This window comes from Hemitrygon akajei, chromosome 9 (genome assembly GCF_048418815.1).
Source record: "Hemitrygon akajei chromosome 9, sHemAka1.3, whole genome shotgun sequence".
Taxonomy (NCBI): Eukaryota; Metazoa; Chordata; class Chondrichthyes; order Myliobatiformes; family Dasyatidae; genus Hemitrygon; species Hemitrygon akajei.
Genome location: NC_133132.1, coordinates 80,806,555 through 81,383,270, shown reverse-complemented (window position 1 = coordinate 81,383,270; position 576,716 = coordinate 80,806,555). Strand labels below are relative to the sequence as shown.

The 576,716-nt window shown below is 41.0% G+C and overlaps 3 protein-coding genes and 3 long non-coding RNA genes across 13 annotated transcripts; 2 read left to right on the top strand and 4 right to left on the bottom strand.

Moving 5' to 3' along the window:
* Window positions 1-19,172: 19,172 nt before the first annotated feature.
* Window positions 19,173-100,199, bottom strand: LOC140733302 (uncharacterized). Of its 3 annotated transcripts, XR_012100261.1 has the most exons (6): window positions 100,043-100,199; window positions 97,852-97,972; window positions 45,575-45,671; window positions 31,192-31,299; window positions 24,024-24,112; window positions 19,173-23,056 (listed from the first exon to the last, which is right to left on the bottom strand). It is a non-coding gene; the product is annotated as an uncharacterized lncRNA (long non-coding RNA). The 3 variants fall into 3 exon arrangements; XR_012100262.1 differs by lacking the exon at window positions 45,575-45,671 and having other exon boundaries at window positions 31,192-31,316; XR_012100260.1 differs by lacking the exon at window positions 45,575-45,671.
* Window positions 100,200-110,721: 10,522 nt separating this feature from the next.
* Window positions 110,722-124,080, bottom strand: LOC140733303 (uncharacterized). The gene is made up of 3 exons (XR_012100263.1): window positions 124,003-124,080; window positions 111,208-111,342; window positions 110,722-110,778 (listed from the first exon to the last, which is right to left on the bottom strand). It is a non-coding gene; the product is annotated as an uncharacterized lncRNA (long non-coding RNA).
* Window positions 124,081-148,614: 24,534 nt separating this feature from the next.
* On the top strand, window positions 148,615-175,360 carry irak1bp1 (interleukin-1 receptor-associated kinase 1 binding protein 1). Its single transcript, XM_073056445.1, has 4 exons — window positions 148,615-148,998; window positions 159,013-159,078; window positions 162,191-162,321; window positions 170,508-175,360. Exons 1-4 carry the CDS (start codon window positions 148,714-148,716, stop codon window positions 170,776-170,778), a joined length of 753 nt encoding a protein of 250 aa, XP_072912546.1. The 5' UTR covers window positions 148,615-148,713; the 3' UTR covers window positions 170,779-175,360.
* Window positions 175,361-185,578: 10,218 nt separating this feature from the next.
* LOC140733297 (F-box only protein 21) lies at window positions 185,579-209,934 on the bottom strand. 3 transcript variants are annotated; one of them, XM_073056438.1, is made up of 8 exons: window positions 209,687-209,934; window positions 206,900-206,958; window positions 200,610-200,771; window positions 194,764-194,853; window positions 192,593-192,675; window positions 191,270-191,433; window positions 190,714-190,824; window positions 185,579-185,881 (listed from the first exon to the last, which is right to left on the bottom strand). In XM_073056438.1, the coding sequence occupies exons 3-8, from the start codon at window positions 200,732-200,734 to the stop codon at window positions 185,786-185,788; spliced, it is 669 nt and encodes a 222-aa protein (XP_072912539.1). In that variant the 5' UTR covers window positions 200,735-200,771; window positions 206,900-206,958; window positions 209,687-209,934; the 3' UTR covers window positions 185,579-185,785. The 3 variants fall into 3 exon arrangements, with proteins under 3 accessions (XP_072912539.1, XP_072912538.1, XP_072912540.1); XM_073056437.1 differs by lacking the exon at window positions 206,900-206,958 and having other exon boundaries at window positions 209,687-209,932; XM_073056439.1 differs by lacking the exons at window positions 206,900-206,958; window positions 209,687-209,934 and adding an exon at window positions 198,716-198,798 and having other exon boundaries at window positions 200,610-200,744.
* A 22,210-nt stretch (window positions 209,935-232,144) lies between these two features.
* phip (PHIP subunit of CUL4-Ring ligase complex) lies at window positions 232,145-402,006 on the bottom strand. Of its 4 annotated transcripts, none has more exons than XM_073056443.1 (40): window positions 401,632-402,005; window positions 401,471-401,529; window positions 401,358-401,387; window positions 401,149-401,208; window positions 394,003-394,153; window positions 393,802-393,900; window positions 365,230-365,390; window positions 343,245-343,466; window positions 334,854-334,954; window positions 322,633-322,703; window positions 314,147-314,247; window positions 310,921-310,961; window positions 308,723-308,824; window positions 303,589-303,742; window positions 299,204-299,338; window positions 294,784-294,912; window positions 291,357-291,582; window positions 290,715-290,813; window positions 287,818-288,001; window positions 287,174-287,276; window positions 281,435-281,578; window positions 278,476-278,555; window positions 277,309-277,543; window positions 276,258-276,374; window positions 270,877-270,984; window positions 268,865-268,989; window positions 267,479-267,561; window positions 265,166-265,277; window positions 264,583-264,644; window positions 258,770-258,925; window positions 256,661-256,781; window positions 250,445-250,570; window positions 247,271-247,346; window positions 246,110-246,163; window positions 245,470-245,619; window positions 242,755-242,907; window positions 241,352-241,515; window positions 240,107-240,369; window positions 238,285-238,443; window positions 232,145-236,943 (listed from the first exon to the last, which is right to left on the bottom strand). In XM_073056443.1, exons 1-40 carry the CDS (start codon window positions 401,669-401,671, stop codon window positions 236,279-236,281), a joined length of 5,421 nt encoding a protein of 1,806 aa, XP_072912544.1. In that variant the 5' UTR covers window positions 401,672-402,005; the 3' UTR covers window positions 232,145-236,278. The 4 variants fall into 4 exon arrangements, with proteins under 4 accessions (XP_072912544.1, XP_072912541.1, XP_072912542.1 ...); XM_073056440.1 differs by having other exon boundaries at window positions 290,682-290,813; window positions 401,632-402,004; XM_073056441.1 differs by having other exon boundaries at window positions 290,682-290,813; window positions 308,723-308,821; window positions 401,632-402,004.
* Window positions 401,893-422,812, top strand: LOC140733301 (uncharacterized). Its single transcript, XR_012100259.1, has 3 exons — window positions 401,893-402,474; window positions 414,307-414,436; window positions 417,844-422,812. It is a non-coding gene; the product is annotated as an uncharacterized lncRNA (long non-coding RNA).
* The last annotated feature ends 153,904 nt before the right edge of the window (window positions 422,813-576,716 follow it).

The window sequence follows — 576,716 nt, the reverse complement described above, 5'->3', positions numbered from 1 at the left end:
CGGATTCAAGCAGTCATTGTGAGAAACAAAGGTATATCCTGTGTCTCATTTATGTAAAATCTAAATCCTGAATTTGGATTCAGGATAAATGCTAGCCCTTCCCTTTGCCTGTACAAAGTCATCAGCTGAAGTGTCATAACTTATATGGGGAGCCAAGGTCACAGTATCTCGTCCAATGCATGCTTTCCAATGGAATTAGTTAAGCAAAAACCTTTAAATGTTTTAAATCCTCAACCTTGTTTTCACAACTCTCTGTAGTCTAACCTCTTCCAATCTCTGCAGTTCTCTTTAGTTCTTCAACCCTTTGCCAGCTCCAGTAACTTTAGAGACCCTGAATTTAAGTATTCCACCACAAACTACACCTTCAACTAGCTCAGATCTAGCCTTTAGTTTTCCTGACAAAACACCTCCATCGTCCTCAATTAAGTAGCATTTTTGTTTTGAAAATGCACCCCTGAATCACCTTAAATGTTTTGTTACATGAAAGATGCTATAATCTTTTTTTCCACAAATGATCTCAGATTAAATTGGTGGTGCAGTGGGAACCAATGTAGATGCTTTGTGTGCCTGCACCAATATAGTAGAATATTCTGCAAAAAAGCCATCACAAATATGCAAAACGCCATCTACAAGTTCGCCAATGACACCTTTTTTGTTGGTAGAATATCAGATGGCAACAAGGAGGCATTCAGGAGTGAGATAGATCAGCTAGTTGAGTGGTGTCACAACAACAACTTCAGACTCAATATCAGCAAGACCAAGCAATAGATTGTGGACTTCAGGAAAGGGGAGTTGGGAGAACACACATTGAGGATCAGTGGTGGAGAGCGTAAGCAGATTCAAGTTCCTGGGCATCAATATCTCAAAGGATCTGTACTGGGCTTAGCCCACTGATGCAGTCAGGAAAAGAGCACTGTTGGACTTACATAAATAAAGCAGATGTCAGTTCAAGCAAGAATCGATCTTCAGACCTTAACGTAAGTTGTAAATTGCAAGCAACAAATTGAAGTTAAAAACATGCCTTTGCAAATAAACAATAGTCTGTGGAGCACAGGCTTTGACACCTACTGAGTTATAGTTTGCAAAATGGTGACCAATATTTCACATATGCATTGACCAAATATTAAGATAATGAGATCAAGTTAATTGGCCTCCATTAATCCAGGCAACTGCGAGTTTAATTAATTTACACCATTGTAAACAGGTTCAACAAGGTTTGCAGACCAGATGGGCACTGTCACTTAGCACATCAAATAGCTAATCTATCAATAGTTGGGCATCTGTCTCTCTATCCTCATAAGTTCTTAGAATATCTGTGTTAGTTAATTTCTCCCAGCAATGGCATTTGAACATTCAGAGATATCTCACACTGTGTATATGCAATTCAAAGGAAGTATTGTCAACCCAAAGTATTGAAGTAAAAAGTTTGATTCTAAGTATTGAAATTGTATTGAATCACTGTGTTCTACGATCTTAAGAGTATAAAATGTGATGTACTTTTGAGTTTGGGTTCTACCGAGAGAGTCTACAAGAGACTGTCTGTCATGATGAATCAAGACTTCCATATTCAAACTTTCTGCAGTTTCTCCAGCGACTTAGTCACAGTCACAATAGGCATGTCAGTGGCTCTACTTTGTTAGGAGTTTGTGGAGATGTAGTATTTCACCAAAGACTTAAAATTTCTACAGAAAATGCAGTGGAGAGCATTCTGACTGGTACGGACTCTCCAATGTACAGGACTGCAGAAGTTGTAGAGGATTATAGTCTCAACTACCTGTATCAGAGGCACAACTCTCCCCTGTATTGAGAATATCTTCAAGAGGCGTAACTCAAGAAGGCTGCATCCAACACTAAGGATCGTCACCATCTGGTTCATGCCCCCTTCTCATTACTACCATCAGAAAGAAGGCATAGGAGTCTGATGACCCATACTCAATTATCTTCTTCCCTTCTGCTATCAGTTTGCTGAATGGTCCATGAACAGCCCCTATTTATTCCTTCTTTCTCAGTGTTTCAATGTTTCCATTTTATATCAGAGAATGTATACAATATGCAACTTAAGATGTTTAGTCTCCACAAAAAAGAAAAACCTTAAAGAATGAATGACAGAAAAACATAAGAACCCCAAAGTGCCCTTTCCTTCCCATGCACAAGCAGCAGCCAAAGCATCAATCTTCCCCCCCCCACTTATTCCAGCAGAGAGTATCTGCTCCCCCACCACCCAACAGCAAAGAGAGACCATGATCTACAGTCCATCTGAAACTACTGTTCACCAATCAGTTCAATATGCCCTAGGCTCTCTCTCTCTCTCTCTCACTAACAAGGCAGAGAGAGGTATCACTCCTTCCACAGAGGAGGCCAACAGCTCGTTGTTTCAAAGTTACAGTCTGCAGCACCGCTCTTATTTCAAGTTGTCTGACTTGAGAATTGGCAGCAAGCTCTCTCTCACCATCGAGAGAAAGAGAGAGAGAGTGAGAGAGAGAGAAAGCAAGTGATTGCCTGAGTGCAGAGGCATCCAATAGCCGCATACACTGTTTTGATGTTCTGATCTCTCAAAATGCTTCAGTTGGCGAAACTGGCAGGGACTCGAGTCATCCACAGGGCCGTGCAAGGCCACACCCCAAAATGGTACCTCTTCCAGGCTGCTCCTGGAGATATCGAAAATGCCTGATTGGTGAGCTCCAAGAGCAGGAACCCATCGCCATGAAGAGCCACAGTTTGAGTGCAGCTGTAGATCATGGCCTCCAACAGGACCCCTAACCACCTTGAAAAGGAAAGAAGAGGCATTAGAGAGAAGAATTTAAACTGTTTCACAGATGGGCAGGGAGAAGCTACTCTCTAGCGCCACCTTTAGCTCTGTACTAGTTACTTATTTTGTTGTAATATATAGTAATTTTACACCTTTCACTGTACTGCTGCCACTGTTGAGGCCTCCACTGGTCAGAGTTGACCATGAATATTGAATCCTAGCTGTCTAGATATGCAAGCCTGGACAGTACAATATGGAGAACAAGCTGTTACCCATGTAGCAAGCCCCCCTCTCCACACTATTGATGAACCCAAAAGAACGGCAGAGACCGATACAGTTTGGTACCAGCGGTGTTGCAGGAGTTGCCAGTCAGCATTGATCTCAGTGCAGGATTGCCTTAGGGACCCCAGCTCCATATTTTTCCCTTGGGGTTTACTTCCAAAGCCTTCCCCATGCGTGGGTATAGCCGCAAGGCAGCAGAGGATTGAGATCAGAGTTTTCCTTCTCCTAGATGAGCTGCCAATCAAGGCTGAGGAGACCCATCTGCCTGAAGCAACTGGTTTTAAGGCAACAGTAACCCACTTTTGCCCCTTCTGTCAGTACAATTGGCTTAGCAGCTGAGCCATACGTGAAGGCCAGGAGCTGGACTTGGTTGTCAGAGGCTATATGAGCACATGCCACCGGGAGCATTTAATAGGTGCTTGTCCCCATTCCCTCCCCCAGCTATAACAGCATTAAGGAACTACTACTGCCACCAAACAACAACATTCACATCATTTACTGTAAGTCAGTGATAATGAAACTGATTCTGAAATCAGAGTGGGGAATGATTCAAAAATTAGATCATGAGAGGCAAGTAGTAAATGGTCTGGAGGGTTCGTGAGTAGGATCAAGACATGATTCTCTGGTAGAGTGAGACGATACAATCAATTACTGTAAACTGGCGAAGGGTCTGACAGGAATCTGCAGGAAGTGGATGGGGGATAGTGAAATACAAGTCTAAATCATAAAGGATTTGACTCTAGGAAGACCCATGCACTAGATCCATGCCACAGATTGGTTAAGCCAGTCCCCACTTAAATCCTGCTGGCCTCAAATGTTCTGGTTATCTCTGTGCATGATCTAGCTATTTAATTAGCACATATCCATATGTTTCATCATCATCATCAGGTGCCATGCCCAGTTTGAGCTCTGACTGCCATGGCCCACACTCTCCTGTTTCGGGTCAAGTGGATCAATTCGTTGGTATTCATTTCCAGTTCTCTGGCTGCTGTCTCCATCATCATTTGTCTTTGCCTTCCTCTTGCTTTCTTCCCTTCAATCTTTCCCATAATTACTATGCATTCTGACTCCTCTTTCCTAATCACATGTCCAATGAAGTTACGTTGCCTTTTCATGATCTCATACATTATTTTTCTTTTTGTGCTTGCTCTGTTCATGACATCCTCATCAGATATCCATATCTTTATGAACATTAAATATAAGAAGTATTCAGAAATATTAATTTTATGCTATGTATATGACTCTATAATTCCATGATTTTAATCTGCATGGGAAGCCATCATCATGTGCTGCATTCTGCTACTTGGTTAAGTTCCTTTACTTGGCACAAAATAAATGTGTGAGATGGTAGTATTTCTTGGCCAGGCATGCCTCTCCAATGCTATATTTAAGACTGCCAAAACAAAACTGCACTGTACATTTTACGGAACTGTTGTCAGGCTTCCTCAGGCATAATAGTGCAGTGGTTAGCACCATATTTTACAGTGCAAATGACCTGAGTTCAATTCCAGCCACCACCTTTAAGGAGCTGGTATGTACTCCCCGTGACCGCTTGGGTTTCCTCCGCGTGCTCCAGTTTCAACCCACAGTACAAAGGCATACCAGTTGGTAGGTTAATTGGTCATTGTAAATTGCCCTGTGATTAGACAGGGATTAAATCGGGGGATTGCTGGGCAGTGTGATTGAAGCACCAGAAGAGCGTATTAATGCTCTTGCTATCTCAATAAGTAAATAAATAATAGCTGGTACTGAAGCTGGCCCTTTATGAGCTCTTTGTGGACATCTCCACTTTAGATCCAAAAATAGATTTAGCCTTTCAGCACCTAGTTGGTATGCAGGTGGAGTGCCTCCAGAGGGTTGTAGAATCAGCCAACTCCATCGTGGCCACTACCCTCCCCACCATCGAGGACACCTTCAAAAGGCTGTGCATCAAGAATGTGGCATTACTCGTTAAGAACCCTGACCAACTAGACATGCTCTCTTCTCAATACCACCATCAGGGAGGAGATACATGAGCCAGAAGACATTCACTCAATGTTTTAGGAACAGTACCTTTCCCTCCACTATCAGATTTTTGAACGGTCCAATGACCCAGGAACACTGCCTCACTATTTTGCAATCTTTTCGCACTATTTATTTATTTGTTTGTTTGTTTACTTCAGATTGCAACCAATAGCAATTTTATATGTATTGCATTGTACTGCTGACACAAAATATCAAACATCATGACATATGTCAATGATAGTGATGCACCATCAATAACTCTCCGAGACGTGAGGCGAGATATAGGCTTTTATTGGCTGGAAGAAAGAACAAGCAGCAATTGACCACCACACTACATCCTGGAGACTGAGACCAGGGCTCAGGCCCCAATCGCCTTTATACCGGGGTCTGTGGGAGGAGCCACAGGAGCTGTGTGCTGGGGGGGGGGTGTCCAGACAGGTATATGTAGTTCACCACAGATAGTAAGCCAGACTCGGATTTGGAGGGCTTTCAATCTTTCATGAAACATAACACAAAAATAACTAAGAAGCACTTGTAGAGAATGGATTTTGATTCATGATGTCAATAAGCTTCCTTTGTAACCAAAGTTCTTGTTCCACTGGAGAAGTTGTTGTTATACCATTTCAGCAGCTCATGCTGATTGAAACCATTGAACTAACGTGACAGTTAATTTTGTTGATGCATGCCAGATTCCTGACAATTGTACTTCAGGCAATTGGATTGTACTGTTTGTGCAAACACTCTACAGAGTATCAGCCTACATAAATGGATAGTAGTTACAACCTAGTGTCATGGGCTGCAAAAGCATAAAGTCCTGTGTTTGTGTGATCCTTGACTGTTGCTTGGATAATGCTCATGCTATCAAAGGACAGTGAGTTCAGCTGTGTAAAGGAGGCAAAAGAATTAAAAGCAGGAGTGGGCCGTTCAGCTTCTGACACCACGTACAAGCTCCTTACAGGCGCTGGCTGGAATTGAACCCAGGTCGTTTGTACTGTGGTGTTAACCACTGCACTATTATGCCCAAGGAAGCCTTTACGGACAACATTTCCGTAAAATGTACAGTGCAGTTTTGTTTCGGTATTCTTAAAGATAGCATTGGAGGGGAATGCCTAGCCAAGAAATACTGCCATCTCACAAATTTATTTTGTGCCAAGTAAAGGAACTTAACCAAGTAGCAGAATGCAGGACTTGATGGGGGCTTCCCATGCAGGTTAGAATCACAAACCTCTTTGATCTCAGCACCATTTTCCAACACTAACCCATATCCAATGATTCCCATAATACCTAAATATCATTATCTGCCTTGAATGTGGTCAGTATCATAGCCTGTCTTGGTAGATGATTTTGGGTGAAGAAATTTCTTCCTAAAGGCATTCTCAATGACTGATGGCTCATTCATAGTTGCTGACAGAGTCAATGCTGTTATTGCTGCGTAAGTTCTGATTCTATTAAACAGCTTGGGCAGAAGAAATCCCTTGTCCCCCAGATCTCATCCCATGGAGCAGTGTGGCCCCAAAAGAAGGCCTGTAACTGGCTAATTATAAATGTTCATTCTGTTGCCTGGTAAGGAACATTCATGTGTTGAGGATGAAAGCTGTAACACATGCCCACTCCAAGAACATATACATTGGCGGAAGCCAAGGTGACTGAAGGTTCCCACATATGGTCTTCCTGCTCCTGTAGGTCCATGGAGCAGATGACAAGAACACAAGAAAATAGAAGCAGGACTGGGCAATCTGGCCATTCAAACCTGCCGTCTCTTTCAATATGATCATGAGTGAACCATCCCCGGCCAGAACTCTCCCCTTCTCAGTTCCATAAGGTCTTCTCTGATAGAGAGCAGGGTATCAGCATCTTTGCTAATGCAGCTGCGATCACCTAAGTGTGATGTGTCACAGTTGGTTCTAATAGAAACATAGAAAATAGGTGCAGGAGTAGGCCATTCAGCCCTTCGAGCCTGCACCGCCATTCAGTATGATCATGGCCGATCATCCAACTCGGAACCCTGTACCTGCTTTCCCTCCATACCCCCTGATCCCTTTAGCCACAAAGGCCATATCTAACTTCCTCTTAAATATAGCCAATGAACCGGCCTCAACTGTTTCCTGTGGCAGAGAATTCCACAGATTCACCACTCTCTGTGTGAAGAAGTTTTTCCTCATCTCGGTCCTAAAAGGCTTCCCCTTTTGTCAGGAAGATGAAATTAAGGATGTCCTTGATTTATGCTGTAAGATTCAACTATATTTCTGAGATTCTATAAGGTTGATGATCTCTATCACAGCTAACAGTGGACATGTAGTTCACAATATTTATTATATTCAGGGAAGTATAGGGAAGTGTATAGTTCCAATAACTCTGGGTACTGTAATCTTGGTCGCAATAATCTTGGGTGCTGTAATCTTAAATCTCCTGTAATATGTTTCTCATGGGTTTCTTCAGAATTCTCTGTTGCATGCCCATTCCATCCAGGGAAAGGAGTGGTAACTCCATCATAAATCAAATTTGGTTGTATCAGAATATCTTCAGTGTGAGCAGTTAGACGTAAACAGTGTAGAGTGTGTGATACAGAAAGAGTGGAGTACAGTAGTGACTGACACTTTAAATAACGTTCTGATACTTCAGTGTTAATAAGCTTTAGGTGTTCTGCATGAGAACAGCAATATTCAGATTAACATCGTTGAAAGTCTTGTTGACGGAAAGTGTTGGATATTGCAATTCTTAGGGAGAATTTAATGCAGGAAAAACTTATCAAAATCTCCTCATAAAATGAAGACATAATGTTGCTATAGATACTAACATACCCCAAAACAAGAACAAAATTAATTCACTCCACCTTAATATGATGCTTGATAGCACAATATTTTTCTTGCAGATACACGGACAAATTTCTAACATATGAAAAAACTCTTCAGATTTTTACACAATAGACAGCATTTTGTTACCATTTTTTGTCTACTTTTCCACGAGATATCCAAGAAGAATATAAATTTAAGCATTACGTTTGCATTAAAGTGAAGGAGTAGGTAGCATTTGTTAATACAGGAGCAGCCTGGCAGACTGAACTGCCTGTAGGAATATTGTCATTTGTCTGTTCTAGACACAAGTGGAGTAGGTGTGAGGTTGGGGAATGTTGTCAAATTACGTCTGTAAACACTCCAGTTTCACTGTGTTGGGATAACATTCGCGTGCCTTGGAATGCTCCCAGTGTACTGAGACAGAGACCTCACAGGAAAGACCTCACAGCTTCCAGTTGATGCAGATGCAGACAATTGTCTGGTATGCGTACACTAATTGAAGCCGGCAGCCTGAATATCTGTGGCTTTGGTGCACAAGGGCAGGTCTGACGATACATGAGAAAGCGCAGTGTGGCTGAATTGTGGGGGAGGAGTGGCATTTGGGGGGGGGGGGCGGTCATAGGGGAAGTTGTTCCTCAATTACCCAATGAGGTGGCAGGAGTGTTGGCCTGACAATGGGTAAGCTGAGAGCTGGGAAACAACAGGTGACAGGCTTAGTTCTAATTGTTGACCCAGAGTTCTAGTGATTTTCAGAAATGTGAAGCTTTGAGATAAGGAGATGAGAGCAGTAATGTGTCTTTGGTTACTAGTCTACAACACATGCAGGAAAATCACCTACCTCTGCTGTTCAAAACCAGTATATTCACATTCTTCTTTCTTGTCCTCTCAGAAATGTAAACGTTCAGGCACATTTTTAGCATAATTATTTTGTGCCTATTTACATAGAATGGAAATGTGTGAAATGGTAAACAGAAACACAAGACGATACCAGAAATTAACCAATACTTGAGAGACGCAAGCATAGCATCAACTGTATCTTTTTCTAAAGTGTTTAGCATAGGGCAGCAGTACTACCAGTTCATAAACGACAGCAACACATTTCGGGGTGCTTTCTGTGGAAGAAATGTAAGTGAAAGCAAGGAACCTAGTACTGGGATTTAGATAGATAGATAGATACTTTATTCATCCCCATGGGGAAATTCAACTTTTTTCCAATGTCCCATACACTTGTTGTAGCAAAACTAATTACATACAATACTTAACTCAGTAAAAAATATGATATGCATCTAAATCACTATCTCAAAAAGCATTAATAATAGCTTTTAAAAAGTTCTTAAGTCCTGGCGGTTGAATTGTAAAGCCTAATGGCATTGGGGAGTATTGACCTCTTCATCCTGTCTGAGGAGCATTGCATCGATAGTAACCTGTCGCTGAAACTGCTTCTCTGTCTCTGGATGGTGCTATGTAGAGGATGTTCAGAGTTATCCATAATTGACCGTAGCCTACTCAGCGCCCTTCGCTCAGCTACCGATGTTAAACTCTCCAGTACTTTGCCCACGACAGAGCCCGCCTTCCTTACCAGCTTATTAAGACGTGAGGCGTCCCTCTTCTTAATGCTTCCTCCCCAACACGCCACCACAAAGAAGAGGGCGCTCTCCACAACTGACCTATAGAACATCTTCAGCATCTCACTACAGACATTGAATGACGCCAACCTTCTTAGGAAGTACAGTCGCCTCTGTGCCTTCCTGCACAAGGCATCTGTGTTGGCAGTCCAGTCTAGCTTCTCGTCTAACTGTACTCCCAGATACTTGTAGGTCTTAACCTGCTCCACACATTCTCCATTAATGATCACTGGCTCCACTTACTGAAATATTACCAGTTATGAGACCCAGAACAAATCCAGAGTTCTTGTAGGGTAATTGGGAGAAATGTTCATAATACACAACCACCAAAATTGAGTTGGGGTTTTGCTTTAAGGGGCTGGTCTGATGTGATGACATTTTTATAAAAGGATTTTTGCGCGCTTTGGTGTGTAGTTTTTGGAGTTCAATAAACAGTGTTATGGCTTTTCTGAAACATAAAATGCCTCACTTCGTATTATTTGTGAAGACCTACATTAAAGGCCCTAATGCTCTAGGACAATTCCAACTTAGTTGCTTTGAAACTGACAGAGATTTGGGAGCAAAATGTCATTGCTTAGCTTGTACAAGCATAGGCCCAGTTCCATTACAAGAAATCACCACAAATGACACCAAATTCTACTACGTGGTAGCGTCACTTAGCAGTTCCACGGCCGCAAGAATGGTGAGACTGCCACCCACCTGAATGCAGTAAATATCGATCACTGAAATCTCACCTTTTACAGACTTCTGGACTATCAGAGTCTGTGCCCATTTGGTGGGATTACCAACGTCTTAATGAGAAGACCAACCCTGATCCCACACACCCAACACTTATCAGCATGTTTAGCTTTCCTGCTGAAGGGGTTCAGCCCGAAACAACTGTACTCTTTTCCATAGATGCTGCCTGGCCTGCTGAGTTCCTCCAGCATTTTGTGTGTGTTGCCTGCACTCTCGTTGTAGCATTTACACTTTATTCTACATTGCTTCACCTTAATGCACTGTGTAATGATTTGAGCTATATGAACGGTCGCAAGACACTGTATCTTGGTACATGTGACAATAGACGAACACCAGTGCTAACACCAAAATCTCATGGATAGAAATTGGTTCACCCATCTGCAAACATAACTGGCTTCTGACTCAGTACTGTTGAAAGCAGTGATAAACCAAAGTAGAAGAGTTTTGTGCACATTACTCTGAATCTTAGTATTTCTCAACATATTTGCTGTATGCCCTCCATTTTGCCTTGTTTTACAATCTCCCTGAATATATTTTTCTGATCTAAAATATATTTAATCCAGCCATACAAGGCAGAGATACATGCTGCAGTGTTGAGGCCACCTTACTGAGACTATGAGGACAGTCTGTGCTACGACTACCCTTCTGCTGTGCCTTATGCTGGGAGTCAGCGTCCCTGTGGAAGACTGCTCCCTGGGCAAGGCAGGCAGCCAGCCATCTCATGCCAAGGGAAGATTTACTCTATTACTTTTCCCAGTGGGAAATATTTCCTTGTAATTTAGACATAGAAAATAGATTGCCCTCTGATCAGATAATGTCAAACAGAACCTATATCTAACACGGAAACAATTACAAGTGAAAGCATGGGCTGATTTTTTTCAACTAGCAAGTTTCTGAAAGAATTTTAATGTACTTGCACATCTCTTGTGGTATTGCCCAAAGTGATTCAGAGGATATGTTGACAAAAAAGATTCTGCAGATGCAGGAAATCTGGGGCAACACACACAAAATAACTTATCAGATCAGGCAGCACTTGCGGATGGAAGGGGCATTCAACATTTTGTGCTGAGACCCTTCACCAGGACAGGAAAGAAAGGAGGAGGAGTGTGGTGAACTATATATACCTGTCTGGACACGTCCCCCCGCTGACTGCTCCTGTGGCCCCTCCCACTGACTGTGGCTCCTCCCACAGACCCCAGTATAAAGGCGATTGAGGCCTGAGCCTGGCCCTCAGTCTCCAGGATGTTAGTATTGTGGTCAACTACTGCTTGTTCTTTCTTCCAGTCAATAAAAGCCGATATCTCGCCTTTACGTCTCAGAGAGAGTTATTGATGGTGCATCGAGGAGGAGGACGGAACCAAAAGAGCGGGGTAAAAGAGAGAAGCACAAGCTGGCAAGTGACAGGCAAATCTAAGTGAGGGGGGAAGGTAAGAAGATGAGGGAAAGGAAAAAAAGGAATGTTATGAGAAGCTGGGCAGTGATAGGTAGAAGAGACAAAGGGCTGAAAAAAAATAGAACTCTTGACACAGGAAAGGAACAAAGAGAAGGAATGGAAACCAGAGGGTGAAGGTGTAGGTGAGGGCAGGTCATGAGGACTGCGGAGGGGAAGAAAAGGGGTAAAGGAGCCAGAGAGAGAAGGGAAGACAAAGGGGAAACACTTCCCTAGGATTGTGCTGGGGCCAGCCTGCAAGTGTTGCCGGACTTCCGGCAAGCACACAATTCACCATCCCTAACCCATACCACTTTGTAAGGTGGGAGGAAACCCACATGGTCGCGGTAGAAATTCCTTACAACCTGCAGCAGGGATTGAGCCCTGATCAGTGATCACTGGCACTGTGAACTGATTGCAATTACTGCTATACCACCTATGTTACTGCAGTGGGAAATAAATTGCACTTACATAGCTCTCTCTATATACAATAGAGCAACTAACTTAACAATAATTTAAACCAAAATGGTAATAAGTGAAAAGAGTAGATGAAATGGGGTGCACTGGAACCCTAAGAAAGCATCTCAAAGTAACTACATGATACCATATAAATGTGGACTCAGCTGACTTGATTATTACGTAGTATATTTGCCAGACCTGATGTTCTGCAATACAATCAATCTTTGAGGGGAATTTTGATCTCAGCTTAAATCCCCAAATACTGCTGCTTTCACAAAACCACACGACAATGAAGGATTACCTCCAGCATAAATGCTCAGTACAGCTTCACTCCTTGTGGACCAGTCACTGGCATACATGCAGCATAAATTTCGTGGCTCCAACTCCTACAAAATTTGTTTATGGGACTTCACATCGGCTCTTCTGCTTAAGTGGCTTTAAGATTATCAAAGTTACTCGAGCAATTTTGAAGAAGCCTTCATTTTAGTAATCTACTACCAAGTAAATATTTGGAACAGTGGCCTTGCGGCATCGTTCAGCAACAGCATCTTATTTGTCTAACTGTCCTGATCCTGAACCATCCAAATGCTTTTCCCCATTGAAATTTCACATCACTTTTTTATGAGTTTTGTAGCAGGTTCTTTTAGAGTGAGGGTGGAAAATGTTTTGAGTTTGCTGAGAAAAATAAAAAAAATAGGTAAAGTGAGAAATGTGATTTTTGCCAGGACCATCTGTGTGAAGAAAAAGTATGTGTGTGGTCCTCCAGTTCTCTGATCCTGTTTAAAAACTGATTTAAAATCTATTGCTGTTGGCATGTTTGTTCTGTTGCAAATCCATTAATAAATTGCTTGAACTCTTTATTCAGCTTTAAGTTTCTGTAATTCAAGCCTCATGAGTTTGATTGGGATTGCTTTCTCCCTATTAAGACCAAAGATCTTTAAAAAAAAACATCTTCAGGCTATTGCTCAGTTCAAAACTATTTCCTGCATTTGGTTTCTTTATTATTGATTTTCTCCCTTTGTTATCACTTTAAGACTGAAATTGGAAATAAATGTAAGAGAGCAGTGAAATGCAAAATAAGTTCACCCCCCCCCCCCGTATCACCTGACTAATTACCCCACAAGTGTGATGTCAATGAGAGAAGCATTTTCTGAAACCCTCAATAGCCTGCTCTTTTATACCATAGAATCTTACAATGCTACAGCAAACAGAGACGCTTTGGCCCATTGTGGCTGTGTAGGCATTTTAATAGAGCCAGACATTCCTTGCACTTTTCCCAGTGTTCTGTATTTTTATCAACCAGTTATTTGTTTACCTTTTGAGTGTTACTGTCAGATCGGGCTCTGAAAAAATGCTGGCTCAGTACTTTTAGCAATCCCTTTAAAACTGCTTTCTCTTGATACTGACCATTCTGTTAATCTGATCTTATTAACCAGTATCATTCAATTTTGAATGTGTATCAAATCTATTCAATAACCTGTTGTCTTCTAAGGGAAATAACCCCAACTTACCCAATCTCTCCAGATAACTGCAATTTCTCATTCCTGAAGCCATTCTAGTACATCTTAAAGCCTTGAAATTCCACCTAACAAGAGATACCAGGAACTGAATACTGTACATCCTAGCCAAAGCCTAATGGTCTTTGTTTGATTTCTTCATTTTTGTACTCAGTTCCTCAATAATTAAAACTAGGATTCCATATACTTTGTATTGCTTTCTTAACACAATCTATCACATTGAAATATTTTTGCATTTACACTCAGTGGCCACTTTATTAGGTACACATGTACACCAGCTCGTTAATGCAAATATCTATCTAATCAGACAATCATGAGGCAGCAACTCAGCACACAAAAGCATGCAGACATGGTCAAGAGGTTCAGCTGTTGTTCTGATCAAACATGAGAATGGGAAGAAATCTGATCTAAGTGGCTTTGACCATGGAGAGATTGTTGATGCCAGGAGTGGTTTGAGTGTCTCAGAAACTGCTGACCTCCTGGGATTTTCATGCGCTACAGTCTCTAGAGTTTACAGAGAATTGTGCATTTCAATGGCCTTTCAATATTTGATAAGTTTCAATGAGCTTCCTCATCATTCTTCAAAATAATACCAATAGGCTGAATTTCCTTTGGTCATTATAGTAAAGTTATGCAGAATACTAATGATCAGCCAGGATCTTAAACTGCAGATTTTTACTAAGCTTGCCTAAAGTGAAACACATGGGCCAAGAAAAACAAAGGTACTAAAATGCCCAAAGTACTTGATAGCTGTTGAATAAAGTGACCTGAGTCACCAGACTCTTGTTGCATTATACTAAGATGAGCTTTACTTGTCACATGTACTGTGTATTGAAACATATAGTGAAATGCATCATCTGTGTCAATGACCAACACAATCTAAAGGTGTATTGGAGACAGCCTGCAAGTGTGGCCATGTTTCCAGCACCACCAGCGTAGCATCCCAAAACCTACCAACTGTATGTTTTTGGAATGCAGGAAGAAACTGGAGCTGAATTCTTTGTATTTGGCCCCCATCCCTCTAACAAAGTTGTCTCCACCCAGCCTTATCTTTATTTATTTTATTTAGAGCTACAGCACAGTAGCAGGCCTTTCGGACTCAAGGAGCCTGCACCACCCAATTACACCCATATGACCGTTTAACCTACTAACGGAGATCTCTTTGGACTTTGGGAGGACACTGGAACACCAGAAGGAAACCTATGTGGTCATGGAGATAACATACAAACTCCTTACACACAAAGCAGGAATTGAACCCTGAAGTTCCAATTACTTGGCACTATAAAGCCTTATATAAATTGCTAGTCGACTGTACCGGCTTACTATTTCAAATGGATTTGAAATGCCAATCAATTGTCTTTGCATCATACTGACAATTGCAGAGCCCTTAATGTTGTTGTGGTTAAGTTCTGTCACCAATTATCATCACTTATAAAATATCTTGTTTAGAAATTTGTATACAAACATTGTCTTTTCAGTGTTACAGACGTGAAAACTGAAGTTGCCAGAGTACACTGTGACCATGTCAGCTTCTATGTTGAATTTGCACAATTAGGATTTCTACTGTGCTCTCCTGTGCATATGAAAAACTTTCTAAACTGAATGTACGTGCAATGACATCATCTATTATGCAGTGTTGTCTCACAACATTGCCAGGGGAAAGTGGGTTTAAAATGTGCAAAATGTATCAGTCATTAGTCAATTGTAACCCAGAAACCTTTTCACTACAGTTCTTGCTCTGTAAGTGAAAAAATAAACACTATTTCAAGTGTAATGTTCTAACTTCTTTTGACTTTTGCATTCCAGTGTGGAGTGGAGTCCTTGGAAATCCACTGTTATCAACTCCAGAGACACTGGGAATGTGGCCCATTGTTATTTCAGTACTTTGCATCCGTTTGCCATGAGCTTTTCCATTGCAATCCTTCTGGGTGCACATTTTAGAGTCATAGAGCTGTACAACACAGAAATTGATCCCTCAGGACATCACATCCATGCCAAACTTTTTGCAACCTAAGTAAGAACATAGACCCATATTGGAAACATATTATTCAATGCTTTGTCTATTTAAGTGATTATCTATATGCCATTTCAATATAGTAATTGTGTTTGATTCCACCATCTCCTCTGAGAGCACATTCCAGATATCAACCTTTCTATATTTAAAATACCTACTCTTCAGATCCCCTTTAAAACTCATTCCTTTCACAATGGCTCTTTGTTTTGATTCCTCTACCAAAGGAAAGAGGTTTTGACAATCTACTCTGTCCGCGCCCTCTCAACTTTTTATATTACTGCATATCAAGTCATCCCTGAATTTCAATCTCCTTCACTTCAAGGAAGACAAGCCCAGCCCATCCAATCTCTTCTCATAGCTCAAGTCCTCTCATTCAGGCAATATCCTGATGAACTTCCTCTGTACTCTCTCCAGTGTAATTGAACCCTCCCTTTAGCGAGGTGAGAACAGCAGACAATATTCCAAGTGTGGCATCACTGCTGTGTAATATCTTCTTAACTCTGATATTTTAATGCTTCAACCTACAAAGCATGCCATATGCCTTCTTCACTATTTTATCCACCTGTGTTGCTACTTGCAGGGAAATATGGACTTGAAACCTTATATCTCTCTGTTCATTAATATTCTTTCATGACTTACCATTTAGAAACAGACTGATTTGTCATTGACCTTAGTTGCTGTTCTCATGGTTCATCCAGGGCTTCAGGTTGGAGAATATTCTGAATGATTTTATGGTGACACACTTGTCTACAACTGTTTTAATAAAGTATGTGACAACTGTGACATATTCATTCAGATCCTCTGATGAGTCCCTGAACACAGCCCAGTCCACTAACTCAAAGCAATCCTGTAGCATCATATATGTCAAACTCAAGGCCTGCGGGCCAAATCCGGCCCGCTGTGGAATTATCTTTGGCCCGCGAGATAATATCTAATTACTATTAAAGCTGGCCCCAGTAATCGAAGCGCCTATGGCATATGATATGGCTAATGATGAGTTTATTCAGGTACCAGGTTTTCAGGGTTTTTAGTGTTTATTCGGCAGTCTTGTTCATAAGAAACGGAATTTGTAAAGTGAAACACTTTGTAGTTATAGCAGAGACTGAGACACGAGAGCAGGCTGAAAAAACGGAGGCAACAAAAGCTGCGTTCGCACGTGTCCGACTGATCCGGCCCGCATGAAGCTGCATTTTGCTCAATCCGGCCCGTGACCTAAAATGAGTTTGACACCCCTGAGTGTAGCTACTCCTCTGCCTCCTGCAATCACCCCTTTGTTGTTCTAATCACTGAAGTCTTGCTCTTTAGCCTCTGGCTGTATGCAGGTAGGAGGAGGAGAGCCAGATGATCCGATTTCCTGAAATGCAGTCTAGGGATGGAACAGTAGGCATCCCTAATGGTAGTATAACAATAGTCGAACGTGTTGGGATCCCTTGTGCTGCAAGTGATGTGTTGATAATAATTGAGCAGAGATTTCTTCAAACAAGCCTGATTGAAGTTGTCAGCAATGATTTGAAAGGCATTAGGGTAGGTTGTTTCTTGCTGGATGATCGTGGCATTTTGTACATCATGTACCTGCTTAATGTCAGCCTTTGGCAGTAGTAAACTGTATTCTGGATCACAGAGGAGAACAGTCAGCACTTAATCTTGAGATGTTCCGGCTTGGGGGAATAAGAGTGTGATGATACCTCTACGTCCGACCACAATGAAGAGTTTATAATGAAACACAGCCCCCACCATTTGCCTTCTCTAAATCAGCAGTCCAGTCCGCTCAGTGTGTCAAGAAACCCTTGTGTCTTACTGACAAATCCGCCATTTTGAAAGTGAGCCGTGTGTTCATGAAACACAGAACACAGCAATCTTTGATTTCCCTCCAATACAGCAATCTTGTCCTTGGGCCACAATCCTGTTCTCCAGCGACACTACATTGGCTAATAAGATACTAGGTAGAGGATGTTTCAGTCTGGCTTGGAATATTCCCCTCCTCACTCTTTCCCGGTCATGGCAATGATCCTTCATCTGCTTAAGGGTGCCATGTATGTACTCCTGTGAATTAAGTGCACAGTGCCCTTCAGAAGATCGTGAAATTGCCAGCTTGTTAAGGCAGCTCAAAAGTGTGTTAATTGAAGGTAAATTACAGGCTGCAGATTGCAGAGTTCAGAAGAAATGTATTTAGAAGTTTTTTAAGCTGCTCACAAAGTGTCACTGTGTTTCACCAGCAGCATGTTGGCATTAAACCACCTTAGCATTAAACCAGTATCTCACAATCTCTTCAAGTAGTAAACTGCAAATACTCCAAATGCCATCCTCAAAAACAAGGTGAGGAAACAGACTGATTTGTCATTGACCTTAGTTGTTATTCCCACTTTGTACAAAATGACTGCCACACTTGCCACATTATCAGAAGTGATTTCAGGACTAATTTATTGAACATTAATTGTTTAAAACAATAGCACATGGTGCTATTTAAATGTAATGTCTTTGCTTCTTTCTCTGGTAACTCATCATGTACTCTACCCTGTTATGCACTGGACCTATCAGCCAGCAGTTCAGTATAATTTATATTTTCATTCATGAGGCTAACCAAAGCTAGCTTGCAATTTCATCACCCATGATGTAGTGGCTCTGCCTCACTTGTAGAAATATAAATCATAGTAGATGGTTGGCCACAAGATATCCCTTATATTTACTGAAAGCATTTTGATATTTCCTGCACATGAAGAACATTATAAAATTGCAAGTTGGTATTAAAATGCTTAGAAGTGCGAGTGACCTCCACAGCTCATTTTAAACAATTCTCCAGTTTCAAGCAAATGCTGCAACTTACATATATAAAACCAAGAATGAATAAAACACTTGTCAGTTTTACTACCAGTCACTGAAGTTCTTCCTTCCATGAACGAACATTGCCAACAGAAATATACTGGAATTTGCAAGCAGAAGAACCCATTAAAAAGTATGGCAATCACCAAGACCACAACTCTGATGGTCAGGCAAAGAGCAAGCCCATAGTGGTGTTAATGGCTTGTGGTGTTTTTCATGGCTGAGCCATGTAGATGCTACAAGCACCTCTGTGAAAAACATATAAGAGTCATATAAATGCACAAGGTGAAAAGGCTGTGTTTTCTGGGTGGAGTCAACTGTTAAGGATGAGGTGATGAAGTAGTTGGGAGACACAGGACAAGATAGGACAAAGCCAGCATGGTTTCCTCAAGGGAAAATCTTGCCTGATGAACCTGCTGGAAGTCTTTGAGGAGATTACACGTAGGATAGATAAAGGGGATGCAGTGGATGTTGTATATGTGGACTTTCAGAAGGCCTTTGACAAGGTGCTACACGTGTGGCTGCTTACCAAGTTAAAAGCCCATGGTATTACAAGAAAGTTACTGGCATGGTTAGAGCATTGGCTGATTGGCAGGAGGCAGTGAGTGGAAATAAAAAGATCCTTTTCTGGTTGGTTACCAGTGCATAGTGGTGTTCCGCAGGGGACAGTGTTGGGACCGCTTTTTTTCATGCTATATATCAATCATTTAGATGATGGCTTTGGAGCCAAGTTTGCAGATGATACGAAGATTGCTGGAGGGGTAGGTAGTGTTGAGGAAACAGGTAGGCTGCAGAAGGACAAAGACAGATTAGGAGAATGAGCAAGAGAATGGCAAGTGAAATACAATGTTGGAAAATGCATGGTCATGCACTTTGGTAGTAGAAATAAATCTGCAGACTATTTTCAAAACAGGGAGAAAATCCAAAAATCTGAGATGCAAATGGACTTTGGAGTCCTTGTGCAGAACAACCTAAAGATTAACTTGCAGGTAAAGTCAGTGGTGAGGAAGGAAAATGCAATTTTAGCATTAATTTCAAGAGGTCTAGAATACAAGAGCTGGGCTGTGATGCTGAGGCTTTATAAAGCAATGGTGAGACCTCACCTCGAGTATTGCGAACAGTTTTTGGCTTCTCATCTAAGAGAAGATGTGCTGGCATTGGAGAGGGTTCGTAGGAGGTTCACAAGGATGATTTCAGGAATGAAAGGGTTATCATTCAAGAAACGTTTGATAGCTCTGGGTCTGTACTCGCAGGAATTTAGAAGGATGGGGGGGGGCAGTCTTATTGAAACCTTGCATATGTTGAAAGGCCTAGGCAGAGTAGATGTCAAAAGGATGTTTCTGTGATGGGGGAATCTAGGACAAGGGGCACAACCTCAGGATAGAGGGGTGTTGATTTAAAACAGAAATGCAGAGACATTTCTTTAGCCAGGGAGTGGTGAATTTGTGGAATTTATTACCATAGGCAGCTGTGGAGGCCAGGTCATTGGGTGTACTTAAGGCAGAGCTTGATAGGTTCTTGATTGGATATTGCATCAAAGATTATGGGAAGAAGGCCAGGGAGTGGGGCTGAGGAGGGAAAAAAAGGATCAGCCATGATTGAATGGCAGAGCAGGCTCGATAGGCCAAATAGCCTAATTCTGTTCATATGGTCTTCAGATGAAAGGGAGAAGCAACCCCAATGTGATTCCATCCAGTCGCTCTCACCAGAGAGCAAAGAGGGGAAGCTGGTTAAAGGGAATGATTAATAGTACATCAGTAGTTTTCATTGAAAATACCATGTTCAGCATGTCCCTGATACTGCTGCAAGCTGGTTGGCTGTAGGGCATGTGCTGCATACTGAAATTATTTAAAAAATTTTTTGAGGAGCCTGAGTAAACTGGTGCAGCAAACTGTTGGGTTGAAAGTAGAGACAGAATAACAGAATGGTTACTGCTGTCAAGTCTGTACCACCGAGGATCAACTTTATTCACCATACATGTATTAAAAATTTGCTATGGTGTATTGGTCAGCGTGTGACATGCAACAAAAAGCAACAACATTCAACAATTATAAAGAATTAAGAACTGTATAAAAATAAAGTTAGAGGTTCAAGTACAGATGTAGAATAAATTGCATAAATACATAAATACCAGCACGTATTTACAATGTAAACAGCATTACAAAAAATTGTTTAAAATGTTTACAGAGCAGTGCAATGACGGGGGTGGGGTAATAGAGGAGAGCTAACTAGAATGGTGGATCAGATTAACTGCCTGGGGAAGAAAATTTCAAGATGGCATGGAGATTTTGTTTTAATGGCCCTTTAGCACTTTCCAGAAGGATGCTTTTCGAAAGCACAATCTGCAAGGTGGGTAATTTCCTTAATGAATTATCCTGCCTATTTCTTTGTCCTGGAGTGATGGTAGACTGTAGTGCCGTAGACCATTTCTATATAAGTGCAACCCCTAATTTTTCCAGAATCATGTAAATTTTTTCCTTATTGTAGATGGGCCACAACTGTATGACTGCATATATGGGTGTCAAGTGCATTGAGATCCTTGAGCTCAAGGAATGTTATTTCAGGGAACTGCAACACCAGTCAGTGATAAAGTCCCAAGATCACACAGCCTTGTGAGGTACAATGGTCTCACTCATTAAGTGTACAGGTTTGGTAAGTTCAAGAAATTCCATGATGTCACAGGCATAGCTGCACTGGGCTGACCAGCTGTTCTTTCTGATAGTTAAAGTCATTGAGAATAAAAATTCGGTAGCCCAGTATTGGAGAAGATGAGCAAACGTTTGTCTGGGGAGGCTCTCTCCATGGAAGTAAGTTGCATTAGCATTGGTACAGATAGACTCTGCGGTGAGCCCACACAAAGAATGGTGGAGGTTTAGGCCAGAAATTGAACGTAACAAATAACTACAAGATTTCCTTGAGAGAAGCAAAGCCAGAAATTGAAACTGCACAATAATGTATGAAAAGGTAATTTTAGGATGCAGTTACAGTGGTAGTGCAGTGCACGTTACCTGAGTTATGAAATCATGCAACACGGAAGCAGACTTTGACCCAGCTGGTCCATGCCAACCAAGATGCCCATCTAACCTAGTCCAATTTGCCCATTTATGTCCCTCGAAACCTCTCTTATCCACTTACCTGTCCCAGTGTCTTTCAAATGTTGTTAATGTTTCTGCCTCAACCACTTCTTCTGGCAGCTCATTTCACGTAAGTGTCACTCTTGGAGTAAATAAAAGGCCCCTTGGGCTCTTTTTGAATCTTTTCCTTAAACCTATGCCCTCTAGTTCTTGATTTCCCCAATCCTAGGAAAAGGGCAAGCAATTTAAAAAACTTGGGTGTGTACCCCACCAGGGGAACTACTGTATGCCAATTTAACTCAGTTAATAGGGTGGGATCTGAAATTTGAAACGACAAGTGGTCATTCTAACAGCAATTACTAGTTTTGTTGTGAAAATCCACCTGGCCCATCATTTTCTGGTCTAGTCTGTATGTGACTCCAGGGAAATTCTTAAAAATTGTTCTCCGAAATCTCACTTACAAGTCACTAGCAAGCCTCATCATTGTCACTTACTTTTCAAGTACTGGCCTTTCCAGTGATGCCAATATCCTAAATAAGTAATGAATATAATAAAGGGGGATGCCCATCGGCACAAAGTTGTGTTTAAACTGCGAAAATCAATTAAGCATATACATATCTCCAGAGGATATTAAAATAACATAAGGGTGTTTCTCTAAACCTGAGAGATTTTTACTGTTTGCTGAAGGAGTGTCTTTCAAAAGACTTGCAAACTTTGTTGTATGAGCATCAAAGAACATTCCATGTTAGAAATTGTTATCTTTGTGTTTGTGAAATTACTTCAGATATAAAGTACAGTTGCAATTACTGCAATAATTAGTGGATGTACTAGTTAATGTTAATTTAGTTTATATCATACAGTTGGAGTTGAAGAGATTAGAAAATGGATAGATTTACAATTGAGTTTGCAAATAATTAGTAGTTTAATTTTATATTTCCATTTTTGGTTAACCAAAGATGGCCTGCAATTTCACCACCCATGGTGTAGTGGCTCTACCTCACTTATAGAAATATAAATCATATTACATAAATCAACTGTATAGAAATAATTCATTGATAAAATAGTTTATTATATGTAGATAGCTTTTGCAGTTATGGTTTTGAGAAGTAGTACAGTATGCATTTGCTGTACATACAGCTTTAAGAACTATGTGGTATGACTTTTGATATATTGTTGTGTCACCCACGATTTGTTAGTTGAATGTTGTTAACTTGCTCACTTTCAATAGGGGATATTTGATCTAAAGTTCTCACCTAGTTATTTGCCTTAAAAAAACAGCAATACAGAAGAATCTGTTGATGTCATAGGGACAGATGGAATTTTCAGCAATTGTGGAATCAAGGATTGTGGGAAACAAGCAGGAAACTAGAACTGAAGGCATGATCAAATCAGCCAGGATTTTACTGAATGGCAGAACAGGATTGAGGGAACATCTGGCTCACTCCTGCTTCTGTTTTCTATGTTGTTACATTACAGATTTGTCCAGAAGGTTTGAAGTCAGCAAAATATCTTTTAGTTTCCTCCACACCACACTTTGTAATCATCTGCAACTGGAAAAAAAATAGGTGAAAAAAATTGATCACTTTTAGAGTCATAATGCAAGCCAGGAAAAAGTCAGCTCTCAACTAATCTATAAGCATAATTCCCTTAAATAGCTAGCATTGGTGAAAGGTTCTTCCTGCTGCCAAATGGATGTTCATCCATGTAAATTTAAGAGAGAATCAGCTTAGCATTGACCTCAAAATGACATTGCAGGTACCAACTTTGTATTGCATATTAATTCATAGCATGACTTTGTGACTTCTGCTAAATGCTCTACATAAGTGTGCAGATACTTTCTCCACCAAAGTAGTGAGAGACTCACGCTACACCTTTGCTCACCTGCTGCAGATACCACATCGGCATCCCAATGGCACCTATAGGGCTTAAATAACAGGAGCATTCAATCCACATTTTATACTCAGCAGCTCCCTGAGAGCCTCGGCTGAAAGTCAGCTTATGTCATGAACACCAGTCCCAGAGTAGAGCTCGAAGCTATAATTTTCTGATCAAGACCAAGGATGGAAAATCCAGATATCTTGTTGAATAGGAAAAGTACTTGGTTAGTCTTTACATTGTTTGGTTATAGATGTAGATCATTTCATCAGGATGACTGCATCTGTTTCAGTTGTACACTGTATGCTTGTAAAAATTTATAGAAGTTTGCCAAACATTGTTTTACGATAACCCCATGACCTTTGAAAATGTTTCATAAATACATTTAGTAAAAATGAAATCAGGGCAATGACAGCCTATTCTTAGTAAGTGCTTTTCAATAGACCCTTTACAACATTAGCTTCGTCAAGGACTAGAAAATCAGCTGAAGTAATTCTTTCTATACTTCTTTTTTCAGCCTCACACCTGTTTCCTGTACTGACCCAGTTTTGTTGCATCAGCTAATAAAAAATTCTAAGATTTTCAACAAAGTTCTGCATCGTGAAACCTTTTTCATTATACACAACTGTTTTTAATACTCACAGTCATGTGTGAACTTGGAAGTTCCACAGCAGCCCATCACTCAGACTTCTGGCATGCTCATTGGATCCCAGAACCTGTCAGCATCAGCACTGCCAATCAAATAGACACCTATGTCAAAATTTAATTAGATTTTATTCAGATTTAATCTATTTCATGTTTACACAGTGGAGGGGCCAATAATAACCTAACCCAAAGGCATAAGGCTGTAACTTATCCTAAGAATCTCCATTTCCTGTCTGTTTGAGAAATGCTCTTACAATGTGATCCTCATTTTGCATTAACACACTATGTAAAATATGTGAGACAGATCTGATGTGTAAAGAAGCTTAACCTTGGAGTAATATGATCAGAAAACTGAATACTATTGCAGGTGTTTATTTAGTTTCATGCTCCCTTATGTTAGCTTTGATCGAGATTGCCGAGTTGGTAATTACAAGTGATTTTTAAAAAAATCGAAAAGAAAATGATATAGGATGAAGGGGTTACTCCACTATGAGAGAGCTGCACAGTCTGAGGCACTGACCTACAGATGAGACATCAAGCCAAAGTCTCATTTGACCTCCCAAGCTTATTTAAGTATTCTGCAGTGATGTTCAATAAATAGGGAAATTGTTCTAATGATTTGTCCAAGCCAAACTTTTATACATTAACCAACATCAGACTATTGGATCAATTCCCTTAGCTAGTGTGCACATGGACTGCAACATCTCATTTACTTACATTCCAAGAATACATTATTGCCTATTAAATGATTAAAGACATTGGTAAGTGGAAGGGCATAATATAAGTGCAGGCTTTTGTTTTATAAAACAGGCAGCTTAAGTTTGTAACATCATAAATGTTACAACACAATCTATTTATTCAATCAAGTGCATTCTAATTATTTCCCCAAAGTAGATGAAGCTTAATATTGATAGTTGCGTAGTGACGTACTCTTTGCAAAGTGAGGGCCTTGTAAGTGTAGAATAAACAAAACAAATGGTGGAGGGAAAACGAACAAACTCAAAGATCCCTGAAGTTGGCAGCACAGGTAGATAGGGTGGCAATGAAAGCATACGAGATGTTTGCCTTCATTAGCTGCGTCATGGCACGTAAAAATAGGAATGCCTTGGTACAACTTTATAAAACACTGGTTAGGCATAGCCTGAGTATTATGTGCATTTCTGGTTACCACAACAGGAAAGACAACACATGAAGAAAGTGCAGCTAGGATTCACTAAGACACTGGAGCACAAGAGGTAATAGATCATGAAATCACGAGCAAAAGAAAACAATATGCGAGAAGAGCAATTGCAAAACAAAAACAGCTGTAGATTAATATGCACAAAGATTTTCTTAAGAGCATATGACATAGGAGCAGAATTAGGCCATTCAGCTGATCAAGACAGCGCTGCCATTCCATCAATGCTGATTTATTATCGCTCTCAATCCCATTCTCCTGCCTCCTGCTCATAACCTTTGACGGCTGACGAACCAAGAACTTCAAATATACGCAATGACTTGGCCTCCACAACCATCTGGGGCAATGAATACCACAGACTCACCACTCTCTGGCTAAAGAAATTCCTCCTCATCTCTGTTCTATATGGACATCTCTCTATTCTGAGGCTGTGCTCTTTGGCATAGACTCACCCACTATAGGAACCATCTTCCCCACATCCATTCTATCTAGGCCTTTCAAGAATCAATCAATTTCAATGAGGGCCCCCTCATTCTTCTAAGCATCAAGTACAGGCCCAGAGCAATCATACGCTCCTCATATGTTAACCCCTTCATTTCCAGAATAATTTTCATGAACCTCCTCTGGACCCTCCAATGCCAGCACATCTTTTTTATAGAAAAGGGGCCCCAAACCGCTTACAATGCTCCTGGTGTGGACTGAACAACACCTTATAAAACCTCAGCATTCCATTCTTGCTCTAATATTGTAGATTTTGAAATGAATGCTAATATTGCAGTTGCCTTTCTTACCACCAACTTGATCTACAAGTTAACCTTTAGGGAATCCCGCACAAGGAATCCCAAATCTCTTTGCATCTCAGATCTTTGAATTTCCTCTTCATTTAGAAAATAGTCTACACTTTTATTTCTTCTACCAAAGTGCATGACCATACACTTCCCTACAGTATATTCCTTCTGCTACTTCTTTGCCCATTCTTCCAAGCTAAGTCCATCTTCAGCAAACTCCCTGCTTCCTCATCACTACCTGCCCCTCCACCTACCTTTGTAACATCTGCAAACTTGGCCACAAAGCCATCAATTCACCTCCCAAATCATTGACATACGATATGAAAACAAGCAGTCCCAGTACCGATCCCTGTGGAACAAAATTAATCACCGGTAACCAACCAGAAAAGGCCCCCTTTATTCCCAAAATTAGTCTCCTGCCAGTCAGCCAAACTTCTATCCATGCTAGTATATTTCCTGTAATATCATGGGCTCTTATCCTGTTAAGCAGCCTCATGTGTGGCAACTTCTCAAAGGCCTTCTGAAAATCCACTGACTTTCCTTTGTCCATCCTATTATTTTCTCACAGAATTTCAACAGATATGTCAGGCAAGATTTCCCCTAAATGAAACCATGCTGCCTTTGGTCATGTGCATCTAAGTTCCCAAAACCCATCCTTAGCAATGGACTCCAATATCTTTCCAACCACTGAAGTTACGATAACTGGCCTCTAATTTCCTTTCTTCAACATCTCTCCTTTAAAGATGGAGTGACATTTGCAATGATCCAGTCCTCTGGAACCATTCCAGAATCTAGTGATTCTTGAGAGATCATTATTAATGCCTTTTCAGCTACCTCTTTCAGAACCTTGGGGTGTAGTCCATCTGGTCCAGGTGACTTACTGACCTTTAGATCTTTCAGCTTCCCAAACACCTTCTCCTTAGTAATATCAACTACACTTACTTCTGTCCCTGACCATCTTGAAATTCTGGTACACTACTCGTGTCTTCCACAGTGAACACTGATGCAAAATACTTATTAAAATCACCTGTCGTTTCTTTATCCCCCATTACTAACTCTCCAGTGTCATTTTCCAGTATCTGATATCCACCCTCGCCTCTTTTCCTCTTCATATATCTGAAAACATTTTGTATCTCTATATTATCGGCTCACTTAACTGCATATTTCATCTTTTCTCTCCTTGTGGTTTTTCTTAGTTGACTTCTGTTGGTTTTTAAAAGCTTCCCAATCCTCTATCTTCCCACTAATTTTTATCACATTATATGCCTTCTCTTTTCCTTTTATGCTTTTTTTGACTTCCTTTGTCACCAACAGTAGCCTCATCCTCCCTTTAGAACACTTCTTCATCTTGGGATGTATCTATCCTGCACCTTCCATTGCTGTTCTGTCATCATCCCCGACTGTGTCCTGTTCTAATCAACTTTGGCCAGCTCCTCTATCATGCCCCTGTAATTCCCTTTACCCACTGTAATATTGATACATCTGACGTTATCTTCTCCCTCTCAAACTGCAGCGTGAATTCTATCAGAATATCACACCCCTTAGGGTTCCTTTACCTTCAGCTCCTGAAGTAAATCTGGCTCATTACATAACACCCAATCGAAAATTGCTTTCTCCCCAGTGGGCTCAACCTTAAAAACGAGGAAATCTGCAGATGCTGGAAATTCAAACAACACACACAAAATGCTGGTAGAACACAGCAGGTCAGGCAGCATCTATAAGGAGAAGCACTGTCGACGTTTCAGGCTGAGACCCTTCGTCAGGAAATCCACTTTGACTAGCATAACATTGACCTTTTTACATGCCTTTTCTCTCTCACATTGTAATTTATATCCCTCATCTTGGTTATGAATTGGAGGCCTGTATATAACACCCATCATGGTCTTTTTACCCTTGCAGTTTCTTAACTCTACCCACAAGGATTATGTCACTTCTTTCTAAGGATTTCATGTCATTTTTTTACCAACAGAGCCACCCCACCAACCCCCCCCCCCACCTACCTGCCTCCCCTATGGTTCTATGTTCTATGTTCGATGGTTCTATGGTTCTCTATACTGTGTGCATACAAAAATACATCTTCAGTCCTGTATTCATCACCCTTTTTGATTTTTCCCCCATGTTATACTTCAACCCATCCCCTATTACTTTGTTTCCCATGCCCCTGCCAATTTGTTTAAACCATCCCCAAGAGCTCTAGCAAACCAGCCCACAAGGATATTGATCCCCCTTGGGTTCATGTGTAAACCATCCCTTTTGTACAGGTCATATCTTCCCCAGAAGAGACCCAATGATCCATAAATCTGAAACCCTGCCCCCTGCATCAGATCCTCAGCCACTCATTCATCGGCGCTACCATCCCATTCCTGCCCTGACTAGCATGTGGCACTGGGAGTAACTCAGAGATTACTACCTAGGAGGTCCCGGTCTTCAGCTTCTTCCCTGACTCCCTATACTGAATGTCTCCCTAACAATGTCATTGACACCAACGTTCACCACAATCTCTTGCTGCTCTCTGTCACTATGAGAATATTCTGCAGCTGCTCTGAGACATCCTTGATCCTAGCACCTAGGAAGCAACACACCATTCTGGCATCTTTTTTGGGACCACAGGATCTCCTGTCCATTCCCCTATCAAGTCTCCTATCACTATTGCCCTACCAGACTTTACCCTCCCCTGCTGAGCCTCAGAGTTAGCTATAGTGCCACTAGTCTGGCTGCTGCTGTGCTCTGATTGGTCATCTCTCCACACAACCACCCCACCCCCCCAGTAGTATCCAAAGGGGAATGGCCACAAGGGAATCCTGCACTTACCCTTACTTCTCCTGGTGGTCACCCATCTACTATCTGTAGCCTGAACTCTGGGTAAGTGTTTCATTCATGAGGTTTTCAGTGTCCCAGATAATCCTGAGCACATCCAGCTCCAGTTCCACTTCCAGTCAGGAGCTGAAATTGGGTGCGATTCCTGCAGATGTAGTCATCTGATAGACCATTAGGTACCCTGCAATCGCACATCTTACAGGAGCAGCATGTCACTGCCTAAACTACCATCCTGCCTACACTTGTTATACCTTTGGCTCTAACTTCTTAAAATATTCTACAATCAATGAAATGATTCCAAATACCCAGTATTCGTAGCCTCCACCTATTCTCACTAAAATCTGTTAAGCCAAAACCTGACCAGTCTTGCACCAGCCCACTCCCACAATGAACCCTCTGCTTACAACTCCCTTCTTTTTATAGGCCCTTGCTAAGTTACCAATAACACAAGCAATCTCCCAAACTCTGAGGGACAACATCATGAAGAGAGATCATTGCTGTCGTTGATTGCCTGTTGATCAATGCGGGGGGACCTAATTCATAATTTAGATTGATAATTCTGAAACATAACATAGTTTAATTAAATTAATAATACATGCAATATTAGGGGAAACAACGTAATTAAAGACTGAACACAGAAACTACTGCATATGGCAAACACTTTGCCAATTTGACCCAAGATTGTCAGATGAAATGCAATACACCAGAGCATTACACATAGGATGGAGTACCATTCACACTTCATGAAGAGTGTTGAAAAAGCTGCAGACAGTGAGAAAGAAAAATCAATCCTCAATAGGTTCAGATTTTGCCGAGTAATTATCAACAAATCAAACTGCATAACAGAAGTGTTAATCAAAAATTTTATAGTGCTCTGATAAGAATACAGAGAACAGTGAAATTATAAAAGAAGTATTTTGACTAGTTTCATGGTAAGAGAAGTCTGGGAGACTTGTTGCTAGCAAGGTTCTGAAAGGTTGAGGGCAAATCTTCAGTTTAAGTTCTGCAACTATTTAGCTCCTTTGAAGTCAAATTCAGGTAATGGAGTCGTACAGCACAGAGAGGGGCCTTAGAGCTAATCGTGCCTATGCTCACCATCATGCCCATCCATACTATTCCATTTTGCCTGCATTCATTCCAATTGTCCTCTCATTCGAGTACCTATCCAGGGAATGCCTTTTAAATGTTGCTGTTGTTCCAGACTCCACCAACTCCTCTGGTAGCTCATTCCTGCTATCAGCTATCCCTCACCATCCCTTTTAAAATTCATCCCTTTAAATGATCACCCCCCCCCCCCCACCCCACCTTAAACCTATACCTTCTACTTTTAGTCAGCCGTACTGTGGGAAGCAGACACTGGCTATCCAATTTACCTATGCCTCTCATAATTTTATATACTGTACCTCTATCATATCAACTCTCAGCCTTCTTTGATCCGGGGAGAATGATCCTAGCCCATCTGATGTTTCTTGCTAACTCAAGCCCTTTAATCCAAGTAACATACTTGTGATTTTTTTTCTGCACCCTCTAATTTAATCATATTCTTCATACAGTGTGGTGACCAGAGCTGCACACAACACTTCCAGCGCAAATCTAACATCCTATCAATGAACGGGTTAGAATGCTTATAGCATTTGAGCATATCCATGAGGTAAGCAAGAATAATGAATCAGGGGTAAATTCACAGGGTGAATCACAAAGCACCAGAGAGCAGGTGAAAACAGGAAGCAATGTCAAATTCCCAAAGAGGTGAGAAGAGCCAAGATTTCAGAGGTTCACTTATAAAATGTTCAGTGACACTAGAATGCACATTTCATAAGCTCATTCTGATATGGCAGTGGACATTGGAGAAGACCACAAAATACTTTTATTATAATTTATGAGAATGTGAAGATCATTAACTTTTAAGCTTGTTAATCTACACTTTGAATATTGCTGGGCTGCTCTTTTGAAGTGTAGGATTGGGGGTGAAAGTAAATTGCATTTCATTTAGCTAAACTGACAGTGAAACCTAGTTGTACTGATTGCACTGGCCAGCTTCTCACTGGTATGATACTCTGACCCATACTAGCATTCATTCATCTGTGTAAAGAATAAATCACAATAATGTAACCTGTCATTATGGAATCAGCATTTCTCTGTTTGAAACAGAAACAGAAACAGAAAATACTGGAAACACTCTTTAATTCTTATTTATGCTGCTGGCAGATCACTTAATTTCTTTAAGACATTGGAAATTCCACGTTCATTTGCTCATTCAGAGAGCTTTTTATACTGGTGAATGCCTGTTACGTATTATTGCATTTTTGAAAAAGATTTTTGCTTAATTATCATATTTGGGCTTGCAGAAAGAGCAGAGCAAAATAAAACCAGAGAAGAATACCTTCATTTGGTAGGGGAAATGCAGCTTCTGTAGTATTTTGCTGACCTCGAGGTTCATGCCAAGTGTCCAAGTTGTAACTGGCTTATTCGTTTCTCCAAGATGCACTTCCTTTAATAAAATATAAACTGTGATAATGGAATGTAAATTTTAACTCTAGTGCTTAATTACAGCTAATGTAAGCCAACAAAAAGAATACTAAAGTAATTTTCACAAAATCTATCATTAATGCCAAGCATTTCTGTCTGCATACCTAATGTCGAAGCAATCACTGGCACAATCCACAGATTCTATTAACAACAATGCAATGATTATAGAAGTCTGGAATTAATATCTTTCAATGCTGGTAATTAATCACTGATGCATTGTATGATACTGCCTACAACGTAGTGACATTGTCCAAAGTAATTTAGCTTCAGTATCAATGTATTGTATAATTATCTTTCAATTTGTTATATTTAATATTTAAATCTTGTAGCTGACCAGCCAGATATAGCCAGATCTACTCACTTTATGCAATCATTGCCTTGAACTCAAACCTATGCAGTTGGCTTAGGAAAATATTCAGTGCATGGTTGTATTCTTCCAAGACACATTTCGATCATGCTTTTATGATAAAAGATCAGTTCACAACCTCCCAAAAAGAAGCAGTTCATAAATTTATGAGGAAAACATGCACCTTGATAAATGTGTTTAAAGCTTTATTATTATCATCTAATTATCATTTTCCTCTTATTTGAAATGTTCTTTTATGTAGCAAAACTGGAGTTAGTCTTGGTAACTGCTTTTAATCTAAAGCATGTGCTAAACTGTACAGGAAGACTTTCCCAGCCAATGGCTGCTGAGCTTTTAACTCGATGAATGTCTTTATGATTTTATCGCCAGCAGTCAATATTATGGCAATAGCAGCCCACTCAGAATGGGTTAGCAATCAAGGCGCAGGAGATCAAGAACATGGCCGTCACTGAAGTATCTGCTGTGCAAAGGTTTAAGGCATATATACAATATATAGCAAGGATGGCTACAACTTTTGCACAGAACCGAATCTTCTAAATGTATTTTTTTATTTTTTTTATTTATTTTATTAACTATTATTGAAGATCAGCAAAAAAAACATTAAGGTAATCAAGTCAATATGTCATTATGTACAATGAAGAACTAAATTAGCAAATAACTGATTAACAAAGCTAAGCAATATATCAATAACAATAAGAAAAAATAAAGAATTAAGAATATTTTAAAGAAAAGAAAAAAAAAACCCTACTAACTAAAGAAAAATGAAAAATAAAACCCCATTGGGAGCACAAATCTGGAGCTAAGCATCATACAAGCTTCCATAGAAGAAAAACATCAATCCACTAACTCAAATCCATTTAAACAAAAATCGGAAGGAAACTATATTAATTAACTCAAATCAGATTATAGTAGCGGGCAAATGAATCCCACCTTTTCTCAAAATCAAATCGAGGATCAAAAGTTCAACTTCTGATTTTCTCCAAACTAAGACATAGCATCACCTGAGAGAACCATTGTATCAAAGTAGGAGCAGAAACATCTTTCCATTTCAACAAAATAGCCCTTCTGGCTAATAATGCAACAAATGCAATTACATGTTGGTCTGATAGAGAAATACCAATATGTTTACCAATATTTAAGTTTAAAAGTTTACCAACAGCTCTATTTCCATCTTTAATATCATTATTTTTCCCTTTCAGGGTTCTTTTGAAGACCCTGACCTGGAGTTCAATGCTGACTGTGGTTCTTTGCGGAAATGGGACCCACTCTCGGGTTTCATAATTGACCATTGTTCGGCACGCCAAGGGCTCGGCCAAGAGTCTGGCTCGGATCTGGAAGCCTAGGATCTCAGGGCTCTGTAGACAGGCGGATCGAAGATCGGTGTCACGGCAGGAGACCTGTGTGTTGTCAGGGGATTCGAAGTAACTACAGTTGTGTGCCCAGAGACCTGAGATCTTTGAGCTCTTCAGACACTGAGCTCGATAAAAGCAACATAATGGACTTTTATCATCGTAAACCAGTGAATTGCTTGTTATGCCTCCCCGCTCACTGGGAAAACGATGACACCTCCTTCTCCCTTATTAGGGAGAGAGAGAGTTTGTGGAATGTCGTATACCAGGTGAAACGCAAAGTCTTTGGGGTAACTGCAAGTCTGTGTCTTTGTTATTTCTTTGCTCACGCTTGAGTGCTCAGTGGCGGGTGCCAATGCTCTGTTCTTTGCTGGTGGGGGAGGGCAGATCGTTGCTTCTTGCCATTTATGTGTGGGAAGGAGGGGAGCTGGGGGGATCTTTGGGTTCTAACATTCTTTGGGGCACTCCTCTGTTTTTTAGGATGGTTGCAAAGAAAAAGAATTTCAGGATGTATATCGTATACATTTCTTTGACATTAAATTGGACCTTTGAACCTTTGACCTTTGAATATTAACAAAAATTAAGACCCACAGATATGGCTGTTTCAAGGGCAAATAAAGAGAGAACATAGATAGATGTCGCTCCACCATGTGCTTCAAATCAAATCAAAATTAACCCACGCAGGAAAAGATATAAAAAAACAGCTATATATATGGACCTAAGACTTTTGCACAGAACTGTACATATGTAGAGTTCTCACTGTCCATATCCTATCCACCTGGACTGATTACAGGGCAGCAATAAATGAATGTCTAATCCTGTTACAGAAATGGTATAGCGGCCTACTGCTCACTTGAAATTTCTATGATTCTTCTTGTGCAATAACTTGATGTATAGGGATTGTCAAACCAAGGTCCTTCAAGTTTCTGGGTGATATCTCATAAGATCTATCCCTGACCCAACATATTGATGCAATTATGAAGAAGGTACACCAGGAATTTGAGGAAATGTGATTATCAAAGACTAGCAAATCTCTTCAATAGGTACCATGGATAGCAGCATGATTAGTTGCATCACCAATGCACAGGGTTGGGAAGAGCTGCAGAGGGTGCTAGCCAGCTCCATCATGGGAACTAGCCTTCCCACCATCGACATCTTCAAAACGTGATGCCTCAAGAAAGCAGCCTTTATCCGTTTTTATCCCTTCATCAACACTTAAACACTCTGTGTTGTAAGGAAATATGAAATATGATACGTCATTTTTTTAGATTAGATTAGATTCAAATTTATTGTCATTGTGCCAAGTACAGATACAAAGCTAATGAAATGCAGTTAGCATCTAACGAGAAATGCAAAGAACAGTTTTATTTACAAAATAACTGCAAATAAAAAGTAAGCGCTACAGCACACAAATATAAAAGTACAGAGACAGTACAATATGGATGCAATACGGCTTAGCGCTGTGATGTGAGGTTCAGCGGGGTCACAGCCTCAGGGAAGAAGCTCTTCCTGTGCCTGCTGGTGTGGGAGCGGAGGCTCCTGTAGCGCCTACCGGATGGGAGGGGAGTAAAAAGTCCAAGGTTAGGGTGAGATGTATCCTTGATAATGCTTTTCGCCCTGCCCAGGCAGCATTTATAGTAGATATTCTCAATAGGGGGCAATTGAGTACCAATAATCTGTTGGGCAGTTTTCGCCACACACTGGAGTGCTTTGCAGTCCGATACGGGACAATTGCCATACCACACTGAGATGCAGTTGGTGAGTATGCTCTCAATGGTACAGTGGTAAAAGTCGGTCAATACCCTGGGACAGAGGTGAACTTTCTTGAGGAAATAAAGGCGCTGTTGTGCCTTTTTGATCAGGATGGAGGAGTTCAGGGACCAGGTGAGATCCTTAGAAATCCTCAGAATTTGAAGCTTGATACACACTCCACTACAGCTCCGTTGATGTAGATGGGGACGTAAGTGTGGCTCCCAGCACACCTGTAAGTCCACAATGATCTCCCTGGTCTTCTGGGTGTTAAGGGCCAGGTTGTTATCGGCACACCACACAGCCAGGTGCTGGACCTCGTCCCTGTAGGCCGTCTCGTCATCCCCTGTGATCAGGCCAATCACCGTGATGTCTTCTGTGAACTTGATTATGGAGTTAGAACCATGTACAGGTACACAGCCATAGGTGAAAAGAGAGTACAAAAGAGGGTTCAAAACACATCCTTGAGGCATGTTCAGGGTGAGAGTGGAGGAGGAGAGGTTGTCTAACTTAACAGATTGGGGTCTGTTAGTCTGAAAGTCCAAGGTCCAATTGCAGAGGGATGAGCTGATACCAAGCTGGCGAAGTTTAGCAATCAGCTTGGAGGGGGTCACAGTATTGAATGCCGAACTAAAGTCAATGAATAGCATTCTGACGTAAGAGTTGGGACTCTCCAAGTGGGCCAGGGCAGAGTGAAGTGCCATGAAGAAGGCTTCCTCTGTTGACCTGTTGGTGTGATAGGCAAATTGATGGGGGCCCAAGGTAGTGGGCAGGCAGGATTTCAGATGTGATAGAGCCAGTCTCACAAAGCACTTTGCAATGATGGGGGTGAGTGCAACTGGGCGGAAGTCGTTCAGGCCCGTGGCAGCGGAATGCTTCAGCACTGGCACAATGGTGGCAATCTTGAAGCTAGTGGGGACAACTGCCTGGGCCAGGGACAGATTGAAAATGTCTGTGAAGACCCCAGCCAACTGCCCTGCACAGACTCTGAGCACACGGCCAGGTATTCCATCCGGACCAGCTGCCTTCCGTACATTCACCCTGCTCAGAGTGGCACAAACATCAGAGGTGGAAAGTGAGAGAGGCAGTTCACCAGGTGGGAGATCCACTTTGAGGGTCACCTCCTTGTTCTCTCGGTCAAAGCGAGCGTAGAAGTAATTGAGCTCATCAGGGAGAGAAACAGAGCTGGAAGGGGGCACAGTACTAGATGGTTTGAAGTCTGTAATGAGCTGTATGCCATGCCACATGCACCGGGGGTCCGAGGAGTTGAAATGCTCCTCGATCCTCTGTTTGTATGTGTGTTTAGCCTGAGAGATTCCCCTCCTCAGGTTGGCCCTGGCTGAGCTGTAAGCCTCCCGATCCCCAGACCTGAAGGCTGAATCTCTGGCTTTGAGCAGGAGGCAAATCTCTCTCTTCATCCATGGTTTCTTATTGCGGAAAACTTTCCACATTGGCTCTTACCACATTGATGTTTTTGGTAGGACGTTCTGTTTTCCAGTTACATTTCCAGAAAGATGGAGAGAGGGAGACGGAGAAGGAGGGGGAGGGAGAGAGGGGGAATACAGGGGGGGTTAGTGCAGGAGAGAGAGGGGGAGGGGAGGGGGAGAGGGAGATAAATTAGTTTCAAATTGTATGTTTTGATATTATTGCCAGTAATAAAAAAAATAAGTTTAAAACTGAATTTTGATGAGAAATTTGTGAGAAGGAAGGAATAAATGCTGAAAAAAGGAGAGATAAAAGGCATCAAAAAATTGACGCACAGAGATCAATGTAAAGAGAAGAAAGAATGAAGTAGAGGGGAAGGAAAAAGAAGACTGGAAAGGATGGCTAACCTTTGATGCATTGATGACACAAATGTAGCCTTTGGTTAATATAGTTTCTTCCACACTTCCAAATAAATACAACACGCATTCACTTTGAGACCTAATACATTTGGAAAGCAGTCACAAGTCAAAATGGCACATTCATTCAGGGGCATTGCTTGGTACATTGCAAACATCTGCCTCCTCCAGGTGAGAGTGCCAGCAGCCAAAGTGTGGTGAAAGATTACGGTGGCACTAAACACGGCGGTGTGCCAGGGATGATAGTAGAAGCTGGGAGAGGTGAGGAGCAGCTATTGAAAGGCAGTAATGTGAACTGCCGGGTGTAGTACATTTGAGTCGCCACTGATTTTTAGGAAGTGGTTGAAAAGATGTTGTGGTCAGTCTATCTTTTTATCCTAAAGGTTGCTGGCAAGATGGATGCTTTCTATCTGATGTGTTTTTTCCATTATTAGCATCTGTTGATAAACCATCTGGGATGAAAAACTGCGGGATATTGCCCAGATCCAGAAAGCATAAAGTAAAGGAACATCAGAGAGAAAAAAGGATAAACACTAGGAGCCAAGTGATGAAAAGAAATTAGTCAATGGACACTAGCTCCTCTATTCTTAGACCTTTTGTTCAGCATGGACAAGTTTGTCTACGTTTCTATGCTGCATAACTCTATGACCATATCGATGTATAGAGCTGCATATAAAAGAGCCAATACCCACTCACACATTTAGTGCCAAGTACAGAAATGTCTTTCTGAGGAGATTTAATTAATTTTTAAATGATTCCATAAAAACATCATTAATTTCCCCTTCCATTCTGCTGCCTTAATTTGGACAGAAATTTTGTTCCAGCATGTAATAGTTTCAGCTGCAAAAAAAAATCATTCCCCAAGGCATTGTTCTCATTGATTTACTATCTATAATCATAATTCTAGTTAAGGTGGCGGTCACTTTCACAACCTCATTTTCTTCTGAAGTGGTCTCCCAGGATTGGGGATGACTTGCTTCATGTTCAGAGGTGACCTTGGATTGAGCCTAGTTGCCAAAGGTTGAAAAGCTGAAAAGCTCTGAAGATTAGCTCCACTACTATATTAAGTTTTTTGGAGGTGAGATGCAATATTGCAGCAAGTAAACTGAGACAATGCTGGGGCAAAGGTGCAGCAACGCTTTACTCTTAGCCTTCACGGAAAAAATGGTTCTCTTGGAGGGTTATATTACTTTACTTAGAGCTACAGCATGGAGTAGGCCCTTTCAACCCTTCAAGCCACAACACCTCAGCACCTCCTGATTCAACCCTAGCCTAATCACTGGACAATTTACAATAACCAATTAACCCATCAACCAGTACATCTTGGAAATGTGGAAGGAAAATGGGGCACCCAGAAAAAAAACACACATTCCACGGGGGAGGACATACAGACTCCTTACAGATGGCATCTCAGTTGAACTCTTAATGCCAACACCCTGAGCTATTAGCTAGCACCATGAATTGCATGCCTTTGAGGAGCAAGCATAAGAGGAAGTGAAGTTTCAGTGGGCAGCCACATTTGAAGAGGCTGTCTAGCAATCCTTCCCAAGAATTGTGGCAAGTGATGCAGTGGGGTTGAAAAAGGACAAAGATGATTGCTGAGGCAGCTTCTTGCTTTTCTGTTATGGAGTAATCGAAGGGAAAGATCGTACCCATCACGCGTCTGAAGAGATGTCATACACACCTATTCCCATTTGGGAGGATGCATATTTATGTTGGCATACGAGATAATTGTTCTGCAGCAAAGAGTGTGAAGTGAGAACTTCCCACTTCTGTTACCGATTTGATGACATTGGCCATGCTGTTCCACTTGAAATGATGGGCTGCAAGAAAGCCGTCGTCTTTATGCAAACATTATTCTATCTACCGTAGTTTGTGATCTAAGAAAAGATGTGCTGGTATTGGAGAGGGTCCAGAGGAGGTTCACAAGAATGATTCCAAGAATGAAAGGGTTAACATACAAGGAACGTTTAATTGCTCTGGGCCTGTACTCTTTGGAGTTTAATAGAATGAGGGGGAACCTCATTGAAACTTAATAAATATTGAAAGGTCTGAATAGAGTGGGTGTGAGGAGGATGCTTCCTATAGTAGGTGAGTCTAGGACCAGAGAGAACAGCCTTAGAATGCTAAATGTCCATTTAGAACAGAGATGATGGGAATTTCTTTAGCTAGAGGGTAGTGAATCTGTGGAATTCGTTGCCACAGATGGCTTTGAAGGCAAAGTAATTGAATATATTTAAAGCAGTGTTTGATAGGTCCTTGATTAGTCATGACATCAAAAGTTATGAGGAGAAGGCAGGAGAATGGAATGGAGAGGGATAATAAATCAGCCATGATGGAATGGCAGGACAGACTCTATGGGCCGAATGGCTTAATTCTGCTCCTATGTCTTATGGGCTTGACTCAAATTCAAAGGACATTGCATACTCCAACAAAAGCCACTTCATGATCAATTCATAACTGTTGCTCCAGCTCTTCACAAGAGGCAGTAGTTGGAGACTCCAGTTTGTATTTAATATTGCTGAGGGTAGAGATATTTCTTGGTTTCGTATGTGATCTTGGTGTAGGCTTTTTCTGATTCTGTGTTAACAGTAGATGAGCTTTCATGCAGAAATGGTATCAGTTATTTGGATATATGAACTGATGCTCCACATATGTCTGTGGCAACTAATTTGTAGGAAGTGTGGGTGAGTGGGATATTGTAGTCAGTCAATATGTGTTGAAAATTTTTCTTAATGGAATGGTTAGTAATCCATTTGCAAATTCCTGGCCATTTGAGTGTTGCTTTTGAAGCAAGGCTTACAACCCACTGAAACCACTTGTCCTAACAAGTCACATAAAATGTTTATTCTACTCTATTCACACAAAACCCCAAGGGAAATGAGTAATAATGTGTAAAATTTCCAAGATAAAACAATAGGAGATCTTTCATTGACTCCAAACAGTAATCAGATGAAACTACCAGGATATCAGCCTACTCTTAAGTATAGAAATGCTTTCATGTCACTGATTTCCATCTGATTTTGGGCAGGACATTCCTCTTCTGTGATTACATTGCTCACCCTATATTGTCTTTCACAGGCTTGTAGGAGGCAGCAGGAAGCAGGAGACCTCAGGAAATGTTTGTAGAGCCTTATGACTGTGAGCACAGTATAGTCATGCCCTACGTGATCTTTAACTTTAGTTGTGTCTTGATACCACAATACAAAGGATACCATGATACCAAATGCCAACTGAGGGAAAGGGTATTCAACGAGTTCAGACTTGGTACTAGACACATGGTCCATCTGATTCCTGCCGCTCAGTGTGCTTTTGAGACCTAGACTGGCTACAAAAGTAACTTAAGGCACTGAAAAGATGTAATCAATGATGCCCCTGAAAAATGGTCCAGTTTTTTGACAAATAAACAAAACAGCATCAGTATCCTTTAACAGGCCTACATCCCCACATCCAGCTGGCTATATGGCACAGTCCACATCACTTTATGTCCACAAAGCTCCTGAGAGACATTCTATTCTGAGCTCATGGGGGAGAGATTAGCAGGCAAATAGAAGGAAAAAACAAGACATTCTGCAGATTCTGGAAATACAAAGAAACAAATACAAAATTCTGGAGGAACTCTGCAGGTCAGTCAGCATCTCTAAAGAGGAATGAACAGTTGACGTTTCCGTAAGATAATAAGACACAGGAGCAGAATTAGGCCGTTTGGTCAATTGAGTCCGCTCCCCCATCATGGTTGAATTATTATCCCTCTTAAATAGATTCTCCTGCCTTCTCCCCATAACCTTTGACACCCCTGACTAACCAAGAACCTATCAATCTCCATTTTAAATGTACCCAATGACTTGGCCTCCACTGCTGTTTGTGGACATGAATTGCACAGATTCACCACCCTCTGGCTAAAGAAATTCTTCCTTATCTCCATTCTAAAGGGACATCCTTGTTTTCAGACCATATGCCCTCTGTAGGACCTACTTCCCCACTATTGGAAATGTTCTCTGCATGCCCACTCTATCACGCCTTTCAATATTCGATCAATGAAATCCCCCATCAGTCTTCTAAACACCAGTGAGTATAGCCTAGAGCCAAAAAGCACTCCTTACATGTTAACCCTTTCTATCCCAGGATCATTCTCATGTACCTCCTCTGGACCCTCTCCAATGCTAGCACATCCTTTCTTAAAAAAGGGGCCCAAAACTGCATACAATACTCCAAGTCCTGCCAACGGGCCTTGGCCTGAAACGTCAACTGTACTCTTTTCCATAGATGGTGCCTAGCCTGCTGAGTTGCTCCAGCATTTTGTGTATGCTAAAATACTCAATTTCAGTCTGACCATAGCCTTACAAAGCCTCAGCATTACATCCTTGTTTATATATTCTAGTCCTCTTGAAATGAATACTAACATTGCACTTGCCTTCCTTTCAACTCAACCAGCAAACTAGCCTTTAGGGAATCCTGCATGAGGACCCCCAAGTGCCGTTGCAAGACTGGATATTGGCCAAGACCCTTCATCAGGAAATAGAGGGAAGTATTCAAGGACATGCTCAAATCTCCTTGAAGAAGTACACAATCCTCTCTAACTCCTGGGAATCTTTGATCTATAAGTGCGAAGAAACAATAAAAACCACTTCTACTTCACAAGCCAGCTACTAACACATCCTATCAGGCATCTGCTGCTGTATCTTCGGAAGAGTCTGTGGTTTCCCCATTAAGCTCATTAGTATTTCATTATGGGCTAAATCTAGAGTAGAAGCAAATCATTCTCAATTATAAGGAACTGCTGAAGATAATGAAGAAGAAGAAAATGAAAATGATATATTAGATCATTGTGCACATTTAAATGTGGCATTTTGGCAGGAAAATACTCTAAGCAGGAGTGGTGAAAACAAAAACTGATGGAAATGTTTAAACATGTTGGCTACATATCAAAATTAGTAAATACAGAAAATAGAATATAACCCAACACACATGCTTTGAATTGAAAGAGACAATATTTTTATGCCATTTCAGAAAAGAAAGATAATCTTAGGAATATAAATGCCGAGAGCCAAGTCATTATTTGTTGATTTTACATTGTAGAAATGCAGACAATTTACATATTTATACAGTGAGAATGCAACTCATCTCTTGTCATTGATTTAGACACCTTCTCTTTAATTCCCCTCTCAAACTGTGATATATCATAATGCACAAGCTTGGGTCCTAATTTCTGATATTCAGGGCCTGCAAGTGAGGTTCCTCATCAGGATCTTGTGTAATGAAAAATAACCTCTGGTATTTATCAGTTACGCTGATCAGTATTGTGCTTTAATTTTAACTGTGATCTTTCCTTCTTTTTAAAATAAAATCATTCGTTACTTCTAATTTCTCCAGACCTAATTGATAGGGAGAGCTGAGAACACACAGCTCTATTTAGTAATCCTAGTATCCATTTAAGTTGCTTGCGGGACTGTTTCTTCGTGACGGCTCACTCCATTCCATTATGAAATTGCACTAAGGATGTCAGGGCTGATCTCAAGGTCAAAGTGCAGACGATCTTTGCCTTTTTAATTATTTTGTCCCATGTGTTTTGTAAGTTCTGCATAGCAACATGTTACTGTTAAAATCTGTGAGTAAAGATGTCAAACTGTCAGGAAGCTTGCGCACCAGGCGACTGATGCCTGATCCCCTGGCAGACGCTGCCAGTCACTGGATGTGGACAATTTAGTGGAAGTATGTTGGTACCACAGTCATTTTGGAAATGTGATGAATTCTGTTTTCATAAATGTCAAACCATGCGGATACTGGAACAGTTTGTATCTATTAAATAAAGTTAATGGGAGCATTGAAGAGATGCTCCGATAATCATTGCAAGGCTCTTTTAAAAGCATGCCAGCACAATTTCCTGGTCTCCATTATGGTTTTAGTTTTTTTTCCAATATTGCCCACTGTTTCCTGTAGTTAAGATTTTCATTTCAAGCAGTAACTTAAAGTAACCACAGAATATGGGAATGCACTGGGCCAATTCACCTCCTGACCTGTCAACCTCCACCCACCTCTTCCTTCTCCAACACATTCTACCATTTAACTCTCTTCCTTTTGCCCATCTGTTTTAATCATTTATGAAACTTTATCCTACTGAATGTCAGCAAATAAGATAGCTGTCATCAAAGCAAATTTAAACCCCTGAGTTCCACTTTCTACTGAATCAGCTGCCTGTTCCCAAGATTTTAATCATTAACAAGGTAGTGCACTGGCCAAGTTTGCCTTAGTCAGCCCCTAACATGAATGATGATCTGAAAGATTGGACTATTCTCTATTTTGTCACTGCTGCCTCAGTTAACCTGGGTGTAGGAAAGAATGCAACTACCGTAGATGTCGGATTATAAGCCGCTACTTTTTTCCCACATTTTGAACAGCTTTGAACTCTGCGGCCTTTAATACGGTGCGGCTAATGCATGATTTTTTTCATGCCGCCAAAAACATTTTGCCTCGTAACAGTAGACCAATAAAATTGATGAGTAGTTCACAGAGGTCCAATGAAATTGTACGATAAATCAAGCGCACTTTCACAATTAAATTATTGTAAATCAGTCATTTGTACTCACCCTCATCAACATGGAAAACACTCGAAGAAAAGCATTGTGCTGCCTTTATGGCAGTTATTTAGTTTATAATATTTTCGCTTAGTAATTCATTTTCTAGTTAAAGTTAGAAGTGTTTTAACTATATTTGTTTTCTGTACTACATCGCGGGATGCTATGACGTCACACCCGGTTTCGCCGCGTCTTGTGGGAAAAATGCCGGTTTGCGATAAACGGGAAGGAGGGGGGCGAGCGGCATTACGCCAGCGGCATTGGATCTGAGCGAACGCTGCTTTTAAGTTAAAGGCGATCAATAACTTTTCCTGGTAGGCTGCAGTATATATATTTTTTACCAGTCGTTAGGAGATATTGGAATGTTGTTCAGTAAAAAAGTATACGCAACGTATATTTAAAAGTAGCCGCGTTACAGGCACGGTTCGAAAAAAAGCATTTGCAATATGTATTTGTTTATGTTACCATATGGATTTAATTAAAAGTTAAAAAATCCTCACGTGTAATATCTTTCTGTGTAAATATCTCATATTACAACGTGGGACACCTGTGGCCGAAAATCCGATGCGGCCTAAAATCCGGTGCGGCCTAAAATCCGGTGCGGCCTGTACAAGTAAAAAATTGATTTTCTTTCTAAAATTAGAGCCAGCGGCTTTTAATCAGGTGCGCTCTGTAGTCCGGAATCTATGGTAGTTGCTGCCAGTCATACTGGGTGCATCCTGGTTCATCGTAACACTCTCAGTTACTATATAAGGCAACTAGTTTGTAACTGATACTCGGCTGCTTAATATTGGCTTTCACATTATGGCTGTGGGGCATTCATTACACACCTAATGTTCAAAGGAGTAGGGTTTCAATAACGAAGCTGTAAAGCCTGAAATCAGTTTCCTTATCCATAGATTAGCACATATATCAGCCCCAGCATAACCACTAGCTGCAAAAGCTGTATTTGCTTTTTCATCTCTCTTCAATCTTATTATGGACAATAAATATGAAAAATAACCCTGTACAAGGAAAGTAACTGGACCTGGTTGTAAATATATACTCAGATGTAAAAGAGAACTTTCCATGATATTGCACCTGCAAAAATGAAAGGTATCGGAATAAATAAAACTTCCAGAGTCTGATTTTCAGGCAGGATTATTGAGAAAAATACTGGTCTGTCATGTGAATCAAGGATGATGTAATAAGGGTAATGTCAGAATTGAAATGGGGGATTTCAATATGCAAGGCGATTGGGAAAATCAGATTGGTGCTGGATCATAAGAGAGGAAATTTGTTGAATGCCTACAAGATGGTTTTTTAGAGTAGCTTGTGCTTGAGGCTACTCAGGGAAAGGCTATTTTAAATTGGGTGTTGTCTGCTAATCCAGATTTTATTAGGGAGCTTAAGGTAAAGGAACACTTGGGAGACTGTGATCATAATATGATTGAATTCATACTTCAATTTGAGAGGGAGAAGCATAAGACAAAAGTATCAGTATTGCAATGGAATAAAGGGAATTACAGAGGCATGAGAGAGGAGCTTGCCCAGGTGGATTGGAGGAGGATACTGGTGGGGATGACAGGAGAGCAAAGATGGCTGAAGTTTCTGGGAATAGTTCATAAGGCACAGGATAGATATGTCCCACAGAAGGAGAAGTTCTCAAATGGCAGGGGTAGGCAACCGTGGCTGACAAGGGAAATTAAGGACTACATTAAAGCCAAGGAAAGGGCATATAAGTTGGCAAAATTGAGTTGGAAGTTGGATGATTGGGAAGCTTTTAAAATCCAACAAAAGTCAAATTAAAAAGCTATAAGAATGGAAAAGATAAAATATGAGAGCAAACTAGCCAATAATATAAAGAAGGGTACCAAAAGTTTTTCAGTATATAAAGAGGAGGTGAGAGTTGATATTAGACCACTGGAAAATGATGCTAATGAGATAGTAATGAGAGATATTATATTATATTAAAAGTTCTTTACATCAGTCTTCACTGTGGAAGACATTAGCAGTGTTTGTTTTTTTTTATTTATTCATTTACAGGATGTGGCCATTGCCAGCTAAGCCAACATTTATTGCCATCCTTTGTTGCTGTTGAGCAGGTGGTGATGAGCTGCCTTCTTGAACCGCTTCAGTCCCTGCGGTGTAGGTACACCCACAGTGCCATTAGGGAGGGAATTCCATGATTTTGATCCAGCGACAATGAAGGAATGGTGATATGTTTCCAAGTCAGGATGATGAGTGACTTCAGATTCAGATTATTGTCATTTAGAAACCACAAATGCAATGCAGTTAAAAAATGAGACAACGTTCCTCCAGAATGATATCACAAAAGCACATGACGAAACAGACTACACCAGAAAATCCACATTACGTTTGGCAATCCCCAATCCAGAGTCCAGAGAGGCTGCTGCGTATTAATATCATGCTACCATCTTAGCGCGTTCCCCGGAAAGGAGCTCCAATTCCACCTGACAAAACAAGACCAAAAACTAAGGCTACAAGACCTGCACAAAACCACATAGTTACAACATATAGTTACAACAGTGCAAACAAGAGCATAATTGATTAAAAAAAAACAGACCATGGGCACAGTAAAAATAGTCCAAAGATGTTAAAAGACTTGGAGGGGTATTTCCAAGTGCTAGTGTTCCCAGGTATCTGCTGTTCTCATGCTTCTAGATAGTAGTGATTGTGGATCTGGAAGTGTGCCAGAGGTCTGTGAGTGTCAGGGAGCAGGAGTGAGTGCTATTGCTATCACAACTGATAAAGTGCCAAGTAAACTGGAAGGTCTTAAGCTAGACCATATGGACTACATCCCAGAGTTCTGATAGAGATAGCAAATGCATTGGTTATGAACTTACAAGAACCAGTTGATTCTGGCATGGTTCCAGAGAAATAGAAAATTGCAATTGTCACTCCACTCTAAGTAGGGAGAAAGGCAAAAGAAAGGAAATTATAGGCCAGTTAGCCTAACCTCAGTGGTTTGGTTTGGAAAATGTTGGAGTGCATTATTAAGGATGAGATTTCAAGATACCTAGATACTACTGATAAAACAAGTCAAAGTCAACATGGTTTCTGTAAAGGGAAACCTTGCCTGACAAATCTGTTGGAATTCTTTGAGGAAGTAACAAGCAGGGTGGACAAAGGAGAGGTAGTGGATGTCATTTACTTGGATTTTCAGAAGACATTTGATAAGGTGCCATACATGAGGCTGTTTCACAAGATAAAATTCCATGGCATTACAGGAAAGACACTGGCATGGATAGAGGAATGGCTGACAGGCAACAAGTGGGAATAAAGGGGACCCTTTCTGGTTCACTGCCAGTGACTAGTGGTGTTCCTCAGTTGTCAGTGTTGGGACCACTACTTTTCATGTTGTTGGTCAATAATTTAGATATTAGAATAGATAACATTGTGGCAAAGTTTGCAGATGATATGAAGGTAGGTGGAGGGGTAGATAGTGCTGAGGAAACAATGTGATTGCAGAAGGATTTAGATAAATTGGAAGAATAGGCAAAAAAAGTGGCGGATGGAATAGAGTGTTGCCAAATGTATGATAATGTGTTTTGACAAAAGGAAAAAAGTGCAGACTATTATCTAAGTGGGGAAAAATTAAACATCAGAGGTGCAAAGGGCCTTAGGAGCCCTCATGCAAGACCCCCAGAATGTTAATTTACAGTTTGAGTCTGTGGTAAAGGAGGCAAATGCATTCATTTCAATGGCAATGGAATATAAAAAAAGGGGATAATGCTGAGGCTATATAAGATACTAGTCAGGATGCACTTGGAGTATAGCCTGTGGTTTTGGGCCCCATATCTCAGAAAGAATGTGTTGTCATTGGAGAGAGTCCAGAGAAGGTTCACGAGAATGAATCTGGGAATCAAGGGGTTAATATATGAGGAGCTTTGGGCCTGTACTCACTGGAATTTAGAAGAATGTGAGAGAATGTCATTGAAACCTACCATATGTTTAAAGGACTAGATAAAGTGGATGCGGAGAGGATGTTTCCTATTGTGGGGGTATCCAGAACTGGACGGCACAGTCTCAAAATTGAGGGGCAACCCTTTAGAACAGAAGGAAGGAGGAATTTTTTTAGCCAGAGAGTAGTGATCTGTGGAATGCTCTGCCGCAGACAGCTATGGAGGCCAAGACCATGGGTATACTTAAAGTGAAAATTGATAGCTTCCTCATTGGTCGGGGCATCGAAGGTTATGACGAGAAGGCAGGTGTATGGGTTGAGTGGGATTCAGGATCAACCATGATAGAATGGCAGAGCAGGCCTGATGGGCTGAATGGCCTAATTGTGTTCTTATGTCTTATGGTCTAAGGATGGTCAGGGAAAAGTTAACTCTTGAACTACAGTGGAACAAAAGCAATCATCCTTAGGAGAGGAGACACAAGAATATTTTTTTCAAAATTCAACTAACACTCCTTTGTAAAATACTCTACTCCTTGCTGTGTTGCTTGAACAGATTCTAAAGGCAGCGTTCCAAAGAGTCTGCTTTATTTTCCTAATTGTCTCTTTGTGTACAACAACCTCGAGGTCTGTAACTATTCCTTCTGTTTGGCTTGCTGTTTAGTTACTGCTCTTTGTAGCCAGCATTTTACTACCAGTCAAGCATATTAAATGACTGTAAATATTTCAACAGAATGGAAACTTTGAGATTAACTATCATAACACCTTACTTTAACAATCAAGTATTTTCTGGGGTAAGAAGTATTTGACCTGCTCATTGCCTGAAAGTGTTATGTAGTATTTTACACACATAGATATACTTCTATTTTAAATTAACTTTGTAATTTGAACTTAATAATAAGAAACTATGGGCCTTAAGACAGTTTATTCAGAATGCAGGAACCATGATATTTATGAAAGGCTGACTGAGCCTTACTGTTTTGAAAGGTGGGAGAGTCAAGATACCCACTGTCATATCCAATGTAATATAGCAAAACAGTAATGAAAAAACAATAGTATTGAAACTATAGTCCTAAAAGTCAACCAATTAACTGAATTGCAATACAGTACAAATCTGTCAGTCATCAGTCACAGCATGAAGAGGTCAGCTTCATGAACAGACAGAATGCTGATTCTGAAAAGTCCTGAACTATTTGAGTAAGTACAGTGGTTAGGAGTGAAGAGACCAAAAAGCTGAGAATTTCATTGTTTTTATTTAAATACAATTATCATTGAATAATAGAATCATATAGCACAGAAATGGACCATTCAACCCATCTCAACCATGCTGACCACGATGTCTACCTAAGATAATCTCATTTGTCTCTGAGAGCTCTGTATCCAACTACACCTTTCCTATCCAAAAGATCTTTTAAATATTGTAATTGTATTTGCCTGCACCACCTCCTCTGGCAGTTCATTCCAGAAATTTGCCACCCTCTCGGTGAAGGGTGACAACCTTATCTATCAGATCTCCATCACATTTCTCCTATCTCACCTTAGACTCCCCTGCCTGAGACAAAGGTTTTGACAATCTATTCTATCAATATTTCAAATAACAAAGGTTAGCGCTGATCTCAGTTAACACTAAGTTCTAGCTTCCTCCTACTAGATACTGACGTGCTACAGATATCACTGAATGAATAAATACAGGTAAGAAATTCATTTCACATCTTGCTCATGGTGACCTGGCTCAATACGTAGATTATACTATTGGTCCCTGGGGGAACCTATTCCTTCTTTAGCCATCCTCATGTCTCTAATACACCTGCAAAGGAATTTTGAGATTTTCTTCAATCTATCTTACCAATGTAACTTCATGGCCCTTTTTGCCCTAATTCATTTCTTAAGTTCTCTCCTGTTTCCACTATAAATGTTAAGTGACTCATTAGATACATATTTCATATACCATTGAATATTATTAGAGGACATGATAGAATTTATCTGCAATCCTAACCCCTATAACAACCCAACTCAGATCAGCAATAGTTAACTAACTATACTTCTCTGTTGAATTGCATTTGACAAAACCAACAAATGTGGAGGGGGTATTCACCTTCCAGCTTCTCTATAATAACAGTGACTAAATTGGTCAAGCTTTGAAGTGTCAGGTGCCAAACTAGGTCAGCAATCATAGACAATTTATTTCATAGTTCCATTGTCTGAGCAATAAAAGAGTAAATTTCAGTTTTCCATTTCACAAAGAGAACCAGCAATACGATCTTTCTGCTCTGCCTAGATGTGCTTTCCATTAACTTTTGATAACTTGAAAATTTCAACTTCAGCTTCATTAACTATATGATCGAGTCTCCAACTTGAGTTATGAGGAGTGACTGACCGGGCTGTAAATATTTTCTTTGGATCTAAGGAAGCAGAGAGGAGATGAATAAAATTATGTGATGGTTGTGCAATTTGAGGCAACTTGAGAAGAACCTCAGTCCTTCCAGTGAAGTGACACTTCACCTACAAGTCTGTCAGGGCTATCTGCTCTATCCTGTGCTCCAAGTGTAGCTTCCTCTACATTGGTAGACATAGATTGGGGGATTACTTCATCAAGCACTTTCGCTCCATACACCACAAAAAGCAGGCTTTTCAGTGGATACCTATTCCAATTCAACTTATCAGTCCCATTCCAACATGTTGATTCATGGCCTCTATTACTGCCTTGATGAGGCCACACTCAGGTTGGAGGAACAACTCCTCATATTCCATCTGGGTAGCCTCCAATCTGATGACACGAACATTGATTTCTCTAACATCTGGTAATTTTCCCCCTCCACCTTCTCTCTTTTCCATTCCCCATTCTGGTTCATCTCTCACCACTTTTCTTCTCCTATCTGCCCATCATCTCCTACTGTTCCTACTGTTACATGGTCCACTGTTCTCTTCTATCAGTTTCCATCTTAGTCATGCCTTTACCTCTCCAACCTATCCCCTCCCAGCTTCTTACTTCAGCTCCCTCTCTACCCACCCAACTTGCCCATCTCCTGGTTTCACCTGTCATCTGCCAGCTTGTATTCCTTCCTCTCCCTCCCTCTTCCATCTTCTTATTCTGGCATATTCCCCCTTCCTTTCCAGTCATGATGAAGGGTCTCAGACCTAAACATTGACAGTTTATTCCCTCCATAGATGCTGCCTGACTTGCTGAGTTCTTTCATAATTTTGTGTTTGTTGCTCAAGATTTCCAGCATCCTCGGAATCTCTTGCATCTATGATATTCTATTCCACGGGAAACCTAAAGAACTGAACTTGCTCAGTGAAGATACACAGATATGGAAAACATGTCTTTCCTTCACGAGCTTCTGCAGAGAGTGAGAATATGAGGAAGTGTGTTTGGGAATGGATTGGGAGTTAGGAGATAGGAGATGACCATCTTTAGACCGTATGACCTTAAGACATAGGAGCAGAATTGGGCCATTCAGCCATCGAGCCTGCTCTGCCATTCCATCATGGCTGAGTTAGGGGATAGTTATAGAAGATGAGAAGGCAGGACAGTTTGAAGCATGGAGAGAAGAGGTTGATGGAGGGTTGGGAGATTGTGTGCTGAGAAAGGAATAAATGAGAATCATGGAAAGGGAAGATAAACGGAATGATCTGAGCAAGCCAGGGAGCTGAGTACAAATATAAATGGTTCTGCCATTTATGAGATGATTGTCAGTGGTCAAAAGTTAAAGTGTTTACTTGGAATATGAAGGACTTCTTAGACACCCCTGCTGCAGCTTAGATAGGACCTGTACTTTTAACTTTGCTCTAAATAAACCTGCCAGCTAAGATTTGTTTCATTGTTTGAGGCACACAGCAATTTCATACAAGGCAGAATTTCATACAAGTGATGTCAAACAAACACTGCATGAGTATTTGATAACACTATGTTTATGTGCATTTATGCAAAATGCGTGCATGCTATGAGCACAGAGAGGACAGATTAGATATGTTGCAGCAAATAAAATCATTGTATTTCACATTAGGTCCTAGGCTTGTCTGAATAGTAACACATACATACTACAAGTAATTTACAATACATCTGAGTGATCTATAAAGAGAATGAATTATTTTCTTTTTGTACCATTCAGTGTTAAGAATTATATCTATTTGTAATTGTGCAGAAAATACTAACAGCTAAAATATCTGTAAATACAATTAGGATAGGTGGTAAAGACATTTAATCTCAAAATGTAGAATATTATTTTTACCTTTTCCAATAAGGTCCAGTATCTCAACATTTCAAAAAGTCATATTCTAACTCATGGATCACCTAGAATACCAGCACCAGTGGTCACGTGGAGCTTCTCATCTCACTCCGTCACTGATGGTGTGTGGCAAGTTCCATATCCTTGCCTGTCCCTGGAGAGAAGGGCTCAGACCACTGAAGAAACAAAGCAGATTTTTCAAAGAGGTGCTCAGCAGAGCTGACCTGCTAAAATCTTTAGGAACCTTTAACTTCAATAGTGTTTGGATTCTGTTTTAAGCTGTCCTTTGAACCATAAGAATGAAACCACTTTGAGAAATACTTGAAGAATAAATATCCGTATTTAAGGATTAGGCTTATCCGCCCAGAAGTCTAAATTCGACCATCCTAAAAGTCTTGCTAAATGTTCAAGAAATATTAGATTGTTTCAAGAGTCATGTGCAATCAAAGATGTTGCTCCTCATAAAATTCTGTTTTTACTTATTTTTAGGAGTATATAGAAAAAATCATAATGCTCAAAGATTTTGTTTGTGCTACTGCAGATGAAAATACAGAGCACAGGATGAAGTTAGCTCTCTGTTAAAAATGCACTCAACATGCAATCTGGTAATGTAGGCATGGAGAACTTCAGATCTGAAGTTCAGTCCCATTGAATTTATTGGAAGGAAGTGTTTGAAAGAAAGTTCAATGCAGTACTTGGTTCTTTGATTGCAAATTTAGTGCATGTGGGATAAGGGTACATGGATTAAAAGTGTGGAAGTGCAGTCAAGATACTGAAGGCTATTTTACAACCAAGCATATGACAAGACATTTCAGTGCATTAATGCACTGAATGCACACAGAACCCATAGAGAAAATGATAAACCATGCAGCTACAATAATTTCCTTTGAAACCGATTTACCATTGAAGTAGAATTAAGCAACAGACAAAAATATTGCTCATGATCTAATTTCTAGGCATAGATTTTAAGCATTGAAGCGCAGTTCAGATCACAGTTCTATCAATCCAAATAATCATTCTCTAAAACCTTAAAATGGAAGTTCCCATTCTAAAGAGTTTTCAAAAATTTCCTATCAATTGTTTTCTATCATTTCTTCAAACAGACATTTGGTAATTCATCAGAAAGTGAAGCATTGCCAGAAAGTTGGTGATAGCTATTGTGATATCTGTAGATAAGAAAGAAGAAAATATATCCGGGGAATTATTGAATATTCAATTTAACATCAGTGGTAAGAAAATTTATCACTATCAAAGGTGAAAGAAGAAAGAATCTAGAAGCCAAAGTAGTTAGAATAAAGAATCACTTGGGATCCTAAAAAATGAAAGCAACGATCTGATGGTGTAAATCAATTAGGCAAACAGCATCTTCTCAGAGAAAGGAATCCTAGATGTTTCTGGCCGAATTTCTGCATCAAGGTTGACACTTTTGAGAGGGCATGGTACATATAATGAGGAGAATGGGAATGATGAAACAGGAGGTTGAGGAGATTGTTGGACTGAGGAGGTGTGAATACAATGGGTAGGTTGCGGCAGGTAGTGGAAAGGTTCATAGACCAATCTTCTAAATTCCTTGAATTGATAACTGAACCTTGGGGGGGGGGGGGATCATTGCTTGGCTGCTGTTTACATATGGGAGAGGAGAGCTGGGGGGGGATGACTTTGGGGTTCTAACAATTAACTGTCATTCATTCTTTGGGGTCACTCCTCTGTTTGTGTGAATGGTTGCAAAGAAAAAGAATTTCAGGATGTATATTGTATACATTTCTTTGACATTAAATGTACCTTTGAAACCTTTGAAGTATAGACAATGATAATATAGTACATACAATTTTTTTGAGCTACCAAATGGTGTATAACATGTCGTGTATTATGCGTCATGTAATTTATTCATAAGATGAGAAACAATAGAATAATAAATAAACATGAGGAGTTTGGGGCAAACAGCAGAAATTAACCAACATCAAGACAGAAAGCAAATAGCAAGTGTAAAGGGTAGTTCTTCAGACAACAAATTGCAGTTCCAAACACAAAGTATAGGAGAACTCCATTATTCCTCACTGCTGGGGGAAAAGCTCCATTCAATGCAGTTCGGTGCTTTCATTGCATCCTGGATAATGGACTACCTGACTGCAGACCACTGTGTGTGCGAATTCAGACCCGAGTCCAGAACTAGCCAGAAGCAGCACCGGGCCCCCACAGGGACCTACAGGTACTTGGGGGTGCACTTGGATGACAGACTTGAGTGGAGCACCAACACAGAGGCTGTGTACAAGAAGGGCCAGAGTTGCCTCTACTTATTGAAGAGACTGAGGTGCTTTGGGGTATACAGGCCTCTCCTTCACCTTCTACCAGTCTGTTGTCACAAGTACAATTTTCTACACGGTGGTGTGTTGCAGTAACGGCATCAACACGATCAACACATCAGGCTCAATAAACTGATTAAGAATGCTGGCTCTGTTATAGGAGTCAAACTGGACAAACTAGAGCCTGTGGTAAAACAAAGGATCCTACAGAAAATCCTGGCAATTCTGGACAATGTTTTTCACCCACTGCATGTCACCTTGGCTGAACGGAGGAGCACTTTTAGTAATTGACTAAGACAACTGCACTGCTCCCAAGAGCGCTATATGAGGTCATGCATACCCTTGGCCATTAGGCTCTATAATGACACAAAAATACACCTGCAGATGCTGTGGATCAAAGAATACGTACACAACGCTGGAGGAACTCAGCAGGTCAGGCAGCATCCGTGAGAAAAGAGTGATAAAACTTTTCTCATGGATGCTGCCCGACCTGCTGAGTTCTTCCAGTGTTGTGTATGTAGGCTCTATAATGAGTCAATCCATAGCCGGGGTAGAGATGACTCCCTCCTGTTAGACTGTTTGTGGTACCCTACCAGCGTTGGTGGTACAGATGGATACAGTAGGGTCTTTTAAGAAACCCTTAGAAAGGTACATGGAGCATATTAAAATAGAGGGCAATGTGGTAGGGAAATTCTAGGCAGTTTCTAGAGTAGGTTACATGGTTGGCACAACATTGTGGGCCAAAGGGCCTGTAATGTGCTGTAGATTTTTATGTTTCTAAATATAAAAAAACTTATTTTTATTCTTTCTACTTCTCTTCTAATATTTGTATGTTTTTATATCTGTGCACTTGTAATGCTGCTGTGACACTGTAATTTCCTTTGGGATCAATGAAGTATCTATCTATTAAACAATGTGGATAGGAAACTGTGAGATATTGCAAATATCCCCTTCTCCAATCTGGAAGTTGCATAAATTGTTATTCATATTGAGTGGCAAGACCATGCTTGCCCACCTCTTGAATGAATCAACACTGTGCACCTCAGGGGTGTGTGCTTAGCCCACTTCTCTGCTCTCTTTTCACCCATGACTGTGTAGCTAGGCACAGCTCAAATGCCACCTATAAATTTACAGATGATAGAACTATTGTTGGCAGAATTTCAGATGGTGACAAGAGGGTGTACAGGCGTGAGATATATCAGCTAGTTGAGTAGTGTTACAGCAACAACCTTGCACTCAATGTCATTAAGACCAAAGAACTGATTGTGAACTTCAGAAAGGGTAAGATGCGGGAACACACACCTGTCCTCATAGAGGGATCAGAAGTGGAAAGAATATGCAATTTCAAGTTGCTGGGTGTCAATATCTCTGAGGATCTATCCTGGGTCTAACATAACAATGCAGCTATAAAGAAGGCATGATAACAGCTATATTTCATTAGGAGCTTGAGGAGAGTTGGTATGTCACCAAAACACTCACAAATTTCTACAGATGTACCATGGAGAGCATTCTAACTGGCTGCATCACCATCTGATATGGGGGAGGGGCACTACTGCAGAGGATCAAAATCAGCTGCAGAGAGTTGCAAACTTTGCCAGCTCCATCTCCATCATGGGCATTAGCCTCCGTAGTGTCCAAATCATTCAGTATCTAAGGAGCGAGGCCTCAACAAGGCGAAATCCATCATTAAGGAACAGTTTCTTCCCCTCTGCCATCTGATTTCTGAATGGACATTGAACCCATGAACACTACCTCACTACATTTTTATTTCTATTTTTGCACTACTTACTTAACTATTTTATATATATACTATATGTACACACACTTAATGTAATTCATGTTTTTTCTATTATTACGTATTGCATTGCACTGCGGCCAGAAAGATACCAAATTTCACAACATATGCCAGTGACATTAAATCTGATTCTGATTCTGTAGCGGCAGTCTCAGCATATGGTATGTTTCAATGAGCATAGATGGCTCACCTACTCTTCCTTGCTGAGATTCAGGTTAGAGGATTGTTCCTTAGCTACTAGAGCTTCTGAAATTACCTCTTCTCCATATCCACCCTCATCCCAAATTGCTTCTTTACTTTCCATTTCTAGCATTGCATTTTCATACTCCAAGGGGATTGCTTCCAATGTGATTATATCTGGATTATATCTGGAAGCAACTTGTTTGTGCAGAAGCTTTGGATTCAGCAAAATGTACATCAACTTTTCACACCACTTTTTCTAGGACTTCGCAACCTTACAGCAGATATGGCACCAAAGTCTTGTAAAATCATAGTGGAACTCAGAAGAACTCAGCTGAATTCTGAATGTGTAATTGATCACTTTAAATAGCTTGACTATGTGCAAGGGGTAGAGCAGGTCTGACAAACATAACTGAGTTCTTTAAGAAGGTGATGAAAATGATTGATGGATGCAGGAAAATGGATGTGGTGTACACAGACCTATGTAAAACTTATGACAAGGTGCCTCATGGTAGGCTGACCCAAAAAATTAAGAAATATAGGATCCAAAGCAACATAGTAGATTGGATTCAAAATGGGCCTAGCTATAGTGAGCATATTGTAGTGGTGGAAGGACATTAATCTGATAGGAGGTCTGAGACCAGTGGTTGTCAAAGGATTCAGAAAGCTCTAGACCAACTAGAAAAGTAGAAAGAAAAGCATCAATGTTAGTGGATAAAGGGAGGTAAAGAAGTCATACAGCATACTTACCTTTATAGGTTGGGATGTTAAGTCTATAAGTTGGGTAGTCTTAATGGAAGTGGCATGCTATGTTGATACCAAAAGCATGGCAATACATGCCAGCTGCCCAGCACAATCCTCGCTGATTTGATATAAACAAAGCATTTTACTCTATGCTTTGATGTACATGTGACAAATCTTTACAAAATTCCGCTTAGGCTAAATTTGGGGTACTATTTAGAGCTCTGGTCACTGGAATACAGGAAGAATGTGGAGGCTTTAAAAAGGGTATAGAAGGATTTCAAAGGAATGCTGCATGGATCATTAAGTATTAGCTATAAGGAGAGATTGTTAAAAATTTGGGTTGTTTTTTTCTCCTCTGGAGCGTCCAAGCTAAGGTGCAACCAAAGAGAGGTGTATAGAATTATGAGAGGCATAGATAGGGAAGATAGTCAAAGTCTTTTTCCCAGGAAAGAAATGTCAATCACCAGAGAAAATAACTTTAAGTTGCTAAGGAGAATGCTTGAACTAGATTTACAGGACAAAATTTTTACTGAGAATGGTAGGTATCTGGAGGGTACTGGCAGGGGAGCTGATGTAAGCAGATACAATAGCAACATTTACGGGACATTTGGGCACATAAACAGCCAGAAAACAGAGGGATATTGACGATATGCAATCTGATGAAATTAGTTCGGACTGATCATGGCCTGCACCAACATCAAGAGCCAAAATGACTGTTCCTGTGCTATACTGTTGAACATTCAACTTCATGGATGATATACGTCTGTCTCTAGAATATAGCTTGGATGAGTACATGGAAGTGAGATCATTCAGGAATAATTATCAGGAATGCCTTGGCTGAATACTGGTAGAAGCAGACTGAATATTCATTTTCAAAAAGGAAATTGGATTTATATTTGAAGAGGGAAAATTACAGTACCTTAGAGAAAATATAACAGGCAAGTGAATGCTGTAAAATAAGCTGGAAAAGACATGATTGTCCATATTCAAATGATCTGAGCCATGAATTATAAGCCACGGTCAATTTAATTCAAGGTAGTTAAATTCTATTATTATCCTTGACCATGATTCCATTGCACACTGTCATCTCCAATTATACTTGTACTTCTTGATCTCAAAAGCCCTCTGCAGCTCTTAGATTTACATCCACTATCTTCCCATAACATTGGCAACTCCATCTGTAGCGCAACTACTAACGGATGTTTTTTATACTTAATTTAGACAAAATTATTACAGCACTTAACCCATGGGTATTAGGTATTAACCACACTTCATAAACCAAAACTTGTTAAAAATCCTGCTGCACATATCCTCTCCTACACTTCTCTATCACCCCCAACCCAGGTAACACAGACTAGCTCCCAGTTCTGTATATTTAGTAAATGTTCTTACCAACAGTTCTTCCTTGATCTTCTCCCATACTACCTTTGCAATTTACTTCAGCCTGATTTCTACTGAACCATTACTCATCCCTTATGCTCTTCACCCCATTCATTCAAGAGAGAATGTTTAGCCATCTCAATCCCTCTGCTTAGAACTTACTACTAAAATTTAAGATCAGTTAGCTCTCTTACTACTTGGAAAATTCTTCCCCAGTTATAAATTTTGATGTTTCCCTTCCTGGCTTAAAATCTCTTTTACCTCTCTCTGGAGTATCCAGAGCCTATTCTTACAATTAGAAATATTACAATTAGAGGCAAGTTGATTGTGAACTGTGCTGCCACTAGTGGAAAATTGATATGGTCCAACTTTCCTAAAGGACAGACATTCTTATGGCTGAGTCTGCAGATCTAGAAATACCAGTCTCCTGAATGTCAAGAAGCCATTAAAGGCTTATGGTTCTGGACAGGCAAAAGGGAGGTTGTTTAACAAGAGGGAGTAGGAAGTAGAAGATAATTCAAAAATAATTTACTGTTTAGATAATAAAATAACTGTCAGATAAATTATGCAAGCCCGCTGCCTGACGAGGGATGTTTGATAGTTAATGCTTTATTTGACAAATTGCTACAAAATATCACTGTGAACTGATAAATGGAGATAATATTTTTATCTCTGTTATATGACAGATTTATGGTAGTGCAAAGTGAATAACAGGTCATTGTTTATAATCATCATGAACTCTACATTTTTTCACTTTACTGTTTATCCTTTAGCTCCTGTAAAATCCTCTCCTTTAAATGCTCTATCCATCTCATCAGACTTCAAATCCTTTCACTAAAGCCCAGCTATCCAGGGAACAGGAGCTAGACCACGCCAACCAAACCATCTGGATGATTAAATATCCTGAGGTATTAGGAAAGTACAGCTGTTCAGATTTGCAGCCTTTTGAAGGCAGATCAGATTGAGAGTGTCACTAAAGAGAGAGTTCGCAAGTTGCCCATAATGTAAATACTGGCCACTGTGGCCTTTGTTATAACTTTGCTCTCCCCACATCCGGTATTAAAGCTTCATCACACGTCTAGCCTAAAGTGAAAACAACGGAACTGCATTTTAAAACAACGGGTTTTCCTGAAAGAATTTGACTTCAGAAGACACAGTAATGATAATATGCCTAATTTGTCCTGGAACTATTTGCATGTGCTATTTCAGAAGGCCTGCATCACCCACTCACAGGAAAGCACTGAGATGATCTCTTTACCAGAGAGCTGATCTCTTTACTTTAGGTCTCAGGGTGATGAATACGAGGAGCTATAACCCAGCTGGTTAGAACTCGTGATAGTGATACATTATATCTCATTCTCCTTGCTGAAGAAGTTAAGTGGTGCCTGGTGATTAAAGTGCCTCATAAGATTATAGGGTGCATTTCATCAGTTTCAGTAGAGCTTCACCGAAAAAATGTTGAGAGCCAAAGGCATATAAACAGTGGAGAAATGTGCCAGAAATAATTCAAGTAGGAAATCTGAGATCATATTTGCCAAGAGAATGAAGGTGGCTAACAAAGCTTCACTTAACTTGCTCAGATAAGTAGAGTGACTGTATAATGAAGAAGGTTTTGGGCACGCTTACCTTCATTGGACAGGATACTGACTGATAGAGGAAACATTATGTTACAGCTATTGTTAAAGCCACGTTACTGAACATAGTTCTGGTCCTCCTTCTATAGGAAGGATGTCATTAAACTAAAAAGGGTGCAAAAAAGAGTTACGAGGACTGGAAGGACTGAGTTACAAGGAGAGGGTGAACAGGTTAGGACTTTTATTTCCTTGGAGCATAGGAGGTTCAGGGTGATCGTACAGAGGTTTATAAAAGTTATGAGGGGCATCGATAAAGTGAATAGCCACAGTCTTTTCTCCAAGGTAGCACAGACCAAAATAAAGGATAATAGCTTTAAAGTGAAAGAAGAAAGATTTTAAAAACTGACGGGCATTTTCATATACAGTGTGTCGTCTATATACGAAACAAACTGCCAGAGGAATGGTAGAGGTGGATATAATTACAACATTTAGAAAGTATGTACTTGGAAAGATACATGGATAGGAAGAGTTTAGAAGGATGCGAGACAAATGCAGGTAACTGACACTGGCTTAGTTAGGCAACTTGGTTGGCATAGATGAGTTGGGCTGAAGGGCCTGTTTTCTGTGGATTAGAGCTCTATAACTCAACCATTGTATTTTGAAAACAGTTACAGAAAATAACTGTTATGGTTTTATAATTCCAAAGCATAAAACTAATTGCAAGACAAAGACGGGAGCCTAGGAGAGCAGGTCTTATTTTCATTTTTACTTTAAGTGAGGAGCATGCATAAGGACATATACTATTTACGTGCCTTTACCTATAACCTGCAATGCATTATGTAAATACAAAGAATAATTAATCAGAAGTGTATTTACAATATTACTCAAATTTTACTGAAATATTAAATACACCACAACGTATTCATGGTTTGAAGGAGGCACCCATAAATCATTACCTCAGACAGAACATTTGAGGCCTAAGAAAATGGTGTGGTCATTGTGTTTCATCATCAGCACTTGCAAAGGAAGATGCTAGGAGAAGAAGAGGAAGTCAATAGGGTGATTGATGATTGATGTCATGAACCCGATTATTCAAAACCATTAGCCATTTCTCTCGCTTCCAAAATGGTTATCTTATGTCACTTACATTAACAATGAACTATAGTAACAGCTGCACATTGGACTTCCAGTTATTTCAGTGGAAACTGAATTTCGGAATTAGAATATGACAACACCACAACTATGTTACACAAACAGTGCAAATAACACCTGACTACTACTATCCCGATATCCTTCCTTACATCCTCTCAGAAACCTACAGGGACTAATTTCTGTCCCATATTTTAATAACTAACTCATAAGACCACGAGACATTGGAGTAGAAATTAGGCCATTTGGTCCATTGAGTCCGCTCCACCATTCAATAGTGACTGATTTATTATCCCTGACAGTCTCCTCCCAATAACCTTTGACGCCCTTAACACTGAAGAACCTAACAACCGCTGCTTTAAATATACCCAATGACTTGACTTCCACCACTGTCTGTTTCAATGAATTCCACAGATTCATCACTCTCTGGCATAAGAATTGAAGAGTAAGATATCATCATATTGAACACTAGTTATGAGATTCTATCTCAGAATTTTACACTGCTTCCTTTATAGTAAGTAACTAATGGGAAATCTCAGAAAAATTTTCTCCAGTTTAACAGACTGACAGCTCAGTTCCAATGCAAATATTACTCAACCAGAGCTCATTTACTCATGGTATCCTTGCTGCAAAAGATTGCTCATATTTGTTGTCAGCTGGGCTATTATTTTGGAGATGGTTATACAGGGTGGCGTAGGGTCAGGATTTCTTACACAGAAGTCAGTGTTGATTTGGTTGATTTTGCTAAAGAGAAATCAATCCAAGCAAGGGTGAATGCACCATCAGAACTTCCAGTGAATGATTTGTTGACTGGAAGGATCCCAGACCATATTGTATTCTGATTTGGCAAAGCAACATGGGAGATAATGATGAGTTCATAAACCTCAGGAAAGCAAATATATCTGGTTGCTGGCATACTCAGAATTCAATAGATTTTCCACAACATGCATCAGTCACCAAATAATTGAAAGCACATTTTACAATGTAGATATTGCTGCAGTAATCACCAGTGGCCCAAGTAGAGCAGTCCCTTTCACCACTCCAGAGAACAACTGGAGCAACTGAGAATAACTGCATCACCTCAGCTCAGCACTGACTGATTCCAAACCTATGGACTCACTTTTACACAGTGGCTGCTTGTCAGTCTTTGCTTGTATGCACTTCATTGATTCTATTGCATTTCTTTATTCCACTGTGAATGCCCGCAAGAAAATGAATCTCAGGCTATTTATGGTGACATATACATACTAAGATAATAACTTTACTTTGGCCTTTTTTGAAACTTGCCTGCAGTTTAACGTTCTTCGCTTTTCCACTGCTATCTCTTCATATAAGACTGTTTAAGGACTGCAGTTTGACCAACTACCTGTTCACCTGTCTCATTTTCTCTTCCTTTGCCTCCTTGACATATTTTTAAGAATCTGACCACACTTCAGTGAAGCATCTTGGAATAAATGACATTGATCCAGGAACAATATAAACATACCAATCAATAATTGTCCACATTTGTTGGCCTATGGTTGTTACAAATCCTTAAGGCACACAGGGAATATGTGAGTTCCAAAGCTCAGAATCAGAATCAGGTTTAATGTCACCAGGATATACATGTATATGTGTATGTATGTCTATTAAATAGTTAGGTTAAAATAAGTAGTGCAAAAATAAAAAGAAATAAAAAAGTAGTGAGGTTCAATGTCCATTTAGATATCAGATGGCAGAGAGAGAAAAAGCTGCTCCTGAACCACTGAGTGTTTGCCTTCAGGTTTCTGTACATCCTTCCGATGGTAACAATAAGAACAGGGCATGTCCTGGGTGGTGGGATCCTTAAGGATGGACGCCACTAAATAATGCCACTAAATATAATGATAATGCTACTAAATCTCTGGCTTCAGTAGTAGAAAATATTTTTTTTCAGATCCTGTACAAATTATTTGCTATGAAAATACTACTCAAAATAAAGAATTACTTTGATTCCTTTTTTTAATAGTAATTTAGATCAACATTTTTGCCTGCATATACCCTTTTGGTAGGTTTCTTCACAATTTACTTCGCCAGTCTTGTTCAGTGTATACAGATGTTTTCAGTTTCCTTTTCCATCATGCATAATCTCACATGTGATTACAGTAAAATCCATTAGTTGTTGCTTAGCCTGTCCTCATAATTTGTCTTGATCTTTTTGAGCACTCGTGCCCCTGGCCATGCAGCTTGGTATCATCAACAAATTTTACATTTAAAGAAATAATTTTCTCCATATTATTTATGAATAGTTTAGGCAGCAAGGAAGCCATAACTAATCTTTGTTGAGCTGTCCATCAGTTTCTGTCTTCAGGCAACCCTTTTCCATTTATCATTACTTTCTATTGCCAAGTCAGATTCAGTGCAGTTAGTCACTTAGTTATTAAATGCAAGAGCATTAACCTTTTAAATCTCACATGTGGCAATATCAAATGCCTATCTAATCAAATCATACCCTATTGTGATTGCACATTATTATTTTAGTTGCCTTCTCAAAAAGTTCCAGCAAAATGAAGCATAATTGTGGTTTCTAATTCTCTATTGACTATTCTTGTGGTCTTGGATTCTTTCAATGACCACTTTCATTTTATTGCATTTTATACGTTATGGAAACTCTAAATTCAAATGTGTATATTAAGAGTCTTTAGTCTATAACTATAACTGACACTCAGTGGGCACTTTATTAGGTACACCTGCTCAATAATGCAAATATCTGATCAGCCATCCTGTGGCAGCAACTCATGCATAAAGGCATGCTCAAATGGTCCTTAGGTTCAATTCTTGTTCATACTGAACATCAAATGGAGAAGAAATATAACCTATGTGATTTGACCATGGAATGATTATTGGTGCCAGATGGGGTGGTTTGAGTATCTCAGAAATTGCTAATCTCCTGGGGTTTTCACACACAACAGTTTACAGAGAATGGTATGAAAAACTTTTTAAAAATCCAGTGAGCGAGAGCTCTGTGGGGAAAAAAGTGCCTTCTTAATGAGAGAGGTCAGAGTGGTTCAAGCTGACAGGAAGCTAACAGAAGCTCAAATAACCACATATTACAACAGAGTGTGCAGAAGAGCATCTCTGAAAACTCAACATGACAAACTTTGAAGTGGATGGGTTACCACAGCAAAAGACAACATACACACACTTGGTGACCACTTTATTAGGTACAGGAGGTAGGTAATAAAGTGACCACTGAGTATATATTTATGTTGCCATTGAAAATGGTCACTGAAAGAATCCAAGGTCACAAGGAATAGTCAATGGAAAGCTCAAAACCACAATTACACTTCATTTTGCTGGAATTCTTTGAGAAGGCAACATATATTTGTGTTGTCCTGAAAAGTACTAATGAATGGCTCACCCATTTCTTATGTATATGTGTATCGTAATTTGGCCCATTGTATAAACAACAGCAATGTGGAGGAGGTAATCACTCAATTGCATCTTCAATCTTATTCACTATGCCCGAACCATTTTTCTATAAGCAAAAAGCTACTCGGTGTGCTTTTGTAAATGCTGTTTCAGTGTGTAGACGACTGTTCAGTAGGAAGCAGTTAACGAAGTTATTACATTTGGAGGCCAAAAAAAATCAGAGGTTCGATATGCTGATCTGTAATCACTCTAGCTGCTACACCACTCTGGAAAGCTGGAATTGAGAAATTCCTTCTACAGCCTACGATGCTGTTCAACTTGCAATGTTCCACAAACTAAAGGTGCATATGGGAGTGAAAATTTCATTGGAAGTATTTAAACATTTGTGACTTCTATTCATTTTACTTTAATTAGTCAAAGAGGCTTGAGGTATTATTTCCCATTCTGAACAATTAGTCAAAGAGTCATGCAACATGGAAAGAGGCCCTATGGTCTACCATGTCCTTACTGACCATACTGACCATTACTTTGGGTACAGAGATATGCTAGTAATTATGGTGGTGGTGAACCACAGTGATATGTTTTGGGCAGAATAAAAAGCTTCTACATATACTTCTCACTGCAATCTACAGCCTGTAATTTTCCTTTAAGTAATGTACTTTTGAACTGTCTTAATGAACTAGCGATTTCACGATCTTTTGAAGGACTCGGTGGACTTAGCTCGCAGGTATATAGATATGGTACCTTTAAGTGGATGAAGGTGTATCACCACAGCTGAAAGAGAGGAAGGAAGGGAGGAGCCAGGCTAAAGTGCTGGGTTAACTTCCTATACTCAACATCTTGTTAGCAATGTAAACTTGCTGGATTGGGGACCTAAGGGCAAGATTCCTGTATCGGAGGAAAATAAGGAATTGCTGTGTTCTGTGTTTCACAGGGACATGGCTCACTCAAGACACACCAGATACTTTGATAAGACCCAAGAGTTTCTTGATACACAGGATAGAATTAACTGCTTATTCAGTGAAGACAAAAGTGGGGGTCTCTGATTTATAATAAACATTGTGGTTTCTGGATGCAGCAATCTTGTTCCCCCAACCTGGAACATCTAATGATTAAGTCCCAACTGTTCTACTTACCAAGAGAGTTCCCCTCTGTAATCCTGCCTGCAGTTTACACACTCCCAAAGGTTGACATTAAGCAGGCACTCTTAATTCGAGGTAATTCAAGGTAATGAATGCTGCCAACAGCAAAGAAGAAACAGCCTACCACAATGTCTTACAAGTCATTGTCAGGGACTTCAAACAGACTTGTCTGAAGGAATCTGTGCCCACTTATCATCAATATATCACCTGCAGCACCAAAGGTCCTAACACACTTAACCACTGCAATAGCACAATTAGGAATGCCTATCATCCATGCCTAGACTGCATTTTGGGAAATCTGATCATTTAGCTGTCCTCTTTTTACCTGCAGGCAGGCTGAGGTTAAAGAGGAAAGCTCCAGAGAAAAGGACAATAAAGACGTGGTTGCAGGTGGCAGAGGAGTGGCTATGGGTTTGCTTCAAGTCAGTAGACTGGTCCATGCTCAAGAACTCATCAGAGGATCTGAATGAATATGCCACAGTTACATGGACTTTATAAAAAAAGTTTGTCCCCACAAAATCATTCAGAGTCTTCTCCAACCAGAAGCTCTGGGTTAATCATGAGATCCACAATCTGCCGAGGGCCAGATAAGTGGCATTCAGGTCTGGTGACCATGTAGAATACAAGAGGTCTAGGTACAATATCCAGAAAGACATCTCACATGTAAAGTGGCAATTCCAGGCCAAACTTGGATCAGTGAAGGATGCTAAACAGCCGTGGCAGGGTTTGAATGTTATCATCTCCTACAAAGTGAGACCAACCGACATAGGTGACAACAAGACTTCACTCCCAAATTAATTCAATGTCTTTTATGGTCATTTTAACCATCAAAACATGGAAGAACTTTCATGAATTCCCTCATCCCCAAATTACTCTGTGATTTCTGTCACTGAGTGGTCACGAATATCACTAAACAGAATTATCAATCCTTCTCCAGTCTGGAAGCTATACCTGCATTGAATAACTTTAGATTCATCTCATTAATTTGGAACATTGTGTTGGGTAGCTACTCTGGCTGATTGGGCTGATATTGTAATAAAATATAGTTGTATCGTGAAAGTATTTAACTTTAGGGAGGGGATGGAAACTGGCCATTCTATCTGGCTGATCTACACTAGCTTTTATAAACCTGGATGCCCCCTCCAAGGGCTTTTCATCTCATTTGTTTTGCATACCTTTTTATTTCTTGCTTCCCTATTACTTATCATGCTGCCTCTTAAACAATTCTGTGCCATTCACTGCCATGTTGTAAAACCTATCCAGTTGACAAGCGATCTTCAGTTATGTTGAAAGTCGTTGATCTGAAATGCTAATTCTGTTTCTCTCTTTACATGTGCTGGCTGGTTAGCTACGAATTTCTGATATTTTTTGTTTATATTTTAAACTTCCAGCACATGATGTATCTTGCTTTTTGAAACTAAGCCAAACCATTTGCAACCCTTATGTCATACCAGAGTCAAGATGGCCTTCAGGGTTCAAAACTGAACTATCACAGAAATTGCTTATTTCCACCTTTCAGGAGGTTTGAAGATTCTGGAAACCTGCCTATTTGACTGAAGTTTTATTTAAATGCCAAAAATCTCCTAATATGGTTCAATATTCCAAGCTGCTCAGGCAATGTGAAGTCAGACTTTTGCATGAGTGGCCTACACCATTTTTCGGTCATATATTTGGTAACCAAAATTATAGGAATGGCATCTAGTCATACATTATACCTTCAAGGCCATTATTCATATCCTTCAAATTCGAAGTATTGGATGCATTAGACCCTGAAAGAAAATCACAGATCTGCCAAAATTTCCAGTAAAATACTATTTTTAAATTGAAAATGAACTGTGAAGCATATAGATGTTGCACAATGCAATGGAATTCTTATGCCCCAGATTGTCTTCACCAAAGAGAGCCACAACAAACATTTTGTTCATTAATTCTATTTCCAACAAAACTGCTGTTACTTTTCAAAAGTTCATGCCTTCTTTCAGTTACCCACCTTAATCTCAACTGCAGGATAGCATATTGAAATTATGTGACCAAGTCAACATTCCATACTAGCAATGTGGCTGTGCCAGAAGGTACAAGTTTACAGAGAGTAATGGCCTTCCTTTAGCCCAAACACAAAATCAGCTCTTTAATTCCTCTGAGCTTCCACTTACGACACATTAGGATAAATGAGTGTGTTAAGTTGTAAGCCTGAATGCAAGTAATCCAATCACAGTTTACTGTTACATTTGGAGCTATTTCTAAACATAGAACCACAAAATCTGCTTACAATAAACTACAGTTTACCAAAGGATATTGAGTATTAAGAGTAAAGTGAAGGAACATCTGTCTCATATTCAACAAATATTCATCTAAGCTTTTTTTGTGTTCAACACCATGATTCCGGCATTACTTGAATTTTACATTTATTGAACAAAGTAGGACATATTTCATTCCTCAGTAGAGTTAGTCCTCTCTCTTTGAAAACCACACATTACCAGGTGGAAATTAAAGTATAAAAATATTTCTTTTGCATTAATGCACTTGTAATTATAATTTAAAGAAAGAATAGCATTAATGTGAAGAAATTGCTTCAGCTAGATCCCATAGTAACTACTAATTTGCCTATTCTAATGAACCTTCCATAAATCTCTTTACAGATGCTGCCTGACCCATTGATTATTTCCAGCATTTTTGATTTTTATTATAAATTTTCAGATAAAGTGTCAATATTGTACAAGATTCTGTACAATATTCTGTATATTGGGAATTTAAGTTGTTAATAAAATGCCAGTAATTAGTTTAATTATGGGGCAAAAGGTCTGGATTTAAAATATCCTGATTTCTAGCCATGTAAGAATAGGAACAATCAGATGCAACAGTAGAAACATGTGCATGGAGATGGAGAAGGTAGCAGAGTAATGAAACCTTTGCTTCAGTATTCACCAGGGAAAAAGACATAGGCAATTGTGGGGAGCATTTATAGCTGACTGAGACGCTGAAGCATATAGACATTAAGAAAGAGGATGTGTTAGAGCTTTTGGATAGCATCAAGTTGGGTAAGTCACCCCAGGTTACTGTGGGAAACAAGGGAGGAGATTGCCGATCTCCTCTTGCAATGATCTTTGCGTTATCAATAGGGACGGGAGAAATACCGGAGTGTTAAACGGTTACAAATGTTGTTCAGTTGTTCAAGAAAGGGAGTATAGATAGCCCAAGAAATTATCAACCAGTGAGTCTGACTTTGGTGGTGGGCAAGTTGTTGGAGAAGATCCTGAGAGGCAGGAATTATGAGCATTATCTCATTAGGAAAAGCCTGCATGGTTTTGTCAATGGCAGGTCACGTCTTACAAGCCTGATTGAATTTCTTGAGGATGTAACAAAACACACTGATGAAGGTAGAGCAGTGGATGTAGTGTATATGGATTTCAGTAAGGTTCCCCATGCAAGTCTCCTTCAGAGAGTAAGGAGGGATAGGATCCAAGCAAACCTTGCTTTGTGGATCCAGAACTGGCTTGCCCGCAGAAGGCAAAGGGTGGTTGTAGATGGTTCATATTCTGCATGGAGGTTGGAGACTAGAGCTGTTCTTCAGGGATCTATTCTGGGACCCTTCATCTTTGTGATTTTTATAAATGACCTGGATGAAGTAGAAGGGTGGGTTAGTAAGTTTGCTGATGTCACAAAGTGGGGGTGTTGGGGGTATCGTGGACAGTCTAGAGGGTTGTTAAAAGTTACAGTGGGACATCAATAGGATGCAGAACTGGGCTGAGAAGTGGCAGATGGACTTCAACCCAGATAAGTGTGAAGTGGTTCATTTTGGTAGGTCAAATATGATGGCAGAATATAGTGATAATGGCAAGACTCTTGGCAGTGTGGAAGATCTGAGAGATCTTGGGGTCCATGTCGACAGGACACTCAAACAGGCTGCGCAGGCTGACAGTGTTGTTAAGAAGATATATGGTGTGATGGCATTCATCAATCATGGCATTGAGTTCAAGAGTCATGAGGTAATGTTACAGCTATACAGGACCATGGTCAGACCCCACTTAGAGTACTATGTTTGGTTCTGGTCACCTCACTACACAAAGGATGTGAATACTATAGAGAGAGTGCAGAGAAGATTTTCAAGGATATTGCCTGGATTGGAGGACATACCTTATGAGAATAGGTTGAGTGTACTTGACCTTCTCCCCTTGGAGCGACGGAGGATGAGAGGTGACCTGATAGAGGTGCATAAGATAATGAGGGGCATTGATCATGTGGATAGCCAGAGGCGTTTTCCCAGGGTTGAATTGACTAACACGAGGGGGCATAGTTTTAAGGTACTTGAAAATAGGTAATGGGGGAATGTCAGGGTTAAGTTTTTCCACACAGAGATTGGTGGGTACATGGAATGCACTGCCAGCAGCGGTGGTGGAAGCAGATAGAATAGGGTCTTTTAAGAGCCTCTTAGATAGGTACATAGAGCTTAGAAAAATAGAGGGCTATGCACTAGGGAAATTCTAGGCAGTCTCTACAGTAGGTTACATGGTCAACACAACATTATGGGCCGAAGAGCCTGTAACATGCTGTAAATTTCTATGTTCTACGTTTTACTGAAAATTAGCCTGGAGACCTGACGTGAATCAGAGTTCCGTTATCTCATTGCTAATCAGCAATCATTTTGGCAAAGTGAATGTGTACAGAAAGCACTAATGACAGAAGAGATGCAGGTTCTGCCTATATCTACCATTGCACTCAACTAGTCTGCTGACCCACATTATCTAAGTATGGAAAAGGATGGAATGACTGGGGGAAGTATGAATATGTTCCACCAACAATAGGAGTAGATGAGCAGGAAATGCAAAGCTTCTAATTAAAGTAAATAGAAATAGTATTTCTCTAATAGGTCCTTAAGTGTACACAGCAAACAGTTAAGTTCCACAGGGTCAGAAGGTCCAATTTCAGTCTATCCTGGTCTAGCTACATTAATTGATAGCAGATGGGTAGAGTGTTGTAACTGACCTCGGAAGTTTGATAGAGGAAGATGTAAGATTACCATACTTGATTGCTGTCAACCAACTCTTGCTGGAATGCACAGGGTAAAGATCAGACTCTGTTACCAGTCCCATCATGATGAACTGGTCTGCCAACATCTCAATAAAAGTGTACACTCCTTGGTTACTGAGGAGCGATACTGTGGGAAAATCAGCATCATTGCTAAAATCCCAAAAGGAATTCCCAAGTCCACTGAGTGGAGAAAGCTGTCAGGAAGAAATAGATCAGAATCTACCTCAATGCTTTCTTTCCTATTCCGTAATTTCAAGGTGGTGGAATTAGCTTTGATCTACATCAGGCAACTATTAGCAACTAAAAGGCTTACAGGGCAGCAGCTGATTCTTCAAAATAATCCAAATATTGCCTTTCTAAAATCTTTTCTGGATTAGAGTGTGTTTTCAAATTATTTCCTCAGCAAAATCCTCTGCTGGTAATTTATCACTTTATTTGTTCCATGTGTGTGACTTTGGGTTTCTTTTTGCCATTGTGACTGTTTCTTTTCTTATTTAGCTTCACATGGTTCTTTTATATCATATTGGATTGCAATTATATAGCTATAAGTTAACAATGTTATTACAAAGAGATTCTGGAGTGATTTTTGCTGGAATTCTCTTTCCATTCAGTTACCAATAAACTTAGTTTGTAACTCTCAGATAAATAAGAATTTATGTTGATACTTCCCCTTTACCAAAATGTGGGCAAGAATTTAATTTAAAGTTGATTTTATTCTTATTTTCATAATGATTTCTGGCAGAAACTCTGAATGTCAAAAAAAATGTAAATCAAAAAAGGCTGCAGATGCTGGAGATCTGAAATAAAAACAGACAATGCTGGGGACACTCAGTGGGTCAAGCATTACCAGTGGAGTGGGAAATAGAGTTCAAAGACCATTCCACAGAACTGGAAAAGTTTTAAATTGCACAGAGGCTGGGGTGGGGTGGATGGGACAAACAGAACATAGGGTTGGGTTGAGGTGGTGATAATCAGCTGGTGAAGGTTAAGGAGGAAAGTTAGAGAGAAAGAGATAACACAGACTGTTGGACGAAATTTCAGAAATACAAAACTGTAGGAACTCTTCAAGAAATCAAACCATGCTAGTGCAGAGAGAAGCCACAAATTCAGTATTCCATCAGGATGACCTGCAACAGAACTGGACAGTTCTGATACAAAGGAAGTTACCTGAACTTGCTGAGTTTGATTTTGCATCCAGGGGGTTGCAACTTGCTCAGACAGAAGATGAGACGTTGTTTCCCAAGCCGATGTTTCAGCTTGTTCTAACAGTGCAGAAGGCAACAGAGGGCTTATTCAATGGCTCAGGGAATTAAAGTGACAGGCAACTGGAAGCCCAGGGTAATGCTTGTTGACCGAACATAGATGTGCTGCAAAGTATTTGGCCAGTCATTTGGGGAATGAGGCTAAATGGATTGCTCTGTTCAAAGCTGGTATAGAACCAATATACAAAATGGCCTCTCTTTGGCCCAGAACAATGTTGTAATTTTGCCACAAATGAATACAATGCATAAACTGAACTCTTAGACAGTGAGCTGAACAGAAAAAAGCAATTAGCCAAGTTAGAATTTACCTCTAAAATCTTATAGTATTATTCCATCCTTTTTTATCTGGTGCTTATCACTTCCATGAAGCTGGGGTTGGAGCTTATAAAGAATAAACACTGCACGGCAAAGATTTTTGTTCCTGAATACTTTTGGGTGTATCTTATGGATTTTAAGCTGTTGATCATGGAAATCACCATGAAATTTCCCTATCATGTGCTATTTATTTGAAGTCACCTGTACTTTTTATTTCAATTCAGAAATACTGATGCCAAGATTTAGGAAGACGTTTTAGTTGGTCTACAAATCAAACAGTTCATCAATAACAGGTAATTCAAAGAAGTGCTAGTGGGACCAGAGCAAATCCCATGGAAGGAATTCAGGAACGTTGTGGAAATTTTTCTTGGCAACTACAGAGCACCAAACAACATGCAGCTGGTTGACAAAATGCTTCAAGCATACAAAATCATGGAGTGCAACATGTCACTGAAGAGTAATTTTCTGCATTCCCTTTATACTTCTTCCCGGCAAATCTTGGTGCTGTCAGTTATGAACATGGAGAAAGATTTCACCAAGACATTGTGGTCATGGAGAAACAATATCAGAGAAACTGGAATCCATCAATGCTGCCTGATTATTGATAGACACTTAAGCAAGAAGCCTCAGACACTAAGTACAAATGAAAATCAACAACAAAACTTTTTTAACACTGTAGAACTATTGCAAAGAATTAGCACTGTTATGCAATTAAATGCATTATATTCAATAAGTTAATTTCTTGTTTCTCCAATTCCTACGTGATACAAGTAGTCTGAAATTATATTTGTATTCAGCTTCTAGTGGTCTGTCATAAATAAAAATTAATTTCTGAGGAAGCAACACTTTTGAAAAAAAATTGTTGTCCAGAATAATATCAAGTTTACAATGCTATTGTAAACACAAGTGACAGTGACACACAGTACTAATGGAACTCAAAATCATACCCAACTGTCCCAAGGCAATAGTCAAAGCCCAGACCAGCACAAGACAGAGGTGAGAACCAATCTTTTTCCATGTTTTCCTGAGGTATACTTAGTAATGGTGCAGCTCCAGCTGTTGAAAAGTACACATATTCTCTCCTATGACCAGAATGAGACTCAGGCCTGCTGGGAGTTTTGCAGGTCTTGTTGGGTCTGCCAGAGAGCTTACACTGGAATTTCCAAGACAGTCCAACAACACTCTACAGGCATACCCCAAATCTACATATTTGATAAGTGGTGTGGCCACAGGAAGTTAATAGTGCAGATTGGGATCCCTTGGGCAATGCAGAGACAAAGTTGTTTGATGCTGTAGTTTTCCTGACCCATTTTGTTATGGCTACACACAGCACTGTGTAGCAGTGAATGTTTGTCATCTCAGTATGGGGCATGTCCTACACATCAATTACATTCTTGGTGTCCTGGTCCTTAAAGCAGCACAGACAGACTGCTTGAATGAGAGCACTATTTTTTGCAGGTTGTGACCAGTATATTGCTGTCATGTCTTCTTTCTAGTTTGACTCAGAGTTATCAACCATAACTTATTTGTCATTTGAATAATTCCAAAAACTGACCCACAATATCATTCAAATGGGAGTTTTATTTTCCAAATTCCACACACTTCTTGAAGAAGGATCAGGAGATTAAAAGTGAACATGACATAAATTATTTAAATTTAAGTCAATAGAGCATAAACTTTAAAGACATGGGATGAAATTGAAACTTAACATGAAAAATAGAAGAGTGGAAGCTAAAGAAAAAAGAGACTAAGAAACAAAGGATAAGAGATCAATGCAAATTAAGCTATTGTTTCTTTATTTCAATTGACTAAGAATTCCTTTGCAGAGGCCACTAAAACTCGTTCAGTTGTGTGGCACAGTCACCATTTACCAGCTTAAAATGAGCTTCTTCTCTGGCTAGAATCTTGAAGGAAAATTTGGACAAATCTTTGAAAATCAAAGTATAGTTATACAATATTAAAGACTATTCAGCACATCAGAATGTCAGTGAAAAAGCTATTCCTAAGGCAAGTTCTTCCACCAGTTTATGTGGTTTTACTGCAATTGTGTCCTGTATTCTATCATTACCATGAATGAGTGGAGAGAGAGAGAGGGCAAAGGGCACGATAAGCTTTGGTATCTTAAATTCATCGGAAGTCTGCCTTGAGACAGAGAGAGAAAAAAATACTTTTACAATTTCCCTTAAACGATTCAAAATTAAAAGTTCATGATGGCTCCTTCACTACCTGTTCCTGTATGTTCTCTTGTCAGTAGATTTTCACTTTGAAATATACTTCCTTCAGTTCATTAAAACATGTTACTATCTTTCCTCTGACTCCCTTAAGGTATAATTAATAATTGTGTTATATCCTCTCTTCCTCCTGGTGTTGAGGCAGCTCATATGCAATTGTAATAATTTTTTTTCTTTTCAATACCTCAGGGACAATTTTATCTCTTTTGCCTAATCAAATCTCTCTTTTTATTGCTTGCTGGGTTGAATTACTAACACAGGGGCTCTGCTACACATTAAGTTAGGATCGTATTATCGGACACAATAATAAACAAGACAACATTAGAACACTGTAATTGAGCAAGTTGTATTGAGAATACCACAAAATAAGACAATAAGAGCTGCATGTCTTTCTAAAAGCTGATAATAGAGTTTAGTTTGAAATATGGCAACCATTAATATTGGAGAAATACACTTCAAACACTCTAAAAATAAATAACTGGACTACTTGATCCCATAATGAAAATTTTGAATTTATATTTGAAAACACATCTATATAAAACAATACAAAAATCTAATGAAATATCACCATTTGTGAAAATAATACCAAAAGCTAAAATGAAGTAACAATGCACTTATACTATACACTGTATGTAGACTAAAGTTACAGCACCTTCTGTAGCTCTATTGAAGGAATATATTAGAGCTATAGAAGGTATACAACTTAAGGTTACTGACAATGGGAATCTTTATTCATCATGAGCATGCACAGATAAAAATTTATAAAAGACTTAATTGTCCATGTATCTGCCCATATAGTGGTCATGCAGAATGTACACACACCACAGCAAAACTAAAATAGAAATTGCTGCAATACTTGACAGGCCAGGCAACACTTGCTCGAGGGAAACACAAACTGAAGTTTCTGGTTCTGATATTGCATAACATTTAAGTTCCACGTTAGTCCATCTGAGCCTACCCAGCTGGAATTGTGATTTTCATCTGAATAAACACAGTCACACAATCATAGAAGAGTGGTGATTCAGCTCACTGTGTCTGGCCAATGCCAGTCAAAAAAGTTACCCAACCTAATTCTACCTCCCGAATTGGGTCAGTAAACCGACTGTCCTGGCTCATCAAATACACACCCAAGTACTGCTTAAAAGAAAAAGGTTTCTGCTTTTCCCACTCTTTCAAGCAGTGGAACTCCTACTACCTTCTCAGTACTTCATATGACCATAACACATACTGTAGTAGCAGAATTAGGCTATTCAGCTCTGACATTCCATCATGACTGATTTATTAACCCTCTCAACTCCATTCTCCAGCTTTCTCCACGTATGCTTTGACATCCTTACTAATCAAGAACTTATCAAATTCTGCTTTAAATACAATATATCCAATAATTTGGCTTCCAGAGATTCACCATTCCCTGGCTAAAGAATGTATGTTCCTTTTTCTTGATACCTTTGCTAGGGTTCATCAAATTTGCTATAATCAGACCTGTCAAAGTTTTAAAAATTCACCGCCACGTCGCCTCTCATTCTCCATAATTCTTAAAATAAAGTTTATCCAATCCATCTTCGCAACTACAGTTTACCAATCCCAGAATTTTTTTTTAAATTCTGCATCCTACAGATCTAGCACAACTTGTTATTATATCTCTAAATATAAATAAATAGATGCTTTGATTAATGAGCTGTTACATCCCATATACCATTCATTGAATACCTGCAAAGATCTGCAGATGGACATGCCGAGGTCCTCTGTACCCCCATACCCCCATTTAATATCTTCCTATTTACCATATATTCCCTTGCCTTGTGCACCTCTCCAAATGCATCAGCTCAGTAGACCTGCTGAGTTCCTCCAGCATTTTGAGTGTGGATTTTTAGCATCCGGAAAATTGTGTGTCTCTAAATGCCTCAGTTTACCCTTCCCTGGATGAAATTTAATTCATGATTTTTCTGCCTGTCTGGCCAGACCATCTATGAGAGCTGATATTATTGAAACGTATTAGAATCTGAAGAAAATTTGTCAGGGTGGAAGCTGCTATTGATATTTCACTATGTGAAAATTACCTATAAGTTGGGGAAATAGTTTTATAGACCAATTATTCTCAACACTGGTGCCCTGCAAGCTCCTTACTTTACTCTCTATAGACTCATGACTATGTGGCCAGATTCTGCTCTCACTCCTTTTATAAATTAGCAGATGACATCAATGCCTATACAAGATAGAGTACAGGAAAGTAGTATAGGACCAAGTAGTGTGGTGTCAAGACGACAATCTTCCCCTCAATGTCAACAAAACAAAAGAATGGGCATTGACTTAAAAAAACTAGGTGGAGTACACCCTCCCCCCAAATGTATCAATGCTGCTGAGGTGGAGGTGATTGAGCACTTCAAGTTCCTAGGTGTAAATATCATCAATAGCTTAGTTCCTTAAGGTTGTCTTAGCTGGGGGGGGGGGGGGTGTAGTGGGGATAAACTCCCACTACCTATTAAATACTCCCAATGGTGTGCATCTCAAATAGCCACTGACAACCAAGTCCAGCTCCACATATGGTGTAGCTACTAAGCTCAACAGACCATTTCTACTGACAGGAGAAAGGGTGAAGGCGGGTTACTGCCCTCTTAAAACCAGTCACTTCAGGCAGATAGGGCTCATCAGCTGTGGTTGGTAGCTCATCTAAGAGAAGGAAAATTGATCTCAAAACTCCGCTGCCTGGCGGCTATATCCACTCATGGGGAAAGCTTCAGGACTAAACCCTGAGGAAAGATCCAGAGCTGGAGACTTTAAGACAGGTTTACATTCAATGCTGACAGGCAGTTCCTGCAACACTGATGGTACTAAACTGTAACAATCTCTGCCGTTCCTTTGGATTCATCAACTATGTGGGGAGTCAAAGCCTGCTGCATGGGCAACAGTTTGTTCTTCATATCCTACTGCTCCAGCTTGCATATCATGTGAACACCTGGGACACAGACCAATGAAGGGCCTTATGAGCCTGTCCAGGTGCAGCTACACAGATGTTTTTGCCAAGAAATCACAACAGTACTTCTATTTCCTCAGAAGGCTAAGGATAGTCAATATGTTCCTGATGACCCTTACCAGTTTTTTTTTACACATGTACTATAGATAGCATCCTATCCAGATGCATCACAGCCTTGCAGGAAATTGCAGTGAGATTTAAGCACAGCCCATTCTATTACAAAAACCAGCTACCCTCGATGACTTGACCTGTACTTCCAGCTGTCCCTGCCCATTCTCTCTTAAACCCATTCCACTGGGTAGGAGATACAAAATCTTAAAAGCATATACCTCCAGGATCAAGATCAGCTTTGTTTTATGACTCTTTAATGGACTTCATATGATAAAGGTGAACTCTCAATCTCTTGTTCTACCTCACGATGGCTCCTTGTTTGTCTTTGTAACTGTGACATTATGCTGCATTCTGGATTGCTTGTCCTTTCATACGACTTCAATGTACTTTTGTTTGGAATGGTCTGTCTGTATGGAAAACAAAGCTTTTCATTGTACCTCAATACATGTGACAATAATAAAACTAATTACCAATTTGGGTTCCCTTACATCAACAACAGAGGGAATTCTCACTGCACTGTGGTCTGTATCTTTCATCAATGGCACTAATTCTATATTTTAAATATGTTAAATATAGATCTAACAGTGAGCATTGCTCTAAGTAAGCATTATTTATCAGATAACCATTCCCCAAAACATCAAGATGTTTTTGCAACTTTCAGCAACCTCTGTGTTTTCCATACATAAGTACTTCGGCATTGAATGCACATTCTTTCGGAAAGTGACCACAGTTTGATTGGAAGAGAAGAGAAAATGCAGTACAGCCTTTTCTGTGTCACTGTGCATTATAGAGGGAAATTTGCTGATTTCAATAATCCCCAGTTTTGAAGAGAGCATTGTTGATTTCCATCTACAAGCGAATTACCAAAACCACCAAAACATGTCCCAAATGTCCCCGGGCCTGAACAAACATTTGATACCCAAATTTATAGAACACTGGATCATCTGAGGTATGGACTAATAATTTTTATTCTAACACCTCTTTCAATATGTTTGCCACCATTTTTTTTAAATTCTAAAACATTTAACTCAATGGATTGCTTCTGGTTGTTAGCGGTTCTCTTGCTTTTGACCATTTGAAAAATTGCATGCATTGCAATAGTTTTGCAATTATTTATGAGTAATAGATTATGAACTACTTTCTGTAATTGATCATGAATATTAATTAAGAAAAGGGTAACTCCATTTGAAGTAGCTGATGGCTGTCATAATAAGCTAATTAAAATCTGAAAGCAATTTTTATTATAAAACCTATTTCTGATTTTTCATTTCTAAGGGTAAGCTTGTGTGTTCTTCCCACTAATCTGGTTTAAGTAAAGCCACCTTGTTTTGAATGAGTATCAGATGTACGTTAATTCCACCCTATCATCAAAATCATTTACGAACACTAGTTGTTGACCTAAAGGAGAGTATGGTTTGGCAATGCCAATAATGGCAGCAATCTGATAGGTGGAATGAAATGGTGCAGGCAAGCTATTGGGAATCACAGCTGGCAACAGCTGACACAGGACTACCCCATGCTCATGTGACTAGCAATCCCTTCTTGTTCTTTTAATCATTTATTGCTTTTGCTGTAAGACATGTATTAAAGAATGCAAAAACAAATACAATTATAATTAAAGAAGCATGAATACAGTGCACAACTGTATATCATCTGCTAATTAAAACATTAATGTCCAGAAGGTTTATGCTTGACTCAGCGATTAGAAACATAATATGTAACAGTAGGTACCATGAGGAAAATTTTGATTTGCATGGCAGTTTACCACATCCTCAGGATGTCTCAATCAGTGGATTACTTCTGAAATGCTACCAGGGATCCAGTTAAATAAGCTTACAGACGAAACATTTCACAAAGTGCATCAGTGAAATATTAATTGACCAGGCTTTCAAAAAGCCAATTGAATGCTTGAAAAATTCCACGTTCAATGTAAAACATTTAAAAATCCTTTATACCAATAACATCAGCAGATAGTCCCAAGTGTGGACTCAAGATTTGATGCCTTTGCCTAGATATTCAACTCTAGGTTGTACTCTGCCTTCAAAGTTTGTTCCATGGCCCAATGGAAGGAACTTCAGCAAAGAGTACAAAGGCACTTCAGAGGAGCAGGCAGCCCCATAGAGAAAAAGCATGGGGAGAGAATCCAGCCCATATTGAGCATGCACCAAGGCTCTCACTGGAGAGCAAAACTGAGGAGATCACGGTCACCCATTCAGGCAGCACCAAGAGACAACCTTCCTGCCCTCAACCCCACCTGAGGTCATTACCAACAATGGCTGGCACTGGAATAGCTGTTTGCATTAGTAAAAAACACTAAGTTACTAAAGATAAGTACTACAGCTCCCTATTCTGAGAAATCCACCCCATACCATCCAAGACTTCAGATTAGTCTTAACAACTAGGATCCCTGTAATTACTAGTGGTGTTCCGCAGGGGTCGGTGTTGGGACCACTTCTTTTTATGCTGTATATCAATGATTTAGATGATAGAATAGATGGCTTTGTTGCCAAGTTTGCAGATGATATGAAGATTGGTGGAGGGGTAGGTCATGTTGAAGAAACAGGTAGTATGCAGAAGGACTTAGACAGATTAGGAGAATGGGCAAGAAAGTGGGAAATGAAACACAATGTTGGAAAATGCATGGTCATGCACTTTGGTAGCAGAAATAAATGTGCGGACTATTTTCTAAATGGGGAGAAAATCCAAAAATTTGAGATGCAAATGGACTTGGGAGTCCTTGTGCAGAACACCCTCAAGGTTAACTTGCAGGTAGAGTCAGTGGTGAAGAAGGCAAATGCCATGTTAGTATTCACTTCAAGATGTCTAGAATACAAGAGCAAGAATGCAATGCTGAGACTTTATAAGGCACTTATGAGGCCTCACCTTGAGTATTGTGAACAGTTTTGGGTCCCTCATCTTAGAAAAGATGTGCTGGCATTGGAGAGGGTCCAGAGGAGGTTCACAAGGATGATTCCAGGAATGAAAGGGTTATCATACGAGGAACGCCTGATGTCTCTTGGTCTGTACTTGCTGGAACTTAGAAGGATGAAGGGGGATCTCATTGAAACCTTTCAAATGTTTAAAGGCCTAGACAGTGTAGATGTGGAAAGGATGTTTCCCATGGTGGGAGAGTCTAGGACAAGAGGGCACAGCCTCAGGATAGAGGGGCGCCCTTTCAAAACAGAGATGTGGTGAATTTGTGGAATTTGTTGCGACATGCAGCTGTGGAGGCCAGGTCGTTGGGTGCACTTAAGGCAGAGATTGATAGGCTCTTGATTGGGCATGGCATCAAAGGTTACGAGGAGAAGGCCGGGAACTGGGATTGAGGAGGAGAAAAAAAGGATCAGCCATAATTGAATGACAGGGTAGACTTGATGGGCCAGATGGCCTAATTCTGCTCCCAAGTCATATGGTCTTATTAAGCTTCAGAATTCTCCCTTCATATTCCTAGTCCTGAGATATTATCCCAACCTCTATTTCTTTGCTTGGTGCTATATAACTTTTAGCCCATGTGCATGAGTTGATAAACCTGATTTGACCCTCTGTACTAATGGTCCAAATGGGGCTACTTATGTCCTCTTGCAGTGCTGCCTGCATTATGATGAGTTCTTAGCATAGACGAGAGAATTTGCTACCCATTTATAAAGAAACTTATGAGGGTGATTCTAAAATCTGTGGTCAAAGAGAGTTCAACCTGGAAAACAAAGAAATATTTAATCAAGTTCAGTGGATATTCCTGTTTGTTCCAATCCAGGTCAGGCTCACAGATTTGTGCAATGCAATCTTGTTTGTGTTGTTATATGTGTGTTGGTGTTAGTGTGAAATCCACATATTTTCAAGGCTTTTTCTTTAACCAGACACAAAACTGTTCAGATTTTGCACATAAATCTGAGTGAAACCAGAATTTTGGCTTATTGGTTGGCAGGGCAAAGACTGGCTTCACAGGAACTAATAAATCAATGGAATTTCATATATCTGATGTTTATTATTCTGAGAATTCTAATTAAACTTGTCAACTGTGACCTTAACTGTGGCTCTAACTTTGACACAGATATTTATTAAAACATATAAAAAGGACACATTAAGGAAGAGGAAAAGTTGCTGTTCAGTCTGCTCCCTCTCAGGAATTTTGTTCACTTTTCCTGAGGCAAAATTTGCTGGTTTACAGAACTCAGTATGCTCAATTGTAAAGCATCCAGCATACATTGGAGAGTATGACAAACTTCTTTTCAAGACACCTAAAACAAGGATGTAATTATACTACAAAATGCATGATCATATTTCATGGTTTTCTGACTGTAGGTAAAAATTATTTCTTGATCTTTTATTCATTCACTAAGGCATGTGTCTGTAAATTCAATGGACTTCTTCTGATCTCTAGGCATGAATGAAACACTTCAAAAATGGCAAATCTCACAATTTTATTCATGTGAAACCTTATTTAAGACCCTTTACTAATGTTCTATTGTGTCTAATTTCCTATTGGAAAAATATTTTAGAAATTTCCATTGAATAAGTATTTATATGTACACTAGAAAAATAAGATTGTTCACTCATTCCATATAGGCCTCATATGTGGACTAAAAACTGCCAACCAAAATGTTCTGTGAATGTAAGAACAAATGAGGATAAATGGGAAGAGTAAAATGACTTATTTTTGGATACTGTTGGTGTTCTTAAAATTTTTATTCTCTTACATTAAACATAGAAAATAGAAGCAGGAATAGGCAGTTAACCCTTTAAGCCTGCTACATCATTCAATATGATTGTGGTTGATTATTCAGGCTCATTTAATTGGTTGTAGGTTTCTTCCCATATACCTTGATCTCTATTGCCCTAAGGAAAATATCAGTCTTCAATATGGAGTATTTGCAATCTCTTGTGTCTCATATCTGAATATATTTAGTGTTTTGGTTCCTGTGGTGGACAATTCCACAGATTCAACCCTCTGCTGGGAAAATACATATCTCCTTATTTCAGTATTAAGTGGCTTAGCCCTCATCCTTAATGCGAATAAATTCACTTACCATAACTTGAACTGATACAGTAATCTACAGACTCACAGTCAACTCATGTTCTCAGTATTACCTTTTATTTGTACAATTTGTCTTTTGCAAATTGGGTGTTTATCAGTCTTTGTTTATGTATAGTTTTTCATGTATTCTATTGCATTCTTTATTTTCCTCTAAATACCTGCAAGAAAGTTAGTCTGAAGGTAGTGTATGGTAGCATATACATCCCTTGATAGTCATTTCTACTTTGACTTTGACTTGTATCCTTAGAGTGTACCAGCTGATCCTGGAATCCATGGCCATCAGGAATATACATCTAATCTATTCTGGCCTGTTAGAAATTTGTAAGCTTCTATGAGGTCCTCTCTCATTTTTTCAACTTTAGCAAAGAGAAGCTATTTGACCCAATCTTCATATACTAGTTGTGCTGTCCCTGGAATCTGCTGATCCTTCACTGAACTTCCTCCATTGCTAAAATAGCTTTCTTCAGACAGATACAATGGTGCATAGTACACAAGGTGCCATCTCACCAAAGCCCTGTACATTGTATTAAGACATCCCTGCTCCTATACTTGAATTCTGTCACTGTGAAGCCCAGCAAATACTTGCATTTGTAATGATGCACAAGGACACCAGTTATTATTGAGATATCATGCCACGATAGTGTAGCGGTTCAGAGTTCAGAGTTGATCTCCAGTGCTGTCTGTAAGGTGTTTGTACGTTCTCCCTGCGATCGCATGGGTTTCCTCTGGGTGCTTCCTCCCACAGTCCAAAGACATACCAGTTAATAGGTTAATTTGTAATTGTAAATTGTCCTGTGATTAGTCTATGGTTTCTGAGCTGCGTGGCTCACTGGGCCAGATGGACCTGCACTGTATCTCTAAGTAAAATAAATAAATAAAATTATTGCATTTCCTCCTTTCCCAGTCTACTGCTATTCAGATCATAATATCCCTTCCTGTTACTGCCAACAAAGTGGAAAACCACACAAATACCTGCATTATAGAGCATCTGCTATCAACTTCTTCAGCTACCCACTTCTCCAATTGTTCAAATTAGTCCACAGTTTCTCTGGATCCTCCTCAAGACTCACCCTCCCATCATGCTCTGTGTGGTCTGTAATCTTAGAAATATGACATTTAATTCCCTCATCCAAGTCATTAACATATACATCATGAATAGTCAAGGTCCAAACTCTGTCTGCCACTTGGAAAAAGACCCATTTATTCCTATATTTTGTTTCTTTGTATTCTCTACCTTTGTCAGTATTTTATCCCCAATCTCATGAACCTTAAAACCAATCCCATGTGTATTAAATAAATACACATTAAATACATTGGAGGTAGGATACCCTATTCCCCACGGGAACATAAAACCCCTCCACAATCATATGGGCATGTTTTTTTTATTGAAGTATGTGTACAGAATTAAGCAGCAAATCACTAACTCCTTCAGAGCTACAGGTGCCAAATTTGCAGCACACATGACATGACAAAATGGAAAGTACGATCCTTTTCAAGGAACTACAGATCACACATGTATTATCAATAATAATCTACTTAGAGCAATCCTCCAGACATAAGAGGGAGCTACTATTCAATATATAGAGTACAAAAGGCATCAACATGAAACAAAGTACAAAGTACATTTATATCTTATAAAAGTACGTATGCAGTATACAACCCTGAGATTTGTCTTCCCACAGACAGCCACGAAACAAAGAAAACCATGGAACCCATTCAAAGAAAAACATCAAACCCCTATCAAACAAAAAAAAACAAATTGCACAATGGCAAAAAAAATGAGTAAAAAACACAGAATATAAAACACCAACCCACAAAGTCATTGAAAGAGTCCAGGCATATTCAGTTCATCTCAGTTCAGTTCAATCTAGCACTGTGTCTGCAGGCTGCCCAATAAAAATACACAAAATAACAATAAAAAAGTGACCAAAAACAAAAAATGCAACGTAATGTGAACTACAGAGTCCAATCCACAATCCATATTGATTAAACATTGCCCAAGACTCAGGATTCCAGCAGTATTGAGTGAGAGTGAGAGAGAGTATGAGAGTGTGAGAGTGTGTGCATGGGAGAGAGGGGGAGTGAGAGGGGGAGTGAGAGAGAGAGAGAGAGAGAGAGAGAGGCAGAGAGAGAGAGAGGGGCAGAGAGAGAGAGAGGGGAGAGAGTGAGGGGGAGAGAGAGAGGGAGAGAGAGAGAGGGGCAGAGAGAGAGAGGGAGAGAGGGGGGAGAGAGAGAGGGGGAGAGACAGAGAGGGGGAGAGAGAGAGAGGGGGGAGAGAGGGGGGAGAGAGGGGGAGAGAGGGGGGAGAGAGGGGGAGAGAGGGGGGAGAGAGGGGGGAGATAGGGGGAGAGATAGGGGGAGAGATAGGGGGAGAGATAGGGGGAGAGGGAGAGGGGGAGAGAGAGATAATTAATTCAAATGCAGAGACTTTACCCCAGGAGTAGCAAGTGAGAGGGAGAGAGATACCATCACACATACACCTTCCCCCGGCAGGAGTGAGTGAGAGGCTGTTAAACAGCGCTGAACACCTGCTCATCTTCTGCTATCACCTCAATGATTTCAATCTTCCTCGATGATTTAATCGGCAAGATATGGAGTCAATCATGGGTTTAACCTCATTTCTAAGCTTCTTGGCCTTGAGGCCACACGCTTGGAAGAAAGCTCACAGAACACCCTTGGAGACAGCAAAGCGCCAGTTCACTCAATCAGCCTGAAAACACACAACTAAAATGTAGATCACAGGCTCCAATAGTAGCAGAACCACATTTTTTTTATTTTATTTTTTTTAATTGAGTTTTCAAATGATTACAGAAAGAAAAAAAAATTATCTACCCTTCCCCCTCCCCTTAACCCCACCCCCCTAACATCCCTATAGAAGAAAAGAAAAAGAAGAAAAAAGAAAGAAAGAAAGAATGCCTGGATATCGGAAGATCCCCACATGCTCCATAGAGTTCATAATAACTTTAGTATATATATTTATTTATTTCCCCAAATAACCAATTATTTTATCTTCGGAGCACCTATATATTTAATCCTGTCTTTTGTAAATAAGCAGAACCACATTTGAAAGATAAAGAAGATGTAAAAGAAGTGAAAGAAGTAGTTTTGTGAATCAAATGAAGGGCGTCACCCTTGGTCGCATTGTTCACTGGCTTCATCTTCTTCCAGTCATTAATAAACATTAATATGTTTGTTTCTCCATAGAACCTGAGTAATTCCGGAGTAAATCGATTTTTATTTTAGAATCCAAGCAAATTCTTGCTTTTTTTCCCACTCCATACTGAAATTAAAAGTTCTGATTTACTTGCAGATACAGTTAGCATATTATTGAATTTGAATGATGTTCAAATTCTTTAGCAAGAATACAATGAACTTAAATTATATTATTTATAAACTTTGAGAATGAACTAGAAATTTAATAAATGTTTTTCTTTTTATAAATTAAATTTAACCACTGATTCCGTGTTTCTAAAATGGTACTAGTGTTCAACCTTCATGACAATCTTGACCAGCATTAGGAATCCCTATTTCAAGAATGTTGACTTGACTGATTAGAAATTAAACTTGACCTCTCAGGTGTCTTAGTTAACTTCGTTCAGGGTGTACCAAAATGATTGGTTTTATTATACCCAGAGTATAATAATTCCAACTCATCAGAATTAATTAAATTCATCCTAACTTTTGTCTCCTTTTTTTGCCATTATTAACTGCAGTGACAGGCAACACACCTAATTATGAATGTTCTTCTCACTTTGAAGTATAATGTACCAGGTCTAATAATCTTAACGTGGCATCAGCAGTGTTGCTTTTTCATTGGATCCCACTGAAACCAACCAAATACAGAAAGGCCTGGATAGAATGAACATGGAGAGGATGTTTTCATTAGAAGAAGAATTTCGGATCCAAAGGCATAACTTCAGAATAAAGAGATGTCTATTTCAAACTGAGATTAAGAGGAATATCTTCAGTCAGTCAGTTGTGAATCTCTGGAATTGTGAATGCCAGATCATCGGGTGTACTTAAGTTTGAGATGGATATGTTTTAGACTTTTCAGAAATCTAACTTTTCCTGTACCTAACATTTTTATTAAACCACATATAACCACATATTTTTGCAACTTTTTAGGGTGAATTTGAGCCATGCATGTGGCATATTTTTATGCTAATCTTCAGTTTAATGTTAAACCCCTATTTGCAAACTCAACTCTTATCATGACTCTCTGATATGCTAATTTCTGTTCTATTGGCAATGCCAATTTTTTTTAAAATAATAAAAACTTTGTTTCCGACCAGCTTTTCAGAAACAGATCAGTGGGTGTTCTACTTGAAGCTTTCAAGTAATTTCCTAGTTTGAATCCAATGGCAACAGATGTCGCTTTGAATTTTGATCTAGCCTTTGCATTAATGCACAATTAATAATTTGTACATTGCATTCAGCAGCTCCATTAAAAGCAGGACTTCTGGGTTATTTTACTTCTTTTCAACTCATGAGTTGCTCAAATTTTGTGAACAAAACTGAAGTCCATTACTTGATAGGTTTCTCCAGAACCCCATATAACCCAAGCAAAATGCCCAGTGCTTTCCTCATAGTTGTTTGAGTCATTAGAAAGGATGCTATAAGTTCTGAATGACACCCAGAGCTCTCGAGGAACAGTGCTCAGGCATCATTTATGGAGGAAAATGAACAGTCAATGTTTTGGCTCAAGACCTTTACAATCAGGGGTTCCCAACCTCTGTTCTGCCATGGAGCTACCATTAATCAATGGGTCCGTAGTTATGAGTCTGAGAATGTACTGTGGAGAAAAGTCTAACTGGCTGCATCACTGTCTAGTATGGTGGGGGAGGGGGCATTGTACAGGATCAAAAAAAGCTGCAGAAGGTTGTGAACTCAGTCAGCTCCATCATGCATACTAGCCTCCGTGGCATCCAAGAAACCTACTAAAGTGATGCCTCAAAAGGTGGCACCCATCACCCAAGACCTGCTCTCTTTTCATTGCTACCATCAGGAAGGAGGTACAGGAGCCTGAAGGCACACACTCAGTGATTCAGGGACAGCTTCTTCCCCTCTAAAGTGCTACCTCAGAATTTTTTTACACTGCTTATTAAATTTAACATATTTATTTACTTGTGTGTGTGTGTGTGTGTGTGTGTGTGTGTGTGTGTGTGTGTGTGTGTGTGTGTGTGTGTATGTGTATGTGTATATATATATATATATATCTATATCTATACACACACACACACATATATACACATACATACGCAACACATGTCAGTGATATTAAACCTGATCCTGATTTTGATTCTGATTTTGACCCCAGTTTGGGAATCCCTGCAAGAGTCTTGACTCAAAATATCAACTGTCTATTTCCCTCTTTCGATTCTACCAGACAGATTGAGTTCACCCAGTATTTTGTCTGTTGCACCAGATTTCCAGCAACTGCAGTCTCTTGTGTCAAGAGTTTTGAATGCCTGTCTATCAAAACGAACATCTTTCACCAATCTAATTTTATGAAATCTACATGTAGCTATTGCTATTTTTCGTTAGATGTAATAAAAATGATATCGATGTTTTGTGTAATGAGTTGGATGCTCATTACGGTACATACTTGTAGTACATTATCATCTAAAGCAGGCATCTGTGTATAACTCGAAGCTTAAAGTTCAAAGTAAATTTATTAACAAAGTACATGAATTTCACTAGATACAACCCCAAAAATCATTTTCTTATGGCATACTCAATAAATCCATAGTGGAATAATAGCCATAATAGAATCAATGAAAGACTGCACCAACTCAGATGTTCAGACAGTATGCAAAAGGCAACAAACTGTGCAATTACAAAAAGAAAGGAATAATAATTAAAAAATTAATTAACATTGAGAACGAGATGAAAAATTCTTGAAAGTTAGTCCATAGGCTGTAGGAACATTACAATGATGGTATAAATGAAGTTGAATGAAGCTATCTCCTTTAGTTCAAGACACCAATGGTTGAGGAGTAACAGCTGTTCCTGAACTTGGTGAGGAGAGTTTGGAGGCTCCTGTACCTTCTTCCTGATGGCAGCAGTGAGAAGAGAGCATGACCTGGGTGGCAAGGGTCCCTAATGATGGATGCTATTTTCCTGCGACATCACTCTGTGTAGATGTGCTCAGCAGTTGGGAGGGCTTTACCCATGATGCACTGGGCCATATCCACTACTTTCTGTGGCATTTTCCATTCAAGGGTATTGGTGTTTCCACACCAAGCTGTGAAGCATTCAGTCAATATACTCTCCACTACACATCTGTAGAAATTTATCAAAGTTTTAGATGTCAAGCCAAATTTTCGCAAACTTCTAACGAAATAGAGGCGATGCCAAGCTTTCTTGCACTTAAGTGCTGTGCCATGGATAGGTCTGCCAAAATAATATCCGAGGAACAAAAAATTGCTGACTGTCTTCACCTCCGGTCTTTTAATGAAAACTGGTTCATGGACCTCTGGTTTCAGCCTTCTGAAGGCAATAATCAGCTTCTTGTTCTTGTTGAATGTGAGTAAAAGTTTGTCGTTATGGCACTACTCTACCAGATTTTCAATCTACCTCCTATATACTGATTCATAACCACCTTTAAATCAGCCTATGACAGTGGTGTCGTTAGCATCCTTGGAGCTGTGCATAGCCTCGCAGTCAGAAGTGTAAAGCGAGTAGAACAGGGGACTAAGCATATAGCCTTGTGGTGCACTTGTGCTGTTGGACATCGGAGAGGAGATCTCATTGCCAATCCGAACTGACTGATGTCTGCATGTGAGGAAATTAAAGATCAAATTGCACAAGGAAGTATTAAGGCCAAGGTCTTAAAGCTTATTAATTAGTTTTGATGGTGTCAAATGCTGAGATGTAGTCAATACAGAGCATCCTGATGTATGCATTTTGCTGTCCAGATGTTCCACGATAGTCAATGATATAGAATCTGCTGTGGACCTGTTGCTCAGTAAACAAATTGGAGCAAATTGGAGAAGAACCAAGTTGCTTCTCAGGCAGAAGGTGTTACGTTTCATCCTTAGCATACATATGACAAGGCTTTGACCAACCAATCCCATTACCAACTGGCTCCCACATGGCAAATCATTATTCAAAGTAGAAATCATTCTTGCAAACAAAATATGAGAAGATAACTGTTTCTGACATGTGATCTTGCCAATTTCGAATTCTCCTGCCACAACAGCTGACTCATCTAGTTATAAGAAGTGAAATCTGGAATCACATGGTAGTGTAGTGATTAGCATAATGCTACTACCGTACAAGTGGCCTGGATTCAATTCCCAGGTGCTTCAGTTTCCTTCCACATTCCAAAGACAGGCAGGATTTTGGGTTAATTGCTCATGAGGTTGTGATTCAGCAGTGCTGGAAGGCTCTGTTAACATGCTGTAACTCACTAAAATAAAGAAACAATTTTCCCCTCTTCGGAGTAAATTCCCAATAATTTTGACATCAGCAGAGTTATTAATGCTACCTCATTGAAACCTACCAAATACTGAAAAGTCTGGATGCAGTGGAGGTAGAAAGGATGCTTTCATTAATAAAAAAGTCTGGATCCAAAGGCACAACCTCAAGTTGAAGGGACGTCCCTTCAGCCAGAGAGTATGGAAAAAGCTGCAGAGTTGTAAACTCAGCCAGCTCCATCATATCTGTTCTGTATCACAAATGAGGGGCAATGCTCCTCACTCTAATTAAATATTATTCTATCATTTGGACTGACGTAAAATGCAAAATGAAATCTTCTCCAATACCTAGCAAACAAGAAACGATTGCTCCAAAACCATTTGGAGATGTATCACAAACTCTTTTGATCTCTTAATGCATCATAGCATACATAAATAGTTCTTATACACAACCTTGTATGTTTTGGATGGTGGCTAATCTTGGCCTTTATTTAAAAAGGGCTGTATTGAAAAACCTGCAAAGTCTAGACCAATAAACTTTACACCTGTGATGGGTTAGTTATCAAAGTCGATTCTGTGGGATAAGCAATGCATTTATTTGGAAAGATAGTGGCTGATTTGGGATAGTGAGGACAGCCTTGTAAATGGAAGATCATGTTTCATGAGCTTTTTGAGGAAGTTACCAAGAAGGTTGCTAAGACCCTGCAATAGATGTAGCCTATATAAACTAGTAAGCTCTTTGATAAGGTTTTGTATGGCAAGCTGTTATGGAAATTTAGATCATATGGGATTCAGGGAGTGCTAATTAACTCAATATACAATTAATTTGATGGTAGAAACCAGAGGGTGATGGTGGAAGGTTTGTTTCTCAGATTGCAGGTCTATGACTAGTAGTGTTCCCCAAGGATTAGTACTAGGCCTATTGTTATTTGTAATTTGTATCAATGACCTGGATGAGAACATACAAGGTAGGGTTAGTAAATTTGCAGATGACACTAAAGGACTGTGTCATATACATGAATAGCAATTAGTATTTACATAGGGATCTTGATCAGCTGGGTAAGTGGGCCAAGGAATGACAAATGGAGTATAATTAAGTGTGAGGTGTTAAATTTTGGGAAGGTAAATGAGGGAAATACGTCCACAGTGAATGGTGGAGCCTGGGGTGTGTTGTAGAACAGGGGGACTATAACACCATAAGATATAAGAGCAGAATTAAGCCATTTAGCCCATTGAGTCTGCTCTGCCATTTCATCATGACTGACTCAATTTTCCCCTCTGCCTCAATCTCCTGCCTTTTCTCCATATCCCTTTATGCCCTGACCAATCATGAATCTATCAAGATATGCCTTAAATATACAGTACATAAAGACTTGGCCTCCACAGTTCCCTGTGGTAAAGAATTCCACAGATCCATCACTCTCTGGCTAAATAAATTCCTCCTTATCTCCATTTGAAAAGGATACACCTGTACTCTGAGGCTGTGTCCTCTGGTCTTGGACTCTTCCACCATAGGAAACATCCTTTATACATTCACTTTATTAAGCCCTTTCACCATTTGATAGGTTTCAATGAAGTCACCCCTCATTCTTCTGAATTCTAGTGAATGCAGGCCTAGAGTCATCAAACGTTCTTCATATAACAAGCCATTCAAACAAGAAATCATTTTCATAAGCCTCCTTTGAACCGTCTCCAGTTTCAGCACATTCTTTCTAAGATAAGGGGCCCAAAACTGCTCACAATACTCTTAACTGAGGTCTCACCGGTGCTTTATAAAGTCTCAGCATTACATCCTTGTTTTTATATTCTAGTCCTCTTAAAATGAATGCTAATATTGCATTTGCCTTCCTCAGACTTAACATGAAAATTAACCTTGAAGGAATCCTCCACAAGGACTCCCAAGTCCCTTTGCATCTCAGATTTTTGTTATTTTCTCTCTATTTAGAAAATAGTCAATCCTTACATTTCTTCTACCGAAGTTTATGACAAAAACTTCCAGGTACTATATTCCATCTGCCATTTCTTTGCCTATTCTCCAAATCTGTCTGTCCTTCTGTAGCTTCAATACTTCCTCAAAACTACCTGCCCCCTCCACCTATCTTCATATTGTCTGCAAACTTTGCAACATAGCCATCAATTCTATCATGCAAATCATTGATATATAACGTAAAAATTGGCCTCAACACAGACCCGTGCAACACCACTAGTCACCAGCAGCCGAGCAGAAAAGGCTCCCTTTATTCCCACTCTTTGCCTCCAGCCAATCGACCCCTGTTTATCCATGTAATACCATGGGCTTGTAGCTTGTTAAGTAGCCTCATGTGTGGCATCTTATTAAAGCCTTTCTGAAAATCCAAGTATAAAACCTCAATCCATTCTCTTTTGTCTATCATGCTTGTTATTTCTTCTAAGAGTTCCAGAAGGTTTGTCAGGCAAGTTTTTCCTTGAGGAACCATGCTGACTATGGCCTATTTTATCATGTGCCTTCAAGTATCCTGAGACTTCATCCTTAATACTCAACTCTAACATCTTCCCAAACAGTGAGGTCAGACTAACTGGCCTATCTGCTTCTCTCCCTTCTTGAAGAGAGGAATAACATCTGCAATTTTCCAGTCTTCTGGAACCATTCCAGAATATAGTGATTTTTGAAAGATCATTATTAATGCCATCACAATCTCTTCAGCCCCCTCTTTCAGAACACTGGGGTGTACATCATCTGGTCTAGGTGACCTATCTACCTTCAGCCCTTTCAGTTTCCCAAGAACATTCTCTCTAATAATGGTAACTTCACACACTTCATGACCCCTGACACCTGGAACTTCCACCATACTTCTAGTGTAGTAATTCCCAACGGGGGCAGTTACATGTCCTAATCCTTGTCAATTTTCACTATTATGATCGTCTTCATCTTCTCCTCACTATTCCTTTGTGTGTCGCTACCATTGTTCCGTCTGTGTCAACTCACTGCCACTGTCAACATCCAACAGGCATTCCTAGTTTGTGTTAATTTTTTTAAAAATTTAGCCCTGTTAATGATGGATAATTATGTACGGCACAATCTCTATGAGTCTGAAGGAAGTGAAGCCTTGAATTCTAATTCTGCTATGAAACAGGAACTACAGAAAGTGCATCAATACAATGTTATATATCTGAAGCATGGTTTTATTCTCCTGTCAGATCAGCAATGCCCCATGTATCTGATGTGTACTGACTAATGAAGCCTTGAAGCCATTAATATTGCAGGAATACTTATGTAAAAGACACCCCAAAAAGGCTACTTATGGTATTACTCAGCCGCAGAAGATGAAAGAAGCATTTGAAAGTGTTGTGCCCTCAAGTCATTTGCCAAGAAAGCTAAAAATGACCTTGTTAGAGGTCTCATTGCTTCTTATAACATTTCCAAGATGTTAGCAAAGGGTGGAGAATCTTATTCAATTGGTGAAAGATCAATAATGCCTGCTTTAACAGAAGTGCTCAGCACTGTTCTCAAAATGGATACCAGTATTTTAAAATCAGTTCCTCTGAGTAATAACTCTGTAGCTCGTCATATTGACGAATTAAGTATCAACTATGCACAGAGCTACAAAACAAAACAGAATTTGGGATATAACTGGATGAGTCAACTATGTGAGACAACAAGGCATTAGTAATGGAAAAGTTTATATAGAGATTCTCTTTTGTAAAAAGTTATAAACAAGATTCATCAGAGAATCAACCTACAATGAGTTCAAAATGCACATTGAGGATAAAACGATTTTGACAGGTCACCATGCTGGTTTAGTGGCATTTATGAAAACAGAAATTCCAAGTCTGCTTGCAATCCATTGTATAATTCATCATCAACATCTCACAGCCAAAAACCTCAGCCAGTGATTTTTTCCAAGCATGACTCTTGTCATATCAGCTACCTACAAAATTAAAACTCATCTATTAAATAGCAGAATATTTCACCAGTTTTGCTAAGTTAACGATGAAGAGTTTGAATGCTTGCTTCTTTACACTGAAGTATATTGGCTGTCAAAAGGCTGCTGTTTAAAATGTTTCTTTGATCTTTTTGACACTGTGAATCAACTTTTGCTCAAAGTCAACAGGAGCTTGGGAAACAAGATTGAACCTTCAATGTGGAGATGTGACATACCTAGTCGATCTGTATGACAAAATGAACATTCTAAATATGAAACTGTAGGGTGAGAATTTCAACTTAATCCAGGCAAAAAGTGCAGTGCCCATGTTTATTGAAAAGCTGGAAATATCTAAGCAAAACATCAAGAGAAGAATGTTCTCACAGTTTCCCTGCATGGAAAGTATGGCACTCTCTTCTGCAAATACTGATTTGCATGAAAACTGCTTACCTCTGCAAACATTGGAGAAGGATTTTCAGAATCGATGCAAGGATTTGAACAATCTGAAAATTCCAGACTCGTCGTTAATCCATTTCTTGCAAGGTGGGAAAATAGGAAAAGAGCTTGCAAGAAGAAATTATCAAAATTTGGAATGATGAAGAAGCAAAATTGCTTTTCAAAAACGTGGTATGTTGCTACACTGTCACATGAAGTTTCCTGGTCTTCAAAGAACAGCAAAACTGCTCTTCATTGCATTTCCATACTCCCAGCTTGGTGAAAGAGGTTTCAGTGTAGTGAACCACATATTCACAAAAAATAGAAACTGCTTGGACATTGAGATGCGTGGGGTCTTGAGGCTTTTGCTGGCACAACTTGAACCAAATATTTCAGCTCGAGATAAAAACCATCATGCTCAAGGATCACATTGATATGGAAGCAGCTGTACAGTACACAGGTGCTGTATAAGCTATGTTTAAAGACAATTAAAAATTTAAAGCAGAATAATATTTCTCACATGAGCATATGGTAGATACGTTTTTACAATATGGGGGCACTGGAAAGTATGAAGGTGTTTAAGGGGGGTGTTGTGCTAAAAAAAAGATTGGGAAACACTGTGCTAGTGTCTACCACAGTGAAGACCAATGCAAAATGCTTCTTGAGTTCATTCGCCATTTCCTTGTCCCCCCATTACCACTTCTCCAGCATCTTTTTTTAGCTGTCCAATTACCACTCTCACCTCTCTTATACGCTTTATGTATCTGAAGAAACTTTTGGTATCCTCTTTAATATTATTGGCTAGCTTACTTCCATATTCCATCTTTACCTTCTTAATGACTTTTTTAGTTGCTTTCTGTTGATTTTTAAAAGCTTTCCAATCCTCTAACTGCCCACTAATTTTTGCTCTATTAAGTAGCCTCTCTTTGGCTTTTATGCTGGCTTTAACTTCTCTTGTTAGCCACGGCTGTGTCAACTTTCATTGAGAATACTTCTTCCTCTTTGGGATTTATATAGCCCGTACCTTCCAGATTGTTTTCAGTAATTCTAGCCATTGCTGCTCTGCTGTTATCCCTGACAGTGTTCTTTTCCTATCAATTCTGGCCAACTCCTCTCTCATGCCACTGTAATTCCCTTTACTCCAGTGTACGACTGATACATCTGACTTTATCTTCTCCTTCTAAAATTTCACTGTCAATTTGATCATAATATGATCACTTACCCCTAAGGGTTCTTTTACCTTAAACTCTCTAATCAATTCTGGTTCTTTGCACACACCTAATCCAGAATAGCTGATCTCGTAGTTGGCTCATCCACAAGCTGCTCTAAAAATCCATCTTGTAGGCACTCTAGAAATTGCTCCACCCGGAATCCAGCACCAAACTGATTTTCCCTATCTACACACATATTGAAATCCCCCACAAATATTGTATGATTGTCCTTTTGGCATGCATTTTCTATCTCTCACTGTAACTTGTAGACCATAGCCTTACTACTGTTTGGGGGTCTGAAGACAATTCCCATCAAGGTCTTTTTACCCTTGCAGTTCCTTAGCTCTATCCACAATGATTCAACAGCTTCCGATCCTATGTCACCTCTCTCTAATGATTTGATTTCATTTTTTACTAACAGAGCAACACTGCCTCCTCTGCCTTCCTGCCTGTCCTTTCAATATCATATGTATCCTTGGATATTAAGCTCTCAGCTATAATCTTCTTTTAGCCATGATTCAGTGATGCCTACAACATCATACTTGCCAATCTGCAACTGTGCTGCAAGTTCATCCTCCTTATTCCGTATACAGTGGGCATTCAACATACCTTTAACATTGAAACTCATCCAGTTGACTGTAATTTTGCCCTATCATCTGCCTCTCCTCACTACACATTGCTTCTATTTGTAAACCAGCTACCTCTTTTTCAGCACTATTATCTGCCTTTCCTATGATACTTCTCACATTGAAATACATGTGCTCAGGGCACTAGACACACCATGCTCAACCTTTTGATTCCTAACTTTGTCTATGGTCTTGCCAACATCTGCCTCTACAATCTCTTCACTAATCATTCTGGCACTCTGGTTCCCATCCCTCTGCAACTCCAGTTTAAACACCACCGTGCATCATTAACAAATCTTCCCACTAGGATATTAGTTCCCCTCCAGTTCAGGTGCAAACCATCCCTTCTGTACAGGTCCCACCTTCCCTGGAAGAGAGCCCAGTGATTCAGAAATCTTATGCCCTCCCTCCTACACCAACTCCTTAGCCATGTATTTATTAACCATATAATCTTCCTACTTCTGGCTCCATTAGCGTGTGGCATAGGTAGCATTCCTGAGTTCACAACCCTGGAGGTCCTGCCCATTAACTTAGCATGTTCCTCCCTGAACTCCCTTATGCAGAGCCTTGTCACTCATCCTACCCATATCATTGGTACCTGTACAGACCATAACTTCTTATTGCTCATTCTCCCATGTAAAAATGCCAAGGACTCAATCTGAGATATCCTGTACCCTGGCACCTAGAGGCAACATACCATCCATGAATCTTGTTCTTGCCCACAGAACCTCTCATCAATTCCCCTAACTAACGAATCCCCTATTACCACAGCGTGCCTCTTCGCTCCTCTTCCTTTCTGAGTCACAGAGGCAGATTCAGTGCCGGAGACCCGACCAATGTGACTTTCCTCTGATAAATCATCCCCAACAATACCCAAAGTGGTATACCTGATGTTGAGGGGGATGGCTACAGGGTACTTTGCACTGGCTCCTTAACCCTTTTCCCCTTCCTGACTGTCACCCAGTTTCCTGTGTCCTGCACCTTGGATGTAACTACCTCTCTATATATCCTATCTATCATCCCTCAACCTCCTGAATGATTTGGAGATCATCCAGTTCTAGTTCCAACTCCTTAACGTGGATTGTTACAAGCTGTTAGACTTATCACAGTTGTAATCATCAGGGACACTGGAGGTTTCCGTGCTTCCCACATCCCGCAAGAGGGGCATTCAACAATTTTCTTTGCTTTCTCTGACTGATAACTCTCTTTGCAGATGCCTTGAAGAACTAATGTCTCTAGATCACCTAGAAGTGCATGGTTTCCTGAAAGTGGTGTTGCAGATAGACAGAATGGTGAAGAAGGATTTGGACTGGCTGGCCTTCATCAGTCAGAGAACTAAATATGAAAGTTAGGATGTTATGTTGCAGTTGTACAAAATGTTGGTGAAGCCTCATTTGGAGTACTGTATTCAGTTTTGGTTACCTTGCTATAGGAAAGATGCAATTAAGCTGGAAAGAGTGCAGAGGACGTTTATGAAGATGTTACCAAAACTCAAGACACTGAGCCAGAAGGAACAACAATCAGTGAACAGGAATGGAGGTGGCCATTTTATGAACTGTTTGAACTGTTTTCTTGCTCTGGGATAATTTAAGCAGAGTAATGGAATGTGGACATGAGGAGTTTCACCTAATGACCTACTAAACATGAGGCCTCTTTGCTCTTCTTTCAGCTACACTTGTTGTGAAACAGCCTGACACGTATCTAGGTATCCAATCCAGATTGCACCGCACCTTTGGAATGATGCACAAAACAAAAGCATTATACAAGCAAGGTAACTATGATGTTCCAGAGCTGGCTTGGCTTGTACAAGTACAATTTTAATTGTCATTCAACCATCCATGAATACAACCAAATGAAACAGCATTATTCTGGGGCCAAGCTGCAAATCACAGTACTAACAATCATACATAGCAGAAGGCACATATAGTACATACTAGATAGCAGTAAAATACAGTCACACAGAAAAATATAGTCCATGAACGTTGCAGCAGTCTGCAGTTGCACACAATACAGCTTGCATTCTGTTGAGCAAACACTGGGACATAGCACCAACCCCAGCATGGATGCCGCGTCACACCACCTCCAGCACTGTGGAGTGCGCCGACTCCAACATCTCCCCATGGGTGACTGCAAACAGGCCACACTGTGGCTTGAGGCCTTGGCCTCGCTACAACTGAGGACACGCATCTCCCCCAGCACTCACCAATAAACAAATGAATCAGTTTGGCAGCATTCCACCCCACCAATGTCCAACAGGATCTTGTGATCACAAGGAAAACAACTAAGATGATCACTCACTGTTAGCTTGCACACTGCCTTCACACAGCAACACCTCCCTGTCGCAGCCGGCATCACGGTCCGCACCAAGTCCAGCTCCTTCAGTTTCTCCACCAACAAGCAACTCGCTGATGGGATAGACCTGCAATATTTTAAATTCTTAATATCCAGCAGCGTCTTATGATCATAAAAAATAACACCTTTCCGTCTTTCCTTACCGCCATTCCATCTGAGCATGCGATTTCACTACTGGAAATAGTGTCAGGGTTGAGGTCAGCTTTCAGATTTCTATTCATTCATCAGGTGTAAATTATTGTATGTAATTGCACTCAAAGAGACTATTAGGCTCCTCCTTGGAGTTTCAGAACATTACAGCTACATATTTTTAAAAATCACATACTTAAAAAACAGTAATGCAAACTAATAACTATATCCGCTGGATTTACTCCGTATCATTTAATTCAAATTTCTAGTGAAAGCAGAAGAAGAATCTAAGGAATAAAAATATTGATGTGCCCTCTTGCATTATAGAGTTCTTCGAGCAGAATACATCTGCAATAGGGGACTGCTTTAAAAAAGAATGAATGCCTGAGGCTTTTTACCACGTCTGGGCATTGAGCCAAAACCCAGCATGTTCACTGAGTCTCTGAATCTAAGGGCAGACTGAGCATTCCAAATATACTAGCAGCTCGTTATTATTGAGAAGTCCAAGAATACACAGTTCTGTAACAATAACAGTATTGGCTTTCAAGAGTGGAACTGATAGGGTGCTGCATCAAAAGTCATTATGGGAACTAAAAGTTCAAGTTGAAATGATAACATAAAAAAGGCATGAAAAGAAGATCTGTATTGATTACACATAGAGGAAGCAGTTAAAGCAGGATGAAACTTTTTTCCTGGTTGGCCAGATAGCGGCATACCACAATGATAGACACAAAATACACTGCAGATGCTGGGGTCAAAGCAACACGCACAACACGCTGGAGGAACAGCAGGTCGGGCAGCATCTGTGGAAACAAACAGTCAACATTTTGGGCCGAGACCCTTCGTCAGGATTGAGGGGGGAGGGCAGGGGCCCTTACTTTCAATTGGACCCTACCAAGCACATCTTTCCCTCTCTACCCCTCTCCGCTTTCTGTAGGGATTGTTCCCTCCGCATCTCCCTGGTCCACACGTCCCTCCCCACAGATCTCCCACCTGGCACTTATCCCTGCAAGCGTAAGTGCTACACCTGTCCCTACAACTCCTTTCTTACCACCATTCAGGGCCCGAAACAGTCCTTCCAGGTGAGACAACACTTCACTTATGAGTCTGTTAGGGTCATCTATTGCATCCAGTGCTCCCGGTGCGGCCTCCTCTACATCGGTAAGATCCGAAGCAGATTGGGGGACCGCTTCGTCAAGCACCTCTGCTCCATCCACCACAACAGACAGGATCTCCCGGTTGCCACCCACTTCAACTCTGCTTCATATTCCCATTCAGGTATGTCCATACATGGCCTCATGATGAGGCCAAACTCAGGTTGGAGGAGCAACACCTCATATACCGTCTGAGTAGTCTCCAGCCCCTTGGTACGAACATCGAATTCTCCAACTTCCAGTAATTCCCTCCCCCTCCCTTCCCCCATCCCAGTTTCACTCTGCCTCCTCCTCCAGCTGCCTATCATCTCCCTCATGGTTCCGCCTTCTTCTACAACCCATAGTGTTTTCCCCTTACATCCCTTCTTCACCTTTCCTGCCTATCCCCTCCATGCTTCCTTTCCCCCAACCCTTGATCTTTCCCCTTACTGGTTTTTCACCTGGCATCCACCAGCCTTCTCCTTCCCACCCTCCCCCCACCTTCTTTATAGGGCCCCTACTTCCTCCCTCTTCAGTCCTGATGAAGGGTCTCGGCCCTGTTACGTTCCCCAGTAACCGGGTAACTTACCAGCAAAGATAGAGAGGTCCGCTGAAGCCTGGTGCTACTATTTTCAAACGTTTTATTTATAAAGGGGCACAAACATATGGTTAATACAAAACATTCAGATCATATACATCGTCAAAACTCAATCTAAAGCACAGGTGTAGTAATAATCAATCAAAAATGAGCTCTATCGTTGTCTAGGGGATACTGAGTCCAATGGAATATAAGAGTCACTCAAAGTCTGCAGGCTTCCCCGTTTCGGGAACCGCTGGCATTTCACGTGTTGGAGAGAGAGAAAAGGAACACTTGCCCGTCGTCCTTGCGAAGCAAATCCCTGCTGTTAGTTAAAGCGGTTTTTCCTTTCGGGTCCAGCCACAGACTCCCGATCTGGAATCTAACGCATGTGGCTTCCTTCAGAATGGCTTCCCGCTCCGACAGGAAGCACTATCGTGTCTTCTTCGTGTGTCTCCTTGGTGCGTCTGAGGCCCCGGCTTGGCAGCCCAACTTTTATCTGGACTGGCAGGGTTGTAGATGTCAATCAGGGTGGGGGCAAGGCAATCTTTCCCCCATCACCCATCTCACATTGCCCTGAGGGTTTGCACGTAGGCCAGTTCCTTATTCCACAAAGGTGTCTCCCAAGACAATGGCTATGTCCAAGGCTTTTGTCTTGTTGGGCGACCAGCCCACATTCCAAACCGTAAGGCTCTCTCTCTCTCTCGCGATTCTCACAAAGGAGGGGGCTGAGGTCATGACACCTCCCCTCTTAAAAGTTTTTTACCAGCGGTTAAAAACAAGTTGGTACAGGATTTTTTTGGACTCTAACATACTACACAAGCTTTTCTCTTCACAGAGTACTACCGTTATACATTCCAGTCAGTATCTAAACAGGTAACAATTAGTGCCCATTTCTTTAATATCTTAACCTCACGTACCGTACTAAAGTCTGGTAGCATCAAACTTCAGCTCAATAACCACCTATTGTCATTTATTTTCTTCAGCAACACAACTAAGGAGGTGTGATCTTAGCTTAGGTGCATCTACAAAAGTTTATACAAATACTAATCGTTTCGGTCGTGTTATTTCACCGGCAGGTCTCCAAAGGGGTTGTCTTTATTATTCACAGGCTTTGGGCGCAAACCCGTACAACCGGCGTCGCTGTTTAAAAATGACAATTTCTATTAACCATCGCCTCTTTCCCGGGGAGTCCCCCCGTGGGGAACTTGAGTAATTTGGCGAGGTACTCTCCCGCCTTTCCTTTCCACGAGGGTTATTCTCTTAACTCCGTGTCCCCAACCTAGTCCATCATGGGAATTTCCACCCAATTCTTTAATGCTACACAGGTAGTTAACCCTTTTGTCAAGACCATACAGGCTGATGTGTTTTAGTTCGAACCTTTTTCTCCGGCCGCATTTAAATTTCGGCTTCCTCACAGCGCTTTCTTGAATAACAATAGCGTGTGAGGCCCCTTTACATTCCAAATCAACCTGTAATCGATGCGCAGGCATCAATCTAAACTTTAACTTTTTCCCATTCGATTTGGAAACTACAGATTTACCGTTCTCCTCCACAACAACAGTTATCTCCCCATTCGTAAACTCCACCTTAACTCTGAACACCCCCTTCAGCACAGACACCTTCTTTCCCGAACCAAGTCTATCTGATCCAAAAGGACGGCCGTCTCGTCCAGCCGAGTCAAATACCTCAGACTTTTTCTGAGCTCCGTGACTAGGTTTAGGACCACGGGCCTCCCCATCTTGGACACACTCAAACGGGGCATTGGCCTCTTCCAGGCTTTCAATACCCATACCCTTTTCAAATTCTAACTTTCCCTGATCCTCCCAGTTACTCTCTGGGCAACTCACTTCCGAAGTAAACTCAGCCCCTTGGGCTGAAACAACCTCATCTGCCAACCCAACAGACTTCTTCAAGGTAATGGCATCCTTTTCATCGAGGACTGCCCTCATTTCATTATCGGGAACACCTTTAGACTCATCCATGTCCAACCCTGGACCTTTTAACAGCTTTATCTGTTTCTCATCTTTATTTCCTACCTCTAGGACCTTTTTCTTCGCTAAGGGTGGATCGACCTTCTCTCCCTTCTCTCCTTTACCCCCTTTTACATTACTATTCCTCGTTTTACCACCCTCGAAACCCTCGTGGCACAGGGTCGGTAAAGACGTCTGGGCCAATTTTAAACTGCTCGCTTTCTCAGCTGCCGCTCTCGACAGGCTGCGAGTGTCCGCGCATGCGGGATAGCTCGGGGACTCAATGGGCGGGGCCTCAACTCTCACAGGCTGGGTGGTCAGCTTCACGGCGGCTCCCATCTTCCCACCCGCTAGGTCGTTACCCAGAAGGACGTCCACGTCTTCCCCCGGCAACTCCAGCAGGACCCCCAGTTCCACTGGTCCCGACACCAACTCACAATCTAGAAGGACCCTATGCAAAGGCACTACCTCGGTCCAGTTTCCTATGCCTCTCAGGGCTACCTCTCCCGTCCGAGGTCCGAATTGTAATACGTTACGGCTAATTAATGATACCTCCGCCCCCGTGTCTCTCCAAATTCGTACGGGGATTGGGGGGTCCCCTTCCCTCAAAGTCACGGTTCCGGGTGACAGATAAATCTCCGACCCCTCGCGCTCTCTGCTCCCCTGGGACCCTCTTGCCGATTTTCTGATTACCACTGCACGCCCGATAGGGATCGCTGCTCTCTCTCTCTCTGGCTCCTTTCTCGGAGCAAAGCATTTAGATGCAATATGATCCACCTTTCCACAATTAAAACAGGTCAAGCCAGGACCTCTCCTGCCGTCTTGCCTTTCCTCAATTTTACCACTAGCTCCCAGCAGGATCTCCGCCTCAGCCGGCGGGCTTTCCCTACCATTCCGACGGTCTCTTGGCTAACTTTTTGGCGAGGAAAACTTTGTCTTGTGGGTTAGGGCATATTCATCTGCGAACCTAGCAATTTCTGAGATGGACTGATTCATCCTCTCATTTAAATACATCCGGATCTCTTCCGGAACACAACCTTTAAATTCCTCAATCAAAAATAACTCCCTGAGACGCCCATAATTCTCGGCCACCTTTTCCGCGGTGCACCAACGGTCCAAGAGCACACCCTTCTCATGGGCTAGCTCGGTATACGTTTGATTCCACCCTTTCCTTAAATTTCGGAACCTTTGTCTATATGCCTCAGGTACTAACTCGTAACCTCGGAGAATGGCCTCCTTTACTTGGTCATAATTCCCTTCCCCTTCTGGGGGCAACGCGGCATATGCCCGCTGTGCTTTCCCTCGTAACACACTTTGTAACAACGCCACCCACTGCTCTCTGGGCCACTTCTGATTCACTGCCACCTTTTCAAAAAGCAAGAAATAACTATCAACATCCATCTCCTCGAACGGGGGGACCAACCTCAACGCCCGACTAACATCAAACCCCTCCTCTCTCTCTTCCCCTTGAGCTCTTCGCTCTTGCCTTCGCCTGTCCAGCTCCAATTCATGGCTCCTTTGTTTCTCTTTCTCTTCTGTTTCTAGCTGCTTTAGTTTGAATGCCTGCTCCCTTTCCTTTTCTTTCTCAGCCCGTTCCTCAGCCTTTTCAGCTGCTTCTAGCTGCTTTACTTTAAGATCATGTTCCAACCTTACTTTCTCCAACTCTACCTGATCTGTCCCACTCGCTAATCTCTTTTCGGGGATATTTTCCAAATCCTCAGCTGCAAACACCTTCTTCCCAATGTAATACTGATTTATGACCCTTCGCACTTCCTGCTTTTTCACTGATGACCTCACCTCTGCGAGGTCTAACCCCTTTGCCAGATTTACCAAGTCTAATTTGGTAGCCGTCCCTAGTGCCTCTACAGTCAGGTTTCTCATAAATTCCTCCACATCCATCTTTGCTGGTTTCCTGTCTGGCTACCTGCGTAACCAGATTTAAGTTTGGACTTACAGCCCGATTCACTGACCCTCCCCTTTGGTTTCAAATCCCAGACGAGCCCCCACTTGTTACGTTCCCCAGTAACCGGGTGACTTACCAGCTAAGATAGAGAGGTCCGCTGAAGCCTGGTGCTACTATTTTCAAATGTTTTATTTATAAAGGGGCACAAACGTATGGTTAATACAAAACATTCAGATCATATACATCGTCAAAACTCAATCTAAAGCACAGGTGTAGTAATAATCAATCAAAAATTAGCTCTATCGTTGTCTAGGGGATACTGAGTCCAATGGAATATAAGAATCACTCAAAGTCTGCAGGCTTCCCCGTTTTGGGAACCGCTGGCATTTCACGTGTTGGAGAGAGAGAAAAGGAACACTTGAAACGGCGGGAAAGGCAGGATAGTGCAAGCAACGGAATATTATCAGAACTGTGCTAAATGTTATATGCTATATAAATCGTTAATCCTTAATCCGAAAAAAAAAGAAAGAAAGAAAAGGAACACTTGCCCGTCGTCCTTGCGAAGCAAATCCCTGCTGTTAGTTAAAGCGGTTTTTCCTTTTGGGTCCAGCCACAGACTCCCAATCCGGAATCTAATGCACGTGGCTTCCTTCAGAATGGCTTCCCGCTCCGACGGGAAGCACTATCGTGTCTTCTTGGGGCGTCTGAGGCCCCGCCTCGGCAGCCCACCTTTTATCTGGACTAGCAGGGTTGTAGATGTCAATCAGGGTGGGGGCGAGGCAATCTTTCCCCCATCACCCATCTCACATTGCCCTGAGGGTTTGCACGTAGGCCAGTTCCTTATTCCACAAAGGTGTCTCCCAAGACAATGGGTATGTCCAAGGCTTTTGTCTTGTTGGGCGACCAGCCCACATTCCAAACGGTAAGGCTCTCTCTCTCTCTCTCTCTTGCGATTCTCACAAAGGAGGGGGCTGAGGTCATGACAGCCCGAAACATTGACTGTTCGTTTCCACGGATGCTGTCTGACCTGCTGAGTTCCTCCATCATGTTGTGTGTGTCACAATGATAGATATTTGCCTGGCAATTCTTACAATTCATATACATTCAGAAAGGTATTGTTAAATATGCTTCTGCTGATGATAAGTAAGTGGGTTGTTAAGAAGACCAATGAAGACTTTAAAAGGGTTAAGTGAGTGGGAGAAGATCAGGTAAATAGGTTCTATTCAAAACACCATATGATGTAGGAGGGCACATTTATATCTTTATTCTTCAGTTTCTTTTATTTTCAACAGGAATCTGAATTAAATTATATTAAATAAAACCTAAACAATATGGCTATTCATTTACATTAGCTCTCTTGAATAAGTACTTTTTAAAATGCAGTTGTAAGAGTGACATGTCCTGTAAATTGATTGTACACAGGTGTTATCAGCAAGAGCAAGCAGTTCTCAGCAGTCCACAGATGAACATACCCATGCACACACCCACAAGATGGGCAGTCCATTTCATCATATGTGACTAAACTGAAGAGTTTGCCTGAGCATTGTCAGTTCAGTAATGGGCATAATGATACACTGAGAGATCATTTAGTTTGTGGAATCTTACAAAATAGCATTCAAAAATAGCTCCTAACTGAAGTGCAGCTTACATTTAAAAAAGCAGAGAAAATCACTGTTTCAATAGAAACAGCAGAGTCACAATTGAGTTGCAATTAGGAATGAAAGTGAGCGTGAACAAAATTGCATTGTCTAAACAGAAACCAACCTGGCCAAATAAATTCTGTTACTGTTTTGGCAGGAGTTCACATACATCAAACAAATGCAGATTTAAAGGCAAAACAGGCAGCAAATTTAAGGAAGTAGGACACATACAAAGAGCATGTCTAGCAGACATAACTAAATAGATTGCACAGGGAAGAGAAAATACTAAAAAGTCAAGTTACAGATTCAAAAAGAGCACTAATCTACATGCTGTTGATGAAAAATCTGATAATGATGAGAGTGATACAGGATTGTGTAGCCTTAAGCTACACAGTATAAAAATCAACAATAGATAAGCAAACACGAGGAAATCTGCAGATGCTGGAAATTCAAACAACAACACACACAAAATGCTGGTGGAACACAGCAGGCAAGACAGCATCTATAGTGAGAAGCGCTGTTGACGTTTCGGGCCGAGACCCTTCATCAGGACTCATAGATAAGCAATATGGTTTACACCAGAAGTGAACGGCCAATATAATTAAAATGGAATTGAACACTGACTCAGCTGTTTCAGTCATTCCACAAAATGAGTTTGAATAACATTTCAAAGACACTGAACTAGTGCCTGTAGATATCCAACTAAGAACTTATACTTGAGAGAAGATAATTCCTGTGGGAATAACATCCATAACACAACAACCAACAAGGCATTTTGAGCTTGTATGTGGTAAAAAAACAGAAGGACCAGCATCGCTGGGGTATTATTGTTTGAGATAACTACAACTTGATTGGAAAACTATCCACCAATTGTATGTCACATCCCCTGCAATAAAGCCAACTGAAAGCAAACTAAGAAAGGTACTGGATGATGCCACAACTGTCTCCCTGTTGAATACCATGAACCATTGCCCCACAGAGGACAAACAAGTAATGGTGACAACATCTGTGCGTCTGGTTGGAAAGCATATTAGACTAAGGAAGGACCATGCTGCTTAGAGGAAGCATGAAAGTGATGAAAGCGGTAGTTCAACTGCAACAGTTTCTGTAGGCAACGTATGTGAGAAAGCTTCTGATATGTTTATCAGGCAGGTACTTGCGAAATGTGGCCTAGTTTTAACCTGGAAGAGCATTCAAGGAACTTGAGGAACATTGCAAGCATTCGGCTTTTGAGTGTATAAAGGACCAGAATCTATTCTGAGAGTATTAGGTTATTGCATGAACTTTAAGTGGAGACAAAAAGCTGTTTGTCAAAGTAAATGCAAAGACAAAGGTCCTGCTGGATGAATGGAAGGCTGAAAAGAAAGGAGTCAATGGAAATATGAAAACAGAGGAATTATCAGATGATATTGTGAATGTGGAAATTAAGATCATAAAGGAAGCAATGGAAGGAATAATAAGAGAATACTCCAGTCAATTAGATACATATCCCAAGATCAAGATGGACAAACTAGAAGAAGAAAAAGGAAGAAGAAAGGTGGCTGCCGCTATCAGAACCACTTCCTGCAGTCTCAGAATAGACTCCTGCAACCACTATAGAGGAGGCCCAGAACATGAGATTGTTTCACAGACAGAAGTCTCACTTGCTGAGCAGAGGGCTCCCCCTTGTCAGGAAAGATGTTAGGTCATAAGAGTAAGATTAAATCTTTAGGGCTGAATGCAACAATTTAAATTTTACTATGCTGTGGATGTCTGTATAGAGTAGTTATATTTTAGAATATACCGTGTATATTGTTGAGATGCATTCTATGTTAGTTGGAGTTTATAACTAAGCATGGAAGAGTATTTTGTATTTAATATTTCAGTTATATTTGAGTAATCTTGTATCTATATTGTTCGATTAAGCATTTTTGTTTGTTTAAATAATTCATTATGGGTTATATGTAAAAATACATTAATTGCATGCGTTATCATGCTACCCCATGATACGTGCACTGCTTGCTTAAAGTAAAGACAAAGTTACACCCAAATTCTTGGACTCCCATGTCTTTCTTTGAATTACAGTAGTCTAATGTTTTGAAGCTAAAACTCTGAAACTTCTGATCCAACAAAATTTAGAGTACCTAAAGAATACAACTTCTCATTACTTTCTCTAAAGAAATTAGGGAAGAGGAAAAAATGTTCTTTAATAGACTTTGCGAATGACAATCGCATTCTAAGTAATCAATTTGAGAGTAAAGTTAAAGATACTTATATTAATTGAAATTAGCATCTACTACTACATTATAATTCCATTATGTTTAATGAACATCCTGGGTTTGAGCTTAGTAAAATGTTCCAACTAAAGCCATTTTCAATATCAAAAATTATGTGGTTTAATGGAAAATAAAGGACTGGAAACTACACAAGCTTTCACAAGCTCAAAATATTTCAAAATATTTTACAATCAATAAGACGCTTGTGAACTATTATGGTGTTGAAAGCATGACAACAGCAAGCCTCTACACTTTAATAGCCACTTAAAAGAACAAATGAGTAACAAATAAGGCACCCAAACTATTCTAAGCACTTCAGATACACTTTGTGTCTGGGGATTAGAATTGAAATAAAATTATGGCAATTGCATTGTGAAAAATTTCATTGAACTATTATGGTACTATGTAATTTTGCGACCCTCTTTCCACCTGTCAACAATTAACATGACAGCTATTGAACTATTTCTGCAACTATTTCTCCAAGAAAATGGCATTGTATAGCAATTCATCCATTATTACCAGTTTTCTTTTCTTCTCTCTTGGTAGTACTGATACTGTATGAGATTCACTTCTGTGGACACCAGTTTCCCTTCAGTAAGTCCCACTGGGAGATGTCTATTTGAGTAGCATAACAGTGACCACAACATGCAATTGTAGCATTTTAATGTCTCCCTAGGTAAAGTTAGCCAACTCAACAAAGACAGTAAAGGTTTAGAATTGTGGTGGTTAAGGTAATGGACTGGTTCAAAGTAAATTTATTATCAACATACATACATACCAAAATATACAACTCTGAGATTAATTTTTGTGGCATACTCAATAAATCCAATAAACATAATGGAATCAATGAAAGACCACACCGGCAGGGCAGACACCAGTGTGCAAAAGAGACAAACTGTGCAAGTACAAAAGGAAAAAAAAGAAATAATAATAACAACAACAAAAACAATGGATATGCTGAAAAAAGTTATAAAAATAACCACCATTGGAAAAGTACTGGCGGTGATCATATTTATAATTATTGGTATAAAAAATGTACCTACCTACATCTCAACAATTTTCTTCAAAATCTTGAAAACGATCCTGAAATTTTAATAGAAGGTAAAACATGTCTTTTACCTAAAGGGTAAATTACAAAATATTGTCCTATTATTTGTTTACAAACTATATCTAAAATTGTAACATAATGTATCCTGCAACTAATTTCCACTCACTTAGATAACCACAAGATTCTTACAGAAAAGCAGAAAGGATGTAATTCTACATCAAGCCTAGTGGAAATGCTGAAATCTTTCATGTCATCATATTGACTATTGTTTGATTCTATCCCACACTCATGGTTAATAGAAGTTCTTAATATATATATAAACTACACCCAATATTTGTGACATTCCTTGAACATCTGATGAGGCACTGGCATACTATATTCACCCTATCTATTTACAACCAAAAACGAAAAACCACAATTATCAACATAAACCAAGGCATTTTCCATTCTAAAATTCCACTGTGGTTCTGTCTGGCTTTGAATCCACTCTATAATTTACTGAATTGGCTGAAAATTGTGTATCAAATCAGAAACAATGAAATGAGTTATACCTTGACACACCTTCAATACGTGGATGATGTGAAATTATATGCTCCTTCATCAATAAAGCTAAATCAATTAATTCAAATAGTAGACTTATTTTTGAACGAAGTTAAAATAAACTTTGTATTGGATAAATGCAGAACATTAAACATAAAAAAGGTGCAATACAGCTAATAGAATACAAAGCAGAGCAGCAGGATACAATACAACTGATGGATGAATATGAAACATATAAGTATCTGGTATACCAACAAGCAAAGAAAATAAATGGCTTAAGAAAATCTGCCAAACAGAGCTCAACAATAAAAATTTAACAAAGGCAATAAACACTTTTGTTATATCCATATTAATGTATTCTTTTGGCAGAATATCTTGGTCTAAAACTGACCTGGAAAATTTATAAAGAAAAATAAGAACTGAAATGACATATTTCAGAAGATCTTATGCATATTCAAATGTGTTTAGATTAACACTACCTAGGACAAAAAGGGGAAGAGGAATAACAGACATTAAAAACCTGCACAACAGTCAGATAAAAATTCTAAGGAATCAGCAATCCATGTGAGCACATGTAATTCTGATAAGAAGTACAACACCAATAAACTTAAATGAGGCCCAACCCTGAAAAATGAAGTAATGATCACTATTGAAGAAAAAAGTTAACCAGTAGAAGAGCATGATCCTCCATAGAAGACATCCCCATGATCTGAGCAGACTCGATGTCAACAAGGGAGCATCCAATGCCTGCCTCAGAGTTGGAGACCTCTTCCCAGAAGGGTTCCTTGTGGTAGTACAGGACCAAGTGGTTAACATTAAAAAAATGATCAAAAATACATAATAAAAGACCAACAAATTGTTGATGATAAATGTAGAAAATGCCAAGAAAAAATAGAAACAATCCAACACATTACAAGATCTTGTAGCAGTTTAACTCAATCTGATTACTTACACGGGTACAATGAAGTGGAAAACATCTTCCAACTAAATCTTGATTAAAATACAAACTGATAGAAGAAATCATACCTTACTATAAACACAAGCCTGATCAGTTTTAGAGTCAAAATCCCACAAATTACACCTGTTATTACAGATAGGACGATCCTTAATATACATCTGGATATAATAATACAAGATAAACAGGCAAGAACAACTTACTTAATAGGTATAGCCTTTCCAAATACACATAACTTACTGAATTAAAAGAGAAAATTGCAAGACTTTGGAACATGAACAGGTAATACATTGTCACAATACCTACAACTACCATCATTCCAAAGGCACTACACAATAGTATTAAATATTAGGGCTACAGAGCAATATTTATGTAAATCTTCAGAAAGTTACAATACTACACATCACAATAGGCTGAAAGTTCCTAGCAATTGAGAAATGAGGATGTTTGGCTGTGCCCTAACCTCAGGTTTTACCAGCTTGAGCTGAGAAAAAAATAGATAGATAGATAGATAGATAGATAGATAGATAAGCAATAAATATCAAGAGCATGAGATGAAGAGTTCTTGAAAGTGAATCCATAGGTAGTCGGAACAGCTCAGTGATGGGGAAAGTGAAGTTGAATGACGTTATCCTCTCTGGTTCAGAAGCCGGATGTTTGAAGGTTAATAACTGTCCCTGTACCTGGTGGGGTAAGTCCTGAGGCTCCTATAGCTTCTTCCTGATAACAATAGCAAGAAGAGAGCATGAGCTGGGTGGTGGAGGATGATGGCCGCTATTTTCCTGCAACTATGCTCAGTGTAGATGTGCTCAATGGTGAAGAAGTCTTTAACTGTGATGGTCTGTGCTGTACCCACTACTTTCCATAGGATTTTACATTCAAGGGCATTGGTGTTTCCCTACCAGGCTGTGATGCAACCTGTCAAAATACTCTCCACCACACATCGGTAGAAGTTCATTAGGACTGGGAATGACGATCTAAAAACAGGAATTCAAATACCACTATAGCAACTGGGGAATTCACATTGGTTTAATTAAATACTTCTGAGGAAGAAAGGCTAACATCAGCATTGTTAACTATGGTCTATTGATGTATTGTTAAAATACATCTGGTTTACAAGTATTACTGAAGGAAATTTGCTGTTCTTACCTGATCTGAGCTACATGTGGCTAGTGTCCCACGGCAATTTATTTCACTTCTATGGCTCTCCCGGTGTGAAGAAGGTGGCTCACCAACTCCTTCTTGAGGGCAATTTGTGATGGCCTTTCCAGTGATGCTAACATTCTGTGAAAAAATACGTAATTAATACACACACCATTAATCAGAATCATTGGCAGAGCTGACAGCAGCCATTATAAAATTGGACTACCATCATTCAGAAAGAATATAGGGAAATGGATGAAGATTTTCATTCAGAATGATGACAGATAAATTGTCAGTTGTGTAATATTTTTGGACACACTTCTGTCCTCATGTGCTTAACCCTTGCTGCCTTATATCACTGTTCAAATTCTGCATTTGAAAGGACATAAGCAGTACAGCGCAAATATGATGCTTTCTTATTCTAATCACTCACTATCAAAAGTTAAGGTGCTTATTGCTGATTTTAAATATTATGAAAAACAGATGCTGATTATTTCCAAGTTATTTAATGTCCATTGGTAGATTGTTAACATATTTCAAATACAAATGCTTTCTATTTTGTTCTCTGATAGGTTGGCAAAAGTCTAAAACCAAACATTATTGCAGGAAATAAAGCCATTGGACTAAAAATACTCATAAGGAATTATTTATTTTTATTTATGAGCCTGTGACACTAACAATAAATATACCCTATTATAATTATGCAGTCATAATGGGAACCCAAGTGCTCATTAAAACAAATAACATCCATACTTGATAACAAGGCTTCATACAGTTTCCTTGTTTGCACACATATGGAACAAATAAAGTTTCACTTTAAAGTGATAACAAGAAGAAATATACCACCACCACATCTTATTTGTATTTCTTTGAAATGATTTATTTCTAGTTTGGCTTTGGTGATAAAGCTTTTGAAGTTTAGCTCAGTCTTGCACATGTGTCAGGAACCAGAAAATTTGTGCCTCACTCTTCTTCCCTCTTTTTAGTTTCCCTCAATATTTTTAGTTGGGATTTTGCCAGTTTAAGGTGAAAGATCACTTTCCAAATATTGTTTCAAATCAGTGTCTTGCCAAACATGGCACCAAAATTATTTCTCATATCCAGTTCTTAGTTGTAGGCAGCAGGTGAAGTTACCCGAAAGCCTCAAAGACCAAACTCAGGTGTTTAAGTCACACTAATATTGTGTTGAATCCTCCACTCTTGAAATATACCTCAGCAAATTCACATTCAATGTACTTCTGCATGAGCTAGCCTCTTCATTCTCCATTATTTCCTCCAATATTAAGGTGGTATTTTAATTAGCAAAGAATCATATTATTATTGAAATTATGAGAATTTTATGAGAATGAAAAATACACCTGGATTGATGTATGAAAACAATGCTTCATAACTAGCATAATTTATGTAATCAGTAATTTTTAAGGCAGTGCTGGAGCAGTAACCTAATTTACACATATGTTTTATAACTTATTTATAGAATTATAAAAATGGATTTTCAAAACAGAAGACCACGTGGCCCTCTGTGCTATGCCAGGAATTAAACTGTTGGTTTAGCAACCATTTTGCGCCAAAACAAGCATAAAATAATTGGGAAAAAAGTTAAGTCAGTGAGCTTTTAACTAAAGACTTTCCATTTTCTTGTAAGAAGCTTTAAAGAAAGTAACTTTGTATAAAATAGAATGTTCTAATTAGATGAAATTGTTCATCATTAGGCAGACACTTTGATTGGTTCTTGGCATTAGTCAATTTTACGTGCAGTCTAGAGGAGAATTCTAATTTTCTCCCAGAACCTCTAACATAATTTTATTTGGTAAAAGTATGTTAAAATAGTACTGGAAAATTATAGGTCCATTTAGTAATAGGAAAATTATCTAAAAATATCATAAGGAATGAGCTATATAATCATTTAGACATTGAATATTAGAGTAAGGACTCAGAACAGAATTCTGGAGAAAGCATTTACACCATGTGAATAGTTACTAAACTGACACTTGAATGCAGCACAACGATATTATCTCCAAGCAACTACAAAATCTCTTTGGTAAGTTCATTAACAGGAGTCTTCACTAGAAGGTCAAATTAATGTGAACCTACCACAGTCAGAAAAAATACTGCCTGAAAATTGTCAATAGATTTGTATTTGCTTGGAGGGCAATTCTAAATAATGGTTTACAGGAATTAGTAATATGTTTGCATGCTATTATTTTCATTAAAATCCAGGGCTTATCTGTGGGGGAATAAACCTGAAATTTACAGATATTTCTGTCAGAGACTAGTCAGTTTTCTGATACTGAAAATAGATCTCATTGTGTTAATATTGATGGTGTTCAGAAAATATCAAAAAATATCTAGTTCATCTCTTCCTTCTGCAATCATATTTTTTGATATTCAATAGCTTTTATTGTCCTCTTTAGGCTGGCAGCTTCATCATACCTGTGGCTTCACCCAATCACAAAATTTCCCTTTGTTCCATTCCCTCACCCCACCTCAATTTTCCCTGCATCTCGAACTATTTCTCTCCAAATTTCCAAAGTTCTGATGAAAGGTCAGTGACTCAAAATGTTAACTGTCCCTTTATCTCCATAGAAGTGTCTGGCCGGATGAGTACTTCTATTTAAATGTCATGTATCAGTTGGTTATATGAAGTAGCTCCATACACAAGTCACCAAAATTTCATATGTAGCAAATCAAATTTGGCAGGGAACTGTGGAGAACACCACAGATTTTTTCTTCTGCTTAATTGACTTCGGATCTTTTATTTGTTAGATAGGATCATAGAGCACTACAGCAGAGAAACCTGCCCTTCAGCCCATCAATTCTGTGCCAAACTGTTACTCTCCATCAGCAAAGGAGCACCGCAGGTAAGTGTACTACCCCTGCTCTACTCACTTTACACCTATGACTATGGGGCTAAATACAGCTCCAACACCATATCCAAGTTTGCTGATGACACCACTGTTGTGGGCTGTATCAAAGGTGGTGATGAATCAGCATAGAGGAGGGAGATTGAAAATTTGGCTGAGTGGTGTAATACCCACAACCTCGCACTCAATGTCAATAAGACCAAGGAACTGAATGTAGACTTCAGGAGAGGGAAACCAGGGTTCCATGAGCCAGGAATCAAAGGAAGATCAGAAATGGACAGGGTCAGTCATTTTAAACTCTTGTGTGTCACTATCTCAGAGGACATGTCCTGGACTCATTATGTAAATATAATTGTGAAGGAAGTACGACAGTGTATACTTCCTCTGGAGTCTGCGGCAATTCACCATGTCATCAGAAACCTCGGCAAACTTCTATTGATGTGTGTTGACTGGCTGCATTAAGGCCTGGCATGGGAACACCAATGCCTACAAATGGTAGTGGATTTGGCCCAGTACATCACAGGTAAAACTCTCCTAACCAATGAGCACATCTACATGAAACATTGCCATAGAAAAGCAGTATCATCAAAGATCCCCACCACACAGGCCATGCTCTTTCCTCACTGCTGCCATCAGGTAGAAGGTACAAGTTCCTCAGGACTTGCACTACCAGGTTCAAGCATCAGGCTCTTGAACAAAAGGGGATAACTACACTCATTTAAGAACTCTTTTATCTTGTTATTTCATGTTTGTTATTTATTGCTATTTATTTATCATCTACAGTTGCACAGTTTGCAGTTTACAGTTACTGTTCTATGGATTTACTAGGTATGCCTGTAGAAAAAGGATCTCAGGGTTGGATGTGATGACCTGTACATACATTGATAATAAATTTTACTTCAAAATTTTGAACAACTTCTGTCTAGTCTCATAAACCTGCACTTTGACCATGGCCCTCCATACGCCATCCATCAATATACTTATTTAAAATTCTCTTAAATGTTGCAATTGAACCTGCATCTACCACTTCCACTGGCAGCTTGTTCCATACTTGCACCACAATCTGAAAGAAGTAGTCCTGCCTGTTTCCCATAAATATTTTGGCTTTCACACTTAACCTATGATCTCTACTTCTAGACTTACCCAAACTCAGTGGAACAAAAGCCTGCATGCATTTACCCTATCTATACCCCTCATAATTTTGTATACAGCGTATTCTGGTTAGTTGGGACACATCAGGACCAGTACAATTAAATGGCTGCCCGAATTAGCCAAAGTTTCATGGAAATAGTTAAAAAGGTACAAAAAAGACAAACTACTGTTTAACTGAGTATCAAACTGTGTATTTAAATGAAATACAGAACAAATTAACATTACCAATACTACTATAAACTGTGTACTAATTATCAATATTTATCAATGGAGGAATTCATCCAGTGTAGGCTGCCATGTTCTTTTGATTGACTGTAAATAAACACTCCACCACAAACACCTAGTGCAGTGCAGATAATGGTCTGCCTTTATGCAATGCTTTCACTGACAGTAACCTCCAAACCTTCATTTTCATTGTAACATTCAAGATGATAGTTGATACATTCAAATTCTTCATAGTTTCTAACGTGGTGAGTAGTGAACTCATTTCATTTACACTCCCAGCCATTTCTGGCAACTCTAAGCCTAAATGTTTAAAATTTCTAAATTGCCTTACTCACCAACTATCAGTGACAAAATCACTGCTTTTGAACATTGCGCAACTGATGCTATTTAAAAACTGTACACTCTAACAAGGGTGTAGTGTCTAATGGCACATGACTGATACTAATTAGAAACTGTTCTGCAACACTCTGCTGTCCCAACTATGCAGCACAGCATCCCAAATAAACAAAGGGTATCCCAGTTTCTTTTTCAATTAGTCTTTTTTTTTCTTTAAGCAGCTGCCCAGATTAATCAAAGGCTCATTTAACTGGAATCTACTGTACCGCTATCAAATCTCCCCTCATTCACCTACGCTCTCTGGAATAAAGTCCTAACCTATTCAATCTTTCCCTAAACCTCATCTCAACAACATCTTTGTAAATTTTCTCTGTACACTTTCAATCTTATTTATATCTTTCCTGTAGGTTGCAGACCAGAACTGCCCATAACATTCTCAATTTGGTCTCACCAATAACATGTACAACTTCAACAAAACATCCAGCTCCTGTACTCAATACTTATGAACAGCACTGTACTAAAAGCTCCCTTTACGAACCTATCTACTTGCCATGCCGTTTTCAAGGAATTATGGCCTTGTGTTCCCAGATCCCTTTGTTCCAGAGTACTCTTAAGTGCCGAACATTCACTTTGTAAGTCCTACCCTGGTTTATCGTCCCAAAATGCTACCAGTGTGCATTAAATTCCATCTGCCATTTTTCAGCCCATTTCTCCAGCTGGTCTAGATCCTGCTGCAAGCTTTGATAGCCTTCCTCACTGTCCACTACACTAGCACCCTTGGTGTCATCCACAAATTTGCTGATCTAGTTTACTATATTATCATCCAGACTGTTGAAATAGATGACAAACAGCCATGGCTCCAGCGTTGATCCCTGTGGCATTTCACTAGTCCGCAGGCCTCCAGTCAGAAAGGCTACCATCTACTCCCACTCTCTGGGCTTTCTCGTTAAGCCAATGTTGAATCCAATTTATTACTAAGTGACTGAAACTTCTGGACCAGCCTCCAGCGCCTCATCTGTGGCTAAGGACATTCTAAATATCTTTGCCAGGGCCACTGCAATTTCTGCCCTCACATACCACAGGTCACAAGTTGTCATGCCCTGGAAACTTATCTACCCTAATTTGCCTCAAGAGGGCAAGCAACTCGTCTTCTGTAATCCAGTGATATCCTGAGAAATAGTTGAACTTGGCTTCTCTGACAATGATTACTACTCCTCATGGCCTTGAGAAGAGTGTAATCGTTATCTTCACTGTGCTACTGATGTAAAGTCAGCAGGCAAAACCAAGTAGTCATTTATGGAGCATGCCAGTGAGAGTGACAGAAAGAGAAACTACAGTGATTGGGAAGATGTTGGAGTTGATTATTAAGGATGAGGTCACAGGGTACTTGGAGGCAGATGATAAAAAGAGGCCATAGTCAGCATGGTTCCCTCAAGGGAAAACCTTGCCTGACAGATCTGTTGGAATTCTTTGAAGAAATAACAAGCAGGATAGAAAAAGGAGAGTCAGTTGATGTTGTGTACTTGAATTTTCAGAAGGCCTTTCACAAGGTGCCACTCATGAGGCTGCTAAACAAGCTATGAGCCTCTGGTATTACAGGAAAGATTATAGCATGGATAAAGCAGTGGCTGATTGGCAGGAGGCAAAGAGTGAAAATAAAGGGAGCCTTTTCTGGTTAGCTGCCAGTAACTAGTGGTGTTCGACAGGGGTCTGTGTTGGAACCAATTCTTTTTATGTTATATGTCATGATTTGGATGATGGAATCATTGGCCTTTGTTGCAAAATTTGCAAACAATATGAAGATAGGTAGAGGGGCAGGTAGTTTTGAGGAAGTAGAGAGGCTACAGAAGGACTTAGACAGATGAGGAGAATGAGCAAAGAAACAGCAGATGGAATACAGTGTCAGGAAGTGTATGGTCATGCACTTTGGTAGAAGAAATGAAAGAGCAGACTATTACTAAATGGAGAGAAAATACAAAAAACTGAGGTGCAAAAGGACTTGGAAGTCTTTGTGCAGGATTCTCTAAAGGTTAATTTGCAGGTTGAGTCTCTGGTGAGGAAGGCAAATACAATGTTAGCATCCATTTCAAGAGAACTAGTATATAAAAGCAAGGATGTAACATTGAGACTTTATAAAGCACTGGAGAGGCTTCACTTGGAGTATTGTCAACAGGTTTTGGAGACTTATCTTACCATAAGACTATAAGACATAGAAAAAGAATTAAGCCATTCAGCCCATCGAGTCTTCACTGCTATTCCATCATGGCTGATCCTGGATTACATTCAATCCCATACACCTGCATTCTGGCCATATCCTTTGATTCCCCTGACCAATCAGGAAACTATCAACTCCCGGCTTAAATATACCCATGGACGGCCTCCACCACAGTCTGTGGCAGATCATTCCAAAGATTCACTACTCTCTGGCTAAAGAAATTCCTCATTACATCTGTTCTAAAAGATCACAGCTCAATTTTGAGGCTGTGCCCTCTAGTTCTGCATACCCCCACCACAGGAAACGTTCTCTCCACATCCACCCTATCTAGTCCTTTCAACATTCAGTAGGTTAGAAACATCTTAAAAATAATGTGGTGAAACTGGAGAGGGTTCAAAGGAATGAAAATGATTCCAGGATTGAATGGCTTTACATATGAAGAGCATCTCATGGTTCTGGGCCTGTATTCACTAGCATTCAGAAGAAATGGGGGAGACTTCATTGAAATGTAGCAAATGGTCAAAGGTCTTGATAGAGTGGGTGTGGAGAAAATGTTTCTTACAGAGGGAGGGTCTAAGACTAGAGGACACAGCCTCATCTCCTTTTAGAAAAGAGATGAGGAGGAATTTTTTTAGCCAGAGGGTAGTGAACCTGTGGAATTCTTTGCCATAGGTTGCTGTGGTGGCCAAGTCTTTATGTACTGTATATTTAAGGCAGAGGTTGATAAATTCTTAATTGGTCTAGGCATAAAAAGATATGGAAAAAGGCAGGAGATTGGGGCTGAGAGGAAAATTGGATCAGCCATGATGAAATGGCAGAGCAGACTCGATGGAGCAAATGGCCTAATTCTGCTCCTATATCTTATGGTCTGATTAAGTCAGCAACAGTGATGCATTCATGGACTTGGTGCCAAAAGCAGTGTAATTGCCTAAACATCTCAGGAAAGGGAAATATATTATATCACAAAAGTAGTGACCTCCTCAGAGAAGGTTTTGTCATCTTCTTCCAGCTTGAAACCCTTGTGGGAAATTTTTGACAGGAATCAGAGCCACCAAGGAAAGAATATTTTAAATAGTCATTGTTTATGTTCAACTCTGGCTAATAGCTAGTCAGTATGAGTGAATACCGCATGCCAAGTGCCTGTTTGATGATATTTCTGATGACCAAGTACATGGACTCCAGTGATCACCCACAGCCCCTCCTGACTGCTGAGGATTTAACCTTTTGTGCTGTCTTTTCAAGTCTACCCCACCCCACCACTCCTCATCCAAACCTACACCATAGATGCACATTCCCATCTGTTCGGCTACCAATGGCATACACCTTCTTCATCAAGAAACAACATACCATGCCTTTCCCTCATGGCTACACCCTACAATTATTCTTCAACACTCTGCTCAACAATGCACAATCAAACTTTCACATAGATCTCTTCTTTTCTTGTCGCAGATGAGAGTGAGGAGGCAAGAGTGAACCAAGTGTCAGCTGCCGTTCATTACTTCATTGTCAACAAGAAGTGTTACAGTGGAGTCTCAATGGAGATGGAGAGACATATAGTTGAACACTTGGTGGCTACATGGCAAACAGCACTCACACCTGACAAAGTCAGCCAATGTTGGATATAAATAGCAATCAGTTAAAGCACTCCTATCTTAACAGTTTTAATTCATCTTTAAGTTCTCATGGGGATCCAAGAGAACAATAAGGTGTAACACTCCTTTGAAGTACGCTGTTGCAAGACTGATGAAAACCATTCACAAGCTTTGACATTCACGCTTTGTGGTCTATTAAGACAGATAACCAAAAGCAAAATACTGCAGATGTTGGAAAACAGAAAAAGACAGGGAACACTGGAAACACTCTGCAAGTCAAGCAGTATACGTGGATAGTGAAACAGTTAATACTTAAGATCAATGATCTATCAATCTTCTTGTTTTTGTTATGACTTGAGATTCTCAAATCACAAGGGAAAAATAGAAGATGGTGGAGTCATGAGGAGGATTGTAGTGTCTATGTTCAAGACCACAGAATGCTCCAAGCTGGTCATAGTTGATGCATATCAGCACCATTCACAGAGGGTGCTATTAGAAATGGAAGCAGAGGATGGGTAATGTGTTGGAAGGTATTCCAGCACGCTGTGCCACTGTCAAAGATATTGGAGGTTTGCCTCAATCACAAATGATGTACTGCTGCAAGCCTTACCAAGGCTGTATGCAGGGCTTCATCAACTATCTACACATTATGGACAGCAGCTCTAATAGGATACATGATGAAAAAGGATCTGGTGCTTTCCCGGCGTACATGATGAATAAACTCTTCTTGGGCTTCAATCCGGGTCCAGGTATCAATTATAACCGATGTTTTAATGAGCAATTCTGCCACCTTCTTCAGGGATAATGACCTGAGCAAGTCTAGCCCGGTGGTATCTCTACCCCTGTATTCTGTCCCCTCGATTGGCTAGTCCTCATCCAATCAGGTTTCTGCTCTCCCACCTTGTTTACAATCAAATTCCAATTCTTACTTAGAACGAGACCTTCATCTTTGTTAAAATTCTTTTCTTCTAGTTTTATTTTAATGGCTTCCTTTACCAGGTGGTCCCAAAAACCATTGGTGTGGCACAGTAGTTTTGTGCCATCAAAGTTGATCCTATGGCTATTGCAAATGCGATGTTCTGCTGCCACTGATCTTGCCGGGTAACCCAAATGGATACATGTACTGTGCTCCTTGATGCATGTTTCCACCATGTGCCCTGCCTGGCCAATATATACTGCTCTGCATTCACAGGGAATTCTGTAGAAGCCAGCTGACCTGAGTCCCAGGTCATTTTTGACCCACAAAAGAAGTGATGAGCTTCCTTACAAAATTGTGGATGGTATTAATCCAGTATTTCTTCAGGATCCTGGCAATCCTTCCAAAACCCATGGAAATATAGGGCAGACAGGCAGTAGCGACAGGTTCCTTGTGAATGCGAAGCAGCATATATTGGCCAGATGGGACTCTTGATGTAAACACACATCAAGGAGCACAAGTGGTGTATCCGTCTGGGTTATCCGGTGAAATCTGTGGTAGCAAAACATTGTATTTGCAATGGCCATAGGATTGACTTTGACAGCACAAAACTACTGTGCCACACCAATGTCTTTTGGAACCACCTGGTAAAGGAAGCCATTGAAATAAAACTTGAGGAAGAGAATTTGAACAAAGATGAAGGTCTCATTCTAAGTAAGAACTGGAATTCAATTGTAAACAAGGTGGGAGAGTAGACTGATTGGATGAGGACTAACCAATCAGGAGGGATGGAATACAGGGGTATAAATGCAACCCAACTAGATTTACCCAGGCATGATCCCTGAAGAAGATGGCAGAGTTTGTCATTGAAAAGTCAGTTATAATCAATACCTGTACCCAGCTTGAAGCCTGAGAAACGTTTATTCTGGATACATGATGCTTTACTGTTGATTACTCATAGCTTAAGGGAGTGCAGCAAACTTTACCTTTTTATTATCATGGAAGTGTGCAGGGCTATGAGAAGAATGGTGATGGTAGGGTATTGAAAACCTTGCTCAGCTTTGTTCAGTCCCTACTCTGTTAAACCTCATTCTGTCCTATATCTCAATAATCATCTGCTGTGCAAAACTGTAGATGATGCAGTCTACGGTAGGATATTTAAGGTTCTATAATACAGAAGATAATAGCAAAAGTTTTTCAGTTGCCAGAGTTGGGACTAGGGTAGATTTTTCCCCACCACTATTGAAAATAGCAATTGTACCATGTAGAAGTGTTCAGAGGAGAACTAACAAGGATTTGTATTTGCATAATAATATGCACATAATGAGCCCGAATGTTGTTAAGTTCTTATTTAATTCTGAGCTATATAATCATTGCAATTTTCCACCACCTTCTTGATCAGTTCTTATTGCTGGCTATCAAGTAGCTTTTTCACTTGGATGGAACAGTGAAACACTGAACAACAGTGGGGAATAACTGGTTGGGGAAGTATTGAAGAATGTTGCTTGCAGGACTCTGTTGCAAAAACAGAGTGTTGGGGAAATGTAAGGGGAAGAAAATCATGCAATGTAAGTTAATTTTCTATCTGGTGGTCAGATAATGGAAACTAAAAGAATCTCACAACAATGAAGGCATCACAAGTAGCATGATGGTATACTGCCAGAATCACGTTTCCCATCTCCAGAATTGTATGTAGTCTGCACCTTGTTCCACCTCCAAGTCCACCATGATCACTATCTGAAAAGTGTCTCCAGATCTTCCAGGTTTGGTATCATTCACAAGCCAAAGTCTTGCACAATTGCACAGAGGTTGAAAACTGAAACCCTCTGAACGCTAGATATCAGAGGAAAAAAAATGAAGATTCTAGAAAACTGAGTAAGTCAAGCACATCTGTGGAAAACAGAGTTAACATTTCAGGTATATGAACTTTCATCAGAATACATCAAGATTTTGTACTGATCATTAGAGATGCTTTTCCATTTAATGAAAAGACCATGACAAATATTTCTTTCCAGTCAGTGTTGCCTCTTTCTATGCTCTCATCAGCACTGACATCCACTTACACTTGGACATTAAAATTTTTGTCCACCTTTAGACATATTGGGCGATCATTTCTGTTGGATGTTAGCCCACATCTTTATGATGTTTCCATGATGGTACTGATGTTTTGCCAGTGATGAGATGGCAAAGTTGGCAAAGTGTTTCTTTTCATCTTACAGAAACAGGTACTAAAAACATAGTACATTGAAGGTCAACATGAAGTACTGTGTACACAGACGGAGTTGACTAGTTTGTCCTAGGTGGCGCATCATGAATGCTGGTGCAACTGAAAATATCCAGGCAAGTAGGAAGTGCTCTATGGTATATCTAATCTACGAGAGCAAATGAAAGGTAGACAGAGATTTGGACCTTCCTGTGTTGGTGAATTGTTATTTCCTCGTAATTGTATTCACAAATATTACTCTTATTTTCCACCCTTTGGTTCCAATTCTGTCATTTCTGGATCAGTTACTTAGCTTCAAGGAGCTGTAAGAAGATTGAACATGGTTAAAAAAAAATGGAATTGCTAAATGACCGTTCGTTCATTATGTGCCATGATGTATGACATGGGTGATCGGGGTCTATCATGACTATCATTGTTCTTGGCATATTTTTCTACAGAAGTGGTTTGCCATTGCCTTCTTCTGGGAAGTGTTTTTTCAAGACTGGTGACCCCAGCTATTATCAATACCCTTCAGAGATAATCTGCCTGGCATCAGTGGCCTCATAACCAGGACTTGTGATTAACATTAGCAGCTCATAGGACCATCCAACACCTGCTCCCATAGCTTCACGTGACCTTGTTCTGGGGGGGGGGGGGGGGGTGTTGGGAGGCCTAAGTAGGTGCTACACCTTGCCCAAGGGTGACCTGCAGGCTAGCAGAAGGAAGGAGAACCTCACAACTCCTTTGGTAGAGTTGTAAAATGATAAAAGACTAAAATTCATTTTGCTTGGCTTCTACCATTCTGATGCTTGCATGATATACCAGCAATGGAATTCTTGACTAATCATCTTTGCATTACTATTGAAGCTCCCTATATTAGCTGTATGTGACATCTTAGTGTGTGATTTTGTTTTTTTTAGATAATGAATCTAAGAGATAAATGAATATCCCAGCAGCATAAAATGCTGCAATTAAAGTGTACAAAACTCAGATTCCATCTGTTGCCATACAAGGTCATACAGTCAAAAATGAATACAGTCCATCTAGCCAGATATTTCAACTCACAAATCAGATCATTGTGGAATTCAAGCTTCACAAAGGGGAACTTGACACTTAGCAAACACTGCATAGAAAGTCAAACTAGTAAGATGTTAATTCAAATCCACCAGAGAGATTTGCAATACATGGGAAAATAATATGCGAGACCTGCTGACGTCTGTTGTCTTTTCGCCCACATTTATTTCAACAGCTTTGAGAGAGTTGTTTTACTCCAAGTTATGATAGATGTTGCCACCCACCTTACTTCTTCCTGCTTGTGCTTCATACAAAACATCTTTGTTATTTCATATAATCAGATTCAGGGGCTCTGTTACAGCTGTGTCTTTAAGAACTTTCTAACAGAGTGGATCCTCCACTTCCCAGGCTTCCAGGAACTAAAAATAACCACATGAAAATCTCTGTGAACTGTCCGAGCAGTAGACACATTTGATCCTAACAAAACAGTAGAGCACAGTATTTCCTCCATCAAAGCGTGTGATTTCAAGAGCGTGGTTGTGACTTTTTGCAATAATCTTGAAGGAAATCAGTATTTATTTCTGAGAAGACTCATAAGTATTCCAAAGACAAGTATCTTTTGGATTCACATGTCTTTTAACTCTCAAACACAATAGCCCTTTCACACATCTGCAGTAGCTTGCCAAAATTTCAACACTGGGGCTGTCGCTCATTCTTTCTTTGATTTGCTACTTCACTTCTGCAGCAAGAGGTCAAAGACCATAGCTCAGGATCTCACCAGCACAAAGCGTAACCTAAATCACAACTTCAGCAGTTGTTCTTCTTTGTTTAAACCTCTTTTGATTTGCAATGGTTTGGTTGAAATCACTGTGGAGATACTCTTTTATTCTATAGCTTACACATTTTCATTTTAACAGTTTCAGGAACAGTTACTACCCTTCAACCGTCAGACTCGTGAACCAGTGTGGATAACTTCACTCACCTCAACAGTGAACTGATTCCACAATCTATAGATCCACTTTCGAGGACTCTACAACTCATGTTCTAAATTTTATTTATTTATTTATATTATTGGGTTTTTTTCGCATTTTCAGTTTGCACCTTGGATGTTTGTCTGTCTTTGTGTGTAGTTTTTCATTGATTCTATTGTATTTCATTGTATCTACTAAGAATGCCCATAAGAAAATGTATCTGAGTGTAGTATATGGTAACATATACGTACTTTGATACTAAATTTACTTTGAACTTTTAGTTCTAGTCTTCTGGTCCATTTAATCCAAAAACTGTTGGAAACTCTCAGCAAGTCAGGCAGCATGTGTGGAAGGAAGAATAAAGTTAATGCTTTGGGTTATTGCCCTTTCATCAGAATTGGAAGAAGTTGAAGGAGCAAAGAAAGACGGAGTAAAGGGAGGAAAAAGAAAGTGAATCTGAGGTGGAGTGGAAGGCAGGAGAGTAAAGGAATGATGATACAAGAACCACAGCTACAGAAGGTATAGTGATAAATGCAAATAAACAAGAGGTGTACGTTGACGTGTAAGTACAGAAAGAGTAAAGTACTAACCTGAAGTAGTTGAATTTACTCTAAGTCATTCATATCCAATTTGTATGTTATAAGTTAGAAGAGTTTCTGTGCTGATCCAGCGAAGATCTTTAAAAACCCAGTTTCCTGTTGAAGGGTCTTAGACTGAAACGTTGACTGTACTTTTTCCATAGATGCTACCTGGCCTACTGAGTCCCTCCAGCATTATGTGTGTGCTACTCTATAAGAGAGAGATACCACCTAGCGGAGTGGTCATCGTGGGAGCAGTCATCGGAGTAGTCTGAGTCAGAGTTGAAAGGCTTTGGCTCAACAAGACTTCGGTGAGAACAGGTGGAGGCAAGGTAAGTAGGTCCTTACTTCTTTTTTCTTTTTTTTTCTAAATTAACTCTAGAGAGAAAATGGGGTATGTCTGCAGAGACAGTTTTCTGTTCTGGGTGTCAGATGTGAGATTTCTGAGAGACTACCAGCCTTCCCAGTGGCCACATCTGCACCAAGTGCATTGAGATGCAGCTCCTTAGAGACCATGTTCGGGAAGTGGAGCTGCAGCTCGATGACCTTCGGCTTGTTAGGGAAAGTGAAGAAGTGATAGACAGGAGCTACAGGGAGGTAGTCGCCCCAGTGCTCAAGGAAACAGATAAATGAGTGACTGTCAAGAGAGGGAAGGGAGAACATCTAATAGTGGCTTCCCCCCTCAACAATAAGTATTACATTTTGAGTACTGTTGGGGATGTCCTAGCAACAGCAACCGTGCCTCTGGCACCGAGTCTGACCCTGTGCCTCAGAAAGGCAGGAAACTGAAGATGATGGCAGCAGTAATAGGGAACTTTATTCTGTGGATGTGAAAATGAAACACGGATGGTAGTTTGCATCCCAAGTGCCAAGATCTGTAGTGTTTCCGAACGTGAAAAAGAAGGGTGAGCAGCCAGAAGTCTGGTATACAGGTACTAACAACATAGCTAGAAAAAAGGGAGCAAGTCCTAAAAACAGAATACAGGGAGTTAGGAAGGAAGCTGAGAAGCAGAGCCTGAAAGGTAGCAATCTCAGGATTACTGCCTGTGCCATGCAACAGTGAGGATAGAAATAGAATGAAGTAGCAGATAAATGCATAGCTGAAGAATTGAAGCGGGGGAAGGGATTCAGATTTCTGGATCATTGGGACCTCTTCTGGGGCAGGTGTGACCTGTTCAAAAGGGTTGGTTTGCAATTGAATTTGAGGGGAACAAATATCCTTGTGGAGAGGTTTGCTAGAGCTTTTGGGAATGGTTTAAACTAATATGGCAGGGGGATAAGAACCAGTATGATAGAGCTAAGGATGAGCCAGCAGGTTTACAAGTAAATGATGCAATACGCAATATGAATGTAAGGAAGGACAAGCCAATGATTGGCTACAACTGCAGACAGAGCAAACAGTTAAGTTATACCACAGAGGCAAAATTCATAAGGGCGAAGAATGCAGGACTGAGGTGCTGTATTTAAATGTCTCTAGTATTCAGAGTAAGGTGGACGAACTTGTGGTGCAATGAGAGATTGGTCAGTACGACATTGCGGGCATCACTGAGAAGTGGCTGAAAGAAGATCATAGTTGGGAGTTTAACATCAAAGGATATACTTTGTATCATAAGGACAGGCAGGAAGGCATAGGCAGTGATGTGGCTCTATTGGTAAGAGAAGGAATTACATCTTTAGAAAGATGTGAGATAGGTTCAGAGAATGTCAAATCTTTGTAGGTGGAATTAAGAAACTACAAAGTAAAAAAAACCATTATGGGAATAATTTATAGGCCTCTAAATAGTACCCAAGATGTGGGTTGAGATTGCAAAGGAAGCTGGAAAGGGCATAAAATAAGAGTAATGTCACAATTGTAATGGGGGACTGGGAAAATCAGATTGATGTCAGATCACAAGAGAAGAAATTTGTTGTATGCCTATGAGGTGGCCTTTTAGAGCAGCTTGTGCTCAAGCCTACTATGGGAAAAGCTACCTTAGACTTGGTGTTGTGTAATAACCCAGATCTTATTAATCAGCTTAACGTAAAGGAACTCTTAGAAGGCAGTGATAATAATGTGATTGAATTCATACTGCAATTTGAGAGGGAGCTGTATAAAATCACATGCATCAATATCACAATGGAATAAAGGGAATTATAGAGGCATGAGAGAAGAGCTTCTCTTGTGATCCAACACCAACCTGATTTTCCCAATCCATTGGATATTGAAGTCTCCCAATACAATTGTGTCATTACACATATTACATGCCTTTTCCAGATCCCTTTGGAATCTCAACCCCATAAATTGGCTACTATTTGGAGGCTTATATATGATACCCATAATGTTTTCTTAACCCTTGCAATTTCTTAACTCTACCCACAAAGATTCAACATTCTCTGATCCTATGTCACCTCTTTCTAAAGATGTAATTCCTTCGCTTACCAACAGAAGTTGTTCTCAAATGGCAGGGCTACACAACCCTGGTTGACAAAGTAAGTTAAGGACTACATAAAAGCCAAGGAAAAGGCATATAAGGTAGTATAAGTGAGTGAGAATTTGGTTGATTGGGAAACTTCTAAAATCCAACAAAAGGCAACTAAAAAAGCTATAAGAAGGGAAAAGATGAAATATGAGGGTAATCTAGCTAATATTGTAAAGCAGGATACTAATTTTTTTCAGTTATATAAAGAATAAAAGGGAGGTGAGAATAGATATTGGACCACTGGAAAATGATGCTGGTGAGGTAGTAATGGGCGACAAAGAACTGGCAGATGAATTTAATAAGACTTTGTTCCAGTCTTTACTGTGGAAGACATTAGCTATAGGCTAGATGTAATGAGAGTCAGGGAGTAGGAGTGAGTGCCTTTGCTATTACAAAGGTAAAAGTGATAAGCAAACTCAAAGGAGTTAAGATGGATGTAACCTGGACTAGATAGACTACATCCTAGAGTCCTGAAAGAGGTTGCTGAAGAGTTAGCAGATCTTTCAAGAATCACTTGATTCTGGCATGGTCCCGGAGGACTGAGAAATTGCAAATTTCGCTCTACTCTTTACGAAGGGAGGAAGGGAAGGGAAGGAAATTATAGGCCAGTTAACCTAACCCCCATGGTTGGGAAAGTGTTGGAGTCTATTATTAAAGTTGAGGCTTCAAGGTACTTGGACACCAATAATAAAATAACTCAAAGTCAATGTAGTTTCTATAAAGGGAAATCATGCCTGACAAATCTTTTAGAATTCTTGGAGGAAGTAACAAGCAGGTTGAACAAAGGAGAGGCTGTGGATATCATTTACTTGGATTTTCAGAAGGCATTTGATAAATAAAATTCCATGGTGTTACAGGAAATATACTGGCATGGATAGAGGAATGGCTAACAGGTGGGAGGAAATGAGTGGGAATAAAAGGGGCCTTTTCTGGTTGACTGCTAGTGACTAGTGGGGTTCCTCAGAGGTCAGTATTAGGACTGTTACTTTTCACACTGTTTATCAATGATTGAGATAGTGGAATTGTTGGCTTTGTGGTAGAATTTGAAGATGATACAAAGATAGGTGGAGAGGTAGGTACTGCTGAGGAAGCAATATGATTGCAGCAGGACTTTGACAAATTGGAAGAATGGGTAAAAAAAAGTGGCAGATGAAACGCAGTGTTGGGAAATGTACAATAATGCATTTTAGTAAAAACAATAGTGCAGACTATTATCTAAATGGGGAGAAAATTCAAAATTCAAATGTGCAAAGGAACTTAGGAGTCCTTGTGCAAGACTCCCAGAAGGTTAATTCACAGGTTGAGCCTACGGCAAAGAAGGCAAATGCAATGTTGGCATTTATTTCAAGAGGAATTGAATATAAAAACAAGGAGATAATGCTGAAGCTTTAAAAGACACTAATCAGGCTGCACTTGAAGTATTGTCAACAGTTTTCAACTCCATATCTCAGAAAGGATGCACTGCTATTGGAGAGAGTCCAGAGGAGTTTCACGAGGATGATTCCAGGAATGAAGAGGTTAACATATAAGGATTGCTTGGCAGCTTTGGGCCTGTACTCACTGGAATTTAGAAGATTGCAGGGGGATGTCATTGAAACCTACTGAATGTTGAAAGGACTAGATAAGGTGGATGTGGAGAGGATGTTTTCTCTGGTGAGTGGGGGGGGCGGGGGCTATCCAGAACTAGAGTGTACAACCTCAAAACTGAGGGGCAGGCTTTTAGAACAGAGGTAAAGAGGAATCTTTTTTTTTAGCCAAAGAGTGGTGAATCTGTGGAATGCTCTGCCACAGACTGGGGTGGAAGCAAAGTCCATTGGTATATTCAAAGTGGAAGTTGATAGATTCTTAATTGGTTGGTGCATCAAGGGATATGGTGAGAGGGTAGGTGTATAGGGTTGAATGGGATCTGGGATCAGCAATGATGAAATGGCAGAGTGGACTCGATGGGCTGAATGGCCTAGTTCTGTGCCTATGTCTTATGGTCTTATATTCCTGTTAATTTTTAGTCAGCTGCTGTCAAATGTGCTCAATGAGCAATTAGAACAAAGAACAGAAACAGTACAGCATAGGAGGAGGCCTTGCAGCCCATGATGTCAATGTCTAACATGATGCAAATTAAACTAATCCCTTATGTCTACATGTGATCTATAACCCTCCATTCCATGCACATCCACATACCTATCTAAGAGCCCATTGAACACCTCAATCATATTTAATTCTACCACCTCCACCACCCTTGCAGCGCATTCCAGGCACATACCACTCTCAGTAAAAAAAACTTTGTAAATCTCCTTTAAACTCACCCCCCACCCCACCACCAGCTTACTGTTATGCCCTCTAGTATTTGACATTTGTACCCTGGGGGAAAAGACATTATGTTTGTCTATCAAATTTACGCAGTTACATAACCTTATCCAGTTTATCAACTTCTGTAAGGTTTCACCTCAGCCTCCGGTGCTTCAGGGAAAACATTTCAAATTTGTCCAACTTTTTCTCAGAACAAGTACTGTCTAATCCAGACAGCAACTCCACAAACCTCTTCTGGACCTAGTGCAAGGGGGCAACCAGAACTGTTCGCAATACACCAAGTGCAGGCTAACCAAAATCTTGCACAGCTTTAACATGACTGCCTATTATACTTAATGCCTCAATCAATAAAGACAAGCATGTAATTTTAGCCATCAATGTTGATTGTGTTTGCAAAGTTTCTTGATCTCTCTTGTTCTATACTGTACCAAAAATAATATACATCAAGTAAATTTTGCAAACTCTACAAAACACAAATTAAGTTGAGATCTGGAGGTTATTTAAACTCCAGGATGATATGCAAAAATTAGCATATATACAGGAGACTGTGAGGATTAGCACATGATTGAATCTCCAGTCCTGATGAAGGGTCTCAGCATGAAACATTGACTGTTTACTCTTTTCCATAGATGCTGCCTGGCCTGCTGAGTTCCTCAAGAATTTTATGTGTGTTGCTTGGACTTTCAGCCTCTGTAGATTTTCTCTTGTTTGCTAAAACCAGACCAAGCATTTATTATTGTTCTCGGCAGAAAATCTGGACATAGCAAGTTCACTTGCAGCCCAGTAAATATTACAAAAGTGTAGTAGTATAGGGCTACACTGAGGTGTAGATGGTGGATGGAGGAGTCCTCAATGTCAACTCTAAATTCCATGGTCTCACAAAACCAGGCCAAACATGGACCTTTCCCAGTTGACGAATCAGTGCTTCTGAAGAAAAGCACTAAGAGTAGCAAGGGAATGTAATTTAACTGTCCATCACCAAGAATGACTTGGTAAGTAGCAACAACAATGTAAATGGCTGAATCCTGAAGGACACAACTATCAGACTAGTCTGCAAAAGGCTGAGTAAGCTAACATGAGGAATAAACTCACTTGACATCTTTACCAATTTACTAGTTCATTCTTCTAAATTCACGCGAGTTTTACTCATATGATTATTCTTTCATTCCCAGAATCATTTTCATGAATCTCCCCTGAACCCTCTCCAATGTCAGCACACCAAAAGCTGCTCACAATACTCCAAGTAGGGCCTTAACAATGCTTTATGAAGCTTTATCATTACATCCTTGCTGTTATACTCTAGACCTCTTGAAATGAATGCTAACATTGCATTTGCCTTCTTCAACACCAACTCAACCTGCAAATTAACCTTTCGGGAATTCTGCACAAGGACTCCCAAGTTCCTTTGCACCTCAGAGTTTTGAATTTTATGCCCTTATAAAAAATAATCTATGGTTTTATTCCTTCTACAAAGGAGCACGACCATACAATTCCTAACACTGCGTTCAATCTGCCACTTCTTTGTTCATTCTCCTAATCTAAGTCCTTCTGCACTCTTTGCTTCCTCAACACTACCTTCCCTTCCACCTATCTTCATATCATTCAGTTCAAAGTAAATTAATCAAAGCATTGTATACTTGTCACCATATACAATCCTGAGATTCATTTTCTTGCAGGCATGGTGTAAAAGTCCAATAAGCATAATAGAATCAATGGAAGATCACACCAACAGGCTGGACAACCAGTGTGCAAAAGACAACAAACTGAACAAGTACAAAAAGATGGATAGATAAATAAATAAACAAGCAAGTAATACATATCGAGAACATGAAATGAAGTCCTTGAAGGTGAGACCATAGGTTGTGAGAATAGTTCACCGATGAGACAAGTGAAGTTATCCTCTCTGGTTCAAGAGCCTGATGGTTGATGGTTAATACCTGTTCCTGAACCTGCTGGTGTGAGGCTCCTGTACCTTCTTCCTGATGGCAACAGTGAGAAGAGAGCATGACCTGGATGGTAGGGATCCCTGATAATGGATGCTGCTTTCCTGCAACCGCGTTCCATGTATATCAGCTCAGTGGTACTTTGCCCGTGATAGACTGCGCTGTATCCACTACATTTTGCAGATTTTTTCATTCAAGGGCGTTGATGTTTCCTTAGCAAGCTGTGATGCAGCCAGTCACGATACACTCCTTTATACTAACATTCATAGAAGTTCGTCAGTTTTAGATGTCATGCCAAATCTTCATAAATTCCTAAGGAAGTAGAGCTTTGCCATGTTTTTGTTCTAATTACAATTGCATGCTGGCCCAAGTCAGGTAATGATAATGCTGAGGAATTTAAAGTTGCGGAACATTTCCACCTCTGATCCTCCAATGAAGACTGGCTCATGGACCTCCAATTTCCTCCTCCTGAAGTCAGTAATTAGCTCCTTGGTCTTGCTGGCATTGAGTAAGAGGTTGTTGTCATGGCACCACACACTTTGATAATAAATTTACTTTCAACTTTAAACTTAAATATGGCATTGGAGCTGTGCTTAGCCTCAGGGTCATAAGTGTAAAGCAAGTAGAGCAGGGGACTAAGCGCGCAGCCTTGTGCTGTACCTGTACTGATGGAGATTGTGGAGGAGATATTGTTGGCAATCTGAACTGACTGGGGTCTGAAAGTTAGGAAATAGAGAATCCAATTGCACAAGGAGGCGAAGGTCTTGAAGCTTACTGATTAGTTTTGAAAGGCTGAGCTGAAGTCAATAAAGAGCATCTTAATATATGCAACTTTGTTGTCCAGATGTTCCACAGCTGAGTGAAGAGCCAATTAAGTGGGATCTGCTCTGGACCTGTTATGCCAGTAGGCACATTGGAGCAGATCCAACCCGCTTCTCAGGCCAAAGTTGATATGTTTCATCACCAATCTCTCAAAACACTTCAACACCGTGGATGCCAACTTGGCCACAAAACCATCAATCCAGTCATCCAAATCATTCACAGAAATGTAAAATGAAGCAGTCCCAACACTCTAGTCACCGGCAGCTAACCAGAAAAGGATCCCTTTATTCCCAATCATTGCCTCCTGCTAATTACCCAATTCTCTATCCATTCTAGTATAAACACTATAGGCTTTTTACCTAGTTAAGCAGCCTCACCTTGTCAAAAAACCTTTGAAAATCCCAAATACACAACATCCATCGATTTTCCTTTGTTTATCCTGCTTGCTATTTCCTCAAAGAATTCCAAAAAAAATTTCAGGCACGATTTTTCCTCAAGGAAACCATGCTGCTTTTGGTGACATTTACAATTTTCCAGCCCTCTGAAATCTTTCTTGAAAGATTACTGGTGCTTCAAACATCTCTTCAGCTACCTCATTCCAAAGCACAGGGTGTAGTCCATTTGGTCCAAGTGACTTATTTACCTTCAGTCCTTTCAGCTTCCTCAGATCATCTCCCTGCTAATAGCAATTGTACTCACTTCTGGCCCCTGACTATCTCAAACTACCAGCATTCTGCTTGTGTCCCTCCACAGTGAAGACAAATGCAAAATACTTCAGTTCATCTGCCATTTCCTTGTTCCCCATTACTACTTCTCCAGCATAATTTTCCTATGGTCATATATCTACTCTTGCCTCCGTTGTACTCTTTGTATATCTGAAAAAAAAAACTTCTGAGACTTTTTAAAAGACCTCTTTTATATTATTGCCTAGGTTTCCTTTCTATCTCACCTTTTCCCTCCTTATAGCTTTCTTTGTAACTTCTGTGGTTTTAAAAGCTTCCCAATCCTCTAACTTCCTACTAATTTCTGCTCTATTATATGCCCTCTCTTTTGTTTTTAAATGTTTTTGACTTCCCTTGTCATCCACAATTGTGTCATCCTGTCTTTAGAATACTTGGTCTTTGGGATGTACTATACGTATCCTACACCTTCCTAATTTTTCCCAGAAACTTTAGTCATTGCTGTTCTGCCATCATCCCTGCTAGTGTACCATTCCAATCAACTTTGGCCAGCTCTCTCATGCCTCTATAATTCCCTTTACTCCACTGTAATAATGATACAACTGCCTTTAGCTTCCTCTCAAATTGCAATGTGGTCTATCTTAGTGTGATCACTGTTTTCTAAGGGTTCCTTTACCTTAAGTTCCCTAATCAAATTCAGTTCATTACACAACACCCAATTCAGAATAGCCTTTCCCCTAGTGGGCTCAACAACAAGCTGCTTTAAAAAGCCATCTTGTAAGCATTCTACAAATTCTTTCTCTTGGGGTCCAGCACCAACCTGATTTTCCCAATAGACTTGCATATTGAAATCCCCCATAATTACCATAACATTGCCCATTTGACATATGTTTTCTACCTCCCATTGTCATTTGTAGCCCACAACCTGCCTACTGTTGGGAGGCATGTAGGTAACTCCCATCAGGATCTTTTTACCCTTGCAGTTTCTTAACTATACCCACAAGGATTCTGCATCTTCCGATGCTATGTCACTTTTTTCTAAGGATTTGATTTCACTTTTTGTCCAATAAAGCCACCCCACACCCTCTGCCTACCTGCTTATCTTTTTGATCCTTGGATGTTAAGTTCCCAATTATGATTTTCTTTCAGCCACGACTCAGCCCATGATGCCATACCTACCAATCTCCAACTGCACTATAAGATCATCAACCTTATTCCGTATACTGCGCGTATTCAAATATAACACTGTCCTGTATAATCCTGTATTCATCACCCTTTACAAATTTGTGCCCGTGTTACATTGCAACTCATCACAATGACTGAAATTTTGTCCTATCATCTGCCGGTCCTTCCTGACAGTTTAACTGCATACTACATGTCATTGTATACCAACTGCCCCACACTATCACTCTGGTTCTTATCTTCTGCTTCCTCCATTCTTCCCCAATTTCAGAAGTATGACCTGAAACATTATCCGAAGTCTCTTTCCATAGGTGCTGCATGACTTGGTTCTTCCGCCATTTCTGTTTGTGTTTCAGCTTTCAGCATTTACAGTTTTATTTTATTTTCTATTCAGCGACACCCAGATGTTACTTTTTTTTTGCCAGGATCCTTCCACTGCAAAGCATCTGCTGCCTTGTCCCAAACATAGAGCACAGAAGTGAACTCCAAAGGTGAATGATGGTGACTGCCCTTGACCTAGAATTACACATAACTGAGAGTGGAATCAAGGCACCCTGATAAAAGTGAAATCAATGGGCATTGAGGGGAATATACTCAAAGCCTGGAATCATAACTTGAATGAAGGAGATAGTTGTGCTAGTTGAAATCAATTACCCCAACTTTAGGACATTTTGGGAGATCTTCATGGCACCTTCTTAGGCCATCCCATCCTCAACTTTGTCACTGATGACCTTCCTTCTATCAGAAACTCTTAAGTGGAGTTAATCTCTGATGATTGCACAATATTCAATTCTATTCACATTTCTTTGGCAGATTAAGCAGTCCATGCCTCTATGTAACAAATCCTAGGCAACTTTTAGAATGATAAGTAGGAGATTAAAATGACAGGCAATAGATAGCTTCACAAAGAAGGAATCTAATTATCCACCCTTAAGTTCAATGGATCTATCTTGTCAAGCTTCCCCGGAAACAATATTAATAAGATCACCTCTCATCGTTCTAAGCACTGGTGGATATAGAACTGGCAGCTAGCCTTCCCTCATTTACCTTCATCTCAGAAGACAACTTGTGAACTATCTATGCACTTGGTACAGATGTACTCCTCCCTAAATATAGAGTCCAAAACTGTATGAAGTACTCCAACTATGGTTTCACAAATGCTGTGGCGACTCTCCCATTTCTATAGCATAAAGTAACATAAGCCAACAGTGCATTTGTAATTCCTTGTTAACTTTTAAGCATTCTGTAATCTCATTCCATTTCAATATACTGTTTTTCAAAGCTTTGTCAGAAGGTAAATATTCTCATATTTCCACATATAATTAAAGATCTACTAATTTTTTTTGCCTATTTGCTTAACCTATTTTTATCCACTGGGTGTACAGATGTCCAGGGAGGGTAAGCACTTCTGCTGAATGGGCTATTCATGTCCAATCTAGGGCAGCTCAATTACCTTTGGTCCCACCTGTGGCCCACATGCGACAGTGGCCACACCCCAGTACACCTCTTCAACAGGTGAGGACAGCCAGCAGGCCTCATTTCTCAGTGAAATAGAGACATGCCTGTCCTAGCATGCAAAATCAGCTCCGACAGACTGGACCAATGAGATCCAAGAGTCACGAAAGCAGTTCTACAACGTTCCGTGGAGAGCGAAGGGCATGATGAGGCACAGAAGTAGTCATGGTCATCCACTGCAATCAAGGAAGACCCCAGATGTAACAACTACTCATACCACTGGACCCAGACTTCCATGGTCGAGAGAGTGGAGCAGCCCCAGTGCAATGGCCTATCCACTTTAAAACTCTCCTGCACAGGTTTCCTGTCGTCATCAAATACAAAAGACAACCACCATTTTTATCCTCCAGCAGGTTCCTTTAGTCCTCCTTACAACTTGCTGTCCCACTGATCCATGCAGCAACAGCAAATATCATCTCAGTGACTCAGTCCTTCACCTAAAGCAGGGGTTGCCAGACTGGGTCTATGGATTCCTTAGTTAATAGTAAGGCATAAAAGAAGTTTGCAAACCCCTGATCTAGAGAACCAATAAAGATGATAAATAGATACTGTTATAGAACAGGTTATATAAACAAAATTAGAGCACATGATATTAGACTGACATACACTGTAGATTGGTGAACAGACAGAAAACAGGAAGTAGCAAATAGTCATTTTTGGGTTCGAAGATTGTGCCCAGTAGGATGTTCTAGAGTTCCCTGCTGAAGCCCCAAAATCTGCATTAATGATTTGGACTTGGGGACCCTGCTGCAATACATCCAAGTTTACTGATGATAAAAGCTTGGGGACAATGTGGCCTAAGTGAAGAATACCAAGAGGCTCGGGAGAGATAGAGACAGGTTAAGTGAATGAACAAGGAATAGAAAATGGGAATATGTGAGATCATCCATTTTGATGGAGAAAAAAGATTAGAACTGGAATGTTTTTTAAAACGAAGACAATTTTAATAGTTTTGATGAATAAAGAGATCAATATGCCCTTGGACAAGAACTTTAACATCCAGGTATAGAAAGCAATTAGTAAGACCTTAATTGCAAGAGGAATTAAGTGTACTTGAGGTCTGAATGAACTTTATAACTATGCTGAAAATGTTTTATTTTGAGATTTCAGTGTTCTAGAAGTCATATAAAGCATGGAAATTCTGGAAACAGAATGTACAAGAAATACTCAGCAAGTCACACAGCATATGTAGGGGCAGAAACAAGGTTAACATTTCAAATCAATTACTTTTCTTCAGAGCTGAATTGTGTAGTTTTTTTCCCATTCTGTTTACATTTTCGATTATCAGTACTTCGTTAGATAGATAGATAGATAGATAGATAGATACTTTATTCATCCCCATGGGGAAATTCAACTTTTTTCCAATGTCCCATACACTTGTTGTAGCAAAACTAATTACATACAATACTTAACTCAGTAAAAAATATGATATGCATCTAAATCACTATCTCAAAAAGCATTAATAATAGCTTTTAAAAAGTTCTTAAGTCCTGGCGGTTGAATTGTAAAGCCTAATGGCATTGGGGAGTATTGACCTCTTCATCCTGTCTGAGGAGCATTGCATCGATAGTAACCTGTCGCTGAAACTGCTTCTCTGTCTCTGGATGGTGCTATGTAGAGGATGTTCAGAGTTTTCCATAATTGACCGTAGCCTACTCAGCGCCCTTCGCTCAGCTACCGATGTTAAACTCTCCAGTACTTTGCCCACGACAGAGCCCGCCTTCCTTACCAGCTTATTAAGACGTGAGGCGTCCCTCTTCTTAATGCTGCCTCCCCAACACGCCACCACAAAGAAGAGGGCGCTCTCCACAACTGACCTATAGAACATCTTCAGCATCTCACTACAGACATTGAATGACGCCAACCTTCTAAGGAAGTACAGTCGACTCTGTGCCTTCCTGCACAAGGCATCTGTGTTGGCAGTCCAGTCTAGCTTCTCGTCTAACTGTACTCCCAGATACTTGTAGGTCTTAACCTGCTCCATACATTCTCCATTAATGATCACTGGCTCCATATGAGGCCTAGATCTCCTAAAGTCCACCACCATCTCCTTGATCTTGGTGATATTGAGACGCAGGTAGTTTGAGTTGCACCATATCACAAAGTCCTGTATCAGTTTCCTATACTCCTCCTCCTGTCCATTCCTGACACACCCCACTATGGCCGTGTCATCAGCGAACTTCTGCACATGGCAGGACTCCGAGTTATATTGGAAGTCTGATGTGTACAGGGTGAACAGGACTGTTACTGCATGAAAATTCTGGAAATGACCATTGTACAAATGTAGGCTGTTTTACGTGCAAAGCATTTGATTAGTTATATGATTCCATTTTCAGGCCACCTAAATGTTTTTACATTTTCATGGATATAATTTGCACTTTACCATAACTTCTTGATGTTACCTTTGGATAGTTGCCTATGAGCGGATGCATGATTCACTGAACACTTTGCTTTCACACCTGTTTATCAATCTGTGCAGTTCACTCTCAAATAAAGCAGGAATATAACTAGACAGAGGTGACAAATAGTTTTACTCTATTGTGGTTCATAAACACAATATAAATTATTAACACTTACTCATGAACTTGTGAAAACTGAACTCAGAGACCCCAAAAGCACCTTTCAGGAAAAGAAGGATGAGCTTTGCAAATGGTTGAGAAGCAATGTTGTTACAAAAGTACTGTTTTGAAGCTAGCTTGTGATACTGTGAGAATTTAAACAACCCAGTTTAAAGGTTAAAAATGTTTGACTTTCCCATTGTGGCATTGATCCAACTTTATAACCCACACTGTGAGGAACATGGAAAGCTAACCAGTTCCTTTGGTAAGATAAGCGGATGAAAGATTCAGTTTCAAAACTGAGCTAAAAATATGTGAAAGCAGAGACAATGACAATAAATATCTACATGTCCTGTATATGATAGTGTTTACACATAAGGTTCACAGCTTAGTGTTCATTAAAGAGCAAACAAATACAGGCAGTCTGAGCATTAGATTTACATTTCAATTGCTGGATGAGAATTTTGTACATTGATTTCCAAATGGTTTAGAAATATAAATTCTGCCTCATAAAAGTGCGGAGACTGAGCATTTTCATTTAGTCTTAAGTACACGAGTACCAGGAAATGCATAATATCTAAAAAAAAACAACTATTAATCATGCCAACTTTTAGTATTTCTTATCACACATGTTTATCTTCTACAAACTTACATTCCTTCATGAGCAATACAGAACAACCAGAAAGATTTGGCTACATGTAGGTCAATGCTTCTGGTTATTTTAAGATGCATTTGCCCATAAATCTTTGCAACCAAAATGAGCTGTTGAAAAAGATTTTTAAAAATTGTTAATGCATAAATCAGGACTTAATGATTTTAACTTGAGGAAAGCTGCAGTTATAACTGTAATTCAAAAAAGATATTTTCATCAAGGAAGCTCTTGAAAACTCACTTTTGTCTTTCTCAGCAAAATAAAGAACAACTGATATCTGTTCATGTTCAGAATATTTCTCAGATATGATCCACTTTGCAACTTTGACCAAGTTGTCTAACAAGAACTTAAAAGTTAAAAGCAAAATTTGCTTGATTAAAAACACATTGTCCTTTTAGTCAATCACATTTGGCAGGAGAGGACAAGTACCAACACTGCAAGTTCACTTTGTTATGACAAGAATCCATACTTTGCTATAATGATCGTTGAAGAACTCCAATTAAATTTATTTAAGACTAAGAGAAACCACAGATACATTAATATATTCTGTAAAATATAACTGAAAATAAAATAATGTTTTCAGTATAATTGCTTTATCTAATCTAGTTTGTATGTATAAGCATGTTAAATGTTTGATAGATTTCTCAAGTTGGATATTCCAACTGTGAATTTTCACATCCTCCATAAAATCGGTTGAAGAGCTGTGGTAAGCAAGGAAAGAAACAGTCAGAACAAATTATGTTCTTTTCCAAAATTAAAGGTTTTTCTGCTTAAGTTACAGGGACCAATTGATAGAAACCTCATGGAAGTTCACTCCAAACCTAACCAAGTAACTGTATGAACACTTCAAACTAATTAATAGTTTTTCAGCTTTATAGGATTTGAAATTCGGTTTAGACCGAGATAAAGCTCACAATCTTATGACTTGCTAATGTTAAAGGTCCAATGAAAAATACTTCTTGGGCAGGCCCTGACATGTGCATTCAAATCACTCGTGTGTACTGGCCTCAGCATGTCCCACTGAAAGAGCAGTCAATGATTATTTATTTCACGCTTCAGCATATTCCTACTCAAACAATAGCATTCTTCATGACCAATTGTGAGACAACGAACCTGCTATTTTCATAAAGCAAGGTTAGATACCAGGAGGAAGTTCTTTCTTAAAAGATGGCAATCTCCAAAGTGTGTGCTTAGGAGATATAGTCAGTGAAGAATCATCACAAATATATGTAAAGTTTAATGAGCAGCTAAGGGTAGTTAATATATAGACATACAGCTAATATTTAACTTATTATAGGTTATTCCAGTGTACTTTTATTGGGAGACAATGAAAATTGGATTTATCAAACTATTAGTTCACTAATGGGGGATGTACGGATAATCTTCTTGTACCTTCATTGGCTTTAAATGTCCAAAGTGTATTTTTCAGCAATTAGACACAATCTATAAGTTTAGGTAGCTGGATCTACTTCCAAAACAACTTTGACTGCCAGTGAGGTCTTAAATTTGCATTTGATCTCAATGTTATTACTTGGTTAAAATGTGAATGTCAAATACACTTTTATCACTCATCCATTTGTATATTGCAGGCTAAGTAAAAGTCAAAGACAATAAATAGGGTGTTATCATTACTGTATCAAACTCAATTGAGACATACAACTGTATGTCATCTGCATAACCGTGGAAATCAAGTTTATGCTCTCTAATATCTCCAAAGGGAAGCATCTATAAGGAAAAGGGTAGGGGACCAAGACAGCTTCCCTGAGCGACACCAAAAGGCATATTGTATCAAAGCATATTGAAAATTGGTCTCCAATGCTGAAAAAAATTCTCGCTATGATATATGAGCAAAACCAATTAAGGACACTAACAGAGAGGCCAACCAAGTTCTCAAGGCTTTCTAGGAGAATGCTTTGGATCAATTGTCATTGAAAATTGGTCATTGTAAGTTGCCCTGCAATGAAACTAGGGTTAAACAGGTGGCTTGTTGGGCCGGACTCTACGCTGCATCTCTAAATAAAATGGGGTATCACAGTAGCATCGCAGTTAGTGCAACACTATTACAGTTCATGGCATCAGAGTTCTGAGTTCAATTCCAATGCCATCTGTAAGAAGTTTGTACATCCTTCCCTCGAGTGCATGGGTTTCTGTGGGTTCTCCGGTTTTCTCCCACATTCCTAAGATATATCAGTTAGTAGGTTAATTGGTCATTGTAAATTGTCCTGTGATTAGGGTAGAGATAAAAATAGGTGAGCAATAGGGCAGTGCAACTCATTAGTCCTGAAGGGCCTGTTCTGCGCAGTACCTCTAAATAAATAAATAAACGAGTAGATAGATCAGGAGTTCTCAACCTGGGGCACAGAACCCCTTGCTTAATAGTATTGCTTCATGGCATAAAAAAAGTTGGGAACCCCAAAGATAGATGGATGGTTAATAAATAAACAAATAACTTGAAAAAATACATTACAAATTAAGAAAACTGTTTGTACACACTTAAAAACAAATAAATAAACTTAAATTAACTGAGTCAACATTTACTTATTGTTCTGTAGACAGTCATCCTTGCAACTGATTTCAATAGACTTCCGGTATTTGTACCAGGTCCATCCTGGCACAAGCTTAGCATTGAGATTATCCAGCAGGATTGTGCAGATGTACTGAAGTTTCAACCTAGAAAACTGAGTAGAGCCTATTGATCTGAGTCCATGATGAAAATCTAAAAGTTGGACTAACAATCCAGAAAGAGGGGAAAGGTGGTGAAATTTGATATCCAAAAAAGCCTTCCTGCCCATGAGCATGGCAATAGAAAACAATTATTTGCTGGATTCAGCTATTCTTGGCTCCTTGGGAAATCTGACAAACCACTGTTGAAATCAAATGCCTGCCAAACCCATAGAGTGGTGATTATTTCCATATTAGTATGATATGCCTATCTCTCTATAGCAAGTAACTATAGTTAAACTGGAAGTAGCAGCTTTCAGATGGTTTGGGTCATTTTCAAGAGACTAACTAATTTAAATTACCTCCCTATCTACCTCAGCTGTCATGCAGGACTTGAATTTTATTCTCCCTCATCCTCTATCCCTTCTCTCCATAGGCTTGACATCCTTTCTAAGCTCATCATCATCATTATGTGCCATGTCATATGAGGTGGGCAATCATGATCAATGACCATGATTGTTCTTGGCAATTCCTTTTTTCTACAGAAGTGGCTTGCCATTGCCTAGTTGTGGGCAGGGTCTTTACAAAATGGGTGACCCCAGTCATTATCAATACTCTTCACCAATTGTCTGCCCGATGTTAGTGGTTGCATAACCAGGACTTGTAATATGCACCAGCTGCTCATACTACCATCCACCACCTGCTCCCTTGACTTCATGTTACCCTGAAAGGGGGCTCAGCAGGTCCTACACTCTGCCGGGCAGCTTCTACTACTGGTGATCCAGACAGTGCCAATGAATTTCAAGGTATTAGCTCTGCAGGAATTACATGGAACACCCATTTCAGTGAGACGAGTTGATGTTGGAGGAGGGAAGGGGAATTGGTGGGATCCCCTTAGTAAGTTGTGAGTGAAAGAACCTGTCTCACAATAATAGAGTGGAAAGATGCAAAACTGCATTGTCTGTAATACCTCCTTCTCTCTTAGCTGCATTCTTAAATGGCAAACAGGACTATTGTTCATCCAAGACATTTGCAAAAACATGTTAATTACCCGTCAGGCATTCTTCATCCTCATTCATAATACTTTGTCCTCAAAATGACTTGGATCCACGCCGTGTACTTGATCTCACATCTACAGTGATGAAACGCTTTGAGAGGTTGGTCCTGACTAGACTGAACTCCTAAATCAGCAAGGACCTGAACCCACTGCAATTTGCTTATCGCCATAATAGGTCAAAGGCAGATGCAACCTCAATGGCTCTTCACACGGCCTTAGACCACCTGGACAATACAAATACCCATGTCAGGATGCTGTTCATCAAATATGGCTCAGCATTTAATACCATCATTCCCACAAACCTGATTGATAAGTTACAGAACCTGGGCCTCTGTACCTCCCTCTGCAATTGGATCCTCGACTTAACCAGAAGACCACAATCTGAGCGGACTGGTGATAGTATCTCCTCCTTGCTGACCATCAACACTGGTGAACCTCAGGGGTCTGTGCTTAGTCCACTGCTCTACTCTGTCTATACCCATGACTATGTGGCTAAGCATAGCTCAAATACCATCTATAAATTTGTTGATGATACAACCATTATTGGTAGAATCTCAGATGGAGACAAGAGGACATACAGGAGCGAGATATACTAACTAGTGGAGTGTTTCGCAGCAACAACCTTGTACTCAATGTCAGTAAGACAAAAGAGTTGATTGTGGACTTCCAGAAGAGTAAGACAAAGGAACACATAACAATCCCCATAGAGGGATCAGCAGTGGAGAGAATGAGCAGTTTCAAGTTCTTGGGTGTCAGATCTCTGAGGACCTAACCTGGTCCCAATATATCGATGGAGCTATAAAGATGGCAAGACAGCAACTATACCTCATTAGAAGCTTGAAGAGATTTGGTATGTCAACAAAAACACTCAAAAACTTCTATAGATGTACCGTGGAATGCATTCTGACAGGCTGCATCACCTTCTGGTATGGAGGGCCTACTGCACAGGACAGAAAGAAGCTACAGAGGGTCGTATATTTAGTTGGCTGCATCTTGGGTACTAGCCTACAAATTACCCAGGACATCTTCAAGGAGCAGTGTCTCAGAAAGGCAGCAACCAGTATTAAGGACCCGCAGTGCCCAGGACATGCCCTTTTCTCATTATTACTATTAGGTAGGAGGTACAGAAGCCCAAAGGTACACACTCAGCAATTCAGGAACAGTTTCTTCTCCTCTGCCATCCGATTCCCAAATGGACATTGAACCCTTGAACACTATCTCACTTTTTAAAATATATATTATTTCTGTTTTTGCACGATTTTTAATCTATTCAATATACATATACTGTAATTGTTTTATTTATTTCTTCTATATTATGTATTGCATTGAACTGCTGCTGCTAAGTTAATAAATTTCACGATACATGCTGGTGATAATAAACCTGATCCTGATTCTGAGACTTGAACTAGCAAAATATTGCTTAAGCATCCAGGTATCCAAAGTTGGATACCTGGCATAATAGTAGCTAGTGGAGTTAAGGAGATACCCCTCACACAAAATAATATCATGTAATTATTCAGGCTGCTTGCTGCTCATTGGAAAGTATCCCCCAATTCGATCTGGCTTTGTGTGATGAGCTTTAGTTATGAATTTGAGAAGCACCTGGGGTCATTTTACTATGTAAAAAATGCAAATTAAAAATGTTGTTGTTGTCACATTGCTATACAAATAAGATATAGTACAATTAGTAAAACAGCAAAAGCAAAATTTTAAAAAATCCATGTAGAGTGAAACATTTGGAATACTGATGTCTTCTTAGGAAAATTTGTAAACATATGAAGTTAAATAGCTTCTGTTATAATGCTAAGTCAATTTTTATTTAAATGTACATTAAACTAGGAAAGGAAACTTCAACATCTGATGGTTTTTACCTGCTTTGCCAAGCTGCAGAAAATGCTAAACACTATGGAAATACTTTAGTGGTCTCTTGTGGCAGGGAGCAGAAACTACAGCAATGCAATTTATTACCACTGCCTGATTAAAGCACAGCTTTATCTCAAATCACAACTCCAATGGAGAAAACCAATTACTACTCACTTCCTTGCATATAATTCCCAATCCAGGGACTATACATCAATATGTGACATCTTACAAGCAAAGTTCCTTCAGTAAAATCTGCCTTTCAAACCACAGCACACTCAAATTCACGAATCAGCACCAAACAGAAGAACGCTTCCTTTAGGAGAAAGGTAGGCTTTACAATATTTTCTATTTGATGTAACCTTGATGTAATCATTTGCATATGGTCTGCAGCTTTGACTTTTGGAAACCAATTTATTGTTAAACTAATTTTGCATAAATCCTATTGTAAATTTATGCTTTTTTAAAAAGCTATTTTCAAACTATTCTTATTAAATATTTTTATATTACTTGATGTCATGGTATAGTAGTTATGAGCCAACAGCTTAACTGCTCCATTGTATACACTTTAATAGGATTAGTAAAGAGTACAGATTGTAGGTATTTTGCTCAAGGGATGGATGGATGAAACTTTTGACATAATACATGTGGCACTAATCAAGCAGTCTGCTTTGTCTTCATTGTGCAAGGAGGAGGCAGGGCATCTGTCACAGAATACTCAGTCTTTGATTTACTTGATAAACAATTGGTCCAATTGAGCTTCTCATCAGTAACATGCTGATAATAGGAGGTTTGATTATGCTAATATCATTCTGTAGGAACATGTCATCTCATTATTAGAAAACAATTATGTCCTGAATGATTCCACAAATACTGATTCTATTATCTTAACTGAAAATCCATTTTAGAAATTGTCACATCACAAACACAAGTATGTCTCGATGTCAGACTGAACTTTCCTTCTCCCGTTTATCCTATATGCCATGTGTTCATGTATTAACATAAAATACACTCAGTGGCCACTGTATTAGGTACAGGAGTGAACCCAGTGTGGTCTTCTGCTGCAGTAGCCCATCCACTGCAAGGTTTGATGTTCTGTGCAATCAGAGATGCTCTTCTACATAGCACCAGTGTAACGCATAGTTATTAGAGTTACTGTCACCTTCTTGTCAATTTGAACCAGTATGGCCGTTCTTCTTTGACCTCTCTTATTAAAGAAGTGTTTTTGCCTACAGAACTGCTGCTCACTGTATGATTTTTGTTCATCGCACCATTCTCTGTAAACTCTAGACTGTTGTCAGTGAAAATCCCAGAAAATGAGCACTTTCTCAGATACTCAAACCACCCCATCTGGCACCAACAATCATTCCATGGTCAAAGTCACTTAGATCACATTTCCTCCCACTATTCTGATGTTTGGTCTGAACAACAACTGAACCCCTTAACCCTGTCTGCATGATTTTAAGTACTGAGTTACTGCCACATGATTGGCTGATTAGATATTAGTATTAACAAGGTGTACAGGTGCACCTAATAAAGTGGCCATGTAGATCTCTAGAATTTAGCATCTTTTCAATAAGATTGGAAATTCACTTTTATCTTGAAATGACAGAAGTTTTAAATGTATAAAACATTACAAAAATTAAACCATTTAATGTAATATGCACCAAAATTGTATTAGAAACAATTGAAATGAAATCAAGATTTACAGGCAAGTTGAACCACAGATTAAGGTATAGCATCTCCATGCCAGTTAGTCACCTGGTACTATACTCACACAGGAAGATCAGTTCTTTAGCAATACAATCATGGGAAAGTAAGGACTCAGCATCTGTAATTTCTTTGTAAGGAACAGATTCAGTTTCACAGAAACTTTTCAGCATTAGCTGATCAAATCAACAGATGTTGGTACAAGAATATTTTGACATCAGACTGAATCATGCTTGCTGTGGTCAGTTGTTCCAAAGGGAACCACTGGTGTTCAGCTGCTTGTCATTAAGTAAGTCCCAGATGACTGTAGACCTGCTGTAAAGCTTGGGACGTGCTGAGTGACAAACGCCAGCGCATCTATCACCTTGCTCCATAGACTTCTCTTTGAGTCTAACAGTGGAACCCAATCATCCTGAGAGTCTCTGGCATTAGACTGAGAATTATGGCTCTCTGCCTCTACACCAGCCAGATGTGCGTACAGGGAAGCATGTGTATCTTTCTCCAAGGATTGTCATCTTGTCGTGGTGGAAAGGCTTGAAAGTACCTGAGAGCCAGAGGGTGATGCTGTCTGGAGATGAGGAGGAGCTGCTTTTCCCAGAAAGTGGAGAATCTGTGGAATTCTCTGCACAATTGAGCAGTGGAGGCTACCTCAGTAAATATATTTAAGACAAGGTTGAATAGATTTTTGCATAGAAGGGAAATTAAGGGTTATGGGGAAAAGACAGGTGGGTAGAGGTGAGTACATGGCCATATCAGCCAAGATCTTAATGAATGGCAGAGCAGGCTTGATGGGCCAGATAGCCCACTCCTGCTCCCATTTCTTATGTTTGTAAAATAAAAAGATGGTGGAAAGGGAAGGATAGATGCAAGGTGATGGACGAAGCCAGGTGGTTGAGAAAGATAAAGGGCTGGAGAGGAAGGAATCGGGTAAGAGTCGATCATGGGAGAAAGGGATCCAGGGGGAGTTGAAAGGCAGGTGAGAAGAGGTAAGAGCAAAGTGAGGAATAGAAGAAGAGGGGTGGGGTGGAATGTTTAGAGGGATACCAACCAAACGCTGACAAATGAGAGTACAGTTGGGCAACTTGGTCAGCATTAACCATTTGGGCCAAATGACATGTTTCTGTGCTCCCTCCACCCCGTTCAAAAAACTGTAAACTCTCCATTCTTCCTGAAATTGCGAGTTAGCTCACTTCCTAAAATGTGGAGTTTCCCTTTCCTCAGACGCCGCCCAATGAGCTGGGTTCTTTCAGCATCTCACGAGGAAATCTGCAGATGCTGGAAATCCAAGCAACACACACAAAATGCTGGTGGAACGCAGCAGGCCAGGCAGCATCTATAGGAAGAAGCACTGTCGACGTTTCGGGCCAAGACCCTTCATCAGGACTAACTGAAAGGATTAATAATAAGAGATTTGAAAGTAGGAGGGGGAAGGGGAAATGCGAAATAATAGGAGAAGACCGCAGGGTGAAGCTGAGAGCTGGAAAGATGATTGGCAAAAGGGATACAGAGCTGGAGAAGGGAAAGGATATAGGACGGGAGTTCTAGGGAGAAAGAGAGGGGGAGGGGAGCACCAGAAGGAGATGGAGAACAGGCAGAGTGATGGGCAGAGAGAGAGAAAGAAAAAAATGGGGGCATCTCCTGTTTCTGCGGACAAAGTTTCACGCCTGCGTGAAATTGAGACATCAAAACATAAGAAAATCTACAGCACAATCCAGACCCTTCGGCCCACAATGCGCTGCCGAACATGTACATACTTACTTTAGAAATTACTTAGGGTTACCCATATGGGTAACTTTTTGCTGAATTGAAGTCATTATATTAAAGAGCGATACTGTTAGCTGTAACATTCCATGTGTTGTTAGTAATCCGAGAGAATGCCTGAACTCCGACGCACCGGACCATCACGATCGCGTAACGCTCTCTACGCGTGCGCACTTGCCGCCCTCAGCCCCGGTGATTGCCATAGCAACGAAGCTCTGATTTTTTTTCCAACTGCCCTTGCGTCCCTTCTTCGCCCGAGTTAGGTTGCCACCGGTCTCCATGGAGATCGCCCCGGCTCAGGTCTTCGGAGCGCTTGGCCCTGATCTCAGCCACGGGAAGGCCACGTGGGTAAGGACCGAGCGCCGCGGGGCAAAATCGCCTTCGTCCGGATCGGGTGAGCGAGAGGTGCAGGTCAGCGCCACCGCCGAGGTATCGGCGCCGCCTGACCGGGCCCGGGTCTGCGTGCTGGTCGGCAGCAGGAAGGAAGCGGCAGTGCAGGCCAAGAGCAGTGTGATCCGGCGGCTCGACTATATCGTGCAGAGCGTGCGGGGCCACGGCGTCCAGGTGAGGGGGTTAGAAATGGGGAGTGGCGGTGGAAAAGGAGAAACTAAAAGTAGGGAAAACTAAACTGTATTACTTTTTAAAAAGAGTAAGTGGGCTTCTTCCATGTTTCTTCCTGGCTTATTTTTATCCTTCACTGATGTCATTAGGAGGAGATTACTGGATCGTTTATTACTCTTATGCACAGTTTCCTCTCACTATAGCGGCCCCTGTTTCAACTAATTGACTTTTCAGTGCGGTAGATATTTTTAGATTAGGGGAGGATGTTATTTTAAAAGCACATGTTTTATTGAGAATTGTTCTGTCTCGTTATTCTTGTGTCCATTTTGGAGTTAATAGCTTAAACTGGCTCTGTCCGTGCGTCACATCGTTTGTCATACTTCTACAGATCTATAATGTGACAGTGATGATGTTTGCCATCATTAGCTATGTAACGTTAATAGCCACCTGCTTCAAGTGACATAATAATGAACTGACTATTAACAGTGCAATAAACCTGCATCAAAGTGATCATTGTTTAACACTGATAATCTCCCAGATGTTCAGCTGTCGTATTGTTGTTATACATATTGGGTAGATATTTAATAGTTACACATTGTATTAATTGTATTTGAAGGAAATATTGAGATCAGACACTTGGGATTTTATTTTATTGCCCTTATGCCTGTGATACTGCTGTAACTACATTTTGCATTGTATTTGTGTATTATTGTTCTTGTTTATATGACCATAAGCTTGACTTTGAAAACAATGCTACATATGCACCAAGGTGACTTGCATTAATATATTGCCTTTCCTGGCTCCAGACATCCCAATATATTCAGCAAACACGAGGAAATCTGCAGATGCTGTAAATTCAAACAACACACACAAAATGCTGGTGGAACACAGCAGGCCAGGCAGCATCTATAAGGAGAACCCTTCGTCCAAGGGTCTCGGCCCGAAACATCGACGGTGCTTCTCCTTATAGATGCTGCCTGGCCTGCTGTGTTCCACCAGCATTTTGTGTGTGTTATCCCAATATATTCATAACCCAGGAAGAATGTACAGGAGCCTCACTGCCAAAGCCACCAGGTTCAGAAAGTTATAACGCTTAACAATAAGGCTCTTGACCAGAGGGGATAACTTTACTCAACTTCACTCATCCCCATCACTGAACTGGTCCCATAACCTACAGACTGGCTTTCAAGGACTCTTGATTTCCCATTCAAAATATTTATTGTTTATTATTATTATTATTTTTGTATTTCCACAGTATGTTGTTTTTTGCACGTTGATTGTGTGTCCATCCCTTTAGAGGTGATCTTTCATTGATTCCATTGTGTTTCTTGTATTTACTGTGAATGCCTGCAATGAAATAAATCTCATTATATGGTGACAAAATAAATTTGGTAATACATTTACCTTGAACTAATCTTTTTTTTTGTTTTTGAAGCATAATCACTGCTATAATTTAGGAAATGCAATGTATTGTTGGCATTCAGTAAGCTCCTGTGTAAAGTAATTCCAGATATTCTGGTTCAATGATACTGATTGTGTCATAGATATGAACTTGGGTCCTTTTGTCAATTCCACTGATTGTCTTCACCATGGGTAGGTTGTTCTACCACACTTGCCTACTCTGCCACTCAATAAGATTGACTGATCTAGCTGTAACTTAGCTGTACATTCCTGCCTAACCCAGTTAGCTCTTATACCCTTGTTTATCAATGATCTTTTTAACATTTATCTAAAAAGGCAGATGCCTTTCTGTTTTTAAAATCTCTATATTAACTTAAAATAAAAGCATGCCTGATTATGAAGGTCATGAAGCTGAAATCAGATGTAATGGTATTACAACTGATTAAAGGTAACTACAGGGGCTTGTGGGAAGACTTGGCCAGAATTGATTGGAAAAACACCCTAGCAAGGAAGACTTTGTTATTATTTCCAAAATAGACTTTATTCATAATAAAAAATATATACAAGTGAAGAAATGGTGTGTGGGGGGGAAAGAAACGTACATCCTTGTAAAGAAGATGTCTCTATTAATAGGAGAGTCCAGCATCCAAGGGCACAGCCTCAAAAAATGAACATCCCTTTAATACGGATGAGGAGGAATATCTTAAGCCAATGGTTGGAGAATCTGTAGAATTTCTTGCCCCAGAATGCTGTGGAAGACAGGTCATTAGGTATATTTAAGCCAGAGATAGATGGGTTCTTCATTGGTAAGCTTGTTAAAGATTTTGGGGAAGAGGTGGGAGAATGGAGTTTGGGGGGGATAACTGTGATTGAACGGTAGAACAGACTTATTGGGCTAAATGGCTTAAATACAGTTAGGTGCACCTCCATTGCCATATTAAGTATGATGATGACACAACTGTTGTTGGCCAAACCAAAGGTAACAAATCAGCGAATAGGAGGGAGATAGAAAATCTGGTTGAGTGTTGCCACAACAACCACCTCTGTCACACAATGTCAGCAAAACCAATTGATTGTGTTGATTACAGACTGTAAGAGGAGGAAACCAGATGTCTTTGAGCCAGTTCTCTTCTGGGGATCAGAGTCAGCAAATTGCAAACTGTAAATTCTTCGGCTTTATCATTTCAGAAGTTCTGTCCTGGATATAGCACTGAAGTGCCATTAGAAAGAAGGCACAGTGGTGCGTCTACTTTCTTAGAAGTTTGTGAAGTTCAGCATATCATTTAAACTTTGACAAACTTCTATAGATGTGCAGAGAAGAGTATACTGACTGGTTTTAAGACAGCTTGGTTTGGAAGTGGCATCCCTCATGAAGGACCCACAGCAGCAGGTTCAGGAATAGTTATTACCTCTGAACCATCAGGCTCTTAAACCAGAGGGATCGTTTCACTTACCTTAGCATTGAACTCATTCTACAACCCATGCACTCACATTCAAAGACTCTACAACTCATGTTTTCAATATTTGTTACTTACATATTATTACTGTATTATTATTTTGTTTATTTCTGCTACATTTGCACAGTTTCTTGGTTTCTTGCACATTGATTGTTCATCCGTATGTGTTGTGTGCAATTTTTTGTTGATTCTGTTGTGTTTCTCAAGTCAAGTCAACTTTTATTGTCATTTCGACCATAACTGCTATGTACAGTACATAGTAAAAATGAGACAACAGTTTTCAGGACCATGGTGTTACATGACCCAGTACAAAAACTAGACTGAACTAGGTAAAAAAAAACAAGAGAGAAAAAAAACAACTACACTAGACTACAGACGTACCCAGGACTGCATAAAGTGCACAAAACAGTGCAGGCATTACAATAAATAATGAACAGGACAATAGGGCAGTGAGGTGTCAGTCCAGGCTCTGGGTATTGAGGAGTCTGATAGCTTGGGGGAAGAAACTACCGGTATTAACATAGTCTGGTCATGAGAGCTCGAATGCTTCGGTGTCTTTTTCCAGACAGCAGGAGGGAGAAGAGTTTGTATGAGGGGTGCGTGGGGTCCTTCATAATGCTGTTTGCTTTGTGGATGCAGCGTGTAGTGTAAATGTCTGTGATGGCAGGAAGAGAGACCCCGATGATCTTCTCAGCTGACCTCACTATCCACTGCAGGGTCTTGCGATCCGAGATAGTGCAATTTCCGAACCAGACAGTGATGCAGCTGCTCAATACAACCCCTGTAGAATGTGGTGATGATGGGAGGTGGGAGATGGACTTTCCTCAGCCTTCGCAGAAAGTAGAGACGCTGCTGGGCTTTCTTTGCTATGGAGCTGGTGTTGAGGGACCAGGTGAGATTCTCCACCAGGTGAACACCAAGCAATTTGGTGCTCTTAACGATCTCTACCGAGGAGCCGTTGATGTTCAGCGGGGAGTGGTCACTCCGTGCCCTCCTGAAGTCAACAACCATCTCTTTTGTTTTGTTCACATTCAGAGACAGGTTGTTGGCTCTGCATCAGTCTGTTAGCCACTGCACCTCCTCTCTGGAAGCTAACTTGTCGTTCTTGCTGATGAGACCCACCACGGTCATGTCATCAGCGAACTTGATGATGTGGTTCGAGCTGTGTGTTGCAGCACAGTCATGGGTCAGCAGAGTGAACAGCAGTGGACTGAGCACGCAGCCTTGGGGGGCCCCTGTGCTCAGTGTGATGGTGTTGGAGATGCTGCTCCCAATCCAGACTGACTGAGATCTCCCAGTCAGGAAGTCTAGGATCCAGTTGCAGAGGGAGGTGTTCAGACCCAGTAGGCTCAACTTTCCAATCAGTTTCTGAGGGATGATTGTGTTGAATGCTGAACTGAAGTCTGAACAGCATCTAAACGTATGTGTCTTTTTTGTCCAGGTGTCAAGTCAAGTCAACTTTTACTGTCATTTTGATCATAACTGCTATGTACAGTACATAGTAAAAATGAGACAATGTTTTTCAGGACCATGGTGTTACATGACACAGTACAAAAACTAGACTGAACTACATAAAAAACAACACTGAGAAAAAAACAACTACACTAGACTACAGACCTACCCAGGACTGCATAAAGTGCACAAAACAGTGCAGACATTACAATAAATAATAAACAGGGCAATAGGGCAGTAAGGTGTCAGTCCAGGCTCTGGGTATTGAGGAATCTGATAGCTTGGGGGAAGAAACCGTTAAATTTACTGTGAATGCCTGCAAGAGCATGAAATAAATCTCAGTGTTGTATATGGCGATGTATACAGTACGGTACTTACTCTGAACTTTAATTCTCCTCCTCCATCTTATGGTCTCTTGGTGCTTGAGGGTCAGGCCAGATTTTTGTACTTAAATCTCTGGGATATTTACTCACTGACATATTTGTGAGAATTCTGACAACTGAGCCAAATTTGGCACTGTTAATTAATGCCATTAAAACTATATAATGTCTAAGATATTTCACAAGAATATTGTCAAAATGATCACAGGTCAAGATTTTCATCTTGAACATGAGATTCTGCAGATGCTGGAAATCTTGAGCAACCCACACAAAATGCTGGAGGAGCTCACCAAGTAGGAGTCCTGATGAAGGGTCTCAGTCCAAAACGTCAACTAAGTATTCCCTTCCATAGATGCTGCCTGGCTTGCTGCATTCTTAAAGTTTAAATGTTCAAAATGCAGTTGTGATAGAAAGTTTGTAAACACTGTAGAATTTTCTCAATTTCTGCATAAATATGGCCTACAATATGATTAAGTCTTCACGCTACTCCTAAAACTGGATAGAGAGAACCCAATCAAATAAATAACACAAAAACATGGTATTTGTTTATTTATTGAGGTAAGTGATCCAATAATACATGTATTTGTTGGATTTAGTATGCGAACCTCTGGGGTAATGCCTTCCACAAAAGCTATTTGGAGTCAGATGTTCTAATCAATGAGGTGAGATTGGAGGTGTGGGATGTAGAGGTGGCCTGTCCTATAAAAAAGACACACAAAGTCAGGTTACTGACAGAGCCTGCTCTTCTCAAGAAAGATCTGTTTATTGGCACCATGCCTCGATCAAAACAACTTTCAGAGAACCTTAGAGGAAGAATTGTAGAGATGCATGAAAAGGCTAAAAAAGCATTTCTAAAGACCTGAGTGTTTATCAGTAAGAGAAATTGTCTATAAATGGAGGAAACTCAGTATTGTTGCTACTCTCCTTAGGAGTGGGCATCCTGCAAAGATCACACCAAGAGCATAACATGCAATGTTGAAGGAAGTGAAAAAGAACCCAAGGATAACAGCAAAAGACCTGCAATAATGTCTAGAACGTGCTGAGGTCTCTGGTCATGTGTCCACTATAAGAAAAACACTGAATAAGATTGGTGTTCATGGAAGTACACCATGGAGGAGACCACTGCTCTCCAAAACAAAAACATTGCTGCACGTCTCAAGTTTTACAAAAGACCGCCTGGATATCCTAAAACCCTTTTGGAATAATGCTCCGTAGACAGATGAGACAAAAGTTGAACTTTTTGACGGAAATGCACATTGCTATGTTTGGAGGGAAAAGAGCACTGCACACCAATAGCAAAACCTCATCCCAACTGTGGAGCATCATGGTTTGGAGCTACTTTACTGCCTTGCGGCCTGGACAGCTTGCAATCATTGAGGAAACAATGAATTCAAAAGTGTATCAAGACATTTTACAGGAGAATGTCAGGGTAGCAATCTGTCACCTGAAGTTTAATAAAAGTTGGATAATGCAACAAGACAATGATCTGAAAGATGAGTAAATCAACAACAGAATGGTTTAAAAAGAAAAAAATTAGTGTTTTGGAATGGGTGAGTCATAGTCCTGACCTTAATCCTTATAGAAATGTGCAAGGACCTGAAGCAAGCAGTTCATGAAAGGAAGCCCAGCAACATCCCAGAATTGAAGCAGTTTTCTAAGGAGGAATGGCCTAAAATTCCTCCAAGCCAATGTGCAGGACTGATCAACAGTTATTGAAAGCAGAGGTTCACATAGTTTTTCCAATAAATACATGTAATAATCATTTTTCTCCAAGAAAAAATGAACAAATATGTTTTTGTGTTATTTAATTGGGTTCTCTATCTAGTTTTAGGATTTGTGTGAAGATCTGATCACATTTTAGGTCATATGCAGAAATAGAGAAAATTCTTTTTTTTTGTAATTTATTTTTTTATTGAAGTTCATCATCAAACAAACATTTCCATAAGATGTATTTCAGACATTGTACATATATATCATATAATCATATATATCACAAATCTCCACAAAGTATTTATCTGAGGTATACACTTATAGAAAAGAGCAGAAAGAAAAAACAAGCAAAAGGAAAAAACTATGTACAAGTAGTGAGTGATCTTTTTTTTACAACATATTGATTTGTGAGAATAAAATCAGGCCTATGAGGCATTATGTAGTTAAACCATTTTTCCCAGTATGAATCAAATTGTTCCAGCTTATGATTAACAGATGCTGTTATCATCTCCATTTTGAAAATGTCCATTGTAATTTCCATCCATGCATTTAAAATTGGGCTCTCTTGTGATAACCATTTCCTAGTAAGAGTCTTTTTACCAGCCACCAATAGTATATTCATTAAATATTTATCTCTTTTCAACCATTCTTGAGGTATATATCCAAAATATATAGGCTATGTTAATATGACGCTTAAAAATATAACCAAGGCAAGTACATGCTTGATAGAGCTATTTAGAAAAGCATATAATTCAGATAATGGTAGTAGAATCATTTCAAGCATGTATAAGGGGTTGTCGAATCTTAAAACACATTCGACTTCATACATTAAAACAAAATGGGAGAAGGAAGGAGGGATAATTATATCCGAGGAAGAATGGACAATAATATGGAGGTATCAATGGTAGTGTACCAATTCACAGAAATGGAGGGAGTTTAGATGGAAAAACTTGATAAGATATTTTATTACACCCTCTCAGAAATCCCATTATGATAGTAACCTCCCTGTTTGCTGGAGAAATTGTGGAAATCAAAATGCAAATCATTATCATATTTTTTGGGACTGCCCTGTTATCAAAAACTATTGGAGGGGGATACACAATGCCCTACAGGACATCTTTAAATGTGAAATACCCTTAGAGAAATAGAGAAACTTCTAAAGGGTTCACAAACTTTCTAGTACCACTATATGTAAAATATGCAAACATTATACAACCTTGAGATTCATCTCCTAACAGACAGCCACGAAATAAGAAACTCAAAAAACATTTTTAAAAGACTGTCAAACAACCAATGTGCAGAGAGGTGCATGAAAAAACACCTCATGCCCATGAAAAAGAACCCATAAAAAAAGACCATTGAACACCCTTGTGCAGAGAAAAAGAACACATCATGGAAACATAACCACAACCAAGCAGCATTCTGAATTGGACAACCACAAAGAGAGTCCCATAGTTCAATGCAGAGTCAAGTCATGGAGTAGTGATGAGAACTGGTCCGTCCCTCACCTCAGGCCCCAATGTCCTGATGTTTTCAATCTGGCCCAGTGCCCAAATCAATGTCCAAATATCGGATTCAATTGCCCTGGGGCCAGGACGACACCACTTTGATTCGGCCCACACTGGTCCTTTCCGATTCAGCCCTGTGCTTAATTCTCCGTCCAAACATCGAATTTAGTCGATTTGGTACACTTTGGTACCTGGACCTCACCACCTTGATTTGGCCTGTAACTGATCTTTCAGATTTGGCACGGTGCTTAAAATGATTGAACCTCGGGTCTTTTTTGCTCTCGGCGACAGGCCTGCCACCTCACTTTGCCTCTTTACTGCCACATTGAATTGCTTTCAAGTCTAAAGTGAAGTTACAGACTATTACTTGCAGTGCTTATTTGGCAGAAAATGTGTGATTAACAAAGTATTTAGTTGTTTTCCTTGTGTTGTTAGCCACCAGCCAAAAATCGCTGCATTTCACCAGCACCATCTTAAACTAGAATACCAACATTTTGTGTGTGTGTTACTCAAGATTTCCATCTTAATTGTTCTGCCTTGTTCTGAGTAAATATTTAGAGCATTATTCTGAAGATATACTTAGATAGTACAATATAGATGCTACCGTTTGTTTAATAGCAAATATAAATTTGGAAGGGCTGGCCCATTGATGGCATATTGTGATTTCTAGCATATCACCAGTGCCATCAACTGGAATTTATTGTTACTACAACTGTCAGTGAAAAATTTTGTATGGATAGTAACAAACTTGGATTAGTAACAATTTAGATATGGAATTGGTATGAATTTAAAAATTACATTGAAAAGTGTTTGATCCAAGATGAGAAAGAGAGTTGCGAGAGGAATATTATTTTTAAATTAATTTTTGAGAAGATATTTTCTTTTGTGAGAGACTAAGACGGAACCAAGTACATGTGAACAGTAATGCATAGATCGTGGAGTTTAAATTTTATTTCTGCATATAAAAGTAATCAAAGTCTCACACAGGATTGATTCATCTAGATAAAGGGTTATCATTTGCATGCCAGAGAACAAAATTTAATTCAGGTTGTTTCATTTGGAATTTTGATATTTCTGACTGAGATTGAAGCATTTTGTGGAAATAGAACTTCACTGTCAATACATAACAAAAGTGATCCATTGCCAGTGGATAATATTACTTTATGTAATATTTATGAAAGGATCAAAGGTAAATTAATTATTACAACAAAACCAAATGGAATATTGTTCAGAAATTTGGAACAATCTCATGTGAACAATAAACGTTTAATTAATTGTAGAAAATCAATTAATGTACAATAGAATCAGATTTATTGTCACTGATATATGTTCTGAAAGCTGTTGTGTTGTGGGAGCAATACATTATAGTACATAAAAATACCTTTAAGTTACAAAATGTGCAAAAAAAATGAGATCGTATTCGGTTGGCAGAGAGGACGAAGCTATTTCTAAAACATTGACTGGGGGTCAACAGGCTCTTGTATCTCTTGTACTTCTATCTTAAAGTACAGACCTACATAGTAAATAGTTGGCTCTTGCAGAAAATAGCTGAGCTGGCTATTCTTAGCAGGGGCATTGATGGAATAGTGGTAGTAAAATGCAGATCTAGGAACACAGGACCGCATTATTGCCCAAATTACTGGTAAGATCTTTGGAGTACTTCCCTCAACTGTTTAAGGTCTTCTTGAATCATGATTTCCTTTTCCTTCCAGCAAGAGGTTCTTTTTTTTTAGAACAATTGGAAACCATTTTTCTATTATCCGGCACTCAACCCATTTCTCTTGACAAAACAATTCTCAAGCTCATCCCTGCACTAACTCAAGAAAAATCTAAAGGCTTATAACTCCCATTGTTTGAAAATTCCAATATGTAACATAAAATTCTCAATCAATTCATTTCACTGTTGGGAAGGATTGTGGAAATGAATTTTGAATTTTATCTCTCTGAACTTTATTCATGCTATATTGAAATGTCTTCTATTGACCAATGAGAAATAACTTGGGGTTGCTTGAGGTAGTGCATGTATTCATTGAGCAGTAATTTTATTCCAAGTATAGTTCTACACTCTTATCTACAGCATTTTTGTTTCAAGTTTTTTTTCTATTGTAGGAAGACAATATTACAGTGACTAAGGATTTTCGCCGAATTGAAAGTGGCTATCAGATGGAAGCAGAGGTACCATTCTTTTCTAACTTTCCATAAACTTGTAAGAACATGCAGGGTATAAACTATCTATGGCAATAAATTGATTATAATAATTAAGGGCAAATAAATATTTGTTACCATCGGTTTTGATTTCATTTGAAAAGGCGAAGTTGATTGCTGAATACAAGCAGTTCATTTCAGTTACATATTTAATGTATTTGTAGAGTACTGGCAAATGTGTTTGTAAATTTCAGGCTTGTTGATAGAATTTGTACATTTTATTTTCTTTATGGCAGTGAATTAATTAGTGTACTAGGTAGGGTACTTTTCAAGGCTTAGTTTACTGCTGTCATTTTGCTCATGCATCCTGCTCTGAGACTTACATTATTAATAATGACTGTTAGTTTCCAGAGCATCCAACTACTGCCAAAATCATCCAGTTATTTCTTTTACTTTAAACACTTTGTTTTTAAAGTATTCAGGATTTTAAAGGTGGTGTTGTGAATTCTTCTTATATGCATCCAAGGCCCATCAGTCATTGTTTCAAACCTACACAAGATCTCTTGCTTGGCTTGTTTTCTGGTACTAACTGGTGCTGCTTCCTGAAAAAGTACAAGACTCAAATATTTTATTAATTTTGCTCTCAATTTCTGTTCTTCTCCCATTTTTAGTGATTCATTTATCACTCTCCCCTTTCGTGGCTTTTCTAGCTCCATCTGTGAAGATATGGAGTGACTAAATTCCTACAGCTATGTTGACTAAAACTCCTCACTCCCTGTTCTTGTAAGCATTCCTTTGTCCCAGGTTTCTTTGAACCCATCACAGCCATTTTGATGGCAAACCTCCCATATCTTTAAGCTATCTTCCTTGTTTCCTTGATAATGCCTTTACTTCTATGATATTTGATTAGATCTTCACTCTTTGTTTCAAACACTGCATTCTCATTGCTCTCCTTCCAGGCAAAGGAGTTTTTCCTTTGGAGGCACATTCAGCCAACATTTTCAGTGGCACAGTATCTGTAACTTCCTCCATCTTTTGAGATTCCACCACCAAATACACCTTCCTGCTCCTTGCCTTCCCTTCTAGTATCCCAAAGGGAACATTCACAACTCCATGGTTTGCTCAACTACACGCACTTATCATCCAAAAACTAGAGATGCCATACCTGCCATTTTACCTCCTCCTATCTCACCATTCAGGTATTTGAACAGTAGTTTAATGTGAAACAGCAATTCAGATTCAGATTCAGTTTATTGTCATTTAGAAACCACAAAAGCACATGACAAAACAGACTACACCAGAAAATCCACATAACGTTTGGCAATCCCCAAATCCAGAGTCTGGAGAGGCTGTTGCGTATTAATATCGCGCTACCGTCTTAGTGCGTTCCCCGGAAAGGAGCTCCAAATCCACCAGACAAAACAAGACCAAAAACTAAAGCTACAAGACCTGAACAAAACCACATAGTTACAACAGTGCAAATAATAGCATAATTGATCAAAAAACAGACCGTGGGCACAGTAAAAATAGTCCAAAGATGTTAAAAGACTATAAGTTCGAAAGAAACCACCACACAGTTTCCATAATTCCTCAGGATCCCAATAGACTTGTCATCTCACGCCGGTGGCAGAAGGGAATACCCCCGCTATGGACTTCCACAGCGCCGCCTGACTCAGCCTCGCAGACGCAGCACACAATGAAAGCGCTCCGACCACAGTGGACTCCGAGTCCATCAAACCTCCAAGCCTCCGACACATTCACATGTACTTCTAATCAAGAATGTGATTCTTTATTCACAACACATGCTCTCCTCTTGAAATGACTGAAAACAGTGGGTGACTGCTTTACAAAAATCTCCTCTGGTGACCTTGAGTTTCCATAATCACTCTTTGCCTGTTCTCCGTCTCCCTCTGGTGCTCCCCTCCCCCTTTCTTTCTCCCTAGGTCTCCTGTACAATGATCCTTTCCTTTCTCCAGCTCAGTATCCCTTTTGCCAATCACCTTTCCAGCTCTTAGCTTCACCCCACCCCCTCCTGGCTTCTATCATTTCGGATTTCCCCCTCCCCCTCCTACTTTCAAATCTCTTACTATCTTTTCTTTCAGTTAGTCTTGACGAAGGGTCTCGGCCTGAAACGTTGACAGTGCTTCTTCCTATAGATGCTGCCTGGCCTGCTGCGTTCCACCAGCATTTTGTGTGTGTGTTGCTTGAATTTCCAGCATCTTCAGATTTCCTCGTGTTTGAGTTTCCATTGGCACTTTAATTACCCATTTTAATCCTGCGCATCCAGATCTGCCTTTGGTCTCTTATACTATTTTAATGAAGCCTATGTAAGCTCAAGGAACGCCACATCATCTTCCATTTAAATGTATTGTAGCTCTCAGGAATCAGTATTAAACTCAACATTTTCTGGTAGCCATCAGTATTTTGCGTGTCTCTAGAAATGAACAGTTCTGATGTAAGCTTATCCACTTGTAACATGAAATAAATAATAATAAATAAATAAGCTAGGTTTCCCTCTTTACAGATTATGGCTATTTGCAGCATTCCTTTTTGTTTCAGATGTCCAGTAAATACTGTGTTCTGTATCTCCCAGTTTGAGAACTTTCTATCATTCATCTGTTACCCAAATAGCTGCCTTCTGTTTAACTTGTGACAAACTGTGGGTTTTATCCCCTCTGTACCCTTGCTTCAAGTGTACATTAAATTTTAAAATGACCAGCACGCCTATCAAGAGTAAGTTTTGGAGTTTAAACCTATTATTGTATGGATCAAGAAAAATAATTGAAAATTTTATAAGGGGGAATTTACTTGCTTAGATTGCTCATTCATTTTGAATGCTTTGGACAGATAACCATGTATATAATCCTAGAATGTGGAACAGGATATGTTTACATCTCATATCTGTGAATAGTGAGAGCAGCAAAAGACTGCGTTAATTGCATATCATGTTAATTTTTGAAACAATATTGACAATTTCTTATTGTGACCTTCAATTTGAGGGGAAATAGATAAACACCACAATTGTTATAGAAAACAGAATTGATGGTTAATCAGTTACAAGGTCATATAAAGTTAAGAAAGTTCTGTACTTTTTATTTGAATTTGCTTTTTTAAAACAAACGCTGTTTTTGCCCTTTCCTAGGTCAGTGTAATATTCAGTGATTTTGGCAAGATGGAGGATTTATGTAACCTGTTAGCGGAAAAATTAGACAATTCTGTCATTGTTAGTTCACCTCAATTCTTCCACACACCCGAAGTTGTGGAAAACATCAGGTAACTTTGATTACTTTGTACAGAACCCTAATTTAATGATTTAACACATTGTCCAAAGCAGATGTTTTAATTTGTTCAGTTACATTCCAAGAACATCCTTTTACTGTTTGATTTCCCACATTTTCCTGGAATTGAAACATTGCCATTAGTTAAATCTAAGCGAATGTTCTGATCCACATTGCATTTATAATCTTATTTATGAATTATCAGACAGGCTGCGAAAAACTTGATGATATACAAATTCTAAATCTACTCTGTCTTGCAGTTGCTATTGGAATGTTAGTGACATGTACTTTTATCTGAATATTAAAAGTAGAAAATGTACATAAGAAAGTAAAGTCTATTTAAAAATTTAAAATCCTGCCCCATCTAAAGTCCACTTGTTATCTTGGGAGCAGGCAGTCCCAATGTGACTAATCTGCATCTTAAAGAAGCACTGAATTCTCTTATTTGGGGTAAAAAATCAGGTGTACAATTAGTAATTATTAATGTTATCATTGCACTGATTGTTTTTATTAAATATTTATTTTTTAAATTAATCTAATAGCTATTATTCTCTCCTGGTATACGTTTCATATATCTGCTACCTGACTAGGTAGTGGTTAACTATATTGGACTTGGAATATGGTAATTTAGATGGAGTTGCATTCAGAGTGAGATCAGGAGCACCTAACATTTTGTGGCAGACTCTGGCATCCTGCATAAGACCATTGAATTATTGACAGTTAATTCCATCTTGTTCTTTTTTTTTTTGCCATTTCCTCCCAAAGAGTAAGGCAGAATATTTGAACTTTATTTATTTGTCTCTTAATATACAAGTACTCTCTCTAATACCACTAAAAATATTGCTGAGAAATTGGTAAGGACATTATATAAGATAGCTGTCTGGGTACACAATGTTAAACTACCCAAATGCAATCACCAACTTCCTTTGGACTTCCATTGGCTCGACGGTTAGTCTGTCTTTCATCCTGGATGTAGAGCGCTCTTTCTAGGAGATATTGCACAAATGTAAACTTCCTGTTCCTCCTCGTAGCCTTCCAAGAGAGATATTTATTCACTCGCTGAGCTTAGCCTTTGTTTTTTCAGTTTCATGGAGTTAAGTAGCACATAAACAGGCTCTTCAGCCTAACTCATCCATGCTGAATGACGTGCCTTCTTAAGCTGGTTCCAGTTGCCTGCATTTTGGCCATTTGACACTAAATCTTTCCTATCCATGTACCTGCCTGAAAGTCCTTTAATTGTAATTGTATTTGCCACTACCACTTCCTCTGGTATTTACCTGCTATTCTGTGTGAAAGTACTTGTTTCTAGTCCTGACTGACCTTAAACCTATGGCCTCTAATTTTAGACACCACTACCATAGGAAGAAGACTGACATGCCATCTTATTTATCCCCTTGTGATTTTTATTCCTCAAGGTTATCCAGCACCCTCCTTCACTGAGGAAAACAGTCCCAGCTTATCCAGTTTCTCCTTGTAACTAGGCTTTCATTTCTAATCTTTTCTGCATCCTCTCACTTAATCAATCCCTTCCTACAGTATGGCAACTGAAACTGCACACTCTGTTCCAAGTGTGGTTTTGCTAACATCTTGTACGGTTGTACAGTAACAACAACAAACCAATTCTTGTTCTCAGTGCTCTGATCAATGAAGGTAAGCATGCCATACACTGCCATGTTACCTCTGTTCGAGAACTATGATTCATACTTATAAGTCTCTGTTCTACAATACTCCATAGGACTCTGTTATTAATTGTGTATGTTTTGCTCTGACTTCCCAAAATGCCACTTTACACTTGTCAGGTAAGCCCCAGGTGCCATTCCTTTATCTATTTTCCCACATAATCAACACCCTGTTGTACCCTTAGACAACCTTCTTTACTGTACCAACAACTTTAATGTTATCTGCAGACTTACTAATTAAGTCACCTATATCCTCACCCATTGTTAACATTTTGTATGTATGTGGCAACGGTAGATCAGCACTAATCCCTGTGGCACACCACTGACTATGAAAAACAACCCTCCACCATCACCCTGTCTTCTTCCAGTTGGCTTAGCTCACTTAGATTCTACTGGAACTGAACTTGTGAACTAACCTACCATGTGGTTCCTTGTCAAAAGCCTTTCTAAAGTCCATGCAGACAAGTCTACCACCCTGCTGTCATCAATCTTCTCTTCACAGAAACTCAAGCAAATTCATGAATCATGATTTCCCATGCACAAAGCTTGCTGGCTGTCCCTAATCTGAATCAGAATCAGGTTTAATATCACTGGCATGTGCTGTGAAATTTGTTGTTTTGCAACAGCTGTATAGTGCAATACATAATAATAATAATAATAAACTATAAATTACAATAAGAGTTCATCGGGAGACATTGGAACCAGAACATTTTGGTGCAATTAAGCTGCTGGTCCAATTAGCTGAATTTTATGGAAATAGTTAAAAAGGTAAATAAAAAAGAAATTATTGTTTAATTGAATGACAAATTATGTATTTCTATAAAATACATAAAGAAATTGGAACACTACCAACACTGCTAACAAATACATAAACTATGTATTAGTTCCTAATCAATGGAGGAATTCATCCAGTGTATGCTACCATGTTCTTTTGCTTAACTAAAATTAGCACAGACCCCTAGTGAAGATAGTGGACTGCCTTCGTACAATGCTTTCAACGATTGCCCCCTCCAAATCTTAATTGTAACATTCAAGATTATGGTTGATACCTTCAAATTCTTTGTAGTTCCTAACTTGTTAAATTAGTGAAATCAGTTTATTTTCACTGCTGGCTGTTTCTGGCACCTCTAAGCTAGAATGTTTGAAATCAGTGATCAAGACAGTTCTGAATTGTCTTACTGCTTATTTCTCACCAACTAAAGTGACAAAAGATTTTAAACAGAAACACACGCAACTGATGCTATTTAAAAACTGTTCGCTCCAAGCACAGTGTAATGTCTAATGGCCACGCAGTACAAATGACTGGTGCTAGTTGGAAACTGTTCAGCTGTTGGCCAATTAAGCGGCATGGTGTCCCAAATAAATGAAGTGAATCCTGGCTATTTTCTTGATTCGTTTTTGTTCTTTAAGAGTGCCTATCCTGATTAACCAATAGCCCAATTAACTGGAATCCACTGTATAAAAAAATTAATTAAGTAGTGCAAAACGAGAGCAAGAGAAGTTTTTAATATATAAAATGTTACTTTTCTTGCTCTTTTTTGTAAGCATGTCCTGGGTGAAGGGGGTCCTTAATGATGGATGCTGCCTTTTTGAGGCATTGCCATTCGAAGATGTCCACAGTGCTGGGGAAGTTATTGTCCATGATGGAGATGGCTGAATTTGCAACTTTCAGCAGCTTTTTCTGATCTTGTGCAGTGGCCCCTCCATACCAGATGGTGATGCAACCAATTAGAACGCTGTCCACTGTACATCTGTACAAATTTACTGAGTCTTTGGTGACATACCAAGTATCCTCAAACTCCTAATGGAACATGGCTACTGTAACTGCATCAATGTGTTGGGCCCAGGATAGATCTTCAGAGATGTTGACATGCAGGAACTTGAACTTACCCTTGCCTTTATAAATACAGAAGTATAATGTCTCTTGGAATCCCCTCTAGTAGCTTTCCCACTACTGATGTTTCGCTCACTGACCTTTAGATCCCAGCTAGTTCTTGGATCTCTTAAAGGACCTACATTAGCCACTTGCCAGTCATCTGGTATCTCACCTGTCACAAAGGAAAACCACAAAAAACTCAACCAGGACCCCAGCAATATTTTCCTTTCCTTCCCACAATACCCTAGGATATTTTTTCTTTAGGTCTTGGGGATTTATCCACCTTTGTGCCACCCAACATAAAAGCACCACCTTCTTTGTGCCGAACAGTGAATATTACTGTTCACTTTCCTGAATTCCTAACTTCTAGTCTTGACATCTTTGATTAGTACAGTTGAGGTACCGGCTCAATAATCTGTTTATAACTTGTCAGCAATAAATGTTGTCTTCTGTCTATCTAGTGATTTTATCGTGGGTGTTTTGCCAACTGTCTTATCCATCCACTGACTTAATTATACATCTTAATTTGAGGTTTTCTTTGCAAGATGTTTAGTGCAGTTTGTCATGTTGCATTCCCAGATCCATTTGGTGTACAATGTGCTTCGTCCCTCGACTCATTAATCCATTCTCTGAAAGCTGCTGTCTACAGCTTCAGACTTGTTTACAATGGCTTCTAATTTAGAATTCTTAGTAAATTCAAATGGCATTCCCCAAATACAGTGTTAACGTACATAGTGGGAACAGGAGCTGAAGAAAAAATGCCCTGATTAGTTTTTCCTCCTTGCATTTTAATCCTATGTGAAACCCTCTTCTCCCACCCATAGGTGTTTAATTGCTTGGTCTTCTCCAGCAGACTGCAATGTGCAATTTTATCTTCAAGTCCGTCACCTCTTTTTTTCTGTTATCTAATTCTTTTCTATCACTATCAAACAATGTACACAACCCTCCCCCACCCACCATTATTTTGTCATTTTTCAGCACTTATTCTTTCACTTGTAACTCTGAGTGTAAATGCTGGCATTTTCCTAATTAAATCCCTTCAAGTTCAGAATTACCATCAGTCTGAATGCTGAATTTCTGAAGTTCTGGCAGCTGTTCACCAGCATTTCTTAAATGTACTCTGACATTTCCTCCTGAATCCATCTGTAAATTGCACAGTATCTCTATCCTTTTGAATGAAGGCGAGCAGCTGCAAGGGATCAAGGTTTTTTTTAGTTTACTTAAAATGTTTCAATAACTTTTGTTTCATATTTTGTCTATAGTTTGAATATTTTTATTGGTTTTGGAATGTTTTTATTTCTAACTGTTGAAATGATCAGCATTAGTCATTGGTCTTGGACAACCAGAGCCAATTTTAATTTTGTCCACTACTTGTGTACACAAGGCTTATTGGGACTGTTCTTTCCTCCTCCCCCTCCCAAGTGGTGTGATTCCTGCCCAGGAGGTCCTGCAGCTGAGCAGGAGCTTTGGCACTGTGGCTACAGCAGCAAGTAACTGAAGATTCAAACAAAGTAAATTTACCACTGACTACAAAAATCTGGGGGTGTCTGTGGAGATTTCTTCTTTACTGGGAATTATTTTATATTTCCTACCATTAAGTGTTCAGATGAAAAATATATTGTCCCTTAACATGCTTGACTACTCCCTTATCTGTTATATTGGTTACCAAGTTGTCTTCTGACGTTATTTAATAATTTATTTTAAAATGTGCATAAGAGCTTTGCTATCCTTTCTATTGGTATTTCAAATGTGAATTAATGCATCTGGGCTAGGGACCCTTATAATTAACACAATTATCACAATCCCCTTTATATTCTAAATTGTGGTAAGTATTTTTATTTCTGTAATTTGCATTTGCTGGCAAGTTATTTTTATCCAATCCATCCCAAGTAGTCTGTAGTATCTTAAATTTCCTTCTGTCCTTTTACAATTAAATACCATGCTTCTCTTTACCTTCCCATTTAGTTTTAATGCTTCTTTTAAATCTCTTTTGGTTTATCAAGTTCCAATGTATCTCTAACTATTCAGTGTTTACCACTTTCCTTCACTTGTTCCTGTATTTTATTCATCTTTGGTAGCTCATTAATTCCATTAATGAGGAAATTCCTTCCCTACAGTTTTCCCAACTACCGTAGATTCCGGATTATAAGCCGCTACTTTTTTCCCACATTTTGAACAGCTTTGAACTCTGCGGCCTTTAATCCAGAGCGGCTAATACATGGTTTTTTTTTTATGCCGCCTCGTAAACATTTTGCCTCGTAACAGTAGACCAATAAAATTGATGAGTAGTTCACAGAGGTCCAATGAAATTGTACGATAAATCAAGCGCACTTTCACAATTAAATTATTGTAAATCAGTCATTTGTACTCACCCTCATCAACATGGAAAACACTCGAAGAAAAGCATTGTGCTGCCTTTATGGCAGTTACTTAGTTTATAATATTTTCGCTTAGTAATTCATTTGTTAGTTAAAGTTAGAAGTGTTTTAACTATATTTGTTTTCTGTACTACATCCCGGGATGCTATGACGTCACACCCGGTTTCGCCGCGTCTTGTGGGAAAAATACCGGTTTGCGATAAACGGGAAGGTGGGGGCATTACGCGAGCACATCAGACCCGAGCACATTAGCCGAGCTCATTAGACCCGATTAGACCCGATCACGTTACGCGAGCTCATCAGACCCGAGCACATTAGCCGAGCTCATTAGACCCGATTAGACCCGATCGCGTTACGCGAGCTCATCAGACCCGAGCACATTAGCCGAGCTCATTAGACCCGATTAGACCCGATCGCGTTACGCGAGCTCATCAGACCCGAGCACATTAGCCGAGCTCATTAGACCCGATTAGACCCGATCGCGTTACGCGAGCTCATTAGACCCGAACACATCAGACCCGAACACATCAGACCCGAGCACATTAGCCGAGCTCATTAGACCCGATTAGACCCGATCGCGTTACGCGAGCTCATTAGACCCGATCGCGTTACGCGAGCTCATTAGACCCGAGCACATCAGACCCGAGCACATTAGCCGAGCTCATTAGACCCGAGCGAAAACGCTGCTTTTAAGTTAAAGGCGATCAATAACTTTTCCTGGTAGGCTGCAGTATATATATTTTTACCAGTCGCTAGGAGATATTGGAATGTTGTTCGTGCTGTTCAGTAAAAAAGTATATGCAACGTAATTTGTGTTACCGATACGTATGTATATTTAAAAGTAGCCGTATTACAGGCACGGTTCGAAAAAAAGCATTTGCAATATATATTTGTTTGTTACCATATGGATTTAATTAAAAGTTAAAAAATCCTCACGTGTAATATCTTTCTGTGTAAATATCTCATATTACAACGTGGGACACCTGCGGCCGAAAATCCGGTGCGGCCTAAAATCCGGTGCGGCCTGTACAAGTAAAAAATTGATTTTATTTCTAAAATTAGAGCCAGCGGCTTTTAATCAGGTGCGCTCTGTAGTCCGGAATCTACGGTAGTACAACTGTCACAGTCTCTAATTTTTAAGTTTTAGTTATGCACCTTGACATGCCTACAGTACATGGAATAGGAAACCACCATGCATCAAAATTTGCTACTTTCTGGCCAGCAATAATGCAATAAATTTAGCTAATTCTGCCGAGGAAGTTGCTTTTTTTTTAAAAGGGGTATAATGTATATTTTGTTTCCCCATTGTATTAAGGAAGGTCTTGAGAGCTTGGTATTTCTGATGTACCAGTTTTGTTGTTTTTTCCATGTGTAAAATGTCATTTTCAAGTGTTATTCGTAAGGTCATATTACAGTCAATGATAGGCATAGGGTTGGGTAGGGTGTGCAAAATGGTCAATGTGTCTTGGGATTTTAGAGAAGAACTGAGATGAAGCTACTTGTTTTCTGCTTGAAAAAATAATTTCTAATTCAGTTATTTTTATCATGCACGCAGGAATTCTTTAACTATGAATAATGGGTATGGTGCAATTTTTAAATAGCATATAAAACTGTAATTGACCACTGGGAGAATTGTCATCCAGAACTCTCAATACCTGGCAGATAACTGATGAGATGGCTATTTATATTTTTGGTGAAAGATTTGTAGAGACTTTTATTAAAATGCATACTTGTGCAATTATTCTAAGGGTGAGATCATTATATTGAAGGCCAAAGCAAGCAACTAGAATTTCCACATCTTGCACCAGTCTCTGGCAGACAAGAACAAAGCAGAACTTTCTGCTGACAGCAGATGTTAGGTACTAGTTCAATCTATTCAGAATCTTGGAAGGGAAGGCAGATGAAACCTAGGGTTTCCTACTTTTTTAAAAAAAGTAATAAACTCCTCATCTTCCCTGGCCTAATTTATACAGGTTGCTGACTCTGGCAGAGGAATCACTGCTCTAACTTGGGCCTTCGATTACGGAGACTTGATGATATCATCAGAGCATATTTAAAGAGGACCTTACTAGCTTGCGATATATCCTTGGCAATTTTTAAAAAGTAATCAACCTGACAGGGACAAAAAAGGATTAGGTGATTATCTCTCTGGCTTATTTCCACCAGAAAGTTAAAATCTAAGATCACCATTTCAATTTCTTAAAGGTACATAACATAAAATTGTATCAGATTTACTTTTGTTTTACAGACGGCAAGCATGTCTTCAAGCTGTTGCAAATTCTCGCCGTAAAGCTTTTGAAGTGTGCCGCTTGCTTGGCCAGTCCCTGGGCAGACCTTTGATTGTTCGGGAAGAAGAAACCAAAGAGAGTGAAGGTGGTGCTTCTGAACCACTAACTCCTGATAACACAAGGCCATTGACAATGCAGCAGCAGATTAACAATGCATCTGTGACTGTTTATTCCAAAGTGTTTGTAACTTTTGAATTGAAGTCAAAAGACAATTGCAAAAGGAATAATTAAGTTGTGCTTTTAAGGAAACAATTACATTTTTAATGCATATTTGCGACAGCAATATTGTGACTGTAGTTTGGAGATTTTTTTAGTAGTTTAAATACTGTATATTTTTGTCTTTGATGCAAGTAAAATAGTTGCATTGAGCTTTTGCATTGCAGCACTTATTATTAATGAACCAGTGTGAAACTCATTGCAATCAGCATCAAGGACCATGAGGAACAAAAAGAACAACTTTTGTAAAAAGAATCTATAAGACAATTTTTATATATATATAAAATATTATCAGTATTATCACTTTAGCTCTGCATTACTTGACCCTGAAACTTCAATGCTGTGCATACATAGACTGGAGGGAAAAAAAACTAAACTTGACTGTGAGAATCTTTGCAGGAGCAAGATTCTAAGCATCCAAAGCATATCGATGCGCTGACCCTTAATTTACATGGGACATCTGCTTGGCATAATTTCAGAGAACTACAGCATAGCAAAAGGCCCTTTAGCCCATATAATCCATGCCAAACTATTACTCTGCCTAGTCCCATCAACCTGCACCTGAACCATAGCCTTCCATACCCTTCAAATCCATGTACTTATCCAAACTTACCTTAAATGCTGTAATCAAACCCGCATCCACCACTTCTACTGGCAGCTTATTCTACACCTCAAACCACCATCTGAGTGAAGAAGCTCCCCTTAAATATTTTAAATTTCTCTGTTAACCCATGATCTCTAGTTCTAGTCTCTCTTTACAACCCTACCTACCCGTAATGCCACTTTCAAGGAAGGACGGGCCTGTATTCCCAGTTCTGTTCTACCACACTCTGTAGTGCCCTACCACTCACTGTACAAGTCCTACCCTGGTTTGTTGTCCCAAAGTGCAACACTTCACACTTGTTTGCATTAAATTCCATCAGCCTCTTGTTGATCCATATTGTTCAGCTCTTCCAAATCCCACTGCAAGCTTTGATGGCCTTTTTCACTATCAATTACACCCCCAGTCTTGGTGTCATCTGCAAATTTGCTGATCCAGTTTACTACATTATAATCCAGATTGTTGATATAGATGACAAACGACAACAGAACCTGCACCAATGTTGTCGTTTGTCTTCCTGTTTCTCTACTAAGCATGAGCTTTATTAATAGACTACCAGGTTCTAATCTGACCTCCCTTCTATGATACACAAATGTCAGTGAACAGAGATTAACCTCTCTGCACTTAATCACAAAGGAGTTTCAGCAATAGGAGTACAAGTATGATCATTACAATAAATTTGTACCCTAACACTTTGTAGACTTGCAGTACTGAAAAGCTTGAGCATGTAGATATTCAAAAAGAGGATGTGCTGAAGATTTTGGAGAGCATCAAGTTGGATAAGTAGCTGGGACCAGATGAGTTGTACCCTAGGCTACTGTGGGAGGCAAGGGAGGAGATTGCTGAGCCTCTGGCGATGATCTTTGCATCATCAATGGGGATGGGAGAGGTTCCGGAGGATTGGAGGGTTGCAGATATTGTTCCTTTATTCAGGAAAGGGAGTAGAGATAGCCTAGGAAATTATAGACCAGTGAGTCTTACTTAAGTGGTTGGTAATTTGATGGAGAAGATCCTGAGAGACATGATTTATGAACATTTGGAGAGGTATAAAATGATTAGGAATAGTCAGCATGGCTTTGTCAAGGGCAGGTCGTGCCTTATGAGCCTGATTGAATTTTTTGAGAATGTGACTAAACACATTGATGAAGGAAGAGCAGTAGATGTAGTGTATATGGATTTCAGCAAGGCACTTGATAAGGTACCCATGAAAGGCTTATTGAGAAAGTAAGGAGGCATGGGATCCAAGGGGACATTGCTTTGAGGATCCAGAACTGTCTTGCCCTCAGAAGGCAAAGAGTGGTTGTAGACGGGTCATATTCTGCTTGGAGGCCAGTCACCAGTGGAGTGCCTCAGGGATCTGTTCTGGGACCCTTTCTCTTCATGATTTTTATAAATGACCGTGATGAGGAAGTGGAGGGATGAGTTAGTAAGTTTGCTGATGACACAAAGGTTGGAGGTGTTGTGGATAGTGTGGGGGGGCTGTCAGAGGTTACAGCAGGACATTAATAGGATGCAAAACTGGGCTGAGAAGTGGCAGATAGAATTCAACCCAGATAAGTGTGAAGTGGTACATCTTGGTAGGTCAAATATGATGGCAGTATATAGTATTAATGGTAAGACTCTTGGCAGTGTGGAGGATCAGAGGGATCTTGAGGTCCGAGTCCTCAGGACGCTCAAAGCAGCTGCACAGATTGACTCTGTGGTTAAGAAGGTGTACGGTGTATTGGCCTTCATCAATCATGGAATTGAATTTAGGAGCCGAGAGGTAATGTTGCAGCTATTTAGGACCCTGGTCAGACCCCACTTGGAGTACTGTGCTCAGTTCTGGTCGCCTCATTACAGGAAGGATGTGGAAGCTATAGAAAGGGTGCAGAGGAGATTTACAAGGATGTTGCCTGGATTGGGGAGCATGCCTTATGAGAATAGGTTGAGTGAACTCGGCCTTTTCTCCTTGGAGCGACAGGGGATGAGAGGTGACCTGATAGAGGTATATAAGATGATAAGAGGTATTCAACGTGTGGATAGTCAGAGGCTTTTTCCCAGGGCTGAAATGGTTGCCACAAGAGGACACAGGTTTAAGGTGCTGGGGAGTAGGTACAAAAGAGATGTCAGGGGTAAGTTTTTTTTACTCAGAGTGGTGAGTGCGTGGAACGGGCTGCCGGCAACGGTGGTGGAGGTGGATATGATAGGGTCTTTTAAGAAACTTTTGAATAGGTAAATGGAGCTTAGAAAAATAGAGGGCTATGGGTAAGCCTAGTAATCTCTAAGGTAGGGACATGTTCGGCACAACCTTGTTGGCCAAAGGGCCTGCATTGTGCTATAGGTTTTCTATGTTTTATGTTTACTATGCAAAAGTCTTAAGCACATGTAAAATAAAATCTGTAAAGCAAATATCCTTTCAAGAATTTAAAATAAAGTTTCCACATATCAAAAAAATTACTATAAAGAGCAGTAAACTCTAAAAAATGAAATCAAATCAATATTTGGTGTGATGTAACCACCCTTTCTTTCAATTCTTGGGTACACTGTCATGCAGTTTTATAGATAATTGACTGGTAGGTTGTTACAGAAATCGTGGAAAACTTACCACAGTGCTTCTGTCTCACCAGGTTATTACAGCTAGCCTTGATGATCTTGATATTATACCATTTGTTACAGAACTTATTGTTCTTCTTTTTGTTGAAGCTAGTTCTTTATGACATTTTTAAAGCTAAAAGTTCTTTAGCTTTTGGTATCATTGTCCTGCTGCAGAATGATGTTGGGACCATTTAGATGCCTTCCTGATGGTATTGTGTGATGCATGAGAATATGCTTGCTCTTCTTAGCATTGAGGATTCCATTAATTCTGCAAGATCACCAACTCCATTTTCAGAAATGCAGCCCTAAACCTGCAGGGAACCTTTGCCGTGCTTTACTGTTGGCTGCCGTCATTCAGCCATGTAGTACTCTCCAGCTCTTCTACAGACAAATTTCAAATTTTGACTTCAGTCCAGAACACTTGCTGCCCTTGTTCAGCACCCTGGTATTTTTGTGTGTAGTTGAGTCTCTTGACTTTGTTTCTACTTCAGAGGAATGGTTTCTTTGCAGCGACTCTTCCAAGAAGACTTCTGACAAGACTTCTCCAGACTGTGAAGGGATGTACTTGGGTTCCAGTGGTTTCTGTGAGTTCAGAGCTGATAGCAGTGCTGGACTACTTGTGATTTAGAAGGCAAGTCAGTTAGATATATCTCTTGTCTGCTGCTTTCAGTTTCTGTGGCTAACTACTGTGTTTCTGTTCATCAACCTTGCACATTTCTTTGTGCTCCTTTAGAAGAGCTTGGACAGGATATCTTGAAATTCCTGTCTATCGTGAAATTGCTGCTTCAGAGAGACTTGCTGATACAGGATGACCACCTTGTCTTCTTGCTAAGATCACTCGTGCCATGGTGTAAGAATTGATGATTTGAAAGTTGAACTATCACATCTGTCATACATTCATCTTTTAGTTTAGTTGTCCTTTGTCCAGTTTGATTCCTTCTACACCTATTTTTGTTTCAGTTATTCAGTTTAGTTCATTCAACTTATGTCATTGATCATTAGGATTCTGTTTGTTATCTTTGTTTAATCATTCACTGGGCTTTATTCCTACAAAAGTAATCAAGTTTTTATTTGATAAGTACTGTTGTCTAATACTTAATGTTACTTTCTTCAACAAAATACAAAAAAATGTCTCAACTTTTTTGGAAAATTAATGTTTGGATATCTAAAATTTGTTCTTTTGTAAAATCGAAGTGGCGTAAAGCAAACATTCGTAAAGCAGGGGACAGCTGTATTCCTTTGCTCAGCTAAGGCATTTATTGCCATGGTAATGACACAGAGCTGGCTCATCATCTCCAAGTACAACATACCTCAAGAGCCTGTCTCTTATATCATGCTCCATCACACTATCTCTATTACCTGCTTTTACTTATTGCATTGTATACATCAGTGCTTCCAGTAAATTGTCACAATATTGTCTGTGTGTCTTATGTCATTAGCTTCTTGTTCTAAGGTCCTTGATGCCATGGAAACAGATTTGAATCTGGGTCCATTATTTCTCAGTAGATTTACACAAAGATTGCAATGTTCTTGTAAGTTTCTAGGGTCACTTCTAAAAGTTTTCCACTGGGATGCTGATTTCTGAATTTGTCATTATAATTATGCAAATCAGATCTGTTTTATTATATAATATGCAAATTGGTATGACCAGCTAAGTCCATGTCCCCACAGAGTCTCTCATCAGATGCATTGTAATTCTTAATCCATAATTTGCTTCCACAGACCATGACATGATATACTTCTTGGCTCACAATTATATATCTTCAAAGCTGTAATTATTATTTATCTCATAACTAAGTGCAGAAAACACTGCAAGTGTGAATGGGTATGCAGCTGGTGGCATGAGAATAGGAAAAAAAAACCAATTCTAACCCTTTCTTTACCAACTCTGTGCAGAGCTATCTGCTCATGATGAAATTTGAAGTAGCAGTCTGTATCATTTACTCCAACTAATAGCTCAGCTGGGTCTAATGAAGGCACAATTGGTCATATTCAGCAGCAGTATGCATTCCACTGCAATCTTGGAGACTGGCACATCCTTAACTCTATCAGTATAATGACAGAAGGCCAACCTATGTTCAATGATTATGAAATGTCTAGACTTTAGGTGTCAATATAGTTAAGTCATAGTGGTGCAATACACACAGGTCATATAAAGAACTAATGGTACTATAGTCCTCATAATGAAGATGAATAACAGATGGAAGAGGTTTCTTGAACATTCATCCTCAGTGAGAAGAGGAGTACAAAGGACAAAGATATATCCATCTTCAGCAAGTAGGGTGAAGTGGTCATATGTCTCAACATTCCCTTGAGGTCCCTATTGTCACTGATATCATTAAGTGGATTTGATTCACTCCACATGAAATCAAAAAGTTGCTGAGAGAAATTAAAATAACAAGGACATTTGAATCCAATGTTCTGCTGCTGTACCCTTGCGCTATAAAACCATATACACAGAAACATACAGCACAATACAGGCCCTTCAGCCCACAAGGTTGTGCCGAACAATTCCCTACTTTAGAACTACCTAGGCTTTACCCAGAGCTCTCTATTTTTCTAAGCTCCATGTACCCATCCAGGAGTCTTAAAAGACCCTATTGTTTCCACCTCCACCAGCATCACAGGCAGCTCATTCCACACACTCACCTCTCTGCGTAATAAATTTACCCACGACAGCTCCTCTGTACCTTCTTCCAAGCACTTTAAAACTATGCCCTCTTGTGCTAGCCATTTCAACCCTGGGGAAAATCCTCTGACTATCCACACGACCAATGCCTCTCATTATCTTGTACACCTCTATCAAGTCACCTCTCATCCTCCGTCACTCCAAGGAGAAAAGGCCAAGTTCACTTAACCTATTCTCATAAGGCATGCTCCCCAATCCAGGCAACATCCTCATAAATCTCTTCTGCACACTTTCTATGGTTTCCACGTCCTTCCTGTAATAAGGCAACCAGAACTGAGCACAGTACTCCAAGTGGGGTCTGACCAGGGTCCTATATAGCTGCAACATTACCTCTCTGCTCTTAAACTCAATCCCACGATCGATGAAAGCCAATGCACCATATGCCTATTTAACCACACAGTCAATCTGCGTAGCAGCTTTGAGTGTCCTATGGACTCTGATCCCAAGATCCCTCTGATCCTCCACACTGCCAAGAGTCTTACCATTAATACTATATTCTGCCATCATATTTGACCTACCAAAATGAACCACCTCATACTTATCTGGGTTGAACTCCATCTGCCACTTCTCAGCCCAGTTTTGCATCCTATCAATGTCTCACTGTAAACTCTGACAGCCCTCCACATAATCCACAACACCCCCAACCTTTGTGTCATCAGCATCCTTCCACTTCCTCATCCAGGTCATTTATAAAAATCACAAAGAGAATGGGTCCCAGAACAGATCCCTGAGGCACTCCACTGGTGACTGGCCTCCATGCAGAATATGATCGTCTACAACCACACTTTGCCTTCTGTGGGCAAGCCAGTTCTGGATCCACAAAGCAATGTCCCCTTAGATCCCATGCCTCCTTACTTTCTCAATAAGCCTTGCATGGGGTACCTTATCAAATGCCTTGCTAAAATCCATATACAGTATATCTACGGCTCTACCTTCATCAGTGTGCTTAGTCACATCCTCAAAAAATTCAATCAGGCTCGTAAGGCATGACCTGCCTTTGACAAAGCCATGCTGACTATTCCTAATCATATTATGCCTCTCCAAATGTCCATAAATCCTGCCTCTCAGGATCTTCTCCATCAATTTACCAACCACTGAAGTAAGACTCACTGGCATATAATTTCCTGGGCTATCCCTACTCCCTTTCTTGAATAAGGGAACAACATCCACAACCCTCCAATCCTCCGGAACCTCTCCCATCCCCATTGATGATGCAAAGGTCATTGCCAGAAGCTCAGCATTCTCCTTCCTCGCCTCCCACAGTAGCATGGAGTACATCCTCTTTCTTAATATCTACATTCTCAAGCTTTTCAGTCCACTGTAAGTCATCCCTACAATCGCCAAGATCTTTTTCTGTAGTGAATACTGAAGCAAAGTATTCATTAAGTACCTCCGCTACTTCCTCTGGTTCCATGCACACTTTTCCATTGTCACACTTGATTGGTCCTATGCTCTCAAGTCTTATCCTCTTGCTCTTCACATATTTATAGCATGCCTTGGGGTTTTCCTTAATCCTGTCTGCCAAGGCCTTCTTATTGCCCCTTCTGGCTCTCCTAATTTCATTCTTAAACTCCTTCCTGCTAGCCTTATAATCTTCTAGATCTCTATCATTGCCTAGTTTTTGAACCTTTCATAAGCATTCTCCAATCTGTAAATGCAGTATAACATTGGTAAGAACTTCTCTCTGGAATGAAAAAAAATATTGATCTGAAATGTTAACTGTTTATATCACTATAGGTGCTGCCTAACCTGGTTTTCTTGTTCAGACATTGTGGGGCTTAATTCTGCCTTTACAAATAGATGCACTACTTGCATGCAAAGCTACTTCTATCTGGAACATAAGAGGCATTACATATGAGAGTTCTGGCAGATACCATCAATACAGTAATTACTCTTCCTGCTCAGGTTTAACCAAGAGGAGTGGACATAAAAGAAAAATAATCATTCCATCGACCACAAAGGTTGGCATAGTCAAGCTATTCCTCATGCCAAAGTTCACTCATATTCTGGTCCATCGGAGTGGATTTTCCACACTCGACTACTTCAGGACATTGGGCTTTTTAAAAGATTTTAAAGCAACAGAAATATTTTCCCCTTGAGAAACAACTTTGAGGATCAGATTGGTTATGCAGCTTCACTGCAGGTAACTCCAATTCTTAAAATGTTCTATAACATCATGAATAAAGTGAATACGCAACAGTAATTACATTTCTTTGTAATTACTATAAAGTTTCTGGTAAGAAATATCCATGACAATTAATTATGCTTCATATGTGGTTTGGACAACTTTTATTCTGACATAAGTTTCAATATACTCATTTTTATGATATACTGCACTTATTCAATAACTTGGCATTAAAACTACATATTAATCTTTACCCAAAACTCCATAATTATAATAATTTATGTAAAGCTCTTAGAAAAAAAAAATTGAAGTTTCTGATGGCTACTTCAGTAAGTGGAGGCCTGTTCTAATCTGAAACACAACTCTCAGAAAACCAAGACTAATGAAATTGTTAAGAACAACTGACAATAATTAAAGCAGAGACTTCATTTTAGCGTTTATTTCCATCATGAAAAAATTATTTAAACCCAGCATTAAAGTTGTCAAATATTCCACCACATTCCTATAACATTTTGAATCATTCCATCTTGCACAGTTCACTGAACATGAAAATAAATTACATATTATTAGATGGCTCTGTCATTTCCTTTATTCAAAGGAATTAATGAAGGAAATTTTTTTAAAAAACTAATAATGTTATTGCAATAGTTAGCATGCACATAATTTGGAACCCAAATCCTTGATTTTAAAAGAATGGTACAGCATATATTCATTTTTAAATTATAAACTATTCTAATGTTCAATTCCAAAGATAATTTAGAAAAAATAATGAATATTTCTCAGTGCATCAAATATATAGACCAGTTTTGCTGATCATAAATGAATTATGATTATTGCATATTTTATAGATGCAAATTGACACAGCTTATATTTCAGTGCACATACTGGCATAATTGCATGCTAAATACAAAAAAGGTGGAAAAAGCTTGCTAAATGTTGGTAAAAATATGTAATTTTAACAAATTTAAAGGCATAGGAATATACGTGGATTCAAACCCCTTGATTTATTTATCCTTCACCTTGGGTATATTCTGTTTAAAAGGAAACACAGGAAGGGAGGCAGGTGCCAGTAATCTTCTTACAGGGAGGGGAAATATCCAGAAGACAACTATACCAATGGCTTTCTTGTACACCTCACATCATCCAAGCGAGTCTAATACTTGCAGGAGCAACTAAATCACGCATCCACTTTCTTGCACAAAAACAGTGCTAAGTCAAGGAGGATAAAAATAAAGCTTACCTGATCTGAGCAGATTTACATTTTCTAATCTGTGTAGACTGGAAAGGTCACAGGCCTAAACAACATAAAGCTAAGAATTTGTCTGGGCCAAGATAACAACAATTTGTATTTATGTCTAATCTTTAAAATAATGATTAGTTCCAGGGAACTTGTGAGGCACATCTGAACCAAAAAACGCTGTAACACTCGGGGAAATAATCAAGGGTACTGGTTAAGGAAACAGGTTTTCAGAAGTGTCTGAAGTTGAAAAGAATGCAAGTAGGTACAGGTGTTCCCCCCCCCCCCCACAAAGGTAGAGCATTCCTATGAAACCTTTCTTAAGCCGAAATGGCGTAAAGTGAAGAACCATTAATTTATATGGGAAAATTTTTCGTAAAAGCGAAAATCCTCTTTGTAATGCAAAAACAGGTTACTAATGGAGGTCTTTTGTAAAAGCGAAGTGGCGTAAAGCAAACATCCGTAAAGTGGGGGACACCTGTAGTGGTAAGAAAATGGCTAACGGAATTACTTGCTCAATTGTCAATTATTATACAACTGTAATGATAAGAAACTTATTTCCCTTTCTCCTTACAATGCTTATGGAAAGAATGTCTGATAAAAACGTAAGATAGTAGAGAAATCACCAATTGGATCACTGTTAATGGACCTGCAGACAAACCAAATTTCCTACATTTGTAAATGACACTAACTAAAATGAAGAAAATACACAATAAGTGCAAGAAACCAAATTCAAAGCTATCTGGCTAGTTTGGGAAGACAAAGAAAATGGATTTTAATTTTAGCAGACTTGTTGAGAAAAAATACAGAAGGAATTCAAACTGTTTGGTTCCAATTACAGACACAAAGGTATACTAGCAAATTGTTTCTATCAAATGAGTAAAATACCAATGTACAAGAAAATAGGGCACAAGTCTTGGGAGTCAGTCTGCACAAGTATTGGCACAACCACATATGGAATACTGTATATAGTCCTGTCTGCAACTCTACAGTAACTATATGTAAGAATCTTTTGTAATCAAAGAAAAGCTGGTTCTGACAGATGTGCAAGGCAAGATATCTGATACATGAAGGGATGTTAGTGAGATTTGAATTGTTTAAATTGAAAATAATTGTCAGTAAAACCTTTCAGATCATCCAGATTCTTAAAGGAAATTAAAGCATGATAAACAATTTAACACATCTAAAGAATAAATGGACCTGATATCAGATGTTATTTTATTAAGTGTTATCGTGATTTACAAAGTACATAAATAGTGGGTAATAGGATAGCCAGGTGAGGCAAGTAGCATTCAATAATGTTTTGCTCCCTTGTTTATGAAAATCTGTCATGTCCTGCCTTAAAACTACTCTGAGTCCAATCTACTATCCTTTAAGGAAGCCAGTTCTGAAGATATGATTCTTAGAAATATTTTTTTCTTATCACTGGACAGCCCCTTATTATTAATAAATGATCCTTAATTCTAGATTCTCTGCACATTCCTTTGTTATAATTTGTGTGTTTCAATCAAATTTATTCCAGCCAATAAATGCCTAGCATGTCCAACATTTCCTTTTAAGACAACCAGTTCAAGCAAATGGGCTCTGAACTGGTTCAGAGAAGTAAAATCCTTCCTTTAATAAGGAGACCAATATTATACACAGTATTCCTGTTGTGATTTCACTTAGCACAACCTCCCTGCTCTTGTATTCAATTTCCCTAGCAATAAATAACTACATCCCATTAGATTTCCTAATTGCTTGCTGTATCTAGTCTGCATATTAACCTTTTGCAAATCATGCACCGACTCCCCCTCGCCTGCATCTGAAAGTTCTACAATTGTCCATCATTTTGATAATACAGTTCTTTTACACATTCTTCTTCAAAAATATATACCGGTAATTTCCCATTCATATTGTACTCTGTCAAATTTTCCCAATCTTGTTTAACTTATTTTATTGTGTTACTGCATTCTCTTCGTAACTTATTCTGATAATATTAGGTTAGCAGCAAATTTAGCAATCATACTTCAAGTCATTTATATATACCACAAAAAATTGAGGCTCACCTAATCCCAGTGGCAAACCAGTTGTCAACATCTTGCCGATCACAAATGACCATTTATGCCTATTCTCTGTTAGCAGCAAATCGCCTTTCAACAACTCTGTGAAAGTTTTTATTTTTCATAATACCCTTTGATGCAAAAGCTCACCAAATACCTTCTGGATATCTTAGTACCTCCGCTGATTCTTCTTTGGAGTCATAGAATACTACAGCACAGAAACAGACCTTTTGGCCCACATAGCCTGGTTTAAACTATTACTCTGCCTAGTCCCATTGACTTGCACCCAGCCCATAGTCCTTCATACCCTTTCCATCAATGTATCCATCCAAATTTCTGTTCAATGTTGAAATCAAACCCATATCCATCATGTCTGCTAGCAGCTCGTTGCACAACCTCTGAGTGAAGATTTCCCTCATGTTACCTTAAATACTTTAATTTATGAAGGCCAATATGCCAAAAACTCTCTTTACAACCCTTCCCACTTGTGATGCCACTTTTGAGGAATTATGGATCTGTATTGCCAGATCCCTCTTTTCTACCTCACTCTTCAGTGCCCTACTGATCACTGTGTAAATCTGACCCTGATCTGTCCTCCCAAAATGCAGCATCTCACACTTGTCTGCATTAAGTTTCTTCTGCTATTTCTCGATCCATTTTTCCATCTGGTCCAGATCCCACTGCAAGCTTTGATAATCTTCCTCACTATCCATGACACCCCCAATCTCTGTGCCATATGCAAATATGCTGATCCGGTTTACTACATTATCATCCAGTTTGTTGAAATAGATGACAATCAACAACAGACCCACCAGCAATTCCTGTAGCACACCACTAGTCACAGGGCTCCAGTCAGACAGGCAACAATCTGTTACCACTCTCTGGCTTCTCCCATGGAGCCAATATCTGATACAAATTTTACTACCTCATCCTGAATGTCAAGTGACTAAACCTTCTTGACCAACCTCCCATGCAGGATCTTGTCAAAGACCTTGCAAAGGTTCACGTAGACAACATCCACTGCCTTGCCTTAATCAACTTTCCTGGTAACTTCTGTGAAAAACCATAAATTGGTTAGACATAACCTTCATGCACAAAGCCATATTGGCTATCCCTAATAGTCCTGTCTATCCAAATGTTTACATATCTGGTGTCTTAGAATACCTTCCAATACCTTGCCCATGACTGATCTTGAGTTTATTGGCCTGTAATTTCTTGGCTTATTCTTAGAGCCTTTCACAAATAATGGAACAACATTAGCTATCCTCCAGTCCTCCAGCACCTCATCTTACCCACAGCAAATGTTAACCTTTCAATACAATTGGCCTAGCCAGTTTTCCCTTTCACAAATCCATGCTGACCTTGCCTAACTAACTTGAATTTTTTTCTTGTATTTTTCTATTACAAAATCCTTCATAATATCCTGAGGTTTTCCAAAGAAAGGTGTTAATGTAACTGGACTCTAGGATGCACAGGGTCCTTTATGTTCTTATATTTTCTAGATTCCAATGTAATTAATATCTTGTGGATAGAGACAGCAAAGCTGGTGAAGAAGGGGTTAATGGGTGACTGACTAGAATTCAAAGCCTAAAGTATTAATTAAGTTGACATTTTTTTCCTACTGGATTTTGGATTTCCTGCAGGGAAGAGTGTTGCCCAAATGATTCTTAGCTATAGCATCTCTGAAATATAAATTGAGTCAATAATATTGCCAAGAAAAATTTGGTTACTTTTTTGTGTTGGACAAACACAGGTTTTGATGGCTCTTCACAAAGTAAAATAGGCAACATCATTAGGTTCAGTTGGTGGGGTCAAGGATAATGTCCAAAGATTTCCCAGGACGTGCAAATATTTTCACATTACCTGTCTGAGTAGTATCCTGCAAAACTGCCCAACTTTGTGATCATGTATAATGCGCAATGATCAGGAACTGTGTTGTAGTTGGTTGTGATTGATTCCAGGACACTCTATAGCGACTGCCACTAAAAGTGGAAATCTTCTTCCCTCATCATAAACCAGAAATCAAAAGAGACACAAATACCTATGATTTTCATAATGTCATAACCCAACCACTATTTACCTATTAATAGCAATGGAAGCCTTAACATCATTTATTTCTAATTTATGTGCGCCAAATAGTCTCAATGTAATAATATTAGCATTCAGTGATTTCCTTCTTGGGAGGTACAGTACACATTACTCTTGTCCTTCTGATTGTTTTTACCCCCAATGTCAGCAAATAATAAGAGATTAGACATAAGACATAGAAGCAGAATTAGGTGATACAGCCCACTGAGTTTGCCATTCCATTATGACTGGTCTATTCCTCTCAATCCCACTCTCCTCCTCAAACTTTGAAGCCCTGACTAACCAAAAACCTCCACAGCTATCTGTGTAAATGAATTTCACAGATTCACTACCCTCTGACTAAAGAAATTCCTTCTTATCTCTGTTCTAAATGGACATCCTTCTATTCTGAGGCTGTGCCCCTGGTCCAAGACTCACACACTATAAGAAACCTCCTCTCCATATCTATATTTGATTGCTTACAATGAGATTTCCCCCTCATTCTTCTAAACTCCAGTGTGTACAGGCCCAGAGCCATCAAATGCTCCTCATTCGTTAACCTTTTAATTCCTGGAATCATTATCATGAACCTCCTCTGGACCCTTTCTGATGCCAGTACATCTTTTTTTTTGATAAGAGGCCCAAAACTGCTCACAATACTCCAAGTGTGGTCTGACTAATGCTTTTTAAAGCCTTGGCATCACATCCTCGCACTTATATTCTAGTTCTCCTGAAATTAATGCTAACATTGCACTTGCTTTCCTTACTACTGTCTCAACCCTGCAGTTTAACCTTTAGAGAATCCTGCACAAGGACTCCCAAGATCCTTTGCACCTCTAATTTTTGAGTTTTCTCTATTTAGAAAATGGTGTACGCCTTTATTCCTTCTACCAAAGTGCATGACCATACACTTCCTTAAAATTCCATCTGCCACTTCTTTGCCCATTCTGCTAAAGCCCTTCTTCAGACTCGCTGCTTCCTCAACTCTACCTACCCTTGCACCTATCTTTGTATTGTCTGCAAACTTGCTCACAAGGCCTTCAATTCCATCATCCAAATCATTGACATACAAGGTGAAAAGAAGCAGCCCCAATACCAACTCTTAAAACAACATCCACATACTCTCCTTTGTCCAGCCTGCCTGTTATTTCCTCAAAGAATTCTAACAGATTTATCAGGCAAGACTTTCCCTTCAGTAAACCATGCTGACTTGGAGGTCATGTGCCTCCAAGTATCCTGAAATCTCATCCTTAGTAATGGACTCCAACATTTTCCCAACTTCTGAAGTCAGAATAACTAGCCTATATTTTCCTTTCTTCTGCCTTCCACTCTTCTGGGTTGGTCATCTGTAATATGGATCATCAGTGTCATATAAGCTAGAAATGTTTGATGAGTTTACCATGTTGCCAAAGGAAGATACGTGTTGAAAAAATTCTCTTAAAAATATTAAAACATATCTTTGACTTTCACACAGAGATCAAATCAACTTGTATTTATTTAACGTTCCAAATGAAAATATCAACAGGAATGTTCCTGTGATGGTAACATTTTAAAACCATTTAAAGAAATGTCCTATTATCTTAAGTACATCATGTATTCATCGCATATAGTGTGAATTTAAAAGCTTCACATTAAGTCTACTTTGGCAATTACATTCCCTACAGCATTGGAAGTTAACCTCTATTTAGTCATGTGGGTAGATTTGCTTCAGCCATGGCATCATTATGTATCGGTGTCCATCAAACATAATGAAGAAAGAAGGCAACAGTGGATGGTTCACCTAAAAATAACAAAATGCAAAAATAATCACCAAGCCTGAGGAAAAAGTTCTACAGTACATTTCAAATTCTCTGAATGCACAAGAGTAAACAACAGTTTCCACTCAATCTAATAGCTTGATCCGAGTATAGGATCAGCTATTCTGGATCGGTTGTTGTGCAATGAACCAATTTGATTAGGGAGCTTAAGGCAGAGGAACCCTTGGAGGCAATGAACATAATATGATAGAATTCACCCTGCAATTTGAGAAGAAGCTAAAGTCAAATATATCAGTATTACAGTGGAGTAAAGGGAATTACAGAAGCATGAGCAAGGAGCCAGCATAAGTTGATTGGAAGGAGACATTAGCAGGGATGATGGTAAAGCAGCAATGGCTGGAGCTTCTGGGAGCAATTTACAAGGTGTAGGATAAATGCTTCCCAAGAAGAAGAAATATTCTAAAGGCAGATGACACACCCGTTGTAGACAAGGGAAGTAAAAGCCAACATAAAAGCAAAAGAGAGGGCATATAATAGAGCAAAAATTAGTAGGAAGTTAGAGGATTGACAAGTTTTGAAAACCAACAGAAGGCAACTAAAAAAGCCTTAAGGAGGGAAAAGATTAACTATGAAAGTAAACTAGCCAATAATATCAAAGAGGATACAAAACCACTTTTCATATTATATAAAAGAGGGGAGAGAGTAGATATCTGACCATTGGAAAATGTTGCTGGACAAGGAAATGGCAGACAAATTGAATAAATATTTGCATCAGTCTTCACTGTGGAAGACACTAGCAGTATGTCGGAATTCCAAGAGACTCAGAGGGCACAAATGAGTGCAGTTGCTCATACTGGGGAGAAGGTGCTTGGGAAGTTGAAAGGTTTGAAGGTACCAGGACCAGATGGACTACACCCCAGGATTCTGAATGAGGTAGCTGAAAAGATTATGGAGGCATTAGAAATGATCGTTCTAGTTTCTGGAATGGTTCCGGAGGACAGAAAAACTGCAAATGTCACTCCACTCTTTAAGGGAGGGTGGCAGAAGAAAGGAAATTGTGGACAAGTTAGCCGAAGAAGTCTTCAGTGTCCTGCCTAAATGACTACCGTCCCGTTGCACTCACATCCATCATCATGAAGTGTTTCAAGAGGCTTATCATGAGGCATATCAAGACCCTGCTGCCCCCCTCACTGGACCCCCTGCAGTTTGCGTACGTCCCAACTGCTCAACAGAAGACACCATTGCCTTCACCCTCCACCTGGTCCTAACCCACCTGGACAAAAAAGACACATATGTTCGGATGCTGTTCATAGACTTCAGTTCAGCATTTAATAAATCATCCCTCAGAAACTGATTGGAAAACTGAGCCTACTGAGACTGAACACCTCCCTCTGCAACTGGATCCTAGACTTCCTGACTGACAGACCTCAGTCAGTCTGGATTGGAAGCAGCATCTCCAACACCATCACACTGAGCACAGGGGCTCCCCAGGGCTGTGTGCTCAGTCCACTGTTGTTCACTCCGCTGACCCATGACTGTGCTGCAACACACAGTTTGAACCACATCATCAAGTTCGCCGATGACACGACGGTGGTGGGTCTCATCAGCAAGAACGACGAGTCAGCTTACAGAGAGGAAGTGCAGCGGCTAACAGACTGGTGCAGAGCCAACAACCTGTCTCTGAATGTGATCAAAACAAAAGAGATGGTTGTTGATTTCAGGAAGGCACGGAGCAACCACCCCCCCGCTGAACATCGACGGCTCCTCGGTAGAGATCGTTAAGAGCACCAAATTTCTTGGTGTTCACCTGGAAGAGAATCTCACCTGGTCCCTCAACACCAGCTCCATAGCAAAGAAAGCCCAGCAGCGTCTCTACTTTCTGCAAAGGCTGAGGAAAGTCCATCTCTCACCCCCCATCCTCACCACATTCTACAGGGGTTGTATTGAGAGCACCCTGAGCAGCTGCATCACTGCCTGGTTCGGAAATTGCACCATCTCGGATCGCAAGACCCTGCAGCGGATAGTGAGGTCAGCTGAGAAGATCATCGGGGTCTGTCTTCCCGCCATCACGGACATTTACACTACACGCTGCATCCGCAGAGGAAACAGCATTATGAAGGACCCCATGCACCCCTCATACAATCTCTTCTCCCTCCTGCCATTTGGGAAAAGGCTTTGAAGCATTCGGGCTCTCACGACCAGACTATGTAACAGTTTATTCCCCCAAGCTATCAGACTACTCAATACCCAGAGCCTGGACTGACACCTTGCCCTACTGTCCTGTTTATTATTTATTGTAATGCCTGCACTGTTTTATGCTGTAGTCTAGTGTAGTTGTTTTTTTTCTCTCTATGTTGTTTTTTCCATAGTTCAGTCTAGTTTTTGTACTGTGTCATGTAACACCATGGTCCTGAAAAACGTCTCATTTTTACTATGTACTGTACCAGCAGTTATGGTCGAAATGACAATAAAAGTGACTTGACTTGACTTGTATTTGGGAAGATGTTAGAGATTATTGTTAAGGATGAGGTTATGAGGTACTGGAGGCACATAAAAAAATGGATAAAGTCAAAATGGTTTCCTTAAGGGAAAATCTTGCTTGACAAATCTGTTGTAATTCTTTGAGGAAATAACAAGCAGCATGGGCAAAGGAGAATCGGTGGATGTTGTGTAATTGGATTTTCAAAAGACCTTTGATAAGATGCTGCATGAGGCTGCTGAGCAGGAATCCGTAGTATTACAGGAAAGATACTGGCAATACTGGCTGGTTGGCAGGAGGTAAAGATTGGGAATAAAGGGAGCCTTTTCTGACTGGCTGCCAGTGACTAGTGGTGTTCCACAGGGTTTGATGTTGGGACCGCTTCTCTTTATGTTGTATGTCAATGATGGAATTGATGGCTTTGTGACCAAGTTTTTAGACAATACCAAGATAGGTGGAGGGGCAGGTAATGTTGAGGAAGTGGGGAGGCTGCAGAAGGACTTAAGACAGAATAGTAGAATGGGCAAAGAAGTGGTACATGGAATATAGTTCAAGGAAGTGTATGGTCATGCACTTTAGTAGGATTAAAAACATAGGCTATTTTCTAAACGGGGAGAAAATTCAACAATGCAAGGTGCAAAGTGACTTGGTAGTTCCTCATGCATGATTCCCTGAAGGTTAACTTGCGGTGTGAGTCACTGGTGAGGAAGGCAAATGCAATGTTCGAGAGGACTAGAACATAAAAACAAGAATGTAATACTGAGGCTGTATAAGGCACTAGTGAGGCTTCACTTGCAGTATTGTGAGCAGTTTTGGGGCCCTTATTTAAAAAAGGATGTGCTGACTTTGGAAAGGGTTCAAAGGAGTTTCATGAAAATAATTCCATGAACGAAAGGCTTAATGTATGAGGAGCATGTGATGGTTCTGGGCCTGTACTCCCTAGAATTTAGAGGAATGAGGGGGAGATCTCATGAGGGGGATATTTGACAGAGGATGGTGAATCTGTGGAAGGATTATGGGGAGAAAGCAAAAGAATGGGGTTGAGAGGGAAATGGATCAGCCATGATCAAATGGTGAAGCAGACTCAATGGGCTGAATGGCCTTATTCTGCTTCTATGTCTTATGGCCTATTAACACCTACATTTGTGAGTTTGCTGGGTGAAGGTGGGATTGGCTTCAGTTGTGATGCTATGTACTTAAATACCTTCTAGCAAGCTCACATCTAATAAAAAGATATTTGGGAGGGGCACCCAGTGAAAATATTCCAAGCCACAAGGTCAGTCTGCCATGCCAGGAACAGAAGAAAACTAATGGAAGGAGAAACTATTTGAATGTTTATAAGTAAAAGTAAATTGATGGAAAAAATATTAACAGATTGAAGGTTATAAGTGTCGTTAGCTATCTTCTTCAATTACTTCAATCTATTTTTCTTTAACAAAGGCATTTAGAATATTGTGTTTACTTTTGATCACCTTGCTACAGGAAAGATACCATTAAGCTGGAAAGAGTGCAAAGGAGATTTGCGAAAATGTTCCCAGGAATTGAGGCACAGAGTTGAGCAGGTTAGAACTCTTTTCAACGGGCCATAGGAAAATCATGTGATCTTACAGAGGTTTATTATGAGGTACATAAATAGCATGAATAAGCACAGTCTTTTTCCCAGGGTTGGGATGTCAAGAACCAGAGGGCATTGGTTTAAGGTGAGAGGGGAGAAATTTAATAGGAACCTTAAGGGAAACATTTTCCACCCAGAGAGTGTTCAGTAAATGGAATGAGCTGACAAAGTATTTGAGGCAGATACATTAACAATATTTAAAAAGGTGCTTGGACAGTTTAACATGGATAGGAAATGTTCAAAGGGACATGAGCCACATGTGAGCAAGTGAGACTAGCTTAGCTGGAAACCTTGGTCACAGCATGAATCAGTTGGCCTGTTTTCATGCTGTATGCTTCTAACACGCTATATAAGGTCATAAACCTTTTAAATACCATTCTCATTTATATATATGCACATTGCTTTGTTTTTTGCTTAATAAAGAAGCATTATTTTGTACTCCAGGGATTGTCTCTCTTTTTAATTTGAATGCTAACATGCTACTCCTTTTTTTCCCCCTCAACTTTCCAGTTTTCCTTCATTACCCATCCAAAAAAGTTTTCCTCAATTTGAAAACAGCCATTCCATCAATGTCACAATTGGCAATTAGTATTGATCACACATAGGAACCAGTATTTAAAGTAATAAACAACAGGCTTAATGGTACTTTGATCTATGCCAAAAGCACCATTGAAAAATTCTCAAAGAGGCTACCTTCACCTTGGCTTTTATACAGCATCTTGTCCTCAAATGTACATTCATCCCCAAACTCAAACACTTACCTGTACACCTGTCAGTAAGACAATATCCTCTTCTGGAATATAGCGTGTTATTGAATTTGTTCCATCATTTGCATGAACAAGAACCTTATAATGAGGAGTATGTTTCAAATTCTATGGAGACAAATGTATTGATAATTGGTTATGCACCTATTCACCCATACAACTGCAGAAGTGATAGCAGAACATAACCAGTAAATACTTAGCTTTAACAGCACTTAACTATCACTTAATTTATTCATTAAAACAAAATATATACACACAAGAGATTTTAGAGATGCAGGAAATCCAGAATAACATGCGGGAGGAATGACACCCTTCATCAGATGGGTCTCAGCCCAAAATATTGGATCTTTATTCCTCTCCGTAGATCCCTAGCCTGCTGTTCCTCCAGTATTTCATGTGTGTTATAGTGAAATATATATCAGAACAAAAATGATTACATGCTCAACCTCGGATATAGTTTAAAGGTTAAAATAAGTGAAAAGTTAAACCAGATTTGCAATAATTTTATTTATATGCACAGCTTTTCCATATCCTTTCATTGGGCCTGCATTACCTGGAAGTCTGAAGGATATTTTTCATTAAGCCATTCTTCTGGGGCTCTTGCATTCTCATCCCATCCAACTATCACACCACGGAATCCTTCATGTTTGTGCTTGAAGACATCACCCACTCTGTATTTGACAAATAGGGGCCTTGGAGATCGAGGCTCAGGTGAGCCTAACAAAATGTGGAAAATGGCAGGTTTTACAAGTAAAAATCAAAATTTAATTTGCAGTCTTTGAAAAAATTTATTGAACAGGAACATTACGAATATACAGTTTAAAATACAAACTGTTGCTTCCAAATTTTTTGGTGCTATGTTATTAAAGCCTGTTTTTTTAAAGAAAAATGAGTCTTATCAATTTAGCTGGATCTCATTCCTAGCCTCAGAAGTTATCAGTTCCCTATTTTGTTTTTAACTGGTCTTATGGAGAAAATAGGCTGCTCCAGCCAAACATAATTACCATCCACTTTTTCATTTAAGTGTGAAAATTATGGAATTTCATTTTGAATTGAAGTTTCTGGAAATACAACAAAGCTGATCACAGGGCTGTTCTTGAAGTAGCACCCCAAAAGATCTATTTGCAAATAATAACAATTTATTTATAGACCACTTTTCACACAAGGTAATTCAAGGAGTATTACAATGGGCTAAAACATGAAAATAAAAGACAAAAAGATGGTTAGTTAAGAGCAAGGTTAAATAAATAGGTTTTGAGCTGGCATTTAAAATGTCAACTGAGTCTGTATCCCTTATAGTTTTAGGAATGGAATTCCATAGTTTAGGAACGTAATTCAAAAAAGCTGACCTGCCAATTATCTTTTGAAGGATATTTTTTAAATTTAAGGGATTGTATGGTGCAAATATCTCAAATCAATCACTACACTCCTGTCCTTCTCTTAGGTGCCAATTTAGGGTTAAGAAAGGCTTGTGTGCAGGCTGATTGTGTGGGTTCTAAGGCTGCTGATAAGGCTAGCATGGGATAATCTCAATATACCAAATGCTGGCTTGGATACAATACAAGTACTTGGAAGCAACTCTAATGATACCCCTGTACAGACTCCCCAGTATGAGCTTAAAAGGGAATCAAATTAAGATGCACTTAATGCCATGACTCCACTTTGCAACAGTGAGGGTGAACATTCAGTTTAAATAATACATACAAAGAAAATGAAAAGAGTGAGTAGACTGCTCAGTGAAAAGGGTTAACAAAATAAACAAAGTGAGGCATTTTTATTTAGGGAAATGTAGAGATTACTATATAAGATTAAATTATATAGCCATGTTCTAAACTGACCAACAAGAATTATTTTTTATGGTTTCCCTACATGATACCTGCAAAGTATCCATCCTTCTCTTTAAACATCAAGACTTCAAAAGCTGGGGATTCCCCAGGAGGGTCCTCATTTTGAACAGATCTGCAGACATCAGAAAATATGAAATTTGAAATTTTTCCAAAAGCTCTTAACCCAATCAATAAACAGACACGTAAATGGAAGAGTGAAAAATTAAAAAAATTTAAAAACCACAGGGAATATTACATGCCAGATTTTCTAGTGTGTGTTTTCCCTCACCATCCTTGAGTTTGAATTTGTAGGTAAGATAATTTGTAAGCACAATTAAAGATGATTCCGGCAAGGAAAAATTCAAGGATTACACAAGTCAGCACATTGATTTCAGGCAGCACGTGGCTACAAAGTAAAAGAGCAGTAATCTATTTTACTACTGAAATTAACTCTACTTGTCAAGAAAACCTGGCAGATGATCAGTCCTCTAAGTCATAAATTATAGTGACTTAATGATCAAGTTTAAATATGTAATGCAGAAATTGTAGTGGTAAAAGCATCAATTAAAAAAAACTTTTTTTTTGCTCTTCTAACATTGAAGAACATTCCAAGATGACTTGTGCTAAGAAAGCAGGCTGAACATGGGAGTCATAGCCTTAGTGTAATACAACACATACTGAACATTGCACCCTCCCCACTAGTCTCAGTTGCCTACATTTGGCCCATAACCCTCACAGCCCTCACAATTTTATTAACTTCTATTGAGGACAGTAATTCTTCTGCATTCCAGAGAATGAAGATCCAGTGTAACCAACCTCTTATAACAAGATGAACAAAACTGTACACTACATCCCAAGGGTGGCCTCATCAGTGACTGAGATAGCTACCACATAATGTCCCTACTCCTGAACTCAATGGCCTGCCTGATGAGGGCAAGCATGTCAAATGACTTCTTCCCCACCCTATTTAAATGCAGGGAAACGCAACCACTTTCAGCAAACTAGCCGCTGTATTCTCAGATCCCTCCATTCCACAACAACTATCAGTGACCTGCTTTTCATTTTATGAGGTTTGACAATCCAAAATGGGTCGATTCATACTCATCTAAATTGAAATCCACGTCATTCCTCGGCTCATCTCCCCGGCTGATTAAGATCGCTTTACAATTTATTGTAGCCTGCTTCACCATCAGCTGGACTCCCTAATTTAATATCATTAGCAAACATGCTAATCATACCATGTATATTCACATCCAAATCATTTAAATAAAAAATGAATAACAGAGGTCCCAACACTGACCTCTGGGGCACCCCATTAGTCACAGGCTTCCAGTTGGAAAATTGGCCTTTAAGCATCACCTATCATCAAGCTAATTTTGAATTCACATTGCTAGTTCCTCCAAAACCCATGTAAACTAACTTTTCTGATTAGCTGCCACACAGGACCTCGTCAAAGGCCTTACTAACGTCTATATAAGCAACATCCACTGCCCCTACCTCATCTATCCCCTTAGTTACCTCTTCAGAAAACTCCAAAGGATTTGTCAGACACGACCTCCCACACAAAATAAAGCATGCTAACTATTCCTGATCAGGCTTTGATAATCCAAGTGATACAAATCTTGTCTCTCAGAGTTCCCTCCAGTAACTTCCCGGCAAATGAATTCAGACTCACCAGCCTGTAATTCCTCGGCCTGTCTTTGCTACCCTTCTTGAACAATGGAATATTATTACCCACCTTCTAAGTCTTCTGGAACTTCACCAGTGGAGCCTCTGCAATTTCTTCCCTGGCCTTCCAGAGGGTCTGGGGGTACTGTTGGTCAGGCCCTGGGGATTTACCCACCCTAATGCACTTCAAGGCTGCAAATACCACCTTCCTCATAATATACATATGATCCAAGACCTCACTCCTTATTACCCTCATATCTTAGGCATCCCTTAGTAAACACCATGGAAAAATAGACCTTAAAATCTCAGCCAAAGAATTTGTCACCAAGACAAGTAAGAATTTTTAAAATGAGAGAAATCGGGAAACAGACTTTAGAAGGGAATTGCAAACCTTAGGACCCAAACAGCTAAATGAATAAACTACATGTGATATTTTCATAAAACTCTAGACTCAGATTTAGGTGGGTGGTTGCTATGTATGTAGATAAAGTATTAAACATTGATTGGGATCAGGCAAGAGTGTTGATACCAGTTGGGTTGCTCAATAACTTACCTCTCCTTCAAAGTCCATTCATTTAACCAGTCCTTCCATGCTTGCAAACTTAAGTAAGATTTTCGGAATTCACTCCATCTATGGATTAGTCTTTGTGAAACAAAATTCAAGATTTAATGCATTAGGATGTGGGAAAAAGTGAAAGAAGAACTGACCCTTTGCATGAAATAAAGTAAATTATTTTGTAATAACTTTGCAACTAATGTCTGATATTCTCGAAATGTCTTTCAACACAAAAAGCAATAATGTAATCCCTCTCTTTCAGTAATACATTGGTTTCTATAGTAATGGAATGGACTATATACTGTATGATTGTATGGTATTATTCACATTTCCTACACAAACAATTCCAACTTATGGGCTATGGTGCTCAGTTAAGCCTATCTCATGACAAGTGATTATTATTACAGACCAGTGAGAATGCAGGGGCCCGGGTCCAAATGCAAGGTACGATCTGCTCTTTGGACAATTCAAACACCAGACCAGCTAGACCGGAAAGGCAGGGTGCCGGGATTGGAGGCGAGAGTCGGGCTGATTTCACACACTCTCCCATAATGTTCGTTTCTCTCTCCGTGGCACTGCAGCTGTGATGACCCCAGCTGTTTGGCTTCGTGTCTGAAAGCTTTGCACCGATTTGCCCTGCTAATATGAGCTGTTACTGAGGCTTTGGGCCTACTCCAGGCTGCTCTCGGGATTCGTATCTAAGGACTCAATTTTGTTTGGAATGCTGTTGTTCACTTCTATTTGCACGATTTGTGTATTCTCTCTTTCTCTGCACAATGGGGGTTGGTCTTTACTTTTTTTTACATTGAGTTCTTTCGGGTTTCTTGCTTTGTGGCTGCTTGGAAGCAAGCAAATCTCAAGGATGTATAATTTACACATTCTTCAATAATATATGTACTTTGAATCTACTTGGTAAAGTTAGCAGGTATGAAATCCAGAGGCCTAGACTTATTGTCCAAAAACACAAGTTCAAAACCCTCTATGACAGATGTGGATTTTAAATTTAGTCAACTAAATAATCTGGAATTGGACCAAAAGTCTGAGCAGTACTAACCTTTTGGGTTGGATGGTGGTCAGGGGAGAAATCTGTTGTCTTTCCCTTGTATGGTCTCTACGAATGTAATTGACTCTCAAATGCTTGCTGGCATGGCCTGAAAAGCCACTTAGTTCAAAGTCTCACTGCCACTTTCTCAAAGGAAATTAGGGATCAGCAATAAGTACTGGCCTTACTAGCAACAATTTATAGTTGTACCCTTAAAATGTATCAAAAAGTGTTTGAGGCACAAGACTTGTTCTTTGATCTAACAATGTTGTATATGAAGCAAGGAAAAGAATATCAGATAGAGATAGGACAGCAAATACATCAAATCCCATCCCATGATCCTCTCCCTTCTCCAGCTTTGTATCCCTTTTGCCAGTGAACTTTCCAGCTCTTAGCTTCATCCCTTCCCCTCCTGTCTTCTCCTATCATTTCCGATCTCCCCCTCCCCCTTTCAAATCTCTTACTATCTCTTCTTTCAGTTAGTCCTGATGAACGGTCTCAGCTCGAAATGTCGACTGTACTTCTCCCTATAGATGCTGCCTGGCCTGCTGCGTTCCACCAGCATTTTGTGTGTGTTGCAACACATTTTAGACATTGTTCATGCAGCTATCTCAATCATTATCAAAATACAATTCATTCTTGCAATAAAATAATTTAACTGGTGAGGTTCATTTCTTAATCTTGTTTAGTAGATTAAGTAACAATCAGTATACTAAAAGCAAATACTGATTACATAGATGAATGGTTAGAGATTACAGAACATTTACCAATCAATACAGAACAGGCACTCATGTTAAAAGTTGCTTGATATACATTTGAATTCTTCCACAAAAGACAACAGGAAATATATTTGCAAGAACCAAAGTAAGTAATCCACTACTTTTTACATTTCATGCAAATCTCTATTAAAACTGTGATTAGCAGAAACACATCTGCAGATACTGGAAATCCAAAGCAACACACACACAAAATGCTGGAGGAATTCAGCAGGCCAGGCAGCATCTATGGGAAAGAGTGAAGTGTTGATGTTTCAGGCCGAGACCCTTCATCAGGACTGTGATTAATCTGCTTTTGACATATTCATTTTATAACAATTCACTATGAGACCACAAATACTGACAATATGATTGAGTATTCATTATGATGGAAACATCAGACATTTAAATCTTTAAGATACTTTCCTTTGGGTCTCAGGTTATAACTACACTAAACAAGGCAACAACTTCACTTTCATCAAGTTTGCTGTGATAAGAATTGTATGTTAACTCTCAGAATGTAACTAGATCTTCCTGAAGATATTTAAATGCAGTCGACTCCATCAACAACTGAGTTGAAATAGGGTAGCAAATTTGCACAGTGACAGCATAATATCCTTTATCTCCCTTTAAATATAACAAAGGTAGGGCAACACTTTTCTCTTTATTCAATCAACCATCAATCCAAAAAAAAAACGAGGAGAATATTTTCACACTGCAACAGAAAAAGGCTCTGGCATCTACTTGCTGAGCCAATTCAAAATTAATAATTTCTCTCCCTCCCTTTGTGGAAATAATGAAATTCATCAAAATACAGCCATTAGCTGTTGTGAATTTTGTCTTTATATAAATAGCTAATTATCAGTGCAGGAGGTAATTCTAATTCTGACACAATATTTGCAGGCTATAATTTAAGCTTAATTATTAAGGGGAATTGCTTCCAAAGTCAATAAAAAAACAGATATTCTGTTACTTGGGGATGTCAAGTATGTTCTAATCAACAAACTCTAAAACCTGGGCCTCTGAACATCCCTCTTGGAAAGATCCTTGACTTCCTCACCAGGAGACCACAGTCTCTGCAGACCGGAAATAACATCTCCTTGCTGCAGTCAACACTGGTGCACCTCAAGGATGCATGCTTAGCCCACTGCTCTACTCTCTTTACACCCACCACTGTGTGGCTGCACAGCATTTATTAATTTGCCAATGACTCAACTATTGCTGCAGAATTTCAGATTGTGATGAGGTAGCATTCAGGAGTGAGATAAATCATCTGGTTGAGTAATGTTGCAACAGCAAACTTGCACTGAACAGGCGTAGGATGAAGGAATTGGTTGTTGACTTCAGGAAGTCAAGGGAGCACACATCTGTCCTCACCAAGGGATCGGCAGTAGAAAGGGTGAGCACAGTTTCAAGTTCCTGAGTGTCAACATCTCTGAGGATCTATTCTGGACCCACATACAATTACAAAGAAGACATGACAGCGGCTATACTTCATTAGGAGTTTGAGGAGACTATCTCAAATTTCTACAGTTGTACTGTGGAGAGTATTCTAATGGTTCAAAGTACATTTACTATCCAAGTATACATATATTATACAATCTAGAGATTTGTCTCCTAGCAGACAGCCACAAAACAAAGAAATCCAAAGGAATCTCTAAAAAGCTATCGAACACTCAATGTGCAGAGAGGGAGGGAAAAAAATTGTGCGAAAAATAACTGCAAGCAAATAGCATTCGAAACTGGTCCAGGAAAAGAGTCCGAGACCCAGAGTTCAGTGTGGAGCTGAGTAGATGACGTGGAGCAGCAAGCTGAACTGGCCCATACCTCACCTCGGGCCTCAACACCATGAGCTTTTTAATCTGGCCCAGTGCGAAAAATCAACTTTCAAACATTGGGTTCAATCACCTCGATACACTTCAGAGCCTGCACCCTGCTGCCTCGATTCGGTCTGTACCTGACCTTTTCAATTTGGCATGGCACTTAAATTGATCGAACCTCAGGTCTCCTCGCTCTAGGCTATGGGCCTGCCACCTCGCCCTGGTTCCGTCACTTCGAATTGCCTCCAAGTCCAAAGGGAAGTTACAGGGTATTACTTGTTATGAAAGTTTGCCAGAAAGAGTGTGGTTAAGCAAAGTAAGCAGTTGTTTACCTCATTTTGTTAGCCACCAGCACCATCCTAAACTGGAAGATAAGGTCTAACTGGTTGCACCCCTATCCAAAATGGAGAGGCCACTGCACAGAATCAGAAAATAGTACAGAAATTTGTAAACTCAACCAGCTCCAGTATGGGCAATAGCCTCCACAGCATCAAGGGTGCCTTCAAAAGGCGATGCCTCATAAAGGCAGCATCTATCATTACATCAGCCAGTATACGCCCTCTTCTCATTGCTACTACCAAGGAGGTGGCACAGGAGCATGAAGACACACACTCAACATTATAAGAAAAGCTTCTTCCTTTCTGTCATCAGATTTCAGAATGGGTCATGATCCCATGAACACTACCTTGCTACTTTTTTTTCTTTTTTTCTCTCTTTTTGTACTACTTATTTAATTTTTATTATATATATAAAGTTTATAGTTTTTTGTTATTATTATGTCTTGCAATGTACTGCTGCCTTAAAACAACAAATTTCACAACACATGCTAGTGATATTAAAACATTCTGATTTTACCAGGCTGCACCTACAGGAATCCTACCTCTTATACACATTCTTCAAAACTCCTCAGTCCTACCTATTATATTATAGGTATAGGACATAATATAGATAATATGTCCTACCTATTTCATTCCATCAGAATTTTTAAAAATGAATTATTTGCTATATTAGTAACAGAATAGAGCACTAAAACTGAAGATATGGAACCTTTACAACAGGTTGGTTAGGCATTAGCTACAGTCTTGGTCTGCTTTGCTCATAGAGCTGAAGGAACATTGTTCACCCCTCATACAATTACTGAAACAGAAGGGACTTCCCCCAGTATATTTTGGCGCTTCACTGCTAAGAGGTATCTGCAGTATTCATCAATAAGGTAAGCCACAGCTACCCTCTAAAAATCCTCAGCGGCACACAAACTGCAAAAAAACAGGAAGCAAAATTAAGAGAATATACATTATATTTAAATGATTGGCAAAATAGAGATTAGGAAATACTGGTGGGATAAATGCGGAGAAATAAACAAGAAACTGAAGTAAAAAATAAAGTTTTAAAACTCTGCAATGTTGCTTGTGATTAAGGGATGGTTATATATTCATTAAAATTTTGGGACCAAAGTGGTTAATTGAGATTAAAGAACACTTATGTGTCATTAAGATGTTCCAAATATGCTGGTCAATAACATCCATGGCTGGTTTTAATGTGGAACTACTACTTAAATATTTTAAGAAAAGCCCTTTGTTGCAATTTCAATATTGAGTCAAAGGTAAAAGCAACGCACTCTGAGGAGGTACAAAAGCTTTGAAAGCGGTGTTTGAATATTTACCTTTAATTGTGCTTATTTGGACATCAAAAGTTGCAGGGTGAACGGTCTTGAGCGTGTACTAACAGCAGTTCATTGTAATTTGGTATAGATTGCCTGAAAGCATGGAGGATTCAAACTAAATAACATAAAATAAGGTACCTTATATAAACCTTAGTGCATATTGTTATTTAATGCGAACCCTCCATGCTTTCAAGCATGAAACTATTAAATAGTCCTGTGGGAAAAGAGGCATTGAGTGGAGTAAATTGCAGAGTTCCAACATAGAGCTGTTTGAATGGGTCATATGAAGCACCAGGCCATTCATAAGGCAGTGAATCATGAGTATCAAATGCTATATCAGTTAACAGCAGTAGATATTGACAGAAAAAAGATTGAACTTGTTGGAAAATTTGACTGCAAAATATTCTGAAACAACACAGAGAGCTGCCACACTTCCTTTTCACTTGGCCAAGCCTGTCATAGAACTCTCTGATGCTGACACTGACAAAGCAAAGTTTTTTACCCATCAATAACACATTGGTAAAAACACCAACAAACATTAGAAAAAAAGTGTTTAACAGTACCTTCTTGATGCCTGGATGCGTTGGGTAGAATCACTGCCAAACCATCGGGTTAAAATATACTGTGCAGGAAGTGCAGATATTAATAAACCAATCTGCAAGGCAGCAGCTGCAGTTAACTGAGGCATTCCAGTGTCAGCCACTCTTTCCTAACAGTATAGAACACTTGAAGAAAATCACCATTTAGTTAGAAACAAGAATATATTACATATTAGGAAACATTTTAAAATTCAGAGTATACATGGATAAGACAAATTCCACTATTTTGATAACCAAATAGACAGCCATAAAACAACAGACACTGAGTTCTTGAAATGTGTATGTCAAATTCTGTATTAATATATTGAAAATATGGAGAGTTCTAGTTATATAAATAGTTTTTTAAGTAACCTCAAGAAAAATACTTCTTAAAAATTAGGGAAATAAAGCATGCGCTATGCAGGTGCGTCACAGCAAATTGATTAAACCCTTTAAGCTTTACTTTCTAAAGTAATGGCTATTTTATAGAATTTTCAATTTTAGATTACAAATATTCACTAGGAATACCACTACAGTTCTGCAATGTCACTAGAATTTAGAAAGTAATTTAATATTTAGGTAAAAATATTTCTCTTACTGTTTCCATCCTTACTTTTTTCTCCAAATCAACAGTGTACATCTCTATGTGTTTATGAATTTGCATAATCTTACTCAAATAGGTTGGTTCGTTATCTGCCACATCATATGATGCAGGTGATTGTGGCCTTTCAACGATTATAATTGTTCTTGGCAAATTTTTCTACAGAAGTGGTTTGCCATTGCCTTCTTCTACTCAAGTAGGTATAATTTATAAATACAGGAATTCTAGGAAGTGAATGTCTACAAGAATTTTATTTGCAACATAGGAGTTTTAGTTTTATTTGCCTGTCACATAAAGGACCCAAAGTTACTTTCAAGAGCTGAATGAGGTATATACCAAAGTATAGTTAGTGGTTGGCAGAGACTCAGTGGGCCAAAGGGCATGTTTATGTGCTGTATCTCTCAGTCTTTATGTACGAGTCCTAGTCAGCTCAACTTAATCAGCAATTGCAGGTAGAAATCATTCATAGTTTTTCAGCAACGTGCACAAAATGATGGAGGAACTCAGCAAGTCAGACAGCATCAATGGAGGAGCATTTCAAGCTGAGACACTTCATCAGTCCTGCATTTTCCTCTCCATAGATGCTGTCTGATTGCTGAGTTCCTCCAGCATTTTGTGCATGTTGCTCAAGATTTCCAGCATCTGCACAATCTTTTGTGTTCATGATATTTTTCACATCTCTAGTTAGGGACACCAATCCAAGCACAAGCTTTTTTAAAAACTCACAGTCCCATTGAAAACATACTTACATCACTGGGCATTAATGGGTTTTTTAATCTATATGGATTATTAAACACAGTATAAAATGCATTTGTTCATTAATCCATTCATTGCCCTAAAAATAAATGAATTAAGTATTTTGAGACAGAACTTGTATTGACTCCATCCATTTTGTATTCTCAAAGTATAAAAACAAATCAGAGGCAATCAAGTACATTGGCAACATAGTCACTTTTCATTTTTTGATAACTTAATTTTATAGCACTGCATAGTCAAAGTTTATTTTTGTACAATGTAATACTTTTGAACATAGAGTAAAGAAATGTACAGCACATTACAGGCCCTTTGGCCCACAATGTTGTGCCGACCATGCCACCTACTCTAGAAACTGCCTAGAATTTCCCTTCCACATTGCCCTCTATTTTCTAAGCTCCATGTACCTGTCTAAGGGTCTCTTAAAAGACCCTATTGTATCCGCCTCTACCGCCATTGCTGGCAGAGTACCACAAACAGTCTAACAGGAGGGAGTCATCACTACCCCGGCTATGGATTGACTCATTATAGAGCCTACATACACAACGCTGGAAGAACTCAGCAGGTCAGGCAGCATCCATGAGGAAAAGTTTTATCACTCTTTTCTCACGGATGCTGCCTGACCTGCTGAGTTCTTCCAGCGTTGTGTACGTATTCTTTGATCCACAGCATCTGCAGGTGTATTTTTGTGTCATTATAGAGCCTAATGGCTGAGGGTATGCATGACCTCATATAGCGCTCTTGGGAGCAGTGCAGTTGTCTTAGTCAATTACTAAAAGTGCTCCTCCGTTCAGGTGGCATACAGTGGGTGAGAAACATTGCCCAGAATTGCCAGGATTTTCCGTAGGGTCCTTTGTTCTACCACAGCCTCTAGTTTGTCCAGTTTGACTCCTATAACAGAGCCAGCATTCTTAAGCATTTTATTGAGCCTGTTGGCATCACTCGTGTTGATGCCGTTACCACAACACACCACCGTGTAGAAAATTGTACTGGTGACAACAGACTGTGTTCACCCCCACCACCACTGCCAGCAGTGCATTTCACTGTGAAAATCTTACCCTGACATCCCCTCTGTACCTGCTTCCAAGCACCTTAAAACTATGCCCCCTTGTGTTAGCCATTTCAGCATTGGGAAAAAGCCTCTGACTATCCACACAATCAATGCCCCTCATCATCTCATACACCTCTATCAGGTCACCTCTCATCCTCTATCACTGCAAGAAGAAAAGGCTAAGTCACTCAACTTATTCTCATAAGGTACACCCTCCAATCCAGGCAACATCCTTGTAAGTTTCCTTTGCACTCTCTCTATAGTATCCACATCCTTCCTGTTGTGAAGTGACCAGAACTGAACACAGTACTTCATGTGGGATCTGACCAAAATCTTATATAGCTGTAAATTACTTAACGGCTCTTGAACTCAATCCCACAGCTGATGAATGCCAACACACCATACACCTTCTTAACAACGCTGTTAACCTGCACAGCAGCTTTGAGTGTCCTATCGACATGGACCCCAAGATCTCTCAGATCCTCCGCACTGCCAAGAGTCTTGCTATTAATATTATATTCTGTCTTTAAATTTGACCTACCAAAATGAACCACTTCACACTTATCTGGGGTGAAGTCCATCCACCACTTCTCAATCCAGTTCTGCATCCTATTGATGTCCCGCTGTAACCTCTGACAACCCTCCAGCCTATCCACAACACTCACAACCTTTGTATCATCAGCAAACTTACTAACCCACACTTCTACTTCTTCATCAGGGTCATTTATAAAAATCACAAAGAGGAGGGATCCCAGAACAACATCACCGGTCACCGAACTCCATGCAGAATACGAACCATCTACAACCACCCTTTACCTTCTGTGGGCAAGCCAGTTGTGGATCCACAAAGCAAGTCATCTTGGATCCCATGTTTTCATACTTACTGAAGGAGTCTTGCACGGGGAACCTTATCAAATGCCTTACTGAAATCCATATACACTACATCCACTGCTCTACCTTCATCTATGTGTTTTGTTACTTCCTCAAAGAATTCACTCGGGCTCATAAGGCATGATTTGCCCTTGGCAAAGCCATGCTGACTATCCCTAATCAGATTATGTTTCTCCAAATGCTCATAAATCCCGCCTCTCAGGATCTTCAGCAACTTGCCCACCACTGAAGTCAGACTCACTGCTCTATAATTCCCTGGGTTATCTCTACTGCCTTTCTTGAACAAGGGAACAACATTTGCAACCCTCCAATCCTCCAGCACTACTTCCGTCCCTATTGATGACGCAAAGATCATCGCAAGAGGCTCAGCAATCTCCTCCCTCGCTTCCCACAGTAGCCTGTAATCTCTTCCCTTTTGAAGTGAATCTTTTTTTGGAAAGGATAAAAAATGAAGGATAAGATTGACCAGGATACATAGTTAATTCTCTTGCACTTAAAGTCCTCCTTTAAAATGTTTATCATCCATATTGGCAGTACATGGAACATATAATCAGAAAAATGGCAGTGTGGTATTCTTTATTGCACAAAATTCACAGCCTGGGTTTCTTATGCTCAAGTTTTTGGAATTTGTCAGGAACCTGACCAAATGCGAGAGTAACACGAACAGAGGCACAACTGGCAGCTTAGCTCACATGTGAATTAATTTCATGAACAAAGGCAGAAGGTCCCAATGGAGTACCTGGTAAGGCTCTGAAAACCAATGCCAACAAAACAGCGGGAGTATTCAAGGCCATTTTCAACCTCTTATTGCTACGGGCAGAAGTTCCCCCTTGCTTCAAAAAGGCAACAATTAATTATACCAGTGCCTAAGAAGAATAATGTGGGCTACCTTAATGACTATTGCCCGGTAGCACTCACATCGACAGTGATGAAATGCTTTGAGAGGTTGGTCATGACTAGACTAGACTGAATTCCTGCCTCAGCAAGGACCTGGACCCATTGCAATTTGCCTATTGCCACAATAGGTCAATGGCAGATGCAACCTCAATGGCTCTTCACACACTTTTAAACCACCTGGACAACACCAACACCTACATCAGGAGGCTGTTCATTGGCTATAGCTCAGCATTTAATACCATCATTCCCTCAAGCCTGATTGAGAAGTTGCAGAACCTGGACCTCTGTACCTCCATCTGCAATTAGATCCTCGACTTCCTAACCGGAAGACCACGATCTGTGCGGATTGGTGATAACATATCCTCCTCGCTGACGATCAATACTGGCGCACCTCAGGGGTGTATGCTTAGCCCACTGCTCTACTCTCGCTATACACAAGACTGTGTGGCTAGGCATAGTTCAAATACCATCTACAAATTTGCTGACGATACAACCAGTGTTGGTAGAATCTCAGATGGTGACGAGAGGGTGTACAGGAGTGAGATATGCCAACTAGTGGAATGGTGCCACAGCAACAACTTGGCACTCAACGTCAGTAAAACGGAACAGCTGATTGTGGACTTCAGGAGGGGTAAGATGAAGGAGCACATACCAATCCTCATAGAGGGATTAGAAGTGGAGGGAGTGAGCAGTTTCAAGTTCCTGGGTGTCAAGATCTCAGAGGATCTAACCTGGTCCCAACATATTGATGTAGTCATAAAGAAGGCAAGACAGCAGCTATACTTTATTTGGAGTTTGAAGAGATTTGGCATGTCAACAAATACATTCAAATGCTTCTATAGTTGTACTGTGGAGAGCATTCTGAGAGGCTGCATCACTGTCTGGTATGGAGGGGCTACTGCACAGGACCAAAAGAAGCTGCAGAAGGTTGTAAATCTAGTCAGCTCCATCTTGGACACTAGCCTACAAAGTACCCAGGACATCTTTAGGAAGTGGTGTCTCAGAAAGGCAGTGTCCATTATTAAGGACCTCCGGCACCCAAGGCATGCCCTTTTTTCACTGTTACCATCAGGTGACAGCACACACTCAGCGATTCAGGAACAGCTTGTTCCTCTCTGCCATCCAATTCCTAAATGTACATTGAAGCTTTGGACACTACCTCACTTTTTTAAAATATACTGTATTTCTGTTTTTGCACATTTTAAAAAATCTATTCAATATACATAATTGATTTACTTGTTTATTATGTTTTATTTTATTTATTTTTTTTTATCTCTTTGCTAGATTGGGTTTTGCATTGAACTGCTGCTGCTAAGTTAATAAATTTCACGTCACATGCCGGTGATAATAAACCTGATTCTGATTGTGACTTCTCAGAATAGCTTAGCTGGCAATGGAGTGCTACCAGACTCTATTAGCAAACCTTCTACTCATTCAATATATCAGCAATTTGCATTTGTGACTAGAAAGAAGTGTTAACATTTACAAACATTTCTAAAAATATGATGTAGAAATAATTTATGGGAAGGAAGCTGCAAAGGGACATTGATAAGATAATGGACCTTGACATGATTTTCACTCAGTCAATCTAAGATTGTACCTAAATGGACGGCTTTGGAGAAGACAAATAATGTATGAATTCTATTTTATGTCAATTAAATGTTCTCAACAATTTCCCTTCCAGAATTTAAAAATTATCGTTGTCATTGTTCCCCACTTATTTTTCCTTCTAAGGTTCATAGATAATATCTGAACTGAAGGCAGACTAGCTAGTAGTTAGGTAGCTCATTGTCAAGTCTGTTGTTTATAATAGTACAGCTATTTCTGGAATTATGGAATGATCCACCACAGAAGCTAAAGGCAGCGAGTCCAATGTTTTTATGGAGGTTATGGTTGAACTACCTAATTAGTTATTCTCCTTACAACCATCCCCTCTCCTCTGTACTTCCTTCATAGCCCTGGGATTTTTATAAACCTACAGGGGCTTTTATTTTTTGTTCTGCATGTTTTCAGGCAGTGTATTCCAGATCATAACTCAGAGGTTTTCTGTACCTCATAATGCCAAGTTATTTTACCTCTTACCTTATATCTGGGTCTTCTATTTACCAAACCTTCTAAAACTGAAAACAATTCAGTTTAATCTAAAATAATCAAAATATGGTCTGTTAGGTAAGAGTACTGGTTATTTGGTAAGTTACATAAATCAAAATGTAGAGTTCCCAGTTACAGTTTATGCAGAGGTAATGATTCTCAGCAGGAATGACAATTAAGGACTATAAATGCCTTCAGCACTACTGAACAGAAATAGCTCTGAGCTGTAATCATAACATTAGGTGTACCAGTGATACAGAGTGAGGATTAGTCCTCTCTACAGTGACCCAAAACACACTGCTTGGACACACATTTGCCTGTTTGGACTAGATGCCTGAGAGGTGTTGTTAAGAATCAATGCTGTCAACTAAAAACAAATTGACAAAATCAATGCAAACCTAAGGAAGTTGTACTAGCAGATTCCATTCTCACTTTCATGTAGAAAAATGCATTGCTTTTTCCTCAGCACTTCCTCAGAGTGACAATATTTTGCAGGAACTAAAGTGAAAGAAGTTGAATCTGTGTCCACTCACTCCTCAGAACAGTGCTTAAGGTGAAAGAATGCACAGTTGTACACTATTGCACAACTGTAATTCAACAAAATAACTCAGAACCATTTACAGTAACTTATTTTGTAAAACTACAGCATGCTTTTTACTTGCTACATCTCTCTTCCAAATAAGATTGTTACAGGCATGGATCTGCCTTGTCTACATCATACTATTCCCATACTGATAGAAGGCAATAAACTGACAAACCATTCAATTTCCTTAGTGAAGAGTGCAAAACCATTCCCATTTAAAACAGTAACATCTCAGAAACAGGGTATATTTTCTGAATTTTGTTTTACCACTAAATAACAGTCAATGTAATCATGTCCTGAAACAAACACATGCAATATCTTGTTAGGTAACCTTGTTTGCTTGTTCACATTTTCGATTAAAGATATGCCTTAACACAGTCATCTTGCAGATGACAAATTCGACAAAATGTAACTCTTGCTTCACAGCCCCTTTTCTAAATCTTGAGAAAATGTGACTTTCTAAATGTGACCAATAATTCAATCCTAATGAATCGCAAAGTGAAGGATATGTATGGTTTATTCAGAGGCTCTCAACTAATTAATTGTAAATATTCATTCCTTGCTGCATGTCAGAGTAACACAAAGAGATGAAACGTGTCCCAGTAATAAGGGAAAGCAACAAATTTGACAATTATCGAAACAAAACTCAATTCTGAAAATGCTGAAAATATTCAGCAAATTAGATAACATCTCTCAAGAAGCATACAGCTAGCTTTTGGCGTTAGAGAATTTGAGATGTGTAGAGCAAACGAAAAGGTCTGTGATAGTGTGGAAGGCAGGAAAATTAGAAGCAACAGAAATGATAGTTCAGGGTAAGGTGTGGGAATGGGACAAAGAAGGGTTCTAAAGGAAATGTACATAATGCGTTGGTTGATGCTTGCTGGGGGAGGGGAAGAGGGGGCTTGGGAGTTCTACCGTTTTTCTGTTCAATCTTTTGCGGTTCTTGTTATTCGGGGACGTCTGCGAAGACAAGTTGTGTACTGAATACATTCTCTGATGATCAACGGAACCATCTGAACCAATGCTTTCAGTTCACAGGTTGAAATGCACCTAGTTAAAAGACGGGGTGCGGTTTCTCATTTAAACTTTGTGGGAGACCAAGAACAGACGTCAGAGAGGGAGCGAGTCAGAGAATTAATCTGGCAAGCAGCCACAAAACCTGCTTTACTCCCCTGTCAAGCTTGCAGACGGGGAAGCAAAACGGACATTGCACCACCTGCAGTTGAAAGGAAAGATGGCGTGTATTATTGGTAGCTGTTGAGACAACATACTTTTTGTCGCTTCAGAATGATTTTTTAATGACAGTACCACGTTGGAGATGTCCTAAATGGTGAGGGATGTGGTGATGTTGAGGTAAATGGACAAAGTGATTTTAGGACGGAGAAAGTGAAAAGTGTTAGAAATAGAACGCTCAGCTACCGTCTCTTTATTTAATAGTTTTAAGATCAATCTACCCATCAGAATGAAAAGCAAAATGTGGGGAGATAACAGTTTAGCACGATCCACTTTCAAACGTAAGAGAATTAAAATTCAAAATTAAAACTCGCTGGAAGTATTTATAAACTATTGCAATATAATCGCGGGTTTTAAGTTTAACTCTACTACAGGTGGATAAAGCGAATTCGTGTCCAGGATGTAATAACAATACCCAGCCCTTTCACTTCCCGGCTTCACAACTACACTATATAGTGATGTCAAAATAATTGGCCTAACAGCTCCTCAGTCGGTACAAACGTTCCAGAGGTGATGAGCGCAATTAACATGAACTACGCCAGCCCACTGGCGAAGCATCGTTTCCAAAACGTGAACTGTACTGCTGAGTCACAATAATGAGGAACCAGTTTTAGGAAAGCGCAGCCTGTACGTTGTGATAAAATATGAACGCGGTGCACCAAATAGTGTATGCACAAAGCAAATTCTGATTTGAATCTGGTTAGAAAACCCATTAACTTCATCGTAATCCCATCAAATGTAAACTTAAGTTTCTGATCACGCTAAGAAATATGTCATTTAAGTTTTGTTTAAAGAAATCTCATTACCACCTAAAGATCACTTCAGATAACTTTTAGTTGGTAAGTACACCTTATTAACTCCTTTAAAAGTACCTGTTTTCCATCATTTATAAGACCACATGCTGGGAGTAAAGAGCTGGACCTAAAGCAAAGGATATATTGAATGAAATGGGCCGAACTTACCAAACACGAGATAATTTTAATATGGCAATTTTGGAAAGTCAGTCCAGCCTCACTGAAAGTTTCTCTAAATCCACGGCAACACAAAGCTTGTCCATATTCAACAGCCACCACAGGACAGCAATTCTACAGGGGCAGGCCACCAGTGGTCACCTCAGATTGTCACTAACTCTGCAGCAGAGTCTAAACAGGAACTGAAAATTCATAATTAATGCAAACGAGTGGCCGTCTTTGCATGCGTGTTTGTGTAAGTTGCGCTCAGCTTTACGCCTCCTGACTGTAGGTGGCAAACATGCCGCCTTGATTAATTTTATCCAATAGAGTCAACCCACGACTAGTCCCAGGAGCCGAATCTTGCGGAGCCACGTCAGACACACTCGCCTCTAACCAAACAGTGACCGAGAGAGGTAGAGGCTCGGTCTGTCCAGCTGTCAATTCAACAGTTTGGTGTAGCTGGACGATTGAGACGCCACTTTGTACAGTCACATGATTCTAATTCAAAACTAACCCATGCCGCCCCCTTGCAGTTTATCATTTTTTGTCAGTTCTTTGCTTGTTATTAGTTGTTAAACTCAAACTCGAACTTCAGGGAACCAGTACTTCTCATTGAAGTACCATGATATATATATAATATTCTACTGTGTTTCGGAAGGGAAATATTAAAAATAGTGATTTCTAATTTTCACTCAACAGAAATCCCAACAGCATAAATAATATTTTAATGAATTATTAGCAAGTGTTTCAATCACGGGCATTAGACTTGTGATTCCCAACAAATAATTCATACTTTACCAACAGCCTTCTTGGATACCCTTTAATTTTTATTATTTCATCCCCATTCAATATTTTGGCTTCAGATATAGCAGCAGGTCAGGCAGAATCTGTGAATTAATGTTTCAAGTCAGGTCGATAACTCTTTGTCATACCTGGAAACTTTAAAAAAATAAACATGCATTAAGTTGTAAAATGAGGGAAAATAAGCATGCTTATTAAGTGCAGACAAAGAGACAACAAAGAGAATGTCCGTGAATAAATTGGAGCTCAAGGATGTCCAGGTGTGCTGAAGGTGTATGCAGGTTAATCATTACTAATCCATTTGTAAATCCTGTAAAAGCAGGAATATAAATAAAGACAGGTAGGGAACAAGAGACAACATCCTATTACTGAGAGAGCAGAACATAGTGGTTGTAGCAGAAACCCCAGGGATAAACATTTTTCTCATCTGTTGCTTCTCATCTACCATAGTTGATTGTGTTCTCAGATACATCTCTATTTCTCACACTTGCTCTCATATCAGCCACAGTAAGAGTAGGATTCCCCTTTCCTCATAGTACATTCCACTTTCATCCATATTGAACTGATCAACCTTGGGCATCTCTAGTGAAATTCTAACACCAGAAACTTCTTCCTCATTCCTTTCAGTATTCCAAATGGACTGTTCCATCCAGGACTGCATTTCCTGTTCCTTCTTCAGTAATCACACCCATCCAATGACCACAACCAGTATAGATTGTTTGATTTATAATCCCTTATAAATTTGCAGGTGACACCATTGTTGTTGGTAAAATCTCAGATGGCAATGTGGAGGCATACAGGACTGAGGAGTTTGAGCAGAATTGTTATGTCACCCAAAGATGTGGCAAATTTCTTTTGAAGCATGCGGAGAACATTCTAACATGTATTCTAGCATGGTCTGAAGCCTCTAATGCACAGGGTCACAAGAAATTGCAGAAGGTTGTAACTCATCTAGCTCAATCGCAGGTACAACCTCCCCCAACACTGAAGGCAGTTCCTTAAGAAATTGGCATCTATCATTAAGGACTCTCACCATTAAGGATCACAACCTCTTGTTACTATTGTCAGTGAGGAGGTACAATAACCTGTTGACCCATGCTCAATGATTCAGAACAGCTACTGCCCCTCTGCAATCAGATTTCTGAATGGTCAATGAATCTATGTGTAGTGTATTTAATACATCATTAATATTTGGTTATTATTATTTGATCAAGCATTTGACACCACCATGTCATATTTAGTGCCTCAGTTAAAAAAAAGTAAAATGAAGTAGACAGGTTTTCCCTGGCTTCCATGTTTTCTTTCAATTATTTTCTGGAGTTACAAAACATTACAGTGGCGACAAGGACGATTTAAAAATAAAACGAGGCAACTACCCACCTGGTGAAGTGCAGCACATTTTTTCTTCACAGATGGAGCAAAATGTTCAAGTTATTTTAAAAGGTGCAACACATAATTCTTCACAAGGGGAGAGAGATGGTTGACTTTAAAAGAAAGGGGCAGAAAATGGACAACATTCACATGTTTATACATTCACAGTGAGTACCAGGTGACAAAAAAAATAAATAAAAAGCAGAAATGGCTGGCTACATTGGAAACGTAGACTAGTTCAATTGCACAACAAGTGACTGGATGATGTATACTGAATGAATTGAACAGTATTTTAAAGCAAATGGAATAGCCAATAAGGAACAAGTGCTGGTTTTGCTGAGTGCAATTGGTGGAAGAGAATTCAGTTTGCTTAGAAGTTTCACTGCTCCAACCAAACCAGCTGAAATGAGCTTTGCTGATATTGTGAACAGTAACACAGGAATATTTAGAACTGAAACCATTATTGATTGCAGAACACTTTAGATTTCATAAGCTGTATCAAAAGCTTATATGGCTGAATTGAAGAAATTGTCAAGACATTGTCAATTCAGTTATTGCCTTATTGATACACTGAGAGATCATTTAGTTTGTGGAATCTTACAAGATAGTATTCAAAAATGGCTCCTAACTGAAACACCTCACATTTAAAAGGGCAGTTGAAATTGTAACAATGGAAACAGCAGCCAGAGATGCAATTAAGTTGTACATAGTCAAGAATGAAAGTGAGCGTGAACAAAGTTGCAACGTCTGAACAGAAATGTGCCTGACCGTACAAATTTTGTTACCATTGTGGCAGGGGCTCAGACACACTGGACCGTTGGAGGTTTAAAGGTAACACTTGCAGAAAAAGTAGGACACACATAAAGAGCATGTCAGCATATGAACATAAATGGACTGCACGGGAAAGAGAAAAAGACGAAAAGTCAAGTTGCAGTTTCAGAAGGAGCACTAATCTGCATGCTGTTGATGAAAAATGTGATAACAATGAGTAACATAGGACTGAGTTTTAATGGCATTTCAAATATATTGAACTGAAGCCTGTAGATATCCAACTAAGAACTTTTATTAGAGAAAAGATAATTCCTTTGGGAATGAACTACAACCAACAAGCCACATTAGGCTTGTATGCAGCAAGAATAGGAGGGCCAAGTGAACTACAACTTAATTTGACACCCATCCACCATTTCCATGCTACATCCTCTGCAATAAAGTCAACTGAAAGCAAATTATGTTACCTAATGATGCCACAGCAGTGTCCAAGGATGGCACTGGAAAACACAGACCTATCAAGGGTAAAATAGCATAAACTGAAAATGTCACACCTTAGTTTGACAAAGCCTATCCGGTTCCTTATACGGTCTGTGATAAAGTAGCCAGTAAGCTAGGTCGTATGGAGGCTGAAGGTATTCTTTCCAAGTCTGAGTGGAGCCCATGGGCAATGTGGGTAGTCCCAGTAGCAAAGAAGAATGTGTCTGTCAGGATCTGTGCTGATTTTAAGATCATCATCAAATAAGTACTAAAAGTAGATCGTTACCCTCTGCCCAGGATAGAGAATGACTTTGCAAACCTTTCTGGAGGGAAACACTTCAGCAAAGTGGACTTCACTGAGGTCTATCGACAGATGGAGATGGAAGAAAAGTCCAAGAGCACGACACAGCAAGTATGAAATGTTTAAACCAAGCATTGCCTACTGTGGTCACATCATTGATGCCTAAGAATTACACACTGTGCCAAGAAAATGCAAGCAGTGGTGGATATCCCAAGGGCAATGGATATGTCACAGTTGTGGTCCTTTTTAGGAATTGTCAATTACTATAATAGGTCCCTGCCAAACATAGCTACTATGCTCCACCCCTCAAACTCATTACTACAATGGACAAAACAGTAAAGTGGCTTTCCAAAAGGCCATGGAAATGGTGACATCAGACACTGTACTGACACATTATGATCCACATCGTCCAGTGAAGTTTGCCTCAGGGTATAGGTGCAGTCATATCAACATGTTATGAGCGATGGAAGTGAATGCCCAATAGTCTTTGTATCACATTGTTTTACCACTGCAGAGGAAGATTACACAAAGATCGACAGAGAGACCTTGAATTTGGTTTGGGGTCTAAAACGTTTCAACCAGTATTTGTATGAGAGAGAGTTTATCCTCATTACTATCACTAAACACGAGTGTCCATTTTCAATCCACTGAAGGATGTTCCTCTAACAACAGCAGCACATATGCAGAAATCAGCTCTCTTTCTTGGAGGACACAACTACAAGATCAAATTCAAGAGGACGACTAATCACGGAAATGCTGATGGATTGTCCCATTTACGCATGGAAAAGTACCCCCGAAAAAATACAAAAGAGAACGCTCCTCTTGACACATTCTCCCTGATATAAAGTGAATGTTTTACTATCACGGTAGAGATGATACTATCACGGTAGAGATGATCCAAAGGGAAGCCAGAAAAGATATCACATTGTCTCAGGTCTACGTGGCTACCCAAAATGGCTAGAATGTGCAACAGAATCCACAGTTCCCTCATTTTTCACCAGTCCCCAGATCAACCCGCCCTCTTGACAGAAGTTGCTTTAGGTGTAGATTCAGAGTTGTTGTTCCATCCAAGCTGAGAGCTAAAGTGTTGGAAGAGCTACGGGCGGCGTAGTCAAGATGAAAGCTTTGTCTGGTAGCCTGGGAAAGATCAGCAGATTGAGCAGCTTCCCAAGCATTGTTTGGAATGCCATGTCTAGAAGATACCCAGAGCAGCACCTCTCTAAACCTGGGAACGACCTGCATTGTCCTGGCAGAAGATTCATGTTGATTTTGCTGGACCATGCATGGGCGCATATTTCTTGGTAGTTGCAGATGCAGCTACAAAGTGGCCAGGAGAGTTCTCGATAGCCTCCACTACCGCCTCGCACACTGCCGATATGTTGAAAAGCCTCTTTTCCAGGACTGGTGTTCGAGAACACTTAGTTGGTGACAATGGACTACATTCCAGTAATTCCTGAAAATGAATGGATAAGACACATTACATCTGTACAACACAGCTACAAATGGCTTGGCAGAAAGGTTTGTCTAGAGTCTAAAGAACACACTGCGAGTAATGTCAGCGGAACACACTAAAGTAACACAATCAGAAGCTTACCAACATCATCCTTGCATATCACTATACTGCACATTCCAGAACGAACAGCTCACCAGCCATGCTATTCCTGGGTTGTCCCTCACACTCAGCTTGGATGTCCTCAAACCTAGTATCAGAATGAGTAGGCAGGACAAACAGCTGAGAGAAACTGAAGCCTCTTCAAACTATGGGGTTTGTTGTTCCACTCCTGTATAAGCAGTCCTGGTGAGAGTCTATAGAGGTGATCAAAATGGGGTGCTTACAAATATCAAAGACAGTACTGAATCACTCTCCTACACATTCGAGATTGCATCTGATGTCATCTGGAGACAATACAATAATCAGTTGAGGAGTGAGGAGTCAATTGTTAGAGAAGGAAGGTGGCTAGAGCTGTCAGAACCACCACACAGTTTCAGAGTCAACTTCTACAATCAGTACAGAGGAGTCCCCAGAACCCAAGATCTTTTCCACAGCCTCACCTGCCAAGCAAAATGAACATCTCCCCACGCCCCTCAGTCAGGAGAGACATTATCCCACAAGTGTGAGAAATCCTTCACAACAATTAAATTTTTAGGCCTGAATGGGACAATTTTAAATTTACTTTGCTGTGCTTGTCAGTATAGTAGTTGTATTATTTATGTAAAATACAGAGACCACTGGTGAGCAATACGTTACATATTTCAGTTGATATGCATTCTATGTTTAGTTGGAGTTTCTAGCTAAGCATGGGAGCAGTGTAGCGTTTTTAATATTTCAGTAATATTTTAGTAATATTGTAAATATATTGTTTGATTAAGCATTGTTTGTTTCCATAATTCATTATAGGTTAGATGTAAAAGTATGGCATTACACCATCATGTTATGTGTGAACGCCTCTCTAAAAGTAAAATGAAGTAGACACATTTTCCCAGGTTCCCATATTTTTCTTTCAATTAATTTCTAGAGTTACAAACATAACACCATGACCACTACTTCAACAGTCTTTTTCTTTGCACTTTTTATTTATTTTGTAATATATGGTAAATATATGTTTTTGCACTATACAGCACAAAACAACACATTTTATATCATAGGAGACTGTGATAATAAAGCTGATTCTGATCTTTTCATAGCACTTTATCATGCAAATCATAGATATTGATTTACCTCATCCTTTCCCACAATCCCGGCAACCAAAATGGTCTTCCAAGTGAAGCATTAATTTACTTGGACTTTCTCCAATTTAGTGCATTGTACTTGTGTTCACAATATTGACTACCTACAGTGGAGCAACAAAAAAATAAATTAAGTTTCAACATAATTGATGAAAAGTCATCTGCCAAAAATGCTAACGCTGTTTCTCTTCACTCAGGTGCTGCCAGACATTCTGAGTTGTACATTTTGTTTTAATTTCAGCTTTCCAGCAACCACAGGTTAATTTTCCTTTTCCTCACTGGGTGTTTCAAGTAACAGCAAAGTTATTCTATGTGTTATATCATCTTGAATAATTGAACATCTGTAGTTTAACAGCCGTTACTTCTTAGGATGTGGTTGATATTGGCAATTTTTTGTATATTTAAAGCTATGCAGGGATCCTGGTAACCAGTCTTCTTAACAAACAATGAAAATTTTCTGTGATAAGTGAAGAGAGTCAGATTTTAGCCAGATCCAGACAAGGATGATAGGATTTTTCTTTCCCTAAAACTTGTCAACCAGTTACAGATTATAATAAAACAACAGCTTCAGAGTCTCTTTCATGCAAACATCAATTCTTAGATTTCTAATTCTTAAGCTGCCATGTTGATATTTGAAAATTGAAAAAACTCTGTGCAGTCTTTTGTTTTGGCCTAATTTCAAAATGTAGCATTCTTACTTGCATTCGTCAAAGGGAATCTTTTAGCTTAAAATGTAACTTTGATATGCCGCAAAACTATTTTGCTTTATGAACATATGTTATCTTGTGATGATTAGGTTCCTTAACAACGGACAGCCAAAATACTAACAGGAAAATTAGCAGCTTTTACTTCAAGAAATTTAATTTTAATTCAAGATATGAAATATATGCACATAAACTTAAATAACATGAGGTGAAGAAATTCTGTTTCTATTAACTGGATATTAGAACAAAATGTAAAGTAACAAGTACAGAAACTCTAAGGCTGGTTTCACTTCCATGGTGATTCTGTATGTAAATAGTCTAGCACTAATCAAGCAATTAAAGTGGTTAGTCATTAGATATACAATAACATTTTTAATTTTGTGTTCTACATCTCCTAATAGAGCATGTCTGCAAGAATGATGTACCTCATTTTGCCTTTTTTTGGTAAATGTGGGATTGGTAAAATACTAGCATTGATATCATACAATATGATATACAATTCACATCTACATTTGTCACATTTTGCATATCAGTTATGACAATTTAAAACTAATTTAAGCACTGTAAGATCCCACAAATAATTAACCAGGAGAATATGAGCAGAACCATTGCTCTTTCTAGCAGGACTTGGATGAAGCATATTCAAGAACGTGATGCATAGTTATTTCTGAAACCTATTGATTGAGTCCTGAAAATATTCACATCTGCACTTGATTGCTGGTGAACCAAATTAAAATTTCTCTTCTATATTCATTTAGTACAGCAGTTTTGGTCAGTTGATAATTAATCCAAACACCTATGGTGAGGAAAGTGAATATAGAGTCAAAGGCAATGCTTGGAATCAAATACCCCTAATCCCGGTTGGTGCAAAAACCCCGACAGAATAAGAATGAAAAAAAAACAAGAACATGATATACTATCAATACTAACAATTTGCCCAAACCTGCTCTTGAGCAATCCAATTTTGATGGCCCTAGGAAAGAAATGAAATTTTTTTACCCTTTTCATTCATTTTACAGAACTGGGGCACCAATTTCCCATTTCCAGATGTTCCTGACTCAAGTAACAGCAAAGATATTCTATGCATTATATCATCTTGAATAATTGAACATCTGTAGTTTAACAGCCGTTACTTCTCAGGATGTGGTTGATATTGATGGTGATACAGATGTTGCTACTGTTCTGCCGGTGACGGCATGCCCAAAGTGTTGTTGGGTGGGGAAATCCAGAATTTGGGGAACAACAAGAAGTGACCAGCTAGATTATTCAGGCTTGGATGGCAACAAACTGAGGGAAACTTCTTGGTGATAGGTAGTATTCTCATGAACCCACTAATCTTATTGGCATCCTTTGTTTAGTGGCCATTAGCTCATCAGATGCCACCAGAACAGCCTGGGCAAGTAATTGCAGTGCATTTGTATGTAGTATGCACTGTTATAAAGAGAATAGATACTCAATTGGCAGAAACTAGAGCACAGAATGAAGTTAATTCACAAAAGAACTAGAAGTGACAAAAGAATGTTTAAGAAGCATTTCTCTTTTAAATTACTTGGTGAGAATAGAAGCAGATTCAATTGCTGTGTTCAAAATGGAGTGGGAAGAAGGGTTTGCAGAGATATGAGAAAGCAGCTGGCATCTACCTAGATCGCTCTTTACAGACTACAAGCTGAATAGCCCCCTATTTTCTAACCATTCTTCAATTCCTCACAAAGCCATGGGAACAGAATTAGCCCATTCAGCCCATTGACTCTGGGCTGTCATTTTTTTCATTGTGATTATTCCTCTCAATCCCATTCTCCTGACTTCTTCCCATAACCTTTGACATCCTTATTACTTAAGAATCTATCACCATCCACTTTAAAAATACCCAATCACTTGGCCTCCATGAATTCACCACCCTCTGGCTAAAGAAATTTCTCCTCATGCATTCTAGAGACATCTTTGTTTTCTGAAGCTGTGTTCTATGCTCCTAGACTCACCCATTATAGGAAACATCCTCTCTATGTCCACTCCATCTAGATCTTTCAATATCTGATAAGGCTTCAATGAGATCCCCCTTCATTCTTCTAAACTCCAGTGAGCACAGGCCCAGAGCCATCAAATGCTCCCCATATGTTAATCCTTTCATTTCCAGGATCATTTTTGTGAACCTCCGCTCGACCGTCTCTGACAGCAGATCCTTTTTTAGATAAGGGACTGTTATTCGTGGAACATCTAGTGGTCAAGTGTCATCTTTACCTGCCGAGAGTTTTCTGCTTTTCCTGGTAACGGTGTACATTCCACATCAGACAGGCAGTGGTGGTGCTGAACACCTTGATCATCAGTCACAAAACAGTGTCCCGTGATGCCTTCCTGATCATTGCGGGAACCAGAGGAGTCACCACACTTGACCACTGTGAAGCCATCATCAAGAATGCCATTCCACTCACGCACTTTGGCAAAACGATCACCTGGCTGTACTTCTACTTCCACTTCCAGAGACTGAGGACTGCAGCACCAGTGGTAAGGATCACAAAGATATGATCAAGGGAGGCAGAGGAGCACTTACAGGACTGCTTTGAATTGGTGCACTGGACTATATTCAGGGATTCCTCTTTGAATCTGAATGAATACGCCACACTTGTCACCGACTTCATTAAGACCTGTACAGATGAATGTGACTTGAGAAACAGAATCAGCTCTGACAGAGTTTGCAAGCCTTTACAAAGGTTCTACAAAGTGAAACCTAACATCATGGATGGCTGTGATCCTTCACTCCCAGATGAGTTCAACTCCTTTTATGCACACTTTGAAATGGAGCATCAAACTACACCTGTGCAAATCATTGCAGCATCTGCAGACCCTGTGACCTGTCTCTGAGGTTGATGTCAGAATATCTTTCAAGAGGGTGAACCCTTGCAAGGCGTCATGCCCTGAAGACGTACCTGGTAGTGCTCTAAAAACCTGTGCCAACCAGCTGGCAGGAGCATTGAAGTACATCTTCAATCTCTCACTTCTGCAGTCAGTGGTTTCCACCTGTTTCATAAGGCCGAAAATCATACCAGTGCCTAAGAAGAGCAGGGTGAGCTGCCTTGACGACTATTGCCTAGATGCACTCACGTCTACTGTGATGAAGTGCTTTGACAGGTTGGTCATGGCCAGAATAATTTCCTGTCTAACCAAGCACCTGGACACATTGCTATATGCAATCGCTGCAATAGGTCTACAGCGGATGCAATCTCACTGGCTCTTCACTCAGCTCTGGACCACCTGGATAACAGTAACACCCATGTCAGGCTGCTGTTTATTGATTACAGTTCAATGTTCAACAACATTATACTCTTAGTACCAATAAACAAACTCAAAACCCTGGGCATCTCAACATCCCTCTGCAACTAGATCCATGACCTCCCCATCACTAGACAACAGTCAATGCAAATTGGAAGTAACGTCTCCCCTCATTGACAATGCCAGTGCACCTCAGGATGTGTGCTTAGCCCACTGCTCTACTCTCGTCACACTCATGACTATGTGGCTGGACACAGCCAAAACACCATCTATAAATTTGTTGATGACAATTATTAGTTGCAGAATTTTAGGTGGTGATCAGGAGGCATACAAGACTGAGATAGATTCACTGGTTGAGTGGTGTTGCAACAACAATCTTTCACTCAATGTCGGTAAGTACAAGGAACTGATTGGGGACTTCTATCCATGGTGGTATCTTTCCTGTAGAGCTATGGGTTTAGCAGCCTCACGTGCAGCACCTTGTCAAAGAGCTCCTGAAAATCCAAGTTAACAACATCTACCAACTCTCCTTTGTCTATCCTGCCTGTTGTTTCCTCAGAAAATTCCATAAGATTTGACAAGCAAGATTTCCTCTAAAGACATAGGATATAGGAGCAGAGTTAGGCCATTTGGCCCATCGAGTCTGCTCTGCCATTTCATCATGGCTGATCCATTATTCCACTCATCCCCAATCTCCCGCCTTCCCCTCATATTCCTTCATGTCCTCAACCATTCGGGAGCATGATTAAGAAAGCTAAAGTTCCTTGTCTTTTCCCTCCCTTCCTTCCTTCTTAAAGAGTGGAGCGGGATGGTAACTGAAGACATTGTGGAGGCATTAGTAATAATATTTCAAGAATCAATAAACTATGTCATGGTTCTGGAGGTCTGGAATATTACCAATGCCATTCTTCTCTTTAAGAAGTGAGGGAGGTAGAAGAAACTATAGGCCAGTTAGCTTAACCTCAGTGGTCGGGAAGATGTTGGAGTCAGTTGTTAAGGATGTGGTTTCGGGGTACCTGGAAGCTCATTGTGAAATAGGCTAAAGTCAGCAAGGTTTCCTTCAGGGAAAAACTTGCCTGACAAATCTTTTGGAATTCTTGGTCAAAGGTAAATTTGTGCATGTTGTGTACAAGAGGCTGTTGAACAGGAATAATACTAGTGTGGATAGATCATTGGCTGATTGGTAGGATGCAAAGAGGGGCAATAAAGGGAGATTTTTCCCATTGGCTGTCGCTGACAAGTGATGTTCCGCAGGGGCCACTGTTGGGACTTTATATTACACTGTACGTCAATCATTTGGATAATGGAATTGATGGCTTTGTGGCCAAGTTTGTGGGCAATAAGTGGAGGGGCAGGTAGTTTGGAGGAAGAAGGGAAGCTGCAGAAGACTTGGATGAGGAGAATGGGTAAAGAAATGGCTAATGAAATATAGTGTAGAGAAGTGTATTATCGATTGAACAAATAAAAGCAAAAGTTATTTTCTAATCAGGGAGAAGATACAAAACTCTGAGGTGCAATGGGACTTAGGAGTCTTTGTGTAGAATTTCCTGAAGAATAATTTGCAGATTGATTCAGTGCTGATAAAGGGAAATGCAATGTTAGCATTCATTTTGAGAGGACTAGAATATAAAAGCAAAGATGTAATGCTGAGGTTTATAAAGCACTGGTGAGGCTTCAACTTGTGAGCAGTTTTGGGCCCCTTATTTAAGAAAGGATGTGCTGACATTGGAGATTTTCAGAGTAGCTTCATGACTATGATTCCAGGAATGAAAATGTGATCAGATGATAATGAAAGGGTTATCGATTGATGGCTCTGGCTCTTTACTCACTGGAATTTAGAAGAATCAGGAGGGATTCTCATTGAAACCTATCGGATGTTGAAAGGCCTAGCTAGAGTGGATATTTAGAGGATTTTTCCTGTGGTGGCGGAGTCTAGGACCAGGGTGCAGAGCCTCAGAATGCAGCAGGAACATCAATTTAAAATGGAGATGAGGAGATATTTCTTTAGCTAGAGGGTGGTAAATCTGTGGAATTCGTTCCCACAGGTGGCTCTGGAGGCTAGCTAATTGAGTATTTATGGTGCATGTTGATAGGTTCTTGATTACTCAGGGTGTTAAAGGTTATGGGGAGAAGGCAGAATGGGGTTGAGAGGAAATGGATCAGCTATGATCCAGAGCAGACTCAATGGGCTGAATAGCCTAATACTGCTCCTATGTCTTCTGGTTTTATGGACATTTGCAATTTTTCAGTCCTCTGGAACCATTCCAGAATGTAATGATTCTTGAAAGGTCACTACTGCCTCCACCATCTCTCCAGCTAACTCCTTCAGAAACCTGGGGTATAGTCTGTCTGGTCCACATGACCTATCTACCTTCAGACCTTTTAGCTTTCTCCTTAGTATCGCAATTATACTCAATTCCATCCCCTGACACTCTTGAATTTCTGACGTAAAATTTATGCCTCAATTAGGTGTTGGTGCATTAATTGCTTCTCCCTGATAATGCCACCATCTTTTGTCCTGCACCATAACTTTTGCCATTTAATCTCTCCTGCCCTTCACCCCCTCCCAAATCTTTTGTCTTTCCCTTCCTCACTTCTCTGCATCTCAAATCTTACTTATTGCTAATATTCACAAGTGTGAAATCAAAAATAAATGTAACCCTATTTATCTCTTCACAGATGGTGCCTGACTTACAGTATTTGTTTTATTTCAGACATCCAGCATATTCTTTTGCTATTGAAAACAATGTTGCAGATGTAGAGGCAAATAATTTGCAAAGATTGAAAGGGTACACTTCAATTTTAAAATAAGAACAACGGTAACATGTTGATATAAGAGTCTCCAGATGCTGGAATTTGAAGCAATAAAAGAGCCACTAGAATCTTTAACACAAAAGAAGAGCTGCTGGAGGGAGTAAACCATGAGCATTCCAGATACCAGGTTCTTAACTCAAATCTTAAACTGTCCTTTTCTCTGCAGATGCTTCCTGACCTGCTGAGATCCTCCAGCAGCTTGGTTTTGAGCGACCATACCAGCTCAGTTTGTCATTTCTGAAACAGCCTCAGGAGAGAACTATCAACTTAAGTAGACAGCTCTTTATTGTCAACTAGAAAGTGGATCTCACGAACAAGGTGAGTTTGGGAGGGGATGAGAAAAGTTCGAAGTAAATGTGTGTATGGCAGTTTTTTTTTCAATACAGTAAGTGGTGGTGCTTGGAATTGCCTGCCAGAAATGGTGCTGGGGGTGAGTGCAACTGTGATATTTTAGAGGCTCTTCAATATGTTTTTTTTTCTCACTCCTTATGGGTGGTGTCTATGTGTATTTTTCCCTTAATCTCTGGTCCTGGAAGCTTGAGCATTCAGTCCAATATCCTTGCTGTTCCTAAGTGCATTCTTCTGGACCAAGATCTCAAATGTTGTTCCCGAGATTTGTTGGAGCCACTCTCCCAGTTTAGTTATCACAACTCCAAGTGTTCCAATCACCACTGGGCTGGGCTGCCTCTGGGTTTAATCCTATCTGCTCTTTCAGCCCCTGGTATTTCTCCAGCTTCTCATATTCTTTCTTTCTTATGTTACTGTCATTCGGGACTGCCACATCTACTACTGTTGCTTTCTTCTGTTCCTTGTCCAGTACCTGGTTGCTTGGTCAGCACCTCGTTATCAATCTGTATTTGGAAGACCCACAGGATCTTAGGTCTGTCATTCTCCACTAACTTCTCAGGCAATTCCTATTTGGACTTGGGACTGTCCAATCCATACTCAGCGCATATGTCGCTGTAGACAATTCCCACAACTTGGTTGTACTGTTCAGTGTATGTTGTCTCAGCCTGGATCTTACACCCTGCTACTATGTGGTGGATTGTTTCAACAGATTCCTTGCCACAGTCTGCATCCTGGGTCTTATCTGATATGATAATCCCTTGCTTCTATTGCTCACACACACAAGGCAGTTTGCTCAATTATGTCAACTTCCACACAAAGGAATAAAGGATATCAAGTACAAGGACACCAGGGCAGGACAAGTGTTGGTATGTAGAGGGTGGTAGGGAATGTATCAGCAGATTGGAGAGAGGGGTGAGACCAGATTTGAAAGGAAAAAGTTAATTATAAAGAGTAAAGAGATTGGGAGATCAGAGACCAGAGAGTGGATTAGTGGAAGAGGATTTGGGTAACCAATGGAGGAGAAATGTGAAGTGTGATCAGAGATGATTGTTGGTAGTCAATCAGACATCCAAATGTGAGGGGCTTCAAGGAATTAGCTACGAAGATGGGAGTGTGCTAATTATAGGATGGGAGGTGAAACTCATCGCTAACAATGGAATGTTAATGAAGACTCTCAGATAAAGGTCATCTTCCTGGTTTTTTTTGAAAACTGTCTGGATTAGGTCCTTTAGAAAATTCTGAAGCATTCCTCAACATTCTGGTTAAACTCTACTTCAACTTTTCAATTCCACATCATTCATATGCATAATAGACTTATGTGGGGATCATGTCATATTGGTGCTGTACAGTGACTCAACCCATACCCAACAGCAACCACACACCTGCACATACAGTGAAATGCAAGCTGCAACATTATCTCACAATATTTGATCCAAATTGAAAAGGGATATCCAACCACTAAATTGTGTGCATTTTGGCTCTTAAAGTCTGGTCTGGCCCCTGAAATTCCTGTACCAATATAGATTTCTGAAAATTTTGGTGCTCACAAAAAATTTGGTATGATAGAAGAAGTGAGACATCTTGAAACATGGGATATATCTACAAGGAATATATCCAACCTGTTTGGCACAAGGATTGAGATTATTTGGGTTGTTACCACTGTTGTTTCCTTCCCCTAGCATACTCTTCAGTAAAAGGTTCAATCTTAAATCACTTTCTATTTTCTGCTCTTTTCAACTTGAATATCCGTGAAATGTTATGCTTCTCCAAACCTATTCCCACTAAATTATTAACAACCAAAATTCCCTTCATCACCAAAAACTGGCTGTAAAAGGATTTTCTCCTCTACTTCATGGACTCATGTCCTATTCTGACAGCAGGATCCTTCTTTTCATAAAGGTAACCCCTTGACCTTGGTCCTCTTGGGCAACTGTCTACTACACACCAATCCACTACTCTAAAATCCTACAAACGATGTAACCACCAAAATTGTGCCAATTTTTTTTAGAACTGCCTGGATCTCTCATCCAGGTGTCTATTGATGTCAGCATATTTCAACTATCTATTCAAATTTCCTAACAATGCATGATTTTACAAAATGCAGATTCTTTTCCATCTTTCCTGATCCAACTACAGTCTTTGACTCTGCTATCTGCGTCATATTCCTACAATGTCTATCCACCACTGTCCTTCTGGATGTATTCACACTTGCCTGGGAGTATTCTCTCCAGCTGCAACCAAAGAATTATCAAAAAACAAAATCCAAGGCTGCAGTGTTACCTCAGCAATCTCTTATCTATCCATCATCTCTAGCAGCATCATCCAAAAGAGGAAACATCCAGCATTAGTTCCAATCTGTGAAATAACAACACTCTTTTACCTCACCATCACTACATTGGACTCTCCAAGATCTTTACTTAAATAATCCTGAATTCGGAATTTCCTCTTTTATAATCGGTAAGTTCTGCTTTCCCATCTTAAACTATGTTCCTTAAGCACTGTCACTCACCCTGGCAACTGCGTTATTCACAAAACCTGACTGGGTTCAGAGGTCATATCTGTGTCACAATGGTGATGGTCAATTTCTAACATGTAATATCCTCAAATTCAGCCCCTCTATGCCGGCTGCTGAAACCCAGACACATGGTTTTGCTGCATATCGCCTATTCCTTGTATTTCTAATGAACACCCTTTTATTCTACTCTCTGTCAACATGGTACTATATTGAGAAAGTGTACTGAATTTTTTTCATTAAAAGGTTGATCTTATTGTCTAATTATTCTATAGGCTAGCCATTAACTGATCAATGAGTTACTAAAGAAATTGGCTGGATACTTTTAAAAGAAGAATAAAACCTCGCCAAATATAGACAAATTTGTTACCATTCAACACTGATGCAAGTTCCTTTCATTCAAAGAAATCTTTTCTGAAAAAGAAATACTATTTATTTTCCCACACTGTACTTTTAAGGTATATGTGGCTTAAAACATTTTTGGCATGGTTTTAAATCCAGTCCAGTCCAAAATAATAACTGGTTTTCCAGCTGAAAGATCTCAATTGGCCCAACAATCTTGTTTATCCATTATAATTAGGTCTAACTTGGCACTAAATAAATTATTAATTACACTTAAAAATAGACTATGACAAGGCCAGTAATGCTGTTGAGGCTAACAACGGCAGATAAAATCAGGATAAGAATGCTTTTCTTCCAACTGGCAAGTAAGAAGAAGAAGAATGGCCCTTAACTCGGCAGTGGAGTTATCGGGGCACCGTCATTACGGTGTTTCCGTAGCAAGCTATTCTTGTTTTTACATGGCCGAGTTGCTAGCACGTCGCTCAACCCGACTTGGATTCGAACTCGGGAACCTTCGCTCCGGAGTCCGGTGCTGATATTATTGCGCCACCAAGCGGGATAACTGGCAAATACTGAAAAAATTATTAAATTTCCTATTACCAACATCCTGCAGCATCAGCACAAAATAATCACCCCAGTCCTGTTTACTTTCCATTTCTGCAAAAGCAAATTTTGACCTAAATGAAATCTAGTAGAAATAAGTACCTTCATGAATGTTAATTATTATAACATAATTTAAATGTACTAACATCAATTTTGCTTCTGTATTATTTTAGCATTATATTTTTCACTATCAAAAGCAATCTCTTTATTTAATATTGTTTTGATGCTGATAATAATAGCTTTCTTGAGTTTAGTCTCAGAGATGCTCAACTCAACAATATGCCTAGTCTGTTGATTGAAATTTGTAACTAGATGGTGACACAATTATAAATTTATATTCTTATAGGCAAGACCATCATTAAAATATTGTTTTCTAAAGGCAAAGTTTGAGAAAATTTATATTTGTATTTAATTCAGAGTATCCTGCTAGATGTAATTGCCAATTTATTAACGATATTTAATTTTCTTCATTTAGTTGTAACCTGCCCATCAGGAATGTCAATAAATAATGGCTAAGCAAATATCCCACATTAAATACAGTATATTACGTAACAATATTCATTAATCAGCAGATCAATTAAATAACAGTTTAAATTTAATTAAAAGCACAACAAAAATTAAACATTATCTATAAAATCTAATTGGCATTCATACCTTCAGGTGTCTTTTATATATAACACAACTCACTGAAATACTCAAAGAAGCATGCGATCATCAGACCTGAGAATTTTCATCTGTGGAATGTAATTTCTATTACTGAAACACTCACCAGTGTCTCTAGAAAGAGGAAAACAAAGCAAAATACTGCAGGCAATGGAATTTTGTGCCTTCTGAAGAAGACCTGAATCATTACTTCTACCTTTCTCTTCCATGGTATTTCATCATACTCTACATATTTCCTGAGAGAGTGACTTCACCCCCCACCCCCAGGCAAGTTAGATGTCTAATTAAAGTAGAAGTGCTTCTGCATGAGGTCATACATTGCAATGTTTGACATTTTCAGAGCAATGCACCAGATAACACCTGGAACAGGTACCCAGGTTCAATGGACTGATCAATACTTTGATTCCAGTATACAGCATATTCTACATTTGTGAAAATTCAGGGGAAAGAAAGCGCTTTGATGTATGAATGTTGTTTCAACACAGTGAAAATAATGAACACATTATCACTTACAAGCAAAGACTGTCCTCAGATTTATGATGCACATTTGGACAATCACTTCATTTCCATGACAACAAATTCAATGGTGGTGTAGAATGATACAGCAACCTTTGAGGCCATTAAGAATTACAGGTCAAGCATCCAGTAGCCTCACTTGTGAAGGAAGTGCAAAATTTGAGAAGTGCTATTGTCTAACTCTCGTGCTCGTTACTTCCGATTTATAAGACATTCCTGGTCTGCCACATTATGAATGTTAAGCAAAAGGAAAACTTTAGACATGGAAATTTCAGAGCAAAAACAGACAAAGGTGGAAGTATTATAGCAGGTCAGGCATAATCAGTGAGGAGAGAAAAAGAATTAATATTTTAGGTTAAAGACCCACCATCAAAACTGGAAATGTGCGAAGGCAAGTACGCATTACGTTGCAGAGAGGGGGATGGAGACATAAAAGGAATGCCAGTGAGAACATGCAGGGTTGTTATGGTAACTATTACTTTAAAAACATAATGACATTTGGAGTCAGAAGAAATAAATGAACAAAATTGAACATAAAGGTACAGCCACATCCACGTATGGGGGTGCAATAAAGGGGTTACCAAAGATTGTTAAATTACGTTACTCTAATGAAGCACATTGTGAGCTCATCATTTTTTTGACCCAAGTGTGTTACAGAGTATGGTGACATATAGAAACTTTGATAATAAATTTACTTAGAGCATTGAGTAGATCAGACACTTCTTCTATTCTCTCCAACTTCCCTTTCTCTGCAATTTAACATATGTTGGTCTCATCACTTAGCCAGGTCTGATGCAGTGCCCTTGACACAAAATACTGACCATATTTTTCTGTCCACTGGAGCTACACAAATCTGCTGAGTGATTTTAGAGCTTTCTGGGTGTTTTTTTTTTACATCCAGTGTAAAGATGTTGTACCTGTATTATGGGAAAAACAGCAGTACATATAAAGCCTTTATATTCTCTTGAAACCCTGTCATAATTTTTTAAGGCCAGTTACTCCATGGAACCACTGAAAAGAAATCCCATCCTCCATTGCTGGAAAATTTAAGAATTAGATGAAAGCATATGGAAAATGTCTCAAAATTCAAAACAAAAGTTGAAATTCTATAGGTCAATTCATGTAGTAAAACAAGAACAATAATAAATTGAAATACATTGTTCTTAATATTACTACCAACACACTCTGTAAACTCTGCTGTATCCACTTCAAAAAGATACCCAGTACTACTAACGAGAATCTGAAAGTCAAATGGAACTTTACAGGCTCACTGACCAAAAATATTAATTTTATTTTCACTCCCTACATATGCTACCTGACCTGCTGGATATTTCCACCACTGCTTTTTTTTAAACCAGTTTTTCTTTACCAATCCTCTTTTAAACATTACCGAAGCTGAACAGCCACAAAACCTGTTTTTTGTTCTCCATCAATGCAAAATCATTGTTAAGTATTAGGGGTACAAACTTATTATTGATTTTACACCCAACACTTAATTTAGCAAATCTGTGCTCTATAGAAATTAAGGCTTGGGTTATCCCTCATGGAAAATTACCTGATCATCTAATTAAATTCTGATGTGCAATTAGTAGAAGCCCTTGAGTAGGTTTCCTAGGTGGTTATAGAGAAGGAATTTCAAGGACCAGATTTGTGAGAGCAGAGAAATACTAGAGTTAAAGTATTTTATTCTATTATTGTTGATCCATTTGCTTTAGGTGCAGAACTCTTCCCCACATTGTGCAATGTATTTACATTAAAATACATTTGCACACTTACAAGCCATTTATTACATAGCCTTGAATTAACCAATATTGCTTAGTTTGTAAAATATGGTGTTTGTGTCAAATCTAAGCATTCTACTGTAGCCTGGCAACTAGTGCTGAACATGCTATATAGTTGCAGCAGTATGTTGTATTCCTTCCAAAACTCAAATCAATTGAAGTTTGGGACCTCTTAAGTGCTACCAATGAGGCACAAAGTTCTAGGCAGTATATTTTGCCATGTCATAGCAATAGAAAGTGCTGTAATAATGTAATGTAATATTGTGGACAACTATACTATGATATTAAAAAGTTACAATTGCAAGTGTTGAAAAAAGGTTTTCATGACTGAAAATTGTATAGAAAATTTTGATACCACAAAAACAATACTCACATTTTTAATCTGTCCCTCTCCCAGTGTGTAGTGCCCTTCTGTTTCAAATTGTCCATCACTGTCCCTGTACCTAAGAAAGCCAAGGTAGCATGCCTGAATAACTGGCACCCTGTCACACTCACCTCAATTATAAGCAAATGCATTGAGAGGCTGGTTGAAGACTACATCTACAGCATGCTACCACTCACACTGGACACTACAATTCGCCTACCGAAGGAACCATTCTACCAATGATGTCACAGCCACAGCACTACACACCATCCTCACTCACCTGGAGAAGAGGGATGGATACATTAGAATGGCGTTCCTGGACTACAGTTCAGCATTCAATTACATAATTCCCTCCAGATCTGACAGGAAGCTCAGAGACCTTGGCCTACACCCTGCCTTGTGCAGCTGGATCCTGGACTATTTATCAGACCGCCAACAGGAGGTAAGGATGGGCTCCATCACATCTGCCCCTCAACCCAGATGCCCCCCAGAGTTGTGTCCTGAGTCCCCTCCTCTATCCTTTTACATCCCTGACTGTGCTGCCACACACAGCTCGAATCTGCTGATGAAATTTGCAGATGACACAACATTGATTGGCCTTATTTATAGCAGTGACGAGACAGCTTAGAGGAGAGGTTAACACCCTGACACAGTAGTGCTAGGATAACTACCTCTCCCTCAATGTCCAAAATACTACAGAGCTGATCATGGATTACAGGAGAAACAGAGACAGGCTCACCCCGATCAACATCAGTGGGACTGCAGTTAGGAGGGTGAGTAGTTTCAAGTTCCTCGGTATACACATCACCGAAGATCTCACCTAGGCTGTACACACCAGCTGTGTGGCAAAAAAAGCACAACAGCATCTCTTCACCCCAGGCAACTGAAGAAGCTTGGCATGAGCCCCCAAATGCTCAAGAACTTCTGCAGGAGCAACATTGAGAGCATCCTGACTGGCTGTATCAAAAGCTGGTACAGAAACTGCACCAACCTTGATTGCTGAGCACTGCAGAGAGTGGTATGGATAGCCCAGCACATCTGTAGATGTAAACTTCCCTTATTTAGGACATTTATAGCAGCAGGTGCATAAACAAGGCCTGGAAGATCATCGGGGACACCAGTCACCCCGACCATAAACTGTTTCAGCTGCTTCCGTCTGGCAAACAGTACCGCAGCATTAAAGCCAAGGACAAACAGGCTACGGGACAGCTTCTTTCTATAAGCCATTAGACTTATAAATTCACAAGTCTGTACATTGCAACGGTCTCATAACACAAAGAGATTACTCCCTCACATTGTAGGATGAATGTAAGATGTAAATAAATTCTAAATTCCAAATACTCATTAAGCACAATAAAGAGTATTGGAAACAGATTAATCCAAACATTTCTCATAAATTACTCAGATCCATAGCAACAAGTGGAAGTGTCCTTAAAGCTCAGTTAAACTGAATAGCAAATGCATTTTATAATGATTTTTCATTAGAATCTCTTATTTTTGCATGCCAATTGTTAAATAATCATTCCAAGTTGATTTTTATATATAAAGTACATTTATATTACTTCCTCCCTGGGCAAGCTAACATAATGACCCAAAAATTAAAGAATGCTGTAGGGTCTCACAGCAAATAAACAAACCACTGGAGGAACTCAAGCAGATTGAACAGCATCTGCAGAAGCAAGGGGATAGGTGACGTTTCTGGGTATAACCCTGCATTAGGACAGTACTGTAAATGAATAAATAAACTCAACGTTTAGTTCATGGGCATTCCCAGTCAGAACCTAGGAAGAGGTGGTGAAAATAAGCTGCTTCGTTATCTGCACCTGCTATCTGGAATGACACTAAGATCCATTCGCAACAGGGATTTGAAAGGGGCACATCTTGAAGATTGGGTGGAATAATAGTGATCAAAAGCCTATGCGTGGGCTTTAACGTGCGGTTGCTGGGAGCACATTTAACATCATTTACTGTCCAAAAAAAAACATAAAAATGTAGGCTTTCAGAAGGGAGATGTATTTATGACCAGGTGGTTATAATTTGAAGAATCTCATATCGCCTGTTATAAACAAAGAGCCATCAAGTATTGAAAAAATTGAGATAACAACTAATGAGGAACTATTTTTATTTGTTATCTCATCTTAATCGTATCAAAATAAAATATTAGCAAATTAATGTTAAGAGGCTGAATTATTAAAACATATAAACTTTAATCTACAAAATTCAAATGTGTTAAATATAAAATACACAAGTACCATTATAATTGTACTTTGTAAAATTCAACTCACCCATATATAAAAAATGAACAATGAAGATATAGGGTGTAAATAACATTATTCTATTGTACAAAGCATGCTTTGGACTTTCCATTAACTTCAAAGAGTGGGGTAAAGGTCAGTTTAGAATGCAAAAACTATCTTGTAACCAGTGTTAATCCCAGAATGAAAATTATACACTTTAGGCAAATGTTTCAACCTCCTTAATACAGGAGGTTCGACTTTCAGAACAGATACCAAAGTGGTACTGTATTTGCAAATACATTGGATGGCAACATAAACAAGTCAGCACTTAACAGTGTTCATAAAATTTGGTGTTTCTGCAATATATATATATGTGCAGATTTTAAAATTTTATTTCAGCTCAGTAGCTAAAATAAATAAATTAACATGTTAAGGAACTTGTGTATATATAACATATATACAGACACATTTTGTATTCTCCAACTGTGGAGGAAGCAGCAGCTTCTAAACGTTGGCTGCAAGGTCAAGTATAAACTAAATCATGAATGTTCAAAATTAATAAAGACAAAAGATCAACCTCTCATGCAATATTTTCTTGAATTAATTTTTATTTTAAAAATAGGATCAGAATAAGGATCCTAAGGGATATGGCAAAATGCTGTTCTGCAGATATGAACAGTAGAACAAGTATATAATATATACTGTGTTTGGAGTTTACCGTTATGATGCTGCATATTAATTTTGATGAGCCCATTGAAATGGTGGCTCAAATGAATGACCTCAACAAAATGAATAGAACTTCAGTAATACAATAATGTCCTAAAATGCTTTCCAAAATATCAAACTACATGTTTTAACAAAACTGCAATTTACGTCATTGAAATTCTAAACACAGTATATTTTATATGATAAACATATCAGTAAGTGAATAAAAAGGTTTACCTAATATCAGGGTTCTGATGACATTTATCACCTGCTCAGATTTAATTCTTAGCAGAATCCCTTAAATAGGATATGGCCTCAATCACTCATGTATCCAATATTTTATTTACACAATTTTTGACAAAGAATTACAAAAGGGAAAGAGACACTTTAATTCAGTTTGTGGGAAAATTACTGTTTCGGACCATTAAGAATAAAACAAGGTCACATTTAATTTGTACATAAAATGACAATTATTTCTTGGTTCGCTGATTATTAAAAAATTAACAGAAATACATATTAAATAAGTGACAGAATAATGTATGGGCACATACCAAAACAACAGTCTCAAACTTGACTGGATATAGCACATTGGTGTCTTAATGAGTCTGATCCTTCTCTAAATATCTATAAGATAGATTTGGAAAATTGCTGACTTTTCTTACCAACATAAAAGAGGGTCACAATCTTAAAAATACAGAAAATTTAAAACAAATATTTGTCTTAAAAACCTAATCAAATCAAAATGGTAAACCAAGAAATAACAACTCATCACATTACTTCAGGAAAATGAATTGCAAAAGAAAACAATTGCAACTTGGTGAGAAGATTTTAAGTCAAATCAAGCATCACCTTACAACTGCCATGGGGAAAATCAGAACTGGGACAACATTATTCTAAGTACCTCAAAGAAATATTTTACTTCAGCTAGCATTGTTTACATTTGGCAGTTTGGAAGAGAAATGATCTGCAATCATGTGTAGATTTACAGCATGCAGTGCATGACATCTCATCACTTTCAAAAGGGATAATCTGTGCTCTCATGTAAAAACGCAGAGACTTATATTGTTTCTGTTATATACATATAAGTAGGTGGTGTCAAAAGGTAGAAAACTCTGGAGTGTAATAATCTTCATCCCAGCCCTAACCATTAACTAGAAAAAAGAAAAAAAATATATATTCAAGGCACAATCACCAAATGCTATTTCTTTTGAAGGAAGTTACTGACTTAAAGTAGCATAATAGACATAGGCAGAAAGTGCACAAAAACAACACTGTGTAGTAATGTACAAGTTTTAGACATCCAATAAAAAGTCATTTGACCATTTAATTACTGATTACAAAAAAAGCCAACTTTTCTTTAAAATCAGAAAATAGGGTGCAAGCTCCAGAATGCATTACTGCATGGAATGAATTTTAAACCATGTTTTACTAAAAAAGCCCAATAAGCATAATTGAGCTAAAATTCATATACAATGGGACCTTTACATTGAGACATTTGTTAACTGCGTACCAGTGCCAAGAAAGTTCCCATGAAATCATGTACTATTGAAGGGGTAGGCAAAATCCTCACAAATTAAAGAAGTCTGGAAATTTCAGTGCGATTTACATGCTTGGTAATTTTAAAATCTCAGAACCTTTTCCAACCATTAAAGGAGTTAGGCACGGTTCTCCTAAACCCAAGATGGAACGTGTATGTGTGTGTGCTAAAAGCCACTTGAATAGATGGCACATCTCAACCCCATTCCTGTACTATATCTTAAAATATTTCTTTTCTACTTACAATATACAATATTTGTGTGTACGCATAAAGCGCCTGTGAAAACATAACTAAAATCAATCCCCTTTTCTAGTTTGCCTCATTTTTTCCTGATTGTGTAAGGTAAGCAAGAAACAACCACTCAGTCCAGTGCAATACAGTCTTTTTTGTTTGCCTCTACATTCAATAAATGGGAGAAGCAGTTACAATTGCTTCACAAATGCGGGAACGTAAAGGGCCTTTTGTGCAATTCTTTGGAGATTTGAATTGCAGGTGCCCCAACACACTTGAAGTCAACTGCAAGTTCTCTGCAGTATACTTTGATTGACAAATGAGCAAGGACTTGTGTGATTGTATATCAGTGAGTTTGAGGTTGGAGTGGGTGGGTGATAGGGAGGCAGTAGCAGCTGAAATATCTTACAAAATAACTATTAACATGCATTTCTGATGACAAATACATAATTATACCTGCATAATAATAAGCAGATAATTACACAGTAGTAGTAGTGCAAAAACTTGCAAACATTTTCTGATTGAATGAGTAGATGAAATGATCAGAAACTGGAAATGCAGAACAAGCAAAATGAAAATTCTAACAGGCTTTGGTGGCATATATTTTAGGAATCCAATTAAGCTTAAGTCAGCTTTTAACATTCTTGCCAACTTAGCATTAACATAATACAGTTCCAACTAAGTAAGCTCATTGAAGAATGGGAACGTAATATAAATGTACAAACCAATCCAATGATAAACAGCACAAATGCAACCATTTCCTTAGAAAAATGCAAGACAGAAAGATATTGATCTGTTAAATCTTGAACAAAAAACAAATCATACAATACATATCGATGCATTTCAACTCCAAGCAATTTAAGAACTAAACAGTTCTTGTTTAGAAAAATACTGACCAATGTACTTTAAAATTAACTGACCAGTGAAGACATTATGAACAGCAAATGTTTTATAGATACGTATATATACATGCAGGATTTTGAAAATCATCAATATGAATCTAATTGTTTTGGATAACTTCCATAAATGCTTGGTAGTTACAAATAATTGATTAAAATGGAATGGTATTCCTATGATATCTCTCTATATATTAAAAAATGAAAATCAGAAATTTTAAAGGCAAATTTAAAATGAACAGGCTTGCCAAATTCAATCTTGAACTATTAGCAAATCTGTAATGATTACTGTTTGATAAGTGCAAATACCAACCAGCCACATCTTTCCAGTCAGCAACTATACTTACTACCAAACAATTCAAAATCTGGAGTTATTCAGAAGATGACCAAATGTATGCCAGAAAGCTAATATTTTAACAACACTGAAAATTTAAGTGTGATGAAATGTACCAGACAGCTATGGCTGAAAAGAAAACTAGATTTTCAGCTGTAGAGAACAGTATTTTTTGGATCAGTCCTTGCTCATTTTGCCTTCTCTGCAGGTGACAATGCAGTGACTTCAAGTGCAACAAACCCTTACCTGTTCTTGTCTAAACAAGAAGCCTTACCAAGTAGACAAAATCCTACAGATGTTTACCAACCTATCAGGTTGGCTTTTGCTTTTTCAGTCAGTTTCCGCAGCCTGCCTCGACTGGATGTTCCAAAAGTTAACGTGGAATCTTCAAACAACAGCTGCCTTTGCTCCTCTTCTGAATCCTCCTCATTGTAGCAAGTTGTCCGTCTACCTTGATTCCTTGTTTTCATGACAGATATAGAACTCATGGCCGCCTCAGTCCTTTCATCCTCTTCCACAGGTTCTATATGCTCAGTGGGCTCCATGGGTTCTTCATGCTTCTTACTGTTGCTTCTCGTTTGCATCTTACGTTTAGCAAAAACTGTCAATTTGGATTTAGCTTGTAGACTCTTTCCTTTGGGTTTCCTGCCTCTTGTTGACTTCTTCGGCAAAGATTCTCTTTGTGTGTTGCTCTCTAAAGTAGAGCTGCTTTCTGAGGTAGCTTCTTCACCATTCAAATTAGGTAAGTCTCTCTTTGCTTCTGTTTTCTTCATTTCATTCTCTTGTAGAATACTAAGTAGCTCTTTTTTACTTTTCCTACCTCTTTTCTTACCAGGTCCTTTAAAACTTTTAACCTCTTCTGGTTTCATACCAAGACCTTTTTTGACCACCGATTCAGAGATACATGAAGTATGCCCATTTATTTGTGGGCTCTTCTGCACCGAGGATTCAGCTTTGATATTACCTGCACATTAAATGGAAAATAAATATGTAAAAACATAGATAAAATAGAATGCATAAACTTTTAACAATTAAATTGCTTTTAAATAAGATTCTCATTTGATCATTGATTAACGGTTTATAAATTCAAATTTTAGGCAGAAGACAATTTTTATTCTTTAAGAAGTAATCTGAGTTAATTATTCATTTAGTCAGACCAACAAAACAAATGATTTTAATCTGGCAATACTTAGCCCAATTTCCTCAGCCTCTACACGACTCTCTTTCATTTTTGAGAAACCCTCCTTGAGATACATTTTTTTTCCCATTCCTACTTGGTCACCTCTCCTAAATTCTTGTTTCTTATGTTGGCAATTACCTACCTCAACTGTGAAGCAACTTGGGATTTTTTGTAATTAAAGGAGTGACATTACAGACATAGTTATCCTAATGGTTTTCTTGCTGGTCTTCCAGGAATCACCTTCATAGATTTTAGCTCTTCCAAAAATTAGGCTTCCATATTCAGTCCCTCAATGATTCTTATTTGCACTTCTTGCTTTTTCGGTACTACTTCTTTATATTCTGGTGAATTACTTTATAAAATCTTAAAAACTTTAAATTCATCTTCAAATTATTTTAAGCTTGTCACTTGTATGTTCCTCCAGCCTTATTTTCATACTGGTATCCTACTGGCCTTCATATCTAGCTATTTATATATTCCACAATTCCTCTGCCTAAACAATGATGCCAGTGCTATCTGTTCCACTCTCTGACTCTCCAAAGCTTCTTTGTTTCCACTTCTAAAATATCCAGGAGTAAGTGGATAGCCTTAACCCTTTAAAAGCTAGCCATCTTGATGACATCAGATGGCCTGAGAATCAGTCAATTTCTTTTGTCAGAAGTTAGAAACATGACATGGAAAATGAAAATTTTCTTCCCTTGTTACACATTAGCTGAACATTTAGAAAGTGAATTCAACTATTGGACAGGGTTTGCAGAGTAAGCAGCCCTCTAGGAATGCAGTCCATTATTCTTCAAAAGGAAATATTACAATTCTCATATATATCCACACATCTGTGACTACCAATGGCCATTATTCAAGGAGGAGGAAATAAAAATGATGAAGATGAGAAATTCAATGACAGAAGGCACAAATACAATGGACATCATGATATAATTTCATGCCCCCTTTAGCGTAGTGCTTAAAGTTAACTAGTCTGCTAACTTAGTGACATGTGCTGGATATAATGCAATAGGTTACAGTATATAAACAAGTTATTCCCACTAAGATGTGATTATCATAACAATCAGATACTAGACTATTAGAAGCAACTGGCTGCTATTTGCCAGTTTAAAAAAAACTTGCCTTTAGGTTGTTTGAAGATTGTTGCTTTATTTCTACGTGTGTACCTCCTTTTCTGAGGCTTTTCACCTGTCAATGAAGTCTTAGCATTGTGTTTTGATTCAGATTGTTTAGGATTAAGGACATTGTTCTGTGCTTTCGATGGCTTAGAATTATTGTCCGCTAAAATATTAAACAAGAAAAGAAATTATGTCTTTTCATTTACCATTAAAGTAATCACATCTGATGTTTCCAATTAAGTTTTATTTTACAGATGCTGTAAAGCATCAGATACTCGTAGCAAGATTTCCAGAGTTAATGTTTTATTAAACTTTCAATTAAGAAGAATAGACATGAAGAACTAATTCTGGGGACCCAGATAGCAGACAATCAGTTCCTGAGAATATTTAATTTTTTGTTACCCATTTCAAGGGAATCATTGGGCTAGACCACAGCATAAAACATGCTGGCAGACAAAATAGATTTTTCACATCTCACAGTTCCTTTGGAACTAATCTTAAAGGAATCCCAAGCAAGCTTGGTGGGGAAGGAAGTGGGTGAAGGAAAGTGAGGTGGGTGACCTCAGGAGAATGCGGAGAGGGCATGAACCAATGAGCATGACAGAATGGAAGATCTCAATGATATTTAGTGGATGGACATTCAGGTTCCAAGCTTCAGAATCTGAACATAGTTTAAAAACAATATGGAAATAGTTCATGTATGCAATGACCCCAATCCAGTACAAATGTGATTGATTCAAAACTATCCTTTGACATAACCTAGTAAGCCATCCAGTTGTATCAAATTGCTGAACCACAAAGAAAAAAATCAACTGCAAATGGACAATCATGCTGACATTTTCAACCGTGCACACGTCAATAATTAACGAAAAGCATGATCAATGCACCGTCAATTGAATCACAATGGCTTGAGCCATCACAATAGAATCATGCTGGATTAGCTAGAGTTCGAACTGATGGCAAATAGAGGGTACTCAGACTGGGAGTGTAGAGTAGGATTACAAGAGCCCTAAATTAGAACAACAGTTTTCAAAGGATGGTCTTTTCAAAATGTAAAAGCTTACAAGAAACAAAAATAGTAAAGTACATAAAGTGAATGAAGTACAATAGTTCAGCTAAAAATTAACAGGATCAATGGAGGCCAGGGGTGGCAGGCAAGGTGGACATTATGCCAGTAGAAGGATCCATTTTTACCAAAGGTAGAGGGCAATAGGTCTGGTCAGAAGGGCATAAAATGGCTGAGTCTGGTTTTACAAAGCCTAGGATTAGAGATAAAATTCAGAGGCGATGATATTATGCAGGATATGGTATAGAGAAGGAAAAGTGGTGCCAAGATACAAGAACAGTGATGATCTTACTGAACAGCACAGCAAACATGCATGGCTGAATGTCTGATTCCTGCTTACATTTTAATTGCAAACAGTTCAGTCTGGCAGAAAGGCTGGGTGGGGATATGAAATGAAATTGTATAAATAAATATCTGTCCATCCACAAATCTCAATTTCATCAAATTAGTATTCAAAAAGTACAGAGCATAACACTTGTTTAAACTGGATTGCAGCAATATGCACTTGTTTTCCCCTCTCCCAGTTAAGTTTGGTTTTCTTATCCGAATCAGGTTGCAGGTGATCCTGTTAGTCACCATACAATGGGAACCTGAACACAGAGGTTGAGTCTGGCTCTCACTGATAGCATCAGTCTCTTTGGCCATTTGCCTTTTCAAGGATAACACCACCTTATCTTATATATGTTGCTGGTATCCAATAACAAAGGATTTAACCGCCAACCACAAACTAAAATATTCTATAGCAACAGTTTTCACTTACTTGCACTTGCTGTTGATGCAGCCACAAATGTCTTTGAAACTGCTGCCACCTCCCCTGATAAAGATGATGTTTCAATCCCAGGAGCCATGCCCTGCCGTAGCCTTGTACTTCTGGTACGAACCACTGTAGCAGATTCACCTGGTTTTCCATTGGCATGAACAACAGGGGATTTCATACTTGCTGATCTCACAGGCATTGACAAAGGTGAAGCTAGGTATTCAGTCTTGGCTTGAGGTTTCAAAAATTTCCGTTTCCTTTCAGGGCTATAATTGAAAAACATCCTGTCATTTTGAATAAATATTATTCATTTATGTCTTTTATGGACAGGATCTACATTACAAACATTTTTTAAAATTATTGATCAACTTTTGTTCATTTTCTTCAAGGGAAGAGTTCAGAAATACCTTAGTACATCCAGACAAGTTCTATCTAATTTAAGTTCATATAATTTTATTTGTTTGAAAATAGTTAAACAAAGAAAGATAGCTAAGTTACTGGAGTAATTTACAATGTTTCTTACTCTTTCAGAAACAAACTTTAACTCATTTTTATCAACTATTATTAACATTCAAACAACTTCACTGTATTTTAACTGCATAAAAAATGCTATCAGTCCAATTGAAATAATTATCCAATCTTAATGCACCACATCACAGCATCACCCATGGTGCAGACCACAGTGCTTTAAGAGCACTTTCCAATTAATCCCATAGTTCTGCTCTTTCCCAATGTCTTACAAATTGACACATACTTGAGAATAATCATGGAACTCTCACCAGCATCTTGGCTCATTCTGAGTCCAAGGAGGGCCTGATCTCCAGTTTGACTTGGGAGCATGAATAAAAACTTCTACTTTGATAAAAGGTTAGGTAGAAGGACATGCACTATTTGGCACAACTGAAATTGTCCATTGCTGCACCTCACTTTGTATTTTTGGTGGGCATTAATGCCTTTTAGTACAACACAACACACATATCTGAACAATACACTCTTGAGACATAGATTTGATAAAATTGGGATTAATATATATAGATAGAGAAAAAAACATTGTTTTTTATTAATAAAATAAGTGTAGTCACTGATAGCTTAATCCTTTTATTAATTGGTCTGTTTCCTGAAGAGACATAATTGGATTCATACCTTCAAAATGACAGCACTTCCAAGCACTCCACGCAAAACAATGACACAAGTAATGGAAAAGAAAAGCAAGCCATTTACCACCTTGCCTACTCCAAATGAATATACCTTGATGCAGCACTGCTTGAGGGAGAACTACTTCTTCTTCGCTTCTGCCTCTGTGTACACGGCTTCTTCCTCGAACAAAATCGAACCGCTGCCTTATAATCAGAAATGACCGAACTTATGTGGTCTTCAAACAATGCTGACAGCCGTAAACTCATACTGTAGATCTGGTGAGATTGAACATTTAGTCATAATACAAGTCTAATGTTCATAAAAGTGTTTTAAATGTCTAGCTTTAAAAAAAAATCTAATAAACCTTAAAACTACATTCCAGTTTATAACAATATATTTAGAATTTTAAAAAATAAACAGTTTACGGGCATCCCAAACCAAGATTCTTTACATCATATATCCAAATATTATTCATTCTTGTGAAATCTGTAAAACTTCGTTTTTTTTCCAGCAGTATTCAAAAAGACTCATCCTATATCCTGGACAACTTATCTCTCACTCATCAATGTAAAAAGACACTAATTGCTCATTTATTTCAATGCTAGTTGAAAATAAACTGCTGTATTTGATAACAGAGAATACTCTCCAAAAAGTGACAGTGAAGAGCCTGGGGAAATCCTGAAATTGTTCTGGGAACTATTTAAATGGAATACGAGAGAATTTATGACATCAAGTTACTGAATGTAACTCTATAGTGTCAACCAGAACTGCTTTACAATTAAAAGGTAGTAAGTTGTCATTTACAGGGCTTTGCTTGCAGCAAATGTGTACCAAGGTACTGAGAAGGATGAGTCAATATGAACTCAAAAGTTCTCCTGAGTGCTGTACTTGTTAGACTGGTTATTTGGACTGAAATGTCATTTATAATAGTTTAACACTGGATATGGATGCATGAGGTCATCTAGATATTTTTAGCATGATAGGTCTTAAATTTATCTCTGCCTTTTGTCCATATTAATTTGCAAGAGAGAGTAATTCCTTTGAAAAGAGTAAACTAGCATCTAAAAAAATTGTTTTTGTAATATGTCGGAGTTTATTTAGGAATGAGATGGGAATTTCTGGATTCTGGGCTACTACAGAATATAAGTAAAGATACACAGTTTAACAGCCACCAACTAGCTCAGGGTGTATTAATAAATAGAATTGTTAGTAAGAATTGACCAAATAATAATAAAGGGCAAAAGGTGGCGTAGTTAATGGAGCTGCTTCCACACATGTGCAGAGATCTGGAGTTTGCCCCTATTTTGTAGGTGAATGGTAGATTCGCTGGGAAACGGATAACGAATGGGGAGAGAATAAAACATGGGTTAATGTAGCATTATTGTAAATGGGTGGCAGTAAATTTGCACAGACTTAGTGCGCCGATTAATCTTTTTCTGTGCTGTAATTTCTTATGATTCTTGAACATTTTTTTGTTTTTAATGGGTTATCTCTAACTTCATCACTTGGCTTACTCTTGATTTTTTGCTGGGAGTGTAAGCCTTGGAGTTGCTAAAAACAAGGCGGACATCTTTACACAATTCCATCGGTGTTTCATAATTTCCAGCCTCCAGTGTCTCCTTTACTGTGCCAAAATCCATTGGTGTGTCAACGATCTCTCTATAGTCCTGAAAGAAAGATGTACAAAAAGAGGATGAGGATTTTTGAAACCAAATCTAGGCAGTTAAATTAAGGCCACTATTTTGAGAAATTACAGTTTACATTCTTAAAAATAGGCCTTTCTTTAAACCTCCCAATTAAACAGCATAATTTTGCTGGAAGTATGTTCAAACATGCTCCGTAAATTCTTTTTCTACCAAACCAAAACACCCAAGATAAAGCAGTGAAGGAAATCTCAGAAAAGGATAAAAATGAATATCCAACACAAAAAATAGCCAATGCACACAAAATACTGGAGGAACTCAACAGGCCAAGCAGATGTAGATTTTCTCTTGTTTGTGATTTAATTACTACTCTGCAAGTCCTCCTCCAGGGATGCTTACCCTGAAGTTATTTAAATCTACCTTTCGACGGGAGTTCAGCAAAACTCTCTGTCGCTGCTCTCCGGCTGTGACCCCTGCTGCTCTCAGACTCTGACCACGTGCTTACCCAGACCTGTATGGCTGTTACTACAGCCACGTATCCTTTCTGGGAACAAGTCTTCACCAATCAACTTCTGACTCTTTACTTCATCTCTCCCCCTCCAGATTTCACCTATCACCTGATGTTTCTCTCTCCCATCCCCCCCCCCACCTTTTAAATCTACTCCTCCGCTTTTTTTTCCTCCAATCCTGTCAAAGGGTTTCAGCCCAAAACATTGACTGTACTTTTTTCCATAGATGCTGCCTGGCCTGCTCAGTTCCTCCAGCGTTTTGTGTGCGTTGCTCAGATTTCCAGCATCTGCAGATTTTCTCTTGTTTGTGTAAAAAAATAGCCTGTGTTTTTTGCTGTAGATAGCACTAACCCTTAACAGATTTAACTAAAAGCAAACACTGGAAACCTGAAATAAAAATAGAAAATGATGGATCTGGATATATCAGTGAAGATCTTTTAAAATAAAAGATGCATTAACATGGCAGTGCAGGCACTTAGTTTCACATTTAGAAACTGCCATCTTCTTAAAAAGATGAGCCAGCAAAAAAAAGTCATTAATCGCAGACCACTGGATTACTTCTGATACCATATGCTAATCTGTATATGAATACGAAGACGGATAGTTTTATATTTCTGGATCACTGCTACTGGGGAGCAGCACAAGCTGGACAGTTTTCACCTCAAATGGAACTGGTCCATTATCCTTGTTGAAAGGTTTGCTAGTGCTTTTGGGCAGGGTTTAAGGCAGAGAAAATATGGACATCATAACACACATGGGGTAATGCAAGGCTAAACTGCACCCATGTTAACGAACTTAAAGCATTGCTTGCCATGTGGGAATACAATATTGTTGCTATCACAGAATATCATGGAAAGAAGGATTGGACTGCCAGCTCAACATTCCAGGGTGTTGATTTTTCATTTGTATTGGGAGGTGGAAGTGTGGGACCAAGAGAAATTGCAGTGCAAAGTTTATTAATGAGTCCAAGAAGGCTCTTCAAATGAAGACACATGGGTTGAGCGTTGCTGGGTGTGTACTACAGGTCTGCTAACATTTCAGCAGGAGATAGAACAGATATGTTAGACATATCACAAAGAGATGCAAGAATAATTACATGATTGTGTTTTGGATTTCAACTTCGTGATATTAACTGAAACTGTTTTAGTGTGAAGAAACCTGAGGGGAGAAGCTTTTAGAACGTACACATGGACAGTCCTGATAATACTGATAATGGCAGTATTGGACCCAAACTCAGGAAATGTAGAAATGTGACGATAACTGCAAGTTGCAAGATATTTGGAAAGGGAAAAGGATTATCCAGAAATTGTCCTGAACTGAGGGAAATTGGTATCATAATATAGGATATATCAGGTCCTTGTGGATCTAACCATTGTCCATTATTCAATTATGACTGGATTCCACTGTTGGAAGGAACTCTGAGGGTATCACACCACTTACAGCTGATTACCAGGGCAGTTGATATCCTGCTATGAGTTTGTGACATTAGTTTGGTGGATAACTAATTTGCTTCTTAACAGTATCATGTAACAGTATACTAGTTCAGAATAAAGCGGGGTGGAATGAAGACAGCATTAGCGTGGTGGGTGGAAAGGCCTATTTTTGATCTCCATCAACGTGGTTCTGAGTGCTCTACTCAGCAACACCTATCATCTTGTCAGCTCAAACTGCTGCCACTAATGAGACATCACAATATGAAACTGGGCCACCTACATGAATCAATTTCAAAGAGTCATCAATTGTAGAGTCCGACAAGAGGCATCACACCTGTATGCTTCCAATATAAGCACACACAAAAGTATAATTAATGAAGCTCATTTAAGCTACTGATATTTATTTAATTTTACAATACAGTTCTGCCCCATTGCATTTAAAGAAATGCATCATGTGATTAAACTTGTCAACCATGTTTCTTGTACCAACTTCTGTAACCTTCCCAGAATTTCAGGCACTGCACTGTGAGGAGGAACTCAAAAACTGCTTTCATACAACTTAGTTTAAGCATAAAGTTAAAAGAAAAAATATGAGACAAGCAGATGGCATACAACAAAATAAAGAAATCGACGTATTTACATACCGGGTATTGAAACAAATCTACAGGACGCCGAAAGGGCTCCGAGTCTTCACATTGAAAAATTAGATCCAACAGCTCTCTACATCTCTCCTTCCATGCATTTATATCATGTGTTTGAACACGATTACGCTGTGTTCTCCTTGGACGGTACTCCTGTATTCGGCAAAACAAAGGAAGTTGAAAGATTATACCTACAATATGTATAAGCACCCTCGATTCTGATCTTCCATCACAGCAGGTAGCCCCATGCATTTTCAACTCATCAGTACAGCTATGATCAGACTTTAGTGCAAGCTCCAACCTGTAACCAGGGTTCTTGTGCACATGTTGGAAAGTGTTCCAAGAAAATCTACAAAATCCATATCAGGGCACGTAATGGAAAAAAAAAATCTTGAAAACACATGTCCATTGACATTTATCTTTCTCATGGATACATCCGGAATAAATCAGATGCTGCTTTCAGAAATAAGATATAGATCACATGCTTAAAAATATTGTAATAGGTTATTTTAGGTAGATTACCATTTCATGTAGATGACAATACATTCCCTCTTTACACCACACTGAAAAATCTACTATCATGTAAACTGTCAGCTGAATTAGGTCTGAATACTGATACTTCACAAGGCAAAGATCAAGCTACCTTTGTATTCCTGGTAGAAGTTCCTGGAACATCAGAATTCTCTGCCTCATGATCCTAATGTGCAAAAAAAAACACACAAAGCTTTTACAAAGAAATATGAAGCACATTAATAACAATTATTGAATATTTCAGAATGACTAGCTACTTTCAAGCAAAATTAAAATGTCATATTTCCATTGGTAATTTCCATTATACATATTGGTGAATAAATAATTAGTGCTTTAACATGACTGCATATTCAGGATTAAGAAGAATTTAAGTTTCCAAGTACACTACATGCAGTGCATAGGTATTAAAGACACGCTGGTGATTGAAGTGGCATCCAATTCTCCTTCACACAATAGTGGTTCCCGAGCTGCAGTGAGGAACCCTTTGAGGATGGGAACGCCAAAATTAAAGGGGTGTATTAAGTGTAATAATGATGCCAATTTAGTGAAAAGAAAATAGCTAAAAAGAACTGGTCAAACTACCAGTCAGTAGGCATTACTAGCAGAACTGCAACTCCTTAAAGGGAATAACTTAAAAATTCATTAGGCACATTTGGCTTTGGCTTTTTTCCCTGGGGGAGGGGGGAGGGGGGAGAAACGGTGCATATTATATTGACTGTTAGCAGATGGAGCTCATGCTCAGAAAAGCTGAGAACTATTGATCTGTTAATTGAGGCAGTAACACAACCCAAAACAAAACCCTACTTAACCATCCTCAAAAATACTAACTTGAAGATATTGAACATTGGAATGGGCCATGTAAGCAGTACAAATCCCAACTATGCATTACGCAATCACTGACAAATGATGATGGAATTTTTTAACCACAGAGTATTACAGAGTCTGATTCTATCTTTTGCTCAAAACGTTAACATGTAATTTTTAAAGCAGGGAATTACTAGACTGTCATCTGCATTAAAAATCTAGACTATTTTCCTTCAATGTCATTTGAGGCTGGACAGCCAAAATTCAGTTATTGCTTCCTATGTGGTGCCCCAGATGAAATCAGATATATTCGGGATGACTGGGCATTAAAACTAGCAACTCTGAACTCTGAACAGAATGGACACCATTATGTCTAGCTTGAGTCCGTCAAATCAAGCTGGGTATTTTTTTACATTTAATGGTATTTATTTTGCACATTATTTTGTTCAATTTTAGAGACTTATTTTACCTCATCATCGTCATCTGACATCATTTTCTTCTTCAGGTTATTATAAAATGGTAGGATATCAGTACAGCTCTGGTCTCTGCAGCAATAAATGTTTAAGGTTAAGTTATAATAGGATACAGTCAGAAGGAATGTCCATCAAACAAAGGACTACTGACAGCTCAGAGATCTTTAGAAAGGTAATAATGGAATACAGTGATATTCTAGAAACCTAGATATGGTAGGCTGTGAAGATTCATAATTTACATTTCAAACATTGTTTGGAAATAGGATGTAAATATTTTTGCACTGAACCGCTTTACCTGAGGGTAGAAATTTAAATATGCCAGGTATGGAGTTCAAGTATTTTTTATTCAATTATTTATGAGAATCATAAATTAAGAGCAAGAAAACATTTTAACACAATGAAACATAAAGTGAAATAATAAATTACTGATGAGTAGAAAGGTACTGACTGGCCAGTTTTTGAGTATTTAACATGTAGGATACTTAAGTTAATAGCCTAAGAAATATTTCTCCTTGGGATAAAACTGGCATCAAATCTAGTATCTTTCTAATGCTACTCCTGGAATCATTTGGGATATCTTCTCCACCATCTCTATGTTGGAGTGCTGAATGGACCAGAGAAACATCCTAATAATCCTGGAATTCAATTCTAGGAAAATTCTAGTTGAGAGAAGGTCCTGACATATGCATGAAGAGAAGTTAACTGATAATGGTTCTCAAGTCTTTGAGCTATTTACCAACAGGCACTGAAGGAGAGCAACAGAAACCATTCAAATGGCTGGTCTTTGTTAAGAGCTTCTTGAGAAGTTTCAAAATGTACTAGGATGTAAACTAAATACGTAATTTACGCAACTACAAAAGCTACACAAACCTGAAAGCTAAAAATTCAATATTTCAACAACGAAATAAAAGGCTACAGATGCTGCTTTGTTCATCCAGATACAACACTGTTACCCCTGAAATGAGGCTCTAGTTCCATGACACAGATGATTCTCAATTAGTGGGATTATGGATAGGAAGTAAATTCAGCCTGGACGGTAATATCTCACAAAGAAAAGAATTATAAGATTTATTATAAACTGAATTTGCAATAATTATACAAAAATATTATGAAGATGCAAAATTTAAGTTATAGTCCTTTTACATAGCATTTTTATGACATTTTATAACCCTAGGAAGTTCCTTATAGTGTGTTAAGTATTACAAAAAGCTGCAATCAATCAACTTTGGAAGTGAGATCTTCTGATAAGTGCTGGTAGTGGGCAGTTTTAAGAGCAGAAATAAATATAATTACTTCTTCAGAAATTTTTAACCAACTATTTTGAAAGCCAAAAATTTTAGGGAAGTTCTACAGTATAAACGAAGTACAAACTGGACACAATAGAGCCATCTTTCCTTCTTTGCACCGAAGAAAATAATGGAATTCCCTGTGAAGAATATATACTGTTCTCTCAAATGACTGATGACAAAGTTGTAAATCAAATGCAGAAAAATGTGAGATCAACCAAATGGTGCACCAAATGGAAAATCAGAATACTTTAAAATAGTTATAGTTGTAAAATGTTGATATTCAAAGGGACTTGGGTGTGCAAAAGTCTCTGAAAGCCAACATTCAGGTGCAGCAAAGCGATCTATCATTTACTTTTAATACATGACAAATGGGTACAAGAATAAAGATACATTATTGAAATTACACAAGGCCTTGGTAAGACTGTACTTTTGAGATAACTTTGATCCTTTTTTTTCTAAAAATAGTATATACCTGTCTTCCATGGAGTACAGTGAAAATTCATTTGACCAATTCCAAGGATGGCAAGTTTGTTGTATGAAGAGAGATTTGGATTCTTAGGTCTTTATTATTTACAATTTAAAAGAATTGGAGGCAAGGCCATTAAAATGTGGAAGATTCTTACAGGCCTTGACATGTTGGATGCAGAGAGGGTGTTTCCTGTGGTGGCAGAGTCTAGAACTGAGGTGTTACTCTCAGAACAAGGAGTGGGCCACTTAAATTTCAGGCAAGGAGAAATTTCTTCCCTCAGAGTGTAGTGAATCCTGGAGAACTACAGGGTGTCATTCATCAAGTTCAAAGCAGGGGTTAATAATTTTTCCATGGGCTTTAGGTAAATTAAAGGAAATAGGGATTCTGCAGAAAATGCTGAGGTAGATTAGCCATGATCTTAATTAATGACAAAGCAGATAGTCTTCGCCTGCTCCTCATTCTTACATTTCTCTCATGTATTTTTCTGTACATTTGTTCAATTATAATTTGATGACGATGATACTTCTGGTAAGATGGCAGCATACTCAGACGCAGCGGCCTTTCGAGGTGCAACCAAATGTGTGATTGTTTGTCCTTTATGACTTTTTTAATGATCGCAAGATCTGAGCTGGATATTGAGAACACAAAGCACTGCAGGTCTACCCCACTAGTGAGCTGCTCGACAGCGGTAGAGCTGGACTTGTTGCGCACTCTGTTGCAGCTTACTTCAGCCATCTGGGGAAGAAGGCATTAGTGGCAGTGCATGGTCCAATGGATGGTGCGAGTGATTGTCTTGGATGTTTTTGTTGTGGTAGCAAGACCCTGCTGGACATTGGTAATGCAGAATACTGAGAGTCCCATTCACTGGTTCATTGGCGAGACTGAAGGTGAGAGGAGCAGCATGGCCTTGGTTGTGGGGCAGACCAGGCCTTCGTTGATGCCTCGGGGTTACTGAAGAAGTTGAAACTGGAGCTGGCTCAATGCCACTGCATTCTGCGCTGGGTTAGTGACTGGCCCCTCCCGTTGGTGTTTGCTCTGAGGAAGACAAACTGGATTGTGTTCATCTGCAACTGCACTGTGAGATGTGAGGAAGTGCTGTAGGCTGTTCTTACAGAAACATGGCTGCATGGCATCATCCACGCACCATAAATCTACAGGCTATAACTCTGAGACTTGGGCTATATCGTTACTTTTTTTGTTACTGTATGTTTTTCTGCTATCATAATTAAATGTGCAGTGTCTTGTGTGCGACTACTGGATCTTCTGTTGAAGGTTAAATAACTTGAACTTGAACTGACCATGTACAAATATAACACATACATTATAGACAAAACAACGTGCCTCACTTTAAGGCAGAAGTTATGTTTATTAGCTGCAATACATTCCTACATATATATCAAAATAAAACTTACTTAATGAAATGCAGGAGGACATTGATGACAAATTTGGCAGATTTAACAATAGGGCTTCCAGGTTCATTGAAGGTACGTGCATTGTGTTCAATATATCGTACCTCCCATATCAGTGATGACATACGTCTGAAAAACAGCAACATGTTGCTTCAGCATAGAATCTTAAATGATTACATAAAAGCCATTTATGAGCACAGGCAACTCCTTACAGGAGATATATCCAAGCAGGGAAAATCATTGGTACTTCTGGAAATTTCTGCAAACAGTGTGATATCAAATCAAAAGTGAGGAAATAAAATTTATTTTCACACATACCTTGTTAAGTGGTAACCAAAACTAAACGAAGGAAATAAAAGCTTTAATAGCTAAGTGGAAATCATATATTACATACTGTTACAGTTGTTTATGGAAGGCAATAAAATGACAACAAACAAAAGAAAATGTCTATATTTTCACAATATTAAAGTCAATGTGGATTGGAAGTCAGGCTTTTCTCCAAACTTTTAATATTCATATCATAATTCATAGTCATGATGGGAATTTTACATTATAAAATTTATTAGCACAAACTTTTATTTCATCTCCACTGTAATTTTTACAAGAGATACAATACTACTGTTTTAATATCTATTAAAATATATCACAAAGCAAATAGATTTCAATATGCTCAAATCATGAACAGAAGCTAAATCAAAAGATCTCTGATTCATAGGAAACACTGCCACCAAACTCTCTTTAAAACTGTGCCAAAGAGAATCTCGAGAGCAAAAGTGTCACAGCATGTATTTATTTATATATTGCCCTAATATTGCAAGTAGCCTGATGAACTCCACAGAAACATTAACAACATAGTTTGGAAGTTATTTTAAGGGACAGAACATGTGTATTTGGATAGACAGTACCTGATTATGGATCATCAACATGGCATTGTGTACGGTAGGGCATCTAACCAACCTTATAGAGTTTTTTGATGAGGTTACAAAGAAAGTTAATGAAGGCAAGGTGGTGAATGTTGTCTACGTGCACTTTAACCAGGCCTTTGACAGAGTCCTGTAGGAAGGGTGGTCCAGCTGATTGTCACTTGGCACTCAGGATGAAGTAATAAACTAGATTTAGCATTGGCTTAGCAGGAGAAGACAGTAGGTAAGTTGCCTGTGACTAGTAGTGTGCTGGGCTTGTTGTTACTTTTTATGTACATTAACAATTTGGACGATAATCTGGTAAATTTGCAGGAGCATGAGCGGTGAGCAAGGTGATAAGAAGCATAGATAGAATTGAGAGCCAGATGCTTTTTCCCTGAGTGAAAATAGATAATACAAGGGGGAATTACTTGAAAGAGATAAGAGGAACGTATATGGAGAATGTCTGAGGTTAAGTTCTTTACACAGGGTGATGGGTGTCTGAAACACCATGCTAGGGGTGGTGGTACAGGCAGATACGTTAGAGGTATTTTAAAAAACTCTAAGATAGGCACATGGATGATAGAAAAAATGGAGAGTTATATAGGAAGGAAGGGTTACTTTGATCTAAGAGTAGTTTAAAAGATTAGCAAAACACCATGGGCCAAAGGGCCTGTATTGCGCTGTAATGTTCGAGGTTTTGTAACACCAAGATTGGGGGTGTAGTGGAGAGCAAGGAAGGCTATTAAAACTTGCAAAGTGATCTGTTCCAGCTGGGAAAATGGGCTGAAAAATGGCAGATAGAATTTAATACAGACAAGTATGAGGTTTTGCACTTTGGATGGACCAACCAGCGTAGAAATTACACAGAGAACAGTGGGGCACTGAGGTGTGCAGTGGAGCAAAGGGATCTAGGAATACAGATCTATAATTCCTAGGTGGCATGGGGTAGACCGAGTCATAAAGAGACTTTCTGAAACAGTGACATTCAATAGACAATAGGTACAGGAGTAGGCCATTCGGCCCTTCGAGCCAGTACCGCCATTCAATGTGATCATGGCTGATCATCCACAATCAGTACCCCATTCCTGCCTTCTCCCCATATCCCTTGACACCACTATCTTTAAGAGCTCTATATAACTCTTTCTTGAAAGCATCCAGAGAATTGGCCCCCACTGCCTGCTGAGGCAGAGCATTCCATTGATCCACAATTCTCTGGGTGAAAAAAGTTTTTCCTGAACTCCCCTGCTAGGTCAATGTCTAACCCAATTTACTATCTCACCTGGAATGCCAAACCATTGACCCTGTTTGACCAATCTCCCCTGCAGGACTTTGTCAAAGCCATGCTAAAGTTCACGTAGATAACCTCCACTGCTTTGCCTTCATCAGCTTTTCTGGTAACTTCCTTGAAAATCTATAAGTTTGATTAGACCTGACTTACCACGCACAAAGCCATGTTGACTATTCCTTAATCAGTTCCTGTCTATGCAAATAATTATATAGTGCACTCCGCTTAATTGGTCTGTCAGTTAATCAAGGCAGCCACTTATTTGGGACAACTCTTAAAGGACAAAACCTAATCAAGAAAATAGTCAATATTCCCTTTGTTTATTTGGGACAATATGCTGATCAATAGGACAGGAGACTGTGGCCAATCTCCAAGAGTACCACAAGCTTGTCGAAGGGTTTGCAGGCTTACGTACCTCAAAGCCCTGGAGAGTTATGTTGACTGGAGCATTATGCTTTGGTTTTTGGTAGGGTCACCCATGCCAAACAGGTTAAAGAGAAGAGGCTAAACTAAGAGTGGTCCACTGGCCCTCCTGGTTCAGGGGTTCAACTCAGGGCTAACAACCCTGACTGGTATGACAATATTGTTATGGAAGCAGCATTGAAAATCCTTCTTCATCCGAGTGTGCTGGTATTCCTGAGTCTCCAGCTGAGACTTGCATGACTGACAGTAGGGAAAACTGAGAGGAAGCTATTGACATGATGAAGGAAGCCCTGAACACTACCAAAGATAGAAGACCAGTGGCATAACAGGCAGAAAGATAGTGGACAAGTAGTTTCCAACTAGCCTTAGTTGTATGTGTTTGTGTTTAAAAAGTAGTGATTTTTACCACTAATAATTGGCAAAAAATAAGCAGGAAAACAATATAGAATTTAGGCTTGAAAATGCCAGAAAAGGCCGGAAGTGAAAATGAAATAATATCACTACTTCAGTAAGGCAGCCCATTATCTACACTAGGTGTCTACACAAATGTTGCTCATTTACAGTCAGTCAAAGGAACACGGCAGTGTGTTGGTTGGTCATCCTATCCAACTACGGTAGTGAAACCTGTGTGGGAGAGTTTTAAATGTGGAAAAACCATTGCACTGCACCAGTTCCACTCTCTGGACCTCAGAATTCCAGGTCCAGTGGTTCAAATAGTCATCACCAACTGGGGTCTTCATTGTTTGCAATGGACAGCCATGACTTCTCTGCACCTTATCATACCCTTCGCTCTCCACAAAGCATGGCAGAGCAGTCTTCTTGTCCATCAGATCTCACTGTTGAGATTACACGCCAAGTCTGCTACAGCTGATTTCACATGCTAAGACAGGCACGTCCCTATTTCAGCAAGTTCTGAGATCCACCAGCTACCTTCACCTGGTTTAGCCTGCCTGCCAAAGTGATGTACCATGGTGTGGCCACTGTTGCATGCAAACAGCTACCTGGAGTCACATGTGACAGCGGAGTGTCCGGTGGGGTCCAAAGGTGAGCGAGCAGCTCCAGAATGGACACAACAAGCCCCTTCACCAGAGGTGCTACCCATCCCTGGACAGCCCATACATGGGAACGTACACTGGATGTATTCCTCCATCGATAACTATTAGCAACTAACACACAGTTTAATAGTATTATAGTAGCATTTGAAATGTTCACATTTGTTCTGTATTTCAGTTATATACATAATTTGTTACACAGTTAAACGGTAGTTTGCCTTTTTTAATGTACCTTTTTATCTATTTCCATGAAACCAGCTAATGGGGGCGGTCGCTTAATTCAGCCAAAATGTACTGGTCCCAATTAACCCAAATCCACTGTCTATCCAGTCCCCTAGAATGACTACTAATAACTTGCTAATACTGATGTCAGGTTCACCGGCATATAATTTCCTGGTATATTCTTAGAGCCTTTCTTGAGCAACATAATTACATTACTTAGCCTCCAATCCTCTGGCACATCACCCATGGCTAGGACATTTTAAATATCTCTGGTAGGGCCCTTGCAATTTTTGTACTAGCTTCCCAAGGTCCAAGGGAACACCTTGTCAGACCCTAGGGATCCACTCTAATTTTCCTCCAGACAGCAAACACTTACTCCTCTGCACCTTGTATAAGAGTCGATGATCTCACTGCTTTTCTGTCTCAATATAGGCTGCATGTCCATCTCCCAAGTAAATACAAACTCAAAATAATCCATTTAAGAGCTCCGCCATCCTTTTCGGTTCCATGCATAGATGATCCATTGCAAGCTCTTTGCTCGTAGTACTTCTATAAGAAGCCCCTGGAATTGTCCTTTATCTTGTCTGCTAAAGCAACCTCATGCCTTCTGATTTCCTTCTTAAATTTCATTTTCACTTCCTCTTTCATTTCTCCTACTCAGGTACCCCATTTGCTCCTTCACTGCCTACACCTGCTGTGCGCCTTCTTTTTCTTTACGGGAGCCTCAACATCTCCTGAAAACCAAGGTTCCCTAAATTTGTTATCTTTGCCTTCTATTCCGATAGGAACATATAAACTCCATCTTCTCAGAATTTCACTTTTGAAGGCCTCCCACTTACAAAGCACACCTTTGCCAGAAAACAGCCTGTCCCAATCCACACTTGCCAAATCCTTTCTGACACCATCAAAATTGGACTTTCTCCAATTTAAAATCATTAACTTGGTCATCCCTTTGTTATTCTTCCGTTTCAGCCTTATAGTCTCAGTATGCAAGCTCTCCTATCTGAGCACCACCATGACATTCTCCCTGAGATGTAATGCCATCCTCCACCTTTGCTCACGCTTCTTTGCTCGCTATTTCGATTATGTTACTCGCTATTTTTGAATATTTGCTTGCCATTTTGAATGTTTTGCACTTGGCCCCCAAGGAACACTATCTCATTCAGCTTTACCTATATATAGTTTGAATGATAATTACTTTTGTTTGATTTTGATTTGATTTAATCCCATCGATTTGATCATATCTAAAACAATGGAACCCTGGAACACTGAGCTGCCAGCCCTGCCACTCTTGCAAGTAAGTCTCATTAATGTTTACAATGTCATAATTCTACGTGCTGATCCATATCCTGAGCTCATCTGCCTTCCCTACAATACTCCTTTCAATGAAATATACACAACTCAGAACATTAGTCTCACAAACTCAATCTTTCGATTCCTGATCTCCTCGTTTAAGCTGATGCAAGAAAGAATACTATAAGCTTAGACAAAGAATTTGTTTAAGACAGAGAAAGACACAGCTGTAAAATTTTAGGGAAGAAATCCTAGGGCTTGGTACACCAAAGTCACTCTACTAGCAGAGAATTCAACTACATTCAGATGATCAGGAAACCAAAAATGGAGGGGGGAAAAAAATGTCTTAGAGGATCAGAGTGACAGAGGACATTACAGGAAGTGAACATTGGCAATTAATGCCTTCTTTGAAGAAAATATAAACAGTGACAAAACTTTCTGACAAATACAGATCAATTATTCGCAGTTCACACTTTTAGCTATTCTTCCATTTCAAATATTCTCCATCAGTAAAAAGGATTGACTTGCTAGGCTGCAGGCAGTTCCTATCTACTGTCAAAGAGATATTTTCCCTTTAAATTCGTCAATCACTTTGCTAATGAAACAAGAGACATATCTGAGCCAGAGCTGTTAAATTTAGTCTATCTATATTACCTCTGCATGAATAGCTTCATAATATCTCAGGGCAACTTTCCAGTACAAACTTCAGATAATAACATCACTGTATGAAACACTGGGTAATAACCTTTGACCTTTTATTCCATACTCTTGTATATTCTTGCATCTATGCCTTATCTCAGTTACCAGAGGTGCTGAAGGACACTGGGAGCATGCCTAAGTTGTTTCTTTCCCCTGCTGGGAGAGGATATTTCACTTAAATAGCTGACAGCAATTGGATTGAAATCTCAGTCAAAAGTGACATCAGAATTTTTATCACTAAGTTAACTATCCATGTTATAGAGAGCTACAATAAGTGCTGGCAACTGTGATTAACAATGCATTTTTGCTTTCACCCACGTATAAAGGTTTGCAAACTCACCTGTAAAACCTATTCTCTAGCCTCTCTTTAATTGTGTTGAGGTCTGTGGGATACGCCACAACTGTACAATACAGAGGATAAGCCTGGAGATCCACAGGTGCCACAAATGGAGCAGCAATATCTGAAAAGAGATTGTATATGTTTGCATTATTCACAATATACAGTAAGTTACTTAATTATCTCACCTTGTTTAATTTATTGTAAGCCTAGAATAGAGACTGCAATTAAAAAAAACTTATCTATACCTTCCTTATGGAGGCATTTCATGCAGATGAGATCAATGCTGAAAATTAGATATGAATGAAATGCATGAGCTATATATTAATTCATTTAAGAAAATGGCACTCTGCAAATTATCTTTTAATTATCAGTTCAGCAGCATGCTTTTTCACCTGTCCTAATTTCATATGATAGAGCAGGCCACCATTCTATATCCTCTCTCAGAGTACTCCCCAATCCCCATTCTTCTCACTTACTTTCTTTTAACTAATTCTCTCTTACATACCAATCAATTCCACCCAGTTTTCAAACCCAGCTACAACAGTAGTCATTTACACCCGCTAATTAATTTATCAACTAGCACACCTTTAGGGTCAAAGGAAGAACACGTAAATGCCACAGAACCCAAGATTCGAGATTGCTTATTGTGTATGAAAGAATGACAAGTGTCAAGGAGAACTAAAAGATTCAATACAGCATTAAAAAAAACATTCAGCATAAAAAAACACAATAAATAAATATAAAAGCAATCCTATAAAACACAATGATTGATCTACATACACAAACTGATTGTATGTGCTGTATATAAAGTGATGCTAGGTGCAGTAGTATCTGAACGTGAGGTTACTCTGCCAGGAAATGACAGAGTGAGTGTTAGCAAGAGGAACTCTTTGAGAGTTCAAGCGGAATACAAAGTCAAGATACCAAGAGCCACGAGGCAGCAATCTGACTGCGACATCACTGACCTTTTAAACTACATCAGCAGCTCACAGTAACTCAAGATGATGGATTTTACTTTTCCCCTGAGTGCAAATTCAGATATCAGCAGAAATTTGGTGCGAATTAGTTCAGTGGGATTGCCTCCAAAATTAAACCCAACTCTACCCAGCAGGAGGACTGGATTTCATCCATTTCAAGATGAAACTTCATCAAGCAACAAAGGGTAGCTCCAACTGCACTGGGCACTTACCATAGGAAAAGGTACTTTAAAGCCAGGAAGGTACTGAGGATTTAGGTTTCATTTTACCCCCTTACTCTTACTGTACATTATTTTTAAACAACTGGCAATAGTCAGGATGAAGGAAAGTTAACCCCAGCAAACCTTTGCATTTTGGATGCAGAGCAAACAGTATTAAAGGACTTTAAACAGCTCCTGCCAATGACACTTAGCTCCGAATTAGTTATCAATGAACTGACAGAAGTTTGACCGTAGGAATATAAACAGAGATTAGGTCACTTAGGCCCCTTGTACCTGCTTCATTATCATCGGAACTGATCTTCTGTCTGCATGTCATATGATTCCATAGCATCCAAAAATCTTTCAATCTCACTTTTGAAGATATTCAGCACTAAGCTTCCAAACCACTTTTCAGTAGAGAATTTCTAAAATTCAGGACCCTCAGTATGAAAAAAATTTCTCCTCTTTTCTGAAAGCCCAACATCTTACTTTAAGATTGCAAGCCTTGGGTCAAGTTCTCCAGCTTTGAGAATATCCATTCCTATACCTAACCTGTAAAGCTTTATAAGAATTTATAAATTTTCATGTAATTACGCCTCACTGTTCTAAACTGAGAGTACAGACCTGGCCTACTTAACCTCTCACTGTACACAAACCCATCAACAAATCTAGCACATCAATCTGACTGAAGTTAGATGAACTCCCTTCTATTGCTAAAATTTCCAATTCAGGAATATTAGTCAATCTTGTAATAGAATCTACAGAGTGTGACTGCCTCCTGGAACAAAACATCTAAGTGAGTTGACTGGGTGAGGGTAGGACTTAAGAACAGGAGGTAGTGAAATCAATTAAAAAATGGATCAAAGCTTCATATTTCAATGCCAGATTTTATTTTTAATTAATTTCTTTTGTTTTATTGCATTAGGACATACCAAGAGTTATGAGTTGACTGATCCCAGCATTAATTCTATTACATTCTTCATCTCTCTTTCTGCAGCCCCATTCTCCTTCCTGAGATTTGTACAATTGTACCTTGTGTTCAGCAGCCGTCAATGGAACACTTGACCCTGGCTCAGTGGGGAACACAGCTGAAATACAACACACATTGTAGATCCAACAGAAATTATATTAATTACTTGACTGAAAAAAAAGCAATTCATATAAAATGATAAACACAAGAGATTCTGCAGATGCTGGAAATCCGGAACAACACACGAAATGCTGGAGGAGTTCAGCAGGTCAGGCACGATCTATGAAAATGAATAAACAGTCGACGTTTCAGTCTGAGACCCTTCTTCAGAACTGGAAAGGAAGGGGAAGATGTCAGAAGAAAAGGTGCAGGGACGGGAAGAAGCACTAGCTAGGTGATAACTGAAGCCAGGTGGGTGGGAAAGATAAAGGGTTGGAGAAGAAGGAATCTGATAGGAGAGCAGAGTTGACCATGGGAGAAAGGGAAGGAGGGATAGCAGGGGAGGTGAGGAGAAGAGGCAAGAGGCCAAGGTGGGCAAAGAAGAAAAGGGAAAGGGAAGTGAAAAAAAATTATCAGGTGAAATCAATGTTCATGCCATCAGGTTGGAGGCTAACTAGGTAAAATATGAGGTGTTCTTCCACTCTGAACATGGGAAAAGAGGAGGCCATGGACCAAGATGTTGGAATGGGAATAGGAATGAAAATGGTTAGCCACTAAGGAAATACTGCTTTTGGCGGATAGAGTGGAGGTTCTCGACCATGCGGTCTCCCAATTTAAGCCATGTCTCACTAATGCAGAAGAGACCGCACCTGATACAATAGACGACCCCAACAGATTCGCAGGTGAAGCACTGCCTCACCTGGAAGGACAGCTTGGGGTCCTGAATGGAAGTGAGACAAGAGGCGAATGGGCGGACATAGCATTTCTGTCGCTTGCAGGGATATGTGTCAAAAAGGAGATTAATGGGGAGGGACAAAGGGACAAGAGAATCACAGAGGGAGCGATCCCTACAGAAAACGAAGTGTGGGTGGGAAGCAAAGATATGTTTAGCAGTGGGATCCTACTGAAGATCGTGCAAGTTGTAGAGAATGTGTTGGATGCAGATGCTCATGGGATGATAGGCGAGGACAAAAGTAACTCTATACCTGTTAAGGCTGCGAGAAGATGCTCCCTTAATCATGTGTAAATCAAGGGTGAGCATACAAGTCTGGGAAATGCAGGAGATGTGAGTGGGGGCTGCATCATCAATATAGAGGAAGGGAAACTGTTTCCTTGCAGGAAGAGAACATCACATCTCTGATGTACTAGAAAGACTCAATCCTGGGTACAAATCCAGTGAAGATGAAGAAATTGAGAAAAGGGAATAGCATTCTTACAGGAGAAAGGGTAGGAAGAGATATAGTTAAGATAGCCATAAGAATTGGTAGATTTATAAAATATGTCAGTAGACAGTTTGTATCCAGATATGGAGACAGAAGAGATTGAGAAAGGGGAGAGAGGTGTCAAAAATGGACTGTGAATTTAAAAGCAGGGTGGAAAGTTGGAGGCAAATTGATGAACTCAGCTTGGGTACATGAAACAGAAACAATGCAGCCATCACTGTAGTTGGGGAGCATTATCAGTAAAGGCTTGGAACATGGGATGTTCCACATAGCCAGCGAAAAGGCAGGCATAGTTGGGGCCCATGCAGGTGCCCATGGCTGCCCCTTTAGTTTGGAGAATGTAGGAGCAGTCAAAAGAAAAATTATTGAGGATGAGGACCAGTTCTGCCAGACAGAAGAGGGTGGTGAGGGAAACTGGTTGGGTCTTTTTTTTTGAGAAAGAAGTGGAGAGATATAATGCCTTCTTGATTAAGGATACAAGTATACAGGGACTGGACATCCATGTTGAAAATGAGGTGGTTAGGGCCAGGGAATTGAAAGTTGTTTAAGGGATTGAGAGCAGGTGAAGTGTCAAAGCTGCAAGTGGATAGGGACTGAACCAAGGGAGATACAATGGAGTTAAGATAAGCGGACACAAGTTCAGTGGGGCAGAATCAGGCAGCGACAAAGGGCCTACACACACAGTAGAAGGCATAAACGAGTGGTGCAGGGTAAGGGAACTATGAGTTGGGTGACAGGGGATGGGAGTTCTCTGGAGTTGATGTGGTCAGTGACAGTATCAGACAATTGTTCTGATGGTCCGGTGAGGGGTCCTTTTCGAGGGGTAAGTAAGAGGGGGTGTTGGGGTTGCCGCTTCACCTCAGCAAGGTAGAGGTCAGCCTGCCACACTACAACAGCACCCGTTCAATAATTCAAGACAAAAAAAAACTTATACCCAACTGCTTGGGTATAACTCTATACTCTTTAGCTACCTAAAGAGTTATTAAGTGAAAAGTAAATAATTTTAAGCGTTTTCTCAGGCAATCTCTCAATTTGCACTGTTTCATTTCATGACTGTTTTGGTATCCTTTAAATCCTTTTTTCTCATTTGTGCTTATATTTTCAAATTGGAGATCAAAACTGGAAAATGAATGTTTTCAGTGGATCTTCCTATGTGATGCAAAAATGGCATTTGGGTTGTGGCCCACATCTCTGCAACAAAATTTCAGCAGCATCTGAGAATGCTGAAGGGATGTTGTGATTTTTTTCAATGGGACTGAGCCAGATTTGAGAACTGGAGTTTGGGGGAGGGCAGGCAGCTAAAAAATACAGATCAAAGCCCAGGATCCAGAAACAATGTTAGAATAATAAAGACCATAAAATACAGGAGCATAAGTAGACCATATGGCCCATCTAGCCTGCTCCATCATTCCACCAGGGTATGAATTTTTCATCAAAGATCAGGGACAGCGGTTTTAAGGGATGCCTTCATTTGGAATCAGGGATAGAGAGGTGCAGGTGCAATGGACTGAAATTCATTGATGTTCAGGGTCTGGGATTAATATCAACAATCAGTTTAAGTGGCCATTGTGAGGTAGAGAAGGATGATAGGTAATGGAGATTCCACATTTTTGGGCTGAGGCCACAGGCAAATTGAAGAGTTGAAGTGAAGTAGATGTTGACAGAGAAATGTCATGTCTCAGAAGAAATCTGAGGGTCCAATCAACTTAGGGACAACAAGGTATCAGCATTGCAAAAAGGTGTTGGAGGATTGAAGCAATTCAGGAGACATTAGAGAGTCAAGCACAAACACTACAAGTTTGGAAGTAAGACTGATGAATTTTGAAGATTCAAAGAGAAGGTATTTTGATACTGATCCTGGCCTACTTCAGTAAAACTTGGTTGTCTCTGGAATGACCAACAATGACAACTAACTGGTCTAAATTTCTCAGAATCAACATATCAGTTGCACAGGGGTGAGACGCTGAGAGGTGTCCACATGAATTTCTAGATTGATACAAAGTGACTAATAAATGGTCAGCTGTAGCTTCAGAAAAAAAATCAGTGTCTAGTCACATGACTCCAAAATTATGTGTCATTTGAATTCTAGGTGTTAAAATGTGCAGAACAATATGTAATTTTAATATAATTTGACTATTTTGAATCCTATCACTTCAGAAATGAATCCTAGTTTATCATTCACATCTATTCATAGTAATAATAATACTTTGATGGTAGTAAACACATAAGTTTGTTAGATAAGTGATGGAGGAATGAAAAGGGTGGCTTTTACACTTGATTATCAATATGTCAGGCGCAGGCATTATTATCTCTGCTTGCACCCAGAGAAAGGAGGTCAGGGCTGTGGGCATGGAAAATGAAAGCAGCAGACAAATGAGAGAAACATGCCACACAGGCATTGGGGTTGCAGCCCACAAGTTTGCAACAGTGATACAATGATTGTTCAACCTATACAAAATGAAAGCTGTAATCGAAAGTTGTATTTCTCAGCATGAATATAACAATAAGATTTTAAAGTCATTGCAATATCCCATTTTAAATATGTGTGCATTATCAAATAGTTCTGGGACTGAAATTATCACTGTTAAACTGAGCAATCCTACATAGTATCAAATCCAAACCTGACATTTTAGGAGAACGAAATACTGAGAATTGAGTAAAATTTCAGCGGAGACAAATTCCATTGATAGATATACCCTGTAAAATTCTAATTTTGTTTAAAACATTGTCCAAGAAATTCACAAGGACCTTCCTCCCCTCTCCCACACACCAAATGAAATTCTTAATGGCGACATTCCAGCAATTATTGAAGCAGGGTTATTAAATTACTACTCTAGGACAAAATTTAATATAAGCAATGATATATATGATTGATTTTACAACATGCTAAATATGAAAATGCATGTCCTAGTTACCATTCAAAGAAAATTATTTGTTTCAATCAGATAACTAATAGATCATTTAACATTTGAAATTTACTGCATACTTCAAAAGAACATTTCCAAATTGATGTGGTTGTTCTACTGCCAAGTAAATGGCTCCTGAAAGGAGTTGAGGAGTGTCAACGAAGAGAAGTGCTGAGATATGACCTGTTCAGTTAACAAATTGCCGAGGAACTGAATTTAAATATTCATGCTAGTGATTAATATATCATATTAAGACAGCAGCAAACTTTATCAAAAGTTAATATCAATCACTCCTCTCAAAAATAACATCTTCAGGATGGCAGCTTTTCCACTGTGCTTTGTATATGCCTTCCTACCCCACCCTCACCCCATAAATCTTGCCTCAAGATTCACCCAGACATGGAACAGCATAAAAGCATGCATTTGCAAATAATATCCTGTTGTATTTATCTAAAAATAATATAACATTTAGAAACCTTTCTTTGTAAAACCATTTTTTTTAAAAAAAGTGTGGGAAAAGATCATGTTGCAAAAACACCCACATTCAGACTGCATTTTGCAGAAAATCTACACCACATTCAATCTACAGAAGATAATTAAAAACAATACAGTTCTATTTCTGCCCATTCCTCAACTAATGACTTAAAAGAAACAAACCTGCTTCATACTCGCTCCCAATGCAGCAATGAACCTCATTATAAGAACAGCAGTTTATGATTGAAATGATCTGGTATCAATCTACACATCATATTTTAACAGGTGTTGATTATTTACTCAGATCATGTTACATAAAAAAATTTAACTCCAGCTACTTTCACACAGGAATTGCAATTAACTTTCACTTCCTTGTTTATCGATCGCCAAAGAATGCAATACATTTTTACATTATATTATAAAACACCACATCTTTTCCACAGAACAAGAAACGTCATTTTGAGTTTTTTTAAAATTCGAATTCTATTTACTCATGAATACTTACACATTTGCTAAACAACAAATCTAATGCTCAACTGTAACATGTGTATAACCATTTCTATAATTGCAATTTGAGTAAAATTAGTAAAATACTTTGCATATTAACTGCAACCCTAAAAGATATAGTTAAGTAAAACTTACACATTATTATAAGAGACTATGTGAGGGATTGTGGCTTTTGTTTTGATTCAATTCACAGTAAGTGTCCATTAGCATGCATTTTAACATTCAGAATTTGAAGATCAAGGAAAACAATTGAATGGGCACCATACCGCAGACACAAAATCTGGATGAACTCAGCATCTGGCCAGCTGAGTTTCTCCAGTAATTTGTGTATTATTGCTGAATGGACACACACATAATTAAGACAAAAAAATTACTACTTTGGCCACAAATTAAACTTACCATTCACTTCCAGAATCAATACACCTAATATCTGATATTTTAAAGATTAGAAGGTGCAGTTATGGCAAAAGTATACTTTCTTTCTTTTATGGTTTCTTTGTACATACCATCAGGAGGTATTACTTCCATATCCCAAGGACTCATCTTCTCAGTGTCACCATTATCCCAGCTAGAAGTAAAAAGACAAAAAGTATGCACAGATTAATATTCACAGATCCTTTACTGAAATCTTGACTCAGAATGAATTTCAATTATACATTTTCTCCTTTAAAGCATATGTGACTTTTTAGAAAGCACAATTCATCAGTTCTACACAGCACACAAATTTCAAAAATTGTCTACCTTGAAAAAAAAATTTAGGAGGAAAATCTCATGCCTTCCCTCAAGTGTTGCATATCTTTCAGTCATAGAAGTCTGAAGGAGAAATGATGAGATGCAAAAGAAAGAAGGGTGATAGGAGGTAGAGGGACTAGAAAGGAGGGAACTGCAGCAAAGGACTTTGGATTTGCTCCTAGAGCATTTGGATGGTAATTATTCAAGAAACAGTTAGCAGCTATTATAATAGACCATGGTTGTATGAAAAAAAGGTCACAGAAAGACCAAGTGGCTTCTTAATTTTAGTGTAATTTTATTACTTTACTATCTACTTTATGTCAGTTTACGTTCAGCATACAGTGTCGATCATCTTACCAGACATTGTAACACTGAAAGAGACTGTCAGGATATTCTGGTTGTAGGGGCTCTTGACTTTCAATTGTCCCAAACCACCATGCATCATCAATCACCGACCGAAAACGATCACCTATTACAGAAACAAATACATTCATATTTTGTTGCCAAACCTCATCAAAGCAAAAGTACTAAAACAATTATCAAAAAAAGTGCCATGCAATGAATATTTTGCAAACCCCTGCAGTAATCTCATATTTCTGATAGAATATCATTCAGTCTTACAAAATTTGTATGGTCTTACTTGACTAAAATATACTAGTTAAACTTCAATAACAACCTTTAAGCTCAACCATGTTATAAACTATTTTTTATAGGAATGATGAAAATCTCATTCCATTGTTGACTGAATATGGGAATGCAGGTTCAGAAACTCTAGTGCATCCAATGCCTGTTCATAGATGGTCATAGCACCAATGATCCAAAATCTGTTTTGAAAATGGATCTGCTGCTACAAGCATTAGTTGTAATGAGTACTGAAGATCAGAATGTCTATCTAGAGTCAGAGCCAATTATCTGGGATGTTGGTGGGGAGGGGAAACGAACACGATATCTGAAGCTCAGGTGAGAAACTGGAGGATGTATTATGCTGTAGTAAAGGGAGTAGAAGTTAAGTTTCAGTCTTCATCAAATGGAGTTTCAACATAGCCCCACAAATGTACTGTGCAGATTGTTCTGGATATGCACGATTCAGGGCCACACACAGTCCTTCCAGGTGAGGGAATACTTTACTTGCAAATATGTCAAAATAACCTACTGTTCCAGTGAAGCCTTCTTTACATTTGTGGGAGCCGACATAGATTGGGGGACTGCCCTGATGTGTATCTTCGCTTGCTCTCATGGTCAACTTCTTTAATTCTATCCACTATTCCCACATGTTGATCCATGGCTGCTCTACTGCCACAGTAAGGCCACTCCCAGCTTGGAGGAGCAACACTTTATATTCTGTTTGGATATCCTTCAATCTGATAGTATAAACATCAAATTCTTCAATTTCCAATAATTCCACTCCCCTACCCATCTCTGCTTTTCCATTTGCCATTCTCCCTCCCCTCTTACCCCTTCTCTTTTCCTCACATGCCTCTGTCACCTCCCTCTGGTGTTTCTCTTCTTTCCCTTTTTCCCATGGTCCACTCTCCTCTCCTCTCAGATTGTGTCTCCTTCAGCCTGTCACCTTTCTCAGCTTCTCATTTCATCACCCCCGGCCACATACCTTCCCCTTCACCTGGCTTTACCTATCACCTTCCAGCTTGTACTCCTTCCCCTCCCTCCACCTGCTTATTCTGCTGTTTTTCCTTTCCTTTTCCAGTCTTGATAAAAGGGACTTTGCCTGAAACATCAACTGTTTATTCTTCTCCACAGATGCTGCCTGACCTGCTGAGTTCATCCAGTAGTTTGTGTGCATGTTTTTCCTGATATAACTTGGTTTATTTCCTTTGCAATAATTGAAAGGGAGCTTTCCATGGTCCTAAGGCAGTATCCATTGTGTAACTACCACTAAAACTGGGGCAATGCACAAGAATGCTGGAGGAACTCAGCAGGTCAGGTAGAGCCTATGCAGGGGAAACAGATAGTTGAAGCTTCAGGTCCAGATGAAGGGCCTGGGCCTGAGACATCAACTAACCACTCCCCTCCATAGATGCTGCTTGACTCACTGAGTTGCTGCTTGACTCATCGAGTTCCTCTAGCAAATTGCGTGTTGCTCCAGATTCCAGCATCTGCAATCTCTTGTGTTGTCACTAGAATTACCTGGCTGAGCATTCAGAGCAGTGTAACTGTAACTGTCAAAATTGCTCTCCATTCTGGAGGGATGGAAAGAAAATCACTGTTCAGTGGTGTAGGAAAATGCAGCTGTGTACGAATTCCCAGGCATACAGTATGTCATTGCTTTATATTGACATATATAAAGTACAAAGTACCATATGATTCAAGAACACCACCAATCACATTCTTAACACATTTACTATGCTCAGTAGGTTAAACGAGATGGAATAATTTGAATTTTCAGTCACTTTCACAGGGTTAACCTTGTCATTCAGAAAGAAAACCAGAGGAGTGACAAATGAAAATACAGAGTTTGATTTGCCTGCCAGGTGTTGAGGGACCCAGAAGTTAACACAATATTGCTCCACTTCAGGTTAAGATACTTTTAAGCCACACAGTATGGCTTATTTTGGAATATATAGGACTTGATTTGTGCTACCACAGTCAAAACAGAAATAATGAGAATCCAAGACCATGTAAGACACTGATAAACCCACTTCCATTACTCACCAACTTTCCATCGTCGAGATTTTGTTTCATCAAACTGTTGTCTGAGTACAAGAAAGTCAATAACATCTGGCATATCATGATATCTACAGTCAAAATAAAAACTACATCATTAAAAGAAAAACCCATGATTTTTGATAATATACAAAGAAAATTAATATCTTTTTGAAGATATTTAAAATACCAGAAATAAAGTTGGATAAGGGACTATGTAATGTTATTGTAATTTTTAAACTTGTTTTATATTGTCATATAAAGTGTTACTTGGAAATTATGTAGCAAATGCAGAAGTTGACATTATTAAACATAAATAAGTTATAACCAACTTCCAGTAAACGAGATTGCCCTTGTTCAATATAACCCATTTTCTAACAATTAATTGTACTGCACTTTATTTCTTTCCAGATTTATATTTTCATTTAATTCACAAAGGCAACACGTACATTATTCTTTAGTATGTCTCTTCCAGAATGAAAGTAATAAAAGTTAAAAATGGACTCCATTGGGTGCCCAATGAATGCAAGTAAAGGCCTCATTAATATAAATGTTGGGAACTCATGGTGCAGTTTTGATATAGCAAACAATCATAAAGCTGAAGATACCAAAAGAAACACAGAAATGCCAAGTTTTTGTTTCCTTGTGGATTAGTGGTTGAGAGTAGAAACACTATACAGACTTATCCTGGGTCTCCCCTGCCTCGTTTTTCCTTTTATTTTCCATGACCAAATTGAACCCTTAATGTCCACTTCCTTCACGATGTGGTTTATACCAAACCAGATTGCAGGTACAGTGTTTGCAGTGAAATTCCACTGCCCCTCTCAGCCATCTAGATATTCCCACTGGATCTGAACAGGAATCCATCTTGAACACCAAAATAAGGCCTGGAAGTTCAAAATCTGGATCTTGTGCAAGAGTTAACATGGGCATTTTCCTCTCCCTATATTCTTGTCCTGAATTCAAGTCAAAGCTTATACATCACCTGGGTCTGAAAGAATTTGCTTCCACCAATAGCACTTCTAAGCCCACGGGGTATGAGCATATGTTGTCAGATTTCATGTTACTGGCTCCCCTGTTTATTTATTTATTTATTTTATTGAGATGGAGTGCAGAATAGGCCATTCCTGCCCTTCAAACCATGCCACCCAGTAATCCCCCAGTTTAATCTTAACCTAATCATGGCACAATTTACAACCACCAATTAACCTACCAACCGGGATGTGGTACAAATTCCTTACAGGCAGTGGCAGAAAATGAACCATTGCTGGTACTGTAAAGTGTCATGGTAACCGTTACACTACCATGCCGCCCTATCAAATGTTGCCAAGTACGTACAAACATCAATTTATAAAGGTGTAATTATTACATTTTACTCTAACAAATGTCTCTTACTTCATAGAAAATGATCCTCCAGTCAATTTGCCAGTGTCTGGATCAAGGAATGCCAGTTTGAGGCAGCAGAGAGATGGAGGTCCCACTTCATATTTGATCCCAACAATTTTCACCAGTTCTTGCTCCTGAAAAAATAAAATATATTCCAAGTTGTACTTATCATGAACCTGCTGGTGTCTACATATTGAATGATCATGCATAATTTTAGAGTCACAAAGGCAACAAGTGTTTTGCAAACAAGGGAAGATGCTTCAGGAAGGGGCAAACTTCAAGAAGTAGAGCATCGATAAGCCTTTTTGGCCATGGTGTCCACATGATTGAACCAGGATAGGCTATTGATGACATTTAACTTCTCAGAACCTGAACCTCAAAGCTGCTTATATACCACCATGCTCCTGTCTACTTCAGTGGTGTTGAGGTGAGGGGATTGAGAGCTTCAGGTTCCTGGAGTGAACATCACCAACAGCCTGCAAAGATCCAACCATATAGATACCACAGACAAGAAACCTCAACAAACACCCCTACTTCCTCGGGAGACTAAAGAAATCTTATATGTCCCTGTCGACTCTTAGCAATTCTCATCGATGCACCAGACAGTATTCTGTACGGATGCATCAAGGCTTGGTAAGGCACAAGTCCACAAGAAACTGCAGCGAGTTACAGACACAGCTCAGCACATCATGGGAAGCAGCTTCCCCTCCATGGAATCTGTCCACACTTCTCACTGCCTCTGTAAAGCAGCCAGCATGATCAAAGACAACACCCACCCCAGTTATTCTCTCTTCCACTGGCAGAAGATACAAAGGCTTGAATCTCAAGGACAGCATCGACCCCACTGTAACAAGACTACTGAATGGTTCTCTTGCACAATAAGGTGGACTCTTGACATCACAATCTCCCTCATTATAATCTTGCACCTTATTGTTTACCTGCATTGCACTTTCTCTGTATGTGTTACAGTTCATTCTACATCCTCTCATAGTTTTACTTTGTTCTACTGTACCTCAATCCACTGTGAAATGACTAGACCTGTATGAACAATATTTTCACTGTATCTCCCTACATGTTACAATAATAAACCATTTTCCATTTCCAATGCATTGGAAAGCACTCTAAATTTTCTAAAGGCAGAAAGAAAATATTCGTAACACAAGTAGTTACTTTTTCATTGATTGGTACCTGCAGCATACAGAAGTCCACTTACATGTTTAAGGAGACCAGATAATGCCCAATGAGAAATCCTAAAAAGTAGATCAATTGTACGGTATGTCCAGTATGGCAGACATACTCTGCCCAACCGTTTCCCCTTTCCTCCAGAGAATACAAGCTTACTCATGGCATACAACACCAAGTGGTTGGAAGATGGGGTTGGTCAACCAAATACACACAAGCCCAATAAAAACACCCATCTAAAATATTCCATACACAACAAAAATAAATCGATTCCGAGTAAATTACATCAGCCAAGGCCTCTACCATGTGTTGCTTACTAGTTACTTCACTGACTCATGGGCCATCATGTTTATTATCTCACAAACGTTGATTAAAATCAATGGAATTTGGGTTTCCCCAAGTTATATGATACTCTTATCATTTAATCTAAAATCATCAAGAAATTAAATCGGAAGGCAGAAACTGATCTGTTAGTTAAATAGCAAATAAAAACAAAGTTTAACAATATGGAAAATACTCTCTTTGACTATAGAGGAAAAAAAGAGTACCTGTATATTTTGAGCGGAAATAGTAAAAACTTGTAAAAACAATTATTCATGAGTAATTTCCTCAGATCCTACAGATGAACACAATATTATGTAAATTTGGGTGCAACATCTACATTCAGAGAAAAAAGTAGACACCCAATAATCCTCTTAAGCAACGTCACAAAAAAACTCTCCCTTGGATTCAAAGAAATTAAATGTCAAAACCATTGTTCTGTTATAATTTATGTTTTGGCAGCAAAACAGAGGAAATTATCTTACATAAACTGTACCAGGATGCCGAAGATACCTTACCCTTAAATCCATCTTGTGCCATGCCTGCTTTTTAGTATTTATGCCAATAATTTTCAGCTTCTTAGCCATTTCAACATAGGCTTCGTGACCCTGTCGAAAATAGTAAACCTAGAATTCAAACGTAAAAATATATTTGTAGCTGATTTGCAATTCCCACAAGAGTCTGCAGATATAAATGACAGTTAAGTTGCAAAACAATGATTTAGTACTAACAGCAATGAATAGTTCCTTGACCAAGGCATAATAATTCAACAATTTGTCAAGGGAGAAGTGCAATATTACCACAAAAAATTTTGAGTATTTATTTCCTGTAATGCTGAAATTAAAAATGAGAAAACAGTAACATTCCTGGTACTACTTTGAGGAAAGGATAACAATGAACAAAGTCATTCTTTTTTAATGAATCAGTATAAAAATACTCTGACGTTTGTGAAAAAGTTTAAATTTTCACATACATTATATATTAAATAATTTTCAGTTAGTGATGCATAATTCACTCTATTCTGCAAGTGCAAAGCTTAAGTCACATTAACTAAGATGCGCTGAGTTAAGTGGCTGGCTGTAAACTTCACGTCAGGCACACATGACCACATTCATTCAAATGGGGCAAAGGAGAAGTGCAGGGAAGTTTCTACTTTTTAACAACTTAAAGGTATTTTTTAAGAAATTGCTGCTGGTTTCATTGGGAATTTCAAAGGACATCTAAGAGTCAACCATACTACTCTAAGTTTCATGTTATCTGCTGGTCATACTGCCCAAGAATTACAGATTGCTTTGCCTAAAATATCTGAAACATCAGATTGTTATACAAATAGACATCATCTAGAGTCACCAAAGCATTTACTGTGCTTCCACACCTATCTTGGTGGCCTGTGAACACAAGTGTCTAAATTGTTAGTTCAGCCTTTGGACTACTAACAACTTAGCCATGCAGCCTAAATCTCCAAGGTTTTGTTCAATTTCATCTTTGGCCATTTCAACATAATTAAGAAAAACAAGGCAGCAACTTCCTACCTTATCCATCTTATCCTACTTTATCACATAATTTTACATTCAATCTAATCTCAAATTGGGTTACGTGCATTTAAGGAAAGGGTTTTAAACTCCCTATATCGACGATCTTGCTGGCGATTGCGCAGTCTCTGGTGAATAAATTCGATGATCTCAGAGCCAGGGTGCTGTATCAGAGGGACATTAGGACCACATGTGTCCTTTGTTTTATGGAATCCTGGTTAACCCCTTCTGTACTGGATGCAGCGATTCAGATCGCTGTGTGAGTTTACCACACACTGCCAGGATAGATCTATAGAGTCTCTCAAAAGCAGAGTTGGAGGAGTATGCCTCATGATCAACTCTTCTTGGTACACAAACAGATCAGCGCTGTCCCAACTCTGCTCACCAGACCTGGAATATCCAGCAGTAAAGTGACGTCCTTTTTACCTACCACAGGAATGGGGTCGTTTTGGTAGCAGTTTACATTCCACCACAGGCCAACATCAAGCAGGCTTTAGATGATCTGAGCAATGGGATCAACATGCATGAAACAGCACACCCTAATGTCTTCACTATCACTCTGGGAGATTTTAACCGGGCCAGTCTGAAAAAATCACTAAGCAACTACCATCAACAGATCACTTGCAGTACCAAAGAAAAAAACACACTGGACCATTGCTACACCACCCTCCAGAATGCCTACCGTGCCATTCCATGCCCTCACCTTGGGAAGTCTGATCACCTGGCTGTACTTCTACTCCCTGAGTACAGGCAGAAACTGAAGACTGCAGCACCAGTAGTGAGGACCAAGAAGGTGTGGACAAGGGAAGGGCATACAGGACTGTTTTGAATCGGTGGACTGGACTGTACTCAGGGATTCATCTTCAAACCTGGATGAGTATGCTGCAGTCATTACCGACTTCATTAAAACCTGTGTGGATGAGTGTGTGCCCACAAAGACTTACTGTACATTCTCAAACTAAAAGCCGTGGATGAACTGGGAGGTATGTTGTCTGCTGAAGGCTAGATCTGTAGCATTCAAATCTGGTGACCTAGGCCTATACAGGTATGATTTGCGGAGGGCTATTTCAAGGGTGAAGAGACAATTTCAAACGAGGTTGGAGGTGACACTGGATGCACGGCAACTCTGGCAGGGCCTGCAAGACATTACCTCCCCTGAAGCAAAACCCAATAAGCATGAAAGGCAGCGATGCTTCGCTACCAGAAGAACTCAACACCTTCTATGCACACTTTGAAAGAGAGAACACAACTACAGCTGTGAAGATCCCCGCTGCACCTTGTGACCCTGTGATCACTAGTGAACCCTCGCAAGGCAGAAGGTCCCGATGGAGTACCTGATAAGGCTCTGAAAACCTGTGCAAACCAACTAGGGGGAGTATTCAAGGACATTTTCAACCTCTCACTGCTTTGAGCGTAAGTTCCCACTTGCTTCAAAAAGGCAACAATTATACCAGTACCTAAGAAGAATTATGTGGGTTGCCATAATGTCTACCACCTGGTAGCACTCACATTGACAGTGATGGAATGCTTTGAGAGGTTGGTCATGACTAGAACGAACTCCTGCCTCAGCAAGGACCTGGACCCATTGCAATTTGCCTATCACCACAATAGGTCAATGGCAGACACTATCTCAATGGCTCTCCACATGGCATTAGACCAGCAGGACAACACAAACACCCACATCAGGATGCTTTTAATACCATCATTCCCACAATCCTGACTGAGAAATTGCAGAACCTGGGCCTCTGTACCTCCCTCTGCAATTGGATCCTCGACTTCCTAACCGGAAGACCACAATCTGTGCGGATTGGTGGTAACATATCCTCCTCGCTGACGACCAACACTTCAGGGGTGTGTGCTTAGCCCACTGATCTACTCTCTATATACACATGACTCTGTGGCTAGGCATAGCTCAAATCCCATCTGTAAATTTTCTCACAGTACAACCATTGTTGGTAGAATCTCAAGTGGTGACGGGAGGGCATACAGGAGTGAGATATGCCAATTAGTGGAGTGGTACCACAGCAACAACCTGGCATTCAATGTCAGTAAGACAAAAGAGCTGATTGTGGACTTCAGGAAGGTTAAGACGAAGGAACATATACCAATCCTTATAGAGGGATCAGAAGTGGAGAGAGTGAGCAGTTTTAAGTTCCTGGGTGTCAAGATCTCTGAGGATCTAACCTGGTCCCAACATATTGATGTAGTTATAAAGAAGGCAAGACAGCCACCATACTTTATTAGGAATTTGAAGAGATTTGGCATGTCAACAAATACTCTCAAAAATTTCTATAGTTGTACCATGGAGAGCATTTTGACAGGCTGCATCACTGTCTGGTATGGAGAGGCTACCGTACAGGACCGAAAGAAGCTGCAGAAAGTTTCAAATCTAGTCAGCTCCATCTTGGGCACTAGCCTACAAAGTACCCAGGACATCTTCAGGGAGCAGTGTCTCAGAAAGGCAGTGTCCATTATTAAGGACTTCCAGCACCCAGGGCATGACCTTTTCTCACTGTTACCTTCAGGCAGAAGGTACAGAAGCCTGAAGGCACACACTCAGCGATTCAGGAACAGCTTCTTCCCATCTGCCATCCAATTCCTAAATGGACATTGAATCTTTGGACACTACCTCACTTTCTTTTAAATATACTGTAGCGGTGTGCTACACGCAGTGCTAAAATAACGACACGAAGTTGGTAAACTGCAATTAAAGATGATTTTATTCGAACTTCACAGCCTTGCTTTAAAGCCTCCCTCATCCCGCCCTCCCCGGGCACGGATGCTCTAAGGGACATGTACTCACAAACCCCCGCAGGCTTTTTTCCCTTTGTTGCGGACCTGGCCTTTGTGCCTGCGCGCTGGCTATTTGTGAGCCGGTTCTAGTGCGCTAGGAAGTGGGTCGCCACAACACAGTATTTCTGTTTATGCGCTTATTTTAACCTATTCAATATATGTATACCGTAATTGATTCACTTATTATTTTTTCTATTTTATTTATTATTTGTTTCTCTGCTAGATTAGGTATTGTATTGAACTGCTGCTGCTAAGTTAACAAATGTCACCTCACATGCCAGTGATAATAAACCTGATTCTGACATTTTATTGCAGATTTCCAAACATTACTAATATTTTCTCTGAGTTAAGTGCTCCAATTAGAGTAACCTTTTTTAGTTTGAGAACATAATCAAATTCTAACAGTGCATTAATTTTGATTTCAGTGTATTGACATAATTTATAAGAATCTGAGTTTAGAAGTTATACTGATATAATTATTTTACAGTTGAATAGAACACAGGTCCAGTTTCAGGACAACTTATTATTGGAAGAACAGCAAACTACAGTCGAAGGGTGAGGAATATCCCACTTTCAACTCCACAGGATTATTTCTGACCCTGAACTACACATACTGGGCATTAATTTGCTGTTCTGCAATCTGAACAGCTTCCCATGGTAATCACATAACTTCAGGTGGGACAATTTTAAATGAACAGTGATCCAAATTAATACAAACCACACCTATAAACCAACCTGATGCAGGTTAACTCCAGTGCAGGTGTGAGCACATAAGGAATGCCTGCAGCTTTGCAGTGCAGTGTTAATGTGCACAAAATGTCAGAAGTGCAATATAGTCCCATTCATTTGACTAAGGATGGCGACTTTCACAAGGGAAGTTAAGTGGAATATAGTCTTACATGTATTACATCCTAAAGTTTCTGATCATTTGGGGGAAAAGCTTTTTTTTTTGCACAGGTTATCAGAAATAATACAAGGATGGGGTCTCACTAGCAGCAACCTGCTGCCCACTGGTAGTTCACTCTACCTCACAGTATCGCAGCAAGAGCAATGCTCTCAGCACATTGGAAAACAAGATTGCAGCTCAGGCTGCAACTCTGGTTCTGGTTGATGTCTCAGGCTACTGACCTTTTACTTAAACCATCTACTAATAACATCAGGCCACTTTATAGTTCAATGTTATGTGAGTGCATGTGATCAAGCAACACAATTAACAGTACCAATTTCTTACCAAATCAGCTTAAATGCTGATTATTTTGATTTGAAATATCATGAATCTCATATCAACTATGTGTAATGAAGGGAGGTGCTTTGTATTGGAAATTCACAGAAAGGAAAGATTTTAAAATGAAAATACAGTATTTTCTCTGAGTCTCCACATTTGAACTGTTTGAGCTGGGCTAATGAGCGATGCACATTTCTGCAGCATTTTAAAAATGAGTTTTACCAAGTAGAATGATTAAAATGATTAAAGAAACTGGTGGATTTTTTTTTATGGTGAACTGAACTAAAGCAAACAAAAGTAACATACTTTGAAAGGTAAACACTATCACAATTGTAAGAAATTACAATACCTCATCTCCCATTTGTGGAACAAAAGGACATCGCCTGGGCATAGTGTCTGTAATCCACACTGGTGGCAGCCATTCTTCCAAAGTCTCGCCTTGTCCTGGTAGTACCCTAGCTCTTCTCTGTAAAATCATAAGTAATGTTCAAATGGTCATTTTGACAACTGTTACGAATGTGCCACAACTCTGACGGGCTGAAGGGTACAAAGTAGCCCCCTCCTTCTTGAGAATCGCAAGATCGCTATTAATTCGGGGCTGAGACCCAGAAAATGAGAGAGAATCCTCAAGGTTTTGGAATGTGCCCTGGCCTCAGCAAGACAAAGCCACGGATAATGGCCATTGTCTCTTGGAGACAGAATTGTGTATTGAATACTGTACTATTCATTGAAGCCCTCAGGGGATGACCAGAGTGGGCTGGTTGAGGGATTGCATCATCCCAACCTGATTGACATCTGAGACCCCGTGAGTAAGGATAAAAGAGGGTCTGGGGAACAACCCCTTCAGACGCACCAGGAGAAACGCTAGAAATCCCATGACAGCGTTTAATAGCGACAGCCGGTGGGCTCGCGTGCGTCTTTTCCCTGGGATTGGCGGCCTTACCACGGAAGAACGGCTTAGCTAAAGAAGAGGCCACCAGTGAACGGCCTCGCTAAAGTACGACTACGGATCAAGATCGGATAAAGGAAAGCCGGCAAGTTTCTAAAATCTCTCTCTCCACCCAAAAGGCTGCAGCCTGAATAACTAAGTGACTTTTATATTTCCATCGGACAATACATTATCCCCTAGACAATGATAGAGCTTATTTCTTATTGATTATTATTATACCCGCACTTTTAGATTTAGTATTGACGACGTATATTATCTGTATGTTTGCATTGATATTATTTTTGTGTATTTTTACCAATAAATACTGTTAAAAACAGTACCATCAGACTTCAACGGACCTCTCTATCTTTGCTGGTAAGTGACCCAGTTATGGGGTTCGTAACACAACAAATGAGTTGCTACCTCTGCTTTTCTGTTCTACAAAGTGCATCAAAAAGAAGTAAGACATCACCTTCATCCTTTTTTCCTTTGGCTTCCTTCTTATCTTTGGAGCAGCAGAACTATCTTTATCTTCCTTGTGTTTTTTCCTCTCCTTCTTCAACTCTTTTTCCTTCCCTTTCTCTTTATCACCCTCATCTTCTGAACTGCTCACAGCTTTTTTTGCTTGCTGCCGTGAAGATTTCTTTGGGGGCTGGAGATTAATACCAACATCTGCAGTCCAGTCAGAATAGTCACTTGAATAATCACTAAAAAAAGAATTACATTAAGTTGGTCTGACTTCCTACGGAAGACCTCAAAAATATACAATTAACAGTGTTACTACCTCCGTAAGTGTTGAGAGTTTGTAGGCTTCTCTGCTTTAATTGCACAGAACTTCTTTGAAGTAATGTCCTCTGTATTACTATCCTAAACATTGAGGAGTTTATTGATAAGCTTTTCAAGAGTCACCTGCACATAACTGTCCAAGCACATTGCACTTCATGTCCACCGATGCAGAGTTTGGGGGGTGCAGACCGCACATAATCTTAACACAAAGGGGAAGCCGTAGTGGAAGGGGGAGTAAGTGGGTAAAAAGGGCAGGAAGGATGGAAATGGAATGGTAGGAAAGGGAGGGAAGAAAAAGCTAGTAGAGGGGTTACTAGAGGGAAGTGAAGAAGGATATTGCAGCAGTAAGGGACAAGAGAAAAAACAATACTGTGTAGTAGATTTAAAGTGGATCGTACTTTATTTTTAATATTTACCTTACTTAACAATAGTTTCAACAGGATCAGTAGGAGTTATTAGTTCAGGTGCTGTCATGATTTGCCTTGGCTCTTGAATGGACAGGAGGATGAATAATGCATCCATTCCATCTCACCTGACACACTTTCTTAATTTTTAATGTGTGCACGTATCTATTTTTGATTCTCAGATTATCCAAATTCTTTTAGGTTCTTATGTGGGAAATCTCTTAGTTCTAAAGCTATAATAACATAAGAGAGAGAGGAAATGTAGGTCATAATACCCCTTAGACCTGTTCCACTGGTCAATAAAATCATGGATGGTTCTAATTTTGACCTTTTGACATTTTCCTGCCCAATCAATTCAATGCTACATCACTACTAACACCAGCAGTAGTAATCACCAAATCTTGCTTAAAATTTAAAGAAAATGGTAAATGGCTTAAAACATCAATTGCCTTGAACTGCTGCTCTCATTGTGCCATGCATCTCCATCTTCTTCTGAGGTTACACCGTTGACACCACGGACTTCAAGCTCCTGAAAATTAAAATCAAAATGGAATGACAATATATACTATCATAATTAATGGTGCACATTCACTGTGCTCTAAAAACATGAATTTTAACAATTAAAATTGTAAGCCCGCCAATACTTTGCATGATTGTTTTAATGATGAATTTAAAAACACTGAAATCCAAAAGCAAAACTACTCTGTTGACATGCTCAAGGTCACAGTACATTTGCACTAATTTGAATCCTCACAACACAAGATACCATTAGAAAGTTCACACACTTTCAAAAATGGGCAACTTATAACAGATATGGGTAACAAATGCCCTTCTTGTACAATTAAAACTCAATATAGTTCAAGAACATACAAGGAAGGCCAAAAGAAAGTACACGATAAAACAATGATTTAGTCTCCTCAACAGCTTACAGGCTTTTTCATTCAACTTTAAGTATTTTAGTTTTCTTAATCAATTACCAGTGTAAATTATCTTCTCCTAGCTTCTTTTATTTGATTGAGTTATTGTCTTTCTTTGACCATGACCTTAGTAATATTAATTGAGTAATGCCAGTCGGATATCAATAGGCAGAATGTCTATTTCAACCAACTGAAAATGGCTGAGAGAGTTATGCGTCTGATTAACTTTGAAGTACTGCTGGCCAGGTGATTCAAATAGTGGTTCAGAACTCCACCCCCCCCCCCCCCCCCCCACACACCTCCACCAATCCTCCCACTCTGTTCCAATTTTCTCATAACTACACTTGAGTAATGGCAAATATTATACCAACATTTCCACTTCAGAAAGGAAATCACACTTGACAAATACCACCACTAATCTTTAGGGGTGAAATCCATGACTTGAGTTAGCATACCAAAGAACCGCACAACTCCAAGTTTGTAAACCCAGCAACTGATGATACAGAATAATCATATGAGCATATGAAAAAGAAAATACTTATAATGTTGAATTATAAAAGGCCATAGCCTACTGAGGGAACAAAAGAATTGTATCATAAAATATATTCTTTATGCTTCCTCATGTATTTCTGAACAATGTTGAGCTTCATTTATGTGAGAGCAGCCAAAAAGACACTTAGAAGGAAGTGCCACTCCTGGATGTACAAGTCTATGTCATATGGTCACCAGTCCTGCTGTCATTCAATAATGTCAAGATTTCTCATTTTCACCTCAACTATTTTGATAGTTCCCCCGTTAACCGCAACGCCATAATATAACAATATTTATGTAAATCAGCCTTGAATATATTCATTAATTCAGTCATCAGAGCTCTCCATTTTAAAGGATCCCAGAGTTTTTAAATTCCATGAGAAGAAATTCCTTCCCATCTCCATTATAAATGAGTGATCCCTTATCCTAAAACTCTCCCTAAATGTTTCAGCATTCTGCCAGGAGGGGAAACATCTTCTCACTCATCCACGAAATATGATGCTTCAGTAAGATCACTACCTGCATTATTCTAAACTTCAGTGAGTCACAGAATAAAGCATCAAAACCAGGCCTTTCTGCCCAACTGATCTATACTGACCACAGTACCAGCCCTGCTAGTACCAGTTGACAAATCGCCTAATCTGCTCAAACTCAAACATTTCTCTAAGTCAACCATTTCCACCTAGGAAGCAATGCAGATTATCTTCCCAGTGAAAGTATACCTCTTTTTAAAATCAGGACAACTGTACACATACTCCAGCTATAGCCGCATCAGCTCCCTATGTAGTATTAACAAAATTTCTCTCCTTTTGTACTCCAGGTCCTTTTACCAATACAGTGGATTCTGACTAATTGGGCCAATATATTTTGGCCCAATTACGTGGGGGTCCCAACTAGCTAAAGTTTAATATAAATAGTTAAAAAGACAAACTATTTTTCAACTGAGTAACAAATTATGTATTTAATGAAATACAGAACAAACCAGAACACTAATACTACAGTACTATAAATCTGTGCGTTAGTTAATAATTATTGACAGGAATTCATCCAGTGTACACTGCCATGTACTATCGATTGACTGTAAATGAACAAAATCAGCAGAGACACCAAGTGCAGATAATGGACTACCTACAAACAATGCTTTAGATGATTGCATCCTATCTTCATTTTCACTGTAATATTCGAGATGATCATTGATACCTTCAAATTCTTTGTAGTTTCTAACTTGTTGAAGTAGTGAAATCATTCTGTTTTCACTCCTGGCCATTCCTGGTATATCCAAGCCTGAATGCTTGAAACTGCAGTGAGCAAATCAGTTCTGAATTGCCTTACTGCTTATTTCTCGCCAACTAGTAAGCAACAAAAATCACTGGTTCTTGAACACAAACATACACAACTGACACTGTTCACTCTAAGCACGATGTACCGTCTCACAGCCACACATGTGCACGCAGCTGTCGCTAGTTAGAAGTGTTCAGCAACTGTCACAATAATCACGCATAGTGTCCCAAATAAACAAAGGGAATCCTGGCCATTTTCAAGTTTTTGTTCTTTAAGAGTTGCCCCAAATAAATGGCTGCCATGATTAACCAATGGCCCAATTAACCAGAATTCACTGTATTTCATTTGTCTTCTTAATTACTGCTAACTTTCTACAGCACAATACAGGCCCTTCGGCCTACAAACTACTTATTAAGTTTGATAATATGTCAATTCATAATTTGAAAACAGTTGCATAATTGTCACATATTGTATCTAATCAGGTAGTTCTATGATCATCGGGAAAAATTTCATGCATGAGCCTAGAAATTGTTAAAAATGTATAATTCATGGAAAACTTAATCAACCAAATAACATGTTCATCCTCTATTCAACAATTAACCCATATAACAACCAGTACTGTTTCAGCAACTTGATCTTTAACAAATTACATTAAAAAGTATTTTCCTATAAAATTTACCTCTGAAGAGCTGTTGTTATCTACATTCTGCTGTGAATTTCTGCTGCTGTCATCAATGGCAGATCTTGTGCGGTAATTGTGTACATTCTGGCGGCCTGGTTTTCTCACCTCCCCGTTTTCATGCAACTGTTCATAGGTATGGGCCTAAAAATCATCCATTTAATAAGGCAGATTTAGTTTTTTAAAATATTCACTTTAAGTTGCTCAAAAATACCACTGCAACTTCCCAGTCAATCAATTTTTAATAGCAACTGTATCACCAGGTTTATACAAGTTTAAATCTTACATCTTAATGGTTGCCATAATCCAAGAGAACACAAGATTACCTTCAAGTGGAATTGGACTGTGGCACAAAATTAAAGTTCACAAAATGGAAATGAGATGAGGATTGATTCAGTTTGAAATGAACATGTAAAAATGAACAATATAAAATCAAAGGGAATTGCAGGTGCCAGAAATCGTAATAGCAGAGTGTGCTGGAAACGCCCACCAGGCAGGACAACATCTGATAAAGGATCATGAACATAAAACATTAATTTCATTACTCTTTTCACAGATACTGCCTCATCTGCTCAGTATTTCTTAATTTTCCTATTTCCATTCCACATCAAAAGGAACTGCTAACATCCTGATCTGAATGTAATCTGAATGAATCTTATCTGAAAGTAATATGTCAAATAACAGGAAACCGTTTCCTTCCACAAATTGAGAGGTGGATTCGGAGACATTCAATTTAAACCAGCACTTTAAAAAAATTAAAACAGATCTGTTTTTCCAACATCAACTTGTTCTACATGTGAGCAGAAATATGGGATTTATTTAAAAATAATTGATATTTAATACATCAGAAAGGAACTCTCACTAAATTGATGTTCTTCAAAGTCACATTCAAAATAGATTTCTAAAAGTACTAATTCAGAGACAACACATGTACTCCATTTACCACTACCCCAGAGATCATTCTGGATGTCCAGTCTGAATGCTCAGGAACGTGCAGCTTGTGCTTTAAAAAGACAAATACTTGGTTACATGCTGCTGGGCTGGGGAGATGATAACAACCCCTGCCTCCTCACTGTTGCAATTTGCTGTGCTGCAAACCTTGTCCAAACCTTAACCTTTCATTGCTGATCTCCAGCAATAAATTGTCATACTTGACGGGGAAAGATTATCTGTGAAGGGGGATGATCAGTATGGACACTCAGCATGAAGAAAGCAAGACTATTTTTGGGGGGACCAGCAGCAACCACAGACCACCCAGGTCCAATACTACCTCTCATTGGACTTTTCAGTTGACCTTATTACTGTAGAAAAACTTAGGCTGGGGAGGGCTATGTAATCAAACAAATAGATGAATAGAGCCTTTGCACACCACCCTCTGAATATATGCAATGTCAAGGTAGCCAGTTTCCATCACAGCAGTGCACAGCAGCAAAGACAGCAAAAATTTGTGTCGGGTTCTTAGCTCAAAAGCATCTTTGGTAAAGCATCTTTTCTTATCTAATCTAATTAGAGCTCCTTGTAGGATTCAACCCAAAAGCGCACATTCCTATTTAGCAAGGTAATGGTTCAACTAATTTGAGTTATTGCAATTTCAGAATACTTTTTTTTTGTTTTAGATAAGCAGTCTTTTATATTAATTCAGTTTTTCTCTCTCCCTACACACTATCTATCTTTTAAGCAGTTCTGTTTTTTTTTGTTCTTTGTTTCATAAATGACTTTATCATTTATCACTAAGTATTCAAATTCCCGTTGAAAATATAGAGTAAATCACAAGGGTCTTAGGACCACTGTTGTATAGAAGGACTTGGGAGTATAAGTCTATAGCTCATTGTAAGTAGAGAAACAGATTCATAAGGTGGTCAAGAAGCCAGGACATTGTGGGGACATCATATTCCAAATGTATGAAACATTGTTAGATCGCACTAGAAGTACTCTGTACAGTTCTGTCACCATGCTACAGGAAGATTGTGGTGGAAACAGAGAGTGCAGAAGAGATTCACCAGGATGTTGCCTAGAATAAAGAGCTATAATCGTAGGCAGAGATTGGATAGGTTGGATTTAATCTCTCTAGAACATGGGATGCTAAGATGTAACCTCAAAGAGGCTTATAAAATTATGAGGGGCACAAATAGGATAGACAGTCAGAATCTTTATCTTAGGAGGGTGGGACTAAAACTGGAGGACAAAGGATTAAGGAGAGAGGGGAGAAATTTAAAGATGATCCAAGTGGGAAACTTTTCAGAAAAGTGAAGAGGGTGCATATCTAGAAATAACTGCCACAAGAGATGGTAAATACAATTACAGTGTTTTTACAAGCATTTACGCATGTACTTAGATAGGAAAGGCATTGAAAGATATGGAAGGGCCAATGTGATTAACATAAATGGGCATCATGGTTGGCATGGACATAGTGGGCCAAGAGGACCAGCTTCTGTGCTTTAAGATTCTGTGATCTATTAACTTTATTCCACTGTAACTTGGTATCAGGTCAAGTCCTGAGAGATAAAAAGAAAACAACTTGAACCACCAAGTTGAATATAGACTTATACCTTCATTGGGAACCTGCAGTTGGCAGTGGATAGACCAGTACATTTGATCAGACAAAAATGGAGAAAACAACTAACATTCAGGATTTCTGGAACTCCTATAGGCAATGAATGACCTTGTGTGCTGTGGGTGGTTGGATTCTTTGTTGTTAAACCTTCTAGCCTTGTGCACAAAGGTCAGCATCTAGCATACCTGAAGCTATCTCAGCAAAAGTCATAGTGCACACAAGTAAATACAAAATTGCAGAAGAGTTTCTGCAATTTTTATGGAAGGTTGATGGTTCTCTCTTCCCAAAAATTCTGTCTTCGTGCTGTTGAACACTACTGTTGGAGGAAGACTGTGTGATTGTTTTGCTGAAAAGGCCATTACACACTTGAAATAAAGTAGCAATCATTTCATAATCAAGATGAAATAAAAATGAAATAAAAAATTTATCTTCACAAAACCAATCACTTGGGTTCATCTATAATATGTACAGTTCACCTCATTTACTCAAAAGATTGTAGAGTATCACACTGGCTAAACAAATTGAATCGTAAAGTTAGGAAGAAAAATTTAAGTTTTATTCCAACAATCAATACATATCTTGTTTCGCCCAATCTAGGTTTGACTAAACAGTAAGAGAAAGCATAAATTTGCAAAGCAGTTGCTTGTTCCCTTTTGTGCTCAGTTTCAAGTTCTTATGGAATCTTTCCACTGATTATAACGACGATACTCTCAGTACTTAGTTTTCTTAGTTACAGCACACTACTTGTACAGTTACAACAAAAAGTTTGTGAATCCTTTGCAATTACCTAGTTTTCTGCATTCATTACTCATAAAATGCAATTTGATCTTTATCTAAGTCACAATAATAGACAAACACAATCTGCCTAAACTAATAACACATAAACAATTGTACTTGTCGTCAATACTGAGTACACCATTTAAACAATCATAGTCTAGGTTCAAAAAAGTATGTGAATCTCAGAGGTAATGCTTTCTACAAAAGCTATTTGGAGTCAGGCATCCCAATCAATGAGATGAGATTGGAGGTGTGGGTTGTAGAGGTGCCCTGCCTCATAAAAAAGACACACAAAGTCAGGTTACTAACAGGGCATGCTCTTCTCATGAAAGATCTGTATATGTGCACCATTCCTTGATCAAAACGACTTTCAGAGGACCTTAAAAGAATTGTTGAGACACATGAAGCTAGAAAATGCTACAAAAGCATTTCTAAAGACATGAGTGCTCATCAGTCCACGGTAAGAGAAGTTGTCTATAAATGGAGGAAATTCATTAATGTTGTTACTCTCCCTAGGAATGGGCATCCTGCAAACATCACACCAAGAGCACAACATGCAATGTTGAAGGAGGTGAAAATGAACCCAAGAGTAACAGCAAAAGACCTGCAGAAATCTTCAGCGCTTGCTAAAGTCTCTGTTCATGTGTTCACTATAAGAAAAAAACTGAAATAGAATGGTGTTCATGAAAAAACCATTGCTGCACGTCTCAAGTTTGCAAACGACCACATGGATGTTCCACAATTCTTCTGGGACAATATTCTGCGGACAGATGAGACGGAAGTTGAATTTTTAGGCAGAAGTGCATACCACTATGTTTGGAGGAAAAAAGGCACTGCACACCAACACCAAAACTTCATCCCAACTGTGAAGCATGGTGGAAGAGTCATCATGGTTTGGGGCTGCTTTGCTGCCTCAGGGCCTGGACAGCTTGCAGTCATTGACAGAATCATTAATTCAAAATTGTACCAGGACATTTTACAGGAGAATGTCAGAGTAGTAGTCTGTCCCCTGAAGCTCAATAAAAGCTGGGTGACGCAACAAGACAATGATATAAAATACAAGGGTAAATCAATAACAGAATGGTTTTTAAAAAAAAGGAAATTTGTGTTTTGGAATGGCCAAGTCACAGTCCAGGCCTTGAGATACTGTGGCATGTCCTGAAGAGGGTTGTTCATGCAAGGTATCCCAGAAATATTGATGAACTGAAACCGTTTTGTATGGAGGAATGGTCTAAAATCCCTCTTCATTGTTCTGCAAGTCTGATCAGCAGCAGTTTGGTGGAGGTTACTGCTGCTCAAGGAAGTTCTACCAGTTATTAAATAGAAGGGTTCACATACATTTTCCAGCCTGGCCTGTGAATGATTAAACAATGTGTTCAATAAAGAAATGAAAGCACAATTGTTTGTCTGTTATTAGTTTAGGCAGTTTGCATTTGTCTATTATCATGAGCTAGATGAAGATCAGACCACATTTTATGAGTAATTAATGCAGAAAACCAGGTAGTTGCAAATGGCTTACAAACTTTTTCTTGCAACTGCACAATTATGGTTGATCTAATAAATATTAGCAGGTTGCAAGAGACTGACTGCAAAGCAACACCAGGGAAAGGAACTAAAGTTTGTGGCTATAATTTCAGCTCTGTAATTAAGCTTATATGGAGGGGAGAAAAGACATGTTTTCACAAGAAGCAAGGAACAGTAAGTAATAATTCATCCAGGCTGCTTTTCCACTTCCTGCTGGTCAAGTTAAGTCTACAATTAAAAAATAGCTTTAAAAAAAATCTGACACTTTAATTACAGCTGCATTCTGTTTGTCCTCAATCGACTACGTCAATTATTTATTATTATCCCTTATCCTGTTTGATGCAGAAAGCCCTTCTCATTTCATTCATGAATATCACAACACATGTGGAAATGCTTCTAGCACTGCCAGGGTGAATTTTGCTTTCAGTGATCTCCAAATAAGTCTATAGTTTTACATATAGTAATACGCATTCAAAGGATTAATTTATTTCCCATTTATAAACAGCAAGGTCAAGACATAACTGGAAGCAAAATACAATTAGCACCTTTGATAAAATAAATCTTCTGAGGTATATGCTTACACAGGTTAGGACCAATATAAGATAAAACTCTCTCCTAAGTTTATTACACCACAATTTGAGAAATATATAGTTAAGTTCTAGTATAAAATTTAAATCATATAATAACTTGCAAAAAGAAATCCAGGAAAATAGACTGGTTGCAATTATTCATACTGTTGCAACCTTAGAAAACATCAGTCATAAGCTTGGTTATTTAGAGCATGAAGAATCAATCTTTAAATCATCTTAGAGTTATGCAATATTTTAACTAACCATTTTGACTATCCTTCTAGAATTGCTAAATGTATCTGATGAAGTAATTACCTTGTTTTCTCGTTGAACTTGATTTGTTGTTTTCTTTCTCCTCTCATATTTATAAATGTTGACTTCTTCTTCCCCTTTGGCTGCTCTACATTCTTCCTGCTTACTGTAACACAAGTATAATTAGAAAAGGGAAGTTAAGAGAGGCACCCACATATACATCAACTGGATAATAAAGATGAAAATCTGTCGATGCTTTCCAGGGTCTCAATGTTGGAGCATTTTTGTTAGGGCATATTGTGCAGTGATCAGAGGGTGGCAGAGGACCTTCATTTTGCAAAAGTTCAGCCACAATACAGTCTACGTGGTCACTACATAATGGCCTTTTATTTCAGACTCTCCAGTTTCTTTGCTGATAAGTGAAATGATCTCTGGATCACTAATTTAGGCTGCACAATTGGTAGCCCTGTAACATAATCACAGTGCTACAGCAATATAATTTAATATACCCAGAACATATAATTGATGGAAAAACTTGTTGCAAAGTATTAACAGTGAGTATCACGCAAACTATAATGCAGAATGCATATTCCAAAGGGTAAAAATAATTATTATCAATGGAAACAATGGACATTCCATTTCACTTATAAAAGAGAAATCACATCATGTACAATTTTGCTTTTCTTCCATTAAATACATATACATACCTGGCTACACCCTGGGTTAATTCTGGCACTACTACCCTCCGACTCCAGGCCACAAGATCCCGCTCAGTGGCAATTTCACTTCTAGGTGCATTACTGTGCATCTGCCGCACACCTTCAATCTGTCCACTGCGCCGCAAGCCAACATTTGGAGGTGAGTGCATCTCAGAGGTAGAACTTTGTGAGCCTAGAATGAACAAATACAAAACCTTCTGTAATGCCTGCCATAGTGCTTCAAGGCAGGAGAAAAATTGCATGGTGGTACGCTAGCAGAATGCATTTCAAACAGACAGGAGGATAATTACCATAAGTAGCAATTTGGACTCAAAATGACATATTTGGAAAGAATACGGATAATAAATACAAATTGAAAACAAGCAAATGAGAACATGAACAGCTTTGCAACTATATAGCCTTTTTTTTTAAATATTCAAGATTTTCATTCTCACAATTCAGCAAAATGACCCAAATTAGGTGGTGTACTCTCTTGCAGCATGCCATCAGTTGGAGAAGAGAAAAATATCAGTATGACAATTTGAATGAACTGTAATTACTAAGAAATAAGCAGTCTTCAAATTAATAGGCCAGATGATGCTGATGGCAAAAATCCTCACCCTTGCATGACCAATACAGTCCGGCCGACCCAGGAATGAGTCTGAAGAACTTTGGATGCACTCCCTTTAACAAGTATATCCGTTCCTAGGTGAAGAGACCATAACTACAGACACTTCAGGTACGGTCTTAGCAAAGCTCTAACTGTACAACTGTACTCCTGCTCTTATAGTCAATACCTCTTATTACAGGAAGGCCTCTCTCCCTTCATAATTGCTTGCTGCACCTGCAGGCTTGCCTTCAATGACGGATGCATAAGATCACCACTATTCAATCAATATTTCTAAAGATAACTTTTCAATAACCAGGTCTTCATTTTCATCCAAAATGGTAACTGCGTTTATTCATGTTATGTTCTGTCTGCCAAATGTCTTCATGCCCACCTAACTAGTCTATGTCACCTTGATGCCTCTGTATCTTCCTCAAAACTTAATCCCACCAGTTCCCCACCTCAGTGGGGCTGAGGAGGGGAAAAGAGAATCAGCCATGATTGAATGTCAGAGCAATTCGATGGGCCAAATGGCCTAATTCTGCTCCAATGCGTTACAGTCCTATGTGGAGAATATTCATCATCCGGACAAACAACATCCAAGGCTGGAATCCTAGGCTGGTAGGCTAGTTGGTCACTGCAAATTGCCTCTATTGTGTAGGTGAAAGTAGAATCTAGGGTAGCAGAATTGGGAAGGAGGCAAGGCAATGAAGAACGTGAAAATAAATTTCTGGGACTGTTAGCAGGAATGGAACTGCTTTCTGATGGACTCAAATGGTCTCATTCTATATCATGTGGAAATATGAACCAGGGTCTCTGAAGTTGGAAGAGAAACATACTTCTTTATGTATTAAATTGTTAGCAAATTGTATGAGAAAGGTATAGGTAAACTCAACCCTCATTTCCCTTCCAACCATTCACACACAATTACTACTTGCTATTCCTCAATAGCTTACAATCAGAAATGCAAACTCAGTAAATTCCTCTCTCTTCTCACACCCCCCAACTAGTTTAACTGAAACACAGGAATAGTGACTCAGTTGGCAACTTCTGCATATTTGTGGTTGAATTCTTAGTATGGTGGAGCTTATCTCATCACAAACAAGCTAATCTTCCAGTCTCAAGGCTGCTTTTGCACATATGTTCTGCCCTTCCATAGTCAGTAATCCACATTAGAAGCAGTAACGGCCTGCTGGTATGCAGTGTTGCTAGCAAAATCGGAACTATCACTGAATTTTTTTTTGTTGTCATACATGACATAGACAAAAGACATTCGACCCATCAAGTCTGTCAGTTTTCCTATTTCCTTATGATGTATCTTTTTTCATCCTGAATTCTCCTGCCATCCGCTACCCCCACTACATTAGGGTGAATTCGCTGCAACCGATTAACTTACAATCCAGCACATCTTTGGAATGTGGGAGGAAATGACAGCACACAAAAGAAACCCAAGTGGACACAGGGAACACATACAAATTCTGTACAGCCAGCACTGGACATCAAGATCGAACCTGATACACTGGTGCTGACAGGGACAGCACTACCTGCTGTGCCACTACTACCATAATACCTCTCCTTATTCCCCATGATCAATTGAAAAGGTGGCAGATTTCACTTTTAGAACTTAAGCCCAGTGAACCTTGTGAAGCTTTGCAGCACTCTGTTGCAATGGCAGCATAGATAACAGAAATGAGATGGTGTTTCTTCTGTTGTTCCCCTGCCATGGCACTTGTGGTGGAATGTTTTAACAAATGACATGATTCCATTGTTTCTAATTTCATTATTTTGTAGTTTACCATTTGTAATCCACCAGGGAAACTGCTGGAACATAAATTAATTAACAGGAAGAGCATAGAGGCATTCAACTTTTTTTTGATTTAAAAAGGACTTTGGCTAATCTACCTTGCATCTTATTATCTGCTTATACTGGACTTTCTGCGATTGTAACACTATATTTTGCATTCTGTTACTGCTTTCCCCCCATACAGCCTTGACATACTGATGTGATAAAATGATCCGTAAGAATGTGAACAAACTTCTTCATTGTACCTCACTGCATATGAAAATAATAAACCAGTTATCAATTAAACATAATTTAGGCATCAGAAAGTCATTCAAATCTTGCAGAAGGCTTAAGTTTTTAGGGTGACAATTGGAAGTTCATGGACAAAACGATGAATGACATTAAAGCTATTCCACTAAATTAGATACATGTTAATTAATTCTATAATATTGCATTTACTGGTCAGTTATTAAATTGTCCTACCTAATCTTCCTCTGTTCAAGGTGTTGTTGGTACCTGTAGTTAGTCTCTGATCTTGTTCCTGCTGAAGTCGTTGAATCATATTGTCCAATGGACTGACTTCATGGTTTGCTTGACTTAGAACTTGGTTCAAACCTAGAGCGAAAGTGGCAAGCAGCAAAACAACAGGCAAAGCAAAAGCTATTAGCTTCATTCTGCAAATTAGTAAGCACTACCATATCCTTTAGTAAATTTTTTATATTTTCTAAAATAAATATCTCGTTGCATTTTCTAAAATAATATATGCAACATTTGAAAATCTTTACATTTTTTGTTAAATTTAGCATATATTTACTTCCATTCTGCATTTTTAACTTGACAAGGACAATCAGATCTATGTATTATTAAGTTACCAGCATAGTTGTGATATCTCCTAAAGTTGCACCATTATGTGAGAATAAAATCCTACACACTATACAACTTACCGTAAGTATGAAACGAGCTTTTGAAAAATATTGGCACTATAATTTCTTGCCAGAAATATTACATTCCACAGAATCTGGAAGGAACACTGACATTAACTTTAGAGTCATGCACGTTTTAACTGCATTCTGAATTTTAAAAAAAATTTATTTGTTAATATGCACTGCTAGATACTCGACTCATTTTCAGTTTTCCTTAGATCACAAGTTTGATTACCTGTTGCAGAAACACCCATTTGTGGGATGAGTTGATCATCTTTACAGTTCTCCCGGCCAGGTACTAATCTCTGGAATTTTGGTGGATGGGGGTTACCATCCACATCCACCAGGAATGGAGGCGGCATAAGATGTGGTGCTTGTTGTGTCTGCTCATCCAGGACATAGTTGTTGGCATCACGAATTAAGGGTCGATAGTCCGTGTGGAAAAACATCTGATCAGAAATCTACAGCAAGAAATTTTGAAAGGTTCAGGCATTTCATTTTACCTTGAAGGATTTACCAACAGTTATATTCACTTCTTTTTAAACTTGAAAGCTATAAAACTTGATGGTGACATATCAGCATTCTGAAATTTTATTTAGAAAAAAAGCCAACTTTTGCCAAAAATCCCAACAAATTCCTATTTCTGAAAAGGGGAATTCCAATGACTAGAGCAGGGCCTTTTATTTTCTTTGTTCACCATATACTATATGCTTCAACCCAATAAAAAAGTTCACTTGATTTCTCATGCCACAGATGCTGCCTGACTCTTTCATAAGAATGTAAGAAAATTAGAGCTGGAGCACGCTGTTTGTCCCCTCAAGCCTGCCCCTGCCATTCAAAAACATCTTGGTTGATTTGCCCCAGACTGCATCTGTGCCAGTTCCTTGTAACTCTCTATTTCATTATAATTCAGAAATTTATCTGCTTCTGTTCTAAATGCCTCAAATGGCCCAACCCATAATCCTCCAGGGAAGAAAAATCAAGAGATTCATCGTCTGAGTTCCTATAGAATTAAACAGCAGATCCTTCCAGTCCTATAATCACTCAAATCTGCCCATTAGTGGAAACATATCATGCTCAGCATATTCAGTTTCTAGCATCTGCAGATTTTTGATGATTGATTTCTCTTCTAGTTGGGGTTGGAGAGTACATTTCCTTGAGTATAAAGGACAATTATTCAAAGATTTATGTTAAGTTCAGAACATCAGCAGTTGAGCTTGGGAGCAGCAAGAAGTCTACAGGCAGATGGCACCAGTGAGGGAAGGAAGTTTAGAAGCGGCAAACAATTTAGTTACATACCAACAGATATTAAGTTATTTTTTTCTGTACAAACCAACAACTACTTACATAAATAGAAAGAGTAAATCTGTTTCTTATGTCAAACACCTGTTAACTAATTTCTGGATTAAGAACTACAACAGACCATCAGATTTGCTAACTTTATTTTTGTTTGCCTTCCCACACTAACATTAATACTAAACTTCGTTGCACATACATGGAATAAGATAAAAACTATTGCTAGAAATTATTGAAACATTTTAGTGGTTTAACAATACCATTTCATCTGTTATTCATGTGGCAAAACCAATTATACTTCATAAAAAAATCATGTGCTATATAGTAACCTTATATTGCTATGTATTTTAGATAAACTGCTTTTTGCTATAGACCCAGGAGGAATTTCTAAACATTTCTCCAACTTCAATTTATTGAAAACCTTTGATGGTTTACTCCTTCCTCTAGTCAGCTATCTTTGGCTAATCTCTCAAACATCTTTTCCAGGGGCCTATATTCTACTTCCCCATGTCTAGTCATACTAAACTAATGACCAGACACCTGTCCCTTGACCAACTGAGATTGCCAATAATTTCTCTTGTCAAGTACCGTAGATTCCGGACTACAGAGCGCACCTGATTAAAAGCCGCTGGCTCTAATTTTAGAAATAAAATCAATTTTTTAATTGTAAAGGCCGCACCGGATTTTCGGCCACAGGTGTCCCACGTTGTAATATGAGATATTTACACAGAAAGATATTACACGTGAGGATTTTTTAACTTTTGATTAAATCCATATGGTAACAAAAACAAATACATATTGCAAATGCTTTTTTTCGAACCGTGCCCGTAACGCGGCTACTTTTAAATACGTTGCGTATACTTCTTTACTGAACAACATTCCAATATCTCCTAACGACTGGTAAAAAATATATATACTACAGCCTACCAGGAAAAGTTATTGATCACCTTTAACTTAAAAGCAGCGTTCGCTCAGATCCAAAGCCGCTCGCGTAATGCGCTCCCCCCCTCCTTTCCGTTTATCGCAAACGGCATTTAAAAGCAGCGTTCGCTCAGATCCAAAGCCGCTCGCGTAATGCGCTCCCCCCTCCTTTCCGTTTATCGCAAACGGCATTTAAAAGCAGCGTTCGCTCAGATCCAAAGCCGCTCGCGTAATGCGCTCCCTTCCTCCGTCCCGTTTCATCGCAAACCGGCATTTTCCCACAAGACACCGCGAAACCGGGTGTGACGTCATAGCATCCCGCGATGTAGTACAGAAAACAAATATAGTTAAAACTCTTCTAACTTTAACTAGAAAATGAATTACTAAGCGAAAATATTATAAACTAAGTATGCCATAAGGCAGCACAATGCTTCGAGTGTTTTCCATGTTGATGAGGGTGAGTACAAATGACTGATTTACAATAATTTAATTGTGAAAGTGCGCTTGATTTATCGTACAATTTCATTGGACCTCTGTGAACTACTCATCAATTTTATTGGTCTACTGTTATGAGGCAAAATGTTTACGAGGCGGCATGAAAAAAATCATGCATTAGCAAATCATGATTAAAGGCCGCAAAGTTCAAAGCTGTTCAAAATGTGGGAAAAAAGTAGCGGCTTAAAATCCGGAATCTATGGTACTATTCCCCGCCACTGGAAAATTTTTCATCATCATCTTTACACCTAAAAACCACTGAGCTTTTCTTATTTTGCAAACTACTGCTACATCTTTACCCAGCTGCTCCTGGTAGAATGTGCCCAATTCTTTGTTTTATATCTCCATCACCAAAGCCCCCTCTATCAACATCAACAGGTTTTGTTTCATACTACTGCTATACAACAGAATGGGACATTTTTGCTGAACTTAAAGATAGTACACAATTACAGGTGGCAGTGAATACAATATTTCTACTAATTAAAAATTTTTGATTACATTTTGAATATAGAAACAAAGTAATAATAATCTATATCATAATTTTACTATTTGAGATATTCAATGGTTATAGAAGCACCAGAATTCATCATCAGAATCTGATGAATACACACACACACACAAAAACTTTTCTACAATAAAAAAATTAAGCTTCTTCAGATTCTGATGATGACAATAAACTCAAGATGTTGAGGTGAATGCTCATTAATAAACTCGTGTCAGAACTGGAAACCGTTAATCATGTAGATAACTTTTTTAAAATACTTCTCTGGCTTCTATTTGTCTGCTCACATAATGATTCAACAGCAAAGGAGAAATAAACATTGAAATATTCAAAATGTCAAACAACAGTATCCAAGGCTTTTTTTAATGTACCAGATTGAAATTTTTTAAAATGTTCATAACCAAAACCAATGTTGGGAACTTTTTAAGACAACTTATTTTTTTCATACCTTGTCATATTTACTGCTCGAACCAAAACCAAAAATAAGAAGGTGCCCATGGGAATCAGTACATGCAAAATGTTGCCCATCAGGGGAGCATTTGCAATCAAATACAGCTCCATGTCCCTGGCCTTCAATCTGAAAAACAGAATGTAAAAATAGTAATGAGAACAACACACATTGTATTTTTCAGAGAAAGGATACCTGACATTGCTAACAGACCTACAAACCTACTTCATTCTGAAATTACTGTATTTTTGATGGAGAAGCAATGATTTAAATTTAAATTAAATACCATACAATCCATTTTTTAATTATATCTGCCAAAAATCATACCACAATTAATCCAAAAGAAGCTGGACAGAAAAACAAAAATCAACAGCAATGGAATAGCATTTATCTTGCCTTTTAAAGATAAAGTGTTAATTTTATTAAGTGGACAAAAGCATGGAAGACTTATGAAATGCATGCCTAAGGCTTGGACTAATTACAATAATCATACACACGTGACTTGACTGGCTTTAAATAGAACCAGGATCTCACAATTACCATGTTAATGTGCTGACAACAAAATGCATTTTGCATTCATAGTGATTACTGGATGGAGGAAGAAAAGGACAGTTCTCAGAGTTATACAAACCCAAGCAGCCACATTTCTTTGTGGGGTTCAGAGTGATCAGCATGCTACCAAGTAAGGATACTAAAGTGAAGTAGCATTTTAATCCCTAATAAGGACAGTATTTTTTTAAAAAAAAAAACATCTAAAGGCATTCTGCTTAAATCTTTTATCATCCTGGTTTCCGGTGAAAGTACCAAGGAAGAAGAAAGCACAAAGAAAAGAACAAGATTGTGCTTCCATTTCAATTTTTAAAATATGGTTAGAATTAATTACTTTAATTAAGAATGTGGTAACATTCTATCAACACACACGCAAGCTGGATGAACTCAGCAAGTCGGGCTGCTCCTTTCAACGAATGCTGCCTGACCTGCTGAGTTCATCCAGCTTGTTTGTACGTGTTGATTTGGCCACAGCATCTGCAGTGTACTTTGTGTTTTGTAACATTCTGTGTTGAGTCAGAATATTAGGCAGGAACACATTGAACCTATCCACCTTCTGAAATTGTCAACAAATGCTATCTGTCTGCATTAATCTGGGTTGCACTTAGTAGGTACACTTTGCTGACCTTCTGTCACTGGGAGTCAGACATCAAGACAAAGCAAGGACTTAGGCCGGAACGTCCTGACACCAAAGCATGGCGTGGAGCTTTTGCTTTGTGTCAAATCCTACAAAGCTTTGTTTCTGACATCAAAATAATATTAAAAAAATTAAAACCTTTAAAGATGTATATTTTAAAAGTTATAAAAAATGCATTAAAGGCTGAAGTGAAATAATTTTAAAATATTAACCTAGATACTGGACACAAGGTCACATTTTTCCAACTGTGCAAAATTGAAATTATCTGGAGATCATATTGGCAAAGATTTTCAGCTGAAGTGGTCATAAAATTGGATTAGGTGCTTCTGGTCATGATATATGTCAGCATATCAGACATATTCCCAAAGTTGGAGAATTTTTGTATGTTTTTAAATCCTTATCAAAAGTGCTGGATCTGGATTTACAACCAAACTTATTTACAGCTATTTTTGGGATTATTCCATCGGAAGCAGGATATATTCCTGCTTCTGCTTAACCTTATTGGCTAGAAAAGCTATTTTACTTAAATGGAAGGACCCTAACCCTTTTTGTACTGATTCTCTTCCAGCTATTTTTTTTTCAGAACCTTGGATTTGATCAGAGTCTCTTTTCTTCTGGTTTTTCTCTCAGGATGGACTGCCCAGTCTTTTTTTCTGTTCAGAATAGTGGGTTTTTTTTCTCGTTTTCTTTATATAATAATTTTTAATAGTCCTTCCTTTCTTCATAAATTGATTATGAAGAGAATTATACATTCTATATCAAATTTATACTTTATAGATTAACACTATGTGTGATTCTGATATTGTTTATTTTACATTCTGTATGTACTGCTATTGACATAAATAGCAGGGATATTCTCCTCTTGTTTGTACACATTTTTTTTTAAAAATCAATAAAAAGAGTGAAAAAGAAAGCAAGACATCTTCCCAGCAAAAGATCTATACTGAATACCAGCCAATTTCAGACCACACTGAAACAAAGCTCCACACAATCACCATGATGGAAGCAGAGTAGATTCCGTTAACTGGGGCCAATACTTATTGAAAACAACTCTTAGAAAACAAAAACTAATTGGGAAAATAGCTGGGATTCCTTTCATTTACTTGAGACACTATGCTGCTTACTTGGGACATGAGACTGTTTCCAAACAGTTTCTAACCAGTATCAGTCACGTGCACATGTGTGGCCACTGGTCATGATTAGAGTGAACAGTTTTTAAATAGCATCAGTTACATGTACTTGTGTTATGTTATCCATTTGGGGTGATGAACACCGATTCAAACAGCAATGCCTTTTGATAATTTTGACTTTAAAAAATTTCGGACCTTTGCAAGACGCCATGAAAAAGTTTGACATTAGTCAAATAAATTACTGACTTTGTTCATTTACAGTCAATCAAAAACATGGCAGAATACACTAGATGAATTCCTCTGTCGATAAAAATAACGAACTAATACAGAATTTTATAGTACTGCCATAGCATTGGCTGTGTTTTAATTTGCTCTGTATTTCATTTAAGTACATAATTTGTCACTCAGTTAAATGATAATTTGTGTTTTTAATACCTTTTTAACTATTTGCATGAAACTTTGGCTAATTATGGTAGCCGCATAATTGGGCCAAGATATACTGGGTCCAATTAACCAGAATCCACTGTATTATGAGAATGAGAAGCTTGCCATGTTGTATTATTATTTTATTCAGAATTTAAGGAGCCTTGCTGCTAATAAGAAAAAAAGATTCAAAATAAACTACACCAAAATATGCAAAGGTCTACAGAATGTGACAAAGTTTAAAGCAAGTATTCTATTTCAGAAGTATCTTCTTGCTTAGCTTCTCATTCACTGAATGCCTCAGTGGTGACCTGAATTTCTTCTCCAAGTCACACATGATCCTCTCTTGGAAATACATGAGGATTATCAATTTGAACTCCCAATAATTGTTCTATTATTGTTACTCTGGTGCAGTTAAAGTCAACCGAGAAGCCGAAGAATAACTGAAATCAGAACCCTCCTGGAGTCCTGTGTGCAGTTCTGGTCTCCATACTTGAGGAAGGATATACTGGCTCTGGAGGCAGTGCAGAGATGGTTCACCAGGTTGATTCCAAAGATGAAGGGGTTAACCTATGAGGAGAGATTGAGTCGCCTGGGACTATACTCTCTGGAATTCAGAAGAACGAGAGGGGATCTTATAGAAACATGCAAAATTTTGAAAGGGCTAGATAAGATAGAAGTAGGAAAGTTGTCTCCATTGGTAGGTGAGACTAGAACTAGGGGACATTCCCTCAAGATTCAGGGGAGAAGATTTAGGACGGAGATGAGGAGAAACTGTTTTTCCCAGAGAGTGGTGAATCTATGGAATCCTCTGCCCAGGGAAGCAGTTGAAGCTTCTTCACTAAATATATTTAAGATACAGTTAGATTTTTACATAGTAGGGGAATTAAGGGATATGGGGAAAAGGCAGGTAGATGGACCTGAGCTTACAAACATATCAGCCATGATCTTATTGAATGGCTGGGCAGGCTCGATGGGCCGGATGGCCTACTCCTGCTCCTATCTCTTATGGTCTTATGGAAGTGTCATTCTGGATTGAGGAAATTCTGTTTTGTTTATATCAATCGTACCAACATTTTGAAATGACCCACAATAAAATTTCAACATCTGAGGCCCTTTGGACTCGTGGGGGTAGGTCAGAAAAATGGGATAGCACTATTTAAACATTATTTATTTGTCAGTGGTCAAAAGTCAAGTGTCTGAACATGTGATCATCTGTTCTGCAAATACCTTACCAGGCTTTGTTATCATCCTAGATATGAATTAAGAGAGTTCTCATGAAGAAGACTTGGAATATGCAATAAGCCATTAAAGGTGACACTTTCAGAAGATCAGAAGGTAGGAGAAAGGATTTCTTTTTTGTTATTGTTGTCTGACATGCAAGATTCTATCAAGTGAATAACTGCATTCTATTTTGCATGCAATTCATAATTATCTCTTGATGATTTTTATTTTAAAAATATTATAGATAGCATTCCTCATTTATTTTATTATATCCACCATAGACAGTTAGAAAAGTTCCAGTCAAAGTACTATAATAATATCGCAAAGGCAACAAGGTAACAGATCACTGGAATATTGTCTCCACTTAAAAAACATTACACACAATAATGGCCTTAATTAGAAATGAAATCGACTAAATTCATATTTATATTAAATTTAGAAAGCACAATTTTTATACCATATTGAAGTATGATCGAATTTTCACTCCTCTTACTAAGTCCCAAACTATCACATTGCCATCATGTCCTGCAGAGAAGAGAACTCTGGGATCAAAAGGGTGTGGTTCAAGTACAAAGACTTCATCTTCATGTCCCTGGAACAAAATAAATGTTGTGAATTTTTAACAATCTGCATTAGAGCAAAATTTTTATTATCACTGTTTCAATTAAACTCTCATTCTTGCTGCTAATCTCCAGGAGATATAAAGCTAGTGTGCTCAAGATGTTCATGTGGGCCTAAAGGGGTCTACTTTCATTCTGTATGATTTTATAACTGTGTTACATATGACAAGACAACTTGTGACATGTGTCAAATAAACCTTCCCTGAACTGCTCCCACACATTCAGATCCACTCTTAATAAGACCAATCCTACTTACAGCACTCCAAATGAGTACCTATCAATGCCCTATACAACTTGGGCAAACTCCATCTACTTACCTATTCAATTCCTGATCAATTAAGTGACAACAACCTGTAAGCTTTCCAAATTACATGCTGCACCTGCATCCTAGTCTTTAAAAAAACATGCTCTAGGACACAAGATCCTTATGCTTCTCAAAACTCTGCAATCTCTTAACTGTTACATATAATGTTTTTTTTTAAATTTTTCTTGTCAAAATGAACATTTTTCATTTATTATAAACTTATCAACCTTATCTTTTGTCCTTTCATTCAAGTCACTTAGATAAATTATAACAAGTTGAGAACCCAGCCACAAACTCTGCGGCACACCAGTTGTTACATCTTGCCAATCAGAATGAACTCGTGTCAATTCTCTTATTCCTGCTATCTATGCCTATCTTCTAACCACAACAGTACATTATGTGCAACACCATGAGCTTTTATCAAACATCTTTCGAAACTCCAAATGCAGTGTGCATCCACTGGTTTTCATTTATCCCTAGCATGTCCTTCTTCAAAGAAATCAAATTAATAGGTCAAACACAAATTCCCTTTCAGAAATCCATTATTAAATTTGTCTGAATTTTTCTAAGTGCCTTTCTATTACATCTTTAATGACAGCTTCAAACATTCAACAAGTAACAGATGTTAAGCTGACATATACTGCTTTCTGTCTCAATCTCTTTTTGAAAAATAAATAATACTTCTTATTTTTTATTTAAGGGAACATTCTCCAAATCAGGAGGACTATGGAAAATTGAAACCAATGCGTGAACTAACTTAATAGACATTCCCTTTGAGACCGGAAAATAAAGTCCACCAGCACCCAGGATCTAGTCAGTCCGAACTCCTATGATATGCCTAGTACAGATCCTCAGAGTCTGTAATTTTATCTAAGTGCCTCTCTATTTTCCAACTCTCAGTTTGCAGTTATTTCTGTGATGTTACTCAGAATCTACTACATTGAAAACCAATGCAAAACATCTGTTTAATTCATCTGCCATCTCAAAGTTCAACGTTCAGAGTAGATTTATTATCAAAGTACATATATGTCACTATATGCAACCCTGAGATTCATTTTCTTGCAGGAATACTCAATAAATCCAAAACCATGATAGAATCAATGAAAGACTGCACCAACAGGGTGAACAACCAGTGTGCAAACAACTGCAAAGACAACTGTGCAAACACAAAAAAAGTAACAACCAAAATAAATAAATAAGCAATAAATATCGAGAACATGAGATGACGAGTTCATAAGTTGTGGGAACATTTCAATGGTGGGGCAAATGGAGTGAAGATGCCCCCTTTACTTCAAGAGTCTTATGGTTGAAGGGTAATAACGCTTCTTGAACAATGGTGGTGAGTCTTGAGGCTCTTGGACCTTTTTCCTAATGGCAGCAGCGAGAATCGTGCATGTCCTGGGTGGCGGGGGTCCCTGTTGATGGAAGCTGCTTTCAACAACGCTCCATGTAAACGTACTCAATGGAGGGGAAGGTTTTACCCATGATGGACTGGGCTGTATCCACTACATTTTGTAGGATTTTCCTTTCAAAGGCATTGATATTTGCATACCAGGCTGTGATGCAGTCAATTTACTCTCCACCACATATCTATGGAAGTTTTTCAAAATTTTAGATGTCATGCTGAATCTTCATAATCCCCTAAGGAAGTAGAGGCACTGCTGTGCTTTCTTCGTAATTGCACTTGTGCCCTGCATGCAGGACAGGTCTTCTGAAATGATAACACCAAAGAAATTTAAAGTTGCTGACCCTCTCCACCTGTAACCCCTGATGAGGACTGCCTCATGGACCTCTGGTTTTGTCCTCCTGAGGTTAATAATCAACTACTTGGTCTTGCTGACGTTGCTGTTATGGTATCGCTAAGCTATTATTTTCAATTTCTCTCCTATATGCTGATTTGTCACCATCTTTGATGTCACCTATAATAGTGGTGTCACAAGTAAACTAATGTGGCATTGGGCTGTGTGTAAAGCAAGCAGAGTAGGGGGGTAAGCACACAGTAATTGTGGTGTACCTACGCTGAGGGAGATTGTGGAGGGAATGTTGGCAATCCGAACTGACTGGGGTCTGCAAGTGAGGAAATCAAAGATTTAATTGCACAAAGATGTATTGAGGTCAAGCTTTTGAAGCTTATTGATTAGCTTTGAAGGGATGATAGCAATGAATGCCAAGCAGTAGTCTATAAAGAGCATCCTGATGTATGCATACTGCTGTCCAGATGTTCCAGGGTTGACTGAAGAACCAATTAGGTGACATCTGCTGTGCACCCATTGTGCCAGCAGGCAAATTGGAGTGATCTAAATTGCTTCTCAGGCAGGAGGTCTCAGGCACCAACCTCTCAAAACACTTCATCTCTCTGGATGCAAGTGCTAATGAATGATAGTCATTGAGGCACGTTACCACGCTCTTCTTAGGCAGCAGTATAATTGAAGCTTGCTTAAAGCAGGTGGATACCTCAGACCGCCAAAGCAAGCAGTTAAAGATCTCAGTGAACATCCAGTTGTCATAACTATTTGTCCAGATACCCATATTTGGGCCAAATGCTTTCCATGGGTTCACCCTCCTCAAGGATGCTCACACATCGGCCTCAAAGATTGAAATCACAGGATCATCAAGGGCTGTGGGAGTTTGTGATGGTTCCTCCATGTACTGAAGGTCAAAGCAAGCAGAGAAGGCATTGAGCTGATCTGGAAGCAAAGCCCTGTTGTCGCCTATGTCACTTAATTTTACTTTATACCAAGAAATAGCATTCAAGCCCTGCTACAACTGTTGAGCAGTTGATTCAAGTTTCACCTGGAATTGCCACTTTGCCCGTGAGATGGCTTTCTGGAGATCGCACCTGGACCTCATGTAATTTTCTTGGTAACCAGACTTGAATGCCTCTGATCTGGTCCTCAGCAGATTGCAGATATCTTGGTTCATCCAAGGCTTCTAGCTGGAGAAGACTCTGAATGACTCAGTGGGTACACACATTTACAACTGTTTTTATAAAGTCTGTGACAGCATGAGGCATTAATTCATTCATCTGTGGATCTGAACAGTCCTTATACAGTCCAGTACCACTCCTCTGTCTCCTGTGACCACCTATTTGTTGTCCTAATCACTGGAGCCTTACTCTTTAGTTTCTGCCTGTAAGCAGGTAGGAGATGGACAGACAAGTGATTAGATTCCCAAAATGCAGTCTAGGCATGGAAGGGTAAGCATCTTAGTATAACAGTGGTCGATTGTTTGGGACCTCTGGTGCTACAGGTTATATGCCACTGGTAATTAGGTAGGGATTTCTTCAAACAGACCTGGTTGAAATCCCCAAGTATGATAAGAAATGCATCACCATCTTCTTGTTTCCATTAGTAATCCCTCAGATTCAATTTCTGTAGGATTAATATTCAGGTGGCTGTGGAATCCACAGACACTTTAATAGCATGTTAATGTTCCAGGTGGAAGATATATTCCATTGCTGCCCTCCTTTTCCATATTTACATATTTCCATCCTTCAAGAGACATTTCTAGCAGAAGTACAGCTGACTCCAGTTTATGTGATCAAAATGCCCAAACATCCAAAACAAGCCTATCTTGCCAATGCTAGTATCAAATATGGATAAGCTATACTAAAAATTACAGGCAACTATGAGAATTTAAAAATGAAAAGAATAGCAAGATAAAAGAATATCAAAGAAAACAAAGATCAATAAAAAACCAAAAATAAGAGGAAGGGAGATAAAATGATAGGATCACAGAGAGCAGTAATAATTGAGATACTTTTACAGAAAATTAAAGTAGGCTGTAGGAATATCTGAAGTGATTAAGCAAAGAATAAAGGCAATAAGCTCTGAATAAGCTTCATCCTCCAACACAAACTGGAATTTCCTGGTACTCTCCTAGACTATCTCAATCGAAATGCAAAATGCAGATTCTTACCATTAAAACGTGTATGAGCTGACCAGTACAAGAGTTCCAAACTTTCAGTGTTAGGTTATTGACAGCTGTAATGACAGTGCTATCATGCCGATCCCAAGCCACCATGGTTACTTTTAGTTTGTTCACTTTGTCTTCCAAACCCTGGGGATTATGCCTATAATAAGCAAAAGCATGTTACAAAAACATTAGACTTCCAAATCACTCTTGTTTATTCTCCACCTCATTATGTCCAAATAATAGCTCAAAATGATTCACATAATTTGTGAACAAGGGATCACAATGTTCCTATCGTTATAGGAGGATGCAAAGTATTTCTTTGCCTTCAAACTACAAAAATGATGATTAAGCAATGAAAGAACACATTAGGAACAAAGAAGAAACCACCAACATTTCAGCTTCTCCTTGATGCAGCATTGGAATGCTAGCTTCAATTACAAGTTCAACCCTAACAAAGAACTCATGTCCACAACATAAGAGACAAAAATGTTTGCTAATGCAGCTGTTGGCATAGTTACCCTTCCTTAAATGAAGGAAGGTAACTTAAGGACATTCAATATCTTCCCCTTTCTCATTAGTAAATTTCAGATTAAAGTAGCATCATTCCAGAGGATTTGTGATTCACATGATGAGAGAATATTTATCTTCCCTACAATTAAATTCTAAATTAGATTTCAACGCTGCATATAAATATTTATAAATTAGTCACTAATTCTGTCAAATTCTCAGTTACAAGTGACTAAAAAAACTAAATCATTATTTCTGAATTATATGGTGAACATGTAGCCGACTGTCAACAGAAAATGTACAATGGGTCAAAGCACAGGACTATAGAGTGTAGTGAGGTACATAACATACATGTACAATATGTTCTTGCCATATTCCTATTATAGGAACCCCTTCATGGACTCCATCTATACTTTTTGCTGGCTCAATAAAGCAGCCAACATAGTCAAGGACTCCACCCAACCTGGACATTCTCCCTTCTCCCATCAGTCAGATGATACAAAAGTCTGAGAGCACATGCCACCACTCTGACAGCTTCTATCCTACTACTCCTATTAAATGGTCCCTCAGTACAATAAGACAGACTCTTCACCCCGCTCTCTACCTTGTTATGATGTCTGCCTGCACTGCACTTTCTGTCTATACCTGTGGTACTTTATTCTGCATTCTGTTATTGTTTTACCTCAATGCACTGTGTAAAAACTGGTCTATACGAACAGTATGCAAGACAAGCTTTTCACCGTACTTCAGTACATGTGATGATAATAATAAATCAAATCCAATTGAACAAACTACCCACTTGTGTTTTCACAAATTATTTATATATACATAATTAAGTGCACTAATGCTGCAACTCCATTAGTCTAAAAGGCATGTAAATTTAGGATGTTGCCTTGGCATCACTGTGCCATATAAGTGGGCTATATTTATTAAGACAATGTCAAAAGCACTTTCCTCTCTCCCATCTCCCTCACATAAATGTCTCTATAACCTTTGTAGCTCCAGTTCGTTTATAATTCATCACTAGAGTTTTCATGCAGCAGCACATAAGCCAGAAACAAACACAATAGCAAGGAAGATATTTTGCCCAAACATTACAAGGGTTCCTCTCTGCCCTCTAAATTTTAAATTTATTTTCACAAGTTTAAAAGGCTTTGGCCAGCGACCAATCGGCGTTTGGGATTGAGTAGCATGAACTAATAAAAAGAAGGCAGGGGCAAGCGCGGCAGCCATTGTCAGAGTGGTGAGGTGAGGGGAAAGAGAAACACAGGATGATAGGTGAAACCGGGAGGGAGAGGAATGAAGTAAGGAGCTGGAAAGCTGATTGTTAGAAGAGATACAGGGCTAGAGAATGGGGAGTCCGATAGGGGGAAGGACAGAAAGCCATGGAAGGAAGAAAGGGGGGAGGAGTACCAGGGGGAGGTGATGGGCAAGCAAGACATAAGGTGAGAGAGGGAAAAGGGGATGGGGAATGGTGGGGGGGGGGGGGGGGGGGGGAGAGAGAGACAGAGAAGGGGGAGGGGTGGGTATTGCTGGAAGTTTGAAAACAATCGAAGTTCATTCCGTCAGGTTGGAGGCTACCCAGATGGAATATAAGGTGCTGTTTCTCCAACCTGAGTGTGGCCTCATTACAAAAGTAGAGGAGGCCATGGATTCACATACTGAGGTCATACAGAGCCCCAAACAGTCCTTCCTCGTGAGGCGACACTTCACCTGTGAATCTATTGGTGTCATATACTGTGTCCGGTGCTCCCGGTGTGGCCTCCTGTATATCAGTGAGACCTGACATAGATTGGGAGACCACTTCACTGAGCACTTCTTCTGTCCGCCAGAAGAACTGGGATCTCCCAATGACCACCCATTTTAATTCCACTTCCCATTCCGATATGTCAATCCATGGCCTCTTCTACTGTCACGATGAGGCCACGATCAAGTTGGAGGAACAACAGTTTATATTCCGTCTGGGTAGTCTCCAATTTGATGGCATAAACATCAATTTCTTGAACTTCCAGGAATGTACCCCCACCCCGCACCCTTCACCATTCCCCATCCCCTTTTCCCTCTCTCACCTTATCTCCTTGCCTGCCCATCACCTCCCTCTGGTGTTCCTTCCCCCTTTTCGTTCTTCCATGGCCTTCTGTCCTCTCCCATCAGACTCCCCTTTCTCCAGCCCTGTATCTCTTTCATCAACAGCTTCCCAGCTCTTTACTTCATCCCTCCCCCTAATAGTTTCCTCTATCACCTTATCTCTCTCCTCTCCACCTACTTTTTAAATCTACTCCTCATCTTTTTTTTCTCCAGTCCTACCAAAGGGTTTCAGCCCGAAACATCGACTATACTTTTTTGTAGATGCTGCTTGCATCTAGGTTAAGTTCTTTTTCTTCCCTTCCTTATATCTGCTCACCTAGGATAGTAGAGATGCCAGGCAGGTTAATTGAATGCTCCTCCAGCAGCATTTGGGAATTTTTTAACATGGAAAATTAAGGGAATAAAAACTTTTTTAGATTTGTTTTCACAAGACTGTTTAATGTCTTTTTTAAAGTTAATGGATAAATATGATATCTCTAATACACATTTTTTTCAGGTATTTACAGGTTAGGAATTTTTTACGTGATTTTTTACCAAATTACCCCTTGGCTTGCTCTTTAAATTTTGCTTATGTTATTTTTCAGTTTAAACCTTTTCCTAAACGATTAATAGCTATCATTTATAAACAGTTAATGAATGCTCGCATGTCGCCTAATGATAGGGTTCAACGCACCTGGGAAGTAGAACTTCAACATTCACTTTCAGATAATCAATGGAGTAAAATTTATTATTTAGTCAATAATTCATCTATCTGCACACGCCATATCTTAATTCAGTTTAAGATAGTACACAGGGCCCATATGTCCAAAGATAAATTGGCGCATATTTTTCCTAATATAAACCCTATCTGTGACAGATGTAACGCAGAAGTCGCTACTCTAACTCATATGTTTTGGTCATGTGCAAGTTTAAATAATTTTTGGAGGGATGTGTTTGGAATATTATCTAAAGTTATAGACATGGATGTTCAACCTAATCCACTTACAGCAATTTTTGGGATTATTCCAGAGGAAGCAAGCAAAGTGTCTGCTTCCGCCCAACATGTGATAGCTTTTTCAACTTTCCTGGCTAGGAGAGCTATTTTGCTATACTGGAAAGAATCTAACACGCCTACTGTTTTCTATTGGCTCTCCTCCATTATGTCATGTCTAAGCTTGGAGAAAATTAGAAGCTGGACATTTGATACATCCTTTAATTCGGAACAAGTCTGGCGACCCTTTATTCAATACTTTCACATGATTTAATTTTTTTTATTTTATTTATTCTCTTTGGGGGAAATCCTTATCCATGAAGGTTCGGAGATGACTGGAAGGATGTGTTTTTTTTCTCTCTCTTTTTTTTCTAATTTTATCCTCAATTGGACTGCCCAATCTTTCTTTTCCTTTCCTTTTTTTTCTCTTTCTTTCTTTTAGTTTCAGTTTAGTTAGTGGGGGTTTTTTTTTTCCTTACCAATAAAATTTCCAATTTTTTTTATGATTGCTATGAGGAGTTGTAGTTTTTTTTGACCATTGTATATATAACAGCATAATATTTTACCTATTTGATTTTGACATTATATACTTTCTGTTTTTACTATTGCTGTTTATATGTCTTTTATATTATCTACTTGTTAAACTCCTCTTCCGATTTGCATATTCTTCATTTGGAAATCAATAAAAAAGATTGAAAAATGAAGGAGTTGGACCTGGAACTGGATGAACTCCGGATCATTCAGGAGGCAGAAGGGGTGATTGATAGGACATATAGAGAGATAGCTACACCCAAGGTGCAGGAAACAGAAATCAGTGTGGTTATGATAATAATGTGGAGATTTGTAGCCAAATTCAGTGCAGGACTAAGGCCAAATACCCTGCAAGCATCTCGCCTCCAGACATACTCAAATCCTTTCCACCGTTTAAAAAGCACAACTTGGAAGCACAGTAGGATATTCTCCATTGGCCCCAATGAATGTGATTTCAACAACACTACCCAGACCAAACCTATCCTTGTGGTTGGCACCCAAGCACCACCTTAAACATTCATTCCCTTTGTGCAAGTACAGTGGCTTCACTGCTTACCATCTACAAAAGACACTGATGTTAATCGTCTGGGCTACTCCAACCCAATCCCATGATTCTATCGACTAAGGAGGAAATTGACTTCAAGATCACAAGAATATCACCACCTACATGCGTGTCCATCCCAACTTGGAAATATATCACCAACTCTATGCCACTATGTTTAAATCCTGGAACTCCTTTCTAAAAGCACCGTGAGAATATTAAGACCAGAAGGTCTAGAGTTATTTAAGACAGTAGTTCATCAACACCATCTCATAGGGAATTAGGGCTGAACAACGAATATTGACATTGTCAGACAAGACCAAAAACTATCAATAACTGAGACAACTTTTTTGTTATTTCTTTCTCTAACACTTAATAGACATACTGTAGTTTGTGAACACACTTTTTCTAGATGAATCTCCAAGTATGTGATGGAATTAATTGTTTACACATAGCACTATTAATTATAAGAATAGTTGAAGATGACTCTAGACACTCACCCAGCAGGCTTGACCGCCATGTCCAATAAAATGCTCCTCCACTCCTGCCGACGGAACTGCCAGATCCTTGCTGTCCCATCACGGCTTCCACTAACAAACCTACTGGAAAGCAAAACTTTACTTGTAATATTATACAAAGCTTGAAAAGCAAAGAACAATATTACACAAAGAAAATAATGCCAAATGACTAGCTAATAGCAATGTTGCGATTCATACCCAGAAAGGGAAGAATGAACGATTTCAGAAAACAGGTTTGCTTAATACCAGTGTTAGAAAGCCGCAATGAAACTTTATTCAAAGGGGTGAAGGAAGTACTTAATAAACCAAATAAATGAATTGGACCATTTACTGATGTGGTATGAGGACACAACTCTCAATTAGTCATAAAAACAATTGGAGAAGGTTGAAAATATTCTTCACAAAAGGATAACTATAGCATTCTCTACTTCATTCTGGAAAAGGCTAATAATCACTTCCACCAAGAAATTGATGGATGCTTAATAAGTGTGAATATTGAAGACAATAAAGTGATTCCTCAAGAAGTATGAGGTATTATGGTATGGAAGGCAGTCAAACAATGGAATTAGACTTGGCTTCCTCAAGCAAAGGGCTTGGGCACTCTTGACACTTGAAAGATGTCTTCGGAAATGTCACTATTCAGAAAAGCAGCATGATGAAATTCAAAAAAAAACACGAGATTATTAAATAAAGATAGAAAACTTTTGAAATACTTAGCAGATCAGGCAGCATTTGTCAAAAGAGAAACAGGGTTAATTTCAGGTCAATGAGACCATTGCCTTTTCCTGTTCTTTCATCTCCACTGATCACCCCCTTTCTCACAATATATTCCTTGAAAAACAGTGACAAGGAAAAACGCAAGCTTGAGGAACACCATCATCTTCTCTCTCAGAACACTGCAGCATTCAGAACTCAACCATTCAAGTATCACACTTTCTCTGCTTGTGTCAGAACTGGCCAATTCTGCTATTGTTGTCCATCCAAAATATATGACCGAGTATTTCATTCTCCATTGGCCAGGCCTGTTCTGCTTAGTACTTTCTAAATGTGGACGGCACGGCAGCATTGCAGTTTGCACAATCACTTGCATTCACTAATCAGGGTTCCAATTCCTCATTATGTCTGTAGGGAGTTTGTACATTCTCTCCATGACCACACGGGTTTCCTTCAGGTGCTCCAGTTTCCTCCCACTTTGCAAAGGTGTACGGTTAGGGTTAGTGACTTGTAGGCTAGTGCCAGAAGCATGGCACCACACTTGTGGTTTGCCCCAGTACAATACTCAGACTACAGTGGTCGTTGATGCAAAATGCTGCATTTCACTGCATGTTTCCATGTTCGTGAGACATACAGGCTTAGCATTTCTAAATTTCAGTGTTTAAAATGTTGCTTGTTTGTGTTCACGACAGCAGCCCTAGCCTCACACTTCAGAGATATGTCTACAACCTAAAAATAACATTTTACTTCCTTTTTTTCCAATTCTGTCGAAGAATTACTGATCTGAAAAATTACCTGTTTCCCTTTGCATATCAATGGTGTGACCTGCTAAGCATTCCATTTTTCTATTACAAACCCAAAAGCAAAAGAACAAGTTTCTATGACATATTTCAATGAGCTGGCAAATTGCATATTTAAAAGACTGAAGTACAAGATGATTCAAGTTCAATAGACTAAGTAATAAATAATTTTTAACAAACAATTCAAGGAGCTGGCAAACAGCCAAATTGAAACTAGAAAGGGCTGGAAGGGCCTATTCCAGGCTGCACTCCTAAATATGGGTGGCAGAGTGGAGATATGTCTCTTCCAAAGGAGGTGTAAGGCGCTCCTTCCCTCCACTAGTCTGTAGGTGACACTTGGGCAAGGTGTGGTGCCTCCTTAGACTTTGATCAGGGTCACATGAAGCCATGTGAGTAGGTGATGGTGGATGGTCATATTAGCAGCTAGTGCATATCACAAGTCCTGGTTATGTGACCACTGACGCCAGGCAGACGGTCTCTGAAGAGTATTGATAATGGCTGGGGTCACTTGTCTTGCAAAGACACTGCCCAGAAAAAGGCAACAACCACTTCTGTAAAAAAAATTTGCCAAGAACAATCACGGTCCTGGAAAGACCATGATCATATGACATGGTACATAACAAACGAACAAACAATCTCTTAATAAATAAATAAAATTATTCTTACCTGTCACTTGTGTTGGAGAACTGAATACTGTCAACTTTGTCCTAACAGAAATATAAATAGGAGCTAAGATTAACTGACTGTAATCTTCTTTCGCCTTTTAAATTAAGTATCTATAATTTTTAACACTTTAAAATCAGTACATCAGATTTTTCAATCTTACAAATAATTAAACAGTGCATAAGCATTTCAATTCTGCAAAACCACCTCTTACCTATCAGCATTCCTTATGTGCCTACCACACCCTCTTTGTTACTAGTAAACCGATTTAATTCTGTGAGTAGAAGGAACCTCAATTTCCACCACATTCCCACAGCTTCTAATGAAGCCACACAGAGTCTATTACCAATATGTATTTAGCAATGCAATAACCTCTAGACTTATCTCCAGGGATATACTAAGATTCTCAATATTTTCTGCACTGCCTCCCCATAAGTTTCAATTCTTAATGAATGAATATTGTTCTTTGTTTTGAATTATTCTTATAAAAAATGCACAAACTATAACCCCATATATTAATATGATATCAACTCACTTCCTCCCAAACTGCTTATACAATTCTAGCCTTCGTAGATATTTAACTCCTGGTTGTTTTCTATGCAAGTGGACAATTTGGTCATTAGACCCAAGGTCAACTTAACTGTTAAAAGTGGAGTTGTAGGGAGAACAGAGCAGGGGAAAGTGTAGAGTAAGGAAGGAAGAAAGCAAATAAAGCCAAAAATAGAGGAGCAGGGCAAAGGGAAAAGAGGCAAGCCATTTATGTTTCACTTCACGACATGAAACTCTATAAAATCCTTTTAAATGAATGACAATCCAGTGAATTGGATCTAAATCAAGTGATTCACCAACACTATATATTAGTTTTCAGCATTTAGTTGATCATATTATCCCAAGTCAAATTTGAATTCATGATATTAACTCCTGCTGAAGAATCTATTATGCACAGAAACTCCTTCTCACCAATTACTTTGTAGAGCTAGCATTCTACACATATTAAGCCACAATTCTTTCAAAATCCTCCTGGCAAACTTGCCAGGGAATGTTTCCCAGTGGGTTTCCTCATTAACAGAATCAGATCAAAGAACTTCCACTGTAATCTGCTACCGAATGCATCATCCTTCACTGTAATTATAATATATTATAGATTACTGCTTGCATTAGAGATCAGTACCAGGCATTGCCTTTTCTTGTTATATAGGTAGAACAATTTTTAAATTAGTTTATCATATGCAACTTGGAAATGTATACAACAAGCAGGATTAAAGTGGGCAAACATATGGCAACTACAACTTAATAAGGAGCAATGGGAGAACAACTTGCATTGCAGAAAATATGGTACTTATTTTGAGATTGTGCAAATTCACAATCTTTTGAATGTTGGCACAGGTGATTTGGCTTTGCATCCAGGGGAAGTGAAATTAAACCAAAAAAAAAAATGGTAGTCAAGTCAAATTTGCAAATGAGTTCCAAGATAGAAACATAGAAAACATACCTAACCAGGAATCTAGGGTTATCCAGGATCTCTGCTGAAATAGTGTCTAATTCTGAGTACCACACTTCTGGAAAAATGTGAAGTATGGTTGAGTGTTTACTCAAGAGATGATTTACCAGGACAATAATAGCAATGCAAAACTTCAGAAATTTGGAGAGCTTAAGGTTCAAGATTGTTTAACGTCATTTCCAGCACACAAATGTAAAGGAGAATGAAATAATTGTTACTCCATATCCAAGGCGGCATTTGAAAAAACACAGTAAAGTAAAGAATGTAATAATAAAAAAAAAAACGCAAAAGAAACTTATAAACATAGATTGATTGTATGTTCATAAAGTGATGCCAGACACAGGAGTGTCTTTACACAAGGTGACTCTTGCAGGAAACGATAAAGTAGCTGTGATGGGGGGTTGTGGGGGAGGAGATAGTGGGCAGAGGGATTGATCAGCCTTACTGCTTGGGAAAATTAACTGTCTTTGAGTCTGCTGAGATCCTTCATGATGTTAGTGACCTTTATCCAGCAGCTTTCTGTATGCATGTCTGTCATGGCAGGTCAGATGATGCCGGTGATGCACTGAGCAGTTTCTGTGCCATCAGGGACGGAGTATGTTAGGATGCTCCCTATTCGCACTTGTAGAAGAACCTGAGCATAGATGTGCACAGTCAGCTCTCTTCAGCCTCCTCAGAAAGTAGAGTTATTGATGAGTTTTCTTGACCGTGCAGAATGTGTTCTAGGACCATGAGAGATTGTGCAAGATGTATACTTCCAAGAGTTTGAAACTACTCAAGGGTCTCCACTGCTGTGCCACTAATATAAGGGGTGTGAGTTCTCCTGAAATTAATAACCTGATTACTTAAGTGCTGAACCACAGTCGTGTCTGAGCAGAGTGTACGGCAATGGACTTAGCACACAGTCCCCAGAAGGGAGAGGGCAACCCTTGTTGGGGATGCTGTGGAGGGAGGAGGGGTTGTGCATCCTGACTTATCAGAGGTGTGTGGGTTTGGAAGTCCAATACCCAGAGGGAGTTTGCTCACCATGGGACAATAGTGTTGAAACCTCAACTGAAATCCAGAAACAGCATTCTGACATAAGTATCCTGGTTTCCTGGTGTGTCAGGGCCAGGTGCATAACAAATGTGCCTCGTTCATGGCGAGGATCTGTCAGTAAGCATTTTGGTGAATGTCCAGTGTGGAAGGGGTGGAGTTTTTGATATGTGTCATTACCAGCCATTCAAATCACTTCATGATGATTGGTGTCAGTGCCAGCAGGATGTAATCCATTCAAAACAGTCCTGAAGCAGAGATTATTCTACCCAGAACAGACAAGCATATGCAGAGACTTGAATATATAGGCCCTAAAGACTATGACAGATTTCGACTGAGCAAGCAGAGAACAACTGTTCCTTTTGGCAAGAAGGGCATCACGAGATGCCAAAGATAAATTGGCAAAAGAGCTAGAGGGATAATTAGGAGATATATTTTCACATCGAGGAATGTAAAACATTTGGATTGCACTAACTGAAAGGGTGGTAAAAACACATTTCATTGAAAGTTTCAAAAGATAATTAGGCATGAACTTTGACCATTACAGGGAAAAGGCTAGAATCTGTTCTTAAATTACTTGACTATGAGAAAATAAAAGCACAGCTTAGTGATTTGTTATATTTAACACATATTATAATTTTAACTCTATATAAAACAACCAACCATATTTTACTGTTTGAAAAAAGGACTTACAGTATGAAACTCCAATTCTGTGATTTTCTCAGGTTGCCCTGAACCAAAATAGTAGACTCGAATAATGTGATCTGTGCTCCCTGTTGCCAAAAACATTCCACCTGTAAAGGAAGAGAGACAAATGTCAGTATCTACTGTATCCAAAAGTGAATTATTGTAATTACCATCCTTCACACAATATAAACAATGACAGAAACAGCTGGCTTGTTTGGCCTTTTACCTGCAAGTTAAGTAAACAGCAATCAGCTCATAAAAATAATCCTGATCACATTTTTCATCACCTTTTCTTTCCCAATTCAATCTTGTATGTTGATCATGGTATAAGTTGGAACCATTAAGCCTAGAAGGGTAACAATGACCTCCACTTCAAAATACTTTGGTCAGGGTTATGCATAAATAAGAATAAAGGTTAGAATTCACCGTAGCTAATTGAACAACCATCTTTGATATTGTACAAGTGCTCCATGGTAGTGTAGCAGTTACAATAGTGCTATATAAATCAGGGTATCGTGATTCCGAGTTCAATCTTGGCTTCCTTTGTCAGGAGTGTCTGTGGAATGGATGGGTTTTCTCCACGCCCTCTGGTTTCCATCCATAGTCTAAAGACATAACAGGCAGATTAATTGGTCATTGTAAACTGTCCCGTGATTAAGTTAGGGTTTAAATGGGGCTGTCAGAGGTCGATCGGTGGTGTGGCTCTCTGGCCTATTCCGCACTGTATCTCTGAATTAAAATAAAATAAAGCAAATCACAAAGTTGTGAAGAATCAGGTGGGAGAACTAGATTGAAGACAGCAGGGACTGTATGCTGCAACTAATATGACAAACACTATGAAAGGTTGTGTTACATAAAAGTCTCATTCTACTTCATCTGTACTAGTACTCAAGGGAAATCATCAGTCTTCTATCAAATCCTGTTCTTTCTCATACACGTTTATTGAAGTAAATGCATCTCCTTTCTAATTCTGCCACTACAATGGTGAAAATTTCCCAGGGCTTGAAATTAATGGCAATTCTATTTAGTGAAATAATGCAGGTATTTTACAGCATCACTGTCTCAGCTTCAAAATGTCATCCAACAGTTTGCACAGCTTGTGCAGCCTCAGCTCAAATGCAATTAAAGTAAGTTGCTGGCTTTTGAAAACATTATGCTGGGGTGGGGGGGGGGGGGGAAGGAGGTCCAAAAATGGAACTGATTTCTGCATCATATTCTCAGAAATGTAGAAATCAATTATAGCAAACTATACAAATAGTTGCATGTCAGAGAAAAGAGTTTAGATAAAACCAGCTTCCAAAAACAATAATCTGCTCCAAAAATTTAACAGGTCGATCAGCATCTGTGGGTGCAAAGAAACCGTCAAAGTTGAGATCAAATCCCTGAATCGGGAACCCTGACCTGAAACATTGGCAGTTTCTCCCCCACCACTTATGTTCCCTCTAAGGTATGCGCACAAAAGAACTGAAACTGCGCACAAAAGTTTATCACCTCATTGGCATGTTAAGTACATTTCACAATTGTATACACAATCGCATTTCCTTTCTCCGTTTGTGATGAGGATGGTGTTGACAACATGGAGTTTGCGATGATTTGTCTGCAGATTTCAGAACTAGCTTATTTACACTGTTTTTATTGAAGAAATTATTCAATGCACACGCATTGTTGCCACTGGGCAAAAAGTTGCATAGCACAAGATTTTTGTGCACACTGGTCTTTACAAATTAGAGGGAACACTGCCCACAGCCCCCCATTCAGTTCCTCCAGCAGATTGGTGCTCAAGATTGTAGCATCTGCAGTCTCGTGTCATCAGTGTCTATAAAATGACGGCAAATGTAAGTGAACAAATATAGAGCTGCAATTCCCAAACACATTTGCATTTTAGTCTGTACATTTACTATTTATTAGCTATTTATATAATTCTTAGATTCATGGAGAATCAGACAGCAAGGAAACACACCTTTATGCCACTAAGCACCTACTTACACAAATCCCATTTTATTCTCCCTGAATTTCCATCAATTTTCTCAGGATTCCACCATTTACCTACACAGTAGAAACAATTTAAAATGACCAAATAACCTATCAACCTGCACATTTTTTGGACACAGGAGCACCTGGAAGAAACCAACAGTCACAGAGCAAATGAGAAAACTCCACATATACAGTGGAATTTAGGATTGAACCCAGGTCACTGGAATTATAAGCCACCACTGTGTCCTTCAGGACAAGCTACAATGACTATCAATTTAATTTTAGTTTAAATTACTGATTCCTCCAAGAGGACCACAACCTTGTCATGGTGTGGAGGTTTGCATGTTTCAATTACCCAGAGAGCTACGTTGGCTGGAGTCAAGGTCACCCATGCCAAACAAGTTAAAGGGTAGGGGCCACACTGAGAGTTGTCCACTGGTCCTCCAGGTTCAGGGGTTCACCTCTGGGCTAACAGTCCTGACTGGTAACATTTTTACAAAAGCAGCAATGAAGAAACTTCCTACAATCTGAGTGCATCCTGAGCCTCCACCTGGGACTTGCATGACTGATAGAAGTGACAACCAAGAGGAAACTACTGACATGATGAAGGAAGCCCTGAACGCCACCAGAGATGGTGGACCTTCATTGCTGCCCTAAACGCTGGTGGCGTAATGGACAGTAGGCAAATTAACACATTATTGATTGATCCAATTATTGGTAAACAGCCTAATTTTGATGGTTTCCTTTTTTCCTGGTTTGACGGAGTAGATGTTTGGATCTGATGGTTAGGTGAATGTTTTTCCTGGCTTCAGAATCTCTGATGCAGCATGTTTCGAATGGAACACTATTAATTAGTTTGCACCATATCAAATAAACTTGAGGGATGAGTTCTCAGATATCAATATAACAGAGCTTCACTGCCAATTAAATGTTTGTTGCAGATGGACTTATTTTACATCGTTATTACCTGGACAATCCACATCTGCTTGAACAATTTTGCAATCATCAAATGAAGTAATTCCTACCAGTTCGACAAATGATGATGTGTGTGCCAAAGCATCACTAACCAAAAATGATTTCAAAAAAACTAGCAACTCTGCCAGAATCATTTGCATTAGAAGTCCCAGATCCTTCAAATGAAGTTCCAACAGGGGAAAAATATTAAACTTAAAACAAAAGAGATTTACTGGAAATGAGTAATTAAAAAGCTTAATGAATAAACTCTTCTCAGGCTACCAGCCGTGTATAGTTATTGATTTTAATCAATGTTTTGATGACCATCTCTGTCATGTTCCTCAGGGTTGATGCCTAGACATGTGGTATATATGGTGGTATATATATCCCCATCATCCTGCCCTCCTGACTGGTTAGTCCTCATCCAAAGTTTGAATGAGGACTAACCAATCAGGAGGGATGGATGAATGGAGTATATATAAATCACAACCTCTGATCTATTTTTCCAATATCACTGTACACTCCCGTACCTAATTAAGTGGATACTGAGTGTATGTTCATGGTCTTCTGCTGCTGTAGCCCATCCACTACAAGGCTTGACATGTGCATTCAGAGTTGTTCTCTGCACATTACTGTTGTAACGTGTTTATTTAAGCTACTGTTGCCTTCCTGTCAGCTTGAACCAGTCTGTCCATTCTCCTCTGGCTCCTTTCGTTAACAAGGTATTTTTGCCCACAGAAGTGTGCTCATTGGAATTTTTTGGGGGGGTTTTTTGCACCATTCTCTTTAAACTCTATACACTATTGTATGTGATAATTCCCAGGATTTTAGCATTTTCTGAGATACTCAAATCACACCATCTGAGGCCAACAATCATTCCATGGTCAAAGTCACTTAGATGACATTTCTTCCCGTTTCTGATGACTGGCCTGAACAACAACAGAATCTCCTGACCATGTCTGCGTGCTTTTATGTATTGAGTTGCTACCACATGATTGGCTAAGATATTTGCATTAACCAGGTGTACAGACGTACTTAATAAGTGGCCACAGATTGTAAAACGCAATTAAAAGTTCATGCAAGAAATTCCAGTCTTAAAATATGTCGCAGTAAGGAACTGCATAAAAATATAGCCATGGGTATGACAGGACACTTCGCCAAATGTAAAGAGACCCATGAGACCAGGTTAAGACAAAGGATCTACCAGTTCAATCCTGGGAGGAGTCACGTAAACAGTCAGTTTAAGAACAGATAATCTCATTGAAGCCTCGAGGGCTAAGAACACAGCTACAAATGAGAAACAGTATATGAATGGACTATATGAACAGTTCACACTACATATTATTGCATAATGTATGAACTATGAATGAATAACTGGGCTATCAGCACAGCTGAAATACATGCAGGAATGAAATAATCTGATACTACTGAAACAGTAAAATAACAAGAGGCTCTCTTTCTCAGTCCAATGTGTAATAAAATGGAATGGGATAATAGATTTTAGAAATTTTTTTGGAAGTAATTGGCAATTTCATTTCATGAGTGAAGGCATAGGAGAAAATGAGTTAGTGCATGTAAACTGTATGTTTCTAATATGAAAATTTTGATAAATTCCAAATACCACACTGCTTGGAACAGATGCTAATATTCCTGTTTCAGTGTTTAGCTTACAAAACAACGATCTGAATGGGTGTTTCAGAACTCTGACAGATTATCCTCCTGTTCACTGCCAATCTATCATTGATTTAATTTCAAGCCTTAGAATCTACTTTTCTGTGACGTATGAATGACCATGGAATCCAACGTTCACAAACAGCAAAGCAAAAATGTGTAAAGTCAAGACAACACAATGAGAAGCTGTACATCCAAATTTCTTGAAGTAGTTTTGTGCATCATCAATGAAAGTGAGGCTATGATAACACAAAAGTGAGGCTATGACCTCTTGATTCAGTCTCTGAATTTTAATTCAAGCAATTAATTACATCTAGAATATGAAGCTGATTATCTGTAATGTTAAAAATTAAAGTACTAAATTATTATAAATGCCCGCCTCATCGATCAAGAAATGGCATCTACTAATATGGTCCAAATGTGAGCGAAGTATCACAGCCCAATTCCAAGTGCAAAATGAAAATTTACTAAATGACATTTCAGATGGTGAGATTCCGATTTATTTATCACATGTACATCATGACAAACAATGAAATGCATTGTTTGTGGCCAACAACCAACACAACCTAGCATGTGCTGGGAGTCCCCACACATTCCGGAACTAACTTAGCATGCTGGTAATGCTCAGCAGAACCACACAGGGCACAACAAATAACAAAGCAACAACAGCAAAGTAAGCACTTTCCTCCCTCCCTCCCTCCCTCCCACCCACCCACCCATACAAACGCAAAGTCCCCCAACTCCAGGACTGCCCTCCAGCCATCAGACTTCAACTTCAGGACCACCTACACATGTTTATGGCCTTCAACTGCACAACAGAGGCCTGGACTGTGGATGTCTTTAATCACCCATCCATATTATAGAACTCTCAGCATGGTAACATCAAACCATCCCTGGGAAACATGGAAGTATCAAACATTTGGGCCCAGCTAGTGATATGTATATCTCCATCAAATATATAACAAATAGAGCTACAATTTTTACTCAGCGTCTGCTATATTAGGTACAGAAATGGAACCCGGGGTGGACTTCTACTGTTGTAGCACCGTCCACTTCAAGGTTTGACATGCTGTGCATTCAGAGATACTCTTCTACACACCACTGTGTAACATGTTGATATCTGAGTCACTGTCAGCTTGAACTAGTCTGGCCATTCTCCTCTGACCTCTCTCATTAACAAGCCAGTTTCACGCACAGCACTGCCACTCACTGGATACCTTTTGTTTTTTTTTGAAACCATTCTCTGTTAACTCTAGACACAGTTGTATGTGAAAATCCTAGATGACCAGCCATTTCTGAGATGCTCAAACCACCCCATCGAACACCAACATCATACCAGGATCAAAGCCAGTTAGATCACATTTCTTCCCCATTCTGATGTTTGGTCTCAACAACAACTGAAGCTCTTGACTATGTCTGTTTGCTTTTATGCACTGAGCTGCTGCCAGATGATTTGTTGATTAGATAAATGCATTAACGAGCAGGTGTACAGGTGTACCTAATAAAATGACCAGATTCCTGCTGAAGGGGTACAGCCCGAAACATCCACTATACTTTTATCCATTGATGCTGCCTGGTCTGCTGAGTTCCTGCAGAATTTTGTGTGTGTTGCTTTTGATTGTGATTGAGTGTATATTGTGCATTTAAAGTCAGAAATCATACCTGAAGTTGTAAATATTATCCCTGTTATTCTTCATCCTGCGGAAGCTACATCCAAAATACTACCAAAATCATCTAGTACGACACTTGCAAATAAGAAATAATACACACATGAATGTGCATTTTTCTATCCAACTTTTGCGATCCATCATGTTGCAGATAAATGACTACACTGCTAGATCCATTTCAACCAGAGTCATCATGTTCGCCTGAGACAGAACAGTGGCTGACTTCATTTACAACAATGAAACCAAGTACAGAGAGGAAGCAGAGTGGCTGGTAAAATGGTGAGGCATGAACAACTTGAGTCTCAATTTGGACAAGACCAAAGAGATGACTGTGGACTTTAGGAAGGTACAAGTTGCCCACTCCTCATAATTCCTCCATGCAGAGAGTTAGCAGCACCAAGTTTCATGGAGTGTACAGAATGGACAATCTCACCTGATCCCTCAACACCAACTTTTTGGTCAAGAAAGTACAGAAGCATCTCCATTTCCTGAGGAGACTGAGGCAAGTGAAGTTTCCCCGCCCCCTCACATTTCAACCGGTTGTTACAGGAGCACCATCAACAGCGCCCTGGCCAGCTGCATCACCATTTACTATGGGAATTGCAAGGCATCTGACCACAAGTCCCTATAAACAATTTCAAAACTACTGAGAGGATGATCAGGGCCTTACTTGCGCCCATTAGGAGATATTTATCAGGAGTTTTCCAAACACAGAGCCCTTACTAGCACCATTAATGATTCTTCCCATCCATCCAACAACCTCTTTGACACCCTACCATCAGGTAGGAGGTATCATCGCGTTAGGACAAGAACTGTTAGGGTGGGAAACAGTTTCTTCTCTCAGGCCGTAACACTACTGAAGTCCCTGCTACCCGGGTCTCATCACGTACGATGTGCAGGTAGCGTTCCAGTGTTTATCTTTTTTCTCGTGTCGTATGCTCCTTGCTATTTAATTTATTTGTGGTTATATTATTTCAGGTGCTATGTTTGTCAAGTAAAGCGACGAGGGAGAAACATTGAGTGCCAGCTGCCTGCCTTTTGATCGTTGGTGGGATCGCTCTGCTGCAGAAAAAGAGGGGCTGCAAAAGAGGGGACTGTCTTGTGATTTCTGGTGTAAACTATTCAGTCTTATAGTTCCTTATATTCTGTGATTTTCGCCTCATCTTGGAGGGATGAGGATTTGGTGGTTGATGTGCCTATTCTGTTTTAGTTTGTTTTTTCTCTGTGTGGGGAGGAGGATTTGGTGGTTGATGTGCCTATTCCATTTTAGTTTGTTTTATTTTTGGGCGGGGAGGAGGGATTTAGGGGATGATTGTCATGCTGTCATTCTTTTCTTTCTTGGTTTGATGACTAACTGGAGAAGAAGTTTTTCAGAGTTGAATACTTTGATAATAAATGAACCTTTGAACCTTCTGAACCTTTGATGTGTTATGTGTACCGTGTTGTGTACTTTGATTCAGAGGAACATTATTTCATTTGACAATATAGATGTGTACAGCTGAATGACAATAAACTGAACTTGAATTGTCACCCTGTCTGCTTATGTTTCCAGATATAAAATGCCTCTCTTAGTATTACTTTTCTCACCCATATTTCACTTCCATTCTCACATCTGCACACACAGGTATTGAAGCAAGTATCCAATAACCAGCACATGTTAAATGGATTCTTGGTATATATGTTTTCTACAAATTAACATAGTTCGGATTTACAATCAACAAGTGAGATTCTGACTGCTGAGCTCATCTTTGTTCTTAAACCAAGATAGTTATCATACACTATTCTCTGAGCTGTTTTGCAGAAACCATTTGCAAGTTTTGCAGAAACCATGTTGACAGCAAGCAAAAAACATACTTATTGAAAACATCAATATTATACGGAAATATCATGAAGGCCAGAATAAGGATTAGTAAGTCGATATTTTCTTTTGGTTCAGGTGTTGACAACATGAGGGTGTAAGGGACAAACTACAGACTCTTACAAAATTCCAAAACTCATGTAATTAGCTTCATTAACAAAGGTAAAATTAGACTACTTGAGGAAATGCTATTTACAGAATCAACTGTTCACAGAGCCAGTATTCTTCATAATCTGAACACCTTTTCTTTTTAAGTATGCACTTTCTGAATTATGCAGGCATATTAATTTGAAGTCTTCCTTCATGTTGAAATTTAAATAATTACTACCACCAAATCTTAAATATTAATAATGATAAATGTCACTTACCAGCACTGAAAGAAGAACAGATCATTTGGACCCCTGGCCTTGGGCGCTCAGTAAATTTAATTGGTCGATGACTGCAGTAAAAATAGAACAACATTAAGATATGATTGTAATTACTCTCGTCTTAAACAGCTGTTAAAAACGGAAATATTTCACTTTTACGTTGGTGTGCACTTGCTCTCCTCCTGGAGGTTAATATTATTAAAACTAGAAGCTGACACAGGCAGCAATAATTAGTATGGACTGACTCAGGAGATTTTTAATTTTATGTAAATTTGACATTGACTTTAAAGAGCTCACACATTACAATAATTATTATGCTGCAGAAATAGGACACCATGAAAGTAATGTCAAAATGGCTTCCTTGAAACAGATCTTAAATCAAAAGGATGTTTAGCTTTTAAAAAACTGTGTAACTGCTTCATAAATGTGGACTTGAATGTGAACTCGAAGAAACAATTCAAAGATAAACACCACATTACTGGCAAGACAAATGCAACTCTCTTTAATTAAGTAACCATGGAAGCACAATAGAACACCATAAAGAAGCATGCTAACCATTACCGCAAATAAAAATAGGAACCTGAAAAAATGATAGCAAGCATTGCAATGGGAAAATTATCCAAGCACAGGTACAGCACCAACACAGTGCCTCCTATTCATTTCAATGATTCCAGCCTGGACTGAACAACTGACTAGTCCTATCAGAAGGGAACAAAAAATTGTGAATGACCAGGTCAACTTAAACCAAACAAGTAACATACAGCTAACCATTAACAATGGTAACATGGGGTGGGGGGAAGGAGGTATAGTGGGTACAAAACTGATGTAAGCTGTGGCTGGAGCAATTTGTGCCTTGAAAAAGGGAGCAAATCTTTTTCAGCCAGAGGGTAGTGAATTTTTGGAATTCTTTGTCACAGGCAGCTGTGGAGGCCAAGTCAAGAGGTTGATAGACTCTTTATTGGTCAGGACATGAAGGGATACGGGGAGAGGACAGGAATTTGGGGCCGAGAGGAAAACTGGATCAGCCATGATGAAATGCTGGAGCAGGCTCGATGGGCCAAATGGCCTGATTCTGCTCCCATATCTTATGGTCAAATGTGACCCCAGGAAAACTGATGCAATAGAGACAGCTGACATTTCATAGCTTTCAGAAACAGTAAGTGTTACTGGAGCAGAAAATTAACGTCTTGTGGAACCACAAAAGAATGAGGTGCAAGCCAAAAAAAAGAGCAAGCGGTGGGAGCAGACAGCTGCAGAGTTCCAGGGCAGAAGCATACCTCTATTAACTTCAATGTGGCATTACAAAAGTTCACTAACCTCACACAGGTGTTCAAAATCAGGGAATGCATACAAATGCTATATTCTACTACCTGCACTCCAAGCCTCAGTAACTGCTCATTTCTCCGTTAATCACAAACAATGACGTTGAACAAAGTTGTGCAAAGTCACAAAGATGCCCAGCAGCCTTTGTCACATCGTTCCCTGTAAATTGATGCACGTGAAACAAATACCATGATACCAATATATGTAATACCATACTAATCACGCTGAAGAAATCAACTATCAACAAATCCATTCAAATTGCACTAGTGGGATGGCAGGCTGGCCTGCCATTCCTGCTGCTGATTCCATGTCCAGTCATCTGAGGTTAAGTGAGAGCGCTAGCTGAGATGCTGATCTCCAAAATATTAACAGATTGTACACACTATCTGACAATCAAAGTATCACACAGTTATCAACCAAAACATCCTCTATGGGTTGCTTTTATCATATCAGTACTACAAAGTGCCCAAGGTCACAACCTGCCTGCTTGGCTCAATTCCACGGGTAATCACTGCTTATATATTAACACCCCTGCCAATACATCTGATTAATTCATTCCACAAAGATCCTAGTGCACCAAATTCAATACTTTAATAATGCATCATAAAAAGTTACCAATAAGTTAAAACTTCAACTAGAACTTTGGATAAAACTAAAATCCACAAGCATCACCAAAATTACCGGGAAAAAATATCTCTAAATACATCAGGGCACTGAATGCAAATATATTTTAACATCTTCAATTTTAACTTCATTTTAAAAGGTGAGATCAAAATTCTTGAGCCTGAGAATTACACTTCATGCAGAACCTGATCTTTTAAGAACTACCCGGCTCTGTACATAACTTCACTGTTTCTAATGACATACTTAATGCATCATTGTGCATTTGAAGCAAAGTCCAGCAGTTATTTCCCAGCCCTGAAAAGATGCTTTGGTTGATAACTAAGTGATAGTGTGTTCAAATACACTAATATTTCACAGATATTCTAAAGAAAGGGGGGAGGGAATTCATTATATTAATAAAATTAAATGGCTTAACATGGAACATAGAACTATACGGCACTGGAACAGGCCTTCAGCCCACAATGTTGTGCCAAACCATATCCTTCCATTTTCCACACATTCAAGTGCCTATCTAAATATCTCTTAAAAGTCTCTGATTATTCTGCCTCCGCCACCATCCCAGGCAGCACATTCCATGTCCCTCATATCTCCTTTGAAATTAAAACCTCTCAGCTTAAATGCATGTCACCTGGTATTAAACATTTCAACACTTAAAAAATATATTGTCTGTCTACTCCAGGCATGGGCAAACTACGGCCCGATAAGCTTTTTAATCCGGCCCGCAGAACTTGATGAAATTATATTAATAAACCTTGTTAACACCTCAGATCCATCCTGAGAATCACCACAACAAAACTAAATCCAGACTTTGATGCGCTGGCTAAAAAGGGAGACCAACAACACTGTTCCCACTGAAATTAAAAATAAGTTTCTTCGTTGTGTTATGTAAAAAATGCATTTGAAAATATTTTTTTCAATAAGCCTTACATGTTACATGTCATTTCTGTTAAGTGATGGACATGAGTAGTGCGCAGGTGCACGTACGTTCTCAAAATAAAAAATGCGCTCCAGATCAAATAACGCGGTCTGCATACTGGCGCGCTGTCACTGTTCTGTCAGTGACACTGGTCGTTGTTGAGTTTTGGCACAGGGGACAATTGAATAAGAAGGAGCAGGACAAGTAGACCTGCATTTCCTACCGTTTTTGAAATAAAGACAGTCAGGAGGAGAGTGATGATGATAATATCTTGAAGGATAACAGAATTTTCAGTGCTTTAAAATAATAACTGTTACTATTAAAAAAAGCTATATTTTATTCATTTAATTTTCAGTGTTTTAAAAGTCATTTCAATAAATAGCTAAATACCATGGGACTTCAAAGACAGATATTTTGTTGTAATGAATTTGTTCATTTTCAATTGAAATTAAAGCACATGTTTTCTACATATCCCATGATATTTTATTTTCTCTTATGAGGTGTATTACCAAAACACTCCGTCCATCTGCTCCTGGTCCGGCCCCCCTGTCAAATTTTAGAACCCTTTGTGGCCCACAAGTCAAAAAGTTTGCCCACCCCTGGTCTACTCCATCGATGCCACTCATAATCTTATAAACCTGTCCTTAACCTCTGCCACTCCAGAGAAAACAACCCCAGTCTGTCCTACCTCTCAATATAACACATGCCCTCTAATCCAGGCAAAATCCTGGTAAACTCTTCTACACCCTCTTCAAAGACTCAACATCCTTCAATCTACGAGGGGGTGAACAGGACTGTATGTAATACTCCAGATGCAGCCTGACTGGAATTTTATAAAGCTGCAATATGGCTTCCTGACTTTTGAACTCATGCCTCAACTAATATAGGCAACTATTGCCATATGCCTTCTTAACCACACTATACTCTGTGTAACCACTTTCTGGTAGCTATGAACCTGGACCCTCTGTTCCCTCTGTTCATCAACAGCCCTTAATAGTGTACTGTCTATTAGCATCTGATTTACCAAGGTGCAACATTTGGCCGGGTTAAGCTCCATGTGCCATTTCTCCACACGTACCTGCAACTTATTTATATCCCATTGTATTCTTTGCCACTCTTCTACGCTATCCACACCACCACCAATCTATGTAACATCTGCAAATATACTAACCCACCCATCTACATTTTTAACCAGATCATTTATATACATCCTTAACAGCAGAGGACCAAGTACAGAGCCTGTGGAACACCACTAATCACCAGCTAGAATAAGTCCTTTCAACCACTAACTTCTACGGACAAGGCAGTTCTGAATCTAACCAGTCAATTCACCATGGATCCCATGCATCTTAATCTTCTAGATGAGCTTCTCGTGAGGGACATCATCAAACACCTTACTAAAATCCATATAGACAACATCTGCAGCTCTACCTTCATCACCTCATCGAAATATTCAATCAAGCTCATAAGATATGACTTGCCCCACACAAAGCCATGCTAGCTCGCAAATTAGGCAATAGGTTTTCCAAATGCTCATAAATCTTATCCCTAAGAATTCTCTCCGGTATAGTTTCCAGGATTATTCCCTTTCCTTCTTGCATAAGGAACAAATTTAGCTGCTCGCCAGTACTCTAGAACTTTGCCTCTGGCTAAAGTACACGAAGATGTTGGTCAAGGTCGCTGAAATCTCACCTCTTACCACTCTCAATAGCCTGGGGTATATCTCATCTGGTCCTGGGGATTTATCCACCTTAATGCTCTTTAGGATATCCAACACTTCCTCTTCCTTTATCTCAAAATGCCTAACATATCAATATGCTCAGAAATGATCACCCTATCTATCACCTCACTCTCCTCAGTAAATACTAATGTAAAGCACTCATTAAGGACCTAACCCATATCCTCCACATCCAAGCAAATTTCTTCCCTGTTTATCCTCCAGTGGTCCAACCCTCTCCCTAGTTTTCCTCTTGCTCTTGATATACGTATAGAATGCCTTGCGATTTTCTTTAATCTTATTTTCCAAGGATTTTTCATGGCCCCTCCTGACTTCCTGAATTCCCTTGAGTTCACATGCAATCGTGGTTGTTGTGTACATCCCTCCCTCTGCCAACCTGACATCGGCCTGTAACATCATTCACACTGTCACGGCCAGACTTACAAACCCAGCACCCGAGTGCCCTCATTACCATCTCGGGTGACTTCAACCATGTTACCATGGTTAGAACACTGCCCAACTTCACGCAGTATGTGAGCTGTACAACCAGAGGGGAGAGGACCCTGGACTTGATGCATGCTAGCATTAAGGATTCCCACTGGGAAGGTCAGATCACAACCTGGTGCATCTCAAACCCTGCTACGTGCCTCTGGTGAAGAGTAAACCTGCAACCTCGAAAAGTGAGGAAATGGTCGGAGGAGGCTTATGAGGCACTCCAGGGTTGTTTTGATGTGACAGACTGGCAGGCACTCTGTGAGCCACACGGAGAGGACATTGATGGACTCACAGACTGCATCACTGGTTACATCAACTTCTGTGTGGACTGCAATGTTCCGGCAAGAACTGTCCTTTGTTATTCAAATAACAAGCCATGGGTAACAAAGGACATCCTGAATGCTAAAAAGAGGGCGTTTAGAGATGGAAATAGGGAGGAGCTGAGGACAATACAGAGGGACCTGAAAGCCAAGATCAGGGAGGCTAAAGACAGAAGCTTGAGTGGAAACTCCAGCAGAACAACATGAGAGAGGTCTGGAGTGGGATGAGGACCATCACTGGGTTCCGGCAAACTAGCAAGAGGAGCTGAAGGCAGTGTGGACAGGGCCAATGAACTTAACCTGTTCTTCAACAGATTTGACACTGTGGCCCCTGCCCATCTTCCACATGATTCATCTGTTGTCGGCCCCCAACCAACATATACTCCACTCTCCCCTCCTACCCCTCCTCACAGCCCCCCCACCCTGCTCTCATGAATACACCCCTCCCCCACCTGAAACCACCACGGTGGGCTTCACAGCTGAACAGGTGAGAAGACAGCTGAAACGTCTCCACCCAAGCAAGGCTGCAGGCCCAGATGGTGTCAGCCCCAGGGTGCTCAAAGTCTGTGCCCCTCAGCTATGTGGAGTACTTCACCATGTCTTCAACCTGAGCCTGAGTCTCCAGAGGGTTCCTGTGCTGTGGAAGACGTCCTGCCTCATTCTTGTACCGAAGACGCCGCGCCCCAGTGGCTCCAATGACTACAGACTGGTGACATTGACCTCCCACATCATGAAGACCCTGGAGAGACTTGTTCTAGAGCAGCTGAAACCTAAGTTAGGCCACACTTAGACCCCCTCCAGTTCGCCTACCAGCCCCGACTAGGAGTTGAAGATGCCATCGTCTACCTGCTGAACTGTGTCTACGCCCACCTGGACAAGCTGGCGAGCACTGTGAGGGTCATGTTTTTTGACTTCTCCAGTGCGTTCAACACCATCCACCCTGCTCTGCTGGGTGAGAAGCTGACAGTGATGCAGGTGGATGCTTCCCTGGTGTCATGGATTATTGATTACCTGACTGGCAGACCACAGTACGTGCGCTTGTAACACTGTGTGTCAGACAGAGTGGTCAGCAGCACTGGGGCTCCACAGGGGACTGTCCTGTCTCCCTTTCTCTGCACCATCTACACCTCGGACTTCAACTACTGCACAGAGTCTTGCCATCTTCAGAAGTTTTCTGATGACTCTGCCATAGTTGGATGCATCAGCAAGGGAGATGAGGCAGAGTACAGGGCTACGGTGGGAAACTTTGTCACATGGTGCGAGCAGAATCATCTGCAGCTTAATGTGAAAAAGACTAAGGAGCTGGTGGTGGACCTGAGGAGGGCTAAGGCACTGGTGACCCCTGTTTCCATCCAAGGGGTTGATGTGGACATAGTGGAGGATTACAAATACCTGGGGATACGAATTGACAATAAACTGGACTGGTCAAAGAACATTGAGGGTGTCTACAAGAAGGGTCAGAACCGTCTCTACTTCCTGAGGAGACTGAGGTCCTTTAACATCTGCCAGACGATGCTGAGGATGTTCTATGAGTCTGTGGTGGCCAGTGCTATCATGTTTGCTGTTGTGTGCTGGGGCAGCAGGCTGAGGATAGCAGACACCAACAGAATCAACAAACTCATTCGTAAGGCCAGTGATGTTGTGGGGGTGGAACTAGACTCTCTGACAGTGGTATCTGAAAAGAGGATGCTGTCCAAGTTGCATGCCATCTTGGACAATGTCTCCCATTCACTCCATAATGTACTGGTTAGGCACAGGAGTACGTTCAGCCAGAGACTCATTCCACTGAGATGCAACACTGAGCGTCATAGGAAGTCATTCCTGCCTGTGGCCAGCAAACTTTACAACTCCTCCCTCGGAGTGTCAGACACCCTGAGCCAATAGGCTGGTCCTGGACTAATTTCCACTTGGAATAACTTACTTATTATTATTTAATTATTTATGGGTTTTATATTGCTATATTTCTACACTATTCTTGGTGGTGCAACTGTAACGAAACCCAATTTCCCTCAGGATCAATAAAGTATGTCTGTCTGTCTTTTTCTTACATTTTTTATAATTGTCAAGCGCCATGTTTGATTCTTGCTTCCTACACATTATAGACTTTTTCTTTTTCTTCTTAACTAAATTCATCACATCTCTCGACATCCAAGGTTCTGTTGCTTTGCCATGCTTGTCCTTCCTTCTGACTGGAACATACCTGTCCTGTACTCTGTGTATTACTTCCGTAAACACTCCCCACATGCCGTACGTGGACTTGCTCACAAACTGCTGTCCCCAATTCACTCTCCTTAGTTCCTGCCGAAAGTTCATAATTTGCACGGTTCCAAGTTTAATTCTCTCCCACAAGGTCCATACTTTCCTTCATCAATAGCTATCCTTGAGGAGTTGTGGTCACTGTTTACCTAAATGTTCAACCACTGAAAAGTTGGTTACCTGGCCAGGTTCTTTACCCAACACCAGGTCCAGCTCTTGTTGGAAGATCTACATACTGATTTAAGAAACCCTCCTGGATGCACCTGACAAATTCAGCCCCATCTCTTGCACTCAGAAGGTCCAGTTTATATTAGGGAAGGTAAAATCCCCCATGACAACAATCCTATTGTTTTTACACCTTTCCTTAATCTGCCTGCACAGCAGTTCCTCTGTGTCCCAGTGGCTGTGGATGGGGTTGGAGGGGTGTCAGCAGTACAATCCCATCAGAGTGACTGCACCCTTCCTATTTTTAGGTTATACCTATATAGACTCCGTGGAAGACTGCAGATGTGATACTGTCTCTGATTAGTAGTGCAACTCCCCCACCTCTTTTGCCTCCCTCTCTATCTCTACTAAAAGATCGAAACCCTGGGATATTAAGCACCCATTCCTGTTCCTCTCTCAGCCAAGTCTCTGATATCCACAAGATCAGTTCCATGTACTGACCCATGATGTTTCTTGGTGATGGCTACTTGTTCACACACAAGTAGTTGCTGGGCTTGAAAATATGAAAAACCTTTCACAACCACAAAACTTTGCACAGTAGTGTACTGGAAACATCTGGACTTTTGTTATTACTGCTGCACTTTGTGTCTAATAAGGTCCTATAAACAGCCATGCTATAATGACTGTAATTATAAAGCTTGGTTGAGAGATACACCTATTGGTCATGAATTAACATCTGCTTTCAATACAGTACCATTAGTTCTCTTATATCTACCTGATATAGATTGACTCATTGGAGAGTTCAGTATTTCAACTACATGAAAAGATGTTCTGTAAAGTACGGCTTTGGTGAAATTTTGTGCTCAAATCTCAAGTGGAGGAATTCAACCCAGAACTTTCTGAATTAGAGTTGAGAATGTTTTTTTATCCCTGTGTCTACCATGCACAAATGTCAAAAAGTATCTATTTAAGTTCTACTTCAACAAAAAAGCTGCAAACTGATTTGTGCAGCCAAACAACAGAAGGTGCCAGTTCATTTGAGTCCCCCTGTAACAACTTCAAAAACCATTAGAAAGCAAGACACTCGACACTGTTAAATCCATACATCAATTTCTCTGCAATATTGAATTATTTTGTTTTATATCAGGACAATAAAATAGTAATATCTAATGAAGTAGACAGTGCATTCAGTGCCTCTCTGAATAAGTCAGTTTAAAATAACTGGGCATTTAGAATCCACAATCTTCATTCAAACTACCTTCAATGTAGTAAAATTTTGACACCTTAACGATTGTTTTCCCAGCAAAGGTTATAAACATGAACAGAAATCCCCCAAAACTTTTAATAAAAAAAGATCAGTATGTTTTTAAATCAAGTCAGGTGATCAGCAAAAAAAAAACTTTCAAGTTCTGGTTTACTGCTCTACTTCTGGATAGTACTAAATTAAAATGAATTTAAAATGACGTCAAGTTGATTAATACAGTGGGACTTGTAACAGCCATGCTCAACTTCTAACATGCATACCTTTCAGAACTTTATCTGTCACATTAGATAGGATACCCAAATCGGCCCAAATCGTTGGAGCAGAAGCTCAAAGGGAAATTTTCCAGTGATATTTAATATCTAAAAAGACTGTTCTTTGGTCAATGCTCAGTTTGGCTATTTGTCAAGTTTGACAAAAGCGATTAGATACCCAGAAACAACTTATTTGGTCACCGATGTTTAACAAAAGCGACAATCACTCAATGAAACATCTGTCCAAAAACAATTCAAGCCAAAAAAGCAAAGAGCCTAATAAATTTCAGAAAAACAATAGAATTGAATAGTTTCAATTGGAAATGAATTTCTCAAATTGAAGAATCATAATCATTTCAGCGTTTAAGAAATTCATTAATGGACACCACAAGAAAGAAAATTAGGGATCAATGTTTGATAAAATTAAATGTAGTAAAAAAAAACACAAATGCAGAGGGTAAATGCATTTACTTCCAGCATTCAGCACGTGATAATATTAGACCTAGAATTATAACAGTTATCAGACCTCCATTATAAGTAACATTTCTCAACAGATTTACAACATACCTCCGATTATTAATGTCAATTTTAACTACAAGAATTCTGTAATAAAAAATGTCTTCTGCAAGTGTTTGTATAAATACTGAATGCTAAATACTAAGTAACTGTTACTTCTCTGGCAGAAAATGGAGTTAGTAGGTTGCATCTCAAAGTTGACTGACAAGGCATAAACATTTAAAATCACATTATTCAGTGATTTAAACCTTTTATAGTGGTACTTCAGGAAGCGTTATTTCAAATAAATGTACAGAAATGCACAATGATTCAGTTGAAAATGAGAAAACTGGAACAAAAATATCCAATCAAAACCTGAAAGGCACATGACCAAAGCAAAATATGCGGTCATGAGTTAACTCTGGCAAGGAAACTATCAATCCTCATTTTATCAAGGGTTGGCATGGACACTTTAAATTTTAATATACACATGCTCTAGTCTCCTTACCCTTCACTTTTCATCTGTGAAATGTTAATTAGGTCATTATATGAGAATGGAGTATTCACAGAATTGGTTAAAAACAAATAATATCCATGGCTCTTGATTCATGAGAACAAAAAACATAGGAAAATAAATCTCCATGCTCAGCACAGCTTTTCAAGATATAAAATATTTTAACTTAAAAATACTCAATATAATTATCATCTTAGAACAATCATAAACCCTAAATTATGCCATTAATTGCATTCATCCAGAATTAGAACCTTATTCCAATGAGATTTTGAATTTGAATAATTTTAAGAGGGGTGAATTTCTTATTCTATTTCATTCTAAACACATCCCCCTCAGTTTCAGCGTATTTATTGTCACCATTGATCTGATACAAATATACAGTATTTTTTTCCAGTAAGAAGCAAGCTTCCGTACAAATTTACATATTAAAAAATGCTGAGCTACTCTATTATAGAAATGTTTAGCCTTCAAAAAGACATAAAACAAATATTTGCAAATTACTAATCTCAGAGTGGAAAACCAATTATGTTTTACTGCTTCTTAATGGAATAGAGACATACTATTCTTCAAAATACTTAATCGGCAAAAAAATCTTTTATTAGCATGCTTTAAAATTTATTCTCAATATGCATCATTTCCAAAATCAACTAACTTCAACTATACGGGATTATATACCCCATCTACCTTCTCTATTTCCAACCCTATCTTCCAGTTTCATATGGGGGTTTATTTTAATCATTCACAGTGTTAACATTTTAACAAATGCAGTGTTAGCATTTTAACGACCACTGTTTATCACTCATGAGAAGATGACTGCTTTCTTGAAATTTCTGTGGTTTAAAGTGCATTTTGCTTTAAGTCATTAGCAATGGACTGAGTAAATTTAAGGAACTATTACAAGATGCTTACATTTCTGTGAATTTGGGATCAAATACTGGCCACACCTGATAAGGAAGGTACTGTTCATTTCATAAAGGAGATTTGTGAAATAGATGGTTTTATAACCATTTGGTCATAATGCTAATATTATTTTATTTAATTTATTTTAGATTTCTTTACATGACTGAATTTAAATTGCCTTTCTGATATTTTCAGATTTGAATGCATCTCAACATATTTGGGACTCAGCATTAACATAAGCACTTTTCCTTCCTCGCCGGCGTCAATGTGGAAGTAATCATGTCATATACATATCCATATGTATTTCAGTTTTATATAATAATAGTGTAATATATTGATTATGTAATTACATAATATAGATATACATAATAGTTTTAATTCAGATCAAGTTTTTTTTAATTAAGTGGTCTGCTGTGATATGTATTAAAATTGCTTAATTCAAGAAAATGGTTGTTCAGTTTAAAGCAAAAGAACAAAGCTTTCAAAGTGAGTAAGCTGAATGTTTTATTGAACATATTGAAGTGAACAGTACTGCTCAGAAGCTAATTTTCCATAAATGCAATGAGTAGCTGCCACATAATGGTCACATCATGCCTGGCTTCAGCATCTTTGAATTGCAACGCAGAAGTCAGTAGAGTTGGAGGCTAGAAGCCACTCCACTGCTGAGCAAAACATGAATGATGTGAGCTAAGTGGTACACATTTGTCCCTTCAAAGTTGCTAAAGGGATATCAGAGGGCTGAGGGCACAGTGCTCAGGGTCCACTACCCGAGACATAGTTGCCACCGACAGGTTGCTCAGCTTTATGAAATTGCCGCAGCAGGAAGGCAGCCAAGATAGCCAAGACATTTGGTGAGTGCAGCAGAGGACAAGGTCATTGACATTTTTATTCAGTTTGTATTTTTTAAACAAATATTAAATTACTTAATGCCAACAAGTCTAAACAATACTTTATCAAATAAAATGAAGAGTCCATACTAACCTAAATTTGTACATGCCAGCATCCCACTGCCAGAAACAAATTGTGCCATCTGCCCCTGTGGAAGACAGAAACCTCAAAGAGCCAGTGCACATTGGCGAAAACTGGAAAACATCAAAATTAAAAATGTTAGCATTGAGAAAGATACAATAACACATTTCATTGTCAAGATAGAAAACATGCTTATAGCTATTGATAATTATGTCAAGAGGCTATAAAGATATCTGGTTTTTTCACCACTTGTTCCTTTAAGGATCCAGATATTGGAGTCTTCGCTAACAATGTATTGTACTGGCTATCACAAACTTAAAACAGAATCAGGAATTAAGGTCATTTGTGAAGCAAGATAAAGAAACCTCTCCAAAGGGACAATGGGAATGAATGCATACACGCAGAGAGTCTCAGAAATGAATAAACACTGAAGTTCTCAACCGGAAAGTACTTTCAAATGCACTGGGTTAAGTAACTTAAAGCCAAGGTTCTTTTAAAAAACTAAAGTGCTGATATCAATGTCCACAATCAATGCCAAAGATCCAGTCACCAAAACGTTTCTAGCATTTTCATTTTTACTGCCTTTTGACGATTTAAAATTAAAATCCAAAGGGCTAACTAGATAGGTATAGCATAAAGCAGCCTTTTATTTAGATTTATGAGAAACATTCTAATGTAAAATAAATTATTACTGAGTGTTTGTGAGTTGAGAATGGATCAGCTCTGGGGAAACTGGAATCTAGGTTGATAGAAAAATACTAAAATAAAGCAGAGGTGGCCAACCACTGAGAAATTACATTTTGCACAGACAATGAAATGAGAAGCACAAACAAAAAGATAACTTTTAAATTTGATTGGCTGGGAGAGCAAGGATCATGATAAACCAGTGAGAAGTGGAGTGATGGGCCAACTTACTGCAGGGCTGCATAGGGCAGCAGAGTTTTGGACAGGTAGGTTTACAGGAGAGGTGAATGGCAGATCAGTCAGAAAAAGTTTAATAAGAGCCACCTGATTGCAAACACACAGAGGATTTAAGTCACAAGAGTGCTGGTGTTGGAATCAAGTGCAAAAGAAAGCGCTGGATGAATTCATCCCTGATGCAGGATCTCAAACGAAAACATTCATCATCTGTTTACCTCTACAGACTCAGCTTGATCTACTGATTTTTTTTTCACCAGTTCAGTTTTTTTTCAAGGAGAACTTGAACACATGAACTTAATGAACAAAGGCAAAATTATGGTGACAGCATTGGGGAGATAAAATAATTAAGGAAATGTTATAGTCATGATCCATCCTATAAGAATGATAAACCCACCCAGCAGAAGAGTGGATCATGGGCTTAGGTGGAAGGTTAAGTAATCAATCAGGGATCTGTAGGGATAAGGAGTTGCTGACTGGAAACATTAACTTCAATTCTCTTTCTGCAGAATGCTACCTGACCAGCTGAGCATTTCCAGTAGCTTCTGTTTTTTATATTAATGAGTATTATACGACATTTGCAGTAGACTTGATTAGATGTTACATGCACATTGAAACACCACACACAGTGTTTGCATCAATGACCAACAGTCAGAGGATTATGCTGGACAAAACCCACAAGTGTCACCATGCTTCCAGCACCAACAATCCTTGTGTAGAATGCCCACAATCCTATCACATCTACAGAATGGGGGAGAACGTATATTCATACGGGGAGAATGTACAAATTCCTCACACACAGTGGTGGGAATTGAACCCTGATCACTGGTGCTGTAAAGTGTTGTGCTATCCACTACACTAGTGTGCCATCCTGTTTTATACAAAACAGAAACAGGCCATTCAAAGATTTTAGCAATTAACAAATGTGCAAGTTCCAAAAGGCGTTCAGCACTCTAAAGGATTAGTATGTGCTATTTCACTTCTTCATCTGTCCTTGCAGTAAACCACTTCGTCTAGGTGTTATTTTTCTGTAAACTGCTAACTATTTACACGTGCTTCTTTTTGGTGATTTTATCTTTCCTAATTCTGTTGAAAGGTCTTTGACCTGAAACAGTACCTCTGTCTCTCTTTCAACCAGTGCTTCAGGATCAACTGAGCGTTTGCAACATTCTCTGTTTCACTTCCTTTCAACGAATCAGACCATGTTTTAGCAAATAAGAGTTATCTTTGCATAGCTTCAAAATGAGTAAAATTATTTCCCGAAGGGCTACAAGGAAGCTGACAGCATAAAACAGCTGTTTTTCAGATGGAAAGGAAGCATTCTAAGGTAAAATTAATTACTGACAGTGTTAATGGGCTGAGCAAAAGTACAAACTACTAGAGGAAGTCAGCAGGTTGAGCAGCATCTGTGGTGGGAGGGGGGCGGAAGGAGGAAATGTTGATGTTTCAAGTTTGGACCTTGGACTAATACAGGCTGGAATGGAAGTTGCTCTGGTTAAACTGGATTCAAAGACCAAAAACAAAAATGTAACTGAATAATGCATGACCTTTAAAATAGCATAGTTTCAAGGACAAGAACAAATGAACAAGGGCAGTTTTATATAAATCACATTAACTGTACAAGAAAGAAGCAGATTAATTAGACAACTCCTATGTGAAGAGGAACAAGGGTAATACAAGTACATACTCAAATAACAAATCGGGAAACTCAAAAGGTTTCTATAAGCCTGATAAGGAAGACAGTGGGGTCTACTGGGAGCAAAATGGACATACAATCATGTAGGCAAAGGGAATGGCCAAAATGAAAATCAAATAACTTGCTTAGCTGACAGCAGGAAGAAGATCTTGTAGTGGCTACCAAAGAAAAACAGTAAATTGTGGAGATACAGAAAAGGGTGACGATTAGATCAAAAACACTAGATTACATGAGGAATACAATTTGATTTTTTAATTCATGGACGGTTTGCTCTGGACACATTCAGCAACAAGGCTGATTCAATTATGTTCTTTAAAAGACCTGTAAGAGAAAGTGGTGACTGCTGTTGTGCTATAGAGAGTAGCATGGCCTACAAGGGTCAAATAGTCTCTCCTTGTGCTGTTGCCACATATAAAAGTGCACTGAAGTTTCTCCTAGTATATTAAAAGTTCTTGTTCCTTTTGATTTTATGTAACTTGGAATTCTCTGAGCATATGAAGTTTCTTTAGGTTGTCATAGCTGTGGGGGTGGGGTAGTGGGGATGAGCTTCCACTGCCTATTAAATGCTCCCAATAGCATGCATCTCAAATAACCTCTGACAACTAAGTCCAGCTCCAGGCCTTCACTTGTGGCATAGCTAAGTCCAGCAGAACAGTTTATACTGACAGGAGAAAGGACATTGGCAGGTTATGGCACCATAAAATCAGAAACTTATACCTCTCAAAAAAAACTGTTGTAACCACCAAACAATATGATCAAATTGATTAAATAAGTATGTTTATTATTGGAAATCTAGGAAGCCCATGAGGCTCATGCTAAGATTTTCCTTTTTACAGGAGGAAAATAGTTTCATATTAATATTGTTGTTAAATTACTGAAAGAAATCAATAATACATTAACATATTTAATTTTCCACTAACTTCAAGAAGCCGTATCTAACTTTGACAAAAAATGGTTTGTAACAATTTCAAACAGTTGTAACACAAGCAAAGGCATATATTTCTAATATGAAAAAATTCTAGCTGAAAACATCAGCAGACAGCTTAAGAGCCAAACGGAATTCCATCCTGACTTCCAGTCAAGATGTCACCAGTGAACATCATCATCTCAGGCAACATCTTCCAGATAGACAACAAAACTGGTTCCATCATTTCCTCTACGTCTCCTTTTCATTTTAAATGTGTTTCTGCTACTGTTAGAGCCTGTGATCTACAGTTTGAAAGCTGGTTGAGCTATCTGGCACTTTGCTGTCTCCAAGAAGGTTCCTGAAGGCAAGGCTCACGAGGCCTCAAGGTTTAGAAACGAGGCGCGAACCCATGATCGACTCCATTTTTCACTGATATCGCCAATTAAAGCTTTGAGGAAGACTGAGACATTGAGGCGAGTGCGAAAGGCGCCTCAATGCTCTCGCTCACTGCTGTTGTTGTGGGAAGGTGTCAGTGTGTGACAGCCTCTTGCTCGCTGCTCCTGCAGGAAGGCCCCCGTGTCCAGTGGCCTCTCTCTGCCACGATGCAGTCAGGGGATGTTACCGAAGCACTGAGTCTGTGATTTAAAGATTGGACTGTGGTTCTCTAGGACTTTCTGTTTTTTTTTAATTTTGGTTTTTTTTTGTTCGTTCTTTCTCGTTGTCATTTGCACAATTTGTTTGTTTTTTTGTGTGTTGGGGTTTTTATTTTCTTGTGCTTTTCGCGTCATTTGCTTGTCATTGTTTGCATGGGTGCTTGGGGTTTGGTGTTCTTGTTGCCGTCTGCACAATTTTTTTGTGTTTAGAGGGTTGATGTTTTCTTTGATTTTCTTTATTTCGTAGTTGTGTGGAGAAGATGAATCTCACAGTTGTATACTGCATACATACTTTGATAATAAATGCATCTTTGAACCTTTGAATGGTTTTGGAAGCCATGGGCTAGGATCACAATGTTTTGTAAGCCAGAAGTTCTCAACCAGGCACAGTGCACTGAAATAGGTACAAAAGAGACTAACTGATGCTGAAGCAATAACAAAATGCCACAGAAACTCAGAAGGTCAAGCTCCAACCGTGGAAGGAAATGGTCAGCCGAACATTCGGATAACATCCTTCCTCCGCCTGGCCTGCTGAGTTCCTACAGCATCCCATTTTCTGCTGCCAGGCACCTAAAGGCAATGTCGCCTCCTCCTTCTGTGCTTCAAGTGATAGCCAGTAATGATCACACTGCTGATTAGTTTAGGACATCAAAGTGCCAGATTTCAAGAGTACTGAGTATCCATAAAAGCTGATGGTTATCAAACCTAACTTGCACCTCTTTAAGAGGATATAGGCTTTTGCTAAAGAACTCATCCAGAGCTTGCAACACCATGCTGGAATCTATGGCTGAACACAAGCAGGCACAAGCAGGCAGATTTCCTAACAATCCAGAGCCAACTCCACTTCAGCACTTGCAAACTCAACAAGTATGAACCTTCTAATGATCAATTTGACTCAATTTCCACCACTGGAAATGTAAAAGCCATCCAACTTCCAAATGCTGCAGCGGAAACATTTACAATACAAGCTTAGACTGCTCTCAAGTAAGGTCCAAGTTGAAACATGTAAGCCAAGACTACTGCCATCATTATTCTGGATAAAGGATTGTGAAACTTCAAGCAATCTGTCATCTCACCTCAGCCAACGGAGAATGACAGTGGACAACAAATCTGCTATGCATGATCTTATCACTGCCACTTTAGTGCTTTCTTCCTGCTAATCAATCAATTAGCCATGCTTGTTGGGATGGTGCTATCTGAAATCAAAAATTTAGCCAGAAGCCTCTCTTCTTCCAAAGCCATCTGCTCCTCCACCATAACAGTCCATGCCTACATACAGCAGGAAATGCATTTAGATAACATTCAGGCACGGGGTGAAAACTGGTAGGTAACTTGTACCACGGAAGTGAAAACTACTGATCGCCCCCAACAAGAGAGTCCAGCCATTTATCCCAGGTAATATCCTGCAGGTTACCATTACACAGAAACTTAATTTGGCCGATCATGTAAACACTCAGGCTATGAGAGTTCAGAGGCTGGATACCCTTCAGAACAAAAGCAGAGTGTCTGTTTGGTAACTCCTTCACCATTTCTTTTAACATCACAGCATCCCAGCAGGGTGAATGTGGTATGCACCATCTATAAAACATACGGCAGTAACTTACCAAAAATTCTTCAACAGCAACTCCCACGCCCTCAACTTCTACCACCATGAAGGAACAAGACTGCAGTGCAGAGGAAAACCACCGAGCAGAAGATTTAACACGGGGAAATCTGCAGATGCTGGAAATTCAACCAACACACACAAAATGCTGGTGGAACACAGCAGGCCAGGCAGCATCTATAAGGAGAAGCACTGTCAACATCTCAGCCCGAAACGTCGACAGTGCTTTTCCTTATAGGTGCTGCCTGGCCTGCTGTGTTCCACCAGCATTTTGTGTGTGTTGGTTGAGCAGAAGATTTCCCTCTTGCACATCATTCTAACGTGGAAGCCTATCACAGGTTCTTCGTCAATCCTGGGTTTAAATCTTAGAACTCTCTCTCTGACATCATCAACACCAGGAATGCAGCAGTTTAAGAAACTGGAACATCACCACCATCTTAAAGGCAATTAGGTCTGGACAATAAATGCTAGTCCTGCCAGTACACTGATCCCAAAAAGTGAGTAAAAATAAAGTCAGCTTCTGCTGAAGTTACAAGTTCAATTTTAATACCATGAGCATACATATCCAGTGTGTATGTTATAAAAATTAGCTTTTCCGGGTAGATGCACAGTACATTATGAACATGAGAACATAAATTACATATATATATAAATTGAACTAAATTATAAATTAGCTTTAAATCAAGCCACATTGCCACTTCCTTCTGCAAAATCATTAATGATTTTCCTTTAAAGTTACATCAACCAACCATTCTTTTGGCAACACACCTCTATACCATTAGTGATCCCTTAATATAGCACGTGGGTGGTCCTTCCAGTAGCTAAATAGTGGGCCATTGTGCAAAGTAAACAAATATAAGCTGCATTGTTTAAATTTAATTCTTGACTGCTTACAGCAAAACAGTGCTGTGCAATGATTTATCTCACAGTCTCATTCTTCTGCATTCTTCAGGTCTGAAAACTACGGCTGCCTTGCAATTCTCTGCAAAAGTGCACTACAAATGCAACCTACAGATCAGACAGAAAATTAAAAGCAATTTAGAACTCATAACACCTGAACAGTGAGAGGTAAAAGCCAATTCAGTATGTATTGAAAAAGTGCATCTTTTAGAAAATAATTGTAACTAAAATATATTCTTATTAAAAATACATGATGTCCAGAATCAATTAAGACAATGGAAAATAATGCATTATTTTGACAATGCTAAATCTGGCACATTTCCAACATTTTCTTTGTTTTTTTATTTTGGATTTCCAGCATCTACAGTTTTTACATCAGCATGCATTTGATACATTAACATTTTTTAATGGCATAGCTGTAAATAACATTATATAGGTGTATGCCTTATTCCTGATATATTTTATCATTATCCATCTCCTCAGTTTCACTTTCACATAAGAGACCACTAAAATGCTAAACCAAGTGTGGGATGATGAACAAACTTTCTGATGAAAGGTCATGAACTTAAGTTTCCATCCCCATAGATGCAACCTCACCAAATGAGTATTTGCAGTACTTTCATTTTTATTCCATTATTCACCACAAATCCACTTTCCTGCCTAATCTTATGGTTGGTTGATCATGAATAGAAAAAAAATATATAAAAGCAGTTTTCTTTACACAAAAGCAGAAATGCTGGAACAGCTCAGTCAGTCAAGAAGGATCTGTAAAAGGAGAAACCGGTCAACATTTTAGGTCATCGCCACTTTCACTTTATAAAAATCCCTTGGAAGACTGAAAGGAAGGTCATTAATTGCGGTTAGTCAAGGCAGGGTTCTTCAATGGTATGTTTAATTAAACTGGCTCCTTGCAACTCGAGCTTTCCATTTTTGTTTTTGATACCTCTGCTATTTTGCTTACGTAATCCCATTCTCACTGTTGCTCTGCCCTATTACCTCTTGGACCCCATTCCTACTGTTACCGTGTTGCTTTCTGGCTTCCTCCAGCCCCTTCTAACACCCTTAAGGATTTTCCTCTCCATCAATCAGGATCACCTTTATTTTTAATCCCTTCCCTTCTGCTCACTGGCTTTTACTCCAGAACGTTATATTCATCATGCTCCCTCGTCACCCACTCTTGCATTCCTGCGTCCGACACTTGCCTTCCTCCTTGCTCTCTCAAGTTTTCCCCAAATATCCCATTCCTACCCTCATTCCATTTTTACCTCTCAGGCTTTCTCAGGTGTGGATTCCATTCATCTTCCTATCATTATTTATCTAACTATTACAGTAATGAAAATTTATCTCCAAAAGAATGAGATAATTGCAAAAATAATCAATGATTTAAAAAACCAGAATGTTACATGTGCTTAGAATCTAAGCTAAAACAAAAATTCTGCAAACGCTTATCCAGTTAGACAGTATCGTTGGAGTCAGAATTGGAGCCATTCATTGATTCTATTATGTTTCTTGGAGTTATTGAGTATGCCCACAAGAAAATGATCTCAGGGTTGTATATAGTGACATACGTGTACTTTGTTAATAAATTTACTTTGATCTTTGAAACAAAGCTCTCATCAAACACCATCAATTTGAAACTGTAGCTCTAGTTCCCTGTGCCCATGTGATGTATTACCTGCAATTAGTTTATTATATAAATAATTATACTGTTAATGAATATCTTTACCTGTAAGGATGTGATAGATGCAGTGTGGCCCTGTAGAACAGCTAAAGGTGCACATGTCCGGAGGCACCAAACTCGGATGATTTTATCACAGCTGCCCGCAGCAATCATGGTATTTTCATAGTTAACTGCCATGTCTGAGATTTCAGCAGAATGTCCTCGCAAGGTTGCCAGAAGCCTGCCATCATCTGTTGTCCAGATCTTCACCAGACAATCATCAGATCCCTGTACATTGTTTCAAAGAAGGTCATTTTAAATTGGTGCCATCCATTTTCAGTAACATTTGTTTATTTTACAGAATTATCCATCTGGCTTCCGCTTACTGCGATGCCATATATTTGTATTTCATACTATCATTAAAAACAGCTGCATAATGCAATAGGTTGGACTGTGCAAGTTGCTTCAAAAGCTGGGATTGATTCATCAATTGATTTGAAAAAATATTTAAACATCTAGAAAAATACAAGTGGATATGCAGCAATTTTGTTCATAACATTCCTGTAATAAAAGTATTCCATAATTGGTCTCAGAATCATAGAATTATAAACTGACAGTATACAAAGAGACCTGTATTTACATTTATTACATCCTCAGTGGTCAACTCCCCTTCTCAAGATTTTAAATGCAGCGAAGTGTCTCAACCTGTGGAATGAATAACAGAAACTTTGCGATTTCCACACTGTGCTACAGATGTGTAGATATTGTAGCTGTCACAATGCAACATCATATCTCATTCATGATAACAAAAGAATCTATGAATGTTAATGAAGTTATAAAACAATGTTTTGAAAAGTACCATATTCCTTTGTGAGATACTTCCCAGCATCATAGGAGGTCTGCCCTGTGACAGCTGTTTGAAATTGCTAAACAATCAGACTAACTCCCTGAGATTTCACTGCAGCCTCGGATTTTGTTTTCCCCTTACAAGGCCATGCCTAATCTTTTGAAAGCTGGTATTAAATTTGTTTCTACCACACTTTCAGGCATTGGCTTCCCATTCATAACTCCATCATTGCAGGCTGGTTAAAGCACCTGGGAAAATCTGGTTCAGGCATTTCAGCATGGTGTCGTACAGAACCTGTCCAGCCAGAACCTGGTTCCAGTCTTTTAGTGTATTTATACAGAGATCAGCCCAGTCAGCTAGTATCAACTTTTGCTCTCATTTAGTCCAGTTTTCATGCCCTTCAACTTGCAGATTAGTCTCTGATTAACACCCATGAAATGAGATTTTTTTTATTTGAATAGAAATAGCTCAATATCACATGCAATAGAATGTGATAAAAGATAGTCTGCCTTCATGAACAGACTTGTGAAAATAGCACAGTGAGCAATAACTACCCTGTCAGAAGCAAGTCTAGAATAATTGATTCAATGATTACTGCACTCCAAGAGAAGGTGACAAAACTAATCTCATTCTACCACACTGAAAAAGGTATTTTTCTAAACTATTCACGCCACATAACCTTAATCCTCAGCACACCTACTTTTATTATTATTTATGGACCTACGTAAAGCATCAAAATGTTGGTACAGTCTATTCCTATTAAATCAAAATAGTTTTCTACCTGGAAAATAATGAAATCATTAAACAACCTGAACTATCAGTATAAGTAAAAATAGATACCCCCCCCCACCCCTATATTTCCTATTGAAATCAATGCACAACTTAAATTAAGCAGCTTTCAATTATGGAAAGATAGTTTGTGGAGGGGAGCTCATGGCTTACAAACTATTTTTTTTGAAGTGATGAAGATCACAAACTCCCTCTCTGACAGGACGGAGTATGTGAAGCTAAGCAAACTACATCTCCACATACCGCTCACTCAGCAATGGTGCATATCGACTTCAGGAGAAATGTATCTCCTCTGCGCTCACTTATCAACAACAACTCCATGCAGAGCCCCATTTCAATATTCAGGTTCATGGGCATCACCATTTCGCAGGACCTCATGTGTGAAAATTATTTATCCTTCAATAACAAAATGGCTCAGTAGAGGATATATACTGTACTTCTTGTGGCAGCAGATAAAATTCTATCTTTCCCAGAATATACTGGTGCAATTCTACACTTCCATTATAGGGAGTGTCCTCATATCAGCCACTACTGTCTGATTTGGTGCAACATCTTGTCACAATATGCAAAAACTACATCAAACTATCAGGTGAGCAATACACCATCACCACAGGACTTGTATGTGTCCAGGACAAAGAAGTAGGCATAAAAGATATCATTGTGGATACTACCCACCCAGCAAACTGCCTTTTCCAAAAGCTCCCTTCTCAAAAGCACTGTAGGGCAATTAAAAAAAATCATGCCATCTTAAAAGAATCTTCCCCCAGGCATTAATCTGATCAACCATTCCAGATAGCTACTCCACCCTAGTCAGTGCACTGCACTATGAACACTTCAAACCATTTTTTATAAATGCTGTTTACTTTTTAAATACATGTTGGTATTTATGTATTTAGGTACATTTTAATCCATATCCATACTTTAACCTTTAAATTTATTGCTTATATAATTCTTTATCAATCTTTTTTATTAAGCTTCAAATAGATAAACATAACAATGATAGTGATACAAAGAGATCGGGATTACATTAATAATGGTTAACGTATACATAGACGGACTCCGAGTAACATGTATAATCTAAGCTTCCCAATCTCAAGTCAAGTCACTTATAATTGTCATTTCGACCATAACTGCTGGTACAGTACACAGTAAAAACAAGACAACGTTTTTCAGGACCATGGTGCTACATGACACAGTACAACTACACTGAACTACGAAAAAAACAACACAGAAAAAAAACTACACTAGACTACAGATCTACCCAGGACTGCGTAAAGTGCACAAAACAGTGCAGGCATTACTAAACATTAGTAACTAAACATGAAAAAGATACGAAGAAAAAAGATTTTACAAGAAAAACCCCTAAACTAACACAAAAAAAGAAAAAAAAACAACAAAAGCTGGGCTGCCTTGTTTCATCGGTTAAAATCGTTATTTGTCATTAACACTGCTCCTCTATACACAAACAAAAAGTTATTGAGAAGGATTTGGAAAAAGTCAACTTACATCATATGAAAATGTTGAATATATGGTCTCCAAGCTTCTTCTAATTTAACCGAAGGGTCAATAGTGTCACTCCTAATTTTTTCCAAGTTTAAGCATGTCATAGTTTGGGAAAACCATTGAAATGTAGTAGGGGGCTTAGAATCTTTCATTTTAAATAAAATGGACCTTCTGGCTATTAACGTAACAAATGCAATCAAACAGCAAGCTGAAGGGGATAATTGACTAGAGTCCATCACTGGTAATCCAAAAATTGCAGTAATAGGATGAGGTTGTAAATCAATACGCAAAACTGCTGAAATACTATCAAAGATATCTTTCCAATATTTTTCCAAAAGAGGGCAAGAAGCTACCTCAGACATCTGTCACAGACAGGATTTATATGGCAATAAAAATGAGCTAACTTATCATTGGAATTATATATTTCTTATATAATTCTATATCCTTATAATTGTTGTACGCATGGCACGCCCTGACCTACGCACACAGCTAATACCTAATACACGTAAATGTATATGGTGATTAAAATTATCCCTTGATGACTGATGAGGGTAGGATTGAGGATGTTGGCTACACAGACTTTAGTACAGCATTCGAGAAAATCTTTCATGATGGGCTTCTCCAGAAGATTAAAGCACATAGGTCTGCAGGGACTTGGTAGGTTGGATTCAAAGCTGACTTGATCACAGAAGACAGAGGACAATGGAGAGAGTTTATTCTGACTTGAAGTCTGTGATCAATGCTGTATCACAGAGATCTATGCTAGGACCTTGTTATTTAAACGAAAATACAGGCATCAGCAAGCTTGCAGATGACAGGAAAGTGAGCAGATTGTCAAAAGGGACACCAGTATCTAGGACTGCTGGAAATGTGGGTGGACAAATGTGAGATGTTGAACTCTGGGATGCCAAAGACAAGAGGACAGTATATAATAAATGGCAGGTCTCTTAGAAGAATTGATATACAGAGGGATCTTAGGCTGCAAGTCCATGAAAGTGGCTGAAAGTGACAATTAGCGAGGGTGGTAAAGCTTTTCTTCACCAATTGGAGCACAGAGTATAAAAGTTGACAAGGCATATTGCAGTTGTATAAAATTAATATTAGGCCACATTTTAAGCACTGAGTGCTGCTATGCCCACTGCAATTCAGAAAGGTCATTGAGGCTTTAAAGAAGGTGCAAACACAGTTCACCAACACGTGAACAACAAACAATCTGCCAGAGAAATTTAGCAGGTCGAAGATCATCCATGGGAGAAAATAAATTGTCAACACTTCAGGTTGAAATGTTCCTAAAGCAGGATTTCAGTCCAAAATGTCGACACTTCCCTTCCTCTTACAGACACTGCTCAACCTGCCAAGTTCCTCCAGCAGATTGTTGGTTGCTCCTGATTCCAGCATCTGCAGTCTCTCGTGCCTTCACCACGATGCTACCTGGATCAGAGAGTATTAACTATAATGAGTAGCCAAACAAAATTGGATTGCTTTCCCTTGAGCATGGGAGGCTGATGGGCAATTTGATACAGGTATATAAAATTATGAGAGGCATAACTGATTGAGACTGTTTATTGATTTCAGCTCAGTATTCAACACAAACCTACTCTCAGTTCCGATCAACAAGCTCCAATACATGGGCCTCCATACCTCCATCTGCAAATGGATCCTTGACTTCTCCACCGGGATACCACAATCTCTGCAGATCAGAAACCATCAATACTGCTGCACCTCAAGGATGCATACTTAGCCCACTGCTCTGCTCTCTCTACACCAACCGTGTGGCTAGGCACAGCTCAATGCCATCTATAAATCTGCCGACAACACAACTATTTTAGTAGAATTTCAGATGGTGATGAGATGCACAGGAGTGAGATAGATCAGCTAGTTGAGTGGTGTCACAACAACAACCTTATACTAAACTTCAGTAAGACCAGGAATTGACTGCAGACTTCAGAAGGTAAAGTCTAGGGAACACACAACAGTCTTCATCGAGGGATCAGCAGTGGAAAGGATGAGCAGTTTCAAGTTCCTGTGTGTCAACATCTCTGAGGATCTACCCTGGGCCCAACATATTGATACACTTACAAAAAAAGCCACGAGTCAGAGTTGACCACAGATATTGTGTCCTAGCTGTCCAGATATGCAAGCCTGGGCAGTACGATATGGAAAGCAAGCTGTTTCCCATGTAGCAAGCTCCCCCTCTCTACACATCTGATGAACCCAAAAGGAATGTCAGAGGCCGATACAGTTTGGTACCAGCAGGGTCGCAGGAAATGCCAGTCTACATTGAACTCGATGTAGGACTGCCTTAGGGACTCCAGCTCCAGATTTTTCCCCTTGGGGTTTACTCCCGAAGCCTTCCCCCATGAGTGGGCATAGCCGCATGGCAGTGGAGGTTTGAGATCAGATGAGCTGCCAACTACAGCTGATGAGCCTCAACTGCCTGAAAAGACAGAACAGTGGCTGTATTTCATTAGGAGTCTGAGGACACTTGGTGTGTCACTAATGACACTGACAGATTTCTACAGATACACCGTGAAAAGCATTCTATCTGATTACATCGCCGTCTGGTATGGAGGGGCCACTGCATAGGATTGGAAAATGCTGCAGGAAGTTACAAACTCAGCTGGCTCCATCATGGGCACTAGCTTCCCCAACATCAAGAACACCTTCAAACACCAAACCTCAAAAAAAAACAGCATCTATCATTAAGGACCCCCATTACCCAGGATATGTCCTCTTCTCATTGCTATCATCAAGGTGGTGGTACAGGAGCCTTCAAGCAGCTTCTTCCCCTCTGCCAGATTTCTGAATGGCCCATGAACGCATGAATGCTACTTCAGTTTTCTCCCCCTCTTTTTGCATTGCTTGTTTAACTTATTTTTATATACTTACTGTAATTTATAGTTTTTACTACGATTCATAAAATATGTAGTGATATTAAACCTAATTCTGACCCATAGATAGGGTAGAGAGTCACAGACTTTCCACAGGATAGAAATGTCAAAGCTAGAAGGCATGGATTTAAGATGTGAGGTAAACTTCACAATAGATTTGTGAGACAGTATTTTTAAAACAGAGAGTAAAATGCATGTGGATTGTACTGCCAATGGAGGTACAAGTGAAAGCAGATACAACAGTTAGAAAAGGCATTCAGACAGGCACATGAACAGGCAGAAAACAGAGGGATACAGTCCCATGTGCAGGCAGATGGGATTAGTACATATTAGTACCATGTTTTGCACAGACCTGTTTTATGTTCTATTTTATAGATACAAATATTTAACATTCAATTGCATCTATCTAAAGCCAAGACTCAACCCCAGGCCACACACAAAATCACTTCATTCAGTTACTATCATTAAGCTGACAAATGGGATATCTATCCTTTACTTTTCCTTTGACTGCTTCATTCCAATAAAATGCAACTTATCTCCATGTGTCTTTAATCAGTTTTAGTTTTATTTGCCAAGGCCTTTTCCTGCTGCCAATATACAAATTGACTTCATTCAATTCAATTTCACTTTCCAGTAAGCAGTCCATTTCCCAACTTCAAAAAAGAAAAAAGTTTTCAATAACACTTAAGTTTTAATTTGCATTTGACAATTATATAATTGTCATGTTTAAAATGTTCTTGAATATATACTGAGGTTCTGTGGCCTGAAGAACTATGGAATTGGTTCTAAGATACAATTAGGTCTAAGTGCCTTTTTTTTGTTTGGCACTGACTTAATGGGCGAATGGCCTCCTTCTGTGTTATATATTTTCCATGATTCTATTTCTACTTCAGAAAGATATTGTCACTGGGTGCCTGAATTGGAAAATCTCTCCCATATTTAGTGCCAGTATCACTCACCTAGAAAATAAATTAATTTTCTCTTTCCACCATTACAGAAACGTCCCGAGTATTTTAAAAACATACTTTATATTGTAACAACAACACACACAAAATGCTGGTGGAACACAGCAGGCCAGGCAGCATCTATAGGAGAAGTACTGTCGACGTTTCGGGCTGAGACCCTTCATCAGGACTAACCGAAAGGAAAGATAGTAAGATTTATATTGTAATCTCTTTTCAAACAAATACACAAGTAATCTACGCAAATTCAGAATAAATGCTATTTTTCATAATTAATATTTTCCCTATCACGCATTCCAATATGCCCTGGTAGGTCAAGACTGACTTATTCAGTCTTCCCTTCAGTCAAAATAAAATGAGATCTTAAAAAAACTCAAACACTTGATCCAAAAAAGTTATAAGACAACCTTATTGTTTCTTTACTTTTAAATGTAAATAGGTTTCCCTTTTCTTGTTATAAATTAAAAGAACATAAAAGATGAACCACTCAAACGGCCTCTAGCTGTTTGTAACTCAATAATGCACTGGTACAAACTTAGTCACTGTCTCATCAAGAATTCCATTCATAAACCTGGAATCCCTGAGGAGCTATCCTTGGTCACTTCTTATCTAAACATTGGCTTTACTGATATCAAAAGGCACTGTTAACTTCCACATGTTCTACAAAATACCATCCACCACTGACTCAGGTACTTTACTGTATTCTTACAGTCAGTCTGACTTGGACAAGACACAGTTTTCTTCAGTATAATATTATTAACACTACAATCATTGAGATCTGCTACCATTGACTCCATGTTATTACCACCTAATCCATTTCCACCTCGCCCCTTCCTTCATCCCAGTCAACATCCTGTGTATAAACTCTCTTTTCTCTTCAACTTTGAGCTGAGTTACCACTGAAATGGTGTCTGCTGCTATTTCCACAGAATCACCAAATAGGCCCCTACTTTTTGCAGTTATTGCACTCATCCACTCTTCCAGCACTTCAAATTCAATTATTCCAATGCTCTTCTAACCCAATTGTCCTTAGTAATTTCACAATCCTATCATCAAGGAAAACACTACTACCTGTCATTCAATACCAACCATTGCTGGGACTACAACTGGCTGCCAATAATTACAACTAGTGCTGTTGAGCAGGAAGTTCCAGGATTTTCACTTAACGACAATGCTAATGATGTTCAGGCAAGTGTACTGTGTATTTGTAAATAGTGTAAACTGCTATCACAACACAGAGTTGGGAAAGAATGTGAAAGTGTAGGTGGACTGCTAATCAAGCAGATAGCTTGATTCCAAATGGCTGCAACCTTCTTTAATGTTGATCGACCTGCAATCATGTAGGCTAATAGAAAGCCTGTAGTCCACTGTATTCCTCACAAGCCTTAATAGAAAGTAGAAACCATCTGGGAAATCAGGAGCTGCATCACACATCACAGAATACTGTGTCTATGATGTGTTCTTGTAGCTGGTGGCCACCAGGACATTGATGGTGGGAGACTTGAGATGGAAATGCCTATAAGAGGGATGGCAATTTGATCATTAACTGCTGACACATATAGCCCAAAGATACATTCCACAGGTCATGATTTTGTTGCAAACAGGCATTAACCTTTTCAGTAAAATAGAAGTTGCTATGAAACAGAACACCATGGAATCATGAACAGCAGCTCAGTTCCAAACTTGAGAAAAGATCATTAACAAAGCACATGAAAATAGTAGATCCTAGGACGCTGCCTGAAAATACCAACTGGGGCTACAAATGGCCATCAATAATCACAACCATCTTCATTCATTTAAAATACAACTCAAAATGTTGGAGTATTTTCCCTCTTAATTCCTATCGACTTCAGTTTTAGTTTGGATCTCTAAGTTGTGAGAAAGGATCTCAGATACAAAACATTAACTGTTTTTCTTCACACAAATCTGTTGTGTTTCTATTTCAGATACCCAACAATTGCAGCATTTGCTATTTTGATTTAAATTGAGAGAGTTATCCCTACAGATGATTCAAGCAGAGGCAGGGTATGTATGCTCACACTTCTGCAATGTTTATTTCTAACGACAGGCCCTAAACAAATAATGCAGTCAGATTTAGACTGATAAGAAAGAATATTTACTAAAAGAGGGCGAGAGAAAACTCGATCTGCTGTACATATGATTAAACACTTTTGAATTTAATAACACATATTGAAGCTTGCTGATACATACAAGTGTCCATAAATGAGACTTGCACTGGTTTTGCACTGATTAAAATGCAGGGTTGGCCAAATTAACATATAGCCTTGTGCTAATTGAACTATAACATAATTTTTAGCCACCAAAATTATAAAGGAATGCAACCCACTGTCATAATATTGAGAAAATGGAATTCTCTAAAAAAAACATTTCTGCCAAGAATTTATACTATCACAGCTCATATCACAGCCCATAGTCGGCTGATGGATTGATAGACAATGGGTGACCTGCAGGATATTTACAGCATCTTAAGCTTTTATTTCAGAGTTCCTGCATCTCCACTAGATTGCTTTAGAATTAGTAAATAATACACCCAAATATCAAATTAGTTATCTGCTAAACTACTTAAACTATTTGACATATATGTACAGAATTAGTGATTGCTAAATCTGCCAATTTAATTAAAAAGACAGCTTTAATTAAAACTATAAACTGCAAACATTAATGATTTTTGAAATAATAAAATAAACCCAAGATTTCTATGGCTAGCCACAATTCTCTTTGGGTGTACAATATATTAATGTATAATATATCATATTTTAATATATAATTTAGAGAGATGCGAGACACAAAAAGATAGTTATGATGCCCCATTCAAATTTCTCTCTCTTCCTCTCACAATCCAAAAAGGTAACTTGTTTTTTCTTCTAAGGATACCACACAACTTGCCGAGATTTTCCTTCATTTAGTTGTTACATTTATAGCTGAATACATTGCTCATTCACTATTCGGTGCATCAATAACAATAATTTAGGGAAGGGACTCAACGACAAGGGAATTAAATGAATAGGGAAAAAGAAATGCCAAGTAAAGCTATGTTATGCAAAGTATTCAAACATCTGTAACATCTAACTGCTCAAAAGAATTGAATCTAAACATTACAGAATAGAGAAAGTGGGGTCCTCACACAAACAGATGAATATTTTTTTAAATTACAGCAGTTCACAAATATTAGAGACCTACAAAAGATGGAGACGATGACAACTCCATCATGAAACTTTATCATTAAGGCAACAACTTATTAGGGTTTATAATGCAAATACCATTACTGGATAGATAAATAACCAGTGGTACAGATTTAAAGTGTAGGCAAGTCAAAGCAAACAACATAAGGGAACAGCACTGACTCAGATGCTCTATAAAGAATAGGCGCGAATGGATCCAATGTCTTCTTCGAATACCATAACAATTCAATGATTCTAAATACAAATTTAATGAACATGACTGAGATCTGTAAAGAAATAAATATCGGGAAAAAAATCATTTCAGTTTGTGATTTTTTAAATATAAAATTTAAACAGGGGTATTAACCATATAAAATGCCCAAATATTTGTTGAGATGCCAGTAAACATTTCCTTCACAAGTCAGCCTTCAAGCAGCCTGCTGGCTACTCCAGCCATAGGGCTGAGAGCAGTCTCTAAAAACCCTCAGGATAATTCCAGCATTAAAAGTAAATTCCCATGAGGTTAACACACTGTTATGGGCATTTTTTTTAAAAATCGTGACTAAGAATTAAATTCATAAGTGGGTTTAATGAAAAAAATTCCTTACGTTTGACAGTCTAAGCCACAAGGATGTTACTCTAGAGATGGTATCTCAGAAATAAGAGACTTACAACTTTAAATTGAGATAAGGAGGAATTTCTTTCCTTACAGTGTTGTGAAAATTAGAGCTATGGGACAGCTCTTGAAATAATAACATCAGGGTCATACAGGGTCAAATGGAGTGGGTATGGCTTCACCACATCCAAGTTAGATCTGTCAGTTGCAAATGAATAACAAATTTTATTCTTCCTGGCGATCTGATGCAACCAAGTACCTTGCTTCTTCACTTTCCAGGGCCCACGTTCAGGTACAGGTGCTCCCACCCTTTATAAAGGTAGAGTGTTCCTACAAAACCTTTCTCAAGCCGAAATGACGTAAAGCGAAGAACCATTAATTTATATGGGAAAAATTTTCGTAAAAGCAAAAATCCTCTTTGTAATGCGAAAACAGGTTACTAATGGAGGTCTTTTGTAAAAGTGAAGTGGCGTAAAGAGAACATTCGTAAAGCAGTGCAGATCTCTGTCTGCACTGAGACAGAATTCTTTCTTAACAGATAGGAGTGAAACAGTTTTACAGCTTCTCTGTCACTGTCTGAAAATAGCTCATTATTCCAGACTTAAATGAACATAATTGAAATATTCAAGGTAAAACATGACCTCTGGATTTTGAGTGTATATCTCTAGATAACTAATCTAATATATACAATACATTTTTTCCATGATACAAATCTGCAACTAATATGAAACATTACATTTCCCTTCAGTAAAGAACAACCTCCAGATTTGATTTGGAAACAAATCTACAGATTGCACCCATATTCAAATCAGTTAAATGAATGCTAACGAAGTATCCCACGGAAATATATAAACACAAGGGATATGGAACAAAAATGCACGTGCTCTAGAGAACCATAGAACATTACAGCTCAGAAACAGGCCTTTTGGCCCTTCTTGGCTGTGCCGAACCATTTTTCTGCCTAGTCCCACTGACCTGCACCTAGACCATATCCCTCCATACCCCTCTCATCCATGTGCCTGTCCAAATTTTTCTTAAATGTTAAAAGTGAGCCCGCATTTACCACTTCATCTGGCAGCTCATTCCACACTCCCACTACTTTCTGTGTGAAGAAGCTCCCCCTAATGTTCCCTTTAAACTTTTCCCTTTTCACCCTTAACCCATGTCCTCTGGTTTTTTTTCTCACCTAGCCTCAGTGGAAAAAGCCTGCTTGCATTCACTCTATCTATACCCATCGTAATTTTATATACCTCTATCAAATCTCTCCTCATTCTTCTCTGCTCCAGGGAATAAAGTACCAACCTATTCAACCTTTCTCTGTAACTCAGTTTCTCAAGTCCCGGCAACATCCTTGTAAACCTTCTCTGCACTCTTTCAACCTTATTAATATCCTTCCTGTAATTAGGTGACCAAAACTGCACACAATACTCCAAATTCAGCCTCACCAATGCCTTATACAACCTCACCATAACATTCCAACTCTTATAGTCAATACTTTGATTTATAAAGGCCAATGTGCCAAAAGCTCTCTTTATGACCCTATCTACCTGTGACAAAACTGAATCTCTAGTCAGTTATAAAGATGATAAAGATGTGATAAAGCAAGGAAGTATTCATGTTTAGTACTCATAGAAGGCAATTCAACTTGTCTGGTTATCTCCATATTAACCCAATTCCAACTATCAATAACTGGAAAGAAGTGTTCAATAATAACTACTCAGTAACATCATTTTGGGCTCCACCAGGAGTAACTGGGCGATTGACTCATTACAACCTGGATACAAACACTGACCCCACCATCATGGGGTCATCTGAACATGGTACCATGGAACACTAATAAAATTAAAATCACATCTAGCACAAAGAAAAATGATTAAGACTGATGGGTGTCAATTGGCTTTAAAACTTCACTGATGTTTTATTCAGGGCAAAATCCATTGGTAATTAATCAGCTAATAAAGCAGTACAAATCTGTCAACATTTTAGACTGTGCTTGTAATATGACTAAACACCAGTTCTCAGCACTATCCAATAGCACCCAAGAAGTGAATGAGGTTTAGATTTACAAGAATGATACCTTGATTACAAGAGCTAAATTATGAGATTACACATTCACTTGCACTGCTTGAGAGGGCAGGGAGAAATCTGAAAGCCTTTGAAGCATTTAGGACAGCTAATAGAGGAGACAGAGGCTACTTCTGATGGTTGGGGAGTCCAGAGCTAGAAGTTCAGGCCAAAAATCAGAAGGAAGCTTCAAGAATGTTGCATGAAAGACATTTAACCTATGGTGTTCTTTTTCAACTTCCACAATAGATTCAAACAAATTCAAGATTTATAGTTCACATTATATTGAAAGTTTTCGGGCACATTGTAGAGCAACTTTCACAGGTCAATCCTCATCTCACTGAAAGGTGGAACAGCCTTGAGCTGCTTCTCGCTCTCTCATTTTTTTTCCTCAACAATATGACAGATCTCACTGCCTTTCCTTACTATTTAATTTCAATGCCATTGCAAGACCTCATCATCAAAATCATGAGAATCATCTCTGATGAGAATTTCAATGCACCAGACACATAAATATTGTGGCTTTGCACAAGTTAGAGAATGTGAAGAAAACTGGACAATTGATCTCTCGTTATTCCACAGCTGCTCCACTCCCAATATGGCCCATGTCAGAAATATAACTGAATTTTCCACTGGACTGATGAAGGCTGCTGTGTATTCTTCTCTCCTGCAACACCCTCCCCCCCCCCCCCCCCCCCCCCACAACTCTCGAACATTGATTCATCCCACATCTGATCCATCTGGTAGCAGTTTGTATCCACATACAAGATGCCCTACAGCAGCAAAGGCTTCTGTAAACACCATGCAACACTTGGTCACAAGAGAAATGAAGCCAGCAAGGACCACCCTCCAAGGAACAATATATTGCTGATTTTTTCTCATTCCTGACACACAATCCTGGAATTCATCATCAAACAATGTTTATGAAGACAGCTATGAAGATCAATGGGGATGTGCAACTAATATCTGGGCTTGCCATTGCCATTCTTTGCTATGTTCCATCCAACCTTCTACAGCCTCAAGATTCTTCACAGATGACTGGAGAATTTTAACAATATTGTACGGCTTTAAAAGAGAGGAAAGAACAACTGTAGGCCAATTAGTTTAACTTCAATAATAGGAAAATTATGGGAATTGATTCTAAGGGTCAGTATAAACCTTCATACAGAAAGGAAGGGATTAATCAAGTAGTCAGTACAGATTTGCTAAAGGAAAGTCCCATCACATCTAATTAACTTGTTTGAAGTTATTTTTGAGGCAACAAGATGGGGATTAATGAGAGCAGTATATTTGAAGGGATCTACCTGGATTCTAACAAGGATTATGACAATGTCTCTCACTGTAAACTCATCAAAAAAGTGGAACAGTACTAACACAAAATGACTACAGTGTTTCCTATATTGTAAAAAGTGTTCACATTTATGAAAGCACTTTCTTAGTCATAACAGACTTTGGGAAAATCTGTTCATCCTTTGCAAGTCTTCTTTTAATTTTTAAGCATAATACATAAAACTGGAATTATAAAATTCAATCTGTACACAAAGTAGCACTAACACCTTAGAGTTCATGTTTGTGCATAGTCCAGTTTTGCTAAGCTATCCCTCTAATCTTACAGCCATACATTACTGATCATCTGCTAATGTACCACCACTAGCAAAACAAGCTTCCATTCACTAGTATACATGTGCAACCAATGCAAATTCAAGGCCTTTTCATCAATTCTATTCTCAAAGTACCCATCTGATACTTGTCATTTTAATGCAACATCACTTTTAACTATTTTGTCAAAAACATGCATAATGCACAGCATTATTCCTTTATCAATGTAAAACACAGCATATTAACTGAGGAGAAAATGATAACATATTTAAAATAACCTATTATTCATTTTCTACACCAAGAGATAAATGCAGTATTTTGCAACAAATTGGTTTGGTTTAGCCTACGTCATCCCTTTCTAATGCTTTGTTTGAAGATGACCATGAAATCGGTGCATTTTCTCAGCAATTATACTCCTCGTTTCATTCTCTCCTTAGTTTCATGGATACCACCTCTACAACCTCCCCCGGAGTCCCATTTTATTATGTGTGAAATTGTTGGCTGGCAACTCAGTCACAAGGAGGACACAGCTATGCAGATATTGTTCTTGTTTAATACCCATGCAAGTGTATTTCCAGCAGAGGGTGTTAGCACATCAAAAGCAAGAATTTGACCAGTTTCCTAACTGGTGAGTGCTGAGACCATCTGTGGTGCCAATGCTCATAGTTAAATCAGCTAACTCAGCAAAGATCTGGGCTTTGATGGTCCTAGACTGCATGACTCAGCATTGCACTGTCTCTAATCAGCTGAGCCACAAGAAAAACTTTAAGCTTTCCTTACCTACTAGCTAATTCATCAGTGCTTGCAGTTGACTGTAATTATCGTTAATAAAGGCATTATACCTTGCAGATGGTTAATAGAACTATATGAAACTGCTCCAAAGCTCATGTCCACTTCCACCTTCAATCTTAGAATCACATTACTGGGGGGGGGGGGGGGGGGGGGGGTATGTTTTTGGGTCAATGGCCAGAAGGCAGTGGGTGGGAGGGGCCACAGCTTAAGGCAGCAATCTTACGTCAGGAATTTTTTTTAATGTACCTGTGCAACAGCCAATTCTTCCTCAACAATATCTTAGCCAATTAAGTACACAGCTATCAAATATCCATAGCAGAGGACTTGCTCGATCAATGGTCTGAAATACTCCAGTAAAATACAGTAACTCCCAGAAAAACACAGAACAGAATAAATCCTATTTTATTCTACAGCAATATGCTGCAGAGGTTGTTTAACCACAGGAGCACTTCTTTGCACTGTGGCTAGTGATAATAGTTCGAGCGGCAGAACAAAATGGGCTCAGGTAAACAGGTCACCTGTGGCTCTTAACAATAACTCTCAAGCTTCTATTTCTTCAATCTCTGACAGCCCTGATGCATTAATCCATCAGACCATCTGAACACTTAAGAGCTCTATTTGTCTCCTAGTCAGCAAATGCAGAATTCAAGTCCAGCAAGTGTCACATTTTTAAAGCACATCTGTATATCACCAAATTGCCAAGCACTTTATCAAGAACACCTTGAAGGTTTTACAGACCTAATAATAAGATATAAATCTTGGAAAATATAGACGTTTGAAGAGGTTGCTAATTTCATCAAAGTATTCAAAATATATTTCCAATTATTGGATGGTCTACAAAATATCTCTTATAATCAAGTCAGTATATTATAATTTACTTAGGATCTTTAGTGGAAATACTTTAAAAATATTAATTCATAACAAAGGGAAATTTAATGTGCGAAGAATTGATAATCATTTTCGTCATCGGTAGATCCATCTGGAATTTCCAGTTGGCGGATGATTTCCCTCCACGCCACTCTGACATCATGTATGTGGCAAGTTACAGCAGTGTGCAGCAGGTTTCAGTGGCTTGCTTTAGCCTTCTGCCAGGTGAGTTTTTTTTTTAAGAGATCACCAGCTCTTAACCCGGCACAGATGGAGAGCGTGCATGGGAGCCAGTCCGATTCAAACTTGGGAGCTCTCGCCCCGAAGTCCAGCACTGATGCCACTACACCACCAGCCGGGCATAATCATTTTAATCACCGATGTCCAAAACTACCAAGATTACATATCATTAGCAAGAACAAAAATAATCAAAATATCCTGAGCTTTTTTCTGTAGCTATTTATTTTATTGTTGAGAAATAGTATGAATAAAACCAATCTTCACTAGTATCTGGTTTTTATTGTTCAGTACAATTTGGGATCTATCCACCCATAAAACATACAAAAACTAGCATTTTTTTATTGTTTGTCAAGGCCTACCTGACACAAAACTGAATATCCTTTCTAAGACAGACAGAACTAAAAGAGGAATCTGATATACGATGATAATTGTGGAGTACTCACACAGTTACAACTAATTTTACTTAAAAAATACATCTTTTCCAGGTTTGTACTAAGTGAAATTGCATAAATTGGAAAACCTGTAATTCGGTACAGCATAATCCTTTACCCATGTGGTGCAGTCAATTGTATCAGAGCAACATTTTGCACATCAATCATTCAAATATTGTAGAATTATTTGTTTGGGTTTCACTTCAATGAACAAGAGAGCATAGGTATCCTCCCATCATGATAATGACAAAAAAATTTGTCAACCACATGAAATTGTTACCCTTCGTACAAAGTTTCAGTTCAGAAAATTAACCAATGACAAAATAAATCATAGTTAGATGAAACTTATTTTGTGAACACTGGGAATATCTTTCTAAATTAAATTACATATATATTAGGAGTAATATTTCTAGGAGAGGAGGCACTGGACAGAGGCAGTGTGAAAGACAGCAGCCTCTGTGGAAATGCTGAAACCCTTACTATGTTGAAGACTGGCCCCTCTCATCAGTGCTGCCTTCCAGTGTTCACTCAGTGGAAGACAAACTGGACCTGGACCACATTCACCACGCTACTTTGGGATGTGGGCTATATTTATTTTCTTTTTGTGACCACGTTTTTCTATTTTCGCAACTATATCTGCTAAATGTGCAACATTGGTTGGTAGAAGAACACTGATATATTTGGCTGTATTCATTTATGGTTAAATAAGAAGCTTCAACTTCAATACATTTCAGCTTGTTTTTTTTAAGGGTTTATCTTAATCTAAGTTGATTAAAAAATACCTCCTTTGTACAAGTTGCTGTCCTAAGCAATAGGCTTCTGTACTACATCAATTTACTTGCCATCACTTAGAAAATCAGATCTTCCAGTGTGTAAGTACATCAGTCAATTACACCTGTGTGCCTACCCTCCCTTCAATGGCATTACTCAGTCCAAAGATTCAATTTAAATGCTCATTCACTCAATGCAGGCCCTCTCTAGCTCAAGAACAACTGACAGAAGTATAGCCTGTAGATACAAAGAAGAATTTGGGAAACAAGCGGGGTGGATGGGGATGGATAGGCTAGCTGCTGCAGGCATCTTCCACTATGGATTTGCTGCTGCACTTTAACTTTCAAATTATTTGGGTTATGAACAATACATAAGATCTGAACCCTATCCTAACCTTAGGGGGAACAGTAGTCCTAAGCTCATTGGTATAAAAAATGGATTAGAAATCTACATGAAAAGATTTTTGAATTGATATATGTAGTCTTCATTGAAAATGCTCGTTGCACTTTATAACAATTCTGATTGATAGTAGAGGATTTTATTCACCGATTACTCCTCTCACTGATGTGTGTTTTGCTGGCCAAATCATTAATGCTTGTGCAAAGAACTCACTGCAGACAGCTGATGATCTTGTGAATGAAAAGGTCAATGGCAGGAGGTATATAGGGCAAAGAGAAAGATGTGCTTTATAACAATTGAAAACTGAAGCATCTGAGAAATGACCCAATTCCACATGTTCAGGATGTCTTAAACACTTCATAGTCAATTCATTTCAAATGCAGTTACCATTTCAATTACACTGGCAGGAAACTTAGCAGCCAATTTGGGCACAACAAATTCCCACAAGCAGCAATAATGATCAGATAGTCTGTTACATAGGAAGGCAGGAATGACAAAAGGGAAATATTGAGATAGTTAACTGATGTACCATATTACAACAGGCATCAGTAGGAAGAGCAATTAAAATCCTCATCCCAATCACTGTGGACATTTTAAAATAAAAGAATAATGAAAAAAAGCTCTAATTTTACCTTTCAAACATGGATTGCTTATTAAATGAATATAGTTTTATTTGTTTAAAATGGCTTAACAATGATCTGCTTCTAAAACAAAATGACAATTTTACACAGACAGAATTTGCTTTCACAAAAGCCTGAGCAATATATGTGAACCACGTCACAACTTAAAACTAACATTTTTTTCATTTGTTCACATTTTCTTTAATAAAGGCAGATAAATAGAAACATTTTTCTTGGAAAAGGAATTTAAATAAATACTTCATTTGGCAATTTTTTTTAGAGCTACAAAAGTAGTACATCTGAAAGTAGTAACCAAAGAATTTGATTCCAACTTCCCAAAGGAATTTCATAAATATTTTGATTTATACACACATGAAACATCAGTAACGGACAGTCATAGCAAACACTGTATTTTTTTTATACTGAACTGAACAACTTGAAGTAAGACTATTTTGTTGAAGGAAACATGTCTCTCCACATGAAAGCTAATCTTTTTTATATACTGTATTAAATACTTCATAGTGAAAAAATACAAGCAGCACAACTACCACTGCCAAATAAAGACTTCAGTTCTGTATTAAAGATTGCAGTTGTCAGGACACTCTGCAAGGTAAAAAGCCAACAAGCAAGAAGAGAAACAAGGTATTTAGCTGAAAACATAATCAATATTCTGGAGTCAGCTAAGGAATCCCAGAAGACAAGGAAATTTTGACTAAATGAGAAGCTAAACTGGACTTTATTTTAAAAAACACAAAATGCTGGCAGAACTCAGCAGGCCAGACAGCATCTATGGGAGGAGGTAATAACGACGTTTCAAACCCTTCATCAGGAGTGAAGGGTTCACCTCACTCCTGATGAAGGATTTCGGCCCGAAACGTGTTATTACCTCCTCCCATAGATGCTGTCTGGCCTGCTGAGTTCTGCCAGCATTTTGTGTTTTTTATTTATTTCCAGCATCTGCAGATTCACTCATGTGGACTTTATTTTGTTGTTTTAATTGTGTTATTTGGAAATATGTGTATAATTTTTGCTTAATTTTTTTTGTGAATGCTGCTACAAGTATTTCATTGCACCTGTTTATATGACAAAAAACTCAACTTTGACTCTTGATTAGTGGATTTCATAAAAGTCAAGAGTAGGGATGCAGCAATGAAAGTAACTTATAAATAAGATATGAATGCATGGAGTCGGGGGAAGTGTATTGGTATGGATAGTGGATTGGTTAACCGATAGATGGCAGAGAGTTGGTATAAATGGGTGTTTCTCCGGTTGGCAGTCAGTGGTGAGTGGGGTGCCGCAGGGGTCGGTGCTGAGCCCGCAGCTGTTTACCATTTACATTGATGATCTGGAAGAGGGGACTGAGTGTAGCGTAGCAAAATTTGCTGATGACACTAAACTGAGTGGAAAAGCAAATTGTACAGAGGATGTGGAGAGTCTGCAGAGGGATATAGATAGGTTAAGTGAGTGGGCAAGTGAGTGGATTCCATCTGGCAGATGGAATACAACGTTGGTAAGTGTGAGATCACGGACTTTGGAAGAGCAGATTATTATTTAAATGGTGAAAGATTGCAGCATGCTGTTATGCAGAGCTACTTGGGAGTGCTTGTGCATGAATCGCAAAAAGTTGGCTTGCAAGTGCAACAGGTGATTAAGAAGGCAAACAGAATGTTGGCCTTCATTGTTAGAGGGTCTGAATTCAAGAGCAGGGAGGTCATGCTGCAACTATACAGGGTACTGGTGAGGCCGCACCTGGAGTACTGTGTGCAATTCTGGTCTTCATACTTGAGGAAGGATATACTGGCTTTGGAGGCAGTGCAGAGGAGGTTCATCAGGTTGATTCCAGAGATGAAGGGGTTAATTTATGAGGAGAGATTGAGTCGCCTGGGACTATACTCTCTGGAATTCAGAAGAATGAGAGGGGATCTTATAGAAATATACAAAATTTTGAAAGGGGTAGATAAGATAGAAGTAGGAAAGTTGTTTCCATTGGTAGATGAGACTAGAACTAGGGGACATTGCCTCAAGATTCAGGGGAGAAGATTTAGGATGGAGATGAGGAGAAACTGTTTTTCCCAGAGAGTGGTGAATCTGTGGAATTCTCTGCCCAGGGAAGCACTTGAGGCTTCTTCACTAAATATATTTAAGAAACAGTTAAGGCAGGTTTTTACACAGATGGGGAATTAAGGGATATGGGGGAAAGGCAGGTAGATGGAGCTGAGTTTACAGACAGATCAGCCATGATCTTATTGAATGGCGAGGCAGGTTCGATGGGCCAGATGGCTTACTCCTCCTCCTATTTCTTATGTAAAGTAAGTTGCAAGAACATAGAGGGTCTAACAGTCCATAAAGAATTGAAAAAAACCTTAAAGGTATGTTCATTGATCACAGATTAGTGACTATGATATGGCTATACTAAGCAAGCAGAACAGTTTATGTGTCATTATTAAGTGTTGAGGTATTTATCCCCCACCCCCCACCCCATAGGCCATCCCTCCTGATTGGTTACTCAAACTTATAACAACAGTTGTAATTTTTTTTTATCTGCCAGTAAGTCCAAGATTTATTTTAGAATTCGATTGTAAACAACGTGAGAGAGCAGAAACTTGATTGGATGAGAACTAACCAATCAGGTGGGACGGCCTACAGGAAGGTGGGAGGGTTATAAATACCACCAAACTAGACAGGCCCAGGCGTCATCCCTGATGAAGATGGTGGAGTTTGTCATCGAAACGTCGGTTATAAGTGATACCTGTACCCAGCTGAAAGCCCGAAGAGTTTATTCAAATATTTTTACATTTTTTAAATGGATGCTTAACTTATTTTTCTCTACAAGACACTAATGCTCACATATGAAAACCTACAGCATTCCAAAATCCATTAATTTTACTCACTAAATGAGTATCACAGAGTAACATATCAAAGCCTACATGCTTGTGCCAAAGGGTACTCCTTGTACTTTTCCTTGTTCCCCAAACAATATAATAACTTTAAAAAAAATATTGTGCAAGTTTAAAATTGACTAGTTTACACTGGCTAATAAATAAATTCATGTATCCACAGTAAACAAGAAATGGGAACAGTTTATGCTCTGTAAACTATAGAAGATACTTATTGGAAGAGTGTATAGAGTTGCATGTGCACCACCCTGCAATCAATGCTTTTCACAATCGAAATACGATAGTGACCATTTTGTTTCTAGATGTTACTCAACGAAAAGGTTCAACTTTAGTTTACTAAACTTTAATACAATCCTATTAATAATCAACTAAACAATTCTGTTAATTCACTGATATTCTATGGGGATGGGAGAAAGAAAGGATCACTATTGAGCAGTAATTTAAAAGAAATCTTGGGTTCACTGACAGATAAAAATAACTTAATATTTATCCCCTGGATTTAACATAAGTTAGACGACTGGGATGAGGTAAACGAGCAAAACTTATTTAAAAATTTCAAACATTTAAAGACAGAAACTCACAGTAAAAATTCTCCTCCCCGTCCGATCAAATGTAATACAGTAAACAGATGAGAGGTGCCCTAGGATCCGCTTGTGCATCTTCATATGTTGATATACAGGAGTTGGAACAAGCTGACTCAGTCGAAAGCTCCCAGTAAGTTGTCTTGCCCGGACGGTATCCACTGCAAACAAGAAATGGAAACAGCTCATGATCTCTGATTTACAGGAAGGTTTTATTTGAAAAACAATGGGAAGCTGCTTCTGTACTACCTGGAAGTATAAATGTTTTTCACAATTAGAAAACAATAGTGATTTTTCTGTTCGGCTGTTACTCAATGGAAAAGTTCACACCTTGTAACTAAGCTTTAATACAAAAATCATGAATGCAGTATATATAAAATAGGATAAAACTAGTTCATATTTATTCAGGGCTCACGGCATTTTACACTTTGTGATGATTATACTAAGGCATACTTAACAAATGGTAAAGAAATTATTCCCCACACGGAAAGGAGTTCACATCAAAGTGGAGTACAAATTCACAAGCTTAGTATTTAAAAATCAATTTGAAGTCTTTATTTTTAAAGAGATTATCTATACTGCTAATATTAGGACCAGTTCCTTGTATAGTCTTCACTAGAACACTAATATTGTGATTTTTATTTTAAACTGTAAACATTATAGGCATGGAAGAAAGCAGCCAGCAATCAAAGGCTGCACTTCAGCCATTTTATTAACATTCTGTAATGCTCCAGTTACAATCATTTGAGCAGTCCAGTTATATTACCATTTACATAGCAAAGATTTTACGATCAGTACATTCAAAAAGTAAGAATGTTAATATGGCATCACATAACTGCATCACTGGTTTGATGAAGAAAAATAAGATACTTTGATTTGAGTGAATGTTCACTTGCTTGCACACTGTGATTTGCTAAGACTAATGGACAGAAGAATATTCTGACACACGCACACACAGCGAGCGAGAATGCTCGAGAGGCAGACAAGAAAAAAAGCTACAAGATGGAAAAGTGCAGTGAGAAATACTCCCCTTATCAAATCTAATTTTAACAGACAATTTTAAAATTTCACACACTTTTTAATATTTTAAATATAAACTTTCATGAGGTTCCTTCCTACATATGTGCAAGTTTAAATTATGAAGAAATATCAGTCACAAACAAGTTCAATGCAGTAAGAAAACAGCTGCAATCGTGAATGAGATTAATTATAATCAACGTCACCTCAAAGTTATCCATTTTTCTTTTACTCTCCCAGAGCATCCACAAATTTATACAAAGAAAAGGGATAATTAGTTGAAAACAGTTTAACATAAACCATTAATCCTGCGTGCAAAAAGTTAGCTCAGGAGGAACTCAGCAGGTCAAGCAACATCCGTAGGCAAAAGAGCAGTCAAAGTTTTAGGCCGCGACACAAGAGAGTGCAGATTCCAGCATCTGCAGTCTTGTGTGCCTCCATTAATTTTACTTTAGTTTCACAAGGAGAGATGAATTATGCATCTAGAGACTTATGCAGTTTTTAATCCACAGGAACACATTATGATTAATAAATATGGTCAAAATATAATTTGAAAGTTTATTAACAAATGTGACAAGAGAAAATGGATTCAGCTACCACTGTTGATAATTCAGAGGGTTCAGGATTAATATGAAAAAAAATTAAATCCCATACCCATTCTCCCAAATGCTTGTACAATATCTGGATGCAGTTTTATTTGAAGATGTGCTAATGCACTTTATCAACATACTCAGAGCTGGACATAATACTTACCTTCCCCTTTGGTTCAGCTATCAGTACTTACTTATGCCAACAGCACCTCCGAAAGACAAGAACAGTGATACTGCATAAATACGAGCAATCCCAGGCTTCATCCCTGAGGGAGCAATTTCCTCACTCAACCACAGTATTTTACCATCATGTTTTCAAGGCAACTGTGAGCGGTCATTAAAATAATGCCTTAAGTAACAGCAGCAGCATATTCAGGGAGCAAATATGAAACATGTAGATTTTAATATAATTGCAATGGTCCTGGAGATCATCATAGGTAATCCAGTACCAAGCAGCTAAGTTGGTTAAGATTTAGTGAGAGAATTGTATATTCATGGAATGGCTGTGGTAGGGCAAAATATAATCAGATACAAATACACTGAGATGCAATTTCAATTTATTCATTTTGTATTTGGACTGCGAACACAGAATTAGTAATCAAGAGTTTTAAAATTTAACAAGCTCCTAGTCAGACGAGAGACTAGAATAAATTTTCACCCTTCAGAATTGTAGCTGTTGAACACACACAACAATAACAAGTGATATTTTTATCTATTAATTGCAATAAGAGAAAATTATAACAGGTGAAATTAGGCCGACAATCAAAGCTAAAATTTCTGTACAATACTGAAAAACATTGTGGTGTTCCTTTGATGCCTTTCAGATAAGTTATTAATCTAGATGTATAGCATTATTTGTATCCACCATAAACACAGGAACCAAACAGCAATGACAAGTCCCTACAAAAGATCGCGAGGACTGCTGAGAGGATCATTGGGGTCTCTCTTCCACCTAGAGATAGTTTTCAGGAGCACTGTGGATGCAGGGCCCTTAACATTGTTAATGAACTTTCCCAAACAATCTCTTTGGCTCCCTACCAACAGTCAGGAGTTATCAGAGCATTAGAACAAGGACTGTTAGAATGGAAAACAGCATCTTCCACCAGAACATGTGACTATTGAACACTCTGCCACCACTCAGGTCTCATCACATATGAAGCATCAGTAGCGTTGTGCCATTTACTTTCTAACTTATGTCATAAATGCATCTTATTATTTGTTAATTTATTTGTGGTATAATTACATGTTGCATATAAGTTACATCTATTGTATTGGGCATCTTGGTCCACAGGAACATTGTTTTGTTCGGCAAGAAACGTGTACTTGAACTTAATAAATTATGTCTCTCATTCTCTGTAAAGCTATTATAGTCTTGGAAAAAATTGTTGCTCACAATAAAGGGGGTAGGAGCGAGGAATGTCCAGACAGGTAGGCAGCAGGGATGAGGGCCAGCCAAGGAGGCAGGCGGCAGTGAAGAGAGCCAATCAGGAGCATAGATTAAAATGAAAGGTAGGAAGAGAACTATAAATAATACTTATTATACATACATGAACAAAACAAATTACAATAAATACATGTAACCTGACAAGACATTACAGGGTATACAAAAACGGAGAAGCAGATATCAAATACTTCCGGAATTCGTCTGTATTAAAACAGACACTTCCCAATGTGCTCCAGCTTCGTCCCACACGCCCAAGACATGGGCATGTGTAAGAAAACCAAATTAAATGCTACTGCATATTACCTGTAATGTAGGCGACTGGCAGGTAAATTGGTAGGGGGCAGGGAAACAGGTTAAGAAATGAAGGAAATGCTGAAGGAAAAAAAATAAGATTAATGTTAATGGATGCCTGATAGCCAGTGTGGACACAGTGGACTGAAAGTGAGCTGCTTTTATGCACCATGAACATGACAAACATTATGATGGAGAAGCTGGTGCTAAGTTAACAAATTCCATGACACATACTAGTGATAATAAACCTGATTCTGATTTTTGTACATGACAAAGGAGAAAGAGCATTTAACAGTACAACAAAGGAAAAGGTCCTTCTGCTTACAAAGTGGTGCAGAACTAATTGAACAAGTAATTGAACGTCGAATGCCTAAATAAACTAAAGCCTTCTGTTTACACAAAGCCCATATCCATCCATTCCCTGCACATCATCATACGAATTTAGAAAACACGGACAAGGTACTAAATGAGTACTTTGCATCACTCTTCATGAACAAAGATCCTGATAATATAACAGTAAATGAAAGGTAACAAAGAGTAAATGAGTTTTATAAAAAGATAGACAGACATTAAAAGATTTCAAAATGGAAAAGTCACTTGCTCCAGCTGTGATGTGTATTACAAAGATGAAGAGGAGAATAAAGGTCACGATCTTCTCGTGGTCTTTGGGTATTAAGTGGGAGAGACATAAACATGTTTGAAATCAAAAAGTCATAGTATCAATTGTGGTAAAACGCTTAGAGACAATAACAGAATGACCCAGAAAAATATGCTTAAAAATGACAGCCAGCATTGATTCACTGAGGGCAAATAATGTGTGACTAAGCAGATTGGTATATCGATGATGCAACAGAAAAGAGTGATGAAGATACAACATAAATACAAAATTGGTTAAGAACAAAAAAACTGAATTGGCATAGACACAAATAGCTGCCACAGACACAATGACCCAAATTACTGTACTTTCATGTCACATCTTTTAAACTGAACGAAGCAGAAGAATCTTAAGAGTCCCTTTCTAACAGCTCAGCACCTTTCCTCAAGAATAATGCCAAGGATTGGACACAAAATTGTCAAAGCAAGACTTACTAGTGATTCTATACACCATATTCTAATTTACAAAGACTAGCAATTCACAGTCTTTTTAACAAACTTCTCATCTTGCCTTCAGTGTCCCAGAAAATATTTACACCCTAAACAACACCGACAATATTATCTAAGTTACTTATCATAGTTTCTGCTTATGAATTCTCTTATGACTGAGGGTAGTCAGAAATAAGCAGTAAATAAGATAAGTAGCTCAATATTGTGTATTTGACTGGCTTTAATCACAGAGAAATATTTTTACAAAATGGTTAGGGCATTGCAATCAGGCAAAAAAACAGTCTATAATTTTCTCAATCAAAAATTTATTTAAGTTGTATAGAATGCTTGCTATTTTTCTTTGAAGTAGTACCCGAAGTCAAAACCAGCAGAGAAATTCAGCCTTCAAGCTCCTCGACATTTTTGCTTTATCAAAGCTGTTTCAAACAACAGTGCTCAACAAATTTCAGTATGGCTCCAACAAGGAATAACTTTATAAGGTTAACCTTAAAAAGCACCTTGGAATGAGAAGTCCATCATATTTAGCTTTGTGGCAAGAACATAATCAATCTCATTAGAAATGGCCCACATTAACATCCGTGACTTTGTTGATGGTGTGATGCCTTGCAAAGACTTTACAGACAAGATATGTTTTTTTATTTAGCCTGAGTTTCTTCCTTGTCACTATTCCACAAATACCCTTTTTGTGCAAGGCCCTAGAGATTGTGGAGCCACTTTTTCACAATAGACTGCACTGAGTTCCGAGGTATGTTCAGTGCCTTTCCCAGTGTCTTGCACCTTTCCCAGATCTGTGCTTCTCTATTATCATTCCCCTGACTTACCTTGAACGCTCTTTAGTTTTCATTTTGGTTTGATCTGATAAAAATCCACCATACTGTTGGACCTTACAGAAAGACAGGGTATTTATTCTTATGAATTCACTGTAATCAGGTGATCCTCCAATTTTCTGCATCAACAAGGTAATATTGCACCCGAGGAAAGTTAGTGTAATGATTACAAAGGGGATGAATACTTTTTTCAGCCTCCCAATTTCATTTTTTTTTATGTTTTAGTAAATTGTTGACAGGTTTTGGAATTTTACTTTTGATTTTGACATGATGCACAATGGTTTGTAGATTAGTTCAAAAATTCTACCTCAATATATTTTAAAAATTAGTATTGTTGTAACATGAACAAAGTCATCAGAGAGAAGCAGCTAGAAGATATGAAGTGTTTGAAAAATTGAGATACAGCAGGCATCATTTTGAGACCCTTTCGGAGGACAAGGCCTGCTTGACCCAATATCAAAGGACAATTCTATATTTACATTATGTCTACAATGCTTTCTTTGAATTATACATAACTCTCACATTCCCCCCCTCCCCCACTTTGCACCCACATTCCAGGCAATGTTTCCTCATCCTTCAATCAACTACTGTTGTCACAGCTCAAGGATCCCATTGTCCAGAGATGCACTTAAAAATTAATCTATAGTCCATATTCAGATCTGAAGATTTTGGTGGCTGTGGTGCGTTGTTGAAGTTAGTTGCAATGTGTCCTCACCCCAAAAACACACTAACAATATAACAATAGTAAATTGTTACTCAGACCCAATCAGGATATGTGGCTACTTCAGATCACAAGTGTATATACTCAAACTAATCACAACATATCCAGGTGTGGTGGGGGGGGGGGGGATGGTGGAGGGTGGTGTGGAGATACAGAGGGAGAGAGTTATTCAAATTGTATTACTTTCAAAAATGTCAGCAAATGGCTCATTTAAGTTATTAATATCTGAAAATAACTATGATTCTATGCAATTCAATATTTAAAATAACCTGAACTATTTAAATAATGCTGCAGCTTCATCACAACATTTTGTACCCTACATAAGCTCTCCCTACAGGGATGCTCGTTGTTATTCTGTAGATAGCAGTACTTTAAATCATCTCCAGTAGCAAAATGCTGAATTAACAAAGATGGAAACTTCTTTGCTTTTAACTACTTAATCATAAAAATCAAACTATATCAAACCAGGTTTAAAAATTACATTGTTTAAATAACCTGCAATCCATCTAGTTATTTGTTACAAATTCCCAATCGGATTTCAAAGACAAATACTTAGAGCCTGCAAAATCAACAGGATAAATAGGCCTTTTGCACTTCTTCAGCCTCATCTACCTATGATGCATCCACCAAATATACTGGGCATTTCAAAACAGCCTCAATCTCTATCATTACCTTCAATCCCATCTAAATGCTTAATCTTTTAACTATACTGCAATAAAAAAAACATTTCTGTAAATGTTTACAATAAGTTAATTCTTTTTGAATTAACCTCAATGAGTACAATTCTAGTGTTTAAAATATGTTAAATGTTTTGTATACATGGAGCCTTGTTATTACACAAAATGCAACAGCCCTAAAGAAAGATCATAGATCCAAAAAGTAATTTTATTTATGAATCATTCGATGCTGCCTGATTTTATTTTATATTTAATCTTGACCATTCACCTGATTAACTGCAAAATCAACATGAAGAATGACAATTGTTTCAAAAATTTTCATAAATTCCTAACTTTCAAAATAAATGTTCCAAGAAACAGAGTACTTTTTCCGCCAAGAGATCAATTCCTGACATCTTATCTCAGATACCAAATCTTACTGACAGTTTCATAAAAATCACAAGCAGAATTACAACCCCTTTTACAGTGCCCATACAGTTTAACTACTCTATCCAAGTACTTATTTTCACTTTGTACTTTATAACCTTCTACCCTTTCTCCTTGCTGTATCTACCTCTATTAGCCTTTCTTTATATTTGTGATTAATCCTAATCCGTGTAGTCTTAGTCATAGAGTCATGAGTACTAGAGCACAGAAACAAGGCCTTCAGTCTATCTAATCTATGCCAAACTATTAATCAGCCCAGTCCCATCAACCTGCATCTACCATAGTCCTCCATCCATATAACCATCCAAATTTCTCTTAAATATTGTAATCGAACCGGCATCTACCACTTCTCTGGCAGCTCATTCCACACTTGCGTGGAATGTGGAGGCTTTCCTTAAAAATTTCACCTTTCACCCTTAACCTAGGAACTCTAGTTCCAATCACACACAACCTCAGTGGAAAAAACCTTCTTGCATTTATTCTACCTATACCCCTCAATTTTGTATCTCTCCATCAAATCTTCTCTAATTCTCCTAAACTCTAGGCAATGAAGTCCTAGCCTATTCAACCTTTCCCGAGAATTCAGGAGTTCATGTCCCAGCAACATCCTTGTAAATTTTCTCTGTAATCTTTCAATCTTATTGATCTTTCCTGCAAGTAGGTGACCAGAACTGCATAACAATACTCCAAATTAGGCCTCAACAATGTCTTATACAACTTCAACATGACATCCCAACTCCTGTACTCAGCACTCTGTTTACGAAGGTCAATGTGTCTGAAAGCTTTCTTTGTGACCTTATCTATCTGTGACACTATTGATCTGTACCCCTTTGACCTACTGCATTCCTCAATGCCCTACCATTCCCTGTAAAAGTCTTAATCTGGTTTCTCCTCCCAAAGTGCAACACCTCATAATTGCCTACATTAAATTCCTTACCAAGTGCCTAATAACCCTATGATCTCAAGCTGTACACAAAGTACCAAAAGGTCCTACTCAATTTTAAAATCTGGCAAATAAACTTCACAAGCAACTGTCCCGTGATCTCAAGCTGCAATGAAAGTCCAAACAGGCCATGCTCCCTTTTTAGACTGGGGAGCTTTGTCCTTCTTAATAATTCTTACTTGCCTCAATTAAACAAATCCTGAATTACTTACTGGATTTATGGAACATATTAGACGTTAGGTTCTGGTTTTGGACACTTACAAACTTTCTCTACAGGGTAGCTCTATCTACCCTGACGGAACCTTCCTTATCTTTAAAGATATATATCAGTTCATATCCGTCTTCTACCTTCTACAAAATAATGTCTGTTCAGTCTTAATTCTCTTAGTTTTGTTACCAACTTTTTTGTTTATTTTGCAATTCCTTTGTATTCTTTTTGTAATATGTTAGCTAAAATTATTGAGAGTAAGCCAACTGTAGGCTAAAGGATTGTTGACTAGTTGAGAATGTCACCAACAAGAGAAAATCTACACATGCTGGAAATCCGAGCAACACACACAAAATGCTGGAGGAACTCAGCAGGTCAGGCAGCATCTATGGAATATGTCAATGCTTGGAAATACTGAGATACAGAACACACTGCAAGTTAGATTCCGGCACATTAGAATTTTTATACACACTACCAAATACAGGATCAGATTTACAATGTTCTGAGCTGGAAAGGGCAAATAAACCATATCTGGCTTCTGGACACCTGATACCAATGATAACTGGCATGTCCAGTAAAACCACATTCATTTGAATGAAGTCACTGACCAGAGAAATTTTATCCTTTTCTTTATTTTGCTGAATATTTACATTTTACATTATTAATAGTCCGATGGTTTAAAAAAAAAATTAATGATAATTTTAAAAATATTTATATGAACTAAAATGAGAGAAAGAAAACAACTCTAATTACTAAAGACATCTAAAAGTAGTTACACACTCTTCTGACAGGACTGCGTGAAACTAGAAACAAACATGAAATGCTGTGTCTCAAAGCCTGGTCATGATTCACAGACTGCTCAACATCACAGAACAGCCTTAGAAATGAAGCTCTAAGATCAGTGGAAGTAACATACCAAACAATGATGCAAATGTGACCACTGGGCTGCATGGGGCAAGGGGCAGATCTAGCACAAAGGGCACAACCTGTCTAATACTGAATTCTATTCCTTTAGATACAATTACGGCATTTTGGTTATATAGTTAACTTTGAGAACTTTTGTTGCAACCAGTAAGTATTCCTTAATGCTTTTCTACTTATACTCCTTTATAATGCTTAGCCCAAGCATGGTTAATCCAAAGGGAAATTCAACTTATTCTGAATTTTAATATGCAGTTCTGTAAACTACTATACTAGCATCTCCCACATTAAGCACTGGTCACAATACTGAAAGTCACTAGATACTTAAGAACATGGTGCCATTTAAGTATAACTTAAAGAAAGGAGGAAGAGCATATGTTGAGAGTAATAGAAAATAACCAAATTCATCTTAAAATCATTTCTTGAAATTATGTACAATTCAGAATTTATACAGAGTGTTTAGCTACACTAATTAACATCCAATGCATACCTCCGCTCAAAGTGCTCATGTTCCTTCATCAGGCATTTCGAATTCAAATTTTAATGTTACTACTGGATTCATTGTCAAAAGTCTTTCAATTAGTGCACTCTGTATGACTGGTACTTAGCTCCCCTTTAATTCTCCTGAGAATTAACTTAAATTTATGCCCTTTAACTACAAAACCTGCATTAGATATATAAACCATTCATCAAAAACTTAGCTAGAAAGTTTTATTTCCAATAAACTCATTAATTAGGTGGCCAGTCATTCAATGGATACAAATCCATTGTTGTCCTCATTACCACATTACTACAGCTGAAAGTTACAGCAATATCCAGGTTCTGCTTTTATTTTTGTGATACTTGAGGAAATCAGCAAGTCAGGCAGCATCTATGGAGGAGAATAAACAGTCAACATTTCAGGCCAAGATTCTTTATCGAGGGTCTTGGCCTGCAGCAGTGAAAATTTATTCCCCTCCATAGATGCTGCTTAACCTTCTGAGTTCCTCCAGCATTTTGTGTGTTGCTCTAGATTTCCAGCATCTGCAGAATCCCTTGTTTTATTGATAGTTCCTTTGCAGCACCTTCTCAATTACCCCTGAGAAACCACGAAAAACCAGGATACGAAGGGTCTCGGCCCAAAACGTCGACAGTGCTTCTTCCTATAGATGCTGCCTGGCCTGCTGCGTTCCACCAGCATTTTGTGTGTGTTGCTTGAATTTCCAGCATCTGCAGATTTCCTCGTGTGAGACATTAAAGCTGCCACTATTATTGAATGTTAGTGAATATCTCAAAACTATTCAAAATCACTTCAGGTGTGCTTAAAAATAAATGTTAAATAATTTTTTTTAAATAAAGAAAGCAAGCATACAAAAAATATTTAATTAACTTGCAGAAGGTTATTCACCTGATCCAATCAATACTGACTCACAAAGGAATTCCATTTCACTACTTGTTTCCTTGTAACTTGCGTCTATAGACACCTACACCAAATGTCCCACCAACCCAAAAGTAATGTACTGCAGCTAATTAACCTATCAAACAGCAGGTTTTGGGGATGGAAGATTTTTGTGGGGAAACCCACCTGGTGGCAGAAAGAATGTGCCAACTCCACACAGACAGCACTGGAGGTCAGAACTGAACTCAGACTATAGGACAGCTGCACAATCTGCAGTGCCATTGTGCCACCAAGAAAATAAATAGCTAATTCCCTGGTCATTTTTAATAGGATTGCTTAGTTACAGTATGCCAGCTCTGACATGGTGTCATATCAACGGGCATACTTCCTAGTCTGGGAGCTCTGCTGTACAGAAGGCCAACGCCTAAGAATTAAATGCTTACTTGTCAACAGCGCTGGATAGATTTTGTAGGCAGACATGCATGATTATGTACCAAAACTATTTGGTTTTAACTTTGTAATAGATCAATTAGCATGTCTTTCTCCCTATGCCTCAGTCTACCACTATTTTAAATAAGCTTTTAATTTTAGGATCTAATGATCTCTGCCTCAGCAGCACCTGAGGAAAGTATTCCATGTTCCAATGACTTTCTATACAGACATTACTCATTGCACATCGTCTTTATATCTTTTCATTACAAATTCTGCAACCATAAAAGATCTTTCCAAATTCAATCTATCAAGATGATGATAATTTTAAAATGTCTCAGCGAAATAGGAAATGTATTAGGCTATTCAGCCCATCAAACTCGATCACTAGAGAACTGGTTTTCAAACTTCATTTACCATGCTTGGTTTCATCATAATAACCTCCAAAGGTTAATAGAAGATATGAAGCTCATGATGATGTACAGTCAGGACTTCCAACCCAAAAAGCTGGATAAATGATCTGAAGATAAAGAGTTCAAATCACTCCAGTGCAGAAATAATAAATTAACCTGGGACATAAAAACAGTAGAAACTCAGGGAATGTTAGAATTACTCAACAAGTTACTCATTCTGCTTAGCCCAGTGTCATTTTGTGAAAACTAACTCAAAACTGAAGAACCTTTCTTCTAGTCCAACATGCACAACTGTATTCAACACACCAGATATGCCCCCAAATAAAACATACGACAAAGGAGCAGAACCAGGCCATTCCACCCACTGTGTCTGCTCCATCATTTTACTATGGCTGATTTATTGTCTCTCAACCCATTCACCAGTTTACAAAGACTTATGATTTGTTTATGAATCCACAATATATTTTCTGGTGTCTATGCCAGTTCCTCCACATTCCATTACATACTTGACCTAATCTGTGGTTGTTTTTAATTAGCTATGTCTCACAAGACATGCATTAAATTTAGTACCTCCCCTTTAGGGTCACTAATTCTTATTCCACGTAAGAATGTGAGAAGTATCTCAAGTGACTCTAATCATAAACAAGAGAAAATCTGCAAATGCAGGAAATCCAAGCAACACACACAAAATGCTGGAGAAACTCAGCAGGCCAGGCTGCATCTACGGAAAAATGTTTCAGGTTGAGAGACTGCTGAAAGGTCTTCGTCCAAAACATCAACTGCACTTTTTTTTCATAGATGGGATTTGATGGGAATACATTTGAATAAACACAGAAACTGTTTGTTATCTGGAACATGCCTCCACAGAAGATGGTGTAGTATGATCATTATGTTTAACAGGCAATTAGAAAGGCACTGATATAGCCAAGGCATTGTAGTATACAGACCTAATGCAGGCAAATGGGATAAATACAGATGGGCAAAAAGATCAGCAAAGATGTGGTGGGCTGAAGTGTCCGTCTCTGTGCTGCATGAATCCACAAGGATGGTGGGCGGAGAATAAAAAGAATATTGCAGCGACAGAATAGAGAATGTTGTTGTGCTCGTGTTTACATAATAACAAAGCTAAAGTGAGAAAATGTTCCCTTACCAAAGAACTAGATGCTTCATTTGTACAGCAGGCAATGCTACACTGAAATGACGATTCCATTCAAAAGATTAACCAATCTTTCCTTTCAGATTCAAAAGCATATTTTTTACTGGACTCTTTACATTTCATATTCTGTGTCATTAAGCTCTTTGATCATTCAAATTTTAACAACAGACTGTTAACTTTGGATCAAATCCAACTAATTAATTTAATACCATACGGAGGTTAATGCAATTCCTTACATTTTAACCAGGGATCAGTGTATGACTTCTGGTCATGATGCTTCAAAATCAATGTCCTCACTGTGGTGATGTCTCACATTCTATGATAAATTTTCAATTTAATTTACTTCTAGAGGGTTGGACTGAGCAAGTTATATAATTTGGCATCAAATACATGGTTCCAGCGAATTGCTTGTGTTTAAAACAATCAGTGTCAATCCTCTACAAGATCTACTATCTTTGCCAAAGAGAATCACCCTGCATGTCATAAGCACTGATGAAACTCCAGCAGTCTGAGAGAAAACCATTTACCTCCTTTGCTCATCAAAAGGACTTAAGGAGGAACCTTCTTTAAACTAAAAGACTGTACTGGTTACAGTGAAATTAACCAGAAAAAACTCAGTTGAAGAACTTGTTCAGCCATTCCAAATCCTCCTGTAATTAATCAACATTTTCACCTCAAGCAACCTGTTTCTCAAACCTCCATCAGAAAGTATTCATCAAACTCCAACATCTGTTCTAATATTTTATTTCCCACTCTAATTTTTTTAAATTATACAGTGCCTATAAAAACTTTTCACCCCCTTGGAAGCTTTCATGTTTTATTGTTTTACAACATTGAATCACAGTGGACTTAATTTGGCTTTTTTGACACTGAACAACAGAAAAAGCTCTTTCCTGTCAAAGTGAAAGCAGATCTCTACAAAGTGACCTAAATTAATTACAAATATAAAACACAAAATAATTGATTGCATAAGTATTCACCTCCTTTAATATGACACAGAAGATCATCACCAATGCAACCAATTGGTTTTGGAAGTCACATAATTAGTTAAATGGAGATCACTGTGTGCAGTCAAGGTGTTTCAATTGATTGTAGTAAAAATACACCTGTATCTGGAATGCACCTGTATGCTAGTGAGTCAGTATCCTGGCAAAAACTACACCATGAAGACAAAAGAACACTTCAAGCAACTCTGTGAAAAGGTTATTGAAAAACTCAAGTCAGGAGATGGATACAAGAAAATTTCCAAATCACTGAATATCCCTTGGAGTACAGTTAAGTCAATCATCAAGAAATGGAAAGAATATGGCACAGCTGGAAACCTGCCTAGAGCAGGCCGTCCTCAAAACCCAAGTGACCATGCAAGAATGGGACTACTGACGGAGGCTACTATGACTTATGACAATTCTGAGCAACACACACAAAATGCTGGAGGAACTCAGTAGGCCAGGCAGCATCTATGGAAAAAGGTACAGTCGATGTTTCTGGCCAAAATCTTCGGCAGGGCTGGAGAAAAAGGCTGTGGAGTAGATTTTAAAGGTGGGGGGAAGGGTGAGAGAAACACCAGGTGATGGGTGAAACCTGGAGGGGGTGGGATCAAGTAAAGAGCTGGGAAGTTGATTGGTGTAAGAGACAGAAGGCCATGGAAGAAAAAGGTGGGTGAGGAACACCAGAAGGAAGCGATGGGTAGGCAAGGAGATAAGGTGAGAGAGGGAAAAGGGGATGGAAAATGGTGAAGGGGGGGGTGGGGATGGGAAATGATGAAGGTGGGGGGGGGCATTACCATAAGTTTGAGAAATCAATGTTCACACCACCAAACAGAATACAAAGTGTTGTTCCTCCAACCTAAGTGTAGCCTCATCACGACAGTGGAGGAGGCCATCGATGGACGTATGGGAATAGGAAGTGGAACTAAAATGGGTGGCCACTGGGAGATCCTGCTTGTTCCAGCGGACAACTCTGGAGGAATTACAATCTTCAGTGGCTGAGATGGGAGAGACCATGCATACAACAACTGTTGCCCAGGTGCTTCACCAATCACAGCTTTATAGTAGAGTGGGAAAGAAAAAGCCACTGTTTAGAAAAACTCACATGAAATGTTGGCTAGAGTTTGCCAGAAGGCATATGGGAGACTGAAATCAGGTAGAAGGGTCTATGGTCTGATGAAAATAAAATTGAGCTTTTTTGCCATCAGACTTATCAAAAACATTCCCACCATGAAGGATGATGGTGGCTGCACCATGCTTCACTACAGCAGGACTTATAAGTCCTGAAGTCAGCTGGAAGAAGCTTCTACAGTCTGTAAAGGTAGAGGGTAAAATGAATGCAACAAAATATAGGCAAATCCTGGAGGAAAGCCTGACGCAGTCTGTAAAAGAACTGCAACTTGGGAGAAGATTTGTTTTCCAGCAAGACAATGACCACAAGCGTAAAAGCCAAGCTAACCAGGAATGGCTTAAAAACAACAAAGTTAAGTGTCCTGCAATGGCCAAGTCAGAATATAGATCTCAATCCAATTGAAAATTTGTGGCTGGACTTGAAAAGTCTGTTCACTCGCTATCCCCATGCAATCTGACAGAGTTTAAGCAGCTGTGGTAAAGAAGAATGGGGGAAAAAATTGCAGTGTCCAGATATGCTAAGCTGATAGAGACTTATCCACACAGACTCAAGGTTATAATTGCTGCCAAAGCTGCATCTACTAAACACTGATTTGAAGGGGGTGAATAATTATGCAATCAATTATTTTGGGTTTAATAATTGTAATAAATTTAGACCAATTTGTAGACATTTGTTTTCACTTTGACACAAGAGTCGTTTCTGTTGATCAGTGTCATAAAAGCCAAATTAAATCCAGTGATTCAATGTTGTAAAACAATAAACCATGAAAACTTCCAAGGGAGATGAATACTTTCTTTAAGCACTATATTTTAACTCATTTTGCCTTATTTGTTTACTCTCTGCATTTCTTATTCTTCTATTAGATGACAATTTTAGGTCATTCAGCCCATTGAGTCTGCTTCCCCATTCCATCATGGCAAATCCTGGAACTCACTGAACTCCATATACCTGTCTTTTCACCATATCCTCTGATGCCCTGACTGATCAGGAAACTATCAACTTCTGCCTTAAATACCCACGGACTTGGCCACCACTGCATTCCACAGATAACTTAATGGGTATTTTGCATAAATTACATCCCAGAGTCCTGAGAGAGGTTACTGAAGAGTTAACGGATGCACTGGTCATGATCTTTCAAGAATCACTTGATTTTGGCACGGTCCCAGAGGACTGGAAGATTGCAAATGTCATTAAAAAGGGAGAAAGGCAAAAGAAAGGAAATTATAGGCCAGTTAACCAAACCTCAGTGGTTGGGAAAGTGTTGGAGTCTATTATTAAGGATGAGGTTCTGGGGTACTTGAAGAGCAATGATAAAATAAGTCAAAGTCAGCAAGGTTTCTGCAAAGGGAGACCATGTCTGTTAAGAGTTCTTTGAGGAAGTAACAAGTAGGGTGGACAAAGGAGAGACTGTGGATATCATTTACTTGGATTTTCAGAAGACGTGATGAGGCGCCATACACGAGACTGCTTAACAAGAAAAAATCCTATGGCGTTACAGGAAAGATACTGGCACAGACAAAGGAATGGCTGACAGGCAGGAGAGAGCAAGTAGAAATAAAGAGGGCCTTTTCTGGTTGGCTGCCATGGTGTTCCACAGGGGTCAGTATTTAGTACCTGGAGGCATATGACAAGATAGGCAGAACTCAGCATGGTTTCCTTAAAGGAAAATCCTGCCTGACAAAACTAGTGCAATTTTTTGAGGAAATTACAAGTAGGCTAGACAAGGGAGATGCAGTGGATGCTGTGTATTTGGATTTTCAGAAGACCTTTGATAAGGTGCCGCACGAGGCTGCTAAACAAGAGCCCATGGAATTACGGGAAAGTTACATACGTGGATAGAGCGTTGGTTGATTGGCAGGAAACAGAGAGTGGGAATAAAGGGATCCCATTCTGGTTGGCTGCCGGTTACCAGTGGTGTTCCACAGGGGTCCGTGTTGGGGCCACTTCTTTTTACACTGCATATCAACGATTTGGATTATGGAATAGATCGCTTTGTGGCTAAGTTTGCTGATGATACAAAGATAGGTGGAGGGGCTGGTAGTGCTGAGGAAACAGAGTCTGCAGAGAGACTTGGATAGATTGGAGGAATGGGCAAAGAAGTGGCAAATGAATTACAATGTCTGAAAGTGTACAGTCATGCACTTTGGTAGAAGAAATAAACGGGCAGACTATTATTTAAATGGGGAGATAATTCAAAGTTCTGAGATGCAACTAGACTTGGGAGTCCTCGTGCAAGATACCCTCAAGGTTAACCTCCAGGTTGAGTCGATGGTGAAGGCGGCGAATGCAATGTTGCCATTCATTTCTAGAGGAATAGAGTATAGGAGCAGGGATGTGATGCTGAGGCTCTATAAGGCACTGGTAAGACCTCACTTGGAATATTGTGTGCAGTTTTGGACTCCTTATTTAAGAAAGGTTGCGCTGACATTAGACAGAGTTCAGAGACGATTCACTAGAATGATTCCGGGAATGAGAGGGTTAACATATGAGGAACGTTTGACCGCTCTTGGACTGTACTCCTTGGAGTTTAGAAGAATGAGGGGGGACCTCATAGAAACATTTCAAATGTTGAAAGGCATGGACAGAGTGGATGTGGCAAAGTTGTTTCCCATGGTGGGGGAGTCTAGTACGAGAGGACATGACTTGAGGATTGCAGGGCGCCCATTCAGAACAGAGATGTGAAAAAAAATTTTTAGCCAGAGGGTGGTGAATCTATGGAATTTGTTGCCACGGGCAGCAGTGGAGTCCAAGTCATTGGGTGTATTTAAGGCTGATAGGTATCTGAGTAGTCAGGGCATCAAAGGTTATGATGAAAAGGCAGGGGAATAGGACTAAGGAGAGATTGGATCAGCTCATGATGAAGTGGCGGAGCAGACTTGATGGGCCAAATGGCCGACTTCTGCTCCTTTGTCTTATGGTCTTATGGGACCGCTACTTTCACATCGTTTGCCAATCATTTGTATAGGTAGGTAGGCCTCTGTTAGTCTCGACAGACCATAGATTTGCACCTTGGAAAGCTTCCAGGGCGCAAGCCTGGGCAAGGTTTTTTTTTTAATGGAAGACCGGCAGTTGCCCAAGCTGCAAGTCTCCCCTCTCCACGCCACCAATGTTATCCAAGGTAAGGGCATTAGGACCCATACAGCTTGGCACTGGTGTCATCACAGAGCAATGTGTGCCTTGCTCAAGGACACACACGCAAGCCTCAGCCAAGGCTCGAACTAGTGACCTTCAAATAACTAGACGAACGCCTTGACCACTTGGCCACGCACCAACACATTTGTATAATGGAACTGATGGTTTTGTGGCAAAGTTTGTGGATGAGACGAAGAAAGGTGGAGGGGTAGGTAGCGCTTAGGAAGCAATACAATTGCAGCAGGACTTAGGCAAATTGAAGAATGGGAAAAAGAAATGGCAAATGAAATACAGTGTTGGGGAATGTATGATAATGTATTTTGGTAAAAGGAACAAAAGTCTATTATCTAAATAGGGAGATAGTTCAAACATCAGAGGTGCAGAGGGACTCAGGAGTCATCATGCAAGATTCCCAGATCAATTTCCAGTTTGAGTCTGTGGTAAAGAAGGCAAATGCAATGTTGGCATTTATTTCAAGGGGAATAGAATATAAAAAAATGGAGAAAAAGTTGAGTCTTTATGCGACACTAGTCAGATTGCACTCGGAGTACTGTCAACAACTTATCTTGGGAAGGATGTATTGTCATTAGAGCAATTCCAGAGGAGGTTCCCGAGGATGATTCCAGGAATGAAGGAGTTAACATATGGGCAGCATTTGGCAGCTTTGGGCCTGTACTCACCGAAACTCAGAAGAATGGTTTCATATGGTGGGGGTATCCAGAGCTAGAGGACACAGCCTCAAAATTGAAGGGTGACCTTTTAGAATAGAGGTAAGGAGAAATTTTTAAAATAAGAGTGATGAATCTGTGGAATGATCTGCCATAGACTGTGGTGGAGGCCAAAACCGTGGGTATACTTAAGGCACAAGTTGACCATTTCCTGATCGGTCAGGGCAGCAAAGGATATGGCAAGAAGCAGATGTATAGGGTTGAGAGGGATCAGAGATCAGCCATGATTGAATGGCAGAGCAAACTCAATGGGCAGAATAGCCTCATTCTGCTCCTATGTCTTATGGTCTTATTAACAATAGGCTTCCAGTCACTAAAGCATGTCAACTAATACCTCTGATTCCTGTCATTGAACCTATTTTGAATCTAACTTTTCACTTGAAACCCATGATCATTCTGACATGAGCTACCCCATAAAACGTGTCATAAATTTTCAAATTCCATCATTCCTACCCCCAGCATGCTTAATGTGAATTAGAATTCAAGACCCATCATTGTACTCGTAGAATTTTAATTCATTTAATTAAATAGATCCAGAATAAAGCGCAAGCTTAGATCTTTAACATTCACTGTGAAACAATCATAGTCCATCTGGCTCACTTGCAGAATTAAGTTCTTGCCATTCTTACCTGGTGTGTGATTACATGTGTAGCACTAAAATCATACAAAAGTCAACTGCCTCCTCAAACTAATAAGCCTCACAATTCAACAGCTTAGAATATATACCTGAACTTTACCTCCATGATTTTCAATTATGTATTTATTTCCCAAGAGCCACACAAAATCACTTTGTTACATGCGAGCCCTACTTCAAGTTTGAAGGAACCAACTTCAGCAGTCCCTATTGCCAACCAATTGCAGGTATTCCACCTTAATTAAAATATTATCCTTCTCAGTTGCTCCCTGTCAAACTTTCCAGTCCCTTGTCCCATGTTGATGCCCTGACCCACCCACCCTGTTCTGTCCACCTGTCTCTCCATACGGCCACTATTCCAGTTTCTCTGAACCTCATACAACAGTGGTTCCAAAATAAAAATGAAAGAACATGAGGAGAAGAGTCCAGTGATAAAGAAAGATCTGCTGCTGGGGATCTGACACTAATCCACAATTAGACTCATCTTCCGAGATACAAAAGAATTTCTCGAGTTATCAACCTGACTCTCTTTCCCAACACCAGATTCCACAGTGTGGAGGAATTGCTGCAGGAGTGTCTCACACACAAGAATGAAAATGCCAAAAGTGATGTCCAAATGTGCACAAGCAATTGAGCACTGATATCTGGGTGCAACCACAAAATAGCACTTTGGGTGTACAAAGAACCCGCAACAAAAACTGTCAACTTCAAAGTTCAGAAGGCAAGTTCCCAATTTAACAAAATTATTTTTATCAAAGTGGAACTGCATAGAGCAAATAAACACTGTATAATGCAGCAGAATTTCTAGGCCCATTACCATTTCAGAAATTCATATGACACACTTGAGCTGTTTCCCTCATGTCTTCCCTCCTTATTAAATTGCAAGTTATTCATGATCACAACTGTATTTTTCCAGCAATCTCAAATGAATTGAGAAAAATCACCTAAAACTGAAGCTTGCTAAGAAACTCTTCACATACACTGAGTTTCTGAACAGGAATGATTTCCGGAGGAATGGGTGCATCAAAACTGTAAACAGCAAATGGGACAGATAACCAGTTAACTTGTTTTTAGTTGCCAATGACGAGTGGAAACAGTCACATGTCATTGGGAAAACATCTTGTTTCTCTGGAGAGTAGTAGGATTTAAAATAAAATGTGCAGATGAATTTAGATACCACATAGAAGCAGTCACACCTAGTCTATGCCAACAATCATATCTGCCCATACTAATCCCAAAATCCCAATTAACTCTACATCCCTCTATGCCCTCGCTCATTTCAGTACCTGCCAGGGTGACTTTTCACTGTTGTTACTATTTCTGCTTTCATCTTTACTGGCAGCTCCCTCCATAGAACGGTACAAGACAGGTTACTAACTCCTCTTCATGTAAAAAATTTAACCCTCATATACCTTATTAAACCTCTTCCCTCACTTTAATCTTCTGCTCAGCACGCAAGTGCAATTCTGAAGAAAGCATGGCAGTGCCTCTATTACCTTGGAAATTTGTGAGGATTTGGTATGATATCTAAAACTTTGACAAACTTCTATAGCTGTATGGTGGAGAGTATGTTGGCTAGTTGCATCACGGCCTGCTATGGAAACACCAATGCCCTTGAACAGAAAATCCAACAAAAGTCATTGATCCAGCCCAGTGTATCATGGGTAAGGCCCTCCCAACCATTGAACACATCTACATGAAACACTGTTGCAGGAAAGCAGCATCCATTATAAGGGATCCCTACCACCCAGGTCATGCTCCCTTCTCACTGCTGCCATCAGGAAGGAGGTACAGGAGCCCCAGGACTCACACCGCCAGGTTCAGGAACAATTCTCCCTAAACCATCAGAGCCTTCAACCAAAGGGGATAACTACACTTGAACTATCACTGAACTCTTCCCACAACCTATGGACTCACTTTCAGGGACTCTTCATCTCGTTCTCAATATTTATTACCTATTTATTACCATTATTCTTTTCGTATTTGCACAGTTTGGTGCCTTTTGCACAATGGTTGTCCGCCTTGTTGGTGTGGTCTTTCATTGATTCTATTATGTTTTATTGAGTATGCTTGCAAGAAAATGAACCTTGGGGTTGTACTTGCTGACATACATGTACTTTGATAATAAATCTAAAATGATAATTTTAGACACTTCCATAAGAAAAAGACACTAATTATCAATTTTTTTCTACGCCTCTCATAATTTACTTTCAGTTTAAAGTCTTAAGGTAGCGCCAGTGACCTACGGCAATGTCCTACAGACTGACAGTTCAAAAAACTATTTATTTTCTTCTTCTTCTTTTAAATGTGCTTCTTCAACTGAACTGCATGCAACTGGATTGAGGTTTTCATTTTGATAGTGAGTTTTTGAGCTGACTGGGTGATTGGCGCTTTTGATGTCTCCAGGGCAGTCTGGCATGATTGAGAGCAGTGTGTGTGACTTAATGGTGGAGCACAAACTCATGATCAGCTTCACTACTCATTGCCAATTATAGAGTTAAGCAAGATAGAAATTGCCGAGGATGAAAGCAGAAGGCAAGAAGGTGTTTACACCATCTGCCTACATTTGACCAGTCCCTCTCCCTCTCACTTGCTGCTGCCAGAGGAAGGTGCAGGAATGTTGGATCCACATTACAAGGATTGATCTATGCAGCTCATGCCACTGAGGCATTTTTTTTTGAGGACTCTGCAGTTTCATAATTAGAGTCTACAGCTTTGGAGTTGTTTTGGAGGACTCTGAAGTTCACGTTGCATGCGTTTCTGATTCTGGTTGCCCTTTTTATTGCTGTGTTTTTACTTGATTTGATCAGGCCGCCTCAGCACAGACTGGCTCTGTCAACAAATGACACGGCGCTAAACAGAATTGAATTGAACTAAACTGAACACTCCTAGACCATTTAATGTTTAGATGTCTGATACTCTGTGTGTTATTCAGTCTTTTTTTTTTTGCCTTTCGTGTGATTAGTTCTTGTTTTCACACATTGGGTGTTTGATGTTTTATTTGAACGGGTTCCATGGTGTCTTTGTTTTGTAGCTGCCTGCAGCAGGATGAAACTCAGGGATCTATACTGTGTACATACTTGGAATCTTTGAATTTTATATACTTCTGTCAATTTCACCTCTCAGCCACCTTCAAGGAAAACAGACCTGGCCTGACCCAGGTCCCCCGATAACTCAGGCACTCCAATCCAGACAGCATCCTCGAGAGCCTATCTAGCTTAGTCACATCGTTCCTATGGCATAGTGACCAGAAATGCATATAATTCTCCAAGTGTGGCCTATCCCAACATTTTGTACACTGTAGCATTGCACAACAACCCTTATAATCAATACCTCCGAAATAAAGGCAACCATACCATATGCCTTCCTCTCCACTTTGCCTGCCAGCAGTCCTATTTTCAGGAAACTAGTTACACGTACCCCAAGATTTCTGCGTTCAACAAAACTCCCCAAGATCTTTCCATTTAAACTTCTCAAAATGAATTACTTCTCACTGTCCAAATTCCTTCAGCCATTTCCCAATTGATCAAGACCCTGATGTAACCTTAGACAACATTCTTCACTGTTCACAATGTCACCAATTTTGGCGTCATCTCAGAATTAGAATTATGTCACCTATGTCTCATTCGAATCATTAATATACATGCAATCAATGAAGGACCCAGCACAGATCTCTAAAGCACACCACTGGCCAGAGGGCTCCAATATGGAAAAACAACCCTCCACAACTTTTTTCTTCCTATGACTAAGCTAATTTTGTATTCAGTCTGTTAGGTCACAGCAGTCCATGTTATATAACCTTCCAGACCAGCCTAGTATGTAGAACTTTATCAAAGGCCTTGCTAGGACACATGCAGAAAATGTCTGTCACCACGGTCTTGTCAATCCTTGTGTTCACCTCTTCAAGAAAGTCAATCTGCAAGCTATGAATTCTCAAACTCAAAGCCATGCCTAAACAGTCATTGCTTCTCTAAATACAAATAAATCCTATCCCTGCCAACTACATTCCCACCACTAATGTAATCTCACTGGCCTATAGTTTAATAATATGCTAAAACAAAAGCATATTAGCTATCCTCCAATCTTCTGAAACCTCACCTCTGGCTAATTAAAATACAAAGATCTATTACAAGGCCCCAGCAATCATCTCTCTTGCTTCCGATAGCATACAAGGATACACATGATCAGGCCCCTGGGATTTATCCATCTTTATTCATCTTCAAGATCTCCAGCACCATCTCCTCTGTAACAATGATATGCTCCATCACTGTTTCCTCCGCTAAACAAATTAGCTTCCATATTTTTCTTCCACAATAAATGCAAATGAGAAATGTTCATTTTAAATCCCACTATTTTCCTACTGTTTCAAATATAGATGACAACACTGATCCTCAGGAGGTTCTACTGGAATGCTGCCTCCTTTTTTTTTACAGCTGCATGGACCAACCATTGCTCTGAGCAGGAAATTTTCACATGGCCTGAAAAAAGTTTCTTTTCATAATATACATACTGTGCATATTTAGAGTGAAAATTTAAAATTCACATACTTTTGATTACTTACCAAAAGTCAGAATTACAGAATTTTTCCACATCATATTCAAACCATAACTCACAACAGAAGTAAACAATTATCAGGAAATCAAAACAATTGACAAACACAATGGCAAAAGTAAAGTGTTTGACTAGAAGGCGTCGGCATCCAGCGGGCCAATGGTTTATAAACAATAAGCTTCCAGGTTCCGTTCTGTGTTATTGTTACAACTTGTAGCAGTGTCGTAACTTGAAACACTAGCAATGTACATGCGTTGTAACTCTTAAAATGTTTCAAAGTAAAGGTTGTGATACACTTATTATTTCCAAATTTTGTGGATTATATTCATTAACATAATAAATTATAGGGTATTTCACATTATCATAGATTTCAAAATTGTAGCAGCAAATTTAAAAATTATATTAACATTAAATAAAAGAAAGTTTCACCTGTGCAGAAGCATTTCAGTTATTGTGTGGCTGTGCATCTTAGATGAAACAGTGATCTACTGTCCCGCTAGTTGCTCCTTTGCTCTTGATATACTTAAAGAATATTAATTTATGATTTTCTTTGATCTTTCAGCTACAGATATCTCAGGGTCCTTTTCTGCCATCCTAATTTCTTCTGAACTGTACTCCTACGTCCTCTGTACAACTCAAGAGACATACCTGAACTCAGCTGCCTATATCTGGCATATGCCTCTTTCTTTTTCTAAACATCACTCGTCAACCAGAATTTTGTTGACCAAGTACTCCACTCTAACAGGAATATACTGGCCCTCAACTCTTCCTACGTCACTTTTTAAAGGCTTCCATTGCTAGACATCCCTTTACCTGCAAACAACCTCTCCCAATCAAGTTTTAAAAGTTTCTGTCTGATTCCATCAAAATTACCCTTCCCCCAGTTTAGGAGTTTGACTTGTGGATCAGTCCCATCTTTTTCTATAATTAAACTAAAACGAACAGAATTATGATCATTGGTCCCAACGTGTTCCCACTCTGGCGGATCAACCACTTTCCCAGTCTCACTTAACATTTCGTTCTGCTCCACTGAATCAGTAACAATAATCGATCCCAATCTGTTGTCACAGAATACATTCAACACAATTGGACTTCTTTTACAACTACCAATCAGAAACATTTAAAGGTCTGCGCTTTTGTTTTACTAATCAAAATTCAACAGACATCATTTTAAAGAATCATTATATAAAATTTATTGACCATTTCCAGACCTAAGCACATTTCAGTTGTTGTATTCCACTTTTAATAATACTTTTATACTATAAAACTTTATTCTTATTACATTGAGTTCAAATTCATAATCCCTAATGCATTCTCCTTTCTTATTGCCATGCTCATTTTATCAAAAGTACACAGCACCTCTATTACAATAACTGTAAGGTATTAATGTGCATATTGTAATGTAGACAATATTAACCCAACTTTCACTGGGCAATGGATGGAAACTTCTTATTCAACAAAAAAATGCTTCACCAACAGCTGACTTGGTGATAATAATTAGTCAGATAAACAATGATTTGAAGCAAGAAGGCTGCGAGTGGAACGGCTAAGGATTTCCAGAGCGAAGGCATTTTACTACTCCGGGTAAAGAGAGGCAAGAATGCGCAGGCGTGCAACGTCAGCCAGTAGAGTGGAAAAAGTTTAAAAAGACTGCCGTATCCAGCGCGCAGCAGAGTGAGAGGGTAGCAGAGTGATAGGGCTTTGGCTCAATGGGCTTAGGCCGTAACAGGACAAAGCGAGGTAGGTTTACCTGTGTTAATTGCGGAAAAGAAGTTTGTGTGTGATGCCGGTGTTCTGTGGTCAGTGTCAGATGTGGGAAGTCTTGGAGTCCCCCAGCCTCCCAGACAACCATATCTGCACTTGGTGTGCAGCTCCTAAGGGACCGCGTTAGGGAACTGGAGATGCAGCTCAATGACCTTTATCTGGTCAGGGAGAGCGAGGAGGTGATAGAAAGGAGTCATAGGCAGGTGGTCACACCGGGGCCACGGGCGACAGACAAGAGGGTAGCAGTCAGGAGAAAGAAGGGAAAGAGTTGGGTACTAGAGAGTACCCCTGTGGCTGTCCCCTGAACAATAAGTACTCCTGTTTGAGTACTGTTGGGGAGGACAGCCTACCTTGGGGAACAACAGTGGCTGTGCCTCTGACACAGAGTCTGGCCCTGTGGCTCAGAAGGGTAGGGAAAGGAAGAGAAAGGAAGTAGTGATAGGGGACTCTATAGTTAAGGGGTCAGACAGGCAATTCTGTGGACACAGGACAGAAACTCGGATGGTAGTTTGCCTCCCAGGTGTCAGGGTCCGGGATGTTTCAGATCGCGCCCACGATATCCTGCAGTGGGAGGAAGAACAGCCAGAGGCCATAGTACATATTGGTACCAGTGACATAGTTAGGAAAAGGGAAGCGGTCCTGAAAACAGACTGCAGGGAGTTAGGAAGGAAGTTGACAAGCAGGACCACAAAGGTGGTAATCTTGGGATTACTGCCTGTGCCACATGACAGTGAGTATAGGAATAGAATGAGGTGGAGGATAAATGTGTGGCTGAGAGATTGGAGCAGAGGGCAGGGAATCAGATTTCTGGTTCATTGGGACCTCTTTTGGGGCAGATGTGACCTGTACAAAAAGGACAGGTTGCACTTGAATCCCAGGAGGACCAATATCCTGGCGGGGAGGTTTGCTAAGGCTACTGGGGAAGAATTTGAACTAGAATTGTTCGGGGGTAGGAATTGAACTGAAGAGATTGGGCAAAGAGGCGGCTGGCTCACAAATAGAGAAAGCTTGTGCAAGGGAGGATAGGCAGGTGATAGAGAAGGAATGCGCTCAGACTGACGGTTTGAGATGTGTCTATTACACAATACACAAGGAGTATTGTGAACAAAGCAGATGGGTTTAGAGCATGGATCAGTACCTGCAGCTATGATGTGGTGGCCATTTCAGAGACTTGGATGGCTCAGGGACAGGAATGGTTATTTCAAGTGCCAGGTTTTAGATGTTTCAGAAAGAACAGGCACTGTTGATCAGAGATAGTGTCATGGCTACAGAAAAGGTGGAAGTCATGCAGGGATTGTCTACGGAGTCTCTGTGGGTGGAGGTTAGGAACAGGAAGGGGTTAATAACTCTACTGGGTGTTTTTCATAGGCCGCCCAATAGTAATAGGGATATTGAGGAGCAGATAGGGAAACAGATCCTGGTAAGGTGTAGTAATAACATAGTTGTCGTGGTGGGAGATACTAATTTCCCAACTACTGATTGGCATCTCCCTAGAGCAAGGGGTTTAGAGGAGGTGGAGTTTGTTAGATGTGTTCAGCAAGGTTTCTTGACACAATATGTAGATAAGCCTACAAGAGGAGAGGCTGTACTTGATTTGGTATTGGGAAATGAACCTGGTCAGGTGTCAGATCTCTCAATGGGAGAGCATTTTGGAGATAGTGATCATAATTCTATCTCCTTTACAATAACATTGGAGAGAGATAGGAACAGACAAGTTAGAAAAGCGTTTAATTCGAGTAAGGGGAATTATGAGGCTATCAGGCAGGAAACTGGAAGCTTAAATTGGGAACAGATATTCTCAGGGAAAGTTATGGAAGAAATGTGGCAAATGTTCAGGGGATATTTGTGAGGAGTTCTGCATAGGTACGTTCCAATGAGACAGGGAAGTTGTGGTAGGGTACAGGAATCGTGGTATACAAAGTCTGTAGTAAATCTTGTCAAGAAGAAAAAAGCTTACAAAATGTTCAGAGAGCTAGGTAATGTTAGAGATCTGAAAGATTATAAAGCTACTAGGAAGGAGCTTAAGGAGGAAATTAGGAGAGCCAGAAGGGGCCATGAGAAGGCCTTGCCAAGCAGGATTAAGGAAAACCCCAAGGCATTCTGCAAGTACAGTTGGCCCTCCTTATCCATGAATTCCGCATCCGCGAATTCAACCTACCGCGAATCACGAAAACCTGGAAGTGCTCTTCCAGCACTTGTTGTTCGAGCATGTACAGACTTTTTGTTTCTTGTCATTATTCCCTAAACAATGCAGTATAGCAACCAGTTTACATTGCATTTACATTGTATTAGGTATTACAAGTAATCTAGAGATGATTTAAAGTATACGGGAGGATGTGCGTGGGTTATGGTGCATCAGGATCGAAAAAAATCGGAAGTTCTCTCACTAAGTAAGTTGGAACAGGTACATCCGGTATTATTAAGCGTCAGTTAGTCAAACGTTTGTCTTAGTATATAGCACATATTTTACCTTTCTATGCATATAAAACACTTAAGAACGTATGTTTCAGCGTCAGTCTCAGGAAATGTTCCCGAGTTCGATCCTGTGACAGACCGCTATCAAGTGCACTCTCCATCGTGGCCGGTTGATGTGGAGGATCAAAAACTCAAGACCCCAAAACCCAATAATTAAACCACTGTAGGTACAGTGGAGATGTCAGGGGTAAGTTTTTACTCAGAGAGTGGTGAGTGCGTGGAATGGGCTGCCAGCAACGGTGGTGGAGACGAATACAATGGGGTCTTTTAAGAGACTTTTGGATAGGTACATGGAGCTTAGAAAAATAATGGGCTATGGGTAAGCCTAGTAATTTCTAAGGTAGGGACATGTTCATCAGAACTTCATGGGCTGAAGGGCCTGTATTGTGCCGTAGGCTTTCTATGTTTCTATATTTTCAAATCATTCAAGCTAGTCCGGAGAAATGTACCAGTATTCCACATTCCAAATTTCATTTTTCAATATAACCTCTGATGATGAAATACTGGGCATCTTTAATAAGTATTTTTGTCCCCCATGCTAATCAACATGAAAAACATATGTTATTGAGTCCAAGTATTCTACATAAGTTTTTTTTGGACATTACCAAACCCAAAATAAACATACCAATATTAGGTGGGCTGCCATAATTGATTGGTGGCTCAGGAGGTCTTCCACGATGCAATGCTGCAAGTGCTGATCCTTTCCATACCACGTGCTTGCAACCTTCATATTTAAATTAAAAAGAAATCCATAATTAGCAAATGAATTTGTTTTGAAATTAGGAATATATATTGGAATATTGCTTTACCAATGAACTTCTCGTACTTTTGTTTGTTCGAAGCAAAGACTGCCTTCCCGCTCCCAGTAATGAACGGACTCCTGGGACACTCTGTGGAATTTCTTTTTCTAGGAGAGGTCCAAGTCGCTGACATATCTGAAGGAGGTGATCTGGAGCTATGTGCCTATGTGTTTTCACCTTTTTACACACACACACACACACAGAAAAAACATAAGGAATAATTAAATTCCTGGATTCACAAACAATAAAAGACAGCTTATTCACGCAAACATGAGAAAATCTGCAGATGCTGTAAATTCAAGCAACACACACAAAAAATGCTGGTGGAATGCAGCAGGCCAGGCAGCATCTATAGGGAGAAGCGCTGTCCACGTTTCGGGCCGAGAAACCTGATGCCTCCAACCTGATGGCATGAACATTGACTTCTGTAACTTCCGTTAATACCCTTCCTCCCCTTCTTACCCCATCCCTGATATATTTAGTTTCTTTCCCCCCTCCTTTTTTTTTCTCTCTTTCTGCTCATCACTGTGCCTGTTCTCCATCTCCCTCTGGTGCTCCCCTCTCCCTTTCTTTCTCCCGAGGCCTCCTGTCCATGATCCTTTCCCTTCTCTAGCTCTGTATCCCTTTTGCCAATCACCTGTCTAGCTCTCAGCTTCACCCCACCCCCTCCGGTCTTCTCCTATCATTTTGCATTTTCCCCTCCCCCTCCTACTTTCAAATCTCTTACTATCTTTCCTGTCAGTTAGTCCTGACGAAGGGTCTCGGCTCAAAACATCAACAGCGCTTCTCCCGATAGATGCTGCCTGGCCTGTTGCGTTCCACCAGCATTTTTTGTATGTGCAGCTTATTCATGATCAATTTCCACTTCCTTTGCATTACTTCACAGTTCAAAAGCCAGAACCATACTTCTTTTGTGGAACTGCTGAGTCATATACACAAACATCATATGCATAATTATCCCCTCAGCTCAAGAAGCAACCCAAGCAAAGATCTTTTCTTTGCTCATTGGACTGCACTCTACACTCTAAATTTGGTTAGATAGAGTAGCAGTTCAAAGAAAGCAGTTATCACTATTATCATGAATCCTCTTTGCGACAGAACAAAATCTGTATTATCGCAGAAATAGTTCGGTACAACTTGCATGCTCAAACATTTATGGCATCATAATATTAACTCTCAGCTCCATCACTACTTCTCACGAATATGTAGCAAACAGATATAAGGCTTCCTGGAAACATTAAACAAAAATAACACAGTTATTTTATTTTTAACCCTTCTACACCTTTGGTGCAATTTATAACTTTTTTTACTTTTTACTTGAGGAGTTTAGCACTTACTTGTGCTCCTTTGTTAAGTATCAATTGTCGTAACTCAACTATTGCATGTGGTTGTATTTAGAGTGACAATAGCAACAAAACTTTATGATAAAGTATGATGATCTAATTCATCAATATTGCAAATATGGATAACCTGATAAACAGTCAAAAGGCCCCTAAAATATTTTCATTGCTCCACTTGAATGAATGGAACCCATTTTCACATTTGATGGAAAACAGGTAAATGGTCAGATTAAACTGACTCCTGCTAAGATTCCAAGACCTAGCACTCCAATAGACCTTACAGGTTTGATGGTCTGGTCTTTATCTACATAGTCCTGCAGAAGATATCAGTCTCAAGGAATACACAGATATCTTAGGATTGAACACTTCAGCCATTTCACTGCAAGGCCAAGCAAAAGCTTCAGTTTTAGAAGCAGTTAGCATTCAATATTCAATAACATTGTGGCTGAAATAAACTCAACTTCCCATTCTCATTTAACCAAGTACCCCTTCATCCTTCTCATCAAGAATCTATAATAATGGTCCATCACCCTTTAAAAGCAAAAGAAATTGCAAAGATTCAGTTGAACTCCTAAGTGATCCCATATTTTTAAACACTGACTTCCTGGTTTTGAGCTCTCCCACGTGGAAACACCTCTTCACTTCCATCCTGTCAGGACCATCAGAATCTCAGGAAACTATAATCATGGGGTTCATACGGACTATGGTTTATTTTCCATCTAAACCTACCAGTATTTGTTACTTCAGTTTACGGCAATTGACAGTGCTAAAGCATGCATACCCCTGTTGAACCAGGCAGTAGGGGTAGGCATCCAATTGTCAAATAACAGTAAGATTTCAACATGTAAAGCACAGATCAAAACTGATGCTACGTATATCAGGAAAAGAACTATGTACTACAATATCTGGATGGTTACCTTTTTGTTTCTGTCCATGTTAATTATCCAATTCAAATTAACCGCTTCACTACACCCTGCTACTCAATAACTTAACAGATGGGAAAGAAAAACAACTGGTTACTCTGGCAAGGACTCCTAAAATCTATTTCCAAATCTATTCCAAGGAGGGAGATCCTTTGCAACACCTACAGAGTCTTAATAAACAATTACAGTGCCACAAAACCAGGGAAGGAAAAACAAAGGGCAATTACTTTCAGTCAGATGTTGGAACAACACACACAAAATCTAGCAGGCCATTTGCAGAGTTTGGAAGAGTTTCAGATTTGGAAGACCGAAAAATAGTTTCATTTCAACATGGTGTTTAGGCAGGAGATTTTCCTGAAAACAATCTTTTAAAAATACCCAGCTAATGTTTTCCCAAACTATCAGTAAGTCAAATAATACAAAACGGCTAAGAGAAAAAAAATCCACAATTTGCACCCACTTTCACACTGCCTTGCTTGAATATCAAGCAAGTGAATATATAATTACACAGTAGCTGAGGAGACCATTTAGCCCTTTGAGCCTGTTACACTTTTCAATAAGATCACAGCTATTCCAAATCTAAAAAATAAACAACTAAAACAAATCATGAATTAACACAGAAGTCACAAATTAGGACATTACATTGAAAACGAATGAAATTATCAGTATATGTTCTCCCATTAAATGCTAATATAAAATGGAGTATACATCATCTAAAGATGATGTTGACTCATTACACTGAAGGCGGAATTGGTTTGGATAAACAGCTTAAAGAGAAAAAATATTAACAGTGGTATATAAGAATATAAGCCCAAATGGGGAGTTCATACTGACATATAAATAGACTTCATTTATACTTAAATTTCAATTATTCTAAAATGCATTTATCCAAACATGTCTTGTGCTGGTTACATCGCATATTCTGAGATTTTATTCATTAAAAAGAACCTTAATGCATAATTAGGAAAATGTTTTATGATTTTTGTGGTGCATTTTTTACATATTCTGTACTTAGCCCAAGGTAAAATGATTCTATAACTTGGCTGTATCAGCACATCTCAGGTGCTTTCCTCCAAATATATTGCTAATGAAATATCACCAATGCACTGTTTTTTAATGTAAAAGCAAAAATATTTGAGTGTTGTTTCTGTAAAAATTATCTTTAAAATTAGCAAATAAAGCAATTCATTTATTTTCCAAGCAAGACAGTGAAATGATGAGCATGCAGCTCCCACCAATAGCTTTATGACATTTAAAAAAACTCATTATAGTTTATTAACTCCAGCAATAAATATTAGATCACTAGTCGGCATAAAAGATATTATGTTCTTTACAAATAGTTATACATTTGTGATTAATTAAATATCTTTTTAAACATCATCCAGCTGCTCAATCAATGAATCCTGAAAATATTAGTCTCCTAAATTTTGTAAGAATTACTTGCACAGGAAGATGGATCTCCAGAACATTGTAGGCCATCTGGAGCTGTCACCACTCAAGATATACTGGTGGTCAGTAAACTGACACAAAATTGACTAAAAATGATTTCCTACTGGCAATCAAGAGCAAGTGAAATGTGTTTGCTACAACGAGACACAACCAAGTGGTGATTTAGCAGCACTTGGCGCAAGGAGAAAGACTTCAGTATATATTTTTAGAAAGATCAGACTAACACCCCATCATAATTTAAAGTTGTAAGATGCACAAACCATCTGCACAAGAGATGAAACTTAGACACCCATGTGCCAGAAGAATTAATAGGGAACTCAATTTTCTCCCTTTTCCACACATTTATTAACAGGGCTCAGACAGTGGTACTATCACAATAAAAATCTAGGGCCATAGACAAGTTGCATCTTTGAGGAATGTTTATGACGGGACACCATCTAGAATGTCAGAATTTTATGCTTATCTTGCAAAACTGATATCAAATGTTAAAAGTGTGAGCTGCAAGGAAGCTTTTTGTGATTAATTTCTTAGTAGATGTCCAAGAGGTGTCTGCGCAAATTTATAATACAATAATATTTAAAATTAAACTAAGGAAGTGTGACAAGAGATCACAGGTCAAAGACAAGTAGAAAGACAAACTTCAGATTGATATCTGGTTCCTTCACTGAGTTTGGAGAGAGAATTGTAATGTCACTTCAGAAACTGATAGAAATATGGCCAAAGGGATAGCAATTTTCCCACATTTCCAAGTCAAATTAAAAATAATGTAGGAATAGCTGCCAAATTATGAGAGAAAATATCTTTTATTTCTTATAAATGAGTGTGTCAATTTTACACAAGTAAAAATATGACAAATGTTAAGAGTTAAGTGAAGTTATTCTACATTGAACCAAAATACTATTTCTAACAGCTTTTAGCTGATGTTAGGAATAACTTGTTATAGGATGTTTTTAAAACCAATTTGTCCATCCACATCATTTGTTTCAATTCTTCCAAAACCTTTAGAAACTTGATGACTCATAAGTAGGTTATGCAGGGGAAATATTTTGAAATTTCCCTAAAATATTATAAATTCCTATCCAAAAATCTTATGGAAGTTCACAATACAGTATTGCTGTCAAATAGAACAGCTGTATACAAACTGTCATAAGTTCAACAATCAAAGGAATAACATTTCATAAATTATTCCATGCAATTTCTGCATCGATGTCAACAAAAATTAAACAAAATTAGCAAATAGCAAAAATTATGCGTATTATAATTGGGCCACATTGAATTGTCTGAGAATTAATAATTAATAACTAAATTTACTGGTTAGTCTACCTCCTTCAACTATGTTACTAAAGTAATTTAGTTTTACAATTCTGTAAAATTATGCAAAGTGATTTGGTACAGAGGTTACATAAGTTTAGAAATTTGCAGATAATTACTTTAGATACAACAAAAATCTCAAAGCATTTTGCTTTATGAAAAATGACTACCATCAAAAAATTAAAAGAATTAATATTTCACAGGTATAGACAAACTCAATTACTCTTTCGAAAACATTATCAGTTTGTAAGATACATAAATTTCATCCTTTTAAACATTTACATCTGAAACTTATTTTCCAAATTATAACAAAATGAAATTAGCAAGGAAAAATTAACAAATTATTGTAATTTTTGGTATAAATATGATCATTCATCTCATTACAATTATATGTGGTTCCAAATTAGTGCATAAATTCTAAAAAAAAGGATTAATAAATTATCCCTAAAATTACTTTACTTGACCCTCTCTAAATTTAGATAAAATCACAAACATGTAGGTTATGACTCTATAGTAGCAATGAATATACAGACAGACCATTATCCATGAATCTCAAAATTTGTATTTTGTTGAAACAACTGTACATCAACTGTTTTCCCAAGCTCTTCTCATAGATCTAGTTCAAAAAGTTTTCCTGTTTGCAAACCAAATTTTATCAAGGGAAAAATATAATGAAGTATTGTAAGTTCACAAAAACAACAAAAAACAAATCAACAGAAATTGTTAGATATTTAGTAATAGGTCTGCTCTGGTAGCATAGCGACAGGAACCTTTGTTAAACATGTTTTCAATATACACTGTTTGAAATTCTAACATGTGCACCTCTTTAACTAATATTCATAAATAATGATGCTGATGTTTGCAATATTCCACTTTATTGCAATGTATAAAATAAACATTCTACAATTGATCAAGGTGCAACTGTGGAACTAGGTATTTAATTTCAAAAGATCAGGATTAGATTTTTGTTTTGAAAATACTGAAGATTTTTACCACTGAATTAGCAATATGTGGAAACAGTCTTCCAAAATCTGAACTAACTTCAATAACTGGCAACAAAATCATTTATATGCTTCTAGTAAAAGAAAATCAATGGTTTTTGAAACTTAGTGAGCTGCAGTAACTTTGTAAGAACAAAGTAGCTCAAAGTTCTGTGGCCAGATTTCCATTTTGCCGTACAATGACTCTTGTTCCTCTTTCCCAGTCAAGCTGTACTGTTTGCCATTTTATATTAATTAAGGACCCATTAAAAATTTGCAAATCTGTTCACAAGCTCAGATCTGCAAAGTCTAGCTTTTACTGGACTATTTTATGCCAAGGATTTAAAAGTTGTTGGTTTACAAATTACACTTTTAAATAAAATATTTATATTCATCTCGAAAACTCTAAAATGTAAAATCCAGTGCAGACATTCCAATAAAGTCAACAAGCTCCTCCATCCTTGCCATAGTAACAGCTGGTCTCTGAGTGTGATACAAATGCACAAAATGATCCATCCTATCTCTTGTCTAAAACTATTTTGCATAACACATCTGATCTTAACTTGGTTTCATTCTTTAATTCTAAAATGAAACGTGCCACCAAACACAGTATTTCAGTTTGTCTTTTAAGTTGTAGCCCTGCAATTACTTTTAAATAAAACATCAGACTTTCCTCCTCTTCTCCTATTCAATAATCTCACAGCTTTAAGAAATAAAATAGCTTACCCACCCGTTTCTACAGAATCAAAATGTTGTTTTGATTTGTTTGTGTGCAAATCTATAAATGAACTAGAGAAGCTTTAGACCAATCAGCGTTGCCAAGCTGCATTAGTGCTGGGAGTGTAAAGAGTCAAAGCGCCTCCTTTTCTCACTGCTGCCTTCTCACCACAGTGAGCGCTCGCGTCACTCACGCAACCCTGCTCCTGCACAATAATCATGACGTATCTTTATTTCCACTATAGTTTAAACTAAATATTTTTTCTGGTAATCGTAATTTTAACACAAATTTTCAAACTAATTCCCAATCATCTCTCACGCACTACTATCTATTGTTTTTCCTTGCTAAAGCTTTGTTTTGGATGGGGCTAATCGGGTTTTCCTGGTAAAATTTTTGCGGGAGATTCAATTTTTCCTCTCTGAAAGTTTTCTCTGTGATATGAATCTCTCACCAAATTTTCGTAGGTCCTGGGATGCTCCTTGCCCTTCCAGTCAATTCTTTTCGGCAGCAGCTGGAAGAAAAAACCCTGGTTACAATCATCAAAATTCGCCCAAAATCCATGTCTAGCATCTTTTTCTTAAAATATTAAAAGACGATCCAGTTTTAAATCAGAACCTTAAGTCCTCTGCAGAGTTAGAATGCGAGCTGAATGCAGCCTACCTGCTTCTCCTCCACTTCGCGTATCAGGACCTGAAAGAGCATATAAAGCCGTTTATTGTACAGAAAAATCTTCCTCAAAACATTACCGAATTCCAAAATGTAGATTTACTCACCTCGGTCGCCTCCTGACAGGGTCCGGATGCCAAAAATCTGGCTATTAGGAAGTACAATTCTATTGAAATAATAAGACAGTGTTCAGTCATCAGATGCCCGATGGTGGATGTAAATTTAGAAATAACCCACATAATCCTTCTTGTTTCATGTGTTTACTCACCAGATTCCAATTCATAGATTGGTTTAATATCTGCAGGCATGTTTTGGGGTGATTTTTTAGTGTTAGACGGTGAGGGAACCGATGTAATCAGCCAGTCTGTGCGTGAGTGTTTACTCTACAGGAAGAGTCTCCTCCATTCACCCACATAGAGAGAGAGGGGCAAGCGCCGCCACCAGAGCGGCTCCTTCCGCACCGAAAACAGAGTCCCCAGCAGACAGCGGCCAATATTTAGCAAAAATGCAACCGAATCCTACCCCGCTGGCCACAGCATCCCCGCCATTACTGGAAAAGGTCACATTGGGCACCCGGCCCCCGGTGCGCGCTGGACGTGGAAGGAGAAAAGGGTCCGGGTTTTTTTTTGTGGCGGCGGTGGTTGTCGATTTTTTTGTGAGCTAGTTCCGGCGGATGGATCTGACGCATGGTTTGGGCCGGGGGTGAGGTGACATTACGCTGAGTATCGGGAATGAGCGCAGCAACAATGTAGCGACCGAGGGGAAGGAAATGTAGCGAGAGAGAGACACACACTCATACGGATCCTGCGCTCCGGAGGCCGCCTGCCCGCCCGCTCGCTCGCTCCACTCCAGACCCCAGCACACTAGGCGTCCCCTTCTTGCCATCTCCCTTGATAGCAATCAATTACCACATGCAATTCGTTTAAACTTTTTTTTAAAAAAAATAATACGCCTAAGAATTCGTTTTGGGCCGTGGCAAACCGAAAGTTGCCCTGAAGACTCTGGAGAGGGGGAAGAAAAATAATATTTTTTTTGGAAATTACAAGAATTCATGATCTCGCCACCAAATATTCCTTCGGTTCGAGCAGGCCTTCAGAACTGCTTGGTACTGGTAACTGAAGCGACCGTTTATACAGTGAAATCAAGGTTTATGGGTGGATGGCGTATATGTTATTTCCATTGTTGCAAGTGAAACAAAATTGCTAATTGTGCCTTAATTTTCTTTTTATATTTATTAGCGATTTTGAAATAATCACGTGCAAGGACTTTGGTTTTTAAATGTTTTTTCTGAAGGCATGTGGAAAGCTAGCTGTGAATCTGTCTTGTCCTATGAGTACATCGTATAAAAGTGTAGAATTTCAAGATAGATTTCTTTTGAGTTATATTAAATCATGATTAGTTTAATTAAGCTTTAATTTTGTGTTGTAATGTAATTAAAGTACTTTTAGGCTGGTCTGATTCTTCGTTGTGTAGTGATAAGCTTATCTTTTACATGTGCATGTATAATTTGGGTAAGAAAATCGCATTAAAATTAATATAATTATAAATATCTATATATTTATGCTGTAATAGTTGAATTAATGACAGCGATTTGCCTAACTTTATGAGGTACATAAATTTTGAAGAGAACTGGCTTCAGTGTTGCACTTTCTGACCATTGCTGGGTCAGTAACTTTTTTAGAGGGCAGTTTAACTAAATATTAAACTAACATAAAAATCGCATGCTATTATGGTTAAGTATTCGTTTGGTTTCACAGCTGTTGCCCCTGCAAACAATAATGTTAAATATTCCAGTCAATATTTGCATGTTTTCCCTCTTAAAATATTCGCCATTTTTTGTAGTGTGCTTTCACATTGTTGCTACAATAAGCAATCTTAGCAGAGTAGTTAACTTGCAATACCACTGGAAGTAAAAGATGGAGATCATTATTAGCATTGAATTACAGAAGTTCAGTCCACTGCCATCAGTTGCAAAGTCCTACTTAAAAAGTTACCCTTTTCCACCATAGAAGACTGTCATGCTCAAAGTAAATTACACACATCCTCATTATGCTGTTGTTAGTTCTCTGTTAAAGGACAGACTGGTACGAAAAATTAACAGTGCAATATTGTATTAAATTATGACGTGCACAAATAGTAAATCTTACTTTACATTTGGGGAAGATAATATTTAATGGTAACAGTATATTTTATTATGCCTGACATTGAGATTTTTTCCTGCTATTAAAACATTCATTTATGCAATTTATGCTTGTTTTTGTGTTAAATTTATGTTATTATGTTAAACTTATTTAAGTTTCATTATTCCTAATCTGTTCTCGGAGACGAAAATTAATTTTATTGGTGCCAGGGATATTTTGCCATGGCCATGTCTAATATGGGTTCATATTTGTAGTAGTGTATAGATTGTGAATTTGTATTCAAACATGAACATATGTAAAGTGAAGCTCAGGAACTGATGGGGAACAATGTACCTTTGCATGTTTATAAATTCTGATTAGAGGCTTGTAAAATTAGTTTAGTCTTTCTAGGCAAGCATAATTTAATTCCGGTTATACTAGGTCTTGTTATCTTGAACATGACATTCATGTCAGCATTGTTACATTTCTTTAGTCATAAGAGGAAGGGAAAAAATCAGGGCCATGCCCTTTCAGATGACAGCCCATGTCAACTCCTAACTTGCAAAACGAAAGCTCTAAGTAGCTAGCAGTAAAATGGTAGCTTTACTGGTGGTAAAGAGGTACCCTCCCCCCCCCCCAGTCAAGGCAAGGATATTGCAACATTAGCTGAAGTTTGAGCTCCTGATTGTAAGATGAGGTGAGTTATTAGCCAATGTAACATGCAGTCATGATGTGGATCGAATTTTCATCGGATAATATTGCAGTGTGGTTACCTGTAGCCTCTGATACCCTATATAAGTGTTCATGATGCAAGATATTTTAAAGCTAGGCTTAATTGTTTACTTGATTGGCTTTCAGCTGTGTTTCTTAAAAAAACATTTAGAAGTGGGGACATTGGCAAGTGTTTACATAGTTTACTCATCCTTTCACCCATAAAAGCTATTCGATTGCTATTGCTGTATTATTGTCTTGGCTGAAGTAACCAGGTCCAACCTTAAGTGAGATGTCAGAAGCACAGATTCTGCTTACAGTTTTCTATTCCTAGCCCAATGGGAGGATTCAAAATACATTGACATCTTACATGAATAGTTCTACCCTTCTGTGGCAGCACGTTAAAGGAATATTCCTTTGAGCCTGCTGAATCCTGCTTACTTGGCTTTACGCTCATACTGATGAAGTGGCAAATCGAATAGTCTCTTCCCTTTTGGTTTTGATATTCTCTATATGATGTAGTTCTAGTACCAAAGTTGGTAGCAGCATTCAGACTGCCCAGTAATTTGAGAAAGCAACAGCCGTGTGAGAGGGAAAATTTAAAAATAAACTTTTCTATTGGATTACTGAAAAGTTGCTTTTGCCATACAGTGACCTTCTGCACTTGAAGGAGAACACAGTTTATGATCACTGGAACTTGGAGGTCATTTTTTTTGTCACCAATAATGAGTGTTGTTGAAGTATATATGAAGTGGTAAGGAGTCGATTAGTTAATGCAGAGTAATGTGTACTTAGATCTCATTTAATTCAATCATTCAGGTTTATTTTGCTTTGACCACTTTTTATGTAAAAAAAATTGAAGATTTCTTATGTATCAAGATTTAATAATGAAAGTAGTAAAACTTGTTAATAAGTTATAGGAAGGAGGGTGAACATATGTTTTTTTCTGACAAGTAAAAATTTATTTTGCATAATTCAAATTGGAAATAGTGTTTTATGAACAGTTCTTAAAAGCTGATAGCAGAAAGATGTCAGATTATGAAAACAGGGAGCAAGTGCTAAATATCTATGATCTTATTTTACCTTTCAAGGTGACCACATTGTTACAGATCACTCTGAACAGTGAAGAAGAAATGTTTCTGTACTGTTAGTTGTTAATTTGCTATAAAATGTGCCCAGAGATGCATGCTGATTTAAAATTTTGACCTTTATGCAGTGTAGCCATAACAAAATCCAGCATAAATAAAATACAGGGAAAATCATTGTCTTGAGCAAGCCCATGGGGACAAAGGTAAGTTGTTTTCATTCCAGTTCTGTGGTGCTGAGGTAACCGAGTCAGAAGAATCTGAATCAGTTTCATTATCAATGAGTTATGTCGTGGGATTAGTTTTGCAGCAGCAGTACAGTGCAAGGTGTGGAAATCGCTATGATATAACATAAATGGTGCAAAAGACAAATAATAAAGTAGCGTTAATGGACCACTCAGAAATCAGAGAGAGAGAAATTTGGATTAAAATCTCCCACCACCTTAATGACAGTAAAATGAAGAGGGTCTCTCCAGGATGGTGAGGATCTTTAATGACAAATGCTGCTGCCTTTCTGCACTGCCTCCTGAATGTGTTCTTGGTGGTGGGGAAGGTTGGGCCCAGGGTGGAACAGGCTGAATCTGCAATTCTGTGCATTGAAAGCTGCATTCCCGTATACTGGCTGTGATGCAAACTGTCCATAAACCTGCCACAAATTCTACAGAAGGTTCCCGATGGGATAAGTGTTGATAGGTTATGCACTCTCAGTGGGCTCCTGTATGCTCTTGGCAAGGGTATTTGAGATTCTTAGTGCCAGCTCAATTCCTATTCCATGTTGCCTGACCATATACCAGGCATTCTTTCAAGTCTGGTAAATGTTACACTTTTCATTCTAGAACATTCTAGAATCATTTTTTCCATTCATCACTTGCTGTGATGGAGTTTGGAAGAGAGTGCCTGTTTCAGAACAATGGTATCTACATCAATGGTATACACTCTACCTCAGGCCAGCTGAGTGTAATTTTAAGTCTCAAAGCTTGGAATGTAGAAATTGTCAGATGCTGAATAAACATCATTCATTGGTGCATTGATCTTCAGTGTGCAACCATCACTGCGAAGATCTGATTGAACTCATTGCACTGCATTAAGCAGTTGTTGTATCATCCTTTGATTTTGGTCTCCAGTAGCAGTTTTTAGAAGGAAGTGGGCTGGCAATAGGCAAACAGGAAAATTACCAATTATGATTGCTGCAAGACTTGGCTATTTGCTTATCAGGGTGATATGTAAATAGATTTTGTGATACGAAAGACAAGAAAAATAACTTAGCTATGATGACACTCCCATCTTCTGGAAGGCAATAAAGGATAAGCAGGAATTGCTGACCTGTCTTAACTATGGGTATGCCTTTTTGAAATAAAATTAAATGCTTCAAACATTTGCAATGCAAGAAGTTCCACAAGTTGCATTTCCTGATGTTAGCTAGTTTATTGACAGAGACTATCTACTGTTGGTGTTTAGAAAAGACAGTCAAACCTTGATATTACTATTAGCCTAATGGCCTGCGTAGCAACAATGCCCCAGCCATGCTCTCTGAAGAAATTGATAGTCAAAGCATTCAGGAAACCTTTAATATTGGCATTCTGTGCCAATATAAAACAACATTCTGAACCACGATGCACATTTGCCAACTAAGTATCCCCCAGCCTTTTGTACTTAAAGAATCCCCAGTTGACAGATTGGTTAGTTAGCACTTAGGCACAGATGTGGAAATCTTAAGCTGGCCACTTTGTGAACACAGTAGCCCTCAAACACTACCAGTCTGAAAACCTGTTGTAGTGTTGCTCCATACACTAGCCTATTTTTATTGCAGTGATGTCTGTGATTGAGTTGCAACTAATACCAAACTTTAGCTCGTAGGAAGCATAAGGAAATGTATTTCTTTGTGCCTTAATGTACCAGAGCCTAACTGATTTTTGCCCTCCTATAGTATGAATTAGACTGCTGTAGTTCAGCAAGAAGTAACAGCATTTTCTTTTTAAAGGGCATTTATGGATGAGTACCTTATTTCCCCTAGCACCAGGAAAATTGCATAAATATTTTTAAAGTTTTCAAACCACAAGCAGCTGTTGTGCTGTCGGGAATGTCCAACAAATCTCCATTAGGTCCGAAGAAGATAGAGAAACTTGGGCAAATTTCTTAGAAGTGACTAAGCAAATACAATGTTAACGGTTCAGTTACCCAAAATTTAAATGGTATGTGTTCAGATAAAGAAAGGGAGCACCAAATTGCTAGATTCCTTGAAGATTAGTTAGTGTATCACGGCCAAGGTGGGATTGCAGGGAAGTAATTTCTAGTCTTGGTTTAAGAGGCTAAAGCTAAAAAAATGAATAATATGTCCTGATGAAGGGTCTCGGCCTGAAGTATTACCTCTTTATATCTTTCCATAGATGTTACCTGACCTGCTGAGTTCCTCCAGCATTTTGTGTGTGTTACTTTGAATTTTCAGCATCTGCAGAATCTTCTGTTTATTGGTGGCATGGCCATTTTGTTTTTAATTTGGTGATAAAAATTCACTTAGATTTATCACAGTTTTGAACAGGGGCAAAGAAAGGAGTTGTGTCTTAAATTGGGATGTTGTTCAATTTAACTAGACAAGGTGATCTGGTAAAAGTGGTTTGGAAACAACTCCTTGAAGGAAAACCAGACAATGAATAATGAAAGGCTTTGAAGAAACAGCTCTGAGTGTTCAGAGTGAACATTTTTCCACACAGAAAGAAATCTTATGTGAGGAAGGATATATTCTGGAGAAAGTAAATTAAAATAGATATTAAGAAAGCTGAGAAAATACATTAACAAAATAGTTGGTATTTGAAGAAAATTCAAAGATATTTTGTATGTACATAAAAAGCAAGATAATAACTAAGGGAAAAGGAGTGCCTATTAAGGACTAAAAAAGTAATCATGGGAGAATGTAAATGATATTCGTAATAAATAGTTTGTAACTGTACTCTTGAGATGCTGCCAGTGTTGCATTTCAGCACAATTTGAAATATTGGATGGCATAAGCTTTGTAGTGGAGAAAGCATGAAGGGGCCTGGCATTGAAAGTGAGGAATAGTTAGCCCTGGGTGAAATGTATCCCAAACTCTTCAAAGAAGCAAGCAAGAGAGGACGTAGCAGAGATTTTCAGCACAATTGGCAGAGGACTGTTGTTTAAAAAGGAAGAATAAGATAATGTGAATATTTGCTAGTCTTGTTAACTCCAGTAGCTATATCTTTTGAACCAATCTTAAAGGGCAGTATAAAGCTATATTTAGAAAGGAAGAGGTTAATCAAGAATAGTCAATGTGGATTTTTATGAGAAATTTCCCCCCGACAAGCCAAAAATAATTTTTGGGGGGAGGCAACTAGCAGGGTTGATGAGGATAATGTATATGGTATAGTCAAAATGGGCTTTTCATGGGAGCCCATGTGACAGACTTATCAAAATGTAAAAGACTATGGTGTCCAGTGAAGAGGAGCAAAAGCGATGTGACACCAGCTCAGTCAGAGGCAGTAAAAGGTAATGGTTAATAAGCTCTTTGTGACTAGAAAGCATCAATGAATGAGGTTCCACCGTGTTCTATACTCAATACAGTACCTTGCTGGTCACAATATATTAACTGAATCAGGCTGAAATTCAGAGGGGTAATTTTTTTAAAAAATTACAGTGATAGAAAAACTGGCTTTGTGGCTAACAGTGGAGAGCAAACCCTTTGACTGATAGAAGGAAAAAATGGCTTGGTAATTGGGCAAAAAAATGGCAAAAGGAATTTAATCTCAAAAAGTGCAAGGTAATGCACAGTACATGAAAAGGTATTGAGTTTTGTGAAAAAAGAAGGGGCCTTGGAATAGATCTCCATTTATTCGTACAAGTAACAGGACAGATTTATTATCACTGCCTCGTATATCGTGAAATTTGCTCTGTAGCAGCAATACTGTGCAAAGATGAAACTATAAATTGCAAAATAAATGGTGCAAAATTGCAATCATGAAGTAACTTCCCAAACACAAGAACAATCTGCAGATGCTGGAAATCCAAACCAATACACACAAAATGCTGGAGAAACTCAGATGGTCAGGCAGCATCTATGGAAAAGAGTAAACAGTGGACATTTCGGGTCGAGACCCTTCACTGGGACTGGAAAGGAAGAGAAGTTGGAAGTAACGTTCATAGAAAACTTACAGACCCATTGGCCCACAATGCTTTAGTAATTTAGAAATTACCTACCCATAGCCCTCTACTTTTCTAAACTCCAAGTACCCTATCCAGGAGTCTCTTACGAGACCCTATTGTATCTGCCTCCACCACAGTCGCCAGCAGCCCATTCCACGCACTCACCACTGCGTTTATAATAAAAAAAAAACTTAACCCCTGACATCCCCCTCTGTACCTACTTCCAAGCACCTTAGAACTATGCCCTCTTGTGCTAGCCATTTCAGCCCTGGGAAAAAAACCTCTGACTATCCACACGATCAATGCTTCTCATCATCTTATACACCCCTATCAGGTCACCTCTCATCCTCTGTCGCTCCAACGAGAAAAGGCCAAGTTTACTCAACCTATTCTCGAAAGGCATGCTCTCCAGTCCAGGCAACATCCTTGTAAATCTCCTCTGCACCTTTTCTAATGTTTCCACATCCTTCCTGCAGTGAGGCGACCAGAACTGAGCACAGTACTCCAAGTGGGGTCTAACCAGGTTCCTACATAGCTGCAACATTACCTCTCGGCGCTTGTACTCAATCCCACGGTTGATGAAGGCCAATGTACCGTATGCCTTCTTAACCACACAGTCAACCTGCACAGACACGGACCCCAAGATCCCTCTAATCCTCTACAGTCTTACCATTAATACTATATTCTGCTATCATATTTGACCTACCAAAATGAACCACCTAACACTTAATCTGGTATTCATCAGGTATATTATGCTGGAATTGTCACTACACCACCTAGACTACAGTTTGGGTGCTGTATGCAAATCTAGTCACCACCTTCAAGGAATTATGTCATGGAACTGAAGAGTTCAGTGGAGATTTCCAATTATAGTGAGTGGATTAAAATAATGGCTATAAGGGAATATTAGATAAACTGGTACTGATTTTATTTTGAAAGATGCTGAGGGGAGAATTAAGTGAGAGGTCTGTTGTAGTGATTTGTTGGACTAATTACATGTTATTCTGAAAAAGGTATCAGTAACCATTGCCCTTTCAGATTGTTTACCTATTATGTGAGTATAGCTACATGATCAAAAGGCAGGGGATCAAATGTTCTTTTGCTATTATTATTGATCAGTCCATCAGAAATGCAAATGGAAGAGGTAACTGTGATAGACTGAAGTGCAAGTGTAACAGCGTTTTTGGTTGTACCAGACACCATATCTGATGTGTGTGGCTGAAGCAAAGCATGGGAACAGAGTTAGGTGTGTAGCCAGAACCAGGAGTCATGAGCATGGTTAGTTGAGTGGCAGGAGCTAAAGACATAGGGTACATACAACTTCAGCTCCAAAATATGAAGTCCAAGATTTGGGAAGTCGGGATTTCATTCAAAAGCAGCAAACCTGAACACTGCACCATTGTAGCATGGGAACTGAGACAGTTTGACATTGGCCTCTCCATACTGACTGAAACACTGTAGGCCAGTTTAAAGAAAGAAAATGGGTTCAAATTCCTGTAGTTGGGCAAATCAGAAGAGAAACATGTTACCAACAAGAATGAGCTTGTCCAACATCTCTGACTCTGGAATAAGTAAACAGTTGCTTCAGTTTAGTCTATTTGGGATCTAACAAGTTAGAATTGTCCATTTCACTCCCAGCACAACAGGTTCTGATGAGTGTAAGACGGACCACATATAGTATGACTTTACTTTATCTGTCAGAGAGGCAAGCAATGCTTGCAGAAAAAGAACAATTTATGGACATTCTCTTGTCCTTGACTTGAACACCTTCAACAGTGTCCCACAGCAACACATTTGGTGCAGCTTTGCCATCACTCCAGACTGAGATACAGAGAGACAGATCCTGTCTTAAAAAAATAACAAGGCCTCAGAAGCGGAGAGTATTTCCACTGCAGTGACAAGCTTCAATCATAAATATGCAATCTCTTTGTTCACATTTGAGAAGGTGGGAATATTCCATTTGTCCACACACATTTGTAACTGTTCTAAAAAAGAGGCAAGTCTGATGGGTAACTACTGTGAGGTTTCTCTTCTTTGACACAGGATCTTTATTGACCTTTCCTCTTAATTGGGAGAGAATGCAGAATATCCTTGCATTCAACTACCCACAGAAATTCCATTGTATGTTTGTTTCATGATGACTTACAATCTAAGATGCTAACCAATGGGTTAATACAAAGTTAACCTTAATAAAGACCACTGTAAAACAAGACTCTGTCCTTGCCCAAACAGTTTTCCCAATCTTCGTATAATGTGGAACCTCTCCTTCAACAAAATTCCCACGGTGTGGAGCTAATCTTCAAAGATAATGGGAAACTGGTCAACCTATGGTAACTACATTCAAAAACCAGGGTCATCCCATTCCCATGTGCTGATGAGCTGCATTTGGGCATGCTCCAAGCCAGAATTCATTCATTCTCTAAAGCTTGCAAGATGTTTTGTCTTGCTTTCAACAGCTGCATGAACCTCTTTTCAAGCGACCAACAACTTCCTAGATGAAATTATTATCTTCAATGGACTGGTATGCCTTTGATCAATGAAAGAAAAGTTCACTGAAGATGAAGACCTGAACAAAACCTATATTCCTGTATGTTTTAAACATAGACTTGGACTATCTACTCCAGTACACTGAGGCATCCTAAAGCCGTCTCTGCAAATTTCCAGCAATGGTTATACAAGTCACTGTGTTCTCTTGAAGATCAGCTTCCAAGTTTCACTCAGCCCATTATGTTTCAATCCCAACACCAAAGTTCCAGACTGGGTAATCTATTTCAAGCTGTAACATGGGGAGAGATTTTAGAGGAAAAAGAGGATTTACTCAAAACCTGTTTGGAGAAACAAGATTCCCACTAAGTTCTGAGATTCTTTCATTTATGACTCAAATGAAGAAGCCACATTGGGGATGGATTTAAAAGTCTCAGGTCATGGAATTGGGGATACACAAAAGTCTCTGTCAGTTGTGGAAGGAGCATGCCACTATACAAATTGTCCATCTACAGTACAAAGAGATCATCAATACTTGTGCTCTGTGTGGCCTGCTCTTTACTTTGAAAACCATGTTTGAAAGTACGTCTCTGCAAAATTGCTACTTTGTGGGAGCAACCCATTGATGTAATCACAAAGAAGGCACACAAATGTCTGTACTTCATTAGAAGTTTGAGGATATTTTATATATCAACAAAGACTAGCAAATTTCTATGGATGCACAGTTCTGATCAGAAAGCCACAGTGCATAAGTCTCTGTACCTCCCTTTGCAACTGGATCCTCAACTTCCTAACCGGAAGACAACAATCTGCAGATTGGAGATAACATCTCCACCTAGCTTACAGTCAACACTGGTGCGCCACAGGGGTGCGTACTTAGCCCACTGCTCTACTCCCTCTGCACCCAATACTGCATGGCTAGACATAGCTCAAATGCCATTTGTAAGTTTGTTGATGATGCAACTGTTGTTGGCAGAATTTCAGATGGTGATGAAAGGTCATAATAGGAGTGTGATATACCAATTAGCTGAGCGCTGTCACAGCAACACCTTTGCACTCAATGTTAGCAAGACTAAAGAATTGATTGGACTTCAGAAATGGTAAGGTGAGAGAACATAAACCAGTCCTCATAGAGGGATCAGAAGTGGGGAATTTCAAGTTTCTGGGTGTCAGTATCTCTGAGGACTTAACCAGGACGCAACATATTGATGCACCTATTTAAAAAAAGGCAATACAATGGCTATATTTCATTCGGACTATGAGGAGATTTGCTTTGTCAACTGAAACACTAAAACTTCTACAAATGTACCATGGAGAGCATTCTGACTGGCTGCATCACCATCTGATATGAGGGGGTGGAGGGGGGCTACTGCACAAGATTGTAGGTTAAGGAAACTTGTAAAATTAGTCAGCTCCATCATGGGTACTAGCCTCTGAAGTATCCACGACATCTTCAAGTAGCAGTGCTTTAGGAAGGTGGCATCCATCATTAAGGACCCCCACCACCCAGGACATGCCGTCTTCTCATTGTTACCATCAGAAGGGAGATACAAAAGACTGAAGGCACACACTCAGTGACTCAGGAACAGCTTCTTCCCCTCTGCCATTGATTTCTAAATCGGCATTGAGCCCATGAACACTACCTCACTACTTTTTAATTTGTATTTTTCTGCACTACTTATTTAGAGTATTTAATAGAAGCATATATACTTAACGTAATTCAGTTTTTTCTCTATATTTATCATGCATTTCATTGTACTGCTGCCATAAAGTTAAGGAATTTCACAACATTTGACATGATAACAAACCCGATTCTGATTCTGGAGACCACTCTAACTAGTTGCATTGCAGCCTGGTATGGAGGTTCCACTGCACAGGATCCTGAGAGGCTGCAAAAGATGCAGTTTCAGCTTGTACCATGAGCATAGCCTTCCCCACCTTTGAGAAAATCTTCAAGGCGTGGTTCCTCAAGAAAGTTATATCCATTTTTAAAGATGGTCACCAACCAGGACGTGCCTTGTTACTACAGTTAGGAAGGAGGTACCGGAGACTGAAGGCGCAATGATTCAGGAACATTATCAGGTTTTTTGAGCAGTTCATAAACCAATGAAATTACCTCATAATTCCCTTTTTTTGGCACTATATCTTTATTTTGTAATTTGTAGTAATTGTCTTTGCTCTGTACTGCTGCCTCAAAATGACAAATTTCAGTTCATAAAAGACAGTGATTACATCTGATTCTAAGATGGTAACACCATATTACTGGCTTTCTCTAATGCCTTGACATAAAATATTTGAAAAAAAATATCCAAGATATTCATGAGAATGGAAGAAATCTACTGAATAGAATTTGTAATTGTTTTCAAATGTTTTTGTATTCTGTTACAGCATCATATTTTTCTCAAAATAAGTGTTTTTAACCAGCTGACTCTTCTCAACTATACTGTAAGTGCCTTAAGAAGATCCTTTTTCACCATACAAAGGTGATTCCCTTTGTGTTAGCAAGGCTAATTGGAAGGTATTTGATTCTTTTGATTCTGTTCTTACAGAAAATACTGTGAATGTTGTAATCACCTGCATGTCTTTAATCCCCTAACATCTGTTCATCTAATGATTTACTAAAAAAAACCCTAACCTCACTTTGGCTTTTATCAGCTGCCATGCATCTGGTGCATACATCTCACAAATTACCATGCACTTTTTAAAATGCAGCTTATGCATGACTGTCTTTTACATGAAGCACAGAGTTTGCAATGGACTATGTTGCAATAAAACTTTGAAAATGAAAAGCAGATGTCAGTTTTTGCAGGTGTAAAGGACGTGTATGATGATTTTGGTTGCACATTTGATGTGCACAATGACATTTTTGTAAAAAGAGCAGTGTGCTTCTGAACATTTTTTACCTTATTTACCTTTTTACTTCCACCAGCATGTTCTTGTTATCAAGAGCTCACATAACAGCTTAGAGAAAACTGGAGCTTCATTGGAGTGTACCATCATATCATGATTCAAACATTGGTACTTCAGCAATGAAGTTATCATACAGAAATGCATAGGAAGTGTGGAAAGTTGTCAGTTTATCCCTAATCTCTACAATGAAGCTAGGTGAATTTCATTACACAGGTAGAACCTAAAGCCTGTCTGAACAGTGCCCAGGTACAGTGTATGAAGTAGTGTGGTAAAAGTAGAAACCACGAGACTGATCAACCTTTTGCCCAGGACAGTGGCCTCTGGCAAGCTGCTTCTGTGAGCCTGTGCCATAGAAGGGGTGATGGACTTAAGAAGAAGTAGCAAATAAAGGTAAGTAAAGGTAGAGAGAAGGAACAAAAGGGAAGGTATGTGATAACATGGAAAGGTAAGGATAATTGAGTGACAAGAGTGTTGTTGGGATAATGAGGTTAAAGTGAGTGGTGTGTCTTCCCTAAATTTTAACTACATATCTACCACTGACACTTCAGACCGGGCTATATTCAAGTTCAACGTACCAATGCTCCAACCAACAAGATGATACTGTCATAGAACATTACAGTACAGCAACAGAACCTACTGCCCCTCTGCTCCCTGCGGAAGTGTATCTGCCTAGTCCCATCAATCTGCACCCAGACCAAAGTCTTTCATACTCCTCCCATCCATGTACCTATCCAAATTTTCTTAAATGTTGAATTTGAACCTGTATCCACCATTTCTACTGATAGCTCGTTCTACGCTCTACCCTGTGAGTGAAAAAATTCCTCCTCATGTTCCCTTAAAACATTTCACTTTTCACCCTTAACCCATAACCTCTAGTTCTAGTATCTCCCAACCTCACCAGAAAAAAAGCCTGTTTGCATTTACACTACCTATATCCCTTATAATATTGTATACATCTATCAAATCTTCCCTCATTCTGAGTCCTGACGAAGAGTCTCGGCCTGAAACATAAACAGTGCTTCTCCTTATAGATGCTGCCTGGCCTGCTGTGTTCCACCAGCATTTTGTGTGTGTTGTTTCCCTCATTCTTCGATGCTTTGGGGAATTAAGGTCCTAACCTCTTCAACCTTTCCCTATAACTCACATCCTCAAGTCCTGGCAACATCCTTGTAAATTTTCTCTGCACTCTTTCAATCTTATTGGCATCTTTCCTGCAGGTAGGTGACCAAAGCTGCAGGCAATATTCCAAATTGGGCCTCACCAATGACCTATGCAATTTAAATATAATATCCCAGCTCCTATACTCAATACTTTGATTTATGAAGGGCCAATGTGCCAAAAGCTTTCTTTATAATCCTATCTATCTGTGAGGCCACATTCAAGAAATTATGGATCTGGATTCACAGGTCCCTCTATTCTACCTCTCTACACAATGCCCAACTACTGACCTTGCAAGTCTTACCAGGTTTGTCCTCCCAAAGTGCAACACCTCTCAATTATCTGCATTAAGTTCAGCCCACTTTTTCAGCAGGTTCAGATCCCACTGCAAGCTCTGATAGTCTTCATCACTGTCCCCTACACCCTCAAACTTGGTGTCATCTGCAAATTTGCTGATCCAGTTAACCATATTATCATCCAAATCATTGATATAGATGACAAACAACAACAGACCAGCAATGATCCCTGTGGCACACCACTAGTCATAGACCTCCAGTCAGAAAAGGACCCAATTACTACCACTCTCTGGCTTCTCCTGCAAAGCCAATGTCTAATCCAATTTACTACCTCATTTTGAATGCCGTGACTGAACCTTCTTGAGAGATCTTGTCAAAAGCCTTTCTAACTTCCATTTAAACAACATCCACTGCCTTGTTTTCATCAACTTTCTTGGTAAGTTCCTCAATAAACTCAGTAAAATTGGTTAGACGTGTCCTAGGATGAACAAAGCCATGTTGACCATCTCCAATCAATCTGTCTATCCAAATACTTGTATATCAGTTCCCTTAGAATACCTTCCAATAACTTGGCCACTACTGATGTTGGCTCACAGGCCTATAATGTCATGGTTTATTTTTAGAGACTTTCTTAAACAGTGGGAACAACATTATCATCCAATCCTCCAGCACCTCACCAGTGGTCCAGGATGTTTTAAATGTCTTTGCTAGGGCCCCTGCAATTTCTGCACTGGCCTTCCTCAGGGTCCAAGGGAACATCTTGTCAGGCCCTGGGGATTTATCCACCATAACTTTTATCAAGACAGCAAACACCTCCTCCTCTATAATCTGTATGTGGTCCATGATCTCCCCACAGCTTTGTATCACTTCTATAGATTCTGTGTCCAGGTCCTGACTACATACAAATGGGGAAAGAAATCAATTTAAGACCTCATTCAGCTCCATGGATAGATAACCACTCTGATTCAAAATGTTTTAAATTTACTTTTTTGTGGACCTCTGTACTACACAAGACATGGAGAATTAATATGATCAACTGATAAGCCCCCTACCACCACTCCTCCCTCTTCCATGGTTAGGCTTTGCCATTAGCCGGAAAACCATTTGGTCTCTCCATAGTGTAAAAGTCCAGGTAAAGAAATGCATTTGTTTAAATTAAATCACAACCTGTAGATAGCTTATATACTACCGTATATAAGGTGCATCAAAATTCAACATTTTTAGCTGGCTTCAGGCAATAGTGGAGTCTAGCACTTCAAACATTTTCCAATATTCTGTTAGGTTACAGATGATCAGTACTGTAAACTATCCCTATATTTGTAATGGCCATGTGGCATAGAAACACACTCTTTGGCCCAGTCCTTTTTGTCAATTCTATTGTTCAACAAAAGGGAGTCAGTTTTGGAAATTTACATTGCCTTAGTTTTTTTTTTCAGTAAAAGAATTTGAGATATCCAATTCTTCATGCAAAAATAGTACTTCCTGGTAACATTTGTAAACAGCAAAGTTCTAATGTCAAGAATGTTTTGAATAGAATCATAGAAAATGTGTTCTATCATAGACACTGCAACCCTTCCCAGCATTGAGGATATCTTCAAGACATGGTGCCTCAAGAAGGAAGCGTCAATCATCACAGTCCCTCACCATCTGGGGCATGTCCTCTTCATCAGGGAGAAGGTACAAGAGCCTGAAGACCCACACACAACATTTTAAGAATAGTTTCTGCCTGTACACTGTCAAATTTCTGAATGGTCCATGAGCATCATTTGTCTTTTACACTTTATTTACTTTGTAATTTGAAGTAATTTTTATGTATTGCTCTGTACTGTTTTCACAAAACAATAAATTTCACTACACGTCAATGAAAACAAACATGATTCTAATTGTAAGGTGTCATCATGCAGGGAATGAATGGCAATGGATAATGAACAGGCAGAAGGACTTAGTTTAAATTAGCATTATGCTTGGCACAGATGTTGTAGGATGAAGGGCCTGTTCCTGTGCTGTACTGTTCTATCATGTCAGCAAAGAAATATTTGCCCTAACCTTGCCTTCCAGCATGAGTTCTGCAGCCTTATAGATCATGGCATATACAATTTTGGGGTTTCTGCCATTGCCTCACTTTCATGCAACATGTTACAAAACACTAACAGCCTTAAAATTTAAAAAACAAATCTTTCCTCAACTGCTCTACAATTCTTACACCATTTGTTTAAAATCTGTGTCCCTAATTTTTGAATTAACTCCTATTTACTTCATGTAGGTCTCCTGTAACTTTTTTCTTAAGTTAATTAAGTCTTCTCTGTTACAAAGAATGCAATCTGGGTTTATCCCCTTATTCACTGAGCTAGAATTTTCCAGTCTGGACAAGCACGTTGGTAAATTTCTATTGCACTCTGCAGGGAAATTGCATCTTTCCAAGAATCTGATGTTGAAGACTATGCATTGCTCAATCAATGACCTCACTAACATGTACAGTTATAGCATAATTCCCCTGTTCTCATTATCTATGCTTTAGCTATTAAAGTGTCTCAGTTAAGGGTCTATGGACTTCCATTCTATGATCTTTTGGCTCCTCAATGCAAAATATTATTATCCCATCCAATGTGTGTTTGTTTTACTTTGTGCACTCATAAATGTATTGACTCTCTGTTATCTGTCTTGAATTCTTTTTGCCATTTTTCTGTCCAACTGACAAGACCTTCTGTGTATTCCTTCAGTTAAAGGCTTTGCTCCTCGGTGTTAGCCAAATGGCCACCTTTTGTATCATCTACATACTGTACTTCTTTATCATGCCCTCAGTCTAAACTGAATACATATTTGAAACAGAAAGCAAGGCACCCAGTGTGGAGCCCTGTCAAAATCCACTGGGAGCAGCCTTTCAGATGCAAAAATGTCCACATTATTCTTTGCTTCCTGCCACTGACCCAACATCAGGTCCAATGTTGACACAAGTGACTGCAGATCCAGGAATCTGGAGTAAAGACGAAAAGACCCGAAGACATAAGAACAGAATTAGGCCATTTGGCCCATTGAGTCTGCCCTGCCATTCAATCATGGCTGATCCTTTTTTTCCCTCCTCAGCCCCACTCCCTGGCCTTCTCCCCGTAACCTTTGATGCCATGTCCAATCAAGAACCTATCAATTTCTGCCTTAAATACACCCAAAGACTTGGCCCCACAGCTGCCTGTAGTAACATATTCCAGAAATTTACCACCTTCGGGATAAAGAAATAACTCAGCATCTCTGTTTTAAATGGACGCCTCTATCCTGAGGCTGTGCCCTTTTGTCCTAGATTCCCCCCCCATGGGAAACTTCCTTTCCACATCTACTCTGTCAAAGCCTTTCAACATTTGAAATTTTTCATTGAGATCCCCCTTCATCCTGCTAAATTCCAGTGAGTACAGAGCCATCAAACATTCCTCATATGATAACCCGTTTATTCCCGGAATCATCCTTGTGAACCTCCTCCGGACCGTCTCCAATGCCAGCACATCTTTTCTTAGATGAGGAGCCCAAAACTGTTCACAATACTCAAGGTGAGACTTAACCAGTAGCCTCAGCATCACATCCCTGCTCTTGTATTCCAGACCTTATAGAAATGGATGCTAACATTGTATTTGCCTTTCTCACCACTGACTCAATCTGCAAGTTAACCTTCAGGGTGTTCTGCACAAGGACTCCCCAACTCCTTTCCATCTCATATTTTTGGATTTTTTCCCTGTTTAGAAAATAGCACATTTATTTCCAAAGTACATGACCATGCATTTTCCGATATTGTATTTCATTTGCCACTTTCTTGCCCATTCTCCTAATCTAAGTCCTTCTACAGCCTTACTGTTTTCTCAACACTACCTGTCCATCCACTAATCTTTGTATCATCTACAAACTTCACAACAAAGCCATCTATTACATCATCTAAATCATTGATATACAGCATAAAAAGAAGCAGTCCCAACACCGAAACCTACGGAACAGTACTAGTCACTGGTAGCCAATCAGAAAAAGATCATTTTATTCCCACTCGCTGCCTCCTACTAATCACCCAATGCTCTAACTATGCCAGTAACTTTCCTGTAATACCATGGGCTCTTAACTTGGTAAGTAGCCTCATGTGTGGCACCCTATCAAAGTCCTTCTGCAAGTACAAATGTACAACATCCATTGCATTCCCTTTATCCTCCTTGTAATCTCCTCAAAGAATTCCAACAGATTCGGAAGGCAAGATTTTCCCATGCTGACTTTGTCCTATCTTGTCCTGTGTCACCAAGTACTCCATACCTCATCCTTAACAATTGACTCGAACATCTTCCCAACCACTGAGTTCAGGGTAACTGGTCTATAATTTACTTTCTGCTGCCTTCCTCCTTTCTTGAAGAGTGGATGACATTTACAATTTTCCAGTCCTCTGGCATATGATTTTTGAAAGATCATTACTAATGCTTCCACAATCTCAACCGCTGCCTCTTTCAGAACCCTAGGGTGCAGTTCATCTGGTCTGGGTGACTTATGTACCCGTAGGTCTTTCAGCTTTTAAGCATCTTCTTCCTTGTAATAGTAACTGCACTCACTTCTCTTCCTTCACACATTACAACATATGGCACACTGCTAGTGTCTTCCACGGTGAAGACTGATGCAAAATACTCATTTAGTTCATCTCTCATCTCCTTTTCCCCCATTATTATTTCTCCAGCCTCATCTTCTAGTGGTCCTATATCCACTCTCATCTCTCTTATTTTTTACATACTTGAAAAAGCTTTTACTTTGATATTGTTTGCTAGCCTGCTTTCATATTTCATCTTCTCCATCCCAATGATTCTTTTAGCTGCTCTCTGTTGGTTTTTAAAAGTTTCTATCTTCCAGCTAATTGTTGCTTTGTTGTATGTCCTCTCTTTTGTTTTTACATTAGCTTTGACATCCCTTGTCAGCCATGGTTGTACTACTTTGCCATTTGAGTATTTCTTTATTTTTGGAATATATCTATCCTGCACCTTCCTCATTTTCCCCCGGAACTCATGCTATTGTGGCTCTGCTGCCATCCCTGCCAGCAGCTCATTCCAATTTACTTTGGCCAGCTCCTCTCTCATACCACTGTAATTTCCCTTACTCCACCGAAATACTGCTACATCAGATTTTATTTTCTCGCTATCAAATTTCAAGTTAAACTCAATCATATTGTGATCACTGTCTCCCAAGGGGCCTTTTAACTTAACCTCCCTAATCGCCTCTGGTTCATTACATAACACCCAATCCAGTATAGTTGATCTCCTAGTAAGTTCACCAACAAACTGCTCTAAAAAGCCATCACATAAGCATTCAACAAACTCACTCCCTTGAGATCCATTACCAACTTAATTTTCCCAATTGACCTGCATGTTGAAATTTCCCATAACTATCATACCATTGTCCTTTTGACATGCGTTTTCTATTTACCATTGTAATCTGTGGTCCACATCCCAGCTACTGTTGGGAGGCCTGTATATAACTGTCATCGGGGTTCTTTTACCCTTGCAGTATCTTAATTCAACCCACAAGGATTCAACATCTTCCGATCCTATGTCACATCTTTCTACTGATTTGATGCCATTCTTTACCAGTAGAGCTATTCCACCCCTTCTGCCGACTTTCTTCTTCCTCCGGCACAACACATAACTTTGGATGCTCAGCTCCCAACTACAGCCATCCTTCAGCCATGATTCAGTAATGGCCACAACATCATACCTGACAATCTGTAATAGAGCAACAAGATTATCCACCTTATTTCTTATACTCTGTACATTGAGATATAACACTTTGAGTACTGTATTTGCTGCCCTTTTTGATTCTGCATCCCTGATGCACTGATACCCACCCTGCTGGCTGCAGTTTTGTCCTATCATTTGCCTGCCCTTCCTGACAGTGACTGCATGTTATCTTTGCTTTTTTTTACCATTTGTCCTATCCTGAGTCCCTTCACTCCAGTTTGTACACCCTTGTCAAATTAGTTTAAACCTTCCACAACAGCTCTAACAAACCTGCCCACAAGAATATTGATCCCCCTCAGGTTCAGGTGCAACCCAACATTTTCGTACAGGCCATACCTTCCCCCAGAAGAGATCCCAATGATCCAAGAACCTGAAGCCCTGCCCCCTGTACCAGCTTCTCAGCCATGCATTAATCTGCAAATCATCCTGTGTGTTACAGGCAGCGATCCAGAAATTACTAACTTGGAGGTCCTACTTCTCAGCATTCTATCTAGCTCTGTAAGTTCTCTTTTCAGGACGTCTTTGTTTTTCCTTACTATGTCATTGGTACCAATATGTACCAAGACATCTGTCTGCTTTCCCTCCTCCTCTCCCTAAAAAATAAACTTTTAGTGGAACTCAATGTGTCAAAGAGCAACTGTGCAGGCAAAGCGGTGAGTAATATTTTGTGGCTAGACCCTGCACTAAAACTAGGAATGTAGTTACAAAATAACTAATACATAAAAGTCCAAGGGAATTGTGAAACAGGCTGATACATGAAGCCAGTTGTGGTGGTGTACCGAGTGGGAGTGGGGCAGATGGCTAGATGGAGCCAGGTAGGAGAGGAGATAGAAAAGATGACCCAAAGGGGGAAAACACCAGTTAGGTGGGTACATGGGTGATCAGCTGATGAAACAAGATGCAGAGTGATCGGAAAGATGAAGATGAAGCGGTACTCAACATGTGCAACAGCTTTCTGGTAGTCAAAAAGCTAAGCAGTCTGACTAAAAACATCACAAAAATACCTTTTCTGAGGTAAATAGTGTTAAATTATTACTGTAAACAGTGAAGAGGCAAGCAATGGTGAGGTGTGATCAAGGGGTTGAGCCAAGATGGTGTGTTGCAAAATTGCTGCAGATGAGTTTCCAATGTTTCCATGCAGCTGACCCGGGAGTGAGATAGGATCTCTCTGGGTGCCAAAAGGAGAAGCTGGGGGCCAGACAGAGAAGATTCGGTGCCTGCCCAACTGGATTATATACTTAAACAAATCTCAAGGTTGTATTATTCTTTGATAATAAATGTACTTTGACCAACCTGGATACCTCTTTTGATTCCTCCCACTTACTACAAGCTGAAGGTATAGCTGCAAACACTTCTTTAGGCCCTTCTATAATTGTGTTTTTGTTAGCTACATGGAACAATCTCTGTTGCAGATGTACTTTGGCACCCCTTCCCACCACACTCTCTCTTACATCCGTAACTTATTGCTACTTTTTCCTGCACTTGTGCAGAACTCATCAGTTGTATCACCTTTGTCATCATCTTCCTCCTTGTCCTCAAATTTATCTGGATTGTTTCTGACACCAGCAAGTTTGCTGCTGACACCATAGGCCAAATCAAAGGTGGTGATGAATCAGCATATAGGAGGGAAATTGAAAAGCTGGCTGAGTGATGCCACAACAAACAACCTCTCACTCAATGTCAGCAAGACCAAGGAGCTGATTATTGACTTCAGGAGGAGGAAACCAGAGGTCCATGATCAAGTAGTCATCAGAGGATCAGGGGTGGAGAGGGTCAGCAACTTTAAATTTCTCAGTGGTATCCTTTCAGAGGACCTGTCCTGGGCCCAGCATATAAGTGCAATTATGAATAAAGCATGCTGGCGCCTCTACTTCCTTAGGGGGGTTGCAAAGATTCGTCATGTCATCTAAGACTTTGGCCAACTTCAATACTTGTGTGTGGAGAGTATATTGGCTGGTTGCATCACAGCCCATTATGGAAGCACCACTGCCCTTGAACATCAAATACTACAAAAGGTAGTGGATACAGCCCAGTCCATCATGGGTAAAGCCCTCCCTACCATTGAGCACATCTACACAGAGTATTATAGCAGAAAAGCAACATCCATCATCAGAGACCCCCCACCACCCAGGTCGTGCTTCCTTCTCACTGTTGCCGTCAGGAAGAAGGTACTGCAGGTTCAGGGACAGTTATTACCCCTCAACCATCAGGCTCATGAACCAAAGGGGATAACTTCACTCAACTTCACTTGCCCTATCATTGAGCCCACATCTTATGGACTCACTTTCAAGGACTTCATCTCATTATTTACTGCTTGTTTGTTGATTAGTATTTTTGTTCTTTTTTCATTATTTTTGCATTTGCACAGTTTGTTGTCTTTTGCAGACTGGTTGAATGCCCAAGTTGGTGAAGTATTTAATTGATTCTATTGTGGTTATTATTCTATTATAGATTTATGGAGTATGCCCACAAGAAAATGAATCTCAGGGTTGTTTATGGTGACATACATGCACTTTGATAATAAATTTACTTTGAACTTTAAGCTAGTTCCTGCCTACACAAGGTCCATATCCCTTCATTCTCCACACATTTATGTGCCTATCTAAAGGTTTTTTTAAATACCTTTATCATATTACTTACCCTACCAACCTGGAATGTCTAGGCTATCACCACCCTCTATAAAAAGAAAAGGCGTGCCCCACACATCTCCTTTGAACTTGCCCCTCTTATATTACATGATTTGACTCTGAGCAGAGAGATACTGGCTGTCTCTCTGCACCTCCAGTAATCTTATAAACTACTAATTAGGTCTCCTCTCAGCCCCTGCCAGTTCAAATTTATCCAACCTCTCCTTATAGCACATGCCCTCTAACCCAGGCAACATCTCCAAATCCTTACATCCTTCTGAAATGAAGTAACCAGAATTGACTGAAATGCTCCAGATGTGGCTGAACCCCAGCTTTTTAAAGCTGCAACATTACTTCCTGGCTCTTGAACTGAATGCCTCAACTAATAAAGCCAAGCATGTCAAATGCCTTCTCTACCACTCGATCTAACAGTGCAACCACTTGTAGGGAGCTATGTATTTGGACCTCAATATTCCCCTGTAAATCACTGCTGTCAAAGGTCCTGCCATTCCTGGGAAAGGTCCTACACAGCACTAGCTGAGCATTCTACTATGCTCCCATTCTACTATGTCTTGTTAAACAGATGCCAAATTAACACCTCACTGCACTGAAATTCTCCATTCATCATTTGTCACCTCTTTAAGTTTGGTATAATTTGCAGGCAAAGAAAAGAGCAGTAGAGCACAGGAAAAGGCCTTTGTTCCACAATGTCTGTGCCAACCACGCTGCCAATTTAAACTAATTCCACCTGCCTGCATATTGTCTATATTCTCTGTTCTCTGTCCACTCATGTGCCAGTCAATGCCTCATAAATGGGATATCATCTGTTTTTACCACTTCCTCTGGCAGGACGTTCCTGGCACCTACCACTCTGATTTACACTTAATGGCCAAGTAATTAAGACTGGAGTGGAACCTAGTGTAGTCTTCTACTGCTGTAGTGTATCCACCTCAAGATTCATTATGTTGTGCTTTCAGAGATGCACTTCAGCACACTACTGTTGTAATGCCTGGTTATTTAAATTACTACTGCCTTCCTGTCAGCTTGAGCCAGTTTGGCCATTCTCCACTCATTACCCACTGAACTGCTGCTCACTGGATGTTTATTTTTGTTTCTCACATCATTCTCTGTGAATCCTAGAGATTGTCGACTGTGAAAATCCCAGGAGATAATCAGTTTATGAGATGGAGTGGTCTGAACCACCCCATCTGGCACCAACAATCATTCCACAGGTAAAATCACTTCGATCATTCTTCTTCCCAATTCTGATGTTTGGTTTGAACAACAAATGAATCTCTTGGCCATGTCTGCATGCTTTTATGCTTTGAGTTGCTGCCATCTGATTGGCTTATTATATATTTGTATTAAGAGTAGGTGTACACGTGTACCTCATAAAGTAAGAGTGTATGTTAAATATAGATTTTTATAATTGGAGTCAAAAATTTAAAATAATCTTGAAAAATTCCAATATCAAATGCACAAGAGCTTCAGTTTTAAATGTCTTTCTGAAATCCAGGCAGGTGATGGTTTTCAACCAAAACAAAATGAATGGGGAAATATTCTTGCTATGTTTAAGTGATCCTGTTCTATCTGTTCTCAAATTCCACCAATGTTGAGTGTTCCCTGAAACATCCATGTCTCATTCATGCTGCAGACTTGATGTAGCATTGTCTCCACCTCTCCTCATTCTAATCAATTTTTACAGGAGCACCATTGAGAGTGAACTGACCAGTTGGATCACTATCTGGTATGGGAATTCCAGACCTAAGAAAGAGTGATTACCTTTGACTGTGGCATCAAGGAGCTCTGGTAAAAGTCAAGCATCAGGCGAATACATTCCAATGGTTGGAATCATACTTCATAAAGTCAAGTCAAGTCAAGTCACTTTTATTGTCATTTCGACCATAACTGCTGGTACAGTGCATAGTAAAAGTGAGACAACGTTTTTCAGAACCATGGTGTTACATGACACAGTACAAAAACTAGATTGAACTACATAAAAAACAACAACACAGAGAAAGCTACACTAGACTACAGACCTACACAGGACTGCATAAAGTGCACAAAAACAGTGCAGGCATTACAATAAATAATAAACAGGACAATAGAGCAAGATGTCAGTCCAGGCTTCGGGTGTTGAGGAGTCTGATAGCTTGGGGGAAGAAACTGTTATATAGTCTGGTCGTGAGAGCCCGAATGCTTCGGAGCCTTTTCCCAGACAGCAGGAAGGAGAAGAGATTGTATGGGGGTGCATGGGGTCCTTCATAATGCTGTTTCCTTTGCGGATGCAGCGTGTAGTATAAATGTCCGTGATGGCGGGAAGAGAGATCTTCTCAGCTGACCTCGCTATCCGCTGCAGGGTCTTGCGATCCGAGATGGTGCAATTTCCAAACCAGGCAGTGATGCAGCTGCTCAGGATGCTCTCAATACAACCCCTGTAGAATGTGACGAGGATGGGGGTGGGAGATGGACTTCCCTCAGCCTTCACAAAAAGTAGAGATGCTGCTGGGCTTTCTTTGCTATGGAGCTGGTATTGAGGGACCAGGTGAGACTCTCCATCAGGTGAACACCAAGAAACTTGGTGCTCTTTACTATCTCTACTGAGGAGCCGTCGATGTTCAGTGGGAGTGGTCGCTCCATGCCCTCCTGAAGTCAACAACCATCTCTTTTGTTTTGTTCACATTAAGAACAGGTTGTTGGCTCTGCACCAGTCCGTTAGCCGCTGCACCTCCTCTCTGTAAGCTGACTCGTCGTTCTTGCTGATGAGACCCAGCACGGTCGTGTCATCGGCGAACTTGATGATATGGCTCAAGCTGTGTATTGCAGTACAGTCGTGGGTCAGCAGAGTGAACAGCAGTGGACTGAGCACACAGCCCTAGGGAGCTCCCGTGCTCAGTGTGGTGGTGTTGGAGATGCTGTTCCCGATCCAGACTGACTGAGGTCTCCTAGTCAGGAAGTCTAGGATCCAGTTGCAGAGGGAGGTGTTCAGGCCTAGTAGGCTCAGCTTTCCAAACCAAAAACCAAAAAGCTCCGCAAACCAAAATTGTATTGATTGCTCTGCCCCAGTATGTGGATATGTTGTGAAAGAAAGTGGTTGAGGCAGGTAAGTGTGTAGAGAAGGAGAGACGTTGGCATAATTCAGGCAAGTGGGACTAGCTTAGACGGCAATCTTAGTTAGCATTAATACAGTTGTCCCATAAGATTTGTTTCCATGCTGTTTGACTCTATGACTCCTTAGGACAATATGTTTAGATGTAACCATCTTGTATGTGCTTTTCTCCTTCCAGATTAAAGTAGGAATTATGTCCCTTAATTATTACATAATGTACAATTTCAGTTCTAACTTCTCATGCAGCAAGAGCTAGGTAACATTGGCAAGACTACATCCCAGAGTATTACTATCATCTACAAAGAACAAGCTAGGAGTGTGATAGAATACGGCCCATTTGACTGAATAAGTGCAAACCCTACTCTCAAGAAGCTCAATGCCATCCAAGACAGATCCCACAAGGCAGATCATAACTTGTATTTTCAGGTTCAGTATCTGTAATAATTAATGTAGTCCTAAATGCCAATATATATGCATAGAATGAGGCCACTGGTGATTCAGTTCTGTCACATCTTTATATTTTTTCAGCAGATTTAATTAGAAAGCTATCATTTTGGCTGGGAACTGTAGAGCAATACAGCACAGAAACATACCCCTTACCTGTCTATCTACACAAACCCCATTTGCTTGCATTAGATCCATATCCCTCTATGCCTTGACTGTTCCAGTGCTTGTCTAAATGTCTCTTAAACATTTTGATCTTAACTATATACACCATCTCCCTTGAGAATGCATTCCAGATCTCTTGACTCTTCATAAAACAACATTCCTCTCAGATCCTCTTTAAAGTTCATCCTTCTCACACTTGTTTTTGACACCCCTTCAAAGGGACAAAGATTTCAAGCATAATATTATTTACTGACGATCTCTGCACACTCTCCAGCATAAATACATCCTTCCAGAAATGCACACGATAATCCAAGGACTATCCAAGGACTGCCTTACCATTGTTTTGCATGCAGTCGTTGTAGTATGTGCCTACTCATTTTTATAGGTCTCAAGCTACAAAAATGAGCATGCCTCATACCTTCATCACCCTATCCACTTGCAGGGACCTATGGATTTGAACCCCAAAGTCTCTCTATTGATCAGTACTCTTTAGGGTCCTACCATTTACTGTATACATATATCCTACCTTATTTGACTTCCCAAGGTAACATGGTAAGGTAATGTACCTTAATGACTACCACCCAGTGGCTCTGATATCCACAAGCATAAAGTGCTTCAAGAGCTTAGTGATGGCATTTGATTAACTTTAGCTTCCCAGACAACCTTGACCCTCTGTAATTCACCTACTGCCGAAACAGGTAATGTAAATGGTGAACACCATCTCCCCAGCTGTACGCTCATTACTGGAGCATCTGGAAAGTAAAGATAGTTAAACTATAGTTTGATGACTTCAACTCTGCCTTAAATAATGTAATTGCAAGTAAACTGATCATCAAACTTTGAGATCTGGGAGTCAACTCCTCCCACTGGAAATAGATCCTCAACTTCTTGGCAGACAGACTGCAATTAGTGAGGACAGGCAGTATCACCTCCACCATGATTATTCACAACACTGGCACCCTTCAAGGCTGTGTCCTCAGCCCCCATTTCGACTCCTTGTACAATCATGAATGCATGGCCAGATTCAGCTCTAACAACACCTACTTTTGCAGATGATACCACTGTAGTGGGCCATGCCTCAAATAGTGATGAGTCAGAGTCAGGAAAGAATTAAAGAGGTTAGTAACATGGTGTCATGACAACAACCTTTCCCTCAATGTTAGAAAACAAAAGAGCTGGTCGTTAACTTCAAGAAGAAGAGTGATGTACATGTCCCATGGTCTCTGTGTACAGTTCTTACTGCCTCAGTAAAGCCGTCAGCATAAGCAATGTGCCAGATGGAAAATTAGGTGCTATTATCCTGAGTTTGGAGTTTATTGGAACAATTGTTTCACAATTATTAGATTTTATTTTATCCTTTTCCTCTACTATTTCCTACTTTAGCATGACATTGGCAAAATCCTCAACTGGTGACAAATGCTGGTTTTTTATTCGATTATCAGCCATGCTAACTGCTTCAATAAGGAAGTCTATTTTTAGTCCCTAATTGGTCCTATACTTCATTTAATGATCCAATCATTATTTCTTTTATGTATTCATGTATATTTTGACCTTTACAGGTTGCTGTCAAGCTTCCCTGTGTGTTACATACTGAATGTAATGTGAGAGGTCATTCTGGGTAGATGACTTACAAGTAAAATAAACAGCATCACGTTTGGTCCTCATCTCTCCATCTCTCGTGTGTGTTTTACAAACACAAACCTAACAACTGGCGACAAGGTGACAAGTCCTCATACAATATTTATTGTTCTGTTCCCTTAATCGCAAAAGTCCATGTGCAACATTGGCAGTGTACCACTCTGTAATGTGGATGAACAAAAAGAAAATGGCCACAGGAAGTGTGGTGAGTGAAGAATCTGAGGGTAGAGAATGAGAATGTGATGATTAATTAAAACAAATAAAAGCAGGAGAGAGCGAGAGAGATGGATAAGACCTTCCCCACACTTTCTTACTCTGAAGCCTCATCTTTTTTTTTCCAGTTCTGATGAAGGGTTTTGGCCCGAAACGTTGACTGTACTCTCTTCCTTAGATGCTGCCAAGCCTGCTGAGTTCCTCCAGCATTTTGTGTGTGTTGTGTCCGACTAATTCGCTTTTCTGGAACATGATTGTGTTTGAAAATCATGAAAATGTTTGGAAGTATAGAGCCATATGATGAAACATCCGAGCAATGGAGTTCATATACTGTATGGTTCAAATTTCAGATGATATTCATGTTCCAACTTTTCTCTCAGTGATGGGTACAAAAACATTTAATTTATTATGCAGTCCAGTGCAACCTTCTAAGCCTAGTGATAAACCTTATGAGGACAAAGTTAAGATCTTAAAGGACCACTATTTATCTAAACATTTGGTTTTTACTGAAAGGTTTAGAATTCATAAAAGGAATCAAGAGGAAGGCCTATCTACAGATGTTTGTATTTCAGTTTGTGGCAGTGCAGAAACAATTGCCTGAACACTAATTTTGGGCAGTTGCTGAATGACTCATTATGTAATAGACTCTTATGTGAGGCAATTCAGAAATGTTTGCTTAGTGAAGACAGAATAACATTACAGAAGGCAATTGAAATTAGTACATCTATCGAGGTGGCATGTAAAGAAGCATAACTATTAAGCACATCTTCCCAAGCTCATGAAGTTTCTACTGATTTTAAGAATAAGATACTTATTAGCAATCACTGTTAATGTGGCAAAACTTGGCATTCAGCAACAGAATGATGGTATAAGGATTTTGATTGCTAAAGCTGTGGGAATTCACTTGATACTGTCAACCAAAAAGACTGTAATAAAGAAAAATTATTTTTGGAAAAAACAACAACAAGCATGTGAACAAGATGGAGCACACTGAGGACAGACTGAGTGATTCTCACTCGGTGGTTGAAGAAGCTTTTCATGTTTTATCTGTTTCAGGTCACAAAGACAGCTAATTGGATGGGGCCACAGCAAGGATGCAGGTGGACACAGGTGCTGCAGTGGTGTCAGAGACAGTTTCCAAGGAGAAATTGCAGCATCTCACCCCAGAAGATGGAAGGTTGACTTTAAAGACTTACACTGGTGAGATTGTTCCAGTGAAGGGAGTAGTTCGTGTTACAATGGAGATGAACAAACAGAGAATGGAGCTTTCACTGTACATTGTTAAAGGTAATTATCCAGCGCCTCTGGGCCATTCACGGCTGGAGCAGCTTAAAATCAACTGAAATGCAGTGCACTTTATTGGTGGAAGCATTGATCTATAAGAGGCATTGAAGAAATACACAGAAGGATTCAATGGTGCACTGGGAACTGGGCAATATAAAAGGAATCTCTGTCAAGCCCAATATAACAGCCAGATGTCTGAAGGAAAGTCCTGTTCCATATACCCTCAAACCAAAGACAGAGACTGAATTGGACAGACTGGTCCAGAGTAAGGTATTGAAACCAGTAAATGGCAACTCCAGTTGTTCCTATCCTAAAAAGTAATAGGTCTTTCATGCTTGTGGAGAATTCAAGGTAGCCATTAAACTGCATCTTATGACAGAACAGTATCCTCTTCCCCTCACTGCAGGACTGGCCAGAACACAGACATTTAGTAAAATTGACTTGTGTCAAGCCTACTTGCAGACGCATGTGGAGCCAGAGTCACTGGAACTGTTCACCACAGAGACTTACAAAGGGATGTTCAGGTACTGGAGGCTTCCGTTCAGCATCACCTCGACACCTGCATTCTTTCTGCGAGCAATGGACCAGATCCTGAATGGGTTGACAAGGGTAGAATGCTATTTGGGTGAATGGAAATAATGAGCTTGAGCACCTACAAAATTTAGATGCTACATTACAAAGACTCAAGAACTATGGGCTAAGGGTACAGAAGGACAAATGTTATTTCTTTTGACTTTCTATTGAATATTTGGGCCATGTGCACAACAATTCAGGGCCTCACAAGGCATCATGAAAGGTGAAGGTAATTGTGGGGTCTCCATCACCACAGAATGCAAGTCTGTTCAGATATTTCTGAGAGAGCAAGCTGCTGCTGATGTAGCAAGCTCCCCTTCTTCACGTATCTGATGAACCCAAAGCAAAGGCAGAGACCAATGCAGTTTGGCACCAGCAACATTGCAGGAGTTGCCAATCAGCGTTAAACTCAATGAATGACTGCCATAGGGAATCTAGCTCTGGATTGTTCCCTCCATGTTTACTCCCAAAGTCTTCCCCAAGAATGGGTATGGCCACAAGGCAGCAGAGGTTTGAGATCAGAGCTTTTCTTCGCCTAGATAAGCTGCCAAGCATGGCAGGTGAGCCCTATCTACCCAAAGTGACTGGTTTTAAGGTGACAGTAGCCCACCTTTGCCCCTTCTTTTGTCAGAAGAAACGGTTCTGCTGGGCTTAGTCGCTAAGCCATATATGAAGGCCAGGAGCTGGAGGTTTGTCAGAGGCTATTTGATTCATATGCCATTGGGAGCATTTAATAGGTAGTGGGACCTTGCCCCCCCCCCCACCACTCCCAGCTATAACAACTTTAAGCCTCTTCACTGTGAAGAGGCTTTAAAAAAAGTTAAAACAGCTTTGTCACTACCTGACGCACTCACACCCTTCAACCCATCTTTGCCCGTACAGTTGGCCTGTGATGCATCACCCGATGCTATGGAGGCAGTTATCTTACTCAACATACCGTCGGGTGAACAGTGCCCAGTCGCTTCCACATCAAGGACATTCTGCTAGGCAGAAAGTCACTATGCCCAGATTGAGCAGGAAGGACCTGCAATTGTCTTTGGAGATAAGAAATTGCATCAATTCCTCTTTGGTTGACAATTTACACTTCAGACAGATCATTGCCGCTTGACATCAATTGTTGGTCCAAATGCAGGCATTCCTTTTCAGGTTTCTAGATGAATGCAAAGTTGGGGTTTGTTACTATCTGCACATCAGTACGATATAAAGCGAGAAAGAGAGTACTTGCCTGGAAATAAATATCTGGAACAAAGTGCTAGCACAAACTGCCCACAAAGTGCCCACTTCTGAAGCTACTGAAAACCAACACCAACTGATCAATCTAAATACATTTGTAGAAATGGGACAGGATTCTGAGATAATAACTAGCAAGCCTCTGTTAGGATCAAATGACACAGCAATTACTCCCACAGAACCTGTGCTTTCTGAGGTGCCCCCTACTGACAATGCAGTACCTAAGCCAAAATCTATACATACACCACCAAGAGATAAAACGACTTTGGTGTTATCCCCAGTTTATCGCTACCTTCACAGAAACAGGAAGCCTATAGGCAGATTTGATCTCTAGTGTCTAATTCTAAGAACATGGTGCAAAATATTCGTCAGGGTTCTGTCTGAGGATAGAGGCAGCCTACCCTCTTTCCCTGGTTTAGAAAAAACATCTTTTTATTGTTGATTGAACTAGATGCTTACTCGGTTGAGTGTTACTGGTTTAACAGCTGGTCTATGTACAGAAAGGGAGAGAAATCTTTACAATAAGGGTGGAGGGATATGTTATGTATTCATGTATGTTTTAACCATTATCGGCCACTGTCAAGTTTCCCTGGGTATTACGTACTGATCGTAGTATGAGAGAGCGTTTTGAGGAAATGACTTACAAGCAAAATAAAAAGCTATACGTTTGTTTCTCACTTCTCCATCTCTCATATGTATTATTCACGGCCACCTGTCTTCCCAGTACCACAGACAAAACAAATTCTACATTTATAATATACGTTTGGGCTCCCTTATAGGTTAACCAGCATATATTTTCTCATAGACTCTTTGCTCTTTTTCCCTGTTCTAGTTAGCACAATTGTCCAGGTACAGCACACATTTTGATTTGGGAAAAGCAATTTTGGTTTTATTAATGCAGGATAGTTAGTTAACCCAATAAATGATAATCAATTATATAAAACAAACAGTAATCATTCATCACTTGTACCAGAAATATGGTTGTACACTATGTTTGAGTTTTGTCACATTCCTTGCAAATTAAACACACATTTGACATCACTAATTAATATGTATATATGTTGTCCTGGATCTTGCTGAATTGGTAATATGCAACAGTTGAGTTAATCCCACCAGTTTATACCAGGGTAAATGGAAGCAAGTTTGGGACTTTGATATGTTCAAGATCAAACATATAAGTCCTGCCTTCTTGATAGATCTGGAATGCTAAACCTCTCCGTTCCCTGAAGTACTGAACTTCCAATAGAGTCTGGTGCGGGGCTCCATATTGCAGAGAGTGCCCTATATCCCCAGATTGAGGAAATCACTGCTCCAATGGTTGAGAGTCGAAAGCCCCATTGATTACACTGAAACTTTGGGACAGTGGATATGAGGCAAAAAGGCAAGGAAAATTACTTTTAAATTATCTTAGTTTTCTTTAGTGTTTTCAATAATTAAGTGTTCAAGTTAAAATCGTGCATTAAAACACAATTATAATTTTAGAATTATTCAGTTTCAATAGATCTTTAATGTCTAGTGTTGTCAGGCATATTCAAAAACTATTAAATGACTGATTTTACTGACAGTAAAACAAGGTCATTAGCTTCATTATTTATAAAAGCTATCAATAACATTCAAAGCTGAGGGTGTCTTTTTTTGTTATTAGGGGTCCTATTACACTTATATCTTGTTGATGGAGGCTGCGCGCTTTGAACCAGCATGACAAGATCTCCGCATCCAGAGCAGGATGGCCTGCTCCAGTAAGGTTTGATTAAATATGTCAATACATTTTTTCATTGAAGTTTTTTCATTGACGAGTGAGTGTTCAGGATAGTGCATGGGATGCCAATCAAGTGGCTGCTTTACTCTGGAGCAAAAATACCAGAGGAACGCAATAGGTCAGGCAGCATGTGTGAAGGGAACTAGACAGCCAAAGTTTCAGGTCAAGACTCTTCATCTCGATGCCAGTAGATTAATCCTATTGATGCACCATCAATAACTCTCGAAGATGTGAGGTGAGATATAGGCTTTTATTGGCTGGAAGAAAGAACAAACAGCAATTGACCACCACACTACATCCTGGAGACTGAGACCGGGGCTGTGTTTCCAATTGCCTTTATACCGGGGTCCGTGGGAGGAGCCACAGGAGCAGTCAGCAGGGGGGTGGTGTCCAGACAAGTATCTGTAGTTCACCACATTCACCCCCATTTGTTTTAAAAGAGAGTCCCCATGGGGCGAAGTTTCTTACAAGGATATTTACAGGTTAAGTCTATCAGGTGGTCGAATCTGTCGCTGCGATCTACGTAGCACCGGCTGTGATGGCACAGGTGCCGGTGGTGGTGATTGCACAGATGCCGGGGGTGGTGATTGCACAGGTGCCGGTGGTGGTGATTGCACAGATGCCGGGGGTGGTGATTGCACAGGTGCCGGTGGTGGCGATTGCACAGGTGCCGGTGGTGGCGATTGCACAGATGCCGGGGGTGGCGATTGCACAGGTGCCGGTGGTGGTGATTGCACAGATGTAGGTGGTGGTGATTGCACAGGTGCCAGAGGTGATGATTGCACAGATGCCGGTGGTGATGATTGCACAGGTGCCGGTGGTGATTGCACAGATGCCGGTGGTGGCGATTGCACAGGTGCCGGTGGTGGTGATTGCACAGGTGCCGGAGGTGATGATTGCACAGATGCCGGTGGTGGTGATTGCATAGATGGTGGTGATTGCACAGATGCCGGTGGTGGCGATTGCACAGATGCCGGTGGTGGCGATTGCACAGGTGCCGGTGGTGGTGATTGCACAGGTGCCGGTGGTGATTGCACAGGTGCCGGAGGTGGTGATTGCACAGGTGCCGGTGGTGGTGATTGCACAGATACCGGTGGTGCTGATTGCACAGGTGCCGGTGGTGGTGATTGCACAGGTGCCAGAGGTGGTGATTGCACAGGTGCCGGTGGTGGTGATTGCACAGGTGGTGGTGATTGCACAGGTGCCGGAGGTGGTGATTGCACAGATACCGGTGGTGCTGATTGCACAGGTGCCGGTGGTGGTGATTGCACAGGTGCCAGAGGTGGTGATTGCACAGGTGCCGGTGGTGGTGATTGCACAGATGCTGGTGGTGGTGATTGCACAGGTGCTGGTGGTGATGATTGCACAGGTGCCGGTGGTGATTGCACAGATGCCGGTGGTGGCGATTGCACAGGTGCCGGTGGTGGTGATTGCACAGGTGCCGGAGGTGATGATTGCACAGATGCCGGTGGTGGTGATTGCATAGATGGTGGTGATTGCACAGATGCCGGTGGTGGCGATTGCACAGATGCCGGTGGTGGCGATTGCACAGGTGCCGGTGGTGGTGATTGCACAGGTGCCGGTGGTGATTGCACAGGTGCCGGAGGTGGTGATTGCACAGGTGCCGGTGGTGGTGATTGCACAGATACCGGTGGTGCTGATTGCACAGGTGCCGGTGGTGGTGATTGCACAGGTGCCAGAGGTGGTGATTGCACAGGTGCCGGTGGTGGTGATTGCACAGGTGGTGGTGATTGCACAGGTGCCGGAGGTGGTGATTGCACAGATACCGGTGGTGCTGATTGCACAGGTGCCGGTGGTGGTGATTGCACAGGTGCCAGAGGTGGTGATTGCACAGGTGCCGGTGGTGGTGATTGCACAGATGCTGGTGGTGGTGATTGCACAGGTGCTGGTGGTGGTGATTGCACAGGTGCCGGTGGTGGTGATTGCACAGGTGCCGGAGGTGGTGATTGCACAGGTGCCGGTGGTGGTGATTGCACGGGTGCCGGTGGTGATTGCACCAGGGACGGTGGTTGTGCTGGTTCCGGCCTGACTGGAGGTGTCAGCCCACTAGGCGTCAGTGATCCCTCATGCGTGTGTGAGGCACCTGGTATACGCGTGTGCGAGACGCCCGGTATAGGAGTGTCGTCAGGAGTCTGTGTAGGGCTTGGTGTGCACGGTGTCACCTCGGGTACAGGGTTCATAGTTACCGTGGAGTGTTTGGGGTAGTGGTCTGCTGCTCCTGCGGGCGCCAGGTTGCGGACGGAGACCGTGTCCTCCCGCCCATCAGGTAAGACCACGTAGGCATACTGGGGGTTCGCATGTAGAAGGTGAACCTTCTCGACCAGCAGGGAGTATATATTGCTCCTCACATGTTTCCGGAGCAGCACTGGCCCTGGGGACGTCAGCCAAGCCAGTAGGGTGATCCCAGTGGCAGACTTCCTGGGAAAAGAAAATAGGCGCTCATGAGGGTTGGCATTGGTGGACGTACATAACAGGGAGCGGATAGAGTGGAGTGCCTCGGGGAGGACCTCCTGCCATCGAGAGACCGGCAACCGTTTTGACTTAAGGGCTAAAAGTGTGGCCTTCCACACTGTGGCATTCTCCCTCTCCACCTGTCCATTTCCCCGGGGATTATAGCTCGTGGTCCGACTAGTAGCAATGCCCCTAGCCAGCAGGTATTGGCGCAGCTCGTCACTCATAAAGGAGGACCCTCTATCACTGTGGATATAGCAGGGATATCCGAACAGAGTGAAGAGCTGGCGCAGGGCTTTTATGACGGACGTGGCAGTGGTATCGGGGCAGGGGATGGCAAGGGGGAACCGCGAGTACTCGTCGATTATGTTGAGAAAGTAGACATTGCGGTCGGTGGAGGGAAGGGGGCCCTTAAAGTCGACACTCAGTCACTCAAAGGGGCGGGTGGCCTTGATAAGTTGAGTCTTTTCAGGATGGTAGAGGTGCGGTTTGCACTCAGCGCAGACTTGGCAGTCCCTGGTCATCGTCCTGATGTCCTCAAGGGAGTACGGCAGGTTCCGGGCTTTCACGAAATGATAAAATCGGGTGACCCCCGGCTGGCAAAGATCTGCATGGAGGGCGTATAGCTGCTTGAGCTGCGCGCTGGCACACGCTCCCCGGGATAGGGCATCAGGGGGCTCATTGAGCCTTCCAGGCCGGTACAGGATATCATAGTTGTAGGTGGAGGCCTCATATGGAGCCAGTGATCATTAATGGAGAATGTGTGAAGCAGGTTAAGACCTACAAGTATCTGGGAGTACAGTTAGACGAGAAGCTAGACTGGACTGCCAACACAGATGCCTTGTGCAGGAAGGCACAGAGTCGACTGTACTTCCTAAGAAGGTTGGCGTCATTCAATGTCTGTAGTGAGATGCTGAAGATGTTCTATAGGTCAGTTGTGGAGAGCGCCCTCTTCTTTGTGGTGGCGTGTTGGGGAGGAAGCATTAAGAAGAGGGACGCCTCACGTCTTAATAAGCTGGTAAGGAAGGCGGGCTCTGTCGTGGGCAAAGTACTGGAGAGTTTAACATCGGTAGCTGAGCGAAGGGCGCTGAGTAGGCTACGGTCAATTATGGAAAACTCTGAACATCCTCTACATAGCACCATCCAGAGACAGAGAAGCAGTTTCAGCGACAGGTTACTATCGATGCAATGCTCCTCAGACAGGATGAAGAGGTCAATACTCCCCAATGCCATTAGGCTTTACAATTCTACCGCCAGGACTTAAGAACTTTTTAAAAGCTATTATTAATGCTTTTTGAGATAGTGATTTAGATGCATATCATATTTTTTTACTGAGTTAAGTATTGTATGTAATTAGTTTTGCTACAACAAGTGTATGGGACATTGGAAAAAAAGTTGAATTTCCCCATGGGGATGAATAAAGTATCTATCTATCTATCTATCTATCTATTCTCCACCGCAAAATTTTATCATTTTTGATTTTGCCCCGCTGTTGGTTGCTGAACATGAATGCAACCGAGCGCTGGTCGGTCAGCAAGGTGAACCTTTTGCCGGCGAGATAGTGCCTCCAGTGCCTAATAGCTTCCACTATGGCCTGGGCTTCTTTCTCCACCGCGGAGTGCCAAATTTCAGGGCCTTGAAGGGTACGAGAGAAGAATGCTACCGGCCTTCCTGCCTGATTGAGGGTAGCAGCCAGAGCGAAATCAGAGGCGTCACTCTCTACTTGGAAGGGAATGGTCTCGTCCACCGCATGCATCGTTGCTTTGGCAATGTCCCCTTTAATGCGGCTGAAGGCCGCGCGGGCCTTGGCTGAGAGGGGAAATGTGGTGGACTTGACCAGGGGGCGGGCCTTGTCTGCGTAATGGGGGACCCATTGGGCGTAATAGGAAAAGAAGCCCAGGCACCGTCTGAGGGCTCTGAGGGTGGTGGGAAGAGGGAGTTCTAACAGGGGGCGCATACGGTCGGATTCAGGGCCAATGACCCCGTTCTCCACGACATACCCGAGGATAGTGAGTCGGGTGGTTCCGAACACACACTTGTCCCTGTTATAAGTAAGGTTCAGGGCTTTGGCCACTTGGAAAAATTGTTGGAGGTTGGCATTGTGATCCGGCCAGTCATGACCACAGATGGTGATGTTATCCAGCCAATAAAATTGATGCACCATCAATAACTCTCGGAGACGTGAGGCGAGATATAGGCTTTTATTGGCTGGAAGAAAGAACAAGCAGCAATTGACCACCACACTACATCCTGGAGACTGAGACCAGGGCTGTGTCTCCAATCGCCTTTATACCGGGGTCCGTGGGAGGAGCCATGGTCAGTGGGAGGAGCCAGAGGAGCAGTCAGCGGGGGGGGGCGTGTCCAGACAGGTATATGTAGTTCACCACACCTATCTCTCAGAATTTTATCCCAATAGCCTTCTTTCCACTGAAGCTTGCAATAACCTGCTTCAGCCTCCTGTCTTTCTTGAATAAAGGTATCACATTTACTGTTCCTTGGTACTACAATTGTGCTAGGCCATGGTATTTGTGGCCAAGCCAGTTGAGTTTCTCTATGGTGGTGCTCTTAGGAGAGAGACAGTGGAAGATTCAGTAATGATACCACCATTGAAGGCCAAGGGTAGTTGGATAAATTGTCTCTTGTTGGGGATGGTTATTATCATGGCATCTGTGTTGGTTGCCACTTATCAGGCCTTGTCTGAATGTGCATGCATGCATTGCTTCATTTGCTGAGAAGTTGCAAATAGTTTTGAACATTGTGCAATCATCTCTGAACAAGCCAATGTAACGTGAAGTACATACCTGAAATGTTGCATATGCTGCTTGTGTACTGAATTGCTTCAAGCTTTTTCCAGCCGAATTGAAGCATTAACTACTTTCCATATTCAGCCTGAATATTTATAATTTCCCAACTTAATCTTAAAAGAGAACTAAAATGGTAATAGTACAGAATTAATATGTTAGATCAAGCTGGGAAATGTTGTAGTTCGGCTCCAATTGTTATCAACTTCAGTTGCTATAATTTCTGTGGCTGCCATAGTTGGATTTGAACTTGGAACTCAGGATTTTTAGTCCAAGCCTCCAGAGCAGGGGTTCCCAACCTGAGGTCCACAGACCGCATGCTTAATGGTATTGGTCCATGGCATAAAAAAGGTTGAGAAGTCCTGCTCTAGATTAATTGCAGTTCAATTACTGCTCTATCATTGTCCCTATATAGGGTAGGGCTTACTTATGTCCACAAAGCAATGTGCATGCAGTCAAATCTGCACTACAGCAAAGCCAGATAAAATAGTCATTTAATCACACCACTTCATCATCTTTCTCTGAGAAGAGGGGTAAAATCATTTTTGTCTCTCTAAGCAAAGAATCTCAGTGATTTTCCTCATACAATGCGCAACATATAACTATATCTCCAAATCCACATGAGGAAGAGACATTCACCTAAAAGTTCAAAGCCATGGTGATCTTCACACTTCATGATGATGTGGTTGGAGTTATGGTCGCAGTAATGGGAAGAACTTGATCAGTGAAAAATAATGTGTGAAACACTGGTTTTTGAGTATTACTCCCTAAACATTGATGAAAGGTCTTTGCCCGAAATGTCGACTGTACTCTTTTCCATAGATGCTGCTTGGCCTGCTGAGTTCCTCCAGCATTTTGTGATTATTTTTATATTCATTTTGGGCTTCTGGCAGTCTTCAGCAAGACAAACATTCGTGGCCTATTCATAACTGTCTTTGAAAAAAATGAAAGTGAGTCACCAACTTGAATTGCTGCAGTTTGCCTGATGAAGGGAGATACACATTTCTATCAGGTAAAGGGTTGCAAGATTTAAGTTAAGGAAGTTTCTTGGTGGTTGAGATAGCTGATTTTCTGGGAGAAGTGGGTAGAGTAAAATAGTTTAGCAACAGCAGTGCATTTTGCAGATGGTACACACTGAGCCAGCATGAAAAGAATGACAGCTAAAGGTGGTTGATGGGCACTAGTCAAACAGGCTGTATTATCCTCAATGGTGCGTATTGTTGGAGCTGCACTCATCCACCTGAGTGGAGGTATTCTGTCAGACTCCTGACTTGCGCCTTATATAAAAAGAGTGGAAGGATTGAGAGTATCAAACGAGTTCCTCATCCACCGCCTCTTCCTCTTACTACACCCTTCAGAAGTTTATCCTGGTTCATATAACCTTCTATCATTGTCCAATTATGCATCCCAAGAGGGTTGACTACTGGTGCACCTGTATCTGTCAGCAACACACACAAAGTGCTGGAGGACTAATGAAAAAAATAGGTAAGTTTTCCAATTTAACTTTGTTGAAATTACAGGAAATTGCCACGCTGCTTGTGGACTTGGTGAGGGGTCCAGGTGAAAAGACAATAGCCAGGATCTCTCAGGAAATACATGCACCATTCTCTTCCTTCACTGAGCATTGGGATATCCATGGAGCTACTCATGTCTGCCACCACAAATTAGTTGCTCCATGTCCAGTCATCCTCCTCCTGACCCATTCTCCCTCACCACTTCATTTACCATTTCCCTCTCGCCCTTCTAATACACTGCTCTCCTGCTCCCCTTCACTACTCTCCTCCTACATTCCAACTTCCAGCTGCTGTCCCTCTCCCAGAATGAGGCCATGTGATCGCCACCAGATTACTACCATTTTCCTCACTGGTAAACATCACTCCTGCTAACCCTAAATCTCAGCATGAAACTGGCCCACCAGAAGTCTGAGAGTGAGACACCCAGAACACCCTTAAAAACCTAACAGAAATTTTAGCCCCCATCCCACAGTGCTGTCTGATATTTGTTGGTCATGGTTGTCTACAACTCCAGAGCCGGATTGAAAAGACCTGTTGCCACATATTCTTTGCTAGCTGATTGGTCTAGACTCATTCTGCAAGATTTGGAGTGGAAGCTCCTCACCCAAATGTTACCAAGGTGAAGTACCTCCCTCCACTGGCTAAAAGCTCAAGAGAAAAGCCATCAATACTGCCTCCACAAAGTTTTTCCAAATCAATTATTAAATGTTTAAATATCACAGTCCTTTTGCAGATCAATATGCCAGCATGGAGGGTATAATCGTGATCAGCCAGTTTCAATGTGCATGCCAGATCATCCATCCACCAAACTCACACACCTACTGCAGTTCTTTTCTCTCTACACTGCAGCAACAAGACATCTTCAACAAAGGCAGAAAAAATGTACTTAACTTCTCTTTGAAAGAATATAACATTCTGTTGTCATAAGGGGACAGGAGGCTGCACCCAAGTGCAGGACGCAGGCACTTAAGTATTAGGGGCAGGACGGGAACAACTAAACAATAGACAAGATGTGGTGACCGTGGTGTGCGTGAGGGATGTGACATTCAAGGTGATTTTGGGGTTCCAGGAGAGTCTTGGAGTTCAGGCAAGGCGGCAGGGTCTTGGAGTTCACTGGACAGGGCCCAGAACTCCCAGGCAGGAACACAGGGGCCTCAGCAGGTCACAGGGCACCTGGGTAGGTTGCAGGGCACAACCCATCAGCAGCAAGGGATAGGTAAGGGCAGAAACCTCTGGGCGGGCCACGTAACTCCTAGGCAGGGCCCAGACCTCCCAGGCAGGAACATGGGGGCCTGAGCAGGTCACAGGGCACAACCCATCAGCAGCAAGGGATGGAAAGGGGCAGAGTCCCCCACCAGGCAACAGCAGTCCAGCCAGGTTTGCCCAACAGAGGCAAGGGATAGGAAGGGAACTAGGTCCAGGGTGACTGCCAGATGTACTCAAAGAACTCATCTTTAACAAGGGGAACTCCAAGCCAGGGCAACCAGAGGAACAAGATAAACAGGACCACTCCACTCCGTCCCAGAGGCCTCTATATACACCGCCAGCCGATGGGCATCAGGTGCACCTCCTTGAGTCCCAACAAGCCACGATGATCCACAAGGGTGACTAATTGGGCTCAAGGGCGAAAGGAGGGACAGCTACAAGACCCGGAGTCCGGAATCCGTGGACCGGACCTCTTTTATAATAGTGGTACGATCATAAAACACGACGTGGTCTTCCTGTGTATATAGAGGTTGTATCAACATGGTCTATCCAGCAGTATCGCCATGTACAATGAAAGTACAAAGGTATATTAGTGAGAAGATGGAAGAATTACATTTATATGCTGCTAGACTTCGTAGAATCTGGAGTCAACTCTGTAGATCCAAGGTAAATGCCTCCTGGATATATGTCACTTTGTTGAAGAAGAGTCCTGGCCCTTGGTTGTGAGGGATAATTCTGTGAATATAAGCATGTTGAAGTGTTGATTGAGTGGTCCGTGGGACAGCTTTTGTAATTTTGACACATGCCCTGAGATTAGTGAGGAGGGTTCTGATGGGTTAGACATGGGGTTGAGTATGTATGTCCAATCTGATTCCTAAATTGGAATCATGTAATCTATTTTATTCCCACGTCATTACGTAGTGGTTTGTTACAACTGTGTTTCTACAAATTATGCCCGGCCTCTGATCTTTAGTATAGTGGTTTACATGACAAATCTGGTGCCAGTGTCACTACGTCATGTACCCCATGTTCCTGAAAGTCACTCTTTCATGTAGCTGATTGATTTTCTTAGAGATGAACAAAGCTAGTTGTTGTAGCTCAATGCTAAAGTAATTACAAATCTGCTTAGTTGATGTATTTTAACATTTTAAACTCTTTAATCAAAATGACAGTTCTTCTCCTACCATCAATATTGGTAACAACAGAAAATTAGTCAAGTTGAAATAATACTCCTTTAATATTTTGCATTGAACTAAGTTGACACATTCTCTATGAATGTGTTGTTTAGATGGTTCTGGAGTGTAGCAATGACTGTGATATCTCTGAATGACCATGATTGTTTGCAAAAGGAGTGTTCCCATGCAGGTCCAATGAAGAGTTTGAAAAAACAGCTTATTTTTGGAGGGGAGTCATTGATTAGTGTACTGTGCAGATGGAACAGGAGTTTTCCCGCACAGGTCTACAAAGATTTTTGATTGGAAACCCAGTCTCTATAGAAGAGAGATACCACCTAGTGGAGTGGACATCGTGGGAGTGGTCGTCATTGGAGTGGTCTGAGGCAAAGCAGTAAGGCTTTGCCTTAAACAGGGCTTTGGCAAGAACAGGCAGAGGCAAGGTAAGTAGGCAAGTTCATTCCTTATTTCTTATTTAAATCTTGAAAGAATAGGGGAAAGGTCTTCGGAGCCAGTGTTCTGTTCTGGGTGTCAGACGTGGGATTTCCAGGAGACTTCCAGCCTCTCCGATGGCCACGTCTGCACCAGGTGCATCGAGATGCAGCTCCTTAAAGACTGTGTGAGCGAACTGAAGCTGCAGCTTGACGACCTTCAGCTTGACAGGGAAAGTGAAACAGTGATAGGCAAGAGCTACAGGAGACAGATAAATGAGTGACTGTCAGGAGAGGGAAGGAGGAATGTCGGATAGTGGAGAGCACGCCTGCGGCTGTCCCCCTCAACAATAAGTACTCCATTTTGGGGAAGACCTACATGAGGGAAACAACAGTGGCCGTGCCCCTGGCACTGAATCTGGCCCTATGATTCAGAAGGTTAGAGAACTGAAGAGGATGGCAGTGGTAACAGGGGACTCTATAGTCAGGAGACAGATTGGTGATCCTGTGGATGCGTAAAGGAAACACGGGTGGTAGTTTGCCTCCCAACTCCAGGGTCCGAGATGTTTCTGGACACGTCCATAATATACTGAAAAATGAGGGTGAGCAGCCAGAAGTTGTGGTACATATTGGTACCAATGACACAGGAAGAAAAATGGAGGAGGTCCTGAAAAAAAATACAGAGAGTTAGCAAGGAAGCTGAGAAGCAGGACTTCAAGGGTAGTAATCTTGGGATTACTGCCTGTGCCACACGACAGTGAGGATGGGAATAGAATGAGGTGTCAGATAAATGCATGGCTGAAGAATTGGAGCAGGGACAGGGATTCATATTTCTGGATAATTGGGATCTCTTCTTGGACAGGTGGGACCTGCACAAAAGGGAAGGGTTGCACTTGAATCCGAAGGGACCAATATTCTTGCGGGCAGATTTACTTGAGTTGTTGGGAGTGTTTTAAACTAATATGCTAGGGGGTTGGGAACCAGTATAATAGAGCTGAGGATGAGCCAGTATGTTTACAAGTAGATGATGGGTGTAACATGAATGTAAGGAAGGACAAGCCAATGACTGGGTACAAATACAGACAGAGCAAAGAGTTAAATTGTACCACAGAGGCAAAATTCAAAAGAGCGAAGAATGCAGGACTGAAGGTGTTGTATCTAAATGCACGTGGCATTCGATAAAAGGAAATCTATAATCAAAGGACATGTATATCACCAAGTACAAACCTGAGATTCATTTTCTTGCAGGCATACTCAATAAACCATAATAGAATCAATGAAAGACCACACCACCATGGTGGACAACCATTGTGCAAAAGGCACCAAACTGTGCAAGAACAAAAAGAATGGTAATAAATAATTAAACAATAAATATTGTGAACATGAGATGAAGAGTCCTTGTGAATCCATAGGTTGTGGGAAGAGTTCATTGATGGGGCAAGTGAAGTTATCCCCTTTGGTTGAAAAGATTGATGGTGGAGGAGTAATAACTGTTCCTGAACCTGGCGGTGTGAGTCCTGGGACTCTTGTACCACCTTCCTGATGACAGCAGTGAGAAGAGAGCATGACTTGAGTGGTGAGGGATCCCTTATAATGGATGCTGCTTTCCTGTAACAGTGTTTCATGTAGACGTGCTCAATGGTTGGGAGGGCCTTACCCATGATGCACTGAGCTGTATCCACCACTTTTTGTAGGATTTTACGTTCAAGGACATTGGTGCTTCCATACAAGGCTGCGATGCAACCAGTCAATATACTCTCCACCACACATCTATAGAAGTTTGTTAAAGTATTAGATATCATGCTAAATCTTCACAAACTACCTAGGTAATAGAGGCACTGCCATGCTTTCATCATAATTGCACTTGTATGCTGAGCAGAAGTTTAAAGTGAGGGAAGAGGTTTGACAGGGTAGATGAGTGTTAAATTTTTCACATGAAGAGGAGTTAGTAATCTGTCTTGTACCGTTCTATGGAGTGAGCTGCCAGTAAAGATGAAGGCAGGAATAGTAACAACAGTGAAAAGTCACCCTGGCAGGCAGTGTTGGATTAACCTAGTAGCAAAAGTAGCATATGCTACAGGCCCCGCACTAAATGCTTGCAAGCTGCAGTCTGGTGAAATCAACATCTCACCATATTCTCACGACGATTTGGCAACGCTGTTGTTTTCACGTCGGGGGAGCTGCATGCTGCATGGTATGTGTGTGCAGGCGTGAGTTGGCTCCATGCTGTGTCATGGTCACCTTTGTGCTATCTCCCACGCTCCCAAGCCGCTGCAGCGTGCGCTGTTACGCCACTGGATGGTGCGCCGCCACGGTGAGCCTGCGACAAGAGATGTGCAACTCAACAGTTTTATGGGACCCAGTTCATGATTCCTCATTTTTTTCCTGATCTCAGATAGTCCGAATCAGCTCAGGAACATCCTCATAATAGTGTGCTATGTTTTGCCGTCTGGACCAGTTGAATGATTTGTGAAGTTTTTGGATATGGAAGGTCATAGTGCTGAACAGCTCACTCAAAGTTTGCTTGACTTTTTATAGGTAAATGACATTGATATAAAAGACTGCCGTGGTCAAAGTTATGACAATGCCAGCAACGTGAGTGGCAAGTATAGTGGCTTATAAACACGAATTAAAGAGCTGAATGAGATTGCGGATTACATTCCATGTTTTGCACATTCACTAAATTTGGTTGGAAAATGTGCTGCTGAATGTCAAGAAGCATGAATTTTCTTTCAGTTTGTAGAAAGCCTGTACACATTTTTTTCTGCTTCTACTTATTGGTGGGATCTCCTTTCTGCTGCATTATCTGATGGTGGTGCTCATTTGCCCATTGTGAAAAGAATGTCAGATACCAGGTGGTCAGCTCATGCAGATGCAACAGGAGCACTTTTACACAGTTCTTCTGCAATAAAACAAGTCTTGGATGACATTTCAAATAACAATGATCAGAAGGCACAGTGTCGACAACAGGCTCGTGGACTACTTTCAACCATGATGAAGTTGGAAACAGGAATAATGGTCATATTGTGGGATCAAGTATTACAGCGTTTTCAAATGACCAGTGCTTCTTTGCAATCTTCTAGCCAAGACTTGAACACAGCCTGTGCACTCTATGAATCCTTGCATGGATATATTCAAGCTATGCTGTCTACTTTTTCAGACATTGAGCAAAAAGCCAAGGATCTGACTGTATGAAGATTATCAACAGCAAACTCGAAGAAAACACAAGCAAAATCGCGCGTATGATGATTTCAGTGGTCCCAGCACTCTTGATCCACTTGTTGAATCTCAAACGCCTTCTCAGAAGTTTAAAAGCTGAACATTTCTTGTCATTATTGATAGCTTGCTTTCTGCCCTGTCAAAAAGGCAGAAAGCTTATCTAAAGGTGAATGGTGTTTTTAGATTCCTTCATCAGTTACAGTCGTTTACACCTGAAGAGATCGTAAAGAGGTAATCAAATCTTACTAAATCATATCCGGAAGATCTGGAAGAAAGTCTTGATGAAGAATTTGTGCAGTTTACTGAACTGTTGAAAATTGACCTTGCTTCACATATTGGCACCAAACAAGACCTTGTAGAGTTACAGTTGTACCATTTGATAACTGACAATTCTTTGGAGTCATGTTTTCCAAATGAAGGAAATGCCTTGTGCATCTATTTGTCACTCATGGTTAGCAACTGCAGTGGAGAATGCTCATTTTCAAAACTGAAAAGGATTAAAAATGAACTAAGGAGCACCATGGGTCATAACAGATTGAACAATCTCACTCTAATGAGCATTGAACAGAAACTTCTGCATGAAATAGGCATTTCCAGTATCATCAACAAATTTGCTCATGCTAAATCTAGAAAATGTAACTTATAAATTGTAATTTTGTTATTTTTGACATTTGAAATTGGTACCTACATGTAAGTAATACTGCTACTGAAGTGTCAGACATTTGTCGTATTATCTGGCTGTATAGCAAATGAAAAAATTGAATTACTTTACTATGCAAGTAAATAATTTATGTTTTAATACTTATGTGCATTTTTTAAATTTAGGTCCCCTTTATAACGTATGCTACACTAGCTTAATCCGGCCCTGCTGGCAGGTACTGAAATGAGTGAGGGCATAGAGGATGTAGAGATAATGTGGGGAATTGGGATTAGTATGGGCAGATATGATGGTTGGCATAGACTAGGTGTGACCTGTTTCTATGTGGTACTCCAAATTCATTTGCACATTTTACTGTATATCCTATTACTAGCCAGAGAAACAGGATGTTTCCCCAGTGACATGTGACTGTTTCCACTTGTCATTGGTGACTAAAAACAGGTTAACTGGTTATCTGCTGTTTACAGTTTTGATGCACCCATTCCTCCGGAAATCATTCCTGTTCAGAAACTCAGTGTATGTGAAGAGTTTCTTAGCAAGCTTCAGTTTTAGGTGATTTTTCTCAATTCATTTGAGATTGCTGGAAAAATACAGTTGTGATCATGAATAACTTGCAATTTAATAAGGAGGGAAGACATGAGGGAAACAGCTCAAGTGTGTCATATGAATTTCTGAAATGGTAATGGGCCCAGAAATTCTATTGCATTATACTGTGTTTATTTGCTCTATGCAGTTCCACTTTGATAAAAATAATTTTGTTAAATTGGGAACTTGCCTTCTGAACTTTGAAGTTGACAGTTTTTGTTGCAGGTTCTTTGTACACCCAAAGTGCTATTTTGTGGTTGCACCCAGATATCAGTGCTCAATTGCTTGTGCACATTTGGACATCACTTTTGGCATTTTCATTCTTGTGTGTGAGACACTCCTGCAGCAATTCCTCCACACTGTGGAATCTGGTGTTGGGAAAGAGAGTCAGGTTCATAACTCGAGAAATTCTTTTGTATCTCGGAAGATGAGTCTAATTGTGGATTAGTGTCAGATCCCCAGCAGCAGATCTTTCTTTATCACTGGACTCTTCTCCTCATGTTCTTTCATTTTTATTTTGGAACCACTGTTGTATGAGGTTCAGAGAAACTGGAATAGTGGCCGTGTGGAGAGACAGGTGGACAGAACAGGGTGGGTGGGTCAGGGCATCAGCATGGGACAAGGGACTGGAAAGTTTGACAGGGAGCAACTGAGAAGGATAATATTTTAATTAAGGTGGAATACCTGCAATTGGTTGGCAATAGGGACTGCTGAAGTTGGTTCCTTCAAACTTGAAGTAGGGCTCGCATGTAACAAAGTGATTTTGTGTGGCTCTTGGGAAATAAATACATAATTGAAAATCATGGAGGTAAAGTTCAGGTATATATTCTAAGCTGTTGAATTGTGAGGCTTATTAGTTTGAGGAGGCAGTTGACTTTTGTATGATTTTAGTGCTACACATGTAATCACACACCAGGTAAGAATGGCAAGAACTTAATTCTGCAAGTGAGCCAGATGGACTATGATTGTTTCACAGTGAATGTTAAAGATCTAAGCTTGCGCTTTATTCTGGATCTATTTAATTAAATGAATTAAAATTCTACGAGTACAATGATGAGTCTTGAATTCTAATTCACATTAAGCATGCTGGGGGTAGGAATGATGGAATTTGAAAATTTATGACACGTTTTATGGGGTACCTCATGTCAGAATGATCATGGGTTTCAAGTGAAAAGTTAGATTCAAAATAGGTTCAATGACAGGAATCAAAGGTATTAGTTGACATGCTTTAGTGACTGGAAGCCTATTTGTAACAAGACCATAAGACATAGGGGCAGAATTAGGCCATTCAGCCCATTGAGTCTGCTCTGCCATTCCATCATGGCTGATCCCAGATCACAGTCAACCCGATACACCTGCTTTCTTAACATATCCTTTGATGCCCTGACCAATCAGGAAACGATCAACCTTAAGTATACCCATGGTCTTGGCCTCTACCTATGCCAGAACATTCCATAGATTCACCACTCTCTGGCTAAAAAAAATCTTCTGTTCTAAAAGGTCGCCCTTCGATTTTGAGGCTGTGCCCTCCAGTTACGGATATCCCACCATAGGAAACATCCTCTCCACATCCACCCTATCATGCCCTTTCAACATTCAATAGGTTTCAATGAGTTCCCTCTATATTCTTCTGTACAGGCCCAAAGCCACCAAGAGCTCCTCATATGCTAACCCCTTCATTCCCAGAAACATCCTCAAGATCCTACTCTGGACTCTCTCCAGTAACAACACATCCTTTCTGAGAGATGGGGTCCAAAACGGTTAACAATACTCCAAGTGCAGCCTGACTAGTGTCTTATAAATCCTCATCATTATCTCCTTGCTTTTATAGTCTATTCCCTTGAAATAAATGCCAAAATTGCATTTGCCTTCATTTCCACAGACTCAACCTGTAAATTAACCTTCTGGGACTCTTGCACAAAGACTCCCAAGTCCTTCTGCACCTCTGATGTTTGAACCTTCTCCCCATTTAGATATTAGTCTGCAATTTTGTTTCTTTTACCAAAATACATTATCATACATTTTCCAACACTGCATTCCATCTGCCATTTTTTGCCCTTTCTTTCAATTTGTCTAAGACCTGCTACAATCGCATTGCTTCCTCAGCACTACCTACCCCTTCAGCTATCTTTGTATCCTCCGCAAACTTTGCCACAAAGCCATCAATTCCATTATCTAAATCATTGACAAACAATGTGAAAAGCAGCAGTTCTAATACTGACCCCTGAAGAGCACCACTAGTCACTGGCAGCCAATCAGAAAAGGGTCCCTTTTATTCCCACTCACTGCCTGCTGGCTGTCAGCCATTCCTCTATCCATGCCAGAATACAAACCTATAACGAAGATTAGTAAAATACAGATTATGCATGTATATAGTCCAGACCCCCGGCCCACCAATATCATATGTCGACCCGTCCTGATGCCCACTAAGTGATACCGTGGCTTTGAGGCCCAGTCCTTGAATATATAGGCACATATAGGATAGTAGTAAAAATCCAACAACACAGAATATGCATGAATAGTAGATAGTCCAGACTTCCCAGCCCACCAAGATTATCTCTCAACCGGCCACGACACCTGACTCCCACTAGATGCCTGCAAAGTGACACCGTGGCTCAGAGGCTCAGTCCTTGTATATACAGACACATGTAGAATACTGGTAAAAATGAAAAGCAGGCAAATATATCTCTATATAGTCCAGACCTCTCAGTCTAATTGAAATCTTCTGTCACCCACAACTGCACTGCACCACCTGCGGTAGAGCGTGACGGCTCAGACTCCTCTCCCCGGCAGCTGAAAAGCAGCTTGAGGCCAGAGTCTATTGAGTGCCACTGAAACATCTGCAGTCAGATTGGCTTCTGCCGAGCAAAACGCCGAGTCAAACTTGCGGCGTGCCAGCGTAACAATGTCCAAAGAGGTCTTGCAATCACAAGAGAAGAGACCGTGATGGCCACTTCCTGTTTGATTGCAAGCCTCTGTCGCCTTAGGCAGCAGGACATTGCATATCTCCTTCATTATTTCTAACAGCGAGTAACTCACTGATGGTGCAGACCCTACAGTGCTTTAAGTTCTTAATGTACAGCAGGATCTTGCGATCATTAGAGGTACGCTTAAGTAGAGTGGTAGCTCCTTTCGTTGACCCTGTAGCAGCCGGTGTGACCTGTCGCGCCGGCATTTTGCTGAAAGTCAGGGGCTCCTAGCCTGCGGTCCACAGACCCCTTATTTAATGGTATGGCTTCATGGCATAAAAGGAGTTTGCAACCCCTGCTCTAAGTAACCCAATTAACCCTTTGACTGAATGATTCTATAACTTTTCCCCACACAAACCTAAGCCTCTTCTAATCCCTTTGTTCTATCCATCTTTCCATCTCCACTTTCTGTGGAACTTAAAGCTCACTTGTTTTCTCTCTTTCCCAGGTCTTGGTCCTGCAACGTTAATTCTGTTTCCACAAATGCTTCTTGACTTGCTGTGTGTTTTCAGCATTTTCTGTTTTTATTCCTCATGCTTAGAAGAGACTAATGGTTTATTATGAAGGGCTTTATCAAATACCTTTGGGATACTCGTGTAGATAATACCAATGCACACTTTCTTGTGTGCATTATCAGCTGTTAAATGGCTCAATCACTGCCACTAAATGCACCTCATTTCAAACTGATGTCACTTTATCATCTTTAAACACTCCCTTTGCTAGTCTATATATTTAGCATATGACCCTGCTTTTGGACAAATCACAGTTGGAAAGATAAGACACCTGGTTGAGTAATGCCTCAACAACAACCTCCTGCTCAACATCAGCAAAAGTGAAGAGTTGATTATGGACTTCACAAAGTCAAAGGAGGCTGTCTATTTGGCAGTCTGCATTGGGGGATCAGCTGTGGAGACATACAGCAGCTTTAAATTCCTGGGAATTAACATATCAGAAGATCTGTTCCGAGCCCAGCAAATATACACAATTATCAGGTACGTGCACTAGCATGTTCACTTTCTTAGCAGGTTCTTCAAACTTCAGCCTCTCACTTTGGCAGTGTGTGTTACCCATCTGCTTCAAGCAGGCTTCAATCATACTAGTGCCCAAGAAGAGCGTGGTGACCTGTCTAAATGACTATTGCCCAAGACCTGGGCCTCAATACCCTCTTGTGCAATTGGATCCTGGATTTTCTCACTTGCAGACCCAGGCAGTTTGGATTAGCAAAAACATTGCCACAATCTCAATCAGCACAGGTGAACCATAGGGATGTGTGCTTAGGCCCCTGTTCTACTCACTTTACACCTATAACTGTGTGCTTAGCACAGCTCCAAAATCTAATTCAGATTTGCTGATGAACCACTGTTTTGGGCCATATTGAAGGTGGTGATGAATCAGCAAACAGGAGGGAGAATGAAAATTTGACTGAGTGGTGTCATAATGACAACCTCTCACTCATTTTCAGCAAAACTAAGGAATTGATTGTGGATTTCAGGAGAGGGAAACCAGAGGTCCATGAACCAGTACTCATTGGAAGATCAGAGGTAGAGAGGGTCAGTAAATATAAATTCCTGAGTGTCTTTATCTCAGACGACCTGTTCTGGACCCATCATATAAATGTAGTTGCAAATAGAATGCCCTGGTCAAGATTTCTACTGCTATACTATGAGGTGATTTATATTAGCGGCTTTCTGTAAAAGCAATGTGCCATGGTGGAAAGAGCATAGCTTCAGCGAAGATAAAGAGGCATGTTGTCCAACTTAGGATTGTTTGTCAGCCAATCAGGATTGTGGGATGTAGGAAAGGGTTTCAGAGAGTGCTGGGGAAGAGTTTTCTGAAGGACTGTAGTCTGGTTTGGGTCTTTTGGTGGGAGCTGCAGAGCAAGGCACAAGTGAAGATGCCGCAGAATGCCATTGAAAGGAGAGTTCCCATTGCAAGAAGTGCTTTGTGCAGATGAATGACTCCAAGGAGGAAGGGCCAATACTTCTGAGAGAGCCAGTTTGTTTGAGAATGTGGTGGTGCTTTCATACAGACCATGGGTTCAATGTGTGAGTAAAGAGATACCTCCCCATCTAATCTAGTATGAGCTCCAACATTATTGGACTGGTTTAACTGTAACGGGCCCTTTTCTCTTTCTGTAACTGTTTGTTAAAGTTGAAAATTTGGTAAATATACTTTCTTTATAATATTATGCTTGTGTATGATCTATTATTTCTGGGCTACTGATAATTATGTACGGGCAGTATTTACACAGCATTCACTCAAACTGAGGTTTACTTAACTGGAACATCACAATGCTCCTGTTTGGTTGAACCCCAAATCATACTGACTCTAGACGTATATTGTTTATGAAAGGTGGCCTTCTCACCACTGAGGTACATGGCTGTTAGTAGAGTTAGCTAACGAACCACATCTATATACGAGCCCCAGTGAGAGGGTTACACAAAGGAAGCACGACAACACCTCTACTTCCTTTCAAGTCTGTGGAGAATTGGCATATCATCAAAAACCTCGACAATCTTCCACAGATGTGTGGTGGATTAACTGCCTGCATTGGAGTGGAAGACCCTACAAAGTGTAGTGGATTTGGTCCAGTACTTCACAGGTAAAGCCTTCCCAACCTTTGAGCACATCTACATGAAATGTTGTCATAGAAAAGCAGCATCCATCATCATAGATCCTTACCATGCAGGGAATGCTCTTTTCTCTCTGCTGCCATCAGGTAGAAGTACAAGTGCCTCAGGACTCACACCACCAGGTTCAAGAACAGTTACTGTTCCTCAACCTGCAGGCTCTTAAACAAAAGAGGATAACTACACTCATTCTATTTCCACAACCAATGATATCACCTTAAGGACTCTTTAGCTTGTTATTTCATGCGCTTGTTATTTATTGCTATTTATGTACATTTGGATTTGCACAGTTTGTTGTTCATTGATCCTGTAGAGGAGATTGTGCCTCTAGAAGGGACACCCATCATCAAAGGTCCCCACAATATGGGCCATGGGAGTTTTACACAACTCGCATCAGTCAGGAGGTACCAAAGTTCCACACGACCAGGTTCCAGAACAGCTACTTTCCCTCAACCATAGCTGTTTTCTTAGACATTTATTTGAATCAACTTAAGCTCTTCTGCATCTTGTATAAGTAACTTCATCTTCAACTTTCCTCAGAATAATTAAAACTGATCCAGTTCCAGATTATTCCTCCTGTTTTACAAACTTTTAAGAGAGCTTTAAGGGTTTTCTACATTTGTTCTCTGCGAAAGTAGAAAGAGTTCTAAAATTTTGTTTCAGTGGCTTTTAATTAGAAATTTCAGAACCTCTACTCAGAAGAATAGCGAGTAAATGCTTAACTAAAGAGATTAAAGATGCTATTAAGCTTATAAAGTTGCTGAAACGTGGTGATCCTGACTATTAAAAGGTATTAGGAAGTACCAATGAATAGGTAAAAAAAAAGATGGATTATGAGTGTAAATTAGAAGAAAACTTTTTTAAGAAATTGTAAGAGCTTGTACAACAATGATAGAAGAATAGGAGCAATTTAAGGAAGATAAGGTGTCTCTGATAGAAAGAAAGACTAGAAATACAAGATGGCAGAATTTGTAAGCGGATATATTATCTATATTTATTCATGATGACATAATTAATGTGGTAGAAATAGAATGAAAGTGAGGGTTTAATGACAGTTCAGAATATTAGTGAATTAATTACACTAGCGAAAGTATTTGAATCGTGGCCTATTTCTATGTCTCCACCATTTTCAGTTTCTTTATTTTCTCATTTCCAGCAAGTATTTTGCGTCCTGTTCAATTTTGGGCTGTATTTCTAACAAGTGCAGGTGGGATTTGGCAGCTGCACAGCTCGAGTGTTGAACTTCTCTGTGCAGCATCCCCTTGTTACTCAGATCGCCAGAGGGGATTGCCTTCACACAGGTTTGTGAAGTTTTGAATTTGTACCTAAAGATACTGTTTCCTACGTTGCGAGACTGTTTTGTGGCTATTTAGGTTTGCTTGTGAGATGAGTGAAAAATATTCTCTGTGAAACTTGACTTCACTCAATTCATGATGCATGCTGTAGCAGAAATAAAAGAGAACCAACAGCTTCAACTGTTTGCTTTCTCCTTGGCAAATACAGAGTAGAATATGATTTTTTTTATAGTGATGCTACTGTATTTGTTGAAGCCTTATGTAATTTGCATAGCTTATTTTATAATCTTTGGACTCTATGGAGTCCTATAGGTGTGCCATCCAACGTTGAACTTAGTGAACAGAGCAACTTTAAAATACTTTCACTCTGAACCAATACGGCATCAATTTCACAAGCTACTCAATCAGGAATGCTCACCAATGCCTCTGCTTACTGACGAGGCTGAGGAGAGCTGCACTATGGACATCTATATTCATGTCCTTCTATAGACATGCAGTAGAGAGCATTCTAACATGCTGCATGACTGCACGGTACGGAAACTGCAATGCAGCAGACAGAAAGGCACCACAGCAGGTAGTCAAAACTGTCCAATGCATCACAGACACCAGCCTACCCACCATCAAGGATATACTGTATATACAGAAAAGGACCAGTAACATCATGAAGTTTCCCACCCACCCTGCCCATACAGTGTGTATTGCACTCCCATCAGCAAAGAGGCAACGAAGCATCCATACCAGGACCACTAGACCTCAAAACAGGTACTTCCCCCAAACTGTAAGGCTGATCAACACCTGCACCCAATAACTCATGCCTCCACATCCCACCCCACCACTACTTAGATATGTCCTGTCAGAGCCATTTTACATTCTGTCACTGCAGTATCTACCATCACTTTATGGACAAACAGCCTATATATAAAAGCTATCTCATGTATTTATATTTATTGTGTTGTATTATTGTGTTCTTTATATTATTGTTTCTTTCTGTGCTGCATCGGATCGGAGTAACAATAATTTCATTCTTCTTTGCACTTGTGTACTAGAAATTGCATTGAACAATCTTGAATGTTAGATCTTGCTTTCCCTCTTGTTCAGCAATACAAATATCATTCTATCATCAACTTACAATCTTCAGTAACCACAACCAAAAAACTACAGATGTCAGAAATCTGAAATAAAATCAGAAAATGCTGTAAACACTTCGCAGGTAAAACAGCGTCTGTGGAAAGAGAAACAAAGTTAATATAATCAGATATATGTTGTTCAATCTGTAACAGCCAATTTGCAGGGAAAGTGTTTCTTTTTACTATACAGTACCTAATAAGCAAATATACGTCCCACTGCATTTATATTTCATTTGTTCAGAGTTAAAAATTTTGTACCAATCAATAAGATTGGGAGCTTGATTGTTTAAGGGTAAATGTACACAAAATGCTGGAGGAACTCAGCAGGCCGGGCAGCATCTAGGAAAAGAATACAGTCGACGTTTCAGGCCGAAGCCCTTTGGCAGGTCTGGAGAAATAAGCCAAGGAGTAGATTTAAATGGTGAGAGGGGAAAGAGAAACACAAGGTGATAGGTGATACTTGGAGGGGGAAGGATGAAGTAAAGAGCTGGGAAGTTGATTGGTGAAAGAGACAGAAGGCCATGGAAGAAAGAAAAAGGGAAAGCACCAGAGGGAGATGATGGACAGGCAAGGAAATAAGATGAGAGAGGGAAAAGGCAATGGGAAATGGTCCGAAACATCGACTGTACTCTTTTCTGTAGATGCTGCCTGGCCTGTTGAGTTCCTCCAGCGTTTTGTGCATGTTGCTCGGATTTCCAGCATCTGTAGATTTTCTCTTGTTTGTTTAAGGACAATTTTATTTTTCATTTATTTATCAGTTTGCTGAAGTCTCACACATCAATTTATGTATTTACCTGATTACTGCTTTAACATAAATTAACTCAAAGTCCAACAGTAAGCTGTTACAGAGTCTTGTAGTCCAATTACAATAAGAGCAGAAATTGTTTTGTGAAACATAATACAGTGGATATACTTTAGCCTAGCCTTTGTGGCTGCCAAGAAACTGATCTCTAATTCAGCATCTAGGTCTCTTTAATCAAATTTAATGTTTCCAAAATTGAGGTTACTCAGGTTCGCAAAATATTGTCTGTAAGAGACTCGTTTTGCTTTATTTATAAATATCTTCCAGCAATTAAACTAAAGACAAAATACCTAGTTCATCCATTTACTGTAAGAGCATGTCATTCTGATTTAATTTTAAATCCTGCAAATTGCTCGTCCAATCTTGCCTCTCCTGCTGGCTCACAGAAATCATATTTCTCCACTGCTGTCTTTTTTCTTTCTGAAAAGGAACAGTTTGTCTGTGCTTCTCATCTCTTATTTGTGTGCCCAGATGTATAATACCCATGGGAATTCCTTAATGTCCTAACAAAATCCTGTCAATTTGGCCTAGCAGGATTCAGGATTGTCCTGGCATCTCCAAGATTTAAGGACTGATTCTCTAGTCACTACTGTAAATACCTAGGAGAAATGCAAAAAAGATATATTTTTTCCTTCTCTTTGAATGTACTTTTGATTAGTTACAAAAATAATAAATATAAGAAATAAAAGCAGCAGACTATTCAGCCTTTTGTTTTTTATCAGTCCCTGAAATAATTCTTGCTCTACCTGAGCATCATATTTCTGCTTTAACCCCATATCCTTTGATTCATTTAATATCTAAGCATGTATTGGCCTCTGGATTGAATATATTCAATGACTGGTGCTTCACAGCCCTTGGAAAGGTTGCCAAAATCTATACACACCTGTTTTGAATAGGTGGCCTCTCTTCATTTGACACTGTGACCCTATTTCTAGTCATCCCAACTAACCAAGGTAAATATTTATTTGGTGTCTACACCCTGATATTATTAGAATTTGATACACCAAATGGCTAGATGCTCAATTTACGTGCATCATCAAAATGGAGTGAGTGTTTTGGGGCACTAATAGAATCAAAGGATGTAAATAAGTCAAGAAATGGCCATTGCGTGAGTGGATATTGTGGAGTGGTCAGGCTTTGGCTCAACAGGCTTGAGCTAGAACAGGCACAGGCTTAAGTTTGATGAGTTAGAGGCATAACATGTGTAGACAGGATGGTAGTTCAGGCAGTGGAATACTCCTGTGAAATGTGTGATTTCAGGGTACATCTGCAAAATGTGCTCCCAACTTCAGTCACTGATTGACAAGGTCAAAGAAATGGAGCTGGAACCTGGTGCACTCAGGATCATCTCCAAGGCTGAAAGCTTCATAGATGAGTCTTTTATAGAGGTGGTCACACCCGGAGGCTTCATATAGTAGATGTAAAATCAGTGCAAGGTTCCCGGGTCCATTCCCTTAGGCAACAGGTATACCCCTTTGCATACTGCGAGGGTGCGATGAACTATCAAGGCACAAGAGCAGTAGCCAAGCTAGTGGAATGTTGGCCAGCTCTGAAGTTCAGAAGGAAAGGGTAAAGTCTGGCAGAGTGGGAGCGATAAGAATTTCCATTGTTACGGGGATAGACAGGAGATTCTGTGGCTATGAATGAGAAGCCAGGTTGGTGTGTTGCCTCCAAGGTGCTAGAGTCCAAGATGCCTCAGAGTGGTTACAGAAAATTCTCAAGAGGGAGGGAGAGTAACCAGAGGTCACGGTGCACATTGGCACCAATGGCATTGGTAGAAAGTGGAAGTGGTCCAACACAGTAAGTATAGGGAGATAGGGAAAAGGCTGAAGAACAGGACCTCCAAGGTTGTAATCTCTAGGTTACTCCCAGTACCATGCTAGTCAGGGAATAGAAAATGGCACTGATGAATGACTGACTATAGAAATGGTGCAGGGGCAGAGTTTCAGATTTCTTGATTATTGTGATCTCTTTTGGGGAAGGTATGACCTGTACAAAAAAGATGGGTTACACCTGAACCCAAGGGAAACCAATATTCTTGTGGGAATGCTTGCTAGAGCTATTGGAGAGGATTTAAACTAAGTAGGCAGGGGAATAGGAAACTGAGTGATAGGGCTGACGATAGGGCAGTTGGTATGCAAGTAGATGTAGTGTGTATTAAGACTGTGAGGATGGATATGCTGATGATAGGGTAAATTATAGTCAGTGGGATGAGGTGAAGTGTAACATAGGGGCAAAGTCATATAGGGTGATGAATACAGGACTGAAAGTGTTACATTTGAATACCAGTAGTATACGGAATAAGGTAGCACAGTTAGAGATTGGCAGGTATGACATGGACATCACTGAGACATTGCTGAAAAAAGATATTTGGCAGCTTAACATCCAAGGATACCACTTGTATTTAAAGGACAGGCAGATACACTAAGGGGGTGGGGTGTGTCTGTTGAGAAAATATGAAATCAAATCGTTATAGAGAGATGACATAGGATCCAAAGATGTTGAATCCTTGTGGATAGAGTTAAGAAACCAGAAGGGTAAAAATAAGCGGAGGGGTGTTATAAACAGGCCCCCAAACAGTAGCGAGGATGTGGGATATAAATTTCATTGGGAAATAGAAATGCCTTGTCATAAGGGCAATGTTATGACTGTCATGGGGGATTTCAAAATGTTGGGAACATTTGGTTGGTGCTGGATCCCTAGAAAGGGAATTTGGAGAATGCCTATGAGATGACTTTTTAGAGCAACCTGTGGTTGAGCATACAAGGAGAAAGGCAATCCTGGATAGGGTGTAATGTAATGAACCAGATTTGAATTGGAATCTTAAGGTAAAGGAACCCTTGGAACACATTGGTCATAATATTATAGAATTCATGCTGCAGTTTGAGAGGGATAAGATAAATGCAGATATATCAATATTAGAGTGCAGTAAAGGGAATTACAAAGACATGAAAGAAGAGCTAGCCAAAGTTGATTGGAAGGGAACACTAGCAGAGAGGATGCAAGGACAGCAATGGTTGGAGTTCCTGGGAGCAATTCAGAAGGTGAAGGATAGATAATCCCAAAGATTAAGAAGTATTCTAAAGGGAGGATGAGGCTACTGTGTGTGAGTGACAAAAGAGTTCAAAGACAGCATAAAAGCAAAACAGAGAGTATTTCGCAGAGCAAAAAATTAGTGGGAAGTTAAAGGATTGGTAAGCTTTTAAAATCCAACAGATGGCAACTAGAAAAACCATAAGGAGAAAAAAGATAAAATATGAAGGTAAGATCGCCAAAAAATATCAAAGAGGATACCGAAAGATATTTCAGATATATTGTATAAAGAGTTAAAAAGAGGCAAGAGTGGATATTGGACAACTGGAAAATGATGATGGAAAGGTGGTAATGGGGACAAATAAATGGCAGATGAACTTAATGGGTATTTTGCATGTCTTCACTGTGGAAACACTAGCAGTATGCCTGAAATTTGAGAGTGTCAGTGGTCAGAAATGACTGGAGTTGCTATTAATAAGGAGAAGGTGTTTGGGAAGCTAAAAGTCCTGAAGATAGATAAATCACCTGAACCAGATGGACTGCAAAGCTGAACAGATTATTGAGATATTAGAAATGATCTTTCAAGAATCACTAGATTCTAGCATGGTTCCAGAGGACTGGAAAATTGCAAGCGTCACTCCACTCTTTTAGAAGGGAGGAGGGCAGAAGAAAGGAAAGTACAGGCCAGGTAGCCTGAATCTAATGGTTTGGAAGGTGTTGGAGTTCATTATTAAGGATGAGATTTCAGGATATTTGGAAGCACACAATAAAGCAGGCCAAAGTCAGCATGGTATCCTTAATGAGAAAACGTGCCTAACACATCTATTGGAATTCTTTGAGGAGATACAAGCAGGACAGACAAAGAAGATTCACTGGATATTGTTTAGTTGGATTTTATGAAGACCTTAGACAAGTTTTCTCATATGAGGCGGTTTAACAAGAGCCCATGGTATTATAGGAAAGATACTAGCATGGATAGAAGATTGGCTGATTGGCAGGAGGCAAAAAGTCAGAACAAAGGGGGATTATTTTGGTTAGCTGCTGGTAACGAGTGGTGTTCGACAGGGGTCAATATTGTGACTGCTTCTTTTCAATGATTTGGTTGACAGAATGATGCCTTTGTTGCCAAGTTTGCAGGCGATACAATGATAGGCGGAGAGGCATATAATGTTGAGGAAGCAGGGATTCTGTAGAAGGATGGACAGGTTAAGAGAATGGGTAAAGTAGCAGATGGAATATAATATAGGAAAGTGCATGGTCATGCATCTTGATAGAAGCAAGAAGCAATAAAGGCGCAGAGTATTTTCTGGACAGGGAGAAAATTCAAAAATCTATGGTGCAAAGGGACTTTAGAGTCCATGTGCGGGATTCACTAAAGGTTCTCATTTCCCTTCGATACACCAATCTTGCCCTCAGGTCCTGAGTTTTGTTCTCCAGACACTCACATTTGCTAGCAAGGTGTTGGGTAAGGTGAGTCTCATTCATCTGTTTTAGCGTGGCTCGGGAAATGAGAAACTGTAGTGTTTTACCCAGACAGTGTTTACTCCCTTCGTGCTAGATAGGCTTCTTGATACGCAGGATGGACGAAACTGCTGATTCAGAAAAGGCTAAAGGTTGAGCATGATAAACTCTTTTGACTATCAGAACATGAAGGAATGATCACAAACTCCAACAGACTCCGATGATCCTGTGATTTCAGTCTCTGAGGCCAATGTGTGAGAATCTTTCAGGAGGGTATACCCACAGGAAGTATCCAGCCCAGATGGGGTACCTGGCCAAGTACTAAGAACCTGAGCTGATCAACTAGCTGGAGCTTTCACTGAGATCTTTAACCTCTTGCTTCAGCAGTCTAAGGCACCCACCTGTTTCAAGCAGCCTCAACTATATCGGTGCCTAAGAAGAACATAGTAGCCTGCCTCAATGACTATTGTCAAGTAGCACTTACTGTCACCAGGTTTGGACATGGCCCAAGTGCGGAGCGAGACACGCTGAAGTGGGTTGATAGTTCACAGACTCTAATGTGAACTGAGTTAGAGGGATAAGAAAACTATAAACACTAGGCCAAACAGGGCCACTAACTAAAGTTCTCAAATGGAAGACACAGCCAACACTGCGGCTGAAAGGAATAACTAAATATAAAATGAATCCCGCTAGTCTTCAGCACCAGTTGACTTGACAGTCCAATTTCTCAGGCAAGGCCGAATGCAAGCAGGCAGTGAAGCCTTGCTGTGCTGGGTTCAAGTCTCGACAAGCACTACAACATAAAGAATGGAGTTAAATATTATCACACTGAAATAATAATTAGCTGACACGTGCATATTCACGAGCGCAATTGTTGTATCTACTGCGCTGCTGAATCCGTGGTTGTGTATACACACACACACACACACACACACACATACACACACACACACACACACACACACACACACACACACACACACACACACACACACACACACACACACACACACACACACACACACACACACACACATATATATATATATATGTAGGAGTAGGAGTTGTAGTAGTAATAGTAGTAGGAGGAGGATCACTGGAGTCAGGTATGATGTTCTAAAGTGTTGTCTGTTGATGGGTCCTGCAGTGGCTGATCCAAGATCCACATATTCTGGTGCAGTGTGGGCAAGCGTAAGTGGTGGTTGTTGTTTGTGATTGGGCATTTTGGTTGTTCAGTCTCTCTTTTTGTAACTGCTGCTTGTTTTCTGTGGTGTAGCAGAGGACATTCTCATGTAGCACAGCTCCTTCTTAAAGAAATTTCCTCGAGGTGCATCTATTAAGTGCAATGTCTTCCCAGTTTTTAGACGCAGTGTTGAATTTCTTCAGGCTGATTTTGCTTTTCTCTTTGAATTGATTCCTTTGACCACCAGTAGCTCGCTGACCTTCCTTCAACTGGGAGTGAAGGATCTGTTTTGGGAGACATGAGTTAGGCATCCGGATGACATGTCCTTTCTTTGGTCTTGCAATTGTGCAGCTGAGGAAATTCTCTGTTCATTCAGTCATTGGGTTATAGACAGTAATGCAACAAGTGGTGAAGGAGTCAAGGGAACTGGTAGTGAGCTAGTGGTGGGTAGTATTAACACACGTGCAGAACTAGACATGTTTTTGGATTATTTTGCAAGGATCAGCATATAATTGATAAGTAGCAGTAGGTAAAGAATAGACTGAGGTACATTGAAAGCAGAAAGAGAATTCATTGCTGTGTCAAATGGAACCAGGTGTGTGGATAATTTCACAAGCAGACAATGAAGGAGGGTTTCTAGAATCATGGAATCATACAACATGGAAACAGGCCATTGCACCCAATTCAACAACAAAAAAACATAGAACATAGAAATCTACAGCACATTACAGGCCCTTCGGCCCACAATGTTGTGCCGACCATGTAACCTACTCTAGAAACTGCCTAAAATGAGAGGTGACCTGATAGAGGTGTATAAGTATTCTTCCATACCAACCTTTATTAATAATGTACTTATTCTCTTTCATATTAATGCCTTTGCCCCAGCACTTAATTAAGTTTTCTATGCTAAAGGATTTCAAGTGTTCATCTAGGCATTTCATCAACAACATCAGCTGCTAAGCAGACTAATGAAATACTCGGAATTATCAACACTTTCTTCTGCTTGCTCTTCAGAAGTCTACAGAAAACATGACTTAAACCTTAGCTTTCCCACATGTGCCAGTATTGGAAGAAGCAAAGTAGTTGCAACTTATTCGGAAACCACCCAGCATGAAAACCAGTACCATTAGTCTGCATTACCTTGAAACTGGGCTGTCTGAAAGTAGCAATGTTAGTATGAATTTTCTTTGTCCAGTCTATTAACTGAATTAATGACTGTTAACATAATGGACAGAGAAATTTACTATAAATGCATACATGCATTCTTTAGTGTCACAGAGTGGGATTTTAAAAGTAACATTCCCAAGAAATAGTATGGTATAATTTATAATTTTAAGTGCATCTAACATACATTTTCCCATTTATCAGCACATTCTTTGTAATGTTGATTGCATGACATTACATGAATGGAAAAGTCATAGTATTCTGTCATGGTGTTGGTTTCTCTTCCTTGGGGAACTATATCTAGGATACTTGTGTTCTGCTTTAAACATCAATACACCACATCTTGCAATGTTTGGCACAAATCCTCTGCAGTTGCTTGGAAGAATTCAGTAAAGTGCAACTTCAAAGCCAAGGTCAATTCCTCCTGGAAATTTTACTGGCTTAAGGCAAAAGTTTAATTCCATGATTGGGATAAGCAGGCATTGCAAGAGTATACACAAAGTAGCATTCTGTATTAGCATGTGTGAATTATCAAGGGAGCTAGCTATATTACATTTGGCTAATGAGCCATATTTAATTAGTCACCCATGATGCATGACTGTTCATGTAGTACTGGCCATAATTTGTTCAAGTTCAATGTAGTATCCAAAATAGAGAAACACAAATGGCTACAAAACTCATACATTTGAATAAGGCTGTCTACCAAATGACAAAAAAACAGCAAATTTGCTAACGTGGGAAAACTGCAACAGAACATTGAGAGATGTTTCAGCAAGGTAGTATCATTTCAAAAAAATAACACAGATGCACAAATTTGAAATAAAAAAAACATAAAATGCTTAAGGTACTCAACAATTTAGGCAACATCTGTGAAGATAAAAATGCATTAATACTTTAAGGCAATGAACAATTTATTAGAACTGGAAAATAAGAAAGGTTGCAAGTTTTAATATGCGTGGAGAGGGAGGAGTGGAGAGAACAGTCAGAGTCACAACACTTTGGCCAATCAAATATGCACTGACCATCGAGCACCCATGTATGCTAATCCCATTTTACTGGAGGGGTTTCCAGAATTTAGAGCCATTGACATGAAGGAAGAGTGAATCATTTACAAGTTAGCATAGTGCACAGCTTTGAGGGTAATGTGTAGGATGGTATTTCCATGAACCAGTTACCTTGTCCTTTGTCCGTGATGGTAGAGATCACAGGTTTGGGAGGGACTGTTCTGAATACTCCAAGTAAGTAATTGCAATGTACTTTGTGCATGGGTACACACTTTTGCCAAATTTGCTGGTGGTGGAGTGACTGAATGTTGAATGAAATGAAAACGAGAGCAGCCTGCCTAATTGTCAATCATGCAAGCAGCTCTCTTTGCATTCACATCTAAGAATGTGGAGAGTATTCCATTATGCTCCTGACACCCATGCGTTGTGGTGGCAGGAGGTAAGTCACTCACTGTAGAATACCTCCCTTCCATCATTAGATGACACGATTGCTGATGATCAGGCAATGTTTACTTCAGAAAATGAAACAACTCATGAATGAGAGCAGTAAGACCAGGACAACATTCAGACAAAAGCTGATAAATGGCAAATAATATTTGTAATGCAAATATGGCAGGAAATATTCATCTCCGCCAGAGTATCCTACCACCACCCTTGAGTCCTAAGACATTAAAATGGCTGAGTCCTTCAACATCTGTATCTTAGAATCAGCATTGGCCAGATGTTCAATTGGACCCACTAAATAACTGATATAGCTTTATAACCATTGTATTTGGTAGCAAAGGTTCCTAATGGATGTAGACAAAGTTGGGTGGTAGTTATTAGATCCTAGACCAGCCATGAAAAATGATCTGCTTCTCTTCTCATGTTGTAAATCAGGGGTGTCAAACTCATTTTAGGTCACGGGCCGGATTGAGCAAAATGCAGCTTCATGCGGGCCGGATCAGTCGGACACGTGCGAACGCAGCTTTCGTTGCCTCCGTTTTTTCAGCCTGCTCTCATGTGTCTCAGTCTCTGCTATAACTACAAAGTGTTTCACTTTACAAATTCCGTTTCTTATGAAGAAGACTGCCGAGCAAGACTGCCGAATAAACACTAAAAACCCTGAAAACCTGGTACCTGAATAAACTCAGCATTAGCCATATCATACGCCATAGGCGCTTCGATTACTGGGGCCAGCTTTAATAGTAATTAGATATATTTCGCGGGCCAAAGATAATTCCACCGCGGGCCGGATTTGGCCCGCGGGCCTTGAGTTTGACATATATGTTGTAAATTGTTGAGAAGGCTTTGGTAAATACTTTAAAGAAGTGAGTTTAACACATCATTATTTTTAAAATCACACAAAATCAAAATTATGTGAATTAAAAATTAAATAACGGAAAAAATCTGGATGATGCTTTAAAAATTAAATTATGGTTGAATCCCATCTGCTTTTGGTATGGAGAGTAAAGCTTAGCCATGGGGATATTTAATCTAATTTAGGCTCTGTTATAGAGCTATTGAGAGACCAGGTGTAAACATCAAGCAGATAGAAAGTCCTAAAATGTTATGAATACACCTCCCAACATGATGCTAAAGTATATTATAATGCTAATCTAGGTGGGTCTGCATTATTTTTATTAGTAAGGTTTAAAAATAAATTAATAAATATTTGAAACATTAAGAAAATTTAATAGAATGACATCCAAAAGGATGGAGAATTGTTACATGAATAATATGACCTCTAGAGGGAGATCTCGAGCTCCTTTGATATATTAAAAAAAAAGCCATCTCTTACTTTCAGACATAAATTTACAACACTGTATATTCTGTACATATTTAAAGCTTTTCGAGCATTAGGACTTATTGGATCAAATGCTAATTTTAGATATTACTGCAATGAATCAAAGTGTGTACAAGAAGGGTTATAGTTCCTGAGGAGACTGAAGTCCATAAAACATAGGAGCAGAATTAGGCCATTCAGCCCATCAAGTCTGCTCTGCCATTCCATCATGATCCCAGATTCCACACAACCCCATACAGCTGCCTTCTTGCTATATTCTTTGATGCCCTGACCAATCAGGAAACTCTAACTTCCCCCTTAAATATACCCACAGACTTGGCCTCCACCACAGTCTGTGGCATATTATTCCACAGATTCACTACTCTCTGCCTATAATAATTCCTCCTTACTCTGCTCTAAAAGGTTGCCTCCTAATTTTGAGCCTGTACACTCTAGTTCTGCACACCCCACTAAAGGAAACATCGACTCCACATCTACCCCACATCCACTCCACATCCACCCCACATCCACTCCACATCCACCCCACATCCACTCCACATCCACTCCACATCCACTCCACATCCACCCCACATCCACCCCACATCCACTCCACATCTACCCCACATCCACCCCACACCTACTCCACATCCACTCCATACCTACCCCTCTCGTCACATCTACCGCATCCACGTCACATCTACCCCACATCCAATCCACATCCAATCCACATCCACCACATCCACTCCACATCCACTCCACATCTACCCTACATCTACCCCACATCTACCCCACACCCACCCCACATCCATCCCACATCCACCCCACACCTACCCCTCTCGTCACATCTACCCCATCCACGTCACATCTACCCCACATCCACTCCACATCTACCCCACATCCACTCTACATCTACCCCACAACCACTCCACATCCACCCCATCTTGTCACATTTATCCCATCCACTCCACATCCACCCCATCTCGTCGCATCTACCCTATCCACTCCACATCTACCCCATCCACTCCACATCTACCCCATCTCGTCACATCTAACCCATCTCGTCCTTTCAACATTCAGGTTTCAATGAGATCCCACCTGCATTCTTCTAGATTCCAGTGAGTACAGGTCCAAAGCTGACAAACACACCTCATATGTTAATCCCTTCATTCCCAGATCATCCTCGTGAACCTCCTCTGGACTCTCTCCAATGACATCACATCCTTTCTGAGATATGGGGCCCAAAACCATTGACAATATGAAGTGCAGCCTGACTAATGTCTTATAAAGCCTCAGCATTATCTCCTTGCTTTTATATTCTATTTCCCTTGAAATAAATGCCAATATTGCATTTGCCTTTTTTTTACCACAGGCTCAACCTGTAGTCCTTTGGAGTATACAGGCCTCTCCTTCACATGTTCTACCAGTCTGTTGTTGCCAGTACAATCTTCTATGCAAGGCAATGTGTATTGAGTCAATGGCCTCAACACAGGTGATGCCAGCAGGTTCTATAAACAGATTAGAAACGCTGGCTTTATTATAGGATTCAAACTGGACACACTGGAGGCTGTGGTAGAAGAAGGACCCTATGGAAAATCGTGGCAATTCTGGATGTTTCTCACTCCCTGCATGCCACCTTGGCTGAACGGAGGAGCACTTTTAGTAATAGACTAAGACAACTGCACTGCTCCAAAGAGTGTCATATGAGGTCATTCTTACCCTCGGCCATTAAGCTCTATAATAAATCAACCTATATCCGGGGAACTGATAACCCCCCCTCCTATTAGACTGTTTGAGGTAACTTATTTTTTTATTCTTTCTTTCTTCTCTTCTAATATCTGTACATTTGTATATCTGTGCACTCATAATGCTACTGTGACACTGTAATTTCCTTTGGGATCAATAGAGTATTTATCTATCTATCTAATTAGATTTTTTTTCACCTTTTGTTATTTAAATAAGGCAGCAGGAGTTTATGTTTATGACAACTTGATAATTGACAGAGAATTCAAGAAATTCTATGATGGATTTTCATAGGATTATTTGAAATTCTTTATCACTTAAATTATTACTCTTTCCTGAGTGTATTCTATCACAGAGAGTACATAATAGTGAACTGCAGCTTAATTTGACAGTGACAGTAAATAAGACATCAATTTTATCCACAGTCAATAAGTAATGGCAGAAGCAGCAACATTTTCAAATCTGTCCTTATGTGGGAAGTCCCAGAAGGGCCAGTTGTTTAAAAGAGGCAGCAATCCAGGAAAATTAAGTTCATTTGGTTTATCCAGCAACTGCATTTGGAAAATAAGCACTGACCCTGGTTGAGAGTTCTGTAATTTATCCACATATTGGGTTTGAGAGAGTGGGGTCTGATGCTTTGCCCATTGTGAAATGAGAAGTTACTTGATATTCCTTACCTGAAAAAGAGCATCTGAGACCATCCATTTGCTCCCTGGGATTTCTTCCAGCTGCCCTTGGGGACCGTATTAGATTAACTCCAATTAACTTTGCTTCTAGGCCCTACCAGATTCAGTCAGTAAATGTTGTCCAAAGTCGGTTTTGTAATTTGTACCATACCCATTCTGTCAGGTCACTGTCAGTTGCCACCGTGCTCCTGGAGCTAAATTTGAATAATAATGCACAAATCAGGCAGTTACTGTTTTGATGTTACAAAACTTGAAAGATTGTTTCAAAAGATCACAAATAAATAGGGAACACAAAGTACACTGCAGATGCTGTGGTCCAATCAACACATACAACATGCTGGAGGAACTCAGCAAGTCGGACAGCATCCATGGAAACGTTGACTGCTCGTTTCCACAGATGCTGCGGGACCTGCTGAGTGACAAATAAATAGGTGCTTCCAAGTTTCCAATTCCCATAAAGGGCTACACCTGTAACATTGGAGACACTGATCCAAGTTGATAACGTTAGTCCACTTTGTCCATGATGAGTAACAGCAAATTAAAGGAAGGCAGTGGAAAGCCCAGCAGCCGTTGTCACAACTGCCGTCGCCTGAGTGGACATAGTCTGAGTGGTGATCTTAAGGCTTTGGCTCTTCAAGACTTCAGCGAAGAGAGGCTTTACTCAGAGAAAGCAAAGGAAAGAAAAGCTATTTTCTTCATTCTCTTCTTTATAACTGCTCAGCTAAGACAGAAGGGATGACAAGCAGGATAGTGAAATGCACCTTCTGTGAGATGTGGGAAGGCAGGGAGACCTCTGGTGTCCCTGATGACTACAATTGCGAGAAGTGCATCCAGCTGCAACTTCTAACACTCTGCGTTAGGGAGTTGGAGCTGGAACTGGATGAACTCAGATCATTCAGGAGGCTCAAGGAATGATAGATAGGACATTTAGAAAGTTAGTAACACACAAGGTGCAGGACACAGGAAACTGGGTGACAGGCAGGAAGGTAAAGGGGTTAAGGAGCCAGTGCAGAGTACCCCTGTGGCCATCCACCTCAACAACAGCCATATCACTTTGGGTATTGTTGGTGGGTGGGGATGTGACCTAACATAGGGAAGTCACAGTAAGTGTGTCTCTGGCACTGAGCCTGCCTCTGTGACTCAGAAGGGAAGAGAGAGAGAAGAGGCATGCTGTAGTGATAGGGAATTCATTAGTTATGGGAATGGGCTGAAGTTTCTGTGGACGAGAATGAGATTCCTGGTGGTATGTTGCCAGGGTTCGGGACATCTCGGATCGAGTCCTCAGCATTCTTAAGTGTGTGGGTGAACAGCCAGAAGTCGTGGTCCATGTAGGTACCAATGATACGGGTAAGACGAGTGATGAGGTTCTGCATAAGGAGTTAAGTGCTAAGTTGAAGGGCAGGACCTACAGGGTTGTGATCTCAGGATTGCTACCCATGCCACATGCTAGTGAGGGCAGAACTAGGAAGGTTGCACTGTTTAATATGTGGCTAAGGAGCTGGTGTAGGAAGGAGAGCATAAGATTTTTGGATCATTGGGTTGTCTTCCAGGGAAGGTGGGATCTATACAGAAGGGACTGTTTGCACCTGAACTGGAGGGGGACTAACATCCTAGCAGGAAGGTTTGTCAATACTGCACGGTGGGGTTTAAATAAGAGTTGCAGGGAGATGGGAACCAGAGTGCCAGAACAATTAGTGGAGAGGTTGTGGAGGCAGATGTTGGTAAGAGTTCTGACAAAGTTAGGAATCTAAAAGCTTGAGCATAATGCGACTAGTGTCCTGAGCTGCCTGTATTTCAATGCAACAAGTATCGTTGGAAAGGCAGGTAATAGTGCTGAAGATGAGGTAGCTGGTTTACAAACAGAGGCAATGTGCAGTTGACAAGGCAAAATTGCAGTCAATGGGATGAGCTGCAACATAAAGGTGGACAAAATCAAAAAGGGTGAATGCAGTACTGAAATGCTGTATTTGAATGCACGCAGTATACTGAAGAAGGTAGATGAATTTGCAGCACCGTTACACTTTGGCAGGTATGATGTTGTAGGCATCACTGAATCGTGGCTGAAAGAAGATATCAGCTGGGAGCTTAATATCCAAGGATACACATTGTATCGAAAGGACAGGAAGGAAGGCAGAGGGAGCAGCGTTGCTTTGTTGATAAAAAATGAAATCAAATCATTAGGAAGATGTGACATAGGGTTGAAAGGTATTGAATCATTGTGGATAGAGCTAAGAAACTGCAAAGGTAAAAAGACCTTGATGGGAGTTGTATATAGACCCCTAAACCATTGTAAGGATGTGGCCTACAAATTACAATGGGAGATGGAAAATACATACCAAAAGGGCAATATTACAATAGTATTGGGGGACTTCAGTATGCTGGCAGATAGGGAAAATCAGTTTGGTGCTGGATTCCAGGAGAGGGGAATTTCTAGAGTGCCTACGAGATGCCTTTTTTGAGTAGCTTGTGGTTCATCCCACTAGGAGAACAGCTTTTCTGGATTGGTTGTTGTGCATTGAACCAGAATTGATTAGAGAGCTTAAGGTAAAAGAACCCTCAGGGGAAGTGGTCATAATATGATCAAATTCACCCTGAAATCTGATAAGGAGAAGGAGACTTCCTAACCGAAAGACAACAATGTGTACGGATTGGTGATAACATCTCCTCCTCGCTGACAATCAACACTGGTGCACCTCAAGATTGTGTGCATTTCTCTCTATACCCATGCCTGTGTGGCTAGGCATAGCTCAAATACCATTTATAAATGTGTTGATGATACAACCATTGTCGGTAGAATCTCAGATGGTGACACAAGGGCATACAGAGGCGAGATATGCCAACTAGAGGAATGGTGTCAAAGCAACAACCTGGCACTCAACATCAGTAAGATGAAAGAGCTGATTGTGGACTTCAGGAAGGGTAAAATGAAGGAAAATGTACCAATCCTCATAGAGGAATCAGAAGTGGAGAGAGTGAGCTGTTTCAAGTTCCTGGGTGTAAAGATCTCTGAGGATCTAACCTGGTCCCAACATATGAGTGAAGTTATAAAGAAGACAAGACAGCGCTATAGCTTATTAGGAGTTTGAAAAGATTTGGTATGTCAACAAATACACTCAAAAACTTATATAGAATGGAGAACTTTCTGACAGGCTGCATTACCGTCTGGTATGGAAGGGTGTGCTACTGCACAGGACCGAAAGAAGCTGCAGAGGGTTGTAAATTTAGTCAGCTTCATCTTGGATACCAGCCTACAAAGTACCTAAGGTGCGATGTCTCAGAAAGGCGACATCCATTATTAAGAAGCTCCAGCACCCAGGGCAAGCCCTTTTCTCACTGTTACCATCAGGCAGAAGGTACAGCAACCTGAAAGCACACACTCAGCAATTCAGGAACAACTTCTTTCCCTCTGCCATCCAATTCCTAAATGGACATTCAATATACATATACAGTAATTTATTTATTTATTCTACTATATGTATTGCATTGAACTGCTGCTGCTAATTTAACAAATTTCATGACATGCCAGTAATAATAAACTTGATTTTGATTCTAAAGTCAGATGTATCAGTATTGCAGTGGAGTAAAGGGAATTATGGAGACATGAGTTAGGAGTTGGCCAGAATTGATTGGAAAAGAAAACTGGTAGGAATGGTGGCAGAGTAGCAATGGCTGGAATTTCTTGAAGCAGTTTGGAAGGCACAGGATATATACATCCCAAAGAGGAAGAAGTACTCTAAAGGAAATATGAGGTAACCATAGCTAACAAGAGGAGTCACAGGCAACATAAAAGCCAAAGAGAGAGCATCTAATGGAGCAAAAATTAGTAGGAAGTTTGAGATCCAGGAAGCTTTTAAAAACCAACAGAGGACAACTAAAAAGTCTTTAAGAAGGTAATGATGGAATACAAAGTAAGCTAGCCAATGATATTAAAAGGGGAGACCAAAAGTTTCTTCAGATACATAAAGTATAAAAGAGAAGTGAGAGTGGATATCAGACCACTGGACAACAATGCTAGAGAGGTGATAGAGGACAACAAAATGGTGGAGAACTGAATAAGTATTTCGCATCAGTTTTCATTCTGGAAAACACTAGAAATATGATGGAAGGCCAGTTAGTCTGACCTCAGTGGTTGGGAAGATGTTGGAATCAATTATTAAGGATGAGGTCTCAGGGTACTTGGAGGCACATGATAAAATAGGCCATAGTCAGCATGGTTTCCTCAAGGGAAAATCTTGCCTGACAAATCTGTTGGAATTCTTTGAAGAAATAACAAGAAGGATAGACAAGAGAGAACCGGTTGATGTTGTGTATTTGAATTTTCCGAAGGCCTTTTACAAGCTGCTTAACCAGCTATGAGCTCATGGTATTACATGAAAGATTATAGCATGGATAAAGCAGTGGCTGATTGACAGGAGGCAAAGAGTGGGAATAAAGGAGCCTTTTCTGGTTGGCTGCCGGTGACTGGTGGTGTTGCACAGGGGTTTGTGTTGGGGCCAATTCTTTTTACTTTATATGTCAATGATTTGGATGATGGAATTGATGGCTTTGTTGCAAAGTTTCCAGACAATAAGAAGATGGGTGGAGGGACAGGTAGTTTGGAGGAAGTGGAGAGGCTATAGAAGGCCTTAGACAGATTAGGAGAATAGCAAAGAAATGGCAGATAGAATACAGTGTTGGGAAGTGCATGGTTATGCACTTTGGTAGAAGAATTGAAGGCGTTGTCTATTTTCTAAATGGAGAGAAAATACAGAACCTGAAGTGCAAAGGGACTTGGGAGTCCTGTGGAGGATTCCGTTAAGGTTAACTTTCAGATTAAGTCTGTGGTGAAGAAGGCAGAATCAGAATCAGGTTTATTATCACCGGCATGTGTCATGAAATTTGTTAACTTTGCAGCAGCAGTTCAATGCAATACATAATATAGAAGAAAATCAATCAATCAATTACAGTATAGGTATATTGAATAGATTAAAAATCGTGCAAAAATGGAAATAATATACATTTAAAAAGTGAGGTAGTGATCATGGGTTCAATGTTCATTTAGGAATCGGATGGCAGAGGGGAAGAAGCTGTCTTTATGTACAAATGTTTGTATATTTGAGGCAGAGGTTGATAGATTCTTGATTAGTCAGGGCATGAAGGGATATAAAGGGAAGGCAGCAGACTGGAGCTGAGAGGAAAAAAGGATCAGCCATGATGAAATGGCGGAACAGACTCGATGAGCCAAATGACCTAATTCTTCTCCTATATCGTAAGGTTGTAAGGTCTTATTTAATTCTCCCTGTTTAGTGAGAGTATGGCATCTGTAATTTAATTCATCTCATAGGGAATTGCATTAGGAAGTTGATTGTACACAACTCTTGCATTATTATATTGGATATGGAATCAACTTTATAATCCAGTTGTTTCTGAAGAGATGAAATCAAAGAGTGCATAGTCAATTATGGATGTTTCCTACAAGGGTTTTAACTTTCTGCTCTGTTGTTCCTACTCATGCACAACACTGCTGGACCAGATATTATGTGAAGGATCCCATTTCTTCCCTCCCACCGAATAAGCCTTCCATTCTCAGCTCAAGCATAGTCAAATATCCCATAATCGTCAGAGGCAACTGCACAATGTCAAACTAAGAGTATCTCTCAAAAGGACAAGTGCAGTGTGGGAGGAACAACCCATCAATTATCTTCAGTGGTGTCACATCCTCCATCAGGTAACAGCACAATTCAAGGAGAAGTGTGTCACCTCTAACTGAACAAAGAGAGAAGAAAGGAAGAGAGAAGAGCACCCTGCAAGGAAAATATCTGGGCCTACTGCAGGTGAGCTTGTGGTTTCAGGTTTGAAGCTTTGAGTCACCCCAGGAATCATGAGTAAATCTGTGGTAATGATTATCCCTGAATAGAGGGTAATGAGCAGCAGGAGGCAAAAGCTTTTACTTCCTGAATTATGAACTGTGTTATTAATGCATTTACGCACTGCTTATTTCTTTTAATCTTTGAAACTGTATTCTAATCAAATGACCATAGCTGTGAAATCTATGTTCAAAGTAGACCTTTCTACTTGCTGATCACTAGAATTTGAATTTACTGTCACTCTTTAAATCTTCAGAATAAATGCTTCATAAATCTGAACACTGGAATTCATACATATCTATTCAATATTTGCCAATATAAATAGAAGATTAATAAATCTCAGTTTTACTTGGAAGTTCATATTAAAACTATATAAATTAATTCCCTTTGTATAAATCTCTTTCAAATAAAAATATTGGGTTGTAGGAGGGAGCAAAAATTAGCCAGTATCCTGAATCTGCACTGTACAAAGCCAGAAAATAATTCTTAAAAGTGAAGTGCACTGTGGTAACAGAGACGCTGGCGGGACAATACTCTGATTTGAGAGACAGGAGAAATGGCCTATCGCAAGAGATTGTGAGGCCAAGTTTCCTACCGTGTAGGCTTAAGTGGAGGAGTTAGAGGGAAGAGAAAAATAAGCAGAGGTGCCAGGAAACTCTCCAGAAAACTGTTTATAGGGGCAGACAACTGTTTATAGGAGCTTTATGTTAGCACACGAATATTGTGTCTGAAGGAGTTTAGTGATCTCAAAAACAAGATGAAAGTCAGTGAATGCTTCTTTGAGTGCTCCATCTCGCTAAATGCACCACCAGCTTCAAACTCCATTCAATGAAATTCCTGCTGGGCAAGTTATTTGGGATTAAGAAAGGCCTGCTTGCTCTTCATTTCTATTGGTCATAAGGGGGTCAATGAGGCCAATATTGAATTTACAGATTCTGCCACAGGTGGGGTAGGAGGTGCTTGTCGTGGTGGATGGGCATGAGGCTGTTAACATTTTCTACCACTCCTGATGAAGCAACTCAAGATGTTCAATGCCTTTATTGATTATCCTTCTCCATTCTCATCACTCAAAGCCCAGGGATTCCCACAAATCGCTGACTATTGAGCCCCTTGCTACAATTAGGCAGCAAAATTGGACACACCATGTAGTTTGTACTCTGAAACCAGGTTCCCCAAAAAGACTATTTGAAAAAATACAAAATGTCCTCTGACTCCTGGCCCACAACCGTTGAGAGTGGAAAACAAATTTCAGGGTGGTATTGAGAACCTTGAGTTCAAGCATCAGAAGCAGGCAAAAGATCTGCAAAAGTGATTAAAGTGGCACATCTCCTCACAAGCTGCCCACCCATTGCTCCATCAAGCATCTTCTGAATCATCTGTGGGAGAATTAGCAGTTACCAGATGTAGCCCTCTCATAGGGGCTCATATACCAACTTGGCTCGTTATCTAACAGCTAACAAGTCACGTGACTCAGCAGTGAGAAGGCCACGTTTCATAAACTATATCCCTCTGGGGTCGGTAAGATTTGAGGTCTATGATGATCCAGGTAGACTATAAGCTTTGTGCTGGGTTTGAAGTCTTAATCTTCAAACATCATTTTCCTCAGGCAGCTAAAGGCTACACTGGTGCACAGGAACCAATAGTAACTTTCATAGTTGATGTTTGCCTCACTGCCTTTTGGCGTTGTGATGTTCCGACTATCAGAACTTCAGTTTGAGCAAATGCTGTGTAAATACTGCCCATACACAGTTACGAGAAGTCCAGAAATAACAGATCATATACCGGCATAAAATTATAAAGAACAGATATTTACCAAATTTTCAACTTTAGCAAACAGTTACAGAAAAAGAAAAGAAAAATAAGAGTCCATTAAAGTTAAACCAGTCCAATGTGCACATAATCATTGGAGCTCATTCTGGAGTAGTTGGGGATGTATCTCTTTACTCATGTGCTGGACCCACAGTCTGCATGAAAGCACATTTCAGACTTCCCTCAAAGATCATCTCGAATGAGCTGGCTCTCTCTCAGAAGTATTGGTCCTTCCTCATTAGAGGAATTCATCTGCACAAAGCACTTCTTGTAATGGGGACTCTCCTTCCAATGGCATTCTGCAGCATCCTCCCTTGTGCCTCACTCTGTAGCTCCCACCAAAAGCCCCAAACCAGACTATTGTCATTCAGAAAACTCTAGAACTTTCTGTCACATCCCATAATCCTGACTGGCTGACACAACATTCCTAAGTTGGACAACATGGGTCCTTATCTTTAGCCGAAACCAAAACACTCTCTTAGCAGGACACATTGCTTCTACAGAAAAGGGGTAGGCACAGGCCTAATAGGGTTGCTGTAGTGGGAGCTGGAATGAACTGATGTTATAATGTTTATTTAATTACCTGGTAAAGTACCCTATTGAGCCCCATATCCTATGGCCTATAGCACTATACAGTATTGAACAAGGCCCTTCACACTAATTCATCCATACCAACCAAGGAGGTTTCTTGTCAAGTTATAGAAGTTTTCAAAAGATTTAATCTGACTTATTGGTGAATTTGTTGCTCAGCTCTGTCAGCAGTGTGCCATTTTTTGCTGTTGAACATGCATATCTTCCTGCAGTGCAGCTTCACTGTATTGGCACTACAGCATTTTTAGTTAACTCTAGAACAATATCCCTTTCAAGATTCAAGACTATTTAATATCCTATCCAATATACAAGTGTAAAGCAGAAGAAACTAATTGTTACCCCGGATCTAAAGCAACACAAATAAAACACAATAGATAAGGAACACATAATAGATTGATTGTATGTCTATAAAGTGACAGTAGGCTGTACCTAAGGTGACTGACAGGAAATAATAAAGTAGTGGTGGAGCTGCTTGGGAAAGTAACTGTTTTTGAGGCTGTTGGTCCTGGTGTGGATGCTACGTAGCCTCTTCCCTGATGGGAGTGGGACAATCAGTACATGAGCAGAGTGTCTGGGATCCTTCATGATGTTACTTGGCTTTTTCCAGCACCTTTCTTTGTACAGTATAGGGTAGGCTGCTGCAAATGGGGCAGTGGGCAGTTTTGACCACAATTTGTGGAGCCTTCCCATCTGCCACACCAAGCAGTGATGCAGCTTGTCACGTTGCTCTCTCTGCCTCATATCTGGAGAATAATGTGAGCATAGATGTGCAAACTCCACTTCTTTTCAGCCTCCACAGAAAGTACAGTCGGTGATGAGCTTTCTTGACTGTGTAGAATGAGTTCTGAGACCATGAGAGTTTGTGTGATGTGCACTCCCAGGAGTTTGAAATGTCTTGCACTTTCCACTGCTGTACCACCAATGTGAGGGGTGGTGGGGTGTGGGTGTGATTGGTACTAGTTCTCCTGAAGTCACCTCATTCAACCCGGGCTTGATCATAATGGTAAATGCTTGGGTCATGTGGTCACAGGTTGTGGTGGCATTATTTCTCCTGCTGAAGAGGAGTAAAGAGTGCCTCATTGATGCCCCATTTTCAGTTCTGTTCTGAGTCTGTCCCATTTAGCACAAATCTAATGCAACACAGCACAATAGAGGGTGTCCTCAGTGTGAAGACTTCAACTCCACGAGGTCTTTTAAACAAACCACACATTTTTCTTACCTGAGCTAGCACTCCAATGGCATTTGCTTCTCTTCACAGCAGTAACAGCCTTTGTTTACCTCTAACAAATGTCATTCAGTTTATTTAAGCACCACCTTGTTCTGTTCGTTCACCTCCACACTCTGTTATGTGGAATAAGCAGCCTCACCTGCAGATTCTGCAGGTTTTTGCTTGCTTGAACAACTTTCAGTGCATGCTCAAAGGTCAGATTCTCTTCTGATAACATTGAATCTAAGTCAGGTTATCCTGCACACTAACTACCCTCAGTTCCCAAGAGAGTCCATTGTATTAATACACTCTTGTGACAACTTCCTCAGCTATGCTACATACTCAGCCACTCATTCCAGAAGTTCTACTTCCTGTGAACCAGACATAAACCTTTACACAATTTCACTTGGCTTTGGCATAAAATGATTCTATTTTATTATCAGAATATATCAGGCTCATGATGTTTCTCATTAAATTATATAAAGAGGCTCGCAGTGCTTTAATAAGGAAAGACCTTTCTGATTTTAGTCATCAATAATTTTTGCAGCATAAAAATGCAATAGTGTCTCATATTACCCTCCCAGGTTTGAATTTCAGAATTACTGTAAATGCTGAAATCAAACTCATTATTATGGGAACTCTCCTTTCTTTGTTATATTCTTTTTTTAAAGTTTCTTTTCGGTCCTACCTGTCTTTGGGAACAAGTTTCCTTATCACCTATATTTTATAGCTTAACAGATGTAAAAGTTTATTTATATTTCTTAAGTCTACTCAATCCATATGTTTGTACGCATACTCCTTACAGAGATGAACCAGATCGGCTTATCCCCCCCCCCCCCACCACCCCAACACACACACAATATATTTATAATCTATAGCATATAAAGAATTTATATTCAAGTATGATATCTATGCTAACTGTCATAAATTCAACACAATACAATACAGGAAAAACATTCAATATGTAATGTATCTCTAAATAAAAATACAATAGTCAACCCTCAGATCACTCAACAGATCCAGAGCAAGGGAGTGCCTTACAACTGCTGAGACACTGTAACATGAAACAGAGGCCTCGAGAAATTTGGAATTATTTTATTCAATATACCATGACAAAACTATTGGTGCCATATTCTGATCTTAGTGAAGGAAGTCAATTAGATGCAAGAATCTAAGGGCTTACAACTTAGCTGGATGTAAATTCAACAAGTCATTTAAGCGAATTAAATGTAAGTATTGACAAAGATTTTCATGAAGCCAAAGTCCCTTTATCGTAATAAACAATGAAGTTCAAGTAATATCATCAGTCACCATGCTTGATAATAAATAATCAAAATGGATAGACATTGCTAACATCTGTAAATCAATGATTACTTACTGACTTCTTTCTTTTCAAATCTTTTTACTAATTTTAAGAAAAACATGTGAATACAAAACATTTGAGAGTACACAATTAATAGTTTAAATAAACAATCAGATATGTAATAATCAATATATAAGGCCTCCCAAACTCATAGTATTAATGTAAAGGAATTAAGAAAAAGAGAAAAAAGAAAAAAAAAACCAAAAAAAACTAAAAGAGAACTTAAAAAAAAACTAATAAAAAAAAAACTAACCAACATGGGCAATTGCATAATGTTAGATACATACAGTAGTGCCGATAACTCCGAACCTCCATCCACACAATTAAGGATAGTAACAATAAGGTTCAGGATCAGACCATTTAATTCATATGAAAATGTTGAATAAATGGTCTCCAAGTTTCCTCAAATTTAACTGAAGAATCAAAAACCACACTTCTAATTTTTTCTAAACTCAAACAGGAAATAGTTTGAGAAAACCACTGAAATACAGTTGGAGGGTTAATTTCTTTCCAATTCAGTAAAATAGATCTTCTAGCCATTAATGTAACACACTGACTTCTTCTAAGGTGGTTCTAAAAGCTTTCCTGAAATTGTCAGCTCAGGCTGAAATATTCTAGATACAGGAAATAATTAGGTTGCCAGTGGGGGTAATGTTTGTTTTCTCAACTCATCCCTTCACACTCCCTGTTAATTACAGATGTTGCACAGCAACAATGGCAGGACCATAGCAAAAATAGGAACAACATAATGGAAATGTCTGTAAGCAATTAAAAGCTGAATTAAAAACTAATTGCAGGAATTAAATTTTATTCCAGGTGGTGTATGAGAGGTCATGCTACAGAGGAAATATAATAGTTTATTTACAAACAGTTACACAAAATGTAACTTCCTATAATCTGTTACTAATTAGACAGCAAAAGGCAACTATTGACTGCTCAAATGTATTAGAATTAGAATATTCCTGATTTATTCCATGAAAGCAAACATGTAGAGTCCACCTAGAGATCAGGAAGTTTTATCATGATGAATTTGGAAATCATTATCACCAGAAACTTCTGTTCTCTACAGCATTATGCTGTTGCCTCTGACCTGCTGATCAGATAGGAGATCTCTACCAAATCGCAGCACAAGATCTGTGATGGGGACCTTTCATGGCTGTCCTGTTTATGCATATAAGAAATTGAATCAGAAGTAAGCCATTCAAACCCTAATGCTTATCCCACCATTCAGTAAGATTATAGCTGATCCTTTACTAAAACACTTTTAATTCTGCCCAGTACAGCTGACTTCCAGCTTTAGGTAAATAGTCCCACTGCCTTGTGGGCAGCCTCTGGAGAGACGAAGGCTATGGGAGTAAAGCCGGACAACAAATCCAGAGTGGAACCCCTAAGGGGGCTGGATGTCACCAAACATCCTTCCGGCAGCTCCTGCAGTCAAGCTAGTGCCAAACATATTTCTTCATAAGCTTTCCTTTGGACTACACTGGTGAGGCTGAGAGGGGGATCTTAATGACTAGGCATCTCAGGATCTCCATATCTACCTCCCAAGCTTGTGATGATGATCACCAGTTGTCCTTCAAGGCAGACACAACCCTCCCCCCCACACCACACACCCCCATGCCAGCCACCATAGGTGATATAATAATGATGTAGCCACATCATGTTGCTTTAATTGTTGGAAGTGAATTGTACTTGGCCTCCTAGAGAAGGATTTCCTCAGAAAAATTGTACTAAAAGAAAAGTAAATGATGGTACCTCATATCTTGTATGTTTGGGGTCCATGACTCAAATTCAGCTACTAGTATTAGATGCTAAGCTAAATCTGTTTTGGCCACAATCTATTTTACATAATTTTACTTGGCCCCTTTCAAAGTTAAAGAGGAGGCCCTGGCAGGGTAGTAGGAATGTGAGTCTCCATGCAATAAAACAACTGTTACTTGGCAGATGTTGGTAGCAGAAGAGCATTATTACCAACTCCCCTGCCAAATCATTACTGACACTCTGCTGTTTGTCAGTTAGATGACGTGCTGAGGATGCAGAAGTCCCATCAACTTTTTCTGATATTAATATGACAATCAAATCATAAAGGGTATCCTGAAAGGACAAGAAATCCAAGCCCAATATTGTAGGAAGGGACTTAATATAAGTTAAGATGGAGAGAGCCAGTCAATAAAAGAGAAAATTGAGGAGAAAAGGTTGACACTAGCCAATGTCGAGGTCTTGTGGATGATGGCCAAAATTTAGCTTATCAGGCTTAAGTGCATGTGATTAGCAGGCTGCCTCAGAATGAATTTTTGGATGAATCCTTTCAGGATATCAGTCAATGACCTCTGCGTTTGTATTCCTGTTGAATGTGGGGTTACCAAAATTCTTTCAGTTTTATGTCTTCCTAACGACTGAGTTTTTCAAGGAGGTGACAAAGGCGATTGATGAATGTAGAGCAGTGCATGTTATCTATTTTAGCAAGGTGTTCAACAAGGTCACTCATGGTAGGCTTATTCAAAACATTAAGATGCATGAGATCCACAGTGACTCAGCAGCTCGAGTTCGGAATTGGCCTGCCCACAGAAGACCAGGGTAGGTGTCAATGAGTCTTACCTTGGCTGGAGGTCTGTGACTAGTGGTGTTTCACAGGGATCCATACTGGGACTTGTGCTGTAGGTGTTGCAAGTAAATGACTTGGATAACAACTGGATGGGTGTGTTAGTAAGCTTGTAGATGACACTGAGATTGGTGGTGTCATGGATAGTGTAGAAGATTGCCAAAGGATACAAGAGGGTATAGATCAATGCTGATATAGGCGAAGAAATGGCAGATGGAGTTTAATCTGGGCAAGAGTGAGGTATTGTGCTTTGGAAAATCAAATATGAAAGAAAGGAACACAGTTAATGGTAAGAGTTTTGTCAGTGTCAATGTACAGAGGAATCTTGGGGTCCAAGTCCTCAGCTTCCTGAAAGTGGCCTCAAAGCTTAACAGGGTAGTATTAGTGGCGGCATTGAGTTTCAGAGTCAGAAAGTTATGATGCAGGTTTATAAAACTCTGGTTAGGCTACATAATGGTGTACAATTTTCCTCGACCCATGACAGGAGAGGTGCAAAAGGGTTTCACCAGGATGCAGCCTGGATTAGAGTGCATGATTGGACAAATTAGGGTTGTTTCTCTGAGGGGAGATATGATAGAAGTTCATAATATTATCACAAGTGAAAATAGGGTAGGTAGCCGGTATCTTTCTCCCAGGGCCAAAATGCCTAATACTAGAGGTCATGCATTTAAGCTGAGAGGAGGAAATGTTTGCTGTGAGGGAATTTTTTTCCACAGAGCAGTGAGTGCCATGAAAGCAGCGCCTGGAATGGGGGTGAATATGAGTACAGTACAATAGAGGCACCACCTGGAATGGGGTTGAATACGTGTACAGTACAATAGAGGCACCACCTGGAATGGGGGTGAATACGGGTACAGTACAATAGAGGCATGGCCTGGAATGGGTGTGAATACGGGTACAGTACAATAGAGGCACCAACTGGAATGGGGGTGAATACAGGTACAGTACAATAGAGGCACCGCCTGGAATGGGGGTGAATACGGGTACAGTACAATAGAAGCACCACCTGGAATGGGGGTGAATACAGGTACAGTACAATAGAAGCACCACCTGGAATGGGGGTGAATACAGGTACAGTACAATGGAGGCACCGTCTAGAATGGGGGTGAATATGGGTACAGTACAATAGAGGCACCACATGGAATGGGGGTGAATAAAGGTACAGTACAATAGAGGCACCATCTGGAATGGGGGTGTATACAGGTACAGTACAATATAGGCACCGCCTGGAATGGGTGTGAATACGGGTACAGTACAATAGAGGCACCACATGGAATGGGGGTGAATATGGGTACAGTAAAATAGAGGCACCACATGGAATGGGGGTGAATAAAGGTACAGTACAATAGAGGCACCATCTGGAATGGGGGTGTATACAGGTACAGTACAATATAGGCACCGTCTGGAATGGGGGTGAATACAGGTACAGTACAATAGAGGCACCATCTGGAATGGGGGTGAATACAGGTACAGTAAAATAGAGGCACCACTTGGAATGGGGGTGAATACAGGTACAGTACAATAGAGGCACCGCCTGGAATGGGGGTGAGTACAGGTACAGTACAATACAGGCACTGTCTGGAATGGGGTGAATACAGGTACAGTACAATACAGGCACCGTTTGGAATTGGGGTGGATACAGCTACAGTACAATACAGGCACCCCTTGGAATGAGTGTGAATACGGGTACAGTACAATAGAGGCACCGTCTGGAATGGGGTTGAATACAGGAAAAGTACAATAGAGGCACCACCTGGACTGGGAGTGAATACAGGTACAGTACAGTACAGGCACCGTCTGGAATGAGGGTGAATAAAGGTACAGTACAAAAGAGGCACCGTCTGGAATGGGGGTGAATACAGGAACAGTACAATAGAGGCACCGTCTGGAATGGGGGTGAATACGGGTACAGTACTATAGGGGCACTGTCTGGGATGGAGTTGAATACAGGTACAGTACATTAGAGGCACCGTCAGGAATGGGGGTGACTACGGGTACAGGACAATAGAGGCACCGTCTGGAATGGGTGTAAATACAGGTACAGTACAATAGAGGCACCGTCTGAAACGGGGTTGAATACAAGTACAGTACAATAGAGGCACCGCCTGAAACGTGGTATAATACAAGTACAGTACAATAGAGGCAATGTCTGGAATGGGGTTGAATACAGGAAAAGTACAATAGAGGCACCACCTGGACTGGGAGTGAATACAGGTACAGTACAGTACAGGCACCGTCTGGAATGAGGGTGAATAAAGGTACAGTACAAAAGAGGCACCGTCTGGAATGGGGGTGAATACAGGAACAGTACAATAGAGGCACCGTCTGGAATGGGGGTGAATACGGGTACAGTACTATAGGGGCACTGTCTGGGATGGAGTTGAATACAGGCACAGTACAATAGAGGCACCGTTTGGAATGGGGGTGACTACGGGTACAGGACAATAGAGGCACTGTCTCGCATGGAGTTGAATACAGGTACAGTACAATAGAGGCACCGTCTGGAATGGGTGTAAATACAGGTACAGTACAATAGAGGCACCGCCTGAAATGGGGTTGAATACAAGTACAGTACAATAGAGGTGCAGCCTGGAATGCGGGTGAATACGGGTACTGTACAATAGGGGCACTGTCTGGGATGGAGTTGAATACAGATACAGTACATTAGAGGCACCGTCAGGAATGGGGGTGACTACGGGTACAGGACAATAGAGGCACCGTATGGAATGGGTGTAAATACAGGTACAGTACAATAGAGGCACCGTCTGAAACGGGGTTGAATACAAGTACAGTACAATAGAGGCACCGTCAGGAATAGGGGTGAATAAAGGTACAGTACAAAAGAGGCACCGTCTGGAATGGGGGAGAATACAGGAACAGTACAATAGAGGCACCGTCTGGAATGGGGGTGAATACGGGTACAGTACTATAGGGGCACTGTCTGGGATGGAGTTGAATACAGGCACAGTACAATAGAGGCACCGTTTGGAATGGAGTTGACTACGGGTACAGGACAACAGAGGCACTGTCTCGCATGGAGTTGAATACAGGTACAGTACAATAGAGGCACCGTCTGGAATGGGTGTAAATACAGGTACAGTACAATAGAGGCACCGCCTGAAATGGGGTTGAATACAAGTACAGTACAATAGAGGTGCAGCTGGAATGCAGGTGAATACGGGTACTGTACAATAGGGGCACTGTCTGGGATGGAGTTGAATACAGGTACAGTACATTAGAGGCACCGTCAGGAATGGGGGTGACTACGGGTACAGGACAATAGAGGCACCGTCTGGAATGGGTGTAAATACAGGTACAGTACAATAGAGGCACCGACTGAAACGGGGTTGAATACAGGTACAGTACAATAGAGGCACTGACTGGAATGGGGGTGAATACAAGTACAGTACAATAGAGGCACCACATGGAATGGGGGTGAATACAGGTACAGTACAATAGAGGCACCACCTGGAATGGGGGTGACTACGGGTACAGGACAATAGAGACACCGTCTGGAATGGGGGTGAATACAAGTATAGTACAATAGAGGCACCATCTGGAATGGGGTGAATACAGGTACAGTACAATACAGGCACCGACTGAAATGGGGTTGAATACAGGTACAGTACAATACAGGGACCCCCTGGAATGCAGGTGAATACGAGAACAGTACAGTAGAGGCACCGTCTGGAATAGGGGTCAATACGGGTACAGTACAGTAGAGGCACAATCTGGAATGGGGGTGAATAGGGATACTGTATAATAGAGACTCCGTGTGGAAGGGGGGTGAGTCCGGGTACAGTACAATAGAGGCACCGTCTGGAATGGGTGTGAAAACAGGTACGGCACAATAGAGGCACAGCCTGGAATGGGGGTGAATACAGGTACTGTACAATAGAGGCACAGCCTGGAATGGGGGTGAATACAGGTACAGTACAATAGAGGCACCAGCTGGAATGGGGGTGAATACACGTACAGTGCAGTAGAGTCACCGCCTGGAATGGGGGTGAATACAGGTACAATACAATTCAGGCACCGCCAGGAATGGGGGTGAATACGTGTACAATACAATAGAGTCACCGCCTGTAATGGGCGTGAATACGGGTACAGTACAATAGAGGCACCTTCTGGAATGGGCGTGAATAGAGGTACAGTACAATAGAGGCACCGCCTGGAATGGGGGTGAATATGGGTACAGTACAATAGAGGCACTGCCTGGAATGGGTGTGAATACAGGTACAGTACAATAGAGGCACCGCCTGGAATGGGGGTGAATATGGGTACAGTACAATAGAGGCACCGCCTGGAATGGGTGTGAATACGGGTACAGTACAATAGAGGCAACTTCTGGAATGGGCGTGAATACAGGTACAGTACAATAGAGGCACCACCTGGAATGGGGTTGAATACGTGTACAGTACAATAGAGTCACCGCCTATAATGGGGGTGAATACGGGTACAGTACAATAGAGGCACCACCTGGAACTGGGGTGAATACAAGTACTGTACAATAGAGGCACTGCCTGGAATGGGTGTGAATACAGGTACAGGACAATAGAGGCACCGTCTGGAATGGGTGTAAATACAGGTACAGTACAATAGAGGCACCGTCTGAAACGGGGTTGAATACAAGTACAGTACAATAGAGGCACTGCCTGAAATGGGGTTGAATACAAGTACAGTACAATAGAGGCACCGTCTGGAATGGGGGTGAATACAGGAAAAGTACAATAGAGGCACCGTCTGGAATGGGGGTGAATAAAGGTACAGTACAAAAGAGGCACCGTCTGGAATGGGGGTGAATAAAGGTACAGTACAAAAGAGGCACCGTCTGGAATGGGGCTGAATACAGGTACAGTACAATAGAGGCACCGTCTGGAATGGGGGTGAATACAGGTACAGTACAATAGAGGCACCACCTGGAATGGGGGTGACTACGGGTACAGGACAATAGAGACACCGTCTGGAATGGGGGTGAATACAAGTATAGTACAATAGAGGCACCATCTGGAATGGGGTGAATACAGGTACAGTACAATACAGGCACCGACTGAAATGGGGTTGAATACAGGTACTGTACAATACAGGGACCCCCTGGAATGGGGGTGAATACGAGAACAGTACAGTAGAGGCACCGTCTGGAATGCGGGTCAATACGGGTACAGTACAGTAGAGGCACAATCTGGAATGGGGGTGAATAGGGATACAGTATAATAGAGACACAGTGTGGAAGGGGGGTGAGTCCGGATACAGTACAATAGAGGCACCGTCTGGAATGGGTGTGAAAACAGGTACGGCACAATAGAGGCACAGCCTGGAATGGGGGTGAATACAGGTACTGTACAATAGAGGCACAGCCTGGAATGGGGGTGAATACAGGTACAGTACAATAGAGGCACCAGCTGGAATGGGGGTGAATACAGGTACAGTGCAGTAGAGGCACCGCCTGGAATGGGGGTGAATACAGGTACAATACAATTCAGGCACCGCCAGGAATGGGGGTGAATACGTGTACAATACAATAGAGTCACCGCCTGTAATAGGCGTGAATACGGGTACAGTACAATAGAGGCACCTTCTGGAATGGGCGTGAATAGAGGTACAGTACAAAAGAGGCACCGCCTGGTATGGGCGTGAATACAGGTACAGTACAATAGAGGCACGGCCTGGAATGGGCGTGAATACGGGTACAGTACAATAGAGGCACCTTCTAGAATGGGCGTGAATACAGGTACAGTACAATAGAGGCACCGCCTGGAATGGGCGTGAATACGGGTACAGTACAATAGAGGCACCGTCTGGAATGGGGGTGAATACAAGTACAGTACAATAGAGGCACCTTCTGGAATGGGCGTGAATACAGTTACAGTACAATAGAGGCACGGCCTGGAATGGGGGCGAATACAGGTACAGTACAATAGAGGCTCCGCCTGGAATGGGTCTGAATACAGGTACAGTACGATAGAGGCACCGCCTGGAATGGGGGTGATTACAGGTACAGAACAATAGAGGCTCGCCTGGAATGGGTCTGAATACAGGTACAGTACAATAGAGGCACTGCCTGGAATGGGTGTGAATACGGGTACAGTACAATGGAGGCATCGCCTGGAATGGGCGTGAATACGGGTACAGTACAATACAGGCACCGCCTGGAATGGGGGTGAATATGGGTACAGTACAATAGAGGCACTGCCTGGAATGGGTGTGAATACAGGTACAGTACAATAGAGGCACCGCCTGGAATGGGGGTGAATATGGGTACAGTACAATAGAGGCACCGCCTGGAATGGGTGTGAATACGGGTACAGTACAATAGAGGCAACTTTTGGAATGGGCGTGAATACAGGTACAGTACAATAGAGGCACCGCCTGGAATGGGGTTGAATACGTGTACAGTACAATAGAGTCACCGCCTATAATGGGGGTGAATACGGGTACAGTACAATAGAGGCACTACCTGGAATTGGGGTGAATACAAGTACTGTACAATAGAGGCACTGCCTGGAATGGGTGTGAATACAGGTACAGGACAATAGAGGCACCTGCTGGAATGGGTGTAAATACAGGTACAGTACAATAGAGGCACCGTCTGAAACGGGGTTGAATACAAGTACAGTACAATAGAGGCATCGCCTGAAATGGGGTTGAATACAAGTACAGTACAATAGAGGCACCGTCTGGAATGGGGGTGAATACAGGAAAAGTACAATAGAGGCACCGTCTGGAATGGGGGTGAATAAAGGTACAGTACAATACAGGCACCGTCTGGAATGGGGGTGAATAAAGGTACAATACAAAAGAGGCACCGTCTGGAATGGGGGTGAATACAGGTACAGTACAATAGAGGCACCGTCTGGAATGGAGGTTAATACGGGTACAGTACAATAGAGGTGCAGCCTGGAATGCGGGTGAATATGGGTACAGTACAATAGAGGCACCGCCTGGAATGGGTGTGAATACGGGTACAGTACTATAGAGGCACCACCTGGAATGGGCTTGTATACAGGTACAGTACAATAGAGGCACCGCCTGGAATCGGGGTGACTACGGGTACAGGACAATAGAGGCACCGTCTGAAACGGGGTTGAATACAAGTACAGTACAATAAAAGCACCGTCTGAAACGGGGTTGAATACAAGTACAGTACAATAGAGGCACCATCTGGAATGGGGGTGAATACAGGAAAAGTAGAATAGAGGCACCACCTGGACTGGGAGTGAAAACAGGTACAGTACAATAGAGGCACCATCTGGAATGGGGGTGAATAAAGGTACAGTACAGTACAGGCACCGTCTGAAATGGGGGTGAATTAAGGTACAGTACAAAAGAGGCACCGTCTGGAATTGGGGAGAATACAGGAACAGTACAATAGAGTCACCGCCTGTAATGGGCGTGAATACGGGTACAGTACAATAGAGGCACCTTCTGGAATGGGCGTGAATAGAGGTACAGTACAATAGAGGCACCGCCTGGAATGGGGGTGAATATGGGTACAGTACAATAGAGGCACTGCCTGGAATGGGTGTGAATACAGGTACAGTACAATAGAGGCACCGCCTGGAATGGGGGTGAATATGGGTACAGTACAATAGAGGCACCGCCTGGAATGGGTGTGAATACGGGTACAGTACAATAGAGGCAACTTCTGGAATGGGCGTGAATACAGGTACACTACAATAGAGGCACCACCTGGAATGGGGTTGAATACGTGTACAGTACAATAGAGTCACCGCCTATAATGGGGGTGAATACGGGTACAGTACAATAGAGGCACCACCTGGAACTGGGGTGAATACAAGTACTGTACAATAGAGGCACTGCCTGGAATGGGTGTGAATACAGGTACAGGACAATAGAGGCACCGTCTGGAATGGGTGTAAATACAGGTACAGTACAATAGAGGCACCGTCTGAAACGGGGTTGAATACAAGTACAGTACAATAGAGGCACTGCCTGAAATGGGGTTGAATACAAGTACAGTACAATAGAGGCACCGTCTGGAATGGGGGTGAATACAGGAAAAGTACAATAGAGGCACCGTCTGGAATGGGGGTGAATAAAGGTACAGTACAAAAGAGGCACCGTCTGGAATGGGGGTGAATAAAGGTACAGTACAAAAGAGGCACCGTCTGGAATGGGGCTGAATACAGGTACAGTACAATAGAGGCACCGTCTGGAATGGGGGTGAATACAAGTACAGTACAATAGAGGCACCACATGGAATGGGGGTGAATACAGGTACAGTACAATAGAGGCACCACCTGGAATGGGGGTGACTACGGGTACAGGACAATAGAGACACCGTCTGGAATGGGGGTGAATACAAGTATAGTACAATAGAGGCACCATCTGGAATGGGGTGAATACAGGTACAGTACAATACAGGCACCGACTGAAATGGGGTTGAATACAGGTACTGTACAATACAGGGACCCCCTGGAATGGGGGTGAATACGAGAACAGTACAGTAGAGGCACCGTCTGGAATGCGGGTCAATACGGGTACAGTACAGTAGAGGCACAATCTGGAATGGGGGTGAATAGGGATACAGTATAATAGAGACACAGTGTGGAAGGGGGGTGAGTCCGGATACAGTACAATAGAGGCACCGTCTGGAATGGGTGTGAAAACAGGTACGGCACAATAGAGGCACAGCCTGGAATGGGGGTGAATACAGGTACTGTACAATAGAGGCACAGCCTGGAATGGGGGTGAATACAGGTACAGTACAATAGAGGCACCAGCTGGAATGGGGGTGAATACAGGTACAGTGCAGTAGAGGCACCGCCTGGAATGGGGGTGAATACAGGTACAATACAATTCAGGCACCGCCAGGAATGGGGGTGAATACGTGTACAATACAATAGAGTCACCGCCTGTAATAGGCGTGAATACGGGTACAGTACAATAGAGGCACCTTCTGGAATGGGCGTGAATAGAGGTACAGTACAAAAGAGGCACCGCCTGGTATGGGCGTGAATACAGGTACAGTACAATAGAGGCACGGCCTGGAATGGGCGTGAATACGGGTACAGTACAATAGAGGCACCTTCTAGAATGGGCGTGAATACAGGTACAGTACAATAGAGGCACCGCCTGGAATGGGCGTGAATACGGGTACAGTACAATAGAGGCACCGTCTGGAATGGGGGTGAATACAAGTACAGTACAATAGAGGCACCTTCTGGAATGGGCGTGAATACAGTTACAGTACAATAGAGGCACGGCCTGGAATGGGGGCGAATACAGGTACAGTACAATAGAGGCTCCGCCTGGAATGGGTCTGAATACAGGTACAGTACGATAGAGGCACCGCCTGGAATGGGGGTGATTACAGGTACAGAACAATAGAGGCTCGCCTGGAATGGGTCTGAATACAGGTACAGTACAATAGAGGCACCGCCTGGAATGGGTGTGAATACTGGTACAGTACAGTACAGGCACCGTCTGGAATGAGGGTGAATAAAGGTACAGTACAAAAGAGGCACCGTCTGGAATGGGGGTGAATACAGGAACAGTACAATAGAGGCACCGTCTGGAATGGGGGTGAATACGGGTACAGTACTATAGGGGCACTGTCTGGGATGGAGTTGAATACAGGTACAGTACATTAGAGGCACCGTCAGGAATGGGGGTGACTACGGGTACAGGACAATAGAGGCACCGTCTGGAATGGGTGTAAATACAGGTACAGTACAATAGAGGCACCGTCTGAAACGGGGTTGAATCCAAGTACAGTACAATAGAGGCACCGCCTGAAACGTGGTATAATACAAGTACAGTACAATAGAGGCAATGTCTGGAATGGGGTTGAATACAGGAAAAGTACAATAGAGGCACCACCTGGACTGGGAGTGAATACAGGTACAGTACAGTACAGGCACCGTCTGGAATGAGGGTGAATAAAGGTACAGTACAAAAGAGGCACCGTCTGGAATGGGGGTGAATACAGGAACAGTACAATAGAGGCACCGTCTGGAATGGGGGTGAATACGGGTACAGTACTATAGGGGCACTGTCTGGGATGGAGTTGAATACAGGCACAGTACAATAGAGGCACCGTTTGGAATGGGGGTGACTACGGGTACAGGACAATAGAGGCACTGTCTCGCATGGAGTTGAATACAGGTACAGTACAATAGAGGCACCGTCTGGAATGGGTGTAAATACAGGTACAGTACAATAGAGGCACCGCCTGAAATGGGGTTGAATACAAGTACAGTACAATAGAGGTGCAGCCTGGAATGCGGGTGAATACGGGTACTGTACAATAGGGGCACTGTCTGGGATGGAGTTGAATACAGATACAGTACATTAGAGGCACCGTCAGGAATGGGGGTGACTACGGGTACAGGACAATAGAGGCACCGTATGGAATGGGTGTAAATACAGGTACAGTACAATAGAGGCACCGTCTGAAACGGGGTTGAATACAAGTACAGTACAATAGAGGCACCGTCAGGAATAGGGGTGAATAAAGGTACAGTACAAAAGAGGCACCGTCTGGAATGGGGGAGAATACAGGAACAGTACAATAGAGGCACCGTCTGGAATGGGGGTGAATACGGGTACAGTACTATAGGGGCACTGTCTGGGATGGAGTTGAATACAGGCACAGTACAATAGAGGCACCGTTTGGAATGGAGTTGACTACGGGTACAGGACAACAGAGGCACTGTCTCGCATGGAGTTGAATACAGGTACAGTACAATAGAGGCACCGTCTGGAATGGGTGTAAATACAGGTACAGTACAATAGAGGCACCGCCTGAAATGGGGTTGAATACAAGTACAGTACAATAGAGGTGCAGCTGGAATGCAGGTGAATACGGGTACTGTACAATAGGGGCACTGTCTGGGATGGAGTTGAATACAGGTACAGTACATTAGAGGCACCGTCAGGAATGGGGGTGACTACGGGTACAGGACAATAGAGGCACCGTCTGGAATGGGTGTAAATACAGGTACAGTACAATAGAGGCACCGACTGAAACGGGGTTGAATACAGGTACAGTACAATAGAGGCACTGACTGGAATGGGGGTGAATACAAGTACAGTACAATAGAGGCACCACATGGAATGGGGGTGAATACAGGTACAGTACAATAGAGGCACCACCTGGAATGGGGGTGACTACGGGTACAGGACAATAGAGACACCGTCTGGAATGGGGGTGAATACAAGTATAGTACAATAGAGGCACCATCTGGAATGGGGTGAATACAGGTACAGTACAATACAGGCACCGACTGAAATGGGGTTGAATACAGGTACAGTACAATACAGGGACCCCCTGGAATGCAGGTGAATACGAGAACAGTACAGTAGAGGCACCGTCTGGAATAGGGGTCAATACGGGTACAGTACAGTAGAGGCACAATCTGGAATGGGGGTGAATAGGGATACTGTATAATAGAGACTCCGTGTGGAAGGGGGGTGAGTCCGGGTACAGTACAATAGAGGCACCGTCTGGAATGGGTGTGAAAACAGGTACGGCACAATAGAGGCACAGCCTGGAATGGGGGTGAATACAGGTACTGTACAATAGAGGCACAGCCTGGAATGGGGGTGAATACAGGTACAGTACAATAGAGGCACCAGCTGGAATGGGGGTGAATACACGTACAGTGCAGTAGAGTCACCGCCTGGAATGGGGGTGAATACAGGTACAATACAATTCAGGCACCGCCAGGAATGGGGGTGAATACGTGTACAATACAATAGAGTCACCGCCTGTAATGGGCGTGAATACGGGTACAGTACAATAGAGGCACCTTCTGGAATGGGCGTGAATAGAGGTACAGTACAATAGAGGCACCGCCTGGAATGGGTGAATATGGGTACAGTACAATAGAGGCACTGCCTGGAATGGGTGTGAATACAGGTACAGTACAATAGAGGCACCGCCTGGAATGGGGGTGAATATGGGTACAGTACAATAGAGGCACCGCCTGGAATGGGTGTGAATACGGGTACAGTACAATAGAGGCAACTTCTGGAATGGGCGTGAATACAGGTACAGTACAATAGAGGCACCACCTGGAATGGGGTTGAATACGTGTACAGTACAATAGAGTCACCGCCTATAATGGGGGTGAATACGGGTACAGTACAATAGAGGCACCACCTGGAACTGGGGTGAATACAAGTACTGTACAATAGAGGCACTGCCTGGAATGGGTGTGAATACAGGTACAGGACAATAGAGGCACCGTCTGGAATGGGTGTAAATACAGGTACAGTACAATAGAGGCACCGTCTGAAACGGGGTTGAATACAAGTACAGTACAATAGAGGCACTGCCTGAAATGGGGTTGAATACAAGTACAGTACAATAGAGGCACCGTCTGGAATGGGGGTGAATACAGGAAAAGTACAATAGAGGCACCGTCTGGAATGGGGGTGAATAAAGGTACAGTACAAAAGAGGCACCGTCTGGAATGGGGGTGAATAAAGGTACAGTACAAAAGAGGCACCGTCTGGAATGGGGCTGAATACAGGTACAGTACAATAGAGGCACCGTCTGGAATGGGGTTGAATACGTGTACAGTACAATAGAGTCACCGCCTATAATGGGGGTGAATACGGGTACAGTACAATAGAGGCACTACCTGGAATTGGGGTGAATACAAGTACTGTACAATAGAGGCACTGCCTGGAATGGGTGTGAATACAGGTACAGGACAATAGAGGCACCTGCTGGAATGGGTGTAAATACAGGTACAGTACAATAGAGGCACCGTCTGAAACGGGGTTGAATACAAGTACAGTACAATAGAGGCATCGCCTGAAATGGGGTTGAATACAAGTACAGTACAATAGAGGCACCGTCTGGAATGGGGGTGAATACAGGAAAAGTACAATAGAGGCACCGTCTGGAATGGGGGTGAATAAAGGTACAGTACAATACAGGCACCGTCTGGAATGGGGGTGAATAAAGGTACAATACAAAAGAGGCACCGTCTGGAATGGGGGTGAATACAGGTACAGTACAATAGAGGCACCGTCTGGAATGGAGGTTAATACGTGTACAATACAATAGAGTCACCGCCTGTAATGGGCGTGAATACGGGTACAGTACAATAGAGGCACCTTCTGGAATGGGCGTGAATAGAGGTACAGTACAATAGAGGCACCGCCTGGAATGGGTGAATATGGGTACAGTACAATAGAGGCACTGCCTGGAATGGGTGTGAATACAGGTACAGTACAATAGAGGCACCGCCTGGAATGGGGGTGAATATGGGTACAGTACAATAGAGGCACCGCCTGGAATGGGTGTGAATACGGGTACAGTACAATAGAGGCAACTTCTGGAATGGGCGTGAATACAGGTACAGTACAATAGAGGCACCACCTGGAATGGGGTTGAATACGTGTACAGTACAATAGAGTCACCGCCTATAATGGGGGTGAATACGGGTACAGTACAATAGAGGCACCACCTGGAACTGGGGTGAATACAAGTACTGTACAATAGAGGCACTGCCTGGAATGGGTGTGAATACAGGTACAGGACAATAGAGGCACCGTCTGGAATGGGTGTAAATACAGGTACAGTACAATAGAGGCACCGTCTGAAACGGGGTTGAATACAAGTACAGTACAATAGAGGCACTGCCTGAAATGGGGTTGAATACAAGTACAGTACAATAGAGGCACCGTCTGGAATGGGGGTGAATACAGGAAAAGTACAATAGAGGCACCGTCTGGAATGGGGGTGAATAAAGGTACAGTACAAAAGAGGCACCGTCTGGAATGGGGGTGAATAAAGGTACAGTACAAAAGAGGCACCGTCTGGAATGGGGCTGAATACAGGTACAGTACAATAGAGGCACCGTCTGGAATGGGGTTGAATACGTGTACAGTACAATAGAGTCACCGCCTATAATGGGGGTGAATACGGGTACAGTACAATAGAGGCACTACCTGGAATTGGGGTGAATACAAGTACTGTACAATAGAGGCACTGCCTGGAATGGGTGTGAATACAGGTACAGGACAATAGAGGCACCTGCTGGAATGGGTGTAAATACAGGTACAGTACAATAGAGGCACCGTCTGAAACGGGGTTGAATACAAGTACAGTACAATAGAGGCATCGCCTGAAATGGGGTTGAATACAAGTACAGTACAATAGAGGCACCGTCTGGAATGGGGGTGAATACAGGAAAAGTACAATAGAGGCACCGTCTGGAATGGGGGTGAATAAAGGTACAGTACAATACAGGCACCGTCTGGAATGGGGGTGAATAAAGGTACAATACAAAAGAGGCACCGTCTGGAATGGGGGTGAATACAGGTACAGTACAATAGAGGCACCGTCTGGAATGGAGGTTAATACGGGTACAGTACAATAGAGGTGCAGCCTGGAATGCGGGTGAATATGGGTACAGTACAATAGAGGCACCGCCTGGAATGGGTGTGAATACGGGTACAGTACAATAGAGGCACCACCTGGAATGGGCTTGTATACAGGTACAGTACAATAGAGGCACCGCCTGGAATCGGGGTGACTACGGGTACAGGACAATAGAGGCACCGTCTGAAACGGGGTTGAATACAAGTACAGTACAATAAAAGCACCGTCTGAAACGGGGTTGAATACAAGTACAGTACAATAGAGGCACCATCTGGAATGGGGGTGAATACAGGAAAAGTAGAATAGAGGCACCACCTGGACTGGGAGTGAAAACAGGTACAGTACAATAGAGGCACCATCTGGAATGGGGGTGAATAAAGGTACAGTACAGTACAGGCACCGTCTGAAATGGGGGTGAATTAAGGTACAGTACAAAAGAGGCACCGTCTGGAATTGGGGAGAATACAGGAACAGTACAATAGAGTCACCGCCTGTAATGGGCGTGAATACGGGTACAGTACAATAGAGGCACCTTCTGGAATGGGCGTGAATAGAGGTACAGTACAATAGAGGCACCGCCTGGAATGGGGGTGAATATGGGTACAGTACAATAGAGGCACTGCCTGGAATGGGTGTGAATACAGGTACAGTACAATAGAGGCACCGCCTGGAATGGGGGTGAATATGGGTACAGTACAATAGAGGCACCGCCTGGAATGGGTGTGAATACGGGTACAGTACAATAGAGGCAACTTCTGGAATGGGCGTGAATACAGGTACACTACAATAGAGGCACCACCTGGAATGGGGTTGAATACGTGTACAGTACAATAGAGTCACCGCCTATAATGGGGGTGAATATGGGTACAGTACAATAGAGGCACCACCTGGAACTGGGGTGAATACAAGTACTGTACAATAGAGGCACTGCCTGGAATGGGTGTGAATACAGGTACAGGACAATAGAGGCACCGTCTGGAATGGGTGTAAATACAGGTACAGTACAATAGAGGCACCGTCTGAAACGGGGTTGAATACAAGTACAGTACAATAGAGGCACTGCCTGAAATGGGGTTGAATACAAGTACAGTACAATAGAGGCACCGTCTGGAATGGGGGTGAATACAGGAAAAGTACAATAGAGGCACCGTCTGGAATGGGGGTGAATAAAGGTACAGTACAAAAGAGGCACCGTCTGGAATGGGGGTGAATAAAGGTACAGTACAAAAGAGGCACCGTCTGGAATGGGGCTGAATACAGGTACAGTACAATAGAGGCACCGTCTGGAATGGGGGTGAATACAAGTACAGTACAATAGAGGCACCACATGGAATGGGGGTGAATACAGGTACAGTACAATAGAGGCACCACCTGGAATGGGGGTGACTACGGGTACAGGACAATAGAGACACCGTCTGGAATGGGGGTGAATACAAGTATAGTACAATAGAGGCACCATCTGGAATGGGGTGAATACAGGTACAGTACAATACAGGCACCGACTGAAATGGGGTTGAATACAGGTACTGTACAATACAGGGACCCCCTGGAATGGGGGTGAATACGAGAACAGTACAGTAGAGGCACCGTCTGGAATGCGGGTCAATACGGGTACAGTACAGTAGAGGCACAATCTGGAATGGGGGTGAATAGGGATACAGTATAATAGAGACACAGTGTGGAAGGGGGGTGAGTCCGGATACAGTACAATAGAGGCACCGTCTGGAATGGGTGTGAAAACAGGTACGGCACAATAGAGGCACAGCCTGGAATGGGGGTGAATACAGGTACTGTACAATAGAGGCACAGCCTGGAATGGGGGTGAATACAGGTACAGTACAATAGAGGCACCAGCTGGAATGGGGGTGAATACAGGTACAGTGCAGTAGAGGCACCGCCTGGAATGGGGGTGAATACAGGTACAATACAATTCAGGCACCGCCAGGAATGGGGGTGAATACGTGTACAATACAATAGAGTCACCGCCTGTAATAGGCGTGAATACGGGTACAGTACAATAGAGGCACCTTCTGGAATGGGCGTGAATAGAGGTACAGTACAAAAGAGGCACCGCCTGGTATGGGCGTGAATACAGGTACAGTACAATAGAGGCACGGCCTGGAATGGGCGTGAATACGGGTACAGTACAATAGAGGCACCTTCTAGAATGGGCGTGAATACAGGTACAGTACAATAGAGGCACCGCCTGGAATGGGCGTGAATACGGGTACAGTACAATAGAGGCACCGTCTGGAATGGGGGTGAATACAAGTACAGTACAATAGAGGCACCTTCTGGAATGGGCGTGAATACAGTTACAGTACAATAGAGGCACGGCCTGGAATGGGGGCGAATACAGGTACAGTACAATAGAGGCTCCGCCTGGAATGGGTCTGAATACAGGTACAGTACGATAGAGGCACCGCCTGGAATGGGGGTGATTACAGGTACAGAACAATAGAGGCTCGCCTGGAATGGGTCTGAATACAGGTACAGTACAATAGAGGCACCGCCTGGAATGGGTGTGAATACTGGTACAGTACAGTACAGGCACCGTCTGGAATGAGGGTGAATAAAGGTACAGTACAAAAGAGGCACCGTCTGGAATGGGGGTGAATACAGGAACAGTACAATAGAGGCACCGTCTGGAATGGGGGTGAATACGGGTACAGTACTATAGGGGCACTGTCTGGGATGGAGTTGAATACAGGTACAGTACATTAGAGGCACCGTCAGGAATGGGGGTGACTACGGGTACAGGACAATAGAGGCACCGTCTGGAATGGGTGTAAATACAGGTACAGTACAATAGAGGCACCGTCTGAAACGGGGTTGAATACAAGTACAGTACAATAGAGGCACCGCCTGAAACGTGGTATAATACAAGTACAGTACAATAGAGGCAATGTCTGGAATGGGGTTGAATACAGGAAAAGTACAATAGAGGCACCACCTGGACTGGGAGTGAATACAGGTACAGTACAGTACAGGCACCGTCTGGAATGAGGGTGAATAAAGGTACAGTACAAAAGAGGCACCGTCTGGAATGGGGGTGAATACAGGAACAGTACAATAGAGGCACCGTCTGGAATGGGGGTGAATACGGGTACAGTACTATAGGGGCACTGTCTGGGATGGAGTTGAATACAGGCACAGTACAATAGAGGCACCGTTTGGAATGGGGGTGACTACGGGTACAGGACAATAGAGGCACTGTCTCGCATGGAGTTGAATACAGGTACAGTACAATAGAGGCACCGTCTGGAATGGGTGTAAATACAGGTACAGTACAATAGAGGCACCGCCTGAAATGGGGTTGAATACAAGTACAGTACAATAGAGGTGCAGCCTGGAATGCAGGTGAATACGGGTACTGTACAATAGGGGCACTGTCTGGGATGGAGTTGAATACAGATACAGTACATTAGAGGCACCGTCAGGAATGGGGGTGACTACGGGTACAGGACAATAGAGGCACCGTATGGAATGGGTGTAAATACAGGTACAGTACAATAGAGGCACCGTCTGAAACGGGGTTGAATACAAGTACAGTACAATAGAGGCACCGTCAGGAATAGGGGTGAATAAAGGTACAGTACAAAAGAGGCACCGTCTGGAATGGGGGAGAATACAGGAACAGTACAATAGAGGCACCGTCTGGAATGGGGGTGAATACGGGTACAGTACTATAGGGGCACTGTCTGGGATGGAGTTGAATACAGGCACAGTACAATAGAGGCACCGTTTGGAATGGAGTTGACTACGGGTACAGGACAACAGAGGCACTGTCTCGCATGGAGTTGAATACAGGTACAGTACAATAGAGGCACCGTCTGGAATGGGTGTAAATACAGGTACAGTACAATAGAGGCACCGCCTGAAATGGGGTTGAATACAAGTACAGTACAATAGAGGTGCAGCTGGAATGCAGGTGAATACGGGTACTGTACAATAGGGGCACTGTCTGGGATGGAGTTGAATACAGGTACAGTACATTAGAGGCACCGTCAGGAATGGGGGTGACTACGGGTACAGGACAATAGAGGCACCGTCTGGAATGGGTGTAAATACAGGTACAGTACAATAGAGGCACCGACTGAAACGGGGTTGAATACAGGTACAGTACAATAGAGGCACTGACTGGAATGGGGGTGAATACAAGTACAGTACAATAGAGGCACCACATGGAATGGGGGTGAATACAGGTACAGTACAATAGAGGCACCACCTGGAATGGGGGTGACTACGGGTACAGGACAATAGAGACACCGTCTGGAATGGGGGTGAATACAAGTATAGTACAATAGAGGCACCATCTGGAATGGGGTGAATACAGGTACAGTACAATACAGGCACCGACTGAAATGGGGTTGAATACAGGTACAGTACAATACAGGGACCCCCTGGAATGCAGGTGAATACGAGAACAGTACAGTAGAGGCACCGTCTGGAATAGGGGTCAATACGGGTACAGTACAGTAGAGGCACAATCTGGAATGGGGGTGAATAGGGATACTGTATAATAGAGACTCCGTGTGGAAGGGGGGTGAGTCCGGGTACAGTACAATAGAGGCACCGTCTGGAATGGGTGTGAAAACAGGTACGGCACAATAGAGGCACAGCCTGGAATGGGGGTGAATACAGGTACTGTACAATAGAGGCACAGCCTGGAATGGGGGTGAATACAGGTACAGTACAATAGAGGCACCAGCTGGAATGGGGGTGAATACACGTACAGTGCAGTAGAGTCACCGCCTGGAATGGGGGTGAATACAGGTACAATACAATTCAGGCACCGCCAGGAATGGGGGTGAATACGTGTACAATACAATAGAGTCACCGCCTGTAATGGGCGTGAATACGGGTACAGTACAATAGAGGCACCTTCTGGAATGGGCGTGAATAGAGGTACAGTACAATAGAGGCACCGCCTGGAATGGGTGAATATGGGTACAGTACAATAGAGGCACTGCCTGGAATGGGTGTGAATACAGGTACAGTACAATAGAGGCACCGCCTGGAATGGGGGTGAATATGGGTACAGTACAATAGAGGCACCGCCTGGAATGGGTGTGAATACGGGTACAGTACAATAGAGGCAACTTCTGGAATGGGCGTGAATACAGGTACAGTACAATAGAGGCACCACCTGGAATGGGGTTGAATACGTGTACAGTACAATAGAGTCACCGCCTATAATGGGGGTGAATACGGGTACAGTACAATAGAGGCACCACCTGGAACTGGGGTGAATACAAGTACTGTACAATAGAGGCACTGCCTGGAATGGGTGTGAATACAGGTACAGGACAATAGAGGCACCGTCTGGAATGGGTGTAAATACAGGTACAGTACAATAGAGGCACCGTCTGAAACGGGGTTGAATACAAGTACAGTACAATAGAGGCACTGCCTGAAATGGGGTTGAATACAAGTACAGTACAATAGAGGCACCGTCTGGAATGGGGGTGAATACAGGAAAAGTACAATAGAGGCACCGTCTGGAATGGGGGTGAATAAAGGTACAGTACAAAAGAGGCACCGTCTGGAATGGGGGTGAATAAAGGTACAGTACAAAAGAGGCACCGTCTGGAATGGGGCTGAATACAGGTACAGTACAATAGAGGCACCGTCTGGAATGGGGGTGAATACAGGTACAGTACAATAGAGGCACCACCTGGAATGGGGGTGACTACGGGTACAGGACAATAGAGACACCGTCTGGAATGGGGGTGAATACAAGTATAGTACAATAGAGGCACCATCTGGAATGGGGTGAATACAGGTACAGTACAATACAGGCACCGACTGAAATGGGGTTGAATACAGGTACTGTACAATACAGGGACCCCCTGGAATGGGGGTGAATACGAGAACAGTACAGTAGAGGCACCGTCTGGAATGCGGGTCAATACGGGTACAGTACAGTAGAGGCACAATCTGGAATGGGGGTGAATAGGGATACAGTATAATAGAGACACAGTGTGGAAGGGGGGTGAGTCCGGATACAGTACAATAGAGGCACCGTCTGGAATGGGTGTGAAAACAGGTACGGCACAATAGAGGCACAGCCTGGAATGGGGGTGAATACAGGTACTGTACAATAGAGGCACAGCCTGGAATGGGGGTGAATACAGGTACAGTACAATAGAGGCACCAGCTGGAATGGGGGTGAATACAGGTACAGTGCAGTAGAGGCACCGCCTGGAATGGGGGTGAATACAGGTACAATACAATTCAGGCACCGCCAGGAATGGGGGTGAATACGTGTACAATACAATAGAGTCACCGCCTGTAATAGGCGTGAATACGGGTACAGTACAATAGAGGCACCTTCTGGAATGGGCGTGAATAGAGGTACAGTACAAAAGAGGCACCGCCTGGTATGGGCGTGAATACAGGTACAGTACAATAGAGGCACGGCCTGGAATGGGCGTGAATACGGGTACAGTACAATAGAGGCACCTTCTAGAATGGGCGTGAATACAGGTACAGTACAATAGAGGCACCGCCTGGAATGGGCGTGAATACGGGTACAGTACAATAGAGGCACCGTCTGGAATGGGGGTGAATACAAGTACAGTACAATAGAGGCACCTTCTGGAATGGGCGTGAATACAGTTACAGTACAATAGAGGCACGGCCTGGAATGGGGGCGAATACAGGTACAGTACAATAGAGGCTCCGCCTGGAATGGGTCTGAATACAGGTACAGTACGATAGAGGCACCGCCTGGAATGGGGGTGATTACAGGTACAGAACAATAGAGGCTCGCCTGGAATGGGTCTGAATACAGGTACAGTACAATAGAGGCACTGCCTGGAATGGGTGTGAATACGGGTACAGTACAATGGAGGCATCGCCTGGAATGGGCGTGAATACGGGTACAGTACAATACAGGCACCGCCTGGAATGGGGGTGAATATGGGTACAGTACAATAGAGGCACTGCCTGGAATGGGTGTGAATACAGGTACAGTACAATAGAGGCACCGCCTGGAATGGGGGTGAATATGGGTACAGTACAATAGAGGCACCGCCTGGAATGGGTGTGAATACGGGTACAGTACAATAGAGGCAACTTTTGGAATGGGCGTGAATACAGGTACAGTACAATAGAGGCACCGCCTGGAATGGGGTTGAATACGTGTACAGTACAATAGAGTCACCGCCTATAATGGGGGTGAATACGGGTACAGTACAATAGAGGCACTACCTGGAATTGGGGTGAATACAAGTACTGTACAATAGAGGCACTGCCTGGAATGGGTGTGAATACAGGTACAGGACAATAGAGGCACCTGCTGGAATGGGTGTAAATACAGGTACAGTACAATAGAGGCACCGTCTGAAACGGGGTTGAATACAAGTACAGTACAATAGAGGCATCGCCTGAAATGGGGTTGAATACAAGTACAGTACAATAGAGGCACCGTCTGGAATGGGGGTGAATACAGGAAAAGTACAATAGAGGCACCGTCTGGAATGGGGGTGAATAAAGGTACAGTACAATACAGGCACCGTCTGGAATGGGGGTGAATAAAGGTACAATACAAAAGAGGCACCGTCTGGAATGGGGGTGAATACAGGTACAGTACAATAGAGGCACCGTCTGGAATGGGGGTTAATACGGGTACAGTACAATAGAGGTGCAGCCTGGAATGCGGGTGAATATGGGTACAGTACAATAGAGGCACCGCCTGGAATGGGTGTGAATACGGGTACAGTACAATAGAGGCACCACCTGGAATGGGCTTGTATACAGGTACAGTACAATAGAGGCACCGCCTGGAATCGGGGTGACTACGGGTACAGGACAATAGAGGCACCGTCTGAAACGGGGTTGAATACAAGTACAGTACAATAAAAGCACCGTCTGAAACGGGGTTGAATACAAGTACAGTACAATAGAGGCACCATCTGGAATGGGGGTGAATACAGGAAAAGTAGAATAGAGGCACCACCTGGACTGGGAGTGAAAACAGGTACAGTACAATAGAGGCACCATCTGGAATGGGGGTGAATAAAGGTACAGTACAGTACAGGCACCGTCTGAAATGGGGGTGAATTAAGGTACAGTACAAAAGAGGCACCGTCTGGAATTGGGGAGAATACAGGAACAGTACAATAGAGTCACCGCCTGTAATGGGCGTGAATACGGGTACAGTACAATAGAGGCACCTTCTGGAATGGGCGTGAATAGAGGTACAGTACAATAGAGGCACCGCCTGGAATGGGGGTGAATATGGGTACAGTACAATAGAGGCACTGCCTGGAATGGGTGTGAATACAGGTACAGTACAATAGAGGCACCGCCTGGAATGGGGGTGAATATGGGTACAGTACAATAGAGGCACCGCCTGGAATGGGTGTGAATACGGGTACAGTACAATAGAGGCAACTTCTGGAATGGGCGTGAATACAGGTACACTACAATAGAGGCACCACCTGGAATGGGGTTGAATACGTGTACAGTACAATAGAGTCACCGCCTATAATGGGGGTGAATACGGGTACAGTACAATAGAGGCACCACCTGGAACTGGGGTGAATACAAGTACTGTACAATAGAGGCACTGCCTGGAATGGGTGTGAATACAGGTACAGGACAATAGAGGCACCGTCTGGAATGGGTGTAAATACAGGTACAGTACAATAGAGGCACCGTCTGAAACGGGGTTGAATACAAGTACAGTACAATAGAGGCACTGCCTGAAATGGGGTTGAATACAAGTACAGTACAATAGAGGCACCGTCTGGAATGGGGGTGAATACAGGAAAAGTACAATAGAGGCACCGTCTGGAATGGGGGTGAATAAAGGTACAGTACAAAAGAGGCACCGTCTGGAATGGGGGTGAATAAAGGTACAGTACAAAAGAGGCACCGTCTGGAATGGGGCTGAATACAGGTACAGTACAATAGAGGCACCGTCTGGAATGGGGGTGAATACAAGTACAGTACAATAGAGGCACCACATGGAATGGGGGTGAATACAGGTACAGTACAATAGAGGCACCACCTGGAATGGGGGTGACTACGGGTACAGGACAATAGAGACACCGTCTGGAATGGGGGTGAATACAAGTATAGTACAATAGAGGCACCATCTGGAATGGGGTGAATACAGGTACAGTACAATACAGGCACCGACTGAAATGGGGTTGAATACAGGTACTGTACAATACAGGGACCCCCTGGAATGGGGGTGAATACGAGAACAGTACAGTAGAGGCACCGTCTGGAATGCGGGTCAATACGGGTACAGTACAGTAGAGGCACAATCTGGAATGGGGGTGAATAGGGATACAGTATAATAGAGACACAGTGTGGAAGGGGGGTGAGTCCGGATACAGTACAATAGAGGCACCGTCTGGAATGGGTGTGAAAACAGGTACGGCACAATAGAGGCACAGCCTGGAATGGGGGTGAATACAGGTACTGTACAATAGAGGCACAGCCTGGAATGGGGGTGAATACAGGTACAGTACAATAGAGGCACCAGCTGGAATGGGGGTGAATACAGGTACAGTGCAGTAGAGGCACCGCCTGGAATGGGGGTGAATACAGGTACAATACAATTCAGGCACCGCCAGGAATGGGGGTGAATACGTGTACAATACAATAGAGTCACCGCCTGTAATAGGCGTGAATACGGGTACAGTACAATAGAGGCACCTTCTGGAATGGGCGTGAATAGAGGTACAGTACAAAAGAGGCACCGCCTGGTATGGGCGTGAATACAGGTACAGTACAATAGAGGCACGGCCTGGAATGGGCGTGAATACGGGTACAGTACAATAGAGGCACCTTCTAGAATGGGCGTGAATACAGGTACAGTACAATAGAGGCACCGCCTGGAATGGGCGTGAATACGGGTACAGTACAATAGAGGCACCGTCTGGAATGGGGGTGAATACAAGTACAGTACAATAGAGGCACCTTCTGGAATGGGCGTGAATACAGTTACAGTACAATAGAGGCACGGCCTGGAATGGGGGCGAATACAGGTACAGTACAATAGAGGCTCCGCCTGGAATGGGTCTGAATACAGGTACAGTACGATAGAGGCACCGCCTGGAATGGGGGTGATTACAGGTACAGAACAATAGAGGCTCGCCTGGAATGGGTCTGAATACAGGTACAGTACAATAGAGGCACTGCCTGGAATGGGTGTGAATACGGGTACAGTACAATGGAGGCACCGCCTGGAATGGGGTTGAATACGTGTACAGTACAATAGAGTCACCGCCTATAATGGGGGTGAATACGGGTACAGTACAATACAGGCACCGCCTGGAATGGGGGTGAATATGGGTACAGTACAATAGAGGCACTGCCTGGAATGGGTGTGAATACAGGTACAGTACAATAGAGGCACCGCCTGGAATGGGGGTGAATATGGGTACAGTACAATAGAGGCACCGCCTGGAATGGGTGTGAATACAAGTACAGGACAATAGAGGCACCTGCTGGAATGGGTGTAAATACAGGTACAGTACAATAGAGGCACCGTCTGAAACGGGGTTGAATACAAGTACAGTACAATAGAGGCATCGCCTGAAATGGGGTTGAATACAAGTACAGTACAATAGAGGCACCGTCTGGAATGGGGGTGAATACAGGAAAAGTACAATAGAGGCACCGTCTGGAATGGGGGTGAATAAAGGTACAGTACAATACAGGCACCGTCTGGAATGGGGGTGAATAAAGGTACAATACAAAAGAGGCACCGTCTGGAATGGGGGTGAATACAGGTACAGTACAATAGAGGCACCGTCTGGAATGGGGGTTAATACGGGTACAGTACAATAGAGGTGCAGCCTGGAATGCGGGTGAATATGGGTACAGTACAATAGAGGCACCGCCTGGAATGGGTGTGAATACGGGTACAGTACAATAGAGGCACCACCTGGAATGGGCTTGTATACAGGTACAGTACAATAGAGGCACCGCCTGGAATCGGGGTGACTACGGGTACAGGACAATAGAGGCACCGTCTGAAACGGGGTTGAATACAAGTACAGTACAATAAAAGCACCGTCTGAAACGGGGTTGAATACAAGTACAGTACAATAGAGGCACCATCTGGAATGGGGGTGAATACAGGAAAAGTAGAATAGAGGCACCACCTGGACTGGGAGTGAAAACAGGTACAGTACAATAGAGGCACCATCTGGAATGGGGGTGAATAAAGGTACAGTACAGTACAGGCACCGTCTGAAATGGGGGTGAATTAAGGTACAGTACAAAAGAGGCACTGTCTGGAATTGGGGAGAATACAGGAACAGTACAATAGAGGCACCGTCTGGAATGGGGGTGAATACGGGTACAGTACTATAGGGGCACTGTTTGGGATGGAGTTGAATACAGGCACAGTACAATAGAGGCACCGTTTGGAATGGGGTTGACTACGGGTACAGGACAATAGAGGCACTGTCTCGCATGGAGTTGAATACAGGTACAGTACAATACAGGCACCGACTGAAATGGGGTTGAATACAGGTACAGTACAATACAGGGACCCCCTGGAATGGAGGTGAATACGAGAACAGTACAGTAGAGGCACCGTCTGGAATAGGGGTCAATACGGGTACAGTACAGTAGAGGCACAATCTGGAATGGGGGTGAATAGGGATACTGTATAATAGAGACTCCGTGTGGAAGGGGGGTGAGTCCGGGTACAGTACAATAGAGGCACCGTCTGGAATGGGTGTGAAAACAGGTACAGTACAATAGAGGCACAGCCTGGAATGGGGGTGAATACAGGTACAGTACAATAGAGGCACCAGCTGGAATGGGGGTGAATACAGGTACAGTGCAGTAGAGGCACCGCCTGGATTGGGGGTGAATACAGGTACAGTACAATAGAGGCACCAGCTGGAATGGGGGTGAATACAGGTACAGTGCAGTAGAGGCACCGCCTGGAATGGGGGTGAATACAGGTACAATACAATTCAGGCACCGCCAGGAATGGGGGTGAATACGTGTACAATACAATAGAGTCACCGCCTGTAATGGGCGTGAATACGGGTACAGTACAATAAAGGCACCTTCTGGAATGGGCGTGAATAGAGGTACAGTACAAAAGAGGCACCGCCTGGTATGGGCGTGAATACAGGTACAGTACAATAGAGGGACGGCCTGGAATGGGCGTGAATACGGGTACAGTACAATAGAGGCACCTTCTAGAATGGGCGTGAATACAGGTACAGTACAATAGAGGCACCGCCTGGAATGGGCGTGAATACGGGTACAGTGCAATAGAGGCACCGTCTGGAATGGGGGTCAATACAAGTACAGTACAATAGAGGCACCTTCTGGAATGGGCGTGAATACAGTTACAGTACAATAGAGGCACGGCCTGGAATGGGGGCGAATACAGGTACAGTACAATAGAGGCTCCGCCTGGAATGGGTCTGAATACAGGTACAGTACAATAGAGGCACCGCCTGGAATGGGGGTGAATATGAGTACAGTACAATAGAGGCACCGCCTGGAATGGGTGTGAATACAGGTACAGTACAATAGAGGCACCGCCTGGAATGGGTGTGAATACGGGTACAGTACAATAGAGGCACCGCCTGGAATGGGTGTGAATACGGGTACAGTACAATAGAGGCAACTTCTGGAATGGGGGTGAATACAGGTACAGTACAATAGAGGCACCGCCTGGAATGGGGTTGAATACGTATACAGTACAATAGAGTCACCGCCTATAATGGGGGTGAATACGGGTACAGTACAATAGAGGCACCACCTGGAATTGGGGTGAATACAAGTACTGTACAATAGAGGCACTGCCTGGAATGGGTGTGAATACAGGTACAGGACAATAGAGGCACCGTCTGGAATGGGTGTAAATACAGGTACAGTACAATAGAGGCACCGTCTGAAACGGGGTTGAATACAAGTACAGTACAATAGAGGCACCGCCTGAAATGGGGTTGAATACAAGTACAGTACAATACAGGCACCGTCTGGAATGGGGGTGAATAAAGGTACAGTACAAAAGAGGCACCGTCTGGAATGGGGGTGAATACAGGTACAGTACAATAGAGGCACCGTCTGGAATGGGGGTTAATACGGGTACAGTACAATAGAGGTGCAGCCTGGAATGCGGGTGAATATGGGTACAGTACAATAGAGGCACCGCCTGGAATGGGTGTGAATACGGGTACAGTACAATAGAGGCACCACCTGGAATGGGTGTGAATACTAGTACAGTACAATAGAGGCACCACCTGGAATGGGCTTGTATACAGGTACAGTACAATAGAGGCACCGCCTGGAATCAGGGTGACTACGGGTACAGGACAATAGAGGCACGGTCTGAAACGGGGTTGAATACAAGTACAGTACAATAGAGGCACCATCTGGAATGGGGGTGAATACAGGAAAAGTAGAATAGAGGCACCACCTGGACTGGGAGTGAAAACAGGTACAGTACAATAGAGGCACCATCTGGAATGGGGGTGAATAAAGGTACAGTACAGTACAGGCACCGTCTGAAATGGGGGTGAATTAAGGTACAGTACAAAAGAGGCACCGTCTGGAATTGGGGAGAATACAGGAACAGTACAATAGAGGCACAGTCTGGAATGGGGGTGAATACGGGTACAGTACTATAGGGGCACTGTCTGGGATGGAGTTGAATACAGGTACAGTACATTAGAGGCACCGTCAGGAATGGGGGTGACTACGGGTACAGGACAATAGAGGCACCGTCTGGAATGGGTGTAAATACAGGTACAGTACAATAGAGGCACCGTCTGAAACGGGGTTGAATACAAGTACAGTACAATAGAGGCACCGCCTGAAACGTGGTATAATACAAGTACAGTACAATAGAGGCACCGTCTGGAATGGGGTTGAATACAGGAAAAGTACAATAGAGGCACCACCTGGACTGGGAATGAATACAGGTACAGTACAATAAAGGCACCATCTGGAATGGGGGTGAATAAAGGTACAGTAAAGTACAGGCACCGTCTGGAATGAGGGTGAATAAAGGTACAGTACAAAAGAGGCACCGTCTGGAATGGGGGTGAATACAGGAACAGTACAATAGAGGCACCGTCTGGAATGGGGGTGAATACGGGTACAGTACTATAGGGGCACTGTCTGGGATGGAGTTGAATACAGGCACAGTACAATAGAGGTGCAGCCTGGAATGCGGGTGAATACGGGTACTGTACAATAGGGGCACTGTCTGGGATGGAGTTGAATACAGATACAGTACATTAGAGGCACCGTCAGGAATGGGGGTGACTACGGGTACAGGACAATAGAGACACCGTCTGGAATGGGGGTGAATACAAGTATAGTACAATAGAGGCACCATCTGGAATGGGGTGAATACAGGTACAGTACAATACAGGCACCGACTGAAATGGGGTTGAATACAAGTACAGTACAATAGAGGCACCATCTGGAATGGGGGTGAATACAGGAAAAGTACAATAGAGGCACCGTCTGGAATGGGGGTGAATAAAGGTACAGTACAATACAGGCACCGTCTGGAATGGGGGTGAATAAAGGTACAGTACAAAAGAGGCACCGTCTGGAATGGGGGTGAATACAGGTACAGTACAATAGAGGCACCGTCTGGAATGGGGGTTAATACGGGTACAGTACAATAGAGGTGCAGCCTGGAATGCGGGTGAATATGGGTACAGTACAATAGAGGCACCGCCTGGAATGGGTGTGAATACTAGTACAGTACAATAGAGGCACCACCTGGAATGGGCTTTTATACAGGTACAGTACAATACAGGCACCATCTGGAATGGGGGTGAATAAAGGTACAGTACAAAAGAGGCACCGTCTGGAATGGGGGTGAATACAGGTACAGTACAATAGAGGCACCGTCTGGAATGGGTGTGAAAACAGGTACGGCACAATAGAGGCACAGCCTGGAATGGGGGTGAATACAGGTACAGTACAATAGAGGCACCGTCTGGAATGGGGGTGAATACAGGTACAATACAATTCAGGCACCGCCAGGAATGGGGGTGAATACGTGTACAATACAATAGAGTCACTGCCTGTAATGGGCGTGAATACGGATACAGTACAATAGAGGCACCTTCTGGAATGGGCGTGAATAGAGGTACAGTACAAAAGAGGCACCGCCTGGTATGGGCGTGAATACAGGTACAGTACAATAGAGGCACGGCCTGGAATGGGCGTGAATACGGGTACAGTACAATAGAGGCACCTTCTAGAATGGGCGTGAATACAGGTACAGTACAATAGAGGCACCGCCTGGAATGGGCTTGAATACGGGTACAGTACAATAGAGGCACCGTCTGGAATGGGGGTGAATACAAGTACAGTACAATAGAGGCACCTTCTGGAATGGGCGTGAATACAGTTACAGTACAATAGAGGCACGGCCTGGAATGGGGGCGAATACAGATACAGTACAATAGAGGCTCCGCCTGGAATGGGTCTGAATACAGGTACAGTACAATAGAGGCACCGCCTGGAATGGGGGTGATTACAGGTACAGTACAATAGAGGCTCGCCTGGAATGGGTCTGAATACAGGTACAGTACAATAGAGGCACCGCCTGGAATGGGTGTGAATACGGGTACAGTACAATGGAGGCATCGCCTGGAATGGGCGTTGCTACGGGTACAGTACAATACAGGCACCGCCTGGAATGGGGGTGAATATGGGTACAGTACAATAGAGGCACTGCCTGGAAAGGGTGTGAATACAGGTACAGTACAATAGAGGCACCGCCTGGAATGGGGGTGAATATGGGTACAGTACAATAGAGGCACCGCCTGGAATGGGTGTGAATACGGGTACAGTACAATAGAGGCAACTTCTGGAATGGGCGTGAATACAGGTACAGTACAATAGAGGCATCGCCTGGAATGGGGTTGAATACGTGTACAGTACAATAGAGTCACCGCCTATAATGGGGGTGTATACGGGTACAGTACAATAGAGGCACCACCTGGAATTGGGGTGAATACAAGTACAGTACAATAGAGGCACTGCCTGGAATGGGTGTGAATACAGGTACAGTACAATAGAGGCACGGCCTGGAATGGGCGTGAATACGGGTACAGTACAATAGAGGCACCTTCTAGAATGGGCGTGAATACAGGTACAGTACAATAGAGGCACCGCCTGGAATGGGCGTGAATACGGGTACAGTGCAATAGAGGCACCGTCTGGAATGGGGGTCAATACAAGTACAGTACAATAGAGGCACCTTCTGGAATGGGCGTGAATACAGTTACAGTACAATAGAGGCACGGCCTGGAATGGGGGCGAATACAGGTACAGTACAATAGAGGCTCCGCCTAGAATGGGTTTGAATACAGGTACAGTACAATAGAGGCACCGCCTGGAATGGGGGTGAATATGAGTACAGTACAATAGAGGCACCGCCTGGAATGGGTGTGAATACAGGTACAGTACAATAGAGGCACCGCCTGGAATGGGTGTGAATACGGGTACAGTACAATAGAGGCACCGCCTGGAATGGGGGTGAATAAAGGTACAGTACAATACAGGCACCGTCTGGAATGGGGGTGAATAAAGGTACAATACAAAAGAGGCACCGTCTGGAATGGGGGTGAATACAGGTACAGTACAATAGAGGCACCGTCTGGAATGGGGGTTAATACAGGTACAGTACAATAGAGGTGCAGCCTGGAATGCGGGTGAATATGGGTACAGTACAATAGAGGCACCGCCTGGAATGGGTGTGAATACGGGTACAGTACAATAGAGGCACCACCTGGAATGGGCTTGTATACAGGTACAGTACAATAGAGGCATCGCCTGGAATCGGGGTGACTACGGGTACAGGACAATAGAGGCACCGTCTGAAACGGGGTTGAATACAAGTACAGTACAATAAAAGCACCGTCTGAAACGGGGTTGAATACAAGTACAGTACAATAGAGGCACCACCTGGACTGGGAGTGAAAACAGGTACAGTACAATAGAGGCACCATCTGGAATGGGGGTGAATAAAGGTACAGTACAGTACAGGCACCGTCTGAAATGGGGGTGAATTAAGGTACAGTACAAAAGAGGCACCGTCTGGAATTGGGGAGAATACAGGAACAGTACAATAGAGGCACCGTCTGGAATGGGGGTGAATACGGGTACAGTACTATAGGGGCACTGTTTGGGATGGAGTTGAATACAGGCACAGTACAATAGAGGCACCGTTTGGAATGGGGTTGACTACGGGTACAGGACAATAGAGGCACTGTCTCGCATGGAGTTGAATACAGGTACAGTACAATACAGGCACCGACTGAAATGGGGTTGAATACAGGTACAGTACAATACAGGGACCCCCTGGAATGGAGGTGAATACGAGAACAGTACAGTAGAGGCACCGTCTGGAATAGGGGTCAATACGGGTACAGTACAGTAGAGGCACAATCTGGAATGGGGGTGAATAGGGATACTGTATAATAGAGACTCCGTGTGGAAGGGGGGTGAGTCCGGGTACAGTACAATAGAGGCACCGTCTGGAATGGGTGTGAAAACAGGTACAGTACAATAGAGGCACAGCCTGGAATGGGGGTGAATACAGGTACAGTACAATAGAGGCACCAGCTGGAATGGGGGTGAATACAGGTACAGTGCAGTAGAGGCACCGCCTGGAATGGGGGTGAATACAGGTACAGTACAATAGAGGCACCAGCTGGAATGGGGGTGAATACAGGTACAGTGCAGTAGAGGCACCGCCTGGAATGGGGGTGAATACAGGTACAATACAATTCAGGCACCGCCAGGAATGGGGGTGAATACGTGTACAATACAATAGAGTCACCGCCTGTAATGGGCGTGAATACGGGTACAGTACAATAAAGGCACCTTCTGGAATGGGCGTGAATAGAGGTACAGTACAAAAGAGGCACCGCCTGGTATGGGCGTGAATACAGCTACAGTACAATAGAGGCACGGCCTGGAATGGGCGTGAATACGTGTACAGTACAATAGAGGCACCTTCTAGAATGGGCGTGAATACAGGTACAGTACAATAGAGGCACCGCCTGGAATGGGCGTGAATACGGGTACAGTGCAATAGAGGCACCGTCTGGAATGGGGGTCAATACAAGTACAGTACAATAGAGGCACCTTCTGGAATGGGCGTGAATACAGTTACAGTACAATAGAGGCACGGCCTGGAATGGGGGCGAATACAGGTACAGTACAATAGAGGCTCCGCCTGGAATGGGTCTGAATACAGGTACAGTACAATAGAGGCACCGCCTGAAATGGGGGTGAATATGAGTACAGTACAATAGAGGCACCGCCTGGAATGGGTGTGAATACAGGTACAGTACAATAGAGGCACCGCCTGAAATGGGGGTGAATATGAGTACAGTACAATAGAGGCACCGCCTGGAATGGGTGTGAATACGGGTACAGTACAATAGAGGCAACTTCTGGAATGGGGGTGAATACAGGTACAGTACAATAGAGGCACCGCCTGGAATGGGGTTGAATACGTATACAGTACAATAGAGTCACCGCATATAATGGGGGTGAATACGGGTACAGTACAATAGAGGCACCACCTGGAATTGGGGTGAATACAAGTACTGTACAATAGAGGCACTGCCTGGAATGGGTGTGAATACAGGTACAGGACAATAGAGGCACCGTCTGGAATGGGTGTAAATACAGGTACAGTACAATAGAGGCACCGTCTGAAACGGGGTTGAATACAAGTACAGTACAATAGAGGCACCGCCTGAAATGGGGTTGAATACAAGTACAGTACAATAGAGGCACCGTCTGGAATGGGGGTGAATAAAGGTACAGTACAAAAGAGGCACCGTCTGGAATGGGGGTGAATACAGGTACAGTACAATAGAGGCACCGTCTGGAATGGGGGTTAATACGGGTACAGTACAATAGAGGTGCAGCCTGGAATGGGTGTAAATACAGGTACAGTACAATAGAGGCACCGTCTGAAACGGGGTTGAATACAAGTACAGTACAATAGAGGCACCGCCTGAAATGGGGTTGAATACAAGTACAGTACAATACAGGCACCGTCTGGAATGGGGGTGAATAAAGGTACAGTACAAAAGAGGCACCGTCTGGAATGGGGGTGAATACAGGTACAGTACAATAGAGGCACCGTCTGGAATGGGGGTTAATACGGGTACAGTACAATAGAGGTGCAGCCTGGAATGCGGGTGAATATGGGTACAGTACAATAGAGGCACCGCCTGGAATGGGTGTGAATACGGGTACAGTACAATAGAGGCACCACCTGGAATGGGTGTGAATACTAGTACAGTACAATAGAGGCACCACCTGGAATGGGCTTGTATACAGGTACAGTACAATAGAGGCACCGCCTGGAATCAGGGTGACTACGGGTACAGGACAATAGAGGCACGGTCTGAAACGGGGTTGAATACAAGTACAGTACAATAGAGGCACCATCTGGAATGGGGGTGAATACAGGAAAAGTAGAATAGAGGCACCACCTGGACTGGGAGTGAAAACAGGTACAGTACAATAGAGGCACCATCTGGAATGGGGGTGAATAAAGGTACAGTACAGTACAGGCACCGTCTGAAATGGGGGTGAATTAAGGTACAGTACAAAAGAGGCACCGTCTGGAATTGGGGAGAATACAGGAACAGTACAATAGAGGCACAGTCTGGAATGGGGGTGAATACGGGTACAGTACTATAGGGGCACTGTCTGGGATGGAGTTGAATACAGGTACAGTACATTAGAGGCACCGTCAGGAATGGGGGTGACTACGGGTACAGGACAATAGAGGCACCGTCTGGAATGGGTGTAAATACAGGTACAGTACAATAGAGGCACCGTCTGAAACGGGGTTGAATACAAGTACAGTACAATAGAGGCACCGCCTGAAACGTGGTATAATACAAGTACAGTACAATAGAGGCACCGTCTGGAATGGGGTTGAATACAGGAAAAGTACAATAGAGGCACCACCTGGACTGGGAATGAATACAGGTACAGTACAATAAAGGCACCATCTGGAATGGGGGTGAATAAAGGTACAGTAAAGTACAGGCACCGTCTGGAATGAGGGTGAATAAAGGTACAGTACAAAAGAGGCACCGTCTGGAATGGGGGTGAATACAGGAACAGTACAATAGAGGCACCGTCTGGAATGGGGGTGAATACGGGTACAGTACTATAGGGGCACTGTCTGGGATGGAGTTGAATACAGGCACAGTACAATAGAGGTGCAGCCTGGAATGCGGGTGAATACGGGTACTGTACAATAGGGGCACTGTCTGGGATGGAGTTGAATACAGATACAGTACATTAGAGGCACCGTCAGGAATGGGGGTGACTACGGGTACAGGACAATAGAGACACCGTCTGGAATGGGGGTGAATACAAGTATAGTACAATAGAGGCACCATCTGGAATGGGGTGAATACAGGTACAGTACAATACAGGCACCGACTGAAATGGGGTTGAATACAAGTACAGTACAATAGAGGCACCATCTGGAATGGGGGTGAATACAGGAAAAGTACAATAGAGGCACCGTCTGGAATGGGGGTGAATAAAGGTACAGTACAATACAGGCACCGTCTGGAATGGGGGTGAATAAAGGTACAGTACAAAAGAGGCACCGTCTGGAATGGGGGTGAATACAGGTACAGTACAATAGAGGCACCGTCTGGAATGGGGGTTAATACGGGTACAGTACAATAGAGGTGCAGCCTGGAATGCGGGTGAATATGGGTACAGTACAATAGAGGCACCGCCTGGAATGGGTGTGAATACTAGTACAGTACAATAGAGGCACCACCTGGAATGGGCTTTTATACAGGTACAGTACAATACAGGCACCATCTGGAATGGGGGTGAATAAAGGTACAGTACAAAAGAGGCACCGTCTGGAATGGGGGTGAATACAGGTACAGTACAATAGAGGCACCGTCTGGAATGGGTGTGAAAACAGGTACGGCACAATAGAGGCACAGCCTGGAATGGGGGTGAATACAGGTACAGTACAATAGAGGCACCGTCTGGAATGGGGGTGAATACAGGTACAATACAATTCAGGCACCGCCAGGAATGGGGGTGAATACGTGTACAATACAATAGAGTCACTGCCTGTAATGGGCGTGAATACGGATACAGTACAATAGAGGCACCTTCTGGAATGGGCGTGAATAGAGGTACAGTACAAAAGAGGCACCGCCTGGTATGGGCGTGAATACAGGTACAGTACAATAGAGGCACGGCCTGGAATGGGCGTGAATACGGGTACAGTACAATAGAGGCACCTTCTAGAATGGGCGTGAATACAGGTACAGTACAATAGAGGCACCGCCTGGAATGGGCTTGAATACGGGTACAGTACAATAGAGGCACCGTCTGGAATGGGGGTGAATACAAGTACAGTACAATAGAGGCACCTTCTGGAATGGGCGTGAATACAGTTACAGTACAATAGAGGCACGGCCTGGAATGGGGGCGAATACAGATACAGTACAATAGAGGCTCCGCCTGGAATGGGTCTGAATACAGGTACAGTACAATAGAGGCACCGCCTGGAATGGGGGTGATTACAGGTACAGTACAATAGAGGCTCGCCTGGAATGGGTCTGAATACAGGTACAGTACAATAGAGGCACCGCCTGGAATGGGTGTGAATACGGGTACAGTACAATGGAGGCATCGCCTGGAATGGGCGTTGCTACGGGTACAGTACAATACAGGCACCGCCTGGAATGGGGGTGAATATGGGTACAGTACAATAGAGGCACTGCCTGGAAAGGGTGTGAATACAGGTACAGTACAATAGAGGCACCGCCTGGAATGGGGGTGAATATGGGTACAGTACAATAGAGGCACCGCCTGGAATGGGTGTGAATACGGGTACAGTACAATAGAGGCAACTTCTGGAATGGGCGTGAATACAGGTACAGTACAATAGAGGCATCGCCTGGAATGGGGTTGAATACGTGTACAGTACAATAGAGTCACCGCCTATAATGGGGGTGAATACGGGTACAGTACAATAGAGGCACCACCTGGAATTGGGGTGAATACAAGTACAGTACAATAGAGGCACTGCCTGGAATGGGTGTGAATACAGGTACAGTACAATAGAGGCACGGCCTGGAATGGGCGTGAATACGGGTACAGTACAATAGAGGCACCTTCTAGAATGGGCGTGAATACAGGTACAGTACAATAGAGGCACCGCCTGGAATGGGCGTGAATACGGGTACAGTGCAATAGAGGCACCGTCTGGAATGGGGGTCAATACAAGTACAGTACAATAGAGGCACCTTCTGGAATGGGCGTGAATACAGTTACAGTACAATAGAGGCACGGCCTGGAATGGGGGCGAATACAGGTACAGTACAATAGAGGCTCCGCCTAGAATGGGTTTGAATACAGGTACAGTACAATAGAGGCACCGCCTGGAATGGGGGTGAATATGAGTACAGTACAATAGAGGCACCGCCTGGAATGGGTGTGAATACAGGTACAGTACAATAGAGGCACCGCCTGGAATGGGTGTGAATACGGGTACAGTACAATAGAGGCACCGCCTGGAATGGGGGTGAATAAAGGTACAGTACAATACAGGCACCGTCTGGAATGGGGGTGAATAAAGGTACAATACAAAAGAGGCACCGTCTGGAATGGGGGTGAATACAGGTACAGTACAATAGAGGCACCGTCTGGAATGGGGGTTAATACAGGTACAGTACAATAGAGGTGCAGCCTGGAATGCGGGTGAATATGGGTACAGTACAATAGAGGCACCGCCTGGAATGGGTGTGAATACGGGTACAGTACAATAGAGGCACCACCTGGAATGGGCTTGTATACAGGTACAGTACAATAGAGGCATCGCCTGGAATCGGGGTGACTACGGGTACAGGACAATAGAGGCACCGTCTGAAACGGGGTTGAATACAAGTACAGTACAATAAAAGCACCGTCTGAAACGGGGTTGAATACAAGTACAGTACAATAGAGGCACCACCTGGACTGGGAGTGAAAACAGGTACAGTACAATAGAGGCACCATCTGGAATGGGGGTGAATAAAGGTACAGTACAGTACAGGCACCGTCTGAAATGGGGGTGAATTAAGGTACAGTACAAAAGAGGCACCGTCTGGAATTGGGGAGAATACAGGAACAGTACAATAGAGGCACCGTCTGGAATGGGGGTGAATACGGGTACAGTACTATAGGGGCACTGTTTGGGATGGAGTTGAATACAGGCACAGTACAATAGAGGCACCGTTTGGAATGGGGTTGACTACGGGTACAGGACAATAGAGGCACTGTCTCGCATGGAGTTGAATACAGGTACAGTACAATACAGGCACCGACTGAAATGGGGTTGAATACAGGTACAGTACAATACAGGGACCCCCTGGAATGGAGGTGAATACGAGAACAGTACAGTAGAGGCACCGTCTGGAATAGGGGTCAATACGGGTACAGTACAGTAGAGGCACAATCTGGAATGGGGGTGAATAGGGATACTGTATAATAGAGACTCCGTGTGGAAGGGGGGTGAGTCCGGGTACAGTACAATAGAGGCACCGTCTGGAATGGGTGTGAAAACAGGTACAGTACAATAGAGGCACAGCCTGGAATGGGGGTGAATACAGGTACAGTACAATAGAGGCACCAGCTGGAATGGGGGTGAATACAGGTACAGTGCAGTAGAGGCACCGCCTGGAATGGGGGTGAATACAGGTACAGTACAATAGAGGCACCAGCTGGAATGGGGGTGAATACAGGTACAGTGCAGTAGAGGCACCGCCTGGAATGGGGGTGAATACAGGTACAATACAATTCAGGCACCGCCAGGAATGGGGGTGAATACGTGTACAATACAATAGAGTCACCGCCTGTAATGGGCGTGAATACGGGTACAGTACAATAAAGGCACCTTCTGGAATGGGCGTGAATAGAGGTACAGTACAAAAGAGGCACCGCCTGGTATGGGCGTGAATACAGCTACAGTACAATAGAGGCACGGCCTGGAATGGGCGTGAATACGTGTACAGTACAATAGAGGCACCTTCTAGAATGGGCGTGAATACAGGTACAGTACAATAGAGGCACCGCCTGGAATGGGCGTGAATACGGGTACAGTGCAATAGAGGCACCGTCTGGAATGGGGGTCAATACAAGTACAGTACAATAGAGGCACCTTCTGGAATGGGCGTGAATACAGTTACAGTACAATAGAGGCACGGCCTGGAATGGGGGCGAATACAGGTACAGTACAATAGAGGCTCCGCCTGGAATGGGTCTGAATACAGGTACAGTACAATAGAGGCACCGCCTGAAATGGGGGTGAATATGAGTACAGTACAATAGAGGCACCGCCTGGAATGGGTGTGAATACAGGTACAGTACAATAGAGGCACCGCCTGAAATGGGGGTGAATATGAGTACAGTACAATAGAGGCACCGCCTGGAATGGGTGTGAATACGGGTACAGTACAATAGAGGCAACTTCTGGAATGGGGGTGAATACAGGTACAGTACAATAGAGGCACCGCCTGGAATGGGGTTGAATACGTATACAGTACAATAGAGTCACCGCATATAATGGGGGTGAATACGGGTACAGTACAATAGAGGCACCACCTGGAATTGGGGTGAATACAAGTACTGTACAATAGAGGCACTGCCTGGAATGGGTGTGAATACAGGTACAGGACAATAGAGGCACCGTCTGGAATGGGTGTAAATACAGGTACAGTACAATAGAGGCACCGTCTGAAACGGGGTTGAATACAAGTACAGTACAATAGAGGCACCGCCTGAAATGGGGTTGAATACAAGTACAGTACAATAGAGGCACCGTCTGGAATGGGGGTGAATACAGGAAAAGTACAATAGAGGCACCGTCTGGAATGGGGGTGAATAAAGGTACAGTACAATACAGGCACCGTCTGGAATGGGGGTGAATAAAGGTACAGTACAAAAGAGGCACCGTCTGGAATGGGGGTGAATACAGGTACAGTACAATAGAGGCACCGTCTGGAATGGGGGTTAATACGGGTACAGTACAATAGAGGTGCAGCCTGGAATGCGGGTGAATATGGGTACAGTACAATAGAGGCACCGCCTGGAATGGGTGTGAATACGGGTACAGTACAATAGAGGCACCACCTGGAATGGGTGTGAATACTAGTACAGTACAATAGAGGCACCACCTGGAATGGGCTTGTATACAGGTACAGTACAATAGAGGCACCGCCTGGAATCAGGGTGACTACGGGTACAGGACAATAGAGGCACGGTCTGAAACGGGGTTGAATACAAGTACAGTACAATAGAGGCACCGTCTGAAACAGGGTTGAATACAAGTACAGTACAATAGAGGCACCATCTGGAATGGGGGTGAAAACAGGTACAGTACAATAGAGGCACCATCTGGAATGGGGGTGAATAAAGGTACAGTACAGTACAGGCACCGTCTGAAATGGGGGTGAATTAAGGTACAGTACAAAAGAGGCACCGTCTGGAATTGGGGAGAATACAGGAACAGTACAATAGAGGCACAGTCTGGAATGGGGGTGAATACGGGTACAGTACTATAGGGGCACTGTCTGGGATGGAGTTGAATACAGGTACAGTACATTAGAGGCACCGTCAGGAATGGGGGTGACTACGGGTACAGGACAATAGAGGCACCGTCTGGAATGGGTGTAAATACAGGTACAGTACAATAGAGGCACCGTCTGAAACGGGGTTGAATACAAGTACAGTACAATAGAGGCACCGCCTGAAACGTGGTATAATACAAGTACAGTACAATAGAGGCACCGTCTGGAATGGGGTTGAATACAGGAAAAGTACAATAGAGGCACCACCTGGACTGGGAATGAATACAGGTACAGTACAATAAAGGCACCATCTGGAATGGGGGTGAATAAAGGTACAGTAAAGTACAGGCACCGTCTGGAATGAGGGTGAATAAAGGTACAGTACAAAAGAGGCACCGTCTGGAATGGGGGTGAATACAGGAACAGTACAATAGAGGCACCGTCTGGAATGGGGGTGAATACGGGTACAGTACTATAGGGGCACTGTCTGGGATGGAGTTGAATACAGGCACAGTACAATAGAGGTGCAGCCTGGAATGCGGGTGAATACGGGTACTGTACAATAGGGGCACTGTCTGGGATGGAGTTGAATACAGATACAGTACATTAGAGGCACCGTCAGGAATGGGGGTGACTACGGGTACAGGACAATAGAGGCACCGTCTGGAATGGGTGTAAATACAGGTACAGTACAATAGAGGCACCGTCTGCAACGGGGTTGAATACAAGTACAGTACAATAGAGGCACCGCTTGAAATGGGGTTGAATACAGGTACAGTACAGTAGAGGCACCGTCTGCAATGGGGGTGAATACAAGTACAGTACAAAAGAGGCACCGTCTGGAATGGGGGTGAATACAGGTACAGTACAATAGAGGCACCGTCTGGAATGGGACTGAATACAAGTACAGTACAATAGAGGCACCACATGGAATGGGGGTGAATACAGGTACAGTACAGTAGAGGCACCGTCTGCAATGGGGGTGAATACAAGTACAGTACAATAGAGGCACCACATGGAATGGGGGTGAATACAGGTACAGTACAGTAGAGGCACCACCTGGAATGGGGGTGACTACGGGTACAGGACAATAGAGACACCGTCTGGAATGGGGGTGAATACAAGTATAGTACAATAGAGGCACCATCTGGAATGGGGTGAATACAGGTACAGTACAATACAGGCACCGACTGAAATGGGGTTGAATACAAGTACAGTACAATAGAGGCACCGTCTGGAATGGGGGTGAATACAGGAAAAGTACAATAGAGGCACCGTCTGGAATGGGGGTGAATAAAGGTACAGTACAATACAGGCACCGTCTGGAATGGGGGTGAATAAAGGTACAGTACAAAAGAGGCACCGTCTGGAATGGGGGTGAATACAGGTACAGTACAATAGAGGCACCGTCTGGAATGGGGGTTAATACGGGTACAGTACAATAGAGGTGCAGCCTGGAATGCGGGTGAATATGGGTACAGTACAATAGAGGCACCGCCTGGAATGGGTGTGAATACTAGTACAGTACAATAGAGGCACCACCTGGAATGGGCTTTTATACAGGTACAGTACAATACAGGCACCATCTGGAATGGGGGTGAATAAAGGTACAGTACAAAAGAGGCACCGTCTGGAATGGGGGTGAATACAGGTACAGTACAATAGAGGCACCGTCTGGAATGGGTGTGAAAAAAGGTACGGCACAATAGAGGCACAGCCTGGAATGGGGGTGAATACAGGTACAGTACAATAGAGGCACCGTCTGGAATGGGGGTGAATACAGGTACAATACAATTCAGGCACCGCCAGGAATGGGGGTGAATACGTGTACAATACAATAGAGTCACTGCCTGTAATGGGCGTGAATACGGGTACAGTACAATAGAGGCACCTTCTGGAATGGGCGTGAATAGAGGTACAGTACAAAAGAGGCACCGCCTGGTATGGGCGTGAATACAGGTACAGTACAATAGAGGCACGGCCTGGAATGGGCGTGAATACGGGTACAGTACAATAGAGGCACCTTCTAGAATGGGCGTGAATACAGGTACAGTACAATAGAGGCACCGCCTGGAATGGGCTTGAATACGGGTACAGTACAATAGAGGCACCGTCTGGAATGGGGGTGAATACAAGTACAGTACAATAGAGGCACCTTCTGGAATGGGCGTGAATACAGTTACAGTACAATAGAGGCACGGCCTGGAATGGGGGCGAATACAGATACAGTACAATAGAGGCTCCGCCTGGAATGGGTCTGAATACAGGTACAGTACAATAGAGGCACCGCCAGGAATGGGGGTGATTACAGGTACAGTACAATAGAGGCTCGCCTGGAATGGGTCTGAATACAGGTACAGTACAATAGAGGCACCGCCTGGAATGGGTGTGAATACGGGTACAGTACAATGGAGGCATCGCCTGGAATGGGCGTGAATACGGGTACAGTACAATACAGGCACCGCCTGGAATGGGGGTGAATATGGGTACAGTACAATAGAGGCACTGCCTGGAATGGGTGTGAATACAGGTACAGTACAATAGAGGCACCGCCTGGAATGGGGGTGAATATGGGTACAGTACAATAGAGGCACCGCCTGGAATGGGTGTGAATACGGGTACAGTACAATAGAGGCAACTTCTGGAATGGGCGTGAATACAGGTACAGTACAATAGAGGCACCGCCTGGAATGGGGTTGAATACGTGTACAGTACAATAGAGTCACCGCCTATAATGGGGGTGAATACGGGTACAGTACAATAGAGGCACCACCTGGAATTGGGGTGAATACAAGTACAGTACAATAGAGGCACCGCCTGGAATGGGTGTGAATACAGGTACAGTACAATAGAGGCACCGCCTGGAATGGGTGTGAATACGGGTACAGTACAATAGAGGCACCGCCTGGAATGGGTGTGAATACGGGTACAGTACAATAGAGGCAACTTCTGGAATGGGGGTGAATACAGGTACAGTACAATAGAGGCACCGCCTGGAATGGGGTTGAATACGTATACAGTACAATAGAGTCACCGCCTATAATGGGGGTGAATACGGGTACAGTACAATAGAGGCACCACCTGGAATTGGGGTGAATACAAGTACTGTACAATAGAAGCACTGCCTGGAATGGGTGTGAATACAGGTACAGGACAATAGAGGCACCGTCTGGAATGGGTGTAAATACAGGTACAGTACAATAGAGGCACCGTCTGAAACGGGGTTGAATACAAGTACAGTACAATAGAGGCACCGCCTGAAATGGGGTTGAATACAAGTACAGTACAATAGAGGCACCGTCTGGAATGGGGGTGAATACAGGAAAAGTACAATAGAGGCACGGTCTGGAATGGGGGTGAATAAAGGTACAGTACAATACAGGCACCGTCTGGAATGGGGGTGAATAAAGGTACAGTACAAAAGAGGCACCGTCTGGAATGGGGGTGAATACAGGTACAGTACAATAGAGGCACCGTCTGGAATGGGGGTTAATACGGGTACAGTACAATAGAGGTGCAGCCTGGAATGCGGGTGAATATGGGTACAGTACAATAGAGGCACCGCCTGGAATGGGTGTGAATACGGGTACAGTACAATAGAGGCACCACCTGGAATGGGTGTGAATACTAGTACAGTACAATAGAGGCACCACCTGGAATGGGCTTGTATACAGGTACAGTACAATAGAGGCACCGCCTGGAAACAGGGTGACTACGGGTACAGGACAATAGAGGCACGGTCTGAAACGGGGTTGAATACAAGTACAGTACAATAGAGGCACCGTCTGAAACAGGGTTGAATACAAGTACAGTACAATAGAGGCACCATCTGGAATGGGGGTGAATACAGGAAAAGTAGAATAGAGGCACCACCTGGACTGGGAGTGAAAACAGGTACAGTACAATAGAGGCACCATCTGGAATGGGGGTGAATAAAGGTACAGTACAGTACAGGCACCGTCTGAAATGGGGGTGAATTAAGGTACAGTACAAAAGAGGCACCGTCTGGAATTGGGGAGAATACAGGAACAGTACAATAGAGGCACAGTCTGGAATGGGGGTGAATACGGGTACAGTTCTATAGGGGCACTGTCTGGGATGGAGTTGAATACAGGTACAGTACATTAGAGGCACCGTCAGGAATGGGGGTGACTACGGGTACAGGACAATAGAGGCACCGTCTGGAATGGGTGTAAATACAGGTACAGTACAATAGAGGCACCGTCTGAAACGGGGTTGAATACAAGTACAGTACAATAGAGGCACCGCCTGAAACGTGGTATAATACAAGTACAGTACAATAGAGGCACCGTCTGGAATGGGGTTGAATACAGGAAAAGTACAATAGAGGCACCACCTGGACTGGGAATGAATACAGGTACAGTACAATAAAGGCACCATCTGGAATGGGGGTGAATAAAGGTACAGTAAAGTACAGGCACCGTCTGGAATGAGGGTGAATAAAGGTACAGTACAAAAGAGGCACCGTCTGGAATGGGGGTGAATACAGGAACAGTACAATAGAGGCACCGTCTGGAATGGGGGTGAATACGGGTACAGTACTATAGGGGCACTGTCTGGGATGGAGTTGAATACAGGCACAGTACAATAGAGGTGCAGCCTGGAATGCGGGTGAATACGGGTACTGTACAATAGGGGCACTGTCTGGGATGGAGTTGAATACAGATACAGTACATTAGAGGCACCGTCAGGAATGGGGGTGACTACGGGTACAGGACAATAGAGGCACCGTCTGGAATGGGTGTAAATATAGGTACAGTACAATAGAGGCACCGTCTGCAACGGGGTTGAATACAGGTACAGTACAGTAGAGGCACCGTCTGCAATGGGGGTGAATACAGGTACAGTACAATAGAGGCACCGTCTGGAAAGGGACTGAATACAAGTACAGTACAATAGAGGCACCACATGGAATGGGGGTGAATACAGGTACAGTACAGTAGAGGCACCGTCTGCAATGGGGGTGAATACAAGTACAGTACAATAGAGGCACCACATGGAATGGGGGTGAATACAGGTACAGTACAGTAGAGGCACCACCTGGAATGGGGGTGACTACGGGTACAGGACAATAGAGACACCGTCTGGAATGGGGGTGAATACAAGTATAGTACAATAGAGGCACCATCTGGAATGGGGTGAATACAGGTACAGTACAATACAGGCACCGACTGAAATGGGGTTGAATACAAGTACAGTATAATAGAGGCACCGTCTGGAATGGGGGTGAATACAGGAAAAGTACAATAGAGGCACCGTCTGGAATGGGGGTGAATAAAGGTACAGTACAATACAGGCACCGTCTGGAATGGGGGTGAATAAAGGTACAGTACAAAAGAGGCACCGTCTGGAATGGGGGTGAATACAGGTACAGTACAATAGAGGCACCGTCTGGAATGGGGGTTAATATGGGTACAGTACAATAGAGGTGCAGCCTGGAATGCGGGTGAATATGGGTACAGTACAATAGAGGCACCGCCTGGAATGGGTGTGAATACTAGTACAGTACAATAGAGGCACCACCTGGAATGGGCTTTTATACAGGTACAGTACAATACAGGCACCATCTGGAATGGGGGTGAATAAAGGTACAGTACAAAAGAGGCACCGTCTGGAATGGGGGTGAATACAGGTACAGTACAATAGAGGCACCGTCTGGAATGGGTGTGAAAACAGGTACGGCACAATAGAGGCACAGCCTGGAATGGGGGTGAATACAGGTACAGTACAATAGAGGCACCGTCTGGAATGGGGGTGAATACAGGTACAATACAATTCAGGCACCGCCAGGAATGGGGGTGAATACGTGTACAATACAATAGAGTCACTGCCTGTAATGGGCGTGAATACGGGTACAGTACAATAGAGGCACCTTCTGGAATGGGCGTGAATAGAGGTACAGTACAAAAGAGGCACCGCCTGGTATGGGCGTGAATACAGGTACAGTACAATAGAGGCACGGCCTGGAATGGGCGTGAATACGGGTACAGTACAATAGAGGCACCTTCTAGAATGGGCGTGAATACAGGTACAGTACAATAGAGGCACCGCCTGGAATGGGCTTGAATACGGGTACAGTACAATAGAGGCACCGTCTGGAATGGGGGTGAATACAAGTACAGTACAATAGAGGCACCTTCTGGAATGGGCGTGAATACAGTTACAGTACAATAGAGGCACGGCCTGGAATGGGGGCGAATACAGATACAGTACAATAGAGGCTCCGCCTGGAATGGGTCTGAATACAGGTACAGTACAATAGAGGCACCGCCTGGAATGGGGGTGATTACAGGTACAGTACAATAGAGGCTCGCCTGGAATGGGTCTGAATACAGGTACAGTACAATAGAGGCACCGCCTGGAATGGGTGTGAATACGGGTACAGTACAATGGAGGCATCGCCTGGAATGGGCGTGAATACGGGTACAGTACAATACAGGCACCGCCTGGAATGGGGGTGAATATGGGTACAGTACAATAGAGGCACTGCCTGGAATGGGTGTGAATACAGGTACAGTACAATAGAGGCACCGCCTGGAATGGGGGTGAATATGGGTACAGTACAATAGAGGCACCGCCTGGAATGGGTGTGAATACGGGTACAGTACAATAGAGGCAACTTCTGGAATGGGCGTGAATACAGGTACAGTACAATAGAGGCACCGTCTGGAATGGGGGTGAATACAGGTACAGTACAATAGAGGCACCGTCTGGAATGGGGGTTAATACGGGTACAGTACAATAGAGGTGCAGCCTGGAATGCGGGTGAATATGGGTACAGTACAATAGAGGCAACGCCTGGAATGGGTGTGAATACTGGTACAGTACAATAGAGGCACCACCTGGAATGGGTGTGAATACTAGTACAGTACAATAGAGGCACCACCTGGAATGGGCTTGTATACAGGTACAGTACAATAGAGGCACCGCCTGGAATCGGGGTGACTACGGGTACAGGACAATAGAGGCACCGTCTGATACGGGGTTGAATACAAGTACAGTACAATAGAGGCACTGTCTGAAACGGGGTTGAATACAAGTACAGTACAATAGAGGCACCATCTGGAATGGGGGTGAATACAGGAAAAGTAGAATAGAGGCACCACCTGGACTGGGAGTGAAAACAGGTACAGTACAATAGAGGCACCATCTGGAATGGGGGTGAATAAAGGTACAGTACAGTACAGGCACCGTCTGAAATGGGGGTGAATTAAGGTACAGTACAAAAGAGGCACCGTCTGGAATTGGGGAGAATACAGGAACAGTACAATAGAGGCACCGTCTGGAATGGGGGTGAATACGGGTACAGTACTATAGGGGCACTGTTTGGGATGGAGTTGAATACAGGCACAGTACAATAGAGGCACCATTTGGAATGGGGTTGACTACGGGTACAGGACAATAGAGGCACTGTCTCGCATGGAGTTGAATACAGGTACAGTACAATACAGGCACCGACTGAAATGGGGTTGAATACAGGTACAGTACAATACAGGGACCCCCTGGAATGGAGGTGAATACGAGAACAGTACAGTAGAGGCACCGTCTGGAATGGGGGTCAATACGGGTACAGTACAGTAGAGGCACAGTCTGGAATGGGGGTGAATAGGGATACTGTATAATAGAGACACCGTGTGGAAGGGGGGTGAGTCCGGGTACAGTACAATAGAGGCACCGTCTGGAATGGGTGTGAAAACAGGTACAGTACAATAGAGGCACCGTCTGGAATGGGGGTGAATACAGGTACAGTACAATAGAGGCACCAGCTGGAATGGGGGTGAATACAGGTACAGTGCAGTAGAGGCACCGCCTGGAATGGGGGTGAATACAGGTACAGTACAATAGAGGCACCAGCTGGAATGGGGGTGAATACAGGTACAGTGCAGTAGAGGCACCGCCTGGAATGGGGGTGAATACAGGTACAATACAATTCAGGCACCACCAGGAATGGGGGTGAATACGTGTACAATACAATAGAGTCACCGCCTGTAATGGGCGTGAATACGGGTACAGTACAATAAAGGCACCTTCTGGAATGGGCGTGAATAGAGGTACAGTACAAAAGAGGCACCGCCTGGTATGGGCGTGAATACAGGTACAGTACAATAGAGGCACGGCCTGGAATGGGCGTGAATACGGGTACAGTACAATAGAGGCACCTTCTAGAATGGGCGTGAATACAGGTACAGTACAATAGAGGCACCACCTGGAATGGGCGTGAATACGGTTACAGTGCAATAGAGGCACCGTCTGGAATGGGGGTTAATACAAGTACAGTACAATAGAGGCACCTTCTGGAATGGGCGTGAATACAGTTACAGTACAATAGAGGCACGGCCTGGAATGGGGGCGAATACAGGTACAGTACAATAGAGGCTCCGCCTGGAATGGGTCTGAATACAGGTACAGTACAATAGAGTCACCGCCTATAATGGGGGTGAATACGGGTACAGTACAATAGAGGCACCACCTGGAATTGGGGTGAATACAAGTACTGTACAATAGAGGCACTGCCTGGAATGGGTGTGAATACAGGTACAGGACAATAGAGGCACCGTCTGGAATGGGTGTAAATACAGGTACTGTACAATAGAGGCACCGTCTGAAACGGGGTTGAATACAAGTACAGTACAATAGAGGCACCGCCTGAAATGGGGTTGAATACAAGTACAGTACAATAGAGGCACCGTCTGGAATGGGGGTGAATACAGGAAAAGTACAATAGAGGCACCGTCTGGAATGGGGGTGAATAAAGGTACAGTACAATACAGGCACCGTCTGGAATGGGGGTGAATAAAGGTACAGTACAAAAGAGGCACCGTCTGGAATGGGGGTGAATACAGGTACAGTACAATAGAGGCACCGTCTGGAATGGGGGTGAATACAGGTACAGTACAATAGAGGCACCGTCTGGAATGGGGGTTAATACGGGTACAGTACAATAGAGGTGCAGCCTGGAATGCGGGTGAATATGGGTACAGTACAATAGAGGCACCGCCTGGAATGGGTGTGAATACGGGTACAGTACAATAGAGGCACCACCTGGAATTGGTGTGAATACTAGTACAGTACAATAGAGGCACCACCTGGAATGGGCTTGTATACAGGTACAGTACAATAGAGGCACCGCCTGGAATCGGGGTGACTACGGGTACAGGACAATAGAGGCACCGTCTGAAACGGGGTTGAATACAAGTACAGTACAATAAAAGCACCGTCTGAAACGGGGTTGAATACAAGTACAGTACAATAGAGGCACCATCTGGAATGGGGGTGAATACAGGAAAAGTAGAATAGAGGCACCACCTGGACTGGGAGTGAAAACAGGTACAGTACAATAGAGGCACCATCTGGAATGGGGGTGAATAAAGGTACAGTACAGTACAGGCACCGTCTGAAATGGGGGTGAATTAAGGTACAGTACAAAAGAGGCACCGTCTGGAATTGGGGAGAATACAGGAACAGTACAATAGAGGCACAGTCTGGAATGGGGGTGAATACGGGTACAGTACTATAGGGGCACTGTCTGGGATGGAGTTGAATACAGGTACAGTACATTAGAGGCACCGTCAGGAATGGGGGTGACTACGGGTACAGGACAATAGAGGCACCGTCTGGAATGGGTGTAAATACAGGTACAGTACAATAGAGGCACCGTCTGAAACGGGGTTGAATACAAGTACAGTACAATAGAGGCACCGCCTGAAACGTGGTATAATACAAGTACAGTACAATAGAGGCACCGTCTGGAATGGGGTTGAATACAGGAAAAGTACAATAGAGGCACCACCTGGACTGGGAATGAATACAGGTACAGTACAATAGAGGCACCATCTGGAATGGGGGTGAATAAAGGTACAGTAAAGTACAGGCACCGTCTGGAATGAGGGTGAATAAAGGTACAGTACAAAAGAGGCACCGTCTGGAATGGGGGTGAATACAGGAACAGTACAATAGAGGCACCGTCTGGAATGGGGGTGAATACGGGTACAGTACTATAGGGGCACTGTCTGGGATGGAGTTGAATACAGGTACAGTACAATAGAGGCACCGTCTGGAATGGGTGTAAATACAGGTACAGTACAATAGAGGCACCGCCTGAAATGGGGTTGAATACAAGTACAGTACAATAGAGGTGCAGCCTGGAATGCGGGTGAATACGGGTACTGTACAATAGGGGCACTGTCTGGGATGGAGTTGAATACAGATACAGTACATTAGAGGCACCGTCAGGAATGGGGGTGACTACGGGTACAGGACAATAGAGGCACCGTCTGGAATGTGTGTAAATACAGGTACAGTACAACAGAGGCACCGTCTGAAACGGGGTTGAATACAAGTACAGTACAATACAGGCACCGCCTGAAATGGGGTTGAATACAAGTACAGTACAATAGAGGCACCGTCTGGAATGGGGGTGAATACAGGAAAAGTACAATAGAGGCACCGTCTGGAATGGGGGTGAATAAAGGTACAGTACAATACAGGCACCGTCTGGAATGGGGGTGAATTAAGGTACAGTACAAAAGAGGCACCGTCTGGAATGGGGGTGAATACAGGAACAGTTCAATAGAGGCACCGTCTGGAATGGGGGTGAATAAAGGTACAGTACAAAAGAGGCACCGTCTGGAATGGGGGTGAATACAGGTACAGTACAATAGAGGCACCGTCTGGAATGGGGGTTAATACGGGTACAGTACAATAGAGGTGCAGCCTGGAATGCGGGTGAATATGGGTACAGTACAATAGAGGCACCGCCTGGAATGGGTGTGAATACTAGTACAGTACAATAGAGGCACCACCTGGAATGGGCTTTTATACAGGTACAGTACAATACAGGCACCATCTGGAATGGGGGTGAATAAAGGTACAGTACAAAAGAGGCACCGTCTGGAATGGGGGTGAATACAGGTACAGTACAATAGAGGCACCGTCTGGAATGGGGGTGAATACAGGTACAATACAATTCAGGCACCGCCAGGAATGGGGGTGAATACGTGTACAATACAATAGAGTCACTGCCTGTAATGGGCGTGAATACGGGTACAGTACAATAGAGGCACCTTCTGGAATGGGCGTGAATAGAGGTACAGTACAAAAGAGGCACCGCCTGGTATGGGCGTGAATACAGGTACAGTACAATAGAGGCACGGCCTGGAATGGGCGTGAATACGGGTACAGTACAATAGAGGCACCTTCTAGAATGGGCGTGAATACAGGTACAGTACAGTAGAGGCACCACCTGGAATGGGCTTGAATACGGGTACAGTACAATAGAGGCACCGTCTGGAATGGGGGTGAATACAAGTACAGTACAATAGAGGCACCTTCTGGAATGGGCGTGAATACAGTTACAGTACAATAGAGGCACGGCCTGGAATGGGGGCGAATACAGATACAGTACAATAGAGGCTCCGCCTGGAATGGGTCTGAATACAGGTACAGTACAATAGAGGCACCGCCTGGAATGGGGGTGATTACAGGTACAGTACAATAGAGGCTCGCCTGGAATGGGTCTGAATACAGGTACAGTACAATAGAGGCACCGCGTGGAATGGGTGTGAATACGGGTACAGTACAATGGAGGCATCGCCTGGAATGGGCGTGAATACGGGTACAGTACAATACAGGCACCGCCTGGAATGGGGGTGAATATGGGTACAGTACAATAGAGGCACTGCCAGGAATGGGTGTGAATACAGGTACAGTACAATAGAGGCACCGCCTGAAATGTGGGTGAATACCGGTACAGTACAATAGAGGCACCGTCTGGAATGGGGGTGAATACAGGTACAATACAATACAGGCACCGTCAGGAATGGTGGTGAATACGTGTACAATACAATAGAGTCACCGCCTGTAATGGGCGTGAATATGGGTACAGTACAATAGAGGTGCAGCCTGGAATTCGGGTGAATACGGGTACAGTATAACAGAGGCACCGTCTGGAATGTTGGTGAATACAGGTATATTACAATAGAGGCACCGTCTGGAGTGGGGGTGAATACAGGGACAGTACAATACAGGCACCGTCTGGAATGGGGGTGAATAAAGGTACAGTACAAAAGAGGCACCGTCTGGAATGGGGGTGAATACAGGTACAGTACAATAGAGGCACCGTCTGGAATGGGGGTTAATACGGGTACAGTACAATAGAGGTGCAGCCTGGAATGCGGGTGAATATGGGTACAGTACAATAGAGGCACCGCCTGGAATGGGTGTGAATACTAGTACAGTACAATAGAGGCACCACCTGGAATGGGCTTTTATACAGGTACAGTACAATACAGGCACCATCTGGAATGGGGGTGAATAAAGGTACAGTACAAAAGAGGCACCGTCTGGAATGGGGGTGAATACAGGTACAGTACAATAGAGGCACCGTCTGGAATGGGGGTGAATACAGGTACAATACAATTCAGGCACCGCCAGGAATGGGGGTGAATACGTGTACAATACAATAGAGTCACTGCCTGTAATGGGCGTGAATACGGGTACAGTACAATAGAGGCACCTTCTGGAATGGGCGTGAATAGAGGTACAGTACAAAAGAGGCACCGCCTGGTATGGGCGTGAATACAGGTACAGTACAATAGAGGCACGGCCTGGAATGGGCGTGAATACGGGTACAGTACAATAGAGGCACCTTCTAGAATGGGCGTGAATACAGGTACAGTACAATAGAGGCACCACCTGGAATGGGCTTGAATACGGGTACAGTACAATAGAGGCACCGTCTGGAATGGGGGTGAATACAAGTACAGTACAATAGAGGCACCTTCTGGAATGGGCGTGAATACAGTTAAAGTACAATAGAGGCACGGCCTGGAATGGGGGCGAATACAGATACAGTACAATAGAGGCTCCGCCTGGAATGGGTCTGAATACAGGTACAGTACAATAGAGGCACCGCCTGGAATGGGGGTGATTACAGGTACAGTACAATAGAGGCTCGCCTGGAATGGGTCTGAATACAGGTACAGTACAATAGAGGCACCGCCTGGAATGGGTGTGAATACGGGTACAGTACAATGGAGGCATCGCCTGGAATGGGCGTGAATACGGGTACAGTACAATACAGGCACCGCCTGGAATGGGGGTGAATATGGGTACAGTACAATAGAGGCACTGCCAGGAATGGGTGTGAATACAGGTACAGTACAATAGAGGCACCGCCTGAAATGTGGGTGAATACCGGTACAGTACAATAGAGGCACCGTCTGGAATGGGGGTGAATACAGGTACAATACAATACAGGCACCGTCAGGAATGGTGGTGAATACGTGTACAGTATAATAGAGTCACCGCCTGTAATGGGGGTGAATATGGGTACAGTACAATAGAGGTGCAGCCTGGAATTCGGGTGAATACGGGTACAGTATAACAGAGGCACCGTCTGGAATGTTGGTGAATACAGGTATATTACAATAGAGGCACCGTCTGGAGTGGGGGTGAATACAGGGACAGTACAATACAGGCACCGTCTGGAATGGCGGTGAATACATGTAAAGTACAATAGAGGCACAGCCTGGAATGGGTCTGAATACAGGTACAGTGCAATACAGGCACCGTCTGGAATGGGAGTGAATAAAGGTACAGTACAAAAGAGGCACCGTCTGGAATGGGGGTGAATAAAGGTACAGTACAATACTAGCACCGTCTGGAATGGGGGTGAATACAGGTACAGTACAATAGAGGCACAGGCTGGAATGGGCTTGTATACAGGTACAGTACAATAGAGGCACCGCCAGGAATGGGGGTGAATATGGGTACAGTACAGTAGAGGCACCGCCTGGAATGGGGGTGATTACAGTTACAGTACAATACAAGCACCGTCTGGAATGGGTGTGAATACGGGTACAGTGCAATATAGGCACCACCTGGAATGGGCTTGTATACAGGTACAGTACAATAGAGGCACCGCCTAGAATGGGGGTGATTACAGTTACAGTATAATACAAGCACCGTCCGGAATGGGTGTGAATACGGGTACAGTACAATAGAGGCACCACCTGGAATGGGCTTGTATACAGGTGCAGTACAATAGAGGCACCGCCTGGAATGGCGGTGAATATGGGTACAGTACAATAGAGGCACCGCCTGGAATGGGGGTGATTACAGGTACAGTACAATAGAGGCACCGCCTGGAATGGGGGTGAATACTGGTACAGTACAATACAGGCACCATCTGGAATCGGGGTGAATACAGGTACATTACATTAGAGGCACCGCCTGAAATGGGGGTGAATATGGTTACAGTACAATAGAGGCACCACGTGGAATGTGTGTGAATACGGGTACTGTACAATAGAGGCACCTCCTGGAATGGGCGTGAATACAGGTACAGTACAATAGAGGCAACGCCTGGAATGGGGGTGAATACAGGTACAGTACAATACAGGCACCGTCTGGAATGGGGGTGAATACAGGTACAGTACAATAGAGGCACCACCTGGAATTGGGGTGAATACAGGTACAGTACAATAGAGGCACCACCTGGAATTGGGGTGAATACGTGTATAGTACAATAGAGGCAGCATTTGGAGACAGGGTGAATAGAGGTAAGGTACAATAGAGGACTCGTCTGGAATGGGGGTCTATACAGTTACAATACAATAGAGGCACCGCCTGGAATGGGGGTGAATACAGGTACAGGGCAATACAGTCACCGTCTGGAATGGGTGTGAATACGGGTACAGTACAATAGAGGCACCGCCTGCAATGTGGTTGAATACAGGTACAATACAATAGAGGCACCGCCTGAAATGGGGGTGAATACAGGTACAATACAATAGAGGCACCGCCAGGAATGGTGGTGAATACGTGTACAGTATAATAGAGGCAACGTCTGGAGTGGGGGTGAATACAGGTACAGTACAATACAGGCACCGTCTGGAATGGGGGTGAATACAGGTACAGTACAATAGAGGCACAGCCTGGAAAGAGTCAGAATACAGGTACAGTGCAATACAGGCACCGTCTGGAATGGGGGTGAATAAAGGTACAGTACAAAAGAGGCACTGTCTGGAATGGGGGTGAATAAAGGTACAGTACAATACTAGCACCGTCTGGAATGGGGGTGAATACAGGTACAGTACAACAGAGGCACAGGCTGGAATGGGCTTGTATACAGGTACAGTACAATAGAGGCACCGCTTGGAATGGGGGTGAATATGGGTACAGTACAATAGAGGCACCGCCTGGAATGGGGGTGATTACAGTTACAGTACAATAGAGGCACTGCCTGGAATGGGTGTGAATACAGGTACAGTATAATAGAGGCACCATCTGGAATGGGGGTGAATACAAGTACTGTACAATAGAGGCACTGCCTGGAATGGGTGTGAATACAGGTACAGTACAATAGAGGCACCATCTGGAATGGGGGTGAATACAAGTACTGTACAATAGAGGCACTGCCTGGAATGGGTGTGAATACAGGTACAGTACAATAGAGGCACCAACTGGAATGGGGGTGTATACAAGTACTGTTCAATAGAGGAAACGCATGGAATGGGGTTGAATACAGGTACAGTACAATAGAGGCACCACCTGGAATGGGCGTGAATACAGGTACAGTACAATAGAGGCACCGCCTGGAATGGGGGTGAATACAAGTACTGTACAATATAGGCACTGCCTGGAATGTGTGTGAATAAAGGTACAGTACAATAGAGGCACCACCTGGAATGGGCGTGAATACATGTACAGTACAATAGAGGCACCGCCTATAATGGGGGTGAATACAAGTACTGTACAATAGAGGCACTGCCTGGAATGGGTGTGAATACAGGTACAGTACAATAGAGGCACCATCTGGAATGGGGGTGTATACAAGTACTGTACAATAGAGGCACCGCCTGGAATGGACGTGAATACAGGTACAGTACAATAGAGGCACCTTCTGGAATGGACGTGAATATAGGTACAGTTCAATAGAGGCACCGCCTGGAAAGGGGGTGTATACAGGTACAGTACAATAGAAGCACCGCCTGAAATGTGGGTGAATACCGGTACAGTACAATAGAGGCACCTTCTGGAATGGGGGTGAATACAGGTACAATACAATACAGGCACCGCCAGGAATGGTGGTGAATACGTGTACAGTATAATAGAGTCACCGCCTGTAATGGGGGTGAATATGGGTACAGTACAATAGAGGTGCAGCCTGGAATTCGGGTGAATACAGGTACAGTATAACAGAGGCACCATCTGGAATGGTGGTGAATACAGGTACATTACAATAGAGGCACCGTCTGGAGTGGGGGTGAATACAGGTACAGTACAATACAGGCACCGTCTGGAATGGGGGTGAATACAGGTACAGTACAATAGAGGCACAGCCTGGAATGGGGGTGAATAAAGGTACAGTACAATACCAGCACCGACTGGAATGGGGGTGAATACAGGTGCAGTACAATAGAGGCACCGCCTGGAATGGAGGTGAATATGGGTACAGTACAATAGAGGCACCGCCTGGAATGGGGTTGATTACATGTTCAGTACAATAGAGGCACCGCCTGGAATGGGGTTGATTACATGTTCAGTACAATAGAGGCACCGTCTGGAATGGGTGTGAATACGTGTATAGTACAATAGAGGCAGCATTTGGAGAGAGGGTGAATACAGGTAAGGTACAATAGAGGACTGGTCTGGAATGGGTGTCTATACAGGTACAATACAATAGAGGCACCGCCTGGAATGGGGGTGAATACAGGTACAGGGCAATACAGTCACCGTCTGGAATGGGTGTGAATACGGGTACAGTACAATAGAGGCACCGCCTGGAATGTGGTTGAATACAGGTACAATACAATAGAGGCACCGCCTGGAAAGGGGGTGAATACAGGTACAGTAGCATACAGGAACCGTCTAGAATGGGGGAGAATCCAGGTACAGTACAATAGAGGCACCGCATGAAATGTGGGTGAATACCGGTACAGTACAATAGAGTCACCGCCTGGAATGGGTGTGAATACAGGTACAGTACAATAGAGGCACCATCTGGAATGGGGGTGTATACAAGTACTGTACAATAGAGGCACCGCCTGGAATGGGCGTGAATACAGGTACAGTACAATAGAGGCACATTCTGGAATGGACGTGAATATAGGTACAGTACAATAGAGGCACCGTCTGGAAAGGGGGTGAATACAGGTACATTAGCATATAGGAACCGTCTAGAATGGGGGTGAATACAGGTACAGTACAATAGAGGCACCGCCTGGAAAGGGGGTGAATACAGGTACATTAGCATATAGGAACCGTCTAGAATGGGGGTGAATACAGGTACAGTACAATAGAAGCACCGCCTGAAATGTGGGTGAATACCGGTACAGTACAATAGAGGCACCTTCTGGAATGGGGGTGAATACAGGTACAATACAATACAGGCACCGCCAGGAATGGTGGTGAATACGTGTACAGTATAATAGAGTCACCGCCTGTAATGGGGGTGAATATGGGTACAGTACAATAGAGGTGCAGCCTGGAATTCGGGTGAATACAGGTACAGTATAACAGAGGCACCATCTGGAATGGTGGTGAATACAGGTACATTACAATAGAGGCACCGTCTGGAGTGGGGGTGAATACAGGTACAGTACAATACAGGCACCGTCTGGAATGGGGGTGAATACAGGTACAGTACAATAGAGGCACAGCCTGGAATGGGGGTGAATAAAGGTACAGTACAATACCAGCACCGAATGGAATGGGGGTGAATACAGGTGCAGTACAATAGAGGCACCGCCTGGAATGGAGGTGAATATGGGTACAGTACAATAGAGGCACCGCCTGGAATGGGGTTGATTACATGTTCAGTACAATAGAGGCACCGCCTGGAATGGGGTTGATTACATGTTCAGTACAATAGAGGCACCGTCTGGAATGGGTGTGAATACGTGTATAGTACAATAGAGGCAGCATTTGGAGAGAGGGTGAATACAGGTAAGGTACAATAGAGGACTGGTCTGGAATGGGTGTCTATACAGGTACAATACAATAGAGGCACCGCCTGGAATGGGGGTGAATACAGGTACAGGGCAATACAGTCACCGTCTGGAATGGGTGTGAATACGGGTACAGTACAATAGAGGCACCGCCTGGAATGTGGTTGAATACAGGTACAATACAATAGAGGCACCGCCTGGAAAGGGGGTGAATACAGGTACAGTAGCATACAGGAACCGTCTAGAATGGGGGAGAATCCAGGTACAGTACAATAGAGGCACCGCATGAAATGTGGGTGAATACCGGTACAGTACAATAGAGTCACCGCCTGGAATGGGTGTGAATACAGGTACAGTACAATAGAGGCACCATCTGGAATGGGGGTGTATACAAGTACTGTACAATAGAGGCACCGCCTGGAATGGGCGTGAATACAGGTACAGTACAATAGAGGCACATTCTGGAATGGACGTGAATATAGGTACAGTACAATAGAGGCACCGCCTGGAAAGGGGGTGAATACAGGTACATTAGCATATAGGAACCGTCTAGAATGGGGGTGAATACAGGTACAGTACAATAGAGGCACCGCCTGAAATGTGGGTGAATACCGGTACAGTACAATAGAGGCACCGTCTGGAATGGGGGTGAATACAGGTACAATACAATACAGGCACCGTCAGGAATGGTGGTGAATACGTGTACAGTATAATAGAGTCACCGCCTGTAATGGGGGTGAATATGGGTACAGTACAATAGAGGTGCAGCCTGGAATTCGGGTGAATACGGGTACAGTATAACAGAGGCACCGTCTGGAATGTTGGTGAATACAGGTACATTACAATAGAGGCACCGTCTGGAGTGGGGGTGAATACAGGGACAGTACAATACAGGCACCGCCAGGAATGGTGGTGAATACATGTACAGTATAATAGAGACACCGCCTGTAATGGGGGTGAATATGTGTACAGTACAATAGAGGTGCAGCGTGGAATTATGGTCAATACTGGTACAGTATAACAGAGGCACCGTCTGGAATGGAGGTGAATACAGGTACATTACAATAGAGGCACCGTCTGGAGTGGGGGTGAATACAGGTACAGTACAATACAGGCACCGTCTGGAATGGGGGTGTATACAGGTACAGTACAATAGAGGCACAGCCTGGAATGGGTCTGAATACAGGTACAGTACAATAGAGGCACTGACTGGAATGGGTGTGAATACAGGTACAGTACAATAGAGTCACCATCTGGAATGGGGGGTATATACAAGTACTGTACAATAGAGGCACCTTCTGGAATGGACGTGAATATAGGTACAGTACAATAGAGGCACCGCATGGAAAGGGGGTGTATACAGGTACAGTACAATAGAGGCACCGCCTGAAATGTGGGTGAATACCGGTACAGTACAATAGAGGCACCTTCTGGAATGGGGGTGAATACAGGTACAATACAATACAGGCACCGCCAGGAATGGTGGTGAATACGTGTACAGTATAATAGAGTCACCGCCTGTAATGGGGGTGAATATGGGTACAGTACAATAGAGGTGCAGCCTGGAATTCGGGTGAATACAGGTACAGTATAACAGAGGCACCGTCTGGAATGGTGGTGAATACAGGTACATTACAATAGAGGCACCGTCTGGAGTGGGGGTGAATACAGGTACAGTACAATACAGGCACCGTCTGGAATGGGGGTGAATACAGGTACAGTACAATAGAGGCACAGCCTGGAATGGGGGTGAATAAAGGTACAGTACAATACTAGCACCGTCTGGAATGGGGGTGAATACAGGTGCAGTACAATAGAGGCACCGCCTGGAATGGAGGTGAATATGGGTACAGTACAATAGAGGCACCGCCTGGAATGGGGTTGATTACATGTTCAGTACAATAGAGGCACCGCCTGGAATGGGGGTGATTACAGTTACAGTACAATACAAGCACCGTCTGGAATGGGTGTGAATACGGGTACAGTACAATATAGGCACCACCTGGAATGGGCTTGTATACAGGTACAGTACAATAGAGGCACCGCCTGAAATGGGGGTGAATACCGGTACAGGACAATAGAGGCACCATCTGGAATAGGTGTGAATACCTGTACAGTGCAATATAGTCACCGCCTGTAATGGGGGTGAATATGGGTACAGTACAATAGAGGCACCGCCTGGAATGGGTGTGAATACGGGTACAGTACAATAGAGGGACCGCCTGGAATGGGTGTGAATACGGGTACAGTACAATAGAGGCACCGCCTGGAATGGGCTTGTATACAGGTACAGTACAATTGAGGCACCGCCTGGAATGGGGGTGAATATGGTTACAGTACAATAGAGGCACTGCCTGGAATGGGTGTGATTACAGGTACAGTACAATAGAGGCACCGCCTGGAATGGGGGTGAATATGGCTACAATACAATAGAGGCACCGCCTGGAATGGGTGTGAATACGGGTACAGTACAATAGAGGCACCACCTGGAATGGGCGTGAATACAGGTACAGTACAATAGAGGCACCGCCTGGAATGGGGGAGAATACAAGTACTGTACAATAGAGGCACTGCCTGGAATGGGTGTGAATACAGGTACAGTACAATAGAGGCACCGCCTGGAATGGGGGAGAATACAAGTACTGTACAATAGAGGCACTGCCTGGAATGGGTGTGAATACAGGTACAGTTCAATAGAGGCACCACCTGGATTGGGCGTGAATACGGGTACAGTATAATAGAGGGTCCGCCTATAATGGGGGTGAATACGTGTACAGTACAATAGAGTCACCGCCTGGAATGTGTGTGAAGACAGGTACAGTACAATAGAGGCACCATCTGGAATGGGGGTGTATAGAAGTACTGTACAATAGAGGCACCGCCTGGAATGGGCGTGAATACAGGTACAGTACAATAGAGGCACATTCTGGAATGGACGTGAATATAGGTACAGTACAATAGAGGCACCGCCTGGAAAGGGGGTGAATACAGGTACAGTAGCATACAGGAACCGTCTAGAATGGGGGTGAATACAGATACAGTACAATAGAGGCACCGCCTGAAATGTGGGTGAATACCGGTACAGTACAATAGAGGCACCGTCTGGAATGGGGGTGAATACAGGTACAATACAATACCGGGACCATCTGGAATGGGGGTGAATACAGGTACAGTACAATAGAGGCACAGCCTGGAATGGGGGTGAATAAAGGTACAGTACAATACTAGCACCGACTGGAATGGGGGTGAATACAGGTACAGTACAATTGAGGCACAGGCTGGAATGGGCTTGTATACAGGTGCAGTACAATAGAGGCACCGCCTGGAATGGAGGTGAATATGGGTACAGTACAATAGAGGCACAGCCTGGAATGGGGGTGATTACAGGTTCAGTACAATAGAGGCACCGCCTGGAATGGGGGTGAATACTGGTACAGTACAATGCAGGCACCATCTGGAATGCGGGTGAATACAGGTACAGTACAGTGGAGGCACCGCCTGAAATGGGGGTGAATACCGGTACAGGACAATAGAGGCACCGTCTGGAATGGGTGTGAATACGTGTATAGTACAATAGAGGCAGCATTTGGAGAGAGGGTGAATACAGGTAAGGTACAATAGAGGACTTGTCTGGAATGGGTGTCTATACAGGTACAATACAATAGAGGCACCGCCTGGAATGGGGGTGAATACAGGTACAGGGCAATACAGTCACCGTCTGGAATTGGTGTGAATACGGGTACAGTACAATAGAGGCACCGCCTGGAATGTGGTTGAATACAGGTACAATACAATAGAGGCACCGCCTGGAAAGGGGGTGAATACAGGTACAGTAGCATACAGGAACCGTCTAGAATGGGGGTGAATCCAGGTACAGTAAAATAGAGGCACCGCCTGAAATGTGGGTGAATACCGGTACAGTACAATAGAGGCACCGTCTGGAATGGGGGTGAATACAGGTACAATACAATACAGGCACCGCCAGGAATGGTGGTGAATACATGTACAGTATAATAGAGACACCGCCTGTAATGGGGGTGAATATGTGTACAGTACAATAGAGGTGCAGCGTGGAATTATGGTCAATACTGGTACAGTATAACAGAGGCACCGTCTGGAATGGAGGTGAATACAGGTACATTACAATAGAGGCACCGTCTGGAGTGGGGGTGAATACAGGTACAGTACAATACAGGCACCGTCTGGAATGGGGGTGAATACAGGTACAGTACAATAGAGGCACAGCCTGGAATGGGTCTGAATACAGGTACAGTACAATAGAGGCACTGCCTGGAATGGGTGTGAATACAGGTACAGTACAATAGAGTCACCATCTGGAATGGGGGTATATACAAGTACTGTACAATAGAGGCACCGCCTGGAATGGACGTGAATACAGGTACAGTACAATAGAGGCACCTTCTGGAATGGACGTGAATATAGGTACAGTACAATAGAGGCACCGCCTGGAAAGGGGGTGTATACAGGTACAGTACAATAGAGGCACCGCCTGAAATGTGGGTGAATACCAGTACAGTACAATAGAGGCACCTTCCGGAATGGGGGTGAATACAGGTACAATACAATACAGGCACCGCCAGGAATGGTGGTGAATACGTGTACAGTATAATAGAGTCACCGCCAGGAATGGTGGTGAATACGTGTACAGTATAATAGAGTCACCGCCTGTAATGGGGGTGAATATGGGTACAGTACAATAGAGGTGCAGCCTGGAATTCGGGTGAATATAGGTACAGCATAACAGAGGCACCGTCTGGAATGGTGGTGAATACAGGTACATTACAATAGAGGCACCGTCTGGAGTGGGGGTGAATACAGGTACAGTACAATACAGGCACCGTCTGGAATGGGGGTGAATACAGGTACAGTACAATAGAGGCACAGCCTGGAATGGGGGTGAATAAAGGTACAGTACAATACTAGCACCGTCTGGAATGGGGGTGAATACAGGTACAGTACAATAGAGGCACAGGCTGGAATGGGCTTGTATACAGGTACAGTACAATAGAGGCACCGCCAGGAATGGGGGTGAATATGGGTACAGTACAATAGAGGCACCGCCTGGAATAGGGGTGATTACAGTTACAGTACAATACAAGCACCGTCTGGAATGGGTGTGAATACGGGTACAGTACAATATAGGCACCACCTGGAATGGGCTTGTATACAGGTACAGTACAATAGAGGCACCGCCTGGAATGGAGGTGAATATGGGTACAGTACAATAGAGGCACCGCCTGGAATGGGGGTGATTACAGGTTCAGTACAATAGAGGCACCGCCTGGAATGGGGGTGAATACTGGTACAGAACAATACAGGCACCATCTGGAATGGGGGTGAATACAGGTACAGTACAGTAGAGGCACCGCCTGAAATGGGGGTGAATACCGGTACAGGACAATAGAGGCACCATCTGGAATAGGTGTGAATACCTGTACAGTGCAATATAGTCACCGCCTGTAATGGGGGTGAATATGGGTACAGTACAATAGAGGCACCGCCTGGAATGGGTGTGAATACGGGTACAGTACAATAGAGGGACCGCCTGGAATGGGTGTGAATACGGGTACAGTACAATAGAGGCACCGCCTGGAATGGGCTTGTATACAGGTACAGTACAATTGAGGCACCGCCTGGAATGGGGGTGAATATGGTTACAGTACAATAGAGGCACTGCCTGGAATGGGGGTGATTACAGGTACAGTACAATAGAGGCACCGCCTGGAATGGGGGTGAATATGGCTACAATACAATAGAGGCACCGCCTGGAATGGGTGTGAATACGGGTACAGTACAATAGAGGCACCACCTGGAATGGGCGTGAATACAGGTACAGTACAATAGAGGCACCGCCTGGAATGGGGGAGAATACAAGTACTGTACAATAGAGGCACTGCCTGGAATGGGTGTGAATACAGGTACAGTACAATAGAGGCACCGCCTGGAATGGGGGAGAATACAAGTACTGTACAATAGAGGCACTGCCTGGAATGGGGGTGAATACAGGTACAGTACAATAGAGGCACCACCTGGATTGGGCGTGAATACAGGTACAGTACAATAGAGGGTCCGCCTATAATGGGGGTGAATACGTGTACAGTACAATAGAGTCACCGCCTGGAATGTGTGTGAAGACAGGTACAGTACAATAGAGGCACCATCTGGAATGGGGGTGTATACAAGTACTGTACAATAGAGGCACCGCCTGGAATGGGCGTGAATACAGGTACAGTACAATAGAGGCACATTCTGGAATGGACGTGAATATAGGTACAGTACAATAGAGGCACCGCCTGGAAAGGGGGTGAATACAGGTACAGTAGCATACAGGAACCGTCTAGAATGGGGGTGAATACAGATACAGTACAATAGAGGCACCGCCTGAAATGTGGGTGAATACCGGTACAGTACAATAGAGGCACCGTCTGGAATGGGGGTGAATACAGGTACAATACAATACCGGGACCGTCTGGAATGGGGGTGAATACAGGTACAGTACAATAGAGGCACAGCCTGGAATGGGGGTGAATAAAGGTACAGTACAATACTAGCACCGACTGGAATGGGGGTGAATACAGGTACAGTACAATTGAGGCACAGGCTGGAATGGGCTTGTATACAGGTGCAGTACAATAGAGGCACCGCCTGGAATGGAGGTGAATATGGGTACAGTACAATAGAGGCACAGCCTGGAATGGGGGTGATTACAGGTTCAGTACAATAGAGGCACCGCCTGGAATGGGGGTGAATACTGGTACAGTACAATGCAGGCACCATCTGGAATGGGGGTGAATACAGGTACAGTACAGTGGAGGCACCGCCTGAAATGGGGGTGAATACCGGTACAGGACAATAGAGGCACCGTCTGGAATGGGTGTGAATACGTGTATAGTACAATAGAGGCAGCATTTGGAGAGAGGGTGAATACAGGTAAGGTACAATAGAGGACTTGTCTGGAATGGGTGTCTATACAGGTACAATACAATAGAGGCACCGCCTGGAATGGGGGTGAATACAGGTACAGGGCAATACAGTCACCGTCTGGAATGGGTGTGAATACGGGTACAGTACAATAGAGGCACCGCCTGGAATGTGGTTGAATACAGGTACAATACAATAGAGGCACCGCCTGGAAAGGGGGTGAATACAGGTACAGTAGCATACAGGAACCGTCTAGAATGGGGGTGAATCCAGGTACAGTAAAATAGAGGCACCGCCTGAAATGTGGGTGAATACCGGTACAGTACAATAGAGGCACCGTCTGGAATGGGGGTGAATACAGGTACAATACAATACAGGCACCGCCAGGAATGGTGGTGAATACATGTACAGTATAATAGAAACACCACCTGTAATGGGGGTGAATATGGGTACAGTACAATAGAGTTGCAGCCTGGAATTATGGTCAATACGGGTACAGTATAACAGAGGCACCGTCTGGAATGGAGGTGAATACAGGTACATTACAATAGAGGCACCGTCTGGAGTGGGGGTGAATACAGGTACAGTACAATACAGGCACCGTCTAGAATGGGGGTGAATACAGGTACAGTACAATAGAGGCACAGCCTGGAATGGGGGTGAATAAAGGTACAGTACAATACTAGCACCGTCTGGAATGGGGGTGAATACAGGTACAGTACAATAGAGGCACAGGCTGGGATGGGCTTGTATACAGGTACAGTACAATAGAGGCACCGCCAGGAATGGGGGTGAATATGGGTACAGTACAATAGAGGCACCGCCTGGAATAGGGGTGATTACAGTTACAGTACAATACAAGCACCGTCTGGAATGGGTGTGAATACGGGTACAGTACAATATAGGCACCACCTGGAATGGGCTTGTATACAGGTTCAGTACAATAGAGGCACCGCCTGGAATGGGGGTGAATACTGGTACAGTACAATACAGGCACCATCTGGAATGGGGGTGAATACAGGTACAGTACAGTAGAGGCACCGGCTGAAATGGGGGTGAATACCGGTACAGGACAATAGAGGCACCATCTGGAATAGGTGTGAATACCTGTACAGTGCAATATAGTCACCGCCTGTAATGGGGGTGAATATGGGTACAGTACAATAGAGGCACCGCCTGGAATGGGTGTGAATACGGGTACAGTACAATAGAGGGACCGCCTGGAATGGGTGTGAATACGGGTACAGTACAATAGAGGCACCGCCTGGAATGGGCTTGTATACAGGTACAGTACAATTGAGGCACCGCCTGGAATGGGGGTGAATATGGTTACAGTACAATAGAGGCACTGCCTGGAATGGGGGTGATTACAGGTACAGTACAATAGAGGCACCGCCTGGAATGGGGGTGAATATGGCTACAATACAATAGAGGCACCGCCTGGAATGGGTGTGAATACGGGTACAGTACAATAGAGGCACCACCTGGAATGGGCGTGAATACAGGTACAGTACAATAGAGGCACCGCCTGGAATGGGGGAGAATACAAGTACTGTACAATAGAGGCACTGCCTGGAATGGGTGTGAATACAGGTACAGTACAATAGAGGCACCGCCTGGAATGGGGGAGAATACAAGTACTGTACAATAGAGGCACTGCCTGGAATGGGGGTGAATACAGGTACAGTACAATAGAGGCACCACCTGGATTGGGCGTGAATACAGGTACAGTACAATAGAGGGTCCGCATATAATGGGGGTGAATACGTGTACAGTACAATAGAGTCACAGCCTGGAATGTGTGTGAAGACAGGTACAGTACAATAGAGGCACATTCTGGAATGGACGTGAATACAGGTACAGTACAATAGAGGCACCGCCTGGAAAGGGGGTGAATACAGGTACAGTAGCATACAGGAACCGTCTAGAATGGGGGTGAATACAGATACAGTACAATAGAGGCACCGCCTGAAATGTGGGTGAATACCGGTACAGTACAATAGAGGCACCGTCTGGAATGGGGGTGAATACAGGTACAATACAATACTGGGACCGTCTGGAATGGGGGTGAATACAGGTACAGTACAATAGAGGCACAGCCTGGAATGGGGGTGAATAAAGGTACAGTACAATACTAGCACCGACTGGAATGGGGGTGAATACAGGTACAGTACAATTGAGGCACAGGCTGGAATGGGCTTGTATACAGGTGCAGTACAATAGAGGCACCGCCTGGAATGGAGGTGAATATGGGTACAGTACAATAGAGGCACAGCCTGGAATGGGGGTGATTACAGGTTCAGTACAATAAAGGCACCGCCTGGAATGGGGGTGAATACTGGTACAGTACAATGCAGGCACCATCTGGAATGGGGGTGAATACAGGTACAGTACAGTGGAGGCACCGCCTGAAATGGGGGTGAATACCGGTACAGGACAATAGAGGCACCGTCTGGAATGGGTGTGAATACGTGTATAGTATAATAGAGGCAGCATTTGGAGAGAGGGTGAATACAGGTAAGGTACAATAGAGGACTTGTCTGGAATGGGTATCTATACAGGTACAATACAATAGAGGCACCGCCTGGAATGGGGGTGAATACAGGTACAGGGCAATACAGTCACCGTCTGGAATGGGTGTGAATACGGGTACAGTACAATAGAGGCACCGCCTGGAATGTGGTTGAATACAGGTACAATACAATAGAGGCACCGCCTGGAAAGGGGGTGAATACAGGTACAGTAGCATACAGGAACCGTCTAGAATGGGGGTGAATCCAGGTACAGTAAAATAGAGGCACCGCCTGAAATGTGGGTGAATACCGGTACAGTACAATAGAGGCACCGTCTGGAATGGGGGTGAATACAGGTACAATACAATACAGGCACCGCCAGGAATGGTGGTGAATACATGTACAGTATAATAGAGACACCGCCTGTAATGGGGGTGAATATGTGTACAGTACAATAGAGGTGCAGCGTGGAATTATGGTCAATACTGGTACAGTATAACAGAGGCACCGTCTGGAATGGAGGTGAATACAGGTACATTACAATAGAGGCACCGTCTGGAGTGGGGGTGAATACAGGTACAGTACAATACAGGCACCGTCTGGAATGGGGGTGAATACAGGTACAGTACAATAGAGGCACAGCCTGGAATGGGTCTGAATACAGGTACAGTACAATAGAGGCACTGCCTGGAATGGGTGTGAATACAGGTACAGTACAATAGAGTCACCATCTGGAATGGGGGTATATACAAGTACTGTACAATAGAGGTACCGCCTGGAATGGACGTGAATACAGGTACAGTACAATAGAGGCACCTTCTGGAATGGACGTGAATATAGGTACAGTACAATAGAGGCACCGCCTGGAAAGGGGGTGTATACAGGTACAGTACAATAGAGGCACCGCCTGAAATGTGGGTGAATACCAGTACAGTACAATAGAGGCACCTTCTGGAATGGGGGTGATTACAGTTACAGTACAATACAAGTACCGTCTGGAATGGGTGTGAATACGGGTACAGTACAATATAGGCACCACCTGGAATGGGCTTGTATACAGGTACAGTACAATAGAGGCACCGCCTGGAATGGAGGTGAATATGGGTACAGTACAATAGAGGCACCGCCTGGAATGGGGGTGATTACAGGTTCAGTACAATAGAGGCACCGCTTGGAATGGGGGTGAATACTGGTACAGTACAATACAGGCACCATCTGGAATGGGGGTGAATACAGGTACAGTACAGTAGAGGCACCGCCTGAAATGGGGGTGAATACCGGTACAGGACAATAGAGGCACCGTCTGGAATGGGTGTGAATACCTGTACAGTGCAATATAGTCACCGCCTGTAATGGGGGTGAATATGGGTACAGTACAATAGAGGCACCGCCTGGAATGGGTGTGAATACGGGTATAGCACAATAGAGGCAACTTCTGGAATGGGCGTGAATACAGGTACAGTACAATAGAGGCAACGCCTGGAATGGGGGTGAATACAGGTACAGTACAATAGAAGCACCGCCTGAAATGTGGGTGAATACCGGTACAGTACAATAGAGGCACCGTCTGGAATGGGGGTGAATACAGGTAGAATACAATACCGGGACCGTCTGGAATGGGGGTGAATACAGGTACAGTACAATAGAGGCACAGCCTGGAATGGGGGTGAATAAAGGTACAGTACAATACTAGCACCGACTGGAATTGGGGTGAATACAGGTACAGTACAATTGAGGCACAGGCTGGAATGGGCTTGTATACAGGTGCAGTACAATAGAGGCACCGCCTGGAATGGGGGTGAATACTGGTACAGTACAATGCAGGCACCATCTGGAATGGGGGTGAATACAGGTACAGTACAGTGGAGGCACCGCCTGAAATGGGGGTGAATACCGGTACAGGACAATAGAGGCACCGTCTGGAATGGGTGTGAATACGTGTATAGTACAATAGAGGCAGCATTTGGAGAGAAGGTGAATACAGGTAAGGTACAATAGAGGACTTGTCTGGAATGGGTGTCTATACAGGTACAATACAATAGAGGCACCGCCTGGAATGGGGGTGAATAAAGGTACAGTACAATACTAGCACCGACTGGAATTGGGGTGAATACAGGTACAGTACAATTGAGGCACAGGCTGGAATGGGCTTGTATACAGGTGCAGTACAATAGAGGCACCGCCTGGAATGGGGGTGAATACTGGTACAGGGCAATACAGTCACCGTCTGGAATGGGTGTAAATACGGGTACAGTACAATAGAGGCACCGCCTGGAATGTGGTTGAATACAGGTACAATACAATAGAGGCACCGCCTGGAAAGGGGGTGAATACAGGTACAGTAGCATACAGGAACCGTCTAGAATGGGGGTGAATCCAGGTACAGTACAATAGAGGCACCGCCTGAAATGTGGGTGAATACCGGTACAGTACAATAGAGGCACCGTCTGGAATGGGGGTGAATACAGGTACAATACAATACAGGCACCGCCAGGAATGGTGGTGAATACATGTACAGTATAATAGAGACACCGCCTGTAATGGGGGTGAATATGTGTACAGTACAATAGAGGTGCAGCGTGGAATTATGGTCAATACTGGTACAGTATAACAGAGGCACCGTCTGGAATGGAGGTGAATACAGGTACATTACAATAGAGGCACCGTCTGGAGTGGGGGTGAATACAGGTACAGTACAATACAGGCACCGTCTGGAATGGGGGTGAATACAGGTACAGTACAATAGAGGCACAGCCTGGAATGGGTCTGAATACAGGTACAGTACAATAGAGGCACTGCCTGGAATGGGTGTGAATACAGGTACAGTACAATAGAGTCACCATCTGGAATGGGGGTATATACAAGTACTGTACAATAGAGGCACCGCCTGGAATGGACGTGAATACAGGTACAGTACAATAGAGGCACCTTCTGGAATGGACGTGAATATAGGTACAGTACAATAGAGGCACCGCCTGGAAAGGGGGTGTATACAGGTACAGTACAATAGAGGCACCGCCTGAAATGTGGGTGAATACCGGTACAGTACAATAGAGGCATCTTCTGGAATGGGGGTGAATACAGGTACAATACAATACAGGCACCGCCAGGAATGGTGGTGAATACGTGTACAGTATAATAGAGTCACCGCCTGTAATGGGGGTGAATATGGGTACAGTACAATAGAGGTGCAGCCTGGAATTCGGGTGAATACAGGTACAGTATAACAGAGGCACCGTCTGGAATGGTGGTGAATACAGGTACATTACAATAGAGGCACCGTCTGGAGTGGGGGTGAATACAGGTACAGTACAATACAGGCACCGTCTGGAATGGGGGTGAATACAGGTACAGTACAATAGAGGCACAGCCTGGAATGGGGGTGAATAAAGGTACAGTACAATACTAGCACCGTCTGGAGTGGGGGTGAATACAGGTACAGTACAATAGAGGCACAGGCTGGAATGGGCTTGTATACAGGTACAGTACAATAGAGGCACCGCCAGGAATGGGGGTGAATATGGGTACAGTACAATAGAGGCACCGCCTGGAATGGGGGTGATTACAGTTACAGTACAATACAAGCACCGTCTGGAATGGGAGTGAATACGGGTACAGTACAATATAGGCACCACCTGGAATGGGCTTGTATACAGGTACAGTACAATAGAGGCACCGCCTGGAATGGAGGTGAATATGGGTACAGTACAATAGAGGCACCGCCTGGAATGGGGGTGATTACAGGTTCAGTACAATAGAGGCACCGCTTGGAATGGGGGTGAATACAGGTACAGTACAATACAGGCACCATCTGGAATGGGGGTGAATACAGGTACAGTACAGTAGAGGCACCGCCTGAAATGGGGGTGAATACCGGTACAGGACAATAGAGGCACCGTCTGGAATGGGTGTGAATACCTGTACAGTGCAATATAGTCACCGCCTGTAATGGGGGTGAATATGGGTACAGTACAATAGAGGCACCGCCCGGAATGGGTGTGAATACGGGTATAGTACAATAGAGGCAACTTCTGGAATGGGCGTGAATACAGGTACAGTACAATAGAGGCAATGCCTGGAATGGGGGTGAATACAGGTACAGTACAATAGAAGCACCGCCTGAAATGTGGGTGAATACCGGTACAGTACAATAGAGGCACCGTCTGGAATGGGGGTGAATACAGGTAGAATACAATACCGGGACCGTCTGGAATGGGGGTGAATACAGGTACAGTACAATAGAGGCACCGCCTGGAATGTGGTTGAATACAGGTACAATACAATAGAGGCACCGCCTGGAAAGGGGGTGAATACAGGTACAGTAGCATACAGGAACCGTCTAGAATGGGGGTGAATCCAGGTACAGTAAAATAGAGGCACCGCCTGAAATGTGGGTGAATACCGGTACAGTACAATAGAGGCACCGTCTGGAATGGGGGTGAATACAGGTACAATACAATACAGGCACCGCCAGGAATGGTGGTGAATACATGTACAGTATAATAGAGACACCGCCTGTAATGGGGGTGAATATGTGTACAGTACAATAGAGGTGCAGCGTGGAATTATGGTCAATACTGGTACAGTATAACAGAGGCACCGTCTGGAATGGAGGTGAATACAGGTACATTACAATAGAGGCACCGTCTGGAGTGGGGGTGAATACAGGTACAGTACAATACAGGCACCGTCTGGAATGGGGGTGAATACAGGTACAGTACAATAGAGGCACAGCCTGGAATGGGTCTGAATACAGGTACAGTACAATAGAGGCACTGCCTGGAATGGGTGTGAATACAGGTACAGTACAATAGAGTCACCATCTGGAATGGGGGTATATACAAGTACTGTACAATAGAGGCACCGCCTGGAATGGACGTGAATACAGGTACAGTACAATAGAGGCACCTTCTGGAATGGACGTGAATATAGGTACAGTACAATAGAGGCACCGCCTGGAAAGGGGGTGTATACAGGTACAGTACAATAGAGGCACCGCCTGAAATGTGGGTGAATACCAGTACAGTACAATAGAGGCACCTTCCGGAATGGGGGTGAATACAGGTACAATACAATACAGGCACCGCCAGGAATGGTGGTGAATACGTGTACAGTATAATAGAGTCACCGCCAGGAATGGTGGTGAATACGTGTACAGTATAATAGAGTCACCGCCTGTAATGGGGGTGAATATGGGTACAGTACAATAGAGGTGCAGCCTGGAATTCGGGTGAATATAGGTACAGCATAACAGAGGCACCGTCTGGAATGGTGGTGAATACAGGTACATTACAATAGAGGCACCGTCTGGAGTGGGGGTGAATACAGGTACAGTACAATACAGGCACCGTCTGGAATGGGGGTGAATACAGGTACAGTACAATAGAGGCACAGCCTGGAATGGGGGTGAATAAAGGTACAGTACAATACTAGCACCGTCTGGAATGGGGGTGAATACAGGTACAGTACAATAGAGGCACAGGCTGGAATGGGCTTGTATACAGGTACAGTACAATAGAGGCACCGCCAGGAATGGGGGTGAATATGGGTACAGTACAATAGAGGCACCGCCTGGAATAGGGGTGATTACAGTTACAGTACAATACAAGCACCGTCTGGAATGGGTGTGAATACGGGTACAGTACAATATAGGCACCACCTGGAATGGGCTTGTATACAGGTACAGTACAATAGAGGCACCGCCTGGAATGGAGGTGAATATGGGTACAGTACAATAGAGGCACCGCCTGGAATGGGGGTGATTACAGGTTCAGTACAATAGAGGCACCGCCTGGAATGGGGGTGAATACTGGTACAGAACAATACAGGCACCATCTGGAATGGGGGTGAATACAGGTACAGTACAGTAGAGGCACCGCCTGAAATGGGGGTGAATACCGGTACAGGACAATAGAGGCACCATCTGGAATAGGTGTGAATACCTGTACAGTGCAATATAGTCACCGCCTGTAATGGGGGTGAATATGGGTACAGTACAATAGAGGCACCGCCTGGAATGGGTGTGAATACGGGTACAGTACAATAGAGGGACCGCCTGGAATGGGTGTGAATACGGGTACAGTACAATAGAGGCACCGCCTGGAATGGGCTTGTATACAGGTACAGTACAATTGAGGCACCGCCTGGAATGGGGGTGAATATGGTTACAGTACAATAGAGGCACTGCCTGGAATGGGGGTGATTACAGGTACAGTACAATAGAGGCACCGCCTGGAATGGGGGTGAATATGGCTACAATACAATAGAGGCACCGCCTGGAATGGGTGTGAATACGGGTACAGTACAATAGAGGCACCACCTGGAATGGGCGTGAATACAGGTACAGTACAATAGAGGCACCGCCTGGAATGGGGGAGAATACAAGTACTGTACAATAGAGGCACTGCCTGGAATGGGTGTGAATACAGGTACAGTACAATAGAGGCACCGCCTGGAATGGGGGAGAATACAAGTACTGTACAATAGAGGCACTGCCTGGAATGGGGGTGAATACAGGTACAGTACAATAGAGGCACCACCTGGATTGGGCGTGAATACAGGTACAGTACAATAGAGGGTCCGCCTATAATGGGGGTGAATACGTGTACAGTACAATAGAGTCACCGCCTGGAATGTGTGTGAAGACAGGTACAGTACAATAGAGGCACCATCTGGAATGGGGGTGTATACAAGTACTGTACAATAGAGGCACCGCCTGGAATGGGCGTGAATACAGGTACAGTACAATAGAGGCACATTCTGGAATGGACGTGAATATAGGTACAGTACAATAGAGGCACCGCCTGGAAAGGGGGTGAATACAGGTACAGTAGCATACAGGAACCGTCTAGAATGGGGGTGAATACAGATACAGTACAATAGAGGCACCGCCTGAAATGTGGGTGAATACCGGTACAGTACAATAGAGGCACCGTCTGGAATGGGGGTGAATACAGGTACAATACAATACCGGGACCGTCTGGAATGGGGGTGAATACAGGTACAGTACAATAGAGGCACAGCCTGGAATGGGGGTGAATAAAGGTACAGTACAATACTAGCACCGACTGGAATGGGGGTGAATACAGGTACAGTACAATTGAGGCACAGGCTGGAATGGGCTTGTATACAGGTGCAGTACAATAGAGGCACCGCCTGGAATGGAGGTGAATATGGGTACAGTACAATAGAGGCACAGCCTGGAATGGGGGTGATTACAGGTTCAGTACAATAGAGGCACCGCCTGGAATGGGGGTGAATACTGGTACAGTACAATGCAGGCACCATCTGGAATGGGGGTGAATACAGGTACAGTACAGTGGAGGCACCGCCTGAAATGGGGGTGAATACCGGTACAGGACAATAGAGGCACCGTCTGGAATGGGTGTGAATACGTGTATAGTACAATAGAGGCAGCATTTGGAGAGAGGGTGAATACAGGTAAGGTACAATAGAGGACTTGTCTGGAATGGGTGTCTATACAGGTACAATACAATAGAGGCACCGCCTGGAATGGGGGTGAATACAGGTACAGGGCAATACAGTCACCGTCTGGAATGGGTGTGAATACGGGTACAGTACAATAGAGGCACCGCCTGGAATGTGGTTGAATACAGGTACAATACAATAGAGGCACCGCCTGGAAAGGGGGTGAATACAGGTACAGTAGCATACAGGAACCGTCTAGAATGGGGGTGAATCCAGGTACAGTAAAATAGAGGCACCGCCTGAAATGTGGGTGAATACCGGTACAGTACAATAGAGGCACCGTCTGGAATGGGGGTGAATACAGGTACAATACAATACAGGCACCGCCAGGAATGGTGGTGAATACATGTACAGTATAATAGAAACACCACCTGTAATGGGGGTGAATATGGGTACAGTACAATAGAGTTGCAGCCTGGAATTATGGTCAATACGGGTACAGTATAACAGAGGCACCGTCTGGAATGGAGGTGAATACAGGTACATTACAATAGAGGCACCGTCTGGAGTGGGGGTGAATACAGGTACAGTACAATACAGGCACCGTCTAGAATGGGGGTGAATACAGGTACAGTACAATAGAGGCACAGCCTGGAATGGGGGTGAATAAAGGTACAGTACAATACTAGCACCGTCTGGAATGGGGGTGAATACAGGTACAGTACAATAGAGGCACAGGCTGGAATGGGCTTGTATACAGGTACAGTACAATAGAGGCACCGCCAGGAATGGGGGTGAATATGGGTACAGTACAATAGAGGCACCGCCTGGAATAGGGGTGATTACAGTTACAGTACAATACAAGCACCGTCTGGAATGGGTGTGAATACGGGTACAGTACAATATAGGCACCACCTGGAATGGGCTTGTATACAGGTTCAGTACAATAGAGGCACCGCCTGGAATGGGGGTGAATACTGGTACAGTACAATACAGGCACCATCTGGAATGGGGGTGAATACAGGTACAGTACAGTAGAGGCACCGGCTGAAATGGGGGTGAATACCGGTACAGGACAATAGAGGCACCATCTGGAATAGGTGTGAATACCTGTACAGTGCAATATAGTCACCGCCTGTAATGGGGGTGAATATGGGTACAGTACAATAGAGGCACCGCCTGGAATGGGTGTGAATACGGGTACAGTACAATAGAGGGACCGCCTGGAATGGGTGTGAATACGGGTACAGTACAATAGAGGCACCGCCTGGAATGGGCTTGTATACAGGTACAGTACAATTGAGGCACCGCCTGGAATGGGGGTGAATATGGTTACAGTACAATAGAGGCACTGCCTGGAATGGGGGTGATTACAGGTACAGTACAATAGAGGCACCGCCTGGAATGGGGGTGAATATGGCTACAATACAATAGAGGCACCGCCTGGAATGGGTGTGAATACGGGTACAGTACAATAGAGGCACCACCTGGAATGGGCGTGAATACAGGTACAGTACAATAGAGGCACCGCCTGGAATGGGGGAGAATACAAGTACTGTACAATAGAGGCACTGCCTGGAATGGGTGTGAATACAGGTACAGTACAATAGAGGCACCGCCTGGAATGGGGGAGAATACAAGTACTGTACAATAGAGGCACTGCCTGGAATGGGGGTGAATACAGGTACAGTACAATAGAGGCACCACCTGGATTGGGCGTGAATACAGGTACAGTACAATAGAGGGTCCGCATATAATGGGGGTGAATACGTGTACAGTACAATAGAGTCACAGCCTGGAATGTGTGTGAAGACAGGTACAGTACAATAGAGGCACATTCTGGAATGGACGTGAATACAGGTACAGTACAATAGAGGCACCGCCTGGAAAGGGGGTGAATACAGGTACAGTAGCATACAGGAACCGTCTAGAATGGGGGTGAATACAGATACAGTACAATAGAGGCACCGCCTGAAATGTGGGTGAATACCGGTACAGTACAATAGAGGCACCGTCTGGAATGGGGGTGAATACAGGTACAATACAATACCGGGACCGTCTGGAATGGGGGTGAATACAGGTACAGTACAATAGAGGCACAGCCTGGAATGGGGGTGAATAAAGGTACAGTACAATACTAGCACCGACTGGAATGGGGGTGAATACAGGTACAGTACAATTGAGGCACAGGCTGGAATGGGCTTGTATACAGGTGCAGTACAATAGAGGCACCGCCTGGAATGGAGGTGAATATGGGTACAGTACAATAGAGGCACAGCCTGGAATGGGGGTGATTACAGGTTCAGTACAATAAAGGCACCGCCTGGAATGGGGGTGAATACTGGTACAGTACAATGCAGGCACCATCTGGAATGGGGGTGAATACAGGTACAGTACAGTGGAGGCACCGCCTGAAATGGGGGTGAATACCGGTACAGGACAATAGAGGCACCGTCTGGAATGGGTGTGAATACGTGTATAGTATAATAGAGGCAGCATTTGGAGAGAGGGTGAATACAGGTAAGGTACAATAGAGGACTTGTCTGGAATGGGTATCTATACAGGTACAATACAATAGAGGCACCGCCTGGAATGGGGGTGAATACAGGTACAGGGCAATACAGTCACCGTCTGGAATGGGTGTGAATACGGGTACAGTACAATAGAGGCACCGCCTGGAATGTGGTTGAATACAGGTACAATACAATAGAGGCACCGCCTGGAAAGGGGGTGAATACAGGTACAGTAGCATACAGGAACCGTCTAGAATGGGGGTGAATCCAGGTACAGTAAAATAGAGGCACCGCCTGAAATGTGGGTGAATACCGGTACAGTACAATAGAGGCACCGTCTGGAATGGGGGTGAATACAGGTACAATACAATACAGGCACCGCCAGGAATGGTGGTGAATACATGTACAGTATAATAGAGACACCGCCTGTAATGGGGGTGAATATGTGTACAGTACAATAGAGGTGCAGCGTGGAATTATGGTCAATACTGGTACAGTATAACAGAGGCACCGTCTGGAATGGAGGTGAATACAGGTACATTACAATAGAGGCACCGTCTGGAGTGGGGGTGAATACAGGTACAGTACAATACAGGCACCGTCTGGAATGGGGGTGAATACAGGTACAGTACAATAGAGGCACAGCCTGGAATGGGTCTGAATACAGGTACAGTACAATAGAGGCACTGCCTGGAATGGGTGTGAATACAGGTACAGTACAATAGAGTCACCATCTGGAATGGGGGTATATACAAGTACTGTACAATAGAGGCACCGCCTGGAATGGACGTGAATACAGGTACAGTACAATAGAGGCACCTTCTGGAATGGACGTGAATATAGGTACAGTACAATAGAGGCACCGCCTGGAAAGGGGGTGTATACAGGTACAGTACAATAGAGGCACCGCCTGAAATGTGGGTGAATACCAGTACAGTACAATAGAGGCACCTTCTGGAATGGGGGTGATTACAGTTACAGTACAATACAAGTACCGTCTGGAATGGGTGTGAATACGGGTACAGTACAATATAGGCACCACCTGGAATGGGCTTGTATACAGGTACAGTACAATAGAGGCACCGCCTGGAATGGAGGTGAATATGGGTACAGTACAATAGAGGCACCGCCTGGAATGGGGGTGATTACAGGTTCAGTACAATAGAGGCACCGCTTGGAATGGGGGTGAATACTGGTACAGTACAATACAGGCACCATCTGGAATGGGGGTGAATACAGGTACAGTACAGTAGAGGCACCGCCTGAAATGGGGGTGAATACCGGTACAGGACAATAGAGGCACCGTCTGGAATGGGTGTGAATACCTGTACAGTGCAATATAGTCACCGCCTGTAATGGGGGTGAATATGGGTACAGTACAATAGAGGCACCGCCTGGAATGGGTGTGAATACGGGTATAGCACAATAGAGGCAACTTCTGGAATGGGCGTGAATACAGGTACAGTACAATAGAGGCAACGCCTGGAATGGGGGTGAATACAGGTACAGTACAATAGAAGCACCGCCTGAAATGTGGGTGAATACCGGTACAGTACAATAGAGGCACCGTCTGGAATGGGGGTGAATACAGGTAGAATACAATACCGGGACCGTCTGGAATGGGGGTGAATACAGGTACAGTACAATAGAGGCACAGCCTGGAATGGGGGTGAATAAAGGTACAGTACAATACTAGCACCGACTAGAATTGGGGTGAATACAGGTACAGTACAATTGAGGCACAGGCTGGAATGGGCTTGTATACAGGTGCAGTACAATAGAGGCACCGCCTGGAATGGGGGTGAATACTGGTACAGTACAATGCAGGCACCATCTGGAATGGGGGTGAATACAGGTACAGTACAGTGGAGGCACCGCCTGAAATGGGGGTGAATACCGGTACAGGACAATAGAGGCACCGTCTGGAATGGGTGTGAATACGTGTATAGTACAATAGAGGCAGCATTTGGAGAGAAGGTGAATACAGGTAAGGTACAATAGAGGACTTGTCTGGAATGGGTGTCTATACAGGTACAATACAATAGAGGCACCGCCTGGAATGGGGGTGAATACAGGTACAGGGCAATACAGTCACCGTCTGGAATGGGTGTGAATACGGGTACAGTACAATAGAGGCACCGCCTGGAATGTGGTTGAATACAGGTACAATACAATAGAGGCACCGCCTGGAAAGGGGGTGAATACAGGTACAGTAGCATACAGGAACCGTCTAGAATGGGGGTGAATCCAGGTACAGTACAATAGAGGCACCGCCTGAAATGTGGGTGAATACCGGTACAGTACAATAGAGGCACCGTCTGGAATGGGGGTGAATACAGGTACAATACAATACAGGCACCGCCAGGAATGGTGGTGAATACATGTACAGTATAATAGAGACACCGCCTGTAATGGGGGTGAATATGTGTACAGTACAATAGAGGTGCAGCGTGGAATTATGGTCAATACTGGTACAGTATAACAGAGGCACCGTCTGGAATGGAGGTGAATACAGGTACATTACAATAGAGGCACCGTCTGGAGTGGGGGTGAATACAGGTACAGTACAATACAGGCACCGTCTGGAATGGGGGTGAATACAGGTACAGTACAATAGAGGCACAGCCTGGAATGGGTCTGAATACAGGTACAGTACAATAGAGGCACTGCCTGGAATGGGTGTGAATACAGGTACAGTACAATAGAGTCACCATCTGGAATGGGGGTATATACAAGTACTGTACAATAGAGGCACCGCCTGGAATGGACGTGAATACAGGTACAGTACAATAGAGGCACCTTCTGGAATGGACGTGAATATAGGTACAGTACAATAGAGGCACCGCCTGGAAAGGGGGTGTATACAGGTACAGTACAATAGAGGCACCGCCTGAAATGTGGGTGAATACCGGTACAGTACAATAGAGGCATCTTCTGGAATGGGGGTGAATACAGGTACAATACAATACAGGCACCGCCAGGAATGGTGGTGAATACGTGTACAGTATAATAGAGTCACCGCCTGTAATGGGGGTGAATATGGGTACAGTACAATAGAGGTGCAGCCTGGAATTCGGGTGAATACAGGTACAGTATAACAGAGGCACCGTCTGGAATGGTGGTGAATACAGGTACATTACAATAGAGGCACCGTCTGGAGTGGGGGTGAATACAGGTACAGTACAATACAGGCACCGTCTGGAATGGGGGTGAATACAGGTACAGTACAATAGAGGCACAGCCTGGAATGGGGGTGAATAAAGGTACAGTACAATACTAGCACCGTCTGGAGTGGGGGTGAATACAGGTACAGTACAATAGAGGCACAGGCTGGAATGGGCTTGTATACAGGTACAGTACAATAGAGGCACCGCCAGGAATGGGGGTGAATATGGGTACAGTACAATAGAGGCACCGCCTGGAATGGGGGTGATTACAGTTACAGTACAATACAAGCACCGTCTGGAATGGGTGTGAATACGGGTACAGTACAATATAGGCACCACCTGGAATGGGCTTGTATACAGGTACAGTACAATAGAGGCACCGCCTGGAATGGAGGTGAATATGGGTACAGTACAATAGAGGCACCGCCTGGAATGGGGGTGATTACAGGTTCAGTACAATAGAGGCACCGCTTGGAATGGGGGTGAATACAGGTACAGTACAATACAGGCACCATCTGGAATGGGGGTGAATACAGGTACAGTACAGTAGAGGCACCGCCTGAAATGGGGGTGAATACCGGTACAGGACAATAGAGGCACCGTCTGGAATGGGTGTGAATACCTGTACAGTGCAATATAGTCACCGCCTGTAATGGGGGTGAATATGGGTACAGTACAATAGAGGCACCGCCCGGAATGGGTGTGAATACGGGTATAGTACAATAGAGGCAACTTCTGGAATGGGCGTGAATACAGGTACAGTACAATAGAGGCAACGCCTGGAATGGGGGTGAATACAGGTACAGTACAATAGAAGCACCGCCTGAAATGTGGGTGAATACCGGTACAGTACAATAGAGGCACCGTCTGGAATGGGGGTGAATACAGGTAGAATACAATACCGGGACCGTCTGGAATGGGGGTGAATACAGGTACAGTACAATAGAGGCACAGCCTGGAATGGGGGTGAATAAAGGTACAGTACAATACTAGCACCGACTGGAATGGGGGTGAATACAGGTACAGTACAATTGAGGCACAGGCTGGAATGGGCTTGTATACAGGTGCAGTACAATAGAGGCACCGCCTGGAATGGAGGTGAATATGGGTACAGTACAATAGAGGCACAGCCTGGAATGGGGGTGATTACAGGTTCAGTACAATAGAGGCACCGCCTGGAATGGGGGTGAATACTGGTACAGTACAATGCAGGCACCATCTGGAATGGGGGTGAATACAGGTACAGTACAGTGGAGGCACCGCCTGAAATGGGGGTGAATACCGGTACAGGACAATAGAGGCACCGTCTGGAATGGGTGTGAATACGTGTATAGTACAATAGAGGCAGCATTTGGAAAGAAGGTGAATACAGGTAAGGTACAATAGAGGACTTGTCTGGAATGGGTGTCTATACAGGTACAATACAATAGAGGCACCGCCTGGAATGGGGGTGAATACAGGTACAGGGCAATACAGTCACCGTCTGGAATGGGTGTGAATACGGGTACAGTACAATAGAGGCACCGCCTGGAATGTGGTTGAATACAGGTACAATACAATAGAGGCACCGCCTGGAAAGGGGGTGAATACAGGTACAGTAGCATACAGGAACCGTCTAGAATGGGGGTGAATCCAGGTACAGTACAATAGAGGCACCGCCTGAAATGTGGGTGAATACCGGTACAGTACAATAGAGGCACCGTCTGGAATGGGGGTGAATACAGGTACAATACAATACAGGCACCGCCAGGAATGGTGGTGAATACATGTACAGTATAATAGAGACACCGCCTGTAATGGGGGTGAATATGTGTACAGTACAATAGAGGTGCAGCGTGGAATTATGGTCAATACTGGTACAGTATAACAGAGGCACCGTCTGGAATGGAGGTGAATACAGGTACATTACAATAGAGGCACCGTCTGGAGTGGGGGTGAATACAGGTACAGTACAATACAGGCACCGTCTGGAATGGGGGTGAATACAGGTACAGTACAATAGAGGCACAGCCTGGAATGGGTCTGAATACAGGTACAGTACAATAGAGGCACTGCCTGGAATGGGTGTGAATACAGGTACAGTACAATAGAGTCACCATCTGGAATGGGGGTATATACAAGTACTGTACAATAGAGGCACCGCCTGGAATGGACGTGAATACAGGTACAGTACAATAGAGGCACCTTCTGGAATGGACGTGAATATAGGTACAGTACAATAGAGGCACCGCCTGGAAAGGGGGTGTATACAGGTACAGTACAATAGAGGCACCGCCTGAAATGTGGGTGAATACCGGTACAGTACAATAGAGGCACCTTCTGGAATGGGGGTGAATACAGGTACAATACAATACAGGCACCGCCAGGAATGGTGGTGAATACGTGTACAGTATAATAGAGTCACCGCCTGTAATGGGGGTGAATATGGGTACAGTACAATAGAGGTGCAGCCTGGAATTCGGGTGAATACAGGTACAGTATAACAGAGGCACCGTCTGGAATGGTGGTGAATACAGGTACATTACAATAGAGGCACCGTCTGGAGTGGGGGTGAATACAGGTACAGTACAATACAGGCACCGTCTGGAATGGGGGTGAATACAGGTACAGTACAATAGAGGCACAGCCTGGAATGGGAGTGAATAAAGGTACAGTACAATACTAGCACCGTCTGGAATGGGGGTGAATACAGGTACAGTACAATAGAGGCACAGGCTGGAATGGGCTTGTATACAGGTACAGTACAATAGAGGCACCGCCAGGAATGGGGGTGAATATGGGTACAGTACAATAGAGGCACCGCCTGGAATGGGGGTGATTACAGTTACAGTACAATACAAGCACCGTCTGGAATGGGTGTGAATACGGGTACAGTACAATATAGGCACCACCTGGAATGGGCTTGTATACAGGTACAGTACAATAGAGGCACCGCCTGGAATGGAGGTGAATATGGGTACAGTACAATAGAGGCACCGCCTGGAATGGGGGTGATTACAGGTTCAGTACAATAGAGGCACCGCTTGGAATGGGGGTGAATACTGGTACAGTACAATACAGGCACCATCTGGAATGGGGGTGAATACAGGTACAGTACAGTAGAGGCACCGCCTGAAATGGGGGTGAATACCGGTACAGGACAATAGAGGCACCGTCTGGAATGGGTGTGAATACCTGTACAGTGCAATATAGTCACCGCCTGTAATGGGGGTGAATATGGGTACAGTACAATAGAGGCACCGCCTGGAATGGGTGTGAATACGGGTATAGTACAATAGAGGCAACTTCTGGAATGGGCGTGAATACAGGTACAGTACAATAGAGGCAACGCCTGGAATGGGGGTGAATACAGGTACAGTACAATAGAGGCACCGCCTGGAATGGGTGTGAATACGGGTATAGTACAATTGAGGCAACTTCTGGAATGGGCGTGAATACAGGTACAGAACAATAGAGGCAACGCCTGGAATGGGTGTGAATACGGGTACAGTACTATAGGGGCACCACCTGGAATGGGTGTGAATACGGGTATAGTACAATAGAGGCAACTTCTGGAATGGGCGTGAATACAGGTACAGTACAATAGAGGCAATGCCTGGAATGGGTGTGAATACGGGTACAGTACCATAGAGGCACCGCCTGAAATGTGGGTGAATACCAGTACAGTACAATAGAGGCACCTTCTGGAATGGGGGTGAATACAGGTACAATACAATACAGGCACCGCCAGGAATGGTGGTGAATACGTGTACAGTATAATAGAGTCACCGCCTGTAATGGGGGTGAATATGGGTACAGTACAATAGAGGTGCAGCCTGGAATTCGGGTGAATATAGGTACAGCATAACAGAGGCACCGTCTGGAATGGTGGTGAATACAGGTACATTACAATAGAGGCACCGTCTGGAGTGGGGGTGAATACAGGTACAGTACAATACAGGCACCGTCTGGAATGGGGGTGAATACAGGTACAGTACAATAGAGGCACAGCCTGGAATGGGGGTGAATAAAGGTACAGTACAATACTAGCACCGTCTGGAATGGGGGTGAATACAGGTACAGTACAATAGAGGCACAGGCTGGAATGGGCTTGTATACAGGTACAGTACAATAGAGGCACCGCCAGGAATGGGGGTGAATATGGGTACAGTACAATAGAGGCACCGCCTGGAATAGGGGTGATTACAGTTACAGTACAATACAAGCACCGTCTGGAATGGGTGTGAATACGGGTACAGTACAATATAGGCACCACCTGGAATGGGCTTGTATACAGGTACAGTACAATAGAGGCACCGCCTGGAATGGAGGTGAATATGGGTACAGTACAATAGAGGCACCGCCTGGAATGGGGGTGATTACAGGTTCAGTACAATAGAGGCACCGCCTGGAATGGGGGTGAATACTGGTACAGTACAATACAGGCACCATCTGGAATGGGGGTGAATACAGGTACAGTACAGTAGAGGCACCGCCTGAAATGGGGGTGAATACCGGTACAGGACAATAGAGGCACCGTCTGGAATAGGTGTGAATACCTGTACAGTGCAATATAGTCACCGCCTGTAATGGGGGTGAATATGGGTACAGTACAATAGAGGCACCGCCTGGAATGGGTGTGAATACGGGTACAGTACAATAGAGGGACCGCCTGGAATGGGTGTGAATACGGGTACAGTACAATAGAGGCACCGCCTGGAATGGGCTTGTATACAGGTACAGTACAATTGAGGCACCGCCTGGAATGGGTGTGAATATGGTTACAGTACAATAGAGGCACTGCCTGGAATGGGTGTGAATACGGGTACAGTACCATAGAGGCACCGCCTGAAATGTGGGTGAATACCAGTACAGTACAATAGAGGCACCTTCTGGAATGGGGGTGAATACAGGTACAATACAATACAGGCACCGCCAGGAATGGTGGTGAATACGTGTACAGTATAATAGAGTCACCGCCTGTAATGGGGGTGAATATGGGTACAGTACAATAGAGGTGCAGCCTGGAATTCGGGTGAATATAGGTACAGCATAACAGAGGCACCGTCTGGAATGGTGGTGAATACAGGTACATTACAATAGAGGCACCGTCTGGAGTGGGGGTGAATACAGGTACAGTACAATACAGGCACCGTCTGGAATGGGGGTGAATACAGGTACAGTACAATAGAGGCACAGCCTGGAATGGGGGTGAATAAAGGTACAGTACAATACTAGCACCGTCTGGAATGGGGGTGAATACAGGTACAGTACAATAGAGGCACAGGCTGGAATGGGCTTGTATACAGGTACAGTACAATAGAGGCACCGCCAGGAATGGGGGTGAATATGGGTACAGTACAATAGAGGCACCGCCTGGAATAGGGGTGATTACAGTTACAGTACAATACAAGCACCGTCTGGAATGGGTGTGAATACGGGTACAGTACAATATAGGCACCACCTGGAATGGGCTTGTATACAGGTACAGTACAATAGAGGCACCGCCTGGAATGGAGGTGAATATGGGTACAGTACAATAGAGGCACCGCCTGGAATGGGGGTGATTACAGGTTCAGTACAATAGAGGCACCGCCTGGAATGGGGGTGAATACTGGTACAGTACAATACAGGCACCATCTGGTATGGGGGTGAATACAGGTACAGTACAGTAGAGGCACCGCCTGAAATGGGGGTGAATACCGGTACAGGACAATAGAGGCACCGTCTGGAATAGGTGTGAATACCTGTACAGTGCAATATAGTCACCGCCTGTAATGGGGGTGAATATGGGTACAGTACAATAGAGGCACCGCCTGGAATGGGTGTGAATACGGGTACAGTACAATAGAGGGACCGCCTGGAATGGGTGTGAATACGGGTACAGTACAATAGAGGCACCGCCTGGAATGGGCTTGTATACAGGTACAGTACAATTGAGGCACCGCCTGGAATGGGGGTGAATATGGTTACAGTACAATAGAGGCACTGCCTGGAATGGGGGTGATTACAGGTACAGTACAATAGAGGCACCGCCTGGAATGGGGGTGAATATGGCTACAATACAATAGAGGCACCGCCTGGAATGGGTGTGAATACGGGTACAGTACAATAGAGGCACCGCCTGGAATGGGGGAGAATACAAGTACTGTACAATAGAGGCACTGCCTGGAATGGGTGTGAATACAGGTACAGTACAATAGAGGCACCGCCTGGAATGGGGGAGAATACAAGTACTGTACAATAGAGGCACTGCCTGGAATGGGGGTGAATACAGGTACAGTACAATAGAGGCACCACCTGGATTGGGCGTGAATACAGGTACAGTACAATAGAGGGTCCGCCTATAATGGGGGTGAATACGTGTACAGTACAATAGAGTCACCGCCTGGAATGTGTGTGAAGACAGGTACAGTACAATAGAGGCACCATCTGGAATGGGGGTGTATACAAGTACTGTACAATAGAGGCACCGCCTGGAATGGGCGTGAATACAGGTACAGTACAATAGAGGCACATTCTGGAATGGACGTGAATATAGGTACAGTACAATAGAGGCACCGCCTGGAAAGGGGGTGAATACAGGTACAGTAGCATACAGGAACCGTCTAGAATGGGGGTGAATACAGATACAGTACAATAGAGCCACCGCCTGAAATGTGGGTGAATACCGGTACAGTACAATAGAGGCACCGTCTGGAATGGGGGTGAATACAGGTACAATACAATACCGGGACCGTCTGGAATGGGGGTGAATACAGGTACAGTACAATAGAGGCACAGCCTGGAATGGGGGTGAATAAAGGTACAGTACAATACTAGCACCGACTGGAATGGGGGTGAATACAGGTACAGTACAATTGAGGCACAGGCTGGAATGGGCTTGTATACAGGTGCAGTACAATAGAGGCACCGCCTGGAATGGAGGTGAATATGGGTACAGTACAATAGAGGCACAGCCTGGAATGGGGGTGATTACAGGTTCAGTACAATAGAGGCACCGCCTGGAATGGGGGTGAATACTGGTACAGTACAATGCAGGCACCATCTGGAATGGGGGTGAATACAGGTACAGTACAGTGGAGGCACCGCCTGAAATGGGGGTGAATACCGGTACAGGACAATAGAGGCACCGTCTGGAATGGGTGTGAATACGTGTATAGTACAATAGAGGCAGCATTTGGAGAGAGGGTGAATACAGGTAAGGTACAATAGAGGACTTGTCTGGAATGGGTGTCTATACAGGTACAATACAATAGAGGCACCGCCTGGAATGGGGGTGAATACAGGTACAGGGCAATACAGTCACCGTCTGGAATGGGTGTGAATACGGGTACAGTACAATAGAGGCACCGCCTGGAATGTGGTTGAATACAGGTACAATACAATAGAGGCACCGCCTGGAAAGGGGGTGAATAAAGGTACAGTAGCATAGAGGAACCGTCTAGAATGGGGGTGAATCCAGGTACAGTAAAATAGAGGCACCGCCTGAAATGTGGGTGAATACCGGTACAGTACAATAGAGGCACCGTCTGGAATGGGGGTGAATACAGGTACAATACAATACAGGCACCGCTAGGAATGGTGGTGAATACATGTACAGTATAATAGAGACACCGCCTGTAATGGGGGTGAATATGTGTACAGTACAATAGAGGTGCAGCGTGGAATTATGGTCAATACTGGTACAGTATAACAGAGGCACCGTCTGGAATGGAGGTGAATACAGGTACATTACAATAGAGGCACCGTATGGAGTGGGGATGAATACAGGTACAGTACAATACAGGCACCGTCTGGAATGGGGGTGAATACAGGTACAATACAATAGAGGCACAGCCTGGAATGGGTCTGAATACAGGTACAGTACAATAGAGGCACTGCCTGGAATGGGTGTGAATACAGGTACAGTACAATAGAGTCACCATCTGGAATGGGGGTATATACAAGTACTGTACAATAGAGGCACCGCCTGGAATGGACGTGAATACAGGTACAGTACAATAGAGGCACCTTCTGGAATGGACGTGAATATAGGTACAATACAATACAGGCACCGCCAGGAATGGTGGTGAATACGTGTACAGTATAATAGAGTCACCGCCTGTAATGGGGGTGAATATGGGTACAGTACAATAGAGGTGCAGCCTGGAATTCGGGTGAATACAGGTACAGTATAACAGAGGCACCGTCTGGAATGGGGGTGAATACAGGTACAGTACAATAGAGGCACAGCCTGGAATGGGGGTGAATAAAGGTACAGTACAATACTAGCACCGTCTGGAATGGGGGTGAATACAGGTACAGTACAATAGAGGCACAGGCTGGAATGGGCTTGTATACAGGTACAGTACAATAGAGGCACCGCCAGGAATGGAGGTGAATATGGGTACAGTACAATAGAGGCACCGCCTGGAATGGGGGTGATTACAGGTTCAGTACAATAGAGGCACCGCTTGGAATGGGGGTGAATACTGGTACAGTACAATACAGGCACCATCTGGAATGGGGGTGAATACAGGTACAGTACAGTAGAGGCACCGCCTGAAATGGGGGTGAATACCGGTACAGGACAATAGAGGCACCGTCTGGAATGGGTGTGAATACCTGTACAGTGCAATATAGTCACCGCCTGTAATGGGGGTGAATATGGGTACAGTACAATAGAGGCACCGCCTGGAATGGGTGTGAATACGGGTATAGTACAATAGAGGCAACTTCTGGAATGGGCGTGAATACAGGTACAGTACAATAGAGGCAACGCCTGGAATGGGGGTGAATACAGGTACAGTACAATAGAGGCACCGCCTGAAATGTGGGTGAATACCGGTACAGTACAATAGAGGCACCGTCTGGAATGGGGGTGAATACAGGTACAATACAATACCGGGACCGTCTGGAATGGGGGTGAATACAGGTACAGTACAATAGAGGCACAGCCTGGAATGGGGGTGAATAAAGGTACAGTACAATACTAGCACCGACTGGAATGGGGGTGAATACAGGTACAGTACAATTGAGGCACAGGCTGGAATGGGCTTGTATACAGGTGCAGTACAATAGAGGCACCGCCTGAAATGTGGGTGAATACCGGTACAGTACAATAGAGGCACCTTCTGGAATGGGGTGAATACAGGTACAATACAATACAGGCACCGCCAGGAATGGTGGTGAATACGTGTACAGTATAATAGAGTCACCGCCTGTAATGGGGGTGAATATGGGTACAGTACAATAGAGGTGCAGCCTGGAATTCGGGTGAATACAGGTACAGTATAACAGAGGCACCGTCTGGAATGGTGGTGAATACAGGTACATTACAATAGAGGCACCGTCTGGAGTGGGGGTGAATACAGGTACAGTACAATACAGGCACCGTCTGGAATGGGGGTGAATACAGGTACAGTACAATAGAGGCACAGCCTGGAATGGGGGTGAATAAAGGTACAGTACAATACTAGCACCGTCTGGAATGGGGGTGAATACAGGTACAGTACAATAGAGGCACAGGCTGGAATGGGCTTGTAGACAGGTACAGTACAATAGAGGCACCGCCAGGAATGGGGGTGAATATGGGTACAGTACAATAGAGGTGCAGCCTGGAATTCGGGTGAATACAGGTACAGTATAACAGAGGCACCGTCTGGAATGGTGGTGAATACAGGTACATTACAATAGAGGTACCGTCTGGAGTGGGGGTGAATACAGGTACAGTACAATACAGGCACCGTCTGGAATGGGGGTGAATACAGGTACAGTACAATAGAGGCACAGCCTGGAATGGGGGTGAATAAAGGTACAGTACAATACTAGCACCGTCTGGAATGGGGGTGAATACAGGTACAGTACAATAGAGGCACAGGCTGGAATGGGCTTGTATACAGGTACAGTACAATAGAGGCACCACCAGGAATGGGGGTGAATATCGGTACAGTACAATAGAGGCACCGCCTGGAATGGGGGTGAATATGGGTACAGTACAATAGAGGCACCGCCTGGAATGGGTGTGAATACGGGTATAGTACCATAGAGGCAACTTCTGGAATGGGCGTGAATACAGGTACAGTACAATAGAGGCAACGCCTGGAATGGGGGTGAATACAGGTACAGTACAATAGAGGCACCGCCTGGAATGGGTGTGAATACGGGTATAGTACAATAGAGGCAACTTCTGGAATGGGCGTGAATACAGGTACAGTACAATAGAGGCAACGCCTGGAATGGGGGTGAATACGGGTACAGTACTATAGGGGCACCACCTGGAATGGGTGTGAATACGGGTATAATACAATAGAGGCACGGCCTGGAATGGGTGTGAATACGGGTATAGTACAATAGAGGCAACTTCTGGAATGGGCGTGAATACAGGTACAGTACAATAGAGGCACTGCCTGGAATGGGTGTGAATACAGGTACAGTACAATAGAGGCACCGCCTGGAATGGGGGAGAATACAAGTACTGTACAATAGAGGCACTGCCTGGAATGGGGGTGAATACAGGTACAGTACAATAGAGGCACCACCTGGATTGGGCGTGAATACAGGTACAGTACAATAGAGGGTCCGCCTATAATGGGGGTGAATACGTGTACAGTACAATAGAGTCACCGCCTGGAATGTGTGTGAAGACAGGTACAGTACAATAGAGGCACCATCTGGAATGGGGGTGTATACAAGTACTGTACAATAGAGGCACCGCCTGGAATGGGCGTGAATACAGGTACAGTACAATAGAGGCACATTCTGGAATGGACGTGAATATAGGTACAGTACAATAGAGGCACCGCCTGGAAAGGGGGTGAATACAGGTACAGTAGCATACAGGAACCGTCTAGAATGGGGGTGAATACAGATACAGTACAATAGAGGCACCGCCTGAAATGTGGGTGAATACCGGTACAGTACAATAGAGGCAACTTCTGGAATGGGCGTGAATACAGGTACAGTACAATAGAGGCACTGCCTGGAATGGGTGTGAATACAGGTACAGTACAATAGAGGCACCGCCTGGAATGGGGGAGAATACAAGTACTGTACAATAGAGGCACTGCCTGGAATGGGGGTGAATACAGGTACAGTACAATAGAGGCACCACCTGGATTGGGCGTGAATACAGGTACAGTACAATAGAGGGTCCGCCTATAATGGGGGTGAATACGTGTACAGTACAATAGAGTCACCGCCTGGAATGTGTGTGAAGACAGGTACAGTACAATAGAGGCACCATCTGGAATGGGGGTGTATACAAGTACTGTACAATAGAGGCACCGCCTGGAATGGGCGTGAATACAGGTACAGTACAATAGAGGCACATTCTGGAATGGACGTGAATATAGGTACAGTACAATAGAGGCACCGCCTGGAAAGGGGGTGAATACAGGTACAGTAGCATACAGGAACCGTCTAGAATGGGGGTGAATACAGATACAGTACAATAGAGGCACCGCCTGAAATGTGGGTGAATACCGGTACAGTACAATAGAGGCACCGTCTGGAATGGGGGTGAATACAGGTACAATACAATACCGGGACCGTCTGGAATGGGGGTGAATACAGGTACAGTACAATAGAGGCACAGCCTGGAATGGGGGTGAATAAAGGTACAGTACAATACTAGCACCGACTGGAATGGGGGTGAATACAGGTACAGTACAATTGAGGCACAGGCTGGAATGGGCTTGTATACAGGTGCAGTACAATAGAGGCACCGCCTGGAATGGAGGTGAATATGGGTACAGTACAATAGAGGCACAGCCTGGAATGGGGGTGATTACAGGTTCAGTACAATAGAGGCACCGCCTGGAATGGGGGTGAATACTGGTACAGTACAATGCAGGCACCATCTGGAATGGGGGTGAATACAGGTACAGTACAGTGGAGGCACCGCCTGAAATGGGGGTGAATACCGGTACAGGACAATAGAGGCACCGTCTGGAATGGGTGTGAATACGTGTATAGTACAATAGAGGCAGCATTTGGAGAGAGGGTGAATACAGGTAAGGTACAATAGAGGACTTGTCTGGAATGGGTGTCTATACAGGTACAATACAATAGAGGCACCGCCTGGAATGGGGGTGAATTCAGGTACAGGGCAATACAGTCACCGTCTGGAATGGGTGTGAATACGGGTACAGTACAATAGAGGCACCGCCTGGAATGTGGTTGAATACAGGTACAATACAATAGAGGCACCGCCTGGAAAGGGGGTGAATACAGGTACAGTAGCATACAGGAACCGTCTAGAATGGGGGTGAATCCAGGTACAGTAAAATAGAGGCACCGCCTGAAATGTGGGTGAATACCGGTACAGTACAATAGAGGCACCGTCTGGAATGGGGGTGAATACAGGTACAATACAATACAGGCACCGCCAGGAATGGTGGTGAATACATGTACAGTATAATAGAGACACCGCCTGTAATGGGGGTGAATATGTGTACAGTACAATAGAGGTGCAGCGTGGAATTATGGTCAATACTGGTACAGTATAACAGAGGCACCGTCTGGAATGGAGGTGAATACAGGTACATTACAATAGAGGCACCGTCTGGAGTTGGGGTGAATACAGGTACAGTACAATACAGGCACCGTCTGGAATGGGGGTGAATACAGGTACAGTACAATAGAGGCACAGCCTGGAATGGGTCTGAATACAGGTACAGTACAATAGAGGCACTGCCTGGAATGGGTGTGAATACAGGTACAGTACAATAGAGTCACCATCTGGAATGGTGGTATATACAAGTACTGTACAATAGAGGCACCGCCTGGAATGGACGTGAATACAGGTACAGTACAATAGAGGCACCTTCTGGAATGGACGTGAATATAGGTACAGT

What these genes read in the sequence shown, in the direction of transcription:
- phip (XM_073056440.1), bottom strand. Translation starts at nt 401,671, where the DNA reads ATGCCTGCAGATATTAAACCAATCTATGAATTGGAATCTG. An exon ending in AAGTTCAACGAGAAAACAAG is followed by an intron (nt 281,579 to 287,173) that starts GTAATTACTTCA and finishes GATGATTTTTAG; the next exon opens with GCCCATACCTATGAACAGTT. An exon ending in AATCTTCAAACAACCTAAAG is followed by an intron (nt 236,944 to 238,284) that starts GCAAGTTTTTTT and finishes TTTAATGTGCAG; the next exon opens with GTAATATCAAAGCTGAATCC.
- LOC140733297 (XM_073056438.1), bottom strand. Translation starts at nt 200,734, where the DNA reads ATGCCTCAGTTAACTGCAGCTGCTGCCTTGCAGATTGGTTTATTAATA. An exon ending in GAAGGATGGATACTTTGCAG is followed by an intron (nt 191,434 to 192,592) that starts GTATCATGTAGG and finishes ACATTTTGTTAG; the next exon opens with GCTCACCTGAGCCTCGATCT. An exon ending in TCTTACTGACAGGTGTACAG is followed by an intron (nt 185,882 to 190,713) that starts GTAAGTGTTTGA and finishes TGTTATTTTTAG; the next exon opens with GTGAACCATCCACTGTTGCC.
- irak1bp1 (XM_073056445.1), top strand. Translation starts at nt 148,714, where the DNA reads ATGGAGATCGCCCCGGCTCAGGTCTTCGGAGCGCTTGGCCCTGATCTC. An exon ending in TGCGGGGCCACGGCGTCCAG is followed by an intron (nt 148,999 to 159,012) that starts GTGAGGGGGTTA and finishes TTTCTATTGTAG; the next exon opens with GAAGACAATATTACAGTGAC. An exon ending in GCTATCAGATGGAAGCAGAG is followed by an intron (nt 159,079 to 162,190) that starts GTACCATTCTTT and finishes GCCCTTTCCTAG; the next exon opens with GTCAGTGTAATATTCAGTGA.